This window comes from Trichosurus vulpecula, chromosome 2 (assembly GCF_011100635.1).
Source record: "Trichosurus vulpecula isolate mTriVul1 chromosome 2, mTriVul1.pri, whole genome shotgun sequence".
Taxonomy (NCBI): Eukaryota; Metazoa; Chordata; class Mammalia; order Diprotodontia; family Phalangeridae; genus Trichosurus; species Trichosurus vulpecula.
Genome location: NC_050574.1, coordinates 411,589,460 through 412,071,206, shown reverse-complemented (window position 1 = coordinate 412,071,206; position 481,747 = coordinate 411,589,460). Strand labels below are relative to the sequence as shown.

The following is a 481,747-nucleotide window of genomic DNA, read 5'->3' as shown; positions in this document are numbered from 1 at the left end:
GGTAAAGATAATGAAATAGGTGACTTCATATAATGCTTTGCACTTAAAAAACATTTGCTTTGTATGCATTAATTATATCATCTGATCTTTTATGAAGTTGGCATGAGAGGTATTATTATCTACAATTTGCAAGTAACAATGACAAACAATTATTGAGTACTATTGTGTGCTGAGCACTATATTTCCTGCCTGCTAGGAATCTCACCTAATTACCCTTTGTTAATTATAAAGTTTGTCTGCCTCCAATATAGAAATACTCCTTTTATTCACAGGTAAATTGGGAAATCGTTATAGTTGTGCTTGTAATTATCATTCATCTTTAACTATCTCTACTTTATTTTATAGTAGTGTCTAGTTTGTGGTGTTGTTCAGCCATTTCAGTCATGTCCAACTCTTCATGACTTCATTTGGGGTTTTCTTGGCAATGTTACTGGAGTGGTTTACTATTTCTTTCTCTAGTAATACAGTGCCTTCCAGTGAATGTACACGTGGTATGGACAGCAATTACGCTATCAAATTAAGTCTTGTTGGCCTTTTTCATTCATTCAGTTATTTACTCAATCAAAAAGCTTTTATTATGCTCATACCATACACCAGATATGGTGCTAGGCACTAGAAATACAAAGACAAAAAGAAAATGGTGCCTTCCTTTAAGAAGCTTACATTCTTTTGGAAGGAAACACATACAAATACAAAATCTATACAAGATCATTTCCAGGGGTGGGCCGTTAGCAACCAGTGACTAAAGAGTAGCCTTAATGGTAGGAAGTAACAATTTGAGCTGATCCTTCAAGGAAGGTGAGGATTCTAAAGGACCGAGGTGTGGAGGAAGGACATTCCAAGCATGAGGAACAACAGCCTATACAAAGGAAAAGATTGTTAATGTGTGTGACTGATAACAAATAGGACAATTTGAATGAAAGATGCAGTCATGAAGAAGTAATACAGAAATCTGGAAAAGAAGGGTGGAGCCAGGTTGTAAAGGGCTTTAAGTGACAAATAGAAGAGTTTGTATTTCATCTTGGAGATGAGGGGAAGCCATTTCTTGATAGGATAGTGACATGGTCAGACTTACACTTTTGGAATATTAATTTGCCAGTAGCATAGAGGGTGGGTTAGAGAGGGAAGAGATTTGAGGCATGGATAACAATTAGGAGACTATTATAATAGTCCAAGAGAGAGAAGATGAGGGCTGGAATTAAGATGGTGGGTATATGATAGAGAAAATAGGATAGAAGCAAGGAACATTGCAGAAGTAGAATTTACAAGACTTGTGCCCTGGACAAGACAAGACAGCTTAGGGTAGTCCAGTGATTCAGGTTCAGGATCGCAATGAGATGCTTGTGGACAACAAAATTCAATAAAATTAACTTACTAAAAAAAATTGAAAAGGATGTGTTCACATTTGCCATAGCTCAGGTCAGAGTTCTGCTACAGCCTCAGGACCCCAACTTTCCATAGACTGTGCTTTTTAGGGATCAGGTGACAAAGAAGCCAAAGCAGTGTTGTTCAAACGTTTCCCCACTGAAGGGAAACTGTCCTAACCTACACAAAACCAATGTTATTCCTATTATAATTTAGAAACTGCTTGCATGTGAAGGCTGGGAAAAAGAGAAGAATCTAGGATGACCTTGAGGTTTCCACCTGGGTGACTAGAAAAATAGTGGTACTTTCAACAGAAAAAAAAAAAAAGCTGGACAAGAAGAAGTCTTTAGGATGGATTGGGGGAGGCATCAAGCTAATGAGTTCTGTTTGAGACACATTAAGTTTGAGATACTTAAGAGATATCCCTTTGAATATTTAATAAGCAGTTCATAATGTGGGATTGGAGCTCAGAAAAGTAACTAGGGCTGGACAAATGTATATACTTTTCCTACCTATGAGGATAATTCATTCCTACATGGGGAAAAAACACTACTTGGGCAAATAGTCATAAGTAAAAAAAGAATTTTAAATTACTAGTAATTAAAATGGGATGGATTTTACTGAGACCCCAAATTAACATCTAATTGATGCTTAAAATTTATGAAATTGAACCTTTAATGCCTCCCAAAAAACTAACAGTAAAGACAAAATAAATCACTGAAAGTAATGCAAATATTATCATGCCCCACTTCCTGCTAAATAAGCTAATATGTAAAAAAGGCAAGAAGACTGCAGACAATAACTTGAATTTTTTTTCATTTTAGAGAGCCCTAAACAGCATATTATCTCTACTATAATCAATTAACCAAGCAACAAGTCTTTATTAAACACTTATTCACTGGTTTCAGTCACGTTTGACTCTTCTTGACCCAAAATGGTTTTCCATTTCCTTCTCCAGTTCATTTTACAGAGCAGGAAACTGAGGCAAACTGGATTAAATGACTTGCCCAGGGTCATACAGCTACTCAGTTTCTGAGACCAGATTTGAACTCAGGAAGATGAATCTTGGTGACTCCAGGCTCAATACTCTGTGCACTATGGCGCCACCTAGCCACCCCTAAAAATAAAGGTAACAGTCATGTAGTCAGACAGCTGCCCTTATTAAGCGCTTACTGTATGCCAAATACTGTGATAAATTTTAGTCTTACAAAGAAAGGCAAAGACACTGTCCTACCCTCAAAAAACTTATGTTCTAGCGAAGATTACATGTAAGTAGGTAGGTTTGAAAAAAGGTAATCTTAGGAGAGAAGGAATTTGCAATTGGGAAGAGAAGGAAAGCCTACTGGAATGGAGGGAAGAGGAAAAGAATAAATATATAATGCCTATTATGGGCCAGGAACTGTCCTATTTGATCCTTATAATAACTCTGAGAATTAGATGCTGTTATCATCCCTGGTTAGTGAATGCTAAAGAACAGCAAGTAGGCCAGTGAGGTTTGATGATTAGTAATAATAATAGTTAACATTTACAGATGGTTACTATGTGCCAAGCACTGTGCTAAGCACTTAAATATCATCTCATTTGAGCCCTAAACACAACCCTTGTAGATAAGTGCTATTTATCCCCAATTTATGGATGAGGAAACTGAGGCACCAGGGTCAAAGGTCACATAGCTAGTAAGTGTCAGAGGCTAGATCTGAAATATCTGCACTCTATCCTTTGTGCCACCTAGTGTTATGGTAATTTTTTACAGTTTTCTCTTTTGGAATGCTGAGGTAATCAAGTACCTTTGATGAGTTTTGCCTTTAAAATGTGGTAGAAGGCAAAGCAGACTTCTTGTTGTCTTCATTTTGGAATGCTTCTCAGCACTAAGGAATCTTTGATTGAATTGGGAGTCTTTGATGACCTGCTTACGTCAAGGGAAGGCCTGGTTCACATGGGTTTGAGTCACATGGTTGTGACTCCCTTTAACCCTGAAGCATGGTATATAAACTCAGAGATTAGCATTTTGCCTTTGGAGGCCACTCATTGAAACAGTGCTAGTGATGAGACTCTGGGTAGCTGTTGAAGCTATGTATGTATTTGTGATTTGATCAGACGGATAAGAGCCTGTCTGTTGATCTGTTTGTAATTTCTGTTTATATTTGCTCACAAATTCAGGATGCTGACTTTTTCCCCTGAACTAAATGAATGGTAATATGTATGTTTCATTAAAGTAAGGTTGTTAAAGTTGCTTTCCTTAGAAAAGCAGATCGAAGAACCTATGCTAGCAGCCCTCCTGTGTGCTCTTGTTGTTGATCTTTCACCTCCACAGCAGCTGCTAGCAACATCGTTGTTACACCTAGAATGCATGAAGGAAAATAAAATGTGAGAAGACTGGAAAATTAGGAAGAGGCCATGTTCTGAAGAGCTTTAAATGTCCAATAGCAGGGTTTATATTTATCCTAGAGGTAACAGAGAACCCTTCGAGTTTATTGAAAAGGAAATGACTGGGTCAGACTTGTACGTTAGGGAAATCATTTTGTGAAATGAACAGAACAAGGCGAACGTCATACAGAGTAAAAGCAATGTTCTAAGGATGGTCAACTGTAAAAGACAAAGATCCAAGACAATGTCAAAGGACCCATGATGAAAAACACTATCTACCTCCAGAGAAAGAATTGATAAACTGTGAATGAAGATTGAAGTATACTTTATTATTTTTATTGTTTTGTTTTTGCTTTGTTTTTGCAATATGGCTAATATGGACATACATTTGGCATGACATACACATACATCAAAGTGCTTGCCTTCTCAAGCAGTGGGGAAGGGCAGGAGAGAAGGAGAGAATTCATAACTCAAAAATTTTTTTAAATGACCGTTAAAATTTTTTTTTACATGTAATTGGAATATATTTAACAAAATAAAAGTAACAAAAAAGAAAATCATGAAAAACTGCAAGCAAGAACAGCCGGCGGGGGGAGGGTGACTGTGTGAATGGAAGAAGAGAATGTATGCAAAAGATATTATAAAGGTAGAAACATCAAGATTTGGCCACAGATTAGATATATGGAGTGAATGAAAATGAGAAGTCTGAGTAACTTGGAGCCCTCAGTAGGAATAGGGACATGGGAAGTTTTGAGGAAAAAGATAATGAGTTTTGTTTTGGACATATTGAATTTGAGATTCAAAATGTCCACTAGATAGTTGATAACAAAGGGATATAGTTAAGGAAAATGATGAATGGGATGGATAATTGTGAAGACTTCACAGGGTATGTCTAATGGAGTAGGAGAGGTTTCGTGATTTGGCTTTGTGATTTTGGAAGGTCAGGGCCTGGAACTGTGGGCGTGCCCTTCCCCCCCTCTCTAGGATGTTAGAAGATAATGAACTTCCTGTGAGCTATTTGTTCTTTGCTCCAGGAAGGTCTCTCCTCCCCCCCACCCCATTTCTTCTCCTAGACTTTCAGACGCCACCCTGGCAGTTGAGTTCTGATAGGGAAAAACCTGAATGGACCGGATCAACCTTGGTCCTCTGTGTAGTTTTCCCACCTAGACTGTAAGCCCACCTCCCAGCCAATGGTGAGAAGGGATAGAGGTGGGTGGGGATCTTTTTCATTAAGAGTATAAATTAAGGCAGGTTCCCTTTTACCTCGCCTCCTCCATTATGTAGGTGTGCCCAAATCTTGCAAGGTTTGTAGAATAAATTTGCTTTGTTTCTCCTAAGGATGTCTCTCCTATTATTTAAAAATACTGTCCCATACAATGATTAGGGGTGAATATATAGATTTAGGAATCATCTGCATATAGAGGATGATTGAACCAATGGAGCTAATGAATTAATCAAGGAAGAGTACTCTGAGAGGACAACTTAATGCAGCATTGATAAGTATAAAATTGTGAAGATGACCACCCATGCAATAGCTCTTCCTTGTTTGGGATAATTGAGAGGCAGTCAAAATGCAAATCCATCCTCATAAAATCATGCAGGAATATCAAATGACACTTTTAGTAAAGTTAAATTATTTTAAATTTACATATATTGAAGATATAACTGTGTGTGTGTGTGTGTGTGTGTGTGTGTGTAGAGTTAAACCACTGCTAGTTGATGAAATCAATAGGAGAGTTTTGAAAGAGAAAATAAAAGAGGCAAAGTCAAGAGCCTTGGAGCATGACCATACATGAGAAGAAGAGTATGGATTTATTTGTTCTGTCATTGTTTGTTTACAAAAAAACCGGGACAATTAACTCTTTTGTCTCATATTAGTTTTCATTTATGATTTCTTGAAGTATAGCTCTGAAAAACCAGACTTTGAGAAAGCCCATTATGATTCAAATGGAGCTACAAGTCTTTAAACTGCAAGTCACTCTGGCTTTTACTGATTGGCCAATAATGAATCCCAGCCCATACCTTACTTCTTCATTGTTTGGGTTTTGATGACTCTGAGTGAGTGTAAATAGCAATTTTTTCTGTTCTGGCCAGAAACTTTGAGGGTCTTCCTCTTCCAGACTGATTCTTTTGTGAAGGCAAACCAGGCCATCTTTTGCCTCAGTTCTTACCTAGCCTTTAACTACTGAATGGGTTTTGCCTCAGATAAACTATACCTGGGGAAGACCTTAGTTTAAAAGGTTTAGACTATGGGAACCCCCTTGAACCCCAAAAGAATTGGAGTCCTATTTGTTTGAGGGGGGAATGATGAGGGTACAGTCTCTGGGAACCCCCTTGAACCTGGAGTACAGTCTCTGGGAACCCCCTTGAACTCTCCTTGAATCTTCCCACTTGATCTGGCTAATTTCCACCCTTGACCTTGTCAAAGTGTCTATGCCCAAATCTATTACCCTTAAACTAGCTTAGCCCTGCATTGTCTTGTTTTCTCCTGGTAGCCTTCAGCTACTTCCCACCCTTAATCCCGTTCTCTTGGTTCCTGGAGTCTGACCTCATCCCAGTCCCACCAAGCTCCTCCTTAGACTCCTCCTCAAGACCCTCCCTAAACCCCTCCTTCCATCACCCCAGGACCACCCTAGATCCCTCCTACAATTTTTGTGTATATAAGTCTCATCCTGTCTCCATGAAGGTGCCCAGATTCAATCTAGCTCAGATTGAATCTGGCCTGCTTGTGAAAACAGGTGTCACAAAGGGTGGGATTTCTGAAGACAACCCATTATGGCAAATCCTTAATAAACTTTGTCTTTTTTCTTAGCTGAGAAGGCTTGAGTCGAATTCTTTCAGCAGGACCCGATGTGTTGGTATTTTGGGGTCTCGAGCACCCCTCGACCCCAAACCTCATCACCTGGACTCAGATGACGCTGGAAGAGAGTAGTAAGGCTGATGACTCTACACAGCTGCCTCACTTAAATCCAATTCACTTGCAAGTCAAGACATCATCCTGCTAATGTCATAGGTCCTCTTTGAGAATGAAGGACAAACAACAACAGCCAGGGGATAATATAATCAGAGCTTTCATGGAATTTAGCTGAAAAGCAGAGAGCTACTGGTAGATTAGCTAGATAGGATAGTAAGATGAAGCAAGGGCTTTTTAAGGATGGGGAAGACATGTTTGTAGGCAGCAGAGAAAGAGCCATAGAGTTTGAAGATGAGAAAGTGGGAAAGGATGGGTGGGGTGGGATCAAGGGTGCAGGTACAACAGTTCTCTTCATCTGAGTGAGCTAGAAAATAATGGGGGAAGGTTATAATTGAGACTTGAAGAGAGATGAGAAGGTTTGGAACACTCACTGTGGAGAGTGAGACAGCAAATTAATTGGGGAATTTGTTGTTCAGTCGTTTTTCGGTCATGAAAAGTCATGACTCTTCATGACCCCGTTTTTTTTTTTTGGCGGGGGGGGGTGGTTCTTGGTAAAGATAATGGAGTAGTTTGCCATTTCCCTCTCCAGCTCAATTTACACGTGAGGCAACTGAAGGAAACAGGGTTAAGTGACGTGCCCAGAGCTGCACAGCTAGGAAGTCTCTGAGGCCAGATTTGAACTCAAGAAGATGAGTTTTCTGACTCCAGGCCTGGCGCTTTATCTACTTTGATACCTTGCTGCCCCATTATTAAGGAATAATTACTGCTAAAGTGAGGGAGCAGTTGAGATTAGGTAACATAAGTTTGTAGTGGAACAATTCATCAAAGTTTCATGATTTCATGATTTCCTACAGCTCCATTCAGCAACATGGGACTAAGAGTAAAGGAAGCAGATGGTAGGAACAATCCAGGGGTGGGGTTTTTCAAGGTGTGATCAGCATTAGGACAAGAGGGCAAGGGACTGAGGAAAGAAGTGAGAGAAATGATTATTAATAACCAATGATTTGGGGAGATTCAGATTTCCCCCTTTTTCTTTTATCTTCATTTCTGTTCTCAGCCTCTGAAGGTTGAGCTAATCTTCTCCTCCATACAGACCCCATTGCAGGTGTAACAGCCATTATGTTCTGCTCAGGTTTGTGAGGGGATAAATTCTTTGAAAAAATTGCCCAAGGCTGGAGTTAATTTAGAAGTTGATGATATAATCAAAGTTTAGGTCCTGCCCCTTATTGTCATATTCATTCTCTTATTAATTGTTAACCAATCAGAGTCGATTGCCACCCTTGGGAACATTCTTCCTCCAAAAAGGCATAAAAGCCTTGAGCCCACAGCCATGATTGTCTTTGGTCTAAAAGAGATGTGGCCAAATGAAAATCCTTTTATTAAAATTTTGGCATTAATAAAATGATTAACTTACTCAGAAATTATGTCTCTCAAACTTATTTCAATGCCATAGAGGATATTGTGGAGTTGAATAAGTTTATACTGCTAAATTATATGGTACTGTCAATACTTACAGGGCAGCTAGGTGGCACAATGGATGGAGTCACCTTCCTGAATTCAGATGTGGCCTAAGATACATGCTAGCTGTGTGACCCTGGGCAAGTCACTTAACCCTGTTTGCCTTAGCTCCTCATCTGTAAAATGAGAAGGAAATGACAGTATTTTTGCCAAGAAAAACCCAAATGGGATCACAGAGTCAGACATGACTGAAAAAGACTGAACAGCTGTCAATACTTACCATAAAAGTTCAGAGAAGAGATATCATTGTGTCTAGAAAGAAGACATCATGGGAAATGTGGAACTTTAATTTGAAGAGTAGGTAGAGTTTTGATAATCAGAAAAGAGAGGAAAGGGAATTCCAGTCGGGAGATGGCATGAGCAAAAACACAAAGACATGGATAAATTTCCCTTTACAACAAAACCTTTAAGTATATGTAACCTCTGAGCCTTGCAATAGGAGTCACGTATACATAAATCATTTAAAAGTAGATTCAGATTGGTTTGATTTCTTCTAGGGTCACCAGAAAGGACGACTTGTTGGTCTTAATGGTATCTTTTTATTCTGATATCAAAGGCAAAAGAAAATAATTGGCACCAAAGAACTCACCGCATTAAGTGTTGATGCTTCAAGCATCTAGGTTTTATTTCTCATACAAAATTGAAAAGATAAGTTCCTGTTACTCAACCCTATCATTGTGTCCCACTTTCCTAAAGACCAGCTATGTTAACGGTAGTTAGTAGATAGAGTAGCTGATTTGGACAAAAAGGTCAGAATGCAAATATTGCTTCAGACGTTTACAAGCAGCATAATCACAGTCACTTAAATTCCCTCAACCTCGGTAAAATGGGGTTGAAAAATGAGAATCTGTAAAATGAGAATAGTAATAGCATCTACTCTTACAAGGTTGTTGTAGCAATTAATTTTTTTTCTAAAGTTCTTTGCAAACCTTAAAGAACTATACAAGTGTCAGCGGAACACCACTGCCCTGGAAGAACTGAAGATGAGCATCCTATGGAGGGTGGTGTAGAGGCGCATGGTGGGTGTGAACAACCTGGAACCTGTCCTTTTGGAGGGAATTCCCAAATCGATGAGATTACAGATCCATTTATCATTATTATTATTTCATCATCATCATCACTACTACCACCACCACCACCATATTAGGCAATCACTACATTATGAATTCTCATGAACTATGCTGAAAACTGAGAGAAAGCAGGATGCCGCCATAACTTTGATTACTTTAAACTTCATGATTCAGGGATCTTTGAGTTTCAGAGCAGACACGGTATTCAGGGAAGTTCAGGGGTTGGGGTTATTATCATTTCTGTGGGCTTTTGTGGTCTGCTCTGGAAACCTGTCATTTTAATGTTTCTGTAGGAAAAGTGTATTCTGATTTCCAAACAACAAAAACTAATTCATTTATTCATTATTCATACAGTCTCGGGTATTCGCTGTGTATAAAGCACTACAATTTCATTAATGAAGGAATAAAAAAACATTTATTAAGTGCTTACTATGTCCTAAGCATTGTACTAAGTTCTCGGGATATAAATAGAAAAAAAATCAAGATAGTCTCTAATCTCAAGGAGAATATACATCAATTAGAGGAAACAATATATTAAAGAAAGTTCAGCTGGAGGACGGAAGTCTTATGGGTGTAGTCATGGGTTAGATTGCAAATCTCATCTCTATGTTGCCTTAGTGGGTCACATGACAGTTTGGAGGAGGAAGGGTCTGGAGGGTGTAGAGTCAAGGCAGATCAAGGCCTACCTGGTGGCCTGCCATCTCAATAAGGGGACTAGAGAGCCAGTAACTGAGTAGATAAAAGAATAATAAACAGCACAGTATTACCGGAATATCAGGAATGGCCTGATAGAAGATTGTATTCTTGTCCTGGCTTTACAATTAACTTGTCATAATACTATCAATGAGTCAGTTTATTTCTTTGTGACTCAGTTTCCTCATCTGTAAAATAGCAGAGGTTGACCAAAAGATCTCTACAATTCATTCCAACTCTGAAATTTTATAAATTTATGAATAAAGTATATGGTGTAATTGATATAGAACCAGCCTCATAGCAAAGAAGTGCCAGGTTCAAGTGTCAACTCTGACATATCTTGACTCTGTGCAAGTAACAGAGCCTAGGCAAGTAACTTAATCTTTTAGTTCCCAGGAGCAACTGTCTGAGATGATAAATAGCACAACAATTGCTGATCTCCAATGATAAAAAAAATTCTGTGTAGTAATGAAATAGCACATCTGCACCGGTACAGTCCCTACCCTCAAAGAGTTTATAGTAAAAGAGATTGTATGCATGTAGATAAATAGAACACAAAGGACAGTTTGATAAGCACAAGACAAAATGCTATTTGAGTTCAGTTGAGGTAGACACAATCAGAAGGAGGTAGGATCTGATAGAGGCCTTGAAAGATGTTTTAATATTTAGAAGTGGAGAGCTGACATTCCAGGTATTGTATGAAAAATATATGGAGTGGGAGAAGCCAAAGTTGTCCTTGGAAACAGGAAGTAGAGCATAGAGTGCAAAATTTAAGGGACATTTAGGCAGAGCTATCTAATAAGAATGTCTGAAGCACCGGACTCAGATTGAGGCAGGAGATGGCGATTTGGAGATGAATAGTTCTGTAATCTGGGGAATATTTGTACAACTGAACTTCAGTAAAACAACATCTAGCTCTGAGAACTCATGAGAAACACTTTTATGCAGCATTCGATACAATAAAATTCCAGTAGAGTAAAATACAACCGTGTACATTTAGGTAGGCTTCTTCTAACAAAACCTGGGCGTTTACTGTAATGAAACTTACGTAGCTTTTAAAACTGTTGTTTCATACGGGATTATCTTCTATTTAGTTCTATAATTGTTTATAAATATAAGTATCCAGGCCATGAGAACTCTTTAGAGAAGGAAGTCTTCATGCATAAATAATTCTTATAACACTTTATAGTTGTCAAAGTGTTTTCATAGACATTCTTCTATTTGCTCCCTTATGATTCACAAGATTAAACTGCTATGAAAACCCGTTCACCTATTTTATCTTCTTCCTAGTTCTTTTAATGCCTTTAAAAGTCTAATTTAATTTTCCCATATAAAATCTCTTAGATCTGTTTCAAAAATATGTTTAGATTTCTGAACTTTCACATATGTGCAACATGTAAAATTCATACATTATGACCCTGCAAGCAAGGCTTCCTCTTTTTCTCCTTCGGTCTCTATACAGATTATCTCTCCAGTTTCTCTAAGTTGGCCCTTCTTATATTCCATCATTTATCAATTGCAAGTATGAAATATTGTGTATGAATGCTTCATGTGATAAGTTATGATGCTATTGGCTAATTATTGGTAACATAGGAGAGAAATGGAAGGAAAAAGGGACCATCTCTCTCCTATGCTCCTCTTCTGCGAAAATGATGGTCCTTATGACTTGACACAGCTCCCATGCCTATAATGAACTCCCTTCCTCATCTCTGCCTCTTAGAATCCCGAGTTTTCTTCAAAACCCACCTCCGATGCCATCTCCTTCATGAGGCCTTTTCCAATCTTAGGAACTGCTAATTCTGCCCTTTTCAAAAAATCGGGCTGAGCTCACTTTGTATATATTGTATATTTATTTATGTAAATTCATGTTATTTCCTCCCCCCCACCAATAGAATTTAAGCTCTTTGAGGACAGGGACATCATTTTCATCTCTATATCCCCAGCATATAGCATAATATTTGGTATATTTTGTTGTTGTTGTTGTTCAGTCATTTCAATTGTATCTGACACTTTGTGATCCCATTTGGGGTTTCTCGGCAAAAATGCTTGAGTGGTTTGCCATTTCCTTCTCCAGCTCATTTTACAGATGAAGAAACTGAGGCAAACAGGGTTAAATGACTTGCTCAGATTTGTTCTGAGGCTGTATTTGAACCCATGAAGATGAGTCTTCCTGTCTCCGGATCTGGCACTCTATCCGCTGTGCTGCCTAGCTGACTATTAGGTATGTAGGAGGCACCTAAAAATGCTTGTTGAAAGAATGTTTTAAAGAGGATTCTATTTAAGTGTAGGTTAGACTAAATGATTCCTGAGGTCCCTTTCAATTAAAATTTTATGATTCTATGTACCATATAGCACCTGTATTCCCACCCCCTCCATCTCCCCCACCCCTATACACAATCCCCAGAACAGTTATCTCAGTTTCAACATCCTTTCCTTTTCTCAGGTCCACATCCCTTTGAAACTCTAATCCCCACCCTTCTCAATGTATGTATATTTTCTCTAGTTAACCCAGGGACCCAACTAGTTACAAGCAAAGACATTTAATGAAATGGCTGAGTAGGAAAATTTGAAATAGAGCATTCTTCCTATAAATGGAGTAAAACTCTACAACAAGTGTACTCATCCTCATTGGGGAAAGTGAGTATGCAGAGGGGGTTCATGCATGAAGAGCCCACAGTCACTATATACATGAGGCTTTATCACTACTTTTTGGCACTGAGACTAACTGAAGCAACTGGCCCTTCTGCATTGGTAGGAGTTGACTCACCAGGAATTTACCATGCCAGTGAAATCATGGGTCTGCTTAAAAAAAAATTGACAAAATGTTTGGACACAAAGATCCTTTTCCAAAACACCCAAATAACCCTCAAAGAGTAAAGCAACTGCACAAAATACGTTTTGTCCAAAGAGTTATGTAAAACTATGTAATAGAATGTTTGAGACTTATAATACATTTCACTGTCCACTTTTGTATTTTCCCAATGGTGTATACCCTTTCTAAGTTAATTAAAGCATATATGTTTATAGGGTCATTTAACCCAATTCAGTTAGCTGAATCTGTGACAGGCTTGAAGAATGGTCCTTCATGTATAGAGATAATACAGATAATAGCTGCTGCTTCTATCTAAATAGATGTAGCAACCTTGTTCAGTTATATCTGACTCTTTGTGACCCCGTGGACCATAGCACACCAATGTTGTCTGTGGGGTTTTCTTGACAAAGATAGTAGAGTGGTTTGCCATTTCTTTGTCCAATGGATTAAGGTCAACAGAGATTAAGTGATTTACCCAAGTTCAAGTAACTAGTGTCTGAGTTCAGATTTCAACTTAGGTCTTCCTGACTCCATGGCCAGCACTCTATCCACTGAGCCATCTAGCTTCCCCAAAGTGACCTCTAACAAACAAAGTAAGGCCAATTTTTAAAGCAAGTTTTTTTAGATACTTAGCATATGTTTATTTTTGCCTATTACTGCTCTCCCACACTCTAAGACTCACACCACCTTCCTGTTCCATGAGCTTGTTTCATGATTACATATTATTTTTCAGTCCATAAATTTCCTGTTATTTGAGGTAAAGGGTGAGTGCCTCAGAATCCGAGAATCACCTGTTTCGTAGAATAAAGGAAGCCCAGCACTGACCCTATCCTTTATTCAGCTTCCTTTGGGCTTTATATCCTGGTAAATTTTTGCACTGTATAGGGATATTTGCAGGACCCTGGTCTTTTCCAGAGAGCCCAGAAGGGCACATGAAACCAAGACATGAGCCAGTAGAACACCTTTAAAAAATCATAAATATGTAGCCAGCTCTACATTTTTTTTTAGCTCAGAGTGTCATACTGGACACTTTAGTATTAGATGAAGAACTCATTTCAGTGTATTCAAGTTAACTGTATTATTTTTAAAAAGAAGAAAAACATAAAACTTACTTTGCAGCAGAGTCAGATGTTTGGAGTGAAGACTTAAAGGAAACCACTTTCAGAAATGACTTCATCTCACCTCTCCTGTGTAATCAAACTAGTAGAACTGATTGCACTGTTGGATATTGACCTCCTTCCATTTTTATTTTTAAAATGGTACCAGTCCTCCTTCCAGCTTGTCCTCTGGAAAGAAATATAATGTCTGTCATGGTGTTCCATCACCCAGCCCTCAAGTGAAGACTGTAAGGGTGGTTACAGCAATCCTTCAAGGTTTACTCTGCCCATTAATTTAGCCATAGCATAAAATGCTCTTGATTTCCGTAGGGGACAGATTTTGATGCCATAATGATACATTGGAATGGATGTCTGGGCTCCTAATTAAATAACACTCTACACCCTTGTCTTCTTGGAATGTTGGAGATACTTAAAAAACAAAACAAATCAAACCTCCCACAACTTCTGTTTGGTTTTTAGTTGTATGTGCTTTTTTTTCTTCTAGTTTTCAGTGACAATTATTCCTTTTCTGTGTAATAGACAGACCGAAAGAGAAAACACTTTCTTTTTTATTTATTTTATTTATGTTTTATTGATGCTGCCTGTTTTTGTATTACAATCACTTCGGAATATAAACTACCACATACCTCTCCCATCCCCTACCCAAAAATCATCTCTTGAAACAAAGGACAAACAATGAAGCAAAACCTACCGATGTAATGACCTAGTAGTCTGACTTAATATGTGCACCATTCCACATTCATTGTCCCCACCACCACCACCACCACCAAAAGGAGGGAAGTGCATTTTCTCATCTGTTCTCCAGGGCAGTTATTGGGCATCACCAGTTCTTAGATTTTGGCTTTGTTTTAGTGAGGAATATTCATAGATGTACAAGAGATTGGAGCGGGTGTGGGGGGGGGGAGTTCATTTAGTTCAATCTCCTGGGTCCCAGTGACTTTCCCTAGTTTACACAGGTAAAGAACAGTAAAGAACTGAACTAGGCTTTTAATTCAGGTCCAGTGACACCAAGTTCAGCCTCTTTTTTGCTGTTCATACTGCTTCCCAGCTCTTTTCAGGCCTCTCTGAAAAGAGCAATTTTATCAAAAAGACAGAGTCTTTTTTTTATGACTTTTCTGGTGCTAAAATATACACAGCTAAGTACCAGTAGATTGGCAACAATGCATTCCTTTCTGGGTAATGGAATTTTTTTTCTTCTCCTTTTGGACTAAAGTGACCACATCTCAGTTTTAGAGAAAAGCAATACAGAGCTAAAGCACTGACATTCCTGATCAGAAAGGAGAATGAAGAAATTCCTTTGGACACATGAGTGTAATCATGATTGTTTCCTACCCTAAAGGAATGCAACATCACTGATGCTTTGAGGCACATCTGAAAAAACACAAAGTCCAGACTAACTTGTAAGAAGTCTGAATTTGACGCTACATTTTAAATACCTATTTAACTGTTTTTAATGTGTTACTTATTTTAATTTTTGCATGTTTCTCCTCTCATTTATTTTATTTTTAATTTTAAACTGATGGCTTTGGATATTATGGCACAAGCCACATTTAATTAACATGTGCGTCTCTTTTATCTTTTTCACCTGATTCTTCTTTCCTTTTCCTCTATTACCTCTTTTTACTTTTATTTAAATTTTCCATTGAATATTTATTTTATTTTTCTCAATAAGATGTAAACAAAAATTTTTAACATCCTTTTTTAAAATTTTGAGTTCCAAATTCTCCCCCTCCTTCCCTCCTTGAGGAAGTAAGCAATTTGATATAGATTATACATGTTCAGTCATGCAAAACATTTCCGTATTAGCCATGTTACAAAAGAAAACACAGACCAAAAAAAACCAAGAATAATAAAGAAAGTTTAAAAAAATGCTTCAATCTGCATTCAGACTTCATTAGTTCCTTCTCTGGAGGTGGATAGCATTTTTCATCACAAGTCCTTTGGAATTATCTTGGGTCATTGTATTGCTGAGTATCTAAGTTACTCTTTTTTTCCTTCCAACCTTTCTTCAAGCCTTTAACTGGTAATAATAACAGCAATAGCTGGCATTTTTATAATTATTTAACATTCACAAAGCGCTTTACACGCACTATCTCATTTGATTCTTGAGAAAATCCTATGAACTAGATGCTAAAAGTATTATTATCCCTACTTGATAGATGAGAAAACTGGGCTCAGAGAAACTAAATGACTTGCCCAGGGTCACACAGTTAGTCAGTGTAGGAAGTGGGATTCAAACCTGCCTCCTAACTCTGAGTCCATCACTGGCTCCACCATGGCCGTTAACATTGAAGCCTTGGTTAGTAAATTGAGCACCATCTTTGGGTCCAAATTCCCATTCTGACATTCACAAGCTGTGTGACCCTGGGCAAGTCACTTTATCTGTTTGAGCCTCAGGCTCCTCACCTGTAAAATAGGAACCAATAGAATCACACAGAGTCTTAGAGTTTGAAAGTAGTTCAGAAGTGAATTAGTCCAAACCACACCTGCATAAGAATCCTTTCCAGAAAGAACCCACTGCCTCTTGAAGCAGCCTATTTGGCTTTTGGATAGCTCCAATTGGTTTTATATAATAATCCTTTTACTAACTACATCAGAGGGATGACATGAGGGGAAAGCATCAGTTTTAAACCACAAAGCACTATATAAATGTGAGGTATTATTAATATGACAACCATCCCACCTAAAGTGTTTATCACCAGTACCTTCAATACTTTGAACTTCTGACAATGTTCTACTAGGGGTGGGGAACCTGTGGCCTCAAGGCCACATGGGACCCTGTAGGTCCTCAAGGGTGGCCCTTTGACTGAATCCAAACTTCACAAAACCAATACCATTAATAAAAGAATTTGGGTTTTTTTGTTTTGCTTTGTTTTTTTAGATTAATTAATTTATTTTTAGTTTTCAACATTCATTTCCACAAGATTTTGAGTCACAAATTTTCTCCCCATCTCTCCCCTTCCCCCTACCCCAGATGGCATGCATTCTGACATTTTCCCTAGTTTGCCCTCCCTTCTATCACACTCCCCACTTATGCCCTCCCCACTTGCTTTCTTGCAGGGCAAGATAGATTACTATGCCCCATTGCCTGTATGTCTTGTTTCCCAGTTCATGTAGAAACAATTTTCAACATTTATTTTTAAAGTTTTGAGTTCCAAATTCTCTCCCTTCTTCCCTTCCCACCCACCCTCATTGAAAAGACAAGCAGTTCAATATAGGTTATGCATGTGTCATTATGCAAAACACTTCCAGAATAGACATGTTGTGAAAGACTAACTATATTTCTTTCCATCCTACCCTGCCCCCCATTTATTCTATTTTCTCCTTTGACCTTGTCTTTTTACAAAAGTATTTGCTTCTGACTACCCCCTCCCCCAATCTGCCCTCTCTTGTATCATCCCCCCCCACCTTTGTCCTTTTCCTGCCTACTTTCCTGTAGGGTAAGATACCCAATTGCGTGTGTATGTTATTCCCTGCTTAAGCCAAATCCTATGAGAGTAAGGTTCACTCATTTCCTTTCACCTCCCCCCTTTTCCCTTCCATTATAACAGTTTTTTCTTGCCTATTGATAAAATAATTTGTTCTGTAAAACTTGGACTCAGTCAAAAGGCAGCACCCAAGCGCCTAGAGGTCACAGGTTCCCCACCCCTGTAAAACACTTTTAGGCCTTATGTAGGCTTCAATTCTGTCTGTTTAGAATAAAGGCACAAAAAAACTCAGATACGGTTACTGCTGTTTTTCTTTAAAAAAAAATTATAAATTTGACAAATATCCAGAAACATAAATTTTCCATATGCAAATATGTAGCAGGGCATTGGACAGAAACTCTTGCAGGCAGAGAAAAATTTCCAGTGCCTAATTTCTAATAGACACAGTATCAAACAGGTAGCACTTAGTGGTCTCATCAGAGGACACAGTGGTGAGAGGAAGATGCTGAGCAAGAAATTGGATTGGGAATGAGAATTCCAGCAGGTGAGTTTAGTAATGGTGGATAGAGACCCTTCCAGATGGAAGGTGGTGTCCAAGATTGAGCCACCACTGTGTCAGCCTCCCCCAGCCAAGTTCAGATTGAACATGGCTGGGGTCCAGTTGAAAAGCAGGTGTGTTGGTTATTGAACTTGTGAGTTGACTGCTTCAGATGGGAAAATTTACATTCTACTCATTTACCTTCTCTCTCCAGAGAGACAACAAATGTTAATCTGAAGCATTCCTGTTCTTTAAAGTTACATTTATAATTGCTATTTTAATTAGTACTAAAGCCAACTTCTCAAAGTGGAGAAAACCTGGATCTGAAGCTTCTCTTCTAGGAGCTAAAAATAGCTATTGGTGAGTTGCTGGAGTGTGTCGGCGGCCGGACGGGTGTGCCCCACAATAGCACCCCGTTCTCCCCGACTACCGCCTCACTGTGCCATCAACTGAGTTTGTTTTTCCAGGCATGAAGCCATCATGGTCATAGGGTCTCGGTGTGGCAAATCCATCATTTTTTCAATAATTTGATCAAGGGAGGGATTATGTGGCAGCGATGCAAGCGCTGCACGATATTGCGGTAACAGCCCTCCCTTCACCAACTGCACTATCAGAGGTGGTGCTGCGCCCGTCTTGCCAAAGGTGGCATGGACTACTGTTTTCACCCTGCTAATAAAGTCCAGAGGTGATTCATTATTCCTCTGCTTGAGGGAAGTTAAGGAGACCTTGCTCCCAGGAGTGCCTAATTTTTGGAGGGCCTTAATGTGGCAGGTATTCACTGCCCTCCTCACCAGGTCGTCATAATTTAACTGGTGTTGTAAAGACACATAAGGTCCTTGTCCCAAAATCATGTCTAAGGCATCCTGCTCGTCTGCAATATTATGCTCTGCAATAAACTTCTGCGCTTCCCTACGGACGTAAGCCTTGAAGGCTACTGCCGTGGCGGGCTCAAAAATCGCCTCTGCAACTTCCTGAAAATCGAATGGGGTCCAGGGGAGCGTAAGGCAGGATGATTCTAAAGCCTTTTGTACATAGGCTGAGCCTGGGCCATATTTCTGGACTGCCTCCTTCAAATCTTTAATAAACTTAAAGGGAACAGGTCGGTGATATCTGTCCTCGTCTATATCGCCTGGATTTTCTATCAGCACCGGTAGTGCCATCGGGGAGTCCCACTCTGCCCAATCTACATCCTCCCCGTCCTTCACAGCCTGGCGTAGGCTGAAGGACAGCAGGCTCTGTGGGGGCCGGGCTGCAGCTGCACCCTTTGTACTGAACGAAAAGCCTTTCCGCGGCCCCAGTGTCATCTCTGCCAGCAGGGCGGTGGCCCCTTCCTCCTTCTCCCTGAACTCATGAGTTCCCTCCCACTTACGCCAGCCTGTCTGTTCCTCTTTTCCCTCTTTGAAGAGGTGCCGAGGCGGTAAAGAAGCACCTCCTTTGCCTAGGGAGTTCTGCTCTTCCTTCCTTTTGGGGGCTGCTAACAACCCCTCCCTCGGAGGGGGACATGGGAAGTCCTCTTTGCCTTGCTGTAAAGCCTCCCAAGGGTAGATGGATTTTGGCTCGGGAGTTTTCTCTTCCTCATCGTCATCATCCGAGCCTGCCAGGGATGCCCCTACTTGGGCCCCCCTTTCGTCCCGTATAGGGGGTGGCTGGGGCGATAGGGCAGCCCCAATCGCCGAGTAAATCGTAAAGTCCTTGGGGTCTAAGAATGTGGGGTCCGTTTTATGGTAAGAGGCCATTTGCTGGCCCACCAAACCCCATCTCTGCGGATCCACCCCCGTGTGTTCTAACCACGGGCTAACTACCCAAACTTTCTCCACCCACTCTCTACATGCTCTTATATGAATTCTAACGCCTTGCTCCTTACAGACCTTGTAGATCTGGCAGGCGAGTACGCCTTTGTCCTCCGGCTCAACACGGGCTTTACAGACCTTCGGTCCCATCCCAAGGGCTCAACCTGTCTCCTTGGGTTCTGCCTGGTCTTCCGCTCCCCTTATCTATTGGGAGCAGGAGCGGCCTCACTGGTCAAGCCCCACGTTGGGCGCCAGCTGTCGGCGGCCGGACGGGTGTGCCCCACAATAGCACCCCGTTCTCCCCGACTACCGCCTCACACTCACCCTGCCCACGGGTCTTCGGACGTCTCCGGTTCCTCCCCCCGGGGGATGCGAGAGGAGAATCACCAGGCAGCTACCGGAAGCGACAAGCAGCTTTATTGCAATGGCGTACCAGAAATCTTACAAAAGTCCCACTGACCCTCTCTGGGGTGCTCCTTATATTGGGTGTTTCGGGTTAGCTCCTCCCCAGTGCCTCCCCGAAGGTGGAGCCCTTCCAGTTGGAGCCGCCCCGGTACTGACATACGTCAGCAGGTCCAGACTCCCTGGTGTCTCACTACCCTTTCAGGAGGCCCAGGTCCAAAGCGCCCCTAACAGGAGTGGATGGATGATATTGAGAGACAATGTGCCAATTGTTTTCTCTAACAATGTCTCTGTGGGGGTGGAGCCAAGAGCAGAGACTAAGTTGTGCCTAGTGAATGACAAGAAAAATCTGGTGATATCTACATTATAAGGATGTCAGGCCATTCACTAGGGAATAGTTGGCTTTCCTATTCATCTTGTATGGCTAACTCTCACAGACCCCTGGCTATATGAAGAAAAACAGAAAAAGAAAATTATTTGAGGCCCCTGCCCAATTCTTCCTTCTCTGTTACCCAAGATGCAGCCCAGTCCTTCATTGTCTATTACCTCCAGTCCACCCTAGGCTATTTCACACACTTAATCTAATCTAGACCCTTTCTGTCCAGGCTATTCACTACTCCTAGATCATATATAGAGCTTCCCACAGCCTTTCTGTATAAAAATGTCCATCTTGCCCCCATTAAATTGCTTAGATTCTTAAAATCTGGCCCACTTGTATTGGCATCACAAATAGTGCAGACTCACTAGGAATCTCACCCACCCAACCAGTGTTTTGATAAACCTTGTCTTGGACTGAAAGAAGGCTTGAGTGGTTGAATTCTTTCAAGGCAGACCCATACACTTTTCCCTTGTATTTTGGGGCTCCCAGCACCCTCAGACTGCAACAAGACCACTTCATATCAAAACAAAAGTATATTAGTGTACCTTTCTTCCCACAGACCCTGCAACAATTATCATTCTTTATTTTTTGCTCATCTTTGCCAATCTGATGTAAGATAAAGTGGAAGCTTAGAATTGTTTTAATTTGCATTCATCTGATTATTAAAGATTTGGAACAATTTTTCATATAATTGTTGGTAGTTTACATTTTTTTTCTTTCAAGAACAGCTTATTTTGTATCTGTTGGCCATTTATCTATTGGAGAATGGCTCTTATTCTGATATGGTTGTGTCAATTGCCTATATATCCTAGATATCAGATATTTATCAGAGAAACTTTGCTGCAAAATTTTTTTTTCTACAATTAATTTTTCCCTTCTAATTCTAAATGGATTGATTTTGTTTGTACAAAAACTTTTCAGTTTTATGTAATCAAAATTATTCATCTTCTGTGATCTTCTCAATTGCTTGTTGAGTCCAGAACTTTCCTCCTATTCAAAGTCATGAAAGTTATCACCTTTCTTTCTCTTTTACTTTGTTTATGATATAATCTTTTATATCTAGGTCAGTTGAAGCTTATTGTGTCATGTAGTATGAGATGGTTGCCTTAAACCTAATTTCCTCCAAATGGTTTTACAATTTTCTAAGCATTTTTTTTGTCCAATAGTGGGATCTTGCCTAAATGTTGGTATCCTTGGGTTTATTGACACTGTGCTGCTAATTTGATTACTTTTGGGTATTGTGTACCTACTCTGTATATATCTGATCCTCTTTTTCCTTTTTTTAACTGGTACCAAATAGTTTTGAAGATTACTGTTTTGAAGTATACTTTGAGATTTAGTATTGCTAGGTTTCCCCTTCCTTCTTATTTTTCTTTATTAGTTCCCTTGAGATTCTTGACCTTTCATTCCTCCAGATGAGTTCAGTAATTTTTTTCTAGTTCTATAAAAATATCTTTTGGTAGTTTATTATGACATTCGATTTGTACATAAATTTAGGTAATACTATTGTTTTTATCATATTAACATGACTCAACTACAGGCAATGAAAGAATGAACAAATGAATGTAAAACCCTTTATAAAGCCTTTATAATGTGCCAAGCACTGTGATAAGGGCTAGGGATACAAATACAAATCCAGTGACACTGGCCTCCACAAACAAGAATCCATCTCTCAGCTCTGGGCATTTTCTCTGGCTATACCCCTCTCTCCCTCCTGTGTTCTAACTATTGACTTCCCTAGCTTCCTTTAAGTCCCAACTAAAATTCTATCTTCTACAGGAAGTCTTCCCCAATCCCTCTTAAGTCTAATACCTCCCTTCTTTTAATTATTTGTTATTTATCCTGAATATAGCTTGTTGTGTATGTCTTTGTTTACATATCATCTCCCCCATTAAATTGTAAGCTCCTTGAAGGCACCTCAGGGATTGTCAAGGTCTTTTGTATCCCCACTGCTTAGCAGAGTACCTGGCATATACCAGGCACTTAATAAATGTTGATCGATTGGCATTTTTGTGCTCTGGCACATAGTCCAGTTTTTTTTAAGGTGCTGTGCACAGCTGATACACACACACACATACACACATATATACTATATATATAATACGCATATATATATATATATATATATATATATATATATATATATATATATACACACACACACACACACACACACACACATATATGGACATTAATCACCAGACAGCTATCATAGATAACTTTTGTAAAATTTTATTCAAACCCTTAACTTCTTTCTTTCAAAGGTCTCTAGGACTGAGAAGGGAACATTGAGATCTCCAACTATTATAATTTTGCTGTTTATTTCTCCCTGTAATTTGATTCACTTTTCCTTTAAATTTGTTGTTGAATCATTTTTCAGTCATGTCCAATTCTTTATGACCCCTTTTGGAGTTTCCTTGGCAAAGATATTAGAGTGGTTCACCATTTCCTTCTCCAACTTATTTTTCAGATGAGAAAACTAAGGCAAACAGAGTTAAGTGACTTGCCCAGGGTCACACAACTACTGTCTAAGGCTGGATTTGAACTCAGGTGTTCCTGACCCCGGTCTAGGCACTCTGTCCACTGCATCATCTAGAAGTCCCACTGGCACTATCACTCTCTGATTTGTTCTGTTTAGGACACTGATGGGAAGATGGGAAGTTCAGCATCCTATGAAGATGCTTTTCCAGGTAAAGGGGATAGGGGGAAACCTAGACAAGACTGAGATATTTTCTCCCCTCCCCCAACCTAGTTAGTTCCTTCTTCGGGGACTCAGTCAAAAATTCATACTCACTTCAATTTCTGGAATTCCTCCCATCTAGTCTTGTCAATGCTTTTATACAGGACCAGAGGGTGTAAAGAACCCCCCAGCCAAGTAGAAGAGGCCTCTTGTCTGGTATTATTTCTCTTTGTCAAATAGTTTTCAAAGACTTTTCTCACTTAGTCTTAAAACTGGTGATTGATTGAATGAAATTTGTTTTCACCTTGTTAAGATATCTAGGCTAAAATGGAGTGCAGTGGTTTTGACACTACCCTTACAATATTCAGAGTTTTCTTCTGTTTAATACAATAATAGTCTCAGTTCTTGAACACAGATATTTTGCCAGGGCCAGGCACTGTTCTCCTGATGCTTTTTTCTGGGGTATTTGTAGGAAAGCTGGGCTCCTCCAGGACCTCTTGTGACATATCACTACCTTAAGTAGAAGTGTCCTAGTAACATACTTTTTATTGAATTACTACTAGCTGATTTATTCCACACACCAATTTTTTAAAAAGCATTTTGCCCTTCTAAGCCATATTTACATTTTCACTATTTAAAAATAATTTTCTTCAATTTTCTAACATTGTAACATAATTTTCATATATTTGTCACTTCTAAAAAAAAGAAAAGAAAAATTTCTCCAGGTATGGTGTCACATTTCTATAATCTCTGCTACTGGGGAAACTGAGGCTGTTGGATAAATACAGCTCAGGAATTCTGACCTGCAATGGGCTAAGCTGATTGGGTGTCTACATTTGGTCTGGCATCAACATGGTGAGCTCTTAGAAGCAGGAGACCATCAGGTAGCCTAAAGAGGGTCAAACTGGCCCAAATCAAAAACAGAGCAGGTCAATCGTGAGTGGGATTGGTGAGATAAGGAGACCCAGTCTCTCTCTTTCTCTCTGTCTCTCTGTCTGTCTGTCCATCACTCTCTCTCTCTCATTTTTCAAATTAATATCACCTGCAATTTTTACTCAAAAGTTTTTTGTTTCTTTAACACTCACAACAGAGTTGATTGTGGCTGGGCATTTGTCTCTATTCTTAGGATGATTTTGGGGGTAGGAGGGAGGTGTTAGACCTCTGAGGCAAACTCCCAGCTTAGAACCTCCTACCATTTATGCAGATCAGTGTCTTCTCTGTAACTTACATAATGTCTTGGTTAGGAACTCTGAGAGGTTAACTAACTTGCCTAAGATCACACAGTATGTGTCAGAGGAAAATCTGAATTTGTGTCTTCATGACAACAAGGCCATTCCTCTAACCATGAGGCCAAAACTTCTTATTCTTTTTTATGCATGGGTCACAGACCCCTCTGGCAGCCTGGTAAATCATTAGACCTTTTCTAAGAATAATGTTTTTTTTTTTTAAAGAAAATTCATATTTGAAAAAAAATGCCAATTTTCATTAGAGGTTAGCAAAAATTGATGTAATTTCCCCCCATCTGAGTTGAGGAACCCTCTGAAATACTTCAAATTAATAAATAAATGTTTGAGTTAAGATATCAGAACTGATAAATAGAAGTATCTATAGAATAATTTTACATGTATGTGTATGCATACACACACACATATATGCCTATTTGTGCATAATGGTAGCCATCTCCAGGGTGGGGCAGAGGGCAGGGAGGTGGAAAGAAAAAAAGAAGTAAAAATTTATATACATATACAACTAAATATAAATTAAATACAAAGTTGTATATTTAGAAGGAATAGCAAGTTGCACATGGTGGATTTGCAGCTTCATATGCAATCATCTTTTTAAAATTGTACTGTTATGGTAATGCTTGTTTTATTCCATAAACTAGAAAAAGAAAAAAAATAAAGTGGCTAGCCTGAGGGGAAAAAAGAACCCAGGTTACACTCCTCCTCAGAATGTTAATAACCTTGGGATATGTGATGCATATCAATTTAAAAACACAATCTTTATGTTGTAGTCATCTTTCCACATACCCCAAACCAAATTATTTAACCATTGATATTTTGATGAATGATCTTAAGATTTTGATATGGAAACCAGAGAGTAAGGAAGGGTGGGATAAAGGCATGACCTGCTACTGACCCTTACTCCAATCGGGAACTGAGGATCCAGGGTCAGGGAAAATAAGGAAGTGGCTGTCAAAGGACAATGACTCAGTCTGCTGCTGCATCAGGGCTTCGTAAGAAGCATCTGAAATTCTCCATGGATGACCCATTACAACCCCCTTTATTAGAGCAGCCAAGTCCTCCTGCACATTTAAACCAAATCTAGTACGTTAACCTTTGAAGAAGTCAAAGCGAAAATCAATTCAATAAACTAAAAAAGAAAAAAAAAAACCTGGCAGGGAATGTTGAGAGCAATGAAATTGGATTTTATGTTTTCAGAAAAGGATGAGCACATCAAATTTTGGAAAGCAGTTTCATTTGGTCATGGTAATGATTTTCATGATTTTTGCAAGTGTGTAATTGCAGCCTAGTTTTAAACACTTGGGGATTTTGTTTCTAAGAGCTGCAACCTGAATAGAGTAGGTTTACAAACTTTTGCCAGGCCCTAATTCTTTTGAAGTTGTGACAGGGTTTGTAGTCCATTGTATCATTAAAGTATCCCACTTCCCCTCTGGAAATGGAGTCTCTTGTTGGTCTTCAGTGACTAACCCAACAGGAAATCCACTCCACTGTATTGGTGAAGGGAGAGGAGTGCAAACTCTGACCATCTGGCCCTTAATTAAAATTGCATAGCAGGTGAAATTGCTTAGGTGGAGATATAAAAAAAGTGAGCATGGAGTGGATTGAATTAAATTATTTAGGAAGTGGAGCTTGCTGTTCTACAAATAGTTTTTCTGGCCCTTAAAACTGGTTGGAAGTAGTATCCTGACAAACCTCCAAAATAGGTGGTGAGGAGAAAGCTAATATTTTTATTATGTTTCTACAGACTGATATATTGGGAAAGAAAAGTCTAAATGTTTAAAGTATCAACTTATACTGCATAATAGATTTGACTCTGGGCAAATCATTTAACCCTGCTTGCCTCAGGTTCCACATCTGTAAAATGAGCTGGAAAAGGAAATGGCAAGCCACTCTAGTAACTTTACCAAGAAAACCCCAAATGGAGTCATGAAGAGTCTGAAAAGACTGAAATGGCTTAACTACAACAACAAGCAAAGATGTGTAGAACTGGCTGGGGCTTTAGAGACAATTTTATCCAAATTCTTATTTTACAGATTGGAAAAGTGAGGCCCACAAAGATTAAGTGACTTAACTAAGGTCACACAGTAGCAGAGGGTTTATTAGTGTTAATAAACACAGTTGTAACTCTACTTCTTGAAGACTTGTTTCTAGTTTATCTTAAGAAATACATTTGAGAATATTTTTATTGATAGCTTTCATTTTCATATCATATTACTTTCCAATTCTATTTCTCCTCTACTCTATGGAATGAGCCATCCCTTGAAGTAAAGATTTTAAAAGAAAGAGAAAAAAGAGGGGGGAAAAGCAGGTCAACAAAAAACAACCAACACACCAACCCAATCTGACGGTATATACGGTATTCCATACCCATAGCCCCTCTACCTCTACAGAAAAGGAAGAAGGTGAATTTTGTAACCCCTTTCATGGGGTCAGTCTTTGCCATTATAATTACATAGCATTCAGGTTTGTTTCAGAGCATTTAGTATTTCACACTGAATTCTGCAATAGATCTATGATCTCATTGATTCAGGAATTCCCTCTAGGATGCAGATCTCAACCCATGCATGTCTGCCCATTCTGTACCATTCTCATCCATGTCATCCCATGGGGAAATCCATGGCAATTCAAATTTAAAATTTTATTTGTAAAGCCATTAAAAATTTAAAAAGTGAATCTGTTGTTCTCAAACAACTGAAATGTAGTAGGATTGTTCAGAAAAATATATTCATTGTTCCATGTTGAAGATAGCTGGTGTCCAATTTGGACAGTCTTTCTTGAAAATCACTTTTGAGTTTGACTTTACAGAGAGGTCTCAGCTGGAGACTGTGAAGGTTAAAAGCCCTCTCCTGAGAGGAAATCGATTTCTAGGCTGGAGGTTAAAGAAAAATGGCAGCCACTTTTTGCTTGATGGTCAATCATAGCTTATGAACCATGGCAAAGTGACTTAACTAAACCCAAAGCAGACGAGTAATTGGTATATGTCATTCATCTTTACTAGAACTTTATTTTTGTCCAGACCTGTGATTTCAAAACTCTAGGGACTTCCCAGTAAGGAAACTCCCTCAATCAATACAGATCAACAGATCAACAACTGTTCTATGACTTTTGCATTTAAAGGAGTACTGCAAGGGGTACTGAGAGGTTAATGCCTTGCCCTTGGTCACAGTTAGTATGTGGAAAAGGCAGGACTGGAAACACTCAGCTCTTCCTGACTCTGAGGTCACTTCTTAATCTACCACATCAAGTTGCCTCTCTTGTTAGATCCTTTAGAGGTGAAAAAGGAAGGCTAGAGGCTGTATTTTTTTTAAACTAAGCTTTAAGAAAAGATCTCAGTGAATGAATTCAAAGTTTGGCTTGCCTTAATAAGACTGAAAAGTCCTACCCACCCATTTACTACTTCTTCTACGATTATTTTCTATCAGGAATTTTGCTAGGCATGCCCTTAATAGTATCTTTTCAGAAATGTTCAGAAGGGAGAAGTTTCACGTGATTGGAGACCATCCCCTTTAGAGATAGTTTCTGAGAAAGAAGAAAGTCAGCTCCGGGGGGCTTTAGCCTGAGCTGCAGCCACCACATGATCTTTCCTTGCCCAGCACATGATCTAATCCCTGAGGCCAGGGATCTGCGGGGAATGAGGAGACCTCCCCGGTTCTGGATTAAGTAAACGGGGCTGCAGGTCTCTGCACATACCACAGGCTGGACTTCTCCATGGCATCTCCCAGGCTTGAGACCTTCTGTTGCCCCAACCGGGATGCAGCCACACAGCTGGTGCTGGCTTTCCAGCCCCAGATATTTAACGGGGTGTGCCTTGGGAGTGCTTCCTTTAACTTCCTGCTCAGCATCTTACAGCTCCTCCCCAAGAGAAACCAGGGACCCAAGAAGCTCCCCCAAACTTCCTCTGCCACCATCCTGCTCTTCGTCTCTGCTTGTGATCTCCTGGGCTGCCTAGGTAACGCGGGGTCTGTGGGGTTCACCACCTGCTCCAACCAGTTAGAGGGAAGTTACTCTTGGGGGGTGATCTCAAAGCACAATCTGAAGGCTGCTTTTCAGTCAGTCAAGATGAAATGGAGGAATGAAAGAGTTCTTCCCCACTTAACTTTGGGCCAGAAAGAGGAAAGTAATTTTTCCTTTTTATTTCTTTGGCCTGGATGATTAATACAAAGGTGCAAGATCAGCATAGTTTGAATTTATTTGCAAGTTATTGTTCTTGTAGGGGGAAATGTGATTTATAGTATGATTTATAAATGCCTGGTCCTAGCCCTTAGTAGACTGTTAATAACTGCTTGCTGATGTGAATTGACATAATTGCTGAATTATGAACCAGGTATTGCTGATCATGCCTAAAGTCAGGAGGCTGTAAGTAAATATTTTCTGTTGAAAGGAGAGGGCATTAGAATGTTTGGCTTGCTCCTTGCTGCTCAAGGGGCAGCACACACCAGCTGCCAACCTCTGGGCAGTAAGTGGAGCAGTGGCCATGCCCTACAGTTCTTCCCATTGATTCTGTAAGCCTAGGCTTCAGAAATGTCATTTTAAAATTCAAGAGGTTTGCTTAGGAGAAAAAAATTTGAAGTGCAAGAAGGAGAGAGAGTAGTCAGATATACTTGGGGTGAAAGGTTTGGTTTATTCAGCTTAATGGACAGAATTTATTAGACTCTTCATTGTGATTTTTCTTTATAACTTTAGTTGTACCTGAGTTTTTATATCCTTAAACTTCTAAATTAAAAAAAAATCTGTTTAGATTGGCTCAGAAGAGAAGATAAGAAAATCCACCTCCCTCCCTTATTTTGCAGTTTGGAACATTGCATGCACCATCAGATTGAATTGATGCAATGGATAGTTTTGCTGAACAGTTTTTTACTCGTTTTTTTTCTGTTTTAGTCTTTGTTACAAGGGATAACTTGGGTGGGGAAAGGAGGGATTCGTTTAGAATGAAGGTGATTTTTTTTAAAAAGCTATCAATAAAAATTTTAAAATAAAACAATATTAAAGAGTTAGTGTTTACATGTTCTTTTAGCTCTAAGAAATAAAGGGAATTGTGTTACCATGATCTGGTGGAAAACCCACTACAATATGAGTCAGGAAACTCCTGTGTAATTGTAGAGAAGTGACAGCCTCTCTGAACCTCAAACTCTTCATGTGTAAAATGAAGCCACCTGACCACTTCTCCAATTTATTACATCAAATGAGAAAATGTATCTCATTATCTACTTTTAAACTATTTTTAAAAGTACAAAGCACTGTAGAAGTGTAAAGTGGTTGCATCATATTGTAAAAAGTTTTTGTCTGTTGTTTTTGGATGATTTCCTTGGTATAGTGAAGTCTCTCCGCCGATGGTAGATCTGCACTTGTCTTCCTGGGCAATTTGTCTGGTTCCCCCTTGTCTCCTACCCCTGACACAGTGGTGCTAGAAGAGGAGTCAGAATACTCCTTATTCCCCATTTCCATTTGTACGTTCTTCTTTCCATTACTCAGCAGTTTCTCCTCTTCTCTCCACATAATCTAGATTCTGGTGACTTTGTCTACTGGTTCTAAATATATTCTCCTTTTTTTCCCCCAAGGAGTTCAGGACTTGCTTCACAGTATTCTTCTCTACACCAATTCCTGCCCTTTGTATTAGGGGATTTTAACAAGTAATAAATAAGACATTGAGCTTCCAACCTCCCAGTCCCTCAGCCTCCTCAATTCCCATGACCATGATCCTCATTCTGCCTCTGCATAATCAAGGGTGGTTACATTCTTCATCTTACCATTCCTGTAAAGGGATTTGAAAATAGGGAACTATATAAAGTTGAACTGGGTAACTATAGCTTCAGTATCCAAATGGGAGAAAGGGAAACCTTTAATGGTTTAAGGGTTAAGGGTTAAGGGCCTGGGAGAGCATAGAAGGCTGGAGGAACTCAAGGTCTGGGTAAGGACAAAAAACAGGCACAGGAAGAGGTGGAATGATAGGGTGTTATAGTCAGAATTCTTGATCACGGAAGTGGATCAATTGTGGGAGGTGACAAGGTCAAGGGTCAGACCATAACATCAGCCCACAAATCAAATCAGTTGCCATTTTCACAACTACCACAGCATCGCTTATATTTGATCCCTTCTCACTGCTCACAGGGCCATGTGACATAGAAAAAGTTCAAGAAACAGTTTCTGGGTAATTAATCATTTTATTAATTATGCTAACAAATGATTAATAAAAGGATGGTCATTTGGCCATCTCTCATGAGCCAAAGGACCCCTCATGGAACCCACACAACACTTATATGCCCTTGGTAGAGTGGGTGTTCCTGAGGATAGAAATCAGCTCTGATTGGTTAACAAGTAATTCGAGAATGAATGTTATAATGAGAGGTAGGTTTATTCTAAGGAGAGACTGGGGGATGTGACTTTGGTGACTCTTGCCCCCAGACCACCCCCAGCCTTGGGCAATCTAGACAAAGGATTCCCCTACCCCCCAGCCTGAGTAGAGCACGAAATGGGCCTCCCCCTTTGGGTGGGGTCTGAACAAGATTGAGGAGAAAATTAATCCAATCTCATTATCAGCAATGTCCTTCAGATGCTGTCTTGACCTAGTAGAGAATGAGTAAATAAAAAGGGGAAAAACCCTGGATCTCCCCCAAAATTTGTCATTTAATAGTCATTTCTCTCATTCACCATCTTAGTTCAAGCTCTTATCATCTCTGGCCTGAAGTACTGCAATATCCTCTTAATTGATCTTCCCATCTCCAGTTTCTCCCTTCTCTAATTTATAATCTTAAAGCACAAGTCTAGCCACATCACTCCCTTGCTCATTAAACTCCATTAGCTCCCTGTTTTACCTTTAGGATCAAATATAAAATCCTCTGTATATTATTTAATAGCTCCTTACAACCTAGCTCCAACCCACCTTTCCATCTTATTTCAAATTACTCCCCTTCATATACCTTACCAATCTAGTCTTCTTGCTGTTCCTCACATAGTCCTTTGCCCATCCTGATGCCTTTGTGATGGCTGTGCCCCATACCCAGAATGTATTTCCTCCTAACCTCTACCTCTAGGAGTCCCTGGTTTCCTTCAAAACTCAGTTCAGGCACCACCTTGTACATGGAATGTTTCCTGATTCCCCAGCTGGTAGTGCCTTCCATTCTCACCCCATTCTGCCTACAGTTATCTGATATTTATTGTGCATGTGTGTGTGTGTGTGTGTGTGTATGTATGTATGTGTATGTATGTACACTATCTCCCCAACAGACTCTAAACGCCTTTATTTTTATATACCAAGTACCAAGTACCTATGTGCTTGGCACATAGTAGGTGCCTTAAAATGCTAGTTGATTGATTAGAGTAAGGATGAAGGCAGTGAGATATTAAGAGACTTGCTCAGTGTCACTAAGCCAGGAGACTCAGATGGGAATTGAACTCGCATCTTCCTGATTCTGAGGGTAGTTTTCCATTTACTATGCCAGTACATAATATTCTAATAAAAACATCAAACTTTATTATTTTTCAGAAATGACTGTTTAACAGGAAGAAAATATTTAAGCATCCTCTCTTTAAAAAAAGCGACAACTAACTTTAGTTATTTTGTGACCCATCTTTTATTGTTTGTGTTACCTATGTAAGTGCTACATAAGAACACATTTGTAAACAAGTCATATCATCTAATGAAGTAGGCCAGCATGCTCCGTTTTTAGAAATATTTGAGGAGAGTAATGAAGCTAATATTTCAGAAAAATAAAAAAGGAACATTTAAAAGACAACATTGTCATTATCTTTTTATAGAGAAATATAGGTAATCGATTTAGGAGATTATATTTAAAAGATGAAGTAGTAGCTTTTATTACTTCAGATTTTTTTTCCATAATAGATATTTTTATGGGACATGTTTAATAAAGGAATAAAAAGTGTATCAATTTCTAGTAGTGAATCAACACAATAATGAGAGAAGCAAAAATGCCTTCTTTGCCTTTATTCTAAAATAGGTAAAGATACTTTGTAGCTAGGCACTGAGGTTCTTCTATCAGATGAACAAATGTTTATTAGCTTCTGCATTCTGTTTGTGTGTGTGTGCTTGTCCTTATTTTCTCTTTGGATATAACTTGAAACATAGCTATATGTAAGCATGCAAATTTAATTGGAATTACAGACTTAGAAGGTCAGTTTATTCTTCTCTTAGGTATCATATTCAGGTCTACAGTATGGTTAGGATTTCCAGATTTCATTGGAAATATCTCAGTGGTGAATGGAACAGATGTGTGGCCCACTGCTTTCTGTGTGGGAAGTGCGGTAAGTACCATCTTCGTATTTCTCTCATTGCTCCCAATTCCCTCTTCTTACCTTTTACTTTATTCTCTGCCTGCCATCCCACATGCACTCATGAACACTCATGCACACGTACACACACGTACACATATTTACACAGTATGGAATGTAATGGAAAACACAACAGGAGAGGAGTTTGTTCTGAAGATATCTTCATTTTAAATGCAATTCATTCATTATCATCAAAATATGTCTTGACCTAATATTTCAATATTTCAATGGATCCGTGATCCATGTAGGTTTTTCCTCCAGTGGTGCCTATAACATTCCATGCCTTCTCATTCTGTGCAGTTCTTGTCTATATCCTGTCATAAAATCCTCCACGGGTAGAGACAGCAAGGGACTGTTATCCAGAGTTTTTTGAATTATGGAAACTCTTGTGCTCAATAAAACAAAGTGAACCTCAAAGCTTTTGTGCTGTCAATTAATGAACATAGATGCAGAAGAGGGAGCATGGTTTAGTGGATAACCTTGGAGGCAGGAAAATCAAGTGATGCCTGGTCGTGTGACCATGAGTAAGTTACCTAACCTTTCCATGTTTCACCCAACTGACTAAGATCATCAAAGTTACAGAGGAGTTGTTGATATGCCTCAGTGGAGGGAACTTCTTTACTGGGAGTTCTCTGAACCAATGAAATTACATGTCCAGATGCCACCCTCAAAAAATTAACAGAAAGAGGGAAATTACTTTGGTTCTATTTTCACCTAACAAAAGACTCTCTTGCCTTCAAGAGAAGACAAACCCTTTCTCATTGCCTGCCCCCAAAACTTTTCTCAGTTATAACTGAATGAATATTTTTACCTCACACTAGGGAGATGTTACTGTTGGTGTTTTTTAAATAGTTCCTTTCCATCATAATTGATGTGTGTTTCCTAACCATTTCTCCACTGATCAGATGGAAGAAAAAAGCTCCAATTTGTAAACTCCTAGGAGATCCTACTATAGTTTAAACTTAGCACATTTCACCATGTACTTTATCCGCCCTGTGGAAAAGTGTTAAAGGAAACAAAGCTATTTAAACACATCCATTTGAGTAGAGGGAACAATGTATCACAAGACAAATATCCTTCTTTCATTGCAAAAACTACAGCCACATGTCTAACTGAATGCATTCATGTGTTGGATTAATAACGTCAAAGGAAGTGGACTTCTAATGTTTCATTTCACGGATGGTCTGGGAATCTGGTGAATGTTTTCAGGCGAGCTAATGTATGCTTTTTCCTCCCTAATGTAGATGTGGATCCAGCTGTTATATAGTGCCTGCTTCTGGTGGTTGTTTTGCTATGCTGTAGATGCCTATTTGGTGATAAGAAGATCTGCGGGATTAAGGTATCAACAGAGAAAATAAATCACAAACTGAATTTTGTCATAAGAATTCATTTAACTGTTATTGTTGGAGAAAAATTTTGAAGGGGATGAACTTATTTTGAGAGGTCTTTATTACAGGAAATAGCTACGTGTAAGAGGAAAGAAAGTACTGAATTTAGAGTCAGAGGACCTGAGTTCAAATCCTGACCCGGCTGCTTCTTAGTTGTGTGATCTTGAGGAAGTCACTTAATTTTTATGATCTCCAGTATCCTTGTCTGTAAAATGAGGACGTTTGACTAGATCTCTAAAGGTCCTTCAACTCTTAATCTTCCTACATGCCTACAAATGTCTGAGATTCCAAATGATTTTCAAGAGTGGTCAATAAATACTTTCTGATTGCTCAGCATCGATTGACAAGCTTAGTTACATTTTACACTCTCTTAGAGCTAAGAAGAAGACTACCCGATGAAAGGCCCTAACAATATATATTCAAGACACGTAACATATAAAATCAAAACTTTCTTAAAATAATTATAGATTGAAACAATTACCAAGTTTTAAATATTAGAAATGAATGATAAAGAATTTAATACTATGAAAGAACTGAATTGAAGGAATTGGTTCCATAGTTAAACTGAAAAAATATAATGGTTCTTTCAGTACATATTAAGGCTTCTCTGAGGCAAATCTTATTTTCAGATTTTTATTGGTAGTTATTGTTTACCCTTGCTTAATTACACTAGCTTTTTGAGGCTGCTCACTCTATTTACACTTGTTTCCTTTCTAGAACATGTAGCCTTTAACTCAGAGGGGTACACTGGAAAATAAAAACATTATTATCTCTCTTTATGTAAGATTGGTGTTGGAAAGAACACTAAATTTAGACCACCACTTAATAGTCATGTGACCATAAGCCAGTTATTTAACTTTCATGAAAGTCTCTCATCTGTTTAAGAAAAAAGGGAGATGATCACTCCCAAAGCAGTGACTCCTCATTATCTAGTGAATAAAGTAGAAACTTCTGAGCCCAGTATCCCAAACTTTCCACAATCTGAATCAGTATGGTACAGTGAAAAGAGTCCTAGCTCTAGAGTCAAAAGGGTTCAAATTTTGGTTCATATCATCTGTATGAACTTGGGCAAATAATTTAACCTCTATGGACCTCAGTTTCTCATCTGTAAAACGAGAAGATGGAACTAGATTCAAAGTCTCTACCAACTATAGATTTATGAGCCCATGATCCTTCACAAGCATTCTACTCAGCTGCTTCCCTAGAATATACTATCTGAAGACCAGCCTAGCTACAGCTAAAGACTTCTTATTTTAGAAGGCTGATCATGAGGTTAGGCAGTTTTTTGACCATGGTAACACATGGATGGGGCAGCTAGGTCATGAAGCGTATCAAGTACTGCACAGGAAATCAGGAAGCCTCATCTTCCTGAGTTCATATCTGTCCTCAGACACTTACTAGCTGTGTGACCCTGAGCAAGTCACTTAACCTTGTTTGCCTCAGTTTTCTCATCTGTAAAATGAGCTGGAGAAGGAAATGGCAAAGCACTCCAGTATCTTTGCCAAGGAAACCCCAAATGGGGTCAACAAAGAGTTGAACATGACTGAAACAATTGAACAACACATGAATATAAAATGGTCCTTAGTATGTGCAGTTCTTTTCTATGTCTTGTGACAGTGGTAGAGGGGCAGAGATGGACCCATCCCAAAGAACGGGAAAAATCAGGAGCAGCAATTAGTTTTTGCCACAAAGGCAACAACAACTATCAATTTCTACATATGCCTACTTTCTTATCTCTAAAACATCTTTATTTAAAATAATTTACACATACATTTCATTGCAATCAACAACCACTTATTAAGCATGAAAATACTATGTTAAGCCTAATGGGAACAAATATAAAAACTCAACATCCTCTGGCCTAAAGGAGATTACATTCTCCTGGATAGATACAACTGATACACATGTAAGTAAATACAAAATTAAAAAAAAAATCTCAGGAGGGAGAGAGCATTAACAACAGAGAACAGGAAATACTTCAAGTAGGAGGTGGCACCTTAACTGTGTTTTGATGGAAACCAGAGATTCCATGAAGCGGAGCTGAGGGAATATATACCAGATATGAGGGAATCACTTGTGGGAAGAAGGCACAGAGATAGAAATCTTATGTTTGGGGAACAGCTAGCCAGGCAATTCAACTGGATGGGATAGTGCATGAAGGAGGGAGTTAATATTCAGTCAGATTGAAATGGTAGAGGTGTGCCAGATATGGAGTATCTTGAATGCCAGGTTGAAGAAAATGATGAAAATGGGAATAGAACAGGAAGGCTTTCACAGACAATTTTTTGGAACAGACTATATCTTCATAGTCACACGGCTGACAATGTTTGTTAATTTCAAAACAGTAGGTTGCCACAAAATGAAGTGCAGCCTTTATGTCTCAGGGTAAGCAAAGTACCTCACATGTATTTAAATCATACAGGATTGAACAGGTTTGACAGAAATAATTTTATGATCGACTGATGCATGATTCTGTCTGGGTGCTTTTGGACTGGAATGAAATAAGATACCTGTAGATGATCAGCTAACCAAAAGAAGTTTACTTATCTATAGAATACAGAAGATACTCAATCAGAATGTAACACTTAGCACCAATAGTCGAGGCTCCACCCTCCTTCCATCCATTCAGAAATGTGTCTGGTCAGGAGGGGAAAGTGTGATTCACCAAGTCTGGAGGGCCCTGACTCCATGTGGGCAGGCATCTTTTATGCCCTTAGGTAACCAAGAATTGTGGCAATGGCCAAAACCTCTTGGTTCCCTAAGCCAATTAAGTCTCAAGGACTGTTTTGATAGATTTTAGGGTGCAGAAGTACCCCAGCTTATGCTAAGGGGCTGCTGGTAGATATTTATCCTACCATACACACATACCTGCCTAAGGTGTTTACTAATATTATGCAGAATGTCCAGAGCAGCATCCAAACAAAAGAAATTTTCCTTACTTTGATGAGATTTTTTAGCTGCGCCTATTGACAAGGGATATTATATTAATTTTGTTACACAAACACACAAACCCCTTTTCAATAAGATCTAGAATCATTCATACCAATACTTCTAATCATCCACACTAGATTTTTTAAAAAGTAAATGAAAAATGCATATTGTCCAGAATGTGGTATACAAGTGGATAAAGAACTCATTAAAGTTTTAAAAATAGATTTTCGCTGATATTTTTTGTTTGCACATCTTCTATATTTCTCCCTATATTCTCCTCCTCCTTCCTCCCAGAGAGCCATCTCTTAGGACAAAGAATTTTAAAGAAGAAGAAGAAGAAAATTATGAAAACTGATTAACACATTGAAAAAAAAAACTGACAATATATGCCATGTGTCATATCCATAGACCCACCTCTGCAAAAATAACCTTGGGAAAAAAAAGTCATAGGTAGTATTAGAAGTCACTTAATCTCTCTGAGCTCAGTTTTCTCATTTGCAAAATGAGAATTTGGGCTAGATGACCTCTGAGCACCTTCCCAGCTCTATGTCTATGGTCTTTAGGACAGATAGCATCTTTAATACTTTTTTGTTGTTATTGAGTGAGGGTATAAACAATATGCAAAAGGATTTTACATATCAATTCTTTTTTATTTTTTTTACATATCAATTCTAAAAACAGTACTTTAAGACAAAATTAAGTTTAAAAATTAAAATTCCAGTTAAGGCTGCTTAAGATATTTCAACAATACTTCAGTTGATCCATGGAGCATATTTATCAATACATTCTGATAAATGATTACATTGCTTGCTTCCTATTCCCTCTGTGGACACAGGTTGTAACTCCCTCTAAGTGGATTGCGATAGCCAAAAAATTGCTATTTAGTGGTAGGCACATCATCTGGTTGCCAGTATTCTGGTGATAAATCTGAGTTTTTAGTGTGATCCTTAAATGAATGAAATTCAGTATGTCAGGGAGCCTACATGAAAAGCTTTTAAAGTTTCAAGTATCAGAATAAGACTTTAGTGGAGATATTTCAAAATAATCAAAAGGACGCTTGGTCCCGAGAAAAAACTCTTCTCCAACTGTAGATTTAAAGCCTCAAAATGCCTAAAAAGAAAAAAATAATAAGGCTAACAAAGATCTGCAATTACATGATCCAAAGAACTGTTACAAAACTGGAATGTTCAAACTGTGAAATTGTGGAATAAATGAATTTTATTTTTAGCTACAACAATATTCTCCAAAGGGTTCAGTTCTGTTGTTGGAATTTAGGCCTTAATCCTTAGCTAAAGTTGGATTATGTAGATACAACTATTACACGTGGAATTTCTGGGCATTTTGGTTTTGTAGGATAGTCTAACACAGACATTGACCTTTTGGGTTACTATTCTTCTGACACAGGGTGTCTTCTTTAAAATAAAACTTTTTTTCCTTTTTATTATAAAATTTAATTAACATGAACAAATATGAACATTTCCATATACAAAGAACAGAAGACAATTATGACACCGTGATTCTCTATTTCCAACATAACTCTATCTATGTGTTACACTGAACCTCCTTCTGTTCTCTTCTCTTTTTTTAGTTTCATTGATGATCTTTTTTGTCATCTTTTTTTGATGTTATTTTTATTACTCACTAAATCCTCCTAATAAATCTTCCACTCCCCTTCTCCAAATAAGAATCCTCTATTGTAATAAATAAGTAGTGTCAGAAGAAAAAAAATCTACATGTTGATCATTTCTGAAAATGACTCATTCTGTATCTCTAGTCCAACACCTATCTGTCTAGATGTAGGAAATATGAATCATTGTCACTGTTCTAGAGTAGTAGTTGATAATTGCATTGTTCATAATTATTTTTCCCAGTTGTTTTCCTTTTCAGTGTTATAATCATATAAGTTGTTTTCCTGGTTTTTCCTACTTGACATCAATCCTATCAATCCTCTTATATATAAGTATCCTATAAGTCCTTTAAGTTTCCCTAATCTATCCATTTCACAGTAATATTCTGTTGCATTCCTATAATGTAATTTGTTCCAATCATTCCTCAATTTATGGGAAATGACTTTGTTTCTATTTCTGACTTTGTCTCTAGTTCTTTGCTATGATAAAAAGTGCTACTATAGCTCATTTTGTTCATATGGATCCTTTTTCTTTATCATCTTTGGGATTTAAGTCTAGTAGTGATGTTGTTATATTCGCAAGGTATACACAGTTTGTTGATTTGGGGGGTCTAGTTCCAAATTGTTTTCTATAATGGTTTAATAAAATTACAATTCTATCACTATGCTTTAGTGTACGTGCTCACCAAAATTTTTCATATTCCTTTTTTGCTATCTTTGCTAAACTGAGGGTATAGGGTAGAACCTTAGAATTGTTTTAAATTTGCTCTTTTTTAAAAATTGTTTAATACTAGTTTAGTTTTTCCCAATTATATGTAAAGACAATTTTTAGCATTTATTTTTATAAGATTTTGAGTTCCACATTTTTCTGCTTCTCTTCCTTCTCTTCCCTTTTCTGAAATGGCAAGCAATTTGATGTAGGTTATATATGTACAATCATGTGAAACATATTTCTATACTAGTCACAATTGTAAAAGAAGAAACAGACGAAAAGGGGAAAAAAACTATGAAAAAATAAAATAAGTGAAAAAAAATATGCTTCAATCTGCATTCAGATTCCATTAGTTCTTTATCTGGATGAGGATAGCATTTTCCATCATGAATCCTTTCTAGTTGTCTTGGATCATTGTATTGCTGAGAACAGCTAGGTCATTCATAGTTGATCATCACATAATGTTGCTGTTACTGTGTACAATGTTTTCCTGGTTCTGCTCATTTCACTTTGCATCAGTTTGTATAAGTCTTTCCAGGTTTTTCTGTAATCTGCCCGCTCATCATTTCTTATTGCACAGTATTCCATTACATTCATATACCACAACTTGTTCAGCCATCCCCCAATTGATGAGCATCCTCTCAATTTCCAATATTTTGCAATCAGTATTTTTTGCTCTTCTTTTATTTTTAGTGATTTGAAGCATTTTTTTTTCATGGATATTTCACAGATGTTGGTAGTTCTTGTTTCTTTTGAGAACTTCCTCTTGATAGCCATCGACCATTTTTCAATTGATGAATGGCTCATGTTGTTATATGTTTGCATCAATTTCCTAAATATGCTGTTCAGTCTTTTCAGTGATGTCCAACTCTTCAGGACAAAGGTACCAGAATAGTTTTCCATTTCCTTCTCCAGCTCATTTTACAGATGAAACTGAGGCAAATAGGGTTGAGTGACTTGTCCAGGGTCACACAGCTAGTAAGTTTCTGAGATAAGATTTGAACTCACGAAGAGGAGCCTTCCTGACTCCAAGCTCAGTGTTTTATCCGCTGTGCCCCCTAGATGCCCCTAAATAAATATATTGGATTCTAAACCTTTATCGGAGAAATTTGCCGCAAAAAAGTTTTTCCAAATTCAGTTTCCTTTCTAATTACTATTGCGTTGGTTTTGTTTCTGTAAATTTTCTTAATCTTACGTATTAAAAAGTATATATTTTCTCTTCTGCGAATCCATTTTATTCCTTGTTTGGTCAAGAACTCTTCCCCTCGTCTGTAATTGAGATAGGTGTTCCCTTCCCTGCTTTTCTGGTTTGTGATTTGACCTTTTATGTCTAAATCCTTTGCCATTTGAAACTTATTGTGGTATGTGGTATGAGACGTAGTTCTAAAACTAATTTCTATCTAATTGCATTTCAGTTTTCCTTTCATTTTTGGTCAATGAGTAGTTTGTGATTCCAGCATTTGGAGTGTTTGGGTTTATTAAAAATTATGTTAGTATATTTGGTTGCTACTGCTTCTTATGTAATTCACCTTTTGAATGGGTTAACTTTTCTCTTTTTATTTCATCAGTAGCAAGTAGCTTTATTGATTACTACTTTCTTATAAAACTTGAGATCTAAAACTTCTAGGCCTCCTTCCTTTCCACTTTTTTCCGCTATTTCCATTGAGAATTCTTGAACTTTTGTTCCTTTAGATGAATCTTACAATTTTTCCTAATTCTCTGAAGTAATTATTTAATAATTTGTTTGGCATGGCACTGGATCTATAAATTACAGTGAGATTGAGATTGATCCGAATCCAAATAATGTAAAATTCATTTTTAGTATGAATTATATAACAGTACCTGTTTGAATTCAATGAGATAATATTAAATCAATTGCTATGTATGTGAGCTAGTTGAGTATTTTGATATCATCAGTCTGCATTGTACTTTCTTAGCATCATATGTACATGTGATATATTCTAAATATTATATTATTAAAATGGTGTTAGATTTTTTTTTGAGTCCTTCACAAAATGGACAAAAGCAAGAATACTTCAGAAGGAAACACTACTAGCACCAAAAAAAAAAAGAGCAAAACAGATGTTCAATATTAAACAAAAATTTGATGTAAATGAATGACATAGATGTGATTATAGCAACTCTAAAGTAGGATGCAATGTTGGAATGACTGAATCTACAGTACAGAATATTATAAGAAAAAGGCTCTGCTGGGTCTTGGTTAGCACCTCTTCTCATCTTGGTAGGTGATCGGGAGACAGGAAGAAGGTAAGTGCTGGCAATACCCTGGGAAATCTCCTAAAGAAAGGGGGACAAGATTAGCATGAAAAGGTTTCCCAGCCAACACCTCACCAGCCTGATCCTTTGGGTGGTGGACATGAAAAGGAACAAAGTGAATCCTTTTAATACTGTAGAAGTTTCTAACTTCTAACTTGGTTAAGAACCAAGATGGAAAGACCACCAAAGGCTAACCTAGCTCACTCAGGATAAACACTTTATTTCCTTCTCCACTTTCTAACAAAGCCCATTTACTCTGGAGCATAAAGAGGCAGAACTAAAATACTAACCTATTTTCAAGTTAAAAGAGCAGTAAGGGAACTGCTTTTCCAGGAGAAGTTTATAGTATGGTAGGAGAAAATATCTTGAAATGATTCCTTGTTGCCTTCCCTCAAATTGACTACAAAATTTTCGATCATAAGAAAGCTTTAATTTTCTTAAGTCCATTTCTGCTATTTATAAGAATAAAGTATTAGAAGCAACCGGAGAGGCCCACAAAAGCTACAGCGCAGGCCCAGAAGCAGAGACAGTAGTATACCCTGGGCAAAACTTCCAAGAGAAAACTTGGTGAACAAGTGTGATGGAAATTCTATGGTGCTACAAGAAACAAGCACGAATGCTAAAAAGCGGTGTGTGAAATAAATGAGGGGAAAAAGCAAAGGCATGTATCCATGGATTGTGAAGATATAAAACATATTTATGCATTAAGACAAGTTTGAATAATGCTAGAATGTTTAATGTTCATAAGGGTGTGGTTTTTTATTTGCCTTTGTTTTTTTTCCCCTTGCTTTTGAATGCTCTAGTGTCCTTTCAATTTGAAAACCCTTGATTTTTCCATTAATCCACCCTGTTTAAGTTTTAGTTGGAGCTCAAAAGAATTTTAAAGCTCTGATTAGGTGGAGCATATAGTATTTGCCAAAAGAATCTGCTGGAATCTAGGACCTCTGCCAGGAGATATGATAGAAGCCTAGACAGAAATTCTATATTTTAATGTGAGAAAGGGGAAAAAAATCCTCAAAAAATCTCCACCAAATTTTAAGTGTGCTCAAATCTTCAGCATTCATTTATGTGCACAGAATTTATGGCACTGGGCCTTATGCTCAGTTAACTTTGAGAAACTGGGTGGGGGTAGAGGGGAGAAGGGGAGCCCGGGAATGAAATTATTGGGCAGTAAACTCAAAACTGCTTCTAATAATGACAAATTTCCTTCTTTAAGTAGTAACTAATCAGTTAACAGCCATTTATTAAACACCTATAATGTGCCTGTCACTGAGCTAAAATTCCAGAGATACAAAGATAAAAATAGAATATTGAATAACAAAACAGAAAACTAGCCCCTTGTTAGTGTTCCAAACATTGAGAAATCTCATTATCACCTGTGCAAATATTGTGTCCCAAGTGTTTCAATCATCTTTTGATCAACCACTTCATTCCTTAATTCCAACTTCAGAACCTTTTGGAGGTCCAGAATGGCTGATTTCTTAAGGATGAGCATCAAGGACCCATAGGGAGAATAAAACAGGCTAAATCAAAGAGCGCTCTTCTAAAAATTTTGTTCTCTAATATCACCAGTGAGATAGCATAATGGGTAGTGGGATAGACTGGGGATCAGGAATTCAAGTGAACTTAAAGCAAATTTATTAAGCTCCTACTATTTGTAAGGCACTGTTCTTGGTATTGAGTGTACAATGACAAAAAAAGAAAGCCTCTTCCCTCCAGAAGCTTACATTCTGGTAAGGGTAGGAGGAGAAGGTATAAACCATGTACACAATTAAATAAATACAAAGTACATGCAAAGTTATACAAATTAATTCCAAGAGTAATTTCAAAATATAATGGGAGGTGGATTTTGCTTTAAAATAATGCAGGAAGTCTGTAAGGTAGAGGTAAGAAGGATTACATTCTAGACCTGCAAAGGCATGGAGCAGGGAGCTATAATTTTGAGTTTGGCAAGAGCTAGAAAACTTGTCTGACTAGAAGGAAGAATATGTGAAGGGCAGTAAAATGAAATGAGACTGGCAAGGTGGGTTGATTGTGAAGGACTTTAAAAGCCAGGCTGTGGAATTTGTGTTTTTGAGTAAGAGGTTGACAAAGTCAGATCTGCAAATTAGTATTATCAATTACTATGGATTAGATTAGACAGGAGAGAGACTGGTGGCAGGAAGACAAATTAGAAGGCCATTGCAATAGCTTAGAGATGATAAGATGTGAACTAGGGCAGCTAATTGTGTGAATGAAGAGAAGGAGACGTTTGTGAAAGGTATTTGGAGGTAGAATTGACAAAAAGCTAAAAGAAGAGGGCCTAGAACAGAACCTAGAAAACCAGCCACCCTTAGTTGGTGGGAGAAGGAGGAGGAACAGGAAGATTCAGGAAAGGTGACAGAGAAAGAATAGTCTTACACGTAGGAGGACAAGCAAGAGGGAACAAAGGTCTTGGAAGCCTTGGGAGGAAGGAGTAAATAGGAGGATGAGGTGGTTGACAGTTTCAGTAGAATCTGAAAGGGTAAAAATGTGGGCTGAGCAAGGCCATTGGGTTTAGTAGTTTAGTAGTTAAAAGAATACTGGCACACTTTGTATATTATGGAGAAGCCAGCTGAATGAGGCCAAGAAGTCATTGGAAGAAATAGAGCCAACAGAAGTCAGCAACCCTTTCTAGGAGTTTGGCTGTAAAAGATTTCACCCTGCTCAGGCTTCAATTTCCTTCCTTTCCAATCTTGACCCTGTAGTCAATCTTACACTGTCTTGTTCTCTTTAATCCTATATCCCCTTGTCAGACCTCAACCCCACGCTCCTACTCACGTTTTGGAGTTGATTGAAACTGACAGGGTTTGCTACAAGTTTGTGTTATCTGATCTCAACTGGACTCTCATTACACTAAGGCAATCCCTTTTCTCCTCCTGAATTGACAGTTTCACTCCCTACAGTGGTAGTTCTAAACTTTCTTTTTTCCCCCTAGGTTCCCTGTACTACCCTGCCCCCACCCTCTCAACAAAAGATCTCACCCCATAAGCTGAGAAATAGAGACCAATTCGCCTTGAGCTCCCTCTGTATTTCTTCTCTACATCTCAAATCCTCTTTATATCCTCCTCTTCTCTTCCTCTTCCCCCTCTTCTTCCCCCTCCTCTTCTTCCTCACTACTGCTTTACCTAAAAGACTATTTTACAGAGAACTCACACAAGGCAAGTGCTCACAGGGTAGTCAGCAGAAGTTATACAAGGACACTCTCAAGATCTCTCTGAAGATCTTTGAAATTGATTGTGTGACATGGGAGAGTTTGGCAAAGGACCACCCAGCAAGGTATGCCTCATTTAAAGAAGACAGTGTGTTCTACGAGCAAGCACAATTGAAGTACAGATTTGCGAATTTAGAGAATCCACCCCAAATGTTCACATGGACTATTTGTGCCTGACCTGTGGTAGAGTATTTCAAGCTCATATTGGTCCGATCAGCCATAGTCGCTCACACTGTAACTTTGTCTGTAACATAGTGATGTCATTTTGGAGAACAAAGGACAACAACCAACCAACCAACTGCTTTATTCCAGTTTCTAATAAAGAGGTAGCAATTCTTCTGGTAATGAAGTAATGCCGTTAAGTAAAACTAAAAAGTGACCCATCTGTAGCAACCCCTATAGCTCTTTAAAAAAGAAAAGTAACAGAAATCTATTTTTTTCTCCCCTCTACCTTCTACCCCATTGGAAAAGACAAAAAATTCCATGTAACAAATATGTATAATCAATCAATAAAGATTTATTAATCTTTAAGGGGGCAGCTAGGTGGCGCAGTGAGTAGAGCACCAGCCACAGAGTCAGGAGGACCTGAGTTCAAATCTGGCCTCAGACATTTGACACACTAGCTGTGTGACCTTGGGCAAGTCACTTAACCCCAACTGCCCTGCCTTCCCCCCTCAAAAAAAAAAGATTTATTAAACGAATACTGGGTGCTGTGTTAAGTCTGGGGATCAAAAAAGAAGCAAAAAACAGTACCTGCAATCAAGACACATACAATCTAATGGGGAAGGGGGAACAACTTACAAATAAATATATAGAAAGCAAGCTACAAACAGGATAAATAGGAGATAATTAACTAAGGGGACGCACTGGAATTAAGAGAGGTAGATTTCCTGTAGAAGATGAGATTTTAGCTAGGACTTAAAGGAAGCTGGGGAGATTAGTATTCAGAGCAGAGAATGAAATCAAGCATAAATTGTGCTGATGCTCTTCAAAATGCTTAATTTTTATAACATTGGTATCATAGTATAAATTTCTTCTTCTGGCAAAACATTTCCAGTGTTTTACAGAAGCATGAATGATTGAGTCAGGTCTCATTTGTGGTTTGAGGGAAGCAGACCTATGGGTTTTGTTTTGCTTTTAAACAAGAGCTAATCTTTATTTTATTTTTATTTTGGGGGGAAGGAGAGAAGGCAGGGCAATTGGGGTTAAGTGACTTGCCCAAGGTCACACAGCTAGTAAGAGTGTCAAGTGTATGAGACTGGATATGAACTCAGTTCCTCCTGACTCCAGGGCCCACGCTGTGCTCACTGTACCGCCTAGCTGCCCTAGGGTTTGTTTTTTTTTTTTAAATTGGAATAGAGATCTCTCATTGGGGAAATTTCCTCTACTATGATGGTAGTTACTGTTCTGTAATTTTTAGTCATAGAGAGTTGCCCAAGACATTGAGGAATTAAATGATTTGCCCAGGGTCAAAGAGTCTGTGTGTATCAGAAGTGAGACTTGAACTCTAGTTTTCTTGACTGTCGACAACCAGCTCTTTTTCTTCTAATACCACGTGGCTTCTCAAGGCTGAGTCAAAGTTTGTTTTAAATTACTTCTTTCTGTAAGAATAGATGAAATATCTGTAGAAGGTCTATTTATTCACTGTATGTTTTTCTGACCATTTCAGCATGGCTTTGTTCAAAGTGTCATGGTATCATTTCCATGTGTATCTAAGTTTCTCTTTCTCATTTTCCTCCTAGTACTATTCTGCTCTACCATGTAATGGCATGGGGCCTGGCAATCCTTCTTTGCATAGAGGGCATTACTATGCTTTACTACCCTTCTGTCTTCAGGTAAGATATTAATTTATTGCAGCTTGGTGGTGGGCCAGGTAGAGTATTTGCTTGTTCAGGAAATGAGTGAGTAAAAATAGTAATGTAAAATCAGTAAGATATGAAGCAGAACAAGAAAAGTAGAGATAAAAATTAGGAAATCAGTTGAAGCTCTATTTTTTCACAAAGGGGATCATTCTAGGACAGGGGCCAGGAACCTGAATCCTCAAGACCACATGTGGTCCTCTAGGTCCTCAAGTGAGGTCCTTTGACTGAATCCTAAGGTCACAGAACAAATCCCCTTCAGTCAAAAGGCCTTGCTTGAGGCCTTAGAGGGCCACATGTGGCTTCAAGGCAGCAGGCTCCCCACCCCTGTTCTATGACTATTAGTACTTAGAATAAATATAACAGCTACTGTTGGGAGCCCTTCCACAGCACAGGTGGTCATACTTATGATGCACCCATTCTGTCAGGAACCCCCAGTTAGTCAAAAAGCATTTATTAAACCCTTACTATGGGCCAGGCACTGTGCTAACCTTTGATAAGACAAAGAACGGCAAAAACAGTCCCTGACCTCAACGAGCCCATATTCTAATAAGAGAGAGAACATATAAATAAGCAGGCGCAGATAAGATGTATACAGAATATGTGAAAGGTACTCTGAAAAGTGAAGGCATTAGCAACCTGAATAACCAGAAACACCTCTTGTAGAAGTGGGCTTTTGGCTGAGTCTTGAAGAAAGTCAGGGAAATAAAAATGTAGTGGGGAGGAACAGAACATTCCGGACATTGAGGATAGACAGGGACATTCTGGACGTGGAGACAGGACATTGGGTGTCATGTTTGAGGAGCTGCAAGCTGGATCATAGAGTTCACGGAACATGTAAGAGGACATGAAAGGTAGGAAGTCACCAGGTAATGAGATTTAAATACCAAAAAGAGGACTTTAGAGACTCTAAGGTGGACCTAGGAGGAGCCTCAAGACCTCCTTGTAGCCCTATGTAGTTCTGTTTCCTTAGGGGCTTAAGATGAGGTTGACTCCCCAGACTCCAAGGACTACAACATGTCCTGGGGTCACTTTAGTCAAAATCCCTAAAATCTCACCAAGATGTGAACATATAAGGCAGAGATATATTCTACTCAGCCATCTGGGGTAGGTGACTTCCTTATTGTATGCTTCACTTTCCTGAACCTGCCTGGCATGTGATTATTGACCCATAGCTTCTTCTTGGGGTGGGGGAAAGGGGTAGCTAGAGGTTGTAGTTTTATTTTGTCACTGGTCACACATCGACAAACTAAAATAGAGTCAATTATAGATATATACACAAATGTATATATATACATATATCCCATATATTATATATCCATTTATATATATATATCTATAGATAGATATGATAGATAGATAGATAGATAGATAGATAGATAGATAGATGGATAGATATGCACATATATTTCCTTTCTGTGTATCTCTCTTGCCTTGATTTTGTAGTTCTGAGTTCTTGGGTAGCTCCTCCAAAGTTTTTGTGTTCCTGGAGGGGAGAAGGAAGAATCTCCATAGTGACATGGTGGCTAAGTCTGGAAAATTATGGATAGTCTGGGACTTGTCCCCCAAATGAAAGTGGTTCCAGAAAGAACTTACCAATGAGAGGAGGAAGTAGGAGTAGGAGTGCAGTCACAAGGCTGCTGAGACATGGTGACATGGTGACAAAGTCTATTGTTCTTTCCTTCCTTTCCTCATTTCTTCTCTCGTTTCATGTAATCCCTTTACCTTTTGCCTTATTGGGTTATCTTGCTGATATGTGTGTGTGCATATGTGTGCACATATATGCATGTATATGTGTATATGTATGTATGCATGCATATGTATGTGTGTGTGCATACATATACACACATACACATGTATACACATACACACACACACATATATACCTGTGGCTTTGCAGTGATCACCAAGTCCTATGTCTTTTATTTTCATGACATGTTTCCTTGGGAATAACTATTACTTACTAGTCATAATGATCAGAATGATTCTCCTTTGAAATATGAAAAACTTGCTTTGTGAATTAAGCCTTTTGTCTATTCTTGTGTTTTCTCTCCTTCCCTTTGAAGGGTCCGGTGGAAAAACCCATTACGCTCCAGTGTGTCCCTTCCTTCCTTATTGTTATGCTAACAGGATGATTCTTTTACTCCTTTCCAGGGTTATAATACATGGGATCCCTTGTTTAAGTGACAACTGAAAACATGCTACTCTTCTCCCTGATTTTTTTAATATTTGTAGCCAAAATAAATGAGACATATTTCCTTTGGAGTGAATCAGAAGTAGATTTGCTATTTTTCCTTCTTGCTTTCATCAGCTTTTCTGGGCAGCTAGCTCAGTAGTCTAAGCTAACAAAATCAAAACTTCAGGTATCAAAAAACAAATAACTTTTTCTTTTCCCCTCAGTTGTGAAAGTGGCCTGGAGCATGCAGTCCCCCATTATGTGACTACCTACGTGCCACTCCTGCTAGTTTTGTTGGCCAATCCCATCCTATTCCAAAAGACAGTTATGGCAGGTAAAGGTGGTAATACATCACTGGTAGGTGGGTAACAGAGGCCACAGATTTTATGCCTCTAATATAGACAATGTAGTAGGTGTATCTCTTAATCTAGTGTTTTGTAAAGGACTTATGATATATGCAGTATCTTTGGACTTTGCAGGTTACTTTATCTCCTTTTGTCCCCCAAACATGTAAGAATATTAAAACAGGAGAAAACTTACCTATAAAAAGAAAATCTAGGCTAGCAAATTAATATGAACTACAAAAGTCTTCAGTCACTTAGAATGTAGCATGTGGGACTCTTGGAGAAGATTCCCTATGTCCAAGATGTTCTAATGATTTATATCAATTCAAAACCATAGTTCACAAGCCCTCACCAATGTGTTTACATTTACTAGTCATTCAGAGGACACAATCAAAGGCATTGATTCAATGAACTAGTACAGTAGGAAAAGTAACAATGGATTATTTCTTTCTTCCTTTCCTTCCCCCACCTAGAACTGGGGCATACTATGACAGAGATACAAATCAATGGAAAAAGTAGAAATTCATAGGGGTACCTATGGGGCACATACCTAGGGACACATGTGGCCAGAGTACATGTGTATATGGCTCCAAAACTGCAGGATTGCTGATGTCTTTTGATGTCATTAGCCTATTTCCCAGTGTGTGTCACTCTGCTAATCTCTACTAGGTAATACTTCCCATCTCTTCATCTCTTCAGTGGCCTCTGGCAGATGTCTCAGCTCCAGTCAGTTGGGATGCAGCGATTAGAAAACATATATCTGATAAGACCACTCATTCTGTAATCATAACCAGACTAACAAAATTGATTTGGAGTGATCCCAGGCCAAGATTGTCTTTTTTTTCTCAATCCTATGCCTTGGACCCAGGTCACAGTCCTTTGTCCCAAAATGAGTTGAGATTAGAAATTCCCAGATTCTTTTCTGGTTTGATATGCAAATTAATTTGAGCCAGAACAAAAAGGTAAGTGAATTAGGCAAGGTCACTGTTCTGAACCTCATCTTCTTGCCTTTATTATGTATATCTATGTCTAGATTTGATGCTATATTTTGGTCATCAAAAAAACCTTTCTGCCTGTCTGCTTTTCAGACTGCTCAAATTGGATTTATACACTATAATGAAGTTAGAGAATTCTCATGTGGGCTTTTTTGAGATTGAGGGAATTGAATGTTTCAGGAACCAACTAGCAGCTTTTTATTTGATGGATCCAAAATCTTTCTTCTGTAGTAGCACCCAACCCTCAAACAGGGTACCAGAACTGTTCCTTACATTTCATCATAGAAAAGGAAGTATATTAAAGAAGCAAGTATTTTTAATTGTAAGAAGTTGATATTGTGCATACAGTGGGAACTGCCATGCATGGATTTAATTGTGATTCACTCAGGGTTTCCCTGTACGGTGTTGGATCATGGTATATTAAATATAATTCATTTGTCATATTCCAAATGCCCTACAGGGAAGGTAGCTTTAATATTCTGGTAGAGTTTCTCAGTCTTCTGCCTTGCCCCCAAGCTACTCTGCATCTGAATAATTTAAAAGCTCTTTGGGTTACATCTAGCTTTGTCTCTTTCACTATCTTTGTACCATCTCTGTTAATAATGAACAAGACCATTTAAATAGTTCTCTTCTATTCTTTTCAGTGGCATCTTTACTCAAAGGAAGACAAGGCATTTACACAGAGAATGAAAGGCGGTTGGGAGCAGTGATTCAAATTCGTTTTTTCAAAATTATGCTGGTGTTCATTATTTGGTAACCTCTCTTTTACACATTTTCATGGCTGGAGTGGGGAGGGAGGATTTGAAAGCCACTTGCCATTTTGCTTGATCTAGTTGTGACCTGGATGTTTCAAAGAGAAGTCTTTGGAAAGGAAATCTTTGAAATTTGTGTGAGGTGCCCTTTGAGGAAATGGAGTGAGAACAGGAAAGCAAGTTCACAATGCACAAACTTCTGGAAAACTATTCAGTTTTACTCAAGCATATGTAAAGCCCATGAAACAAGGAATCCCAAGTTTAGTTCCCAAACTTCCCAACCATCTGCATCCGGTATTTCACCCCTTGGCTGGAGTTAGCATCAGGTTATAGCACTTTTAAAAGGCTTGAAAGAATCACCAAATGATATTCTTTTCTCAGCTAGAATTTCTGTATCTAAGGACTGAGACAAGTCATCATTGGTAACTTGCCATGGTGGGATGACTCACAGCTTAGCTAAGGGCAGATGGTAATAGGTCTTAAGTAGGTGCCCTTTAAAACAGAATTGAAACCGATGTAGAGACAGATAAGTTTCAGAAAGCTCTTCGCTGTGGTTAAATGATACTTCCAGATACAGTACAGGCATCTGTAGTATTAATAATTTACCTGACAAAACCTTGGTTTGTTTAGACACTCTACCAGAAACATAAATTTTCTGACTCTTATGAAAATTGGCACATTCTTTCAAAGTCCACTAAAACCCCCTACTCGTTACATTTCTAATACCAAATTAATTGGTATTATTCTGGTCTTGGTTTTATAGCCCATAATTTACCAGTGATATGAAAGGAGAAAATACAAAAGATTTGAAAAATACTTCACAACCCTGTGGAATAAAGTTGCTATTCATTATCCTCATTTTGTAGGCGAGGATACTGAGACTATAAGAAGTTAAGTGACTTGCCTAGGGTTACTGGGCTAATAAGTGGCTGAAGGCAGGACCTAAGTCCAGCCCTCAATCTCCCCCCGAAAGCGCTACTGTGATGCCTCCTAGTGAAATGGAGGTAATTCAGGGTCCTTTTTGACAGAGAAACTAAAGTTCTGACAGGAACTACCAAGATAGAAAAAAAAAAATCCCAGTGCTGGGATGAGTAGTTTGGGAGAGGGCATGATAGAATGGGCTTAGAATCAGAGATCCTGGGTTCAGATCCCAACTCTGATACTTACTGCCTAAATAGCTTTGGCCAAGTGATTCCTTGGACGTTAGTTTCTTTATTTGTAAAGTTAGAGGGTTAAGCTAGATGGTGTCTGAGGTCCCTTGTAGCTCTGGCTCTGCTGTCCCATGTTGTGTACCTGTTTTTCTGAGGACCAGCCTAACCAAATTTGGGGAGGTTCCTTGTTCCAGGCTCATTAAACTAGCTAATGATTTTTTTTTTGACAACAGCAACTCAATGAAGAACACTGTCTTCAGATTTAGCAAAAAGATCTGGGTTCAAATTCTGCCTCTGTCACTTATAGTGCCTGGCACATAGGAGATGTTTAATAAATACTTATTCCTTTCTGCATTCCCCTTTTTGACAGGGATCAAGTCATTTAACCTTTCTGAGTCAGTTTCTCCATCTATAAAGTGGGTGTAATAACTATAATGCCTACCTTCTAGGGTTATCACGAGGATCAGGTAATGCAGTAGTTTAAAAAAATCTTTTTGAAAGCAGACCTTAAAATGCTCTGGAGTGTCGACTCTGCCCCTTTTCTCACTTTTTCCTTTCTTCCCATTCCTCCCTATCTCTATCCCCATCCTCCTCTCTCTGCCTCTCTCCCTTCTTCACCTCCACAGATGAAATCACAGATTCTTGAAAGTACGAAAAGCATATTCCAGACAAGTTCTAACTAATCTTACATAGAGGGTGGTAATTTTACACTGTGAGGAAGCGTAGAATACAAGGATGTTGGGAGGGGGGAAGTAACTAGATTTTGTTGTTCTCTTTGTTTTAGTCTGAGTCAAAGAACTGAACATTTCTTGATCTAATGCCATTTACACATATTATTTATTTTCACTGCTGGCTACAAGTAACCAGAGTAAACAGACATCTAGTTCCTTGACTCTAGTCACCATAAATTTTGCTTTAATAACAGGATCTCATCATTAAAAACTAATTTTGTTTCTTGTCCTTTTTACTATGCACCTTTATCCTCCTGACAGCTGGTTGCCTAATATCATCAATGAAAGTCTTTTGTTCTACCTTGAAACACAGCCAGATATCAATGGAAGCTCCTTGAAAAATGTTAGAAATGCAACCCTGATCACATGGTTTACTATGGTAGGTCAACCAGATTTTCATCTTTCTTACACTTCTAAAGGGCAGGGAGGGCACCGTAGCAACAGACCTGAGAATTTAGAGCTTCAAAGAGCCCTAGAGGTCATCTTGTTCAATCCCCTCATTTTATGGAGGAGGAAACAGATACTTAGAAATGACTTGTATATTTGTAAATTTGTAAATTTGTATCTGGGTGTTTTAAATATTTATGCCTTATTTGAATTTGGGAGACTCACATTTTTAAAAACAATTCTAAAACAATCCCAGCCTTATTGATGCAGGGAGGCTCACGTTTAGAACTCCAATTGTCCTTGTCCTCTGCTTCATTCAATTGACTCTGTGTAGAACTCTAGTACAAAAAGCTAAAAGAAGCCAACAGAGTAAGGACATAAATTTCTAGTTTCTTTACCAAAATCCATTAGATATTCACAACGGTTTACAATAACAAATAGTCTATTAGAATTTGTTTCTTTGCATTCAAATCAAGGCCACTTCCTACAGTAATTTGCAGGTCTCCCTGAACTGAAGGAATTTAAAAATGAGCAAGGAGAGGTTTGATTAGTTTCTTCTACCAATTGCCCGTTCTTCATTTGGTGGCAAATTCTTTTCCAAATGAATGATTATTCTGTAACCTTGTCCCTTATAGGGAAGGAGAAAAGCGAGCCCATAAATAAGACTTATGTGTCTAAAAGAGATTTAGTAAAAGCTATTCTGGGCAGCTCTGGGAGAAGAGAGTGGAATGCTACAGGCCTCCACATCTGCCAAATCTGCATTCAGATTTGGAGGAGAGGGATGAAAAAATTTCTATAACGCTGATTATGTGCCAGGCACGATGCTAAGCACCTTAAAAATATTATCTCATTTAATCATGGCAGTAATGTCGCAGTTTCACAAATTGGGGTGGTTTGGCAACTCCAAAGATGGTGTTCCAGCTTTCCTTTTTTTATATAGATAGTTCTTCCTCTAAGCTAGTTCTCTTCATTTTTTCTCACACTGGTAGGTTGAGTCCTCCAGAGGGTGGCTGCTATTCAAAGGTTTAGATAGGATATCCCATAGGGGCTTATTCTTAAAAGTCGGGAGACCTCATTGGGGGAATTTCCGTTAACAATTAACCAGCAGGCAAAATTAGCTCTTGGCAATGGCCAAGAACCATCTACCAAGACTGCATGGTAAATGGAATAGCTACAAAACATTCCCAGCACAAATCTCAGGTGCACTCTCCCACAAATATACAAACTTAGGATACACTGACAGTGGGTGGCATATAGGAAATACATGTGGTCAAGGCAAGTCTCAACTCTAGTGCTTCAGGGCCCTGAAGCCTTTCTCTCTTCCCTAAAGCTCAACTCTCCATTGCCATGGATAACTCTCTATTGAATCCATAGTCAGATATGCGCACCTCAAAACTACTTCTGGTATTGCAAGACTGACTGGCTCTCTGTATCTGTCTGCTCCTTTAGCTGTGCTTTAGACTCTCTTGAACAGACCCTCCGACTGCAGAATGAGGTGTCTCCCTCTGGGCAAGTAATTCCATTCCTAGACACTGTGGCTAATGGGGGAGGGGGAAGAAAATTCCCTTCCCTCCCCTTCCCCCCAAAAAGGTGAAAAGCTGTCTTCTTTTCTGTTGGCTCCTGCCTTCACTGACCCAAACTATAAAACTCCAGCTTGTTCCTAGGGCCCCCAGAGGCATAATTAATGTTTTTGTTCAGTCTTATGATCAGGCCCCCTCACTGGAGGCCTTCAAGCTAGGTGACCACTTCTCAGGGGTATACTAGGTATGATTTACATTTAGTTATAGGGCGAACCCAGTATCCTCTAATGCCAATTCCAACTCTGAGATGCTGTGAATCTACTTTCTGCTCCTTCTCTTCCTACTTTTCTTAGCACTCCTCAACCTTCTTCAAAGGTTTATCTTCTTCCCGCCACAAAAATGGGTCACTCAGGTTTTGTCCTGGCCCACTTTCTCATTCTCTATGTATTCTCTCCCTTGTTGCTCTCACCTATTCCCATGGTTTCAGTGATCATCTTCACGGAGATGTATATATCCCAATTATGTATATACCCAGCTCCAATCACACACCCAAATTTTAATGTCACCTTTCCAACTCTAGACTAGATTTGTGTCTTGTGTTTTCCTCCTATCTGTTAAATAAATTATTTCTCATCTCCTAGTTGGTACAGGGCAGGAACATGTAGGCAGATACCTGGAGATCAAAGGGAAGGAGTAACAAGGTAGATAGACATAATTAGATCCAATAATTGTATTTCTCTTTGTGAATCTGTTTCTGTTTGCTTTGTTCTGCTTTGGGATATGACAGGAATGTGCTGATGAAAGCAGATTACACAATCTTATTGTCAGAAAGGCAGGAAGCCTGGCCTAAATAAATTAAACTTCTCTCAGAAGCTCCAGCAACTGAATCGTCCATGTAATGAACAGTTACAGAAAACAGACAGTTTGATAAAGCATTTAGCCCCAAGAGTTAAACAAGAATGCTACTGAAAAGAAGACAAATTACTGAGGATCTTTCTTCAGGCAAATATGGAGGGCAAGGAAAATTTTCAAATGACCTACAGAGTGTGTTCTATGTTTGTGTTTGTGCTGGTATCAAGTGATGCCTCTCTGAACTCAAAATTATATTATGTGTTGGTGTAGAAGGTGGAAAGGTTGAAAGAATACATATCAGCTGTCCAGGTTAGCAGGATGAATGAAGTGTTTGTTGAAAGACTAGAAGAACTACTTTGAAGAAACAAAAAAAAGAAAATGTATGTAAAAGGGGAAAAAAGTAGTTTTAAGCTGCATTGTGAAGTTGAATGGTACAAGAATGAGATAGAAAGATAAAAGCAAAGAAAAAGCATATGAGATTATACTCACGTAAGAAACCCAAGAGAAAGCATAATGAAGAATATTTACATGACCAAGAAACCTCCACCACATTCAATAAACTCTTGTGGTTTCCTATTACTCCAGTATCAAATATAAAATCTTCTGACTTCTAAACTCCTTACAACCTGGCCTCTTCCTAACTTTACCAGTCTTCTTACTCCTCTCCACATGGTCTATGATTCAGTGATGATGGCTTTCTTGCTGTTTCTCACACAAAACATTTAACTTCCTGACTCCAGACATTTTTACTGGCTATCCCCCATGCCAGGAATATTCTCCCTCCTCACCTATATCTACTGGCTTCCTTCAAGTTTCAGCTAAAATCCCAACTTTTGCAGGAAAGCTTTCTCATTGTTCTTCAGTCATTTTCAGTTGTGTCTGACTTTTCGTGACCCCATTTGGGGTTTTCTTGACAAATATACTGGAATGGTTTGCCATTTCCTTCTCCAGTTTATTTTACAAATGAGGAAACTGAGGCAAACAGGGTTAAGTGACTTGCCCTGGGTCACAGGGCTAATAAGTGTCTGAGGCCAGATTTGAACTCAGGAAGGTAGGTGTCCACTGCACCATCTTGTGGTATTACCAGTGCCTTCCTTCTGAAATATTCTCTAATTTATCCTGGATATGTCTTGTTTGTACATTGTCTTTTGCATATTGACTTCCCCATTAAAATGTGACCTTCTTGAGAGCAGGAACTGTTTTCACCTTTGTCCTCATACCTAACACTTAGCACAATGTCTGGCACATAATAAGCATTTAACAAATGCTTATTGACATAATGACTTGAATAGGGATCTATAGAGGATGAAACAGAAGCTATATTGTTATGGGAGTATGAAAGACTAGTTGGACAAGAGCACCAATAATATAAGGAGTTTGGGGAATAGCGCTGGCATGATATAGTCACAAGGGGAGCACTTTAGTTATCTAGATATGTTCATGCACTCTGCCAAAAAGCAGAGCGGCTAAGCAATCTGTGACTTATCCTAATGGTAGTTTCATCCTTCAAAAATTGAAGGAAGCAACAAAGAAACTGCTGTTTTGAATCTAATTCTGACCAACAAGGAAGACCTGGTTGCTGATATAGAAATAATGGAAACTTTGGGAGCCAATCACCACTCCACTGGAACAGTCAGCCCAAGGGTAAGATAAGATTTCAAGAATATAATTCTGAAGCTACAAGGAAAAATGGTTGTGATAAGGAAGAAAAAGAAGAATTTCATAGAGACAAATTAGGCAGCACAGAGAGCTTATTGACTAACATTAAAACACACACAAAATGGAAGGAAGAACATTTAAATAAGGATGAATGATTTAAAAAATCGGCATGCTCTGATTGTATCAGGAACATTAAATTCTAGCATGAGATGAGGATGGCAATGAATACTGAGAACAACAAAAAAAGAAGTCTTGGGACTTTTTAAAGATTTATCAGGAAGCTCTGATACATATTGGCTATGTGACCCTGGGCAAGTCACTTCTTGGTGCTTTAGGCAACTCTATGAGACTCTAAGTTACAAAGAAGGTGTTGAAATGAAGTATTAGAGGGAGTTTCCTCACCTGGGCATTCCTTTATCAGTGAAATCAAAGGTCTAGTCCCCATATCCCAATTCTTACTCTTACCTCTAAATCAAGAGTATAAGAAAGATCAAAGAATGGCTTTGGCTACTACTTAGAGGATAGGATATCAGAAGAGGATGAGAAAGTTGAACTTTTCCACTTCTTTTCTTTTTTTTTTCCAATGAGAAATGGTCTTTAGATTGGGAAAGGTAGAACAAAAATTATTAACTGGGAGTAGATAACCCTAAATAAGTGAGGAGATGATAAGAAAGCATCTTGAGATCCCCAATGAGTTCTAGTAACTGGATCCAGATGAACTATATCCCAATGTACTGAATAACATAAATAAATTAATAATTGGTCGCCCATGTGATCTTAAGCAAGTCATTTAACCTTTTGCAATTCAATGTTTTACCTGTAAAACAAGAGGATTAGATTTGATTATCTCTGAGGTGATGTTGAAGTCCATGATGTTGTGGTCTTATTCCTGGCAAATTTGTAGAGTATATATTATCAGATATCTAGATAGAACACTTATTGTGTGCTTACAATGTGTTAGGCATTGTCCCTAGGGATACCAAGAGAAGCAAGGCAGTCCCTGCGCTCAGGGAACTCTAATTGGGGAAGATAACACTTAGAAGTTGTTTAAAATAGGGAGTAAAGGAAGAAGGGTCTGTGTTCTACAGGCAAGGAGGGGCAGTGCTGTAAGTGAGAGGAAGGAGTTGTGTGGCATGGATTTTACGAATCCAAGAATTAAAAACAGAGGCATCTCAAGGTGAAAGTAGAAAGGAAAATTTATTACGATCCTGCAGGAAAGGGCAGCTCGGACACCAAAAGGACTGGGGGTCCTCTCAGTGTCAGAGCGCACTGGACACAGAAAATTGGGGTGTTTATATAGGTTCCCTAACTGCAATTCCCCCTCCCAACCTCCTTCCTCTCAGCTTGCAGACGTAAGCTTTGAGGGTACAATCTGGACGTGATAAATCTATCCTAGGGATAATGGCAAGGAACAAACAGTATGGTTATTTTTGACAAGCAGGTGATGAACATAACCTTCCCACCATTCTTATCCCATTCTCCAATCAATCTGAAGTGATAAATCTATCTTAAGACAATGACAATGAATAAATGGTTTGGTTATCTGTGACAGGCAGAAGCCAGTTGTTGGTTACTTCATCTTCACATCTGTGGCAAACTAGCCTTTCCCATCACCCTTACATCTGTGATGGATATCCCCAGCACCCTTACACCTTGTCTCCCATCATTCAAACCTGACTGGTCTTGCACGTCTACGTTGCACCTGGCTTTCCGACTTTTCATCCATTTTTCTGCTGAGCTGAGGGTCCCTTATCCTGTGGTCAATACACAGGGGGTGAGCATCCTGTGTGCTATCCTTACTTTCAGAGGATTTTATGGTTTCTGACTTATTCACCTCAACCCTTCTTTCTTTCAGGCCTCTCGCCATTAGGTAAATACACAGGATGTGAGCATCCTGTGTCCTGCTCTTAACCTCGGGGGCCTTACGGTCACTAGCTTAGCTTATGGAGGGGAAGACATCTAAGTAGAGAAATGGCTTTACAGAAAGGAAAATATCTAAGTAGAGAAATGGACTCACTATCCTACTTATTTCTATTTATTTAATTTGTCCTCTTTTATGAGAGGTCTTCACTCATTCCACACAGAGTGGAGTCCAGAGAGAGTTGAGAATTAGGTGAAGCATGGCTAAGGAGCTTTCCAAACAGGTGTGCGTTGCGGGAGAATGAGGAGAACAGAGTCCTAGAGCGCAGTTCTCCCAGGGTGGCATTTTGGCCAATGAGAAGTGGTTGGAATCCTCAGAGAGTTGAAGTCAGTGAGCATTGAGAAAGAGACGCTGTCATCATTAAAATCATAGTGGTTTCATCACATAACAGCCCATGATAGACTCACCTGATTTCTTCCTTATTTGCTTTTTTAAAATATTTTATTGATGTTTTCGTTATATTCTGTTCACCTCCGCAATGACTCCATCTCCAATAGAACCTTCCCTTTTAACAAACAAATACAAAATTAATCAACACATTTTCAGTGTCTGAAAATGTTTGCTTCTTTGCCATCTATGTCTCACTCCCTTTCTTCTGATAAAAGAGAGGCATTCTTTATTATTAATCCTCTGAAGTCATCATCAGACACTGTGTTGATCAGTTCTGAAGTCTTTCAATATTCTTTGATAATACTCTCTTCTTACCTTCACCTCTTAAAATCTCATGCCTGCTTCTGCATCTCAAGCATCACTTTCTAAGTAAAGCCTTCCTTCTCTTTCTGGCTGCCAGTACCCACCCTTCTCACTCAAATTACCTTATATTTATTTTATATGAGTACACCTAGGAGATATTGCAGGTTCGGTTCCAGACCACTGCAATAAAGCAAGTCACAATTTTTTTGGTTTCCGAATGCACTTAAAAGTTATGTTTATACTATATTTTAATCTATTAAGTGCAATTATGTCTAAAAAAACCCCAACATACATACCTTAATTAAAAATACTTTATTGCTAAAAAATGCTAACCATCATTTGAGCCTTCCATTAGTCATAACCTTTATGCTAGTGGAGGGTCTTATCTTGATGTTGATGGCTGCTGACTGGTCTGGGTGGTGGTTACTCAAGGTTGGGCTGGTTGTAGCAATTTCTTAAAACAATATAGCAGTGAAATTTACCATATCAATTGACTCTCCCTTTCATTTGAACACTTAGAGGCCATTGTAGGGTTATTAACCGGACTGGTTTTAATATTGTTGTGTCTTAGGGAATAGAGAGGCCTGAAAAGAGGAAGAGAAATGGAAAGGCTGGTTAGTGGAGCCGTCAGAACACACACAATATTTATCGATTAAGTTTGCCATCTTATACAGTTTTGTACAATTACAATATACAATAATATTATAATTACAATTACAATAGTAACTATGAATTACAATGCTAATTATGAAAAAGTTTCAAATATTGCAAGAATTACCAAAATGTGACACAGAGACATGATGTGAGCACATGCTGTTGAAAAAATGGTGCTGACAGACTTTCTCGATGCAGGGTTGCCTTGATCCTTCAATTTATAAAAAATGCAGTACCTGCAAAGCACAATAAAATGAAGCACAATAAAATGAGGCATGCCTCTCTCTTCCCCTCTCTCTTCCCCTCTCTCTCTCTCTCTCTCTCTCTCTCTCTCTGTATATATGCATATATATGTGTACATATATTGTACTGTAAATTATTGGACTTTTTCTGGCTCTGCTTACTTAATTCTTCATCAGTACATTAAAATTTCCCCATGTTTCCCTGAATTCTTAATATCATCATTTCTTGTGGTACACCAATATTCCATCACATTGCCAAACCACAAATTGTTCATCCATTTTCTACTCAGTAGAAACCTACTCCCTACCCCCCACTCCAGTCCATTGATAGTATAAAAAGAGCTATTCATAATATTTTGGTATATATGGGAGCTTTCTTTGTGTCTTGGACCTCCTTGGGAATTATATGTATAGCAGTGGTATTATAGGGTCATAGGGTATGTGTAAATTACTGACTTTGGGGGTATAATTCCAAATTGTCTTTTAGAACAGTGCCAGCAGTAGTATACTTGGGAGCTTCTGTATTTAGAAATGACTTTGTTGTTAATTTGATTCATTGTCATTTTGAAGGCTTGAGCCTTCTTTGCCATATAGAGCTGGTAATTTAGCACAATGCTTTATAAGAAGACTGGTTTGACTTCCCAAGCCAACCAGCAGAAAATCAGACAAGTGCTCACTAGCATTAAGGACATTCTGAGAAGACAGCAGTGACAGCCACCCTCCTCAGCCTGTCCTCAAACTCTTGCTTTCCCTCAGAGCCCTTCCTTGATAGCTTTTTCCACTGTCCTGACAACGCAGGAATGCTGAGGAGAATTTGGGTTAATTGACTGCTCCTCACACTTGATAATACACCTTTCATCTCTATTCCTTTGCTCTGGTTGTGCCCCATTTCTGGAATGCACTCCTTTCTCATCTTCGCCTCTTAGAATCCCTTGTTTTCTTCAGGACCCAGCTCAAGTGCAACTTTGTAAATAATGCTTTACTTTTTCCAGCTGCTAGTATCCACCACTCTCCCCAAAATTATCTAGTATTTATTTCCTATATATTCTCTCTGTCTCTGTCTCTCTCTTTCTCTGTCTCTGTCTCTCTGTCATACTCTCTATCTCTGTCTCTCTCCCTGTCTCTCTCTACCTCTCCCTCCCCCCTTCTCTCCCTCTCTTTATCTCTCCCTCTCTCACTGTCTCCCTTTCTTTCTCTCCCCCCTCTCTGTCTGTCTCCCTCTCTTTCTCTCTCCCTTCTCTTTCTTTCTCTCTCTGTCTCTCCATCTCTGTCTCTCTTTCTGTCCCCCCCCCCCCATATATAGATAGATGTAGCCATAGATATAGATAGATGCACTGAGAGGTAGAATGGCATCATGGAGATCAGGATACTGTCACACATACTGGTTGTGTGACACCAGGCAAGTCTTTTTACTTCCCAAATCAGAGGTATGCTGGAACCAGTTTGAACAGGCACATTGTGAGAGCTGATTTTAAAATGGTCTATGTGAACATTTACTTCTCAAAAATCTGCAAACTACATCCAGACTTAAGAAAGTGATGGAGAAAACATTAATGATGCAGATTCAACTTAAACTCATGTCCTGGGTACATTTTCTCCCCAAGAGAATTGGTTAGCAAACATACTGGCATGCTCCTACTCTCTGTGCTCTAGGAAGCTCTTTGAAATGGTAAATTGCAGAGACTGTGCTGACCTGTATTATAGAAGGGGTTTACTCATCTGGGACTTCCCTGTACCAATGATTCTCAGATCTAGGCCCTATCCACTACATTCTGTATAGTCTTAGTAATGTAACCCTGACAGAACATAAGCTTCTTGACTATGGGGATCATTTCATTTTTGTCTTTTGTAGTCCGAGAGATTTAGCACAGTACCTGGCACATAGTAAGTACTTAATAAATGTTTGTTGATTGCTTGGTTCAAACAAACTGAAGGCTTACACCATGATATTGCACTGACTGCCTTCTATTCCTCCCCCTGTGTCTCATAGGGAATACTGAACCCAGCACAAGGCTTTCTTTTCTCCTTAGCTTTCTATGGCTGGACTGGATGCAACTTGGATTTCAAGTGTCAAAAGAAAGAGATACAGTGGGAATCTTTGTCGACCTCAGCTGTGGAACATGCCTACGCCTCACAAGCTGGCTCCTCCCTCAAGTATGAAAGCTACTCTCCCAAGAAGACAGTGGTGGTGAATGGGCATAATTCTGATGAAGCACTAGGCATGCTGTCAGAAGGTAACATAACCAATAACAGTGACAGATTTCTCTCAAACTCTCCCATTTATCAAGGCTGGTAATCTCCACAGAACACACAGTGCTCACTTCTGTTACTGTAAGCCTTTAAGGGTGTCAATATTGTGGTAACTGAACTCCAAAGCATGATTTTTCTCTATGGGAGATAGGGTTGATGTCTGTAGTCATTTTCCTTTTTGGAGCTGAAAGAAGCGGGCTTGGTTTATGGAATTTAAGAATAAATATGTATATGTGTATGTATCTATCTATATACACACATATATGCACATACACACATCACATGTATGTATACACATTTATATCTATAAGAATAGTTTCATTGTAGGTAATATAACTTTTTATAATGCAGTTTTGCTTATTTATCAAATAGAATAAAATTGTTAGGTTTTTTTCTCTCTTCTGTCTAGCTCTTGTGTTGCCTGACACTGGAAATCTAAGATAAATGGTAACTCTAGACCCTTTACTAATAAAGTGTGCTGTCAGGAATTAGCACTGCAGAGGCTTAGGTTACTGTATTTGTTTGCCTCTGTGACTGCCCTCAGATGTTTCAAACCAACTACTCTTAAAAGATTCAGAATTGTTCTGTGAGGTTTTAAATGTGTTTTTCTCATTCAAGCACTGGAGGAGTTTTCTCATTATGTGTGGATGGGCAAGAGTCACAAAGGGGGAAAACGAGTCCCAGAGAAAATATAATATTTGACCAATTTAAACCCGTGAATCTTTTGACTTTGTCTCAAGTAGAGTCCTTACCATGTTGTCCTTGACAACTTTAAGTGTAGTGTATTCCCTTGGGAAAATTAGGATTGTACAAAGGGAAAATCAAAATGATATCTAAGAGCACTGATATTCTGTTTCATGATTGCGAGGCCTTTTTTCCTGTGGGGTCAACTGATGTCTGAGTACTTTACTAGGACACCTTGTCTCACTTTGTATCTTTCCCCACTCAGTCTGTTCAGGCTTGGCAGAGGCTTGAGTACAAAAAAAAAATGTGCATGTTTTGCACCAGTGTGTTATTTGAAGAGGAAAACAAAAGCAAAATACCATTCTTACTGGAATGGAAGGGCCTTGTGAAAATTACAGGTTGTTTTCAAATATATCTCTGGGATTTCCATCAGAACTTGGCTGATTTCTCAAGCACCATTTGGAGCTCTTTTCCCTTGCTTAGTCACATATAAGAGGGTGTTGTTTTTTTTAGGGTGCTTCACTCTATGGATAAAAGAAAATGATGAAGCCCCATGGTGAAAGCCCTGAAGATTCACTGTCTTTTCTTGACTGTGAGGCTTGAGCAGAGCCATGGAAGCAGTGTTGGCTAAAACTTAAAGAAAGTCTTGTTTGTTTCTGAAATCAAGGATCTAGTACAAATATTTCACCAAGAGTGAAGGAAATACTAAGGAGACAGAATTGTTGTTAGTTTATAAAAGTTGCTGACCCCTCCTGGGGAAGGGACAAAATAATAAGTGTTTGGAACAGTTTAGATTTGCTTCTTCTCTCTACTTCTTTCGTAAGTAAGGGTCAGCTTCTCTTTCCAACCACATATACCCTAGAGCCATTTCCTGGTTCCTTTTCTCTGTAGGAAGATTTGGGGAAATTTTGATTTAAAATAAAATTAAGTGCTACCCAGTGAGAGCAGATATGGGATGCCACCTGGCTTAAACTCTGGCTTAGGTGGCAGCTCCTGCTCCTCATTAAGCCTTCCAGGTTTGAGTGAGCTCTTTTCTAAGGATGTCATGAATGTTACATTTTGTTTTCAAAGTCTCAGCAAAATCTGTGCTGCTGCTTGGATTAAGGGAAGCAAGGGAGGAAATTCCTTAAGATGTTTTTTTGAGTTCAGATAATTTTTTTTTTAAAAGAAACTACTGAAGCTTGACATGTTGCTTTAGTTCTCCACGAGAAATGGAAAACTACAGAGTTGGAAACAATTTCAGCTGCAATGAAGAATGACTGATAAGTGCGATAGTCCAAGACTCCTCTGTTTCTCTTTGCTGGGGCTGGGGCTGTGGCTGAATCTGGTGATTACAGGCAGCACGCTGGGGATGTTGGCTTAGTATGGAAAAGCAGAGTACACACATAAGTCTGAGAAACCCCAAACCCCTCTCAAGATCACATTTATTAAAATATGGGGTCAAGTTAGTAGAAACATATTTGCTACCCACTGAGTTCTTGACCTTAAGTGACCTTCAGAGAGGTCAAACAGGTGCTGGGAATAATTGCAGCCAAATATAGTGGATACAGAGCTAGCTTCACAGTTAGGAAGACCTGGATTCAAATTCTGCCCATGATATATGCTAACTTTAATCCAAGACAAGTGGATCATACTGAGGAGTAAGTGCTAATTTGCATTGGTAATTTACATTCCTCTTTGGAAGATTTCTATGCCAGTGGAATCACCCAGCTGATTGAAAAACAAAAGCAAAAACCCTTTTGCCAAGTTGGAAGAGGAGGCTGGTTTCCTACTGGCTCATAATCCTATCAAGACTTGTTTTCTAATGCCTTAGTGGACCTCCAAGTATCTGCCTGAAACTTCCTACTTAATTTTTCAAAGACACAATTCAGTTCTATTTAATAAACATATCATGCCTAAAGTAATTTTAATCACTGTTTACAGAAATATTCTAAAAAATTAAGTATAAATTTGCATAGAGTTTAATTTTTAAAGGGCCCTCTCACCTGAATAATGAAGTAAACTAGACATTTCCTTCTACAGTAAACTAAATATAATTAAAATATAGAAAAATGTTATAAAGAGTAAAATTAAGTATATTCACAAATGCTTTCCTTGCCATTTCAAAATAATCCTTCCACTTAAAATACACCATATTGTTATTAAAAATAAAAAGACTTTTTAAAATGTTGCATTTTATAAGTTGGACTTTTAGGATTTTAATTTTAATTATTTGTTATTCAACATCAACGAATATGATCATTTCTATCTATAAAGAAGAACAGAAAACAGCGTATAAAACTATAAATTTCCATTGGGACTAACAATCACATTTGAAATGGTTCATTGACACTTCACTATCCTTTCTTTTTTTTCCTTTTTGCTATCACTATCACTAGCTCTTCAATCACCAACAAACTCACCTCCTCCTAAATGAAAAGTCCTCCTTTGTAACAACAACAACAAAAAAAAATCAGGCAAAACAACCTATACTTCGGCCATTTACGAAAATGCATGTTTCAGTATATGCTTCTATTCCATCATTTTTCTTTCAAGAGGTAGAAAGCATTCTTTGTCCATAATCTTCTAGCTGGTCATTGTATTGATTAGAGTTCTTAAGTAATTTGAAGTTGTTTTTATTTATAGTGTTCTAGTCATATAAATTACTTTTCTGGTTCTGCTTACCACACTAGGCATCACTTCATATATGTCCTCCTCGTTTCTCCGACTCTGTCTCTTTCATCATTTCTTATGGTACAATAAAATTCCATTATATTCTTATATCAAAATTTGTTTAGCCATTCCCCAGTTGATACATACTTTTCCTAGTTTCTTGTTTTTTTTTACTACAATGAGAATATTTTTGTTCATAGATGTCCTTTTCCTCTTTCTTTGGTCATTTTGGGATGTGGGCCTGGTAGTGGCATAATTGAATCAACATGTAGGCACAGCTTAGTGCTTTGGGACTATTGTTCTAAATTGCTTTCCAGAATGACCAGGCCAATTCATAGCTCTACCAAGAGTGCACTGGTTAACGTATCTCTATTCCTTGAGCCTCTTTAATCGTTGTCTTTTTTATTTTTTGGTCATCATTGCAAATCTGATGGGTGTGAGGTAAAACCTTGTTTTAATTTGAATTTATCTTATAAATGATTTTGAATATTTTTTCCTATGCATACATTTCTTCTTTTGAGAACTCCTATCCTACACTTTGGCTGTTTAGCCATTGGGGAAATGGCTCTTCACATATCAAATCAGTTACTTAGACATCTTGGATACAAGACCTATATCAGGGAAATTTATGGCAAAAATTTTTTCCTTGTTAATGATTTCTTTTCTCATTTTAACTGCATTGATTCTAGTCGAGCAAAAATGTTTCAATTTTACATAATGAAAATTGTTCATTTTATTTTCTGTGATCCTTCCCATACCTTGTTTGGTTAAAATCCTTCCTTTATCCAATGTCTAGCAAACAGTTAACAAATACTTTTTGACTGACTAGCCCTATCCATGGCTATATAAGTTATCTTCTTGCCTATTCTTCTAATTTGTTTGTGACATGACCTCTTATGTCTATTTATATGTTCTTGTGACATGTGGCATGTTATTTCTATCAGCCAACTTTATTTTAGGTCAGCTAGGTGGAAAGGGCATAGGGATAGGGGTAGGGCAGCACAGTGGATAAAGTGCTGGGCCTAGAGTCAAGAAGACCTGAGTTCAAATCTGGGCTGGGACACTTACTAGCTGTGTGACCCTGAGTAAGTCATTTAACCCTGTTTACCTCAGTTCCTTCATCTGTAAAGTGAGCTGGAGAAGGAAATGGCAAACCACTCCAGTATCTTTGCCAAGAAAACTCCAAATAGGTTCACTAAGAGTTGGACATGGCTGAAAAATGCCTGAACAGCAAGTGTTATTTTCCCCAACAGTTTTTTGTCATGTTTTTAATCTATTAGTTAATCCTTGGGTTTGTTGAACTGTTTGCTATTATGTTCATTTGCTTCTGGATTTAGTGTCCATAGTTGGCTTCACTTTTCTATTTCTTAACTAGTGCTATATATTTTTGGTGATTACTTTTGGTCATGTAGTTTGAGATCTAGTACTACTAGGTCTCCTTTTAATTTTTTCTCACTATTTCCTTTGAGATTCTTAACATTATGTTTCTTCAAAGGAATTCTGTTATTTTTTTCTAGTCCTATTAAGTAATTCTCCATTAATTTAATTGGTATGGCTGTGAATAAATAAATTAATTCAAAGTATTGTTATTCTCATTATATTAGCACAGCCCAACTATGAACAATTACTTTATTTTCAATATTTGCCTTTATTTCTGTAAAGCATTTTTAAAAAAGATACATTCATATGATTCCTATGTGTATCTTGGCAGGTAGGCTCTCAAAAACTTTATGTATTGTGTAGTTATTTTGAATGGAGTTTCTGTCTCTTCCTGATGAGTTTTGCTGGTAATATAAAGGAAAGGCTAATGATTTGTGCAGGTTTATTCTAGATCCTTCTTTTTTGGTGTTATTATTTCAAATATTATTTAGTTGATTGAATCTTTAGGGATATACTTATAGACAATCATGTTACTTACAAAGGGATAAGTCGGTCTCCTTTTTTATGCTTATTCTCTCAATTTCTTTATTTTGACTAATTGATATAACTACTACTTCTAGAATTCTATCAAAAAAATAGTAGTGATAATGAACATCTTTGTTTTACCTCTGATCTTATTGGAAAAGCCTCTATCATTTCTTCACTATGTAGAGGAAGCTGGCTTTTTGTTTTAGATAGAAATCATTTGCCACATTAAGGAAAAGTCCCGTTATTTCTGTGTTTTTCCTTTTTTTTTCCTTTTTTAAAAACTTTATTTAACATATTTAGTTTTCAGCATTGATTTTCACAAGAGTTTGAATTACAAATTTTCTCCCTATTTCTACCCTCCCCCCCACTCCAAGATGACATATATTCTGGTTGCCCTGTTCCCCATTCAGCCCTCCCTTCTGTCACCCCACTCCCCTCCCCTCCCCCTTTCCCTTCCTTTCTTGTAGGGCAAGATAAATTTCTATGCCCCGTTGCCTCTGTATCTTATTTTCTAGCTGCATGCAAAAACATTTTTTTTTTGTTTTTGAACATCTGTTTTTAAAACTTTGAGTTCCAAATTCCCTCCCCTCTTCCCTTCTCACCCACCCTCCCTAAGAAGTCAAGCAATTCAACCTAGGCCACATGTGTATCATTATGTATAACCCTTCCACAATACTCATGTTGTGAAAGACTCACTATATTTTGCTCCTTCCCAACCCATCCCCCTTTATGAATTTTCTCCCTTGACCCTGTCCCCTTTCAAAAGTGTTTGTTTTTGATTACCTCCACCCCCATCTGCCCTCACCTCCATCATCCCCCCTTTTTTATCTTCTTCCCTCTTCTTTCCTGTGGGGTAAGATACCCAACTGAGTATGTATGGTATTCCCTCCTCAGGCCAAATCTGATGAAAGCAAGGTTCACTCATTCCCCCCTCACCTGCCCTCTCCCCTCCTCCCACAGAACAGCTTCCTCTTGCCACCTTTATGTGAGATAATCCACCCCATTCTATCTCTCCCTGTCTCCCTCTCTCACTATATTCCTCTCTCATCCCTTAATTTGATTTTATTTCTTTTAGATATCTTCCCTTCATCTTCAACTCACCCTGTGACTGCTCTCTCTCTCTCTCTCTCTCTCTCTCTCTCTCTCTCTCTATATATATATATATATATATACGTACACATACATATGTACATACATGCACATTCACTTATATATATATATATATATATACATAAACATATATATATATGCATATTCCTTTCAGCTACCATGATATTGAGGTCTCATGAATCATACACATCATCTTTCTATGTAGGAATGTAAACAAAACAGTTCAACTTTAGTAAGTCCCTTATGATTTGTCTTTCTTGTTTACCTTTTCATGCTTCTCTTGATTCTTGTGTTTGAAAGTCAAATTTTCTATTCAGCTCTGGTCTTTTCACTGAGAAAGCTTGAAAGTCCTCTATTTCATTGAAAATCCATATTTTGCCTTGGAGCATGATACTCAGTTTTGCTGGGTAGGTGATTCTTGGTTTTAATCCTAGCTCCATTGACCTCCGGAATATCGTATTCCAAGCCCTTCAATCTCTTAATGTAAAAGCTGCCAGATCTTGGGTTATTCTGATTGGGTTTTCACAATACTCAAATTGTTTCTTTCTGGCTGCTTGCAGGATTTTCTCCTTGATCTGGGAGCTCTGGAATTTGGCAACAATATTCCTTGGAGATTTCTTTTTGGGATCTATTTGAGGAGGCAATCGATGGATTCTTTCAATTTCTATTTTGCCGTGTGGCTCTAGAATATCAGGGCAGTTCTCCTTGATAATTTCTTGAAAGATGATATCTAGGCTCTTTTTTTGATCATGGCTTTCAGGTAGTCCAATAATTTTTAAATTATCTCTCCTTGATCTATTTTCCAGGTCAGTGGTTTTTCCAATGAGATATTTCACATTGTCTTCCATTTTTTCATTCCTTTGGTTCTGTTTTATAATATCTTAATATCTTGATTTCTCATCAAGTCACTAGCTTCCACTTGCTCCAATCTAATTTTTAAGGTAGTATTTTCTTCAGTGGTCCATTGGACCTCCTTTTCCATTTGGCTAATTCTGCCTTTCAAGGCATTCTTCTCCTCATTGGCTTTTTGGAGCTCTTTTACCATTTGAGTTAGTCTATTTTTTAAGGTGTTGTTTTCTTCAGTGTATTTTTCAGTATTTTTTTGGGTCTCCTTTAGCAAGTCATTGACTTGTTTTTCATGGTTTTCTCGCATCCTTCTCATTTCTCTTCCCAATTTTTCCTCTACTTCTCTAACTTGCTTTTCCAAATCCTTTTTGAGCTCTTCCATGGCCTGGGACCAGTTCCTGTTTTTCTTGGAGGCTTTTGTTGTAGGCTTTTGCACTTTGTTGACTTCTTTAGGCTGTATGTTTTGGTCTTCTTTGTCGCCAAAGAAAGAATCCAAAGTCTGAGACTGAATCTGGGTGTGCTTTCGCTGCCTGGCCATATTCCCAACCAACTAACTTGACCCTTGAGTTTTTCAGTGGGGTATGACTGCTTGTAGACTAACGAGTTCTATGTTCCACGTTTGGGGGGGAGGTGCCAGCTCTGTCACACCAGCACTCCTCCTTCCCTAAGAACCCCCAACCCGGACTGGGCTTAGATCTTCAGCAGGCTGTTGCACTCCTGCTCTGTTCCACCACTTAATTCCTCCCACCATGTGGGCCTGGGGCCAGAAGCAGCAGCAACTGTAGCTGCCCCACCTCCCCTGCCCCCGGGGCTGGAAGCCGAACTGTGAACTCCTTCCACTCCCGCAGCTTTTCCCACTAACCTTCTCCGCAGTCTTTGGTGTTTGTGGGTTGAGAAGACCGGCAACTGCCGCAGCTCACCGACACAGGGCACCAGGGCTCGCTCCGCCCGGCTCCTGGTCTGGTTGATCCACGCTGCTCAGGCTGGGCTCTGCTCCACTCCGTTCCCAGCTCCCAGCTCCCAGCTCCGTGTGGGATAGACCTCACCCAGAGACCATCCAGGCTGTCCTGGGCTGGAGCCCTGCTTCCCTCAGCTGTTCTGTGGGTTCCACCGCTTTAGAATTAGTTCAGAGCCATTTTCTATAGGTTTTTGGAGGGACTCGGCAGGGAGCTCAAGCTGGTCCCTGCTTTCCTGCCACCATCTTGGCCAGTCCAATAATTTTAAAGTTATCTCTCCTTGATCTATTTTCCAGATCAGTTGTTTTTCTAATGAGGTATTTCACATTGTCTTCTATTTTTTGATTCTTTTGATTTTGTTTTATAATTTCTTGATTTCTTATAAAATCATTGCCTCTATTCTAATTTTTAAGGGATTATTTTCTTTAGTGAGCTTTTGGATCTCCTTTTCCATTTGGCCAATTCTGCTTTTAAGGCATTCCTCTCCTTATTGGCTTTTTGGACCTCTTTTGCCATTTGGATTAGTCTATTTTTAAAGGTGTTATTTTCTTCAGCATTTTTTGGGTTTCCTTTAGCAAGCCATTGACTTGTTTTTCGTGATTTTTTTTTTTTTTTGCTTTTTGGCAGGGCAATTGGGGTTAAGTGACTTGCCCAAGGTCACACAGCTAGTACATGCATCAAGTGTCTGAGGCCGGATTTGAACTCAGGTCCTCCTGACTCCAGGGCCAGTGCTCTACTTACTGCGCCACCTAGCTGCCCCTCATGATTTTCTTACATCACTCTCATTTCTCTTCCCAATTTTTCCTCTACTTCTCTTACTTGATTTTCAAACTCCTTTTTGAGCTCTTCCATGTCCTGAGACCAATTCATATTTTTCTTGGAGGCTTTGGATGCAGGATCTTTGACTTTGTTGTCTTCTTCTGGTTGTATGTTTTGATCTTCCTTGTCGCCAAGGAAGTAAGTAAACAACTTTTCACAAAGAAAGTAAGATTCTATGGAGTGACTTTCCCCCTGTTTACTCATTTTCCCAGCCAATTACTTGACTTTTGAGCTCTTTGGTAAATAGAGGATGTACTGTCCCAAGCTTCAGGGGTTTTGTGCAGCTGTTTTCAGAGATATTTCTAGGGATCTATAAATTTTCACTTGGAAAAAGGTGGTAAGATCAAAGGAGAGGTGTTTAATCCTCTCCTGGCCTGTACTCTGGTCTGTAAGCAATCACAAGCACTCTTTTCTGCCTTGGAATTGTAAAGAGGATTCCCTCTCCACTGTTGCCACAAGCTCCACCATGCCAGTGCTCCTCCTTGCCACAGGACCACCACCCAGGACTGTGACCTGGATCCAAGCATGGCAAAGCAGGAGAATCCTGTCTCATATCCAGCAAAGAGATCCCTGCAGTCCTGCTCTAATCAGCTGCTCTATTCCCCCACCATCTGTAAGCCTAGAGCTCTAGAAGCAGCGGCCTCTGTGGCAGTGGCTGCCGCCACCCTGGTGCTGGGGCTGGGGCTGGATTCCGGATCACCCTCTTCTCTCACCAGGTCTGACAGAGTTTTCCTACTGACTTTCTCTGTTGTCCTTGGTGTTTGTGGGTTGAGAAGTCTGGAAACTGCTGCAGCTCCAGTGATTTAGTCCCTTAGGACCTGTTCTAGCCTCATCTGTACTGGCGCAGCATTCCACTCCCAGCCTGGTGCAGTAGATCCTTCCTGTCGACCTTCCAGATTGTCTTGGGTTGTAAATTTGTTTCACTCTGTCATTTTGTGGCTTCTTCTGCTCTAGAATTTGTTTAGGGTCATTTTTTACGTTGTTTTGAGGGGTTTGGGAGAGAGCTCAGGAAGGTCCCTGCTTTTACTCTGCCATCTCGGCTCTGCCCCCCATCTATTTTGTCTCTAAGAATAATATGTTTTCTCTGGTTATCTCTTTTAACCATGACATTTTTCTGTTATTTTGCCTGGGACAGAATGATACTCCTCCCTTTTCAAGTTTACCTAAAGCACAATACTTTTTGCTTCAGCACCTAATGTTGATCCTTGTGAAACTTTATATTTCGAGTATGTTTCTTCTAAGCATTATGTTGTTGGATTCTGCTTTGTAACCCATCTGCTATCTTCCACTTTTATGAGGGAGTTCATGGTTATGAACATTAATTGCATAGTTCCCTCTATTACACGCTTGCCTTATACATTTTCCTCTCTTTGCTCTTTGCCCTTTTCTTTACAAAGAAGAAGGTGGTGAAAGAGGAAGACTGTGATCAGTTTTATTAATCTTTAACTAAGTGTTCCGCTGCTTTCCTCTTCTCTCCTCACCTAGACCCATAATACTGGTTCTTCCGCTTTTCTTCCTTTTAATACCTCCTCCTTATATACACCTCCTGATGATGAAGTTTGTTTTGCTTTTGATTATTACCTCCCTCTTAAATCTTTCTTCCTTCTTTCTCTGTCTATTTTCTTGTTGAATTTATTGTATTTCTACACCAAACGTGTGTGTGTGTGTGTGTGTGTGTGTGTGTGTGTGTGTGTGTATGTTCAACACTCTTTTATTTGGTTCACAGTTAGGTTCATGTGATTCCTGCTTCCCCTTTCCCTTCCTTCATGTTTATATACTCTTCTTATCACCTTAATTTTGAGAAATATTAGTAATATTTAATATTTAATAATAGTAATGATATTGCTATATAATACTATGCAATATACAATATTAAATAATTGTAATATGTAATGCTTTCTGATATAACCTAAGAAAGAAATATTTCTTGGATTCAGGAATAAATATTTCCTGGGCTTGGAGTCAGGAAGACTTGAATTCAGATTTGGCCTCAGACATATACTAGCATGTCACCCTGGACAATTCATTTAACCTTCATTTGCCTCAATTTCCTCAAATGTAAAATGGAGATAACGATTATACTTATCTCCCAGGGTAATTGTGAGAATCAAATGAGGTAATATAAGTAAAGTGCTTAGCATGGTGTCTGGCACATAGTTTAGGCATTTAATAAATGCTTGTTTCTTTCCTTTCTTTCTTCTTCCTAATTTCTTTCACAACGTATTCCTTTCTCACTCCCTCTTCATTATTCTCCTAAGACCATTGGAATAGAACAAAACCACTGACAACTTCTGTTTGTAATATTCAACTTTTTATGTGAGTCTTTGACATTTCAAGATATTAGAGACCCTTATTTTCTCCCTCTATTAAAATGTCGTCCAGTCAACCAAAATTTATTAAGCGCTTATTACGTACCAAACTCTATGGTAAGTGCTTAGGGTACAAAGGAAAAAGCAGCCCCTGCCTTCATGAATCTTACAATCTCCTGGGGAAGATATAAAAATGGGTAGGCATGTACACAGGATAGTTGGAAAATAATTTCACAAGGAAAGACAATAGCAGCTGGGGGAGACAAAAGTGGGGAGGGCCCAAGAAAGGCTTCCTATGGTTTCAGCTGAATCTTAAAAGGTAGCCAGGGAAACAAAAAAGGTGGATACGAGGGAAAAGAGCATTTTAGGTGTGGGAGACAACCTAAGCAAAAGCATGGAGTTAAGGGATGAAGTTTCCTATTATTCATGTAGCTAAATTATAGAATGTATAGAAAGGAGGAAAGTTATGACAGGAGACTCTGTATTTAATCTTGGAAGTAATAGGGAGCCAATGGAGTTTGAGTTGGATTCATATCCAGTATGTTAGGAAAATCATTTTTGCAGCTACCTGGAGAATGGGGTGGATTTAGAAGAAACATCATACAAGGATAACAATTGGAGAATTAACTATTGGAATAGTCCAGGCCTCAACCAGGGTGGTGACTGTGTGAGTAAAGAGACTGGGACATATATAGGAGATATTGTGAAGATAGAAACAGCAAGATTTGTCACCTGATTAGATATATGGGGTGAGTGAGAGTGAAGACTTGGGTATAGCACCAACATTGAGAGGTTTGGTGACTTGAGAAAATGGTGGCACCCTTGAAAGAAATAGGGAAGTTGGGAAGAGGGGAGGGTTTAGAAGGAAAGGTAATGAATTTGTCTTGGAAATTTTGAGTTTAGGGTACCTTTGAGACATCTATTTTAAGATGTCCAAAAGGCAGCTGGTGATGTGAGACTGGGGCTAGATATATTGATCTGGAATCATCTGCATATAGATGATCATTGAACCTGTGGAAGTTAATGCTATCATCAAGTGAGACAGAATAAAGAGAAAAGACAAAAGGAGCAAGGACAAAGACTTGGGGGGCAGAAAGAGTTATGGACATGATATAGCTGAAGATCCAGCAAAGGAGACTGATAAGGAGCAGTGAAATTGGTAGAACAGAGTCACAAAAACCCAGAGAACAGAGAGTATCCAGGAGGAGAGGGTAATCAGCTGTTTCAAATGAGGCAATCAGTAGCATCAAATGACGCAGCGAAGTCAAGAATCCAAATATTTCATCATAGTTTAGCCCCTTCCAGCTACTTAAAATATATTAACCCTTTTAGGTTTGCCTTAATACCTATGTTTGCATTTCAAAGTTTATATTACACCCCTCTGGTCTTTTCATCACAAATGCTTAAAAGTCTGCTATTCTATTAAACATCTATTTCTCCCCCTACTGCCCCCCGCCCCAGAATTATCTTCAGTCTTGTGGGATAAATCTTTCTTGGTTGCAGGTTTTTATCTCTTGCTTTTTGGAATATCACATTCCAAGTTTTTATGTCTTTTGTAATAGTTGCTGTCAAATCTTGTGTGATCCTGACAGTAGCTCCTTGGTGCTTGAATTTTTAATTTTTGGCTGCTTGCCATATTTTATTTGACCTATAAGCTCTGATTGTTTATGGCATTCCTATGAGTTTTCATTTTGGGGTTCCTTTCAGGAGGATATTGGTGGGTTCTTTTTATTTTTACTTTGCGGTTTGTCTTTGTGGTTTGTACTTATTTTTTTTTTTTTGTAGTATAGTCTCTAGGCTTTTTTTGATTGGCCCTTTTTTTCAGGGAGTCTCCAGATCATGTCCTCTTTTATGTTGTGGTTAACCCCTGTTTGGTCCTGAATTTGATTCCTTGGGCTCCTATCCTTTGCTTCCCTCCCCCAGTGTTCTTGGCTTCAGAGCACTGGCAGGTTTCAGATCCTTGTTAGAGCTTATTTCTGGCCCCCCGTGGAGTGTCATCATTAGTCAAAGTGCTGCTGACTATCAGTCTCTTTAGTGCATACCAGTCAGAGTACTGCCAAGCACAGGTTTCCCTGGAGCTTCTCAGTCCCATCAATGGCAGGCTTCCGGTCTATTTAGCTGAGTTTATACTGACATCCCTGGAAGGATCCCTCTCCCAATACCCATATACCTCTGATTCTATTTTTGCGCAGTTCCAGACTATCTAAAGATGCTTATTATTGTTTTACTTTGGATTTCTTGATCAGTTTTAATCTGGTGCCTTTTTTAGATCTTTGCTCAAAATATTGGAGAATTGAATTTTTCCTAAGCCTTCCATATTACCATCTTAATTAGAAGTCCTAATTTTTATATGAATAAAATGTTTATGTTTCAGGGTTGCTGTGGTCAAAGATTTCAGCTCCAAGTGACTTATTCTACTGCTGATGTACTTTTCTATACTTAGACAGCTAGTTGTTGGAAAGCAAACAGCCTGTTCCTGAGACCATAGTCAGTCAGTAAGCATTTATTAAGCACCTACTGTGTTAAGGCACTGTGTTAAGTGTTGGCGATATAGAAAGAGATTCCTTGAGGAGCTCAAAATCTAATACGGGAGATAGCAAGCAAAGAAATATGTACAAACAAGTTATATACAGGATAAAGAGGAAATGACTAACAGAGGGAAGGCACTAGAAATAAGAGGAGTCAGGAAAAGACTTCTGTAGAAGATGGGATTTTAGTTGGGATTTAAAGGAAGCCAGGAAAAGCCAGAAGGTAGAGATGAAGAGGGAGAACCTTCCAGGCCTGGGGTAAAGACAGAGAAAATGCCCTGAGTCAGGAGAATGGAGATTCTTGTTCAAGGAACAGCATAGAGGCCATTGCCAATAGATTGAAGAGTATGTGGAGGAGAATAAGGTTTAAGAAGACTGGAAAGGTAGGAGGGGCTGGGATCAGGGTGGGGAACCTGTGACCTTGAGGCCAAATTCAGATTCAGTCAAAAGGCTGCACTTAAGGATCTAGAAGGCCACATGTGGCTTTGAAGGCTAAACTGAGGATTTTGTGTTTGATTCTGAAGCCAACAGGGAGCCAATGAAGTTTATTGAGTAGGGGAGTGACATGGTCAGAGCTGTATTTTATGAAAATCACTTTAGTGGCTGAATGGAGGTTGAATCGGAGAGAGGAGGGACCCGAGGCAGGCAGACCCACCAGCAGGCTATTACAGTAGTCAAAGAATGAGATGATGAGGGTCTGTACCAGGGTGGTGGCAGTGTCAGAGGAGAGAAGAGAGTTTATTAAGAGTTGTTGCAGAAGCAAATTCCAGAGGCCTTGGCAAATGATTGGATATGAGGGGTAAGAGATGGTGAGCAGCCAAGGATGACATTTATGTCGTGAGCCTGCGGCAATGGGAGGATGATTTTGCCTTCCAAAGTAATAGGAGGTTAGAAAGGAAGAGGGTTTAAAGGAAAATATAATGAGCTTAGTTTTGGACACATTGAGTTTAAGATGTCTATTGGACATCCACTTCCAGATGTCTGAAAGGCAGTTAGAGGCGTGAGATTGGAGGTCAGCAGAAAGGTTATGGACGGGTTAGGTAGATTTGAGAATCATCAGCCTAGTGATTATTATTAAATTCGTAGGAGCTGACAAGATAACCAAATGAATTAGTATGGAGGAAAAGGAGAACAGGACCCTGGACTGTCTAACCTACCTTTAGAGGGTATGATCTGGAGAAGATCCAGCAAAGGAGACTGAGAAGCAGGGATCAGATAGGTAAGAGGAAAACCGGAAGAGTGTCATGTCCCAAAAATCTAGAGAGAAGAGAGTATCAAGGGGAAGAGGGTAATTAACAGTGTCAGAGGCTGCAGAGAGGTGAAAAAGAATGAGGATTGAGAAAAGGCCCATTGTATTTGGGAATTAGATCATTGGTGACTTTGGAGGGTGCAGTTTGGGTGGAATGATGAGGTTGGAAGGAGGTTTGTAAAGGATTAAGAAGAGAATGAGAGGAAAGTCGAGGCGTCTATTATAGACAGCCTTCTCCAGGGGTTTAGCCACAAAGGGCAGAAGAGACATAGGACAATAGTTAGCAGGAGTAAAAGGGTCAAGTTAGGGTCCTTTGAGGATGGAGGAGACACAGGTATATTTTTAGGAAATGGGAAAATAGCCAGTGGACCATATACATTGACTTCCGGCATGGTGAAACTTGCCAGAATTTGTTCTCAGCTGGCATAACCTTCAAATACCCAAGGATACTTGCATGCCATGAGAGTGCATTTCCTTCGATATTGGTACAGTATCAAGAAGACTAGAAGGCATTTCATGTGTTGGGTGCCACCCCTGTAGGGGATTTACCGTTAGACACAGATAAGAACGGCAGTCATCAAGAGGTTGAAATCTGCATGACTGCAGTGAATGTTCATATTGATGCCATCACAGATCAATTGAAGCAAAAATACTTCTGGAAAAATTAGTAATTCACTAATCTCATTAAAAAGCCAGCGTGGTGGAGTAGATACAAAACTTATAGAGAGTTCTATATTTCATATAGAACTTATAGAGTCAGAAATGTCCTACTTCTGGCGCGCGCGCGCGCACACACACACACACACACACATATACATACACACACACCCTTAAACAGGTTAACAAGTTTTAGAACTATTTTGTGCCTTGTTTTTTTGCTTCACTTCTCATTTTCTCATGCTAACTAGTTGACTTTGTGACTCCCTGGGCAAGTGACTAGACATCTCAGTGCTCCAGGAAAGGAGATTTTTTAATCTATAAATTGTAGAATGATTATGGATTCACACTAATATTGGGAGTTTCCTCACTGGGAATTCCCTATAGCAAGGAAATCAGAGGTTTGAGCCAAAAAAAAACCCAACCCATAATCACTTTGGACAAAATAATAAAAATAATTTTAGGAAAAACAATGTCAAGTTGTCACTTTCAGCTTTGCCAATCCTTATCCCACATTCATAGGCACATTCCTGAGTTTACAGAGTAGCTCTGTATTGAGAACATTTTTATAGTACTTCAAGGTTAACCAAGTGCTTTTATCACAACAACCATGTAAAGCATACAAAGGATTATTATCCCTGGTTTTTTTCTTATCATACATTTCCCTCACAACATTTTACTCCCTTTCTTCTTCAAAATTTCTTATATGTTGCAGTCGGCTCCCACTCACCGTGCATCTCTCCCTTGCCCATTGTGTGATATTCACTCTTAATTGGAAACTGTTGAGTTCCATGTCTCACTGCCATGCAACAACACAGATAGACATTGGCATGATACCAAGAAAATGCACAATAGGAAGAAAGATTAGGCTGTTCATGTGGCCAGGATAAGAAAGGACAAGCACAGTGTATTCCACTGGCATCCTCATGATTTTAGGAGAAATCAAGGAAGGCCTCTGACATGTTGGATGATCCCCGTGTGGCAAACTTATGGGAGGCCATGGAGAAGAGTCACATGGGATGGGTTGCAAGCTTTATCCTTGGAAGAAACAGCCAAATCAATGAGACCATGGGTTGTTTTAAGTATTGTGTATCCATCCTCCTTTGAACAAACTGAGGCTTAACTGAGTGAGTATTTGAATGATTAAAAGTGAAAGTCAGACATCCTGAGCCCAGCCAGCCCCACCCCTTTCTAGTTTCCCGCTATCAGATTAGACACATTAGCAGGGATTTCCAACTGATTGAAGATCCTTTGCTAGAGTGCAGAGGAGTGGAGTGGAGAGGATAGAAATAGAGACTCAATCCATCAGGTAGGCAACACAGACAAAATGAAATGTGACTCAGGAAAACTCCAGGTTACAATTAGAATTCTAAATCTTGTTAATCTACATAAATTGGTGTGTGTCTGTATGTGGTGGCAGTCTGGGAAGGATGCTTTTGGGAGGGGACTGCCGGTGTTAGTGAAAACACCATGTTCTTTTTTCAAAAGTAGTTGTGTCATTCTCCTGGAATTGCTCCTTCCGGACATAGCTGGTATTAACATTCTTCCTTCTCCTCCTCCCACAAGATCTGTTTGTTTGTACAGATCACATACATCTTTATCTGTACAGAGCTACTCTCAAGGGAGGGCCTGTGGGTCATTATTTTTAAAAAGACTTGTCTAGACAGAGATGAAGGATAGCTCTAGCCAGCATGAGGCATTCCATTGATAGTGCCTACATTACTGTTGATGGCTGACATTTCCAACAAATATAGTAGCTCCTAACTTCCATACATCTCTCCCTTGTTTTTTTCTCCCTAAATGGACACTACTAAATTCTCACTTTCATTAAGGATTGATAGGGTTCTGCCAAACTAATTTGTGAGCTAGAAGGAATTTATGAAAAGAGTTTGTTAATGTCCCAGGGTCTCCTATGGTGACTGCTCTAAGTCTTGGCATTCTGCTGATGGGTACATGCTAAGAAATTAACAGGGTGATAGGGTAAACATGTCATGAATTTTGTGTCTGTGCCAACTGAAACCATTGAAGATAGAGTACCTCTAATCAGGTGACTAGGGCAGCTTCAAGGATGGATAGACCTGGAACTCAGCAAGCCCAAGAGACTTGCTGTGACTCGAGTGTTAGGAAGGTTTGGGACTAAGCCAATTTCTTCCTTTTTTTGTAATTATTTTTGCTAGCATTTCAATTAAACTTGAAATCCTTAAGAGTTTTGCATATTCTATTATGAATATAAAAGTTTTTTGTTGATTTAACATGGCCCCGCAATGCCAGAAGATAACTTTCTTCATATAAGAAGAGATTTCACTAATTATAAATGTCACCAGTTGGATTGTTTCACACATACATCTTTCAGATGATAAATTTTTAAGTTTAATTTTTTCAATTAGCAAATATTTATTTTCTCCCCTTGCACAGAAGAAAAATAAAACCCTTGTAATAAATATTTATAGTCAAATAAAACAAATTCCATATTTACTATGCCCAAGTATGTGTCATTCTGCATGTTTAGTTATATCATTTCTCTGTCAAGAGATGGGCAGTATTCTTCATCATTACTGAGGCAACTAGATGACGCAATGGGTAAGAGTGCTAGACTTGGAATTTGAATCTTATTTCAGACACTTCCTAGGTTTGTGATTCTTAACCTCTCTCAGACTTTCTTTCTCTGTCTGTAAAATGTCTGTAATAGCACCTCCCTCAAAGAGTTGTAAGATAACATATGTAGAGCACTTTGAAAACCTCAAAGCACTATATAATTGCTAGTTATTTTTTGTCATTATAAGTTCTTTAGAATAATAATTGGCCATTGCATTGATTAAAGTCTTTCAATGTCATTCATTTTCACAATACTGTTATTGTATAAATTGTTCTCAGGGTCAGATGATATTTCATAGGCCAACTTTCCATTGAATTCAACAAGCATTTATTGAGCATCGACTGTGTGCCAAGTATGGTGCAGAATGATAAAAAAGGAGGTAATTCTTGTTTTCAAGTGTATTATATTCTATTGGAGAGAAACAGCATTACACAAATAAATCAATACAGAATATGTAATAGTAATAGAGGTGTGTTGAGAGACTTTCAGGACTGGCTGTTGTAGACTTAGGTAGTTTTCTGGTTTTTGCAATGGAGCAGGTCCTTGGAATGGATTTACTTGCTCTGTCATCTTCTAGAAGCTCTGGAGGTCTGGAGAGAATCCCCAGAAGTATTTCCAGTCCAGAGCAAATGCAAAGAAGCTGCTGTGGTCAGGATTTCCATCCCTAGGAACTGGACTACTCTGGAAAAGCCCTCAGGCCAGATTGGGAATGTGGTTGGTAAATCCCTCTTTTTGCAGTTTGGTAGAGCTTATCCAGTAGACTGATCTAGTAACCACCAAAAAATAAAAGCCTTTGGAGATGATAGGAAAGTATCCTATTCTGAAATGTCTTTGTTATTTCAGATTTGGAAATTATACTAAACTCTGGGTCACCAGACAGAGTTTTGTTAAGTATGTATTCTCCCAGCTTGCTGCTCCACCAAAAGCCCTGGTCATATTTCTGGGGACAACTGTGCTTTTTGAGATACCTAAATGCATGGGCAACAGGTAGGCCTGTGCTTAACAGTTAAAACCAGGTAGCTCTACCCTGTTAGATACTACAGAAGCATCGTTAACATTTATGGAGAGACCTACTTTTGAACTTTGGTTTGTGTTTAAAAAAAAAAGGCTAACAAGAATCCTTCATGATTGTCCATCTATTTTGTGTTGCATTTGTTTCTAGCAAGCACAAAACTGGTTCTGGGATTGTGTATGTGAGTGTTTTAAAAACAGCATTGTTTCAGAAGTGGAACTCTAGCAGCAAAAATGGTGGTGGTGGTGGGAGGGCAATGGAGTTCTCCCCTTGTTTCTGATGGTTAGTGCCAGCATTCCCAAATGAGAAGGTAGTAAAGATAAGTGAAGCCATGTGTGGGAAACCTGGAGAAACAGCAGCAACTCCAGCTTTCCATTTCTTTCTGAGTCCAGAAGAGCCTACAGCTAGTGAGAAAGCTGGATGATGTGATGTGGGAACCTGAAAAATCCAAAGCCAACTTCACCGGAGAATTTCTCTTTACTGTAGTAAGACAACTTATTGTCTGGAAGTCCTACAAGACGGAGCAGCCTGAACTGCTCCTTATGGGGCCATTTGCAAAGCTCTGCTCTTCATGGTCACTTAGGCTAAATATATGGACCCTTTCCCATACCTGTTATCTGTAATGATGCATGAGTAAATTTTTCTTTTTAGCTACTCATCCTCACAGTAACTTCAGCTAGTAAATGCCTTCAGGAAACAGACCTTATTCTGGGGCCCAGAAATAACCAATCCAGACAAGGTAGATTCCCAGGAGGATTGGACTCCAGAGATATAGGCTTTCTTGTCACAGTATCCTGCTGTCACCCCTTGAAACTAAAGCCTGGGTCCTGCCAGTGCAGGTGGCCTGATGGATCGGAGCTCTTATGGGGACACAAAGGAAGACATACAACAAGGCCATCGACTCTACAGGATGGCCGGATCAAATTCAATGCCTTGATTCGAGTCCAAGAGCAGAGAAGGAGCCAAGTGCAGCTATCATATGTTCGCTGGGTCTGACATCCTTCGAGGGCTGGCTCCTGAGTCAACTGTGGATCAAGAAGGCACAGCCAGCCTAGCCTCCATCAGAAATTGGACAGAAGGATAAAGAGGAATTTAATAGCTTCTGAATCTTAATGGAACAGTGTGTCCACGTTTGGCTACCACATCCAGTAGGGGACTTGGAAGAGCTTATTTATTAATCCCGTAACTTACTCTTCAAAAGGTGTTTATGCCAACTGGCACTAGGGGGCGAGAGTCATCTAATTCAATTCATCACCCAGAGCTTTCCCATGAAAAACAGAAATAGGGCTTTTCTGAAAATGACATTAGTATATAATAGTTAGGATGAGTCCTGAAGAGAGTTATAGGCTCCTCTCCCTATAAGTGTTTTTTATCTGTCTGCAATAGCTTAGCTGTGATCCTCCCTGCTTGTTTGGTCCACCAAACAGCCATCTAAGGAGATGTTTAGGATTAGAATAAAAACATCAGGGATGATTTCATTTAAGCGAGCTCAGTCCTCACAGTTTATTTCTCTGTATCTCCCTCAACCCTCAGCTATCATTACTCCTCCCTAAAACAAAACAAAACAAAAAACAAACAAACACAAAAATATTTTGTTCATTAAGGAAAACAAGGGAGAGTTGGGAAGGGAGAGAGGAGGTGATGGAAGTTAGAAAATTCCTTCAAAACTCTACTATTTAGTGATTTCTACAAGATGAGGGCATGGATGGGAATGTCCTGGGGTCAGACTTAGATCATTTGCCACCATGTGACATAACAATCTGGTCTTTAAAAAAAACCACAAACTCATGGAAGTTCCCATGAGCTCAGGACTTCAAAAAACACATGGGTTCAGTCAGGGTCATAAATAGCTTATATTGTGCCACAAGCCCTTCCTTTTTCAGGAATGCAATTGCAGAGCTCTCAGGGCTGTCCGGAGGTCATCCAGTCCATTCCCTGTCTTCAAAGAAAGCAGTCTTCACTCTTCTGGATGGATGGGCACCTCTTCATCCTTCTTTTTATCTAACTCATAGTCCTCCTGTAGAAAGTCAAATCCCTGGGTCTGTCCTTAGCTGTAATAAGAAACAGCTGGCTTTTGTACTTTCTGGAATAGCCCTTCCTCCACCTAGAACCTGCCTTGTCTCCTTCAAGTTGAATAATCTGAGTTGCTTTAACCTCTCCTCGTAGATCTGTAACCCTTCTATAACCCTTTAATCTCAAATTGTGCCCTCCTATGAACTCTGGGTAAATTCTCCACATCTTTCTTAATATATGAAGTGTAACACTGAACCCAATACTATGGGAAGGGCTCAACTGGTGCTAATCCATCCCACAGGAATTACCTTTTCTATATCCCTACATCAGATATTTGTCTCCATAGCAACAGCGCTAAAATCTGTTGTTATATTATGTTTCATTGTGGAATTCACTGCACCATAAAAACATTCTTGTCTTGTCAGTATGCCTAGTCTTTTCTCCTTTTGCAAATGTGCAATGGAACTCACAGTATCATAGAATTTGAAAGCTGTGAGGGACATCAGTGCTGTCTAGTCCACATCAAATTACAAGTATTCCTATTATCACATACTTAAGTGGTCATTCAGCCTCTGGTTGGAGACCTTTAAGGAGGGGGAACCTACCACTTTGAGGCAACCCAGTCCACTTTTGAATAGCTCTCATTTTGTTTCCACAAGAGTCTATATGCTTCACCCACTCAACTTTTGTTAGTACTTACCTTCTTACTTATGTCATTTTGAAGTCACTTCTTTAGGGCAGTTGTCTCTAGTCCAAAGTGAGGACTATGGCACCCAGGGGGAACCATGGTCTGATCCCAAGGGGTGTATAATTAACCAACTGCAGGGTCAGATAATGGGTTGCATCTCACACTTCCTATAATGGCAAACCTAGGCTTATTTACAACATAGCCAATCCATTCCTTTCACCCATTATAGCTCAACACCTACCCCATTCTACCTCCATTTCCCTCTCATAGATGATCTGGTGTTGGATCCTCAGGACAGTAATAACCTATATAGTACCCAGATGCCCACAGCAGCTACCTGGGCAAAATTCCTTTTTTGATTATAGCAGCTCTCAAAGCCCAAACACTAAGGTATAGAAGAGTTGCCTTCTGCATTTGTGGAAAGCATACCCACACCAGCAAAATTAGAGATCCTTGAAGTATTCAAGTATTGATGCCACTGACAAATATAGTCTGCAAACTCTATATTGGGAGAAATATTTAAGAGTTTCAGACCTAGGACAGATTCTTGAATACATCGTATCTTCCCAGTTGACTATATCTTTGCAATCACTCTTTGAGTATAAGATTTGAATGAGTTTTCCACCTGTTCACTAGTAGCAGTGTACATAAGAAGTAAAACTATGCAATAATTCAGTCCCACAAGTATCTCTTAAATGTTTGCTATAAGCAGGGAATTCTGCTGACGGAGACACAAAGTTCAGATAAGACTTGATTTCCTTATGAAAGTAGCTTACAGTCCAGTAGCTGATGAATTTCTTTAAGACAAACAAACAAAATGCCTCCAAAATGACTGGGTCCTTCAAAATAGTCAACTTGGAAGGGGATACACTTATTCCAACAATAACATTTCTGTAATGCCTCATCTGGGTCTGCCTTTAGAACAATTTATGAGCCACACATGACAATTAATTTTAGTGCTTTATATTTCTGTCTGGGAAAATACAAAAAATACTTTTGTTCATCTTGATTATCCACATTATTCACCAGACATGAAGCCAGATAACTTTTGGTTGTTTCCAAAGATCGAACCCACCCTGAAAAAACAGCTGGTAAATATCAGAGCTGAGACTCAAATTCAGGTCTTCCAACTGAGAGTGGTTTTTCCATTATACCAAACTTTCTTTTTCTGTAGAAGGGAAAGTGGATAACTGAGGTTGGAAGTATAACTCCCCCTGTACCCAGCACACTAAGTTACAGGTAGTAGGCACTTAAGTCTTTCTTGAATCAGTGAGTCTCAGCTCTGATACTTACCATCTGTTTTTCAGGGTGGGTTTGATCTTTGGAAAGAGTCAAAAGTCATCTGGCTTCAAATCTGGTAAATAATGTGGATAAACAAGATGAAAAACAGTTTTTGGTCATTTCCTAGACAAAAATATAAAATCGGAGGTATAACAACTCAGAGACTAACACACAAAATTGGATATAGTAGGCACTTAAATGTTCATTGAACAATGTTGTTGAATATTTCCTGAATCAGTCTACTAAGCCTTTGTAGATGATCCTGCCAGGATTTGTCCTTTCACTTGAGCAAGGAAAAATGGATGAAAGGAAAATGCAACATCTTTTCATTGGTTATGTCAGTCTTTGGGATTTTGACTGCCACTGACAAACCAAAAACATTTGGGTTTGAACACAATGAACATTTGAAGAGATTGGCTGCCATAGCATCAAGAGAATACAGAAAGGACTACTAATAACAGAGTCCTTTCTCCTTTTCCTCCAGGTTCTGATGCCAGCACAATTGAAATCCACCTACCCCCGAGTGGGTCCCAAAACCTAAATGATGCTGCTGCTCCAGAGGGGATCAGGGGGAAGTCATGAAGGGCAACTACCTGAGGGCTGAGAGGCTCCCATGCCAAATTCTTAAGGCCATTGTCGAGCTTTCCTGCTCTTTGGAGTAATGTCTCCTTCCCACCCACCCTGTTGCCTTTCTGTTACTATTATCTTTACTCTTCTCCCCATTCTCTTGCTTTTGAAAAGTTTCTAACTTTTCCCTTACCAAAAAAAAAATCACTTTTAGGGTGGATGCATGAGCTGTGACTGGAAATGGAAGAGCTCACTTGAGCATTCCCTTGTAAATGAGCTGTGCAACAGCTTATCTCAGCAATGTCACTCCCAGGCAGTTTTCTCAAGCTGGCTGGAAGCCAAAAGCTTGCTCCAAATCCTTTCCTGGAAAAATAAAGTGGTTTTAACTCATCCTGCAAGGTTTCCAGTTTTCTTCAAGGACAACCTTACAAGCATGCTTGTCTGCAGATTGAACCTGGTAATGAATGAGATTACAATGGTGACAAATGGCAGCATTGGTAGTAGCAACACAGTGTATTTTCAGCCAGATAAATAAGCCGTAGTGGAGTTGTAGATCATAGTCTCTGTGCTACCATATTTGGAGAGTGAGAAGATGACCTGTTTGCGTATCAGAACTTGTTTTTGTCCCCGACACTATGTTGAACAAAAATATTTTCAGAAGAACTCTTGGAATCTCTCTATGACTATGATTCATGTAATATTATTAACTGGCAGAACCAGGAAGAGGGAAGATTCCATCTTAGCAAGCTGCAAAGGCAAAATAAAGTCTCTGCAGAAATGCTAGAACGTGTACTGATATGTTGCGAAAACAATAATAATTCCAAAAATACTAAGCCAAAAAAGGTGAAGAAAGTCTTATAGTCTCAGAACATCAAACATTATTGATTACCTTCTATTTTTACATCTCCTTTGTCTAAATATATTCCCTTCCTTCTCCCAAAAGCCGTTCTTCATAACATAGAATGAAAAAAAAAGAGATTGAAAAAAGATTTTCAGCAAAAGTGACCACCACATCTATTGAGTTCACAGTGCCTGGCACATAGTGAACATTTAATAGATGCTTGTTTGTTAATTAATTAAATTGTATAGACAATGTTCCACACCAATATCATAGACTCATAGGATCATAGATTTAAAGTTGGGAGGGACCAGTCTTTCTAGGAAACTGAATGGGAGGAAGCTTTTTTCTTTCTTCCTCAGGGCCAAGCTGGAACATCATGATTGTATACTCTTCAATGTGGGGTTTTATGATTTTTTTCTATTACGTTTTTACAGTCATTGTAGATGTTTTTTGTTCAACAACAAATAACAAAGATTTGAATCCTCAGAGTAATTTAATATTCTTTTATAGTTATTCATTAAGGGTTTATGATATCTCCAATGACTTTTGCCTCCAAAAGCTCCACATTAAAATTATGCAATTATAATTTAAAATATAAAATTGTATTTTACTTATAGTTATGAAAACTCTTAACTTTTGAAACTCTAAATAAATTGTGCACATTATTGTGATGGTTTCCAGTCATTGCAGAAACAATTCTGTAATGTTTCAGACATGTTTTCATAGAGGAATATATATATTTAATATAATTGGGCAATTATTTGCTGATGAAGGAGCCTCAAAGAATTTCTAGCACAAAGCCCATGGACTATGTTTCGCAAACCGCTAAATGGGCCCCACTGATCTTGTCACTCTGTCTCATATTCCAGATAAGGAATATAAAGCTGTAGAGGTAAGGCGTTTAGTGACGTGGCGCAGTGGATAAAGTGCTGGCCTGGACTCAGGAAAACTCATCTTCCTGAGTTCAAATCTGGCCTAAGACACGTGCTAGCTGTGTGACCTTGGGCAAGTCACCGAACCCTGTTTGCCTCAGTTTCCCCATGTGTAAAATGAGCTGGAGAAGGAAATGGCAAACCACTCCAGTATCCTTGCCAGGAAAACCAGGGGTCTTGAAGAGTCAGACATGGACTGAAAAACAAAATGACAGCACAACAAGGAAGACCAGTCAGACATGACTGAAATGACTGAATAACAACAACCACCACAACAACCACAGAGGTGCAGTAATTTTCCCAAGACAATATTGGTAGTGAATGCCTGAGACAGGAAAGACACCTGAGATTCTGATTCCAAGGACATTGTATCCTATTGCAGATGTGTGTGTGTGTGTGTAGAATCCCACTTGGACAATGAAGGAGAATGGCAAAAATAGTCCTTAGCTCCTAGGCAATAAACACAGCAGGAGTCTAAAGAAACAAGAAAGTGGGATGCACCAAGTCATTTAAAGCTTATCCCACTAGCAGATGACACAAAGTATAAGGGTTAGTTAACACAACTGATGAAGAAAATAATAGCTCTAGCATTTATACATACACACACACACACACACACACACACACGCATCATTCAGTGTGCCAAGCACTTTACTATTCTTATCTTATTTGATCCTCACAACAATCCTGGGAGGTAGGTGCTATTATTATCCCCTTTTTATAGTTGAAGAAATTGAGGTTAAGTGACTTGACCAGGGTCACACAGCTTGTAAGTGTCTGAGGCTGGATTTGAACTCAAGTCTTCCTGACTTTAGTCCAGGTGCTCTAACCACTCCTCCACCTATTTGCCTCAAGATCCAAAAAAAAAAATCTTGATTGGCTCAAGAGCATTGGGATGAATCTAATATAATTAAATTTGGGAGGTATAATGCAAGATCTTACACTTGGGTTCAAAGAATCAACTCCAGATTAAGGAGGCTTAGTTAATCTGAAAAAGATGGATGTAGGGTTTTAGAGGACTGAAACCTCAGTGGGGGAGAGGGGAGGAGGGGACAGGGAGACTAGGTGGTGCAGTGGATAGAGCATTGGCCATGGAGTTAGGAGGACCTGAGTTCAAATCCGGCCTCAGACACTTACTGGCTGAATGATCCTGGGCAAGTCATTTAACCCTGTTTGTTAGTATCTTTCCCGAGAAAATCCCAAATGGGGTCATGAAGAGTCAGATATGACTGAAAGGACTGAAAAACAAAAATACCTTGATATAGGTCAACAGCCTAAAACCATGATAACCAAAGCAGCTAATGTGATCCAATATTTCGTTAAGAGAAGATTAGTGTTCAGAAAGCTCATAGTCCTGCTGAACTGCCTTGGTCAGAGCACATACAGAATATGGTGTTGATTTCTGCCACCACTTTTTAGGAAGACACAGATAAATTGTAGATGAGTTTCCCAAGGAAGGTTACCAGGATGGTATGCAAGAGTGGGGAACCTGAGGCTTCGAGGACACATGTGGCCCTCTAGGTCCTCAAGTGTGGCCCTTTGAATCCGAACTTCTCTAGGTCCTCAAGTGTGGCCCTTTGAATCCAAACTTCTCTAGGTCTTCAAGTGTGGCCCTTTGACTGAATCCAAACTTCATAGAACAAATCCTAGTGAAGTTTGGATTCAGTCAAAGGGCTGCACTTGAGGACCTAGAGGGCTACATGTGACCTCGAGGCTTCAGGTTCCCCACCCCTGGTATAGAGCTTTGAAATAGTGTCATATGAGTATCAATTGAAGGTATTAGGGATGCTTAGCCAAGAGAAGAGAGGACATAACTGTCTTCAAGGAAAACCATCCTTAAAGATTTGAAAGTACACCATGTTGCTGTTTTAGTTCAGTAATTTTTCAGTCATGTCCAACTCTTTATGACCCCATTTGGGGTTTTCTTGGCAGAGATACTGGAGCGGTTTGGTATTTTCCTTCTCTAGCTCATTTTACAGATGAGGAAACTGAGGCAAACAGAGCTAAGTGAGTTACCCAGGGTCACACAGCTAGCATGTGTCTAGGCTGGATTTGAACTCAGGAAGATGAGTTATTCTCAATCCAGGCCCAGTATTCTATCTATTGCACCACCTAGCTGCCCTGAGCTAACTAGCTGCTCCAAAGTATACAATATGGAAGAAGAAATAGACTTTTAACAAGGATACGTATCATTCTATACCCACCTGTGACCCCCAATATTTGGGAAATTCCTCCCTATGACACTACCCCTAGCATTAACTGCTTCCCTATTATCCCCAGATTGTAGTTACCCCCATTCCACTGGAAACTCTTCCTTTTAGGTCCAGCCATTAAAATTACTTAGACCTCACATTTTAACAAAAGCAATACACTTTCATTATATTAGGAAAAGCATGCTAAGATTGGTAGAGAACCTGAAATAAATATGACCTTAGCACTGATCCCTAGATAATTTCACTAACCTACTATTAACATTTCTCTATTCAGAAAAATATCTCTTGATATTTATGTGTTGTTTTCTGTCTTTGAACCATTTCTATATAAGTGAAAGAATGTTCCCTCAAATCTTAGTTTTGCTTTTTACTTATTATTCAAAAAAAATAGTCTTTGCAATGAACGTTTAAAAAGAACTTGGGTTCCTCATTTTCAATGTTTGCTGATCTCACGTAGGAACTCTGGCATATCAGTGAGCCAGTCTACTCTTAAAGAAGTCAAGTTGCCTCTCCTGAGCACATTATTTTTACGTGTTACATCCTTCTATCTTACCAGGGATAGAAAAGAACTCTTTGGTGAATTATAATTTGAATTTTAAAGCTACAAAGTATTTCTAGAATTCTGATTTCAGACACAACTGTTTCTGGGAGTATGATGCTTGTATTTTTGTTTGCTCAAATATACTAGATTGTAGGTTAAGAGGTAGAAAGGGCCCTTGGTAGACACCTTGGACAATGGTTAAGGCACTGAACTTAAGAATCAGGCAGATCTTGCTTAAAATCTCAGACACTTACTATATATATATCTCAGACTCTTGCTAGCTGTGTGACCTGGAGAAATCATTTCATCTCTGTGTGCTTCAGTTCCCTCATCTATAAAATAAAGATTGGAATTGGTGGCTTCTAAGATTCCTCCAGATATGAAATCTATGTTCCTATGATCTATTTGATAAAAAAAAATTAGTCCGTACCCTTTATTTTGTGGGTGAGGAAACTGAGACCCAGAGACAAAAAGTCATTTGCCAGAGGTCATACACGTAATAAGTTCTTCCATTGTAGCTGGTAGTTTTTTCTTTTTCTAAAATTATGAACTAAAAAAAAATCAACAAACATATTTTAATATACAAAGGACTGGAAAATGGGATTGTGTATGAAACTGGCAACTATTATGCACAATTTAAAAAAATTATCAAGTTAAACATGATAGTCAAAAAACAGCTCAGCTTGTCCATGTCCTATCTCCTCCAGAATTTCTTCCTTTTCTTTTCTGTGTGGTGTTAATGTTTAACTGACTTTTCTTTCTTCTTCTTCTTTTTTGTACCACTATTACTACCCACCTACAACTCTTCTCTGTCCCTAAGATAAAAGCCCTCCTTTGTAACAAATAAATGTAGTTGAGCAAAACAAGTTCACATATCATATCTGAAAATGCATATATCAGAAAATGTATGCCTCATCATGTACCTCAAGTCCATTACCTCTCTGGAGAGAAGTGGTTGACATGTTTCATTATCAGTCTTCTGGAGTCATGACTGGTCATTGCATTGATCAGGGTTCTTAATTCTTTGAAAGTTGTTTTCCTTTACATTATTAGAGTCATTAGATACCTTGTTCTTCTCCTGCTGCTAACTCCCTTCTATATCTGTTCATATAGGTCTTCCAAAATTTCTATAAACTTGTCTCTTTCAACATTTCTGAAAGAATAGTAATATGCTATTACATCCATATACTGTAATGTATTTAGTCATTCTTTAATTGAAGGACACCCATTTGTTTCCAGTTCTTTGTTACAAGAAAATGTACTCCTCTGAATATTCTTGTACATTTGAGCCCTTTGTATCTGTCTTTGACCTTTTTTTGTTATATACCTAATAAATAGTAAAAGTCAAAGTCAAAAAAAAAAAAAAGATTGGTAGAGAACGATTCTAGTGTGCGTCTATATTCTTAAGAAGCTCTTGGGAGATTCCTGGAGCCTCTCTGGAGTATTTAGAAGCCATGAGTGGGGAAAGGATAGTTGTATGACACCCTTATTTTCAGGGATAACCAGATTCTCCTAAATATGTAACCTTGGGAAAAATCAAGTAACCTCTCCAGGCTTCTGTTTCCTCATCTATTAAATGGAGGGGAGGAAGGGAAAGTTGGACTAGAATGATGACTGATAAGATATCCTTACTCTAACATCTGTGACTCTATGGTCCTAGCATTGTGGGGTTTTTGTGTTTGTTTGTTTGTTTGTTTTTTTGGTAGGGAGAAAGCCATGACTGGACCTCTCCGTTGCGAAGTGTAATAGCTACTCACAGGCCTTAACCAAATATTTGTCTGTGTGGGAGACTTTAACCTGGGCCACTTCTTCCCCCCATAGGGATACTGGTGACCCATCACTCCCTGGGGTTTGCCATAGTGCTCCCAGGCTTACTGGCAACTTAGCCCTACTGTAACTCAGGACTTCTGAACCCAAGCGATCTATCAACCTGAAGCACCTTCAATAGCAGGGATCACAGGTGTGTGCTATCATGCCCAACCTGATCTTGTCTAAATCAGCCTCATGAAATGCAATCCTGCCAGCTCATGCCCACCCAGAATATGATGGGGGCCCACTTGCGGAGATCTGTACACTTCTGTTTTTGTTCCTTTTACCCTTTATCATTATAATCAATTCTTTCCCTCTGTTTCTGTCAGGCATTTTGGGCCTGTGTAGCTTTATGAGTTTATTTTAGCTGATATACATAGATTTTCTATCACCACTTGGTGCCCCGACCTGCATAGAAACCACAAACACCTTTTCTCATTTGCTAGGTAGATGTAATAATATATGTTATTCTCTTATTTTGTCTGTCTAGATATTTGTGTATTTGAAATAATCTCCAAATTAATGCTGCCTCAGTTTTTGAGTTGCCGTTTTTCTCTGCTAGAACTTTGATGGAGCATTACTTTTTCTATTCTTTGTCCTTGTTTGTAAATCAAGGTTTTAAAATGATCATTTCCAAGATTTTCCTGTTACCTTACCTAAACTCTAACCCACTAACTTTTGTTGATTTTGTGTGGGTATATTTATTGAAATTTTCTAGAATTATTTTTAATGAACTACATAAATTGGTAGTGAATTCCTTTTTTGCTTTGGAGTGTTAGCTTTTCCTGGTAAATATATTTAGTGATATGTTTTACTTTGCACCAATACTTTCCTCTACAGATGTTTCAGTGTCGAATACTTCTTAATTCTTAACATGAAAGATAAACCTGTAAAAAGACATTCCTTCTTTATTTATATCCACTTATTAGTTTATTTTTCTTTGTACCAAAAAGAGTCTTTCATATTCTATCTACTTCCCTTCTCTGGGGAGATTTATTTCTAGTAATGTCATTGTCATTTCCATAGAGTTATCATTAGATAAAGCATACCTCAGATTAGCTCTTTTCTCGCTTTTCTCTTTCCTGGATAATTTCCTTAAACATATTGCTTTGTTATATTTCTTGCTCCAGTCCCATTACCATTTTTCAGTACAGATAAAATAAACTTGAAAATTTAGCATATGAAAAAGAGAATAAGTGATAGTTTTTCTACCACTTCCTCAATATCCTCTTACTATCTTTGGTTTATTACGTATTCTGAACTTTCTTTCTCTTCTTCACTCATCCTTTTGTAGACAAACTAAAATTAATTGAAAAGAGATGGCAATGGTGGTGGTATGATGATGATGGTGGTGATGATGGTGATGATGATGATGGTGGGTGTGGTGATGATGATGGGAGTGGTGATGATATTGATGATGGTGGTAGTGGTGGTGGTAATGGTGGTAATGATGATGATGGTGATGGGAGTGGTGATGATGGTAGGGGTGGTAATGATGGTGCTGGTAGTGATGGTGATGATGATGGTAGAGATGGGAATGATGATGATGGTGGGGGTGGTGATGATGGTGGTGCTGGTGATGATGGTGGTGCTGGTGATGGTGGTGATGATGATGGTGATGGGTGTGGTGATGATGGTGGGAGTGGTGATGATAGTGATGATGGTGGTGGTGGTGGTGGTAATGATGATGATGATGATGGGAGTGGTGATGATGGTAGGGGTGGTGATGATGGTGGTGATGGGAGAGGTGATGATGGTGGGGGTGGTGATGGTGGTGATGATGATGATGGATGTGGTGATGATGGTGGGAGTGGTGATGATAGTGATGATGGTGGTGGTGGTGGTAATGGTGGTGATAATAATGGTGATGGGAGTGATGATGATGGTAGGGGTGGTAATGATGGTTCTGGTGGTGATGGTGACGGTGATGATGATGGTGGTGGTGGTGATGATGATCATGGTGATGGGTGTGGTGATGATGGTGGGGGTGGTAGTGATGGTGATGAGGAAGATGGTGATGATGATGATAGGCATCATGGAATAGTGGATGGAGAGGACTAGCCTTGGCACCAGGAAGACCTAAATTCAGGTCCTACCTTTTCCATGTACTGGCTGAGGGACCATGGGCAAGTAAGTCACTTAAACTTTCAGTGTCCCAGACAATTCTCTATGACTAATTGTGGAGAGAGTGCTGACCTTGGAGCCAGGAAGACCTGAGTTCATAGTCATTCTCAGATACTAGCTACCCCAGGGCAGTCACTTAACCTTTGTGAGTTCCTGTTTCCTCATCTGTAAAACAGGGATACTAGTAGTAAGTAACTCAGGGTTGTAGTCAGGGTCAAATGAGATAATTTAAGTAAAGTAACTAAGTAAAATGAAAACGCCAGTTGTTGTTGTGGTGGTTGCTATTATTATTTTGTTGTTTTCATCCTTTTTAATGGGGCTCATGCAGAAATGATTGGTTTGGGATTGATTGCTATCCTGTTATTTGTCTTTTCTTTTTAATGTTCTATAGACTGTTGCACAGGTGGATAAAATAGCAGATCTTTGAACTTTACAAGTTTTAGGATAGAAGATTATCTTCTGTAGGCTCACTGAAAGTATCTTCAATTAAAATTCAGTAGCAGACTTGAGGCAGCAACAGGCTTGGAGTCAAGAAGACCTAAATTCAAATTCTGCCTCAGACACTTACTAGCTGTGTGACCCTGGGCAAGTCACTTAACCCCGTTTGCTCCAGGTTCTTCATCTGTAGAAAGAACTGGAGAAGGAAATGGCAAACTGCTCTAATATCTTTGCCAAGAAAACCCCAAATGGGGGCATGAAGAGTCAGACACAACAGAAAAGAAGACTGAACAACTGGATGACAATTTGGTTTGTGATAACTATCTGGTTTCTATACCTTTGATCGTATGAGTTCTCCAGATGCTTTTGAGGACTGTATTTGTAGTACGTAGATTTGTCCTCCATTGGGCTGTGAAAGATCAAAGAATAGTGGATGTGTAATTATGGCCAACAGGTCATATCTTGCTAGGCATTTGATACCCGATAAATTTTTATAGCCTGCAGAGTGGTTTAGCACCATTTCTATTATTTCCTTGCATGATATATATTGATTACTAAGTCTGGTGATCCTTAAGGATAATCCTTTCACAATTTCTGCTCCCTTCTCCATTTCTACAAACAAATCCGCATGATTCTGCCATTTGTTCGGTGGCTCTGTTGGTATGTTGTTAGCTGAGTTCATGCTGGTACTGTCATCCGGGCAGGACCTTTTGATTCCATCCCTGCATGTTAGCTTCTCATAAGCTCTCTCTAAAGGTAAACTTCAACCTTTCAATTACATTTGACAAGGCCAATGGTGCATTCTTGTCAGCCTTTACTATTCGGTGAAGTGACATCAGCTTGTACCAAAGTACAGGGTGTCCCAAAATTCTTAGTGCAGTTTTAAACTTTGGTAGTTCTATAGATTTTGCTAACAACATTGTAATAGAGAATAAAACATTATTACATTTATTAATTAAAATTATATATTAATAATGCTAATTTATAATAACCTATAGGTTTTAGATGAATTAATTAGGTGAAGATTTTGACTGTCTGGACCTGTCATTTTATCAATGTACTAAATGCCTAGTGAGGGACTCCCTCTATCTATGCAAATTAGCACCTGCTTTGCAGTTTATAGCGTGAGAGAGTTGCCTGGGTGCTTTGAAAATAAGTGACTTATCCAGGGGTCCTATAGCTGGTGTGCATCAGACTTGAACTCAGGTCTGCCTGATTCCAAGAAAAGCCCTCTGCTCTTTCGTGTTTCCTCTCATTATTATATATGTCTAGAACAGTGACAACAAAAAGATGATTGATGGTATCAGCTAATATTAATAGCAGTAATAATAGTACTGTTATTTGTTGTGGAGTCATTTTATTTGTGTCTGGCTCTCTTTGACCCCATTTGGGGTTTCTCTTGGCAAAGATACTGGACTGATTTGCCATTTCCTTCTCCAGGTCATTTTACGGATGAGGAAACTGAGGCAAACAGGGTTAATTGCCTTGCCTAGGTTTGCCCTCCTTGTGAATGTCTGAGGTCAGATTTCCTGACCCCCCTGCACCACCTAGCTGTCCTGTATTACTATTAGCTGATATTATATAAACAGGTGAACATCCACGAGCCTCTCAAAAGGAAATCCTGGTGGTCCTTTCCGTAGGATGCCATGACTCACATCCATCCTTCTACCAATTTTTCTGCTTGGGCAGGTAGGGCCTTCACGATCTCTCTGGAAGCAAGAACTCTTCTCTTTCCCATAAGTGTAGAAAGTAAATTTCCCCTCTCACCTCCATCTCTTCATATAGCTAGATAATTTTACACAATTCTTCACACTTTCAACTATAACTACAACCTATAGAACATACACTCCAAGGAAAGGAGACCGTTTCATTTTTTCTTCTATCTCCAGCACCTCGTATGGTTTATAGCATATAAGAGGTGCTTACTCCATGCTTGATGAATGAATGAACAGTTATGACAGTTAGGTGACTTGATGTCCACCCATAAGCAAATGTCAGCACACAAAAAAACTCTAGGCCAAGAAGTTGGTTGGTAGAAAACTTGGTCTAAGTTTTTTCTTCTGCGTAGGGAGTCCCAAATGACAATGGAAAGGCTTTTTGAGAATTATACACTAAGGGGCTTCAACTTTGTAACAGTTCAGTCACATAAAGTTTGTAAAAGCCTTTGGCTCTAAATGAACAATTCCATGTATTAAAAAAAAAACCCTAAAAAAACCAGCAACAACTAAAAAACTATTAAATCCTCCTAAAAAGGGGAAGGCCCAGCACCGTTAGAACTGGTCACTGTCATCTCTGGTAATTAGGAGTTACTTGATGATGCACCTGTGTGTATCTTTTAGCCACCCCCCTCAGGGATTTACTGTGTGTTGTGAAGCATTTATTTCGGATATTTTAGAATTCCCCTTAAAACTACAAACTGGTCATTGTTCCAAAATGTTTGACTCTGATCTGGTTATATGACCATACCAGGTCAAAGATGTGTTTTCCAGGGTGGTTGTTATTTCTTCATTGTTACAGCCTTTGAGTGGGTGTCAGTTCCGATACATGAATCGCATGACCTAAGTTTCTGCAGAAGCTGGGTTTTTGTCCCCACGTGGTACATACCCCGGTCTACCACCATTTATTTTCGGGCCTAATCTTAGCCCTTGGCCCCATGACCAACCTAGTCCCTAGAGATCTGGTGGCTCAAGATTGTTACTTTTGTGGGCCATTGTGTTTTGAACCGTATCTTGCACATGGGTGTGTGTGTGTGTGTGTGTGTGTGTGTGTGTGTTGGGTAACAGAGGAGTCTTGCCTTCTTTCTTACTGCCCACCCTACACCTCCTGATGATTGCTTTTCTGCCTAGCCCCCTTCATACCAGGCTGCTTACACTGACCACGGGTCCTGTTGACTTGCTGGGACACTCCACTTAGGGCCATGACTGGTTCTCCTTGACTGCTTGCCTGTCTTGCTGGTCCACTGCGATTTTCTCAATGAAAACATTTTTCTCCAGTTACTTCCTTACATGTGTTACCTCTTCCCAATGGAATGAAAGCGACTACAGGAAAGGACTGTCATTCTTTTGTAATTGTATCCCAAGTGCATGGTGCATAGAAAGAACTTAATAAATCCTAGTCTTCATTCATTCAACTCTCTCTTTCATGGGTCACCTAAAGCAGCATAGCAAGAACATTGGGTATGGGGTTGGAAGACCGATTCAGATCCTGGCCCTGCCTGCTTCTTCATCTATGAAATGATATTTACCTTATCTGACAGCATACTCTCCTGACACCCCAACTACCTGCCCAGGATACCTCAAGGCATCCATTGCTGGGATCTGTCTGGGTTACTGCCACCGCCTACAGGGGACTTTCATCTTTTGATCTCAGCTGTATCTATTTTGGTTCCTCTACTACCCACAAAGATTTAATACTGAAAAAGGTAAGACATAGGAATGAAAACAAGCAATTATTAAGTACCTCCTACGTGCCAAGCACTGTGCTACCTTCCTCATTTTACAGGTGTGGAAACTGAGGCAGAGGTTGAATGATTTGCCCAAGATCACATAGTAGGTGTCTGAGGCTAGATTTGAACTCAAGATTTCTTGACTCCAGGCTTAGGGCTCTATCCACCACAAAAGCATATAGGAAACTGGAGTATCTGTGGCATTCAAAGAGGTGTTTAAATCACTTAATGAAAAATTGTTCATGCTTTTTCTGTGCCTAGTTTAAAAGCACAGTGGGGTTAGGATGTGAAAATCTAATTTTTTTCTGTGAAAGATTAATGATTAAATTAGATTTACAGTATAGTAATAGTATTGGATACTTTTTTTTTTTGCTCTTAAAATAACATCCTCTTACTATTTTGATAAATGAAAACATACTCAAGGACCTGTCTGAAACTAAAGTTAATTCTTCTCATCTGGATCTTTAGGTTGTATCTCTCTTGAGGCAGGTAGGTTTGGTAGTGAATAGAGCGCTGGACCTGAGAGTCAAGATCTGAATTCACATTTTGCCTCAGATGCTTAACTATGGGATTCCTGGGCTAATCAATTAACCTCTCAGCCTCAGTTTCCTTATCTGTAAAATGAAGCTAATAGTACCTGCCTCCCAGGGTTGTTGTTGCAGGGATCAAAGGAGATGACGAGTGGAAAATACTTTGCCAACTTTAAAGTGCTATCATTTTTGTTATCAATGTAATTAATTACATCCTATACTCTCCTACTCCTCCCATTCACAATGATTCTTGCAGGATCTTTATTTCACATTCACTGAATCTAGGAGGAGCTAAGTATAGTTTTGGAGGCTTTATAGATTTCTTACAAAAAAAACTGTCTAAACTAATTTTCTTATTTATCTTACTCTTGATCTAAGAGCTCAAACTTCCAAAGATCTAGGCGTCCGACTAGTTAGAGAACGTCTGCCTGAGATAAAACCATCTTGAAGTAAAAATGAAAAGGAACTTCCTTCTAAGAATAAAAAAAGCTATACTTGTCTCGCTAATGATATGTAGCTATGGTTGTTTTGAACTATGTAGCTTTGGTGACACATAAACAAGTCTTAGTAGAATAAGACCTTAGAAGCCAATTTGTATTTTTTTTTTTTTTGCTATGGTCATTTCAAAACAAGACTTCATTCACCTTCAATGGCCCAGAAATTTGGAAAAGAATCTAGGTTATTAGTCCCCTGGCAGGAACGTGAACATACACGAGTGACCCAGGAAGAATAAGAAACAACACCCACAAAATTTTCTAATATCAAAATATAGCAATTTATTCAAGACACTGAATATGATCTGTTGATTCTCTCCTTGAAACAAATGAGTTACGACACACGAGGTGATTTTTAAGTGTGTGGGTGAGTAGGGGGTGGCGGGGGAACAAAACGGGTCGATGTTGACTTAACTGAACCTGGGAAATGCTGACGGAGAACCGAGTCTGGCTGCAAGTCTGACACAGACGATAAAAACTGCACAAGCCAGAATTCAAAAACTTCAGTGAGTGGCTGAAAACATTTCTGCATTTGACAAGAAACACAATTTTTTTTTTAAAAGGCAAAACAAAGATTTTTTTTTAAAGGAAAATATAACAAGAAACAAAAGCAGACCCTTACGTTGGACAAAGTGCACGTCACTTGGCTCTGAAATCATCTATATTTTTTTTTAAAAGACAAATCAAAAGTAAAGTCCTACAATGTAGCACGGGGTTAGTACGTGTTCAACCCTGTCACGTTAGGCCCTTTTTGTCCCCCCATGGGACCAACCCAATGCTTCCTAGGTGAAAGATGCAGTACTTTCTCACACTGAGCTCAGGCACAGGCCCTCCAACATGGCTCTTCACCTTTCCAAACCCAGCTGAAGACAGTCAGTGAAGGATAGATTTATTTAGTATGCTCACAGAATTAGGGCATTTGGTCACTAAGTCATTAAGTACTTCTTTCTCACGATTTTTAAGAATTGTAAACAAAGTTAATTGATAAAAATAAAACAAACTGTCCTTTGAATAGTATAAAGATGACTCCACTGTCTCATTGGCAGTAGGGCAGACATCTTGAGTAAGGAGTTACTCGATAAAATATTTGCTGAACTCATGAACAAGATGAATTTTTTTTTTTTTCTGATGGGGTTGATGGATTTGTGTGGGATCATCCACGCTCTTTTAACTGGTTCTTTGCAAACCAGTGGCATGCTTTTGAAAGACAGATGGCTAGGACGAAGGGTTTCATCTGTGGCCTGGAGCAATTTTCCTTCTGTGAGGCTAACGTAGCCTCCTTAGCGCGGTGCTCTAATCGAATCTGATCATGCAAACGGGGTTCAAATTTACCGAGAGGTAAAATGAAAATACTTTAGCAAGACCCTGGCTGCCCACATTAACGTTTAGATTGTCTGACAGGTTCTTCTTACCAGATTCCTTGCCTCCATTTTTTAGGGGGGTGGGGGTGGTCACTGGTGGTAAGCATTAAAAATGGGGCCATTACCTTCTGACAACATTCACTTGGATATTTTGAGGCTGTTACATCTGTACAGTGATTTACTTTGGGGGAAGGGTGAGTGTGGGGAAAGTCGAGAGAGGCCTAAAAATGGCACAAACTACGCTGTTCCACAAATATATCTAGACAGCACGGTAGGTGTCATGTTATTTAAAATCAATGAGTTGGGCCCACTGTCTTCTAAGAAGGGAATGGTGAAACCTCTAGCTTGGCTTTGTTTTAAGTGCCTGGGGAACAAGTAGCTGAAAAAAAAATACTCTCGTAAGCAGAGCACTTCATTGGTCCTCTAGAGGACAGATCTTGGATAATTCAAATACCCAAGTGGTATCTTGTTAATCATCCTGGAACAATTAATAAAAACAAAACAAAACAAAAAAAACCATGCAAGAGTTTTGGTAACTGCTTCAATTCTGTTCCAAAATACTGTTGGAAGCGCTTCTCATTTCATGGAGACTGGCTTCCCTCTCCACAGAAGACAATTCATTTGCTCAAGAATACCCCTGATCATCCATTCCTGGAACATGCACCCAGCTGGAATCTGTCTGTTATCAGCAGCCCACAGGGGCCCCAATTGCCAGACCAACCCACTGATCCCTTCCTAGGCTTGCAGTAAAATGCATGATTTAAAAAAAGAGAGCCTCTTCTCTCCTCTCACAAGTATTTTCCCCTATTGCTAATCTTAAAAATAGGCCAGTGTAGGGTTTTTGAAAAAATAGTGCAAAAGATCACCTGATCACAATAATATGGAGCTCTGCTAGGAACACAAAGAAATTACTATCTTAAAAACAATCGTAAAAAGATTTATTATTCAAACAAACATTCTCCCCGTTTTCTCTTCAGGGAAAGTAATTATAAAGAGCGGCAGAAATTATTAATAATATCCTACCTACATATTTCATCCTCAGGAAGGAAAAATCTTCCTCACATTTATTTTGGTTATTCTCTAAATTCTGATCTTGGAGCCTTTTAAAATCTACTCTGTGATGACTAGCCAATGGTAATCTCTAGAATGGTGATGATACCAAAGAGCTGTGTCTGTTACTGCAAAAGAAAAAAAAAGGAAGAATGAAAAAAAAAAGAAAAAAAAAAGGAATGAATAATAGTTGAAATCATGCCTTGGGGGCAGGTTTTAATGGCACCTTCCACACCTTACGAGTTTGCAAATTTCTGTGGAGTGCCAGTGCCTATAGTCTGTTGTTAGCTACTAAGGTGAATCTAAAGCTTGAAAAATGAAATACTGTACTTAGAACCAAGAGCTTGAATTTTTTTTTTTATGCACGCTGCAAACAAGCTGATGTGTTAATAACTCACACAGTAAGTGAGGGAGAGAAGGTTGATATCTGTTCAACCACATTTTTCCTATAGCATTTCATGAGGCAAAGAGGAATAGGGATACTGCATCTTTAAGTACTTCAAACTCTGTCTGTGTCTTTTACATGAATCACACAAATCTACCTATTTCTGGTGGCAATTTTAGGTTTTTAAAATTGCTTAACATAAAAAATATTTTTTCCAAAAATACTCCGGGTTCTTTCTCTTATAAGTCATCTTTCTCCTGTAAAAAGCTCCCCTAGCCCTCTACTCTCTCATAAAGCACTTAATACACAATTTATTGAAAGTGCCCCTTAGATGCTAAGGTCTAAATCATGGAGGACTAAAAGAAAGTGAGAAGGAGTGAATGAAGAGATGAAGGTGGGCATGATAAGAGAGGAGGAGGAAGAGGAGGAGGAGGTGGAGAAGGAGGAAAGCTGTCTTTCAAAAATTTTATCACATCCATCAGGCTGCATCTACTGTGGGCTTACTGAACAGATAAAAAGAAAACAAAACCAAAAAAAAGGAAAAAAAAGCAGCAGAACAAAACAGAACAGGGGTGGAAGGGAAATCCCAGTTCCAATCTAAGCCTGTAGGTGCCCAGGCTATAATATTCCAGCTGATAGAAAAACCATTGAACAAAAAGAATTCTAGAAAACAGAAAGTATTGAGATTACAAAGTCGCGCATTTCATCAGTACAAACATCTCTGAACGTCCTTTGGGAAAGCAACTGTAGTGTCCAAATTGGAAGGAAAAAAAAACACCACAAGGAGGAGGAATTTTTTTCCCTTTTGGTTTATCACAGCGTTTTGCTTTTTTTTTGTTTTGTTTTTGTTTTTTTGTTTGGTTTTTTTTTTGGCACAGCTTTCATGGTTTTGTTTTGTTTTTTTTTCCCAGCCATCAGAATGAGTTCTCAGATGCAAACCCAACAGTTGCAGTGTCTAGCTGGTGGCTTCATGCTTCCAAGGCTGAATGTTCCAGGTGGAAACCATCCTTTCCCCTGTGATATGACTGTGTTTGTGTGTATGTGTGTGTCTGTGTGTGTGTGTGTCTGTGTTTGTGTGTGTGTTTGTTTTACTCCTTGATGAAGATTACAGAAAAATACTAGACTCCTTGTGGCCCGGGAGAGCTGTTCTCATGGTACACTCTAACTTAAGTCAAGTTTGTACAGTTTTGAGCTGTTAGAATTGGTTTTGAAGAGTGCTGCTACCCCACACATTCACTGCTGGTCCATTTAAAAATTTCTCTATAGGCTTTTGCCTTTACTTCCGCAGATCTAGAACACAAACCTGGAAGGAAAGAGAAAGATGCCATTATTAGGACAGACTACGAATACACAATTATTCTGTGATCTACACCTTCAGTCTAATATCTTGCAGATGATTACTGCCTGAAATGATGGCTCAGCCCAACAACCACCCAGAATATAGGCCGGACCACTTCAAAAAGCATTTATTAAGTGCCTAGCATGTGCCTGGTCTTGGCATGAAACCATTCTTGCCCTCAAGAAGCTTGTATTCTACTAAGGGGCAGGGAAGAGGGAAGAACACATACATATATCAATAATACGAGGTAACCTGAGGAAGGATGGAATATTTACAAGTGGGGGAAGGCTTAACGCAGAGGGTGACACCTGAGTTGAACCCAGAATGAGGATAAGGGTTTTGAGAGGTACAGATGAGGAAGGAGTAGGTTCCAGACACGGGGGTGGAGGCAGTTTGTGGAAATGCACAGAAGAGCAGCTAATAACATAATCTGGTTCAAACGCAGAGTGTGTGAAGGAGAGTGACTGAAATCAGCCAGCTGCAGAGGGCCTTAAATGCCAGGCTAAGAATTTTTTACTTTATATCCTGAAAGTAATGGGGGAACTCTTAAAAGTCTGTGAAAAGGTGGGTGGCAAGCTTAGATCTGTGCCTCAGCAAGGTCATTTTGGCAGGTGTGCAGAGAATGGACTGGATAGGAGGGAATGGAAGCAAGGGGACCAAACAGATTTTGTTCTTCAGTTGTTTTCAATCGTGTCCAATTCTTCGTGACCCCTTCTGGGGTTTTCTCGGCAAAGATACTGGAATGGTTTGCCATTTCCTTCCTCCAGCTCATTTTAGAGATGAGGAAACTGAGGCAAACAGGGTTAAGGGACTTGCCCAGGGTCACCCAGCTAGTAAGTGTCTGAGGCCACATTTGAACTCAGGTCTTCCTGACTCCAGGGCCGGTGCTCTATCCACTGTGCTACCTAGCTCTTACTACTCTTAAGGTATATTTGTATAACCATTCATTATGACTCAAAGAGTCAATCCACAAGCATTTATTATGTACCTACTGTGTGCCAGGAACTGTGTTCAGTGCTGGGGATATAGAGAAAGGAAAAAAGACAGTTTTAGCTCTCCAGGAGCTCATAGTCTAATGGAAGAGACAACATGAAAATGTGATTTATACAGGATAATTTGGAAACAATCATCAGAAGGAAGACACGAGCATTAAGGGAGATTGGAAAAGCTTATTGCAGAAGGGACGATTTTATCTGGGACTTCAAGGAAGCCTGGGAAGCCACGAAGTAGAGATGAGGAGGGAGGGAACTAAAGGGAATGAAAGACAGGCAGTAAATAAATATGCCTGGAGTGAGGAGATGGAGGGGAAAGGCAAGGAAAGGGAATAAGCATGTAGAGGAGGCCTACTATGTGTTAGGCACTGCGCTAAGGACTTTTTGCAATTATTATCCCATTTGATTCTCACAAGAACCCTGTGAAGTAGGTATTATTAGTCCCACTTCATAGTTGAGGAAGCTGAGGCAAACAAGTTAAGTGACTTGCCCAGGGCCACACAGCTAGGCTTTACGCAGGTGAAGTGCTGAAGATACAAAGAAGGGCAAAAAATTAGTCCCTGCCCCCAGGAAGCTTCCATTCTAATGAGGAAGGTAATATGTAAATTACTATATATAGTGTGCATGTGCGTGTGTGTGCGCGCGCATTGTGTAAAACATGTGCATACACACACACACACACACACACACACACACACACACTGGGGGCTCTGGGGTCAGAGGACCTTGAGTTCATATCCCACTTCTGATACGACCCGTGTGACCTTAGGCAAATCTCTCATCCTTCTCGGACTTCGATTTCCTCATCTGTACAACGAGGGAGGTTAGGCTACACAGCTTCAGCTTAAGATCTACACTATTATGAAATCTGAATTGTTTGGAACCTAGAGAGTTATACAAGGGGAAAAAACATTACTCAGCCACTGATAACCTTTTTAAAAAAGAGTCGTCATAGAGTGGATATGATGATCTCAAAGAAAGGTATAATGGAAAGTGGCAGACTTGAAGTCAAGTGATATGGTCTCTTTATGGAAAGGGCAGGGGACAGAGATAGCTTCATTTGTGGCCTTGTTGTGTCTAGTACATGGTAGGTACTTAATAAATGTTTGCTGAATGGTGCCTAGCACATAACAGGTGCCCAGTTACATAGCAGGTACTTAATAAATGTTTGTTGAATGGTGCCTAGCACACAGTAAGTGCCTAGTTACAGAGTAGGTACTTAAGAAATGTTTGTTGAAATGGTGCCTGGTATACAGTAAGTGCTTAATAAATGTTTGTTAAATGACTTGACTTCCAGGTCTGACATCCATGAGCAGTGTGTGACTAAGAAAATCACTTAACGGGGCCTCAGTTTTCTTATCTGAAAAATGAGAGATTTGGACTAGATTACTCTCTTCTCATGAGAGGAAGGATGGAGAAGTGAGAGAGTCCTGGTGGGCTGGCATAGGATTTGAATTGTAGGACCTAAGTTTGAATCCCAGCTCTCCTATTTACTATTTGAGGGGCCTTAGGCAAGTTCCAGACTCCCTCTTCTTTTACTCTCTCTCTCTCTCTGCCCCTTCTCTGTCTCTCAGTAATCTCATCAGCTTCCAAACGTTTAATCTCTGTGCAAATGATCCCTGGATCATCACACAGCGTCTGGCACATGTTGCTGTTCAGTCGCGTGTCAGAACGTTAGAAATCCTGCCTCAGACACTTACTGAGTTGTGTGACCTCGGGCAAAACACTGAGCCTTCATTTTCTCATCTGGAAATGGGAATAAAAACGTCACCTACTCTCAGGGCTGTTGTGAGGATCGAATGAGAGTATTTGTTAAGCAGTTTGAAAACCCTAAAGGACTACGTGGATGCTGAGTATTACTGTCATGCTACAAGTACAATCTGTTTCCCTTGTAAGCATGCAAATCTTTTTTTTTTTTAAGATGACAATTTTATTTTGCAAAACGATCACTATTTAGCAACAAATACAATTGCAAATCTGATTGAAAAATATGAACTAACTACCACCAGCCACTGAAGAAATGCCTCTCTATGGTAACAGGCTCTAGAATTCTCAAGAAAAAAAACCAAACAAACATAGGTTTGTGAGGTGTGTTTTAACACTTGGAATCCAGGCACACAGGGTGTGCATTTTTTTGCCTTTTTTTTTTTTGCTAAGAATATAAGTCTTCTAAGACTAGGGCCTGTTTCATCTTTGTCTTTGACTCTTCACAAGTGCACACAGTGCCTGGCATACTGCAGGCACTTAGTAGATACTTGATAGATTTTATTCCTTTGGATTCCAACTAGAGCAGATTACCTCTAGGACATCTTTCCATTCTAAATCCTACATGTCTTTCATGATAATCGGTTTCCTCAGGTATTAAATGGTATTAATAATACCTGTTATACGTACATCACAGGATTTTTTTTTTGGGAGGGTGGGGGGAGAGGAAGAATTCTTTTGTAAAACTGAAAGGCTAGAGAAATGTGACTTTCTGCAACAACAGTAACCACTCCTGGGACTAGACTTCAAATAGCTAACCTTTAAACAGGCAGTGAATAATTATGTTACTTCCATATATCAAGGAAAGAGAAAAATGACACCATTAGCAGCGTTCTACACACCGTGGAAACTCGGTAAAAGGTGCTGAACATTTTCTATTTATGTCATGTCATTTATGAAAACACCTGACTCTGCCCGCCCTTACCATATTTCAACATTTCAAAAGATCCATGACTTCCTCACTTTTATGCCCTCCATGAAAACAGATCACAACTCTCCCACCCCTGAGTAAATGGTCTGAGTTGCCATGGTCATCACCAGGTAGCAATGCAGAATCGTACCTGGGATTGAACCCTTACCACTTGTGGAATTCTGGTTAGTTGTGTAACTTCTCTGGACCTCAGTTTCCTCACTTGTAAAATGAGCGAGTTGGACTTAATGGTCTCTTAAGTCTGGTCTGGTTTGAGATCAATGATCCTTTTAAGTGATAAGTCTCTGAAAACTCAGGGGGAGACTTCTAAGGAAAGATACACAGCCCATCCCCAGGATCAGGCTCAGTGACATCTGCCAAATTTTACTTTCCTCCAGTACAAGCATTGAGAACTTAGGATCCCCCTGGATGCCTTGATGAGGCCATCAGAAGAGGACGTTGTTGGAAGAACCTTCACTGCATTAACCTCCAATCACTGTGTGATTCTATTGCTAAGTTCTGCTCCTAAGAAATGCCCCACCCCCAAATAAAGAAGATGCTTACAGAGCCGTCAGATGCACTTGCTCCTACTTTATCTCCCCTAGCGTTCCAGCATACCTCGAAGATTCCTCCAGTGCCTCTGTAGCTATGTACTAGAGTGCCACTCTGCAAAAGGAAATCAATTTCTACTTAAAAATGCAATTTAACACTTAAAATATCATTTTGATGTTTACTATCAAATAATCATGCTGGAGGTTTTACAAAAAGCTAAAACCCAAATTCTTTTCTGGATACAGACAAGCCCGTACCAGCTAACCAACACTGCAGCCACAATGAAGTCATGCGTATGACATCCTATTAAATTTATAGATATAAACCTGCAAAGAGCAGGAAATACCCTTTGTCTGAGTCAAGAAAATTCTCATTGGATAAATATTTTGGGGTTAATTAATAGGCAGCTGAAGTATGAGATTCCAGCATAGGAAAAATGTCAGAAAACCTTGGGTCAATTTTTGGCTTTTACTATATAGAAAACAAATTACTGTAACCTTCATGAAAAGTAAACACGTGCCTGCTTTACTAAGCTGGAGTAAGATTTCATTTCCCATTTTCAATATTGTGAGTTATTAACTACTTTCCTCACTTTTATACTTGAAATAAATGCATTTGTTTTGGGGGGAGATTGAATATGGATTAAAATAGTTTAGCATTTCTTTTTTTTTCATTTTTTTTGCTATCAAGCAAATTATTCCTTACAGGAAGAGGATTTGAAGTTTTTTTTAAAAATGGAACTTTAATCAACACAAATTCAAGATGGTAGTTTGTAAACGGAAGGGTCAATTTTTCCATTGAATGTTTTCAAAAATGAAGTCTTCCAATTATTTTTTTTTTGTACAATATACTTTAAGACACAAATCCTCGTCCTGTACCTTATTTGCTGTAGACCGAGATAAGCAATTATCTTTCCACTACACAAAGGAGAATTATTCATTTATGAATTTCTTATGGCAAATATAAAACCCTGGGTTGTCATTCCTCTGCTGCTTAGAATGCTTCTAAATCTCTTACTGGACAGTGTTCTTCCATTCTTTCACCAAACACTTTGAGTACCTAGGTGCTGAAAGACATGGGCAGACCCTTCAAGGACTTATGGTCCAATGGGGAGAATAAACAGAATACAGCATAGTATGTGATATCTAAATGGATAAAGTATGTACAAACATAAGAAAGAGTGGGATATGAGAGTTCACTAGGAGAATGCACAGAATTCACAGAATTTTAACATCTGTAAACCTTGCTAGAGAATTCTGGCACATCTTTGAAGAACGACCAAACAGGAAAACATTTAGCACGCTTCATTATGCGACATTTTCATTCGGGAAATACAATTTGCATAAAATCATTGAATAAAGTTTCTTTTATTCTCCATCGTGATGTTTCACATTTTAAATTATTTGTTTGGGTTAAAACAGTTGCCAGAGCGCTCAACTATCCACAAACTACATACCAAATGCCATCTTGGAGATACAAAGAAAAGTTAATAATTATTTCCATCCCAAGAAAAAGCCGTTTGGTTGCGTGTTTTGTGGATCTAACAATTAAGGTTTGCGTTTCATTTCTGGATAGATATCCATAATAAAAGTCATGCAATTACCTGAGTGTTCCAGATGTGGACACATTTGTCAAAAGAACCACTAGCCAAGTACTTTCCATCAGGGCTAAATGCTACACTGTAGACAGGTTCTTGATGCTTGGTCAGCGTATGAATGCAAACTCCCCGTTCGACATCCCACAGTCTGACAGTAGAATCGAATGACGCACTAGGGAAATGTCAAAGAAAAATGAAATTGAATGTCCTCGCTTCAGCCATTTTTTTCCTGTCTTTTTAAACAAGGTAACAAATTTTATTTGGGGTTTATCATTTTTTCCTATGCTTTCAAGTTGGAAGCCTGCAAATTAGAGAATTCTTTCCTCAAAGCCTGACCCCCAAAACTGAGTCACTTAGGTGTGTTTTAAAAAATAATAGATGGAACACATAGACGTTTTTATGCAAGTTACCCGAAAGTGTTCGGTATTCACAATCACTTGCCTCTGTTTCAATGGGGGGCGGGGCATAAGGAATATTTCTATACTAAATCAGATTTTTAAATACTCTCACATTATTTAAAATGTAAAACGATATTATTCTAATCAGATTATGGTTTTGAGAAAATGGCTAGCTGAGCTAACAATCTTTTAAAACAGTTGGAAAGTTCTATTTTTGAAAGCCTGTGAATCAAAGTTACCATCAACATCGACAGAATAACATTTTTTAAAAAAATAAGACTATATTTATTGATGTCTTCAGTTTTTTCCATCATCGTAGTTATCCCCAGCATCCCTACTACTCTACCTCTCAGAGAGCCATCCCATATAACAAATAAACAAAAACAAAAGAGGAAAAAAACCCAGCACAACTCATCAGTACACTGAAGAAGGTGACAACACAGTACGTTGTGTTAACACCTCCCACCTCCAGGAAGGTGTGAGCTGGGGGTGTACTCTCATTTCTCTTCAAAGAATAATATTTCACATGAGATAAGCTGCTACCCAAAATTCAATCTACGTGGGCACTATTAAATGAGATTTCTACAGTGTGCCAGTGGCTCGAGAGGCACCATGGCATAGTGGATAAGGATGCCACCCTTGGCACTGAGGAGTGCCTACCACCTACTGGCTACATGACCATGGGCATATCACTTACTTTTTCTAGTCTCAGTATTCATATCTATAAAATAGGGATAAACAGACACAGCTAGGAAATTCTGACAAATGGGGAAAATTTAATCAAAAGAGGGGCAGGGGAACAGGGGAGCTGTTTGAGGTGACAATTCAGAGAGTAGCTGACACACAGGAGTAGGGGAGGCTGAAGAAACAGGAATCCAGGATACTGGGAAGGGACAGATTATGGGGTGGGGAGACCGGGAGGTTTGGAAATGACAATTAAGAAGTTGAACAGGATGGAGTGAACCTTGAGGGGAGAGTGAAAAGGACAGTCCAAAAGGGGCAGTGGGGAATAAGGAGCACCCCTATTTCTCCTCCTCGGCCCTGTGTGCGTCAGGGGTTGCAAGAGAAGAAGCGGCCAGCTTTGGAAAGAGTGCCAAGATGTGGCTTCTAAGTTTTAGTGAAAACAAGAGGTGGAGAGAATGTGAGAAGAAGCGACGGAGGAAGAAGAGGAGTGTGCGAACAGTAGAGGAGGGTTCCGGAGAACACAGGGGGAGGAGAATGATAATTAATAATAATGATGATGATGATAAATAATATTTATATGGTTAACTCATTTGATCCTCCTAATAATCATGGATGCAAGTGCTATTACCATCTCTATTTTACAGATAAAGAAACTGAGGCAGAGAAAGGTTAAGTGACTTGCCTAGGTCACCCAGCTGGTAAGTGTCTGAGGCTGGGTTTGAACTCAGGTCTTCCTAAATCCAGGCCCAATACTCTAGCCACTACACCACCTGGCTGCCAAGGTGGAGGAAAAGGGAAGAAACCCAGGAGAGAAAGTCTTATCGGGGGTGTAATTGCAGGGGTAGTCGGAGGGTCTGGCCCATCTTTTTCCCAATCTCCACTGCCAATGACTCAGCTTCCTTGAGCTCTCCTGGTTCCCCTGTCCCTTGCAGAGGTAGGGACCAGTGAAGGTCCACAAGCTTCAGGGACTGAACAGTGGAGAGGAAGCGGTACCTGGACAGGTGAAGACCCGCTTTCAAGTCCCAGCTGCCCCAAACTTGTTACGCTTTTGCCTGTAGTCCCTACTTCAAAGATTTGTTGTGAGAATGAAAGACAATAAGGTATGCAAACTACTTCTTAAACTTTCAAACAATCTATAACGAACGTTCATAATTAATTCAGCTCAAGACTTACTTTGCTGAATCCCTACCATAGGAGACTCACTAAGCATAGGACACAGTTCCAGGACTCAAAATTTTTATGAACTACAAAGGAGGTTAATACAAACACACAAACACCTACAGTATAATACAGAAGGTAGTAAATGCTCTAAGAGACACAGAATACTAAAGACAACCGGGGAGGGAGAGGGAGGTCTTTTGAAAGGTGTGATAGGGAAGATTTCACGGAGGAAGTTGTATTTGAGCTGGGCTTTCAAAGAGGAATAGGATCTTAATGTAATATACCCTAGAAAGAAGGTATAGTATGAGAAAAGGAGAGGAGGTGGAAAAGTGTGGAATATATTCAGGGAACGGCAAATGATTGAGGTTGGCTGGGGTATAGGAATGGGTACAAGAGAATAAAGGGAAATTTGAAACATTATATTAAAGTTATTCTGTGTAGGACCTTCAGGGTTACGGGGAGAAGTATGGTTTTAATTTGGGAGACAAAATAGTTAAAGTTTTGAACAGCAGAAAGATATGATTTGGGCTGTACTAGAGGAAGGGTGGAGAGACATAAAACATGGGCACCAGGCAGAGGGCTACTGGAAAACTTCAGGAAAGAAGTTATGGGGATGGGTGGGTGGGGTCTTGCCAAGGGTGGTACCGATGGGCAGGCAAAGGAGGGGACAAATGAGTGACTCATGGGGCAGGCATCCTTGACAGGGCTTAAGAACTGATTGCTTATGGGGGGAGGGGTGGTGAGGAAGAAGAATGCCCCGAAGATGCTGTCTCAATGCATGGGTCACAGGGAAAATGATGGAGCCATCAAAAGAAATAGAAAAGTCATGAGTGAATTCTCCTTTAGATATGTTAATTTTGAGTAAGTTAATAATTCTTTTTTTGATACCAGTGGGACAGCGAGATGGAGCTGTTCAGTAAAGCACTGAAAATGTAGGTTGGCGTTGACCGGAAATGGTTAAACTGTGATATATGAACAGAAGAAGGACTATCACTACAAGAAATAATGATACAAGGAAGCACAAGAAAACATGAAATTATTGATGCAAAACGAAGTAAACAGAATAAGGAAAACAACACACAAACTAACAGTTACAATGTAAAAGGAAAAAACTACCAAAAAATATCAAGACATAATACTGTGAAATTATAATGACCCATTTTGGCAGCAAAGAAGAGCTGTGACCAAGTACCTCTCCCAGCTTTTTTGTAGAGGTGGGACACTATGGGTGCGGAAGACTGAATATACTGTCATACTTTTATGATATTTTGGTTAGTTTTGCTGAACTTCCCCCCCCCTCTCTTTTGAAGTCCTTTTTTATTTTAAAATTAAATAGTTCTTGATAGCTCCCTGGGAAGCAGAAGAGGGAGGCTTCCTTTGGAAAATGCAGGTGTTGTAAAAACAAAAGCTATAATTAAAATTTATTTTTAAAATGAAAAAAAAATGCAGGTTTGGGGCTCAGGAGAGAAGCCAGAGCTGGAGATAAGAGATATTGGAATCACCTAAACTGACATGATACTGGTGAGTCATTGGAATTAATGAGATTACCAAGGGGCAGGGTGCACCGGGAAAAGAGATGAAAGCCAAGGACAGAATTTCAGGTAATGCTTACCTTCCAGCAGCGAGAAAAGGAAGAATCACTGATTTTTTTCCTTGTCTCCCCCTCCCTTGGCCCCCCATCCCTGCTAGCACCGTAATAAGTTATAAACCTGTTAAAGCCAGTTAACACTGTATTTTCTGTCTATTTTTGTCTCCAGCACAGCTCAAATATGGTGTATAGCACACAGTTAATGACTACTGCATAAATGGATGAAAACAGCAAGAGGCAGGAGGAAAACCAAGATATTGTAAAGTCACAGAAGCTCAGGGAAGAGAAATGAATTTCAAAAGGACTAGGTAGTCAATCATTGAGACATTGTAAGATCTTGAAGGACAGGTCCCCCTGAATCACCAAAAAATAACTAAATTAACTGGAATATAGTGCTAATAACACTGAATGTATTTTTATTATTTTCTGATTTCCTGAAAATCATAGAGAGGCAGCATGGCATTTGAACAAAAAGCTGGCACTGAGGCCAAGAAAGCATGAGTTCAAGTTTCTGACACCTCCTGGGATGGGTGACCCCAAGCAATTTACTCAGCGTTTTGAGACAATTCTTAAAGAGAATTAATTTCCTCACCTGGGGGTTCTTTATATTAATGAAACACAGGTTCAGTCCCTATCCTTCATCCCTGTCCTTGAGGTGGAATGGTCCTTTGAAACACACAATCTGATCTCCCAAATAAGGCAGGAATTCATCCAGTCTATGTCCCAAATATTTCAGCGACAGGCAGCCCACTAATTCAAAAGGCAGGCCATACTAATTGTGGACAATTCCTGTTGTTCTTTGTACTGACCCCAAAGTTACCCCCGTTAATTTCCCATTTTCTCTAGGTCTGTCCCCTGTAGAAACAACAAAAAAAGGGAAGATAGTCCTTCTCTGCAAATATCTGTAGTCATCAGGTCCCTTTTGAAGTCTTCCTTTCTCTAAGCTAACCATCCCCAGTTTGTTAGATTGCTTATCCTATGACGTTTTCCAGACCATTACCTAACTTCTTTATTTTTTATTTTTTGGGGGGAGAGGTTATTTTTTTCTGGTCCCATGAAATTTAATTTTCTAAAAGTATTTTATTTTCTCTAATTACATGTAAAGACAATTTTTAATATTTTAAAAAAATTTTTGAGTTCCACAAATTTTGCCCATTCTCCCCTCCCCTTCCCTAAAAAAGTAAGAATTTTAAATACATTATATATTTGCAATCATGTGAAACAAGCTGACTTCTTTGGCTTCCTCTGCAGACTTGCTAATTTTTCTTTTTTTCAGTAATGAACTGTAGAGAACCGCCAGCAGAAACTCCTACCACCAGTGAAGACTGGCGACTTGTCTTTACTTTTTTAGAGGACTGCAAGGGGCAACGAGATGTTATGTAACTGGCTCACGGCCACCCAGCTGGTATGTCAGATGCAACCCTTGAACCCTATGTCTTCTTGACTCTAAGGCTGGCCCTCTATCACCAAGTTTTATCTCTCAGCTTCTCAACATCCCTTCTGAAATGTCAGAACTGGGCACAATCTGGTTGGCAAAACGATTACTCATTCCTTCGTCTGTCAGTCATTCAATAGATATTTCCACTGTGCTAAGCACTGAGGATACAAAAAGAGGCAAAAGACAGTCTTGGCCTCAAGGAGCTTATAATCTAATGGGATAGGATCCTGGAAGGGATCTCCATCAAGAAACATTTACGAAGCACCTACTATGTGCCAGGCACACAGTGTTCTAAGTGCCGAGGATACAAAAAGAGGGAAAAGACAGTCCCTGCCTCGAGGAGCTCACGATTTAATGGAAAGTATACTTCCATTAATGAAATCTAAGACTGTACCTGCTTTTCGGTAATCTATGTAATAATATATATATATATATATGTATATGTATATATATGTGTATATATATGTGTGTATATATATATATGTATATATATATATGTATATATATATATATATATATATAGAGTACCGCCCATGTGCCAGGCATTGTGCTAAGCTCTTTACAAATATCTTATTTGATTCTCGCAACAGCCCTGTGAAGTAGGTGCTATTATTATCCCTATTTTACAGTTGAGGAAACTGAGGCACACGGAGGTTAAGTGACTTGTCTGAGGTTCCGCAGCTAAGAAGTACCTGAAGCTGAATTTGAACTCTTGCTCTTCCTGACTCAAGGCCTAGTGCTGTATCCACTGCGCCACCTAGCTGCCTGTCTATGTTATAGAAGAGGGCTGTCCGACCTTAGGTTTCTATTGAAACAATAGACAATATATTTTGATTTGCCATTGTAGTGAGAGCTCTACGGTAGCTCGGCTTTGTTTACTAAAGCATTCATGTACATTTCTATGCTTGTAGGAGGGCCGCATAAATCACACTGTGGGGTTACATTTTGGACAGCCCTGGTATAGAATATAGATGGTGACTTTCAAAACAAGAAAATCTGATTAATGAGAACAGTTCATTCCTTGACCACGTCAGAGAGTAGAAACTGGTTGTTGTTTTTTTTTCAGTTGTTTTCATTTGTGCCTGACTCTTTGTGACCCCATTTGGGGTTTTCTTGGCAAAGATACTGGAGTGGTTTGTCATTTCCTTCTCCACCTCATTTTATAGATGAGGAAACTGAGGCAAACAGAGTTAAGTGACTTGCCCAGGGTCACACAGCTAGGAAGTGTCTGAGACCAGATAAGAACTCAGGAAGATGAGTCTTGCTAACTCCAGGCTTGGCACTTTTATCCACTGTGCCACCTAGAAAATATATTGACTGTTAATACAAACACACAGGTGAAAATTTGTAGAAAAACCTTGCTCAAATTTGAGAAGCCACTTAAAACCATTCAAATCTACTATGATTGTGAATTTTGGTTTGAGATGTACAAAGAATCAACCTCTCACCCAAGCAGAACTCTATCTGTTGCTGCCGTATTTCAAAGTCATCAATCATTAAAGCTGAGATTTTGTCACATTTTCTAATGATTTAATCTTGTTTTTTCTTCCTATGCCTTTAGTAGATTCTCTTGGAGGGTCAGAGAAGAATCACACAGGACAAGGAAGGATTTAAATTTTTGGGAAAAAGATCCACACTGATCGAATCAGGCACTCATTAAGGCATAGTTCTAAATATTAGCCCTTCAAAGGGTTCCCATACTTACTGTTTTCTGAATAGTTCTAAAAGGGTTGGCCGGGCCAGACAGAGCTAAAATTAGACTGTAAACTTGAGGGCAGGGATTATCTTTTTTTGTATTTGAATCTCTAGCCCTTGGTATAGTGCCTGGCACACAGTAGGCGCCTAATAAATGCTTATTGACTGTCTCTCGGCAAATGGACAGATTTCATAACAAATTGGAACAAAAGGCACCAACCCACAAAACTGAGCTCACAAAATGTACAACACAGAACACTCCAGATGTGAATCAATTTGTCTAGATGCCACAATCAGTGGAAACTTAGTTCATTCCTCCTTAGACCTCTGATAAACAGAGGTTCATAAAAAAAATTTAGCCACTTCCCCATTTCTGCCACTTTGTATACTGAAAGCTTTTAGTGATTTTTTCTAACAGAGACAGTTGGCTACATTCCCGGCTGTCACTTTCTTGGCAATGAAAAATGCTAACTGGAGAAATCGCTACCCCACTAGCAAACAGCATTAGACTGAGCTCAGAGTCTGTTTTTAGTTTTACCTTGCTAACATGATGTTGGAGGTTGGATTGCTGGTGCCTGGTCCTGTTGGACTCCATTTGATGGTATATATCTCTTTGCTGTGGGCCTGAAGATCATGGACACATGTATCTTGCTTCATGCTCCAAATCTGGGTAATGCAAGTAAAAAAAAAAAGAAAATTAATCAAAATCTCTGGAACCTCTTCTCTCTTTCTCCCCCTCCCCTTCTTCTCTCTTTTTCTGCCCTCTTTTTTTTGGGGGGGGAGTGGGAGGGAGACCGTGAAGGGGCATGCTGTGGACTGCTAATCTCTTTAACTGGCAATTTCATAATTAGATTCTCATTCCATCCTATACCCTGTAAAATTTGTCCAACTGTGAAGCAATCTAGGGTTCTGAGCTGCAGCGAATTACAAGGATAACACAATCTAACTCTTTAATTTTACAGATAAGGTTTGCAATGAAGTTACCTGCTCATCTAATAGGAATTCTTCGCCCTCATCAGACTCATCTGGGTTTATTGCTATACAGAATACACATAGGATGTGGCACCATATTTCTAGCCCTTGGATATCTGAATAATGATTAAAAACTAAACAGTATTCCAAAAGCAACAAAAGGCATCTGAAGTGCTTAGCTGTTCCTTTCTGAACAGGGTCCATTATGCAGAGATTAGCAATGATACCGCGGAGAGACAAGATGAGTAAAACCTAATATTTGAGAACCTAGGGATTATAAGCCTAGGGAAAAATGGTCCTCATTAAATGAAAATTGGGAGCTGGTGGATGAATAGTTAGTCAAATTTTAGATTGAAGCGGGAAATCCCTTTTTAAATGAAGGCCACAGGTGGAGGCCCAGAACTCTCTGCTATACTTGGATTTTTTTTTTTCTCAAAGTGATGACTGTACTTCAGTTTACTTCCCCACCTCCACCCAAAAAAAATTAATAGTAAAATTTCAAAAACCCAAACCAATCTTATTAGTGAGGTATATAAATTATAGGGGAAAAAAGTATTACTAAAGACACCTTTTAAATGCTACAAAAGCACTTGTTTCGCACTGGTATGCATGTGTGTATTTTTTTTTAAGTGTACAGTTCATTCTCTGGATTAATCTCTTTTACCTTTAACGTCATATCATCAGAGCAGGATGCTAACAGCATTCCAGAAGGATCCCATTTGATTGCATTGACCTCATTCTGAAATACAGAAAGTTTTTTTTTTCTTTTTTTAAAGGTAAGTAAAATCAAAATACCTGTCATCCAGCAGAGGGCAACAGTGTTTTGCTTTTATCATTTAAAAATAAGATCTTCTTTAGTTCACAATAAATTAGGCCTTAGATTTCCAAAGAAAAAAACTAAAGCATACACCCAACTCCCCCCACCCCCAATCCCAGTTTCCTTTTCTCTCCTGAAACACCCCCTCTCATTCTCTCTCTGTCTCTCTCTCATACACTCATTCACAGACTATAACCTTCACTCATATTTCCTCTTGAAAATATTTAAAATTATAACTGGGAAGGAAGGGGCAAGGAGAATGTATACTAACAAAGTGAAATGAATTAAACTAGCTATTATAAAGTTGAATTCTGATTAAAAAAAAACAATCACATTGCTTTGGGGGAGGGATGGACAGAAGTTTGGGAAAATAGGATTCTATGGCCTTAGAACCAATGTCACTTACACCAGAGGCTGTGCATGGCCTCCTAAAAGACATTATTTTTAAAAGGGACAGAGGTGGAAGAGGAGTAAGTAGATGGGGAGCACCAGAGAGCCAGGAGATTTAGGCCCTGGTCTGTAGGAGTTAAAACTGGTCACAGGCCTAGCACAAACCCTAACCACAAGGCTATGGAACACCAACGTAAACAGCGTACAGAGCTTTATACATATGTGCCAAGTATTCAGCTGAGAGAAAGAGGAAAGCAGATCACTGCAGTGATTGACCATTATGAGAAAAAAAGAGCCCTTTAAGAAAAATTAATTTAAAATTTGTTTCAATTAACAAAAAATTACTCTCTCTTCCTCCCATCTTTTCCTCTGTTCCTCTCATTGGAGGAAAAAAAAGAAAAACAAAACCCTTGTAACAAATATGCATAGCTTAGCAAAACAAATTCCTGAATTGGCCAGAACAAGAGCCCTTTTGATGGTTCTGATTGCAAATGTGCCAGATGGAAGCTGAGGCAGGTCTTTGCAGGGTATTACCATTTATTCGTCTGTACCCCAACCCCCACCCAACAATATCTCAGTTAGGAACATTGCTGGATAGGGCAGAGAAACAGTGGAAGACATATTTCCCTAGGCCTTTATCCTTGGAATCACCCGGAGGAAGTTGGAGAAATAGGCTGAACTTTGTTTAACACACACTTTATTTGGTTTGATGGTTTCAAAATGCTCAGAAGGATTAAGGATTTGGGCCTCATCGAGAATTAAAAAAAGGGAAGAGAGATCCAGAGAGAGGTCCGGACCAATGAGTAAGCGATAATTAGAGGTAATTCGGAGTGATAACGGCAAAGAGAAAGAAGGGAGATCTCAGGTGTAGAAGCCTTGGGATGGCAGGAGAGACTAGCTCAAGTGGTTAGGGTATCTAGTAACTGACCACAGTGTGTGACTGTGTTCTAATCTAAAAAGCTGCTAAGTCTAAGTCAGAAGCTTGGTAAAGGACCTAGCACAGCTTGGGGGCACAAGAAAGAGAAGCAGAAACTAAAAGAAATGGATACATAACGGTTAAGCTGGGAACCAAAGTACTTTATTTGTATTTTGTTATCCGTCTACTATTGGGTATTTGGAGCTTTGTATGTAAAAAGCAGAAATTAACTTATTAAAAAACTTTTTAGAGTAGCGGTCAGTGTATGGAGCTGTGCTCTGCCATCTGTAACTTCTGAATTTAATCTAACTACTGTGCTTGTACCACCCTCCCCAGGTAGATAGAGATGGGTTTTCTTGGCAAAGATCCTGGAGTGGTTTGCCATTTCCTTCTCCAGCTCATTTTTACAGATGAGGAAACTGAGGCACGCAGGGTTAAGTGAATTGCCCACGGTCACACAGCTGGTGAGTTTTGAACTCATGAAGATGAGTCTTTGACTTCAAGCTCAGTGCCCTCTGTCCACTGGGCCACCTAGCTGCCCAGTGCTAGCAAATGTAAGCAAGCTGAAGTCTCTGCCTTCAAGGACCTTAAATCCTAAAAAGGGGAAGACCACATATAACAGGAACTGGAAAGAAGAGGGGTAAGTGGAGGGTGACTGGGAATTCTGGGCCAGGGAAGGCGAAAGCTAACCTAGTGGAGCCCCGGGTGGGTTCTAGGAGCACAGTCCAAGGTTCGGGTGGGGGGTGGGGAGGAAGGACAGGGATGAGGATGATGACCTGAGAGCACAGGTGTGCAGTGGCAGCTTGGCTCTTGCAAAATCAGGCAACATCTCATCAAAGCTCCAGTGGGAGCGGGGTGGTGTGAGGAGGAAGGGATATGAGGATAATGGTTCACTGAATGGTCTATTTCTGCTTCTCTCTGATACCTGATGTCTGAACTCAATCTAACCACAGTGGCTGTACAGCTCTCTTCAGGCACAGGCTCTTTTTGAAGACTTGAAAAGCGTCTCTAGGGCTTGCCCTGTACCCTTAACCCCCCGCTTTTAAGTGACGGAAACATCACTGGTTTAAAATAAAAGCTCCCGAATCCCACGACATTCCCATCAAAAGTGAATCCCACATTCAGATGGTCCACTCACTGTGTGTCCTTGGAAGGTTTTGACTGGGCGATCACAGCCAAGTCGGCATACGTGAATACACATGTCTGTGCTGCAGGATGCAAAGGTAGTGTTGTTTTGCCAATCTACATCCAGGGCAGGAGCTGCAAAGCACGAACAGGGAGGAGCAGAGAGAAGTCATGTTAGCCATTGTGGATGGGCACTGTCCCCACCAGCCTTCCTCTATGAAGCGCAGTTTCTGTTCCCAATACATTAAATTCGAAGCTATTTATTACACAGGGAAATTCAAAAGAAAGAAGTGAGAACCAGAGTTGCTAAACATATGGGAGATCACAGAAATAAATGGAGTGTGCAGAAGAGCTCTCTTTCAAAGAACTACAAGTCCAGGCAACCCAGGCAAACCCAGTTTCAAACATTCACTGGGCTAACCCCACATGCTCCCCTAGCAAGTCTATTTTGTTTTTATCTGACCCACAATTTTCCAAGGTGAAGGAGGGTGGGTAATTGCCATGTGGGTACACACCATTACTGACTGTACATATTTTATTCCTGGGGTATGCTAAACTATAGCCTTCTTTCCTGTTTTCCTTCTTTCGGAAGCAGGGGGAAGGATTGGCAAGGTAGATGACAGCTTAGCATGTGGGGGAGCTTTAATTGTGGAATAAGTGAGGGAAGAAGACAGAAAGATAAGACAAAGAAGGAAGAGAAAGGAGGAGATTCCCAACTGTACATGTCAAATGACTATTCAAATATGACCCTCTTTCTCCTGAAATTTTTGTTGTTGCTTGGTTGTTTCCAGCCGTTCCTGACTCTTCATTACCCTGTTTGGGGTTTTCTTGGCAAAGCTACTGGAGAGGTTTGCTATTTCCCTCTCCAGCTCATTTCACAGATGAAGAAACTGAGGCAAACAGGGTTAAACGACTTGCCCAGATTCACACAGCTATAAGTGTCTGAGGCCAGATTTGAACTCAGGAAGAGGAGTTTTCCTGACTCTGGCACTCTACAGACCGTGCCACCTAGCTGCGCTTGAATTTTTACTGTCCTCCTATCCCTGTCTTCATAATGGGTACTCTAGAATTCTCCTACTTTAAGGGGTCCACTAGAATGTGCCCACTGAAGGTTGAGGGCCTTCTCTGTTCACTTGGCGGTCTTAATGAAACTTAACTATTTAATTTAGAGGACATGAAGGAGATACAGCATGGCAGCTTGGCCTTTGTTGTGAACTAAAGAAAAGAACAGGTGTGAGAATTACTTATTTTTCTTGGACCTCATTAAAAGAGGTTTAGTTATCAAGTCACCAAAAATTCTTCAATATGAGGAAAAGTCCCAATATATCACACACTCTGGCCCATCATCAGAGGACTCCTTCAGTGTGCCGGTACACTCCCAAATGGGAGGAACAGTGCTTTCAGAAGACAACCGTATAAGGTGGGGCAGTGGATAGAATGCTGGCCTTGGAGTCAGGAGGACCTGAGTTCAAATACGACCTCAGATCCATACTAGTCATACTAGATGTGTGACCTTGGCCAAGTCACTTAACCCCCACTGCCTCAAAAAAAAAAAAGATAACTATAAAGGTGTGACCTGGGGGGTGGAGGGGAAGAACCTGGAGGACCCTTCAACCAGTCTTCTAGAAGGTGGACCAGTTCATCAGTTCAATTGATTGTTACATTGGAAGCAACAAAAGTCTGGCCCTTACAATGGCATGCTTAAAGACAGAGAAATTTTAACTAAGGGAAGAGGTAGGAGGGCATGCCCCCAGTGACTGGCTGGTTGCATGAAATTCAGGTCCTGGATTACAGGGTACTCTGACTGAACCCCTGAGACAGGACATATAAAAGACACCCCCCCCAAAGGATGGGGACAACTTACAATTTCAAATTCTGTTGAAGGTGGGTCCTAATTATTTTGGTTTTCTTGGTTTTTTTTTCTAGCAGTCCTTTAAATGCCATAAGGAATACACTATTTGCAGGGTTTTTCTCTGTGACTCACATTGTGTGACCAAGAAAGGACTGACTATAAATGAGTTAGAAGGGTCCAGGGAAGCCTTCCAATCCAAACCCTTCATTTTATAGACAAAGAAACTGAGGCCTGAGAGGGTAAGACTTCCCTAAGGTCCCAAAGGTGGCAAAGGCAGGGTATGAGCCAGGTCTTCTGACTATGGAGAAAGTACCTTTTCCACTGCCCTTCTGAGAACAAAAATTAACCTTCACAGCCTGAGGAGACATCCAGAATAGAAATTCAGCGGAAGATAACATAACACTACTAATGTAACTTAGGAGTTAAGAAAACTCTGGCTTCCTCACTCAGCACCATCAAGCATCACTTCTTATTTACCAGGGACCAGGGGCAGAACAGGCTTTGGAGTTAGAAAGAGTAATTCAGGTTCCATACCTAGAACTATAAAGCTTCAGTAAAAATCAATTATTCCTGGCCTCAGGTAAAATTCCTAGCAGGCTAGGCTAGGCTTTCTAATAGGTGGGGTCAGGTATGGGTTGAGGGAGTTGGAAGGCGGGGGTGGAATGGCATGTGTGAAGGGCAGCGAGTGGGTGAGTTTGGATGGGCCACAGAGTGTGTAGGGGAGGAATAAATAACGTGTAACAACTCTGGAAAGGTAAGTTGTGTAAGGTGCAGGGGACAGTTTCATTTTTGTTTTTGCATACCCAGTGCCCACCATGGCACCTGGCACAGAGCTAACACTTAATAAATGCCTGTTGAATTAAATTATTCCATCCTTAATACTCTGTCTTCTTCGGTAAGATTTTGGCTTCTGATGTCTAAATGACGCATCGTGCGCTTTTTTTTTCCCAAGCAGGTCCGAATGATTATTTCTATCTCATAAGTTAAGATATTTGAAACACGAGGTCATCATTACCACTTTGCCCAGGGGATGCACGGCACCATATGAAGCCCTGTGGAAGTCACTTGGGTCTAACATTCGTGACCTGATTATCAGTCTAGTGCTTTGGATAATGACTGTTAAGCATCCAGAAATCAGACAGTGATATATCGCTATGCTAAGGAATAATGAAGTGCTTTGCTTTTGGGGGGAGGGGAGGGAAGACATCACAAGGTTGCTTAGAAACGTACACAACCAGAGGCTAACTAATTTACCCAAGGTTAAACAGTGAGTCAGCACCAGAGACAGAAAGATAATTCAGGTTTTCCTGTGTTCTAACAAGAAGATTTCTCTTCCTCATTTCCCCCGCTATTCTTTAAATAATGGGCTGAACCCTTCTGCTATCTATCTCTCATACAATGGCGGGGATGCTATTAACTTCAATGTACGACTTCATGCCCAAGGGAAAGATACTGTGTGGGCAGAACTGGCTGAATGTCAGGAAAGGCTTTTTAAAAAATGATATAAATCACAAGAGCAAAAGTTCTTTCTTTTTTTAATACTCCCAGCAGTGTGTTTAACCACGGCACAACTATTCCTGGAGTATTTCCCACGTGTACCCAGAGGAATGAAAGGAATAATCGGTTCTGTCAGAATGCTGATCAGTTAGCCATAGGACAATGACTACAGATGATTCTCATTTATAACAAAAAAAAATTAGTTAAATAATGAATTCCAGGGGGCAGGTTCTGTATTTGAGTCTCCACATTAAAACAACGGAAAATGTGAAGACCTGACAGGATGGTTTAAAGGATGACTGCCAGAAACTGAGCGTCGAAATCAGTGTTGTTGTCATCCCCCAGAATTCCAGGAATAAAAATTCTGTAATTAGGAACTGCTTCCTTTTTTCTGGGTCCCCATCCCACTCGCCTCAGATGGCACCCCAAAGCCCTCACCTAGGAATCCTGCAGCCACAGCAGCCCAAAGAGCCATTTTTCCCCCTGAAGATGTGTGGCAGAGCTTCAAGGTGGGGAGGTGGGGGAAGATCTAGGTTCAGCATATACACTTGTGCTTATGCCAGTAGGAAGCTACTCCTTGGACTGGAAAATCTCCCTACTCTGCAGGGAGCTGGTCCTATGTAATCTTTAGGGTATAGCTCTTAACACAGCCTCAACTAATAATGACGAGGCATTTAATGCATACTGTCACAGTTGCTAATAATGATGGAGGGAGTCCCATGATTCTCCATACCATCTGGATAAGTGCTTGATGAATGGAAATACAATTTCTCACCCCATCCAATTAAGTGACTAGCCCCCAAAAGGAATTTTTGCTCTTATATTTTCATTGGTCCCTAGCCTACTGAATAAAACAAATAAGTCATCCTGTTAGGACCTGAGGAAATTTCTGATCAACCGTAGGGCCAAGGGGCATAGTAGACAGAGTGCCAGCTTTAGGGTCATTCACTGGCTGCTATATGCAGCATCTATCAATCAACCAACAAGCATTTCTTAAGCATCTACTCTCTGGCAGACACTGTGCTAGGCACCAGGAATAAAAGATAAAACTGGAATAATTTCACCTCCCTCCCCCACTCCAGGGCTCAAGGAGATTATAGTCTACAGAAGAAAATAACATATACACATATAGATACAAATATGTATGCATATATATATAATATAAATATGTATACTGTGTGTATGCACACTCCAATATATAATATGTATACATACTGTATGTATGTGTGTGTATGAATGTAGGTATGTATATATGTATGTATAGTAAATGTAAGGTAGTTTGGACAAAGGCAGAGATACCAGCAGCTGGGTAGGATCAGGAAAGATCCTTCGTAGGAGGCAGCCCCTGAGCCGTCCTCTGAAGGAGGCTGGGAATTCTAAGAGGCAAGAGGGAGTGCACGCCTTAGCAGGAAGGGAGACCTCAGAAGCCACCTAGTCTAAATCCCTTATTTTAAAGATGAGGAAACCGAAGATCCAAGAGGGGAAATTAATTGCCCAAGATCACACCGGTAGTAGTCCTCAGAGGTGGAATTTGAACCCAGGTCCTCTGGTTCCAGAATCAATGCTATTTTCCCAGTAACAGGTTGAATCAGGAAAACCTGGGTTCAAAATGCACCTCTCCATGCTAGCAGTATGAAGATGTCCAAGTCACTTCATCTTTCTAAACCTCATTTTCCCCATCTTTAAAATGGGAATAGTACCAACGGTACTTACCGCCTACAGTTACTGTGAGAAGCAAGTGACACAATAACCACAAAGTGCCTTGTAAACTTGAAAAGAGCTATGTAATTATTATAAATATATATGGATGTCTATTAGCAATAATCATCATAAATCTATCCCACCGGCAAAATAATTCTAGGCCAAAAGCTCCAACAGAGAGAAACCAGAGGATTATTAATCTTCTATACAAGTTGGACGACACTCTCCTCCCTGAAGCCTAGAGAATACATTTGGGGCTCACTGTATTTTGCTGAAAGATTTCAAACAAATTATTAATGAGCACACTCAAGGGAACACGATGGTCTGGATTCTGCGACAGAACCTAGAAGTGAGCAGGAATAATGTTTGTGGAGTTTCAAATGGATTTCTAACCAGACACATAAGAACTTCTAGCACCCTGGGATTGTAAATCTGTCAACAGGCCTATCACGATAACAGAGAACATGATTGTTTTTGGAATTATTCCAAACAAACAAACAAAAAAAGAAATCCAGGATGAATGGTAGGAATGGTGTTTTGACTTCATCTTTACTTTGGTTTTGTCAGTCAGATCAGAAGTGCCTGAGTGCAGGTATAAATAGTAAAATGCATAAATGAAAATCTCTAATTAGGAAATAGTAATTTTTTTTGGGGGGGGGGAGCCTGCTTGTTATCGCCATCAGATGCTCCTTCATGACCTACTTTCTCTCTATTCTCCTATGTCAGATTGTTCCTTCTTGGTCTCCCCTTTTCTGGATCATCATCTATGTTGAACCCCCTAACTGTGGGCATCTCAAGGCTCTGCTCTTTTTTCTTTCTATACTTTGCACCTTGGTGGCCCCATCAGCTCCAACAGGTTTAATTACATATTTAATTACATATAATTATAAGGTATATATAATTATAATCAGATGATGACCTCACCTATAGACTGAACATAGGACAAACACCGTCTCACCTTCCCCCTCCACATGTTGATTCTGAATGTCCTCCATATTTAGAAAGCTCACCTTTGCCTCTTAGAATTTCTGGCCTTCCTTCAAGATGCAGCTCAAATGTCACCTACAGGAATCCATCCCTACAACCCGCCCTCCGCCCCAAGTTTTCTCTTCTAAATTTACTTTATATGAAACTTCCATATAGCTATTTATCTTCATACTGTCCCCCTTTATTACAACATAAGATCTCAGAGGGAGTTTTTCTTTAAATCTCTGATCCTTAGCAAAATGCCAGGTGCATGGTGAGTACTAAATAAAGGCTTTCTCAATATTGACGGACTGATCACAGACCCTCAGGCCTGACTGGGTAGGAGAAATACTAATGAATGAGGACTCCAATGCATTTGAAGCATTGCACGGAGTCTCCCACAACCTCTCTTTCCAGAACAACAAATGCATTTTCCTGCTTTTCCCCGAGGCAAATACCCTCTTGCCTTTGAAGTGACTTTATTAGGTATCAAGGGTACTTCTTAGAAGTTGGTGTGAAATCATATACTTCAACTCGTATTCATTCAGTTCCCTCTGATAAGAGACCAGAGCAAACACCCCACTGCTAGGGCAAAAACTACTGGGAATGATTCAACTAAGGACCCCAGGGGCTTGGAGAGACTTGGCAAGCCCCTTCTGTTCAGCTGTTCCTGAACTTAAATTCTCTGCCCTGCTGGCTCTAACTGTGACTTAGAGATCAAAGGGAGGCTGCTTCACTGCATTCTTGGCTTTGGTTCTTTGTACATTAGGTGGTAGCACAGAGGATAGAATGATGAGTCTGGAGTCAGAAAGATCTGAGTTCAAATCTGGCCTTGGGCACTTACCAGCTGCGTGACCCTAGGCAAGCCACTTAACCTGTGCCTCAGTTTCCTCAATGGTGACCTACCCTGGAGGATTGCTGAGAGGATCAACTGAGATAATATTTGTAAAAAGTGCTTAGCACAGTGCCTGGTACACAGTAGGCACTATATACTTATTTCCTTCTCATCCTAGACTTGCCCACCAGAGTAGCACTGGCCTGTGGAGATAATTTTCTCCAACCCTCTCCTTTTGCTAATGAGAAACCCCATTCTCCGCTCAGATTCCTCATTCTTGACTCCCGAGAGCCAGGCCAAGTGAGGGTCTCTGTTCTGAATTTGTTGCTGTTCAGTCATTTGTGTATGATTCTTCATGACCCCACTGGGGGGTTTTCTTGGCAAAGATACTAGAGTGGTTTGCCATTTCTTTCTCTAGATAATTTTTACAAATGAAGAAACGGAGAGTCAAGCAATGTTAAGTGACTTGTCCAGGGTCACACGGCTAGTAAGTGTCTATGTCTGGATTCAAACTCAGATCTTAATGACTCCAGGCCTAGTGCTCTACCAACCGTGCCATCCAGCTGCCCTCTGCTCTGAATAAACACCTCAATAACTATTTAACCTGGATCATCTACTTAGATCCCATATCTGAATATTCATTTCCAACTCTTGCCTGATTAAGACAGGTTCTGGTCCCATTTTGAAACCTGCTCCTAGACTAAAACGAACTCTTGTTACACCACGGCCTCCCTTCATCAAACAAATTTGGGCAAACAAGTTCATAAAAATTCAGCTCCCGTAGACTGAAGCTCCTCTGAGACCCCACCCCACCCAACGGAATCTGGTTTCCAGGCAGAAACCCAGTACCTCCAGGAAGCCCCTCATGTGAGCGAGGAGCTGTTTTGTGGAAGATGTGAAAGAGAGACTGGAAATCTATTCTTCCGTGAGTTCAATTACAGCCTCAAAAGTACAGAAGGCTCTAGTTAAAAGTGCCTCCAGATTGTGGTAATGGTGTGTGGTCTTGTTCTCAGGAATGACTCTTCAGCGTTCTGTACTGATTCTCTCAAAATTCAAACGATCAGGGTTACTCTCTCACATGCGGTTAACCTAATAACATTACAACACAGTGATGGTTGAAAATGTTCTTATTTAGGCATTTCATCACCTTAATTTATTAAAGTCATTTAGGAATCCCTTTAAAATTCAGCAGCAAGTCCTTTGGGAAAAAAAAACCAGATTCTTTCCAAGGATGCTCACTGCCTGAGGGAAAGGAAAGTGTACTGTCCTCTGTCATCTTTAAAACACTTTGGCCTAGCACAATTCTAAGGGAAGCTGTATCGATTCACCCCTTAGCTAAAGGGTCACCCACGGAAACATGATAGCCTTAAAAAAAGGCTGAGGCTGGGAACAAAATGAAAGCTAGAGATCTGGACAACTTAAATCCCTAAGACACCTCGATGCCCCCACGGTGCTTCATGAAACTCAGACACATTAAAGAAAGCCTCATGATGAGTGGGGCTGAGTGCAGATCAATGGAAACTAATCCCCAGGAAGAACAACACATGCTTTTTATGTGGACGGCTGCCCCTCTGCCCACCTGGAGCAGGTGGTGAGCCGAGGGCGTACACGCTCAGGAAACCTTTGGAGCAAAACCTAACATGACACGAATTTTAGCCCTTGTCCCCTTTTCACCTTGGCGTTGATGGCTATTTTAAAGGTCATTTCTTAAAACTATTCTTGGGCACCAGAAAATGATAATTACCTGAGTGAAAAGGAAATTGCTGCTTAGCTTCTCCTGTATGGGCATCCCAAATTATTGTTGTCTATGCTCCGGAAACAAAAGAAGAAGTTAGTTATTTCGTTCCTTTGAAAGTTTCTTCTAGAAAAAAAAAGTCGGCTAAAAGGAAAGAAACTCAGCACATTTTTAATGATCTTCTCAGGTGAAAGCTACAGATTTCTCTCTTGTTGCCTGGGATTAAAAAAAAAAGCTAACACCAAAACCCAACAATTTGTAGTTGTCTTTCTGACCAGGTAAGAAAGTGATTAATAAAAAATTATCTGGCATCTGACCAAACTGAAGAACTCTAGAAATGGACAATTCTGACATTTCTCCTGACTGTAAATTTTCACTGTGCCAACAGCGCCAAATCACAGTAAAGCAGGTTCATTATTCTATGGTTAGTGAAAGTTGTCTTCAGTAACTGCCCTGCTTCTGCCAAAATAATTTTTTTTTTAAAAGAGGCAGAACTCTTACTTCAAGGTGTTTTTGGAAAATACTGTCAATTGCAGTCCTTTCATTCACTTAAGAGGGACGGACAGGAAAGATTAATTGCAATTAACCCTCAATTAACAGAAATTTTGATTTCCTAGCATTTCCAATTCAACCTCCTAGTCATATAACAAAACTGCTATTCAGCAAGACTGTAGGAAAATTTCTATTGATTGGTACCTGGAGAAGACATTCAGAAAATTGTTTTAAAAACTATAGTTTACAAATATAGGGTCAGAATTGGACCAATTAACAGAACTTTTTTTCCATAATGTTCTTGTAACTGGATGTTCTAGTCAGATAAATAAAAGTAAGGGAATATAGGAAGAATATTAAATCTTTCAGACCTTGACTTTTAATACAGTTGAAGTTTACTAGTTAATGAATTCTTAAAGTTGGGGATGGACAAAGTAAACTTTTTTTTTTTTGGGCTGCAATTTTCAAATATTCTGAAAAATACTGTTAGGACTTTGAGTCCTGGCTTAGTTGTCAAACATTACGAAATAAATACACTGGGAAGGCCAGCACGGTACTCCCATAAATTGCATTTCCCCCTAAATAGTGTTCTTTTCTGAATTATTACTATTATACCATTTATTTAATTACTGCTATTCTCCACTAAATTGCAGCATTATATTGCAATAAGTCTATCAAAGTGCATATTTATTTCCCCAAAGTAACACAAAATGGATACTTTAATTATAATTTTACTAATGGGTAATAATTTAATCATCAAATAGAAAAATTTATCTGTCTTCATTTATTCCTCAGTAGGAAGGAGATGAAGACAAATCAGAAAGCTTATTATTATGAATTATATTGCTCAGGAAAAAAATTATGTAAAATATTTGTGGTTAAGAAAAAAGTGAATTCTAATTTGGACATATAAATCCATAAAAATCAAGCTCAGAGGTATGTTGTTGTGTTAAGAATTGAGAGGGAAATATCTAATTACTCAAATACTCAGGACTTAGGGTACACAATATTAATGTCACAATCATACAAATTGCTTTTCTTTTTTGTGTTTTCACCTGTTTTACTATTCATTAGCCTCCAAGGTAGGATGTGTCACTATTTTATATAATCTATACAACATTTACCAGTACGGTGATCCATATATGGAAGCCTACTAAATATTATTTGATGATAACAGTAGCATTCCTAACGGGGTCAATTTTGTTATATATTTTATTTTTCAAAACTTGAATGCTAAAATAATGACAAAGAAATCAGAACTCAAAATGCTTTCCCAATGGTTTGAAATTATTATAAGAATATAATTATCAATTATAATAAAATTATCACAAATAATTATAATATAATAAATTAATAATATTAGATTGCCTATAATGTAAGACTATAATAATACAATAAATCACATAACAAATGATAATATTTATAATGATCAATCATGATAATTTATAATTATTGTAAGTGCTGGATACATAATTAGATAAAAACATTAAATATTTCTGATTATAGGGGCAAATTTGTATGAATACTTAGTTGGGCTCCTTTTAATATTTATTTTCCAGAAGAGCCATGACTTGGGAAAACATATGCCAAAACAATGCATTGAAAAAGTGTCTTTTCTATGAATTATATCCGGTAGTAACCTAATGATACTGCACAAATATGGCAATTATATTCAGTGACCAGAACAATTTAATCCCAAATCTGACCAGTGAACAAGAGTAGCAACACCTATGCAAGTCTATAAATACTGAGACACTGGAGAGAAGGGTATAATTTATGGCCTTTGCCACAAACCTTCAAACCCTAAAAACTGCCTATAGCCACTGCAAGTCCTAGTTTTTGGCTATCTTTTTAACAAACAAATATGCAATTAAATTAACAAATTGGAAATAGAGGGAATTTTAGGGAATATTAGGGAATAATAGCATAAATGTATGAGTGATTTAAATATAAATTTAAAACAACTATAACATTTGAGTTTGAGATCATGGATATAAAAGGATACATAATTTTATTAAACTAGAAAAAAAAGATTAGATGGTTAGTGAAAAGCATTTTTTGTTGTTGAAATAATCTATTGGGTAAAAGTTATGAGGGGTCTAATTCAGCTATTTTTTACTCTCCTTCAAGGCACTGTGTACCTCAAACTGGGAACTTGTTCAAAATTCATCATATGGAATGCATTTATTCAACCACTTAGGAGTAATCTAATCTCTTCTACTTGATGAGATCAAGACCCACAAGAATAAATGAACCCCAAATTCTTTTGATGTCTTTGGGCAGGTAAAATGGGAAATTTTAGAATTCAAAGAAATCATTATATTGTCAAGAGTTCACAAATCAGGACACTCACTGATCAAAGGGTTACATTTTTCTAATACTCACTTTATCAACACCAGCACTCAAAATGTAATTCCCCTTTTTGTTCCATTTTAAAGCAAAGATGGGACCTTTATGTTGACCTAAGGTGCTTGCCAGGTTACCTGTCATGTAAAAACAAAAAAATGCTGACTATACAACATGAGTATGATCACCCAATCAAAATAAAGGATGTCCCACTATCTTTTACCTTAAAATATGACCGCTATCCAACTTACCGTCTTCTGTCCATATTCTTGCAAAACCATCATATGAACCTGTAGCCAACAGTGTTCCATCACTCTGGAGAACAAAAAGAAAAGCAAAAACGATTTTAGCCACATCAACCCTAGTCCACATTTTATTTATTTATTTTTAAGTTAATTTATTCCTAGTCCACATTTTAAAGTAAGAATTTAAGTTAAGTGTCAGTTCATCAAATTTGATTACTTTGGACACTGGTGCCTAATGAAAATATAAGCCACACAGAAACACCGCTGAGCTATAAAAACCCATTTCTAGCAATCTAAATTTTATGCTGTCTAAGATATATACTGTTTCTAATTAATGACTTCATTTAAAATAGGCAGTACAGAATGTTATAAAAACAGCTCCTGACAACTCACAGATGTGCCTTTTCTTAGCCTCCCTCAAGTAAAGGCACTAATGTTAATATTGGATATAATTCATAGATTTGATGAATATGGAATTTATAATGAAATTGTGGAACCTGTGAAAAACTTAAAAACACCTGAGGGAGGAGAGCAGGGAAAAAATATCAATACTCAAACAAGAAAAAAATCATAGAAGAACAGCATACGTCACATGCGTTAACTCATAAACAAATACATATGTAGATCTGCTGCTAATGAAACATTAAGTTTCCTCATCTGAATATAAAAACTTGATATCAATTTCAAAACCATTTGTCGTGGCTTGACCTGGGCCAAGTTGTCCCACAGGGAGGCTTACTTTCAGAACCATCAGATCAACTTTTAAAGTATAGAGTCATAATGGAATCATATTAGGAAAGATGCGGATGATAAACTTTCCGCAGTAATTGTTCCACTCTCTACAAAGGGTGCTCTTTCAGGGCATTTAAACGATCTTTACAGTACTTACATTCCAGTCCAATGAAGTTACATCTTTATTACTAGGGACATCGTGTCCTCCTTCTCGTATACAATGCCTCAAAACTAGCTGTGTAGAACCACCATTACTGTTTTCATTAAGATTCCATATCCTTGCAGTTGAGTCTCCAGACCTACAAAATGAAAATGCATTCACAATTAATTAGCTTCTGGCCTTGAGGAAAGGAATATCGGTGGACAGTGCCAAACAATGAAACAATATATTTATAATGGGTGTTTTTTGAGCTGTCACTTCGCTATACCTCACTCTTCTGATTTATAGGTTCTTTTCCTTGTCTTCCATACAAGCCTCCCTTTTTGACAAATAAAAACCTAACTTTTTATGCACTGATTTTAAATGTTAGTACTATATTTTCTGGAAGGAAATCTTGCCTCAGGTGAACTGCTGTGAGGCCAATCTGAGACTAAAGTGTTCTGATTTTAGCGATGGCGCTCTTCTACAGTGGCACACAAAAGAGATAAGAACATGGAAGTCCCATTGGCAAAAGGTTTGGCTGAACCTTATGAGGTCTGACCACCAGTCTCCTTGGACTTTAGCTCGATAGGTTCATATATGGTAGAGGTGTGAGTAAGTACATTTCTGATTTATCCTACAGAGATACTTTGCCTACATTAAGGCAGTTGTATAATCCACACTTATATACCAGTAGAGGTATCACTGTTTAAAGAGTGTAGAAATTTCTGAAGAAAGCATTAAAAAAAGAGTGACATTCTAAAGTCTGGGTTCTAGAGGTGAATAATTACTTTCTGTTCCTTTCTGGATACAAGATCTATTTTTTATTTCTTCTGTATCTTTTTCTAATGTAAAGAGATATAGAACTTTCCACTCTACGTAGCATAGAGAAATTTCTGATGTCCATCATGTTGATACATATTTGAAAGACATCTGGAACTAGGCAGATGAGATTATGCTCCAGAAGTAAACACTTCCTAAAAGGCAATGATTTGGATTTTAGTTGGTAAACCAAATAGCTTTGTAATAAGAGACCTACTCCAGGGCTTTGAAATCAAAATGTAGTTATACAATCTGGGTATACCCTAAGTCTGCAGGGGATGCTGAAGTATGAGAGATACATAAGGCTTGAGCCATGGCCTTACCCAGATGCTAGGAGATCACTGACAGGGTTCCAGGCACAAATGAACACCTCGGATTCATGGCCCCTAAGGACTGTTGCTTTGTTGGGTGGAATTTCAACATCGCCATCAATTTCCATTGGTTTTGAATGATTATCTGTAGTAAAAGATATTTAAAAACCCCATGATTTAAAATAGGAACTTTAAAAATATAGCCAAGTTTAGCCACTATTAGGTTATGGTAAGGGATGGGCCTAACACCAGCATCTTGTTAGTTCGGGTTCCATCGTGGGATGAAATGAGGCACTTACATCACTGAACAGTACAAAAAGTTGTCCTAATACAGCAAGGATATTCACTAAGAATATAATGGCATTTCCTCCCAGCCTCCCACTTTCAATTCCATATGAAATAAATCTGGTCAGCAGGGCAGATTGTGATGACTAGTGTGGTCTTCAGACATCCACCATGGTGGAAGGGTTCTGACACTACATGGATAGGACTTTTTAATACCCTCTGGAGAACAGAAAATTAGCATCAAATGAAGCAGAGGTCAATTAAATCCCAAAGAAAGTTGGGGTTTTTTCCTTCTAGAAAAAAATTAATCTCTGTTGTAGGGAAATGGGAGAATCCTGGTTCTGTCACATAAAATACTACCCTCCCCATAATATGATAAGGATCTTCTAGAGGACCTTCAATGATTTAAATGCTTTCAGAGGTTTTATCGGACAATCCTCCTGGCATAGGCAATACTAAGGGGAAAAGAAAAAGGGGGAAAATAATCTCTTCTACTTTTCAGAAAGTGACTATAAAGAAAAAGAAAAAAATGGGAAGGAGGACAAACATCAGACAGCTTAGCCTTTTCCTCACCCTTTCAGAAGTATCAAATCTTAGATCTCAACAATCTGCTCCATAAAGTAGGCAATGCCGTATCTGGGCAGTTTGCGATGCCTCTCCTAATGCAAAGTGTAGAAGATGAGCTAGCTAACGAGCTGGAGCAATACCAAGAATATCAGGGATATTTCTGATAATGAAGGCAAGCACCTGCTAGGCATGTAGAATCATGAATATAATGTCAGACTTTTCTACTATATTGGTTAGTTTTAATGAACTATTAAAACTTTTATTTTTTTTTAAATAAGGGATGGATCTCTATAAAGGCAGATACCCGTATGTAGGTGATAAAAAAACCAAGATACAGAAATTTTTTGTTTTTTAAAAAAATGCATCCATCTCCTTTTCTTGGAGAAGTGGGGAGCTAGGGGTACCGAATGCCACATATACTTTCAGACATGGTCATCTATATAGGTTGGTTTTGTTTACATTGCTGTTGTTATGACGATCAAAGGCTCACTGGGTTGGGGAGAGGATACAGGAAGGAGAGAATGTATCCAAAGATTATTCTGATGTAACAACAAAAGGCATCAAAAAACCTTGAGGGGAAATCAACATGACAAAGTTTACCCAATTCTTGCCCTGACTTGAACTTCCCTGATTTATTTGGATTGTTTGGACTGTGGATAGAATGTTTCATTTAACTTGGTACAAAACATCTACTCTGCCTGGTAGAAGGTGTTAAGGAGATTAATGAAGGGTTGTTTCCAGCTCTGATGGATTTTGTTGCTGGTTATGATGACCACAGAGCCAAATTTGACTCTAGCAGAGTTAGCACGTAGAGTACAAGTTCACAAAGATTCAGAAAGTTGCCTTAAAGTCTCTCTGGATCTCTTAATCCGTTGCACCTAACCACTGCTTCTTAAATTAATCTGTACGTTAGGACATTTGTGTCTGTAAGCATCCCTTGTGTTAAGGGTCACCAGGAGATGAAAAGGTATTGATAATGCATGCCTTGCTTTAGAGAGTGTGGCATAGTACAACAAACACTGGACTTGGGGCAGCAGAGACATATTTATTCCAACACATACTTATCCTCTCTGAGTATCAATTTCTTCAGCTATAAGATGGGAATAATATCTGGAATATTTATTTGACAGTTGTGTTGTTCGTTTGTTTTAGTCTTTACTTGCTGGGCACTGTGCTAGGTGCTGGTAATACAAAACAAAAACGAAACAGTCCCTGTCCTCAAGGAATTCAAAACCTATAGTAGGGACAACATGTCCATGTATGACTCTTCAATGACCCCATGGACAAACATACTAGAGTGGTTTGCCATTTCTTTTTCCATCTCATTTCACAGATGACAAAGCTGAGGCAAACTGGGTTAAGCAACTTGGCCAGGGTCACACAACTAGCAAGGGTCTGAGGCTGGAATTGAACTCAGGAAGATGAGTCTTTCTGACTCCAGGCCAGGTACTCTATCCACTACTCTGCCTTCAAGTTAATACACTATGGTAAAGCAAACCTAACTGCCCAATGTTATTTGAGTTAATTGCTTCTCTGTGAGTAAGTAGTAGGACTGAATCATTCTTAACAAGTAAATCCTAAGTACTTCCTACCTAGTAAAATGAAATTGAAAAGTCATGTATTTCATTCTCACGATAGTATCTGAAGATGACGGAACTTGCTCCAATCGAGCTGATGTGATAATTAATGTTCCTTCTTATTTACCAGAAACTTACTGGTGAACTATCTAGATAAGGGGCTCTTCTGTCCTGGGCTCTTTTGGACAGTCTTGTGAAACTTACAGACCCTTCCTTTTCAAAATAATGTTTTTTAAGGACATGAAACAAAATACACAGAATTACAAAAAACCCTAGCTATGCTGAAATTCAGTTATCAAAACATTTTAAAAACATGTTCATGGAACCTAGGCTATGAGTCCTTGGTCTAGATCGGTGGTGTTAAACTCCCTAAGAAATGGGGGTCACTAAACCATATGTAAAGATTCTTGCAAGCCACGTATTGACTTAGCTATAATTTATTTTTTTAAAAAAATATTATTTTGTTAAATATTTCCCAATTACATTTTAAACTGGTTCAGACCACACTTGGGAGTATCACGGACTGCATGTGGCATGTGGACCATGTGTCTGACACCCTTGGTCTAGCTGATCTGCATGATTTAATAAACAATCAATGAGCCTATTACTTGCTGGGCAATGTGCTAGGTGCTGGTGATGCAAAATAAAAATGAAACAGTCCCTGTCCTCAAGGAATTCAAAATCTATAGTAGGGACAGTATGTACGTGTATAAATATATACAAAAAATACAAGTTAATTTTTTAGGGAAGATACTGGCATCTATGAAGGAGGCGCCACGAAAGTCACATCTAAGAGAAAATATTTAAGCTCAGCTAAAAGGAAGCCTAGAGATTCTAGAGGGGGAGGAAAGGAAGAAGGGGATTTGAGGCACAGAGGGCAGCTTATACAAAGATACAGAAATAAGAGACAGAAGTTCATCATGCGAGGAAAAGCAAGGAGTTGCCACTGCTGTTTTCTGAGCAGGAGAATACTATGGTTGGAGCTTTAGAAATAGCACTTTGGCAGCTATGTGGATGATGGCTTGGAGAGGGGGAGAGAACAGAAGCAGGGAAACCAATTAGGAGGCAAGTTTAGGTGAGAGGGGGTGAAAGTGAGAGGTGATAAACTAGGGAGGTGGCTTTGTGATTGGAGAGAAGGGGTCAGATGAATGAGATTTTTCGGTTATGAGTAGCCACGGGGAGGACAGGAAAACATAGTGCTGAAAGCCAAGTCAGGGTAGGACTGTGAGTCCTGATGCTAAGGCCAAGATAAAAATCTAGGGTGTCAGGCCAAACTGGAAGCCACGGACAAACTTCCAGGTCAAAGGAGATGGCTAAGGGTTGGAATTCATCAGTCAAATCCAAGGAAAAATGTGGTTAAGGTCGATGAAGCAAAGATTGATATCTGGGGGAGCAACTTAGACATGGGGACGCAGAAAAAGCAGGGTATTTGGGCAGGAAGCAAAGTGGGCTGACTCCTAGAGGTCCAAGCTGCTTGGGAGAAGAGTCCAAGTACGTGAGTACCGGTCAGGGTCAGAGGTTCAGGCTAGGTATGATGAAACAGAAAATGGAATTCAGACTAGGACTCTCACCAGCTCTCAGCATCTGGAGAACAGGGATTTATTTCATTGCTGATCTTAGGACACGGGCAGTTTTCCTTCAGATACAGTTTTAAGCAGCCTTTCCGTTGTGAGCAGCATGTAGCGACTACTTTCTGAGTAAGTCTGGGCTTTGTGGATTGCCTATTTCGGCAGAAGGTTAGGTCTCCCTGGCAGCCAGCAGAATTTTATCTGCATTCTACTTTATCATTCATCATTTGTATAATGACTGACAAGAATATTGTGATAATAACAATGAAATCTAGCCCAGTGATTCTCCAAGTGCGGTCCAGGGACCACTAAGGGTTTCTAAGATCTTTCTAGGGGGTTGCTGAGTTGAAATTTATTTTTGTAACAACACCAGGGCAGCTAGGTAGATAAAGCACTAGGCTTAGAATCAGAAGACTCATCTTCTTGAATTCAAATCCGATCTCAAACACTAGCTGTGTGACCCTGGGCAAGTCACTTACCCCATGTTTGCCTCAGTTTCCTCATCTGTAAAGGATGCTGGAGAAGGAAATGGCAAACCACTCCAGTAACCTTGCTGAGAAAACTCCAAAAAGGGTCACAAAGAATCAGACATGACAAACGCCTTAACAACAACAACAAAATAATACTAAGATGCATTAATTTCCAACACTGTAAGTAATAATAAATATATGACTCATGCAAACAAAAGCTCTGTGGGGAATCTTCAATTTTTAAGAGTTTTTACAAAGGGTTCCTGAGACCAAAAAGTTTGAGAACTACTGATACTGCAGTTCCTGTAGGCCACAATCTCATTTCATAGATGATTCAATGGAGAGACCCAGAGAGGTTAAGTAAGTTGCCTGAAGTTTCACAGATATTAATTTGTAGACCTGGAATTATGCAAACCAAGGGCCACTGATCTCTAATCCACTGTTTTCTGCACACTGATCTAACACATACTGCCATACATAGCTACAAACATCTCCCGGGTCCTGCTATGAAACAATTGATACCATCAGTATTAGTTTAGTTAAGCAGCATCCATGACATATTTCCTTTACTTGATAAAAAAGTAATGGTGATATCACAAGAAAGCAAAGTTCATGTCGTACACATTAAATAAGCAATACTGGGTCCTCTGTCATTTAAGGGTTGATGATTTTTTTCCTTTAATTTTTAAAAAAAAGTATAAACAACTATTAAGAAAAACAAGCCATCACATGATCATACAGAGCAAGGGTGTAAAAATCTTACCCCCAATTTATCCTCAAACAAGGCAGAACAAACCAAGCCATCTAGCAGACATCTAACAAGCCAAAGAAAATGCTTTTGTTCTGGGTGCCCCACAGGCCAGGCTAAAGACCAGCCACCTTTGGCTTAGTTTTCCTTCCTTCCTTCTTGATTTTTGTTTATATAGTTATAGTTAGTATGTATGCAGTTGTGTTTCTGCTGATTTCATTCTGCTTGATTTTTCTGTGTTTTGTTATCCCCACAACATATACGCTACACCTTCCTCTAGAAACCAGTTGAATCAGTTGCTTATGCTATCTAAATTCTTGTTAAATTTTTTCCCCATCAATCTCCTTAAAAATTTTAAAAAATTTGTTTTATTTTTAATTTATGGGATAAAATAAGCATTTCCATTATATAATTAAAAAAGATTGCACATGAAACTGTAAATCTATTACGTACAACTCGCTATTTCATTTAAGTATATAATAAAGTCATCATCCCATTAGTCCTAAAATGATAGGATTTCATAGCAAGAAGAGAACTTAGGCATGATATAGAACAAACTAATTTTTTTTAAGGTAAACAAATATACAGAGTAATAATATGTAGATATGTCATAATAAAGTAACTCGCTAAAAGTCACATAGTTTGATGGAGGCCAGAATCAGTAATTAAACCTAAGTCCTCTGCCTCCCAGTCTTCATTACAGTGGGCACCGACATGTTGCCGTTGGTGACACAATACCACCATCAGTGAGGGGGATCAGACTAATGTCTTGTCTGAGCAGCCTAATTCATACAGGCCCACTGGGAAGCTGTGAGGCAAGTGGCTGCTTGAATGTCGTTTCTCTGAAAAGATAAGATCCTTTCAGGGGTGCTCTTCTCTGTGAGCCATCCATCAGGAATCACAATGTTTCTGATGTCAACATTCTCTATCTGGAAAGCTTCTGTTCAAACAGCGCTGTTCTTTCTGAATGGCTGCTGTCCTCATTGTTTTGTGACGTCTTGATGGATGTTCTAGGATATAACAATTACTGTCTATTTTAAGAACTTCTATATCATTTTCCTAAATAAAAGTAGAACCCATTAGGCATTTTAGGGAGGCAATACTTAGGGCACTTAAAAAAACAAAAGAAAGCAAAACCAACAAAAAAACAGAAAAACACTATTTGCCAGGGACCAAGAACAATATTTCTTGGGAAGATGACATTTAAGAGAGAAAGGACTGCGAAGAGTTCTAGCATCTGCAAAATGAGGCAGAAAACTAAACCCAAGGATAGTTTGTGGAACGAACTGAGAGGTACTCATTGCCCTTTTCAGGGGCACCCGAATTTGAAGAGTCTGAATATCGGTGGTATGTGTAAATAAATACATTAAGGACCTGTACTTTTGTTGGTGTGAAACTTTCCTGCCAACCCCTAGATACAGATAGCACTTTGCTCATAGTAACAGCTAGGTGGATCCATGGATAGAGTGTGGGACGTGGAGTTAGGAAAACCCGAGTTCAAATCCCACCTCAGATACTTTGACGTATGACACTGGGAAAGCCACTTAAACTTCTCTGTCTCAGTTTCCTCGTCTGTTAGGTAAGTCTAGTAACAGCACCTACTTTGCGGCGTTGTTGTAACATATGTAAAGTGTTTTGAAAACCTTAAATTGCTATATAAGTGCAATCTATAGAATTTATAGTCTTAAAAGATTTATCTGAGGTTTATAGAGCTTAAGTGATTTGCCCAGAGTCATATATTTAATAAGAGTCAAGGGCAGGAGGTGAACCGAGGTCTGCCTGGCTTCAAGTCAGACATTTTATCCACCATGAAACACTGCCTCCCTGACATATACAGTGAACCAGAAATCAACCAGTTTAATAGTTGCCAGTTAATAAATAATTTTAAATCAGTTCCAGTATCATCTGCAATCAATAACATTATTGTCATCAAAGGAGATTTCTCAAAGGCTTTCAAAGCAATGTTTTGCCCCTTCCCTCTGTGCAATTTAAGATTGTGCAGACTTTATCTGACTAAATGCCACTTATCTGCACTTAGACACAAAAATCTTCAGGTGTACACCAACGTGAATTACTTTTCCTGAAGATTAAGAGAACAGTTGGGGTCATTCTCTTTCTCTTCTGGTGCTGTGGAATACCTCTGGAGGAAGGCACAGACCTTTACTGTCTGGGTCCTCTACCAATTTATCTTATTTTATCTCAACTGTGCCCTGATTGCTACACAGAAGTCTTTTTGTTATTTCATGGTGAACTCTCCACTGCATTCCCTACCAGCAGCTGCTCCAAACCATCTCCTCTCTTCTTAAGCCCTCAGGATACCTTGCCTACTTTGTTTTCTCTGCAGAGGCCCTTTTCCTAATTTTTTGCTGTCTCCCATGAACCCTCCCCCCTTCTCTTCTACCTCACACGTTCCCACCTCATTTGGTCCACCTCTGTCTCTGAGGAGAGGATGCCTCTTTTCCTTGTCAAGATCACCCACTCTCCTTTTGCTCAGAGCCCTATCTTTCTGGTCTCCTCTTCAATGATCATTTCTCCTGACATCTTTGATCTTTCCCTATTCATTGTCACCTTGTACTTTTGCTTACGTACTCAGATCTATCCCATCATTATAAAAAAAAACCCTTCATTTGATTCTGTCATCTCCTTATGTTATCATCTGATAGCTGAATACCTAGAAAAACCTCATCTACATTTATCGCCTCCATTTCCTTACTTTTCCCAACTCTTTGTGCCCAGTCACTTCTTAATCCCTCATAATTTGACTTTCAACTCTTAACACGACCAAAATCTCTCTCTCCCTTGGTGGTTATCAAACGGTCTTTACTTCAACAGTCATTCTCACTTCACCTCCCCACTGTTTTTTATAATGTTGACCACCATCAGTTTTCTCATCTACTAAGGTCCCTTCCAACCCTAATCCATGGTGTGACAATGACTGAAGTTCTATAAATTCAGCATATTATCTCCCATTTCCATGCCTTTTCACAGGTCATCCCTCCAGGTCTGAAATGATATCTTTTCTTATCTCTGCTACTCGGAACCTCTAGAGTCAAGGTTCCACTCCAGTGTTTCCTATGTAAAAGCCTTTTTCAGAACATTGCAGTTATGCTTCTTAAATTATATTGGATTTAATTATGTTTCTAACTGCAGAATCTCTCCAGTAGACTATAAGAGAGTCCTTAAGGCTGGAAGTTGGCTTTGGTGCCTTGTATATACTAGGCACTTGAGAAAACTGCTTTCTTTAAAAACACACACACACATACACACAGACACTTAAGAAGAAAAAATTCATTTAATACAGTTTGGTAACTAAAGGAGTATACTACCATATGCAGAGTTAGACACAATAAATTAAACCCTTCCTCTTTTATTTTTACCTCTTTCTGATCACCAACTAAATTTTATCATTATTTCTCTAGACGGTGATTGCAGAGATGATGATAAAGTCTCCTTATTTTTACCCCAAAAACAGGATTTTCTAAGCCAGGCTATAATGAGTTATGTTTATTATTAGCAATAAATTCCTGATCTAATTTGTGAGCTAAGAGAAATGTCTTCTCTGAATTTATATGTGTGCACTTCTACATTTTGGTCAGGCTGTTACAGGGTGTGGCGGCAGGCGTCCTTGTGATCCCAGACAGCTGTCAAGTGTTACATATCATGGGGCCATAGGGATAAGAACTATGGTGTCTGAATGGTGTAAGCCATCAACGCAGTAATCAATTCAATTATACAGTTCTTGACAGCTGTACAGCTGGACTGAAGAACACAATCTTCAAGTAAGCAACACAGTTGTCATATAAGTAAGATAAGCAGACGCACAGACACATTCAGACGCACAAAATCCACGCCCTCTGAACCTGATCCCCAAAGAGGGAATCCGCTGAGATGACAGGTTTCACTAAGCTATTGATTGAGACCATACAGGATAAAGAACTGAAATGGGATTTGTGGGTTTCCACAAACGGAATTTTTAGATTTAAGGCAAAAGCAATTGATTTCATTAATCAGTCAGATAAAATTCTTAGGTTGATTACTTGAGTTTTTTTAAACTGGGTAGTATGTGAGGAAAGGCGTATCTAAGTTTCAAGATCACACTAAGCTAGAAGCTATGAAGGTCTAAAACAAGAAAATAAGAAAAAATAAGGTATATTCACAGGCTCTGACAGTTGCAATGAATCCTGTTACTAGAAGGAAAAGATGAGCAGTGGCGGCTGGTGAATCCTTACTGAGGGGGAAACTACAGGATGCAGACCTAACAAAGAATAATAAATTTAGAGCTTAGAGACAAATCCAAAGCCCTCAATTTATAAATAAGGAAACTTTGAGGGACTTACCCACGGTTAAATATGCCTTCCTGAAGGCGGTGTGGCAGAGATGCAATGGAGATTCTACCCAAACCTTATCTTTTTTCAAAAATTATATTAAACCTTTTTTAATTAATAAAAATCTATTTTCTTTCTTTCACCTTACCCCATAATTGGAAAAAAGAAAAATAAAACTCTTGTAACATCTATGCATAAATAAAGAAAAAATTTCCTCATGGATGATGTTCAAAAAATATATGCCTCATTTTGAATCATGAGTCCATTATTTCTCTGTCAGGAAATAGGCAGTATGGTTCATCAATGGTCCTTCAGATTGTGGTTGGCCATTATTTTGATCAAAGCTGTCAAGTCTTTCAAAATTATCTTTGTAGTGTCATTATGTAAATTATTCTCCTGGTTCTGCTCACGTCACTTTGAATTGGTTTATACGAGTTTTTCCAGGTTTCTCTAAAACCATCCCTTTCATCATTTCTTAGATTTATATATCTTAATATGTATAGTCATCCCTCACAGCTGATGAGCAACCCCTTAGTTCTCTGTCACTAAAAAAAGCGATTACGAAATATTCTCTTCCCTACTGGTCCTTTTCCTATTTCTTTGATCTGTCCTCCACAGAGCTGCCAAAGTGATATTCTTAGTCAGTTTTGACAAGGTTCATTCCCTTACTCAATAAATTACAGGGATTGAATAGCATCCCTAGGATCAAACAGAAACTTTTTTGTGTTCAGAAGTTCTTCACAACCTGGCCCTAAATTACCTTTCTAGCTCGATTACACTGTACTCCCCTTCATATACGCCATGGTTCAGCCAAACAGGCCTTCTTACAGCTTTTGATATATGATACTCCCATCTTACGTCTCTGTAGCCAATGCTGGAAACGTACTGTCTCTCAAAACTCCTAATTTCCTTTGAAAGATAGCTCCATGCCACCTTCTGCAGTGAGGCCTTGCCTGATAACTCCCAGCTTCTTGTGATGCCCTCACCCTCTCACCTCCATTACCATGTGCCTACAGAGGATTCCAAAAGTGTTTTATTACCTTAAAACTACACGAAGGCTTTTGGTAAAGTTATCCCTTCCACCTCATGACTTTCCCCATCACAGCTGTGATATATTGTGGGTCGGCATAAGAAATTAAATGGGAATTTTGGGGGAATTTTGCAGAAGCTACAGGCAACACTTTTCAGCCAGAAGGTGACACAGAAGAAGCTCAGAAATGCATAAAACATTTGTATAGTATTTTGTAATATTGACATATTTTATCTTTTAATCCCACAATAATTCAGATTTTTTCTCTGGTACAGAGGGAGTTTTATGTGGATTTTCTGAACCATGGTGGCACCTCACCCTAACCCCTATGATGTGGAAGGGCTAACTGTATTCTGTATGTTTGTCTTTCTCAGGAGAATGCAAGCTCTCCGGCAGGGAGTGTTTTGCTTTTGTTGGGCAGCTAGGTGGTGCCACCGTGGAGAGAGAACCATGCCTGGAGTCAGGAAGACCCTTGTTCAAATCAAGCCTCAGACACTTACAAGCCGTGTGACAGTTAGGCAAGTCCCTTCACTTCTGTCTGCCTCAGTTTCTTCCTCTGTAGAATGAAGACCATAATAGCACCCACCTCGAAGAGTTGTTGTGAGGAGATGATAACTGTAAAGTGCTGAACACATTACCTCGTACATGGTTCTATATGAGTGTAATTATTAATATTATTAATTTTATTATTAATATTATTATTACTACTACCTTACAGGGTTGTTGCGAGGATTAAATGAGAAAACGATTATAAAGTACTCCATACAGTGCCTGGCACAGTTATCATTATTATTGTTGTCGGGGTTATTTTTACTTCTAGCACCTAGAGGTGCCTGGCATATAACTGGTACTTAAATGCTCACTGAGTGATTAACTGTATTAATCATAATTAATTGTATTAATTAAGAGAATAAACCTGCAAGGAAATTCACAAATCTTAGGATTAAAGAGTAAATGAGAGTCTTTGGGTAAGGAAAAAAGGAATGAAAAACAGGCTTGATATTAATAGCACTGCATACACCTGCTGTTAGGTGGGGGAACTAGAAGATACTTTTCTAATACAGATAAAAAAGGTTCCAGAGAGGAAAGACACAGTGCTGATAAGGACTTGAAATCTCTGTGTGTGTAGATGTGTAAAGATGTGCACGTATGTCTCTGCTCATGTACACAAACGTAAGTACGCACATGCACATGCATGCAGACATATATGTGCTGCTAAGATCATCGATCACAAAATGATCTAGATTAATAAAGGAGGGAGAAACCTTAAAAAAAAACCCACCAATGTAACAGTGGAATTACTAGCTTTCTAATGAGCTCAGATGTTAAAAGGATTCAGACAGAAGGAAAAAAGAAGGGCATGTTAAGAAGAACCAGCAAAAAGGGGTGGTACAGACTTGTCTGGAAGTTAGGCAGTATAGTGGATACAGTGCTGGGCCTGGAATCGGAAAGATTCATCTTCCTGAGTTCAAATCTGGCCTCAGATGCTTTCTAGCTGTGTGACCCTGGGCAAGTCATTTAACCCTGTTTGCCTCAGTTTCCCCACCTGTGAAAAGAACTGGAGAAGGAAATAGCAAACCACTCCAGTATCTCTGCCAAGAAAACTCCAAATGGGGTCACAAAGAATGGCACACACAAATGATACGACTCCATAACAACAACATACTTGTCAAAACAGTGCAAGAAAGACTTAAAGAGTAAATGCTAAGCGTGACAAAAGCCGATTTAAAAATTCTATTTGGATTAAGAAGAAGAATATGAAAGTGTTAGGCCTGTACCATAAGGCCAGACAGGATAATATTAGCAAGTGGCAGAGAAGACGCTGAATCACCAAACTCTAATTCTGTTTCCTTCTCTATCAATGAGAATGGTCTTCAAATGACACAGGGCATAACGAACACAGTTAAGAAGGAATTGAAGAGTCCGGACAGATGGTAAGGGAACATTTTACGGCTTCCCACAGCTGATTCAAGTCTCTGGGCCCAGGTGAATCAAGACTGAAAGAACGTGCCCATGCAATGAAGGAACCCCTGTGGTTAATTTCTGAGCTATACAAGAGATAGAGAAGGTGACAATAGGAGAAAAGATGGATAGTGGACAATTTTTTTCTTTTTTTTGGTGACAGATTTTAAAGATTACTAAGCAGATAATAGTAATGATGCTCACAAGCCATAGTGACACAGCATTTCATGCACCACAAGGTGTTTTCTTCACAACAAGCTTTCAGACTGGTTGTGCCTTCATTTATCATTCCCATCTTAGATGAGAAAACTTATGAATGGGTTTGTTTTTTTTTAAGGCAATCAGTGTTAAGTGAATTGCTAGTGTCTAAGATCAGACTTCTTTTATCTACTGCGCCAGTCAGCTGCCCCAACTAAGTGTTGTTGGAGACACTTGAACCCAAAACTCTTAACCTTGAGTGGTGATCATTTGCACAAAGTAAATGCACAAATAGGCACACAAAGAATGAGCTATGCCAAACTAACCTTATTTCATTTTCTCAGAGGCTGTTAAAAGGCTGATGAGAAGAATGCTATAAACATAGTATATTTTAGCAAATTTTAGCAAAGCATTAAAAAAATCTCTTAATGATATTTTCATGCAGAAGATGGAAAAATGTAGATTAGATAATAGTAGAGTTAGATTTGGTCATACGAACACACACAAAATGCTGGTCCATAGATCTCTAGCATCCTGCCACAAGATCATGTCCTTGGTCCTTTCCTGTTCTCAATCTTTATCAAGCCAACAAGCATTTATTAAGCACCTATATATACTAAGTCCTGGAGATACAAAGAAAGTAAAAAACTGTCCCTGTGGTCCTTGAGGAATTCACGATCTAAAGGGAGAGATGACAAGCAAACTACCATGTACAAACAAAATACATTCTAGATAAATTGGAGATAACCTCAGTGGGAAAGCATTAACATTAATAACTTGGACAAAAATACAGAAGTCATCCTTTCCAAATGTGTAGATGTCACCCCGGTGATGGATAGCAAATACGGACTGAAGATTCAAAGAGTATCATAGGAACACACTAACAGGATGAAGCATAATACCTATGATATGAATCCTTGCACTCAGGCTGATAATATCGACTGTAAGTACAAGATGGGGAAAACTGTTTTTAAAAATAGTTCTTCTGGAAAAGACCGAGGGGCTTTTGTTGCCTGCAATACAAACCAACAGTACAATACCACTGTCAAAACAAGAGAGAAAGTAATTCCACACTATCTTGAGCTGGTCAGAACACATCTTGAGCAACGAATGTGCTCCCCACGATTTAAGGGGGACAATGAAAACGCCGACAAGGTTGGAGAAGGATCTGGATACCACATAAAATGAAGACCTGCAAGAAGAAGCCTTAGGCAGGGTTACAATAACATTTTTAAATACCTAAAAGGTGGTTACTGGGAAGAGCAAATAAACTTCCTTTGTGTCATTCCCTCGGGATAAAACGAAGACCAAAATGGGTGCAAGTTGTAGGGATGCAGATTTGGCCCCAATAAAAGATTTTTGGGGGTATAAAACTGGAATTCTTAGATACTCAGCTCCCCTTTAGCTACTTATGTCTGAACAAAAGCTGGATATCATAGACGGGATTAAAGTACTAGCTGTAAATTTGGACCAAATGACCCTAAGACACTATTACTCTGTTAACTGTCTAGTGTCTCTACTAAAATCCTACTGAAATGCTTCGCGGTGGTTGTGAAATCCTGGCTAAGCTAGCAGAGTACAATTTCTGATGGTTACTCTTTAACACTAGAAATGCTTTGAATGCGGATCTGGAAAACAACAGTGTATCTGCTGTCAGAGAACCAGGCTGGCCAAACCTGGAGAGATGAATAATAATGTTTGTAAAGCACTTTACATATGTCATTTGATCCTTATACAGCCGCCTTTTGAAGTAGGTGCTATTATCATCCTTATTTTACAGAGAGAAAAACAGAGGCCCACTATCAAGTGACTTGCACATAGCTCATATGATTCCGAGGGAAGATTTAAACTCAAGACCTCTTGACCTGCCCTTCAATATTTTATCCAGTAGTGCAAAGTGTGTGGACTCTGGAGCTAGGGGAACTGAATCCAGATTTAGACTCAGGCACTTAACTAGCTGAGGGAGTCATTTAAACTCTCTGGGGTTCAATTTCCCCATCTGTCAAATGAGAGGTTGAACTTCTAGGTGGCATTGAAGGTTTACTTTCAGATGTATGATCTCAGATCCTATAATTTTGTGAGGATTGAATGAAGTAATCTTTTTAAAGAGCTTAGCACAGTAGGCTGGCACGCATTAAGTAGATACTTAATAAGTGGTTTCCTTCCTTCTTTTCTTTCCTGTCTTCCTTCCCTCTCTTTCTTTCTTCCTCTCTCTTTCCCTCCCTCCCCTTTTTCTCTCCTTCCCTTCCTTCCTCCCTCCCTCCCTTCCTTCCTTCCTTCTTCCACCCCTCCCTCCCTTCCTTGCTTTTTCCATCTATCAGCTAGCTACTAAGACCTATGCTGGTAAATAAAATACTCACGCTAAAGGAAATCTCAGATCTTTTCAGTACATGACATGGAAGGGTTGAACTCGATTACATATTTTTAAAAAACAGATGAATTCTAAGGATCGGTTCTTTCCAACTTTCCCACTTTCTTTACCACTTGAGAGAGAAAACCCACTGCTAGGATCAAAGAGCCACACAGGCGCTGCACTCACTTATTGCATGTGCCCCATTCTCTTCCCCATTCACAGTGGCTTCTCCATTCTTTGGTGGGTTCTGCTGAGAGACGGCTGCTGGGGTGGCTGCGGCGGCTGCGGCCGTGGCGGCGGCGGCTGCGGCTGCGGCTGCTGCTGCTGCATTGGCTTGCTGCTGAGCTAATTTTTCTCTGAACGCTTGCTGTCGGGTCTGTACAACATCAGGCATCACGGCGTCTATTAGCGATAGGGACTCTATGGGGCGGCCATCAAAGACTGTACCATCCTGGAAAAGAAAACAACGGTGATGGTTACAGGCGCTTTCCTAGAGACAGAAGTGATTCTCTGAGAAGGGTCCGTAGGGACAATCTCCTGTGAATACGCTGAGTCCATCCCAGGGTCGCAGGATCACAGACTTTGAGAGAGAAAGGCTTCCAAAGGCCATCTCGTCTCACCCCTTTGTTCTATAGACGAGGAAGCCAAGGCGTCAGAAGTGACTGCCCCTGCCACACAGGAGCGAAGCGTCCCAGACAGGATCTTAAGTCAGGTCTTTTAACTCCAGAGCTAGAATTCTTTCTTTAATCAATAAGCATTTATTAGGCACCTACTCTGTGTTAGGCACTGGACACATCATTACAGAAATGAAATTGCTGGTTCCCTCAAGGAGTGGACAACACACACACACACACACACACACACACATATGTACATGTATATATATATATATAAATAAAAGCAAAACCACCACATACACTATTATTGTTGTTATGTATGCATACTACCATATGCACTGAAATTAGGCCATGTCATATGTAGAAGGATTGTTCATATGTGCACGCTACATACCACATATAACACTGTATATAGCAGTACTGTTTACATATGTATAGAACATATGTGATAATGCATATACTAGTGCTGTTTACATGTGTGCGTATAACATACAGATTATAATGTGTATAGAACCATGTCGTAGACCTGGAGTATTATTGCTTATACATACCACACACATTACTCTGGATGGAGGAGCACTGTGTATGTCTGTCTATATAGAGCAGGTATATACTGTATGTATATAATAATGCATGTAGTAACTTACATAGAAGTATTGCTTATATACGTATGCCTACGATGTACACGTTATAACACATATATGATAACACATGTAGGGTGTATGTAGTAGTATTGTTCATATGTGTATGCTGTATGACATCATTTATGTCTAGATATAATACATATATAATAATGCATGTAGTATTATTGCTTACATATGTATGCATACAATATGCACATTTTTGTATAGAATAGAATAATAACGCACGCAGTATGCATGTACTGGTAAGCGCTTATACATGTATGTTGTACCACATGCAACATATACCGTATACTGCACTATATATGCTTTAATACTACATACATAAGCAATATAATATACAAATATAAGCACACATATTATAAATACATGTAAAAATAAACATAAATATAGGGTTGGTTTTTGGGAGAGAAGGCATAATGGAATCAATGGAATTAATGGAATCAATATTTGGTCAAGGTCTAAACCCAAGAATGGGTTTCACATTCACCTCAAATACAATCTTAATCCAAGAATGCCTAAATGCAGTGCTTGATATCACGATCCTCATTCTGGCATTCTAGGCCCTTTACAATTTGGTTCCAACCTACCTTTTTAGTTTTGTCCTAAGACTCTTTTAAATACTCCTATTTCAGCCCAAACGATATACCTATTGTTCCCATTCTTCCCTTGCCTTTGCTACGGCTGTTTCTCCATGTCCGGTGGGCAGCTAGGTCACACAGTGGACAGCACAATGGGCACAGAGTCAGGAGGACCTGAGTTCAAATCCTGTCCTAGATACTTCCTTGCTGTGTGTCATTTGATCTGTTTGCCTCCGTTTCTTTATCTGTACAATGGGGTTAACAATAGATCTTACCTCCCAGGGCTGTTGTAAGGACCAAATGAAATAGTCGTTGTAAGGTGACAAGTACAGGGCTTGGTATGCAGTAAGCACTATATAAATGTTAACTGGTAGTATGTATGTACTGGTGGTTGTTGTTAACACTGTTAACGCTGTTAACAATAACATGCAGTGTGCATGTACTGGGAATTGCTTATACGTATGTATGTCGTACCAACATATATTACATACTGCACTATATCCATACTTTACTGAGTAACAATATAAACATTGTTAATATTATCGTTAATTATTCCCCCAAGTCCCAACTCCTCCTCCCCAGAACCGTCCCTCCTCCCCCACGTGGAAGTCATCTCCTCCTCCTCCTCCAATTTCTCACAGCATTTTGTTCGTACCCATCACATTCCATGCTGTGGCATGGTTATCACTGTACAAGTCTTATCCCGTCTATTGATTTGAGGACTATATCTTATTTTATCTTTGGACCTGTCATTTCACCGGTATGGAAACTGTTCACCAACGGCAACAGGTGGTTTATCTGTAACTTAATCAATTTAGCACATACTTATAAAGCACCTACTATGTGCCAAGAACTGTGATAATGATATAATGGCAAAAAATGGCTACAGCTCCGGGATAATGAAAGGCTCCACAGGTGGCGGCCCTCAAGCTGAGCTCTGATGAGGGCTCGAGATTCTAAGAAGCAGCGACCAGGAGGACGAGCATTCCCAGCATGAGGGATCTGGAGGCTGGAGAAGAAACGTCACTGACAAGGAATGGCACATGGGTCAGTTTGGCTGTAGGGGGCAGAGAGTGAGAGGAAGCAAGGACAAACAAGTCTGGAAAGACAGGCGGGAGTCAAACTGTGAAGGTCGTTAAACGCCAAAGAGGAGTTATCCTAGGGGCTGTAGGGGGCTACAGAAGCTTCCTGAGCAGGGGAGTTTCAGGGTTAGACCCGTACTTTAAGAATATCGATTTAGCGGCTGTGTGGAGGACAGGCTGGAGAAAGGGAGATTTAAGGCAGGGAAGTCAGTTAGGAGGTTCTTGAAGCAGTCCAGATGACAGGTACTGAGAGTCTAAACTGTGGCAGTGCAGCGAAGAGGACGGCTTGGAGAGATGCTAGTGAAAAGCACTGTCATAAAATGATAAGATTTTCTAGCTAACTGGCTATAGGGCGTGAAGAAAGGAGTCAAAGATGAACATTCATCTCATTTTATCTTGATCGTACCCTCAGTAGAAATAAGGAGGCTCAGAAGAGGGGTGAGTTTGAGAAGGGGCTGGGGAAAGAAAGAATGACGTGATGACTTTGAGAGATCTGCCAAAAGTCCAGTTTGAAACATTTAGCAGGCAGTTGGTGACGGAGGATTGGAGTTGAGTAGCATAATTAGGGATGGATATAAAGATCAGGGAGTCTGCGCAGATACAACAATTATAAAACCCATAGGAGTCGATGTAGTCATCAAGTAAGAGACTATGGGGGGAGCTCATGACCCAGACTAGGATTTTCAGCCATACCCAGACTAGGATTTTCAGCCATTACAGGCATAATCTGGCAAAAAAAGATTAAGAAATAGTGGTCAGTTAAGGAGGAGGAAGACCAACAAAAAGCAATGCCATGAAAACCCAGAAAAGGCTGTAAGAGGGGATGCCTTATGAGAAATACGAAGACTGAAAAAAAGGCACTGGATGGAGCAGTTAAGAGATTTTCGGCTTATGATACCAAGAGCATCTGGAGATTTTATTACTTGCTCATGGTCCCACAGCTAGGTGTTTCAGAGGCAGGCCTGGGACCTATGTCTGACTTGACGACTTGCCCTCTATGTCCTACGCCATTTTATTTCTCACACAATAGGCTTTACAGGTAGAAGGTATTTAACAAATGTATGATAAACTGGCTCATAAGCACTGTCACTTAAACACTAAGGAAATTTAGAAACTAGTGCACATTTTTGTACTAAAATTGGTATTATTTTTGGAGCTTAGGAAATCTCTATGAATAACCCGCCTTTACATGTTCTAATATTAGTTCTTTCAAGGTTTCAAGTCAAAGTCAGGGGTGTCTTCAAGAGTTAACCTATCCTGCATGAATCCAGACCTAACTTCTATGGAATCTGTTCATTTCATATATTAAAATAAGTTATTTACCAATCTTGGATTAAGATTGTATTTGAGGTGAATGTGAAACCCATTCTTGGGTTTAGACCTTGACCAAATATTGATTCCATTAACTGAACAATTACAGAAATATTTAAATTTCCTATCTGGATGAGCTCTTCCTCTCAGCTGGACTCCTTGCTCGCATCTACATCAATTTAAGTTTCTGATTCTGAGAGCTCTGCACAGTTCTCCACACACAGCAGAAAATTCCTTTTAGTCTAAGCAAATTCACACACTGTAACCATATGAAATCTGAACCTGCAGAGATGGCCCTGACTTGATGTATAAATGCATTAAAAGTACATTTTGCACATGTTTTCATTGTGACATTTTCGGCAATGAACTGACTAGGTTCAGTCAGCAGTATCAGAAAAACGTAAGTTTCTTTTGAATACAAGCACTAACTAAAGAAAGAAAAAAAGAATATGTACTTATTTGACCCTAGCAACGATGATATTAAAAGCAATAACTGCCTAAATTAATTATTAAAACCTCTCTCACTTAAACATTTTAAAATTCTGTTTTTTTCTTTAACTCCTAAAGACATCAGTGATAAATGAGGTGTTATTTCATTTTGCCTCTCATTATATTATCACTGTCTTAGATGACCTTGGGTGAGTTAAACCTGTGAAGGGGGTTCCAAGAAGAGATGATGTGGCAGAGTCAGAGGACAAGAGATCAAACCCCACCTTTAATGCTTACTACCTGCGTGACCAGGTAAGTCACAACGTTGCAAAGTTTCAATTTCTGAGTCTATAAAAGGAGGTGGGAGGGAGGATGTTGGGACTAAATAAATAGCCTATGAGGACTTTATTCCTTTATTTATTTACTTATTTATTTATAAAGTCTGGTACTATAATCTTGTGAATGGATGATCTCTTGGCTTCCATTCTAAATCCCATGACCTATTGTGGGAGAGCTGAAAGAGTGAGACAAGGCAGAGGAGGAAGGGTTTGCTGAGAATGGGATAGAATAGAAACACACCGATCAAGCACTTAAAGGAACAGCGGGAAGAGAGAGAAATGGAGGCAGTTGAGAGAGCACACAGAAGACCTAAAAAGTACTGTTGGATAAAGAAAGAGAAAAGGAGGAGAATGTCATTAGTGAAGGGGAGACACAGCCTAATTTAGAAGGGATATTATGGGGAAAGAAGAGAAATGGACAAAAGACTTTCTACAATGAAAAAAAAAAGGATGTGGGAAAGATTAAATCTGAGAAAAAGAAATAGAAGTGGAAAGGATGGGGAAATATGTGGTTGAAAACAAAGAGCCAGAGAACTTGAAAGACTTTAGGATCAGAATGCCAAGAATGCCTGGTCTGTCAATGCACCTAAAGGCAACACTCCTCAAACAAACAACAAAAAAAAGCTGCCATAATGGGTGCTGTATTAAAATTGGTGTTGTACTAAAAGAAGCACACGATGAAGAAACAGAAAAGATGGGGTGATTATTTTGAGGCAAACTGTCCTGCTCCCAAGTCTGGAGGGAAATGGAAGACAAGAAGATCTGTAAGAAGATTGATTACTTAGCAGCCTTGGAAGGGAGGTTTGTTAAAATATTTTGGAGAACACGACAACCCTTGTGAACACTATCATACTTAGGAAAGAGCAGATGAGTGACTGGTTCTACCAGCTGTGAAAACTGGATTAGGGTGAAGGTTATGAAGAAGTTCTTAGTGTTCAAGGCAGTGATTCTGTCTCTGTGGGATGAGGATCCCTGAGGGTGGGGAAGGGATGCAGAATTATTGCAAGGGCTCCTTCAATCTATATGCATACCAAGGACGGTCATTTCATTCTTTACTGGCTTCTAACAAAATAAGTACATTAAGTAAGTAAACATAACCTTGCTATATTGAATGAATACCTGATATTGGTATTTTTATCCTGAAATTATACAAAGATGTTGCTGTGATTAATAAAATACAAATTCATCTAAAGATATTACTAAGTACATGGTAGCTGCCTGTCAAGATGCTTTCTGTTGCATAGGGTAGATAGAGTCAATAAGAGCTGGGTTCCAATCCTGCCTCTGATACTAGTGTATGACCTAGGGTAAGTCACTTAACTTCTCTCTATGTGACTCAGAAACTCTCTAGGACTTATCTATTAAGTCAAAGTCTTTGCAATCTGGATTTGAGTAGGAAGTTCTCCTTGCTGAAATTACAGAATCTTGGTGTACTTAACATTATTTTTTTCTCTTAACTTTCAGTTTTAAAATTTTGAGTTCTCAATTTTCTCCAGCCCCTCCCCTACCTATTGAGAAGTCAAGCAATAATTTGTATTATTTTCTTAACCAAACAGATACCAATGATTCCACGATTACCATCAGGTTGATGTCTATGAAATGATTTAATATAAAAAGGGATTCTTATACTCAAAAAGTCTGGGAACCAACGGTATATGAATGGTATTTGAGAGGAAGACAGGGCAATGGTGAGTGTAACAGGTGAAGGTATTTAAGGATATAGCTGAGGACTGCAATTCTGTTGAAACTCTGGAAGGCCATGAAGAAGCTATTCAAAAAAAAAACACATCTCAGAAACCCAAAATGAAGGCAGGATAAGAGGAAAAAAATGGGGAAAAAATGAATAAAAGTGAAGCAACCACCACAAAGGAAATTATGTCAGAGGAGTCTGTTGAAACTAAAGCAGCTTATGAGAGAACTGTTCTTTCATTTAAAATTTTTAAATCATGGAGGAAAGAACCAGGGGGTTGAGTGGGAGGAAAAATTAAGTTATTTCAGGCTTTTGCTTTAAACCATGCTTTAGTTTTCCGCTGCCAATTCTACACTCTTAAGGAAGAGAAAAGGATAAAATAATGCTGGGAAGTTATTGTTAACCTTCAGATCACAGCCTCTCCTTTATTTAATTCAGGTAAAGCAATACCATCTGTCTTTCCTGCGTGGTCATTCTTTTACCCACCTGCCTGCAGAGTAAAAAGGGAAGAGACAAGACACCCCGTGAAGTGTGCTCACCAAATGAGCACACACCACCAAAATATTAAGTCGATGAAAAGCTGCTGTGTACTTTTTCATAATTTGAAAATGTGTTGTTTACACACTAAACATGATCGCTATTCTGTATAGACAGAAAACACAGATGTGTAAAAAGCAGGGAAAGCTTGTTGCTATTTTTACTTCTAGGTAACTCGAAGTCCCAAATTTATGAAGGAAATTAAAAGCAAAGGTGAAACACTTAAAATTTCTGTCAAGTACCTTTCTGGAAATAAGTATTTAATTAATACTTGTTTTTCTGAGACATTAGGAGTTTTCAAACATTCCTCCCCAAATGTGTGATTGCTCTGGCTGGCTTCTAACTAGAACACACCTGTAACAGCCCAAATGTACATTCTGCTTGCGGTAATAAAGGGAGACTTACTTCATTGATGCTGATCTCAGCTTCCACATACTGCAGGCCTTTCTGAAGAATGGAGATGAGGGCAGCAGGTGGCACTAGTGTTCCATTGATATTAGATTGACTGATGTGACTTTCAATACCAAATGTGAAGGCCGAATGGGAAAAACCTAAAAGCAGGAAAACAAGCCATGACATGAAACCCAAGTTTATTGACAGTTGCATATCCGTTTATTTCTAAAACTGATTATTCTTTAAAACTTCAATGTGTAGAAATTAACTCAGAATCCCACATCATTATTGGCTTTGGGTCAGGTAGGTGGGGAAGGGGGAAGAGGAGAGTAGGGAAGATGAGAGATTTTTTTGGCAAATGAAAAACTGGGTTGTGAGAGGGAAAAATACATTTAGAAATGAAACGATTAGTTTCAGTAAAAAAAAAAACCAACCAGTAATTAAAAAACCCAAAAAGAATAGGGAATATGTTCTGGCTGAATCATACTCTGATAAACACTTGACTCAAATCTCTTTTCCCCTTAGGTTAGTATCAATCTTTCCAGAAGCTTAACACTGGGATCTCTTTCTTTGCACAGGTTGTATATGGCCCCAGCATTGCTGTAGCTCACACAAGGGAGCCATTCTTTAACAGAAGATAAGGATAGAAAAATCCTCCGCTCAGAGCTACGACTGGACACGTAGAACAAATTAATTTCATGACGAAGCAAGAGGAAAAGATGATACTCTCGTCTGGATCTCTTTTCTGGAGTTAAACAGTTTTGTCAATAGAAATAAATAAGGAATTCTCCCTGTTGCTGATGTTAGCTGCTGGTTAACTGTGAGCTTTTCTTGATTATCTCTTCCTTATTTCTTGAATTGTCACCTTCTTAGCAAGCCAGGGGTGATAAAACTCTTGCTACTTAAACGTATGTCCTAGAATGAAGCTTTCTTTGAAAGAGCTCGGATTTAAACACCAGGGAAACAGTAGAAATCTGATGGTATTTAAAAGAAAGAAGCTCCGGTTGAGTAGTTAAGCTGGAGTGTCTCTGTGTGTGTTTTTAAGTGGATGGGAAAAAACCCAAAATAATAATAACAATAATAACTAACATTTACACAGTGCTTACTGTGTGCCAGGCACTATGCTAAGCACATTACAATTAACTGTTGTCTCATTTATGCTCACGAAAACGCTGCGGGGGAGGTTCTATCATTACTCGATTTTACAGATGAGGAACCTGAGACAAACAGAGGTTTGGTGACTTGACCAGTATCACACACCTAGTGTTTGTGGTTGGATTTGAACTCAGATCTTCCTGACTCCAAGCTCGGCGCTCTGGTCACTGTGCCGCCCGGTTACATAAATGGTCAGCTGGTACACTAGGTAGTGGCTGTTATGACCTCTAGAGATATCCTCTGTCCTTCTCCCCTTTCACTCCCAAATCTTCCCCTGCGACACTCAAGTGTCTTAAATTCCATCATTAGAGAGATTCTTTGGCTTCATGAGAGATCCTCTTTTTAAAATGTTAATTAGCCCTTCAAGAGGTAACACACTGTTTTTGGTTTAAAGGTAAACTAGTTTCTTAGGTCATTTCCCTCTGGGATAGGAGGACCAGCATAAAAGTCAGAGATGCCGAGGGGTGCTGAATAAAGGATCCCAAAGCCTAGAAGACAGTTCTCACAACTTCCCTTAGAACAGGCTATATACAGAATCTTCATCAACTTTTATTCAACATCTAAATCCTTGGCTGAGGTGGAGATCTGGTTAGATGCTTTTGATGCGGAATCATTTTTTTCCAACGAGTTAATGTTGAAAATGAATGGCAATCCATTCCATCTACAGTAAGTGACCAAGAAGGCAGTGCTCTGAAATATATTCTAACTAGATGCACCTCATTGCCACAAAGCAAATTTAGAATCTATTAATTACGTTGGGGCAAATTTGTAGAATTCTGTATAGGTCATCCGGGTGTAAAATCTCTTTTTCCCCACTGTCTTCCTAACAGCTCTCCCTCCCGATTAGACATCAAATCTGGTTAAATACTCCTTGGTTGTGCGCAGTACCCTCTTCCACCCCATCAACTTCCAAGCCTTCAATAAGGTAACTTACATACTATCCTAGTTCAGGGACTTTATCACCTAATGGCTGAATTACTGAATTAGACTCCTAAGACTCCCCTGACTCCAGTCTCTTCCACCTCCAATGCACTGCTACCAGGCTAAGCCTTGAGAACAAGGGCTCTTCCCACCCCCTAGTCCCCTACCCCGGGCATTTTGTTATCTTTTTGTTGTTATTCAGTCATGTCTAACTCTTGGTGGCCCCATTTGTCATTTCCTTGGCAAAGATACTGGGGCGGTTTGCCATTTCCTTCTCCAGCTCATTTGGCAGATGAGGAAATTCAGGCAGGCAAACAAAACTGCGTTTTAAGTGACTTGTCCAGGGTCACACAGCTAGTAAGTGTCTGAGGTCATATTTGAACTCAGGAAGATGAGTCTTCTTAACTCCAGGCCAGGTGCTCTGTGCACTATGGTGCTACCTAGCTGCTCTTTTATTATCCCTATCACTTAGTATAGTGCCTGGCATAGTAAATGATGGTTGGCCATCTTGTGACATGAATAGAGTTTGGAAGATTAGAATTTAAATTTCAGAGTCCCAGTTTCTTCATTTGTAAAATGGGCATTTCAGGTTGAATTCAGATCATTGCTCAATTTTATTTGGTTATGGAGAAATTACCAAGAGCTGATTTTTTTAAAAAAAAAAGACACAAAATTTTAAAAGTCTTTAGCTGCACTAAACTAAAAGATTATAAGACAGAAATATTACTACATGAAAATCCATTTTTCATTTCTGTCTTTTGCTAAGCCTTCTTATGTCTTTGCTTTTCTCTTACAGTCATTCTAGATTGTTTTTCTACCTCCTTCATTGTCTCACCTTTTTTTTTACCATAATACAAATTAAAGCTTTATCAATATTTGCTGCTATATTTAAGTTAAATTCTTCCTATTTTAGTTTGAAAAATAAATGACTTGAAAATTTTGTTTCTTAAAAACCCTCAAAAACAATTGTTCTTTAAAAACTAAACTTGTGAGAGCCTCAAAAATTGATTTCTTTTTCCAGGAGATAGGTGGCTCTTGGTTTTAAAAAAGGGAGTGGGGGGGGAGCTACCATCACATACACGATGAATTCAAAGCCTTTCAGGCCTTAAAATTTCTCAGCTCCATCACTAACTCTCTCCTTCCTTCCTCCTATCTCAGAGGAAAAAAAAAGTATACCCAATTCCTGGTTTTGTCTAATCCCTGGTACTTACAATTTTGATCACATCCCCTATGCCTCTTTTTGGGACATTATTTTGTTTTTCTTTCATGAATTTCCAATCTCTTCCTCTGTACAACCTGCTTTTCTTCCTACTTTAAGTCTTTACCTACTCACCACATACTCCTAAATTCCTGGCAGTCTGGCTTCCATCACTACTATTCTTCTTCAAGTACTCTCTTAATGGTGAGCCGATAGCCTAGTAATTGACAAATACGATTGCTGTTTTAAATTCCTTGGCCATCTATCCTCTCCCTCCTTAACATCTGATGGTGGTGAAGCCCTTCCTTCTGAATGTCCTCTATTCATCTGAGATCACTGACTCTAATTTCTTCTCTGTCCTTAGCCTTTCCCCAAACTCAAGGTAAGGATTATCCAAGTTTTTCAATTTGGCCCTTTGTCTGTTCTCTTTCTAAATTTTTTCCTTGAGTCACTTCATTCATTCCTCCTACATGTAGATGCCTTTTTATTTAATTTATGGACTAAAACAAGCAATTCCGTAACACAGTATAATAAAATGCATTCTCAGTCTATCTCCAGCCCTGACCTTCTTTTGATCTGAAGACCTGCATCTTTAGCTGTCCATAGCTTCATCTCACCTAAAAAAATGAGTTTCAACAGACATAACTTTTTGACATTATCATCATTAAGCCTTATCCATATTATGTTATTAGTCTGCCTGTCCTCTTCTTTTAACAAGACCTAATTGAGTACCAATAGATATGACATTTTACTAGAAAATGTTCCTATGCTCATTATCACTTAGGAAAGATAAGACAGATTCATGATACAATTCACAGACTCAGCATTACTCTGGGTGGATAGATGCCATGATTAAGAACATGTTACAAGAATGTAATGGATTAGAGATTGGCTTTCCACTAATTGCATGACCTACATCAGTAACTGCTGTTAAATGAAGTTTGTGTTTCTTGAGTCAACCATTCAAATAGATTGGAATGAGATTAAAATTCATATTAGGAATTTGTTGACTTGAGTACCTCTTGGTGTTTTTAACTATTTTTTAAAAGTCAGAGGCAACCAAATGGCCCAGCAGCTAGCATTCTAGATTTGGAATCGGGAACTCCTGAGTTCAAATCTTCAGATGTTTATTATCTATGTGACCTTGGGCAAGTCATTTAACTTCTAGAAATTCCGTTTTCTCTTATGTAGATTGGTGAGAATAATAACATCTACTGATGTTGTAAAGACCAAATGAAATAATCCATATAAAGTGCTTTGCAAGCCTTAAAGTGTCATCTAAATGTTCATTATGATTATTAATTTTTCTCATTTCCATGTTCTTATCTTAAGACAAGGATAAATTAAACCATTAAACTGAATGAATTAAACCATTCCTACAAGGATTTTGGCAGAAGGAGGCAGTAAAGTTAAAACCTAGGCTACCTTGAATAGCACAACCCATGACCAAAATCAATGGGAGTTATAAAAAGTATCTCTGAATATATCATTCCCCTTGGGAGTGGAAAAATCCCAACTGGCAGCTTTCCCTAATTGTCCTATCTCTGAATCACCAAGCAAGATTTTTTTTTTTTTTTTGCCAAGAAATCTAAGGAGCTCGTTTTCTGATTCATTTATTCACAAATATTAACTGAGCTCCTACTATGTTCAGAGAACTATTCAGGAAGCTATAGGATGCATAAGAAGTGGACCATATAATAAGCCTTACCCCTAAAGAACTTAAAATATCAAGGCAAGACTTGGGCATGGAAAAGGTAAGAAATATTTCAAGACTATATGCATTAAGCACAACTGAGTATTACCCACCATGACAACCACAGAAACTGTTAAATGGTATAGATCATTAGACTGAGAGGTCAGGAAAATGCTTCATGGATGTGACCCTTGGAACCACTGGCAACATTTGAATATTCAGAAGTGGAAAGATATTTGTAACAGAAGAAAAACATAAGCCAAAATGTGATACGTTTTAGGAGAAAGTAAACAGAGCAGTTTGGCTGAAATAGAGGGTTTGTTTTGGAAAATAGAAGGAAATAGGTTGGAAAGACAGGTCATGATGAAATTGTGGAGGTCCTTTAATATAAGCTGTGAGTCAGTTTAATTCATTAGCACAACCTGCATGCATAGCACTGCTCCAGACCTTAGGGGAGATACCAAATTTAGAAAAGACATGTATCCCTGCTCTTTTGAAGCGTACAGTCTGAATATATTCGAAGTACCACATAGGATGTGGGGGAGGGGGGTAGTCTATTATTGGTCAAGGTGACCAAGGAAGACTGAATGGAGATGGCTGAATTTGAGTTGTTTTCAAAGATGGGTAGGAATTTCAGCAAGTAAAGAGGAGGGAAATGATTTTTAAAGGGATCATGAGCAAAAGCAATGAGGTAAAAAAATTGGGGGAGGGATGGTGAATTCGTAGAAGACAACAAAAGTCAGAAGGAAACACAGACAAGAAGAACAGCTCTGAAAGTTACATGCTGAATTTAATACATAATTTAAAAGAAAAGCTAGCTGTACATAATAGTCACAGTTCATATGTGACTATGAAAAGGTTCATTTTATTTCATGTTTTAGATCCAAATAAATTTTTTTAAAAGCACATCAGCTTTATAGTTTTCTACACACTTTCTTTAATTTTGTAGGATTTAAGAGTTTGAAGGGACATCAGAGAACTGATTAAAATTCAAATCTCTTGATTCCCGCTTTTGTATTCTTTTCATTTTACAACACTATCTCTTCCACTGCAGTATAATTGTTTCTTATATCAAGCTTAATTTTTTTTATTTAGCATTTTATTTTTCCCCAGTTACATGTAAAAACAATTTTTAACATTCTTAAGCTTAATTTTTATTAATCAATGGATATTTATTAAGTGCCTCCTACATGTAAAAAGTACCATGATAGCACCGGTTGGATGAAGGGCAATCCAAAAAAGGCATAAACACATGATCCTACAAATGAGGTACAGGTCATATGGCTACCAGTTTGGCATTAGGAGATGTTGACTATTGTTGCTGAATAACAATTCTCTTTTCGCATTTGACCTTGAGAGAGAATCCAAAGCCAATGATCACACTAATTTTACATCTCATGTGAGGATACTACCACTCACACGTCTCCCTGAGTGACCACACTTTTCTGGCTGCTTATCAAAGCTGGCAACATAAGGCTTTTCCACCCAAAGAGAAATCCCTGGGAGTGAAGAGCTAGATGTCACTGAAAGAGATGGAAATACTTACATCTGTCACAGGGAATAGGCAAGGAAGTTGTTAAAGGGAGAGGAGTAAAAGAGCTTCCAGATACTTTGATGAAAGATCTATGAGTACAATTGGCCAGAATGTCGCAGGTGTGTGTTTCTCGGCAAGCCTGAAGCATTTGCTGAATTCAGCAGGATTTTTGTGAACTTAGGAAGACACATGATGAAGAGCAACATTACCTATAGAAAGCTGACGTTAAAGCAGGCTGATCACCGGCTCTAATCGATTAACATGTTATTTTTTTCAAAATCTGATATCTATATCTAATGCAGGGATGTTCGGCACTGGAAAAGCAAGCCATTCATTGGCTACAAAATTTAGATGCCAACATTAACCTAAAACTAGTTCCTACAAGTTGTGATGGAGAACCAAATGAGGTCAAAACACTTGCAAGCAGCAAGTGTGGGGTGAACACAGAGGACAGTGGGAAGGAGCCTATAGAGAATGGTTATGATTATGGAATGGGTAGCTTATGGGTTTGATTTTTAAAAGGCCTTTACAATCTTCAGCAGAAAAGACCTTTGCTTCTACAACTTAAAATATTACGCTATGTTTAAATATATTACAAATTAATTAGATTAGCAGCTCTAAATTCTAAGAACCTCGGCAGTGTGCATTGATTGAAAATGGACCATATGCATGCTTTGTTTCTCTTACAATTCTAAAACTGCTCATTAATTTCATGTTCACTGCCTAGGATCCTCTCCCTCTCACCTTGGACTACCGATCTCCCTTGGACTCTTTTAAATCCCAACTAAAATCCCACCTTGTAAAGGAAGCCTTCCCTAACCCCTCTTAATTCCAGTGCCTTCCTTCTCTTAATTACTTCCTATTTATCATGTATATAGCTTGCTTTGTACATATCTGTTTCATGTTTTCTCCCCCATTAGACTGTAAGCTCCTTGGGGCTTTTGTCACTTTTCTTATCCCCAGTGCTTAGCATAGTACCTGGAACATACTAGATACCAGCTGTATTAAACATTCATAAGTGTTTACTGATTGATTGATTTATCATTTAATTTGTGCAATATTTGATTTACATAGCTCTCTACTTTGACTGGTTCATGCTGCCTTTGTATTAGAAGGATTGTTTAAATTGTTGTTTTCCTGCTAACAACTGTATTTCACAACAAAAACAAACCTAGGTGAGACATCTGAAGCCTTAAGAGCAAAGTATGATGCAAATAAGTCATTTAACCTCTTTGGCCTCATTTTTCTCATACGCAAAATGAAAAGATTTGGAATGGATGGCCTCTAAAACCTCTTTTAGCTCTAAATCCAAGATCCTATGACTGCATTATACAATAACAGTATCTTATGCTTGAATATTACTTTAATGTATGAGTTAGGAGCATGGTTTTTTAAATGAAAATATGTAACATAAATTTGTATTGGTAAATTAAATGCCATATAGTAATATTTGCTGCATATATTCACATAAGAATAATACAAACCAAGGCCAAACTACCAAAAAAAAGCAACTGCAGCTAAGAAAAAATTAACCTTGATTCTTTTAGAATGGTTTGCAAAGTCATTCTTTTATTCTCATTTCTAAGGAGCCTGAATATACTAATCCTGCAGTTCATCTGAGTGCAAGATAATGAAATAGTTCTTTTTCCATAAACTAACAAAAACTGGCATAGCACCAAACTTTGGGAAAAGAAACAAACAAAAAGTAATACAAAGTTGAATATTTTCAAAAGTTTCTTTTAATCCCCCCCTCCCATTATGACAAATTGTCCCTGAATGACATGGATTGCAATTGTCACCAAGTAGGTTAGATGACATGACTTCTCAGGTTTCTTTCAGGTTTTTTTTTCTCCTTGAAAAATGTTTTTATTTGGAAATAAAACTCCATATGCATATACGTGTATATGCATATGTATATATTTTCATGTACAAAGAAGAACAGAAAAAGATTGCACATGAAACTGTAGATCTCTGCTATGTACAACTTACTTTTCTTTATAGGTCTATAAGTTCAACTTGTAATTTTCTTTTTAAAAATTTTTTTAAATAATTTATTTTTACTTCACAACATTCAATTCCACAAGCTTTTGATTTCCAAATTTTTTCCCTCTCACTCCCCTCTGTCCCCCCAAAATGGCATGCAATCTGATATAGGCTCTACATATACCTTCACATTAAACATATTTTCACATGCGTCATGTTGTAAAGAAGAATTATAATCAAGAGAATGAACCATGAAAAAGAAGAAACGAAACAAAAAAAAGAGAATAAATAGTTTGCTTCAATCTGCATTCAGACTCTGTAATTCTTTCTCTGAATGTGGATAGCTTTTTCCAACATGAGTTTTTTGGAGCTGTTCTGGAACCTTGCATGGCTGAGAGGAGCCAAGTCTATCAAAGTTAGTCACCACAGATACAATGTGTCTGTAACTGTGTACAATGTTCTCCTGGTTCTGCTCCCCTCACTCAGCATCAGTTCATATAAGTCTTTTCAGGTTATTCTGAAGTCTATCTGCTCATCATTTCTTATAACACAATATCAACTTGCAATTTTCAAAGCTGTCCTGCTTGTCTGTGTTTCTTTCTGGCCCTCCTTTTTTGTGTTCCTTGCACTTGATATGGCAGATGGCAAACTTATAGAACGTTCTTACAATAGCTAGTGCTTAGCCTATAATTTTAAAATACAAATACCTTAAAGAATAATTTTAGATAAAAGAATCGTCTTTATTAGATGAAGGTAGAGCTTCTGAGAAAACATCTCTCTCTAACACTGGGAAGCTAAGATTATGAAGAAGAGCCACGTTCTCCCGGAAACTGTCAGAGACAGAGATGGAGTGAATATGGGGGTTTCTGATTGAGCATGATATTTCTTGTATTATCAGAAGTGAACTACTCAGAAAATACAAATTAGAAGTTTAGCACAATCATAAGATACCAGTTTTAGAGCTGAGAGTGACCTTAGAGGATATCTAGTTCAACGCCTTTATTCTACAGATGAAGAAACTGAAGCAAGCTCAGAATGGCTAAATGACTTGTCTAGGGTTATGCAGATAAGTATCTGAGTGGGGATTCAAATCCAGGGCTCCCTAACTCCAAGTCAGGAACTGTAACCAATGCTAATCCAGCTCCCTCTCCTACTACACCTGGATGCCTCCTAGTTATTCTAGCTCTATTGATCAAAGGGAAATTTGACTGAAATGTGAAAGATCAATGGGGGAAACCTGTGAACAAACTACTTAAGTTGTAGGAAATTCAATAAAGTACTTTAAGATATCTTTAGGAAAGAAACAAAAGAAAAACAGATTAAGATTAGTAGGAATTAAGAAGTGAACTAGTCTTGCATAGTGGATTAAGGACCATCTTTGGTGTCTGGAAGACTTGGGTTCAAGTACTGCCTCTGATACTTATTAGTTGTGGGTGAGCCATTTAACCCCTTAAAGCCACAGGAAACTCTCTAACACTACAAATTACGGATGAGTTACTGATCTGTATTGGCTGAGACAGTTTCACTGTCTAGCCTACTCGGATAGGAACCCTCCTAGCAGCAAAAACAAAACAAAAAACCGAAACAAACAAACACACACCCAACAAAACCCCAAAACATTCCCACCCACCCGCTTCCAACTTTCAAACAAACAAAAAACTCTGGCAAAATGGAGGGCATGTGGTATGGAAGAAAAGAGAATGGATTTATAGTGCTTGATCTGAATCCTGGGTTAGGCAAATTACTTAACCTTTTTCCAGGTATCAGTCTGCTCAACTCTAAAATGAGGAAGTCGAACTAGATGAGCTATGTCTTTTCTAGATCTAAATTGATGATACAGTAGAAGGAAAACAGATTTACCAAAAATAGCGAGAGATAGTTGGAATATGCTAAGAGATACTGATTCCCCGTGCATCCTCAGGAGATGCAGGCATTCCAAACACTTCTCACTTAATATCTTTCTCCACTGAAGTCCCAGTCCTCCTTGTTGTACAGAGATGACTTTGTGTTCTCCAAGATTATGCTGGCAGAGTTCTAGCACTTCTTACCAAGCTCAAAAGGCTTTGAGTATAGGCATAAAAATGGTCTGTCCAAGTCTTCAGAGACTCATCACCAGAGTTTTTTGTTATTATAATTATTATTGTTATTATAATTATTCAGGGTGTGTGTGTGTGCCTGCATGTGTGTGTGTGTGTGTGTGTGTGTGTGTGAGAGAGAGAGAGAGAGAGAGAGAGAGAGAGAGAGAGAGAGAGAGAGAGAGAGAGAGAGAGAGAGAGAAAGAGAAACTAAGGGTAAGGAGGGTTTCAGTCTGTAGCTATGAATGGAAATCAGTGTCTTTAATTACTGGGTAAGCTAGGTGATGCAGTGGTGGCTAGAGTACTGGGACTGAAGCAAGGAAGACGCCTCATTATGTGTTCAAATCTGGCCTCAGACACTCACTAGCTGGGCACGCATGGCATTTAACCCTATTTGCCTCAGTTTCCTCATCTATAAAATAAGCTAGAGAAGGAAATGGGAAACCAATCCAGTATCTTTCCCAAGAAAACCTCAATATGGGGTCATGGAGAGTTGGACACAACTGAAATCACTCAACAAAAATGTGTATTAGTACAGTAAGAGATATTTCCAAAAAAAAAACGAATTTTAAATTTCCCCTATGAAACCTTTAGAATCCTTGAGTGAGATCACTGGTCTTACTTATATAGCAGGAAAATACTTGTTCAGAAGGGAATAAACAAGAAGACTCCTTTCTGGATTTGGGGAACTGGATTTGAATCTCAGCTTTTCTACACTCTCTAAGTCAAACTTTCCTCATCTATAAAATGAGAGGGGTTAGACTGGCTCCCCTCCTGAGATTTCTTTTCACCTCTAAATCTTTGATCCTACAAACTAATGAATGACCTAACTCACAAATATTCATTAAGCACCTACTATGCGCCCAGTAACTCCTTCTCAGGTTTTAGAGACACAAATACAAAAGTGAGAATTTCTGTGGGATACCACGTGCTCAGAGGAAAAATGTGTGATAGGTACAAAATGAAGACATAGTGATTTTTTTAAAGGGAGGGAGAAGGCTCACTTAAATGGGGAAAACAGGAAGGTCCCCTTGGAGGAATGGATACTGGAGATAAGGAGCTTGGGGTTCCAAAGGTGGACATGATGAGGGTGAGCATTCCAGGCACAGGAGATAGCTTGCGCAAAGACACGGACATAGGAAATGGAAAACATCTCCTATATATAGGGGGATATATGAGAAGATAAACTATATAGGGAGATAAATGGGATGTTACTGCAGTAGCCCAGGCAAGAGGTGATTAGGGTTTGGACTAGGAAAGTTGGGTGTGAACAGAGAGAAGGGAATAGATGTGAGAGATTGTGGAGATGGAATTGACAGCAGCTGGCAACTGGGTATTGGGGAAGGAAGTGAAGTGAAGGATCCAGAATGACTCAGGCTTGAAACCTGGGAGACTGGAAGAATGATGGCACTCTCAAAAGAAAAAGTTTGGTTAAGAGGAGTAGTGATTTTAGAGGAAAAGATGCTGACTTCTGTTTGAGGTATGTTGAGTTTGAGATGCCTAAGGGATATATGGGTGGAGTTACCAAAAGGAAGCTGTGGATTCAGGACTGCAGCAAGCGATAAATGAAGACAACCAGTCTATATCGTTTCCTTATGGAATTAAAAAGAAGCAGAGTTCAAGCTAGTCTTTAAAAGAAAGGACAGAAGGAAAAAAGAAAAAAAAGGAAAAAAATTAGGAAGAGAAGACAAAATACTCTAAGATATTCAGTCCCATTCATTCTCAGAAGAGAAATGTATTTCTTATGCAGGTAAAGTGACAAAGGAAGAAAAAAAATTAAAAGGGAGAATTACTTTATCCATCCTTAAAGAACAAGGAGAAGAAGATATTTTAAAATGGAATCATTTTGAAACGAGGCAGACAGAAAAATCTAATTGATATGCTTCTATCCTTTCCCCCATCTCTTCCTCTATAAGTATTGATAATTTTTATAACATCCCTGTTCACAGTAGAATTAGCATAGCTTCTCTCCTGTCATTATTTCCTGGATCATAAAGGTGTCTCCTACAGAGCTCAGGCACTCATTGGAAGGCTGCCCACCTTCCACTCAGCACAGTTACTGGTAAAGGACAGGGTGAAATTAGAGAGAATAAATTTTCCAATGGGGAATGAATAGGGAGGCAGACAAAGAAAAGAAGGCAAAGGTGATAACATGAGAGCTAAGGGAAAGTCAATGACACTGGCAAGGAAATGCAGCAAGATGAAAACAAAAGAAAAGAGAAGAAAAACAGAAAATTATCATGAAAATTTTAGGGTTTTATTTTTCACTTAGATAATCTGATTATCTTATCTCATTAGAAGGTTATGGTTCAGTATGGTGGTTCCAAAATTTAAGCTGAAGTTAGACCAACATTAAATGTAAAAAGATATGTTACAATTCTCTCACGTATGGCAGCAGTTCAACCTACCTATCTGACCTCCATTTTGGTTTGACATTAACACATATAGACCTAGAAATCAAACTTAAGGTCCTGCTTCTTACCCCATTTCTCTTATAGAATTCTGCTGGAGAAAATTACATGAAGAGAGAAATCATATATATATATATACACACATATACATATATATGTATATATTGGAACTATGCAATATCATGACTTGCTATAATGTGAAATTCAGTATAAAATATGATTGTCTTGGACCCTGTCCAAGGGAAATACCAGAAAAACCTTGTTAAAACATGGTTTCACTTATAACACTTGGCCTGGATCCCAAGAGCAGTATTACAGAGATGCTTGACTATATGACTATTACTGTAACATGCATCCCCTGCCAAGATGAAGGACGAGCTAGCTAGGAGCAAAGGGTAGAGAGACAAAGTGGCAGATTATATGAGGGAAAAGAAGCAATATATTTTCAAAAAAGGTTGGGGAGAAACTTTCTAAGAATTAGAGCTACAGAAAAACATGCAAGGTGCCCTGAAAATAGCAGGTACTTAAAAGATATTTGCTGAACTGAATTGTATGGGTGGGTTAATGAGTTCCTCATGAATGGAGGTCTTTGAGATGGGTAGTCTGTGGAAGACTACTATGATCATGGACACTGTATAGGTAGGGACATAAGGTTCTTTAGAGGATTCTTTGATTCTACAGTATTTCCTAAATATTCTAAATACCTCAAAAGGAAACCTGAACATATGCTATACAACTTCCTTTTTGTTGTATATTGGCATTTTTGAGGGATGTATGAATGGTGGGAGGGGCACATGAAAGACATGGTTTCCTGCGTTGCTGTTTCCTCCTTCTTACTCTAGTATGACAAAGGGAAACAAAGGGGCAAAAAAACATGAAAGCAGAAAGGATGGTGGGGAGAATGGGGTGGAGAGTCAGCCATCCCAACAGCACCTAGCAATATCATGTATTTCTATGAAGATTATGGACAACCACGCAGTTAAAGAAGAAAAGTGTGGGTGTCCTGGTATTGGGGGACTATGGGGGCTTTCTGGATCAACAGCAAACAGGCCATGGGTGTTGAATATTACACACAAAGAATCACAGACTCTCTAAGTGGGAAAGGACTTCAGTTCAGTCTAAAGCCCGAATAAGAAAGAAACTTAGGAGAATACCTTGCTCTAGGTCTAGCCTTTGCTTGATGACCTCTACTGAGGGTAAACCCACTTCCTCTCGATGCAAACCCTTAGCAATTTTTTCTTTATTCTACCTCTCTGCAGCTTCCACCATGGGTCTTATCTCTCTCTTCTGGGGCCGAGCAGAAAAGGCCTGATCTCTCTTCGACATAATAGCCCTTCAGATTATTAAAGATGGTTCACATATCCTCCACCCCCATGACATCGCTTTTTTATCTACAGGATCTTCTCTGGGCTCTGTTCCTTTAATCAATCTTCCAATGGGACAAATGCTGTTCTTAAAAAATGTTGCTCAGAAGTGAGCCAATACTCCGGATGTGGTCTAGCCAAGGCAGAGTACAGAGCACATTGTGAATTATTTGATATCTTCAGACTCAACTATATTTTTATGTGTGCCATCTGGGCTTAGTTTCAGATTCAGATTCAACAAATGTTTATTGCCAAATGTATATAAGACAGTGTGCTAGGCACTGAGGCTATAAAGATACAAGGAATAGTTCTTGCCTTCAAGAAGCTTGTGTTCTCCTGAGAACCTCGTGTAAACAAAGAAAAAGTAAACACAAAGTAATAAAAAAGCCATTTGAGGAGTGAGAGAATACAAGCCACTGGTGTAGTATGGGCCCTGAAGGACACGGGGCCACATGCATCAAGGGGGCAGTGAGAAGCAGAGTCTGGGGAAAGGTGGTGGTTGGAGCCAATGATAAACAACGTACATTTATATAGTACATCCTCGACTTACTCTGGGTCCATTTCCTCCTTGATGGAGGCCGTGCTTCTCTGGAGAACTTCTGCCTGGGGGCACCCTGCTGTCTTGATTGACGATTGCCTCTCCAGGACCCCAAATTACAGAGAAGTCCCAACCATGCTTCTTAACTTAACTTAATCCCTATTCTCCTCACCATTTCCTCTTTGCCCCCCTCACCCCACTTCCTGCCAGATGAGTGATACCCTCCGTGGCTATCATTCCAGCATCGTCTCCTTCATTATAATGTTAGCTCCTTGAGAGAGCAATGAAATGTCTTAACTTTTACATCCCCGGTACCTAGTACAGTGCTTGGCACATAGTAGATGCTTTCTAAAAGCTTTTTCATTCATTTAAGTTTACAAGGCACTTTTTCTCAAAGTTACCTATTAGGTAGATAGAACAAGCATTATTAAATCGATTTTTACATATGAGGAAACAGAGGGACTTGGCCATAGTCATACAATTGTTAGATATCAGAGCCAGAATTAGAGCATGTCTGATTTCAAGTCCAATGCTCTTCCCACTGGACTGCACTGCCTCATCATTACACCTCAACTTTTTCGCAAATCAGAACACGGGGGAGGGTGGGGGGGCAGAGTAGGGTTAAGCCCAAGGTTGAGAGTGGAACTGGTAGTGACGAAGGCACACTAAGACTAGGTAGAAAGTACAGGAACATAAGTGATGTGATTTCATCTCATGTGATGACTGATACGTCCAGCACGGGACCTGAGCACGTGTCCGATCCAAATGGTCATGTAATCACAGGGCCTAAGGCAGAGACCACACGGAATGGGGGAAGGGGAGGGGAGGGAAAGCTGGGGTAATAGGGTGGGCTGGCAGATTTAGACCATGTGAAAGCCCCCAGGATCTTTCATTCTGGACTTTCCCTGAAATAGACCAGATAACTAGAGGTCTCAATGAGCACTGGCTAGATCGCTGCTGTTCAGTCATTTAGATGTGTCCAACTCTGCATGACCCCATGGACCGCAGCATACCAGGCCCTCCCAAAGTCTGTCCAAGCTGATGCTCATTGCTTCCTTGACACTGTCTATCCATCTAATCCTCTGCCTTTTGCCTTCAATCTTTCCCAACATCAGGGTCTTTTCAAATAAGAATGATTATATTAGGACTGTACACAGAAGGGGTCTATTCTGAAGGCCAAAATAAAGTTATTCTTTTAAAAAATAATCTTTTTATATCTTCATTTTCTAGCTTTGTATATAAATGGAAATTATGAAAATATTATATAAATTCGACTCATCAGAGTTTAATCTCTAATCCTGTCAACTCTGGAGTTACTTAAATTTAAATTCAATGTTAATATAATTTAATAAGACATCGGAGGTTCTATTTAATTTAGGGAATAAAAGAAAAATAACAGCTTTAACTGAAAAAGCCCATTATAGAACTTAAGCCTTCCGCCTTGTATGACCTTACTTGAAATAGAAAACGTTAGACTGAACATTACCAGCCTTAAACCGTTTTAACTTAACAAATACTTACTGAATTTTTCATCCAATTTCCTTTCACTTCTCTAACAAACTGAAGGCCATAATAAGTTTAAGTTTGCAGTTTTATCTAGTTTTATATTATAAACACAAGAAAGTCAGTCTTAAAAGAGCACAGAATGGAAAAGTGATTTTTCTCTCTTCTGACATAACTGGAAAAGAACTGAGGGGAGTTTGCTTAGCCTTTAAACACACACACACACACACACACACACACACACACATGTAGAATAGCAGTCTTAGAAAAAATTAGCACATCTAAAATTGGTCTGGAGATGGGGAAAGGTCAGGTCAGTTATGAACATCTGGAAAGTATTTTACTACTGTAAATGGTTATAATTAAAATACTTTTTTGGGTAGACAAGAGACAGTTTGTTAGGGAAGCAATCTCCATAGAAGTTCCTTTAAAAAAAAAACAGCATTACAAGAGGTCTTGCCATTTAAATTGTCGCAATTACATAACATTTATTTTTGAATCTCTTATAAACTGCAGAAATTTATGAATGGCCATTATAAAAAAGAAGTTTGCAATGCTACTTGCTGAATTCTTCAACAACAAAAAAAAGAATGAAGGAAAGATCATAGTCTGTGGGAAGAATATGAGTTAGTAATGCCACTAATGTAATCTTTCATGTTGTTCTAACTGGATGACAGGCACTGCATTCCTTAGCTACTATACCTACTGTTCATGGCTGTCTTTCCATGGGAGAACTGGACCTGTACTTTGTAGGGAACAGGGTACATGCACACAGTAGCTAGTAAATGCATATAGACTATAGTAGCTGTGCATTGATTACTATTGGTTGATTTGATGGATGGAGCAAAGGACAAAATACAAGCAAGAAAAATGATTTTTTAAAAAGTTTTCCAGCCTTCTTTATGTCAATCTAATCCTAAAATGTTTGTCACTAAAATTGGAGTTGATAATCAAGAGACGTAGCTCACTTAGAAGCAGCGAGGTAGCACAGGGTATAAAACACTGGGCCCAGAGACCTAAAGACATGAGTTTAGGGGGCAGCTAGCGAGTAGAGCACCGGCCCTGGAGTCAGGAGGACCCAAGTTCAAATCTGGCCTCAGACGCTTGACACACTTACTAGCTGTGTGACCTTGGGCAAGTCACTTAACCCCAATTGCCCTGCCTTCCCCCCCTCCAAAAAAAAAAGACATGAGTTCAAAGTTGGCATCATAAACTTATTCTGGTTTCCTCAGTTTCCCCAACTGTAAAATGGAAATAATAAAGGAACCCAGAGTTATGAGGATCAAAGGAGTTAATATTTGTAAAGCACAGTGCCTGGTACACAGTAGGTACCTAATAAATGCTTGTTTCCTTCCTTCTTTCATTTCCTGTGTCTTTTTTCTTCTTAATTAACTCTGTGAGAGTTGAGATTTTGAGTATCACCACCTGGAACTACTGAACTAGGGGCTTTATTCACTAATAAATGACGCAAATGACCCCTTTTGTTACTTCCCTGATGAGCCCTTCGACAAGTAAATATCTGTTGATTGACTGAATGAAGATTATGGACCCAAGAACACGAGTCCTACTTCCTCCATATAGAAAGACCTGCTGATACATGGGTTATTGTGCGGATTCAGGAAGTATGAGTCAAACGTCATTATATACAGTAAAAGTCTATGTAAGACATTTAGCCCATAATCCATCCAAATAAATAGTGCTATAAAGGGATTCTTTTTACAAAAAAGCAAGGTTACCAAATATACTCTCTTCTCTTTTATAGTTATAATTCTCTTTTATAGTTGTTAAATGAGTAACAGACTTAACTGAAGTTTCTTGGGTCATTTCTGAATTCTCTGCCTCAGGTACTCTCACTCTTTGTTGTAATTAGGCCTAAGAAATGGTTTTAAGGCAACCTGTCAACAGCATACCAGCGAACAATTGCTTTTAAAAATGACATTGTCACATGGAAGGTTATCTATCTTGGCATACGATCAACACTGTTCTGTTCTTTTAGGGGTTTCTCAGTGTCTTTAAATGAGATTATAGGATCAAAGATTGAGAGATGGGAGGGACCTTGAAGCTCATCTAATCCGATTCTCTTCATTTTACAAATAAGGAAACTGAGACCCAGACAAGATGAGTGACTTGCCCAAGGTAATCCCAGCTCCAGAATTTGAATCCAAATCCTCTGACTATAACTTTAGTACTCCTTCCACTGTACCATGCTGCTTCATTTTAATTAAAATATTATAGTATCATATAACCTCATTTCTTTATTTGAAATGAGGGATAGGTCATGCCTTAGGAAGGGCATGCAAGGAATAGGAACACACAGGGTGGGCCCACTGGTGTCACCAGACTGCTGGAGGTGTCCCTGACACACAAAATACTGAGGCGATGATTTGCTGGAAAGGGCCTTCACCCACTGGATAAAGAACTGGAAAAGGTCTTTTTCCCCCTCTATGCTCAATGATTCTATTCATGTTTCTGTTCTGCTTGGACTTACAAACAAAATTTTAAAATATATATTTTGTAGAATGAATATTTCTTTAAATAGTCACACCAACATTTTGTTTTATGGGATGCTGTAAAAAAAAAGTTCAAGCTGCTTCATTTAAATTTTATTCTCTACATTATGACTTTTAATGGAATCATTTGCAGCCCCACTCCCTTCTGTTTATAGGACCATAGATCTTACATTTCGATCATAAGAAGACTTAGATCTGGAAGGAAGCTCTTTGAGGTCATGCCTGAGCTCTCATTTTACAGGTGAGGACACGGAAATCCACAGGGGTTAAATGATCTGCCCGAGGTCACACTGGTAGTAAATGGCAGAGCTGGCACTTAAACAAGATTTTCTTCCCAACCCTTCCCTCTTTTTTCATTCTGTAAGTATACATGTGCCTCTAAGAATAAGTGCCACCCCAAACCCCTAAATGCTCAAGTCTTCTTCATCCTTAAAAAACCTGCACAAGACCTTGCCACCGCTGCAAGCTATCAATCCTATATTTCCTCTACCTTTCTCAGCTAGACTCCCAGAAAAAAAAGCTGTCCACACCTGTTGGTTTCTGACTTTATCACTCAATTGACATTGATCTGTTTTAACCTTTCCCTTGATTGCTAAATGTGATGAGGGCTGTTCTTTTCCTCATCTCCGATCTGCTACTTGACACTTGCTGTCCACCCATTGCACCAGCAGAAAGCACATTTTCATGATACCACTTTCTCCTGGTTCTCCGGTCTGATGACTTCTCTGTCTCCTTTGCTAGGTCAACATCACTCACATGGCCCCTAACTTGGGGGTCTCTGTCCTCAGCCCTCCTTTACTCTCTCCTGGCAATCTCATTGGCACTTGGGAGCTTAATTATCATCTCTATATAGATGACTTACTTGACTATAAGTCTAGCCCCAGTCTCCTTCCTGAATTTCAGACTTCGGTTCTGCATCACCAAATGATTATTGGATATTTCAAACAGGATGACTCAGACACATCTCAAACTCAGTGTATCCAAAAACAGAACTCATTATCTTTTCCCTTGAACTCCCCCCTCTTCTAAATTTCTGTTTCTGTCAAGAATACCACCATTCTTTCAATCTTCCAGGTTTATAGCCTCCATGTTATCTTCACTTCTTCCCTCACTTTCTTGCCCCATACAATTACTAAATCTTGCCATTTCTACCTCCATCAATCAAATTCTACCCCTTCTGTCTATTCATACATCCACCACCTTAATCAAGGCCCTCAATCTCTTGTCTAGATTCTTCTAATAGTCTCCTAATTAGTTTTCCTGACTCAATTCTCTCCCCACTCCATTCCTTCTTCCACTCAGAGCCTAAGTGATTTTTTTTTAAAGTAAGACCATGCCACTCCTCCATTCATTAAACTTCAGTGGCTTCTTTTAGCATTTAAAACCTTTCACAACTGGGCCCAAGCCATCTTTCCAGCATTATCCCACTCCCACCCCCATATTCTGCTTGTTGAACAATATTCTGTATAAACTTCTCTATGTACTTGTGGTCTCTCCCATTATAATGTGAGACCCTTCAACTCTGGGCCTGTCTTACTGTTGTTTTTGTATCATCGGTGCTTATCTGAGTACCTGGAACACAGTAAGCATTTAACAAGGAATGGCTTACTAACCAATAAAGGTAACTTCTGGCTCCGTTAGAGACATCAGCATTTGTGATGAACTCCATGCCTTCTACAGAACTTAGCATATGGCTAGCATTCAATAATTATTAAATGGCAACAAATTAATAATTGGCTAGTACAAGCATACATTCTCAATCTCCCTCATTCTCTCTCTCTCTTCTTCCTTTAAAAGAGCACATTTGCTGCCATGGAGACTATGGGTTATAGTCTTATAAAACAAAAATTTTTAAGAGTACAAGGTATACTAAGAAGTTGACTGTTCCTACATTTTGTGGAACCATCTACGGGCATGACAGAAGGTTAAAAAGTCATTTCTATTTCCAAAATTGGACTTACATAAGGATCTAAATGGAAGGGAGCAATTTAGCAAGGTAATATATTTTATAAAATTTTATAATTCAGTTAAAAGGAAGTGGCATTCACGAGGGCAAGCCAGCCCACACAGACACTTCTGCAGTCTAAGCATGTTACCAATTCTGAGTAACACCAACCCTGACAAATGCTCAAAGCTTCACCCCTCAAAAAAACCCTAAAAACAGTTGCCACAGCTATTACTAGGAAAATACCTTCACTATCTGATTTTTGAACTTTGAAGATATCATCTATGAAAAGAGGAAAGCTGGCATTAGAGACAGCTAGTAGAAAATGAAACAAGAGCAAGCCCTTTCTACCATCTTCTGGATAGTCACCGGAGAAAAGGGCTAAATGCCACAGCTTAAAACGTATTTTAGCAAAGGACTTAAAAAAATAACTGAAAGGACTAGATTTATTGTAGTAAGAGGGTATACATGTACAAGCAGATATGTATGCATAGAAAATATTTAAGAAAAGGTGTTAAATGAAAAACACCTGGTCTAAGCATACACTTTTTGGGATCTTTGTGACTTCTTCCAATTCTAATTTTGTATTATACTCAATAATTATTACATTATTTTTTAAAGCACTCCCATCACTTTTGTTAAAGTTACATTATCAAGATTTTTCCCCAGTCTGTCTCACTCTTATTTATAGATGTTATTTGGAGATATAGAAATTCTCTATATTCCTCAGTGCTCAGAAAAGTATTTAACACATAGGAGGCTTAGAAAATTATTAGAAAAGTATTTAACACACATGAGGCACTTCAGCATAATTAATAATCAAGCATAAGTTAAGGACCTACTACGTGCCACTCACTGCACTAGACAGTGGGGAAACAGACAAAAATCAAACAGTTCTTGCTTTTGAGGAGCTAACATTCTAACAGGGCTGACAACAAGCATATACGTGGGTATGTACCATCCCATACTGAACAGAGACAGGGAAACCTTTGTTGGAGGAGGCATTAGCCATTGCAGGGATCAAAAAAGGTTGCATGTGGAAGGTGTCAATCAAATTGGGTCTTGAAGGAAACCAGAGATTTAAAGAGGTAGATTCCAGCAGGAGGGGCATTCCAAGCTTGGAGGAAAGTCAATGTAAAGGAATGGAGATCAGAGATTGAAGGCTGTGTATGAGGAACAGCAAGTGAATTAGTATGGTTAGACCAGAGAGACCTTAAAAGATCAGAAAGATAGGAAGGTTGTATATATTTTTAATTTACACATCCCTGTGTATGTTACCTCAGTACAAAATAAGCAATTGGAGGTCAAGGGTAGGCCTCACTTTTGTTTTTGTATCCCTGCACAGCCTAGTACAATGCCTGCCACACAGTAGGTACTCAACAAATGCTTGCTGATTTATGGATTGACCTCATTTTCTTTTTTGACATAGACCAGCAGATCAGTAGAGTGCTGGTGATATCTGATTTCAATAAAGCACCGATGAAATATCTCACAATATTCTGGTGGACAAAATAGAGAGATGTGATTAGATAATGGCATAATTACGCAGACTTGAGGAATTGACAGACTAAACCCTAGAACGTTGATTAGTGGACTGATGTAGAATTCTCTACTTTGGAAAGCTGCAGGGCACCGTCCTAGTCTCTATTCTGTTAAACGTTTTTTTTTTTTAAGTCGATGATTTGAATCAATAATTCTAAAATTTGCAGATAACAAATAGCTCAGAGGTAAAGCTGGATGAAAAATAAAAAAATCCAAAAAGATGGACAGTTTAGAATTATAGATTAATGCTAACAAGTTGAAATTTAAAGTCCTGAATGTGATTTTAAAAAAAAAACAAACACTTAAGCTCCAAATACAATATGTGGGATATATGCTACAAAGCCATTCATATATTGAAAAAAAAAAGTCCTCAGGATTCTAGTGGACTGCAAATCCCAGTATAAGTAAAGCGTGTGCTATAGTAGCGCAAAAAGCTACCACAAAGTTAGGTCCTACAATGAGAGAAAAGATAGTTATCACTGGTCCTATCACATACGAAACATTGCTCTCAGTTCAGGATACTACATGCTTGAATGGACTTTGACGGGAACCAGCTGTTGACTAAAATGGTAAGGTGGCTTTAAATTATACCATAAAACATATATGCAGGTATATGGATCAATAAGTAAGTATGTGTGTAAACAGGGTTGTAGGAACTGGAGATATCTAGTCTGGAAAAGAGAAAACTTAGGGGGAATATGATAGATAGCAAGCTTTAAAAAATATGAGAAGGGTTGTTATGTGGAAAAGGGATTATTAGACTTGTTCTTCTTGTCCCCAGAGGGAAGAACAATGAATGATGTGTGGAAATTGCAGACTGGAAGATTTTAGCTCAATATAAGGAAAAACTTTCTAACAAGTAAAGTTATCCAAAAATGGAATGATTGTCTTGGGGAATCATGACATATCTATCATTGGAAGCCTTCAAACAGATGTTTTTTTGACTATTTGCTTGAGACAGTGGAGACTATATTCGTGAACAGGCTATGGATCATACTAGAAGACTTCTGAGGTCCCTTCCAACTCCCAAATTCTATGACTGCAATTTAAGGAAAGGGGATTTATCCTTGTGGGACAAGATAGGCAGGTAGTTGCCATTTTTCAAAGGTTACATAAAGGTTGCATGACGATTCCCAAGACTACACACAATTAATGTGACAAAACTGTCTTTGTGAAGCCAGGCTGCCTCATAATTTCATGCTGTATCTGCTATGATCACAGGCCTGGCTAGTATTTTTCAAATAAGAGAAAACAGTCACGTCACTGGAAACTGTAAATGTTTACTTTGAGCCATCGCTCTAGTGTGGGTGACGTAGAATATAGATTCTGGGAATTTCAATTGCCCCACTTAAAACTAGCATTGCACAGGCCAAGTGAAGTTAGAAAGGGGAGAGATGACGTCTGGATTTTGTAATTCTTAGAATATTGGACTTCTGACCCTGGCTGTGGCAATCCTCCATGCTAGAAAATGGGCCTAAGGAAGTACAAAAAAATAGCACATTCCTTGTGCTTGATGATGATCTCTGAGGTCTTTCTGAAATCTAAAATTCTGTGACACTATGAAGAGTAGCAAATGGCACTGTCGTTGAGTCAGTAAGTATCAATAAGGGCCCTGGGGAAAAGCATGTTGACCCCTGATTGATATGATCTGCGCATACTTCAAAAATAAATTTTAATTTAATATAATATTCTCCTAATGGTTTCTGTTCTGCAAATGTTAGCCAGCATGCAATATTTTTCTTTAAAACACCTCAAAAATTAGTTAAAACTAGTGTTCCCAATACTTCTTAGTGGGGGGGGTCTCTGCTTCCTAAATACGAATCCCAGAAAAAATGTTGGGACAGGAGGTCCCGCAATGAAAGTGGAATGGTAGCGGGCCACCAGCCTAACTATCTGTTTGGATGGACTGATATCTATCCGGAGATTCCCATTTACATAGGTAGCCAGGATACATTTGAACTAGCAATCAAGTATCTAGCTAGAGTGTTAATTCAAATTAATTTCTCAAAACAGGGTTGGTTCAAGAGGCAATTTACATGTTTTACCAGGATGTTGTTACAGCTTTTGAATGAGACCTCCATGTTGGTAGGAATACTTTACTGCATGACCTCCACATGCTGAATAGGCTACATTTCCCCCCTCAGAGGACCTGAATTTAGAGTAAACAACCTATTTTACTGGCTGCAAATTGCCTTGTTTACATGACTCTTCCAAGTCTCTGTCACGCAGTTTTTCCCCTACTCTCATTTGATATAATTACTGATGCTGGCTGAATTTAAGGCCTACCATTTATTCTTGCAATTCTGTGGGAACTTTTTTTTCAAAGAGCCCTCTAATCTACAGCAACCCTGGAAACACAAATAGCATAAAAGTTGCTTAAAATGGAGAAAGAATAGACTGCTACAATCACAAATGAAGTCCTGGCACCCTTGGGTGTACAGTCAAGGTATGGAGGTCATTATTACGCTTACTTGTATTTTAAAAGGCCTCTCAATATACAGCAGGAAGCACCAACTGTTCCTGTTTTCTTATTTATTATTGGGAGAGAGAATTTATATTTTCCTTTAAGAGAAACTTTATCATTTCCACAGGCAATCCTACAACCATCTAAAAGAAATGCTTTACCTTAACTGTTACATAAAGGCTTTTAATGGGGACACACATTAGCAATGTAAAATACGCACTGCAGTCAAAATATATTTTTAGAGAATCAGCTGAACAATAAGCCCTGTACTTTTGTTTAAATTAAGATAGCTGAACCATTAAAATGATTTCCAGAATCCTTGGAAACGTGTCTTGCATAAGAAGGCATTCCACAGTCCCTAGGAAACACAAAGCATTCGACACTGTAATTTGTCAGCTGCCAGAATTAGGGAGTGCATCATTGCCTAATACGTTTTGTAGAAGCAATTATTCACAAATATTAAAAGTCACACCCCTTTTCTGGGATGTCCAATCCACTCACCGGGAGCCAAAAATTTAGATTGAATGTCTGCTACCCAAAATTGTTTTTTTTTTAATCTGCCAAAGAATGCTTCTTTTTTTTTTTTTTGGCAAACTTTCCTTTTATACAAGTGGGAAAATACACTGGAAAAGATTAATAAAACTTGGAAAAGATCCTTTGGTAAGCTGCATTTCACTCACTGTCTATTTGAGCACTATAACCAGGGGAATAAATATAGAACACAAAAGGGAGGAAAGATAAAAACCATTTTAAAGAAAAAGATTTGCAGCTAAACAAATAGGGTTCAGAAATACTGATTTCTCTATCACTTTATTTATTCATATCAGCACACCTGAAGTGGGGATAGATCTTGAACAAATAGTTCAGATGCTTAGGAACAGAGGCTTTATGTATTAAATCAAGGATTGTCATTCAGAATCTTTCATGTAACCAGTGTTGTCCAAAAAGGCCACTTTACTTGGCTAACTTAATTGTCATCTACAAGACTCCTCTGAATTCTAGGCAACTGGGAGATTTAAAAAAGATAACATTTTAAGACATACAGACAGACTGAGAGAAAAGGAGAAACTATCTAGGTGCAGCAGTTTTTCTTCATGAACTGTGGTTTTTTTTTAATAAAGTTTTTACTGATATCTTGTTTCTTACATCATCATAGTTATCCGAAGTATCCCTCCCTCTTCCTTTCCCAGAGAACCAGCTCATATAACAAATAGTATCTTTTAGGGAGGAAAAAAGTCAGCACAACTGATTAATACATGTGTATAATATATATATATATATATATATATATATATATATATATATATATGTATATATATGACTTGTAAATCTCCCACCTGTCATGAGGGGTGGGTTGGGGGTGTCCTCTCATATCACTTCATTCAAATCCTGCTTGATCTTTACAATTTTGATACATTTAACCTTTGATGTTTTTTTGGGGGGGGGTGTGCTGTTCTTTCCATCTACATTGGTGTAGATACTATGTATAGTTTTCTTGGTTCTTCTTACTTTCTTCTGCATCATTTCATACAGCTCTTTCTATGTTTCTCTGTATTTATTGCACACACCCTTTCTTACAGTACAGTAATATTCTCTTATATTCATGTGCCACAAATTTGTTCAATATTCCCCAATTTATAAAGTATCCACTTGGTTTCCAATTCTTTGCTATCACAAAAAAGTACTACTATAAATATTTTACAGTATATGGGGTCTTTCTTCCTATTGATGGCTTCCTTGGGATATAAGTCCAGCAATGAACATTCACCTTCAAAGAGTATTACAAACATTTTAATTTAAAAAATATTTTTTGGAGGGGGGAAGGCAGGGCAATTGCTGTTAAGTGACTTGCCCAAGGTCACACAGCTACTAAGTGTGTCAAGTGCCTGAGGCTGCATTTGAACTCAGGTCCTCCTGACTCCAGGACCGGTGCTCTATTCACTGCGCCACCTAGCTGCCCCTATTATAAACATTTTAGGCACTTTATTTGAGTAATTCCAAATTACCTTCCAAAGTGGTCATACCATTTCACAGATCCACCAACGAAGTATGTCTGTCATTCCACAACCCTCCCAACATTGACTGCTGTCATTTTTGCCAATTTGCAGTGTGTAAGGTGAAACCTTAGGGTTATTTAGATTTGCATTTCTCTTATTATCAGTAATCTGGAGCTTTCTTTTATAGGATTGTGAATACTTTGCAATTCTTTTGAGAACTAATTGCTCATCTTCCTTGACCACTTATCTACTGAAGAATGGCATTAATAGCCATGTGTGTGTGTGTGTGTGACAGAGACACCAAATATATATCTTAGATAACATTTCCTTCTCAGAGAAATTTAATATAAAGATTTCTTCCCCATCCTACACGCATTAATTTTGTCTGTGCAGAAGCTTTTCAGTTTTAAGTAATCAAAATTATCTATTTTTATCTTTTGTAATTGTTTCTATCTCTTCTTTCATTAAAAATACATCTCTTAGAAGAACCAGGAGATCACTGTGCACAGTAACGACAATGTTGTAATGACGATCAATTGTGAAAGACTTGGCTACTCTGATCAATAAAATGATCTAAGGCAATTCCAAAGGACTCATGATGAAAAAAATGCTACCTCCAGAGAGAGAACTGATGAACTCTGAGTGAAAACTAAAGTATGATTTTTTTTACTCTATTTTTCTTGCTCTTTAAAAAAAATATGGCTAAAATAGGAATATGATTCTCAATGAGTATGGGAAGGAACGAGAGGGATAGAGAGAATTTAGAAATCAAAATTTCAAAAGAACACTAAAAATAAATAATAAATTGAAATGTTTAAAAAATAATACATCTACTGATAGCTGGGAGAGGTGTATGATCTGTTTCTGTTCTAATTCCTCTTCTTATCTTATGATCTCTAATATTAAGATCACATATCCATTCAGGAGGCAGTTCAGTGGCTCCGTGGATAAAACACTGGGCCTGAAGTTGGGAAGACTTGAGTTGAAGTTTGACCTCAAACATTTGCTAACTGGGTGACCCTGGGCAAGTCACTTAACCTCTGCCTTAATCCAGTGGATAAGGAAATGGCAAACCTCTCCAGTATCTTTTCCAAGAAAAGCACATGAACAGTGAGGTCCATGGGGTCTCCCAGAGTCAGACATGACTGAACAACAACATATCCATTTAGAATGTGTATTGTGATATAGAATGTTGGTTTCAGCCTAATTTTTACCATATTGCTTTCCAGTTTTCATAACAATATTAATCAAAGATGAAGTTTTTTTCCTAGGTAATTGTTTTCCACTTTGTCAAACACTGGGTTATTGAGTTTTATTGTTTCTAAATCTCCCTTGCCTAGTCTGAACCATCTTTATTCTTTAACCAATATCATACAGTTTTGATGTGCTACTTTATAATATAGCTTGAGGTCTGGAAGTGCTACTCCCCATTTGTCTCTTCTTCTTTTTATCGTTTCTGCTGATATTCTAGACCTTTTGGTTTTCCATATTAATTTTGTTATCATTTTCTCAAGTTCTATAAAGTTTCCCTAGGTAATATGATTGGTATAGCATTAAAAGTGTAAATTAATTTTGGTGGCATTGTCTAGGCACAGCACAGCCATGGACATTGACTATTTCTTGAACTATTTAAATCATTTTTTCTTTAAGGAGCACTTTGTAAACGAATTTATGCAAGTCTTTTACGTGCAACACCCAGATATTTTATGCATTTTGTTTTCATTTGGGATGAGATCTCCCCTACTATTATTGCTTCTTGTGTTTTGTTCTTATCATATAGAAATGCTGCAGACTTCTGAAGACTTATTTTATAGCCTGTGGCTTTGCTGAATTTATTGCCTCAATTAGTATCTTTGCTGATTCTCTAGGTTTTTCCCAATTAACCATCAGCAAATAGGGATAGTTTTAACCTCCTCTTTACCTATTTTTATGCCTTTGATTTTTTTTCTCCTCTTACTGCTAGTGCTAGCATTCTAGAACTATGTCAAGTAATAATGGGGAGAGTGAGCATCCTTGTTTCATTCAGGTATTTACTGTAAAAGGTTCTAGTAAAATACTCACTGCATATAATACTTGCTTTTGGTTTTAGGTAGATGGTTTTTACGACATTAAAAAGAAGTCTCTCAGCCAATACTTTTTACCATAAAAGAATGCTGTACTTTGTTATAGTCTTTTTCTGCATCTATTGAGATGATTATATGGTTTTGAATGGTTTGGTTTTTAATACGATTAATTTATACTCATTGCTTTCCTAATGTTGAATCATCCTCACACCCCTGGTATAAATCCCACTGGGTCATAATGAACGATTTCTTGGATAAATCGTGGTAGTCTGTTTGATAGGCTTTTGCTGAAAATTTCTGAGTCAATGTTCATCATTCATTAATGATACGGGCCTACAGTTTTCTTCCTTTGTTTTAGGTATTAGGACTATATTTCATAAAAGGATTCTGGTAAAGTGCTTTCTTTCTCAGTTTTTGAGAAAAATTTGTGAAGTATGGAAACTAATTGTTCTTTAAAGTTTGGTATAATTCTCCTGTGAATCCATCAGAATCAGCAGTTTTTTCTTTGGTAGTTCCTTTTCAGCAAGATCTATTTTTTCTTCTTCTAAGATTCAGTTATTTAAGATCTCTATCTGTTCTCCTGATGGTTTGGGTATTTTATATTTTATATTATATATTCCTTTTGTTTTCTCACTTTTGTTAGCATCTAACTATAATATGTTTAGATTACTCTCATTTCTTCTGGCTTTCCTATGATTTTACCTTGCTCATTTGCTATTTTATTGATTTCATTTTCTGTTTTTCTTTTGAAAGCAGATTAGCTAAGGGTTTATTTTATTAGTCTTTTGAAACAATCAGCTTTTTGTTTTATTTATCATTCTATGAGATTAGTTTTTGCTTCCAATTTATCTATTTCCCCTCTAATTTTAACATATCCTCTTTTGCGCTTATTTTAGGTTTAATTGTTGACTTTCTAACTTTTTAAAAGGCATATTCAGTTTGTTAATTCTCTTGTTTTCTATTTTGTTAAAGTATGCTTTATAAAGATATGTTTTCTCCAAGGACTGCTTTAGCTGTATCCCAGAGATTTTATGTTATTTCATCATTATCACTTCATTTTACATAGTTTTGTCCCTTGACCTATTCATTATTTAAGATTTCACTAATAAGTCTCTGTTTGGATTTGCAGCTTCTGTTTGTGGTCCCTGAGCCAAACGCTATTTTTATATTATGGTCTGTAAAGGATATTTCTGAATTTTTATGTTTGTTTACAATTTCTCTGTGGAATGTACACAGTCAATTTTTTGTAAAAGTTTCATGTAGTGCAGAGAAATACACATATTTTTTGCTGTCCCATTTAGATGATACTCTAAATCTTTTACTCTGCTTTCTCCAGGCAGTTTGTTCAGTTCCATATTTTTAATTGTTTATCTTTCTGTTTGGCTTAATCAAAAACTGAGAAATAGAAATGGGGGTTTGAAAAAAGGATACTCAAGTCTCCTGTCGCTATTATGACATTATTTCTTATTGTAGCTCAGATGTTTCTTTTGTGAATTTGGAAGCTAAGGCATCTGGTGTATATACATTTATTGCTAATACTACTTTGTTGTCTATAGTTCCTTTCAGTATTATATAGCACAATTTCAACGTCTGCTTTTTTGGGTTTTCTTGATACTTAGTAAAACATTTTTTCCCATCCCTTCAGTTTTACTTTATGTATTTCTTTGTTTATTAAATGTGTTCCTTGTAAGCAACAGATTGTAGGGCTTTGTTTTCTTATTCAATCTGTCATTCTTTTTTGTTTTATAGGATTGTTTAATCCATTTACATTTAAAGTTATGCATTAAGTTTATAGTTTCCTCTTCTATAAACCTGTTCCCCCCTCCCCCAAGTTATGATCCTCTGCTTTCTGATGTAAACAAAGCATTGAGTTCCTTCAATTACTTTAGTCTTTTAAGGTGGCCCACTGGCTTTCTTCCCCTCATACCTAATCCCTTCCTTTCATTTCTTACCCTTTTACCTTTAAGGTTTTGCTTATTACTTTCTATTTCTCTTCTATTTTTATCTGGTTATAGAGCTTTTCATCCCCCTTTCCCCCTCTCACTCAAGTATGTTCCCCCTTCCACTCATCATCCCCTTCAACTAGTCCTATTCATTAGTTTTAATTAATTAAAATTTTTTGGGGGGGGTACCTATTTCCAAAAATGATTTCTCTCGTTCTCTTCATTATCTATCCTCCCTTTCTGTCTACTCTGGACCCTCATTCTGATTTATGATCTCTATTATCATCTAGTCTTTCTCTGTATTCTTCATGCAATCAAAGCTTCCAAGGTATCTATTCTAGGTTCTGTCCTCCAGGTGGTTTCTGACACTGCCTTGTAGAGTTTGCTCCATGGAGTCTCTCTTTCCATTGTGGCTCACTTACAAAACAATGCCAAATATTGCATGAGTCAGAGAGGACACTGTCCCATGGTAGGGTCCTTCTCCAACCATACCTCGGATTATGAAGTCCACCACTGATTTATACCTACTCCCAGTAACGATTTCCCCCCATTTGCCTCAAAATTTCCTCTCTACGTCTGTGCTGTCCATTCCCTGAGGTGACAGCTGCCCCCTGGAGTTCCAGCTCCCCTTCTCTCCAAGTAGGACAAGAAGATTTTTTTAAGCACTAAATCCTCTAGGCTATTCCCAGTGCAAGGTCCTCGAGCCTTTAACAGTGGAACCTCCTGGACAACCAAAGCAAGGCCTCTTTCCTTCAATCTCCCTTTCCGTCCTTCCCTCCTCCTCCTCCCCCACTCCCCTTTCTGAGACCACAGGTATCATCTTCTCCTCCTAACCTTCAATTTGACCTGGGCACATTACACATACCTCTCTATCCTGCTGCTTTCCTCCCTCTCTTTCATGTACCCTTCCATGTGGTAATGTGGTCCAACAACACCCCTCTCCCCAGCTGATTCTCACATAGGGAGGGTGGTGTTGCCAGGTTCTATCCATAATGCCCCAGGCCTGCCTCTTCACCGTTACCCCCACCAGACTTCATTCTTCACTCCTGTCACCTTGAGTCCATTTAGAAAGACATTTCTTAATGGTCTCTCTGTTGTCAGTCTGCTCCAATTGCTGCCCTCTGCTGTTGCAATTATTCAATTCTGCATTTCTGTTGTTTGGGGTGTTCGAGAAACAAATAATCCCTAGTTTTCTTTCAAAAAATGTTTCAAAAGCCTCTTTATTATTGAAGGTTCCTCTTTTTTGCATGTATGGTTAAGCCCAGATTTACAGGCTAAATCACTCTGGGCTGCATCCTGAGCACCATTGCTCTTTGGAACACATTCTCCCTTACCTTTTCTTGTGGGTACAGAATGACTCATATTATTCGAATTTTATTTCCCTTATTTTTGAAGTTCTTTCTCTCCATGGGTTGCAGAACTTGCTTCTGAAGTGAACTGTTAAATTTAACTACGATATATGCATCTGCAAACTTTTTTTTCCTTCCCCTGGAGGTGATCTGTGAATTCTTTCAATTGATATTTCATTTTCTACATTCAGAAGTCTGGACAGTTCTTTTCTATTATTTCCTTCATTTTAGTGTTAAGTTGTTTTTTTTTTTTGTCCTGTCATGTAGTTCTCGAGAGACCTATGATCCTTAGGTTGTTTCTATGCATCCTGGCTTCGAGATGAGTATGTTTGGCTCGCATAGTGAGCATTATTTTTTGTTACCGTTTTTTGTTCTCTTCCTCTAGATTGTCCTTCATTTCTGTGTATTTGCATTCCCAATATATTATTCTGTATTTTGTTTCTTCAGCGAAGCTTGCCATTGCAGATTTGAGTTTTTCTATTCTGCTCGTTATTTTCATTGTGCAGACCATAAATTCTGCTCTTATAATTCTCATTTCTCTTTTGAACTACTCAGGAACAATGTGTTGTGGTTCCACATTTTCCTCACATTCCCTCGGGTCTTCTGTCTCATAAAATTTTGGATCATTTTCCTTTGTTTTGGAGTATTTATTCATAGATGCTTGAATTCACTTACTAGACCTAGAGGTCATATTTCCTTCTGTTGTTAACATTTCCCCTGTTGGTTTATCTGTTTATGTTCAAAGTCTTTTGAGTTTTATTCTTCCTGAGATCTTTGATAATTTTAGTTGTATTTTTTTTCTCTTGAGTTTCTCCTATTTATTTTCTGATTCTGTCCCCCTCTGATGGTGGTATTCTTCCAGGAGATGGATCTTAAAGCATCTCAGCTACCTCCCACGCCAGGCAATTTACCACTCTCTAGCCCCAAGTGACTTCTGTGGCCCCCAGTATGCTTTTGCTCCCGATGGGCTATAGCCAGACTGGCTCTTCTGTCATGGCCTGGCACAGCCTGGAGCCAGGATCTCCACAACACTAGAAAGGGGCACGGGGTATAGAAGTGGGATTAGCTGTAAGCCTGTGCCTGGTGCTTGGGTCTGCTAGTGCAGCCCTGATGCTGGTAGCATGGGAGGCTGAGGGAGGGATGCTGAGTGATCTCAGGGTCAGTGAGTGGACATTCAGGGGTTTTGGGTTTGTTTGCTTGTTTGTTTGCAACCTTCTTTTGGCTTCTAGGTGTCCTAGACCGTGGAGACAGGTAAAACTGCTTTATCTTTGGTCCATTATTTCTCTATTAGAAAGGTTTGAGATTCAGAGAAAATCTCTAGTCTTCCATCTTTTTGCTCCTGTCTCAACTGTGTTCTTCCGGTCACTCTGACCACCTTTCATCACACGGCAATGGCATGGCATGATAATTCTCAATGATGAACAAGCCAGGTGCTCAATGTATGACCCTACCAGCACATGCTCAATTCCCAAGGTTATGCCACAAATCTATGTTATAACTTTTTTCATCCACTTATTTTACAAGATTCTATAGATTCTATATATAAAACCTTAAAATATATATTCACTGATTCACTTCTCATTTAATATGGCTGCTATTTGACTCCATTAAACAAAAGAACGATAATAACAAAACTCAAGGCCACAATGTGTCTAATGACCTGAAAAATACAATTAAAATGTCTATTACGCTTTTGTGTTACTGATCACACTTCCCTTCTTCACCCCCATACAATGTATCCAGACATGATAGCTGTTATGTAAATGTTTTGCATGATTTCACATGTATAATTGATATCACGTTGCTTGCCTTCTCAATGGGTGGGGGAGGGGCAAAAGAGAATTTGGAACTCAAACTTTTTTGGTTGTTAAAAATAAATAAAAAATTTTAAAGAAAGAATAAATTAAAAAAATAGCTGTCTAAAATTATGGTTTCTATTTAACTCTTTAAAAAGACTAGAGGCATCATGTCATGGACAACATTCAGGCCAAAGATTCAACAATATATTTTTTTCAGCCTTACCAAAAGCCCCTAAATATCACGAAGTATTGATAACCAGATGATTTTTTTCTATTCTTTTCATAAAAAAGTCTACTTTTCAAAACTGTGGAATAAAATTCTTCAAAATATGAAGTAAAATATAGGTGGCTATCTCCTTACAACATTGCCATTTAACAAACAACAACATTTTCTTCACTTCATTAATAGCAAAATTGATTATGTGACCACTCAAAGGGACAGGTTCTATTTTTTTTCCACATCACTTTATAGCTCGAATGGATATGATGCTTTACATTTTTCAAAACGCTTTCTTTCTAACAACAATAGCCACAACCATGAGAAGAAAAGTATCTCCAGTATTATCCTGCTCATTTTACAGATGAGGAAACAGATTCAGAGGGATTAAGGTCACAGTGAACATCCAAGCTAGGAGTTAAACTCATGGCTCTTATGATCCAAGTCGTCTTCTATTTTTGCTAAGTGGTACCTGCCCTACTGAGGATGTTCCACAAATACAATCATATAAAACTTAGCTAGGACCAGAAAAAAATTAGGACCAGCACAGATAATTTGAGCTGCTGGCAAGCAGGAATTTTTATAGAAATGAAAAAAAAAAGATGTCAATCTTCGCAGTTCACTATAACTATTTAAACTAATGATAGCAGCTGCCATCTGATCCGGCACTACTCAGAAACTTTTGGCAGACATTAGAAATCTGGGAGAAATGAAAGGTACTCGTAGAATTTATTTTTTAGGTGCAATGATAGATTCAAACTCTACAAGGCAGTTTGGACTATTTTTTTAAAAAAAGTTTTACATGGCATGTTACATAGCACAGAGTTTGGTCCTGACTAATTAAATGGCTTGGCAACATCTGATGATGCACTGATATATGCCTCATAGATATTGGGGCTGCTTGGAAAATGGATCTCTAAAAGTAGATGATTATACTACTGGGTTAATACCCTGACATCTCCTAGTTCGGATCATGGTTATTAAAAATGGCCAACAACTCTGCTCCAATCTACCCTCCATTCAACCACTCAAGTGATTTTCCTAAAGTGCAGGTCCAACCATGTCACTCCCCCTACTCAATAAACTTCGGTGGCTCCCTACTTCCTCCATGATCAAATACAAATGCTCCCTTGGGCATTCGAAGCCCTTCATAACCTAGCCCCTTCCTACCTCGTCAGTCTTCTTAGACCTTACTCTCCAACATGTACTCTTCAATTTGGTAATGCTGGACTCTTGGCTATTCCATGAAAAAGACACCCCATCTCTTGATTTTCTCAGGCAGTCTCCCATGCCTGGAATTCTCTCCCTCTTTCCACTCCACCTACTTACTTCCTTGACTTTGTTAAAGTACCAACTAAAATCCTTCCTTTACTGGAAGCCTTCCCCAATCCCTCTCAATTCTAGTATATTCCCTTTGTAATTACTTCCTATTTATCCTATATATAGCTTGCTCTGTATGTTTTTGTTTGCATGTTGCCCCCTTCATAAGACTTAAGCTCCTTGAGGGCAGAGACTGTCTTTTGCCTTTTTTTGTATCACCTTTGACAGTGCCTGACACGCAGCATTTCCTTAATAAATGATTGATTGCTACAAATGAGTTGTTCAAATTTTCAAGGTAGTTTTCAGAAAAAGAAAAAACAAACAAACAAAAAAAACAACACAGAACTCTGATCTTACCAGAATTCTTTCCTGTTTGTATTCAAACTGCAGCATGCCTCTCCTTGGCCACCTGTCTAGGAAGTTGGCTGGTCAGAATAGAGTTTAACTCCTAGCTTGGATGGTCACTGTGACCTTAATCCCTCTGAATCTGTTTTCTCAGTTAGCTAGCAAAAAAGTATATCCTTTACTATAATGATAGGAATAACAGAGTAAAAGTGGCTCCTGCATTGGAAATTTTTTCTCTCTCCTGTCATGTTAAAAAAGCCCTTGCTGTTCAGGGTTCCTCTTGAAAGAGATACAACCTCAAAGAAGTTCACAAGAAAAGGCTTCTAAACGTCACATAGAATTTTCAAAGTATGGGGATATGATACTGTTGTATCCTCGTTAACTAGGGTGACAAATAGCATATAATATATGACTTTTTTTTTTTTTGGAGAGGGGTCCCTATCTGTGATTTCATCAATGAAGGAAGCTCAATGGTGAGCCTAGAAGCTTTCCAATGATGAAATTCAGAAACTTATAGTTAATTTAGAGTTTTAGAACCTTGTCTCAGGCGTGGACAGGTTAAGTGATTTGCCCACTAGCTGGCCACTCAGCTAGTTTGTGTCAAGGGCAGGACTGGAACCCAGGTCTTCCTGATCACAAGGCCAACCTTCTAACTGGTAAGTCAAAATGACTCTCATATAAACCGTATTTAGCATTTAAATGCATGCTGTAATTATACCTGAGTAGACAGTTATTTAGTACACATATAAGCCCATACACTAACAATAACAGCTGTCAACAAGACAGAATTATTCCAGGGTGAAAGTAGTCACATCTGAAAATCGCTGTTGTTATTGGCTGTGAATGACCCAGGGATAATGATGTTAACAGTGGCCCCGCTGACAGGATAAATCATCACTCTGCTACCTAAAGAAGAGGGCAAACCATCTAGATTCTGAGATCTAGTATTTCATGAACTACATATCGATGTCTTCAAGTCATATTCATCTTTAAATCTGTATAGTTAAGTTTGAGATTACTCTTTCAGGTAAATTATAATTACTACTGAGGTAATAACTTTAAAAAGATTGTTGCTTTTGTAATTAAAAAAAAAACAAACCCAGAAGCAGAATAGCCCCCTTGAAAAATGAAAACAATCACAGTTGTCTGAGTTGTAAAATACTGGCACATGGTAATAATAGGTGACCTAAAATGCATCAATTTCTCATTTAGCTTATTGTTGGGCATGACTGTAAAATAATATTTATGAAATACCTGCTTACTATGCTCAGAGTTGTTGTAGTCAGGAAACAAGAGGAAATAATTCACTAGACTTCAGATTTTTATTTAATACTCTGAACACAGGGCTCTAATATACTCAAGTTGCATTAGTTACTAATCCATGTGCCAAAAACTTAGGGTTCTCTTTATCTGAAGTAATGCATGGAAGGTCATACATCTTGGCTCAATACCCTGCTGACTTACTCAATGAAAATTTGGCAGGGCTACAGCAGCTTTCTATTTTTTTTCTGCGAAGGTTGGACCCAAAGCAGTGCTCCAGGCAGGGAATTTATGTAAATGGGTAAGCTCTCTTGCTAAGTATATCTCTGCCAGATTCACCCTAGCTATAGTACATGACCATAGACTGCAGACCTCCTGAAGGCTAATTTTAAGTTACAAGAGGATGCCTTAAAATCAATCAACATCTAACAAATACAAACTGGAACTAATTTCTTTTTGCCTACTTTAAAAAAATGCCTTCACTCGGAAGAAAAAACAACTCTGTAGCCCTAAACAAATGTGTAAAGCCATATTGAGTTTCTTAAGTTTATTGGCTATTGGCCTGGAGACAGAAGAAAGGATGTAACATAGTCAAGATATCTATGTCTGCAGTAGATTATTCATTCCTACGTTTATATATAGTCCAATGAAACGCAGTCATGTTATAATCACTACCACCATCTTTAACAAATATTTACTGGGTTCCTACTGAATCAGGCATGGTATTGGACAATGTGTTGGCCTTCAAATTATTAAGAAAACCTGAGTTTAAGTCCTGCCTCTAAAAATATTATCTGTATCGCCTTGGGCAAGTTGTTTATTAACCTCTGGCAAGTCACTTAACCCTGTTTGCCTCAGTTTCCTCATCTGTAAAACGGGCTAGAGAAGGAAATGGCAAACTACTTCAGTACCTTTGCCAAGAAAACCCCAAATAGGATCATGAAGAGTCAGACATGACTGAAAAACATGGAACAAATAAGCTATAGAGCACATATCAACCTGCACAGGTAGTGGGAGTTTCCTCACTGGAAGATTCCTATAAGAGGTATTATCATGAAACAAAACTATGTGTAAAATGCCATGGAAGGCACTTGGGAATGCAAAAACCCAGCAATCCTTTCTATCATCAATGTCAAGCCAAATGATTTCTCTTCTAGTACATCTGGGATTCTTTTTAGAATGAACCATGACCACCAGGTAAAAGAATGATCTCCCCCCACCCTTTTTTTTTTTTTAGCAGAAGGCTGCCACACAGTTTGCAACTTATAAATCTTGACTGGTTAGTGCGAAGATTCACCAAAACCATTCAGCTGGCTCACCAATGCCCTGGAGAGGATCTGCCTGTAATTGCTGTTTTCCCCCCTACTGTTTTAAAAATCATCTTCTATTGCTGCTGTTATCACTTTTATCCATGCCCTTCATTTACTTCCCTTGCCTCTGGTTCATATTTCTTTTTTTCTTTTCTTTGCTTCTTAAATTCTGCACAATCTTTTTTTCTGTTGAGGCATCTGTTCCCATTTCTTCTGACTTTCCACAGGAATAAACAGCACAGCCCCAGCCTGGTGCCAATCTTCTCTTTTAAAATTCATTTGATGACTGTCTTCAGCTACTGGCAGCACCCCCACTTTTTCTTTGTGCATCTGATTGACCCTTTCAAGCTTCTCTTCAGCTATATTTAATTACAATTTGTGATTTGTGATCACACTAGATTATCCATGCAGCTTTTCTAGTCTGTGTGAAATTATCACTTGATTTGTGCTTTAAAAAAAAAAGGGAAGTGATTTCTCTATAATGTGGATTCTGGAGGAGGTGTGGAATTATAGCTGTAAAGGAAACACAGTCACTATGCTTACAGTTAATTACTTGATAAATCACACCATGACTTGTTGAGTTTTTCTTCTTTCTATAAAGAGAGAGACAGAGAGAGAATGAGAGCAGAAACAGAGAAACCAGGAGAGGAAGAGGCAGAGAGAGACAAGACAGAAAAAGACAGACTTCACTGACGCTTCGCTGGCTACAATTAGGAACAAGGAAATAGGCCACAAAAAATCCATTATACTTTTGGAGGAGCTCTCTCATCATAACAACCCGTGTGAAAGATGGGTACTATGACCCTCTTGTGAAAAGGAGAAACACAAAGCATTATATATTTATAAAGGGCTCCCCTGTCTGTCTCTTCCTGGTATTGTGAAATGATCTTGGGAGGAGTGTGGGAAATGCAAAATTACTATGAACCAAGCTTCCTAGGAATCACAAAAGAGATAGCAAAAGACCACTCTATTAACCTCAAGAAGACAAGAGTCAGCAGAGCTTTATATATTAAAGCCAGACTGCCATAACTAATTAAAAAATAAATTCAAATTCTGTTGGTGCTACACCTGGTAATTATGTTAACTAGATTTTACAGCTCCCTCTCTCCCAGTAAGACATGGTTTCCAAACTATTTTTATTCTTTACACAGGCATAAAGAGGATATAAAAATATGCAATCAAATCAATAAATATGTACTGAATACCTAACCTGTGCAAGACAGAGTAATGAATAACCAACACTAACAACCAACAATAACAAAAACCATCCTCCTTCTCCCGGGGGTGAAAGATAAGATTTTTTATTAAATCATGGAGAATCATTAAGTATTTAAGAATCATTGGAGTTGTGTCCTGCCTTGGAGGCATAGGGATGGGATAAATAACTTCCTGAGATCTTTTCTAGTCCTTTGATAAAAACAAAACAAACAATTAAAAAAAACTAAACAAACAAAAAAAGAACCCACCAAAACCCAAAACAAAATAGAAGTCATGGTTTTGAGTCTTGCCAATATGTCTCTGGGGAAGATACTTCACCATGCAAGTGTCATGTTGTTATTAGCGCTCTCTCTTTCGTGTGTGTGTGTGTGTGTGTGTGTGTGTGTGTGTGTGTGATTTTTTTTTTCCTTCCTTCTCTGATCCTCACCAAACTCCAGCTTTTAATCTTTCTCTGGGGACTTCTTTCCTTGGATCTTCCTGACACTAATAAAAACATTTACATAGAGAACTCACTATGTGCCAAGCGCCGTGTCAAAGAATTTACAATTATTATCTCTTTCGGTCCTCCCAATATGCCAAGGATGTAGGTGTTTTTATCATCTCCATTTACAGATGAGGAAACTGGAATCAAAAGTTAAGAGACTTGCCCAGGGTCACACAGCTACTTGAATTCAGCTGGTTCTGATTCCAGGCTCAGTGTTTCTTTTTCTTTACTCTTCCTGACTTATCTTCTCCATTAAGCCTCCCTAACCACTCTTCCTTTAACCTGTGATTTCTCTTTTCCTTCTTTCTTTCTATAAGCAATACTCAAAACAGAAATACTATCAGAGGTAGGTGAAGTGGGAAAGAAAAACCAAAATTTTAGAGGCAGAGAGGCCATCAAGGGAGCACCTTAGCCGAGGTATTGCTCATCCTGATTTAGAGTTAATAGCTAACTTTTGTATGGCACTTTAAGGTTTGCAAACTGTTTTACAAATATTACCTTGCTTGATCCTTACAACAGCCTTGAAGTTAACTGAATTGGCCAGAGTCACACAGCTAGTGAAGTATCTGAGGGCAGATTTGAACCAAGGTCTTCTGTACTCTAGGTCCAGGGCTCAATCCATTGTCCTACCTAAGCTGCCTTTTAAGATACTGAGCTTCAGAAAATCACAGGCTTACTAAGGGGATGCGGAGCTCTTGCTTCCTAATTTAGTGTTGTTTTTTTGCTATATACAACCATGTTTTGACTATCAGTTTTAAAGACTATAATGAAATGCCAAACTACACCTTCTTCCTATCTGCACCAAACAAGATTATGTATTTTGATTTTTTTTGTACAGATACTCAATTTTATTGATTATTCATTTCCCCCAATAAACAAAATGATGTTGTTAATCTTATCATTCATATTTTCAAAATGACAGGTTGTAAAAGGATGAATGAAAAAGAATTTACTGAGAGCCAAGTACTGTGTTAAGTGCTGGTAAGTGAAATTAGCCCTTCCCTCGAGTTTCTTATCTAAGGAGAAACGGAGTATTTGGAGTCTGAGGAGACCTGGGTTCAGATTCTGGCTCTCCCATTTATCACTTCTGTGTAAACTTGGGAAGGTCACAATATCTCCACACTTCACTTTTCTCATCAAAATGAAGGGGTTGGGGTAAATGACCTTCAAGGTAACATTTAGCTCTAAACCAATAATCCTCTGATGTAATCTGTGTTATGTAAACTTACTTTCATCCTTTCAGAAATACCTTTTGAATGAATGAATCTGTGATCTCATCAAAGTAACTAAAAATCTGAAAAACTGATTATTTTATAGTGTTGGTGATGCTTCAAAATTTTCTCTCTTTGTTTCTTGTGTATTGTAAGAATACGTGTGGATCTTCTTTTCCCATGAGTTAGAAAGATGTTCTCAAGTTTTTCTTGGATTTATGATTTTTTCTTACAATGAGATACTAAAAATGGAAATGGTCTATTAGAAATTACCTCATTACTTAAAAAATGTTAAAAATTGTTTTAACATATAATTGGGGGGAAATAAAATATTATTAATTTTTTAAAAAGATCTATTAAAATCACCTAAAAAATAACATATTATAGTAAAATGTAAGAAGTAGTGTGCCCTAGTTGACAGAAATCTGGCCTCTGAATTAGGAAAGTCCATGTTCAAATTCCACCTCTTGCACTTACTGGGGTGACCCAGGGCAAGTCACTTATTCTCTTAGAGCCCTAGGAAATTCTGTAAGACTGTAAATGGCAGGGCCACTTGCATTTCCTCATTGTTTGCTCCCTGTACCAAGAAAATTACAGGTTTAGTGGGGGAAAAAATAAAACTACATAAAAATTAAAGAGAAAGATGATAAAAATGGAAAAAAAAAGAAAGTCAACATCTTCTTACTTTTTAAAATTAGTTTCGCAAATTAATGATTGGGTCAAATGTTCACCAACTTTAGATTTCACCTTTGAAGACAATCTAAAGGACATCTAAATGTATATACACATATACAAACACACATGTGTGTATATATCATGTATACATATATGCCATATACTTATCTATCATATGCACATATATAATATATGCATTTATGTGTATGTGCATATATGATATTCATACATGCCCCATCACAAATATGTAACTTTAATTATAAAGTGCTTTCTTCAATTCAATTAATCAGACATTCATTAAGCACCTATTGTATACAAGATACTGTGCCAGTTGCTAGATTTACAAAGACCAAACATGGAACAGTTCCTCAATAAGCTTATATTCCAGTGGGAGCACACATTATACACAAAGTACAAAAATACTGAGTATATACAAGTCGCTGTTCAGTCATTTTCAATTGTGTCCAACTCTTCATGACCCCACTTGGGGTTTTCTTGGCAAAGAGATTGGAGTGGTTTGTCATTTCTTTCTTCAGCTCATTTTACAGATGAAGAAACGGAGGCAAATGGGGTAAAGTGACTTGCCCAGGGTCACACAGGTAGAAAGTATCTGAGGGTGGATTTGATCTTAGGTACTCCTGATTCCATGCCTGGCACTCTAGCCACTGCACCACCTAGCTGCTCCTAATAAACAGCTATTCCAAGAGGGAGAAAATACCAACTGCATAGTTCATTAGAGACATTTTCCTCAGACTTAAATATTACATGCTAGGCTAAACGTCAGAAAGAAAGTCGGACTATATATAAATGCTTCCTCTAAATAGGAGAGAACAGAATGGGAAACACCAAATCTACTTAATTCAATCAATTAACATGTAATAATTAATTGCCTATTAATATGCCACGTACTGCCCATATAAAAATAAAAGTGAAGCTTTAGCCCCTGCCCTCAAGTGGTTTATATTCAATTAGGAGAGAAAACATACAAATATACAAGTGTGTGCATGCATGTACACCCACAAAAAAAAAGCAGGAAGTATAATCAAAAAACATTTCTTACTTTTCTTTTCTTTCTAATTTTACCTCTCTACAAGTGCATGGTTCAAAGAAGACAATGTATAGGACTGGTTAAAAACTGTAAACGACCATAACTACAATAACAAGCTGTACTTATCCCAACAGAATGGCTATTTGAAAACAAACAAAAACCCCAAGTTTTGCTGACATACAAAGGTCATAGCTTACAATAGCTTGATTTAAACATATTTCAAAATAAAGTTTTGATCAGCTTGCATAAGCTCAGTTTTTCTAACTTTTTTAATCAATGCAAATGTGAAATATGGTTTCTTTCTTATGTTTTATTTTTTTTGGAGTGGCTTTATTTATTCCAAACCCTAAAATAAGCACAGTCCTCAAACTTTCATGCCCATTAGTAACTAGGCTGGCAACTTCTGCTTTCAGGTACATAGTACAACTGGGGTGGGGAGGTTTTCCCTATTATGGAGATAAAAACAAACACAACTGAGGAAATTTAAACGAATTTCTCTAAGTCACACATGATGAAAGTTGTCATTTGAACCTAGGTTTCTTGAACCCAAGTCCAATACAATTAACAGTCTGGAATAATTGGCCAAATGGTTTAGCGGAAAAAGTGATTAACTTGTCAGAAAGCCTCAGTTTCCTCATCTGTAAAATGAGGAAATTAGATTGGAAAAAACCCCAGGTTTTCCCCCAGCTTTATAAATACTATAACACACCTCTTAAAAAGTTTTAATATACTGAAAACAGACGTTAAATATTATCTTTTAAAATTTTTCTAATACACTAAAGTGCTGTAATAATCTATTAAAATTATCTAAAAATCCATTTACTTTCATTAATTTTCTGAAATTAACTACATGAATTCTCACTATATGTATAAAGCCAGGAATGGACAGACTAAACCCTTCAAATTTGGAAATTAAAGCACTGATTTAAAACATTCAGATTTTCTTGTTCTAAACAGGTTTCATTTTTATGGAGCTTCAGGAGTGAGGGCAGTTCCTTGGTAAAAACACAAACTTTAAAAAGAAAAACAGCTGACAACCCTCTTAGGGCAGCTCAGAAAAGCAACGGCTTCCTTAAAACAGATGTGCTGGCACCACACACATGTCACACCCAATTACTGCATAAATTTCTAAAACTTGATTGCAAGCAATTTTGTCTAATAATTATTGAGGGTTCTACAGCAAATTTTAATTAAAATATTAAGGACTCAAAATTTCCTCAAATACATTTTGAAAAGTATAGCATGAGGACAATAGTTTCTCAAAGGAAATTGGCAATCTATTGGTTAAATAAATCTATTGCTTAAATAAAATTTTCCAGTGCAAATTAGACCTTTAATTGGAAGGAGAAAAATTATGTGCTTATTACTTTTTAATTTTATTTTTAATTTATGGAATAAAACAACCATTTCCATAATACAGTACAATAAAAAACTATGATTGTACATGAAACTTGCAAGTCTACCATGTGCAACTTGCTATTTCTTTCAAATAAAACAAAATTATCATGTAAAGTTTTTCTTCTCTCCCCTCCACCCTCCCAGAGATGCCTGTTACTTTAAATAAATGCTTGTTGAATGAACTGAATATTATGTCTGTATTTAAGACCAACATATCACACGACCTACCCACATACATGAGTACCTACACAAGAGAAAGTTCCTCTTTTTAATAAGAAACCAGCCCCAAAATTCTATGTGGCCTTCAATGTCAGTATGGGAATGCATATAGTGTTTAGATTAGAAGGCCTCTCTTGATAAATACGACTTCAATACACGGCTTCTTTTTTAAATTACTTATAAATCAAAAATAAAATCAATATGTTATTTCTAAACACTAAATTCACATTTATGAGCTATACTCAATAACCATCTTCAAAAGCACTGCAAACAGATGATAAAACAAATGTAAACAAATGCAAAAAGAAAAAAAGAGAGGGAGTCAACTCTTGCAAATATCACAGGAAAAAGAACTTGTTTACTCACAGCAGTGTGCTGCTGTACCTTATGCTGAGGTACAATATGGCAGCCAAGCTCCCTCTTCATTCTCTAGATTCAGAGAATTTACTGTTCTTTGTCCAATCAAAATGAAAAAAAAAAACAACTAAATCTCTTTCACTCTCTGTCCCCCATCAGACGGATGGATGTGCCACAAGTGCCAAGGGCAAGAACAGTTTCGGTCTTTCACCTATGACATTTTGTATTGTGTTAAGTTGATTTTCTATCTAGGGACTGAATACTTTCAAGAAGGGAACATATGCCTCAGACACTTGACACTTACTAGCTGTGTGACCCTGGGCAAGTCACTTAACCCCAACTGCCTCACCAAAAAAAAGAAAATTAAATTTTAAAAAAAGGGAATATATCTCGAACTACTGGAAAATAATTAAGTCTAAAAGGAAGTAATATTTTGTCTATAAAGAGATGTATATCTATGTGTATATAAATACAAACACACACACAAACCTTCAGTGAATGTGTCTTTGGCCACAAAAATTTCATTATAAGACAACGTATTTATTATTTCCTTATGAAATACAATTTTCTTAGCACAAAATGAATGGACAAATGTTTGTTGAATCTTTTAAAAAAACTGGACTGAATTCTAATTTGATAATACACATAGCAATAAAGAAAATACTGTGACATGAGATTAGAATTTTGGAACTGGGAGGGAGTTCAGAATCTCTTGGTCCAATCTCTTAACTTTATGGGTGAGGACCACATGTGTACGAGGTCACACAGGTAATGCCGTGGCCAGGATTAAAATCTGAGGGTTTTGACTTTCTAGACCAATAACTTTTCTACCACATGGCGCCCATTTGCTCAGTGATCAGTTCAGTGGCAGAAAGAGGTTTGTCTTTGCCTATATAAGCAAATTATAGAGTCTATTTACTTCCCATTACACATAAAATCTTGTTGAGGAAAACCTAAAATATAGTTAAGGGGGCAAAAATAATGAGACCACGTTGCCGAAAGCCCTGACTTCTGGGAGTAGAGGAGTACATAATACTAGATAATAATAATAATAATAATAACTGGTGTCCATTTATTTATTTATTCATTTGTTTGATTTGCAGGGGGGAAGGCAGGGCAATTGGGGTCAAGTGACTTGCCCAAGCTCACACAGCTAGTAAGTGTGTCAAGTGTCTGAGGCCGCATTTGAACTCAGGTCCTCCAGACTTCAGGGCCGGTGTTCTACTCACCGCACCACCTAGCTGTCCCATAACTGACGTTTATAATAGTACTTTAGATTTTGCAAAGTGCTTTGCAGACTGACCCTCAATGGATCTCCAGAAAAACACCGTGAGGTAGGTACTGCAGGGCAGTCACTGTTATCCCCATTTTACATTAGAAAACCAAGAGTCAGAGAGATGAAGTGATTTGCCCAGAGTCACACAACTAGTGTCAGAAATGGGGTTCAAATCTAAGGATTCCTGATTCCAATTCCACTATCTGCTATGGTATAAAAGTCTCCCTACTAGTGCAATGTGGAAATCAGTGGAAAACGAGATAGCCTCTTCCTTCCCTTCTCCAGACTGGTGCTAAAAATTACTTGAAGAGCTTAATAAATATCAAATCAATTCATAAATTTCTTCACCATCACCCCATTCTTTAACAACACACACACTTTATTCAGGATGCTTTCGATGCCCATCAAAGACAGCCCCAAATGTGTTAGAACTGGGGGACCCATTCCCCTTGTCGTGATCTGGGTCCTATACCCAGGGACAGACACGGAAAAGGGACACCTTTTATTTTATACTCTGCTTTAACCTACTATCATTTATAAGAAAACACTCTGTATACAGTCGACTTCATAAATGCTGCTTACTGACTGAAAGATGAATCATTTACCTGACTCCTGGAGATAACGATATACCAAAAAATTCACTTCGTCGCTGGTTATGCTCATCTTAGCCCCACCTCAAAATGATGAGGTTTATATGAAGTGTGATCCACCCTCTGTTAAAAAAAAGGAGAAAAAAGAACAGCGATTGGTACACTACCTCCTCTGATTGTTTGTACTTTAGGAATTATGGAGGAAAACGAGAGGCATGAGTATGTACACACATTAAAATGATTAGTGTCTGACATGAAAGTATCTACTCAGTTCATAATTCCCATTCTGGGATGTTCCTTGTATATGCCCAGATAGGCTCCACATTGAGGTTCTGTATCGTTAATAAGAAAAGTCTGTATTTCCAAAGTATAGAACTCGGTAAGAAATAAACCCCACCACAAAAAAAAGAAATTTATAAGCAATGAAGATTGAAAACAAACTAATAAAAATTATGTTTTCACTGGGCTTTGTAGATTAATACACTCCAGAATGACCATTAAAATAGTACTTTCAAACGTCTGCATGCAGATGGCGTTGTGTTCGGCATGAAATAGTTTTCTGGCCAGTATTTTTATTACACAAGATAAATGATAACATAGAGATATATTACTGCCCCCTCCCCCCTTCTAGAACACACGCTAAAACTGAGATAACATTTTCCTAAGGGCACACAAAATGATAACATCTCAATGCTAAATGACACCAAAGGCCATCTAGTCCAATTTGTTCACATGGGAAAAATTAATCTCCTCTAAGCATAACAGGCAAATGATCCTCCAAGTGTTCCATCTGAAGTTCTCCAGTGGAAGGAAACCTTCTCAAGCAGTTTATTCAGGCAGCTCCAATTATCAGAAAATTTTCCTCACATAAAATCTAAGTCCATCTCTCAGCATCTTCCACCCATTAATCCTAGGTCTGCCCTCTGGGCCTCAGACAAACAAGTGTAATCCTTCTTCCAAGCTTCAAATGCTTAAAGAAACCTGTCCTTATTCCCCCTAAGTCTTCCCTTCTCCGGAATAAATATTCTCCATTCCTTTAACATGAGCTTCACGTGTGACAAGAGCATGAGGCCCTTCAGCATTCTGTTTACCCTCCTCTCGACACACTTCAGCCTATCGAACCTGTCTTAAACTGGAGAGCCCCAAACTGAACAAAACACTTCGAACGTGTATGGCCTTGGCAAAGCAGAGCAGGAATATCACCTTCCTAGTCTTGGATGATGCCTCTTAATGCACGTCAAGTTTACATTTTGGGCTGCCACATTATGGTGCTGCATTCTACTGAGCTTATTATAGCATGCTCATGAATCTTGCCTGGCCCCCTCAATCTTATACTTACAAAGGAGACATTTTTTAACTCAAGTACAAAACTCAACATTTATCTTTACGTCATTTCATCTGATTAAATTCAGTCCAATGTTCAGATCTTTGGGCATCTGTCACCCTACATGTTGGCTATCCATCCTACCTTTGTGTCATCTGAATATTTGATAAACGTGTGATCTGTGCCTTTATCCAAGTCACTGATCAAAGTATCAAACAGCATGGGGGACCAAGCACAGATACCTGAGCCATATTCTACAGACTTTCTTCCCAGGAAAGCTCTTCTGGTTTCATCCTCCAACTAGCTCTGAAGCCACCCAACTTCACCTTTTGTCTAACCCTACATCCTTTGGTCCTATCCATAAGAATATCATGAGAAAGTCAAATGCTTAACTAAAATCTAGGAAAACTATAAGCATGACATTCCCTAATATCAGTCTAGTAACTAGTTTAGGAAGGGAAATAAAATTAGTCCACTAATCCTTATAAGTCCAGTCATCAATCTAGGAAAGGAAGATTAGCCTCCCATGACCTACTCTTAAAGGTATGCTGTGCTCTGTGATCACTTCTACCTTTTCTAAAGGTTCACTAACCATCACTTTAATAACACATTCTAAAATATTATCAGGAATAAAACCCATACTCTCTGGCCTATAGTTTCTATATGTTATTCACTTCTTTTTATTATGTATGTCAATTCCGTATCATTTACATTAATGAAATGTGTCAGGAAAGTGGGGACTGGCCATAGGTCAAAGGCATGGATAATCTAAATGTACTTAATATTACTGCATATTTAATATTGTTTAAATTTCATTTGATATTGCATACTTTACAATTACATTTGTAAATATTATACAAAATCCTCTTTGTTTCTGATAAATGGGAAAATAATAGCATAGACATTGGAGACCGAGTTTGAACAGAAAAGCACAGAGCACTCCACACAGAAGTGAAAGATGACTGAGATTGTACACCAGGTCAAGGAAAGGTCCTATACCCATACAGGGCCCTGTAACCTCATGCAGGCTGTAGAACTGGTAGTTCTGTTGCACGTTCCACAGCTTCCTGTCACAGACCCAGGATGGACTGAGCAGGGGACTTATACCTAGGGGTGTCTCTAGTGTGAACTAAGTTTATAGGTCCTAGACTGTCACTCTGAACCAACAGAACCTTCCAGCTAGCTGATAATGGCCGAGTCTATCTTGAGTCTACTAGAACTTCCCACCAGAGGCAAGCCCACAGGAATGTTTTTAGTTAAGGAATTTGCTGAGCTCAGACGAGGAAAGAAGCCATCAGATGCTGTCCTGTATCAGACCACTTTGGGAGCCCTGAAAGCTGGCAGGCCTCTGTCCTGAGCTGTCACTGGGATCATCGTAGAATAACACAAAACTCAGTACCCTAAGAAAACAAAAGAATGACCTTAGAGGACAAAAACTGAGCTCAGACACCTCCCTCAGAGGTGTCCAGAGTCTGGTCCTAAGATCAAGCCTCCAGCCAGGAAGTAGACAAACAAAAATAGAATTCCACCATTAAAAACAATTACAGTGACAGGGACCCTTAAGACACAAACCCAGGAGAAAATGACTCCTAAACATCTACAATCAAAATATGAAAGAAAATATGGCTTAAGCATAAGCAACTAGATATCCTGGAAGATATAAAACAAGAGTTTTTAAATAGTTAAAAATGATTTAAAAAACCAAATATGAGTACTAGGAGAGAAATGAAAAAAGAAAGAGCTATGGAAGAAAGATGTGGAAAGAGAATTAGTAGCTTGGGACAAGAGACAAAAAACCCTGCCCAAGAAACAAGCATCTTGAAAATTAAGAATTGACCAAATAGAAGCTAATGACGACATGAGAAAATAAGAAATATTAAAACAAATTCAAAATATTGAAAAAATAGAAGAAAGTGTAAGATACATCATAGCAAAAAAAGACTTGAAAAGCAGAATAAGAGATAATTTAAGAATTATTAGACTTCCAGCCATGACAAAAAAGGGAGCCCAGACATAATATTTGAAGAAATAATAAAAGACAGTCCAAATCTCATTGAACCAGAAGACAAAATGGAAATATAAAGAATCTACTGATTATCCCATGACAGAAACCACAAAATGAAAACCTGCCCCTGAGGTTTCTCTTAGATTTTGTTGACCTTAAAATAAGAATGGAAAGGAAGAGGGGCAGCTAGGTGGCACAGTGAGTAGAGCACCAGCCCTGGAGTCAGAAGGACCTGAGTTCAAATCCGGCATCAGACACTTGACACATGTACTAGCTGCGCGACCTTGGACAAGTCACTTAACCCCAATTGCCCTGCCAAAAAACAACCAAAAATATAAAAAAAAAGAATGGAAAGGAAGGGGAAGAAGAATATAATAGGGAAGAGAAGGAAGGAAGGAAGGTTAAGGGAAAATTACCTCACATAATTGGGGTGTGCTTATACAAACAAGAAGGAAGGGAAGAACAGAAAACACTTGAATATTACCCTCACTGAAAAAGGAAGGGAAGGAGGGAAGCACTCGTGCACACGTGCATGCACAGATACACGACTACAGAAATACATTTCACTCAACAAAGAATCAAGAGAGAAAGGGGAGAAGGGAAAAAGAGGAACAAGAAGGAGGATATATGAAGGGAGGGATTAATCTGAAGCAAAACAAATGGTAGGTAAATTTTGGAGAGAGATTTAAAAGAAAAGAAATAAAGGGGGGGAACCCTATTATTGGACTCTGGGTGAAGGAGAGATAAAGAGCAAGCATATTACAACAAACCTAGAACACTAAAACTAAACTCACTCCTCTCTTCTTTATAAAAAGAAGGAAAAATATAAGAGAATAGGATAGAGGGAAATATACAATCAGACCTGCGATTATAAATAGTATGAATTCAACTATAAAATTTAATAGGATTGAATGGATTAGAAAACAGAAACAAAAAATATGATACAAGAAAAACAAAAAGAAGCTGTAGCAAAATTTATTATACTCAGGAATGTGTTGGAGTCAACTTTTCCCAGCTCACGAGAGCTGATTGTTAAATTTTCAGTGTAAGCATTTATACCTTGGAAAAAGGTAAATGCAACAAATCAGGGCTTGTCTTACTGTTTTGTTGGTTGTATAGAAAATGACGGTTGTTAGAAAAGTGACAGGGAAAATGTAAATAATGCAAAGTCTATTTTAAAGTGTGTCACGTGCGTGTGTATATGTGTGTGTGTGTGTGTGTGTGTATGTTTTGTTGTTATTGTTATTTTTGGAGTACTGGGTTAAATGAAAGACGTTGAACTGCACCATATCATACAATTTAACTTTACAAAATTACATGGTCAACAGTTGACACATTTCTTGTTCATTCTAAGAGTTATTGCAGTTGAAATCACACTTTAAAATTTGTTAAACAACATAAGTTAAACTTAATTTCATAATTTACCTTATTTTCCAAAATAAAGGCCTTGTTCATTATTTTCTTTCTTGGAGTTGTCGGTCCCTGTTTTAAGTGGATTCAATGGCACTTAAAGAGGAGGACCTCTTGTATTATATGTGTTAATAAAACTGGTTTTAAACAAATATAAACACAAATGAAGGCTATCCCCTTCGATAAATTAATTGTAGAGGTTAAACATTTATTCCAATGATGTTTCTTGAGCCTACAAATTTTTCTGGAATTGCTCATTTGCATTTCCTTCAGAATCTATATCTCATTTTTTTAATTAAAAAAATTTAAACGGTACATACAATTAAAAAAACCTTATAAAACAAGGGGCTTGATCTTACAGAAACCTTCAATCTTTAACAAAGCCTGACCAAACAAATGGGTCAATGAAGAAGGGGAGAAGCTTCTGTTTTTCTTTTTTTCTTTCTGAGTCAGTCAGTCAACAAGCATTTATTAAGTGCTAACTTTGTGTTAAGTGTAGGGAATACAAATAAAGGCATCTACACAGTTCCTGCCCTTCAAGGAGTTCACATTCAAAGAGGGCAAAGAAAATGCACACAGCTATGGATACACATGATTTATACAGGGTGAATTGTAATCTCAGAGAAAGGAAGTGGAGTTGAGGGTATTGGGAAAAGGTCTTTGGCAGAAGGTAGATTTGAGCTAAGTCTTGAAGGAAGTGAGGAAGCAGAGATGAGGAAGGAAGACCTTATAGCCATGAAAGACAGCTGGTGAAAAGGCAGGGTGAAAAGACATCCAAAAAAGGGGGAAAGGACCTATCTGTACAAAAATATTTATACTAGCTCTTTTTGTGGTGGCTGGGAATTGGAAATCAAGAGGGTGCCCATCAATTGGGGAATGGCTGAACAAGCTGTGGTATGTGATTGTGCTCTAAGAAATGACAAGCAGGATGATTTCAGAAAACCCTGGAAAGACTGACATGAACTGACACAAAGTGAAGTGAGCAGAACCAGGAGAGTGTTGTAGACAGTAACAGCAATACTATAATAAGAAGACCTGTGAATGACTTAGCTATTCTCAGCAATGTGATGATCCAAGACAATCCCAAAGGACTCATGATGCAGTGTGCTATCCAACTCCAAAGAAAGAACCGATACTGTCTGAATACAGACTGAAGCATGCTACTTTTCTCTTCCTTCCTTCCTTCCTTCCTTCCTTCCTTCCTTCCTTCCTGTCTTCTTGTACAAAATGACTAATATGGGAATGTTTTACATGACTGCATATGTATAAACTATATTGGACTGCCTACCGTCTCAAGGAGGAGGGAAGGAGGCAGGGATAGAATTTGGAACTTAAACCTTTAGAAAATGTTTTAAAATTGTTCTAACATTTAATTGGGGAAAAACAAAATATATTTAAAAAAAAGAAAGAATAGGCAGGGAGTCAGGAGTTAAAGGGTCAGCAAGATGGTTGGTATCACTGGATCATAGAGTACATGGAGTAAAGTGTAAGACTATAAAGGTAAGAAGGGGCCAGGTTGTGAAGGGCTTTAAAAATCAAAAAGAGAATTTTATACCTGACACAGGCAGAAACAGGGAGCCCCTGAAGTTTATTGAGAAGGGAGAGGAGGAATTCCTTTCCTTTTAATATCAACAATAATAATGGCTGAAATTTATAAAGTGCTTCAAGCTTTGCAAAACACTTTCCATATCATCTCATTTGATTCTTGATTATTATCTCTATTTTGCAGAGGAAAATGAGTCAGAGGTTAAATGATTTGTCTAAGACACTTGGTAACTGTCTTAGTCAGAATTCAATCTCAGGTCTTTCTGATTTCAAGTCTAGTGCTCTATCTACTGAGTCACCTTTAGGGATTCAGCCAGGGATCATGATTATAGGATTTAGAACTGGAAGGGATCTTGGAGATCACGGAGGGAGCAAGGAAGGAAAGAAGGGAGTGAGGGAGGGAGGAAGGAAGGAAGGAAAGAAGGGAGTAAAGGAGTGAAGCAAGGACAAAGGAAGAGAGGGAGGAAGAGAGGAAGGAAGGAAGGATGGAAAGAAGAAAGGAATGAACGAAGGAACAAAGGAAGGAAGGAAAAAAGGAAAAAAGGAAGGAAAGAAGAGAGTGAGGAAAGGAGGGAGGAAGGACTGCTATGAGAAAAGTACTCTGTAAACCTTTTCAAAACACGATGTACATGTGAGTTACTATAATTATAACCTAGCAGGGAAGATTAAAGAGGCACACAAATAAATTACATTAAGTGGGTCTTCATTTTCCATAACTATAGTAATCTCTCAGACCTGCAAAAATATTGTTCTTTGTTCTTGTAATAAGTATGTAACAAGAAGTGTGTGCATAAACAGAAATAAATCAACAGGTCTACTATGCCACATTTCCTTGCCCCCGCCCCTTCTCTCCTTATGTCAATCTCTGAATCTGAGCAAAAGTTATCATTGAAGAAAAAGATATATTTTAAAACTTTGGATTTACTCCTATGTAATATAGTCCCAAGACCTGTAGGTATGTCTTATTCATATGACAATTATATTCTTGAAAAGTCACTTATAAAAGGGATTTAGATGCACCAAGGATACTCAATTATTTTTACTAATTATTAATGGCTTTATATAATTAATACTTTTCAAAATCCTATGTCTAATCCTATCATAAAGGAAGCATTATGTCCTCATTTGGGTGTTGTCATCTCTCTGTATAAAGTTCCTAAGTGGCAATGACTTTCTACTATTATGTTGCACCTACTGTTGTCTCACAGTGTAATAAATGTCTGTTGAATGAATGCAGAACTAAAGAGTGTGTGTATGCGTGTGCGTGTGTGTATGTGTGTGTGTGCTCTGCACATGCAAATAATAAAGTATGTGCATGTCTATTCCTCTTGGAAGAAGGCTCTTTAAGCCAATAACCAGATATCATTAGTATATTTTCCTTGTGCATCTTTAAAAAAAACAACAGGGCAGCTAGGTGGCGCAGTGAGTAGAGCACCGGTCCTGGAGTCAGGAGGACCTGAGTTCAAATCCGGCCTCAGACACTTGACACATGTACTAGCTGTGTGACCTTGGGCAAGTCACTTAACCCCAACTGCCCTGCCAAAAAGCAAAAAAAACCAAAAAACAAAACACCAAACCAAAAAAAAAGAAACAAGAAAAAACAAAGTGCCCTTATCCACAGCAGATTACGCTTGCTTTCACTGGGCAGATTAGTTTTCTTTCCCGATTTATGTAAGGGCTAAGTTGTTTGTTCAGATATAGTATTAACTCTATAGTGCTTTTAATTTACAAATAACTTAGGCTACGCCTATGTGAGGTACTTAAAAGTCATTATCACTAATAAACTGGGAGTGAACCCTATTAATAGGCTGCGCATGGAGGTAAATTCCAAATACTAATCTTTTTGATGATTAGAACCAAAAATTTTCCATAAAATATACCAGGGACATTCAAAACTGTTGGGCTGGAACTTCGAAACATTATCATAATTGACTACGCATATAAACCAATATTTAACTCAGATCAAGTCCCAGAGCTACATACAACATCAAAACATGCCGTTAAACATTCAGTAAATCTTCTAGAGGTTTTGTATCCTGAACTCCAAACCGCCTGTTTGCTGCTTTCTTTGGATTTTTATGAAAATGGATTCTTGATGAAATCTGGTTGTGAACAGCTATTGCTTCTGAATTAAATTCATATGATTTTTATCTCACCAACATTCAATTCTAAGGTTGGAAAACAAAGTTTCTCCTCCTTTCAAAAATTTCATCTGCCAGAATTAAATTCCACAGACAGTGCCATAGTAAAATTATATTTAACCATCTATTACAAAGAAGACAATTCCAGGATTCTGCTGGTGGCTTTAATTCCATTTGAATGTGTTTTTGGCTGGCAACGTGGTCTCTCATTCACTGAAACCTCCTTTGGTAATTAGGAACTCCTGTTGCCTAGAGTAACACCTGCTCCTGCAGGCAGAGCTCATCAGCTAGAGTTCTTCCCACTTATCACATCACTCAGCAGGCCCTTCATAGCTTTAACAGATGTCCCTGGCGATCTATGGATGAGGTATTTCTTTTAAAGGGCCTTTTCTTTAAAGGGCTTTCACCATTTCTGCCACTACCCTTCAGACACCATAGTTTGGTACCAATTTTGAGGCAAATAAATAATTTGACTGTCGTGGTTAGATCATCCACTCCCCTTTAACAGCGCTGCCCCCCCCCAACATCCCCCCACCTAGTTTAGGTATCCTACATAAAAATTCAATTTTTTGGAACAAGAGGAAAAAAAGGTTGTGGTTGAGTTGTTTTAGTCATGCCTGACTCTCTGTGACCCCATTTGGTTTTTTCTTGGCAAAGATACTGGAGTGGTTTGCCATTTCCTTCTCCAGCCCATTTTTCAAACGAGGAAACTGAGGCAAACAGAGTTAAATGACTTGCCCAGGGTCATACAGCTAGTGAGCATCTGAGGACAGATTTGAACTCATGAAGACAAGTACGTCCAGATTCCAAGCCCAGTGCTCTATCCACCTAGTTTCAGTCCGTTAAAGGGAGACAGTGTGCTGAGCTAACAAACAGGCCTGTGGTGCCTGATGAGCTCCTTAATGCAATAAACTTTTTATCTATTTTTGGACTGGAGCTGTGGTTTCATCGGCAAAGGACATTCCCAGAGAGGAAATTCCCTCTGGCAAAGCAGATCATACCTGCTCTGCAACCTATAGTTTGAAAGAGTTGGCTGAGGCATTGGCAGGTTAAGAGATGTGCCAGGGTCACACAGGTATTATGTGTCAAGAGGCAAGAATGGAACAAAGGTCTTCCTCATTGAAGTTACCTCACTATGCACTACTAAATAAACTTATTGAGACCTCAATAGGTGGGTCAGTGGACAGAGTGCTGGGCCTGGAGTCAGGAAGACCTGAGTTCCAATCTTGCCCGGATACTTACTGGCTATGTGACCCTGGGCAAGTCACTTAACATCTGTGTGCCTCAGTTGCCTCATCTGTAAAACAGGGGATAATAAAAATAGCGCCTACCTCCCAGGGTTTTTGTAAGGCTCAAATGAGATCATAATTGTAAAGCACTTAACCCAACGCCTGGAACATGGTAAGCACTATGTAAATGTCAGCTATAATGATCATGATAATTACCATTATTCTAATTTATCTTTAAATCATTTAATTTATGGAATATTGTAGAGCCATTCATTTGAACTCCACTAATTTTAGGATAATAATAGTTATTATTGTGGGGATAGATACAAAGATAAATACGACAATGTTGCAGCCCTTGGGGAGGTTATAGTTTTGTGAATTTTATTAAATTATTTTTTTACAATATCTTAATAATTAAACTACCTTTTAAAGAAAAAAAGCTGGGTAAAATTAATTATAAACTATGCTACAATCCTATAAAATAAAGGCTAAGTGCCTTTACCCACAATAAAGCCCTGTCAACATCCACCTTCTTTTTTACCCATTATTTGCATGTTCTAAATGTGTATACACACATGCACATATACATATATACAGACGGATATACAGATACACATACTGTCTATACACACACATAAATAGAACCCAAATATATAATGTAGTTAAATTATGAGTAATTATTTCAACATGTGTCAGATGAGGTATTTACACGTGTTGCTAATGAGAAAGATAAAACAAATGCAAACATTAAAGCTCTTCCTTTGCCCCAGTTTTCCCATTTTTGAGGGAACTAGAGGATGTACAGAGGAAAAAAAGTGATGAGAATAGAGTTGCAAGTAATTATCAAAAGGTTCCTAGATGAGTTGAGTTTTTAACCAGGACTTGAATGAAAAGATACAGACAGGTAAAAAGGCCTGGTACCAAGACTTTTGGAGAAAGAGATATTCTGAAGAAGTAACGAATGGGAAAAAAAAAGAGAATCACAAGAGGCTTTATATTAAATTCTTTTCTTTAGCATTTAAAAATATTTTGGGTAGAACACTGGAACCGGAGTTGAGGAAGACAGGCGTTAAAAGTCTGGCTCTGATACCAACCAGCAGTGTGAGCCTGGGTATGTCATTTAACCTTTGTCTGCCTCAGTTTCCTTATGTGTAAAACGGGCGTAATAATAGGACCCACCTCTCAGAGCTGTTGTGAGGATCTAATGAGATCATGGTTGGAAAGTGCTCTGCAGACCGTAAGGTGCTGTATAAATGCCAGCCGCCATTACTAGTATTACTGAAATGATTCTGCCACTTCCTAACAAAGCAGTTGTAGCTTATCATGAGTAACCCGGAATCTCATATTTAATTTATGGAATGTAATGGAACAATTAATTTGAACTCCACTCGTTTAGAATCCAGGATACTGGTGCCGAGATGGGATAAGGTTTGCCTTTGTTTCGCCTATGAAAGAAAGCTAAGACCCCATTTCTCAAAAATACCAACTGTTTACCCAAGAAAGTGTGTGAATGAATCCGTGTAATCCAACATTGCTACTTCTTAAAAAAAAAAACAGTCTTCCTGGTGACTGATTAATTAGTACCAGTACCATGGCAATATGGGGAACAACACTGTATTCGTCAATAAAAATATCCAATTTCAATAGCTGAGAAGCGCTAATGCGATCGAGGTTATATTCGGCATCAAGAAAATCTGAGTTCAAATCCTGTCACGGACACTAGCTATGTGACTGTGGCCAAGTTGGTTAAGCTCTAAGAGCCTCAGTTTACTCCTCTTGAAAAAGGGGATAATAATACCTGTGGTGAGGCTCAAAGATGATAATTTATGTATGATGCTTTGTAAACTTTAAGGCATAATATAAGTGTAAATTCTTGTTGTTAGGTCAAACTAGTAAGCTTTATTAAATACCTACTGTATGCCAGGTACTCCTAGATGTAGAAAGGCCAAAACAGTCCCTTAGCTCGAGGAGCTCACAATCGTAGCAGGGATACAACATTCAAGCAATTATGCACAAACAAGATGCATACAAAATAAACTGGGAATTATCTCGGGGGAATGCATTGGCAATAAGGGATGCTGGGAAAGGCAGAAAGTGAGATTTGAGGTGAAAGAATCAAGGGAAGCCAGGAGGTGGAGACTAGGAGGGAAAGATTCTAGGCGTGGGGGCAGCCATTGAAAATGCACAGATTTAGGGGCAGCTAGGTGGTGCAGCACTGGCCCTGGAGTCAGGAGGACCTGAGTTCAAACGAGGCCTCAGACACTTGACACATTTACTAGCTGTGTGACTTTGGGCAAGTCACTTAATCCCAATTGCCCTGCCTTCCCCCCTCCAAAAAGTGCATAGATTTGAGAGATGGACTGTATTGGGGATCACTGGGTCACACAGTATTTGGAGGGGAATGAGATATGAGAAGACTGGAAAGGTAAGAAGGGGCCAGGTTATGAAGGGCTTTGAGAGCAAAACAGAGGATTTTATATTTGATCTTAGAGATAACAGGGAAGCCCCGGAGTTTATTTAATAAGAAGGTGACAAAGCTAGACATGTGCTTTGGGGAAGGCACAGTATACAGAAAGAGGGGAGGAAGTAATATAATAGTTTCACTGTTCTCTGACCTGGTTAGAAGATTTCTGCAGTATTGTGTTCAGTTTGGGTTGACACATTTCAGGATAAATTTGGGGAGCATAGAAGAGAAGGGCAGTCAGGGCAGTGATGGGAATGAAGGCCATCCAATAAAAGAATCTGTTGACGGAACCAGGGATATTTAGCCTGGAAAAAGAAAATTTAGTTGGGGAAAGGGAAAATTTAGGAGAACATAACTGTCCTATTAAGTACCCTTCAGGTAAAGGGCTATAAAACAGAAGCAGTATTAGTCTTACTTCTGTTTGGCCCCAGAGAGCAAAATTAGGTTCAAAGGGTGGAAGCTACAGTAGCAGATTCTGAGAAAGTTTGAGGAAAAAATTTCTCACAATGACAACTATCTACAAGTTGAATGGACTGCCTTGGGAGATTGCTCTTCGTTGGAAGTCTTTGAGCAGAGGCTGGTACGTACCCTTTGGGGGTTGTGAAGAGAGTCCTCTTCAGATATGGTTTGGGATATATGAGGAATATATGAGATACTGTGAACCTTCCAACCACAGCTGACTTTCCTGAGTCCTGAGCATTCCTGAATCCATTAAAGATTAAAAAAAAATTCTCATTAACTATTTCTCCTCTTCTGCCTTCCACTTGGAATCCATTAGTTTGGTTAATTTATTTCTTTTTCACTCTTCAACCGGTTTCCTTTATACCATCAGCTTTTAGCATTTGAGTTCTGAGAGCTCAAAAGATGTTTTCCAGGTCTGCCAGTTCAAAAGTGACGGAGATCTTTGCTGTATTGATCAATCGTATATGCCACTGAGACAGGGGAGGAGCTTTCACAATCAGTGGTAGGAGGTTTATTTTTCTTCTTGATCCATGTTATTGAAGATGCCTTCGATTAAGGTTAATATGGAAAAGGATGATAGGAAAATTACAACCTGACTGATATCTCTTCCATCATTCAAAGTCGCAAACACAAAAGTACCTTAAAGAGATGGGTAAGTCAGGTCGACTGCCAGTCTAAAGTTTCTCTCTAGAAATAAGTATTGTCAAAGGAGCATTAAATAAGAAATAAAGAAGAAAATTAATTACCCATTAATAATAATAATAGCTACCATTTATATATCCCTCGCTATGCGCCAGATATTGCGCTAAGTGCTTTATGATGATTATCTCTTCTGACCCTCACAGCAACTCTGGGAAGTAACAGCAATTATAATTCCCATTTTACAGATTAGAAAACAGAGGTGAAGTGACTTGCCTGGAGGTCACACAGCTATTATGTGTTTGAGGTTAGGTCTGAACTCAGGTCTTCCTAACTCCAGGCCCAGTGCTCTATCCACTGTGCCACCTAGCTGTCCCATATATTATAATATTTGTTGCTTCTTACAGTTGTAGATAAAATACTACAGTTTAAAATTAGCCAGTAAAGTTTAACACTATTAACTTTTAAAAATCATCTATGTCTACACACACAAAAATATATATATATCCCACTTTGAGACTACGTCTCAAAGAAATTTTACTTTAGTTAAAACTAGTTTTGGAAGCACTAGCGAGTTTCTATAATAAGGAAAGGGATTCTCTGTAATTTGAACGTTTTAGGAGTCTCTTCATTTTAAAAAACTTATTAGCCAATTCATCACTCATTCCAAAAGACAAAGTGCTAAAAATCCAATATGAATCGCTATGCCTAATAATCCAAGAATGAGGAAGAAATATTACTTATAATGATTGTTGCTTTAACCAGATACTTAAAATATAATTAAGCAGGTGAAGTTTATTAAAATTTCATGTATTTTTAGCAAAAATAATTTTCCAAAAGCAAACAACATTGGAAACAGTTGCTTTAAAAAGGGGTGATAAACAACACGAAGGATGAAACACTGTAGCAGGAGGTAAGACTCGTGCTGCTTGACAAATCCTACGTATGAATCTTAAAAATGGCGCTTACCAGATTTCTTGAATATGAGTTTTCTTTTGTTTTATATGAAAGTTTGCAAAGCATTTTACAGATGCTGACGCATTAGAATCTCACAACGATCTAGTGACATAGGTATTATGATCTCCATTTTGGTTTTGTTCGGTCGCGTCCAGTTTTTTGTGACCCCTGTCCTCCCCTATCTCAAGTCTGTCCAAGTTCATGCTTGTTGTCTCCAAGACAGTAACAATCTATCTCATCCTCTGCCGTCCCCTTTTTCTTTTGCTTTCAATCTTCCTCAATATTAGGTGTTTTCCAGTGAGTCCCATCTTCTCATTATGTGGCCAAGGTATTTAAGCTTCAGGTTCAGTATTGACCTTCCAGTGAAAAGCCTGAATTCATTTCTTTAAGTATTGACTGGTATGATCTCCTTGCTGTCTGAAAGACCCTCAAGTCTTCTCCAACGCTACAATTCATAAATGTCAATTCTGCGGCACCCAGCTTTCCTTAGTTGTCATTTTACAGATTTTCAAATCTTAACACAATCAATAGTTTCTGTTTTCACTCTGGGCAAATCACTTAATGTCCTTACGCCTCCATTTCCTGAATGAGTGGATTGAACTAGATGGCCTCTGAGGTTTCTTCTAGCTCTAGACTTATGATCCTAAGTATAAGCAGTGGCATTTGAACTCTGGCCACACTTGATTCCAAAGCCAATATTCTTTCCATCACTCTGTTCTCCTGTTTCCTGACTGCCTCTTCAGAAAAGATGCCAGTCATGTTTCACTTGACTCTGGACTCTCTTGCCTTTGCCTTTTCCTTACTCCCTCTTCTCCCCTTCCAATTTTAGAACCACCAAGGAAGATGACTGAATCAACTCTGCCAATGTTACCAGATGGGATATTTCAATCAATTCTCTCAAGATCCCCACTCATCATCCTTGACACTTGTAGGACTGCTCCCTAACACCATTCCCTTTGAACTGTAGTCTTCCCGATTATAATGCTAGATTCTAGAGGGCTTTCTTGTATTTGTATTCTCAGCACTTAACACAGACCTTGGTGCACAGTAAGAACTTAACAGACTTTTTTTTTATTCATTCAACTCATTCATTTACCATGATCATTTCCACCTTCCCAGTACTCTCTTATAAGCTTTACCTCTGACATAACTCAAGAAGAATTTCATTTCTGGCTGACCTACTTGACAGTCCAAGTATCTGATTATTTCAGAATGTTATAGATGCAACTAAGTCAATTAAGTGATTTGCCAAAATCCACAAGATAAGACCTCTCATTCAGTTTTACTTGTTATTCCTTCTGTAAGACCAAAGAGGAATCTAAGTAGGAGGGGCTTATTCCAGGATAAAGTTTTAGTAAAAAAGCTAAGAGCCAAGAGATCTGGGTTCTGTTCTGCATGACTATGAGCTTGGCACCAGGTATTCAACAAGTTACCTTACATGTTTTTCCATTCCCTTACTTAGAGAGAGATATCTGCCCCTCTACCCTCCTAGTATAAATCTTCCATCAATTTCACAAAATCTGCAAAGATCAAATGAACATAAGGAATACATAGGGAAATGTGGAATGACTAAGAGACCACTCCTAAGATGGTCACCTTTTTGAGGGAGGCAATCAGGGTTAAGTGACTTGCCCAGGGTCACACAGCTAATATGTATCAGAGGTTGGATTTGAACCAAGAAGATAAGCCTGACTCCAGGCCCATTACTCTATCCACTGAACCACCTTGCTGCCCGCCAGAGGACCTAGATTCAAATCTCCAGGCCTCAGTTTTCCCAAATGCCAAATGAAGGGGTTGGATTACACAGAAGATCTCTGAAGTCTCTTTGAGTTCTATATCTGTGATCCAGTGGTACCTTATTCCTCATTCCTGGTATTAAATCTGTTTATTTTAAGACTGTCAGTATGGGACCTAGGCATTTTGGAGGATGTGTTCTTCAGAATTACCGTTGAAATCCAGGGTTGTAGGAAAAGAGCTCTTCAAATTACATCAGAATTGAAGAGAGTTTGGGTGATTCTTCTAAGAAATTAACCAAAATTAGATTTTTTTATTACCTTTTTTTTTAAAAAAACTATTCAAACTTTATTATATTCATGCATTCTCTATCACGACAAAGATCTTCCTTTTTTCTATATATAATGAAATACTATGAGGTATTTATTTTCAAACTCCTACAATCTATTGAAAAAAATAGAACATCTTTTTTTTTAAGTATCTGTCCAATCAATAGACTAAAACGGTTCCAATAGTAAAAAATGTTCTCTTTGTAAGTTTGTTCAACTTAATTGTTCTAATCTAGGTTATCTGAAAGGCTGTGAAACACTTTACTGATTTTTAGGGCGTTATTTGAACAGAAAAAAATCATCCAAATACAATTACCTCCCATGAGCATATATATCACTGTCCAAAAACAGATAGGACCTATGGACTTAATTGGTACCAGATATCCTCACATAACCAACAAATAGGAATTGAAGGCATGGATTTTAGAAGACCAGAAAGTAAGGGTTTTGTTAGAAAAATAATACTGCTCTTCCATCCTGTCCTTCCCTTCCCTAACTATACTAAGGAGTTGGAAAACATTACTTTGTGCTAGATATGACTACTCGCCTCTCAATGCACTACTTAGTAGCTGGGGACCATAAACCAAACTCAGTTCACAGATCAATGGATGATATAGACATAAGAAAAACTTACAAGTTTGGAGCCAGTACAAAGACAGTAAGCTTCTCTATCAGGAGAAGTAACAAATTTTTTTGGAATTTCCATTGTCCCAGGTGTTTGAAGAGCATGTTGCTGATCACACAAAGGGCACAAACTGTATTCAAAAATGCTGTTGTTAAGAATCTAATTTTGATAACATTGAAATCACGTTAAGGAAAATCTACAGCACATGAAACGTAGATAATTTAAGTAAGAAGAAGGAAGCAATTTTCCTTTGCTAAAATAAAAGAGTCCCCAGAAATCAAATGGGGATGGAATGGGTGTAAAACTAAATAAAATTGTTTACTGATTTTTAAATAAACTTATGATTCCTATAGATAGCACTATAAATCTGACTCTATCTGGAAAAGTAATATACAACTTGGCATTGTCCTTTCTAACTCTAAAATAGTGCTCTGATACTTTTAGGTCAATCCTGAGGGCAAAAAAAGATAAATCTTTTGAAAATAAAGTGTGTACACAAAGGACAAAGCATTAAAGACATTAAGGTCCTCTACTGCCATGACCTGTGGGATTATTTGAAATGAGCAAATTAGAATTCGTATTCTGTTACATATAGAAAAAAAATTAGTTTGGAGGAGTACCATTACCTACTCATCTATTTTCTTGCCTTTTCTTAACCATTAATCATTTCAGCCTATTATAACAGTAAGAGTGAAAATCTATCACGGCACCTTTTCACTTAAGCCATTAATGACTAAAGCTATATTTGAAGGCAGAGGAATTGAGTTCAAATCCTGACTCTTCCAATTAATACATGTATAAACTTGTGACAGCAGCTCTCTCTGGGCCTCAAGTTTCATCTATAAAATAAATGGATTGCACTTGACCCAGTATCTCTTTACTCTAAACCAATGGTTTTATGATGCAATAAAAGGTGGATTTCAGGTCAGGAAGATCTGAGTTCAAATCCAGCCTCGGATGCTTACTAGCTGTGGGACCCTGCATATGTCACTTCATCTATGTTTGCCTCAGTTTCTTCATACATATAATACTACCTACTTCCCACAGTTGTTGTGAAGATCAAATAAGATAATATTTATAAAGTGCTACAGAAATGTTAGCTACTATTATAATCACTGTTTTCTTTGACCCACTGATGGATAACAAAAAAAAGGAAATTTCGGAGGATTGGGTTTTGGATAAGTGAGGATGAATACTGTTTTAACCAGGGTAAATCTGATGATCTAGGACACCCAGTGTGAAATGTACAATCATTAGCTGGTGATACGGGATGGGAGCTCGGCAGAGAGATGGGCCAGATATAAAAACCTGTGAGTCATCTGCACAGAAGTGATAATTAAACTCATGGGAGTCAATGAAGTCACCAATAGATAAAGTAAAGAGAGAAGAGGGCACAGAACAAAGCCCACAACTAGGTCATGATATGGATGACAATCCAGCAAAGAAGACTGAAGAGTGGTCAGACAAGCAGGAGAGATTAGTGTCACAAAAACTCAGAAGAGAGGTTGTCTCTCTGGGGTCAGCACCGTTGAATGAAGATGGGATTAAGGCAGATGAGCTTTGAAACTATTAGATTTGCCCATTAAGTGATTGTTGAGAAGTTAAGCGAGAGCATTTTCAGTCTGAAGACGGCGGGTAGAAGACTGACGAATGAGAGGAGAGGGAGGAGGAGCAACAAAGGTAAATAAGCTTCTCCTCGGAGTATGGCTGAGCAAGGGAAGAGATGTTTAGGGCGACAGCTCTGGATTAGAACCTAAGTCACATATGGCTCATCCCTTAAACAAGCAGTTCTGAGAGTAAAGAGAAACAGGGAAATTAAGACAGATAGATTCTCTCTACTCTGTTCCTCGTCCCAGATGGGCTCTAAGGGAAAAGACAAAGGCTGAAGAAAGAGATGCTACTTGACTATGCAAAAAGGAGAAGAGCTGTCAATTATGGTGGAAAGGGACTGATTTAAGAACAGTCTTTATGAATGGTAAAGGAAGGGGCAGCTAGGTGGCACAGTGAGCACAGCACTGCCCCTGGAGTCAGGAGGACCTGTGTTCAAATCCGACCTCAGACGCTTAACATGTACTAGCTGTGTGACCTTGGGCAAGTTATTTATCCCCAACTGCCCTGCCCCCCCCCCCCCCCAAAATGGTATTGGAATAAGAGTTCAAATCCACACTCAGATACTTACTAGCTGTAGCACCTTGGACATGTCACTTAATCTATCTCTGTCTCAGTTTCTTTATATGTAAAATGAGAATAATACCAGCACTTACCTCTCAGAGTTATTGTGAAGATCAAGTAAGATAGTATTTGGGAGGGATTTGGTCTCCATGCCTCATGTGTCTCCTACTATGTGCTTGCCACATAGTAGGTACTTAATAAATATTTGTTGACTAATTGCGTATGTCAACCTCACACTTGCTGGATTCCTTTTTCTTATGTAATTTCATTTTTTCTTTATATTTGCCTGACTTCAGTTGAGTAAAACGTTTTATTGACTCTATCTCATGTTGAGCGATTAATCTGGTCAAGCTGAGGTGCTTCTCCTATATCTAAGAAGGATCAAGTAGAAGTTGGTGGCAGCCTTTCATTTGAGAAACCCCTGATAACTGAAGGATAAGTTAACTGGCCAGCCTCAGTGAAAGGATTATATCGCAAAGTGTGTAAGTTAAAGAAAACAGACCTACAGCCTGTGGCATGATTCTTTTGTAAAGGTACAAGACTATTTTCATTTTTATTATCACTGGTGAGGAAATGATCAGTAGTCCAACTAAAGTATGCACTCTCTCCAATAGCCAGTTAAAAGAAAAAAAAGATAAAATCTCTTTCTCTCCTAGGTCTTGTAGACTGGGATTACTTCCCCCTTCTCTCTCTGCCCCCAATTTAATATGCAATCCTTGTAGGGGGAAGAGAGCAATAGCAAGAGCTAGAGAACGAGAGCGAGAGAGACAGACAGACAGACAGACAGAGTGCACCAGAGAGAGCGAGAGCGAGAGTGAGAGAGAGAGACAGAGAGGTAGGGAGGTTTTCTGGACTGGAAGTAAGAAAACATTGATTTGTAATCCCAATTCTACACTTACTGGTTTGGTGACCTTTGTTGTGGTTAATAATGAGTAAAATTAATAAAATTTCTTTGTTGTTGTTCAGTTTTCTTTTTTTTTAAATATATTTTTATTATTTAATATTTTAGTTTTCAACATTGATTTTCACAAGATTTTGAGTTATAAATTTTCCCCATTTCAACGCCTCCCCCATTCCAAGATGGCATATATTCTGATTGCCCCTTTCCCCAGTCTGCCCTCCCTTCTGTCACCCCCACCCCATTCCCTTTCCCCTTACTTTCTTGTAGGGCAAGATAGATTTCTATACCTCATTGCCTGTACATCTTATTTCCCAGTTGCATGTAAAAACAACTTTTTTTTGAGTATTTGTTTTTAGAACTTTGAGTTCCAAACTCTCTCCCCTCTTCCCTCTCCACCCACCCTCCTTGAGAAAGCAAGCAATTCAACATAGGCCACACATGTATCATTATGCAAAACACTTCCATAATAGGCATGTTGTGAAAGACTAACTATATTTCCCTCCATCCTATCCTGTCCCCCTTTATTCAATTTTCTCCCTTGATCCTGTCCCCCCCAATCTGTCCTCCCATCAATCATCCCCCCTCTCTTATTCCCTTCTCCCCTACTTTCCTGCAGGGTAAGATACCCAATTGAGTGTGTATGTTATTCCCTCCTTAAATCAAATCTGATGAGAGCAAAATTCACTCATTCCCTTTCACCTGTCCCCTTCTTCCCTTCCAAGAGAACTGCTTTTCTTGCCACTTTTATGTGAGATAATTTACCCCATTCTATCACTTCTTTTCTCCCTCTCCCAATATATTCCCCTTTCACCCCTTAATTTTCTTATTATTATTTTTTTAGATATCATCCCTTCATATTCAACTCACCCTGTGCCCTCTGTCTATATATATGTATATTCCCTTCAACTACCCTAATACTGAGAAAGGTCTCATGAAATACACACATCATCTTTCCATGTAGGAATGTAAACAAACAGTTCAACTTTAGTAAGTCCCTTGTGATTTCTCTTTCTTGTTTACCTTTTCATGCTTCTCTTGATTCTTGTATTTGAAAGTCACATTTTCTATTCAGCTCTGGTCTTTTCATTGAGAAAGTTTTAAAGTCTTCTATTTTATTGAAAATCCATATTTTGCCCTTTAGTATTACACTCAGTTTTGCTGGGTAGGTGATTCTTGGTTTTGATGTTAGCTCCTTTGACTTCCAGAACATCATATTCCAAGCCCTTCGATCCCTTAATGTAGAAGCTGCTAGATCTTGTATTATTCTGATTATTCCACAATACTCAAATTGTTTCTTTCTGGCTGCTTGCAGTATTTTCTCCTTGATCTGGGAACTCTGGAATTTGGGGACAATATTCCTAGGAGTTTTCTGTTTGGGATTTTTCTCAAGAGGCGATTGGTGGATTCTTTCAATTTCTATTTTACCCTCTGGTTCTAGAATATCAGGGCAATTTTCCTTGATAATTTCTTGAAAGATGATGTCTAGGCCCTGTTTTTGATCATGGCTTTCAGGTAGTCCAATAATTTTTAAATTATTTCTTCTGGAGCTATTCTCCAGGTCAGTGGTTTTTCCAACGAGATATTTCACATTGTCTTCCATTTTTTTCATTCTTTTGATTCTGTTTTATAATTTCTTGATTTCTCATGAAGTCACTAGCTTCTACTTGCTCCATTTTGAGTTTTAACGTAGTACTTTCTTCAGTGGTCTTTTGGACCTCCTTTTCCATTTGGCTAATTCTGCCTTTTAAGGCATTCTTCTATTCATTGGCTTTTTGGACCTCTTTTACCATTTGGGTTAGTCTATTTTTTAAGGTGTTATTTTCTTCAGTATTTTTTTGGGTCTCCTTTAGAAAGTCATTGACTTGTTTTTCATGGTTTTATTGCATCACTCTGATTTCCCTTCCCAATTTTTCCCCTGCTTCTCTTACTTGCTTTTCCAAATCCTTTTTGAGCTCTTCCATGGCCTGAGACCAATTCATATTTTTCTTGGAGGCTTTTGATGTAGGCTCTTTGACTCTGTTGGCTTCTTCTGGCTGCATGTTTTGATCTTCTTTGTCACCAAAAAAAGATTCTATAGTCTGAGTCGGAGTCCTTTTATGCTGCCTGCTGATGTTTCCAGCCAACTACTTGACCCTTGAGCTTTTTGTCAGGGAATGACTGCCTTTAGAGTAGAGAGTACTTTGTCCCAAGCTTTAGGGGCCTTGTACTGCTGTTTTTAGACCTGCTTCTACTTCACAATCATCACAAGCTTGGCCACAGCAGCACCCCTCCTCCCCCAAGAACCGCCAACCAGGACCACGACCCAGATCCTAGCAGGGCAAAGCAAGAGAACCCTGCCTCTGTGCCAGCAAAGCAATCCCTGCACTCCCGCTCTGATCTGCTGCTTGATTCCTCCCACCGTGTGGGCCTGGTGCCAGAAGCAGTCGCCACTGGAGCTCTGCAAGCCGCCGCAGGAGCTTCCTGCTGCTGCTGGGCCACTTCCGCTGCCCCTGGGGCTGGGACTGGACTGTGCACTTTTCTCACCCAGATCCAGCAGTTTTCCCACTGACCTGCTCCGTGGTCTTTGGCGTTTGAGAAGTCTGGCAATTGATACAGCTCAACATGGTCCTAAGGCCTGCTCCGCAGGACTCCTGATCTGGTAGATCCTGGCATGGCCCATGTTGGGCTGAGCTCCGCTTTCCGCATGGTGCGATAGACCCTTCCCAGCGACCATCCAGGCGTCATGGGCTGGAGACTTCTTTCCCTCTGTTATTTCATGGGTTCTATAGCTCTAGAATTTGTTCAGAGCCATTTTTTACAGGTGTTTGGAGGGATTTGGGGGAGCACTTAAGCGTGCCCCTGTTTTACAGCTGTCAGCTTAGGTCTGCCCACCCCCCCCCCGATTTTTCAATTAAGTCCAATTCTTTGTAACCCTATTCAGGGTTTTCTTGGTAAAGACACTAGAGTGGTTTGTCATTTCCTTCTCCAGCTCATTTTACAGATGAGGAAACTGAGGCAAACAGAGTTCAGTGTTTTGTCCAGGGTCACATAGCTACACATATCTGAGGCTAGATTTGAACTTGAGTCCTCTTGACTTCAGGCCCTATCCTCCATCCAATGCTCCACTTAGCTGCCCCCAGTATATTTCTTTTTTAAATAGAATTTTTTACAATCTGGCTTAAGACAGTTCCATAACTGCCTTCTCCTAATACTTCTTCTGTTCCTTCCCTCTCCGCCCAAATTTTCTACTAGTTCCACCCCTCCCCCCCAATCTCCAGGCTCCTCCTAACTTCCCATGTCCCTATATCCCTCCCCCCTGGTAACTTCCAGCTGTATTCTAGCTTCTCACTGCCTTTTCCCTGACTCCTCCCCAGAGGCTGTTGTGCAATGAACAGTTTGCTGCCTGGTATTCTGTTTCATGAAGTTTTTCCAACATGAGACTTGGAGACTGTAAAGCTTAATAATAAATGATCCGCCCTGATCTTCATTTGGCTGTTGGCAGCAAGTGTAGCAAATAGCTAATAAGAAAGGTTTGTAGTAAGTATTTTGTAGCAAGTCTCTGGCTTGTAACCCTGAAAGCCCTATGTAACTGTAAGTTACTATTTATACAGCTTTAGGAGAGAGCCTGTCGCTAATTTTTCAGATACCAGCTACATGTTGGGAAATCTTGTTTTAAAACCAACTGTTAAAAGGAAAACATCACTAAGAGACCACAAAATATGCTGCCTAAAAATAGTCTCCAAGAAGAGGCAGATCTATTTAAATTTTTCCTTTGGTTATTTCATCATTCAATATTTCAAAGACATTTTTTCACATAAATTAATCACAATGATTAAAAGGTTATAATAAATTGGATGGCTTCATTTAGTTACTTGGCCTCTCTGAAATATTTATTCAAAGTACTCAGAAATCCTTGCACTATCATCTCTATAATAATAATGACAACGGCCTGCATTTATATAGTACTTTAAGGTTTCCAAAGTATTTTATGTATATGAGCTCATTTGACACCCTCAACAACTCCGGGAGATAGGGGCTATTATTATCCCCATTTTACATTAGATTGTAAGCTCTTGTAGGACAGGGACTCTCTTTTGCCTCTTTTTTGTATCCCCAGTGCTTAGCAAAGTGCACGGCACATAGCAGGTGCTTCGCAAATTTTCACTGAATTGAACTGAGGAAACTGAAGCAGATGGGTTAAGTGACTTGTAGCTATTAAGTGTCTGAAGTGAAATCTGAACTCGGGTCTTCCTGACTCCAGGTCCAACACTCTACAATCCACCACCTGGCTAATTTTTTACTTCCTGATATATTTCAAAAAAGACAAATTAAGGTACCACCGATTTTGAAACATGTTGTGAGGCGTATTGTGAAGAGCTCATCGGTTTAGACAACAGCTGACTTGCTCTAGCTTGGACAACTAATGATTAACTATTGCTATTAATTACAAACCTAAGTTCAAGTCTTATTACCTTGAACACACACTGGTTTTGTGACTCTGGGAAATTCACTGATCATCTCAATTCTTGGGGTAACTCAGACTTAAGTTTCATAGAAGGTGCTGACCTGCACTCAACTCTATGAATAAATTACAGTTCTAGACCATATCCCTTGCTAAGTATCTCTAACACAGAAAGGCTCCCAGAAATGTTTGCCAGCCTTTATCAATATGACTGAATTCAGAGGATCAGAAGCTGGTTGGGAAGGAAATAAGCAAGTTTATAGCACCTATTACGTGCGAGGCACTTTATAAATATTATTATTTGATCCTCACCACAACCTTGGGAAGTGGGTGCTATTATCTTCATTTTACAAAGGTTAAGTGACTTTCCTAGGGTCTCACAGTTAGTGTCAGAGCCCATATTTGAACACAGGTCTTCCTGACTCCTAACACCACATTCCATCTACTGTACCATTTAACAGCCTCATAAGGAAGATGGTATAAACCCTTTTGTCTTAAAGAGGAGAAAACTGAGGCTTAGAGAAAGAAAAAAAAAGGCCTGTCCAAAGTCACACGAGTATTAAGTAGAAGACCTGGGACTGGAATCCACTTTTAAAATTTGAAATCTAATGCTCCCTCCATTTTACCAAAATGCCTGCTCAAAGAGATGATAAGTTGTTATACTGGTGGGAATCTATTAAGTAGCATAAAGGGAGATTTCACCCCTACCAAAAAACCCCATTAATGAAATCTCTAATTTTAGATCAATGGAAAAATGCTAGGCCTACACTCAAGAAGACCCGAGTCCAAATCCGGCCTCTGACACTGTGTGCCCCTGGGCAAGTTACTTAACCTGGCTGCCTCAGCTTCCATAACTGTAAGATGAAGATAATAATACCATCTATTTGCCAGGGTTGTTATGAGGATCCAATGAGACCAAGGACTATAAGGTGCTTAGCACAGTGACTAGCATATAGTAGGCACTGCAGCTAATTAGTATTGTTTTTATAATTATCATTCCCACTTCTTAAATTCAAGACATGGCTTTTTTTTGTTGTGAGCTAATTCCTTTCTGTCATGCATTACTTCTTTTCTTTCCTGGGTCTTATGGACCAGGTTTTATGGCTGCTTTCCCAGTGCCTGGCACACAGTAAGTACTTAATAAATAAATACTACTGATTGACTGATTATCCATATAATGCTGAATCCAGGATTGTGGAAAATGACCTCCAGGATCTCTAACAGAATAAGAATGTGGGAAGTTTTTTTTGCTTATGTGCAGAATGAATCTAAGAGACTGTATACAGTTGTTGACAAAACAGATTGGCTTTGGTGTTGGAGTACCCAGGTTCCGGTCCAGATAGATGCCTACTTACGTGTGCAACCTTAGGCAAGTCACATAACTTCCACGACCCTCTGTTTTCCCATCTGTAAAGTGAGGTGGAGGTTGGACAAGCTGGCCTCCCACCTCTTTTCTAGCTCTAAATATATGGCATGATTTATACTATAACTTCTGTTGATTTGACCCATTTTGATTCTTTAGCATAACCAAAAGCCAAGCATACAGAAATTAAAAGGTCCCTCCCCGCCAAATACTAAATAAACACAGCCAGGAGTAAGCTACCATTTATGTCAGTGGTGTTGCTGTACTCGTATACATATGTGTGTTTTAAGATTCATAATTAAAGTAAATCACTCTGCAACTTAACTTTTCCATAGTTCATAGAATCTGGAAATATTTAAAATGTATAATGAAATACTAACTGTAGAAGCTACAACTACTCTATGGTTCCAGCTTCACTGTAAGTTATAAGGCGCATAGGACTCCCACGTTCTTTTTTCTAAATCCTGCGGCTCCAGTAACATCTGCCAGGCCTACAGTGAATAACCACAACTCGGTGCTGTGTCTTGACCACATCCCCTACCTCAGCCCCAGGTGGCCGCTAACTGAAAAGTTGTTTGGGAAATTCAAAGAGGCAGGAATAAGGCAACGATGTCCTACCTCTTCTCCAGTTTTTCCTATTGACACAAATGATGTGGATGGATCCATGCCCACCCCTACAAGTACCTGATGCATGCACATGGCTGCGAAGCATCCCCTTAGTAGGTAGGCGAGTTAGAGAGAAGAGTGCATGAATAATTCTCTTCCAGACCTGCTGGACTAGTTTAGAGCATAGACCTTTGTACCTTCTTAGAATGGACTTTGAAGAAAAGGGGAGAATGAGTTTGTGTTGTTCTTTGAATAAATCCACTTGATTTCCCTGAAAATTTCCCCCTCCCCCATTTTTTGGATGTTTAACAGCTTCCCTACTGGAGAATTAGCTCTGTAAGGACTCACTCTGTAGAGAAGAAAATCTAGCTCTCTTGGCTGGTAAGAAAATGATAACTTTTTTTCTCCTGATACATACCAATAAAATAAAATAAAATACAAATACAAATCAGCCAAGAATGCATATTACAGGAAGGATAAAGTACGAAAAATGAAAAAATGTTTATGAAAAAGAGTGGGTACAGTTTGTCCCAGTAAATGGATTAAAAAGTTCTAACAGGTATAAACCATAATAACATAGGTTTGATTTTTATCCCTGAAGACTTAAGTCATTTTTCATCTAAGACTATCAGCTTCTTAAGCCCCTAAATGATAATACAGATCAAATCTCCTTGCAATGCACTCCATAGGGCCTTCAAATTATATTATTATTATGGAACTTATCCAAAATGGATACACTGCTAGGTATATTTCCATTTCCAGTATGGAGTTTTTCAGCAGTGAATTATATCGCGGTAAAGGCAATAAACATAAACATCTCACTGTTCTTTCCAGTTTTAACACTCAGAAAAAGAAACTCTTTTGGAGGGGTGAAATAGTCGCAGAGAAGTTTACGTGGGTCTTCTTTAGAGGTGGCTAGGTTACTTAAGTTGGGGATAACTTAAAAGAAACTGGGGGGGGCAACTGGCAGGACAGGAGAATTACAAAGACATAGGTTTTTATTTCCATGTACAATACAAAAACTTGCCATTAATTACATAAAGTGACTATTCACGGGCAAGAGAAAGCAATAATGTACTATTGAGAATGTCCTAACTACATCAAACAAAGTATTCTTTCTATGGATCATGGAAGTACTTTTTTTTTTCATTCAGAGCCATTCTTTTGTCATGTGATTTGCTAGCACCTGCATATTTTTTTCTATCTTTATGTATAGATTTTAACTCTTGGCACAAGACAATTTACCCAAATGTGAATGTAGATGCAGATAATAATATCAGCTACTGACATCTGAGATTGTAGAAGGAAATTCTGTGTCACCACTCTGTTGTGGTTTACTTTGAAATGAGAGCCTAATTTTAGGTAGTGTAATTTTAATGGGCACTGTCATTAGATTTCACCTACAATTTGTGGCATTTAATTCAGCCTGAAAGAGTATTTAAGTTACCGGTTATTCCCCTGTGAGATTGGATTATATTGTATACGATATTAACATACTCCCCAATCATTAGTATATGGAAACTTAGTTTCAAGGGTCTGAGAGTAAGAAATTAAGTGCCAATTCTGATGATAATCTCAAATACTCACTTACTTGGATAACTTTCATGAGATAGGCAATCATACACGATAGTTCTCTTAATGACCATTTAAAACATTGTACAAGACACTATAAATTCTTTAGGTATTCTGCATCTTCTATTTTTTTTTTTTTTACAAAAATAAACCCCTTCAATATTTCAAGTACAACTAGATCTCAATAACCACAGAATGAAGTGACAGAAGAAATCACAGAAATCCCTATTATCTGAAAACATATTTAAACCAATCGTTTTAACTTATTCCTCTCACTGCCTTTCTGATTAGGATGGCTAACAAGTAGCAAAATTGACTGCCTGCCATACCGACAAAAACTGAAGGATAAAAAAAATGTTGCTTGTTTCAAGGAAATGGTTCTAGGAAGTAAGATGAGATAATTAACCAGTTTATGGAATTTATATATCTCAGCCAAGAACCTATATACTAACATACTCTCCTGACACGGACACAACAAATTTTGTTGAATGAAAAATCCTGCACACATTTCTTTCTATTTAGTAATCAATCTGTCTTTAAAAGATGTTATCCGTCTGGAAGATACTTATATATTCTTATACATACTTTTATTTACCTGCGTAAATATTAAATATTCTTAATAAATTATGACATATTTTTCAAAATAAGTTGGTAACTTCTTTTGGATTTTATAAATGTTGTGTTAATCTTAGCAAAGAATGGTGGCTGCTGGTTGATTCCCTGGCAGTAGCTAGGCTACAGTTCTGATCCTAAATGCCATCCTAAAAGCAAGGGGGTTACTTCTTGGGCAAGAGGCAAAAAGATTGCTATCGGTTTAATGAAACGTTAGTTGGTAGGGACAGAGTGGAGGAGGAGCTGTAAAATGATAGGGCAGCAGCCTGTTCAGAGTGGTTATCTTAGCTCCTGCAGGTAGCAGGATGTTGGGGTTATAGATATGTCCATATCAGAAGGTATTGGATGTCCCAGGATCGGGTGTCTGAAGCATTTGGAGAGGTCGGGTTGGGAAGAGCAAAGGGGGAAAAGGTCAGGTATGAGCAGGAAGCATGGGGGGAATCTCATATCCTTAGATGGAAAGGAGCAATGGGACAAGGATATTTAAGTCGCATGAATCTACAAAAGAAAGTAATTAGACATACTACTTTAAGAAAGAAGTTAAAGGATTTTTTGGGGGGGGGAGTGTTGTGTGCTTTTGGGGGAACAACTTGTACTAGATAACCAAGTCTCATCATTGCAGACAAACGTTGGAATGTAATAAATTGTTCCATGAATTACTATAACGACTATTATGCTAATTATAAGGCAAAATATGTTACTGTGCTCACCACGCCCACAGGCAATTTGTCTATGACTTTGAACATGAAATTTAAAGGAACTGGCCTGGGGAAAAGTATCAGTTATTCCTTAGGGGAAAATTAGACATCAGAGTATAGCATAGGTGGAATTTACCCACTATCTTTCTCACTGGTCTAGAAATAGCTTAAGAAGAAGTAAAAATATTGAGTAAACAAAATAAAAATAATTAAAATGATATTTACAGAAATACCATATAAATAATATAAAAATATAATATAAATACTTTATATAAATGTAATAAATTATATGAATGCAATATTAAAATATAATATAGATAATATAAATTAATAAACATAATATAAATATATATAAATATAAATGTTGAGTAAAAATTTTTAAAGTGATGAATGTTGGTTGTCATTTTAAGCATTTTAGAGGGAAAACAACTAGGTTTTTATAAATTCAGGTTGGAAATTTAAAAGTCAAAAGGCAGTAAGAATTAAGTATGAATTTATAATAATTTAATAAAGTATTCCTGAAGTACCAGATCATGCTCTAATTTTGTAAGTCAGAAAAAATTTTACTAAAATTTTTTTTTATCAGTCTGTGTGATTTTGTTCTTAAGAAAATCAGTGATGGGCAGCATGTATTGGTAGATACAAGACAGGCATTGGGGTAGACTGAGCCAGGTTCAAGTCTTATCTTTGACATACATTGGCTCTGAGAGTCAGTATCCTAAGCAATTGTCTAAGACTCTAAAGGTCACAGAATAGTTGCCTATCTCCATTCATAAAAAGCTTCTTCATCAGAATGCCTTACGCCAGTGAAATCACAAGTCCAACTAAAAAGAAAAATCAGTACCATTCACCTAATTAAAAAATACATAGATTTCCAGTATAGAATTATGTTTGTTAGTAAGGAAAAATGCCCACAACACACATTTTTTTGGTTAAATTTAAATGCTGGTTGTTTTAAGTAACGATGATTATTATTTTAAAATAGTATAATGAAAATATTTCCTAAATACCTCTCATAATTGTAACAGCCAAGCTCAGTTCAAGAGACAAGACGCTAAAGGTACTCTGGAGTCACTGGGTTTAGGTTCAAATCCCACTTCTGATTCTAAATGTCTGTGGTGTCAGGCAAATCGCTCAACCTCCCTGGGCCTCAATGGTCCCTTCCAGGCCTAGATCACTCAGTCAAGAGGCAGAGAATTACGGGGTGAAATGTTGTACACACCATCTTGGTATCCTTTGGCTTTACTTATCTTTAAAAAAAATTTCTTAAAAGACAGTTCGAGGAAGAGAGAATATATACTGGAAGCAACTGGTATAAAAAGAAAAAAATTATCAATTAACCCTCTTCTTCCCCCCCCCCCCCCCAGCCAATCTATGTTTACATGCAAGAAATGGAGAATTTTCCCTTCCTACTCCTATCCAAAGAATCTGCTACAATTAATTTTGGAATATCAAATAACAAAATTAACATCAGTTTCTGATTTAACTACAACAGCAACGTGAAGGCGCTTTCAAAGTGAATTGTACTTTTAGACTCAAGAATTCCTACCTTTTGAAAACCTAAATGACCTTCTTCCCTGACTTTGTGAAGAATATGTATTAAGAGCACAGTACATAAGAAAAGTGTACACACTGCAGACAAAATTAAACTACTGTGGTTCAGCAAATCTACCCAGTATTTTTCAGGATTGGTTCACAATCATAAATTCTGCTAAAACCAAGGTGAGAGGAACAGAGAACAAGAGCCCATGTAATATTAAATTCTACCCCAGCTTTCTGCCTCATTTCTTTTCAGCTTTCCCAGACTTCATTTAGGCTCTACATATCTTGACACAAATTTATTTTTGTGTTTACAACTAGAATGGGACCTGTTATTTCTTTCAGTACATTGGAAATATTTAATTTTCCACTGGGGAATAATACTTAGATACCTCAATAAATTCTGCCAAACGTAATCTAAAACTTTTACAGAAATGTTTTAAGTTTGTTTATAAATCATTGTGGACCTAGTTTAAAATGTATAGCAATTCAGAATGTGGATGATTAGCCAAAATTAAAGTCATGCATGCAACATTAATTTATCTGGAACTTTTAACATTAATGACAATTCACGACATTAATGTGATGTATCTATACTGGGGGCAGCTCGGTAGCACGGTGGACAGAGCACAGAGCCTGGAGTCTGAAAGACTTATCTTCCTGAATTCAAATCTGGCCTCAGACGCTTACCAGCTGTGTGACCCTGGGCAAGTCACTTCACCCCGATTGTCTCGGTTTCCTCATCAGTAAAATGAACTGGAGAAGGAAATGGCAAACCACTCTAGTATCTTTGCCAGAAAAACCCTAAATGGGGTCATGAAGAGTCAGACATGACTGAAAAACAAGTGAACAACAGCAACAAATCCACAGTGAAGTGAGATCTTATTATGGGGCCACTAAAAATATCACTGACTTTTTCAGCATCAGAAACCCAAACAAACCACCTCAAGAACGAGTCTGCGAAGACCCAATAGAGAGTAATCATCATAATAACTAGCATTGATATAATCGCAGTTTGAAAAACATTCTACAATATTATCTCATTTTATTTTCACAACAGCCTTATTAAGGGGTAGGTGCTACTATTATTCTCAGGAGGAAATGGAGGCAGAGTTAGTTAAGCGCCTTGCCCAAAGTCATATAGACATTGAGGATGGATTTGAACTCAGGTCTTCCTAACATCAAGTACAGCATCCTCCATAGCAAAATGCTGTATGTACGCATTGTTTTGGTGACATTTGGTTGTTTCATCTTTTTGGCTTCCACTGAGAGGCTTAGCTACCGCCTCTCAACTTACAACTGAGAATTGATTCTATGACTCATAATGAGTTAATATAACTCTACCAGATTCAGCAACCCTCATGGGAGAAAATTATTTGGGGATCTTAAGAGTTAAGACAACAGTTCTGTTATAATAAATTATCTTTCAAATTAATGTCAAATAAAAAAGGATCAAGATGGTAGAGACTGTGTTGATTACCTTTATGGTGACTTCATGTGTGGACCGTTTTATAAGTGAGCCTTCAAGGATCCAACAGTATGAACAGCACACTGTCTGCTTGGAGGAGAGGTGCCTGGCGATACATGAAAAATTGGGGGGAAAACGTCAAAAACAATTTCTGAGTTAACATGTCCTTGATATTTTAAGGCACTCTCCTCTTGCGCACCCCCACCCCCACCAGTCACCATTTTCTCTTTATTCTTCATATTAGCTAGACTTGAGTTTCAATCCTATATTGGATTGGTTCATTCCTTCTTTCTGGTTTTTTGTTTGTTTTTTAAATTTCAACCCAATCATTTTTTAAAGAATGGACTGTTTGGTTGCAATTGCTTTTTTGAAGACAGAAGACATGAACTTTTTTTAAGTAATGGAAGGGGAAAAATGCAGAGTCTACATATGGGAGAAGATATCCCTCATAACTGGATGACCGATTTTATATATCCGATGTCAACGATTGTTAATGTTGATAAAGACAGTCTTAAAAAAAGTATGGTTTGACACTTCTGCCCCATGTTTTTTATCACTGAAGAATGAAAAAGGGGTGAAATCCGAACAAAGCCCATTTGGTAACCTCTTTGTTCCATACGTGGGAGATGAATAAGCATTTATTAGGCAACACACACTTTGTGAAGCACTTTGCAAATATGATCTCATTTGATCTTTAAGCCCAGTAACCATTCATTACATCATTTGAAATATCATGTAATGTGTAATACTCAATATTTAAAAAATAAACTAAGGTTAAACATAAGCTGGTGAGAGTTCACGATTAAACTAAATTGCCTGGGACAACCGACTTAAAAGTATAACTGCATGTTTCGTATTGTTTATAATTAAACTGTTCAGACCTCAGAGAGAAAAAGATCTCTTGTCCGCTATGTTACGGAATATTTGTCGTACCTGAAGGCCAATATTGGACAAGAATGATAGTACATGAGTATATAAGTATATATTCATATACGTGCGTGTGTGTGTGTGTGTGTGTGTGTGTGTGTGTGTGTGTGTGTGTGTGTGTGTAGGTATTTCCTTAATCACCTGCCCTTTTGGCCCCCAATGGATGATAGGATGGAGTGAATGAACTCCAAGAAAATCTAGTATAACTTCTTCATTTTAGAGAGGATGAAAGAATTTCTATGCAGTCTCACTGTTGCTCACTATAAACTTAATTTAATAACGTTTTTAGATCTTTAAACTTTTCAAAGGCATGATTATTCAGGTTCACACCGGTTATAAAGAAAGACACGGCTGTTAATCACATGTAATCATATTTTACTTCTATGTTCAGAAAACACTACATTGGTTTTTATCATTTGTTTGCTGTCCCCTTTAAAGTACCAATCAGCACTTTCTGACTTCATTTTATAGTTTTCCCAGTAAAATTCCCATTGGCTATTTCAATGGGTTTAAAATCACTCCTCTCACCTGCAAATTTACAGGAATTTATATAGCCTACTCTTTCCTAAAGTATCTCCAAAGTATCGATCCCAGCACAAAGACACCTTTCCTAAATCTTGAGTCCTGCCTCACTGCAATTACTAATACAATTGCATTTATAGACTTAATTATACAACCGAAGCTTTATATTGACATTTTTTCTTAATTGTGTCTTTTTTTAGGACCTTAAGAACCCTTTCCTACAATATACATAGTAAGTTAGTTATCCAGCCTTTTGTTTGAGAACCTCAAATGAGAAGACATCCTTCATTTCCTGAGGCAGTCAACTGTGTTTTTTTAATAACCCTACCTTTTGTTTATCCCAACTTTTAATGCTCCAATAGATCTGTGAACTTAGATAGTGGAATACTCATCCAATAATATAGTTTACAGACGGTCCTTGCCTGCCCATAATCTTATGTGACTTGTGTTGTATGCTCCTTAAATCCCTCGAGGAGGGTCAGCTAAGCAGAGATCCTATCTTGCATTCTCTTGACACCACTGAAGTTACATATACAGTCCAACAGCTACCCCCCCACTCTATTTATTGACAGATCATTTTTCTCTTTAGCATATATTTCCATATATAAATGGCATGATAATGCATACTCTTCATATTTTTCCACTGGTTTTATTTACATTAAGAATTCATGATTATTGTTATCCACCTTTCATTCATAAGCGAACGAGGATTTTAAACTTCCAGTGTCAACAGTTGTTAATGTTAATAGACAATCAAAAAATGTATGATTTGACACTTCTGCCCCATTCTTTTCCTCCTGTTGCTATGGAATAAAAGGGAGTGAAAAAAGAATGAGGCCCATTTGGTACCTTCTTCATTTCATAGGTGACTCAGTCACCGAGTGGCCAAGCTACATCGGTGCTGAGCGTCTCTTAGGCTCGCCGTCAGAAAGCTGACAGGGTCTCTTGCTGGGACCATACTTTCTAGACTGGAAGAGAACCTGTCGGACCTTATTCTCCAAATTTTCAGAGTAAAGATTTTCTATGAACCCTTAATTTGCCTCTTAGTTCTGTCCTCTCCAACCAAGCAAAATGTGGCTAATCCCATTCCTACAGGTCATCCTTTCAAACAACTGAAGACTGCTATTTTGCGCCTCCCAAATTTTCTCTTGTCTGTGGTAAACATTCCAATTCCTTCCAAGAATCCTCACAGAACATGAACTTGAGGGCCTTAGCTATGTATTACGGTCATGCTCCTTTGGATACTTTCCAGCTTACAAATGTCCTTCTTAAGACACAACATCCAGAAGTAAACATACTACTTCAGAGCACAAGGCTCTCACCGAGCGAGAGTACGACAGGGCTCTCACCTCACTTGTCCAGAACACTGTGTCCCTCCGTAATGCTGCTGCCTATGGTCATTGTGGCTTTTGTGGCTGCTGTGTCGTACTACTGATTCATATTGAACTGGCAGTCTGTTCATCCCTGACCTTTTAAAATTTTTTAATTTTTAAAACTTTTCTTTTTTATTATGAATTTAATAAACACCAGAAAACATGAGTATTTCAATATACAAAGAAAACCAAAAAAGAGGATTATGTATAAAATAATGAGCTTTTGTCATGGCCAATTTATTTTTGTCTACTGTGTAAATCTTGCTTTTGTTTTTTTTTTTAATTCAAATTTGAAATGGTGTATTGTGGTGCGTGAGAGATGAAATGACTTAGGAAATAAAGGTCTGAGCTTCTGAACATCGTGATTTATTAAGCTATGCATGCCAACTACCTAACAAATCGGGACCAGGCCTTCCTCAGCTTTGGCACTGGACCCTGAATATAAGAGGAGACTGATTTTTATGCATTAAAAAATTAATCAAATAAGACCAATTAATTAAAAATAATTAACCAGGATATAAAATTAGGTAATTTGATTTCTAATTAGAAGATTAGGGACTTTCAAAATTGGGAGGAGAAGAGCAAACAAATGCAATTCGCTGAAATCAGAAAAAGAGGGGTCCCACTCCCTAACAAGTGTCTGCAAACAATCAAAGGAACATGGAAACACACGTGACTGACCAGTTTGGAGACAGTTTTCAGATAAGACATACAGATTGCTTGAGAGATGTATAATTGTGAGAAAACTCCTTGCATCAATCTTCAGATCTGACAGAGTTTATGGTCAGCACAACCTAGGTCCTTAGTGAAGGGTCTCTAGAGGTGGTCCAATTTCCCAGCCATGCAGCACTAGGTTCAAACAATGCCAGGAGAGTTTTCTGACAATTTCCATAATTAAATAAAGTTTTCTCATTAGATAGGAATTGGACTAGACCCATAACTGAATAAAAAGGGAAGTAAGCTAGCTGCAGAATTGAGTCACAAGATGGAAGTCAGCGTGGTTCACTCAATGCCCACTACCATGGCTGTACCGATCCCCTTAGGATCCTCTTTTGAGCTTCCTTCTGCTCTCTTCCTTTTACTTATTTAATGATTCATTGATACTCCTTCCCTTCTTCCTTTATTTCAGTATTGCCTTCATCATCCCTTAGTCCTGCCCTAAAAAGGACTCAACCAGAGTGGAGAAGGGGTATCTTCTCCCCTAGTGAGCTACAGAGAGGCACTGAATTCCCAACCCTGCCCCAGATCTGGTCAGACTCTAATTCTATTATTTATTTGCTCTCCTCTAGCTCAGGAAGGAAGCTCATGGCTAGAGGGCAGATACCAGCTCATAAATGTCCTTCTTAAGACATGGCATCTCAGATCCAGGACTCAGCCTGGCCCACTGGTACCAATACCACATCCCAGTGTCCACCTGCCAACATGGTGTGAACACAGCTAATGGCTTTGCTTAAGAGTCAGGGGACTTCAGAAGGCAAGGACTCTGTCCTCTGTATGTTCTAGATCAGGGCTGTTCAAAATGCGGCCCACGGTGTGATCTTTGCGGCCTGCCTACAAGCATAGAAATTTACATAAATGCTTTAGGAAAGGAAGCCAAGCTACTGCAGAGCTCTCACTAAAATGGCAAATCAAAATATATTGTCTATTGTTTCAACAAAAACATAAGGTTGGACAGCTCTGTTCTAGATGGTGCCTGGCACAATGTGGGCAGGTACTCAATAAATATTAGTTTATGAAAAACAAAACATAATAAACTTTCCTCTTTTTTTAACCAGTAAGTATATTCAAGCAAAATAAATCTACATAGTGGCTGTGTACGATAGCATAGTCTCATTTTGCACCTCTAGTCCATCATTTTGTCTCCAAATTAACCATGACTATTTTGGGGGTTCAGCCCTATAACCAATTCTGAATGGACAAACTGTACTATCATCTACCCCATTTCTTATCACCTTGGTTGCAAGATTATGTAGGACTACCAAATGTTTTGCTAAAATTTCGTATTTGTTGCTTAGTGTATGGTAGTTCTTTTCTTTCTCTGTATCATGTTCTTTTGCCCTCAACGTCTTGACAGATCCAGATTTCCTGCTTCATCCTCAAGGGCCTTTTTTTCTTCTTCATTTTTAACCTTGAAACACACACACACACACACACACACACACACACACACACACACACACACACAGACACACACACCCCTCTATATGAAAGTGGCACTTTCCCTGATAATCTAGAGATTAAAGAGATGTTCCTCAATTTTCTTTAACATGAAGGAGAAAACACAGATGACAGTCACTTGTCTTCGGTAGAAAGACAAAAATTACGCATTCTATGCAGGTCTAAGAAATCCCACCTGCTCTCCCTAATTGCTGGAAGTGAGATCTTCGGTCCTTTATCTTTCTTGCCAGCAGCAACCCTAGAGAACTATTATTACAAACTGCACACGGGTGTCTTCAATTTTAGAGTTTTTATTAGTGCCCAGGAGAGAAGTACTTAGGACAAGTCAGAGTGGTTAATGAGATCTGATGAGATAAGGATAATTTCTATCTAGAAAGGGGGCAGGGTGGAGATTGTGGAGGAGAGTTGAGAGAAGGCTTCATGGAGAAAACTGTACCTGAGATGGGCACTGAAGGATTCTAAGAGATGAAAACATGAAGGGACGAGGAGCCAGGCCTAGTAACATGAACCCCTTAACGCACCGAGGCAGGATCTGGCAAGATAAGGTTGGGAAATTGCTTAATATCCAGACCACGTAATTAGGCTTAGTATGAACTAAGGCTGGAAATGTGTATGACATCCAGACTGTGGACAGCCTTGAATACCAGGCCAAAGTGTCTCTATTTTATTTGTTAGGCAATGGGGAATAACCTACGTTTTTAAAGCAGGGGATCGACGTGATGAGATGGACACAATGCAAACATTATTTAAGCAGGGTTGTTAAGAATGGGATGAGGAGTGGAGAACGTGGAAGCTGAAGATCATCAGCTGGGACATTATAATAATAATCCAGGGGAGGAGCGATGAGGGCCTGATCTAAGGTGATGGTAGTGGGAACGGAATACTCACTTCTGCTACTGAAGATAATAGCTGGCATTTACATAATTCTTTAAGGTTTATGAAAACTTTACCATATATTATCTCATTTGACTATTTATTAATATTCTATTATCTCATTTGATTTTCACAACAATCTAGTGAGGAAGGAGCTGTTATGATCCCCCTTCTACAGAAGAGGAATCCAAGGTTCCAAATTCAAACATTATGTCTTTTTTTTTTCGGAGTGTGGAAGGCAGGGCAATTGGGGTTAAGTGACTTGCCCAAGGTCACACAGCTAGTAAGTGTGTCAAGTTTCTGAGTCTAGATTTGAACTCAAGTCCTCCTGACTCCAGTCCTCCACTTAACTGCCCCTCAGATATATGTCTTGTTTATGTCGTTTAGTCTTTCAGTTGTGACCTACTCTTTACAACTTTCTCAGAAAAGATTAGAGTGCTTTGTTTCTTCAGCTCATTTTTACAGATGAGGAAACTGAGGCAAACAGGGTTAAGTGATTTGCCCAGGGTCACAAAGCCAGTAAGTGTCTGAGGACGGATTTGAACCCAAGCCTCCAGGCTTGGATGCTCTATCCACTGATATCCACCTAGCTGCCTAGATCTTCTTGAGAGAGGCATTAAAATCCCCTAAGTTGTATGTGTCCCCATTCTCTTAAGGCACTCCCAGAAATCTTTTGGGGTATCAAAATACAGCGGGGATAACAATGGCTCCCACGGCTACAGGAAAGACATGGATTTTTCTGGCTTCTCCTTCCTAAGGGTCATCAGGACTAGGGTTGTTTCCCTATTTTGTTTCCCAATTTGACGGGGATACCAGCTACCTGGGCCCAATCACTTCCACCTTGTGCTAATAATGTGCAAAAGGAAGGGAATGATAAACAAGCTGTGAAGTCTCTTCGAACTCTTAAATAAATTACCTAGTGGTCAATGAAATGTGAGCGAACCTGGGTCCAATGGAGCCACCTGGAAATCGAGCTGAAGTATTACTGGATAAGAATAAAATGAACTGAACTCTAGACGTTTCGAGGATCAATAATTTTCAAATGCCTTGTTACTAAACAGATAAAGGAACGCAGTGATTTATTTAAATACCGTAAGGCTATACTGCTGATGCTATAATCCTATCGCACGCTCATAAATGTGTCAGAATTGCATAGGATTGTTTCCAGTTTTATCAACTTGTTTGTAGAATATCACTGTTCGCAACTAGCCCTGAATGAAGACCATTCATCACTTTACTTTTCTGTTTTATTATATTTCCCTGAAGATCCAGAGGCTAAACCAAACATGCTAATAGACAGGGGATGTCAATGCCCTCCTTAAGCAGTTCCAGAAATAGATTCTATTCGTTGGCGCATGCCTTCAACATTATAGAGCCCACTTTACACATATAAAGGTGGTGGTTGTTGCGGCTGCCGTTTTGTTGTTTTCGTAGCATAGAAGAAAAGAAAGGGGGGGGGCGTCAGAGACTTTTGTTATGACAGAGGGAGAGAGCCTCCAGCGCCGATGCTCTTCATTTTTATGACGCATTTAGCCTTTAATAGTATTTCCCTTTATCTGGTTTACAGACATGGGATTAAAAGAGAGATTTACTTACGTCACAGGGTCTTAGATTGCTTTTGATTATTGGGATCATGAGAATAGTCGTGCTTAGAAGAATATCAGCACCCAGTAAATTCCATGTTCCAAAGATATTAGGGATGATTTACTTAGTCAGGAGCCTTAACAACATATGTTTTGACTTTGGATTGTGTTCTTTCTGTCCTTCGTTCTCAAAGAGGACCGTGACATCAGGTAATGATGACATGACTTGCAGTTGACTTTGACTCGAGTGAGGGAGGGCTGTGCAAGGTCACCAGCCTCACTTTCTCCTCCAGAGCCATCTGGGTCTAGTGGCCTGATATTCACCAGGATGACTGGAGATGGCCCGGGATGCATTGGGAGACTTCGGTCATATTCAGTGAATAGGCTTCTTTAAGAAGTTAATCAAGGGATGGCCCCTTTAATCAAAACTCAAAAAAAAAAATCAAACTGGGAAGGGAAGACCCTCAGGGTTCCCGGGGGGGGGGGGCAAAAGAAAGAAACTTTGGATAGCCAGAATAGGAAAATCTTGATGAGAATTGATGTTCATAAATGGGGGGCCGAAAAGAGAATTTCTTAGAGAAAGTATATTGTTGGTATGGGTTGTGCTAACTGGCTGAGGGGGGGATGGGAAGGAATGTGAGACCAACTTGATGAAGGCAGGGAACTAGTGATGATTTATAAAAAGAATTCTTTTGGATTTTGTCTAATAGTTTTCTAATTCGGACAGCAGGTTAACTTATTCAGTAACAGACAGGTTTGAGTAGTGGCCAGTGCAGAGAGGTGGGGAGGGGTGAGACTGAGAATATCCTCAGAGTCCTACCATTAAGAAAGAATTGGCAAGAAGTCACCAAAACAAATGCATTATAGATGGTTTCAAAAATTCATTCTGAAATGAAATATGAACGTTTTAAGAGAAAGACATTATTCTGTCAGCAAGTAACCAACTGAAATGTTTTCTGGTTTTAGCTCAGATAACGCCAGCTGGAGATGCAGTAATAAGTAATTAAAGGAGCCAGTGATAGGATGCCCAAAACAAAAAAAAATTAAAAACAAGTAGCTTTTTTTAAAAACATGTGTGTGTGTGTGTGTGTGTGTGTGTTTATTTGACATGACCAATGCAGAATTTGATTTCCTTGACTATGTATATTGTTTTTGCAAAGGCTTTCTTTTTAATTTTCCCCCTTTTTTCAATGAGGGGAGTGTGGGAAGGAGAGAAAAGTTTTAAAAAAATTAAATGAAATTTAAAATATTTTTTTAATTGCAAGTCAAATCATAGGCTATATAGAACCCTGAGACAACATGGAATGGTGACAGAATGCTAGCTTTGGGGTGAAAGTTGGAAATGCAGCATTTCTACTTACAACCTGTATGACCCCTGGGTCAATCATTTAACCTCTCTAGGGTTAAATCTCCAAATGAAGAGGCTGAACAACATTACTTCTAAGACCTTTCCTATATCTATATGATTTAATGACCAGTTTGGCTTTGTCACAGTTACTAAAGATCCTGGGTAGATATTCAGGACACAGTTATAGGCTTACAGTCCAAAAAAACAGAAAAGAGAGAGACAAGCAAGGGTAGTTTCTGTAGGAAAAAAAACTGCATTAGAGAACCCTAGTTTCTTCTTCTACAACATGGAGTAATCACCATTATTTTATAGGTAAGAGAGTAAAATGCAGTCTGTTTTACTGCAGTATCACTAAGGAAGTTTTAAAATCCATCCCCAATGGCATGAATAGTATCCCCATTTCATGCGGGTAATTCCCAAAATCTGTTGGGGTATCAAAATTTAAGAATGGCAGCATCCCTCAGAGGCTGCAGAAACCACGGAGGAAGGTCCCTTGGCTTTTCTCCCCCAAAGGACCAAGGTTTAAAGGGATTAGGGTTGAAATAGACTTACCTGAGTCTCTTACTTGGGATTCCTTCCCCATTCGATGGGGATGCCTTCTAAAAATCCCTGGAAATAGCAGAATCCAAAAACAGTGCACTGTACCTGGAGAGAAAAAGCCTCAATTAGAAACAACATACAGGAGAGGTCAGGGTCTTTCGTGTAGGCAAGAGGATGACAGATGGACCTATCTCTAAATAATCAACATATCTTTTATATCAGGTGAGGGAGAGAGATTGTTGCATGGGTTAGCAACACCACGAACATCAGAGAGTGTGACTTGCAAAACTGTGAACCAGAAAGTTTCTCTACATACTGGGAGTGGGGAGAGGGAGGAAGATGAATGTACATCTGTCTTAGACTTTAAATTTTGGTTTCTTTAAAATAAGAACTTAAACACCAAGCATGAACATTTTAATACACAAAGAACAAAAAAGTGGTGGGAGATTGTAAATAAAACTGTAAATACCTGGGAAGAGAAGTCACGCAAAATAAAATCCAGACACTGTCTTCCTGAAAACTCAGTTTCATTCCACATCATTAGACCAAGACCTTTTGTTGTTCATGGACACCATGATTTAGGGCTTCTGGAGTTGTAACTGGTCATTGTATTATAGTTCTTAAGTTTTTCAAAGTTTTTTTTTCTTTACAATACTGTAATCACTGAATAAATTGTTTTCCTGGTTCTGCTCACTTTACTCTGCATCAGTTCATACAAGCACTCCCAGGTTTCTCTGACTCTGCCCCTTCCGGCATTTCTTAAGTTACAATAATATTCCATTCCATTCAAAAATCGTAGTTTATTTGGCAATTCCCTAATTGCATGTTGTTCCTTGTTCTTTCCTACAACAAAAAGTGACGCTATAACTATATCTGTACGAATTCCCACACTGCCCAGCCTGCCAGGTGGAGAGAACATAGCAGATGTAAGACATGCTATGGAGGAAAAAGAAACAAGACATAGCAACTTAGGTGGGGTAAAAGTGAAGAGTCAAAAGAGCGAGGAGTGAAAGATGAAGGCTTTGAGTTACTGGAAGGATGGTATCAGATGTTGGCAGACAAAGTCAAGGTTAGGAGAGGGGTGGGTTTGTAGAGAAAGGCAGTAAATTTCCTTTCTGACTTGTAAGGATGAGATGCCACTTTGAAATGTCCAAATGGTAGTTGGTAACAAATGAATCTATGAGAAGAGACGGTAACTGAGTTCATAAGAGCGGATAATGTCAAGAGAGAAAACAGATTTGAAAACCTAGGGAAACCTTTGGATATACCCACAGTTAAGGGATGGGATATGGTTGATGACCAGCAAAGGAAAATGAGGAGGAGTGGAGAAACCAGGAGAAAGAAGCGTCTTGTAAACCTAGGAAAGGACTCTTCAGGGGTCCCTCCTCTATTAAGGCTTATCTTCCACTACCTTATCTCAGTGCCCCTGTATGCCAGTCAAATTAGACTACTTTCTAAATACAGTCTGTACTTTCCTACCTGTCTAATCTCCAATAATCTCCAATGCCAAAAAGAGGAAAATTTAAAGATGGAATATTTAGAACTGAGGACATCATTAATCTGTTACCTTTTCCCCAAACTGATCTTGGATTTCCTTTAAATGAAAAAGAAATCAGCACTGCTGCCTGCATGATGGATAGAAGGCCAGGACAGGAAGATTCTGCCTTTGACACCCACTTGCTTTGTGGTGATGGACAAGTATAACTTCTGCCATGAATCCTTTACTAACCCACACTCCTTTCTTTCTCCCCAAAGTTTCCTTTGTTTGAATTCCAGTAACACACTGTACCTCTCTTACCAAACCTTCTATTTTGGTATTTTGGTAATATCTAACTATCCTTCTAAATATATAGATCTATATATATACCACCTCCTGTCAAAAGCCCAGGATTAGGGACCAAGGTTTCTTCTGGCTCTAATTCTGTCTCACTTGCTTCTTTAACAAGATCACAGATTCAGAGCTGGAAAGGATCTCAATGACCATCTCGTCCAACCCCTTCATTTCAGAGATGAGGATGCTGAGGCCTACGGGTGTTAATTGACCTGCCCAAGGTCATGCTGTAAGTGTCAGAGGCAGAGAATTTCACCTTGGAACCTCTGATCCCAGAGCCAATGCTCTTTCCACGCTCTCCAGTTACCTCTTTTCTCCTGCATAGCACCTAATGTGTTGTCTTATAAGTCCTAAGTGATAAATACGTGTTTCCTAAACTCAGTACCTAGTCAGCGATATGCCCCAACTGGTGTATTAGAAAAGAACTCTGGATACCGAGTTAAAGGATCACGGGCCAAAACCTGGGTCTGTGATTTATTATATGTGCAACATTTATCAAGGTATATAACCTTTCTGAGCCTCCATGTCTTCATCTGCAAATTGATGAGGTTGGTGTAGATCAGGAGGTTCTTAACCTTTTTTTCTTAACCTTGTGTTCTGGATCCCTTCAGCAGTCTAGTGAAGCCTCTGGACCCCTTCTAAGAAAATATTTTTCAATGCACAACAGAAAACACATAGCATTACAAAGAAAACCAAACATAATAATTATTAATAATGCTATTAATAACTAGCACTTAGATAGCATCTACTATAGACACTGTATTAAGCACTTTGGCATAAATGTAATCTCATCTGACCCTCACTATAACCCTGAAAGATTGCCATCATGATCCTCATTTACTGAGGCAAACAGAAGATAAGTGACTTGTCCAGGGCCACACAGCTAGTTAAGGGTCTGAGGCCAGATTGGAACTCGACATTCTATTCAATGCACCAGTTATCAAAATATTAAGCAAACAAGCTCATGAACCCCCAGTTCAGAAACCCTGGTCTAGAAGATCTCTCTGGTCCCTTCCAGTGCTAAGGCAGTCATAGTCTATTTGGATCCCTCATCTGAAGTAGGGTTATCAACCCCCCCCCAACTTAAGACATCTGGTTTTGAGAGTCTGCCAGGAATTTACTGTATTAGAGGGCCCCAAGGGACAATACTCAGAGGGGTTTATGCAACCAAACCACTGATCCCAAACATGGCATAATGCAGTCCTGATGTGGGATGTGAGTAAAGAGAAGAGAAAAAAAAAGAAAGAGAGAGAGAGGGAGAGAGAGAGAGAGAGAGAGAGAGAGAGAGAGAGAGAGAGAGAGAGAGAGAGAGAGAGAGAGAGAGAGAGAGAGAGAGAGAATTTCTTCTACTCTATAACTCAGGGCCTTTATCCAAACCTACTAACCAACCCTGAGGAGAGTTTGCGTCAGGGATGGTTTTCAACATTCATTGTGAAGAAAAGTTTTTTTTTCCTTCTCAGTAGTTCAAACCAAAATGGAATCATTCTTTCCAGAGGGAAATTATTTTAAATATGTTTTCGAAGAAAACCACATGATGCTTCTGTAATGGATAAGATGTTAGATCTGGAGTCAGGAAGACTTGAGTTTACGCATCACGCTAGCTGTGTGACTCTTGTCAAATCTCTGAAGACCCTCTAAGCCTCAATTTCTTTGTAAAGTGAAGGGGCTGGATTCAGTGGACTCTAAGGTCTCTTCTGTCTTCAGGGTAAGAAACTGTCAAGCATATGTCTACGTATTTCTAGTGCACCCTCAAGCTTGTTATAAGTTTGTTTTCTTAATGTTCAATTTGTTTAGATATGTCCAATTCTTCGTGACCCCATTTGGGGTTTTCTTGGCAAAGATACTGTACTGGCTTGCCATTTTCTTCTCCAGCTCATTTTACAGATGAGGAAACTGAGGCAAACACGGTTAAATGACTTGCCCAGGATCATGCAGCTGATAAGTGTATGTGGCCAAATTTGAACTCAGGTCATCCTGACTGATGGCTAGAACTCCAGCTGCCCTAATGTTCAATTATAAAGATTCTATTATTATCTCTATTTATTCAGATCACTGTATGGGTCCACTTAGGAGCTCAATTTGATAAAGCAAAGTTGTGACCAGGCACCACCTCCACTAATGCCCTACCTGATCATATATAAGATATTACTTGAAAGGCAAACCAAAAATACTTATTTTAAGAACCAAGAATTTCATATTTATAGCTGATAACTTGAAGGCTTAAATTATCCCCTCTCAAAGTAAGAATAGATTCAGTATTCTTTCTTCATTTATGTTTAAATTAAGCTAGGGAAAAATATATTCTAGGCCTTCTACTCAAATGTGTCTGTCATGTTCTAACAAAGCACCTAGAAATCTTCAAAGAGTGAGCCAAGCGGTACTCGGTGACCATTTCTAGGGCTTACCCAGAGAACAAATGTTTTGGTGGAGAATAAAGGTATAGTCAGAAGGAAATGAGCTGCAAAATTCTTTATAAGGAAGAAATGAATAAAACATTAGTTTGCTTTATTTCTCCTCCAAGAATTTACACTCAATTAAATTCCAACTGGAAGGCCAGTTCTAGGTAAAAAGGTTACCACCAAGCCCTAACACTCACCCTCCAAAAACAGTCTTCCTCTTTTGGAACTGGGTTCTCATGCTACTTCTGGCCTGGTTGTCTAGGGTCCCAGAGGGGCCTCCTTCACCCAGACTAAAGTTTTTCAAATGTGACAGAATACAATATCAGAATAAGCAAGAAACTCCTTCTTCAGTGAGTAAATTCCCTCTACCAAAGCCGGTATTGACACCTTTTACAGTTAGAGAGTCGCCTTACCCAGGGTCACAATGCCAGCATGTGTCAGGGAAAGGGCTTGAACTCAAACTTTTCTGGCTCCAAGGAGCCGGGGTGGGGGGTGGTCTTTGACAAGTACATGATGTTACCTTTCTCATTCGATAACAAAACTTTTGTTTGAGTATCAAACTATCTGCATGGGGGAGGGAGGGGGGAAGTGATTACAAGATGGCTCTTGTCCTCACAAAGTATAACTACACAAAAATTCATCCTCTCCATGATGTCCCTGTAGCAAAATGAACTGAAGAAATATTAAAACAATATTCACTATACTATACTTGCTAAAGGCAGAAGTTTACTAATGTATTCCAGGGGCGGGGAGGGGAATGCAGTGAGGGCTAAAATAAAAAAGATTTCCCTAATTAATCAAAATAATACAGTAACCAGACTATCCTATTTCCCCCTAAGTTCCAATTAAATAAATCTTTTGCTGTAAGGGATTTTAAAAAACACGACATAATTATAAGCTCAATATAAGACTACGTCCAACTCCAAAGTTTGAGAAATGAATGTTAATGACCTGAAAAAAAACTGAATGGAATTGTGCCAAGATGCAGTCATTGATCTAATAGAGCTGCGTGTAGACATACATTTACTGAAGGAGAGCAGGAGCTAGGATCTGTGATTTCATAAGAGTTGGGAAAACCCCAGTGTGGAAACTTTTCATAATTTTAGAGAGTTGCCTAAGGGCAATGACATGACCCATCACCACATAGCAAGTAGATGTCAGAGGCAGAGTCATTCTGACTTTAAGGCTGGATAGTTATCTATTATGCAGAGAGCAATGCTGATTTATCATCATCAACATCATTATTATATATTACTGTTGTTCAGTCATTTCAGTCATGTCAGATTTTTTGTGACCCCCATTTGGGGTTTTCTTGGCAAAGATGCTGGAGTGGTTTTCCATTTCCTTCTCCACCTCATTTTACAGATAAGGAAACTGAGGCAAACAGGATTAAGTGACTTGCCCAAGGTCACAAAGCTAATAAGTTGTCTGAGGCCAGATTTGAACTCAGAAAGTACTCTATCCACTGTGCACCTAGGTGCCCTTTCATTTATTGTACCAAGCAGAAAAAGATTACAAATTAATTGTGTCCTCAGTTCTTCTAATCTCATATTTAAATTTTTCTCTTTTACTATTAGAGAAATTTCTTTAAAAAATTTTGGCCAACATAATAAATGCATTATCTTTGAGTCATGAAAAACTGTAAAAGTGATTTTAAAAGTATTTACTACCTTGCAGGTGGTATGTGGTTTTTTGTGGTGGTTTTTTTTTTAAAGAAACCCTTCCATGTTTTGTATGCTCTGAAAATGATAAACAGCTTTAAAATTTTCACAAGTTTTTTTTTGTAAAATAACCTTTAAGAGTCTCACAAAACGAGAATATGTGACAAATTCTACCACACCGTTACTATGCCAGAATTGTATATAATTAAAATTAGGAGACATTTTTTAAAAGGGTAAAATCATACCCTTGTTTAAATGATTAAATATGTTGTCAACCACAACAATTCAGACTGCATTTTAATTTTATAATAAGATTGGCATTTTGATAACACAGTATTTCAAGTTAAAAATTGTAGAAAGTCCTGGCTCTGGCCTCATCTGTAAAATCAGAGGATCAGTCTCAATGACCTTCAAAGGTTTCTTTTAGTTTATATTATATTATTTCTTTTTTTCTAATTAATTAATTAACTTTAGTTTACAACACTCAGTTCCACAAGTTTTTGAGTCCCAAATATTCTCCCCTCCCTTTCTTCCCCCCCGCGCTTTCCTCCTCCCCCCAAGACAGCATGTAATCTGATATAGATTCCACATATACCTTCACATTAAACTTATTTTCCCAATAATCAAGTTGTAAAGAAGAATTATAACCCATGAAATGAACCATGAGAAAGATTTAACAAAACAAAAAATAAAATAAAATAACAAAGCAAAAAAAGAGCAAATAGCTTGCTTCAATCTGCAATCAGATTCCATAATTCTTTCTCTGAATGCGGATGTCTTAGAACCCTGCATTGTCAAGAAATGCCAAGTCTATTGAAGTTTGTCATCACTGACCTTTGGTCAATTTGATTAAAAAAAGAAAGGAGAAAACCAAATTGCCAGTATATTATTTCTTTTAGCTATGACAAGTAGCAAGTCATTTCAGTGACTCCTAAGAGACCTAATAGCTTCTCCACCATACTTCCCCCCGCTTCTAATTTGCCACATAACAAGATTTTAAGTGATATGTTGGTAGTACCTATGATATACCTAAGCAAAGCCAGTCTTCTACTTAAACATGCTTGGCTTAAATATGGTCGTCTGGTTACTCAGGCACCCTAATTGGGAGGGAGTGACCTTTGGGAAGCCCTATTACCCACGTCTGGAATCTCTTTTTCTACTTGCGCTATGGCCTTTGGCGGATGCTACTGGAGATCACCATATCTCTCCATCTCCATACACCCTCACTTCTCAACTCTGCCAGAGTCATGGCACACTTGGGTCAGTAGGGAGAAGAAGGGAAAAAAGAAAGGTGATTTTTAAAGGCTGTTCCCCCCTTCTGTTCATCTCCTCCCCTCCCAATGCAGAAGTATAACTGGAGGTGTCCCCAGCTCCTCCCACCTGCATTTCCTCCTCCACTTACCCTACACATCCTACCATTCCTATTGTAATTGCTGTCCAGAATACTTGGTATAATAGGAGACTAAGTTTTCTTTTCTTTTTTTTTTTTTTTTGCCCGAAGTCTGATAGCTAGGGACCATGGAATTGCTTTCACACTGTTGGTCACCATCTCTTGCTGAGATACTCTTTTCACAATAGGTTTCCCAATAATTGTCTCTGCTGGTTCTCCTACTCAGTCTGATTGTTCCTGGGTATCACTCTTACTAACCCTGGGTGTTCTCTCACCCCACCTCCACTCTATCTCTATCCCCACCCCCGCCCCCACCCCCAGGCTCTTACATGAGCCCTTTTCTCTTCTCAACTTTTTTTTAAATTTTATGACATAGACCCCCTTATTAGTCTAATAAAGTCTAATAATTGGCCCCTACGTTACACGAGAATCTGCTTACTGGAAGACCACAATAATGTGTAATTGAAAGGTGCATCTAATAACTACAGTCATTGCAAAGTAGCAATAAATGTAAATGATATTTCGAGGTATTGACAACAATTACAATGTGATGTGAAAATATCTACCTTTTCTAGTGGTGAAAAAAAAATCACAGGTATTGCTAGTACAGCTGTGATTTGTTGCTTACATTCTTAATAGAAGAAAATCCTAAATTTCAGTTAGAGGTTAGAGAAAAAAATGTAATTTCTTTTTAACCATCCAAGTTCAAAGACCTCCTAAAATCATCTCAGATTAAGATCCCCTGCTTTATACTATCTCATTTAGTGATAACATCAGCTCTCATGGGTTTAATTATCCTTTCTATGTGGATAATTATATCTATAATATTTATATAATATATTATTATATCTATTTATATATAAATACGTGTGTATCCAGATCTATATATCTAGCCCTAACCTGTCCTGATGTCCAATCCCACATCAACAAATGCCTTTAAAAAAAACAAGTGCCTTTTACACATTTCAAATTGGATGTCCCATAGGATCTCAAATGCAATGTGTCTAAAATAGAACTAATACTGTTTTCCCAAATCTTCCTTCTTCACAAATTTACTGTTACCATTGAGGGTACCTATATTTTCCAAGTCACCTGGGATCACTGCTGTTCTCCTTCCCCTGACTTCTCACACATTTTCACCCCACATATCCAATCTGCTGTCAAATCTTGTCATTTCTACATCCATAAGATGTCTCATAATATGTGTCCCTTTTTTCTTCAGTCACACGGAATACCACAATACTATTGGCTCACATCATCTCCCGTTCGAATTATCACAACAGCCTTCTAACCGATCTCTCTTCCCCAATTATATTCTCCATTCCAATTCACATGGTTGCCAGAGAGTTTCCTCAGGGACAGATAGGACCATGGCATTTCCACACGCCAGTGATTCCCTATTACCTCCAGGATCCAATATAAAGTCCTTTGGGGAGGGGGAGGGCACATGTGAAGCCTTTCACATCCTGGTTCTCTTCCTACTTTTTCAGTGTCCTTACACACTCTACTATCCAGCTGTATTTGCTGTTTCTCACGCACGGACTACCACCTCTTGGGATTCCGTGCCTTTTTACTTGTTGTTCCTCATGACTGGAATGTTCTCCCTTCTTCCTTCTCTGCCTCTTAGAGAACGTTCCCTGGCTTCTCTCCAGACTCAGCTCAAACCCCACCTTCTGCAAGGAAGCCTTTCTTCCTAGGTCATAGGTCCCCCCTCTCCCACCCCTGAAATTTACTCAATGTATTTCTTAAGATACACCTATTTACATGCTATCCCTCTCATTAGAAAGTGAACTCCCTGAGGACAGGAACACTCTTTCTTGTCTTTATGCGTATCCTCCTACAGACAGTGCCTGGAACATCTCATTTTATTGAGTTTTGCTTTACTGAGCGTGGCAGAGATTGAGTTTTGTTATGCTGTTGTTGGTGTTTTTAAAACAAATTAAATCTTTGTGGCAAGTAAGTCTACCAGCACCATTTTTCTAATAGCATGCACTCACATCCTGTCTCTCTGTCACATTTTGGTAATTCTCACAATATTTAAAAATTTTAAAAAATTATTCATTATTATTATATCTCTTACAGTGATCTGTGATCTTTGATTTTATTATTGTAATTATTTTGGGGCACCAACTTAACTGATAAATGTTGTGTCTCCTCAAAGCTTTCCCTCTCCTTGGTCCTCCTTATTTCCTGAGACACAACAATATTGCAATCAGGCCAATTAATAACCTTACAATGGCCTCTAAGTGGTGAAGTGAAACCAATTCATGCGGCAAACTTCATTATTGTCTTATTTTAAGAAATTTCCACAGCCACCCCAACCTTCACCATCCTCCACACTGATCAGTCAGAAGCCATCAACATTGAGGCAAGACCCTCCACCAGCAAAGAGATTACAACTTGTAGAAGGCTCAGATGATGATCAGCATTTTTGAGCAATAAAGTATTTTTTAATTAAGGTATGTACACTGGTTTTTTTTAGACCTAGTACTATTGCACACTTAATGGACTATATTATGATATAAAGATAATTTTTATATGCACCGGGAAACTAAAAAAATTAACGTGTCTTACTTTATTGCAATATTCACTTTACTGTGATGGTCTGGAACCGAACCTGCAATATCTCCAAAGTATGCCTGTAATAAGTGCTTAATAAATACTTTAGTGACGGACCCTAGAAACCATCACATTTTGGAGTTGGAAACTGCTTGTGGAAGATACTATAGAGGATATATACGCATTAGAGACTTCTTGGTGATTGAAATTTCGTCCCTGTTGTCACAGAAGCAAAACAAAGTTCCCAGTGGTTGTAAGCACGAGAAAGGCAGTGCCTACCTCTAAATACAAGCAGCCACTTGTGGCTTGGACAGCCCTGGTGACTTCCCATCTCCCTGTGAATGTTTTCAGTGTTCTCCGATCACATTCACAGGGGATACGTCTGTGGCTGCGTTCCCTACAGAGAGTGGTTGATCTGTCTGTCGGGAGAGGCAGGAGCAGTCACTGCCAGTCATCGGGTGCAGCACACTACACACATCCTTAGCTGTTTGTCACCTGTCTGAACCTTTGAAATGAGCCTTTAGGGGTCAGGTATAACAGAAACCACAGAGCCCTGAAAACTCCTCCTGAAATGCAGATGCCATCTTAATCCAACTCCCTCATATTACAGATGAAGAAACTGAGGCCCATGGGAGCTAAATGACTGGCCCAAGGTCATACAGGAAATCCATGTCAGAGGCAGCATTTGAACTCATGACAATGATGATGATGGTGATATGAGCAGGAAGAGCCATCCCTTACATAGTACTTTTAAGATTTGCAAAGCACTCTGCATGTGTTATATCACCAATAAACCTCTACTAAAACACCTTCAAAACAACCCAGCTTCACCTCGTTAGGTGGTGCAGAGGATAGAGTGACAGGAGTCAGGACGCCTCAGACGCTTACTATCTGTATGATCTTGGGGGGGTCCCTTAACCTCTGCCTCAGTTTCCTTGCCTATAAAATTGAGCAATGATCATTGCACCTACCTCCCAGGGTTGGTGTGAAGATTAAACTGTAAAGTTCTTGAAGCTGTGCCTGACACACAGTAAGCGTTATATACATGTTAGCTGTTATTACTGGATGCTATCATTAACCTCACTGTACAGGTGAGGGTACGTAACTTCCCCCAGGGTCACACAGCTATTAAGGGTCTGAGGCAGGATTCGAAATCTAATCTTTTCTGACTCCAAGACCAGCTCTCTACCCACTGGGCCAGGTCCCTTTCAGAACAATGTGATCTTCATGATGTTCTCCTTTCCTGTCAAAGGAAAGTAGAGGAAAAACCTTCTCCTTTTCAAATGGAAGGACTGTGCTGTAAGATTTCACTGATACAGGGATCAAGGGAGGATACTCCTTCGTGAAACATGAAAATACGAAAGCATTTTTCCTAGGGCGCTTGGAATTTAAGTGATTGCCAGAATCATCCCGCCTATTCATATGAGTGGTAGGACTTGAACCCTGGTCTTCTTGACTCCAATTCTACCTCTCTGTCCACTACGCCTTTCTGAATCTATTTCCCCCCAAATGGAAGTCAACAGAAAAAGAACATACCACCACCACTACCACACACAAAAACCACTTTATCGTAGACTATGCTGGAAATCAATTCCGTTATACAAAGGAAAAATGTAGGCTTATTGCTTGGTCCGGTAATGTACTCTTTACTGAACTGAAATAATAATTTACTAAATGGTACCCTAGCAACCCAAACGATTCCAGCTAATTCCTCAGGTAACAAGTATTTATGCAGCTCCGACTAGTACAGAACAGTAGACTCCCCGTGGGAGTGGAAGTCTGGGGGAGGGGAGAAGGAAGGGAGGAAAGGAATCAGTCAGGCAGAGGATGTATTAGTTCTTAAAAATTTAAATCTAGCCTACTCTCTTAGTAAGTAGCTAATAAGCTGGCTGAAAAAAAATGTTCTTGGATGATGGGGACTGAATGATTGAAAATGGTGAAGGAATGTCAAATAAATGCCATCTTTCCAACTTCTATCACTGACAGTTCGGAAAATTGTTTTGTGACCCTCATGTCTGTCACCCACTGACATCTTAGTGTTCTCATGCTTCAGACCCCTCTGAATCTTAATGCAAAAGTGTGATCCCTTATCTTTAATGTACCATACTAGCCATGTACCCTTCCTGTTTAACTGCATAGTTAAGCTATTATCACAGCATTTTTTAAACAACTGATCACCGATCACATCATTTCCACAGAGTTTGGTGAAGATGGCACTGTAAATAAAACGAGATAGAGTCAAACAATAAGGAAGATTTCTGTGGTCCTTGGGAACTGGGTAGTACAAGGATTCCTATTAAACAGGTGAAAAGGCAGGTTTAGAAAAGTCAAATTATTTGGACAAGATCAGAGAGCTAGTAATCGTGGAGCCAGGGGCTCAAACCCAGGTCTCTTAAATCATTCCACTCTACCACATTACTTCTTATAAACTTATTTTAAATGCATTTTTATCGTTATCTTTTGTTTTTATATAACTACATTTCCCCTACTCCTCCCAGAAAGCTAAACTCTTATGAAATTTTTTTTTAATTTTAAAAAGGGGAAAGCAATTTGGCAAAAACTAATCAATAATTTTTTTTAAAAGTTTGGCATTTATATGTAATATGTCACACCTCTACTACTTGACCTCAGCAAAAAGGAGAGGGGTGGAATCAAACTTGGATATTATAACTTGAAATATTCAATCTTTATAGATTTGTTTTTTATTCTTTCTATTTATGTTATTGGGGTCATTGTGTCTATTGTTTTTCTTGGTTCTGCTTACTTCAGTTTGTATCAGTTCTTATAAATTCTGCCATGCTTATCTGTATCAATCACATTCACAGTTTCTTAAAAGACCATAACATGATATTGCATTTTTATACCACAATTTGTTTAGTCCTTCTGCAATGGATGGGCATCTACTTTCCTTCTAGGTATTTGGTATTAAATCACTTTATTATAAATATTTTGGTGTATATGGGATCTTTGTTTTTGTCATTTCCTCACAATTTTTTTTGAGAAAAATTATTATTGGGCTCAATATTTTTCTTAAAAACTTACTAAAGGAAAACTTTTTAAAATTCCCATTTTCTAAATATTCAGAAAAGACTGGAAGTTAATCAGATTTCCAAGATGGAAAAAAGTATGCTTAAGTTTACTATTTCAATCAAACCCTAATTCTTTGGATTTTGACTACATACAAATTGTGGCAGAGCCCACAAAAAGGTATAAAACAGGTCCCTACATTCAAGGGACTTACAATCAAGTTGGAAATATTTATACACATCTAGCTATACAAGGTAATATATGATGTGCTAAAGAAATAAAAAACAACATACATTAGGGAAGTTTAGAGAATGGGAGAGATAGAAACTTGGGGAAAATGCATTTTAGGGAATCTAGGAGAAGATAAGTTGACAAGGATGAACATTTAGTCAGTTAGAAGAGGAAACCGTATTCAAGAAAGAGGCAGTGGTCAATGATGCCATGTGCTACACAGAGGTTAAGAAGGACTATTTCCAAAAAAGCTGTTGGTAGAGATCTTGACAAAATAATTTATCTCATTTAAAAAACATGTAGAATATCAAAGGAAATGATGAAAAGAGGTAGGAAGAAGGGGGAATAGCACTTGTAGATTTCAAATTTGGAAAGCAGTAATCATCAAAACTATCTGATATTTATTAAAAAAATAAAGAGGAGGATCAATGGAAAAACCTGGACAAAACGGAGGATGAAATAAATGGTACACAACAACCTGGAGAGTGATGAAGCAGAAAATCTAGTTATTTAGGACAAAAACTGCTGGGAAAGTTAGAAAGCAGTCTGGCCAAAATTAGGCTTACACCAACATCTTATATCATGTTCCACAATACGTTCTAAATGGACATGTGAGGTGAATATTAAAGATTATACTATTAAAAAATAAGAAAAGTTAAAGATATATCTTACAGCTATGTGTAGGAGATGTATTCTTAACCATTCCCAGTATCTTCACCAAGAAAACCCCAACATTAGTCAATAAGGGTTGGAGATGACTGAAAATGATTACACAACAAAAAAATTGATAACTTTGATTACATAAATCTGAAAAAATTTTTGCACAGACAAAACACATGCACCTAGAATAAGAAGGATAATAGCTGAATGGGAAAAACCTTTATGTCAAATTTCTCCAATAAGGGTTTATTACCCAAAATTAACATATGCATGTGTATATACATATATGTGCATGTATATACATATTTCATTCTTCACAGATAAATGGCCAAAGGATATGATCACAGTTCATTAAAGAAGAACTGCAAACTATTAACAACCTCATGAAAGAATGCTCCAAATCATGAATCAAATAAATGCAAATTAAAACAAGTCCAAGGTTTTACCTAATAATCTGAAAATTGGCAAAAATGGCAAAAAATGGCAAGAGTCAATGTTGTTGGGGTTGTGGGAAGACAAGTACACTAATGCATTGTTGGTGGAGCTGTGAATTGGTATAACCTCTTGGAAAAGCGATCTGAGATTATACAAATAAAGTGACTAATATGCCCCTACCCTTTGACCCAAAAATCCCATTACTGGGCTTATGTCCCAAGGAGGTCATTGATAAGAAGAAAGGCCCCACGTAAACCAAAATATTTACAGCAGCACTTTTTGTGACAGGAAAGAAAGATAATCATTGATTGGAGAATAGCTTAACAAATTATGATATGTGAATGTAATGGTAAATTATTATGTTCTAAAAAATGATGTGTGTGATGAATAGACAGAAGCATGGAAAAATTCACATGAACTGATGAAGAGGGAAGTAAGCATGGCCAAGAAAACAGTGACCACAGCAATGTAAACAAAAAGAATAGCCACATAGAAAAAAAGAGAAAAAAAGTGAACAATGAAAAATAATAAGGAACAATGACCTGAAAAAAGAGCTATAAGAAGATACTTCCACCTTTGCAAAGGTAGGGAGTCTAGAAGTACTGCACACATTTCCTGGCTTTTCTGATGTACTGATCAGGTATGCTGATTTTTTTCTTCTTCAAAAAATACGATTTCATACATGGGATGGCTCTATCGGATGGAGAAGGATAATGAACAAAACTAGAATCTTTTTTTTAATTAAAGAAAAGAAAATAGGTGCTGGATTTGAGATCAGGAAGTAATTGGTTACCTGGAGAGAAAAGTTTCAGTCTAACGGTAGGAGGTAGAAGCACTGGTGCTTAAGTGAGAATGTAGCATGTTGTTGGCCAACAGTGAGAAAACCAGTCTCACTGGAATAAAGACTAATGAAGGAGAAGGGAGAAAAATAAGTCTCAAAAGTTAGACAACATTTTAGGAAGATTAAACTATATAGTTCAAGATAAATTAGAAAGGTAAGAGACCGATGGGTGAAGTATGGAAAACGAACAGAAGTCCAAAGACTGAACCTTGAATAAGTCCATATTTAGGAGTCCGTGAGGAATATTAAAAGGGACTAGAGAGGGAGGAAGAGGGATAAATAGAACGACAGAGCATTACTATGGTGTGCCCAGATCAAAGAAAGCACTATAAGCAAAGCAGAATTCCAGTAGCTCAAAAGAAACATGAGGTGTGCAAATTTAGAGGTATCTCATTCCAACTGTTCATATGGAATATCTGTGCCTGACCTACGGTAGATAGAGCATCCCAAGATCGTATTGGTCTGATCAGCCAGTTATGATATACTACACCTTGACCCCAACATAGTGGTGTCATTTTGGTCCTCTTCAAGAATGAAGGACAACAACCAACATATACGTTCTACGTGCTGTGCTGAGCTCAGAATGACCATAACAAAATCTTCATAGAAGCCAAGAAAGGAGAAAATTTCAAGGAAAAGATTGTCGACAATGGCAAGATGCCACAGAGAAATCAGGTAGAATGAGAACTGAGAAAAGGATCTGATGATTAAGAAATCTTGGTTACTTTGTAAAAGTTCCATTTCATTTGCAAGGAGGAGACCAACCAAAATGCAGAACTCTCCCAAGTTACTTTTTGGTTCCACAGTATCTAGTTAACAGTATTAAAATTGTGTATTAAAATTGGTGTATTAAAATACAATTCATTTGAAATCCACTTTGACAAAAGAAGTGTATTTCAAATTATGACCAAATTGTTTCTCTTTTATCACCATCTTTTGAGTCATTTCAAGATTATTCTGGCCTTTATTCCTATTGTAATTCAATCTTAACAAGGATAAAATATTGTTACTCTTCAAAATTTCTTGACTAGTTTTGATGTATAAAAATGATATATCTACAATGCAATCAATAAGCACCTTTATTCACATCAGGGGAGTGAAATTCTGCAAATATGTGATTCTAAAACAGTGAGCCAGGTAAAAGACTTGGTTGCCTAACTAATACTTAATTCAGCCAACTACCTGTACAGTCTGTAGGAAGAATCAAAAGACTTAGCCTTTTGTTTCTCATGTTTCTGATCTTAGTGTGGGTAAATATCACTGCTCTTAGAACACATTAGTTCAGGGGGAAAAGAGAAATAAATCCTGTAAAGTTATGAGGGAAAAACAAACATCGGCAAAATAAAAAAATGGATGAAAGCTTTACTCTCCATAAATAACTTTCTTGTCTGAAGAAAAAAAATACACACCCATAAGAAGCAAATCAAAACTTAAAAACCCTTAAACTGAAGTATAATATTAATATTGCTTATAGCACAAAGTGTATAATAATAGTGATCTATGCATTTAGTTTCTCTTACAGGAAGAGAAGAATTTTTTAAAAAGGAAATAAAACTAATAAAATAAGGTTGGGATATAAAATGTATATGTAGGAAAGAAATCTCTGACCTGAAACTTCCATTGGCTCATTATAGAATCATTCAATTTAAGAGCTAAAAGAGACCTTGTAAATGAATGGAAAAACCTCATACATTCATCTGAAGGATGAAAGTAAAAAAAAAACCCAATGACAATTCATATTGTGATACAACTGAAGTGACATAATAAACTACTGACTCAGTAGGTGGCTCTCATCTCTAGAACTTAACAATGTTATGCCTCATTCAATTCTCCACGAATAATGCTGGGGGACACTGTGCTATTGAAATTGTACATAAAACACAAAATTGAGGTACAGACCAATTATGTTTATTTCCCATGGAAATTTTTTCAGGATAAGAATAGTGGGGATATCAATTCCAGTTATATTTTTCTCTACCTAAATCTACATCCTAATGGATAAAATGCACTTAGTTGCTTTCCTCAAACATTTTTTCAATGCCACATGCAACATTACGCGGCTGCTCGTCTTGATTCCACAGTTTTATATAGTTTAGAGATAAATGGCAGAACTCCTGTGAATAGTTTTTACTCTTGTTTAAAGTTAACGACTTTAGGGTAAAAATTAGTACATAAATGTAGACAAATGTATTCTAATTAGCGGGAAAAATAAAAATGAATTGGTCCCCTAATACAATAGTTCCAGTCACTTTAAATGGTATGTTTTATTTAACCCAGAGGCGAATATGAATATGGATATTATTTGTTCATGTAGAAAATTATGGAAGAATAGCAACATTTCCTGGTTTTCTCATTTTGATTAGCTCATGGCTATCCACCACGACTGATCTCAGTCGGAAGTTATCTTGCTATGTCTGATTGCACATCTTCATCATGTCCAGCTTTGGACTGATGATACTCGAGGCAGTTAAACATTTCTTTTTCCACACAAGTTATGTAAGAGATCACAGGCCATTCCTGATTCAGGAAATGGATCAGAGGCTAACTAAAATGTCTTTTTAGCTATTGATTCCTGTTCTCTATTTCATGTTAGCTTCCTAGAATCCATCTAAGGCAAGCATGAAAGGGTAATGAGTTTCTCAACACATAGTCTAATGGTGCACACTGAATCAAAGCTTTTAGCAATTGCCTAGATGCTGCTTCCCAGCAGTACTAAACAACTTAAATATAATTAGCTTGAAGCCCTATGGGCTGCATTTCCCCAATGGAGAACCTCTTACACTAATCCATTTATCAAACTGACAGATGACTGAATCATTGGTACCGTGGGCCCTGTTCCATTAATATTTTTCCAGTCAAAATGTCAGTACGTTCCTACTACTATACCACATATTAAAAAAATCTACATTTATGGTATTAGGGTAAAAAAGAAATGGACAATACCTTATTTTTCTTGGTGATAATAATAAAGTCTATTTTCAACTGACTCAAAAAAACTAAGCAGATGTTAGAGGCTGTGATTTAACAGCAAAGTAGTAACACTGCTGAATGTTCTCTGGTGATCTAATAAGAAAGAACAGAGGATAGGATTATAAGTGTGAATGTGACAGGCTGGGGGTGGGGAGAGGAAGGAGGTTAAATAGATTTCTCCCCGGGCTCTTTCATCTTCGGTCAACATGGAGATATTCACACACCGTTAACATTTGACTGATTTTTCTCCTGTTCTCTACTTTCCCTCCTCCCCTCCCCTCCCCTCTTTTCCCTTAAAAAAATATTACTTGCCAGGTGCCTGAAGGGAAAAACTCTACATAGAAATCCTGTACAGAAAATATTAAATATTCTCTTTCATATTCTTTCTACCTCAGATTTAATATATTATTTTTTGAAAAGCACTTGACTAGGCATATTTAATTATACCAGCCACATTTATACCTCCAATTGCATTGTTCTAGAGTTGGAAGGAGCCTGACACAGATCAATTATTACTCCATTATATACACCTTAGCAGGAATCTCTTCTATAACTTCTATACCAAATGGTCATGAGCCACCGCTTAAAGAGCTCTAGTACAGATGAGCCTACCAGCTCCTCGGAAAGCCCAATCCAGCTCTAACCATTAGGGAGTTTTCCTTGACTTTATTAGACCCAAAGCAGAGAGCTGGTACAGTGGATAAAAGGCTGGCCTAGAATCAGGAAAACTCTAGCCTTGGGCACGTAATTAGTTGTGTGACCCTGGCCAAGTCACTTAATCAGAATGCCTCAGTTTCCTCAACTGTAAAATGGGGGGGGGGGTAATAATAATGCCTTAAAGCACTTTGTAAACCTTAATGCCTCTATAAATGCTAGCTATTATCATTAAATCTATTCCTGTGCAAATCCACCCATTGCTCCTACTTTTATCCTCTGGAGTCTCGAGGAACAAATCTACAAATTCCCTTTTCTATCTGATGGTCCTTCAAATACTTGAAAACACTTATCGTGTCCTCATTCTTTAAGTCTTCTTTTTTCAGTTCTTTTAACATATCATCCTATGACATGTGTTGATCATTTCTGTCATACTCAGACCCACCTAAGTCAGGAATATCATCCTCACCGGCATCTTCCCATACAAAGGGGGTTTTGGGAAAATGTATTAAAAAAATTCTGAACTTCATGTTTCTAAAAATATACTGCAGATATTTTAGAAAAACAAAAGATGGATAAGTACAGCCCTCTAGATCAAAAGGGAATTCATTTTTGGCAAGAGTGGTGGGGGAAAGCCTTACAAAGGAGCACCGCCACATTAGTTTTACTATCTTTTGCTTTACTGACATTAATGCATTCCAACTCAGAAAAAGAGTATTACTAGTATTTGTGCAAATATAATTAACATGAAGTTGTTCTTCTAGGGGCAGCTTCCCCCTAGAAACAAAGTCTGGCAAGGCAATCTTAGTCATTCTCTCTTATGCAGTCACACTTGAGGACACAACAAGATCCAAAAGCTTGTGTTCAAATGTTTCTAATCCTCTCAGATACTTTTCAGCTCAAAAAGCTCTAAGTGAAAAAACCCTTGAGACAACTATTTAAGAACCACCATATATAGATGAGGCCCTCTTGAAAAGACAAATACAGAAAGTCTTTTACAAAAAACAGCTGGCAAACCATAGTATGGAATACTTAGGGCCCTACAACATAGACACCTAAAGAAAAGTTAGCCTAAAGACCAAGGCTGCATACCAGCCTAAACCCAAGAAATATTAAAAAACCAGCAAAATATTCATTCTGCAGGAAAGGCATCCCTGAATTCTGCTCTGCAGATAGCAAACACACTACTCACTCTCTAGCTATGGCTTATGTACCAGGGGGAAAATGAATCAGATGATAAAGATCACGTACACGTTGCAAGAAACTCACAGAGCAAATGTGATGTTGAGATGGCATAACACTCTAGAAGCCCAGTGAGCAAGCTTTCACATGGTGGCTGTGATACCTAACCCAATATAGGTAACACAAAAGTTTCCCGGATAATCTCATCATTGACACCTTTTAATGATACTACAATTTCAAGATGACCAACAATAACGGCCCACAACACTCTGTTTATCTAAAGGGACATTTGTCTTTATATAATTTCTAACCTAAACATATTTGGAGAATGGCTTACTGCAGGAAATGCACATCCCTGTATCACAGGGATAAAATGAAGATAACTACAAACAGAATTATCAGAGAAAGGCCTCCAGAGCCAAGTACAACTAAACGTCACATCACATATCATAGCTAAATAATTTTGACTGCTAACTTTAGTGACAAGCAAATCCTCGGGTTTTAAATCTTCTCTCTTAATTTTGTTTGGCTGATCACACAGTTGAAGGCTCAAGCCATGTAGTTGGGAGGATGCAATATTTCGAGGAAATAGAATACTTCAGAAAACCAGGTCAGCTTTCTCAGGCTTGTTTGTATATAATTTCTTCCTTGCATTAATTATGGATAACGAAAGCGAATATGCCAGAGTGAGGTATAGCAAGCTACTGTACAACTCTTGGTAGAGTTGTTCTTTCTATATAAGACCCAGAAGGATGAGCTAGCTCAAAGATACAAGTAGAGAGTGAGAAATAAAAAGGACAAAGCAGAACGACTTCAATGGCAATGAACTGACTATCCATTTTATTTGCCTCTCTTTTATTTTGTAGATTGTTATAAAGAGCAAATGAGATAATGCCTACAAAGGTGCTATTTAATGTGAGCTGTTACATTCACAGATATGGATGAGCACTTCCTTAAACTGTATAGAATCTCAAATCTTTTTATTCTAAATGTTATGAATACAGGAGAGCCTTTTGATCACGTTTTGAAGGTCCAAAGAAAAGCTAGTGATGAAAACAATCATCGTTTTACCACACTGAAAATCATCTGGGCAAGTCATGTTTTTCTATTTTATTTACAAATTTCTATAGCGTCTAGTACAATACTCATAAATCTATAAATGCTGAGTACCTCTTTCACATTACTAGAATTTTACTTTTAAAGTTCCAATTATACTTTCCAGAAATTTCATTAATATTCTGGAATGGTATTGTCATATTTTATAGAATAAGGGGAAGGGGAAGCCTATTCATATAGTCAATGAGTTCCCATGGTTTCTATAATTCTTCCCCCCCCCACCATAATTCAATTCAATATATATTTATTAAATGCCCATGTAATCAGGCTAATAATGGTTGCTGTGTCATGATATTCTTTGGCATTAAACAGCATCTTTGGTCAATCACTGACTCTTCCAGTGAAATCACCAACATTAAAATTTACTTTGAAAGTAGCTCAGCACTGAAAAACACTCCATTTGTATGCAGTCTTGCCACATACTGGGAAAAAAAGCCCCAAACAAAGTGCTATAATCACACAATGATCTATGAAATGGAAAGCTCTTAATGCTAGCTTTGCCAAGAACTATGCCTTCAGCCACGTTATGAATTCACAGAATATCTAAGTATTAGCTAGTTTACATTAAATAATTGAGTATACAATGAAGAAAAAGTTGGTATGACATCAAGACAATAGACCATTTCAGTTTGAGATGAGAATTTGTTGCTTTTCTGAATCCTATAATTTAGGCTGATTTATGGTCATTTCACTAATAGTTCCATTATTAGTACTTCAAGGCTACAGAAAACTGAAAGGGCTTTGGATTCCTGAGAATTATCCTTGAATACAAATGGTCTGTTCTATTCAGCATGCCCCCAAATCTGTCACAAAGTGGTGTACAGGAATATGATAATGGAACATATGCAATTATATTAGCAGATTTCATTTTGTTTTGTGCCCCTAGTGCCTAGCATAGTTTCTGGCATACATAGTAGGCACCTAACAAATGCCTGTTCTATTGGACTGGGTTGGATTTGAGATGAAAGAATTTAATGTCAGAAAGGATCTTAGAGGTCGTCTCTTCCAACCTTTTTGTATTACAGCAAGCTGATGTCCAGACAGGTAAATAACAAAACTGGAATTTTAATGCAGATCCTAGGACTAAATCCTCTTCTCTGCCCACATGTTTAAGGATAAAAGGAAAAGGGTATACTTGCAAATATTTTCACACTAACCAATTTGAGTTTCCTAAGTGGACTTAGCCATGCAAATAAAAATGTAAGCACAAGTGAATGAAGAGACTTAATTCCAAATAGAACATAAACGGTGGTTGTCTGCTTCTTTTAAACCAAAAATGCAAGCGTGTGATTTTGGTACTGTTTCAACTTAATCTTTTCTGCTAAGAAGAGTGTCTGCTAGAAAGAGGAAAAGAACATATGGTCAGATTAGGATGACTGAAGACCAAGCTGAAAGTAGGGCTTTCTAACCTTTTTTTTTTTTAAAAAAAAAAGAGTACATAAAATTGTTTTGGAAAGAGTTTTCAAGACTTCTATTATCTACAAAATAACTTTTGGTCTGACCACCTGTGCCAAAATGTAAAACGCCACGCTGACACGCATACCCAAGCCATTTTCATCTCTTTACCTGTTCCCCATGTTATTCGCCTAAGATGTTACAAATGTCAATTTATCGCAGGTAAAGATTTTTATAAAAACTGAATATATGGGAAAAGGAAACAATGTCAAGTGTGCTAATTCAAGCTTAGCACGATTTATTCTGGGGTTGGCCAAATCTCAGTCAGGTCCCATACTTAACAACTGCCTACGATGATACTTTTATAGGAAATGAAGCCATGCTAGGTACATATTTCAGTGAGGTAGCTGGGTGGCCCAGTGGACAGAGCAACAGATCTGAGGTAAGGAAGAACTGAATTCAGATATGGTTTCAGATACAACCCATCCCTCAAGGAAGTTATGAGGATAAAATGAGATATTTGTAAAGCACTCCACAAACTTCAAAGTGATATATAAATGCTAGCTGTTGTAATTGTTTATTATTATTATTGTAAGTTACAGTAGGACATTTGAGTATGTTTAACATAAGTTCTGGTGGATGTTGATGGATCAATGTTGATGTTTGAATGATACGTGCATTTTGAGAGAATCTGTAACACTACTTCATACTGAATATTTTTAACACAGTTATAATGAAAGAAGTTAAAAGAAGAAAAACACAATACTTTTAATTTCTGCTAGTTGAGTACAACTTTTCACAGATCACATATGTATCATTGTACTTTACAGAAATGCTTTTGGTTTAAAAAAAATCTAACAACACACACACAAAAAAAAAAACAAACAAAACCCCCAAGCTGAGAATTCTAAGTATGACATTTTCATAGATTTACAGAAATAACATGGCTTAAAAACAGAAGACCATGCTTCTTAGTTTTCCATAAACTCTGTCCAAAAAGGGAGGAATTTTGTAAAATCTTCCTCAAAATGGGTCCAATTTAAAAAAAAAGATTCATTTCATATCTAGTGGGGATGAAAATAAAAGACCTGAAAAAGGGGCTCAACTATTATGTGAATGATTGCAGCCTTGCCTGGTATATCACACACTTGACTAACCTGCTTTTCTCAATCTACTGTGGTATTTTTACTCTCAAGCTACTCTTCTTTGGAAAAGATCTGAGAAAGATCAAAGAATGTCAGTCATGTGATATGTATACTGGAAATTAGATAACCAATTTGTCTTTAAGTTGGTCAATGATTAATATCTGCTTTCTTTTCATAAGCTATATTTAAACCTGTGATTTTTGAGTTAAAATAGTATTCAGTCATCAATAAATCCAGAAAATTCATTCTGAGACTGAGTATAGACTAGGTTGGAGACTCTTAACCTGGGATCCATGAACTTCTGTGAAAATATTTCCATAGCTATTTCAACATAAATGTTTTTCTTTGTAATCCTACATATTTTATTTTATGTGCCAAAAACTTTCTGATAAAGGGTCTATAGGCTTTCACCAGACTCCCATGGAAGTCAATAATACACAAAAAGGTCTTAATCTTTTGTGGAACACGTGGTTCAAGGTAAAGATATTTCCCAGAAGTACAGACACTTTAGGCATCACGATGTTCAGTTATGTAATACTTACTTGAGTGCAAATGGATGTAAGGAGTGACAAACTAGGGAAGATTCTTTGTAGATACAATAACTCGTTTTAACTTTATTTAGGTCTTTTGATTAATGAACTACAGTAAAGCCACAATTAGCTAAGCACGGTTTAGAAACTCACTTTTCTGGCAAACAGAGAGTTAACACATTTGTGAAGGGGAGCAACTTGTGCAAAGATGCCTAATTTTAATGACTAAATCCTGGAACTCTTTCAAATATGTATGACTGAAATTGTAGATCTTTTATTTACAGAATATTACTGCACTAGAAATACAGCATTGTATTTTCAGTCTAGTTACTAGACTTGATCACTAGCAAAATGCCAACTGTTGTATCAGCACAATTGAAAGGACTCAGAAAAAAACACCGACTTAGTGTTTTCTCTAATGATTTTAGATTAAGCAGAATGAGGGTGACTCTAAAGCAATGACATTTTGGAGAGGATGGTGTATGTGTGTGAGCAACCTCATTACTTTATAATCACAATTTTTAAAAATGTAAAAACCTCTACCCTCAGACTTCACACAAAGGAAGAAGCTTTTAGAAGCCCAAGTCAAAATAACAGGCATTTAAAAAAAATAAAGTTTGATTAGAAATGCAAACTAAGGAGGGAAATAATAGGCCCACTGAGCTCTTGCCTAATCAGATCATATCTGGAACACTGGCCTCCTTGCCATTTCTTGAATAATACACTCCATCTCCAAACCGCTTCTTTTTACTGGCTGTCCTTCACGCAGCATGCTCTCTCTCCTTGGCTCCACCTCCCGGCTCGCTATCTTTTGCAATAGGACTTCCCTGATTCCCCCCAATACTAGTTCTCTCCTTCTGAGGTGACCTACGATTTATCCTGTAGATATCTTACGTGGATACAATTGTCTGAATGTTGCTTCCTCCGTAAGAATGTGAGCTCCTTGAGGGCAGGGGCCATTTCTGCCTCTGTTTTTTTTTGGGGGGGGGGATCCCCAGCATTTATCACAAGGCCTGACACATAGTAAGGGCTTAACAAATGCTTACTGATTTGACTTGAACACTGTATTCATTTCTGAGAGCCACATTTTAGGAAAGAGACTAAGAGGCAGGAGAGTCTCTAGAGCAGGGCTACTAGGATGCTGAAAGGCTTTAAGAAAAGGCCATATGATATTTGGTCGAAGGAGGTGGCACCATGTTTGGCTTGGAGAAGAATGAAGGCTAGGTATTGATAATTCTGTTTGAAGGGTTGTCATGTTCTAGTACTCAGGGGGCAGAAGCACAAGTATACTGAGAAACAGGGCAGTGTGGTAATAGAAACCATAACAGACTTATGAGTGTGGAAAGGCCTGGGGTTGATTACTTTTCACCTTGCGAGTGTGCATGCGCACACACTCACACACACACACACCACTTACTAGCTATGTAAATATGGTCATATCACATGCCTCTCAGCATGTTTATTTCCTAGAAAGTGGAGATAATTATGTCTTAGGGACCCGCTTTAACAAACTAATGTGGGGATAAAATGAAATCACATATTAAAGAAACCTCTGTGAACCCTACCTAACATGTTCTAATAATGATAATATTAAAATTAAAGTGTTATATAAAGGCCGGTTATTAGCACAACAGGATTATGTCTAGGTAATTAATACATAATAAAGCTGGGCAACAGGAAAAATGTGTACATGTAGCCACTGTGGAAAAGTTAACACAGGTGAGGCTTTCTATTATTCATGGCTCACTCTAACATCTTCCGATGAAGAGAGAACAAACAAAATCAAACAATGTATAGATAAAGAAGGCACCTCCCCCGAGCTACTAAACATAGAGAGCATTGTTCCTTTTGCGTTGCACACTTCGTATCTGCTTTAGGAATATTTCTTTCCAACACACATACATGCACAGATACATGCTCTATTCTAGTGGCTGTGAAACATTTTCATGGCACCAGTGGGAAGGCTTTACTGCTTTTGTTCCCGAGCAGTCAATGGCTCGCCACACTGCTCTGTTTGTCTCTAACTTGTCCTAATATGGATATTATTAAAGTGCACAATTACAACAAGTGTGACATCACTGGCAGGCAATCCAGAGAGTTCTAATTTTATCCATCATTCTAAAGTACTTTCCTAATACAATTAAATTTCTTGGTAGTCCTACTCTTGAGGTCTCCCTGGATCAATTCCCATTTGCAGAACCAATTCACACTTTTATAATTTAATAGGATGAAGCAGCCTAGACATAGTTCTTCTGTTATATTAATTATCATATAAGATATTATCAATGTTATCAATATGCATCTCTATCCTCTGGAAAACACAGGGTTCCCCCCAAAAGCTTAAATAGCTTAAAACTTCACTAAAACTTTTGGAATACCCTATATTTAAATGTGAAACATATTTTTCCTTCATTTACCTGAAAGACTTACCCTAGTCTTAGAAAACTTAAGGAATCAGATTCTTCCCCTCCAAAGGACTGTGGAGGAGAAGAGGGAATCATACAGGCCCACATAAAAATGCACTAGAATTCTCCAAGAATGCCTTTATGGGGACTGAGGATGGGGTAAGAGAAAGGATATAAAACAATGGTCATAGAGAAAGATGTTATGATTTGAATTCTGCTAATCTGTACATTGTGTTTGGGAATTACAGAATCCCTATATCGAATACAGTAGATTGACCAGCATTGATATTTTACCAGATGTGTTATTCACACAATGGCAAGGAAAGCAATTAATCCAGACAAAAATAAATTAGTCACATTGGTTTCACTGCTCTTAAAAATACCCAGTGGATCGATTTGAGGATCTACATTGCTATCACACAAATATGGCCTTTGTCATACATGTTCAAAATTGTCTTTCCTTGGTTTTGCTCCATAATTTTATATAAATATTTCATTCACACATACTGAAACTTCAAAGATAAATACAAACACGAACTGCTTATATTTATTGCCAAATTTATCACAGACCAATGAACCTACCTTTATTAATAAATACATTTCTAATCAATGGAAAATTAATTTTGAAAGCTCTATATTTGCATTCAGTACTAATAAATTGGGCAAAAACAACAGTTAAAATAAACAGTAATAGATTCTTTGAAAAGTAAAATTCTATAAAAGCCCAAGTGGTGATCAAAGTTTTTTTCCATTTAAGTAAATAATCCTCATTATCACTTCTGCCAACAAAAGAATTTTTCTTCCTAATTTTTCTGTTTCAGAACACACCAAAAAATTTCCAAAGCATCTCAACTCTCTTCTGCATCGCTTTACATAACTCTCAATCTACATCATTATGTATTTATCATTGACATAAACGAGATCTCTATGAGGGGGGAAATAAATTATTATTTAATTATTCCTAAACAAATCCCATTTAAGAATATAGTCTTCTTCCCCTTTTGTAGTTAATATATAATTAAGGAGGATTTCTCAGTGCTTTGCATATAATAGGTGGTTAATCACTGGTTGTTGAATGACTAACTGAATAAATAATATAACAACTTTTCATACTGCCTAGGAAACAATAATTTAAATAAACTTCAGTTTCTCACTAAAACAAAGGCTTCAAAAATAAGGCAAATTCGTATAATAAGAATTTTGCCCTCAATTTAATTTTTTAAATAGCTGTTTTGGAGACAAATCATTCAAGGTCTATCGCTTGAGAAAGTTTGCCCAGCCATGATGATGATGGTGATGCTGGTAATTACCCTTAAAGAGTTTATAATCTAGATGGGAAGAGGTTCAGTGGCCTTGGAATCTGAAGACTGGTTTCAAGTCCAGGTTGTAGTGCTTATTAGCAGCCTGACTGGAGCCAAGTTGCTTAAGCCTTAGTTCTAAGAAGGTTTCCTTATTTATAAAATGAAGATAACCCAACGCTAACTACCTCCCACAGCTGTTGTCAAGAAGAAATTTGTCGTCTATAAAGCGCAGCACAAGGGGAGTTATCATCATCATTAGCAGTACAATAGGGGATATTAACACCTAAAAAGAGAGTATTACTTATATAGCACTTTAATGTTTGCAAAAACACATATATTATCTCATGCAATCCTCACAATAACCTGTCAAGTAGGTATTATCATATCCATTTTACAGATAAGGAAATTGAGAGTTCCAAAACCTTTTCCTAAGTCAAGCAGTTAACGTCTGAAAAAGAATTAGAACTCAGACCCTCCTTGCTTTTCGTATTCCAGTTCAAAGTCACAGAGTTTACTAGATGGAGTGTCCTCTACAAAGGACAGCAGGATCTATCAATGTGTTGGCATGATCAGGGAAGAAATCACAGAGAAAGGAAGGCTTGACCCGGCTCTTGAAGGAGTACTTTTCAATGAGATGGGGAAATGAATGGGGAGAAGGGCACTCCAGACGGATGGTACAGCGCGACCAAGAAATCAGTAAGTCTGTCTCAACTCAGTTGTCTGGCTGATGTAAGAAGATGCATAAGGAAGAGTAGATGTAAAGACGAAATAGGTTTAAAAAGGAGGTGGGGGAGAGAAGTTTAGAGGGTGGCTGGGTTACGAAGGCTTGAAAATGTCACTCCGAAGGAAGAGTTTGGACATCTTCCTTTTAATCCAAACAAGGTCATTAAAGGTCTCTGACCATGGGAATGAAATTCTAGTCCAGTTTAAATTTTCATGGAAAAAAGATGAATCACGATAGTTTAAAAAAAAGCAAGCATATGATACTTAGAGACAAATCATTTCTTCTCAGGACTCCCACTTCCTTCATTTATGAAATGAGGAGCTGGGATTAGATCAGTGATCTCCAAAGTTGTCTCAACATGCGCCCCTAATTATAAAAAAGTTTGAGTATCCATGCACAACATATGTATGCTTATTTACAACGATATGCATGTACTAGTATGATAAGGCATAAACTGAAAAACTTTATAAAATATAAAGTTTTAAAGGATGGGAGAAATGAAATAAGCAATTCTAAAAATTCTGTATTCATTAACAGTGCAAAAGTGCTTTTACTTATACCAAGATATCATTAATAATCATTTTTTTTTTTTTTAGGAAAAGCAATGAATATGCTTCAGCATTTTGTGTATGCCTTGTGGGACAGGGCAGGCTTGCAAATAATAATTGTTAGTAATTAATTATCCAGTTAATTTGGTCAATATAACTAGCCCTATTTACCTGTTTGGTGAATTTCTTTCTTTGGATAATTGTAAATTGGAAGATACACAAAATACAATCAAAGTTCAGAACAGCCACTGAATAACAGATTTTCCAAGTAATATTTATAAATATATTTATAATACACAATGCCAAAAAAGAACTCTGAGCAGAAAGTTTTCAATATAAATTCATTCCTCTAATTTACTATTCATGTTTGAGTATTTCAAATTGAGTCTTTGCAGGATATCAGTTAGCAAGCATTTATCAAGGGCGAACCTAGATTACCGGGAGAAGGGTATTGCCTTCGACAGAAACTGGCAGGTTTATTAGAGAGGTGGGTTTTTTGGGAAAATAATACAATAAAATCTGTAGTGAAAATAAATAACTGCTCATTCTCTAACCCAGCCGGCAGGGGCAGCAGGGGGTGGAGATGGGTCAGGAATAAGGTAAGTATTTCTTACTCATTGATCACTGCCCAACGTGTGCCTACCACAACCAGTGAGCGATCTAGGGGGCAGGGGATGGGTATTCTGGGGGTGGGGAGAAGGTAGATTTTCCTAATGGCACTTGTGTATCTGTCACTATGCTTTTCCAAGCTCTGGTTAGGCTATAACTGCCTTAAGGAGGAGGTTGGGTCAGGGGCTTGCACAGTGGTGGCGCCAGAGAGAGTAAGGTAAAGTCGGGTCATAAGAGATGAAGGGTACTTGTGGTTGAATTGGAGAAAAGTCCCAAGATTGGTTCTCTTAAGAACAGTGGTATAACACTAATCTTCTTACCCTTGAATTTGCTGATTACACACTTAGTTAAGAGTCCCCCCACAGGTGGGCTGGGGACTCAACTGTGGAGACCGCTGAACTAGCTGATCTAAAGTTCCTTAGAGTTCTAAATCTAGGTCCCTAAACAATACATAACAAGAATTACAGTGACACGGACCCTTGTCTTCTACATAAAACGCATACTACTCGTCAGATCCTAGACTTAGAAGGCAGCTCGAAGGTCACCTCACATACAAGGAAACATGGGTGTGGTGGGGTGGCCTTAGAGACAGAAAGATAGGGGTTCACGTACCTAGTTCTGACATATAACTGCTTGACCAAGGACAAGTTCCTTATCCCCAACTGGGTCAGGAAAGACTATAAATCATAGAAGAATTCCTAATCAGCACTGGTGGAAGGGAGGAGAGAATGTTTCCACATTGGGAGTTCTGCACACCGATTAAATCACAAGTCTGGTCACCCTCACTTCTTATCCCCCTCCATTCCCCGCCCCCCAAAATGGAAGATAAAATCCCAAGTCTAGACCAGCCCCTGGGTAGAAGAATGTGTTGGGGAAAGCAAACGGGGTGTGTGTGTGTGTGTGTGTGTGTGTGTGTGTGTGTGTTTTCCACACAAAGTATTGGCAGGGAAGGTCAGGAATTAGAAAGAAAAGTTAGAGGCTATGTCCTCCTAATCAGATTGGATGAATCTGTGATTTTAAAGTAGTTCCCAGAGGTGGCAGATTACTGTCCTCTGAACCTGAAAAGCCTAAGATTACGCCATGAACCACAACCTAAATTTCCTATATTCCACTGGGGTACGGCTACACAGCTCTCAGACCACTCTTTGTTCCCTCTAAGAGACAAGTGTTTCTGAGTACAGCACTTGAAGCTGCAACAAATGGAAAAAAGAATTACCTAAATACAGAAACCTAAGGGCAAAGGACAGAGAACCAAAAATGCCGCTGTTCATTTAATGGGATAAATACTGAAGGCTTCATTTCAGTTTAGGTCCTCATTGCCTCTCATCTGGCCTACTGTAATAGCATCCTAACTGATCTCCACGCTTCCCTTTATAATCCCCCACACAACTGCCAACATGGTCTTCCTAAGACACAAGTCTAATCACAGAACTGCCTCCCCTCAATAACCTTCAATGGCTCTCTCTTACCTGTAGCATAAACACAAACTCCTCAGCCTTTAAAGTCCTTTACAATATGACTCCAGTTTACCTTTCCATATTTATTTCAGTTTTCTTCCTTTCACATACTCTTTATATGACCTTGGCATTCTAATTCATAATTTTCTTCCCTAGGCTGTTCGTTCCCCCATGCCTGGAATGCACTCCCTCCTCTTCTCTTCCTCTTAGAATCATTACCTTCCTTCAAAGTTCCACTCATGTCACCTTCCAGAGGAAGTCTACTGGGATCTCTCTAGTTGTTGGTGCCCTCTCCCTCCTAAAATTATCATACGCCTATTTTTATATATACATATATATATACACACACATACATACATACATATGCGTGTATACATACACACACACATATATACGCCCATATGTTGTATCCTTGTATAGAACAGAAACTCCTTCAGGGCAGGAAATACCCTCTTTTTATCTCATTTCATTTTTATCTTTGTATCTTTAGTATCTAGCACAGTGCTCTATGTATTATAAATTCATTCAAATGACAAAGGGAGATGATCTGAAGAAAGATAAATTTTTTATGGTTTCCTATGGGGTAACCTGGTGGCCCAGCAGATAAGAATATTAGGCCTGGATTCAGGAAGACTCATCTTCCTGAGTTAAAATCCGGCCTTGGACACTTACTAGCTGTGTGACCGTGGGCAAGTCACTTAACTCTGTTTGCCTCAGTTTCCTCATTTGGAAAATGAGCTGGAGAAGGAAATGACAAACCACATCAGTACCTTTACCAAGAAAACCCCAAATGGGGTCACGAAGAGTCAGATATGACTGGAAAACAAGTGAACAGCAACAAATAGTGTTACCACGTTATTACTGAATGATAAAGGGTGGCAAGTTTGAATTGAGTACAAATTTATCATTTTCATGAAGCAATGTCAGCACATTTTGTGTGTTTATTTACTTAAAGAGTGTACAGAGCAATGGGCTGGGAGTCTAGATACCCAGTTTCCAGGCCTGGCTCTGTTGGTAACCATGTAACTTTGGAGAAGTCTTAATCTCTTCATGTTTTAGCTATTAGATTAGATGATCTCTAAGGTTCCAGTTTTAAAATTCAAATATAGCCAGAGGGCTCTTGAGAATATGGTCTATGTTCATGAGACAACTGAGACATATAGACATATGTAAAATTTGTCCCACTTTAAAGCATTCTAGCAAACTCAGGTATATAACATTTTTTAAACAGCAATTTGAAACTGCTCACTATGACCCAGTTTTCCCAATTTAATAAGACTGTGCTTTCACATAATAAATATATTTTACAGATTCTTGAGCATTTTAAAGATAATTTTCTTTACATTTAATTTAGACATTTGATGGGTCATACATACGACTCCTGAAATGTTAAGGATTTTATCACATAGGGTTCACATGAGCAACAAGGAAGACTCCTCACTCACCAGGTACTTCAAAAATACCCAATGAACATATCTAGACTTTCAAGCAACAAATACTTTGTTATTGTAGGAACACTAAATTTGCCTTCATGTGGACAAATTGATTCCTAGTGCACTAAATTTTAAGGATGAATTCTTTTTTTTAACACTTTAAGAATGAACGAATATTGAACTTATGGCTATTACTGAATAAGTACTGGCAGATCATTCATCTTTAATTAATGGATAAGGGAATTGATTTTACTGATGAAAGCTGGATCAAATATTAGCTTGTATTTAGGTACCAGTTTTAACAAGAGGCTTATTCCACTGTGTTAAGTAAGGACAGTTATATTTTGCAACTAATTTAAAACCACATATAAGTTGAGGTCAGGGTGAAGAAGAAGTAATCCATTTTGCAGACTGCAGATTATTCAATACTGGGGGGCGGGGAAGCTGTTTTTCTGTGGTGAGGAAATGGATTGCAGTATTGTGCAGTTGAAGAGGCAGTATGTGGATGTGTGTGAGCACACATAATATGTGAATTCAAGTTCAGTCTGAAAATCATTAACCTTTCATCACATTCTGACAGTAACTGAAGATGAGAGAGAGAGATGCCTCATTTCCAAGCTCTCTGAACATATAAGTCAAAATCCTAATTCTGCAGAGGTACCTAGCTAAGCAAACTTTCAGGAAATCATTCAAATATTAGAGGGGAAAAAGGAATGACTGAGATATATACTGATCAGTACAGTAAAACCTTTGATTCTAATGTGCATCACACGTACTTTGTTTATGCTTTTGCATAAATGTTCACCTTTCTCCTAGTAGATGATAAGCTTCCCAAAAGAAAAAGCTGTTTTTGATTTGATCTTTGTAGCTCCCATACCTAGTACCGTGTTCTGCACATATGGTGGGGCATCGGTATGGAAGAATCCTGGAGTTGGGAGGTATCTAGGAGAGCACCTACCCCAAAACTCAGAGCTGCACAGATAGTCCTCTGCATCAGCGCTTCTTAAACTGTGGGTCAAGATCCCATACCGGCAATTTAAGAAGCACTGAAGGGTGTTGGGTAGCAAGTGGAAAAAGTTCAAAAAGCTTTGCACATAACTGAAATCACCATCCAACCTCCAGTTAAAACCTCCATAGACGGGAGACCAACTGTTACCCCTTGAGGCAGCCCATTTCATTTCCATATACAAAGTTTTCCCTTAAATTGAGCTAAAATCTGCCTTTCTGCAACTTGAGTTGCAAGCAAAACACACATAGTTCTCTTTCTGAGATGAAACCTTCATATATTGAAAACAGCTATCATGTCTTGCCTAAGTCTTTTGTTTTCCAGAATAAAAACCTGCAGGGCTTTTAAAAAATTCTGGCAAGGCATAGTTTCTTCCCCCTTCTTGGTTACCATCCTAGTTGTATTCCAGATTGTGAATGTCTTTCCTAAACTGTAACCAGCAATGAACACAACACCCCAGATGTGGTATAACCAAGAATGCACTGCAGGTGTGGGGGTTACAGACAAATGCACAGTCTGGAGTTGAAATACTAAGTATAAGGAATAGCTTATAGCCCAGTTTGAGTATAATGTATATTTCACAAAGGGGATACAAATATAAGGGAGTAATGACTGTATTTTTAGATATATTTTTATAATGTAAAAAAATGTTAAGCTGCAAAGTTAAGTTGGAACTAAGGTAGCAAGGGAGCTGGATTTGAGCTTAGAACACCTGGTTTCAAAACGTGGCTGTCACTTATCGCCTACCTGTATGACCTTTGATAAATTACTTAACTTAAGGTGGTGTTTGTTCCTCCATAAAATGAGAGAACTGGAGTAGATGCTTCTAAGCTTCCTCTCACATCTAAATCCATGACCCTATTTCATTCATCCCTTCATTTAAACCACTGGCAAAAATGTCAAACAGAATAGAAACAGGGACAAATTCTAGGGTGCTCCACTACAGAACACAAGTTATTTCAGGTTCTTCACTGACTAATCTTTGAGTCCAGCTCATCTACCTAACACCTCTCTCTATTTTGTCCAGAGACATAGTATGAGGTACTACTTTGAGGAATGCTTTGCTGAAATTCGGGTCTGATTTAGCTTTCCCATTAACTAGCAAACCTGCCAAAAATGGGAATGAGATTAATATGGCATGACTAGTCTCAGATAAAGTTATACTAACTATTAACGATTAGTCACATTTTCTAAAAGCTTATGAATCATCCTTCTCATAAACAAATAAGAATCTTGCCAAGAAATTAAAGTCAAGCTTACAGGGCTATATTTTGAAGACCGATATCCAAAACCTATAGGGAATGGGCACACATATGCAAGGTTAAAAATCACTCTCCAAGAGATAAATGAGCAAAGACCAAAATAAACAGCTTTCTAAAGAAGAAATGTAAAATGTCAACAGCCATATGAAAAATGCAGAAAACACTAATAGGAAAAACAAATTAAAAAACATTCAGGTGTCCTTTCACATTCATTGAATTAGCAAAGGTGGAAAAAGATGGAAGTTCTCTATCCTGGAGGAGCTGTGGGAAGACTATTCTAGAAGACAATTTGTAATTGTACAGGAAAAGTTTCCCAATTACTTGTACCCTTTGAACCATCAATCCCACTTCTGGGTTTACATCCAGTAAGATCAATGATGGAAAGGCTCAATATATACTAAAATGTGTATTCATAATACCACTTTTCCTAGAGATAAAATATTACAGAGAAATTATATGCCTATTGGTTGGGGAATGGCTGAACAAATGAATGTTATTGTATTCTGGCTGAGAGTTCAACCAGACCAACCTAATGATTTAGAGTTGAGATTAGAATACAGCAAAGCACCTGTGGGTCATGAAATGCTATAAAAAACAATTTTACTTACATTAAGAAGAATGTAATTCCTAAAGTTTAAAAGGACATTAACTCCGATAAAACCCTATCTATCCCCCCTCTGCCTTCACATTCACCATGGCAATATGAAGACGCTCAGTCAGAAAGGAGTCCTCCCTACAGGGTTATGGGAATTCTGCCAAAACCTCAGATAGCAACTCCCCAAAGACGAGGCCCACTATGACTCAGGCAGCAAGGAAGCCAAAAGATCTCCCCCACCCCATTAAAGGACCAGCTCCACCCATATAAAATAAGTACCACCCTGACCACAGCACCATAAGGGGAGATGATCATGGGAATTCAGAGAAGCATGAGAAGACATGAGTTAAGAAAGGGAGAAGGCAGCTCCTGGAGAACAAAATACAAAAATGGTTGTGAAATGAAAATGAAGATAACACCGTAAGAGAACAATTCGAATGAAATAAAACGATTAATTTGTTTCCAGACGACTCACATAAAAATATACTACCTTCTTTCTTCTCTATTAAGAAAGGGCAAGCTAAAAGTACTGAATGTTACACGGTCTATCAGTCACAACCCCATACCTAATGATTCCATTAAACTGTGTTACTTGGTTTTTTTTTTAAAGGAGAGGAGGATTTATAATTATATGGGATGAACTGACATAAAGACATTGTACTAAACCTGAGAGTCGGGAAGGGCTGAGTTGGATCCTATGTCAGACGCTTGCTAGCTGTGTGACCCTGGCCAGGTCCCTTTACCTTTCCTCTGCCTCAGTTTCCTTCTCTATAAAATGATGACAAAATGAAATAATATATAAAATGTTAACGTACTAGCCAGATGCTAGCTATTATTGCTTGTTTTCTATTCTTCCCATTAAAAGATCATTCTCTTTTTAGTATCTGAAACAAAAGAGCCCATGTTTTTCTCCCTGCATTGTCTGCTCCACCCACCTTCAATTCACAGTCCTAAAGTTTCTCTGCTCTTCCTCTTGACCTCAATACCTTTAAAACAAAATAAGTAAACAAAAAACCTGCTCTCTTTAGCAGATATCTCCACCCTCAGATCATTTCGTATATTATTAGCATTCCAGACAACATTCTTATAAAATAATGCCACTCTTCTGAATTCACCTGAGTTCTCTGCTCACTTCCATATTCTATATGTGTCTTTTTAATAAATTTTTGTAGAGCCAGGTGTTGCGGTATATGCCTGTAATCCCTGGTGGATTACTTGAGCTTGGGAGTTCTGACCCGCAAGAAGGCCAAAGCTGATAAGAAGTCCAAACTAAGTCCAGCATCAATGCGGGGGTGGGGCCCTTTAGAATGGGAGGGGTCACAAGGATAGCTAAGGAGGTACAAACCAGCTCAGCTCAAGAATGAAACAAGTCAAAACTTCCACGTTAGTCAATAGTGAGGTTGGTCCCAGGATACACTTCCAGCCTGGGTGAGATAAAGAGACCCAGTCTCAAAAATGAAAAAAAAAAAAAAAAAAAAACAACCTACAAACCAATATAATTAATCCTACACTGTTCTCAGTGCTTCTCATACAAGCTCTTTTGAGCAAAACATAATTTTCCTAAGAAAACCGCAGGTTACCGATTGGACCTGTGATTTCATTGGTACAGACACTACCTGAACATAAGCTGACTTCGTGCAGTGGCTGGAATGACCATTTACTGAGAGTATCATAAAGAGGATTCCTGTTCAGGTATGGTTTAAAATCAACGTCCTTCAAAACTAAACACCAGGAAAGAATTAGTAGGTCAGATTTTAGGAAAGAGCTTCCAATGATAAAGACGAAATATTACATCTATTAAAGGTTGGAATATTAAGGAAAGTTGTCATTGTATAGGGAGTAAGTATAGTTAGAGACTACTGAAAGAACATATATTCCTCCTCCTTAGGTGGTAGCACTCTAAGGCAATATGATTGATATGGCAAATAAGACACAACTACATACACATTAGGCCCAAAGATCAAACTTGGGTGAATGTCCATAAGGAACGAAGATAATGATTCCTAGCCAACATTTACATAACATTTTAATGTTTTCAAAGCACTTTTTGTGATAAATAGCTATTGGCAAATTCATTTACATAGTCATAAAATAATTATTTGCATATATACATTTATAGTATAAGTAATGACCCCACAAAGTCCTACTCTGGTGATTCATCATGGTATGGAGGTTACCTTGGTTTTTTACAAGCTATGCCAGCAGAACCTGAGTTCTGGAAGATTCTACGATGTTGTAAAGACTTCCAATGTGATCCCACCAACAGAGTTGGCTTTCAGAACAACCCAGCAAAGTACAGAGAGGTTCCTCAACGGTGGTCACTTGGTGATGAACTTTTTTTGTTTTTTAAGGCAATAGCAAGCCTAGAAACAAAGCAAAATACAAAACAGGGTTGCTTCCTTCCCCTTATGCAATGATTATTGCCAAATGTCAGGAAAGAAGGCAAAGAGGTTAAGATTCTACACAGTTTCTAAATCATTACAACAAATTTTAATTGGACTATTTATTGGTACTCTTAAATGTGAAATTCTTGTCTGATGACTGGAGAAGAATCACAGAAATACTGATATTCTTGGTATAAACGAAAACAGAAGGAAAAAAGGAGGCTGGAGCGAAATGGGAGGCCAAATTGGAGGAATGGATTTTATTATTTGTCCCAAGTCAACAAGAAACATTTTCCCCCCATGGGATATTTGGTCATCTGGTATTAGAGTAGTGATGATAAATATCTGCAAAAAAAAGCTCACTATGAAAATAACTGCGGCTTACGTACCAACACCAGCTGCTGAGGATGAAGAGGTAAAGGAATCCTACCCAGAAATAGTCAACATTCTCCAAATTAAATCAACGAAGTGCCTCTACACTGTGATACTATATACCTTCAAGTAAAGTGGACAAGGATACGAATAGTGAGAAACATAGAGGAGGGCATGGTTTAGGAAAAAGGAATATGAGAGGTCAAACAGAAGTCGTCGTGTCATGAACACTTTCTTTTTTGGGGGAGGGAGGGAGGACAGGGCAATTGGGGTTAAGTGACTTGCCCAAGGTCACGCAGCCAGTAAGTGTGTCAAGTGTCTGAGACGGGATTATGAACTCAGGTCCTCCTGACTCCAGGGCTGATGCTCTACTTACTGTGCCACCTAGCTGACCCCAACACTCTCATTAAGAAAAGAATTGGTAGGTGTAGACAGAGAGAATGCCAAATGATATCACCAAATTGAAACAGCTTTCATTTTAACGAAGAGGAAAAAGTGGTAAAATTGTGGTAAAAGTTATTAAACTATTGACTCGTCACGTAAAGATCAGAATGACCAAACAGTAAGGATGAAGAATAATGATGAAGAAGAGACATGACGTACCACTGAAACAGCTTGACATTGTACTATTTAAGCAAATAATCATCAGTGAGAAATGGTAAACAGACACAAGAAACTAAATACAGAGAATATGATCATTTTATATAGATGTTTTACTGCTGCGGTTTGAAGAGGTGTCACAATAAGATTAAAAGTGACTATAAAGTACCTAAGTCAGCACACATTTTATTTACTTCCCAAGTAGGGAATTTTAAGATGAAACAGGACGACAACAAGTAGAAGTGAAATGTGAAAGATCTGCAAATAGGACTATCACAGACTGATTTCACCATCAGGTATAGCTGAAATGCCACATCTGGACCCTAAAATGAAAGTTCTGGGTGTACTTATGGGAAGCAAAGAGCACTAAAAATGGCAAAAGAAAGCAGACTGGCCCAAGTACATATTGAGGGAATCTGTTCTGGACAAGACAGAAAGGTGAAAGCATAAAGAAACTGATTTGTAAGACATATGAAGGAAAGAAAAAGGTCTGGAAAAAATTCTGGCTCTTATTAATATTAAACAAGGTGACTAAGAAAACATCAATTACCAACCTATATGACTAAGCTAAAATCTTTATATAAGTTATCAATTTCTCTCATCCTTGATGAGGCTATTGCTACAGAACAGAATCTGGTTTTCGCAAGCAATATTTAACAACACGCCACATCTTTATCATTTCACAATTGATTGAAGAATGTAGAGAATGTAAAATTCAGCTGTGTTCATTGTTTCCTGACTATGAAAAAGTATTTGACTCAGTAGCATAAAACATTGCTTAAAACCTTTTCCAACAGGGTATCTCCTGAAAGTTCCCATATACACCAAATATATTTGTGTGTATGTATGTGTGTGTGTGTGTGTATATATATATATACACACACACATATATATATACACACACACATATATATACATATATATACACATATATGTATATATGTGTATGCGTGTATATGTGTGTATGTATGTATGTGTGTGTATGTATGTGTGTGTGTGTGTATGTGTGTGTGTACACATAAATACTGCTTTTTATAGTAATAAGGAATTGGAAGCAAAGGAGATGCCCAGTGATTGGCAAATGGCTTAAAAAATTGTGGTATGTGAATGCAACAGAATATTATTGTAAACTCGTTGAGGGCAGGGACTGTGGTTTGCCTCTTTTTGTATCCTCAGTGTGCCTGACACACAGAGGGCACTTTATAAACATTTCCTGAATTGAATCTTACTGTTCTGTAGTAATGTGTAATGACTAAAAATGTTCAAGACACATGGTTTCTAGGTAATTTAATAATTTTATTTATTAAGACCAGCACATTATTAATAAAAGGACGGCCATTTGGCCATCTCTCTTAGACCAAAAACAATTATGGAGGCAGGCTCATAGTTTATGTACCTTTCTAAGAGGAGGTGTTCACTGAGAGGCTGAGAGTGACATCATGTCACCCAGTGGACTCTCAGAGAGACTTATCTTTATACCCAGGCCACCCCCAGCCTAGAGCAATGGCTACTCCACCAGGGTACATTATCAGCAATGTCCTTCAAGAGACTGAACTTTTTAATATCAGGCCTTCAGAAGAAGGGGAGAACTCTGGAGCTCCCCAAATTATTGGTCAATAATAATAATCATTTCTCAATCTTGCTCTCATCGGATTTGACTTGGAGGAATAACATACACACTCAATTGGGTATCTTACCCCACAGGAAAAGTAGGGGAGAAGGGGATAAGAGAGGGGGGATGATAGAAGGGAGGGAAGATAGGGAGAGGAGGTAATCAAAAGCAAACACTTTTGAAAAGGGACAGGGACAAGTGAAAAACTGAATAAAGGGGGACGGAATAGGATGGAGGGAAATATAGTTAGTCTTTCACAACATGACTGTTGTGGAAGAGTTTTGCATAATGATACATGTGTGGCCTATGTTGAATAGCTGGCCTTCTTAGGGAGGGTGGGTGGGAAGGGAAGAGGGGAGAGAATTTGGAACTCAAAGCTTTAAAAGCAGATGCTCAAAAAAAGTTATTTTTGCATGCTACTGGGAAATAAAATATATAGGGAATGGAGCATAGAACTCTATCTTGCCCTACAAGGAAGTAAGGGGAAAGGGGATGGGGGGGTGGGAGTGGGGTGACAGAAAAGAGGGCTGACTGGGGAACAGGGCAATCAGAATATATGCCATCTTGGGGTGGGGGGGAGGGTAGAAATGGGGAGAAAATTTGTAACTCAAAATCTTGTGGAAATCAATGTTGAAAATTAAAATATTAAATAATAAAATATGAAAAAAATTTAAAAATAATAATCATTTCTCTCAAATGAATAATGAATAAAGAGAAGTATGCAAAAATTTATACAATCTGATACAGAGTGACATAACCAGACCTAAGAAAAAACAATATTCAAAACGATAACAATGGAGACTGAAAGATAAAATCACAAAACAATTAAAAGCAGGCATGACACACTGCATATTTTTTCAGTGTATTGATTGGTTTTACTCAGTTTTTATCTCTTTTTGTGTCTTTAAAAATATTATTTAATTTTCTGAATGACTTCACCTGTATAACTGATATATTATTCCTTGCCTTTTCAATGGGTGGTAGAGGGCAAGAAGGGAGAGAATTTGGAATTCAAAAATTTTTTTTTTAAAAAATGAATGTTAGAAATAAATAAAAATTTTTAAAAATAAATAAAATATTATTTGTTATATGAGATAGGTCTCTGGTAAAGAAGTGGAGGGATACTAGGAGAAATTCTGGTGATATACAAAAAAAAATCTAATCAATGAAATTTTATCTTTAAAATGCCTTAAGAGACCTTATAGAAATAACCATATCTAATGATCATCTGTTCATAAACATTAGGCGAGGCATAAAGCTGGGAGGACTGCAAAAGGTGTTCACTACAGTGACAGAAGAGATTTCAGCAATGAAGACAGGTTGAAAATGGTTTCTCTGTGGATACTGAGCTCCTCCTGTTTGTGGGTGACATCATGCTGCTTACAGCAAGGCCTGGATCATTACAGAGCCTCCTGGAAGAGATCTATAGAACCACTCAAAAGAGTTTGGCCTGACTAGGCACACATTTAAAACCAAGTGGACAAAGGATATCTATTACTCAAATTATTACATGCATTTGGATGGATGAGGTAAGCCCTGCAAAGGAAGAGAGCAGAATGAATGGATTGCCACTGGAAATTGCAAAGCTTCTTTAATAACCCCACCTCCCCATGGAAACAAAGGTCCTTCCTTTTTAAATGAACATTACACCAGTGCTGCTGTCTGGCAGGGATACATGTAATACAACACTCTCCAAAGAATTAAAAATGAACATAACACAGAAGCAGGGTACACAGGTATACAAAACCTCAAACACACTTAGTAAGTCAGCATTTAAAAATGCTTGTTGATTTCACTGGTGGGTGTGAGCAGACTGCAACAAAAAAACCTATAAGGAATTTCACAGAAGAAAAGGAATAAGGGATATCCTAATGGAAATGCATAATAATAAGAAAAAAATAGGCTAGTCTCATGGTAAAGATGAGGGTTTATGAATAAAGGGCCAGAGTGTTATACTGGTATTTCCACAATAGCAGGGGAAAAAGAAGAAAACCTCCAGCATGTTGGGTGAAGTTATATCCAGCCTATATGAGGACATAGACAGGATCTGAACAGGATAAGCACGGATGATTTACAATTTGCATCACTGGAGAGAAGTGCCAAATTGATGAGATCACAGACCCATGAGTATCTGAGCATATTTATAATTAAATATATATTTATATGTCTTAAGAATACTCCACTGAAGTCCTACTCTGATGCATCATTTTGAAATGGAAGTAATCGAAGCCAGACTAGTGAATTAGAGTTCTGGCACTCCATAGCACAGTCTGATAGGTCCCTTTAAACCATCATGGCCTAGACTACGTAGACAGTGGCAGAATGTAAATCTGTTTTCTGAGGATCAGCCTAAGTAAGTTCAGAATGATTCATCTCTAGAAGGTTAGCCATCAGGAGATGAAATATTCTGGTTATTGCGATTCATTTACCAAGATGTGGTGGTAAGGTTGTACTGTGTGTTGGTGGAGAAAATAGGTCCACTGATAAAGTCACAGGATAATCATTTATTATCTCTAGGTAGCCTAAAGTTGTCCCAATGGATAGAGTGCTGGGCCTGGAGTCTGGAAGGCTCATCTTTCTGAGTTCAAATCTGACCTCAGAAGCTTACTAGGTATGTGACCTTGGGCAAGTCAGTTAACCTTCTTTGCCTCAGTTTCCTCATCTGTAAAATGAGCCTGAGAAGGAAAAGGCAAACTACTCCAGAATCTTTGCCAAGAAAACCCCAAATGGGGTCATGAAGAGTGAGGCCTGACTAAATAACCAAAGAAAACCCCCAACAAAGCCTAACGTTGCTGAGATCCAGTTTAAAAAAGGCATTTGATAATGATGTTATCTGTTGAACAGGATCATGGAGGATTTGGGTGTTCATGCTACACATTTAAGGGGAATCCCAAAATCTTAGAGGGCTTGCTAGGAGAGACAGACTCTTCGGGCTAGATTGTTAAGAGACTTTCTAAAGAGAACTTATTCACTTTCTTTGTTATTGCTATTTTGGTTCAAGTTCTCTTCCCCAAAATGACTAATATGGAAATATGTTTTACATGATTGCACATGTATAACCTATATCAGATTGCTTACCGTCTCAGGGAGAGAGGGGAGGGGGAAGAAGGAGGAAAAAAAATTGGAACTTAAAATTTTGAAAAACAAATGCTGAAAATTGCTTTTACATGTAATTGGGGGGAAAATAAAATACTGTGGGGTTTGTTTGGTTTTTTTTTTTTTAAGACAGCTCTGCTTGTATTTGAGCTCCAAGTGGCCTTACAGAAAAGACTCTCTCTCATGTTTTGGGACCTCACAAGTGGATGTGGAGAGATGGAGCAAGTCACAAACAAATGTGTGTATCAACCAAAGAGCAAAAAGAGAGAAGGTGGACATGGGGCAGTGGAGTGGACCGAAGCCGAGACTATATACCAACTTTTTACCAACCAGCAGTTGGTAAAAAGAATTCCAGTCAGTGGCTTCTTTTTTTCCTAGAACATAGAAGTGACTCACCCATTTCAACTAGACTTTGTTTAAATATTTGTGTGTATTTCTTTATTATTTTATACTGCCAATAAATTACACAGCTAAGAGTATATCTAACCCTATAAATCCATTGTTTGAGATTGAGGGGTAGAAACTAGTTCATGGGACTACAGTCTTCCCCAATTTACTCTAGAATGCAGGTTGTATTTTTGTAAATATGGTCATTTCAAAGATTATTCCAGAACCTACTCAACCAGACTGTCATTAAATCCAAGAGACAATTTATAAGGAAACAAGCCAGAAACAGACTGAGTGGGGGAAGGTTAGTGTATTTGTGACCGAGTGCCTTGTTTATAGCCTGGCAACATACATCCACACTATAGGTCTTTACACTCTACATAAGATTCTGTGCTACTTCTTAGAATAATGTGTGATGTGTGCGAAATATGAATCTCAAATATTTACTGATAGGTAGAAATAAATCAAATAAAACTCAATTTGATGGAAGAAATATTTTTGAATTGACATGGAAACACAAGCAAGAGAAATGAGTACATTTGTTAATAGCTCTTTCCTTTTTCTGGATCTCAGCCCAAATTAAGTCTTGAATGCTAGCATATAACTAATATTTTGACAAAAATGAACCAGAATATGTATCTAATTAACGATCAGCCACTAGAAGTAACAGACCAGTTAAATGGCACACAGGCATGTAGAATCTTCAAACAACTGGCACTGAGTCAAAACCAAATATTACAACTAGAAATGTGAAACAATGCCCCTCAAAATTCGGATATTTTTTCTATACAAGGTACCCATCTCAAACCTTTAGAGCAAAGGCAAACAACAGATCAGATGTATCAATCGATAAATAATAAAGTATTTTCTAAGCACTTATTATGTTCCAAGCACTGGGGATACAAATATTAATTAGCAAGACAAATCCTATTCTCAAATAGCTTAGGTTGGAATGAGTAAAGATAACAAATAAAGAGAACTAGAAAGTGGGCGAGGGGTGGTAGTGGGGCTGAATGTTACATGACATGGAGCGGGCCAGGAAGTGGTATGAGTAGGAGATCAGGCAAGATAAAGTAAAAGCTCACCTATCGGAACTGGAGGGACCCAAGAGCAAGCTTCCAGGTTACCAGTGGCAAAGACGTAGAAGTGTGATGGTCAGAACAGACATCAAAGTCCAGGAAATCTTTATATAGAGACTTTTTTATTTATTAATTATAGCAAATTAAACCTAGCTAGAAAGCTACAGCCCAGAACAATGATAAAACAATCTTTCTTTCGGTTAGATACTTGAGCATCAATCAGATTTGTCTGTCATTTCTCTCAAACTTTCCACTTTCAGTTTTTGTAATTCTAGGGAGATATTCTCTTTCTCAATATAGGTTTACACAAATTAACTAAAGTTATCAGGAGCAGCTTTAACAGTTCTGGGTATGTAGTAGGTCAACAAAGACTTGTTTAATTGATTGCTGTGTGACCCAATTAACTAAGCATTTACAGGCCTGTCTCCGGTGTGCCCAGATGAGCTCAACAGTCATTTTCCAGCTCATATGCTGCTCCTCAGGCATGTTCGGATTTGTGATAGAAAAAACACAGGATAAAGAGTTACAGGACCTGGGGTTAAAGCCTAGTTCTAATGACTCACTGCCTATGTGGCTGAGAAAATCATTTAAACTCTCAGAACCTCAATATCACCATTTGCAAAATAAAGATTTGGAATAGGTCCTTTAACATACCATAAGTTTTTGACTTGTTCTGTTTTTTAATAATACATCTGGCTGTACATAATCTTTTCTGGGGAGACGGAGGGGGCTAAAGATTAAGTGGTTCTTAGAGATTATGATGTATCTAGAAGCCAAGCATTGAGAAAGTCCTAGCTTGTGCTACTAGCCCCTCTCCCTTGAGAAGGGAGAAGGAGGACTGCGCTCACACAATCTAAATTCTAAATTTTGTTTTCTACTCAAAATAGTAATCGATCTCTAGGCTTGTAAGTTTCTTGATTTTACTTGGTTTTGTCTAAGTAATGAGGAAAGATAGCAGAAGAGAATTATGGAACAGTTACTTTTCAAGTTGAGAAACACAAAATGAAATGCATGTACTTCCCTGAAATTTATAATGCTTTCAGCATAAATCAGAAAGTCTGTATTCACAGAGGTAGACTGAAATCTCAGACTATTAGATTACTTGTTTATAAGTTGCCAAAGAAACCAGATTAATTTTTTATCCACAATGAATCACTTGCTCATCTAAGCGAAACATTTACTTGACCCAAGGAGCATACATGGTATTTCTCTTCAAACTAAAAGTCCAAGTTTTAAGTTTCTTGCTTCAGATTTATCATTTACTAGTTGAAAAATCTATTTTATTTTGTTTTTCACATGAATAGAGATGTAATTTACTGACAGAACCAATATGTATTAATACATATTATAAATAGCAATTATAGCTAATATTTACATGGCATTTCATAGTTTTTAAAGTGCTTTCTTTCCTCATAATCTAGAGAAGCCATGTTTTTAATAATACCTTGTAGAATTTTGAGGTAGGCAGTACAAATGTTACTCCCATTTTATAGGTAAGAAAACTGAGGCCAACAGGGTGTTAAACGATTTTGCCATAGTTCCACAGTAAGCGTCAGAGCTGGCACCAGAATACAGGTCTTCTGACTGAATACAGTGCTTTGCATGTTGCCACACTATCAGTCTCACAGGAGTCACTGTTAACATATTTTATAATATCACTATGCTGAAAGGGAAGGGAGGTGGCACAGTGAACTCATCCTCCAGAGTTCAAATCTGACCTCAGATACGTATACATCACTTAACCTTGCCTCAGTTTCCTCTTCTGTAAAATGAGCTAGAGAAGGAAATGGCAACTAACTCCAGTATCTTTGCCAAGAAAACCCCAAACGGGGTCACAAACTGTCAGATGCACCTGAACAAGAAAGAAATTTTACTATGAATAAAATTTAAGTATTTTTGGTCTTTTAAACTATTTCCCATATATACATACAAAACCGTTTTGAATTTTCCATTTTCTGTTAAACTCTCTCTTCAAAAATTTAATTTGGCAATTTTTTAATCACCCTATATTTCCCAATTTTAAAAATACTCAAACTAGAGGTATTTAAAAATTTTTTTAATCTGATTTCATACTATCTTCAAAACAAAAAGAATACACGAACATGATTTTATTAGTTGATTTTTTTTTAAAAGCAGTGACACAGGGCATAATTATTGGGTTATGTAAAGTCATCCTTACCATCATAAAATACCAAATTTTGTTCATATTACGCACTGGTTATTTCACACTTACTATGCAACTACTATCACCAACAGAGGAAATACTAAGTTTAAACTACCATTCTTGCATGGAGATACAACCTCCCCCGCATTTGGCGCCCCCGCCCCAAGCAGATGTTTTATGTTTGTTTCCTTGCAAAATGAATTACACTAGTCTTGAAAGATGTCTTAACATCATCAAAGACCGAGACTGTCAGTATAATTTCTGTCAGGGTAAACTCTGCAAGGCTTCATGAAAAGGCTTTTTGATGGCAAGCACCAACCACCCGAGGGCAAAAACAATGCTTTGCTAAGTGCTTCTCTTCCTGCTATGCCCACATACAACACAGACTAGATCTAGGATTGAACATTTTAAAGGTCACAATCAGTTTACCCACTTTGTCATCCCTTCCCTCCACCCACCACCCACCCTTAATGGTACTGAGCTTCGCAGAGTTAAAGTTTTACAGTTTATCTACAATTTATTCCAGGAGACCAAGTCACAGTGGGTATATAAATCCAAGTGCACTTACCGTAACACCATCATCACTTAATAGAGATTCCTCTAGTTCAGTCATGTGTAAAAGTCTGTTTAGGGTAATATGTAACTAATAGCAGGTTTCTAAGACTAACATCTAACGTGGATGTATACAAGCTATAAAATCTGTATTTTGAAAGAAATTATACAATTTCTCAGACCTGTGGTACATGGAAAATTGCCTCCCAAGGGAATGACAATATAGAAAAGCATGTGGAGAGAGGTTGTAAGCTGTGTTCGTGAAGGGAGTATCCACTCTGAGTAAATAACACATTGTTCTCAGTGTCTGAATGGAAAGATTTACTGACATTTTAGTAATGATCAGAAAATCTGCTCTTCTGCTCAAAGGGACAATTTTTAGACTGCTGGCAAAAAAAAAACAAAACTATAATTCCCACTAAGTTAATTCAAATCTTTTGTTCGATGACCCTACATCCTTCTCCACTCCCACCTTAATTTTTTAAAATTCTAAACACCAAATAAAATAAGCATTTTCCTATGCATAGCTGAACAGAAAAAGTACTGTACATGAAACTATGCATCTCTATTATGTGCTACTTGGTTTTCTTTCAAAATATACAAAAAATTCAACATGGATCTTTCAAAGCTTTCCTCCTTCTCTGTGATTCCTTCTGGCCTTCCTTCTGTCATTTTCTGTGAATTTTAAAAAATGTTTCAATGACCTTGTGTTTTCTTTTTCTTGTTTGACTACACCATCCCTAGTTCCTCTCTCCTTCTCAACACAGTACCATTTAAAAGAAAAAAGAAAAGCAAAACCCTTGCAGCATATATGCACAGTCCAGCAAAACAAATTTCCACGCTGGTTGTGTCTAAGAGCGTCATGTCTTATTCTGCATCTTGAGTCTGTGATCACTTCTCTGTCAGGAAGTGTCAGCATGTTTCATTTCTGACCTTACATCTTAAATGCTCAGCTGCTTAATTACATCCTTATATCTTTGATCTTTATATCCTGCTTAAGTTGTACTTTAACTGTTACTTTTCCACTGAAAATGTTCCATTCTTTGGTGTAGCTGAGTTGACATTATAACAGCTGAATGCTCCAGAAACCAAATAGAGAACCTCTTGCAAATTACAGAGAAGACTCATACTAGCATGCCTTCAAGTATGTTACCAGTTACAGATACTGATAGCGACTATGTTGGAGGAACAGGCTGGCTAAGTAAAAAGCTATTCATCGTGAGTAGGCAGGCAACTGGGTGATGAATTCTTTGGTCATGGAGACTCATGAAATACTGAAATAAATGGCCTTTAGTCCTTTAGAGACATTCTCTACTTCTGCTTTGACAGTGACAAAGTGGTGGAAAAGGGGGCAGAGCATGCTAAGAATTAAAGGTTTTAAACCATCCATAAATATTAACTGGTATTCTAGACGTAAGATTTTCGTTCACTAGCCAATGAGTCAACATCCTATTACTAGAAAAACTAAATAATATCAATATTGACATTACTGCTAAAATTTTTTTTAAACCCAGAGGATACAATTAAATTGAAGGAGAGTTAGAGGAATGGATTTTAGCATACATCACAAGGAAACAAGAATCATACTTTCATGGGGCACTTGGTCATTTCTCCTTGCAGAGTTCATGACAAATATAAGGAAAGAAACCAGTATAAAGATAATAGAAATGTATGAACTAACATATTACCAATAAAAGGTATCAAGTAACATAACAAAAATGAAATTAGTTGCATCTGAATATATAAAGAATGGCTGATCAAGAAAGAATATGGTGGTCATTTCTAAATCTGCTCTCTTCACACAGTTAAGACCATCAATTTGTAATAGCAAAGGACAAAAGGCATAAAGGACAGATAAAGAATTAAAATTCAAAGATAATTATATAATCAAAATGGCTTCAACTTAGCCTATTTAAATAATCTACTGAAGCCTGAAAATGGAACACATATAAATGAACAGATATATATGTGTGTGTGTGTTTATAGTATATAGACCATTGACATTTCTTATAAAAGTTTAATCAATTTAAAGCAAATGATTTCATAGGGCAAAAGAGCCTAGATTCTAGCTGGTTCTTTGCCCAGTAGAGCTATAGAAATGAAGAGCAAGACCAGTTTAGAATAACGACTGAGTTGCAAAATCTTAGGTAGGAGAATATAACAAGATTACAAATAGTGTTGGCTCATAAAACAGTTAAAACAGTGAAGGAAAAAATACACATGTAGACATTTGGACTTGAGATCCATTAATCTGGTTCTTCACAAGCATTTAGAGCTGAAACTAGGAGACGAGATGAAAATGGAAAAGATCTGCTAACATTTCTACAATGAATTTTTCTCACCAAGAACATTGTATCTAGATTCTAACTTAGTAGTTTCCAATAAGCTTCAGGGGAAAAGAAAAATTACACTAAAGGGGAAAAAAAGGGAGAAGAGCCCAATTCAATCAAGTATGAACATAGAGGCGGTCCCTGTTGGAAGTGACAGTTTGGGGAGCATTCAACATCAAGATAATCTTAAAGAACAAAAGATATTAATGACTGGGGGGGAGGGGAGGACCTAAAGGTGTTATTACTACTTTTCTCCTCCAAAAAAATTTATTGATATCAATAAATGTGAAATTATATACCTTTCTCATTTACACAAAACAGGAAAACAATCTAAACACGTATGAAGAGCATTTTTGCAGAAAATGACAAAGAAACAGTGAGGGTTTTACACACAACACAAACAAGAGACAACATCTTTACAATCTCACAATAGACTGGTAAGAGAATGTAAGATTTCATTGGGCTTATTGGTTGTTAACTATAAATAAGCTTTTGATCTGGTAGCACAAATTGCCTCTCCTTTAAGGTCTCTCCTCTAGTATAATGTCTTCCATGTATATGTCAAAATCACACAAGATTCCTTGAGGACACGTTTGTTCAATGACCCTTTGATTATTAAAGTCAAGTATGAACCATGAGATGCATGTTTGCCAAAGGTATTTGATACTGTCAATGATAAAAGAATGACCAAGGCTGCATCTAAATCAAAGAAGTTCTCATGGATGGTTAAGCTCTCTTGTTTGCCATCGCCCTGAACTGACTGCAACAACATGGAATATTACAATTCCTCTTAAAGGAGACTCACAATTACTAAGAAGAGTTTGGCTCAAATCTTTATACAGGAAAAAAATCGGTGATGGTAGAACTCTGAACTGACCAACCATTTTGGAAAGCAATCTAGAATTTTCTTAAATTAATTAATTAATTTTTAGTTTACAACATTTAGTTCCACAAGCTTTCGAGTTTCAGATTTTCTCCCCCTTTGTCTCCCCACCCCAAGATGGCATGCAATCTGATATAAGCTCTACATATATGTTCACATTAAACATATTTTCACATTAGTCATGTTGCAAAGAAGAATTATAACCAACAGAATGAACCACGAGAAAGAAGAAACAAAAGAAAAAAGGAGAGTAAACAGTTTGCGCGAATCTGCATCCAGACTTCGTAATTCTTTCTCTGGATGTGGATAGCATTTGTCATCATGAGTCTTTTGGAGTTGTCTTAGAAACTTGCATTGCTGAGAAGAGCCAAGTCTATCAGAGTTAATCATCACACAATGTGTCTGTAATTGTGTACAATGTTCTCCTGGTTCTGCTCTCCTCACACGGCATCAGTTCATATAAGTCTTTCCAGCTTTTTCTGAAGTCCGTCTGCTCATCATTTCTCATTGCACAACAGCATTCCATTACATTCATATACCACAATTTGTTTAGCCACTCCCCAATTGATGGGCATCCCCTCAATTTCCAATTCTTTGCCACCACAAAAAGCGCTGCTATAAATATTTTTGTACATGTGAGTCTTTTTCCCATTTGTATGATCTCTTTGGGATACAGCCCCAGAAGAGGTATTGCTGAGTCAAAGGTTATGCACATTTTTACAGCCCTTTGGGCATAGTTCCAAATTGCTTTCTAGAATGGTTGGATCAGCTCACAGCTCCACCAACAATGGATTAGTGTTTCAACTTTCCCACATCCTCTCCAGCATTTATCACTTTCCTGTTTTGTCATGTTAGCCAATCTGACAGGTGTGATGTGCTACCTAAGAGTTGTTTTGATTTACATTTCTCTAATCAATAGTGATTTAGAGCATTTTTTCATATGACTACAGATATCTTTAATTTCTTCCTCTGAAAACTGTCTGTTCACATCCTTTGACCATTTATCAATTGGAGAATGAGTTGTATTTATAAATTTGACTCAGTTCCCTATACATTTCAGCAATAAGGCCCTTATTAGAGACACTGGTTATAAAAATTCATTCCCAATTTTCTGCATCCTTCCTAATCTTGGTCGCAGTAGCTTTGTTTGTACAAAACTTTTCAATTTAATGTATCAAAATTATCTATTTTGCATTTCATAATGTTCTCTTATCTCTTGTTTGGTCATAAAATTATTCCATTCTCCATAAATCTGATAGGTAAACTATTCCTTGCTCTCCCACATTGCTTATAGTATCAGCCTTTATATCTAAATCATAATCCCATTTTGACTTTATTTTGGTATACAATATTGGTATAAGATATTGGGTCTATGCCCAGTTTCTGCCATACTATTTTCCAATTTTTCCCAGCAGTTTCTATCAAATAGCGAGTTCTTATCCCAGAAGCTGGAGTTAGAATTTTTATTTTAAAAGGTGAACAAAATGTCCAAAACTTTTAACCCAAAGACCTTCATGCTAAGATAAAAAGTTCTATCTATACCCACATCATCAAACTAGCAATTTGTGAAATATCAAAAGACTGGAAACAAAATATGTGCCTTTCATTTTGTAAATGGTTATACCAACTGTGATATCTGAATGGAATGGAATATTATTACGCTCTAAGGAATGATGCATTTGAAGAATTCAGAAAAGCATGGAAGACCTAAAGGAATTCATGCAATGTGAAGTTAACAGAAACCAGAAAAATAACTGACATGGTGATTACAACAATATAAATGGGCCAAAAAAGATACTGAAACTGGATGCTGTGTAATTTTAATGATTAAGTGTGGCCCTAGAAAAGAGATGAGTAAATGCACGTCCCTCATTTCTTTGCAAATGGGTGTGGAACATTACATATGCACTGTCAAACCCGGCTGATAAGTTGTTTTGGTTGGTTGTGGTTTTTTTTTTTTTTGCTGAACTTTTTTCTTTTATTGTTTCTGTCACAAGCGATAGCTTGCTGGGCAGAGGAGGGAGAATCTATTAGGGAACAAAAGTGATATAAAACCAAAACACAACAATGAAAATCTTTTTTAAAGTGGATGAAAAATACCTACTTCCAGACTAAGAAATGCATTAAGCAATGCAGTTTGGAGGGACGGATGATAGAGCTGGTCTACTAACACACATATCTCTTATGCAGTAACTTTAGATGAACAATGAGCTATGCTCAGAAATGAATAGGAGGAAAAGTGTAGGCTGGACTGCATCTGGGAAATAGTGCAGCACCAACTCTTCTATAAAATAAAGCACCATATTTTAAACACTAACATCTTTCCAGTGATACTGTATAGCAGGGTATTAAAACACTGTCATTTTTAGAATCGAAACTCAGAAGAAAGGAAACAAGTATTTATTATGTGTCCACTGTGTGCCAGAAACTGTGTTAAGAACCTGTGAAAATATTATCTCCTTTGATCCCCATAAACTCTGGCAGGTAGCTGGAAGACTGAGGCATACGACAGTTGAATGACTTAATATAGCTAATAAGTGTCTGGGGCCAGATTTGAACTTGGATCTTTCAGATTCTGGGCTCAGCAATCCATCCATTATGCCACCCAAAAGGCAATGGAGAGAAATATGGTGGAAATAAACTGTAACCCATTATTCACAAAGAAGTGTGCATATTAAGTTGTGTAAAAGGTATCCCATCCAAAAAATGTATTATTAGACAAAGAAGATAGCCTTGTTATATAGTAAAAGTAAGCAATTTTTGTTGGTTGTTGTTTGGTTGCTTTTCAATCATGTCTGACTCTTTGTGACCTCATTTGGGGTTTTCTTGGCAAAGATCCTGGAGTAGTTTGCCATTTCCTTCTCCAGCTCATTTTACAGAGGAGGAAACTGAGGCAAATAGGGTTCAGTGACTTGCCCAGGGTCACTCAGCTACTAAGTATCTGAAGCCAGATGTGAACTGGGGAAGATAAGACTTCCCGACTCCAGGATCGGTGCTCTCTCTACTATACCACCTAGCTGCCCCTAGAGTAACCAATTAGAGATTACAGGAGAGTACAGAGAGTCTGTATACTCTCTTTTTGTATTAGGGGACCTACTAGAAGCCTTTCCTGACTCTTAGACACCTGAAGCATCGGTAGGAGTCCCTGCATAGGACTTAAGGGAGTACATGGATAAGAGTCACAAAAGAGTACGGATAGATTCCAATCTGTACCGTTGGCAGATCAGTCAACAGGCTAATATTTATCAATTGCTTACTATGTGCCAGGATGTGTGGATCACATATCCACTGATTTTAATACTACTCTGAAAACTCCTAACCAATTAAGATACACTTGTACTTAAGTATCAAGCTCTTCTCAGAAATGGTGACCCAACTCAATTATTTTAAAAAACAGCATTATTACCATGAGGCTTTTTTCATACGATTCGCAGAATAAAAAATACCATCTTTTGGGGTGGTGGATTCAAAATTCTATAGTGTTGCTATTAAGCAAAGAAAAATAAAAACAAAAACAAAACAGAACCCCAATTTGTTAATCCAGAAAAGGAACAACTAACTAGAAGTGCATTAACTTAATAAATTGCTTTTTCCTCCTCCTAACTCCTGGATGCTATGCTTTATACAACTCCTCGTGCCTAAGTCATTATTGGTAATATTTTATAATCAACTTATATTCACCAAGTATGTCTCCTTTTCCATTTGGTCACTCACATAATCATGATTCTTTAGAGATTACTATGTTCCCTGATTCACAGTTTATGTATAGCATCATGAAAAGAAAATGGGTTTCTTAAAAAAAAAAACAAACAAGACTCACGAGGTAGGGCTAACAAAGACGCATATTCAGAAATAAATGTGATGCAAAAATAAAAGGTATTGATAAAACTTTTTAATGGGTTTTAGGTCATGGATAAGTGTGGGACTGTTCAAAATACTGCACTATCCACCAACGGCAATCTAATCTGCTCACTTTCTGCTATTCAATTCATATATTATCCAGAAAACTTATAACTGGAAAAGGAGTCAGACCAATTATGTAGTAGGATTAATGGAGAAGGTAAGTGGGGCACTGGTATCCACATACCATCAAATTCCTAAAGGAATGCTTCCAGTATACTGGGTGTATCCTCGGAATATTTATAGGAGAGCATGGAGAAGACTACAACAGAACAAATTGAGGAGTTGTAATCTAAACTGCTGGGGGACCTACCCACATTGATGAAATTACCATTATGTATTAAAATACCCTATGAGATCATAGGGTACACAGAACACCTAATAAATATACAAGCTACCATCACCCTTGATTTCTGATTTATTCCAATAATTATTTCATTTGGTTTCTATTAAGTCATTTCTAAAGATGCTATTTAGACTAGAATCCTTGATTTCATATGAGTTAAGTAAGACCACTTTGATAACTAATAAACTGAGCTTTTTAAAATTTCTCTGTCCCATTCCCAATCTCCCGAGTCATCAAACACCAAACATTTTTCAACATTAACATTAAACATTAACACATCTACTTAAAAGCACTGGGAATGTAAATGAGTAACCTCATCTACAGTAGTTTAATGAAGAAACAAATCAAAAATCCCTCCAAAGTATGACTCTCAAATGCCTTATTGAAACATGGAAGTGACTCTAGGTTCTTGAAGGTTACAGTCATGCCAGATGAGAGTAAACTTTGAAAGGTCCTACACCAAGCTGGATAGCTTGCAGTATGGTTCATTTCTCTGTTATCCGAGGACCGCATGATAAAGATATCATGAAGCTGGTGAAGGACAATAACTTTTTTGTCCACTTGTCCACGTCAATTTAGAAAGACCTACTAAGTTTTAGAAGAGCAGAGTTCTGTGTAGGGAGGGAGGGGACATACCGGCACTGACAAAATTCCTGATTTTTTAAAAGTGAGTCATATTTATCATGATGCAAGTATCTAAATCAAATGATTTTTTTAGTCAAGGGCGACTGAAAGGTTGAGAAAATTTGGAGTTTCACATGCTAATAGTCATCCTTTCAGCAAGATGGAAACAACTTGGGTTGTGCCCAAATTTACCTAATTAATATAACATTATTATAGGATCAGACTTAGAGATTGAGTTCAACCTTTATGTTTTTAAATTGAGGCTCAGAAAGGTTAAGTGACTTGCTCAAATGTCACCCATGCATGTATTAAGAGGCCGAACTAGGATTCAAGTTCAAGTCCTCAGCCCCCAGATCCAGTGAGTGTCCTTTCTACAATGCCACGCTGCTGACACTGGCATACTGTTAAAATAATATGCAAAGAAGAAAGGAAGAATTTATTAAGAGCCTACTATGCGCCAGGCACTGTGCTAAGCACTTGCATATTATCTGGTTTAGTCCTCATAGGCACCTTGGGAGGCAGTTGCTATTACTACCCCATTTTACAGTTAAGGAAACTGAGGCAGACAAGGTTAGGTGACTTGCATAAGGTCACACAGCTAGTAATTGTCTGAGGCTAGATTAGAATTCAGGGCTTCCTGACTCCAGGCCCGGCACTCTATTCATTGCGCCACCTAGCTGCTTTCATTAAGTTTTATGGTCATAACCATTGACCTAAGCATAATGATAGTAAATGTACATGGATTAAGTATGAAATAAATATTAATATGCTCTGCATTTGGTCTATAATAGTCCATAAATTCACTTATCAATAATAGCCATACTAGGTCACCTTTATAACCAAGTATATGTGGATGTGTATACATAATATGTGGGTGGATATGTATGTATGTATGTTGGTGTGAAGGCTGTATACATACACAAACATGCATGCACACACACATTGTTTTTCCTTCTTGCAATAACTAACTCAACCTGGAAAGCAGAGCCAGCAAAAAAAGTGTTTCCAGGACCCAATTCACATGCACTCTGACTAAAAAATTGAAACCATCTTGAACAGATAATTTTAAATAAAAGTACCGAGGTTTTGCACTTAATTTATATTTCACAGACATACAGTCTCATAACTGAGCTTTAACAATATAAAAATAAGCCACATTTAGATTATTAACATTTATGGCATTTCCATAAATCAGAATAAGTACCAAATATAATGCAGTATATACTTACATTGTTCTATTCATCTACGTCAAATGTGGAGTATTTGTACCAAAGGAATAATGATGAAAAGAGAAGCTATATTAAAACATTATGATTAAATAACAGGTCTGATACAGGAAAGATAGATGCAAATTCTCATTAGTTGTTGAAGGAGGTCCAACAAACTGAGGCCTGTGCTATGCTGATATTCCATCACCATCCAGGGATGGTTTGCTAACTACAAGTCTAGCTAGGTCAGTTTACTCTTAAGCATCTCTATCAAAGACCTCACCTGGAGATGCCCGAGTCCACCATGGGTATAAGCCACGGCCACTGATGAATAATGCCTATGATGACGGTAACATAAATAATGATAGATGATCCACAGATGGCACTTCAGAATTCACAAAACACTTTAGAAATACTATCTGCACCATAATCCTATGAGGTGGGAGGTGTTAACTTTTATTATCCTCATTTTGCTAAAAAAGGAAATCAGTTCAGTTCAAAGATTAAATGACTCAAACCAAGGTAGGTATTCTCATCTAGGGAACTTTCCAGTAACAACAGACTTGCTCTCAAGCTTCGGGGAATGGGTGTCACCACATCGATTGCCTCATGCCAAATAATCTCACCGTCCAAATGTAAATTCCCAGGAACAAGGCAGTGCGGACACCCAGACCTTGGCAATAACCTTCTGGATATCAACACCTACTGTAGAGCCAGATGCCACTGTTTCTGTAAATATAATGATGGCTCCCATCTCACAGGAATATCGTAAGGATCAAATAATAAGTCAATATATATAAAGCACTTTGCAAATCTTAAAGAGATACATAAATATTAGTTATTAGGGAAACGGCAAATATTCACCAGAAGCAGTTACTATAAATTAGAATGCTCTGTGATAATGGATCACAAAGGAGTCATCATCATCTATAGAGTAACCCTTTACATGAGTCAGAATTAAATTGTTCCCTAGACATTTGACTTTGTGTATAGGTCTTGTGTTTTATAATCTTTTAATGACCTGTGGCTCTCTAGGGAACACCTCAGGTTTTCTTATTTCCTATCTCACTGAAGAACTCCAAAATGAACATAACAGCCAATGCTCAGTCCAATATATTATGTCCATTTCTTAAAAGAAAAAAAAACAGCATTTCACTGGTATCTTTCATAATTAATCTGTGTTGCAACAAAGTCAGTAGGTGTTTTTCTACCATACACGTACAGAAGTAGTTCTTCATCTTTCGCTAAGGCAGTTTATTTTTCCTCCTTTAGTATATCCCTATTATAATTCACTGAATTTGTTCCTAATTTCCCATACACCCTGCTAATTTATCAAAGGTTATTTAAATCAGTTGTGTCAAACTCAAATAGAAACAGGGCTACTAAACTGTACATAAGGATCCCTGTGGGTCGCATATTGACTTAAATCACGTATTTGTGTTTTATTTGTATTTTATTTATTTTGCTAAATATTTTCCAATTACATTTTAATCTGGTTTGGGCTATACTCAGGAGTGCTGTGGGCTGCCTACGGTCATTAGGCCACATGTTTGAAACTTCTGATTTAAATTTTGATGACTCTCCATCAAGCTGTTAGTTCTATGCATTTCATACATCCTAAAAACTAAAGTATGTAGGTTCTCCATCCACTATTCTATTATGCTGCCAGCCCAATCTCCCAGAGCAGGGATATGGAGAACCTCTGGCACAAAGAGGAGCAACATTCCCTTTCACCTCAGGCCTTCCCTCTCTTATTGTCCTTTAAGGGACAAGGAAGGGAAAAGTTGGTGGGAAATCCTCCTTCTGTGCAGGTTCAACTTCCATCTCCAGCTGCATCCTGTTCCTGCCCAATCCCCAGGCTTTGGAGGGACGAGGACATCTGACCGCATACCGCCCATCTCATACTGCACTTGCCCCCAGCCTGATCTCCGAATCCCGTTAGGGTAGAGGAGTTGTACCCTCCACTCCATGATGAACACTCTCACATCTGGTTATACCCTTCACATCCCAATGACTCTGAACTCCTATAATCATTGTGTAAACTCCTCCCCCCATTCCTCACTTCCCACCACCTGTTTCTTCATTCTCATCCCCCTCAACCCTCTTGCCCCCAAATTTAAACTAAACACCACCCAACCCTTGTCTTCTCCACAGGCAACAAACTTCCCTTCATCTTGACTTTACTCCTCTCCTCTCTCTCCCTCTTTCCATCTACTAGCTCTGATGCCATCCTTTCTTCCAGTACTGGCTGCACCTTCATTCATTTTCCTTGGCTCATTGGTCAAGGCAGAGGAGTTGGAATACTCCTTGCTCCCCACTGCCACTTCCAGGTTCACCCTCTACCTCCATCATCCAGAAATTTCTCTTCTTTTGAGGTTCATGCTATTCATATCTACTAACCAATGAAAATCCTGGTAGCTATTGTCTATAGGACCCCCACCCCACGCCCAGGTCACTCCCCTGTCTCATTCAATGTGTTCAGTAGCTGGCTCACAATTTTTCTCTCCTTCCTTACTCCTGCATTCATACTTCTACAGACAGACAGACAGACAGACAGACAGACTCTCCCTCAAACACTCTAACCACTTAGTTCCTCAATGTACTCACTTTTCATAAGTCATTCCTTCACCCCACTTCACCACACACAAACTCAATAGCCTTATCTTGCCATCACTTACAAATGTATTACTTCTAAGTTCAAGAATTCCCAAACTCCCTTATCCTACCATAATCTATTGGCTTTTCACCTTTCCCTCTGCCTTCCTTATGGTACCATGACTTCTAATCCCTAGACCCCTTAATTCTCTCCCACAGCATCTTCCCTGTACTAACCACTCTCTTCCCTTTGTTGACCCCCTGGTGAATCAATCCAACTCCACACCGTCCTCCTCTCTCAAATCCCTACCCTCCTTATCATATCGCTGATTATACCCGGCCAACCTCAGCCTTGGATCACTCCCACCATTTGTCACTGAACGAAGGTGGAAAAAAATCACTCGATCGTTCTGACTGGGCAGACAACAAATTTATGTTACACAATCTCAACTGAGCCTCCACTGCTGCTAGGCAACCCTATCATAATTCCCTTATCGATTCACTTTCCCAATCTCTATAGTGGCCCTTCCAAACCTTTTCATCCCTCCTAAAACATCCCATGGATTCTGCACTCTCAGAACCTTGCCTGATATTTAATGGGGGAAGAAAGAGGTCATATATATATATGTGTGTGTCTGTGTGTATATATATGTATACATACATACACACACACACACACACACACACATATATATATATATCTTGCTTTGTATGTATTTGTTTGCATGTTGTCTCCCCCATCCGATTATAAGCTCCTTGAGGACAGGGACTGTCTTTTGCCTCTTTTTGTATCCCCAGTGTTTAGCATGGTGCCTGGTGTATAGCAGGTGCCTAGTAATGTTTATTTGATTTGATATTCAAGTCCCTGATAAAAATGTTAAACAAGGGATAAACTACTGTTATAAACTGAAAAAAAAAGATTCGCCACATCTAAAATGAAGATGGGAACTTAAATTCCTTTTCCTTTTATTTGTATAGAGAGAATGGGTTAGTACATGGTTAAGATGATTTTTAAATCACATAATCCTATTTTATAAGCAGGGCGGTAGTATAGCATATGTACTCATCAAGTAGTTTGCACATAATAAGCACTTAATAAATGCTTTATATATTCATCTATCCGTCCATTCATTCATTTTACATGTAAACAAGGTAGCAGCCAGATTTTATTCCATGAGTTAGAACAGCTGAAACCTCAAGGGCATGGAAGGGAATAAAGGCAACAAGGTTACAATGTTTAAAAACAATAATGCTGATATCAGAAATTTATCTTTCTATAAAAAGTCAAGGTAACAAAGATTTAAGGACCAGAAACCCTAAAAATTGAAATCAGCAATTTTTTTAAAAAAAATTCTCCTTTTGAAAACCTTTTAATCACGATGATCTAACCCTCTAAAGTCTGTAGAAGAGTATAAGTCCCTCTTCTTAGCTGACACTGTGGATTCTGCAGGCATTTGCTGGCAATACCACATGAGGGTCAAGGAGATAATATTTCCCCTGAGAAATAAATAGGATAGCCAGTAGAAAGTTGAATCTCTACCAAGTTTATCAAAACATACGTGCGGAGAATTATTTACTTGTACATTTGAAAGTAATTTTAGAAAAAAAGATTGGGGAAGGCTATTTCCTTTATCAATACATCTTTATTTCTCTAGTTATAAAAAAGAGACCATTTTATTATTATAGTCCGAAACAGAATTACCCACAATACAAAGAATTTTTGCAAAAAAAAATTTAATAAAACTCAAGTAACTAGAAATTATTTTTTGCACTCTGCTTTTAAAAGAAATGACAAAGAAGAAAAACAAGGTAATGCAGATTTTTTCAGAAATACCAAGGTATGTATGTACTGGGGTCAATACCATGTCGACTGAATGTTCTCCACATGCTATCTACATCTGCAGTTGCATACAACAAAAATTGATGTCCCAAATGATGACTCTGAGAAAGGGTGAGAGCCTCAATAATCAAAGATTCAATTATGTGTCTGATCCTGTACTTAACTAAGGCAAGAAAGTGGACTAAGACATTTTAGAAAGATATTATTTGAGGCTGAAGCAAAAAGGTTGTCACATTACCCAGAGAGTTAAATTAACCAGAACATCCTATGCCCTAAACATTCCCAAGAAATGAGGCTTCATTACACATTTCAAACTATGTAAACCAGTACAGAGAAGAGAAAGACTTGTATAATCATACTAATATTTTTAACAATAAAACAAGAAATAATAGCGAATGTAATTACCAAATAATTGTCCCACAGCCAAGCACCTTTTAGTATATTGGTACTAGGTGAATGTCCCAATACTTGCCTCAAATTCTTTATTGGATTTTTAGGATGACTGAATTTGACTCATGGCCCATTTGAATCCGAAAAATTACGAGCCATATTACAATAAGGTTCTACTGTATTAGGAATAATAAAGCGAACAGAACCACACAGCTAGGCAGTTGCTTATTCTCAACATTTTCCATGAACGCTGTACATTTCATGAATTTCTTTCCTTTTTTTTTTTTTGGTAGACCCGTGACCATTTGACATTTAGCATCTTTGCTTCCAAGTGGGTAGTTGAATATGTAAGTGGGTGGATGAAGTATCCAAAAGTTGTCATTCACTGTTGTTTCAACTTAATGTGCCCTGAAAAAAAATATCTCCTTAGATGAGGACCATTTAAAATCATATGATCTAGGATGACTTTTTAACACTAGGAAAGTTTCTACTGGCAAGTATAATTAGGATGCTTCCCAAGAATAAAACTATGAAAGTTGAACAAAAATAAAACAAACAAAAAAAGAAAGGCAAAGTACCTATACTTGGAGGGATGTAAAGAGTATTTAAACTCATTTTCTGTCCTTTTGGCATTTCCTGGTACCCTCTTTTCTCATCTTTTTCAACTCTACTACTGACTTGCCTGGCTTCTTCTAAGCTCCAACTAAAAGTCTAACTTTTATTGGAAGGCTTCCCCAACCTCTCTCAATTCTAGTGCCTTCCTTCTCTTTTTACTGTGTGTATGTCACACACACACACACACACACACACACACACACACACACACACACACACACACACACATCTTGCTTTGTATATATTTGTTTGCATGCTGTCTCAACAAAGAGGTCTTATGATTATGACTTAAAGCCTGAGTATCTCGATCGAGTACAACTCTGCTCCTTTCCCTCCAGTGTTAATGCCTTTATTCTTAGAATCTCAAAGTTAGCCATTAACCATTAGGTTTGAAACTTTTATCCTTCTGAATCTCTGGAAATCAATGTTTAAAAATTCACTGTTTCAGCCTATTTCCACACAATGCACCTCGAGTCAACCTGGGTTTACAGAAACCACAGATTAAACAGATAACAGTGTTGTTTACCTCTTCCTTAGCAGGATTTCAGAATTGCAGTGAAGCAGAATAAGGTGGTCCTTAGAAAGCTGACCTTGAAGTTAGGAAACCCGAGTTCAAGTCCATTTCTAAGATTAAACGTTGAAGAGAAAGTACTAATCTATATTTGTAAAGGGAATTTCTTTACCCAGGAGGTCTCAGTACCAATGAAATCATGGGTCCAGTACCCATCTTCTACCCAGAAGATTGGTATTTTAAAAAGTTTATTTTAAAAGAAAGGCTTTCTCTACTTCAATAACAGATATGTCTTTTTGTTTTTCTCTCCTTCCTCCTCTCTGTGTGTCTTTTCTTTCCTTCCTTTCCTCTCTTTTTTCTCCCTCTGTTTTGTTTGAAGGTAAAGGAAAGCCTACCTAAGGGGTTTCTCAGCAGCTGCAAGCACATAGACTGCCTTGGAAACAATCAATCCTGCATCTGTACCTGAGAAGAAGGTTTTAGGCCCTAAAGCCATTTGCATTTTCCAAGAAATACCAGAGGGCACAGAAAATTTCCCTTTTTCCTTACCCCCTCCCAGCACTTCACATAGTAGGTGCTTTAGAAATATAGGACCAATCTTATACCGCAGTGCTCGTGAAGTATGTGAAAACGACATTTTAAATAGCACAGTAAAATATCAAAGAAAAATTCTCTTTCTGTCTCTTGTATTTGCAAGAAATTTAAACACATAAACATAACCTGGTTTAGTGAAAAGAACACAGAATATCATAAACTGGGTCTAATTCTTCCAATGAAAGTCCTGACACATGGCAATCACTCAATAACTACTAGATGGTTAACTGATCAAATCAAGAAGCATTTATTAAGTCGCTACTATGTGGCAGATACTATTTTACAGACACAAGAAGATGAAACAACTCTTATCACTCCCCGGGTCTTCCTCACTCCCATGCTCACCTGCTCTCTACCCTCGGCGGCAGATCTGTTCATAGATATTCACAAAACTGGGAACATGTCATCAAAACCGAGCACAAACACTTTCTGGTCAGTTGCAATTGCCTTTAGTTCCAAGGTCATGCCTACCTACATGACAGGTGGGCAGGCTGTAACAGACTGACAGCAAAACCAGATTAATCTGGGGAAGCCCATTATGTCCCACAGCAAAGAGAGTTTTCCAGACAAAAGAAGAGGACTGAAAATGTATATTGGTTTAATTATGACTAGTGAGCAATAGAAAGGAGTCTTGGCTCACAGACACCTGTCAAAAGAAAGGGAATAAGCGTTTATATAGAGCTTACTATGTGCCAGACGCTGGCTTTTAAAAAAAAATTCTATCTCACCTGACCCTCACAACAACCCTGGGAGACTATAATTATCCCCATCGTATACATGAAGAAATGAACCAGGCAACGGTAAAGTGTCTTGCCCAGGGTCACACAGCTAATAAGTGTCTGAGGCTGGATTTTAACTCAGGTCTCCCTGGCTCCAGGCCCAGTGTTCTATCCACTACACCACGAGTCACTTCACATTACAGAATGATAAATAATGATTAGTGTCCAATCTTATTTTTTTAAATATACAAGGGATTTGCAAAGAAAAGGACCTACTGTCCTATCTTTTAACATTGTGCGAAGGAGTAAGTATTTATTTAGTCTTGCCTCAGTGGGATGGGGCCCAATATCTTAAGGAAGTAGCATGTAAAGCATTTTGGAAGAATTCAAGCTGAAAAATATAAAAATTCAAAGAAACTTAACTTATGTGGTTAAGCATCGGTTATATGCAAAATATACTTCTACGAAAACCTTATTTGGGATGATGTTGGATAAGTGAAGAGTCATCATGTAAAAATTACATTACACATATATGGTACCTTTACTCTTAGATTTAAAGAAATACACAATGTATTATTTCTTTTGACAGGCTGATTTATAATTATTTTTTAAAACCATTCAACATTAATTCTTCAAAGATGGGTCCAACTGTAATTAGTTACACTTACCAACGTTTTCCAAAACTATTTGTTATCTTAATTGGATTAAATAACCCCCTGTGGTCATAGACTACAAGTATTTCTTTAACAATTCCTTTGTTTTACGGATAGTACAAAGACAAATTTCAATCCAGTCTGGGTGAAATTGCCATGAAGTATAAATTAAAGATAGGGGCAGTGAGGTGGACCCTGGACAAGTCACTTAACTCCTATTTGACTCAGTTCCTCATTTGTAAAAATGGGGACACAATAGAGAAGGAAACGGGAAACCACTCCAATATCTTTGCCAAGAAAACTCCATGCATGGGGTCATGCAGAGTTGGACACAACTGAATGACTCAACAGCAACAGCACAAATTAAAGGTATCCAAATTAACTGGGTTTTCCTGCATTTAATTTACAATTGTACTTTGAACCATTAATTTGGAGAAAATTTTTAACAAATTAAGAGAGAAATCACCTTTAATTTTCAGGTTTAATTTCTCATAACCTTTCCCACATGCATGTTTTCAAGTTAGCTAGCTTTCAACACATTTTGAATTGAATCAATTTAACTCATATCATGTTAGACTTTAGACTGGTATGACCACATCAGTCTCTCACTGAAGAAGCTTAGTATAGGATAAAGTACAAAGAGTATGTGTATGTGTAAATATACACACACATGTGTACATGTGTTTTATCTGACTATGAATATGTTAGTAGAGTTTTGTTTTTCTTATTGTTTTTTTCCAACCTAGGCACAGAGTGCGAAGGGGAATGTGGAGGCAGGGATATAAGCAAACCAAAAAAGGAGAAGGAAAAAAAAAGGCCACTGAATCATGTTTTAAACGCCTAGAAGAGATGAAGGCAAAGCCATAAAGAACAATCAGGACAGTTTTGAAAATTTATCATCAAAGTAAGCTAGCTCTGCAAAACAGAGATTTTTAATTTTGTGTTTAATCTTTTTTTTCTTCCTGTTCTATGATGTATATGGAAATGCCCATTTTATTTGTTTAAAAAAAAGGACTAAAGCCTTTAATAATCTGGTTCCAATCTATCTTTCTAGAGACTGATCTCACATTCATCACATGACCTACCTTCCAGTCAAACTGGTCTAGGTGATCTCAGCTCACTATACATAGAGGGTACTCTACCTCCTCCCTACCTAGGTGCCTTTTTGTACAGGCTGTCTCCAGGTTTGGAATGTGCTGACTTTTTACCTCCACTTATTGGAATTCCTAGCTTCAGTCAAGGCTCAGCCCAGGGGTCACCCACTCCAAGAGACTTTCCAGACCCCCTCCACGACCAAAATCACTTTGTATAAATGTTGTATTGACTGGGGCATGTGCTATTTCCCCTTAACAGAAGATAAGCTCTTTGAAAGCAGACTGTTTTTTGAGGGGGGACTGTATACTTAGGGTCTAGCACAGTACCCTAGACATAGTAAACACTGTTGTTGAATGAATGAAAACTATATAATACAACTGGCAAAAACTCAGCCTTGAAAATCTGGTGACATCTTAATTTAGTGGTGGTGATAAAACAAGCCAACATGTGTGGAAAAGCTGTTCTGCTTAAAAATTATTTTAATGGACTAGTGTATTTTAAAAGAAAAATAACGATGTCTCTACATAATAACCTTTCATACACTCAATTTTCCAACCAAACTAAAGGCTGGGTCTCCATTTCTAACCTCTCGACCAAAACCGCTCTCTCGAAGGTCACCAAAGATCTCTTAATTGCCAAATGGGACAACATTTCTTCCATCTCATCCTTCTTAACCTCCTGGCAGTATGTGACACTATTTAACCATGCACCCAGCCCCCACCCATATTCTGGGTCTTCTCTCTAGGTTTTCGCAACATTGATCTCACTTGATTTCTACGTGTCTTAGAGCTCCCTTCGTCCGTAATCCTACCCCTAACTATTGTTGAGTTGTTCAGTCGTGTCTCGACTCTTCCTGACCCCATTTTGGGGTTCTCTTGGCAAAGATCCTGGAATGGTTTGCCGTTTCCTTCTCCAGCTCACTTTGCAGAGGAAGAAACTGAGGCAAACAGGGTAAAGTGACTTGTCCAGGGTCATACCGCTAGTAAATGTCTGGGGCTGGATTTGAACTCATGATGATGAGTCTTCCTAATTCTAAGGCCAGCCACCCCACCTAGTTGTCCACCCCTAGGCCATTATCTCTCTCTGTGGCCTCATCAGCTACATGGCTTTAATTATCATTTCTATATTGATGGAGGTAGTATGACAAGATGGAATGACTTCTGGATTTTGGAGTCAAAAGGACCTGAGTTACAAGTCCTGGTTCTGTCACTTATTCTCTATGTGGACCTTGGACAAGTTGCTTCACCCCTCTTTGCCTCAGTTTCCTCATCTGTAAAATGAGGAATTTGGACTCCATGGACTGTAGGACGACCCTGTGGCTTTCAGATCTGTATAGCCAGCTCTAGTCTCTCTCCTAAACTCCAGTCATTTATCATAATCTACCTACTTTAGACTTGATGCCCAGAGATACTTAAAATTTGAAATTTCCAAGACAAAATTTATATATTTCTGTGGAGGGCACCATCACCCTTCCTGTTACCAAAGTTGTCTCAAATATCCGGTGGATTGCCAGTAATTACCATTACTACTGGCTGGCCTATATCTCCATTTGAGGCCCTCATCTTCTCTCATCTTAATAACTATAATATATAATTAATAACTATAATATATAATTGTAATATAATATATTACATGTAATATTATATGCAATAATATAATAATGTATTAGTGTAATAATAATGTCATATTTTATGTAATATAATAATACAATAAATAATAACTACAATTTCACTTTTGTCTTTGTATCAGCACACTCCACAAGGCCCTGTCCTGGCCCTCTCCTCTTCTCTCTCTATACTACTTCACCTGGTGATCTCATTAGGTTCTATGGACCTAATTACCATCTGTATGCTGATAATTCTCAAATCTACCTATCCTAATGCTAATGACCTCCAAATGCCTTTCAGACACCTTGAACAGGAGGGCTGGGACTCTCTTTTTGTATCCCCAGTGCTTAATACAGTACTTGGTATGTAGTAGGCACTTAATGTTTATTGACTGAATGCTTGGCACACACTTGGCACTTAATAAATGCTTGTTGATTGACTTTTTTTCTCCAAAAAGGTTTGTTTATCTAATTATGTAACTGTCTAAACAAAGATATAAGAATACGCAACAACTTCAAGGGGACTATAAGCAGCCTAATAGGTAATCTTTGGGTTGAATCATGGGATAGTTGAAGGTACACTGGTTCATGAATTAGTAGACAATTCTACCAGCATATGGCTAGGTGGCCTTGGCACTCTAGTTTATTTACAAAATGAGGCTGGAATCAAAGGCAAATGGATAATCATTGAGGCCCTTTCTTATGCTATGATCTGTAATTCTATTCTTATCATAGAACTGAATTCTCAGTCTAGTGTCTAGAAAGCTGAAGGGAGAACACAGAATATATTTAATACAGGACTCCAAGAGTCTTAATGCTGTCTGTCTTAACCACATAAATGAGCCTCACTATCCTACATAAATTTTAACTTAAATCATAATTTATATTGGCCTTATTAGTGGAAAAGTACAGCTGTGAAAATATTGTGGTTAGAACGAAAAATAAAAAAATAAAAAAATCAGCCATAGAGGTGTGAGACATAGCAAAACATATTTAACACTTTTTAAAGAAAAGAAAATATATCTATATATTAAAATCACAAACTTAAAAAATCTTTAAAATATAGCAAGAGCTCTTACTTTACTTCACTATATCTTTCTTTGCTTAAAGTCCTTGAAACTCTATTAATCAAATATGATTTCATAGCTTACACTGAGGTTAGAATGAACAGAAACCTCAAAAGATCTCACCCAAGAGTTATGTTATCAGATGGCTTAAATACAAATGAAGTGGGGGTGGTGAAACTGAAGAAGGGGAGGGGGAAGAAAGAGGGAGAATATTTACATACCAATAATTCAAAGCATACAGCTAAAATAAAAGTTCACCACAGCTAATATTTAATGATTCATAAAGTGTTTTTAAAAAAACAACATAGATCCAAGTGATACCAGGAAGTTAAAATTGCAAAGAAACAAGACAAAATGAGAGAAAAATGAGAATGTTGAAGACAGCTCAATTTATCAGGCCAGTATCTTTCTACCAAAGTTTGGCTCCAGAAAAAAAACATGTTTTGCCAGGAGTTCTTGTTATCTTACATAGAAAACAATGAAAAATCTCATGTGGGCTGAAACCTATTTCCCCTGTATTCTTAAGAATGTAGAATTTTAAAAGTGCCTCTCTCATCACCATCTGTATACAAAGGATATGAAGGAGAGATAATCAGTGACAAGTTCCTGTGAAATCCCAGAAAAAGCAATAAAGAGCAGGAGGGGAGGCCACAAAACAAACCCTGATGGTTCTCTCAGAGAACCTTCTGAGGGTTTTCTAAAGCATCTGATGGCAAGGAACCACAAAAGGTAAAATATCATTGGTGTTTTGGCCCTATAAAATTTCTGGGGGATTAAGACGGAGAAATTATATTTATGAGTAACGTTCACAGGCTAAAAACTACCAAGACAGGAGTGTCTGGGGTAGGGGGCAAAGAGAGAGAAAGAGAAAGGGAGAGGGAGAAAAAAAGGGGGGGGAGAGAGAGAGTGTGTGTGGGGAGGAGGGGGTGTGTGTGTGTGTGAGGGTGTGTGTGTGTGTGTGTGGTGTGTGTGTGTGTGTGTGTGTGTGTGTGTGTGTGTGTGTGTTGGAGTCGTTAAAGTGATCACAGCACACCCTGGGGAAGGTTGGGGCTTTTTTTTAGGTGCTTTCTTGGGAACCACAAATATGTTAATAGTGGAAATGTGTTCTCTGGCTCTACACTCAAGGAGTGTAATTTCACTTAAATGTTATATCATGGTTTGCTATAACATGCTATTCTGTCTAATATGATGCAGAATAATGGAAGCCTTTGGGAAGCTATGTGTTTACAGTAATACATTTCTTCGAGAATAATTTTACCCAAATTTATAGCCACTTGGCAACCTAGCTTTTAATATTCTATTCAGCACTCCCTCCCCAATCCATTAAAAATTATTTCATGACATTGGTAAAATCATTTCCCTTTCACCCGAACCTGGAACAAGCTATCATTCAAACAGCCCTGTTGAAACATCCCCGTGCTGGTTGTGTGGAAAATGTTAGTCATACAACTACCTGGAGAGAAGAAGTGTATTTATAAATGCTAAATGGCCCGGGAAACCACTTTTGAGTTTTCTCAGGCTCAGATCCTCATTTTCTCTTGCATGGTCATCCCTAGGATAGCCCTCGAAAACAAGGCAGCCATTTTCTCTGAAGCTGCTCACTCTGCGAACCAGATAGAAAAGCCTGGTGAGCCACAGCTCCCTTCCGTGCCTGCAGCAATCCGAGGGGGGAAAACAACCAATCAACCACAAACAGGTAGCAACCACAGCCATTTTTGTACTTGCCTGATATGACTCATAGCTCAACAACAGATGGGGACTGGGGGAGGGTGGACCTCCAGGGGGGGGAGGGGGAGCGGAGAGAGACAAGAAGAGGAGAGGGGGGGAAGGGCCAGGGAGACCTGGATCCATAATCATGTACACTCAGCAATTACATGGTTTGCTTCTTTTTATGGCTTCCTTTATGATACTTAATGATAAAAATTTTCTGGAAATAGCTGAGTAACTTCTCCAATTGAAGGTTCTGAATCAAGGTAGCCTTTGGAATTATTACGGATACTTGTTTATACTGTCTGGAAATTGCGTCCTAAAGAGTTAAAACTAGTGCTCTTCAATGTGGCCAGTGTATTTTCTTTTTTTTAAAAAGCTGCATTGAAGTCATAGACTGGTCTCTTCCTTTAAAAAAATTTTTTTTTTTTTGGTAATTAGACTGTCTTCTGCAACATTCTAATTATGTCTTCATTGCACTTCCTTTATTTACAAAGAGACAGAACATTTTATGACCGGAAACTGAACTGAATTAAAGGTTATCCTTTGCTGCCCCCACCCCCAAATGTACGGACTGATAAACATGACTGAAGCACGGTGTGGGGTTGCTTGTAAAAGTGGAGGGTGATTTTACTGTTATAATCATTATGTAATAAAGATATCTACACTTACAAGTCAAGAACTTTTTGTTGTCCTTATACTAAGGGCCTCAGTTTTCTCCTCTCTAAAATAATACAAACAGCTAACATTTACATAGTCCTTACTTTGTGCCAGGCACATCCCTTTACAATTATTACCTCAACTGATCCTCACAACAACCCTGGGACGTAAGAATTACTATTATCCTTTTTTTTTTTTACAGATGAGAAAATTGAGTCAAACAAAGGTTATGTGACTTGCCCAGGGTCACACAGCTGTCTGAGAGGCTGGATTTGAACTCTGGCCTTCTTCACTCCAGGCCCCACCCTCTATCCACTGTGTCACCTAGATAATAATACCTGTAGTGCTTATGTCACAGGGTTATGGTCAGGCCCAAATGTCTATAAAGTCATCAGCAAACCTTCAAGTGCTGTACAGGGTGTCCCAAAGGTCTTAGTGCAGTTTTAAGCTATTAAAACTCTTTAAAAAGGCCATTAAACCTTAAGCTATTAAAGCTTTGGGGGACTTTTGGGATACCCTGCATAATGTCAGTTAATGCGGCCTTTAGATTGCACAGATGTCTCAAGAGTGAAAAATAATGCACCATTTTCATAAAATGCTTAAAAAATAAAACTACAATTTCATTAATCATGCTGGAGAATTCCTACCCTGCCACTTCTACCATGACATCATATATGGAGGATGATACCTACAACACTGGTTATCACGGAGATGGGGAAAGATTCATTTTCCCAGTGCCCTTACATTCTATCACAAACACACTTTCCTTCCCCCCACCCCCACGAGTTAATGCAAATAAAATCAATACAGATCCTATCACCAACCTCAACAAATGAACCATGAAATCATTCCTCTAAGTCATACTTACAGAGGATGGTAATGAATCACTTATTGTTAAATCTATCATTTTCCCTGGTGTTGGCACATGTGTCTTCCAATAAAAGAATAAAATGGTAGACACTAGAGAAAAAGGCACTGTGGTCGGTGACTTAAAGAAAGAGAAATTGAGAAATCAAGGCACTGTATTTCAAGAGGCATATCAGGGAGGGAATGTTGATAGGAAGCTTGTTGTGAATGAATAAATAGATGAATAAAAAGGAATTTATGAAGTGCTTACAATGTGTGGATGCTCTTCAGCTAGCTGAATTAAGTAATTAGTTACCTTTATTGGGTAAGAGCATGATGAGTTAAATCTCAGACTGGGTAAGTTATTGTCTTCTCTTTACTCTCTGAGTTTCTTTAATTCTGGCAAATATTTAATAATGGTCACACACTGGTAGACCAGACAATAGTCAACTGTGGGTTGGACTTCCTGAAGTTCATTTCTACTGCATAAAAAAATTCAAAGGGCACATCCTTTTTAAGAGTATGTCAAAACTGAAATCTTCACATGTGTAGGCATCACATTGCTAAGACCCAGTCTCCATAGATTTAGAGTCAGGAAGGGATCTCAGAGGTCACTTAATTCAATGTTTCAATTATAGAGATGAGGAAACTGAGGCTGAAATTATTTGCCCAATGCAACACAAGCAGTGAGTGGAGAATTTTAGAGGAAGATTCACGTATATATAAGTGTATGTATAAATACAGAATCTGTGTGTATGTACATGTATGTGTCTGTATGGATATTATACATACATATGTATGCATATACTTAATTTCACTGTTACTATCATCAACAGGGAAAACAGGTGCCCATGACTACATAGAACTAAGTATGAATACAGCTTCTAATCCTTAGCAAGTACTTACTGAGTTGAAGTACATCTGTCCCTCCTCTTCCTTCCTATTTTCTACTCTCACTAATTTCTAGGAAAAGTCCATGAGGGAAGATTGCTGTTGACAGATTCAGAATGATCCTAATGCATGGACACATAAACAGAACAGGTAGGATGTAACTGGGGGAACACCAGATGAAGCAATCAGTATTAAAGTAGGAGAGGGTGGCCAAAATTATCATATGATAACCAGATGGAAAAGAAAGAATTAAATGTCTACAGAAAGACAGAAATAATATGTTAGTAGCTAGGAGGAATGGAATTGAGGCAATCCCTCCCCACATGATAAAAATGTAAAATAAAATGATGTAAAATAAAAATTTTTAAATGCATACACATCCCATATGTGTGCATATAAATTTAAAAAACCCCAGCTTTCACATAAGTCAGTGTGTTTGTATTCTAATATTCAAAATAAATTGTAATAGAAGCAAATAGAAGCTTTTCCCCAGGTGACTTGGTGACTATTCTATTCACCAAGAAACAGGTTAATTTCCAGTCTGCCCTCCCCAATCACCCCCAATTACATTTCAAAATAACAAGGTTTTAGTGGATAGAGTAATATAATAAATATAATAGTAATAGCTTGAAATTAGCTGGGGGAAAATGAGAAACAGCAGCAGCCGTGAGATAATAGCTCCATTATAAATTTTCATTCATTCCTTCTAACAGCTGACATTTATATAGGGCTTGAAGGTTTACAAAGTACTTTACATACATTACACCATTTGATCCTTACAACAGCTCTGTGAGGTAGGTATTACAGATGAGAAGACTGAGGTTCAGGGATGGAGTTAGCGTATGTCAGAGGGGAGATTCAAAGCCCAGTCTCTCCTGAGTCCAAGCTGAGCACTGCAACAGACTGCCTCTTCTAAAGAAAAATTTGTGTTGATTCAGTTCAGTTTAACAATCACTCCTATGTGCTAGGCACTATGCGAGGAGGCGCTGGGAATACAAAGGCTAAAATGAAAAACATTGATTTATTTGCCAGGTCAATTTATTTTGCACAATGCACCTTAGAAGATTAAAAGGGACTCTACAGTTTAAAAATTCTAAAGAGCTGCCAGATTAGCAAACATCTCAAATTCAAAAGCATACTGCAATGCAAAGCTGGGACAAGGCCTTTATGTGCCCTAGACAAGGTCTGAAATCTGCCCACTAGAGACTTTGATTTTTCATCTAATATATCATACCCAATTTATTAAAAACAAAGCAACAACAACACAAAACCTACAAGCCTTGGAGTAGAATTATCTGGCATCAGATAAGGTGATTTATACAGTCTTATTAAAAACTGCCCCCACTTCTTTGCACTCTCTCCAAAAGATGTTCTGTTCTAAATGGTTGCCTACTCTAGTCCTGGCACTGCAGCTATTTTTGCTACTGTTGTAATCATTTCTGAGTTCCCTTTAGTGTTGTGTTCCTTCTACAATCCTGTAGCAGTGTGCTGAAGTGTTTTAAGGGTGGGGAGGAATTCTAAGGGATTCATATTTAAAAGCTACCAGCATGAAGAAAAACAAAACCAAAGTACAGTTATCATCAGAGGTTTAACTGCAACAGCACAGTGGGACCACAAAATCTAATGGAAGGGACTAAATGTGGAGAAAAGAACAGGGTACTTAGCAGAAATTTCTAAGTATTATAAAGTTGAGAACATGCTGGCAGCTTCCCAATGATCCAACCGATATTCCCAATCAAGATCTAATTTTGGGTGATTTGTATTCCAGTCACAAACAGAAGTTTATCCAGGGCATCTCTTCTATTTCAGAATCCTATTGTCAAAACGCGAACACATGCACACGCATGCATTGATGGCTAAGTTTCTCAGCAATGAACATTTATATCCCAACCCCTCCCCCTTCAAAAAACAAAATTAAAATGGACAAATACAGAAAATACTATAATATGGCTTGATATTATAAAAATGTCAAACCACTCCCCCCCAATACTTAAGACTACTTGAATAGTCTCCCAGCTGTTCTCACTACCTGCAGTCTTTACACTTCAATACATTCTGCATATTGCTATTTGATTTATACTCTTAAAAATACTTGTTTGATTATAGTACTCGACTGCCCCAAAATATATAATAGTTTTCCACTGACTTCAGTGTAAAATTTGAACTCCTCAGCCTGGTATTTACAGTCCCATATAACTTACCCTTTTGGTATTTACATTCTAGTGTTCAACACATGAATCTCTGCTCTGGCCAAATTATTCATTTTCTGTCCTCTGAGTAAATCTCATGCTCTTCTTCCTCCATGTATTTATCCATAATAATCCTCCCCCACATGTAATTCAACATCCACTGATTCATTAAACATGAAGCACTTACTACATACAGGGGATTGTGCCTATCTGTCTAAATTCTACTTACCCTTCCAAGTATAGCTCAAATCCATTTCTCCACAAAGCCTTTCCTGATTGGTCTGACTTGAATTGATTTATCAGGCCTCAAAATTCCTAGGACACTAATTCTCATCATCATTTTATCATGGTATGCTATTGAGTTTTGTTAATATGAATGTTTGTGGTTTCGTGTTTGAGATTCTGAGCAGGGGTGAGATGGAAGGGATGCTCTGCTTCCTAAGTATCTGGGATGGTCCGTAGATCAAGGGTTCTTAACTTTTTTGTGTGTGTGCCACGGACCCCCCTTTTGGCAGTCTCGTGAACCTTATGGACTCCTTCTCGAGATGTTTTTAAATGTATAAAATAAAATGGATAGGATTACAAAGGAAACCAAATTAATTGAAATAATTATCAAACTAGCTTTTAAAAAGCAAATTCATGGACACTAGGTAAAGAACTGGTGCTGAAGAAAAGGAGAAGACTAAGTCATGCGACATATAATTCTACTCAAATGACATACAACAAGTGATTCTCTGCCTCAGTTTCTTCTTTTGAAAAGTAATAAAAATTCAGCTTAAAAGGAAGCTGGATTTCAATAGTTGATTGGTCAATGTTAGCACGATACTTTGAAAGTTGAAGGGAAGATCTGGCCTTTCTTCTAACACCCCGCAGAATAACTTTTTCACCCAACTTCTTCTGGTAGATAAATTTATTTGCATGTTCAGTGGAAGAGTCTTGCGTCAAAACAAAATATCATAAAATGAAATTTTAAAATAAATTCGGTTACACTATAACATGCTGATTGAACTGGTTGAACTCTCATTTTAATGATAATTTCAAGAATATAAGGCGCTTTCAAGCAGCCAACTCAAAATATACTGGAATGTAAAGGGGTTTGGGAGTTGAACAGCTAGGAAGGAACAGGAAGCATATACTAGCATCATCTATTTCTTAAAATGAAGAGAACACCAAACAATAGGGAATAGAGAAGGTTCAGGACAAATCCTCCTTTATAAAACTGAAAGGCATCTGTACTGAAGAAAGAAAGATTAGAGCCAGTTAAACTTGAGGTCACTTAAGGTATTGAGAAGCATGAGATATTTAACTTGCTCATAACATTTTTCTGCATGAAGCTTTTTGTTCTTGGCCCTTTAGAAAATACTGTAAAAATGTTTCCATGTATGTAAGTATGAAGTACCACTCTTCACCTTACCAGAAACAAGAATTATACAGTCATACAGTGTACAAATGGTAGCATTAGATAGTGAGAATGAAAGAGTAGGAGGCAGCAACCCTTCCAACTTGTGTTCACAGTCAGGGGTTGGGTCCCTAGAGGGTGGCTATACCTTGGATTCAAGGTATAACCCTGTAGTGTCTATCTCTAAAATTAAGAGTTCACGAGCCCCCACTTGCGTGTTTCCCTTTAACATTCAGCCGGTACTCACAATGAGCTCTTAATAAAAGCATTTACTAAAAGGTCATAGTAAAAATGGTACAGTAGGAACAAAACATCCTTCCCCAGCTAAACCTAGAATACATTCTCAAATACATACAGCATCCAGGTAAAGAACAGGCACAAACTTAAAAGTGTTGTAACTAATGAGGCACACATATCCCTTTCCCATGTGCCAAACCAACTCAAAACTCCCAAAATGCAGAGCTTGGAAATCTTTTTTTTTCTCCCTGTGCAGTCATCTCTGTAGCTCAACTCTTGATGAGAAAGTCTAGCTCTCCTAAGGTCATCCATAGGTCCCAGTCCACAGACACCTCTGTTCTCTCATGCTAGAAGTCTCGCTCCTAGAAGCCGTTTCCTCCCCTGGGTGATTGCCTTTCTGCAGCCATTTCATTCTGGAGTGCACATCACTTCTTCCTGTTGGATGCAGTGTCTCCTCTGGAATAAGCAGCTTTGCTTCCAAGTGACATAGTTGGTGAAGGAGGAGGAGGAGGAGGCAAAGAGAGAAATTTCCCCCACCCTGCTCCAGGAAATGGCCCTTTCAGGAACTAGCTTCCTCTTCTTCCACTACTGACTAAAAATGACTCTCCAACTGCCGAATGACTTGCTTTTTTATACAGGTCCAAGAATCGTGACTGATTCTCTCAGCCAACCACTAGATGTGCTGCCAGTTGGCTTTATCCAATGGCCAAGTCCCTTGAATCCTCTCAAGTTGTTTAAGGAATTTCTTCACACCTTGTTATAGGAAACTCCTTAACACCTCCTTTACCCAAGAAAGAAATGGCATATCATGAATAACTTCAAGAGTAGAAGAAATCAATGAAAATGAATTATCATAGGAAAATAGTTGAATGCCCCCTTACCAAAAGATGCCACCAAAATCTTATGGCTATCACCTGTTCTTGAAGGATCAAAAGAACTAGGCCACCAAAGGAGAAATTCACAGAAGTGCCAATAGTCTAAGTTTTTCTTTTCCAATGGGTGTAAACGCTCCAAGTGTTTCATATAAAATACTTAAACAAATATTAAATGGAAATGGATTCTTACATGAAAAGTCTGATGTAAAGAAAAACTTCTCACAGTTTTTAAGCAAAAAAAGGCTGCTTCAGGAGGCAGAAAATTTTCTCTTACTAGGTCTTCAAGCAAAGGCTAGATGACCACTCATTAAGGAAACTCTGGAGGGGAATCTTTATTGAGGATGAGGTGGCCTTTGAGGACCCTTCCAAATCAGATTCTGCAATTTTGTAAAGTTCTGTGCCAGTCCTTTCTGAATGCAGTATTCTTTCAATAAATGGTGATTTTGGCGGGGAGCAGGGCAGATACTCAGGAGTATAATGGAGGATCTGAATGATGGGTATAATTAGGATCTGAAATTGAAAACTCCACTAAAACTGAGCTGTCCCTAATAACTTTTTCCCCAAAATTCTGCAACTTCAGTTACATTCTTCCCCCTCCCCCATCTTTATATTCCAGGGGAGGGGCGGCAAACTGCGAGGAGGGTAGAAGATCCAGACTTGAAATCCACTTGGTGCAGGTAACAGTGAGGAAACTCCCTGCATTACAGACCTACGGAGGTTAAATGACTTGCCCAAAATAAGTCAGCTTTAGTCAGAGGTGGGACAGAAGAGCTAGGAGTTGTCAGATGTCTTCCTAACCCTGCTACGGTCAGCTTTCTATCCATATCCAGTAAGTCCTGCTTCCTTTCAATATGTAAGTTTATATTTTATACATATAATTATATATACACACACATACAAATGAGAACACACAGACTATTTATGGTATCTTTCTGATGATAGGACTGCTGGGATTCTCCTGGCTTCTGTGCTACAATTCAAAGGATGTAATAGACCTAGACAGACTTCCTGGCATCCTTCCATCCTAAGATTTCCTACAATTATTATACTGATGAATCAAATCTAATTTTAACAAGCAAGGCTTCTGTTGTCAGCAACCATTGTTCAAGGACTCAAAGAAAAAAACTTAACAATACATTTTTATGACTTTTGATATCCCTGTTTCTGCAATGCATAGTTCATGCAAATATGTGAAGTTAGAAGGAAAAGACAAGGGAAAAACAGTTTCCATCATGGAGCAAAGATAATGTTTACTGCTAAGGTACATGATACATAACATGACTTGAATAAAGGATTTTCAAATATTCATCGCCCTCTAAAAAGAAGTGAAATGAAAGCATAATTTGACATTTCATGTGTTGTTTTAGAGACAAAAATCCCTCAAAGCCGCCAATGACAAACAGGTAGTGTTAACAACTATAATGTTAATTCAGTATATTTTAAATGGTTTTCCTCCTGCCTTGAGATTTTCATGAGTATTTAAATTGCAAATCCTTTATTGTGGCTTCTCATAAGCAAACTGCATGTGTCTTTTACTTTCTATCAAGGTTTCTACCTATTAAGGAAAAAACACAGGTCATCCATTCAGCAAACTATTTATTTGGAAGCTAATATGTGGAAAGCATTGAACCATTAAATACATTTTGCAAGAATATTTTTTAAAAGGAGCAGACCTCATTGCAATTGAGGAGCTTATAATGTAACTAGAGAGATAATATGCATACTTAAACAACTAAGTAATAATTCTGTAAACATACGAATCAAAGTAAAACAATATACAATGAAACACTGATTAGTTGTAATCCTCAATTAATGAAATTTTTTTCATTTTTCTTAACTGCTGTTTCCTGGCATTGCATTTTTCAGGGTCTCAAGTAAAAATTGTGCTGCAAAGACCTCAGGAACTCAGCTCAGGGGAACAAATTGGTCATCGATAGACCAAAGGAAGAGATCTTGTAGATCTCACACCCAGCCAGGCTCAGAGTTCCTTTCCACAGGATCACAGAACCTCAAAGTTGTAAAGGACTTCTGAGACCATTAATCCAAACAATATTGTATGCCTATGTACTCAATTAGTGACCATCAGGCTTTTGCTTGAAGACCTCCAGTGAGGGAAGAACCCATTCCTTCCTGAGATAGCTCCTACCTTTGAAGAGCTCCAATTGTCATGATAGTTTCTTACAGCAAGTCTAAATTTGACTTTTTTGCAACTTACAATGACTGTTCCTAGGTCTGCACTCCAGGGCCAAGCAGATCATGACTATTCTCTCTCCCACAGGAAAGCCATTCAAATATTTGTAGAAAATTACCATGTCCCACCCTGAGTCTGAAGGCTAAACATGGCCAGTTCCTTTAAACCTTCTATGCCATGATCTCAAGGTTCTCACCCATTCTGGTTGCCCTGTTCTGAACATACTCTGGCAGCCATGAATCTTGCTTATCAACATCGATCCCAAAATGTGGCACCCAGAAATGAAAACAATATACTACTGTAGAATGAACATTTTCCTAGACCCGGACACTGCCTTCTATTAATGCTGACTAACATGACATTAGGGTTTTTAGATGCCAGACATCATTGATTCATACCAAGTCTGAAATTCACTAAAGGACTTTCACTAAAGAAATTCACTTACGACTAAAATCCTAAGAACTTTTAAAAACAAACAGCTTTCTAGTCACCCATCTTTCAAAAAACTCTGTTTCTGAAAATTCAATCTTAATAACTACTTGGGCTACCCAAGAGGAATCTTTGATCCCATCCTGGACCACTGCCCCTCAATTAATCCGTATGGTCATTCTAAATTGTACCTTTGAAATAAAGAGACAGATCACAAGAAAACAAGCTGATATCACTGACGGACCAAAAAGGGATAATTATCAGGACACCTGAGGTCAATACAGTGGGAGGCCAATCTCCTAGATACCTTCTACAAACACTTCAAGCATCAAACAAAAATTCAGTTATGCTTCACTCTGGCCATTACACAGCGCTGACTATGACTGTGCAAAGCACAGGGTTACTCTACCGCCAGTCAAGAGTCATTTATTGAGAACTTATGTGCCAGGCACTGGGAGACAATATATAAACATATAAAGAAAATACAACACATGCACAAGATAAATGCAATAAATGCTCATTTGTCAGAAAAGTCCATATGCGAGAGGTGGTCTCAGAGCTGAGCTTTGAAGGAAACAAGGAATCCCAAGAAAAGAAAGTAAGGAAGGGGTGCATGCCAAATTCTGGACAAAAGCACAGAGAGGACACAGAAAGTTCAGGACAAGGAACTGCCAGGCCAATTTGGTATAGTATGAAAGAGAATAATGGACTGCAAGTCAAACACAGACACTGGTGGAAGCTAAAGATTATTTGAAGTAGACAAGGAGATCATATTCAAATTCTTTTGTCAGCTGCCTAATTTGCAACAGGCTCACCTTAAGTTCTTAGGTGTTATAATATACAGAATTCAGGATTCTTGGGTGATAAATATAGGAGAGGAAATAGAGGAAAAATCCCTAACATGGATAAATACAATTTAAGGCACACTATAGCAGCAATTTTTAAAATGTTCACCTAAATTTACTTAAGTTTTCTTAAAGGAGTTCATTCATCAAAGGTAGCATTACTTATTTTGTCAAATTTAGCATTATTTGATATTAATATAAGGTGTCCCATTAAGTACACTTTTAACCTAAATCATTTTAAAATTACATTGCTAAAAGCCGTCTCATACACGTATTTAATTAGATGAATGAGAGCTGTCAATATAACTGAGATCAAAATCTTTGTCATCTTTAGAGCTCTCATTTTCCACAGTAACTCTTACAAATTTTTTCCACAGTCTTGAAACTCCCAATTAGACCTCAAAGTTCCACAAGAATTAAAGATGGACTCAGCTTTCTACTTTTCTGAGCTCTCTCAACTTCCCACTCCTCCACGCCTCAAAACTTCTTTCTCATAAACCATGGTGCTTCCCTCTGGGTCACAAATGTATGGCTCTCTGTACCCTAAATTCCGTTTCCTGCTTTACCTTTCTGGATCTTTCTCCAGTAGTCACCCCCTCTCTCACCTTATCTTTAAAATCTCCCTTTGCTGCATCTGTCTTCTCATTTTCCTATAAACATGGCAAGGTCTCTCCAATAAAAAAAAAAAGCCTTCCCTTAACCTTTCTACTCTCATCTGGTCATTACTTCTCATTTTACCTTTACTGTCCAACTTTTTGAAAACACAGGCCTATATTTAATTCTTCCACTTTCTTCCCATGAATTTTCCTCAGCAACTTGAAATATGGTTCTAGTCCCACACACAAATCTGGTTCCACCTTTTCTTACTTTAAATTGCTATTACCTATATATAGGCTCATATTTAATGTTTTTCAAAAGCTAAAAATCTTACCTTTTTTCCTTACACGAACAAGATATTTGGTTACAAGAAGAAATTGTTGGAGGAATGAGCAAACTGCCACCTACCAAACCACCCTGACTGTAGACCTCAATTTTAATTTTGGGTTTGAATCCAACAATATAATCCTAATACCATGTATCATGCTTCAGATGATCAAAACACTATTTTGTACTTCTGAAGATATAATTACATATTTAATACATTAATTAAAATAATTATTTATTGAAAAGGTTGACTTGCTTCATTATTTTAATAACGGAACATACACACCACGGTAGAGCAGCATATGGATCTTATTCCTAGAAAGGATGAGGAAATCTCTTAAAACACTTTATTTAGCATAGCCCTGGCCTAATTCTCACTACATCTCTTGTGGGTAATGTTCTGCTCCAACTACACCTAACTGGGAAACAAATGAAAAAAGGCATGTGTCCTCGAGTCAGCATCCTTCACTAGACTCCTAGGCCAAATAGAGTTGAAAACCAGAGCTGGGATTTGACTGACTATAAACTGTTATCGATTATCCTTAATTTGCTAGACGTGTGGCAGGCTTCTTTTCTATTTTTACCAGGCACCTAAATCTTTCTTTGCATGTCCTCAAATTCCTCACAGTTCCTGGACCTATGGAATAAGCAGTAGGCAGGTAGGCCTACCGACCCGGGACAAATGAAAAGTTATTCCAGAATATTCCTTAGTGTAACAGCAAGATGGAAAACATTTTGCAGTTTGTAAGGTTTTGACAGATCTGGAGCAAGGTCTGATGTTCTGCAACCTTTTAATTCAACGTGGCTGATGTGAAATAATAAAATAGAATACCCATGAAAAAGACAACACGAGAATGTGACTGGAATATATTGAGTAACTTTGCAGCATGCAAGGTTAATTGGACTCTCTCTGCAACTGGTCTTCTGGGACTGTAAAAATAGTTTACTGGTGATCGTGATGTTATGCAGAGTGTGAGAAGGGTTTTTTTTTTCCACTAAACTGAACTGACTTAAATTTCCAAAGGACCTAAAGTGACTCTCTCAGAGTTTTACTTATACCCTCTGGTTTTCAACAGAGAAATAAAGAATCAGATAGATCATTAATATCTAAAAGTTGAAATCGGAAACTGTTTTATCAGCAGTCATCATTAAAGAAAGAAATGGACTGGCACAAACTTCAGTGAGATGCAAAAGTAATGTAATGAAGTCCTGACCAAAGGCTAGCCTAGGGATCTATTCTGGAAAAGCACCTCCAACAACGAAATCCTTAAATATTGTTTCCCTCACTGGGTCCTGCTCCTAATTTCCTTCTCCATTTACACAAGATACGGAAGACTTAAGGAGGGAGGAGAGAGAGAGAGAGAGAGAGAGAGAGAGAGAGAGAGAGAGAGAGAGAGAGAGAGAGAGAGAGAGAGAGAGAGAGACAGAGAGACAGAGAGTGAGAGAGACAGACAGACAGACAGAGAGAGGCAGGCACATATTATTCCTTCTTCCTACTTCCCCCTTTTCTGGCCCAGGAGATTTAGATGGAAATAGCTTTGTCTTCCCTTTTTCTCTCCTCTCCTCCCAAAGGAAAAGAAGCAGAGATTGGGAGGGACACACTAGGTTATACTGAAAAGCCTCATCTTGACAAGGAAGACTAGGCTGCATTGAAGAAACCTACAGTTTGCAGCCTTTCCAAACTAGTCCCAATAACTTAACTATCTTGCTAAGGGGGCACAACAACAGGCAGTCAGTCACACATAGCATGTTCCCTCTTCTTCACTCCTGCAAATCACTATATAATCCGTGGAGCCCAATAAAAAACAAAACAAAACAAAACAAAAAAATCACCAATAGGAATTTAGCACACTGAGCTGAGAATGTCTAAAACAGTAAACCCGGAATCCACAAATGTGAAGGGTATCATGCACTGCTTAAATGAAAATGATATCCATATCTTAGCAATTTACTACACTATAATTTCCTTCCTCACTCTTTCAAAAGAGAAACAAGGCATGCTTTCACATCCTTACTTGGCTAGCTTGCTGGGATCTGGATATCCAATCTAATTATTTTGGTTCCAATTTCCAACCCTATCAGGGGTGCAATGGTGCAAAAAATAAAAATGCCAGTCTCCTAAATGTGGTCATATCTAAAAGCTAAAAGCTCTTCATTTGCTGAGCCATCACTGTGTGGCCTGAAGCTCCTGTCATAACACAATTTATGTTCAGTGCTCTGAATGGGACTTGAGAGGGTTTCCCAATGTACCATTGCTGAACATTTATATAACATATTTCAGATATGTTACAGCTAGTTGCATCATCTTGTCCTATCGGCATCAGTGATAACAAGATGCATCAAACAGTCTGCTACAAAGGGACTTTTGCTACCCCTCCCCCATCCCCATGCTTTTATATTTAATTGGTTAAGAAGTATAATCCGCACATTCTAAAATATTTAGGGAATACAGTAAGCAGCCTGGAACCATAAGTAATAAAATGCCCATTATTCTTTACATCAGTGATTCCTACATTAAATACTAAGTAAATTCCTCTGGGGCTTTGGGTTTTGCTGCGAGGGGGATATTTTTGTGAATGATTTCAATTTAACACCCTTTTGAATAACCATCTCACTTAGGTTTTTGACACATCTGGCCTCGCAAAACCATTCCCATTTATTTCTAGAGCTTTCACAAACATGATATAATGATTTGCATTGAAATATGAGAATCATGGTTTTATTTCTGTATTATCAATACAGTATGTTTGGCAAGCTCCCTTATCTTCCTTATGATGAAAAATGCGACAACAATTTTCTGTATCTTTAAAAGAAATAGACAATTCAATTATATTGCGCCAGAAGCTCTCAGATCCCTCTCTGCCAAACGTCTTCACTGCATCCTGCCACAGACAATCCATTTGTATTCTGGCACAGTAGGGTACTTGTTTTGTGGAAGCATGGTACAGTTCGACTTGGGTACTATCAATAGAACACTATATCAGCTCTCTGTCTCTTGATGATCCTTTTTTCCTGCTCCAACCCTGGTTATTAGGATTTCCAATTTAAGTGACCAAACGGTATGTATTACTAATTGCCAGCCTGAAATCTAGTAGATATCGACTCCTCCTGGAAAAAAAAATGCATTAGTGGCTAATTACAGTCCCCCCCCCTCCTTTTTTTGACTGTTCTGGTTACCATTTAAAAGGATTTAATCATTGCATTTCAAGAGAAGCTTAAGCTTCCCTTTGAGACTATCCAACTAATTGCTTCTGTTTTTCCACTTATTGCATGAGGTGGTTTGCAAAAAGGATCACTGAAAATGCTTTCTAAATATCACAGTGATAAGTAAACAAGCTGGACAAATCAAGAGCTATTCCTGCCACCCATTCTCTCTTTCCTTATCCAGCCCTTCCTCACCTTTAGTGAAAAAGTGATGTTGATGTGTTTTTTTCAAACTTTATATATTAAGAAAATAATATAAGTTCAGGCAAAGTCCTTCCCTTTTTTTTAAACAACAAACAACAAAGTTTTTAAAGGAAAACAGTGATGGGGCATGTTGAAAGAAATAGAACACTTGGGAATGAGGAGGGGAAGGATAATTACCTTGGCAAGACGGAGGACATGACTCTGGGTATTTGGAACCTAGTAAATCCTATCACTGACGAGCTCTGTGACCAAGGACAAACTCCTTAACCATTTAGGGCCTCAGTTTCCTCACCTGTAAAATGTTATGATTCGATTAGATGCTCTTCAAGGTCCTTTCCAATTCTTACTTTTTAGGATGCTCTATGATTATTAATTAGTCTGACAGTCTCCAGGAATGGATGGAAAAAATGATTTCCAAGGTCAAAAAGAGAAATAATTCTTCTCACACAGCAGGTTTGAATGTGTCTTTTATATGAATGCACACTTGTATGCATTATATTGTTCCAAATATTGGTTAAACCCCTAAAATGAGCCAGCTGGGGAAAATAAAAATATTTACAGATATACACTGAAAAAATAACTGATTATATGCTATACTAAGATGTTTTATGAATTAGATTTGGGGAAAAGTACAGCTTATATTCAGACCAATACAGGGTGTGCATATAATATACCTACCATCCTTTCTCTAACCATTTCTGCTATACACTTAAACTGAGTAAATATTAATACATAATTGAAATAACACATATGTATGTATGTAAGAGTATGTTTACCCACAAAAAATCCCATTAAAAACAGATCTGCCTCAAAATGAAGTTAAAAACAGGCATATCAATTACTATATTAAGTGATTTTGCTTAAATGTGGGGTGGTGGTGGAAGGTATTATGGTCCAAGGGATTTTTTTTTTTGGAAATTTGTTAGAAAATTGCTGATGTGTCTAAACTAAACATTAACAATAAAAAAGTATATTTGAAACCAACTACATAAATCTAGGCAAACCTAGCAGACAGAAAATGGCAGTACTTTCCCCATTAAAAACTAGAGTTTTAACACCTTGGCACACAGAGCAATTATTTATTGTAAGCGCTGCAAACAACACAAAGTGATTCAGCAGCAACAGTAAAAAAAAAAAAAAGAGAGATAGTCAACTAGTAGAAAAAGTATGAATTTGCAATTGTGAAAACATTTTACAAAAATTAAGACTTCATGGGAAAGTAGGAGTATCCATTGTTTTCAATTACTAGTCACAGCAAGATATAAAGACCAATCTATAGAACTGGGTTAATATGCTATGCTAAGAGAATTGTGTCTTCCTTCCCATTTCCTTGAAACCAGCCTAGCACCACTGGATTTCTCCAAGCAAATCGATATAAATCTGCCTCAGCTGACTATAGTCATAGGACAAAGCCATAATCTATCCATAAGAACAGGACACATAAATACATACATGTTTGAGCATACACGTATACGCCGCTAATAACAGTCAAGAATGTACTACCATCTAAACAGAAACCACAGAAAGGTTTTTAATATTTTCATTACTTTAATATAATTTAACATTTAAACACATATTATACAACCTTCCTATTTTCTCAACAGCTAATAAACTCATTAAAGCTTGTTCACCGTTTTGAAGAAAGGCCAATTCCATTAAGTTTCATGACTTATTTTTTTAAAACTGTACTTTCAAAATTTTTCAGAAACATCTATCCGTAATATGCTCATGTATGCGTGATGACATTTTGTCAGATTACAGCCACCCCAGAAAGATATTTCAAACTAATCAATATATATTTATCAAGCACAGACTAGGGAAGCTTGATGCAGCCTCTTGGAGCTTATGTTCTACTACATTATATTGGTCCCATAAAGGTGACAGCCTCGTAAGCACAGCGTAGTATGATAGAAATGTTTGCCATAGTAATAGCAGCTAGCATTTGGATACCACTTTGAAGTCTGCAAAGTGCTTTATTCTGCTTATTTGATCCTGGGAAGTAGATGCCATTTTACACAAAAGGAAACTGAGATAGCTATTAAGTAATTTGCCTAGAGTCACATGGCTAATAAAGTGTCTAAGGCAAGATTTGAACTCAGATCTCCCTGATGCTTATGTCCAATAGTATCTCTTTCCACCTAGCTGTCAGTAATAGAATAATAAATGGATTATAAATAATGAATTATCTTCATTATTTAAATGGTAAATTTATGTTTTTATTATAGCATGTAAAAATAAATATGCATGATTTATACTGTCCTGGGGCTTAAGTGGCAGAAGAGAGGATAGTCAACATTTCATTCCTTGGGGAATTGTAACACTCACTCAATTGAGTGTATGGTCAAAAAGTTTGTGTTCTGTTTTGTTGAGAGAGTATTTGTAATATAGTTGTATAGATGACAGTATATTCCTTTAGAAGTCATCAGTTCTAAGAACTAAGGTCAAATATTCTACACCATGCCTGAACATGTAGTTGGTCACACCATTGTGACCAACTTGATCAATACCTCACCTCAGACCCCAGTGGAGAAGACCCTGTACCCTGAAACCAATGAGCACTGAAAAAAAGACAAGCAGCCTTGCCTCCAGACCCCAGTCATCATTGAGGGGAATAATCCCTATGGCAAAGGCCCCCACCTTCCTCCCCACCACCACCAATCACTGACCAACTGTGACTGAAGGGGAGTAAACCCAAGGGCCCTGGGAATGACAGTACTCACCCCCAACCCCCAGGGCACAAGTCTTGCTTTCAGACCAGCCCCTGAAGCCCTCATCTGGGGAAATCATCCCTATGGACGTAGAACATAGCAACTGATGCTGCAGGTTCTATCTCCTCAGCAGCCACAACTACCAAAGACAGAGAAAAAAAAGTTCTTGACATAAAAGCCCCTGGCACTGTCAAATGATCCAAAATTAGATTCAGCTATGATTTTACCAGCACAAAAAAATTAAAGAAGGGGTATTACCATCTACTTTGCCACTACACTCCCCCTTTCCACCTGAATTGTAGCTGAAACCGCCTAAAGAAATTGTCTCCTCTCACTACAATATTGTTCATCCTTCATTTTTGAAGAGGACCAAAGATCTCATGGGTGATGGCTTGACTTGCTCATGAACTGGATTTAAGAAAGGCAGAACTGTGCAAAGTAGCCACCCTCACTAGATGTGACTTCCTTGAAAGCAGAGGCTATCATTGCTTTTCTGTTTGTATCCTTCACACTGTAGCCACGTAGTAAATATTATTTTCATTCATTCAAAATAATTTTTATTGATTGATGGTTGATCTTTGGTAATAAAATTAGCTAATAAGTTAATTCTCCATAGAGATCAATACTCTTAGAATGCACCTATACTGCTCCAGTAAAGATGCAGGCTTTTAAGTGTTTTGGTACTACCAAACATCACTAAATCCAACATAGGAAAGTACAAGTGATTTACCAGCACAGCATTCTAATTCCATCTCCACATCATAGCTCCTCCTCAAAATTACCACTGCTACTTCTTGCATCAGACATGCATATTTCATATTACAAATATTAGACACAATGGGGTGCTGAAACTATAACAATGTTGCTAGCAGCTACTGTGGAGGTGAAAGACCAACAACACCAGCACACTAGAAGGCTACCTGCACAGGTTCTTTGATTTGTTTTTCTAAGTAAAGGAACTTTAAGGGGTTAATAATCTTGCTTTAATTAAACATATACCATTCACTTAGTTCAGGGGGGAAAGCCAGCACCCTGAACTTCAGGGCAAATACAAACAGAAATTACAAACAGAGAAAATAGAAACAGAGCAAATAACACAAAGCAACAGACAGGCTTCTAGCTGTCTGTCCAAAGTTATACATACACAGTTACCAGAGAGAGAAGCACCAACATCTGGGTTTTCAAAGCCAGGGGGCTCCTTAACAGCTACGCAGAGTCTCCACACCAACACTCTTCCAATGAGTGAGCCCCAAACAAAATGCTAACCTCAGAGTATATATACACTTCTTCAGGGTCAGAGCACTGCACACCTCTCGAGTGAGGGTGGGGGGCTTCACACCTCTCAGTGACCTAATTAGCAACAGGGTGTGGGCCTTCCTACAAACAAAGGCAAGACTCAATCAAAGGTGTCTGACTGCCTTAGTGCTGAGAAGCACCCCAAAACAAAAGTCAACAAAAAGTCCCACTTTAAGTGCCCTTACAAAACATTTGCTATAGACGTCACCTGATGTACAGTCTCTCGTCAGTATGGCCAGAATGCACACTTAGAAGATGCCACTTTTCTATACATATTTCCCCTATTTCTCCCTATTCCTATCCCCTTCTTTAGTGGCACTTTTAGAATCTTGAAGAATTAATGAGAGGAGTTGAGTATTTTCCAACAATTCCAAAAGGATCAATTTTGTATCCATTTTCAAAATTCCTCTACGATCTTTAATAAAGGCACGGGATTCCCCGGCAGTTTTGCAAAAGTTGGTTGGGTCATGTTGTTGTAAAATTATAATGACCTAATTTATTCGTGGCATTAAATAAATTTTGCACATAGGTTGGCATTCCTATAATACCTAGCAAGAGCCCCACTGGGAATGTCAGTCCATGCGATGATGGACTTAGAGGGTAAAAGAATTCTAGAGGTTACCTAGTTTAACTGCCACATTATACAGAGGAGGAAACTGAGTGCCAAAAACACCAAGTAACTTAACCAAGGTTACATAGGTGGTAAATGTCAGAGCCAGGATTCAAACTGATGGCCTCGGACTTCAATTCCACTATCTTATTTCACTTTTGGGAAAGAGCTGGTCTTTAGCATGGACTTTCTACTGAAATCTGTCTGTTCATATTCTTTGACCGTTCATCTATAGGGTAATGGAACTTATTCTTATGTGTTTTACCTGCCTATATATCTTGGATTATTATACTTTTTCAGAGAAATTTCCTGCAGGGAAATTCTCAGTTACTCCTTTTTCTTTTAATTCTCACTGCATTGATTTTGTTTGTGTGAAAACTTCTAGAATGCATGCACTCAGAATTGTCCGTAGTATCTTTAATGAACATCTCCATTCCTTCTCTGAGCAAAAGTTGCCCCTCTCAGCTATAGTTGAGAGGCACATCTGCATCCCTTCCCGTCTAGTTTCTTCATGGTATAACCATTTATATGTAGGTCACATATCTAATTGGAAATTATTTTAGTGTGTGGTATGAGATGTTAGTCTAAATCTAATTCATGTTACCATTTTGTGTGTGTTATAAAATAACTAACACCGAGTAATGTTTGAATAAAATATGTGGACAAATTTAAAAAAAGAACTGGTTTTGAAAGTCAAGAACACCTAAGTCCACGTGACACATCTGATACTTGTGTAACCCTAGTCAAGGCACTTAACCTCTTATTTCTTGAGACGACTACTGAGGTTGTTAATTTTCAGAGAAGGCGTTACCCTGAACTGGTAGAAGAGTGGCCTCACCTGGGAGCTCCCTTTAACCAACAAAATCATAAGTCCAGTACCTGTTCCTACCCCGCCTCCCTTATAGGGTTGTTGGAAGGATCAAATGAGACAATACACATAATACACTTGGCAAACTGTTAAGAACTAGGTAAATGTCAACATTATTTACTGTTCACCAATTTCACTGAATAACGACAAGGTGAAGAATACCTTCTAGAGTAAAGATGTTTTTAGAAAAGACAGTGCAACAGTATCACAGTATCATATAAGAGGGCACATTAGGAAGAATACCATAGGGTCAGGATGATAAATTTCACGGCCAATCAGGACACCGCAGTCTTTCTGATCCATAGTTCCAGAAGTCTATAATGTTCACAATTATTATTTTTGCTGTTATTAACTAGGACGAGATTCTACAGTTTCTAAAACTCACAAACCCGCTTGTTCCCTATTTGTGTATTTCGGTAGAATTCTCTGACAACAGTAAAGAGCTGTAGTTATTCAGTAGTAATACTGTATGCAAGTGAAAATCTGAAGGGGCGGTGGAAACACCACATCCATGCCTAAAATTCTGGTGCTTTAATGCAAAATGTAAGAGAAAATAAAATTAAACACTGCATGGTCAAACAGAACTCACACAATATGACAATTTTCATAGCACCTACTCTGTGCCAGGAACTATCTATGCACAAATATTATCTCATTTTATATTCACAACCCTGCACAGTAAGTGCTAGTATTATCTCTATTTTATGGCAGAGGAAACTGAGGCAGAGGTTAAGTGACTTGCCCAGAATAAAAAAGCTAGCGACTGAGGGAGGTCTAATTTGAACTCAGGACTTTCTGACTCCAGTCTCAACACTCTATTGTACCACCAACAGCCTCTGCATACATACATGCACACACAAATACACCAAATACATACTATACTATCTACTGTACCACCAGCTGCCTTAGCATATACACATATGTATATACGTAGGCAGACATACATACATATAATAAATACATCTATACATACATATGTATATATACACATACATTCTAGTTGCCAACCTTCTTATACTGCAACTTTTGACATCAAGACCAGTCCCTAGGTAGAAGACACAATCATTTCCAAGGTCTATATTGAAAAGTGTTTCCTGATTGGTAGAACTGATGTAGCCTTTAAGAATCCACAGTCACAACCCAGCAATGATGGGACATCAAAATAGAACTCTTCAAAAATATTAAAGGTCAGTTTTAAAAAAAAAAACCCAAAACTTTGCCTTTTATCACCATCAAAACCCCTGGAGAATGGAGAAGATATAGAAAAAGGAAAAAAACCTTTATTTTAGTTAAGTAAAAATGAAACAAATTTAAAGAAACTATCATAGTTCTTTAAATTAATCAGTGACACTAGGGAAAAATTAAATGCACTCTACTTTATTCATCATTAAAAAATGCTAGATTTTTTTACATGAAGAGCAACACATGACTTTAGGCAAGTGTTTTGAAAGAATACATTAGAATGCATATGTACATTTTTAAAAATAACCTCACAGTCTTTACAGATCACTTCAAAGGGAAAGTAAATTGCTATGTAGATGTGGAAATCATAATTACCTTCAAATTGTTTTGATTAACTTATTTCTCCTTGATGTATTTAATACCTAAAGTAGCTAACTTATTAAGACTTATTTGGCTTGAAAGATTTAATGTTTAAGTATCTTTTGTATCCTAACAAAGAAAATGTTAAGCTAATGCTTGCATTATAAAGAGATAATCAAAGAAATATCACTTTATGCCTAAGTGTCAAATAAATCTATTTTTTCATTCATTTGCTTTTGTTCTATGTAAGAATATCAATAAACACAGTATTACTTTAGAATCAAACACTGAAATATCATACCAGCTTAGCTTGGGTCTGAATGGAGAGCAGCAATTTTATGGAAGGTGGCTAAGCTACATATATTAAATTTGAGAAAATTTTAAGAACTCTTTCACAATAAAAATACCTCATCACAGTAAGTAAGATTTGGCAATGGAATGTCAGATACAGAGGTGACCTAAGGAGCCCAGAGACTCAGGTTCAAGTACCATCTTTGACACATACTGTCTCAGTTATGCTAGACAAAATCATTTAACCTCTAGGTGCTTTGGTCAACAAACACCATTAGGTTGCAGAAAAGGTATCAACTTGCTACTTGGTAGATGGAGTTTACTCACTTAGGCATTGCCTATACTAATGAAATCACATGTCTAGTCCCTATCACTAATACTGAATTGTTTTGTTATGTGTTTGGTTTTTTTTTTTTAAGTCTATGTAGCATAGTGAAATCCCCCTAGAATATTCACACTTTTACCTGGGTTCTAATTCTCATTCTACCAGTAACTCAGTTCTATGACTTAACTTTTACCTGTAAAATGCAGATTACAATACACACCTAACCTACTTCAAGATTGTTGTGATTCAAACTATATAAATAGCACAAAATGATCTGAAAAATATCATTCTGTAAATATAAAGTAGTAATATAATTTTGGACAATTATTCCTCAAAATCTAAGTGAATTAAAAAAAAACAACCAGGAGAAAATGGCCACTCAGAGACTATTCTGTTTTATTTATTTCTTAAACAACATAGTAAGGATAGAGATTTTTCTTGTTACCACTGGTTTTATATTTTTCACTGGGTAGAAAAATAGAACGTGGGGGAGGGTGAAGGAGGAAGGTTATTATATAACTTTATAGGGAATCCTAAAGGCTGCTCTAAACTATTCATTTACAGGGATGTCGAGGAGATGCTTTACAAGTTTTTAGCACAGGTCAGGTATGGAAGTAGTTCTCTGTGTAACATGTATTTCTTCTTACCTCGTGTAGTTTTTAAAGGAGTCTGATCATTTTACAAAGAAGCCTTTCACCAAAACTCTACAAGATAGTTGATAGGATTCAACCCTTTTATCGTCCAGTCTTCAAGGAAAAAGAAGCCAGGAGTCCTTGGGATTCCTCCAAGAACCAAAACTCACAATGCTGTCACCACCAGGCAGGAACAAAAAGGCTTCCACAGACAAAAATGTTAAGACAAATTCAGGTAGAGGAGAGGAAGAGAGAAAGAGGAGGCTTCAGATCTTAGTACATAAGCCTCTTGAGGTGAGACCCATGACAACAAGGAACTATTTACTGGAGAAGCTGTCATTAGGAAAGGGACTAAAATGAGGCCATCACGCTGTCAACTTTTACCAATGCACCTAGATGATTTTCATGTGAGTTCACAACTTGCAAGCATAGGGACTCCACATATTTCCACAACCAGTGAAGCCAGGCACCCACGTGAAGGCATCACACATGTCTCCAGTAAGGTACCCATAAATTCTCTCTCCTTTTCTCTCTCCTCCAAGATGCAGCAACTAGGTGTGTCTGGACTCCAAGAGAGTGGAATGATGACAACAAGACCATCAGGAATGGTATCCATGGCCAGGTGAGTAAGCGCAGTTGACTGTACCATAAATGTAGGCATTCACACTGTCTAGTTGCTAGAGTTCCATAAAGTGGTCAGAGGGCTTGGAAGTGATTGGAGGGAAAGCATTACCACCCCTTCAGTGTGGCAGACGTATACAATTACCTATTAGTAATATATTTATAAATTTGTTTTTTATAAATATATTTTAAATTATATATTTGTATATATATATTTAAAATATATATATTTAAGTATGTAATATATTTTATAAATTTATAAAATATGTACCCTAATATATTTCCACCTAGATGCTCTCTGGACTGGGCCATTCCCAGATACCTCAAATGAATACAAGCTTTTACTTCTTTCTACAAACTGCCTTAGAACCCTAATCTCAACTACACAGGTCTGCTTCTTATTTACCTTTTCACCCAGAGGCATAACTTAAGATACGATAATGATAATTCATTTATAGCGTCAGCTTGGTGTGTAATGGATATCTAGTCTGCTCAATCAGGAAGCCCAGGTTCAAGAACCATTTCTGACACAAGGTGTGACCCTGGGCAAATAAATCAATTAACTTCTCAGTGCCCCACACAAATCTCTATGACTACCAGTTGCATTTTTTTTAAAAGCACTTGTGAGATGTACACAATACTTTACTTACAACAATTCTCAGTATTATTAACCCAATTTTACAGATAAAGAAAGTGAGGGGCCAAAGAGATCACCACCGGCCAGGGATTACAGTATAAGTGTTATCACCTGTATTTAACCCCTGGATCTCCTGAAGCTAAGTCCAGTACTCTCAGCACCCAAATCTTGGGCAAAATGAGATCAAACCCAAAGAGCAAACACCAAACATCTAAGCATCCCCCCATTTTCCTTACATTTGGACTCAAACTGAGTGATGGTAGCAGGCACCAAGTAAAGAAGGGAAACGTTGAAGAGAAAGAAGATGGTCTACTGTTAAATCATGGCAGTGAATGGGTTGGACTGGCAAAATTCTTTTACCAATCACTCAAGTATGTATTTATCTATTAAGTGGGCTAGGCTTAGAAGCAGAATAAATGAAATAATCCCTACTTGAAAGCTTATATTCTAAGAGGGGAGACAAATCTTTATTAAAAATATGTACAATGCAAAAATAAAATCAATAAATACGAATGTACAAAGTACTTAAAATGACGTTTATATAAAATTTATTCTGCACAGCATCTTCAAAACAAGCCCTTGAAACCGTACCTCTTTAAAATCTTATCATTCCTCTTCTCAGACCAAACCCAAAATATCATGTTTATACTCAATTTCTAAAAAGGTCCAGCCTAAAAGGGATTGATTTCAGTCTAATTCTCACTGGTCTTAAGAATAGGTTTATGTTGTGGGATTCTAATCCTAACCAGATGAGAATCTTAGAATTCTTTCTAAAGAAGACCATCTGCTAGATTAAGAGTAAACCAAAAATACACTGTTTACGTTTCAGCTATCACTGTCTGGTGTTCATTTGGCAACGTTTATATTTCACTTTTTAGTCCGGAAATTATGTACCAATTCATCTTACTAAATATTTCTTTCTTAGTATGTATTTATTTTCTAGGAAACCTGCTAATTATTGGTAAATAACGAATTAATTGTAAATATATTTAAGCTATGAAATTTTGTGAAGTCACAGAGTGGGCTGGCCAACAGTCAAAAGCACTTCTACCTATGGCAAAGATGTTATAGCAAAGTTGGCATGACAGATCCAAGTAGTCATTATTTCTCATATATAAACAGCTTTATAAATGCACGACAGGGACTTTAAAACCCTTTAATCCTATTCTTTTTTTAAAAATTCCTGTTAATAATAACATAGCAAGCAGACTAAGCCTGCCACGAAAGCCACACATTAGTAAGTAACTGAATTATCAGATCCCTGGACCTTCCAATATGTCTTTAGCTCCCTCTCTCACTGCCCTCCATACCACTGCCAAATTAATCTTTTTTATGCCCAGATTCAGTAGCATCACACCTTTGTTTCAATGGCCCACTACACTGAACTTCTTTGTAAGTACTCAAAATCCATTTATGTTATATATAACCCTGACTTTCCAAACTCATCTCCCGCCCAAATACTCCAAGCTCTAACACAATGAACTATATTTTCTTGACTCCTTGATATACCTGGTACTTTCTTACCTCTGTATACCTTTATATGCCCTTCCCTATTCCTGAAATAGTCCTTCTTTTCCCAATCCCAACCTTGTCTGCTGAAAAACCCTATTTAACCTTTCAGAACTAAATCAACTCCACCCAGTCCATGAAACCATCCTGATCCCCTTCATTCATAAATGATCTTTCTCTCCTTGGTTCTTCTGTAACACTCTGTTTATAGCTACTCTACATACATAGGAGACCCTAAACTGAATAAAGGAAACATATATGTACACACACATATATATATTTCTATATTTATTTTATCTCCCTATTAGACAGTACCAGTTCCCACCATAATAACTATGCCTTGGTTATCTGTTTCCTCCAAAACCTAAGTGTTTCTACTTCAATGCTTACTGAACTGACTTACTATTCTAAATTACCAGGAAATACAGTTTTTATAGAAATATTAAAGCAAGGGAGATTAAAAGACTTAAATAAAACTTTATTGAACATTCTGATCACACAAAACACATATATATCATGATGAATGGTACAGTCATATAGCCTTGGCTGGTTTGCCCAGTGGATGGGTGGTCTTTTGGGAGAACTTTTAGGGCCAAGAGATTTCATCAAATCTAACCCTTTACTTTACAAATTAGGTCAATAGTGTAGTCCAAAGGCACACAGGTAATAAATGACATGGGTACTAGAATACAGACCTTTTGCTTTTGGACGTTAAGACTACTTTCTGAGTAATACAAGTATTCAAAAGTGGGAGGGATTAAAGAATTGGGAAGAATGAATCTAAAAACCAGTCCGGGAAGAAGGGAAGTTCCTAAAGAAGCAGATGTTTGTGGCAACCAACTGCATGATATAAAAGGAAAACCCTGAAGGCCCAAGTGTGGGTACAAAGTGATTAAATTAAGCATATAGTGAAATAGCTTTCTATGCCTGAAATAATTTCTCTCTCTCCTCTCTCTCTCTCTGTGTCTGTGTCTGTCTCTCACACATACACATTCTCTGTCTCTGTCTGTCTTTCTCTCTCTCTCCCTCTCTCTCGAACTGGGATCTATCTCATTTATCTTGCCTAGAGAAAGATCTTGAAGTTTAAGTTACATTGCTATTGCGAAATACACAGAGACATCTTATGTGGGATATTTTAGGGCATCTTACGAGGGAATCTTATGTAGGATATTTTAGGTATCATGTCTCAAGATTCAGCATGAATGCCACCTGCATCCATAAGACTTTTCCTGAATCCTCCTCATTCAGTTGAAAATAAGCCTTCCTTCTTTCTGAAGACCTTGAGGAATTTTGTTACTACCCTTCCTCTGCTTGCTTGTTCTGTTTTCTGTTTGTCTCCTAGCACATGGTAAGCTCTGTGAAGGCAAAAACTTTTGTATTAATCTTTGTATTTTCCCAACATTCAGCATAATGCTTTTTCCTGTTGTCAGTAAGAATATCTTGAAATTGACTAAACTGTTCCAAACTGTAACTGAATATGAGAAAACATTAATTGCCTGAAACATGAAAATCAGAGAGGTAGATCAACATGATCTTTCTTCCAACTTGGGCCTATACACAAAGGCAGCCAGAAGGTATTAAGAGTGGAAGAAGCATCCTCCTCAGTAAGCCAGCATGAGCTCAAGTGAATGGGCAGGAAGTCTATAGTAGTATTGAGACTGAGGAAGCCAAGGGGACAATAGAAGCCAGCAGCAGAACCTGCCTTGGGGGAAGTTTCAGAGAAGAATGAAATCACCAAGCAACACCCAGACCAGGGAAACATCTAGGGATATGGGGATTCACTGGGGAGCCAAGGGCAGGAACCCAGGATTTCAAACCTGCCAGGGCTCTGGGCACAGAACATCAAAGGAGGTATTCAGCTACGGAAACCCAAGGGTGGCAAGGAGGCCTGCAACAAAAACTCAACCCAACTGAGGTCGAAAATATGAGTAAAGGAAAGAAGGCACCAAACACTAGGAAGAAATATCATGGGTCAAAAGAAACCCAAGAAACAAACTCATAAGAAAAGAGAAATGCCACAATTGCAACAAGCAATTAGATAGATAGATAGATAGATAGATAGATAGATAGATAGATAGATAGATATCAATCACAAGGAATTCAAGAGTGCCTGGAAGAAATGAAATGACAGATAAAAATAAAATTATAAATTAAATAAAACCTCTGAAAGAAAGAACTGGAAAGGGGGGAAAAACAGCTCACATTAGGAGGAAGAAAACCTTACTCAAGAAATAGACCCTCAGGAAACTGGAATAGACCAAACAAAGCTCAAAATGTCTTTGAAACAAAAAAAAATACTAGAACAAAACCAAAATATACAAAAACAGAAATTGAAGAAAATATAACATATCTACTATCAAAAACAATTAAGCTGGAAAACAGGTGATGAAGATCATAACTCCCTGAAAAATATTGTCCCCTCCCCACAAAAAGCCTGGATATCGTATTTCAAGAAAGGATAAATGAAAACTGATTTACTCTAGTATATTTCAGAATTAATGGAAATAAGGAACAAGAAGAAAACAAAAAGAATCCGCTAGTCACTTCCTGAAAGAAACCCCCAAATTAAAATTCCAAGGATGTCACAGCCAAAATCCAGAGCTGCCATGTCAAAGAAAAATACTACAAGAAGCCAGAAATAATTCAAGTCACAAGGGACTACAGTCAGAACCACATAAGACTTGGCAACAACTATTGAAAAAAAGAGAAAATCTAGGAATACAGTGTTCCCAAGGCAAGAAATACAGATTTAGAACCAAGAATAACTCATCCTGAAAGACTGGGTTTACTCTTTCCTGGAAAAAAATGGAGTTTTAATGGAAGACAGGCCTTCCAAGCATTCCAGATGGAAAGATCAAAGCTCAGGTGAAACTGTGAATTGCAAAGACGGGAATCAAAAAAAACTAAGAGAAGTAAATATATTTTAGCAAAGATAAGGGGTTAAAAATGATGAAGTAATACAATTCTAATGGGAAGAAAAGAGAAAAGTATCTATTTAAAATCCCAGTTTCTTCAAGAGTTACAGAGGGAATTAAATAATTGGTAAAGATAACAAAAACAGAAAATGCCAATAATTGGGGGGGCTTTGGGAAGACCAGCATGTTAATACACACTTGGTAGAGTTGTGGACTCATCTACTTCAATCTGGAAAGCAATCTGGAAGTATACCCAAAGAGTAACTAAACTGCATACCCTTTGACTACATTAAAATTCTAGATCTATTCGTCAGAGAGATTAAAGAAATGTAAAAAGGACTCATGTTCCAAAAAACCTATTTATAGTAGAACTTGTTGTAGCAAAGAAATGGAAACTCAGTAGGTGTCCATTAATTGGGGAATGGCTGAACAAATTACGGTATATGAATGTAATGAAATATTACATGTCATAAGAAATGACAAAGGGACAGATTCTGAGAAACCTGGAAGATTTATATGAACTGACAGAAAGCAGAACTAAGAGAATAATTTATATAATGATTACAGTGTGGTAAAGAAAAATAACTTTGAAAGAATTAAGAACTCTGCTGAACGTAGTGACCAACCATGACTCTAGAGGACCAATGATGCAGCACATTTCCTACTTCTTGGGAGAATTAGTGTTGCATTAGACACCCTCTTGGACATAGTCATTATATGAATTTATTTTCTCTGAGTATGTCACAGGAGAAGATTTTCTTTTTTCGAGCCCATGGGGAGGGGCCATAGTAATGGTGACACTTTCCCTCTTCCATAAAGAGGGGAAAAAAACCCATCAAAGAAGCATCTAAAGAAAACATACATAGATATCAGAAGAGCGTCTGAGAGCAACACAGGCGATCATGATAGTTTAGGGACTAATGTGAATTTGTTTTCAAAAAATCAAGCTGCATGTAATGAAATTCTCAATTTCATACGATATGAGGTGCTTTCCTTGTTCCTCTTAGTATACGGAAATGATCATTTTTTCTTAATGTTTATCACTTCTACAAAGATAATTAAAAATTTAAAAGTATTCAAATAGGTTCATTAACTGGCATAGATAGCACTCAACAAAATATAAAAACAAATTATGATAACTAAATTCCTTGATTACCAATTCCATATAGTTATAGAGTGATTCTTCACTGAGTTCAGCCATACCCTGCCCAACATTAAATGGTTTTTACTAAAAGCATTTCCCAGGAATGATATTTTAATTCAAAGCTATGTCCCAATGGGCCAAAATCTGGGCAATGAAAACTTTAAATAAGTACAAAAAACAGAGATAATAGCAATAATATCAGCTTCTTCCTGTGCTCATATAAGTCCCCGAAACTTTCTCCTTTTCCAAGCCTGGGACTGACCAGTTCACATAATGTATGGATCCAGATAGGGACCACTCCCACACATATTCCTCCAAAGCTTTGGCTGGGAAGATATGGGCAACTAGGTAGTCACTGCACTGGATTAAAGGAAACTAGGAAGCACAATGGAAGCACACTGGGCCTGGTGTTTGGAAGTCCGGGGTTCTAATCTGCCCTTAGGCACTTTCTAGCTATGTAACCCAGGGCAAGTCACTTCACTGGTTTGCCTCAGTTTCCTCGCCTGTAAAACAAAAAATAAGAATACTACCTACCTTTGCAAGGCTGTTCTTGAGCATCAAACGAAATAATACGTTAACACATAGTAGCCTCTTTATAAATGCTTATTCCCTTCCTCAGCCTCATCACACCCCCATAGCTTCTATTTTCTTTATCCCTCACCTGACTCTCTTTGTCTTTGCTGTTTACAAGTACTAAAGAGCCCTGTTATCACCACAGCTTAGTCTCAAGGAAGAAGAGGCAGCAACTACCTGGTACTTTCTCTGCACAATCTGGCCCCTAGGGGCTAGTGCCATCTAACAGGCTGTAAACTACAGAAAATGAGCAAAACACATTGGGGGGATTACTTTCCTCTGGGGTGAAACATTTTTCATTCATTTTAGTTGCCCCAATCAGGTATGACTACCATTTTCTAGTTAGTTGGACTTAAACCTTCCCACCAATCAAGAGAATAAAGGGTTTCTCCAAAGGGACAGGCTGTTGTGCTTGCCACCATCTAGATGTTGCCAATGTTTCAAACAACGTAATTTGAGTTGTTGTTTTTTTTAATAATCTATTAAAGCAGTGGCTCTCAAAGTATGGTCCCCAAGACCCTTTCAGGGAGTCTTAAAAGGTCAAGATTTTTTTATAGTAATACTAATTTTGTTATTTGCCTATTTAAATACTCTTCTCTTTTTCAACCACATTATCTGTGTGAGGCTGGATTTTCTTTATATACTCTAATCAAAAAAACACATCACAACAGAATGACTGCGAACCAGATATAAAAATCTAGCTATCTTCTACTAAGTCAGACATTAAAGATATTTTCAAAGCTATACAAAACAATGCTAATCTATTTTTATTTGTTTTGGAAAATGTAGTTATTTTTCATAAAAATATGTTATTGTTTTTAGAATGTAATAGATTTATTATTTTAAATGTCCTAATATTTTTAAATTTTACCAGTTTTAATTTTATCAACAGATATGACCCACATAAACAAGAGTTCTTTGGAGTCTTTAAAAATGTAAAAGAATCCTGCAACCAAAAACTTTGAGAACTGCCATATTATTACCAAGTGAGATGAAACTTGTAAAGCGCTTAGCCTAAAGCCTGGCACACAGTAGGTGCTTAACAAATGCTTGTCTCCTTCCCCTCCCTTATTAAAGACTACAGCAAAAACAATGTTGGCTGAACAACACGATGTGAAATATGCCTATCGAGTTCTTAATCTTTTTTACATCTTATACCCCCTACCCTTTGGTAGTCTGGTAAAATCTATCAACTCTCAGAGTAAAGTCTTTATGTAATCGATGAAAAATGCTAAATCTTGCTTTCTTTCATGAAAAGATATAATTTTTTTCTCATCCAAGAGAAGATCCTCCAAAACCTATCCTTGGACCCAAGACTCAGAACTCCTGTCACAGAGTATTGGCGTACCAAAGATTTGGTGCATACTACGTATTATGTTTTGACTTAACGAAAAGACGAAAAGGTCAGTTCTATCATTAAAGAAAGCAAACGAGCACATTTTTAACTCGAAGCCACCGCTTTACCATAAACCCACAAAGAGATTATTGAGAACTGTCTCAATTTGTAATGAAAAAAAAGATAAGAAAACAAAGATTAAAATAAATAAATTGTGGCTATGCCACATGCCGGCTGTAGTGGGATGCTAAAGTGAAAAGACCTTGGTGTTTTACTGTAAAGTTCACTATGAGTCAGCCTGGGTGATGAGATAGCCAAAAAAGCTGTTTTGATCTTAGGCGAGAGGCCAGAGCAAGCCGGATGACATATCTGTTGTAGTCTTTTTTGGGGAACTGTCTAGTTTGGGGTTTTGGGGTTTTGCACTTTAGAAAGGATAGCAATATGGTTAAGAACTTCCAGAGGGTCATCAAACTGTAAGACCATAGATTCATAACTGAAAAAGATCTTAGAAGTTATTGACCCAACAGATGAGCTAGCTGAGAACCAGAGTCACATAACAATACACTGAGTGTCTGGAGGAGTTTGTGTATGTGTTTGTTACTGCATGGAGGGGAAAAGTCTGAACTTAGGTCTTTCCGATTACAAGACAAGGTTTTTACTTGTTGCTCTTGCCTCCACTTAGTAAAAGGTTACTACACTGTGGGTTCCCAATGAGGAATATATTGACAGAAATGGTCATCATATCACCTGGTTTTTAATGTTTTTTTTTAAGTAGGGAATAGTGGAAGGGGGAATACTCACTGAGAATTGAGAGTAATTTTGTTAAAGAGTAAAAGTCATCAGGAGAGTTAGGGAACCCAGAATCTTGCAATATAATGACAGTTAAAAGAACTGAGAATATTTACCAAGAAGAATAAAAGACTTTGTGGGGGAGAAGAAGCCTTCAAATGTTTGAAAGGTTGTCATGTAAAAGAGGGATCAGATTTGTTTTTCTTGGTCTAAGATCTCAGACCAATGGACTGAAATTACAGGAAGATTGATTTTGGCTCAACATAAGGAGAAACTCCCTTACAAGCGAAGCTATCCAAAAATGGAACAGCCTGCTTCAGGGAATAGTGATTTCCCAATCAGTGGAGGCTTTCATGCAGAGGCCGGACAACCAGGAATTACAGAATCTCAAAGCTATAAAAGACTTCAGAGGTCAACCTAATGGAAACAAAACAGGAATTCCCTCTACGAGATTACTGACAAGTGGACATCAAGCCCATGTCTGAAGATCTTCAATGAATGGTAAACCACTACCCATTCCTCATTCCACTTTTGGGAAGCTCTTATTTTAGGAAGTCTTTCTTTATATCAAGTCAAACCCTAGTTCTGTCCCTCTGGGGTTAAGCTCAAACAAACTGAATGGAAGCCCTTCAAAAAGTGTCAAACACAACTGTTTGAAGGTCCTCACTAAGCCTTCTCTCTTTTCCAAGCTAAAGAGCTCCAATTCCTTCAACCAATCCTTTTGGTGTGATCTCTAGCCAAATCACCTTAACCATCCTGGTCACCCACCTCTGTGGACTCTAATTTCTCAATGTCCCTCCCAAACTGTGGTCTGTTTGGAGATGAATACAGAATGACTATCTCTCCCCTCACTTTGGACAATGAACTTTAAAAATGTTTTACTGTTGCCTTTTGACATATGTATGTCGCTTTATAATAATGTCCCCATAGAACCCTCTCCTGCTACAAAGGAGAACAGTTAAACAAAACCTGCTAACATGCTGGCTGTATCTGACAATGTATACCTCACTTTTCACCCAAGTCCGTCGCCTCTCTACTGAGAAAAGAGAGAAAAGTATGTTTTATTATCACTTTTCTGGCATCTGAATTGGGTCTGAATTGCATCACTGAATTGGCCTGAATTCTAATGTCTTTAAGTTTTGTAAAAGTGAATGTGATGGTCTACAACATTCCTGCATCACAATTTGTATTGTTACTATCTAAATGATAGGCACGCACTCTGATTCCAATTTTTTGTTTCTGATACCCCCAAATGTGAGGCTTTGACTATTCTGACACATACGACAACCTTTACCTCTGTCTCCAACCTCCTTCAGGTAAGTGCCTCGTAATGGTCTAAGGCTGGGTCTAAGTGTAGGAAATTAATTCACACTCTTCGCTGTAAGGACAAATACTGAAGCTGAAGCTTAAAAACATGTGGCCATAGAGCGAGAAGACAGCCCTCACTGGAAAAGATCCTGATGTTGGGAAAGACTGAAAGCAAAAGGAAAAGGGGACAGCAGAGGATGAGATGGATAAATAGTGTCACAGAAGCAACGAACATGAACTTGGATAATCTTCTGGAGACGGTGGAGGAACGAAGGGCCTGGCATCCATGGGGGTCACAAAGAGTCGTACGTGACTGAATGATGGAACAACAAACTCTAGGAACAGAGAGATGCCTTTTCTAGCTTAGGTCCAAATTCTTTTGCAGAATAGTTTAACCAATCCACAACTAGGACAATAGTTTTATCAGTGACACTATACACTTCAAAGGAGCCAACTCCCTAATGGTGTCGATCACAACCTAGACACACCTCTGCATTTTATACAATCCCTGTTCGTGCCCTTCCAAAAATTCTCCGGAGAAGATCTCTCCAATGCAATGACACTTTTCTCCTTGGTCTTTTAACATTCTGGAGATATTACTGTAGTTCTCTATCCATTTATAGCATTATGTCACTTTCTTTATATGACCCACCTACTTCCTTTTCTGACAAAAAGTATTTCCTGAACTCTATTTTTTGGCTCTTCCTTGAGCACAAGTCAACACCGGCAATAAGCTGCAATCAACTTATACCATATCAGGTATCATTCTATACAAAATTTCCATTCTTTGGAGAATATAGTGTTCCATGACTCAGAGCCGCCTTTCATCACAGGTAGTACTGGATACCATGCCTTTAACAATGCAGCCTAAGAATACATTCCCATTTTTGGCTGCCACATCACACCATTGATTCATACTGAGCCAGCAGGCATTTAAAACTCTTAGATCTTTTTTTTTTCCCCACATGAATTGTTGTCTAATCACACCTCCCCCACCCTTTCTTTGAATAACTGAGTTTTTTTTTAACCCAAATGCACTTGTCAAGAATATTATAAATGGAGTTTGTATATTGGCTCCAGGTTTGACAGGGCAGCCCTTTTCCAATGCTTACAATTCTTTGAATCTAGTCTCAAGGCCTTCCTTTTCACGTCAAGAAAATAAAGCCATTGGTCAAAAGGAGAACACTTCATCTTTCATTAGCAGCTGAATAAAGAAAGTGTTAAAATGGCTGTGCCTCTTTTAATAAGTCACTGGAGTTATAACCAGAGCACGGTGATTCTTTACTGAGATACACAGGGCAGTAAAATCATCTGAGTACCTGATAGATTCCTAGGTATTACTTTAATCACCCTGAAAGCTGAAAAGACCTCAAGAGATTTCTTATTATCCTATTGAAGAGCGTCTCGTTAACTTGAATCTACTGCTATTCTGTCATAAAACTGGAATCCTTGGAAGCACAAGCATTCCTCTTGAGACAAACATTCTAAGTTTGTCTTCGGTCCTTTGATTTTTTTGATCAATACCATTATTCAGAAGTTGTTAGTTCTCAAATAGAATTTGGTTGTTTTATCTGTTTGGCCAGAGGGGATTGCCTCCTCCAAACAGGTTAGCTCAAGCAACACAGGGCAACCGAAGTAGAAACAGAACCGCATCTAAACCATCTTCTCAAGATTTCATAGGGCCATCATTCAGTCCGCTGTGGGCAGCTCCTCCAATCACCTTTGGAAAGGATGATATGGGTAAGGGATATTACCTGCCTCTACTTTTTGGTGCTGCATAAGAATGCTGAAATAAATTGAAAATTTTGCTTTTTCTTCAATTCATTTTAAAACAACTGACTGGTCTTTTGCAGTGGGAGTAACTGGTCCTTGCAGAGTTTGAGTAAAAACTCCTTTCCTAAACACCAAAGCCAACATGGATACCAAACCACAGCCATCAGTACTTACATCTAATCGTCTAGATTAAACTTGGCAATCATACTTCATATTTATCAATAATCCCGTTCAACTGAATGACAAATGTTTGTAACAGCAATTCCTAAATGAACATATGTGTGTTTATATACATATGCACATACCGATATATAAAGTATATAAAATTATCTTGATGGAATAAAATATGCTTACTCTGGCAACCTCCACATAGGGCTGATCCAGGCTATCCTTTAAATTCTACCCCATTTTGGGCTAAGGACTTAAAATTTCTACACTTATAAATGAATTTTCATTCCATCTTAATAAGTCCTCTCCAAAATAGTAAGATCTCAGAACAATGATTCAGCCTTGCTTTATTTGGATTTTTTATTTCTTCTAAAGCAAATATTGCATATGTCTCAGTTCATTCCTTTCTTTGAGAGATACCCTCTACTACCAGAGACAGCAGCTGGGGGGTGTAGTCCTTACAAGCCGGGCTTGAAGTCAAGGAAGACTCACCTTGGTCAGTTCAAATCTGACCTCGGGCACATACTAATTGTGTGACCCTGGGCAAATCACTTAATCCCGTTTGCCTCAGTTTCCTCATCTGTAAAAGTGGAAAAGGAAATGGCAAACCACTCCGGTATCTTTGTCAAGAAAACCCCAAACAGGGTCACAAAGAGTCAAAAACTATTGGACAACTACTACCAGATTCCTCTTTTGGCTAGTGCATAGGCCACTCCTCAAACCTATCCTACCTAGCTCTATTTAAAGCATGCATAAATCACAGGCTAGAATCCCCTGAAAGGAAAAAAAGGGCCCCTGAGAATGCTCCCTTAGGATGTGCCTGCTCATAGTCCATGCACACCTCTGGCTACGTTATCATAGGAAGATCAAACACTCTTCCGTTGAAGGAGGTTTAGAATTCACATCTCATCCTCTTCTAAGATCAGCTATATCCCTGCCCCAATCCCCCAACTCCTCTACTTTACTGTCAAAGGCACCACTATTTTCACAGCCATCCAGGCTTATGAGACACTGCTCCCTTTCCCCAATTCCTCCAGAGCCTTCATTCACTAAGTCCTGCAAATTCTTTTCCTAGGTTTCCTCACATCTGCCCTATCATTTCCATTCTCCCTGTCATGATCCTAGTCCCTAGTGCCTGAATTATTTTAAATCTAACTGTTCTCTCCTCCTAGAGTCTGCCTTCCAAACATCCTACAAACCACTGCCAAATTAACTTTCCTAAAATACTATTTTTGTATCACTCTTAAATTCCTTAACTTAAAAATGTTCATTGACAATAAAATAAACTATAAACTTCCATGACATTCAATGTCTCTATTATCTGTCCTCAATCTACTTATTGAGCCTTATTTCTCACACTTTTCCAACATTTATTCATTAACCTTCCACTCTAGCTAGAGTTCTCCTTCCTGGACTAAAAAGACACTTACTCATTACTGGCTCCCTATGAGTACTGTCAATTCACTGTACCCAGAATACTTATCCCTCTTTTCTTCCATTCCAAAAAATACTAAACATCCTTTATAATTGACTCAAGTCCTATTTCTTCAGTATCATCGGTACAGATAGCTTTTATTGTCTTAAGTCTATACTGAAGTCTTCCTTTTCTGAAACACTTTATGTCTGTGTCATTAATCTGATACTGAATCAAACTATCTGGTAATTTATTTACTTGGCTTTATGTTTTTGTTTCTTATAGAGCTAACTTGACTATAAGCTCTTGATTGTAAGGGCTAAGTCATATATTTCTTTGTGTCACCCACGGTTTCCTAGGTTATGCTCACAAAGGGTGATCAATGAATTGTGCCTATCCATTGATACCATTTCTGGAAAGCCTGAGTGTTTTGGAGATGACGTCCTTGGATTCAGGAAAAGACCAGGACATATTTCAACCTATACGAAAAATGAGAGGCAAGATTCTATTGCTAGTCCTTAGGAGAAACCATTTCTGCAATTTTTGTCTCTTACTTTCCTAAGGTTAATTTAAGTAGGGTTACAGACTCTAAAAATATTTAACATAATATTTCTGAACTGAAAAATTCCACCCCACCCACCAAACCCTGAGAAAAAGTTCAAGTGTGATTTAAAGACAAGTAAAAATCAAAATAAAGTTATTATGAGCCATCTGAACACAGAGAAGTATCTATCATTGAGATGGGGAAAGCTCATTTTAAAAAAGTAGTTCAAATGAAATACGCATGTTATTTTTTTAACTACTGCCTCTCTTCTTTTTTTATACTGGTATTTAAGAGCCTATAAAAGGAGTTTATTGTGAAGAACTAATGGAGATATATGATATGATACTTTTGTTTGTTTTCAATCAGCTGAACTCATCCAAGAAATTTTGAGTAGTCTTCATAGTTTCCACCACATAAAGTCAATACAGTTAACATTTATTTTTAAAGGACTGAAAATCTGCAGGCACTGATAGGATATTAATTAGGTAAAAAGAATTCCATTTTATATATACTTTCACTTACTCAGAAGCAAATGAAGGCAAGTTCCCAATTTTCTCTGGATTTTGCTTTTAGGCCAGTTTTCTATCTTCAATTACCTGCCAATAGGAAAAACAAAAACAAAGTTTTAGTAAAACAGACTTAAAATAAATTCATAACTACCCTGTAATCAGAAAAATTCTGAATTTCATTTTTATAAAGAATCTAGATTCACTGCAAAATTCTTAAGCTATAAAAGTAGAATCACCACCATCCCTCATTCTTAAAAATTCAGGCCCCCTTTTAAAAGATATAATGACAAGATAGCAGAACTTTTTGTGGTAGCAAAGAACTGAAAATACAGAACATATCCATCAATTGGGGAAATGCTAAACAAGTCGCAGTCAGAACACATAATAAAATATTGTGCTTTAAGAAACAATGGACATGATCAATAGAAAGAAGCAAGGAAACACATATCAACTGATACAAAGTAAAGTATGTAGAACCAGGAAAACAACAGACACAACTGTAGCAGGTAAATGAACAACAAAACAATTAAAATTGAATAATGAACAAACTTGGCCCCACCTGAGAGATCAGAGAAGATATTGTCTCCCTCTCATCCCCTACACACACTTCTTTGCAGAGGTCTCTTTGCAGAGACCATGAGCATGAAACACTGAAGATAACACGAGATTTTTTCTGATATATAGTTCAGTCTTAGATAACTTTTTTTGTCTGTTCTTTATGACAAGAGATAATTCACAGGGAAGGGTGTGAGATACAGTGGAAAGACACTGCAAAGGTCTGGAAGTGAAGAATGAATATAGTCAAAAGGAGCTGACCCAAGAACCAGAATCTCCAGTAAAACCAAGCAAAAGAAGAGACGGTAGGACTATGATGTGGTAGAGAAAGAAGTTATTGTGGAGGGCATCTCTACAGGCATCTCAGAGCACATGCTCTGGGTTGACACTAACATTCAAAGGGGTAGGCCTCTGCAAGAACTCAAGGTAATCCCTTTTACCTGTCTATCCATAGAGATGATAATATAATCTGATTTTCTGTTACCCAAATGTTTCCAGTAATCTGGGTTTTACCTCAGCCACAAAAGGGCCAGAGGTTGATTAGAGAGACACAAATGTAAATTTAGGAAGACAGCTCGACTTTGGCCTAAATATTAGGAATTGTCTTAACTGGGGGGTTTGCAGCAATTATAATTAAACTCATAACTTTTTGGAGCCCAGGGGAAGAGCAGTGTTGGTACTTACTATAATTTCATTCTCCTCCATCCCTAACATATACATAAATAAAATGCAATGTCTATATATGTATACATGTATACAAGAATGAATGTCCTATCTCTAGAAAACAACTGTCCTTCAATGAACAGCATATGCATATGGTTAAATATTGTATATATGAGATTGTGAGGTATAAAGTAAGCTCATAAGATTTAGTCCCAATTATAGAAAAATATCTCCAAGGTGACCAGACTGAGGACTTTAAGTGAGCAAAAGAGTATTTACCCAGTATTTTATGAAGAGTTCTATTTAGTAAAGCAGCGCTATACATACTGAGAATCATAATCTGCCATCACTGAGAATTCCATACAGCACTATCACAAAAAACAATTTTGAAAACATATTTACAAAATTCTCTACAACGTGGCAGGAAAGTCTCATTTGCTTCTGGGGCTCTGCCCAAGACATTAAAAGAAAATTAACTTTTGCCATCTCAGCCCTATATCTGACCAGACCAGAAACTAAGAGTGGTTACTGATGCTTGAAGGAAGCACATGCCAATGTGTTGTTCATTTCCCATCAGATGCTCTTCCAGGTTTCAACTCCGTCGCTATCATCTCTACACCCTCCTCCTCACAAGCTCATCCCCATACAGACTCTTTCATCATTGGTACTCACATTTCATCAGTAACAGCAGTTGCTTCTAACTCTGACTACAGGGCTACAGCGTGGAACGAAAAACTCCTCCCAAAGCCTTCCTTTATAGAGCCCAGCCAGCTCTTCCTTTCCCACCAGCTGCTCTACCTGGCTTTAATATCATCATTCCCCTGAGTTACCCCTTCCTTTTCGGGGGGAGTGTCTTCCCCCATTTAGTTTGTAAACTCCTAGAAAGCAGGGACTTCTCATTTGATTCTCAGCACTTATCACTGTGCCTGGCACAGAGTAGGGCTTAATAAATGTGGTATTGTATTGTATTGTGTTGTGCTGTGTAGTCGGTACTGTTTTACTAATATGGACCTTTGGTGGTAGGTAAACTATAGCATCCCGAACACCTGAAATATATAGAACTTCTGAGTAGAGGCAAAAGAGAACACAGTACAACATATCAGAGCATCTATTTTAAAACAAAAAAGACAAATCTCTATGTGTACATTACATGGTATCTGTTAACTGTACTTACTATATGGCCTTGCACTAATTGTTTTCATTGCTGTAAGGGCTGATTTACTGCATTTTTAAAGAAGGAAGTCAACTAGCTCCCTTTAAGGTAATGAATATCGAAGGACACAACTCTCAGTCAGAAAAGGATCGATAGGCAGAATTCTTTATAAACCACTACTTCTACTGCTGCTGCTGCTGCTTAGCTCACTCAGTCATTTACTATCATTTCATCTCCTCCACTCTCTCCCCCATTCTCACTCATCCCTTTTCGAGCTAGGTAACGAACAAGCATGAATTTGTATTATGTTTGTAAGTTTTACAATGTAAAACCAGAACCATAAAATTAAACCAATCCAAAATGATAGGAATGACAAGCTACTAATGCCAACTACTTTTACATTTCGATGATGTATTAGTTATAAATAATATTTATTCTTGGCAGAACCTCAGGCTTGCAAATTCATACGTTTCTTGCCGATAACACTTGCAAAATACATGTATACACACTGTTGTTGACATGCATACTGTCTTACTGGTCATTTCTTCTATGCAATTAATGAGTCCATCATGTTCTTTGTATCAGATCCTCAGTGACATAAAATTATGAATAATCTCTTTATCCAAACTGCAAGAGGCTATACAAATTCCATGTGGAAATAAAGTGAATTTTACACATCAGAGTTCCTATTTAAAGATCATCTGCTACGTGCAAATCTAGTATGTCAGTCTCATAAAATGATAAAGTAATAAAATGAGTCAGTCCATTCCATAAGATATAAGTGACTTATTTAGCTAGACTTAAGTCTCACTGAGGGAATCCTAGGTATCACAGATAGAATTTTAACAAGTTATCATATCTTGTAAGAATTCAGATGAATACAATGCCCAATGTTAACTCCAGAGAGCTGGTGATGGTCCATATCTCCGTCTTCTCTAGAATGAAATGTTGAAAGACAGGGGCAGAATAAAGCATATGCTGTCAAACCTGATCAAACTGCCTTTGCTTACTAGTGCTTTTTTTTTTATTAAAATGTAGGAGTTGCCTATAGTTGAGGAAGAAGGTGATATCATAAAAAGTGACTGTGATGCTAAAAAAAATCACTAATAAAACTTTTCTTCCTTTCCTTCTTTTTCAAACAATCAATTGAGGATGAAAGAAGAAGTTATATCATCACAGAACTATACAGAAGGAGGAAAAAAGATCAGTGTAGACCATGTAGCAAAAATGATGGATAGTTGGCATACTGCAAGGTCCCTTTAGTGCAAATAATTAATCCCCCTAAGTGGTCGCATTATTCATATTCACACTTATTCAAAATTATAATTATGTAAAATATGGTAAGTGGTTCCAGCCCAATGGAAATCTGTAGTGCAAATTTTCAGGGGATTCCTTGCTGGAACTAATCAGGACCTGGCCCTACTCTATTGGTATCCATAAAATGTCAAGACAAACAGAAAAAAGCTTCCCAGCATATGGGACAGATCCCATTGCTCTTCTCCCTTGAGGATTTACCGGAAGACACGGACAAGAGTTGTACAAAATGGTAAGATGTAGACAAATTGCAATCTGCATCACTGGACGAAGGGCCACACACAAAGAGATCACAAATCCATTAACATACGATTTCCAAATGAATGTTTCTCTTTCCAAACTGTTTTGTAATTAAACTTCCATATTACTTCATAGTTCTGAATAAGGTTTAATGTAATCTTTATTAAGTAAAATATCTTAATGATTAAAGACAATGAACGCATCAGATAGAGCTGGATCAGTAATTTTTTTCTCACATATACAGCTAATTTTTAAGTGAAAAGTTATTAAAATAAATTTGCACGGCTCTAAAGCCTAATGTTTCATAAGAGCCTAAATAAACTTTATGCTATGGTACTAATTAGTTTCCCAGTTTATAGATGACTAAATGCATCACAAGGTACTATGGCACTTTGAAAAGAACTCTAAACAATCTGTTTTGAATCTTGAAAAGGACGGCCTCTCCACAATTTGCACTGAGCATTAAACAAAATTTTAAATATAATTACAAAATACATTATTTATCTCTGAATTCATATTCAAAATTTCCAAATACCATATGTCTATACACTGTTCATATTTCAGTTTCTTTTGCAAGGACATATGCAAAAATAGTCCTACTCACCCCACATCTAGAAAGGTCAACAGTACGGTTTTCAATTTCATTTAATATTTGGTGAACAAATTTTTTAAAACAAATGTAAATAAATTCAAGACATCTCTTCAATTCAGATTAAATAAGATAAAACTCATGAAGTATTAGCATAGAATCTAGCACACAATAGGAATTTAATAAATGTATAGTTCCTTTCCCCCTTCATTAAATTAACAAATCCATATATTTGCATATTTTAACATTATGATAAATCAGAACAGGAACTAATGATGCTAACAAATAAAAAACAATTAGCAAGTACCAATACCAAAGAAATTAGGATCCTGGAAATATTCCTAAAGCTAACTTCAGGAATTAGTCAACAAACAGATGCTATTTGCATTTCATGTTTTCATTTCACAGGTATTATATTTCACCCCAGGGAACTCAGTGCTTATAAGTCAATCAAGACAGAAAGCATTAACAAAGTTGATTAAACAATCAACTTTGGGAAAATAAATAAAAAGGGAAGGAAACTTTACTAATGTGTTTACTGTTTTTTTCACAGCCTTAGACCCAGGGTTCTTAACTTTTTTGTGGGTCATGGGGATCTTAGTCTTAGGAGGCCTATGGAGTTCTTCTCAAAATAACGTTTTGTTTTCACTTTTTAAAATTTCATAATCGAAAGAAATTATAAATTTGAGTTTGAGATCAGTGAAAATCGGAATTTTTTCCATGAAAAAACTAAGCCCAAAGGACTATTAAACTGTGCATACCCTTTGACCCAGCAATACTACTGTATTGTAGCCCAAAGAGATCAAAGGGAAAGGAAAAGGACATATAAGTACAAAAATATTTATAGCAGCTCTTTTTGTGATGGCAAAAGATTGGAAACTGAGGGGATGCCCATCCATTGGAGAATGGCTGAACAAGTTGTGGTATATGATTGTGATGGAATATTATTGTACTAATAACGATGAGCAGAATGGTTTTAGAAAAACCTGTGAAGACTTCCATGAACTGATACAAAGTGAAATAAGCAGAACCAGGAGAACACCGCACACAGTAACAGCAATATCGTATGATGATCAACTGTGAATGCCTTAGCTATTCTCAGCACAACGATTCAAGACAATTCTGAAGTTATGATGAATATATGTGTGTGTGTGTGTGTGTGTGTGTGTTTGTGTATATAAAAACTCCATATAGTTGGGCTCACGGATTAACTACCTAAACTACCTTTTACAATTATGGAGAAGGGAAGAGTTCTTCCCCAAACAAGGGAGAGAAAAGATCATGACAGATTAATTGGAACTTTTTATTATTACTATTACATGAAACATGAAAAGGGTTTTGGAGTTTTTTGGTAGAAACAGGATAAATGCAGTGATAATTAGGAGAGAATAAATTAACTGGGGAAAAAATCATGTAAATTTCTTTAATTAAGATCTGAAAGCCAAAATGAGAGAGAGAGAGAGAAAGAAAGAAACAAGAGTCATCCCCCAATTGATAAATGGTCAAAAGACATGAGGAAGCAGTGTAAGAAGAAAAGCTGTAAGATATATGAAAAAAAACTTGTTCAAAATCACTACCAACAAGAGAATTACAAATGAAAACAACTCTGAGGTTACATCTCATATCCATCAGGTTGACAAAGATAATTAAAAAGAAAAATGACAGTTGTTGGAAGGGATATAGGAGGAATGGAGGACTAAATGGACTCTTGGTGTTGTTACAGAATGGTCCACTCATTTTAGAAAGCCATTTAGAACTATCACTAACAGAGTTATTAAAATTACACACATTTCAAAAAAAGATCAAAACTGAGAAAGATGCACATTTATAACAATGCTTATAGCAGGTCTTTCAGTGTTATCAAAATACTGGAAACAGAGTCGGGGTTGGGGGAGGGAGGTTAATACATAGCAAATCATGATAGCGCTCCTCATCCTCCATCCTCTAGCATAGAGGTTCATCACTGCATTCAGAGCTCTAAAATATTTCAAAGTTGTTTTTCTTTACCATGCTATCATTACATAAATTGTTCACTTCTGTTTTCTTAATTCTGCATCAGTTCATACAGGTCTTCCCAGTTTCCTCTGAAACTAAAGGCTAAAACTTTTCAAAAGGTCTAAGCAGAATCTGTGTTTTGAGTTAGGGTTGTGACCTCTAAATCAGCTTCCAATTCTGGGATTTTATGTAATAATGTCACTTCAAATTTTACAAAAGAATACCTAGAAATGTTCAAAATATTGAACAGTAACAGAATAACTGATCTCTAACAAATCCAAAGTATTCGAGCAAAGTAAATTTCTCACATAAGCACTTGGCTCCATTTCTAAATTAATTCAACTAATTTAATTAATTAATTAAATTACTCCAAAGGACTTTTTTTTTTCATTTACATAGATGGCTTTGACTTTTATCTGCTGCATATAACTAAGAGTTAAAGGTTCCATCATACGGGACCCAGTAATTAAATACACACTCAGACTCATTTATTTCAGCTCTGAATCAAGTGCATTACTTTTTTTTTTACACAAGTTAAGGGAGTTAAACCAGGAGCTCTCTGTACTCAAGTTCCAGGGCACAGTCCTTGGCACCAATCCCATGCTCAATCCCACCAAAAGCCAATGCTTTACAACACAAGCTAGTGGACCACATGACTTATACTCCCACCTCCCTAAGAACCTTCTGTCAAGATGTTCAAAATCCAGTTTCCTGGGGCCCACTTGGGCATAAACGCAGACTCACTATCTGTTTCATCAAGAACACAGCAGTGTAAAAAACATTCCTACCTTCTTCTTTACTTTCAAATGTATTGCTGTTTCTTTTAGTTAATAGCCTAGGAAAGGGTTTATTTTAAGCCTACTTTTTCCTATTCTGTCTTCAACATACCTGTGCACAGAGGACAAGTAAAAGACATGAGTAATCACAAAATCCAACATGGGAAAGCTCTTTCCATAAAAAAGAGAGAACATATTCACATGAAAAATTTGGCAAAAATTCTCAACGTGTTTGTGTGTTCTCTCCCATTCCCAATGGAGAGCTTGTATATAGTCCAATATATGCATATATATGCACACGTTTATATGAGCGTATATATGCATGTATGTTACAGCTAGCACTTCATCATTCTGGGGACAGCAGACAGGGTTAACATGAATAACTGAAAGACAAAAGTAATTCCAACAATTGATTTCCGTTTTAACCATTTTTCTGGGTTAGCAAAGAATAACCATATTCTATGTAAAAGGGACTTGAGTTTTACCTTCCAGTTTCACGTAACTTGAAAGCAGTGCTATGGAAGTAGTTAAATCTTGCAGAGAGGTAAGGTGACTGAATAATCCCTAAAACTGAATTAGATTCTAAAAAACTGGAAGTCAGCTCTATTGAGTTTCTCCCCTTGTATAACATGTCAGAAAACATGCTATACAATGACACGACTGTTCTATATAACGACACACTACTTGTATAGCATGTCAGAAAAAGTACTGTTTCATGGGGACAACTTGCTTACAAATAATTTATTTCAAGGTGGCGTGAAGAAAGTCACCCTCTATACAAAGAAATTGGCTGCTGAATTGACATTTTAAGAAGCTACAATTAGGTTTTGCAGCTATTTGTAAAACAAAGCATCATGAAATGATAAAGAAAATTGGATGAACAGGAGGTGTACATATAAAGCAGTGCATACATAATTCTTTGAACTGTTAAAGTTTATTTTCCCTAATCAGAAGATTCACAGACAAAATACTATATTCACTGTACATTTCTGCAAATCTTTTAGCTCCGTTCTCCTTTTGCTGTATAAATAAATCAATTTCCCAACAGATTAGACATGGTCTTTCTTCTCATCCTTCTACCCCACCTCCTTTTTATTGCAAAAATCAACCTCAAAAACAACCACATACTTGAACAAACAAAGATTCGGGGACTTTCATCTAGGCAATGAATGAGTTCGAATTATTTGGATTATAAAGGTGTCAGATGAGAAAAGTCTGAAAGCTTTGAAAGCAAAAATTAGTAGTTTCAGTACTTTGAGCAATTCCATCCCTTGATTAGTTTTCTCACTGAGGGGCCTGAAACTTAACTAGGAGTACAAATGGGGCTATCCGTTAACTTCAGTTTCCTCATTTATAAAATGCGTATGACACCAGTAAGTGTCCACCTCAGAGTACCGTTGTGACAATCAATTAAAACAACGAATCTGAAGTGCTTTGCAAACCTGACAGGTAAAAGTTGGTAGTTGTTTGTTTTCACTGTTACTATGGTGTTTACCTAGATTTTCACCTGTGAAGAACACAGCTGAATAGGTAGTAAGGACTCAGGAGATCACAAATACAGGAAGGTTAAGTCTAAGGAGTTTAAAAATTGGGATGAGTATAGATAGATAGTCTATATTGTAGGGCAATCCAATTTATGAAATCTGATTCTTAAGGAAAGCTGAATTATCCTCACGACAAAACTGTGAAAGTAGGTGATACAAGAGGAATTATTCTCATTTAAGAAGTGAAGGTATTTAAATCGAGAGAAGTTAATTAAGGAATTTGCCCATGGTCACATAGGTAACCTAGAAGTTAAGTCTCCAAACCCAAGACAGGCTCTCATAGTAGGTACTTGGTAGTGTCTACTAAATGACAATTAAAAACATGAGAGAATTTTGAAGACAGAGAGGCACACACAGGTATACTGGGTTAAAGAGGAAGGGAAGATGGGGGGATGGGGGGGAGAGGGGGAGAGAGAGAGAGAGAGAGAGAGAGAGAGAGAGAGAGAGAGAGAGAGAGAGAGAGAGAGAGAGAGAGAAGTGTAACTGCAGTTGTGGCTTTACCTCTATCCCTCTCTACAATTCCATCTTTTCTACATCCCATTCTCTTGACTCTGTTCCCCTAAGAAGTCTTTTTCCTTAAAGAACACACATCTGATTTCATCATGAAAATCAATGAAAAAAGAGACTCAATACACAGAATTTAATTTCAAGGACCATTTTGTATAGAATATACTTATTCTACTGAGGATTTACACCACAGTCCTTGAAAAGTACAGACAGAGCTTTTACTACCTAGAAAAGAGAGGAAACACACACCTTTTTTTCATAAAGGCAAAGTTTCCCTTATGTTGCAGCACATTTCACAATATTTTAATAACAATCACCTACGTTTGTATGGTCTTTTCTGCTTTTCAAAGCCCTTTTACATCTATTATCTCATTTTGATTCAAAGCTTTTTGGCAATAAGTGTAGAGAACACATTCAAGACTATCAGAACCTGGCATTAAAAGGGATGGACTATACAATTCTTATTCTTGTGCAAAATGAAGTTTGGGTGTTTTCTGAGAGCCATTAAGCCTCAGATCAAGAGTTCATATCCTGGGATCCACCATTAATTTTTTAAAGTATTCTGATAACTATTTCAATATTGACTTCCTTAATGTTTTATTTTCTATGTATTTTATTTTATGCCTTTAAAAACATTCTTCTGAGAAGGGGTACATAGGTTTCACCAGACAGTCAAAGTGATCTGGTACAGAAAAGGTTAAGAACACCCCTACTACAGATTTTACAGCAGGACAAATGTCAATGGTTTTAAGAACTCAGTCATCACTAGGATTTTTTTTCTCTTTTTTTTTTTCTTTTGCTAGAAATACTCCCTGAAAAAGGAATTAGCAGCCAAGGGGCTGTACAATCCTGCTGATTAAAGATAACTAACAGGGCCCAAAGGAGATAAAATCCCCAAAGAGCTTGTGATCCCACTACAAAGATTTCAGCAAATAGGCCAGGTCAAAGGACACAGAATAACCAAATCCAAGTGCTAGCATGGAGATTAAGGCAGTAAGAAAATCAAGGTGGGAGGGTAGAGACTCGTTAACACCAGGTAGCCTGAAGAGAACACACTACTGGTTCTTATCTATGGCCTCAGTTTCCTCTCCTGTATGGAAAACACACACAGGAATCATAACCAGCTGCTTTTTTATGCCATTTAACTTGCAAAATTTAGAACCGTATTTATTCCTGATGCGATTCTACACTAAGCAGATACATCTTTAAAAGGTACTATAAACACACCATGGAATTCTGAAGATCCTATTCTAATAAGCAGTAGGTGGCATCATAGCAAATATCCTGAATTTGGAATCTGACCTCATACCTCTGTAACTTTGGGAAAGTCACTTAATTTCCCCGGGCCTTGGCTTCCTCGACCACAAAATGAGGGATCACTAGACGATGCCTCGGATTTGTTTCAGCTCAAATGCTATGATCCAACCACTCACCAACCAAAGTGTCAGTGCTCTTCTTTACCATGTTCTCCTGACAAATCAGGAAAACTGATTAATCAGGAGAACATGGCACAAATTACTTCCCAAACTTGTTTAGATTAATGACGTCCTGTCAGATTTTTAAAACTGCCGTGTGACTTTTTTTCCAACTATTTGAGTCATTTAAGAATCATACCATTTCACACTTAAGATAGTAAAGAAATAACATTTTAATAATAAAATTGACCATACTGGCACTCTTATCTCACAGTGATACTCTAAGTCTGTATAGTATATACTTTGTCCACTAAAGTCAGCCAAGCAGTAGACCTGAAGCCAAGTGAACTTTGGTTAACGCTAAGATACAAAAACAAACAAAAAAACTACCATCTTTATATATAATCTGGCGGTCAAATACTATGGAAATTCTGCTTATGATACTTACGCAGCCACTAAGATTCTCCTGTATTTTCAACAAATCCAGAAAAAAAAACCATTAAATTGGGAAGTAAAGAGACTTGGATATCAACCGTGTCTAACTCTCAACCCACCCTCCTCAAAAGACTTCAGTAGGCTCACTATTGCCTCTAGGATAAAACACAAATTCCTTTGTTTGGTACTGAAAGCCATTCATCATCGATCCTCCAACCTGTCTTTCCAGACTTGTTCCCAACTGACCTACCGTACAGAGTTCCATACCCCACCTCTATGTCTTTGCACAGACTGCCTCTCGTGACTGGGATTATCTCCCTATTTTTCTCTACTTAAAATCCCTACCTCCTTTCAAATTTCAGTTCAGGTGCCACCAGGTGCTTAGTTTCCCCTTCCCCAGAATTTAGTGTTCTTCCCACCCTCAAAATAAATTTGTATTTACTTTACACATATTTTTATACTCACATATGTACATGTTCTACAACTCCACTAGAATGTAAACTCCTTGGATACAGGGGTTATTTTATTTTTATAAACAATTTGGAAGGGGGCAGCTTGGTGGCACGATGGGTAGAGAACTGGGCTTGGAATCAGGGAGACTCAACTTCATGAGTCCAAACACTAAACAGCTGGATGACCCAGGGCAAGTCACTTAAGCTTGTTCCTTCAGTTTCCTCATGCGTAAAATGAATAGTTGAAGTGGGAGAAATCACTCCAGTATCTTTGCCAAGAAAACCCCAAACGGGGCCCCAAAAAGTCAGACATGACTCAAAAACGACTAACAACAAAACAATTTGGAAGATCCTTCCAGGGAAGCAATTCGCCACCCATCCACGTGTCCCTATCCTGTGTAAAACTCTTGTCCACGTTTCTCCCAAAAGTTTGAAACAGGAGAGCCATCCAATGAGCTGGAGGCCTTCTTTGATTTGCCCTGAGATCTGGAGGATGCCAGTGAAGCAATATGGCCGTCCACCCACTGTCTCCATAGATTGCCCCATGACTATCCCACCTTTTCTTTATTTCATACAGTTCCTGGATTACAGCCTTTAGTCCTGTTTTTCAAAATTCCTTATGACTTCTATGTTGCAGCCAGCTCACTCCCCACCTCCTTCACCCCCCACGCACCTGTCTGCTGCTCCACTGTCTGACACTCGCACCTGAATATTAGTATGAGACCTAGCTTCAGACATGGCATAGAAGGCCAGGTCGCGTTGGGCGTGGTTAATCCTAGAACAGCAAAGACAAGGCAGGGATTGGGGAGAGCAAGGCTACAGTCCAGGAGCTGAGGGTTCAAAATTGTCAAGATAAAGCAAGAGAGCAAATATCTAGGTCACCACAGATGAAGGTAATTAGCGGACTATGAAGGGCACAACATCCAAGATTTAGGGAGTCACAACCAGGGCCGTGGAGTAACCAACTACTAAGAGGTCAGGAATCTTGGGGGTCAGTTGAAAACGTTGATAAGAGCCGGAATTAGCTGAGTCGGGCGGCTAATTCCTGCAGGGGTCCTGAAATAAAGCCCCAGGCAACGAGCCTGACACTGAGGCAAAAGTCGTTTGCCCTAAAAGCTACTTTCAGGGCTTCCCCCAAGGGCAGGAATATGGTCAGGCTGTTGGCAGGCAGGAATCAGAAACCTAGGTACCAATCAATTTACATGTGGGCTCTTCCCCACCATATTAGAGTGTAACCTCCTTGAGGGCAAGAACTGCTCGTGCCTTTCTTTGTACACCCAGCCCATAGTAAGCCCCTAATAAATACTTCCTGATTGGAAGAACCCTCGGTGGCCACCTAACCCAACCCCTTCGTGTTACAGAAGAAGCAGCTGAATCCCAGGAAAGTGAAGCGATTCAGATCATACGCACGTGATTTTGACCCGAATGGAACATTGGAGGTTATCTTGTACAAATGCCTCATGTCACAGAGGAAGAAACTGAAGCCGGGAGAGGTTAAGGTTTTTCTTTTGTGCTTTCTCTTTTTGTATTCGCTCATGCCCTAGCACAGTGCTTGGCACAGAGAAGGCACTAAGATGCTGGAATGTTAAGTGATCAGTAGGCACCTAGGTACGAGCAGCTAGCTAGGTGACCAGAGTGGACAGAGCACCAGACCTAGAGTCACGAAAGACCTGAGTTCAAAGCTAGCCTCAGACTCTTAGAAGCTGTGTGATCCTGGGCAAGTCGCTTAACCCTCTTTGCCTCAGTTTCCTCATCTGCAAAACAAGCTGGAGAAGCAAACCATTCCATCATCTTTGCCAAGAAAACCGCAAATGGGGTCGTGAAGAGTTGAACAAAACCGAAAACAACAAGGCATCTTAGGTGGTCATCCTAGACTGGGAGCCGGTAAGACCCAAGTTCAAATCCTGCCTCAGACACTTAGCTAGGTAACTTCACTTCTCCCAGACTCAATTTCCCCATGTGTAAAATGAGATAATAATAATACCCGCCTAACCTATAACAACATCCTTGCCAAATAAACCCCAAATGGGGACACAAGGAGTCGGATATGACTGAAAGAACTCAACACCACCCCCTAACGTGTTTATTGTGAGGCTCAAATGAGAGAGCACAAGTAAAGTGTTTCACAAACTTTAAAGCACCATATAAGCGCAGTCATTACTTTCCAAGGTCACAAAGCTAGTTAACGGTACATACCACACTGTGCCTAGTTTTAAAGTCTTACCTTAGAACATGAGCTTCTACAGGGCAAGAGGGTCAAGGAAGTAGGGGGTGGGAGGTGTCAGATCACAGGATTTGAACCCAAATCTTTTACCCTCAAAATTAGTATTGGTTAGTCCTTCAAATCAGGTTATGAAGAGCCCTTGAAACTGCAGGTGGATTTTGAAAAGGAAAGGAATAAATCGTAAGGGGAAAACAACAAAATTCTTCCAACATGAATGGAAGTAGTCAATTACTCCCTCCTCTATTCTACCCAATCTGGAAAAAAATGAACATAATTGGTGGTACTATTACAGTTTATACTTGCTAATGTCCTTCGGCTGTAAAGTCAAAGAAATGACTTCAGAGATAAAAGACTCAGACAGAAAGATTTTTTTAAAAACCCAACAACAACAAACGAGGAACATCCATCTACTACATAGTGTACAATCTACACAAAGATGCTTGTGAGTTACCCTTGTCATTACTAAGAGACAGTGATACAGCGTAATTAATAAAATCCTCCAAATCAAAGGAAAGGACAATACCCCTGAAGTCTTCTCAAAGTATCAGCCCTATCATTTTAAAGGAATGTGGGTTCCTCCCCAAGCTGATTCTGTCCTAAATACACACCAAATGTAATAATATTCAGGAACGAGAGAGAAGAGTATATATCTAACATATTTCTAACTATTTTTTTTTCTGTTCCAAGGGTTGTACTAGTTTCCTTAATCTTGTCCAACACCCTTAAAAATATACACATTATTGGATTTTTGGTTCAACATCCAGGTCTTTGGACTTTCTGTTTACAGTCAAACATCAACTCAGGCCTCAGGGCACCAAATCTTGATAATCACTGCCAGTTAGCTTCACCCAGTAAGCTCTCTCCAGCTCTCCCAAGGGAGAGATGGAAAAGCCAGAACGGCGAAGTTGATGGCCAGGGTTTTTTACTCGGCCTTTCACTCTGTTTTGATCTGTTCTCATCCCCGTAGCTGGTATAGCACCCGTCATACCACAAGCCTTCACTCCCACTCTAAGCTGATACTCCCCTGTGGTGTGTTTTTTCCCCCACTGCTCCTAAAAGATGCACTTTGACAGAGAACAGCTGTGAAAATGCAGCCAAAAACAAATCACAATTGGGATGTGTTAAGTCAGTTTGGGGATAATAGCTTTCTGCGTTTGGAGAACGTCTGAGAGGGTATTTTCCCTGTTGGATGTCACATTGTGTTTTCTAATGCATTACCGTGGGGGGGGGGGGCATGATATACAGCAATTATTTGTGTATTTGTCCTATCTTGAGTAAATGGTAATCTCCATCTTCGAGGATTATATTTTATCCTGCGTTGCACTTAGCAAGCATTTTAAAATCTCCAGGTGCCACGCTGCCTCCTCCCCAGCCATCAACCCCATCATCCTCCCAGTGGAACCTAGGACTCATCCTCTGGAGCTACCCTGGACTCTGATTCCTTTTTCTTAAAGCTGTACTCTTTGTATCAGCAAAGAAACAGAAACAAAACAGGTGCCAATCAATCAGGGAACTGTCTCAACATTGGGATGAATAGGGATAGAGGCTGGTCTAAAGATTGCATCCACAGAGAACTCCCAGGTGAGGAAGGTCCCTCTACCAAAGCACTTCAAAAGCTTCCTTCCAACTTAGAAGATACCTAGGAATAATATATATATATATATATATATATATATATATATATATATATATATATATATATATATATATATATATATATATAGTGTGTGTGTGTGTGTGCGTGTGCGTGTGTGTGTGTGTGTACCTATTTATGTCTAATGGTAGCCATCTGGGGGAGGAGGGTAGGAAAAAAAGGAAATTTACATGATAACTCTGTTGTATATTTAAAAGGAATAGCAAACTGTACATAGTAGATTTGCAGTTTTATGTGCAATCATCTTTTTTGTTGTACTATCTTATGGAAATACTTGTTTTATTCCATAAATTTAAAAATTTAATAAAAAACCTTTTTTTTTTTAAAGAAAGTTGCTTAAGACACTGACAAATTAAGTAACTTGTGTAGGATCACACAGGCCGGACATGAACCCACGTCTTCCCAGCTCCAAAGCCAGCTCTCTACTTCAGTCCCACTTCCCAACTCAGAGGGTGGCAAAGTACAACTGCACAGAAGTACATGTCAGGGGCAGACCGGAGCCCCAACAAAAACTTCAAAGAAGACCAAGTTCATTCTCTGCTCATCCAATCTCTCTCCTCTCCCCAGCTCCCAAACTGCCCAACATTTTTGGTCCCAAGATGCTACCCTGAAGTTCTCGATGCACCAAAATTTTCCTTTCTTTCTTCTAGCTAATCGTGAGGCCAAACTTAGAATTCTTCAACGTATTTGCGCCCAGAGAAGAACTAGTTAATAAAAAAAAAAATCTCTCGTTCAATTCCACACTTATTAAACCATATGCAGAGTACTGAAAAGAGGAGCCAGCTCCTTGGGTCTTTTGCCTGCTCCTGCAGGGAATCGATAATACAAGGAAGATGCAGAAGCAACATTGTTTACAGCAGCACAAAGTCCCGCATCATCCACTCCCTTTCTGCAACTTGCAAATGGCTCAGAACCATCACAGGCTCAAGTAAAAACCGGAGTCATGATGGCAAAGAGCATTCATTTGCTGGGACGATGAAATATTCAAAACCAAGGGGGATGGCCTTCTGCCCTTCCGCAAGCACTCTGGATCAAGACCTATTCAAGTTTCTAACGTGCTCTATGATACTACTATGCAATCAGGCATTCTTATTCTCCCCCAGGGCAGCTGGTATAGTTAACAGGGCAAATGTGGAGCTCAAGGTCATGAATTCCAGTCCTGACTCACTGAGGGAGGACAGACTATGGAGGTCGATTGATTACTCCTTTGCTCCTCAAATTTCCTTATCTGAAAAAGGAGGAGGATAGAATTCTTTTCAACTGTAATTTCTAGGATCCCATAAATCAATACATGGAAAATACGGATATCCTACAGTTATAGGAGCTATGACCTCACATGGTTTCCTATGCAATTGTCCGATACACATCGGTAGGTCTGTTACTAGAAGCGCTTGTTTGTGTCTTTTTATTAGACTGTGTTTCACCAAGGCAAGAGCCAACAGCGTCTCACCTAAAATTCCTACCATCCCCAGAAGATACTTAATAGATGTTAACCGAATGAACGAATCATATATACTACTATTTCTCATGCAACAGTCCCTTAAAACAATTATGAAGCAAAGTTGTTTTAAAAAATCAGAAGGATGTATGCAAAGAAAATTATCAGAATATAAATTTTCTTAAACCCACAAAATTATTCGCAAAGCCAGTACAAGTACTAATATGATAGCAATCAACACCTTAAGACCAGAATGTAGGATTGGCACACTGAAGAAATAGAACACATCACGCAATGTAAGTCATCATGATAAGTTTTACTCGCTCAAAACCTGATTTTGCATTTAATTTTTCCCCTATCTCCATACTTTTATGTTTTGAATTTCTTCTCTCTCCCTGCTTCCCTTTCCACAGAATGTTTATCATCCTCCAGGGAAAAGTATAATTCCTACTTTCTCCACCAGCAGGCAATGACTTCTCCCTTTTTACAAGCCTTTGTTAAATCATTTAATCATACTCTATTTTCTACTTTGGTTATCTGTTCATCTACCTGAGGGATAAGAATTAGACCTGTGATTTTATTGGAATAACAAACTAAGGAGGTAAGGAAATTCCCCTTAACAACGTCGGTCCGTACCTCCTCTACAACTAACAGGCTAAGAGAATTCCCTAGAATATTAAGAAGATAAAGGACCCGTCCCAGCATCACACAGCCAGAGAAATAAAGGATAAATGACCTGTTTCATAGTCACACAGCAAAGTGCTTGTCAGAGGCCCGGCTTCAAGACCACATCTCTGACCACTAAGCCACACTGCTTTACCTGCCTAATCTCTCTTATTAGAGATTCAAATAAAAACTCACCAGGTAAGTCCCTAGCATCCTGACATGTTTTCTATAAAATATATTATGTTGAGGAAGTGGTACAAATATTATCATCCTCACTCTAGAGATGAGGAAGCTGAGGGTCAGAAAGGTGAAATTACTCACTTAATATCACATGGCTGGGTAAAAGACAGAGTCAGGATTCAAACTCAGGACCAGCATGAATCTTTCCACTATCCTGGCGAGAATACTAAAGGTAAGGGCTGGTACTTACAGAATACCTACTTCGGTGCCTAGCATAATATTTTTCACAAAAGACATACTAAATAAATACTTTGCAGAATTATAACTCAACAAGCATTTATTAAACACGCACTGTATTCAGAAAACTTTTAAAATAGGGGAAAGGGAAGGAAATAAGCATTTACACAGTGCCTACTATGCACCAAGCACTGTGCTAAGAAGTTTACAAATATTTTCTCATTTGATTTTCACAATAACCCTGCAACGTAAGTGTGGTTATCATCTACATTTTACAGTTGAGGAAACTGAGGCAAACAGAGTAGTTAAGTGACTTGCCAAGGGTCGCACATCTAATAAGTGTCTGGATTTGACAAGGGTTCTAATTCTGACCTGGCTCTATTAAAACAGAGGAGATAGAAAGATTATATAGTCAATCAACAAGCATTTATTAAGCACCTACTATGTGCCTGACGCTGTTCTAGGTGTAAATAGTCCCTGTCCTCAAGGAGCTAAGAAAAGCATGGATACATGTATTTTTAAATTATCATAGCATTGCTAATTTCAAAACCTTCAGAAATTTTCCACACCAAAAGGAATACTCTGCCAAATAGGTAATTTATGGACATAAAAAATGAAAACCACCCTTTTCACATGAATCCTAACAAAGCCTTCATCAGGAACTCTTAAGACCTTCAATGGGACTGAATTAACCTCAGAGTCCACATTTTGCTAGGCTGACCTAGATTTTTGTAGGTTATGTAAACATTACATTTAAATTGCTGTTTATCTTTATTCAACTTGTAGACAAAGAATAAAAAGGGTGCCTGGAAATGGGAGTAGGCACTCAAGCTCCTCCCCCACTTCCACGGTGACTCAGAAAAAAAGGTTCCTGCTTTCCTCTAGATCTGACCCTTTGTTCCTACAAATGCTGGTAAAAAGCCCAACTCAAAATAACAGTTTTGTTCCATGACTGTACACGTGGAATATTTCTGGGATCTCAGCTATTTTGACAGGCAACTTTAAAGTGAGAAGTTAAGGGGCACTTAGAAACAGCATCCATACAACAGGGTGGGCATCCTCTATGTCACTGTGCTAGATGGCACAGTGGATAGAGCTCCATGCCTGGAGTGAGAAAAACCTGAATTTAAATCCAGCCTCAGACACTTATGCCGTATGACCTCAAGCAAGTCACTTATCCGTGTTTGCTTCCATTTCCTCCCTTGTAAAATGAACTAGAGAAGACAATGGCAAACTGTTCCAGGACCTTTGCCAAGAAAATCCCAAATGGGGTCAGAAAGAGTTGGACATGATGGGACTGAAATGAATGAATAACTATGCACTTTCAGAACATGGCTTGATCTGTTATCATGTTTGTCTTGACCATTTTCTTTCCTACAGAAGAGGGTCATGATGTAATCCTTGATAGCAGCTTTTTAGGTTCCCCACATGTGCAGGGTCAAGAAGCTCTTCCATCACAATGGCTCCACATGAATTACTACAGACTCCTAAAGTCTGGCAGTGCCCTAGGGATGCCTGTGTAATCTACAATCCATTTAAGGAATCTTAAAATAATCGCAAACTCAGAAATGTCATCAGTTAATACGCTCTGTTCTCTGCCCATTCTCTATACTCCAATTTGGGTCTCAATCTGAGCTGACGACCAACCTCCTATGGCAACCATTCTACTAATTCCTCTCACTACTCCCTGCGTCTTTTCCTTTGTGCTTGATAATTATAACTAGCGATATCACTGTCTATGCATTTGTCATTCCCCTTCTCCAATGTCACATCCTTGAGGATCAACTAACTAAATTACAATAAACTACACACAGTAGGTACTTAATAAATGCTGGCTATTTTTGTTTTCTTCCCCCCACGAAAGATGAAAAAATTCATATGACTACTAAATTGAGGGGCTGCTTTCAAACGCAAAGCAAATTCTTTGGGCTTTCCTCTAATCTATCAATCTGCTCAATATTCATTTTTCCTTAAAGGATTTTTTGATGTCAGCCTCAATTTTGATAAAAGATGATGCGCCTTTAGTGAATCATTCTCATTTTTCTATTTTTAATGCCTTAAATTTTGATCCTGCATATTCATTTGACATAGTAGTAGTAGTAGTGGTGGTGGTAGTAGTAGTAGCCGTAGTAGTAGTAGTACTACTACTACTGATAATAACTAACATTTATGGAGCACTTTAAGGTTTGCAAAGTTGTTTTTTTTTTAATCATCTCAACTGATCATTCATTACCATGATGAAAGGCGCCCCCCCGTCTCATTTTTCTGGAACCTTCACCACTTTGACGTGTAGATAAAAACAGGTTTTCCCAGATACTGAAGGTGACCCTTCCTGTTAACAGACAGACTTATGATTACCATCCTGACCTCAAACTGAATGCACTAGACCCTATCAGGTGAGCAAGCTATTCCTCTGGTATAATTTAAGGCTGTGTGCGGTAGATGGATGAATTCATTTAGGCTGTTTATACCATGTAGTGTTCAGACCCCCACAGACATGGAGGAATTCTTCTTATTTAACTGTGGCTTCTCTCTCAATTATAATATTGTTTCTATCGCAAATTTAGACCATTAACTTTTTCAGTGCACATGCAATAAAGTGTGGACATGCAATAAATTGTTATAACATCACAGTCTTCATCTTCGGTGAAATATTTTACAGTGAAACTAAATTAATGTCTTTAATCTATATAGAAATCATATACTAAACACCAAGGGAAAAAATTTCTCAGCCTACACAATCCTACTTCCTGTCTCATTTTACTCCCCAGGGATATCCTACCACCAACCATCCCTTCTACCATTATAGCAGGAATCAACAGTTCTAGTAAGTAAAGTGGGATTTTCCTGAGGCAGACCTGGTAAAAAAACAAATAAGCAGGTAAGAAGTCAATATATATTTATTAAGGCCCACTATGGGTCAGGCACTGTGTAAAGTGCTGGGGATACAAAGAAAGGCAAAAGACAGTCCCTGTTCCCAAGGAACTAAGAGTCAATATGAACAACTATGTACAAACAAGCTATGTTCTAGATAAAATGGAAATAATCGACAGAGGGAAGGCACTAGAATGAAGAGGGGCTGGGCATGGGTCCTGTAGAAGGTGGGATTTTAGCTGGGACTTGAGGCAGAGATGAGGAGGGAGAGCATTCCCACTGCAGGAGATAGGCAGTGAAAATGCCCAGATTCAGGAGATGGGGAGTCTTGCTGAAAGATCAACAAGGAGGCCAGTGTCATTAGGGGGAGAGAGAAGAGTACAAAGGATGGGGGAGACAGGTTATGAAGGCCTTTGAAAGCTGGAGGATTTTAATCTTTGACAGTGGAGGTGATAGGAAGCCAGTGGAGTTGACTGAATGAGGGGGGAGGTAAGGAGTAGGGTAACAGGGTCAGACCTTACTTCAGGAAGACTGCTCTGACCAAAGAGTGGAGGACAGACTGGAATGGCATGAGACTCATGGCAGAGAAACCAACAAGCAGGCTATTAAAAGTAGTCCAGGAAAGATGCCATGAGGGATTGAGTCACAGTGGTGGCAGTGTCAGAGGAGAGAAATGGGTATATATTAAATACGTCATAAAGGTAAAAACTGACAGGATGTAAGAGATAGTGAGAAGTCGAGACTGGGAGGATGGGGGTACCCACAACAGTAACAAATTTGGAAGGGGAGAGGTTTTTGGGGAACGGTAATGAATTAAATTTTGAATGCGGTGAGTTAGAATGTCTATGGATCATCCATAAGGCAGCTGGATGGTACAGTGGATAGAGCACTGGGCCTGAAGTCAGGAAGACTCATCTTGGTTAAAATCCAGTCTCAAATGCTTCCTATAGCTGTGTGACCCTGGGCAAGTCACTTACCCCAGCTTGCCTCAGTTTCCCCATCTGTAAAATGAGCTGGAGAAGGAAATGGTGAACCACTCCAGCATCTTTGCCAAGAAAACCCCATATGGGGTCATGAAGAAAATGAATGAACAGCAAACGGCACATCCATCGCAAGTCGTCTAATCTAATCAATATTTAGAGATGTGAGAACTGAGTTCATTAGGGGGATCAGAGCTAGATAAGCAGATCTGAGAAACATCAACACAGAGATGATGACTGAATCCACAGAAGCTAATGAGATCAGAGTTGTACTGAGGGAGAAGAGCTCTGGTTAAACACCCACAGGTGATGGACCCGACCAATAAGTCAGGTAGGAAGAGAACCAAGAGTCGGTTGCATCCTAAAAACCTAGAGAGAAGAGAGAGTAAGAGCCTTGGGAATCTCTCCGGCTCTGGCCTCTCTCCAGAGATCTGGCCCACATCTCAAACTAAGCATATCCAAAACTTGGATATCTGTTCCACAATCTATCTTGTTAGCACATTCTTTCTGTAACACCACCACCATTCATATAGTTCTCCCACGGAAAAACAAAAAACCTAGATAATATGAAGCTTTTCCTTCTTCCTCGAATTTCACGGGGAACCAACGACCACATCCAATTATTTCTACCTTTGCGGTATTGTTAGTAATATTGTTAATAGTTAATATTGTTAATAATTATCCCCCCTTCTCTATTATCACAATCACCTTCCTACTACAGGCCCTTCTTGCCAGTTGGCTGAAAAACTTGAACAACCTCCTAATGAGACTCACAACAGCCAACCCTTCGCACAGCTATCAGATCTTTCCTGCGCATCGACCAGATGTCACCCCTCTGCTCAAAACCCTTCAATGGCTCCTGACGACCAATCAAGTGAAATTCAAACTCCTTTTCATTAGTATTCAGTGTTTCCACAAGATGCAGCTATTCTTATGAGCTCTCTGGGCTTGGTTCATACTGCCGCCTTCCACGAGCATAGGAGCCATAGGAGTCATACCCACCATCTGAAAATGTCCTACATTTTCCTGCCTCCTATTCTTGACATGCCCTCTCACCCCTCCCCTGCCAGGTGAATTCCTATTCATCCTTTAAACCCCCAACTAAAATACAATCTCTTCCAGGAAGCCTTCCCTGATTGCCCCCATCGGATCATGACCTTCTCCTCCTCAGATATCTAACGGCATTCCGTCTGCATTTTTCCACTTAGACGTTATTCTGCACTTTGTTTCGTTAAGTACATATTCTATCCCCTTACAAAATGGAAACACCATGAGAGCAGGCATGTGTGATTTTCTGTACTTAGTAGGTACTTAATAATGCTTCTCAAATCGAACCTGTTATTGAAGGATCTGATCTTTAATACCAGGGAACAAAACCGTCATTTCGGCCCTGTGGTCTGCTGTTTTGAGATTGGGTTATTTTTCTTTATTATGACTGTGTCATGACTTCCTTTTCAAAGTAAAATGAATATAAAGGAAGATTTACATAGCTAATAATAATCATGAGAGATTGCAGCTGCCAATGGAACTATGATGTATAATTTATATTAGTCACTAGAAAAAAGGAAATTGAATTTCTGGATGATTAAAGGGTAGAAGAACGGGACCTGTGAAGAGGCAGCATGGGAGTGGAAAACACGCTGGGTTTGCAGTCAAAGGGCCTGGGGTTGAATCCACTTACCACACCTGTGATCTTAGACAGATCACTTAACCTTTCTCAGCCCCACTTCACTCATCTGTCAGATGACGGGGCTGGACGAGGTTGCCTATAAGGTCCTTTCCAGTTTTAAACCTATGATCCTCAGATGAGTAAATCTTAAGGAAAACAAAAAGATTACTAGAAATATTCTACTAAATATATTATTCCTTATCACTAATAAAAAAAGAAGTGAGTTTATATTGCAGGACTGAGATAATTCTTACGGGAATAGTCAGTGTACTTTGGAACAAAGAAGAAAGGTCACTGAACATCTATCTGGTCTCTGAAGACTGACAAAACAAAACAGTGACAGAACTGAGGGAGGTGGTATGACGTAATGAGAGAGCTGTGAAGAAAATGGAACTTGAGAGCCAAAAGCCCTGGGTTCAAGTCTCATTTCAGCTATTAATTAGATCGGGCAATTTCCTCATTTGTAAACTGATGTCTGAGGTTCCTTTCAGCCCTAAGCTGACAATCTACGATTACACTGAAGGACCTCTAAGGGTCCCTTCCAACTTCCACAATCTAGCCGGCCTTGTAAGATAATCTGGCATATGGGCAGCCGTCAAATAAATGCCTGTCCAAACACTGAATGGAAGTAACTTCTGTAAAGGATCCAGTGAGGTCTTTCTTTCTTATTGTTTTCTCTTGGCCTCATAGGATAATTCATCTCATGCCTTAGTTGCAAACAGGCATATGCCTCTTGCCCATAACCGAGAATTAAGAGGTGTTAGAGAATAAGCAAAGGCGACAGGTAGTATTTTTCCTCCCCTCAAATTTTTCTCTTTCTGTTGGGAGAGGAAGCCTAAACTTCAACCAACAATCGCCACCCTCACCATCTTGGGTCATCTGGAGACACAAAATCCCATTATGCAAATCCTCGTCGTCCTATTAACTTATATTTTTATGTGTTTCATAACTTTTCTGGGCCCTACTTAATTAAGTTAACAATGATCTGTTACTACCAGATCTAATGACTGTTCTCAATCCTCACTGACCTATCTTCAGCGTCGGACCCTGTTAATCATCCTCTTCAGGATACAGTCTCGTGTCTCATGACACTGCTCTCTTCTTGGGCTTTCCTCCTCCCTGCCTAACCTCTTCTCTTCAGTATCTTCAACCATGCCAACTCCACTAACCTTAAGTATGACCCAAGGCTCTCCGTCTTGGCCCTCTTCTCTCCTTCCTGTACAAATCTCATCAGATCCTGTGGGTTCAATGATCATGTCTCTGTGGATAATGCCCAGCTCTATCAATATATCCAACCCTAGTCTTCCTCCTGAGCTATACTCCTGAATTATTGATTATCTTTGGAGCACCAAAAACTGGATATGCTGCGGGGATCTCAAATTCAACATTTTCAAACAGAATTCATTATCTTCTCTCCAAAACCACACCCCTCTTTCCACCTTCCCCATTAATGTCGGCGCACAATTTTCCCAGTCACCCAGGTCTACAATCTCAGAGTCAATTCCTGTCCAACTCACTCCACAATAATACTTTTATAACATCTGTCATACGGGTTCCACTTCTGTCGTATCACTGCTACTCCAAGAGAGACCTTCTTACCTAGACTACGGCAAGAGCTTTCTAACCGACCTCCTAGCTTCAAGATTCTCCTTAGTCTGATACATCTTTCACTCTATCCCAAAGTAGAACAGATTGATTGGACAGGTAAGTTTATTAGGATTATCAATTTAGGGCTGGAGGGGACCTTAGAGGTCACCAAATAGTGCTTTACAGATGAGGAAACAGAGGCAAAGAGAGGCCAAGCAACTTGCCGAGGGTCACACGCCTGGTAAGTGTCCAGGAGGGGATTCACTTGCCTAAGTGATTTCCCTAAAGCCTGGGTCTGGCCATTTCAACTCCATCCCCACCCCCTCATTCTCAATAAACGCTCCTGGCTCCCCATTACCTCCAAGATCACATATAAACTGCTGCTTGGTATTTAAAAATCTTCCCAACCAGGTTCCTTCTTACTTTCCCAGTCATCTTAAAATTCGCTCCCCTCCAATGCCCATCAATCGGGGAATGGCTGAACAAGTTGTGGTATATGAATGTAAGATGAAATGATGAGCAGGCCGACTTCAGAAAAACCTGGAAAGACTTGTATAAACTGATGCTGGGTGAGGGGAGCAGAACCAGGAGAACACTGTACACAGTAACAGCCACAGTGTATGATGACTGACTTTGACAGGCTTGGCTCTTCTCAGCAACGCAAGGTTCTAAGACAGCTCCAAAAGGCTCATGATGGAAAATGCCATCCACATCCAGAGAAAGAATTATGGAGTCTGAATGCAGATGGAGGCAAACCATTTGCTCTGTCTCTTTTTTGTTTTGTATTGTTTCTTCTTTCTCATGGTTCATTCCATCAGTTATAATTCTTCTTCGCAACATGACTAACGTGAAAATATGTTTAATATGAATGTATATGTGGAGCCGGAGCGGGGAGGAGAGGAAGGGGGAGAAAATTTAAAACTCAAAAGCTTGTGGAACTGAATGTTATAAATTAAAAATAAATAAATTTTTAAAAATTTGAAAAACATTTGTTCCCCTCCACGTAGTCTATGGGTAACTAGGTGGTACAGTGGACAGAGAGAGCCAGGCCTGGTGTCAGGAAGACCTGAGTTCAAATCTGACCTTAGACACTTACTACCTGTGCGACCCTGGTCAAGTCACTTAATCTTGTTTGCCTCAGTTGCCTCACCGGTAGAATGAGTTGGAGAAGGAGATGGCAAACCACTCCAGTATCTTTGCCAAGAAAAACCCCAAATGGGGTCACAGAGGGTCATCTCTTCTGCATCTACCCTTTCACTGGCTATCCCCCATTGCCCCCTCAATCTTTTCCTCTTAGTTTCTCCAACTTTCTTCAATACCCAACTAAAATCTCACTTTCTGCAGGTAGTTTCCAAATATCCCAACTGCTTTCACCTGTCCCTCCAGATCACCTCACATCCACTTTCTACATAACTTGTATGTACCTAGTCATTCACGTGTTGCCTTGTCCAGTACAATGTGATCTCCCTGAGGGCACTGGCTCTCCGTCTCACTGGCTTGAACTGGTACCCTCAGCATCAGCACAGTGCTTGGTATGCAGTAAGCGCTTAATAAATGCTACTGATTGATATTCCAAAGTGGAATGGGCTGGTTTGCCAGGTAAGTTCACAGGATCATTGATTTAGGGCTGGAAGGGCCCTTAGAAATCAGCAAATATCCTCTGAAACTGAGGCAAAGACAGGGTTGCACAGCTCATAAGTGTCCAGGGAGGGATTTTAATTCAGATCTTCTACCTAGCTTTTCTCCCTCACTAGGAGTCCTCAGAGAAAGGCAGAAAAAACTACATTTCAAGTATATTTTAGACACAACTCATTCATGTACGGGTTGCAGTAAATAAGATGAGGACTTATTTTGTTGACCTCAGTGTTTGTTGAGAGACTCCGGGGGCAGCTAGCTGGCACAGTCAATACAGTACTGGCCCTGGAATCAGGAGGCCCGGAGTTCCAAGGGGGGGGGAGGAGAGACAGAGAGAGAGACAGAGAAAGACAGAGAGAGATAGAGACAGAGAAAGACAGACAGAGAGAGAGAGAGAGAGAGAGAGAGAGAGATTGAGATTCCTGCCCTGAACTTCCCTCCATTAGACTGTAAGGTCCTTGAGGGCAGGGACAGTCTTTTGCCCCTTTTTGTAACCCCAACACTTAGCACAGTGCCTGGTACATAGTAGGCACTTAATAAATTGATTGATTGCCTGAAAAATAATACATTTTAAGTCAAGATCTGGTTTCTAATCTTAGTCCTACCACCTACCACCTACCACCCACCACCACTGTGAAGCTGGGCAAGTCACCGGCCCACCCTTCTGGATTTATTTCTTCATTGGTAAAATAAGGGGAGTTGGACCAAATGACCACTGAGCCCCTCCCAAATAAGTACTCAGACCCTTCTTTTTGCCTACAGGGACCAAATTGGCTAGCTCCATCAGCCAGAGTAGAAGAGAGTGCACAAAGCATCTTCTATATAGTAAATGCTAAATATGATTTGAGTGTAAATGAGCAACCATGAACATAAAAGAAAATTCTATCAACCATTTTCTGTTCTTATGTGATTGGCTGAGAAAAATTAAAATTCTCATGCTGCATTAATTATATTTTAAATCCCATAAAACTTTCTCTCAAATATCCTCAAAAGAATATAAGCTTAGAGACTGGTTTCAGTTTTATCTCCTCTCCCTCCCCCACCAGATACCTAGCTCAGAGCCTCGTAACCTGCAGCAGTTTAATAAAAACTGTTCCACTGAATTATGTGGTTATCTATCATTTTACATTCCAACCCTCTTTTTGACCCTCTCCCCCTAAAGGAGAACATAAACTCCTTGAAAGTAGGGCCCAACTTTGCATTGATTTCTCCAGCCTAGCGGTACCTCACACACAGTAATAACTCAATAAATGTTCATTCAACTGAATTTTATTATATGAGAATTTCCATTCTCCAGCTTTCCTCTCCTTCATTGAGTAAAACACTCCTCTCTGCTGCTTGTTACTGAAGACATCATACAAAAAAACATACCCTAGAGCTTTACTTCTAATAACGAAGTATAAAAAAGGTGAAAAATTGAAAGGGGAAAACAGACGAGGAAGTCAAAATTAAATGCTCTGCTGTCAATGTGATTAAAATAAGAATGCACATGTTTTATGCTTGTTAAAAGATAATAAAGAACCTTTGAGAAGTTATCAGTAATATTCCCAGTGCTCATTTTCCAGTGATGGGTTTTTCTAATAACATCTAGTTATGGGTTTTTCCAAGACACTGTTGAACCATGTCAATCTTCCCTTCCACTGTAATCTTTAGTCTGTGAAAAATTAAGCAGAGGAAAAAACACACATAAGCTTCTAAATTTAAGGGGCACTGTTTTAATAATTCATGGTCTTTGTTCAAATCGTAAAATCAAAATGTTTTACTACCTTACAGTTCTACTTCGGTGTAGGATAAACAGAATTGTGCTAGTCAGTCCACAATTTTATACTTCAATCCCTATGCATCGGGGTTAGTTTGCCAAAGAAACACACATACCCCATACACACACACACACACACACACAAATGTGATATGGCCACAAATTATACCCTTGATCCTAGACAAGAAACTCACAAATGTGTTCCATTGCTAGAGAACTGGAGAAAGAACATGGATGGTTCTGTAAAAATCAGATTCAAAACGCCACTAAAACCATGATGACACCTATGTAGACAGTCCTTCTAATGCTATGGATCATTGATCCACCCATGCCTGCAGTCAGTCAACTAGTATTAATATATTAAGCACCTACTATGTGCAAACCACTGTGCTAAGCACGGGGGATTCAAAGAAAGACCAAAAAACCCAGTCACTCCTCTCAAGGACGCCAGTCTACTGGACCTGCCCATTCTACTTGGCTCATGGCCACATAGATCTAGCTCTTGTACACGCCTCACTTTACACAGATGCCGACTGAACTTGTGTGTTGTGCCCCTCCTCCTCCTCCCTGCGTGATGAGCTCAGCTTTTTCTGAAGACATACATCTCTCTTTGACGTGCTGAGACCTGCTCGTGCCCGCCTCTGTCGCCCTTTGGGTAAGCCTCAACTTCCATTCTTTGTAAACTTCAAAATTTCAGTACGTCACTGGAGGAATCCTGGCATTTAAAAGGCGAGTCTTTCCTTTGGGGGAAAGGTCTGTCTAAAGAACATCTTTGCAATTTTTGACAGTTTAGGATCCATTTGAAGTGTCTGTCCTAGACACTGACTGACAGGCAAATTCTACGGGCTGTTTATCCAACTGCCTATCATAACTGGGACAAGAAGTTCATCCCGTTGCATTTTATTCCTAAGTCTTGGTGTTTAGTCGTTTTTCAGTTGTGTCTGACTCTTCACGACCCCATTTGGGGTTTTCTTGGCAGAGATAACTGGAGTGGTTTGCCATTTCCTTCTCCAGCTCATTCTACAGGTGAGGAAATTAAGGCAAACAAGGTTAACTTGCTTAGGGTCACACAGCTAGTAAGTGTCTGAGGACAGATTTAAATTCAGGTCTTCTTGTCTCTAGGCCAAGTGCTCTATCCGATGACCCGCCAGTCGCCTCTCATGTTGATTCTAGATCTTACTTCAGAAGCTCTTCAATGCTCCAATAACGTAATCAGAATAAGGTCATCCATAAACAGACATCTCTGGAAGAACTCACAATGTATAGAAAAATCCATATTGGGAGGGGACTCTTCATTGGATCTCTTCTACGACAGTGGTGAGTTTGGTTGAATCTAAGTCTCCTTGAATTTGATGAATTTGGTTGAATTTAAGTCTCTTTGTACTTTGCTCCCTCTACATATTCAATGATCACTGACACCCATCTTTTTGCTGTTCCTTCAAGAGGCACAACTTTCTGATTCTGCGCATTTTCAACGGCTGGGCCTCAATACCTGGAAAGCTCCCTCTCCTTAGCTCTACTTCTCTGCATTCCAGCTTCTTTAAGTCCCAGCTAAAATCCTACCTTCTACAAGAAACTTTTTTCTGCATCCCTCTTAATGTTAATGCCCTCCCTCTCCGAGATAACCTTTCAATGACTCTGTACATATCTAGTATGAACGAAGCTGCCTACATGTTCTCCCTTATTAAAATGCAATCTCCTTGAGGGCAGGGATTATTTTTTGTCCTTTTTTTGTATCCCCCAGTACCCTCAGTACCTCGAATATAATAAACAATTAATAAGTGTTTACTTAATGACTCTTGTACCTTAATATTAATAAAGCAAGGAGACAAAGCTTTCTGTTGTTACATTTTTTTAAAGTCATCTTGAATGATTTTGAGATGTTCATGGAGGCACCCTGTTGAAAACATCTTAAAGGCAGCATTTTACACTGCCAAATCAAACACTTTTCTTTTTTTTTTAAGAGTCAACAAACAATAAGCTACGTGGAATTTCATATAATCTGTGCTTTCAGACAATTACGCTATTGTAAAGAAGTACTCCGCTGTGGAATCCTGTTTGGAAAAGCCGTGAGAATCTCTCCCAATACCCTCAACTCAAGGATGGCCTTAACTCATGTGTAGATTATTTCATAAACATTTGGCATATGCAAGAAGGTTGTCATTTATTTGTAATTCTCTCAGCTGTCTTTTGAAGTTGGGGGGTAATGAAAATCAAGCTTATTTCCCCCCCCCATACCTTTAGTTTTCTCCCATTTTCAAATACCTTGAGAATCAATGTCTTAAAGCTCTTAAAATTGTCACTTCCAACACAAACCTACTCTGTGCATATTTGTTCTATTCCAGTCCCTACTGCTATCTTTAAAAAAAAAATCAGTTCCATTTATACTTCCTCTAGACACACATGGAAGATTGTATAATGTCAGAGTCCGGATGTTGTGGCTCTACTTTGCTCGACAGGAAAATGGTATTTTTTGCAAAAAAAAAAAAATCTTTACAATCATTTTTCCATTCCATTTCCATTACGAGCCATAATTTTCCATTATTGTACTTACTGAAGTCCTTCCAACTGTATACTTAAAAATCTCCCATTGCTCCTTCTTGTGGTTTTATTAAGGAATACTGCTCATTGTCTTCCATTTTCCTTCTTGGTAACATCTCACTAATGGGTTTTTTATTCTAACCTAGAGCAGCCCTTGGTGATCATCTCTCTGCTAGGCAAGGAGATGACATATTTCCTGGCTGAGGTGCTTCCTGGAATCTTCTGGTCTCCATGGTTTGGCAATTAATTTAATCTGCTAAACCTTGTTTTGGGGTTTGTTTGGGTGTTTTTTTGGTTCAGCTGTTTCAGTTGTTTCTTAATCTTTGCCCATTTGGGCAAACACCATTTGGGGTTTTCTTGTCACAGATCCTGGAGTGGTTTGCCATTTCCTTCTCCAGCTCATTTTACAGATGAAGATACTGAGGCAAACAGGGTTAAGTGACTTGCCCAGGGTCACTCAGCTATTAAGTGTCTGAGGCTGGATTTGAACTCAGGTCTTTCTGACCCCAGGCCTGGTGGCCTATCTTTTACCACCTAGCTGCCCAAACTTCAGTATGAAATTTGTAATTAATGATGCCATCCATTGCTTGATCGCCTTTCCACTTCACTAGATAGGTCACAATGGAGTTGTTTTCAATTATGCACAGCATCCTTTTCTCATTTTTTATTCTTTCTATGTATTAATTTTTAGTTTTGCTTTAACAAATCAGTATTCTGAACAAAACAGTCAAATAATTCAGGATGACTCATACACCAGAACAAGTTAAGTCATTTTCTTCCTCTTAAAATATAATCAACTTTAAAAAAAATATTATTTGGTGCTTGACATGTTCAGCACCCTCTGATTCTGGTCTCAAAGGAAGTATCTATGATGTAATGAGAACGAAGCCCCATCTTCCCTTCCAATAGTTGACAAGCCTACTTGCGTTTGTAAGTCTTTTTTCTTCCAAAATCAAATTTTCCAAGACTTTTCACCATTCTCTCCTATGCACACATTGTCACTGAAGTCACCGAGTATCAAAATATATGTTAATTTAATGTTCCTAAGTTGCCATAGAATTTTTCTCCTTCAGCATCCTCTGCAATAAATTATGGGCCAAAAATCACAGTAATTTTAAAGGTTATATTTTGCAAATACTTTTCATATGCACTACAATAATAGATGATCAAATATTCCTTTTAAGGATGTTTTACATTGCCTTTGAATACACAATAAAAGCAATTCCAACAACTCCTTTATTTGCATCTCCAAGGAGAAACCAAGAAGCATCCTATCTTTTAGCTACAACTTCCTTTTTCCTTCTGCTTTCATGCATAACAGTAATATTGAAGTGGACTTGATGAACCATTCCTCTCTTAACAAGTCATTGTTAAAGACAAGGGTCTCACACTTAACTACCCAAAGCAAAGTTAAACTTTGGAGAGACTTAAAAACCTATGCCCCACCTTCCACAACTCTGTCATTATTCCCGTAGAATTAGAGGGAGGCAGTACAAGACTGAGGGGCATTTTTAATTTTTTGTTTTGTTCCCTTTATAAGCTGTCATGACCAAAGAATTCATTACCAAGTGGCCATACTTGCTAAGATGGCCCTGTTAAGCAGAGTATACTTCACAAGAAAAATTACACCCACATGCAAACCAATTTAAAGCACATGCCTTCATGAGTCTAGAGCTACAAGGGCCCCCAGATAGATACCTTTTAATCTAATCCATTAGCTTTACAGATGAAGAAACTGAGGGCTGGGGAGATTACTTATTGCTCAAGATTATACAGGTAAAAATTTGTCTTTGAAAATGGAAAACAAATGCCACACTTTGCTATAAACAAATAAATACTAACGATTGGCTTATTCTGGTCTTCTGAGCCTACTATCTAAAATAGAGATTATGACAGAATATGGGCATTTTGACCAAGGAATTTCACCATCCCTAGTTCTAGTGCAACCAATCACATTAAAAATCTTTACATAAATCAAAAGCAGTCCTGACTTTGCTTAAAGAACGAGGCAACAAAATCTACAGAAAAAGCCCCACTCAAACATGGCTTCACAAGAAGAGGGAGCTTGGATCTCTCTCTTTTTTTTTTTTGTTGTTGTTGCACTGGCTTTTTATTATTTAATATTTTAGTTTTCAACATTGATTTCCACAAGATTTTGAGTTACAAATTTTCTCCCCATTTCTACCCTCCCCCCACACCGATGGAATATGTTCTGATTGCCCCTTTCCCCAGTCAGCTCCCCCTTCTGTCACCCCCGATCCCCTTTCCCCTTACCTTCTTTTAGGGCTAGATAGATTTCTATACCCCTTTGCCTGTATATCTTATTTCCCAGTTGCATGTAAAAACAACTTTTTTTAAACATTTGTTTTTAGAACTTAGAGTTCCAAGTTCTCTCCCTTCTTCCCTCCCCACCCAGCCTCCTTGAGAAGGCACGCAATTCAACATAGGTTATGCATGTATCATTATGCAAGAAACTTCCATAACAGTCATGTTATGAAAGACTAACTATACTTCCCTCTATCCTCTCCTGTCCTCCTTCAATGCAATTTTCTCCCTTGACCCTGTCCCTTTTCAAAAGTGTTTGGGTTTGATTATCTCCTCCCTCTATCTGCCCTCCCTTCTATCATCCCCCCTTTTTTATCCCCTTCCCCCTACTTTCCTGTGGGGTAAGATACCTAATTGAGTATGTATGTTATTCCCTCCTTAAGTCAAATCCAATGAGAACAAGATTCACTTATTCCCCCTCACCTGCTCCATCTTCCCTTCCAATAGAATTGCTTTTTCTTGCCACTTTTATATGAGATAATTTACCCCATTCTATCTCCCTCTTTCTCCTTCTTCCAATATATTCCTCTCTCACCCCTTGATTTTATTTTTTTTAGATGTCATCCCTTCATATTCAACTCACCCTGTGCCCTCTGTCTATATATTCCCTTCAACTACCCTAATACTGAGAAAGGTCTCACGAGTTACAAATATCTTTCCATGTAAGAATGTAAACAAAACAGTTCAACTTTAGTAAGTCCCTTATGATTTCTCTTTCCTGTTTACCTTTTTATGTTTCTCTTTATTCTTGTATTTGAAAGTCAAATTTTCCATTCAGCTCTGGTCTTTTCATTGAAAAAGCTTGAGAGTCCTCTATTTTATTGAAAACCCATATTTTGCCCTGGAGTATTATGCTCAGTTTTGCTGGGTAGGTGATTCTTGGTTTTAATCCTAGCTCCATTGACCTCTGGAATATCATATTCCAAGACCTTCAATCCCTTAATGTAGAAGCTGCTAGATCTTGTGTTATCCTGATTATGTTTCCACAATACTTGAATTGTTTCTTTCTGGAAGCTTGCAGTATTTTCTTCTTGACCTGGGAACTCTGGAATTTGGTGACAATACTCCTAGGAGTTTTCTTTTGGGGATCTTTTTGAGGCGGCGAACTGTGGATTCTTTTAATTTCTATTTTACCTTCTGGTTCTAGAATATCCGGGCAATTTTCCTCAATAATTTCTTAAAAGATGATGTCTTGACTCTTTTTTTAGATCATGGCTTTCATGTAGTCCAATAATTTTTAAGTTATCTCTCCTGGATCTATTCTACAGCTCAGTGGTTTTTCCAATGAGATATTTCACATTATCTTCTATTTTTTTCATTCTTTTAGTTCTGTTTTATAATTTCTTGATTTCTCATAAAGTCACTAGCTTCTACTTGTTCCATTCTAATCTTTAAGGTGGTATTTTTTTCAGTGGTCTTTTGGACCTCCTTTTCCATTTGGCTAATTCTGCCTTTTAAGGCATTCTTCTATACATTGGCTTTTTGGAGCTCTTTTGCCATTTGGGTTAGTCTATTTTTTAAGGTGTTATTTTCTTCAGTACTTTTTTGGGTCTCTTTTAGCAAGTCATTGACTTGTTTTTCATGTTTTTCTCACATCATTCTCATTTCTCTTCCCAATTTTTCCTCTGCTTCTCTTACTTACTTTTCCAAATCCTTTTTAAGCTCTTCCATGGCCTGAGACCAATTCATATTTTTCTTGGAGGCTTCTGATGTAGGCTCTTTGACTTTGTTGGCTTCTTCTGGCTGCATGTTTTGACCTTCTTTGACACCAAAAAAAGATTTTATAGTCTGAGTCTGAGTCCTTTTATGCTGCCTGCTCATGTTCCCAGCCAACTACTTGACCCTTGAGCTTTTGGTCAAGTTATGACTGCCTTCACAGTGGTAAGTGCTTTGTCCCAAGCTTCAGGGGTCTTGCGCTGCTGTCTTTAGAAGTACTTCTACACAGCAAGCCATGCCACAGCAGCATTCCTCCTCCCCCAACAACTGCCAACCAGGACTGCAACCCAGATCCAAGCAGGGCAAAGCAAGAGAACCCTGCCTCTGTGCCAGCAAAGCAATCCCTGCACTCCCGCTCTGATAAGCAGCTTGACTCCTCCCACTGGGTGGGCCTGGTGGCTGGAGGCACTTGCAGTGCTACACCACCTCCATCACCCCCAGGGGCTGGGGTCTGACCACATACTCCTCTCACCCCGATCCAGGAGTTTTCCCACTGACCTGTTCTGTTGTCTTTGGCATTTGTGGGTTGAGACGTCTGGTAACTGCCACAGCTCAGTGATTCAGGGCCCTAAGGCCTGCCCTGGCTGACTCCCATTCTGGTTGGTCCTGATGCGGCCCATACTGGGCATTGCTCCACTCCCAGCATGGTGCACTAGACCCTTCCCAGCAACCATCCAGGGTGTCTTGGGCTGGAAGCCTTCTTCCCTCCGTTATTTCATGGGTTCGTTAGCTCTAGAATTTGTTCAGAGCCAGTTTTTTACCAGTGTTTGGAGGGATCTGGAGGACAGCTTAAGCGAGCCCTTGTCTTCTAGCTGCACCCCATCCCCCAGCCCCCTAGCTGGGATCTCTCAGCATGATTACATACAACCGTGCAAAGAAGTCTTTCTTTTCACAGCATGTGAGCTCAACCGCTTTCTCAGAACAGTATTAAAAATCCCACATCACTAAGGAAGCTACGGTGCATGAGTGGCCTTTCTTCTCTATCTCTCCTACCACTTTCATCCTAACCTACCATTTCTTATGTCTCCTCATTACTTATTACATTCCTCTACAACCAACTTTTCCTGGCACATACGGCTAGTCTGGAGCAGCTAGGCAGTGCAGCGGATAGAGCAGTGTGGCTGGAATCAGGAAGACTCCACTTCCTGATTTCAAATCCAGCCTCAGACACTTATTAGTTGTACGACCCTGAGCAAGTCACGGAACCTCGTTTGCCTCTGTTTCCTCACCTATAAAATGAGCTGGAGAAGGAAATGGCAAACCACTACAGTATCTCTGCCAAGAAAACCCCAAAAGAGGTGACAGAGACTCAGACATGACTGAAAAACAGCTAAACAACAAATAGTATGTCTAATCATCTACCATTTGTTCTGTTAATTTGGACATTTCTCCTGTAACCAGACGAGGTACCTAAGCTTCTCCATTTGATAAACAGGTACCTGCATCACTTGGGACTGATTCACCCGGACTTTTCCCTGCCTTCTTTAACTACCAAAGGTCAATAAAACAAACCTCTGGTTCGACAACAACAACAAACAACAAAACAAACAAAAGGAAATTCTGGGGCATCAAACATGTGACACTCTCCAAACAATGAATAATACAAGAATGAATATCGCCTGTTAAACTAGGAAATGAAAAGAAATGGAAAAACATTAATCTCGAACTTCCCCCTCCAAACCTGTGAAACCTCATCAATTCACTCCGAAAAAGCAGAACAAAGAGACAGTGAAGGAAACAGCATCGGACCCTACAGAATAATCATAATGAGACAAATCAGTCCTCTAGATAGGAAAACACCTCTGTAAAAATATCCAAAGTACAGTCTACAACAAAACGTTCTGGCAGAGTACAGAACCAACTGTCCAACTTGATAATGGAGACGGGATTAATAGAGATATGAGGGGAGGGGCCTGAATAAAAATTTTCTAATGATAACTACCAACATTTAGTTCAAAAAGCATGTAATTGTATTCTTTTTAGACAGGGCGGATGAGACTAAATTTTTTTCTAAAATTCAATACTCATTCAAGAGAACAAAAAAATTCACGGTTTTGGAAGAATTTCAGTTCGATACAACAAATATTAATTATGTCCCACTAGGCAGAATGCCTATGGTGGTTAATCACTATAGTACCAAGTCAAAAATAAAATAGTCCCAACCTTGAAAAAGCATTCTATTGGGGGAATACAACATAAATACTGATAAATTAAAAAAAGAGAGAGAGTATGAGGAGCCAGAGGATATTAACAACTGGAGGTATTAGGATGGGTTTCTCATAGGAGGTAGCATCTGAGCTGGGCCATGAAGGAAGCTAGAGATTGTAAAAAGTCAATAACTGTGTGTAGGGAGTGTGTCACAGGCACTGGGTGGGGGGGTGGGGAACATCTCTGTCCACAAATAGGAGAAATGTCACATCAAGTTTGGGAAACAGCTAGGAGGCTAATTTGACTAGAACATAGAGGACGCAAAAGGAAGTAACATAAAATAAGTGTGAAAAGGAAGGATAGAGCCCGGCTTTGTAGGAACATTTAAATGCCAGGCTGCAGAATTTGTATTTTATGCTAGAGGCAATAAGGAAGATTTTGAGCAGAGGGGTGATGCGGTCAAACTCCTGTCTTATGGATATGAATTTAGACTTTGTATAGAAGATAAACTGACAAGGGAACCGCCTGGAGAATTTGTCTTGTCTTTATTCACCGACAGCAAGAGACTAAACCTTTATCTAAGATTTAGAATTAGAAACAGAAGGGCTTTAGAGATCATACAGTCTAAATCTTTCTACAGATGAATAAGCTCAGGCCTCAAAGAGTTAAAGACAACGAGTTCTGTCCAAAATATGGTTCACTCTCTTCCCCCGAAAGTCCTACCCTCTTCCTAACTTTCCAATTTCAAGTGGCAAGGACACCACCATTCTTCTAATTCTTCCATTCTTCTAATCACCCAGGTTCACAAATTCAGCATCATCACTCATTCACCCCTCAATCTAATTACTTTCCAAATAGGGTTGATCCTATCTCTCTGACATATCCCAAATCTGTCCCCTTCCCTCCACTCACATACCTACCACCCTAGTTAGGCTCTCCGGATTCTTGGCTTGAACTATTATAATAACCCCCAATTGGCTGCCCTGTTCCCAGTTTCTCCCCTCTCTAATCCATTCTCCAAATTGCTGGCAAATTGGCATGTCTAAATGAGCACAAACCTGACCATGTAGCTCCCTCCCTGCTCCAGGAGCCCCAGTGATTCTCACTTGTATGTAGGCTAAAACATAAACTCCCTCGTTTGACTCTTGAAGCCTTCTCAATCTGGCTCTAGCCTGGGCTTAACTGCCCATTATGTTCTAGTCAAACTGACCTACTTAGCGCTCCTCATTTCATCTCTCATCTCACCTCCATCTCGTCAATCCCCAAGTTTGTCCAAATCCCAGTTCAGATATCAATTCTTGTAGGAACACTACGAGTGCCCTTTCCCCCATAAATGACTTCAGATGCATTTAATACCTACTTGTCTAGGCAAGCATGTAAATTCCTTAAAAGCAGAGATAATTTCCTTTCTGTCCTTGCATCCCTAACACACTATTAAGCAAAGTGAAGGTGTTTAATAAATGCTCATTAAATACATGATAAATGATTTGCTGGGTCACACCAACAGTATATAACAGAAAAAGGATGTGATCCCAGTTCCCCTTCCCTCGACTATAGCAGCAGAGCTTTTTGCCCAATTATAAAATTTGCTGCTTCATATAACAGGGAAGGAATGGGCAATTCTATAGCATTTACTATGCCAGGCACTGTACTAAATGCTTTCAATTATTATCCCATTTGATGCTTATAATAACCCTGGGAGGGAAGGAGGTGATGTTATTATCACAATTTTACAGAGGAGGAAACTGAGGCAATTTTAAATTAATTAATTAATTGCTGTGTCTGTCCTTCGTATTTGAAGAAGACCATGGCATCAGGGAAATGATGACATGACTTGCAGTTGACTTTGATCTGAGTAAGAGAGGGCTGTGCAAGGTCACCAGCCTCACTTTGTCCTCCAAAGCCATCTGAATTAAAAGCTGCAGAAAGGTCAAGGAGGATGTGGACTGAGAAAAGGCTATTAGACTTGGCAATTAAGAGATCCCAAGTAACTGTGGGTAAAACAGTTTCAGTTAAGCGATGAAATTAGAAGCCAGACTCCAAAGCATATAGAAGAGAGTGAAAGGAAAGGGAGACCTGAAAATGACTTTTTTCAAGGTATTTGGCTGAGAAATGGAGGAGAGATGACAGCTATCAGGGGTACTGGGTTCTAGTCAGGGACATCAGATCATCTCACCTTCCCATGATCAGAGTATTAAAAAAATCTCCCACAATGAAAATCATTATAACCCAAGTAACATCCTTAGAGAAGATGAACAGAAGTTCTATAAAGGATCTGAGAAGCTTCTCCAAATGCAGTCCCGGCAATATATACTTGAATACTTGGCGACTACAATATGTAAATAGGCACAGGAAAAGAGTGTGAAAGCTAAAACTGGAAAAATTGGAGTTGAGGCATCAAAAATACGCAGAAGCCTCACATCTACCCTCCACAAGTACTTTCTTCAAGAAGAGTCGGAAGACTGCGGACAAGGTGAGCACCAAAGATGTCATTAAAAAATGACAGCTCAAATGCCACCTCCATTTGAAGCTTCTTCTATTGCTTGTCTCTCTCTTCCACCCCCCCAAAATTACCTTTTTATTTTGCATATACCAATAGAAATAAATGATAGCTAGATAGATTGATTGATAGATAGGTAGAATATCTCCCCAACAGAATATAAGCTTAAGAGTAAGGCTTAATACACTTAATATAGAAATATTTTGTAAGTGAATGTTTTTATTTTTAGTTCTGAAAGGCCTACTCCACCTTATGAATATCATTCATTGAATTTGGAACTCAACATCTGTAAAAAGAATGTTAAAATTGTTTTTACGTGTAATGGGAAAAAATAAAATATTAAAATATTGAAAAAATATCATTTATTGTAGATGAACTTTCTGCCCTCATTCTCTGCGGACCAACTGTAATCTTTTATCTTTATCTAGTGTTTTCCTTCTGACTTCATATCCCTAGCTCATGGCATTGTGCCTGGCACATGATAGGTGATTAATAAATGCTTTTCTGCTTGACTGATGATCAAGTTAAATAATTTATCAGCTATAGCAACACTGTAAACTAAGATGATGTGATTAAAAAGCATCTGGTTATAGGCACAGCAATACATGCTTTGTGTGTGTGGTAAAATCACTGCTTGATTAGAATAAACTTCAGGGTAAATACCAAGCCAGAAGAAAGGACTAAAATGAGAAAGTAATGCACGTGATTATAGCCATTTCAACCTTTTTAAATAAACTGTCAGTCCCCCTTCCACTCTTCTGTCTCACACCCCCCCCCCCAATAAAATAAAATAAAAACCCAACTGGGAAATGAACAGTACTATGAAAAGATTGCTTCTTTGGGATCAGAAGAGATCTGGGCTCCAATCCCAGATGTACCACTTAATTGACCTTAAGCAAATCACTCAATCCTCCTTCGGACAGAGTTTTCTCATTCGCAAAATGAGGGGGTTTTACTAGATGACTTATATGGTCCCTTCCAGCCCTAAATCTACAATTCTGTGATCCTAAGTGATCCACGCTGACTCTGACCTTTCCACAGATAATTTTACCAGATGCAAAATGTAGCCACGGAGAGAAGGCCGATGGAGCCCAGAAATCTCCTTGCCCTTTTTAAACATTCAGTCTTCTTGGTAAGAAGAAAGACATGGAAGCCAAAAGCAACATGGGTCTAGCATATAAACTTGTTTGCAAAGGACTATGGACAAAGATGAAAGATTACAGTTGGTCCCCAGAGAATGAGGGCAGAAGAGACCTCTACAACTGAACGACTCTCAAGGCAGAGTAGGCCTTCCAAGGCTGAGCAGAAAAACATTCATTTATTCACAAAATATTTGAGTGCAGCAAACAAAAAATGTTTTTCAAGTTCAGAACCGTGTGACTTCCCTTAATGCTAAATTCTGCAGGCCAACCACTGAACCTCACCTCTTGGTTGTGATTCCTGGCCTTGCCCTACTTCCTCTTTGGGTACTGCTTTACCAAGTCTGCTCCTTCCCACCCAAATTTACTGCCTGTATTCTTGCCTTGGTAGCACAAAGATTCTGCTTTTTGCTTTAGTTGGTGTTCAGTCATGTCCGATTCTCTGTGACCCCATTTTGGGGAGTCTTAGCAAAGATACTGGAGCAATTTGCCATTTCCTTCTCCAGCTCACTTTACAAATGAGGAAACTTTAAGTGACTTGGCCAGGGACATGTAGCTACTAATGGTCTGAGGTTGAATTTGAACTCATAAAGATGAGTCTTCCTGATTCCCGATTCTCAGTCCAGTCAGTGCTCCATCCACTGCACCAGCTTTTCACTAATTTTTACTTTTTTTTACTAATTACTTTTTTTCAAAATTCACTGCTTCCTACTCCACCCACACAAAGTCCCCCAAACAGGATCTTAATATTACAATCAGAAACAGAAACCAAGATGAGTCCGACCTTGCCCTGAGAGAGGATGGCACTGATAGTAAGTACCATAGTGTTGGTTTGAAACATCAAAGGGCACAAGGGAAATTAGAAAGTACCTTGGTATTACACAAATTTTACAAAAACATTTTTAATAGGAACTGTGACTATACTAGGACAGGAAACTAGTAATGAACCTCTACCAATGCCAGTTGGTAACTGCTAAACAACTGATTGTCTTAAAAGAGTCACCTGGGACACAGAGGTTAAGTGACTTGCCCAACAAGGTCACAGAGCCGATACATGTCGAGTCTGCACTTGAACCTGACTGTTCCTGAATCCCTGGCCAGCTCTTTATCCCTATTCTCTGGGTTCATCAAATTAAACCATTTATCAGCTAAGGCAACAATATAAACTAGGATGAAGTGATTAAACTGAGGATTAACACTAAAGCCTGGTTCTTTGATATTTTTTAACTGAACAACTTACATCTCATCTATGTAATCACTACTTTTTAGTTATTAGATAAGCCATTAGCCACAAAATGTAATGTACAAATTCCAAAAAAACATTCAAGAAGCAAGAGGAATTATTTCTGGTATGAATAAAAAGTCTTGAGACAAATTTCACATATGGATTATGGAAATTAACATTATGATGGACAGCCATAGCTTACTTCCTTAACATGTATGTAGCAATTTTAGAACTGTAAGGGACCTTAAAAATTTGAAATGAGTTTTGCACAGTAACTCCATCAGCCAGCAACTTTGGTTTGTTATGTTAAAGAGGCTAGTCTTCATGTAGCTCCACCTCAGAATTCTAGCAGTACGGACCGCCTGTCGTTGCCTTATAGTCATCATGGTCCCTGTATCTGTCCGTGTCAAGGAAAATCACCATATCACAAATACAAACAACACTCAGGCCAACACTCAGGTAGATTCCCAATTAGGAACAGACCATATCCCAGATGATCATTTGCAAATTAACTGCTTAGAACTCATAACATTTTCCCTCCTACAGAACAGGACAAATGAGGGTGAGATTCCCAAGCTGGTTTCCACAAAAGCCCATTTTGCTCATTATAAAGCTGAAATGATAATCATCTTAATAAGCATCAATTAAAAGGGGTTAAAAAAGTGGGGTTAGAAGCCGGGTGGAGATTCTAACTGAGAAATTCTGGTAGCAGGGGAGGGGAGAGAATCCATCAGGAAGGGTGAGCTGAAGTCCCAACAGCTTCCACTCCAGTGGTGATTGCCAGCCACAGTGGGTCAGGTCAGTATCAGAATACCCAGGGAAACTGTTTCCAAGATGCTAGATTTAGACTCAGAAGAGTCTAAACCCTCCATCTCAGAGAAGAAATGAAGGACTGAAAAAACAAAATGACTTTGCCAAAGGTAACCCAGGTGGTGACTTGCAGAGATGGTATTTAACAAGGTCTTCTGACTACAGATCATTGCTACGCAGAAGAAATCAGTACATGAAAGATCTGATATTGACCCAGTTAAAGGATTTTAGTAACTCAAGCACCAAAAAGGACCATCTTTTAACCAAGTTTCCCCTATGGACAGTTCTATGTCATAGGCCTCAAAATCACCTTTTATGGAGGCTTCAGTACATGGATTGCTTCTCTGTTATCCTCAGTGCTTCACAGAGTGTATATGGCACACAGTAAGAGCTTAATAATGCTTATGGATTGATCGATAGCATTTAATAGAGAAACGAAGAGGCAGACTTCAATTATCCCTATAATGCTTCTTAATTCAACATTCAAATGTACCGCTATGGTACTGAATTATCCTACCTCAGCCTAATTCTATCTCCTTCTGAAACTAAAGCAAAATGTTCAGGTAAGTAACCAAAAAACAAATGGAAGAACCGTTGTTCTCCAAAAATACTACAAAGCTGCGTTTTTACTATGTTGTGGAGCTCTGAGAAGGAGCAGGCAAGGCCCTAATTCTTTATCATGCTGAAGTAAAAAACTGTATCCAAGGCATGCCAAGAAACTTACCGCTAGGCTATATGCAGAGAGACGTTCATATGATTAAGAGCCAAAATGAGAATTTGGAGAATTCATAAGCAGGGAGAACATTCAAAACCAGTCAACGAGCATGTGTTAACCAGTGCCTGCTAAGGGCCAGGCACTTTTGTTGCTGTTCAGTCCTGTGCGACTCTTCATGACCTCTTTTTGGGGTTTTCTTGGCAAAGATAATGTAATGATTCGCTATTTCCTTCTCCAGCTCATTTTATAGATGTGGAAGTGAGGCAAACAGAGTTAAGTGACTTGCCCTGGGTCACACGGCTAATAAGTGTCTAGGCTGCATTTGAACTCAGACCTTCCCGACTCCATGCCTAGCACTCTATCCACTGTAGCACCTAGGTGCCCCACCCTCACACCTCCATAAAACTACTTTCCAAAGCCAATGTTCCCCAGGCCTATAAACCAGAATAGAAATTGTGATATTGTGGGATCACATTTAAGCTTTAGTTAAACCATACTCTAATCTAAGAAATTACCATCACTTTTAATTTGCATCTCATTTTCAGAGGGTAGTACTCAAATGCTCCTCAAACAGACCTGTTCTATCATTGATTTGGCTTTTCTCTCCAATGATGCAGATGACAACCTATCCATACTGCCCCATCCCATGCAAATCTTGTCCTTGCACACAACCTCCCATAAATTAGGGGGGAGGAGGATGTCTACCCAAAAGGAGAGAAAAAATTGCCAAGTTTTCTCTGTACATACATAGGATACAGTGGAGCACGTGGACTTTCTCTTACCCTTGACCTCACCATATGACCGGCCCATCTCTTTCAATCATACATATTTCACTGATACAATTCAGTTATTCTTTGAAGAAAGCCCTTTTTTGTGATATGTTGTAGTTTACTCACACCCACCAGGGTCTCTCCACTGCCTTCTGTCATTGTCATCATTATCATAGTCATCATCACCATCACTGGAATTTATACCATGATTTAAGGTTTGTAGAGCCCCTTGCAGACTCATTTAATACTCCTAACAGCCCAATGAAGTGGTTACCATTTTCCCCATTTCACAGAAGAGGGAGCTGAGAGGCAGAGAGCTTAAGAGTCTATCCAAAAGAGAAATAATCAACAAATTCATTCATTCATTATTTGAACAACCCTTTATTAAGCACCCACTACATCTGAAACAGGATGCTAGGTGCGGAGAAAGATACCACATCTCTAAGGAACCTACTTTTAGCAAGGCATTTTATTATGCAAATCCTTCCTTGCCCTGTAATTAACTGAGAAAGTAATGAGTTAATAACTGTAAAACTAGCCTTAGATTTTAGTGTGTATTTCTCAGAGATGTGTAAGTATAGCAACCTGCCAGTGGAGAATTGTTCTATTCCCAAGATGGTGAAGAGGGAATATAAGGTGAATTTTTCCCATTACCACTCCCAACGGCCAAGAACCCAAGAGTTAAGCCCTACTTCTGACATCTAAATCACAGAAACATGGTCATTTTCCAGGTATTCCAAGTTTTCTTTTCAAGAAACTCTGCCAGTAATATTTTTAATTAAATAAAAATTTCTTTAATAATTTCCAACAAATGTCTTTATGTGTGTATATACCTCACTACTCTAAATAGAGTCTGAACTTCCCTCCCCTCTAAAACCTAAGCATGTCCTATAATTTGCATTATGAATACATTAAAGGGGGATGGAGGAAATCTGAATAACACAAGAGATTCCCGCCATTATTCAGTATTCTACCCACCATTCAATTCACCGTTGACTAGAATATTATATAAAACTATATTTTCCACAACATACTCTATAGCACAAAGTAGTATCTTTTTGAAAATTGTTTTATTGATATCTTTTGTTTTTACATCACCTACATTTCCCCTTGTACCTCCTCCCAGAGATATCCCTTATTAACAAAGATTTTTTTTAATTTAGAAAAACTGAACATATTGGGGAAAAAAATCTGGTATCATAAGAACTGTTGTATACCTGTAGAACCCCATCTCTACAAAGGAGCAGGAAGAGATATCTTCTCATATCTCTGTTTTAAAGTCAAGCCTGTTCTTTATAATTTTGAAACATTCACTTTTGAATGTTTTGCAGTTGTTCGTTCCATTTTCCTGGATCTGCTTACTTCACTTTGTATAGGTTCACATACGTCTTTCTATGCTTCTCTTCGTTAATCTTATTCTTGGTTTCTTACAGCACAGACATAATAGTCTCTTAATAAATATTTGTTGAATGAATTAATGGTCCTGAAATGTCTCAATGACCTTAGCAGTTGTTCTCCAAATGGACTATTTATCTGTAACATGGTCTAGTGGCATGGACCCAAAGGGCTGCTTTGTAAAGAGATTCCAGTGTGTATCCAGGGGAGTTTTATTTTGTGTGTGTATCCAAACACCATTTGGGATCTCTCCTCCTGATCTACATGGACTCTTTTTTAAAAAACAAAAAAAAAATACCAGTTCTTCAAAATCAGGTATTTTCTCTCTAAAAAACAAAAAATTCTTCATATTTCTCATATCTGTGAGCACACAGTAGGCTCTCAATCAATGTCTTTCAGTTAAATTCCAAATTGTGAGATTAAAAGCCCAATTCAAGAAAGGGAATTGCATTGCTTCTGGCCTGAACCAGGAAAAAAAATCAATGCAACCTACAACTTCAAAACCTTTCTGAGGGTAATTAAAATAAGAGAAAGCCTTCATTGGAACTGACATGGAGCTTCAGTATCAGTTAAAGGGACAGTGCCCTTGTCTTAATATATTTTCTCCTTATTGAAAAGGAAATTTAAAAGCACAAAGAAAAATTACCGCCTCAATTCAATGGTTAGAAAAGAGTATTTTCTTTATCATGGAAATTCAGTTAGCAGTCTTTGACCTCTGAGTAATTTTACAATACAATTTCTCTCATTTTGGGTGAAGTTAAATGCTCTAAAGTACTCCAGAAGTTTCCCAATTTGAAAAGAAGAGTGTGAATTGGCTTCCTTGCAATAATCTAGCTAAACTCAAAGTACTTCTGGTGAATACATCATTCCAGTGAGTGAAAATGAAGATGTAATTATTATCTCTGTATGATGAACAGAGTTCCTTTAACTGAATATTTTCAATAACGAATTAACATTAGCTAAGAAATGGCTAGGAGGCAGAGTAGTCAGTGAAGAAAGAAATGGACTTGGAGTTAAAGCCAGTTCAAATTAGGAAGACCTGGGTTCAAGTCCTGCCTGTGATAGATGAGGGCTAGTCACTTAATCTTCAGTGACTCTTTTGCTGGTGAGTCCCCATGTCTGTGACCCCCTTTAGGGTTTTCTTGTCAAAGATACTAGTTTGCCATTTCCTTCTCCAGCTCATTTTACAGACGAAGAAACTAAGGCAAACAGGGTTAAATGACTTGCCCAGGGTCACACAGTTAGTGTCAGAGCACAGATTTGAACTCAGGATGCTGAGTCTTCCTGATTCCCAGCCCGGGGCTCAATCTGCTGCTCCACCTAACTGCCCCAAGTGTGCTAGAAAAGCCACAGCACATATGACTCAGTTTACCACTGCTGACTTCAATAATCTACAATTCAAATACTTTCTGTCTACTTCCTTTTATATGATACATTCTCAAACTGCTACGGAAAACATAAAAATACAGTCATATCATTTAAACTGGCCCTTTTAAGGCAATCCCAAATTAAAAGTCAAAAGTCAATAATTCGATGTTTTGAAACTATATTATGATATGTTGCTTTCTTTATCTAGGCACCTTTTTTTAAGCATTAAGTATTTAGTAGCTGGCTTAATTTGACCTCTCTCTAACCAAGACCGTTGCCGTGGCCTCCATCATTTCAACTATTCCCATTAATTCCACTGAAAGCCCAGTTTTAGGAGTTTAAAGAGAAAACAGGCTGTTCACGTTAATGACCTGGAGATGTACTTTTCAGTTACTAAGCTTTAAGTATTAGTAGATTTACACTCAACCAATAAAAATGCAAAGTAAATAAGAGATTGATAGAGATGCCACACTGATACGTGGGTCATAAAACATCGGTCCTACCTAGAAGCCTTATTAAATATGCCGTGGCTGCTTTTATAATTACCTGAAATACGGGGCTACTCTCCACAAAGCAGAATTCAGTCCACTCCTGGACAGATTTGTCTTGGCCCCCATCCAATCCAAAGGAGATTAGTTAGCGAAGTACCAAAAAGACCTTATGTAAAGCAGACCGCTCTGGGGATCTCAAAGAGGTTTTGAATTAAATACCATCCCCCAAAAGAGGGTTCAATTGGGGAGTATCAGGGAGCTGTCAAACGGTTGGATGTCGAATTATGAGGTATCAATAAAATATTTTGGGTTGTTTGTTTTTTCCATTACACAACACTGCAATTCCTGACTATGGACCTTTTGCAACAGGTTGTACCTCCCCGGCTAGAAGGCTTTCCTTCCTTCATTCCAATGAATCAATCAATATTTACTAAGCGCCTATGCTATGCCAGGCATTGTGCTAAACACCTGAGATACAAAATGAGACAAAAGACAATCCAGGCCCTCAAGAAGCTTACAATCTAATGGGAGAAACAACACACAACAAATTAACAGGGGGAAGGCATTAATCCCTGGCTCCCTTTAAGATTAGCTGTCACTTCCTAGAAGGTCCCTTTCAAAGCCTGCTAATTGTTAGTCCCCACCCCTCCTCACTCCACCCTTATATACAGGCAAATTACTTTGTACTTAATCTATATATACAATAAGGCTGGAAAGGCAGGCTGGAGACAAACTGTGAAGAGCACTAACTGTCCAACGGAGGAGTTAATAATTTATCCTAAAAGTAATAGGGAGCCATGGAAAATTCTTGAGGAGGGGAATGGCACGGTCGGAATTGTGCTTTATGAAATTTATTTTGGCTTCTGTGTGGAAGATCGATTGGAGACAGAAGGGCCCAATCAGGATGCTGTTGAATTTCACCTCTCTAAACTTCCTTGGACTGTTTACTCATCAGTTTACATCATCCAGGATATTATGCCTACAGTACCTACTACACAGGGTTGTTGACAGAATTAAATAAGATGATGTCTGTGAAGGTGCTTGGAAAACCTTAAATAAATATCAATTATTATTTATTACTGCTAACAAGCAATCTCACTTTCTGTGTACTACTAAAAGAAATACAAGGAATATCTTTCAATTAGATTGAAAAACAATCTTTTAAAAACCCACAAACTTGAAATACTTGTTTCCACAGTCCAGTTTGGGCTTCACTGTATGCCTGCTCCCCAGTGTTATACGGAGAATGAATTAATAGAAACGTGTAAGAAAATATCCCTGTCTTACTAGGATTTTATTTGGTCTAGACTATTGGCTTGAATAAACCATGAAGATGATTTCAATTATGCCTCTTTCTATTATCCATTCAGTTCATTTTCAATCTTGAGTCACATGAAATGATATTCAGAGGCTAGGGACCCATAATGAGTAAAAATAGCAGGGAAATGCCAAGGGCTAAAGCAAAAGACCCCTCATACTCAAAAGGTTGCATGACTACCAGAAGCAAAATAAAGGTAATTCACACTTTTGGTCACCATCCACATCTCAAAAGACAATATAAAGCTGACGAGCAGAAAACAACTTTGGTTAACCATCCACCTGTAGTTACCTTTACCAGCATTAGGTTGCAAATGCGAATGTGCTATTGCTGATACTTGGGGTGACTGGAGGACCAATGCAGGAAGGAAGGTGTAAGTGTTTATTAGGAGTTATGAGACAAGTATACTACAAAATTCTTAGAAGCAAAAAATAGGAAATACATTGGTTCCCCTCAAAGAATAAGTCAAATTCCCTTCGGTTCTAGTGGCAAAGAGGAAAACCAAATTCCAACACTTCTTGTAGTAACATTCCAGAAATGACACAGCGATTATTGTGAGATTTAACAAATCAAACTTTTTATTAAAATCCTTGATTTCTTCCAGGTAAAACGCATTAAAAAAAGGAGCTGTCTTAAGACATGATGGAGACAAATAAATGCTTTTCTTCTCGGCCTCTTTACCCATAAGTTTCTTAGACTCCATGATTTGTTAGCATCTCTTGTGGGTACCATACCAAATCTGAGCAAGTCACTGGCACAGATACTCTCCTTGCCTCAGTTCCCCTGACTGCAAAATGGGGGTAATAAGAGAACCTACCTCCTGAGGTTCTCGAGATAAAATTATATCATATTTAAGGTACTTTGTAAACCTTAAAGTACTACATAAATATTATTAGTCTATACCTTTATGTATTTCCTTGAAATAAAAAACATAGGTTAAATTGCCTATTTGAGATACTGTTTGTTTACTTTAGCTCTTCGGGGTCCTGTAATGAGGAAGTGACTCTATTTTGTCCTCGATTATAGAACATAATCACATGTTCTGTAAATTCCTATGACAATCTATTATCCATTTTTATAGGTGATGAAGTGTTATACAATACAAAAAAATTATTTCCTCTCTAGTTATTTGAAACCTAAGGATGGTGTCAGGTTCTTCAGACCTACAATCTTAAGAAATAGGAATTAAAGAAGTAGGAATTAAAAGATCTACATCTAATCTTGGATTCTAGTTGCTACTTCACTTAGAAGCGACATGACCTTGGGCTAGTCGATTTACCTCAATGAGTCTCAATTTATCTATAAAATGCCTACTTCACAGAATTGCCATCAGGATCAAATGAGATAATACAGGAAAAAGCACTCTGTAAACTGGATCAACTGGGATAACATCTATAAAGCTCTATATAAATGTCAATTATTGTTATTATAAGCACCGTGCTATGTGTTTGCGGAGAGGTTTGTACTCAGAAGGTAGCAAACAGAACTCTCACAAAGGGCAAGTCATTTCTTGCTTGATCTGAACATTTCTCTGATCATCAAGTTTAGTTCTTAAGGGATTCTATTTATATCAGGGCAAGACTGAGGAGCAAAGAAGAGAGCAAGGAGAGAAGGGCTTTCTTTATAAAATAAAAGCAACTGATAATAGAGGGATAAGAAGAGAAGGCTAAGATCAGAGTTATGAAGTGAACGGGGGGGGGGGGGGGGGGAGAAGTACTCCTCTTCCCTAACTAAACAAACCAGTAACTAGGTAATTCTCTAAGGTTTAATTATTCACCCAGCAGAACAGAGGTTTAGAATTCCACACCACTCAGCCCCAAATCAACAAAAGTCCTTATCCCCTGGGCTTAAAAGGAATCAGGAAGTGAGAAGGAAAGAAATCTAATCAACATAACACCTCCCTCCTCTTTCAGTTATCTTTTAGTATAAGCTTTTGAGAGGCAGTGTCCCTCAGTGGGAACTGGGTTCAAGTACAGTGACTGAAACATACTAGTAAAGCTATGACCCTGAATCATACAAGTTCTCAGTGACCCATGCAACTCTAAGAGGATTGGGGGAGGGAGTTTCCTTTACCAATGAAGTCAAGCTTCCTTTGAAAAAAATATTACAATTAAGCATTTAACCTATCTCAGGGGTTCTTAACCTGGAGTGTGTAAATGTATTTTTTAAAATATTCTGATAAATGCATTTCAATATAATTAGCTATATTTATTCACCTAAAAAACATCATTCTGAGAGGGAATTCATGGGCTTCACCAGACCATGACAGGGATCCAGGATTTAAAAAAAAGTTTTAAAAAATCTTCCTTAATTGATCGTTAGTTTATATTTGATAATCATTTCATAACAGCTGACATTTATCTGATGATTTGAGGTTTACATAAGTCCTTATACACATTTATCCCATTTGATAATTGCAAATAACCATTTCACAAAGAAAGACGCTGAAACTTAGGAAAGGGATGTGGGCCACACCCAAGACTACAACATTCCACGCTGACAGGACTTGAACTTGCTCCCGATTCCAGGTCCAGGCACATAGTCCACAGAACAATGGCCACCTGTCATCCTTCATGTAATATCTGAGTGAGCCACGGAATGAAGACAAATATTGTTATCAGACAGAAGTACAGTAGATGCCCTTTGCGATCACTCAGGCAGTTATTAGAATAAAAAAAAAACTTAATAGTTGACTTATCTCACTTAAAAACAAAAATAGTTAAAAGCTTTGTTATAAAGTAGGAACCAAGGATGTTTATATCTAACCAGTCAATCCATCAACAAATATTGGGCAATGGTGGTGGGGCTGGAGGATGATGGAAACCATAGAACTATTCCAGTTACGGGGTCCTGCTAAGTATCATAGCATAACCGGCATGACCACTTAAAATAGTCAAGTTCTCTTATATTACTGAGAGCCCTCAACAAAACGGTTACCAATTCTGTGTGTATTGTGACGTGTGTTCTACAGTATTACATGAAGTGATCATTCATTTGAGTAACATTGCTAGGGGTTGATGCACGGATCTGTCTAAATCGAGGTGGGGAACCTGTGGCCTAAGGCCACACGTGGCCCTCTAGGTCCTCAAGTGCAGGCCTTTGACTGAACTAGAGGACCACATGTGGCCTCAAGGTCAGGTTCCCCACCCCTCCTCTAAACAAACTCTTTAGATCAATCAGACTGATCTGACTGGCACACATAGCACGTGCTCATCAAATAACAGTTAAGTACAACTCTTCATCTTTTTTGCGCTTTTGTTTGCAGTTATTTCCTCCACCCATTTATACTACACCTGTCCAAATAGCACCCCATCCTTGGAAGATTCAAATCTCACTTCCTCCATTCAAACCTTTGCTGACCATCGGGGATTGAGTTATCTCACAGTATCTTCAAAAATCCTACGGCACTTAAATCTGGTAGCATCCAATTGCTAATGACAGGCTTGTATCTCTTAAGTCTTTAGATCCTACTTCTCAAACCAGAATAAAAATCAAGTCGGTATTCCATTTTCTGGCATCCTCCAATCCCCAGCATGGAACCATAGAGTGTGAAAGCTGGAAGGGACCTGGGGATCCAACCTTTTGCCAAAAGAATCCCCACTGTAATAAAGGGGACAAGTGGCTATCTAGCCTGTGCTTCAAGACCTCCAAAGAGGAGGCAGCTTTATGTCAGCTCTGTTGGCAAATTTTTCCTGATAGCAAATCAAAACTTGCCTCTCTGTAATTTCAAACCACTACTCCTGGTCCTGTCCTCACTAAGCAGATGCCACCAGGGAAACCCTTCCTGGCTTGACTCCAACTGAGCCCCAGCCCTCATCCCTAGACTTGCAGTGGGGATCCCAGAGCCCTGGCACCATCTTATCCCTAAATCTACTCCCTATTTCCCAGTAGTGGTGTGGGTCAGATACCTCCTGTACTCCTCTCCCTGCTCAAGACATAGCTGCTCATGCCACTTTGGAGAAGTAAAGAGAAACTGGAGAATACACAGGCCTTACCATCTACACTGCTCCTGAAACCGTTACCATCTGCCTCTCAAGGTCATTGTCCTTGAGAGCAGGGACTGGTTTTTTTTTTCTATTTGAAACCCCAGAACTTACCACAATGCTTAGCAAATAGAAATAAATGGGTTTTTATTCATCCATTCATGTAATAGGCATTCAATTAAAAATGTTTATTGGTTGGCATAGATTTATACATTGACAAAGACAGAAAGCTTTTTAAATTGTAAAGAATTTTTCAATGTGAACTTTGGCACTGAGGTCAAAATATTCTCTGAGGGATCACATTTTGGATAATACAATGAAATTCATTAGCATAATATATTCACTAGGCATAAAATATTTAAGAATATATCTAATACATTATTTGGGGTCGATTTTCGTTCATTAAAAATTGGTGGTTGGGATAGAAAGGAAAGGATTGTATTTTTCTCTTGCTGTAGAGAAAAACTTTGAGAAACTATGCACAACACTTTTAAAACCCCTTTACAAATGTGAAGTCATCTTGTTAGTTTAATCATACCAACAAGCATTACATTTATAACTCCATTCATAAAATAATCATGTTTGACACTTGACAAAGGGCCCATGATTTCATTTTGAAGCCCATTCAGGTCTTCTGTGGATCCTATAAGACTTCAGTCCATGCTTTCCCGTGAATCCTCCAGAGAGGATCTGTCCAGAGAGGACAAATGCAAAGTATAGCATATTCATTTTCAGAAAAGAAAATGGGGGCAGGGAAGAAAGGGAAAATTTAATTGAATAACATTTTCTGAGCTAACAGCAAGCTTCTGAGGCTTCTTTTCTTTTTAAAATCATTTTCATAGAATTGTGAAAAATTAATGCTTGACCAGACTGACACAAATTTCTCTACTATCCCCTCAAGCTAACACCCTATATCTCATCTCCTTTCATACAGCCAAATGCCTTGAAAAAAAACATCTCTCTTTCATTGCCTCTGTTTCTCAGACCTCTGCAACAAACTGGCTTCCAAACTCACCACTCAACTGAAATCTCTCTCTCCGATATCTTTTACCAATGATTTATCTCTTAATTGCCAAACCTGACGGGCGTTTCTCAAATCCTTGTCCTTTCTGACCTCTCTTCAGCATCTGACATTACTGACCACATTCTGTTCTGGGATACTCTCAACTCTCTGGGTGTTTTTGATACTCCTCCTTCATGGTCTTCTTATCTCATCTCTCCTCTGCTAGATCACCACCCGTATCTCATGTTCCCTAACAATAGGTATTCCTAAAGCTCCTGGACTTCTTTTTCTCTCTCTTCACTCTCTCTGGCTGACCTTACTAGCTCCCATGGGTTTAATTATCATCTCCACAAAGATCAATATATCTAGCCCTAGTCTCCTGAGCTCCAGAACACATCACAAACTGCTTATTGTACATTCTGAACTGCTGTCCCATAGGCATTACAAAAGCTACGTGTTCAAAACAATCAATCAATCAATAAACATTATCTTTCCTCCCAACACCCCCCCAACTTCCTTACTTTTATCCAGAGTACCACCATCGTTCCAATTGCTAGGTTCACAACCTTGGAGTTAACCTTGCCTCCTCATTCTCCCTCACTACATATATCTAATCAATTGCCAAGGCTTGTCAATTTTACCTCCACATCTCTCAAGTGTCTTCTTATCTCCATTCACAAAGCTGACACATTATTTTATTTTATTGTTTGGGTTTGGGGGGGGAAACACTTTTTATTATTCTAAAATATAATTGTGGACATTCAAAAGTGCAACAGTTAACGTGCCCTTGGGGTATATAACAGTCAAAAAATATAAACAAAGGCAGTGATACAGCACCACATTATTTTAGACTCTCATCACCTCTCACCCAGATCACCGCAAGAGCCTCCTAATTAGCCTATTTCCAGTTTTCCCCTCTCCAATCCATCCTATACACAGCTACAAAACTGAAATTCCCAAAGCTAAGGTCACTTTGCTCCTCAATAATTACCTATAGGATCAATTATAACGTCCTCTGTTTGACATTTAAAGCCCTTCACAACCAAACCCCAACCTGATTTTCCAGGATTAACACACATTATTTCTATTTACACACTCTACAATCCAGCCCAGAGGTGTCAAACAATACAACACTCCAGAATGCAACTCAAACCAGATTAAAATGTAACCGAAAAATATTTAACAAAATAAGAGCACAATAAAACATAAGTAATATTCTATAATTCTATTTACTGTATTTTAAAATAAATAAAAATACAATAGAACATAGATAATATTAATAGTGGTCTTCTAAGTCAATACGCAGCCTGCAGGTTTCCTTGTAGATAGTTCAATGGACTTCACTTTTATTTGAATTTGACAACACTGGTCCAGCTAATCTGGCTTTCTTACTTCACAAAGTTTCTGGCTTTTGTCCTCCATGAAGGACACTGTCTAACCCTCCTCCACAGTTTTGCACAGGCAGTCATCCCTTACCCCTGTAATACATTCCCTCCTTACTTTTTCTACCTCTTAGAATCTCCTGCTCCCGGCAAGATAGAACCATTTCCTACATGAAGCCTTTTCTGATTCCCCTCCAGTGACTAGTGTCTCCCCCAACAAAAATCACCTTGTTTTTTATTTTGTATATATTTTTACATTGAAAAGATGGGCCACTGCTGGAAAACTTGGGGTCAGTGAACAGTATTTTGCAATTTCCCAAAAGAAAACCAGCCTGCTCTCTCCTTTTTCAACTCCAGGACCAGCTCGTTGTCTATCTGTATTATCCGTCTCAGACATACATACTGTTGAACAAACCCTATAGGTTGTCCTTTCAGATTCACATTAAAATCTGGGACATAGATATTCTTCATTCGTTTGGTCTTTAGTTCCTTTGAGTGATTATAAATCTCTTCCAGACAGCTCTGAAATGTCTCGGGGCCTGATGCAAGCAGCACAATGCTGTCCATAAACAAGGGCATCTGGAAAATCTAACCCCCTGAGAATGCCTCACAGACCTGGAGTCTCCTAGAGATCTCCTCTAGCACAGTGACAAATCCTTTTGGTGAGACGGGCATACATCCCCCTGTTTTTCACCTGATGTGTATTATTAGAGGGTCACTGAACAGGGTAATTTTATTATTACTCAATCTTGAATAATCTTCATATATGGCAGGGGAATACCTTGTTGTTAAAAGCCATATGATAGTGTTCTGCTGCACTGAGTCAAAATACTATTTAATAATCGACAAGAAACCCCTACTGGACCTTATGTTCTCTACAGCTTTCAGTCAATTGTGATTTGGTAAACATATTGTTGAATACCACTTGTGAAAATCTGCTTGTTCCCAATGAACAGCCTCTTCCAAAAGGCCATCGTCGAATATCTTATCAAGGTTTTACCAACATTTCTGCATGGCATTGAGAGTTGGGACACCACTGTTTCTGAAGAAACATCACAGAGGGGACCACGGAAAGATGTATGATGGTTGTAAGTCGGCTGGCTGCTAGATATAACCAGTAAGGAACTCTGAAGAACAGAAATAAAGGATGTAATCAAATAATTGTAAGACAAGAAGTAGGCATGTGGCTAGAAGGCTATAAGAGGTGGGTGGTCAGAGTAGTATCCTCCACTGGTGGTCTCAAGATGTCAGAAAATCAAGGAAGTGGCAAAACACTGAGCAGCAAACTCTAGGAAGACACAGATGAGGGTCCTACGAAATGGAAAGACACGGATGGGTTGCAGTCTGCATCATCTCAGGGAACTCGGACAATGAATTCATAAATCCGTTTGAGTATTAAGTAGATTTTTACATGCTTATATACTGACATTAGCTCTCCCAATAGGATATTAGCTCCTTGAAGTGAGGGACCACATCATAGTAAATCTTTATAGCTATGCTAGGACGGGTATCTGTATCTAGTGCTATGAGCCACTCTTAGCCTGAGAGCTCAGAGAAATAATTAATGAAAACATACTTAATAAGCCTCAGGAAAAGGGGACAAGGAGATAAAAATACTCTGTAACAGGGTTCCATGAGGAAGTTCCAAGCTCCATGATCAAGCCATAGAATAACAGATAACTTGCACAGATTTTAATTAGTGTATATTTATTGATCTGATATATTTTCAAATATAAGTCTTTTTCATCCAGGTGACTCAGAGGCTATCAAGCAAACTGTATAATCTTGTTGTTAGAGGAATATAACAACAAAAACCCTAGTGCTTTCCTGGACCGAACATACATTTTCCGTAATACTTGAAAAGCTAAGGGTGGACCTTGTTTTGTCTAATGGAAGACAAGTAAACCAGCTATTGTCAAAGGTCCCCTCCACCTATATGAGCAATGATCGAAGCTCACTCAGTTTCCTCCTCTGCAAAATGAAGAGATGAGACTAAATGATCTCCAACATCCTTTCCAGATCTAAGTTCTGCAGTACAATGGCCCTGCATGTTTATAATCACTGGTATTTCCACTCCCCAACTGATATAGGGTCAAAGGAGATGACAGGTAGTTTTCAGATGAAGAAATCAAAGTTACCTATAGTTAAGAAAAAATTCTCTAAATCTACGGATTAGAGAAATGCAAATTAAAACAATTCTAAAGCAACACCTCACATCTACCAGATTGGCTAATATGACAGAAAAGGAAAATGACAAATATTTGAAGGGATGCAGGAAAACTGGAACACTAATGCAGTGTTGGTGGAGTTGTGAACTGATTCCAACCATTCTGGAGAGCAATTTAAAACTATGACCCAGCAATGCCACTACTAGGTCTGTATCTCAAAGATACAATCTCTTTTTTAAAAAAAAGAAAGAACCTATATGTACAAAAACATCTGCAGCAACTCTTTTTATGGTGGCCAAGAAGTGGACATTGAGAGGATACTCATCAATTGGGGAATGGCTTAACAAGTTATGGTGTATGATTGTGATGGAATACTATCGTGCTGTAAGAAACGATGAGCAGGATGGTTTTAGAAAGTCTTACATGAATAGATACAGAGAGCAGTGAGCAGAACCAGGAGAACACTGTACACAGTAACACAATACCGTACAATGATCAACTGTGAATGACTTTGCTATACTCAGTCACACAAAGATCCAAGACAATTCTGAAGAACCTGTGTTGAAAAATGCTATCTATTACAGACACACAGAATTTGTGATGACTAACTTTGATAGACTTGGCTCTTTTCAGCAATGCAAGGTTCTAAGATAGCACCAAAAGGCTCATCATGGAAAAAGCTATCCATATCCAGAGAAAGAACTACGGAGTCTGAGTGCAAACTATTTGCCCTCTCTTTTTTTTTTTTTCGTTTTTGGTTTTGTTTCTTCTTTCTCATGACTCATTCCATTGGTTATAATTCATATTTACAACTTGACTACTGTGAAAATAAGTTTAATGTGATGGTATATGTAGAACCTATATCAGATTACATGCCATCTTGGGGGGGAGGAGGGGGAGAGAAGGGGGGAGAAAATTTGGAACTCAAAAACTTGTGGAACTGAGTGTTGTGAACTAAAAATAAAAAATAAATTTTCTTAAAAAGAAAAAAAATTATAGGGTCAAAAAAAGAAAAATGCTATCTACCTCCAGAAAAAGAACTGATGGAACTGAATAAAGATTGAAGCATACTTTTTTTTAACTTGCTTTATTTTTCTTGGGTTTTTTTTTTGGTCTGTGTTTTCTTTTACAACATGACTAATATGGAAATATGCTTTGCATGACTGCACATGTATAATAACTTTTATCAAATTGCTTGCCTTCTCAATGATGAGGGGGAGGATGGGAGAAAATTTGGAACTCAGAATTTTCTTTAAAAAGGCTAAAATTGTTTTTTACATGTAATTGGGGAAAAAATAAAATATTTTTTAAAATGATCTGACATTTCTGCCAAAAAAATTATAGCAGCATGAATTGGCAAAATAAATTACTCTCATTTCCAAAATAAAGTCTTCCATGTATATTTTTTTCTGTATTTTCAAAGTGAAATACTCATGGATTCTTCATATTTATTCATTTTTGACATTTTTGATACATATTTGATACATTCAAATGATGTACAGAGGAGTAGTCAGGTGTAAGGAAAAAAAGAATTGGATTTGGAGTCAGGCCATAGATTCAAATCCCAGTTCTCCTACTTGCTACCTCTGTTACCTTAAGCCTTTCTACATCTCATTTTCTGTTTCTGTAAAATAAGGGGCTTGTTTTGCACAAAAGTTTTATGATAATCTCTCGATGATCAACAATCTTCTGGTTAAAATTTCCCTACTATTTAATTCTTAGAAACTAGGGAGTAAGTTAAGGAAACAATTTATAAATTCATTTAATAACCATTTTAATTTTTTAAAAACCCTAAATTTCCAATTTTCCAGGGGGGATGGGAAACTTCTTTTAAAAATCTCTCAAACTACTCTAAATCTCTAAAATTAAAATTTGAATTCTCAGGGGGAAAAAAATCCCTAAAACTCCCATCCAACTGATTTTTTTTTCTTACGTATACTATGTATTTAGGAGGAGGAATCTCACAGTGCCATAGGCAAAAGTTGGGTGTTTCTTTAGCTATGCAATATCATTCACAATACGAAAGGCGCATCTATCATACAAATGGGACTAAAAATCAGCAAGGAAAAATGATTACTTGATTTTATGTGTTGTCCTTTTAAAATCTGTCTGATAATTATGTACTCTTTATTTTTGTTTTTTTTCCCATCTATATGCTATTCTGCTATTTCAAAGTTACCATTTCTTAATTAAATTTTAGGATCTTGCCAAACAATGGTATGGGCTTCCAGTTTTTGTTTAGTACTTAAATGTATGCTGTAGACGTTATAAAAAAATCTATTGCCTCCAACCAAGCACAGAAATGGGAAATCAAGTGATATATGCTCTTAAAATTTACTTCAATTACTATAATTTTCAAGAACTATAACAAGATAAAGAGTAACTTCAAATTACAAAGAAAGTCTTCCTTCATATACTGATCAATTTCTACTTAAGTGTAATTTACATACAGAAAGGAAGTCTAATCGTTCCACCTATATAGGCTTTTTTAAAAAGATGAAAAATGTTTTGAACCTTAGCATGTGACACCTTTCCACTTAGCTAAAATCTCTCTCTTTTTCCCTCCTTTGTGTGTGTATTATTTAAAGTTCTCAAATAAAGACAGATAATTTAAAAAACCATTTCCCCAACATCTCTGACAATGAAGCATGCTTTGTATAGAGTGTTGACGTAAAGAATAAAACACATATTTTCAAATGTGATCAATCTATTGAGATGTTTTTCACAGTCAACCACTTTCCCCACCCCCACCCCAAAAAAAGGAAGTGTTCCTGTGGCTGGCAGTAGAAAGAGTATGAGTTGGTAGGGAATAATAGAATCACCAAAACCATAAAAAATAAAGAAAGAAGCATTAATGAAACAGTTAAAAATACACAGAAGAAAAGTGAAAGAAGGCAAAAAAAGGGGAAACCAGACAATTTTATTAGCCTTATTAAATTTAATATACTTTTTTAGAGTAAGCTTACATAACAGAAGTTCAGTTTAACACACAATACTTTTGTTGTTTGTTCTCTATGAGAAATAATCAACAACAGAAAAAGAAAAGGTGTCATTAGAAGAACTTGGCAATCCTAAAACAGCCCCCTCTCCTCTTGTTCAATTATGAGCCCAACGCCTTATTCCCTCTGTAGTAGTTTTGCTAATTATCACTCAAGACTTTGCCCTGACTATCCAAAGGAGAAAAACTAAGAGGATGAAGAACGATAACATGTTCATACTGTAATAAGCAAATGAACTAACAACCTATAGAGCTTATCTGACTGTAAATACAAACTTGCACATCCATGATGCTGTACAGTAACTTTTGTTTACAAAGTGATTCCCAAAGACTTAATTACATTCAAATGTTTGCTTAAACATTGAATGTATTTTCACTGTATTCTAATTCTCAAAAATTGTTCGCTTATGCATAATACATATATGAAAGTTCTCTATTAACCAGAATGTTGGGTTAACCACAACATTCCACTTACCAGCTAAGCTTAAATAGGTGAAGTTTGCTGTCAATGAGCTAAGTGAAGGCAAAGACAACCCTGGCTCAGTCCCTTCTTGGCTGTATCCTTTAAGTGTTCTAAGGAGGTTTCCTCATTTGGTAAATGGTGAGAACACTTGCACAAAGCAAGGGTTGTGTGAAAAGTACTTCGTAATCACAAAAATATTATATTGTGTTGTTCAGGCATTTTGGTCATGTCCGACACTTTATGACCCCATTTGGCTTTTTTTGACAAAGATACTGGAGTGGTCTGCCATTTCCTTCTCCAGGTCATTTTACAGACGAGGAAACTGAGGAAAACCAGGTTAAGTGACTTGCCCAGGGTCACACAACTAGTAATTGTCTGAGACTAGATTTGAACTCAGGAAGATGAGTCTTTCTGACTTCAGGCCCAGCACTGCTATTCATCTTAGTATGTCCCCTAGCGCTGGCAAAAAAATGTTCTGTGCTTAATAAACACTTGGTGAACTGTGTACAAGGTGAAATAGCTGTAGGTCTATTCACTATTCAAATACACAATCAATTCTTAATTGTTAATAGATCCAAAACATTCAATGACCATAAAAACAAAATTGTTAACAGCCTGAAAGGATTGAGCCTAATTCTAGTAAAATCACATTACAGAAAATGTTATTAAAATTTTTTTCGAATCAACTCTCTATAAAGAATCTTACAGAGCAAACTTTTTTTGTTAATCTTTGTCATTTTTATATTTAAAAGTATGATTATGAACTGAGAAGAGAGCTGAGCTCTTTATTTTCTGTTTAGCTTTTAAGTTATAATTATCCTTAAATTCCTCTCAACCTTTCTGTCAGATATCCCAAACTTTTCTCTGATCTGCTTCTTCCCCATCTCCAAGACTAACACAGGAAAACAAAGAGAGGAAGTGGGGTGGGGGGAACGAGGGGGGAAATGTCTCCAGTTCAGCTCTCTTCTCCCTAGTTCATAATCATACTTTTTAATTTATGCTTAAGAATTATAATTCACGCTCATGTCAGAAAATACCAGATAAAAAGAAATCTTTGGCTTAAAAAAGGAAGAGAGATGATTTGTTAGAATAGTTAGGCACGTTTACCACAGGCAAACAAAATTATAAGTAGAAGTACTATCTGTGATATCTGGCTTTATCCATATCTCAGAAGTGAACCAAAAAAAACCCCGTATTTTAAATACCTAAAAGTAGAGTTTAATTTTGTTTAAAGGTAATCAACTGAGTTGATGGCAAGACTTTTCAATCTGACATCTTAGTTGTTTCCTCTGTTCTCCCACCCACCCCCACCCCCCACTCCAATCCATGAGCTTTAATTACTTAAAGGTAGCATGGTGCGATAGACAGAATGCTTTGAGGTGAAATCTGAAAGCCCTGCGTTCAAATCCTGCCTCAGACACTTCATTGTATGACCCTGGACAAGTATTTAAATTCCCTCAGCTTCAGCGTTCTCATTCACAACAGGGGAATAAGAGCCTACTTCACTGGATTATTGATCAAATGAGATGAAATATGTAAGGTATTTTGCAAAACTTTGAAGTGCTATATAAATGTGAGCTATTATTATTATTCAATATGATGTTACTCTATGCTTGGGTAGGTCAAAATTTCTCTTTATTGGTGTTTCTTTGTCTCTAAATTAAATATTTTGACTAGGATGATCTACAAGGCCTCTATAGTTCTAAATTTCTATATTTCCGACTCAAAGTTCACTTCTCCCTGTAACTTGAGATGGAATAAAAAAAGTTGGTTCACAACATGTCTAATACAGAAGTATGTTTTGTGTGACTGCACATGTATAATCTATAAATTGCTGGCCATCTCAGGGAGGGGGATGGAATAAAAGGAAGGAGAGAATTTGGAATTCAACATTTAACATTTAAAATGTTAAAAATTCACACATAATTGGGGGAAAATATTTTTTAAAAAATAAAATGTCTTCCTAAAAAAAAGTTGGAAACCAATATTGATTAAGCAGCCCAAATTTATACTATTTCCTTTATTCTGATGCAGTGCAGTTTGTATGTATTTCCTTTATACCTATCTGGAGTTGCATTCTACATATATGAATGAGTTAATAGAAAATACTTTAAATAAACTCCATTTTTAGTAAGTATGACTAAGTTAGATATGAATAAAGAAGCTACACAAACAAAAGTAATTTCATTTTGAACTCTGGATACAGCTCTATTCATTATTCCTGTCCAGAACACAAGAAGGAGACTGAGACCCAATAAAAGCCAGGAATGGTCTCCTGTCAGCTAACCTTACAGGATGCTTATGGATTGAATCATCTTGATCCAAGCTGGGGGAAGGGAAAAAAGCAAGAGAAATCAATAGGATTTTATACTTCAAACAGTATCGTGGATTTTTTCAAATGACCATTTCTCTAAGGAGAAAATCACTATGCAAATTTATATATCAAAAAAGATTTTCATTTATGTAACTCTGTTAAACTAATATCCCTCCAGCATTATTTTATGTGCATACAGACATTTTAAATATCCGTCCACATATTTATACTACAGTCAAAGTTGGCTTATTTTCTGCCCACAACTCACCCTACTATAAATACATTTTATCTTAAACAGTAGAGAACAAAAACACACCACTACTCGAGACCATAAAAATTTTCCATTAAAAATCTGGAAGATTTCTTTTTTAAAAGCTAAACACTTCAGTGTAAATCTTAACAAAAGCTTCCTCTTATTAAGAAATTATATAATAATTGTATACTCTAGGGAAACTTTAATAACATCTTGCCATAGGAGCATGGAGTCAAGTACTCCGCCCGTAGTATTCTCAGCTACAAGTTATAGCTCTGTTTTCACTTGCCTTATTAGGAAATTGGTCCAAATTCCTAGGAATGCTTTTTATTTGGTTATTTTAGGAACAAAAGCTAAAGACTTTGTTACAGGCAGCCAAGTTCTCTCTTTGTCTTAAAGAATCCTTTCAAGCTTTTGGTAAGGCCCAAACCACATGAATGATATTCCGAGCACAACCAGTAAGTCAACTCATGTTTTCAGCACATACAAGATACTTTGTTTCACTAAGGCAATGTTTTCCTTTCTCAGCGCTAAATGTCAATGCACAGGTAATCCCCGAGTTGTATATGCCCAAATTGCGCACCGATTGCCACGGACAAACTCAATCAGTGTGTCTGTAAGAACTCCTTCCCTACTTAATGCTGCTCTTTTAAGATTTACTCCTCTTCCCCCTCCCCTGGTTCCTACCAAGGACTCCCAGCTCATCTGCTTTCATCATACTTCCTCAGGGGCAGTCCAGGAAAGGCAGTGTCAAGGGAACGGGGAAAGGAGGAGAGGGAAATGTGAAGGGAATACTCTCATAATCTCCTTTAGCACAGTTTTCTTCTATTTCATCTCCTCGCCTTCCATCCGTAGACCTCCTTTCCCCTCTTACATCCCTCAGCTCTTTTTTCAGCAACAGCCTCTTCCCCAACTCCATCTCATCTTCTATCCATAGGTTCCTTCCTACTCTTCATTCTAAAATCCCCAGTTCCTCTGAAAGACATACGTGAGGCAGATTCTCTCATTAAATGTAGAGAAATCCTAATCCACTCCTTTTTTGTCTCCAAAGATCCATAAATGGCGCCTACACATGACTTTTTCTTTCCCTAGGGATTGTTAAGAAAAAGGAAAGGGTGTTGAGGGTCTGAACAAGAGGAATCCTTTTACTCCTTAGTTTCTTTTCGCATTTGATCCACAACAACAAAAATCTAGGAAACATCAAAGAGCAATATTCTTGTTTCAAGAAGTGGTGTGATCGTACTCTTCCAAAATGAACCATAGAATAAAGAAAACTACAATTGAAGTCCACAGAGAGTGCTAGGTACAGAATGCAAGCCATTAAGTCGATCCCCACCATCTGAAGGGATGAAAGGAAGGAAGGGGGTAAGCATAAAGCCAGTAAGGACAAAGAGGCATCCACAGGGTTTACACCAGCAAGAGGATCTGCCCCTCACCCCCAGTTCCTCACCTCACACCACTCCACTACCTGTCAGAGATGAATGAGAAGCCAGGGAAATCCTCCATCCCACTATGAGCAGATGAAATAAAGATGCAATGTATGTGAATTTTTTTTTCTTATCCTATGATATTTTGGCAAAGAAAAAAAAAGTATGGAAGTAGAGTTGTTCGGGGCAATCTTTACTGACCTATTTTGACATCTCCAAAGGCAAAAGTTCATCCTCTACCGAAGCATTGTCACGCATGATGTTTTATGTCCAGAATATTATTAATATAAAACTCTACTCCAGGCTTTCCTCCAGAATTTGTGAAGCATGCTATCTATATTTTTGCCACCAAATATTCACCCAATCACCCATACTCAAAAGCCTTCATATCATTTTTCATTTTTTGGAAAACTTGGTGTCATCTTTTACTTTTTGCCTTTTCTTTGACTCCCTTCCCTTCCAATATGTAAGTTGTCAGATCCCCTCGAACCCAACCCAATTCCCTATCATTCCCACTGTCACTTCCTAGTAGAGCCTTCATCACCACCCGCCTGGCTTGAGTATGACAGGTTCTTCACTGGTCATCCTCCATTACCCCACAGCCTCCTAAATTGGTCTCCCAAACTCAAATCTCTAATCCATCTAGTTCACCCTATTCATTCAGCCAAATTTGACCACGCCACACCACAACCAGATCAATCAACTCCGCTCCCTACTGCCTCTAAGATCAAATAGAAACACCTCTATTAAGCTTTTCAAACCCTTTGAAACCTGACTCCAACCCACCTTTCCAGGCTCACTGGACATTACTCCCCTTCCTATATTCCACTATTCAGTCAAACTAGCCTTTCCTACCTTCCTCACAAAGGACATTTCCTCCTATTTCCAGGGTCCCAGGTATTCAATTCTATGTAATTTTTTTTAAAAAGTCTATATGTTTATAACTTCACAGATTCATATACAATTTTCTTTTTCTGTTCTTTGTAAAGCAAAATGTTTACATTTATTGATGTTTGTAAAATTCACAGGAAAACTTTTTTTTTAAAAAAGACACAGATCAGTAGGGGGAACAGTCAAGGGCAAAAGATGAGAAGAAACACGTCTCAAGGAGAGATGTAACCCACACCACACTGATTAACTGAATGAACACTCTCCTCCAAACATTAGTTTCTGTTATTCCACTTTCAGTCATCTCAGGCCAAGGAGATCAAAGGAATAGGCCCCCATCAACTCATTTAATTATTTAAAATTTGCATTAAGTATAGGCCATGAAAAGCAGATGATTTTTCATTCTGCTGGGGTTTTAACAGTTATTTTTTAAGTAGGTTAACCTAAAAATTTACCAGTGCTTTTAAATTCTAGTTTAACTCCCCTTGAGTTCAAAGGCATATGCCTCCAGCTGCTGTTAATAATTCTTTAAGGGAAAGGTACTAGGGATGGAAGGACTGCACAAGAAAAGGAAAGACTATCCAGACAGAATTCATATACCAGCTTCTGCAGTAACAGCATCATAGGTAATATTTTAAAAAAAAAGTTTGCCTCACTACTATGCACTTCAAAAGGAAGATACTGTGTTCACTGAGGACTTTTTTTCTTTTTAAAGAAAAATCTAAAATAGAAACAAATACAGAAATATAAAAATTTAAGAGCTCAAGTAGAGGATAGAAAATCACTTGAAAATGCTATAGAAACCACTTGGGTATTTTACAAAGGATATTAATACAACAGGTGGCAGGTGATTGGACTTTCACATTTGAAAAAGTATGTGATGCTATCAATTTCCTATCCTACAATGTGGTTTTTTTTTAACGGAGTTTGCAAACTGTAACATGTTTTGCTGTCATAGTACCAGCTATTATTTATATAGTGCTTTACTACATTTATCTCATTTTATCCTTAGGACAACCCTGGGAGGTTAGGAATTTTTATGTCCATTTTACAGGTGAGGAAACTGAGGCTGACAGAAGTTAAGTGACTTGCCCAGGGTCACACAGCTAGCAAATGCCTGAGGAGGGAAATTAACTCAGGCCTTCCTGATCCTAGGGCTCTGTATCTGTTGTACCACTTAGGTGCCTATATAGAAATATTATAAACTAGGCAAATTCCCACTGTAGCCCACAACCAACCAATTAGCCCCTGTGTAGCTAAAATACTAAAATAGGTGGCACAGTGGACAGAGTGGTAGGCCTGGAGTCAGGAAGACCTGAGTTCAAATCTGACCACAGGGGCACTTATTAGCTGTGTGACCCCGGGCAAATCACTGAAACCCTCTCTGCCTCAGTTTCCTCATCTGCAAAATAAACCGGAGAAGGAAATAGCAAACTATTCCAGCATCTTTGCCAAGAAAACCCCAGATGAGGTCACGAAGAGTTGGGCAAGACTGAAATGACTAAACTAGTTAAGATACTATATATTTTCCACTTTTAAAATACAGTAGTAGGGAAGAAACGCTATTATTCCATACTTATATTATTTCAGCAACTTCTCATGAATGCATCAGTGATATCATCGATGTGGTCATTCACTCCGTCAGTTCGGACTGCAACCCGTCCACACCCCATAGTGTGGGCAACTTCAGCCGCATCACAGGCCAAACAGCCTGGGATCCCATACCGGATTTTTAAAAAAAAAAAAATTTTAATGTTTTCTCTTTAAAACCAACTGTAGATAATAGCAGTTCAGTTTGACACATAATCCTCTTTTTCTGTTCTTTGTAGATGCATGTTTGTGTTTGTTGGTATCCGTCAACTGAAACATTTTTTCCTAAAGTTCCAACTTGGAACTCAGGACATAGTGAATATTTACTTCCTCCTTGACAAAACTGGTGGGAGGGGGCCAGGAGGGTAGATCTTTCCTCCCCAACCCTGCTTCAGCACTGTTCTACAAGATGACCAGTCATTGCAAAGGTCAGCCAAAAGCCATGTGCTCACATCTCTCTGTTTGCCTATTCCTGTTCAGCGGTGCTATGAAACACTGGTCTTCTATCTAACACATCATTACGTGAGAATCAGGCAGTCAGAGCCTTGATAAGATACCAAGGACTCTCCCCAGGCCCCCTGCCACCCACCAAAGAGAACGTCACCTCTTAACTCATTTCTTCCTTTTTCTTTCACAGTCACCAATCTATTTAATAAGTGAACCTTACGTTACATCATTCAGAACTGAATATTTAAGAGAGGTTGGAATATTTATGGTGTTTACTAATTTAAATAGATTTTTAGTCACCAGAACAATGTCAAAATACACCACAGGGAGGGTTGTCTTTTTTACTTTAAAACATAGTTCAGTATATGCAACTACGACACTTAGAATATTTTTTAAATTTATTATAAATGGATAAGATATTAGTTGATATCATTTAAGCAGAAAGTTTGTGTCCTGAGGAGCCAGGATGCCAGCGTTTTTTTCCCTATCTCAGTTTTTGCTTCTAAGTCACCATCCTAAGACATAGTTAGCTGCTCATAAGATTTGTAGGGTCCCAGACTGGTGAGTCACAAATTTAGTGATTGAAGAAAACTCAAGAGGTCATTAAATGCAACCCCTTCATTTTACAGATAAGGTAAACGAAGTTCACATTTGTAAAGTGATTTAAGTTCACAAAGGATACTATGTGTCAAAGCTGAGATTTGAACACAAGAACATAAATCTTACATTTGCTCCGCTACAATAGTTGGTGGCAAGATTCAAGGTTTTAAGTTCGCTTTCAACCACTTTATAGCTTTAATTATTTTCATTAATTTTTTCATTATGTTTTCCCCTAAACTTTTCCCTCCTCCAGCCTCCCCTATTACAGTAGAAGGCAACACCATCCCCCAGTTCCTCAGGTTCACAACTATCCTTGACACCTGACCATCTCTCACCCTCCAAAGCACAGGCCTGTGTGTGTGTGTGTGTGTGTGTGTGTGTGTGTCTGTGTGTGTCTGTGTGTGCGCGCGCGCGCGTCTGTGTGTCATGTGTGCACTCGTGTGTAAATTCCAGTGGTTCCCTATCACCTCCAGGATCAACGCCTTACCCAAAGCCATGTACTCTTTGATCCAGTGACAGTGGTCCCCTAGCTATTCAAGGAACAAGACACTCCATCTCTCAGCTCCAGGCAATTTTCTCTAGCTGTTCCCCATGCCTGGTATAATCTCCCCTCTTCATCTCCATGCTGGCTTCCTTTAGAGCCCAACTAAAATCCCGTCTTCTACAGAAAGCCTATCCAAACTCTCTGAATTCTACTGCCTTCCCTCTCTTAAATATGCCCTACTTAGCCTACGTGTAGCTGATCTGTACATATTTGCTTTCTTGTTGTCTTTCCCATTAGATTGTGAACCCCTTATGGGCAGGGATCGTCTTTTACTTTTTTTTAGTATCCCCAGGGCTTAACACAGTGCCTGCACTGAGAAGGCACTTAATAAGTATTTATTAACTGACTTTGAAGTCGAGTGTAAATATAGTGTATCAATACCTACATTTAAACTTACGTCTATCTAAAAACCTTTTTAAGTTTTCAATGAAATATTATATCCATAAATGATTGTTAGAAAAAATGTACCTTTCATCTTTTTATTTTCCAACGATCCATATACAAAAATTCAGTTTGGTCTTCTAATGACCAATAAAATAGCCAAGTGAGCGTATGATGGCTTACATCCAAAAAAAATAAGGAATGTAAAATCAATTTTCAGATTCAAAAAGAATATATCAAAAGGTCAAAGAAGCACACTACTGGTCTGCATCCTTAAGTATTAACCCAGTTTTTAAAGTAATTCATAAGTAACTTTAGATTCTATTAGATAATGGAGCAAAGTGAAGCAGGTATCAGCCCAAAAAGCAGACAATACGGACTTTAAAAAAAAATCACTTTAGACAAGGCCATACATTGAGGACTTGACTTTGTCAGAGACATAAAGCTATTCACCTTCACTATTCTAGTTCCAAAGCACTGAAAATTGATGAAAACTGTGTGAAATAAATATTTTAAGGATTATCACATCCATTTTATAGATGAAGAAGCTATTTTTAAGTATCAAGAAAAGTCAGAATTGGAAACCAGTCCTCTCCTGATTAATTCCAACATCCTTCCCACTCCACACTCCTCCTTGTTCCTCCTTTCTTTCTTCTACTCTTCTGAAGGTGTTCCCAAAAAGGCCTAGACGATGTTCTACAAAGACTTGGGGTTAGAAAACCTGGATTGGAATTCTGTCTCTGCTACTTAGCACCTGTGAGACTAAAGTCACTTAACTTCTTGCACCTCGGTCTCCTCCTATGAAAAATTAGTCGTCCCCAAGGATCTTTCCAGTTCTAAGCAGATGATCATTTCCTAAAGAGCTAAATTTCCTGGTCTTTTTCTAGAGGCCATTCTTCCATACCTTCTGTAGCATGCATGACAGCACTGACTACTCCTCATTCTCCAAACTCTCCTGCATGCTGTGACACTATGCAATCCAAGTTCTCTTCTAATTCTATCTCCTTCACTCGATTCCTATCTATCTTCCCCTGTTCCCAGATGCGAGAGTTGCCCAAAGTTGCTCTCTGCTCTTCTCTTCCCTTACAAGGCTTAAACATTCCCGTGGCTCCCACTCACAGCTCCAAGCTATCTCTAGTAGCAGACAAGTCTAAATCCTCTTTTATAGTCTTTCATATATTCAAAGACAGGTCATGTTCCAACATCTCCCCCTTCATTCCAAGTCTCCTTTTCTAAGCTAAATTTATCTAGTAAAGTCATCAACCAATCCTTGAATGACATCTTGTTAGTCACCTAGCAAGCTCAGGGCAAGAAAAAGCAGAACGATCTAGATGTGCTCTAATTAGGACTGAATACAAGAGTACAGGGGGACTATTTGGACTCCAACCTTCTATTAACGCAACCTACAATTACATTAGTTCTTCCATCTACCCCATTATGCTGCCAACTCAAACTGAGTTGACAATTCACTGGGACTCCCAGATTTAGTTTGACTAAAGAGACCTTAGCATAGTAGTAATTTTCAATTAAACACATTTAATCCGTACATTAAGGTTTATGTCTATCTGTCTAGTCCAAGTACATCTGTATATGCCCCCAAGCCCCTATGATTGAACCATTTACCTCTTATATGGTACCACATTCAGCTTGATACTGTAATTAAATGTGAACATGTTTCCAATACTAAATACGTTTCTGGATAGCAGTGCAAATTTTCTTCATTTTGTAACCCCTATCACGACTAGGCCAACATCTCCTACTACTATAGTAGATACTCAATGGATGGACCCCTTCCTTGTCATTGGCGGAGGGGCTTGCACAACATAGCACAAGCTATGTTGTACAGAGGTATTCAAGACAAAAAGAGGTCATAGTAGAAAGTTCTAACGAAAGGTGATCATCCGGAGAAGTAAATGGCAAACCACTCCAGCATCTTTGCCAAGAAAAGCCCATGGACCAGAAGGGCATGACATGCTCTGGTCCACACGGTCAAGAAGAGTCAAACACAACTAAACGACAACAAAACAAATAACTCACTTCTGTTCCCTTGACATCAAGCCTACTAGGGTCCAGTTCTCGTTGAAGCTGTTTTCCACCACCTATCCCGAGTGACCTCCATTCACTATGACCTACCCAAATCTCATTCCTTATGCCAATAACAACAGAGCTGTCACCTCCTCTATAATTACCTCCATCTCTTCCTAACGGAAACAAAACCAAGCCTTGCTAACAGCAATAACTTCATATGAGTCACGACAAATTAGCTAAATTAAATAGCCAATGGGGAACACTGGGTTAGGCAGAAAAACCTTGGGTAAGAAAATATGGGAGAATAGTTTGAGTAAATTAAGTAGGAATTGAATGAGAGGAAGGTGAAAGCGACAGTAAACGAGGCAGAAACAACAAACAGATGAGGCAAATCTGGGGAACACAGTACATATAAAAGTAAGTGAAGTTCATTTAAATGTTGTTAACACAATCTAATAATGACTGAAAATTTTTAAATGATTTAAAAGTTTGAAAAATATCATTTATGCATTATCTCATTTGATCCCAATTAACAACCCTGTAAAGACAGATGCTACATTTTACAAATGAGAAAACTGAAGTCAAAAGAGATGAAGTGATTTATCATTATAGAAGTAAAGTCAGAGGCGTCATTTGAATCCTGGGCTTCTGAACTCTATGGACAGTACTATGTCCACCACTATCCACATTGCCTTTTTTAAATTAATATTTGTTGACTGAAAGGGCATTCTTGTAAGGGATGCTCTTTCTGGGTATCAAACTAAGGCTTCCTTGGCCCGGGTTGTGGGGGTGCGGTGGTGTTCCCTGTTGTTTTACTGCTAACAACAGTTTGAGACTAGCATTCTAGGATCTGTTGTTCAGAGGGACGAGTGCTTCCCCTTCACCCTGAGACAGATGTAAAATACCACAGTCTCTGAGCCAAGAGGAAGCCTTGAATTAAGTTCTCCCAATATGAAAAAGGGACGCAGGATACCAGAATGGAAGAAAGGATCTGGACTCTCCCACAGACTCACCGCTAAGACGGAACACTTGTCCCCCCAAGCTACAGATCCCAGAATGCCAGTCAGTTCTCAAACTGCTTTGAATTCTGAAATGTCTTCTTTTTAGTAATTTTCTTTGAATATGCACAGTTTGGCTCATTTGTTAAATGGGAATAAATAACAGTATGTACCTTTTCAGGATGGCTAAAGGATTTAGATGAATTAATACTGCACTTTACAGCACTTTGCAAACCTTAAAATACCATTTAAATGCTAGCCCTTCTCCCCTCCTCCCTCCCACCAAAGAAGTCAGTACCATTTATAAAAGATTAACAGGTTAAAAAAAAACTTTTAAGTTATAACCTCAAAACTAAAGTTTATCAACTGACAAATAATTAAGCACCCAGTTGCTGAAGATTCTTTTACCACAAAGAACAAGACTTTAAAATTCTACGATTACCCAAACGAACCTTTAAAAAGCTTCAGTTTCATAGGTTCGTAGAACTAGAGCTGTTCATTTAGGCTAACCCCCTTATTTTGAAATGGAACACTCATGTAAAATAAATAACTTGCACAAACACAGGCAGTGTCCGAGGGACAATTTGAACTCACATCCTCTGCCTCCAAAACCGGGACTTTTTCTACACCATGCATCCTCCCAATAGTTTTTTTTTTTTTTTTTGCAGGGGGGTAGGGCAGGACAGACCTGAGACAGGAAACTTTCTCTTACGCCGCTTCTCATTGGCTTCCCCCATAATTAGACACCCCCCCACCTCCTTCTTGTTGTTGAGTAGTTTCAGTCATGTCTGAATCTCTGTGACCCCATTCTTGGCAAAGATACTACGGTGGTTGGCCATTTCGTTCCTTAGTTCATTTTACAGATGAGGAAACCAAGGCAGGCATAGTTAAACGGCTTGCCCCAGGACACAGAGTCAGTAAGTGTCTGATGCTGGATTTGAAGTCAGATTTTCCTGACTCCAGGCCCGGCGCTCTAACCACTGCACCACCTGCAGCTGTCCCACTTTTCCTTGCACTATTTCGTTTATTCTTAGAGCCTGAAATATCTCCCCCTAAGGCACCTCAGGAAAGTTTGTCCTTCAAAGAGAAAGGGGTAAAAAAGACTCCTGTTTCAAACTCTTAATCTAAAAAGGGTCTCAGGAAAAACCATGAGCAGGCAAAGTGTATTCTCCGGAACCCGGAACGTTTCCTGTTCTTCATTCTCTTTCCCCTTCACTGTTCTCTCCAATGCTCGGTGTTTTGTTTGCGCTCCATGTGAGCTTCTCAGGTAAGTATCCTGGTGCTGAATAGTGTTGGAAGAAATCACCAATCCACTGTAAATTCATGTTATCTTATCTCTACTAAGCCTTCACAGCAGCAGGGCAATCCTTTTACTCCCCCATAATTGATTCTCCATCCCCTTCCCCAGAGAGAGTATTCCCAATCTTCTCTTCTTTCCTCAAGCTTCCCATACCACTCCCTCCCCCATAATAAAGGCCATTTGCCTGGAGCTCCCTCCTCTCCCTGACTTTACATCTCAAAATCCCTTGACAGCAACCCCCCATTCTCTCCTCCTTTAATCAAGTTGGATGAAGAAGGTGGTTCTGCCCTAGAGGCATACCTCTGATTCCATCCCCTCCCATGTGGGTGAAGTCAGACAGCTATCATCCCAATTTAGACCCTCATTTCCTCTCACCTGGACCATAGCATCCTAATGTCTTCCTGCCTCAAGATTCCCTACTCTCTCTCTCTCTGATCCATCGAGTTGTCCAAGAAACAGGTCTAACCACGTCACTGATCTCTAGTTCAATAAATTCTAGTGTCCGGCATTTAAAACTCTTCATGACATTATTCCCCTGCGTGTACCCTACAGACAAGCCATCCCATCCTTCTGTTACTCACACAGGATTCTTCACCCCTTTGCACAAGCTACTCTTCATGCCAGAGGAACCACCACTCGTGATCGCCTTTCCTAAAAAATGACCTTGTATACATTTTTATATCCTTATGGTAGCTCCCCAATAGAATATTAAAAAGTTCCTTGAAAGCAGGGATGGTTTCATTTTTATCTTTGCACCTCCAGCACCTACCACAATCTCTGTCATTTATTAGGAGCTTAATAAACTCTTGTTGATTAATTGATTGACAGTTATGAATTACTAATATGATGTGTTACCTCCTTCCAGGAGGATATGCATTTTTAACCTGGTCAAAGATATATGCCAAAGGAATGAATGAGTCTTTAAATGTGAAACCTCAGGCATCAATCAGCGTGTCTCAGTGGAGAAAGATATTTGGGAAGTTGGGGGAAGAGGATCAGAGGGGCCTTCCTGGGACGTCTCAAGTCAAACACAATTGCTCCCAGAAGCAGCTAGGTGAGGCAGTCCATAGAGGACTGGACCTGGAATCAAGAAGACCCAAATTCAAATCCGACCTCAGATCTTACCCTTACGGTGACACTGAGGCAAGGCACTTAAGCCGTTTGCCTCACTTTCCTCAACTGTAGGATGGAGTTAATAACAGCACCTACCCCCGAAGGTTGTTGTGGGGATCAAATGAGATATTTGTAAAACAGCGCTTAGCCACCTAGCCTAGCGTCCTCTATAACTATATACGTCTATAGAATCTGCTATTATTAATGTCCAAAACATCTATTCAGAAAGCTTATTTGCAAAAGCATTTAGTAATACGCAGTGTTAAATGACTCTTTGAGAGCCATTTTTAAAGAAGAACTATACCCAGAAGAAATGTACTTTTTACTTATTTATATTTTTTGAGTGCAGAAATATTTCATATTACTTAAGGAAAAACAAATTTCCCATTGTTTTCAATATTCTCATTTGAAAACATTAGAGATTTATTGACTATCCATTTGTAACTAGCATAAATTGTTAATTTATGGGAGTGATGAAGTTACATTGGTCATAAATGGCACAAGCCATCAAATTCTTTTAAATTTTCCTTTAGCTTTTAAGTATAGTTAGCATGTAATAAATGCTAGTTGACTCAACCCACATACACTCTTTCCTCTTGATGTTTGTCAAAAGGTGGGGGAGGGAAGATAAAGTAATAAGTGAATCCCTATGTTAAATTTAATACCCAAGTAAGACAGGACTTAAGTAATTGCTGTTTTGTCCTTTGATTTTGAAGAGGACCATGACATCAGGGAGGTGGTGCCATGACATGCATGTGAACTGGATGTGAGGGACGACTGTGCAAAGTCACCAGCCTCGCTTTCTCCTCCACAGCCATCTGGGTCTAGTGGCAAGGGGGACTGGAGATAGCCCAGGATGCAGGGGGAAACCTAGGCCTTTTCAAGCTAAGGTCTTTAAGAGGTGGAAACTGATACTGATTTGCCTAGGGCCAACCCAGATAGTCACAAAGGTAAAATGTGAATTCAGATCCAGTCCTCTTTTGAATCCACCAGTCTTATTGGAACATTCCTGGAGTTGTCAAAAACCGGTATCAAACAGTAACACTGAGGCCAAGTTGGTTCATATGTAAGTCAAAAAGGGTCAATTTGAAAGGCTGGAAGAATAAGTGGCTAATGCCAATGGACAGAGAGGAATGATGAGTAAACTATCAAGCCCAAAACATTTTAGGGGAAGTATTAGGTGGCATGAGAGGCGATTCTTTCCTTTGGTGCTTAAGGGTTTCTCTTTTGGTCAGGAACCCTGAGGGTCTTCCCCTCTCAGTTTGATTTTTTTTTTGTTTAGTTTTGATTAAAGGGGCCATCCCTTGATTAACTTCTTAAAGAGGCCTATTCACTGAACGGGCCTCTCTCAATGTTACCTCCCTCAAAGTGAGAATCTGAAAAGACCTTAGCCTAAAAGGGCCAGGGTCTCCCATTGCATCCTGGGTCATCTCCAGTCCTCCTGGTGAATATCAGGCCACTGGACCCAGATGGCTCTGGAGGAGAAACTGAGGCTGGTTACCTTGCACAGTCCTCCCTCACTCAAGCCAAAGTCAAGTGCAAGTCATGTCATCATGTCCCTGATGTCCTGGTCCTCTTCAAAAATGGACAAACACAAGAGGTCCCTATTAAAAAGCAGATACTGTTGACGAAATATAACTCTTTTAATCAGATAATATCTCATCAGAAATTAGTTAACAGACAATTGAGAGAAATGTTACTGATTAAAAGGGGTTCAAGTAGTTATTTTACTAGTTATAAAAGTTATTTTACTAGTGGTTTTATTTCCTAGGAAAGTCTAAGAAAAGAAAAACCTACTTGGTGGTACTCCCACTTTATCAAAGGCAAAAACTTCAGACTGTCTTCCCTTCACAAATTCTACTCAGGCTGTGTCCTGGTTTCAAAGAAACCTCTTATACCATGTACCCGAGAGATTCCGTGTCTCTGTGTCCTCCCTTATTCTGCCTACCACGAGTTCCTCCCTCACTTTCACCTTCAGCACTGAGTGGCTTGTGGTTCCCCTTCTCCTCTACATATGATTAATTCCAGTACTGGGTCTATGGAGGAGGGATATGAGTATTCAGACATGTCAAGAAATGACCCTTTAACCATTTCCTCATTGAGCAAATTTTCTAGGCTTTATCTTGGACTCCTAGCCCTACCTTAGACTGTGTGTAGATGGCAGATAACACTGAGTTTTCTGGAACTCACCAATCTAAAACTGTCATCTCTGGACTGAAAGCCACACCACGTTCACTCTCTGGACTGGGCTTTAATTGCATTAGATCACGCATGGCTTTTTTAAGAGCCAATTTTAAAATACCAGAGCACTGGTTCCCAACCTTTTTTAGCTAGCAATACCTCTACAAATGTTCAACTATGTCCGTGGTATCCCTAACTCTCAAAAGTTCCCTCCCAGTCAAGTCTGCAAGGCAGTAAAAAACAGCTTGGCTTTTCCTCATGATACCTATGACAAAATTATGCACGAGCATTTATAAAATAAACCTCAGCTATGACAGTATTTCAGCCAGTAGAGTAGAAATTCCTGTCATATATGAATTTAAACTCATGTCCATATTTGCAACTATTAACATCTCATCACCACCATCATTATCTCCATCAATATAATAATAATTATTATTATAGCAAACCTGTATATAGAGCTTTAAGGTTTGCAAAGAACTTTTATCCTTTTATCCCCACAACCACCCTGAGAGGTAAAATGCTATTATTCTGTCCAATTTACAGATAACTTAGGCACAGAGAGGAGAAGTGACTTATTTGCCCAGGGTCACATAACGAGGAATCATCTGAGGCAGGTCTTCCTGACTCCAAGTCGAATGCTGTGCCACCTTCATGCCACCAATTTAAAAGAAAAAAAAAGGTATACTTCTTCATCTAAGAAGTCATCCAACTCATACCTGAACAGCAGTATCCTTTACAACATCCTTAACAAGCAGTTTTTCAAACCTCCACTACCTTCAGTGATAAGAAACTCACTATACCTTCTGAGTCAGTCCTGCCTACTTTAGGACAGCTTTAATTATTGGGAAGTTTCTATCTCTTCCCAACTTTTTTTGGGGGTGGGGAGGGAATGATCAAGCAGAATTTATCTCAACTGATATAAAAGAATCTATCTCAGCTGGTATTGATATTATTTAAAACAAGAAATGTGAACAACCATTAAAGAACATTTCTATCCATGGATAGAAAAATAGATTTCTATCTTTCCCCAAATTTTGCCCACTGTTCTTAGTTCTATCCTCTGAAGCCAAACAAAACAAGCCTCTCAAAATTATCTGATGAGATATTTTGTCTCTCCTCCCCCCCCCAATACATAAAACCCTTCTCCCCACTAACCGTTCCTCTATCCGAATCCGGCATGGTTTTGAGACACCTCATCATTCTGGACCCACTTCAGCATATAGGTTATAGCTTGCCAATGGGCTTCCTAAAATATACAACACGGAATTACACACAAAAGTCCACATGTGATCTGCCTGAAGGACCATCCAATCTCTCATCGTGGGCACTATGCCTCTACAAATGTGGTCTAAGTCTGCAATACTTTCTTTGGCTTCCACATCACCCAAATCGATGCATTTGGAGCATTTGGTCAACTAAAATCCCCAGTCTTTTTAGAAAATTTGCAGCTCCTAAGATTATAATATAAATTTCGACCTCAGAATTAAAGCTAATACTCGGTTCTTTTCTGATCTCTCTATTTTCTCCAAATGGGAAGGTATCAGGAAAGCACACTCTCACAGCATTTCCATAACAAAGGAGATTTGTTTATTACATACTGTATAACAGTGTGGGTGGCAAATGAATTATTATTTTTTTAATTCCTTAAGCTCTTACTAGGTTCCAGTAACTGTACTAAACTTTGGGAATATAAATAGAAGTCAGGAATACAGTCCCTGCCCTCAAGGAGCTTAAATTCTAACAGAGAAAGACAACACATATAGAGAAGCTAGTTGGACAGGACAGGAAGGTGTGGTGAAGGGAATACTAGAGACGAAGAGGAGAATGGAGAGGAGAAGAGGAGGTCTGAATACAACGGGCAAGACTCTGAAATGGTAAGGCAAGATGAAATCTCACCAGTCAGAGAGCAAGTGCCCAGGGCCCCAGGGCTGCCAGTCCATATTCTGACAGGAGAAGGCAAAGAAGGAGGTCAGAGTACAAGCAAGCCCCAAGGTTTTGAGAGGGTCTGCTAGCTAGTTTGACAAACAGCACAGTTAATAATAATAATAATAATAACATTTACATAATGCTTACTATGTGCCAAGCGCTGCGCTAAGCACTTCACAATTATTTCTCTTGATCTTCACCACACCCCCGGGAGGTAGGTGCTATCATTAGCTCCACTTTACAGGTAAGGAAACTGAGGCAGAAGTGGGTTAAGTGACTTATCAGTTTAAAGTAGTTTTAAGGTTCTAGTGGAGTGAGACTGAAGCCACCACCTTGTTTTATCCATTCTACAAAAATAATAAACTAAATAAATAAATGAGAATAATAAATGAATCCAGAGCCAGTGATTTCAGAATGTGATAGAAGACGGGTCATTGCTCCCTACCATCCTTTACCAGTTACTTTGCCGGGGGCTAAGAGGTAACTAACTGGTCTGTCTTCTTTCAGATCAAAAACAAAACAAACCCAAGGGACACGGGGTACATGCATCCGGTTTTTAACCACTGATGACATCTCTCACCTTTCTGGTAATAATATCGTCCTGAACAACGTCCTCACAACTCCCATTCTCACTTCCCAGAAAGGGAAAGATAATACTGTAGTTTAAATTCTCTCTTATCTGGCTATGTATATACTTTTACACTCAATGTGAACTGTGCTATATTTAAGTTTCAGAAAGAAGTACATAATTATAAAATGTATCTTTCACAGCTAATTAGTGTGATCTCTGTTATAGTAGCAGCCTCCCAGAGATTTAAAGGGCTAAATGGTAATAAACCCTATTAAGGTCATCTTAGTCAATAAAAACTAATCGCAACAAACAATGGCAGTGCACCAGGAATAAACTCTTCCCCTCCCGGAGGAACTGAGAAGGAGGCGACAGTAGCATCAAATTTTCTGCAAACTGGAAAAATGTACAGAATTTGTATTATATTATTTTACTTTGGTTTTTCCAATGCCTCATCTATCTTTTTGCAATAAGCCCTGTTCTAGGCCAGTAGCGGGTACCTTCAGGAAATTCTAGACCAACTGAATTTAATTGACAAAACCAAGGTCAGAGGTACAGCAAGGTCTGGAGAAGTCCCCGGTATTCGGCAAAGGAAAATTTAAACTATAGAAATAACCTGCGTTGATTTTCTATCCTTTGCTTTTTTTTCCTACTTACCACAAGTCCTGGTCACCTTGAAACATTGAATCTTTCCCACCCCAAGCTTTTCCCAGAACTGGAACCCTAATCAAATCCAAACCACCAAGCTACTGCCAAAGGAAAGAATACATTGATCTATTACCCCTACCCATGTGACTTTCCAAACCAAAATACCCCGTCTCCCCACCCCCACCCCCCATACGCCAGGTCTCCTAGCATTGGAATGTGATGTACTGGAGGGTAGGGCTGTCTCACTTTTTCTATTTCTATCTCCAGAATTTAACATAATGCAAAGAGCTACAGAGATGATTTTTCATTCATTCATTGATCCAAATTCCAACAGGCAGGAATGTTAATGAGTAACTCTCTCCACAATGAAAATCAAGTACTATCGCATTGCTGTTTGTGGTTCCCTCGACTAGAGGTAAGGTTCTCTGGGACAGAGGCTACAAGTATTATACTCCCCCACGGGGTCAAGCATAAAGACACAAAAGAGGAGGTTACTCAGTAAAGAGCTGTTTGTTGAATTAATCAATGATATCATGGACAGCCCCTTTAAAGAAAACAATGAAGCTACAGAATGAAAACCTAGCTCAGGAGGAGGGGGGGGGGGATAATATCGAGTTTACCACCCCTGCCAATCTTCACCATTATTACCAGAAAGCTGAGTCTCCCGCTCAACGAAGGCTTATGAAGAGCAGACCTCTCTCAAACATGCCAGACACCTGGGATGGTAGTAAAGAGATTGAGTTTCAAAAGACTTTTATAAGACGCTGGCAAAAAGAGAAAGCCTAGATAGACATCAACCAAAGTAATTAAGTTGAAGTGGCTGCTAACATTCAGTAGAGTCCCTGAGAAGTCAACAACTAACCAGTTAAGCTGAGTAGGTGCTAACCATCAATAAACTTGAAAGCTAGCTTTGCCAAGGGTAAAACAAATGCCAACGTTATCTGGGGATAACTGGCAAATCACTATATATTCCAGACTTTCTGCAGGCCAACAGCTCCACTTCCCAAATACCTTTGCTCGCCTCTATGCATCTATTAAAGGAACAACTCCAAACAGTTCATGCCCTTCTTCCCCTTTCTTAATGGTATGTTTGCAGACATCTCAAAAAGCAAACAAACAAACACACACCTTTTCTGGAACTTTACAAATACTCTCTCTATTACTATAATCAGAAAAAAACTCATCACAAATGTTATTTCCAAAGTACCACTTTACAGGCTGTTTTCTCCACATTATTTATAGCCACATCAGGATTTGAGAGGATTTAAAAGTACAAACCATAATCCAGAGTTGGAAATTGATGAAAATGAATAAAAATGTATTTTTTCATCAGTAAAAATGTAATTTTGCTCAAAGTTTTCTCTGTTTAAAAGTCGACAAATGTTTCACTTCCCTCAGAATGCAATTTTCTCATGCTCTTCTTTGAGACACCAAAAAAAAAATTAGTATTCTCATCTTCAACCACAACACACACTCACAAAGGTCAAGTTTGTATTTCCTATAAGTTCCAACCAATTTCTGTCTCAGTTGGTAATACGAATTTCATTTTCAGTCATCTAAAGTGATGGCCTGTTCTACAGTACTGAATGGTAAGCATTCAGGACTACTGTACACAGAAGCATGGGGAAGGTTGAAAATATTTGCTTTTCCCCTAAGAAAATATGTAAATGTTTAGTTTGACTCCTCCTGTATTAGCTTTTGTACTTTGGCCACCAAGAAGTCATGTCAAAGGCCTGAGCTTTAGTTCCCTAGACTAATTAAGTCTCAAAAGACAATTTCATTACCTTTTTAGGAATTTAAACATAAAAAAAAACCCACAAAAACTAGCCTGTCCTATGTGGCAAGAACCATTGTATAGTTTATTCTTACCCCTCCTAGGACACTGGCAACAAGGTTGCCAAGGAGGTTCCCCAAAGTCTAAGGAACCCCTCTCCAAACTCTCAAAAACAATTTTTATGCTCTTCTTGCTCAAAGGGTCCACAGCTGAGTCCCAATCCACAAAGGTTCAAAGTTCACTGTCCCAGGTCAGCACCACCAACTTCCTGGCTTGCAACAGTCCCCAGCTGGACATATGAAAAAGGAGGTAGGGGTAGGGGGGCATAATTCACACTCCCCGGTACCACCATTAATCCGGTCGACAACGCCATCTTACAGACAAAATAAAAAGAGGCTTAGAGGACTGACCTGACTTCCCCTAGCATACTCCGGAAGTATTGCCACCTTTTGTCACCACCAGTCTTTTCATAGCTATGTTTTCTTATCAGAAATCACATGCATTCTCAGTGTTAAGGGTATATAAACAGGAAAACAATATACACAATATCTACAGCTGCAAATGAAAACAACTGAATTTGAATGCTGTCTATAACGACCAAATTTGGGCCCAAAGAAATGATTTATCCCTCCCCTCTTCCACCTCATTCTTTGCAGAAATGGAACATTGGTATAACATCCAACTTTTTGATTATGTTGGAAAACTTTTTTTCTCCCTTTTTATAAATTCTTTTTTATTATAGTGGACGATTCTGTGGGAGAGACTGGTATATGGGTGATGAAAACAGAGAAGAAATAGATAAAAATCTATTTTGAAAAAAGAAACTGTAGGCTAGGGTATGAGACATAGGTACATGAGTACTCAGTATTGAAAGCCTATTTTCTAGACATAGAGAAATTGATTTGCATTTTTAAAACACTGAATTTACCCAACATTTACATTTGTACTTCTAATTGGTTGTTATGCTCACCAGACAAGACAACCTATCGCAGAGACTATACCACGCCAGTGTTCAGCTGATTTCAGTGTTGGAATCAGCTCAGAAACTAGTTTCTGTGAACTCCAGTTTGTCTTGGGACCTTACCATTTTCTGTCTTTATCCCAGAGTAGATCACTGGTGTCAGTTTGATGTGTGTAGGAAGCACAATAAGGTGATGTTAGCATACAAAACATAACATCCTGTGTTGAAAAATGAAAGCCAAGAAATTTGAAATTGACAGCTGCTTAGGTTCAGGTGTTAAAAAGGAAGGAGGATAAAGAAAAAGTGATGCTTGTTTGTAAGGCAAGTTACCTCTTCTTAAATGAGTAAAACAAACCTGTTTAACTTCATCAGTATCATACAAGATAGGGTTTTTCCCCCTATTAACTATGAGTCAGCTAAGATAAGTCTACAATCACATCATACATCATTTTAGAAATATGTGTAGCAGAACTGCCAAATTAATATTAAAAAAAAAAAACCAGGTCTGATCACGCCAATGCTTGGCTCAAGAATTTTTACATTTTCCCTACAGCCCCAACGACAAAACAGAAACCTCTTAAGCCTTAGCATTTCAAGCCTTCCACAATCTGACCCCCAACTGCCTTTTCAAAATCTCTTTCATAGTTGATACATTCAAAATAACGTAATCTCTTTGACCAAAATCAATAGTCCATCTCCTAACTTCTTTAAAAAGTCTTGTCTGCCCTATCTAAAATGTACTCTCTCCTCATCTCCACTTCATTGAATCCTTCAAGATTCCTCTTACGGAGGCTACCAGGCTACCTCTTATCAAATGCTTTTTCTGATTTCCCTCCTCCCCCAGGTTGTTAGTATTTTCTTCCTCCTCAAATCATATCACATTTACTTATTTGCCTAACTGTTTCATCCCATCAATAAAATGTAGGCTCACTGAAGGCAAAGGGCAGTGCTTTGTACATAGTAAATGTTTGTTAAATTGCAGAAAGAACGTCCTAAGTATAAAAAGCTCTTAGAACATGAGGCTTAATTTCCAATTAAAAAGTCAACATATAGTAAATGATCTTTCCACTCCATTAAATAGATGTCTGTACATTATATACATGTGTATATATACATGTATGTTAGAGTATATAGAGTACATATATATGTACATACACACATATACGTTCCATCTTTTAAATGACCTCATTTGGAAAAAAAATTAACAAAAAGTACTTTGAAAATTTTTTTGTCCACTGATAACATTGCTAACTAAGACATAAGAAAAAGCTCTTATAAAATTTCACAGTAGGCCTGTATGCCCGGGTCAAACTAAATCCTGACCTGAACAACCAAACATTATAATTTTACTTCTGCATTTAATACATTCCTGAAAAAGTGATTAAGCAAAGCAAAAATATGTCTGTCAAATATTATTTTACCACTAACTTCCAGGATTCATTATGATTTCAGAACTATGGTCCCCTGGGGTATGGAGTGGGGGAGGGGGAAGAATGATAACAGTAAAAATCCTAATTACTAATCTTAATATTCATTTCAAAAAAACATTTTATCCCGTTCACTGCACAATCTCTATGTATTTAATTCTCCCACACAACCGGAGGAACAAAAGTAAAATATGAAATCAACCCAGATGATTTTTACAAACTCATTAAAAACACACATATATTCAGTACAGCACATAGCTGATTACCATCTTATGAAATGTTCTTACAGACTCTATGGGAATTCAATTAAGCAGCCACACTGACTATGCCAATATTCCATGTAGTCGGTAGAACTCACTAATAATTTTACGTTTATATAAGATTTTACACTTTTAAAGCATTTTCACATTTGGAGCCGACAGGGACACCTTAGGGATGGTCCCACTCAAGCGTTTCAAAGAGTGTTGTTTGCAAAGTAAACCCGGAAGTTAGAAGAGAACAAAAAAGCTGTAATGGTAGATGAGCTCCCACAGAACATCCATCTACTTTGATGTCAGTTATATCATAAAAAAATGAATTTGTTCAGCCGAGGTACATCACCATGATGACTGAAACTCACCACGTGACTGAAAAGTTGGCTTCTTTTATTGCATTAAAATTAACCACTGAATATACCCAAAGTCATATGATGCCCCATCAGTTTGTTGTTGGTCAGTCTTGGCAGAGAATCTGTGTCTATCTATATGATTTGGAGGGTTTGGAAGTGGGCTTTTTTTTGTTTTTTTCTCCTCTCAAAAGTCTGCTTTGTCCCAATTCTCAATGTGGATAATTGGTTAAAATTTCTAGGTTTGAAGAAAGAAGACAGCAAGGGTTTCAGTAATCAAGATTTGGTGAAGAAAAAAAAAATACACTTGATCCAAGTCCAAGGACAAAATACCATAAAACATAAATAAAACTCAACTCCAGTATCAGTTTATTTCTGGTGATGCAGACACACTGCATGTATTGCTACCAATATTTTTTTAAATATATGTAGTTTCATGGCTCTGGGCAAATTCAGAAAGGCATTTAGAAACCAAATTCTTGAATTTTTCAAGCAAAATGCAACAAATAAAAATAGTCTCCTTTCAAATACTAGTTCATGAAAGTAAAAGGCAAAATGAAAATGGTTGTGAACCATCTTATGAAGCTATTGAATGATATTTTCCTGATTATTTTAAAAATGATTATTGATTACAATCACATCTTGTTCATTATGTTGTTTGTAATAATATTAATAGATTTGGAAGCTAATCCATTTCATTCATTATGTGGCCAAGGAAAGTAAACTTGCCTGGGGTCACACTGCTAGTTAAAAGCTGAGCCTAGAGTAGAATCTGGGTTTCTTGACTGTCAGGCAGGCCTCTTTCCCCTGTATAACAACCTATCTAAAGCTATAAGAGAAAGGTATTATCAGCCCTATTTGATGGTGAAAGGAAGTGGAGACCCCCAGAGATTAAGTGATTGACCCAGGTTGTAGACAGATCTGACTTCCACTACAATGTTGTAATTAATTACTACAAGGAATTCTCTCTTATTTCTACATGGATATTCCTGCTTACTATCTACAGCAAACTGATATTTTCTGTATGCAATGAGCAACTTTATGCAAGTTCACTATTATTCTATTCATTTATCAAAAATTCATCTAAGATATAAGATTTTTTTTCTAAGAAGATCATCAGTTTTCCTTTAATCAACTCCTAAGTACATATCTGTGATCTATTAGTTGTAAAAAAATATTTATAGGTACTAACATCTTTGAAGTGAGACTCTGATCTGTGACTTCTTTGAAGTCTTATTTTGAGTCTAAGAAAAATGCCTGAGAATCATTTCTACATGCAAATTAAATCTCTATTTTAAATGTATAAGATAAGTGAATCAAGTTAATACATGCAAACTGAGGCTAACCTGTATTTTCATATTTTCCTTAGCTAGTGGGGATTTTTGGTTCTTTAAAGACTAATATTCAAGGTTCACTTCACATGAAGTGTTCCCAAAATCAGAAGCTGAAAAGATCAAATGGCTTCAGGAATTTTTAATAAGCTTTAACGAGATAATTAAAACTTTCTCCTACATTTTTTAATGAATCCATATCAGATCAATGATGGCGCATCATTTACATCTGATGGATTTTCAGTAGCTTTCGTGAAACCCAAATAGTAGCTTCAGTCTTGATCCTACTGGACAGACCACCAGGTATTAAGAAGTCACTTCTATAGTTATGATCATGAGTCATTTCATGTACCTATCATGTTTATATACTGACTATTCAATAGTGCATAAAAGTTGCTTTTGCCTCTACCCTTAATAGAGGGTCGTGGGACCAGCACAACTCTCAGGATTGCAAAAAAATCCATGAAGATTTTATTCACTTGACACTCACCTGCGGTGAGAGCTGCCTCACTATATCCCATGTTCTACACCAATGTTCAGCAAACGGTGGCACGTGGGCCAAATCCCACTGCTTGCTTTTATTCCGCCTGCTTCTCACCCCTGCTCTACACTAATGTCCTCTGCTTGTACGTATGTATACATATACAAATATGCACACACATATATATGTGTGGGTGGGTGTGGGTGTATATATATTTTTTACATATGTATGTATTTTGGTTTTACATTGCCTGCATTTCCTTCTGTATTTCTCTGCATCCCCTTCACAAAGACCATTTTTTAGAGAAAAAGGGGAAGCGGAAAAAAATTCAGTAAAACTAATTACTATATTGAAAATAATGATATTTGTATGAAATGTTCAACACCCATGAACACCCCCACATTTGCAAAGGAGTGAGGGAAGATAATATTCTCATATCTATAAGGCCAACCTTGTTCTTTGTCATTTTGAAAAGTTAATTTTCCACTCTTTTGTTGTGGTGGTTGTATTTTTCATTTACATTGTTTTTGTCATTATGTCTAGTTTTCCTTGTTCTGCTGACTTCAGTTTGCATCAATTCATTTAAGTCTTTTCCATGCTTCTCTCAATTCGTCACATCTGTCATGTCTTACAGGACAGTAACATTCCAACACATACAACTTGTTTAACCATTCCCACAGCCATTAACATCTATACTTTGTTGCCATAAAAAGTGATGCTATAATCATTTTGCTAATTACGGAGCCTTTTTTTTTTCCATCAATGACTTCCATGGAGTATGTACCAATTAGTACGATCTCTAAGTCAAAGGGTATGGGCATTACTAAAGTCTTCGGACGCATCATTGTAACACAGAAGTGTGCGGGTGGAGAAAATGCTCAAAACATTTGCAGCACCATCATCAATTTTAACACCAGATGGTGATCTCTCTAGATCTCAGTTTGCTCATCAATAGAAGAAAAGAATTGGACTGAGTGGTCTTTTCAAGATCTAAATTCTTTTGATCCACCTCCGACAGTGAAGCCTTCCAAATATGATTCTTCACCTAATCCCCATCCGCCCTCCCCTACCCCAATCCCCTAACACAAGGTGTCTTCCCTCACCAAAAAAAAAATTATCTATTATTTATTACTTTTTATATTTAATTTCGAATTTAACAAACACAAAAAAGAGAGACTATTTCTATATATAAAGTAAAAGACAAAAGAAGGCTCTCATGTAAAACTTTGAATCTCTATACATACAGCTTGCTTTTAAAAAACTATATAAAAGTCAACATGTTGAATGAACGTGTATAACCTATATCAAATTACATATTGTCTCAGGGAGGGGCAAGGTATGAGGGAGGGAGGGAGAAAATTTGGAACCCAAAAAAATTTTTAAATGAATGTGAAAAATTGTCTTTACATGTAATTGGGGGAAAATATTATTTTCTAAAAATATCGACATGCTACTTTAGAGATTGTCCTGTTTGTTTCGCCCTGAACTTGCTTCTGTTTTCTTTTGCGCATTTTATTCATTCATTCATTTTGTTTGGTTTGTTGGGGTTTTTTTTTTTTGTTTTTTGTTTTTTTTTTGGTTTTTGGCAGGGCAATTGGGGTTAAGTGACTTGCCCAAAGTCACACAGCTAGTAAGTGTGTCAAGTATCTGAGGCCATATTTGAACTCAGGTCCTCCTGAGCAGGGCCAGTGCTCTACTCACTGTACCACCTAGCTGCCCCCATTCATTCATTCTTTAAAAGCATTCATTTCTCCTCTTCCCTCCCCCCAAAGTTGAACAATAAAAGAAAAAGAAACCCCAAAGTCCACAACAGAACAAACGTCCACATTGGTCACACCCAAACATATCATCACGCATTTTAAGGCCATCTTCCCTCTAGCAGGAAGTGGGAGGCTTCTCTGGACTGAGATTTATCATTACATTCATTCACTGGAATTTCTAAAGCCTTTCACAGTTGTTTTTTTTTCAATAATGTTATCCTTACAGCTCTCCTAGCTCTTTGGTTCATATACATTTTGAATATATAGTATCGTCTCCTTTCTAGAACAGAATGTAATCTCCTTGAGGGCAGGCTTAGTATCCCCAGTGCTTAATAGGTGCTAAATAAATGCATGACGACAGACCGATAAATTAATTTATGAATTTGTACTATGCAAAAAATTTGAGTCTCCACTCCTTTTAGGCCAGCAACTTTTTTCATATCTCTAAATTTTCTTTCCCAATCTTAAAAAAAATACAATAAATTACCACCACAAACTATTTGACTCCCCTTAAAAAATTTAGATCTGAAGAAAACATCTTGCTCTCATTACTGTAATGAGTCAATCTGAAGACTTCCCTAAAAAGTAGGAAAAGTCATAGATTTACAACTACAAGGTACCTCAGGGGTCATCTAGACCAGCGGTGTCAAACTCAAACAGAAAAAGGGGGCTGGGCACTAATCCGCACCTAAGTGCATACTTAGTTTTGTTTTTTTTTTTAAACGTGCTATTATCTATGCTGTATTGTATTTTTATTTATTTGGTTAAATATTTCCCAATTACATTTTAATCTGGTTTGGGCCCTAGAGAATGTTGCGGACCAAATGCATTTGACACCTCTGATCTAGAACAACACCCTCAATTTACACGTGTGGAAGCCGAAGTCCAGAGAGGTTAATTGTCTCGCTGAAAGTCACCGAGAAAGAAACACGATTGGGATTTTAATTAAGGTTCTCTGACTCCTACTCCACCATCCTTTCCACTTTACCACAATGCCTGCAAACAATATGGGATAATGCCCTCTTTTCTTAACGGCATAAACTCTTAGCACATCAACCTGGAATCCCCAGAGCATTCCAGTCTGATAGCTTTTAACTTCCCTTCCTCTTTCTTTCCCTAAAATTTCCTTTCTTCCCTTCTTTTCCTTAGTCAGGGCTGAGCTAAGGTGCTGGTGCAAAGCCCCAGCAGAACCTAGCCCATCTCCAGGTGAAATCTGAATAGAAAGGGATCAAGGCCAATATTAACGAGGGAAAACAACAAAAGGGCAAAGAATGTGTAACCTGAGCAGTTTTTGTGGAAGGAGGTAGAGGGAGGGTGGGGAGGGGCGATATATAACCTGTCTCTAGTTCAGCCTCCTCCCAAACGCCCATCAAAACAGCACAAGGCCAATGTCCTAGGTAATCAATCCTAGATTGGCTGTAGTCTACCAACGGCATCTGCTAATCAGACTTGTTACCCTAAGTTAGTCGGTGATCAAGGTAAATGGGTTATCCTGCCATGCTGGGAGAAAGTTATTTACCCTATGCATATGTAGCTAACACCACCACCCTTTCAGTAAATCCTCAGGGAAAAAAAATAAAGATCTTTCAATTTGAATCTAAAATATTTCAAAAAGGGGAAAATAACAAAAAAAATGTCTTCAAAGGGTTAAAATCAACAACTTCTTACACAGGAGAGCATGCCAATTTTGTTTCCCTGTGTTACAACGGCTACAAGATAAGCAAAGAACATTTTAAAAAAATAGTTTTTTTTAAAAGGGAAGTTAGTAATAAACTACTTTTGTTGTATTAACAAATAATATGTTGTATTAACTAATATTGTATTAATATTACAAGTGGAGTTCAACATTCTTCTCCTTGCTCTGAAAATTCACCTTAGAAATGGGTCAAATCATAACCAATTTAAGAGGTAGTATCAAAATCACACTCATAAAAATCATATCTCTATCATTACCGAAAAAAAAATAGTTGGTCTAACATTTAAGAACAATTTCTCTTTTTAATTTTATGAAAGACAGTTACTGGATGTGTGAACATGTCACCATGGTTCAATCTTGTATCTGTGCCACAAGAGAACTAAGATAATGAGATACTGGTAACCTAATTCCTTACTTCCATTTAGACTAAGTGTCTGAATTTGATTTTGTTTGTCTGATAGCATCCAATCAACCTCGGACTACACCTCCTGGTAGAGACTCCTAGTTACATAATAAAGAAAAGAAATGCACAAGGGCCTCCCTAAATCACAATGGAATTTGATAGAATAGGAATCCAACTTGGATTCTACCCAGGAGGGATGATTACTCTAAGGGCAGAATGGAGCTCAGGGTAACAAAATCTCGTCTATAATTCCGTCCCATAACAGAGGTTTTAGTAATGACAGCGGGGCAAGTCTTCGGGGTGCACTATAATAAAGGATTCTCTTAAAAAAACACACATTGATGTTTTGGGTTTTGTGATGCTGAATGGCAGCATCAATTCTTAAAAATGGAGTGGGCATCTGAAGTCATATCATTGAATTTTACGGCTCACGTGTCACAGGAGTTCTATAAAACCTTAGTGACTATCCCTTAGTCCACACCTCCTTGTTTTAAAGATGAGGTGCCTGAGCCCTGGAAAGAGGAAAGCCTTGTCAAAGGTTACAGAGCTTCATGATGGCAATGCCAACACCTGAACCCAGATCTTGACTCCCCTCCTCCCTACTCTTACCATTCTGCTTCCTCAGTGCACAGATGGGGTGTTCTAATATTCCTGCTCTGCTCACAAACATTTGGGTTGAGGAGAAAACAGAGGCTTAGCTGGGTAAATTACTGTGGTATAAACTGTCTCCATTTGCAAAATGTGGGGGTGGGACCTAGATTCCAGTTCAAGTAGGCAAAACCAGAGGGCAAAGTTAACATAATTCTATAATATACCACGTATACTATTCTGGGGGGGGGGGGGGGAGATGGGCATATTTCACTAGCACAAGGCTCCTTCTTTAAGGGCAGAGACCTTGTTTTCCATGTTCTGACTTTCTATCCTTGGTGCCTGGCACCAAAACTTATACAGGCACTTACATGCTTAGTGAGTTGATTTGAATTACCCAGCAAGTCTTGAAATTCTGGGGTGGTGAAAAAATAAGAAGTGCTGGGAATGGGTTTGCCTAGTATTCTTAGATTTTCAAGAGGAATGTGAACTCATTTAAGGGCATTTGGAATTCATGTGTCTATGAAGATATATGCAAAATTCTAGCAGGCAGAAGCATATCATTTTGGTGCAACAGAAGAAGTTATTGGACAGCATTCTCAGTGAAGTAGTACCGGAAAAAGCTTAATTCTAATTGTTGCCTAAAAGCTGATTTAAAAAACGAGGGTCAAGTTCAAAGGTCACTAAGGTTACTCCCAACAATTCCTCTGTGCCAAGATCATAAACCTGGGGAAAACAGGATGAATGTATGTTATTCTAATTCAGTACACTCATTTAGAAACATAGGAGCAATACGTACATTACCCCCTTCCATATTTATATTTCATCCTTCGCCCTTTCCTGCCACTATCTCCCCATGTGGATGTAGAATTCTGTTTCCAACCTAACCAATATTCCTCTCTGGAAAGTATATTATAAGCTAATTTCATATTGTGGGATATGTGATTGGGAACAAACCTATTCTTAAATTTTCTCATAGCTGAGAAAAGAGGTGCTGAAATTCCACTTGTTGTTAGGCTGCCTCCAGTGAAAATCATTTTACATAAACTTCATTCCAGACTACTTTGAAGCAAAAAAAAATTATGGATTTGAATTGAGAATATCTAGACTTATGTGCTGGTACCAGGTCTGCCCCTGACTAGACAGCTAACCTTGCAGAAATCATTTGACCTCTCGGACCTGTTCCCACATCTAATAAAGTAACTATAGTAATTATAATCGATGTTGGCATTCATTTGTTATTTATTGGTGAGCTTCTTTATCAAAAGTTGATAATTTTTGTTCACAACTACATGTTTTACTTTCAAGAGTTCAATTCATTTTATTAGCAAGGTTTTCTTTTTGTTTTCATTCAGCAAAAAATGTTCAGTTTGCTGAATTTTTATCATAATTATCATCTGAGATCACTAACTCAAGTTAATCGACCAATAAGAATTTATTAAGCCATGTGCCTGAAACTGCATTAGACGCTAGGGATACGAAGACAAAAATGAGGCAGTCCCTGTCCTCAAAGAGTTTATATTCTATCCAAGGAGAAATATGCATGCATATAAATACATACAAAATAAGTAAGAGGCAATTTGGGGGAGCACCAGCAAAGGAATCATAAGGACATGCTTCTTGTAGAAGGTGGAAGTTCAATTTTGAAGGAAAAGGAATTCTAAGAAGTGAAGGCCAGAAAAGTGTATTCCAGGTATGTGGGTCAGCCTGTACAAAAGCTGATGATAGCAACAAGGAGGCCAGTTTGAATGGACTTTCATGTTGTCTTGTTCCAATATAAAATGTAAATATCTTGAGCCTGGGAACTGGGTTTTTTGTTTTGCTTTTCTTTGTATCCCCAGCACTTAACACAGTATCTGGCACACAGTAAGCACTTAAGAGATGCTTGTTGACTGACTTACTGATTCATTGGACCCTAGAGTCCACAGAAGTTGCATTTAACTAAATATAAGGCAAAGCAGCTTTTCATGAATGCAAATTTTCCCTCTATTTTCTAATTTTTTCCTTAACCCTTTTTTATAATTTTATGCCACTGAGGGCATTTAGATAATTTGTTTATAAAACCTACTAACTTCAACCAAAAAAGGAACCCGGCTGATAAAGGCCAGATTGAAGAATGGACATTCCTTCCCCAAGGACCATTATAATCCAGATTCCCCCAAATTGAAGAGAACTTGGGCTACCAAAAGCCTTTTCTCACACCAGGATCCAGGATTGAGAGAACCAAAGAGCTTCTGCTGATAATATACAAAGAGTACCATTACCCAAAAATTCTTTGTGACAAAATTCTAATTTCTATATCCTGGTTGGCTGGCTGACCCATATAAACAGTACTATGAACATTTGGTTACAGTAAATTCTAAATTATAAATAATTCTCTATAACAAGTCCTCATCAATGTTAAGATTCACTTGTTAGGACAAAAAGACCTTGTATGGAGATTGCTCCTGTGCAAGTGAAAAGTTATACTTGAGTCCTTCATGATTCTTTTATCAGCATGATCAAATAATAGATCTCTTAACTTCTTTTCATCTCAAATATCTGAAGTACCAAAACAAAAGAGCCAACAAGGAGACTGGGAATAGAGGTGGAGTTTATGAACTTCACCTCCTGAGTGCCAAAGTTTTCATTAGAATACAAATTACTTCATTAAAAGAATTTATAGACTGGAAATGTTATTTCTAGCAACAAATTTATTTTGATAAAACTCACAAAACACTCTGGATATCCCATGTATGTTCTCATGAAGAAACTTTACCTATATGTGTCAAATACTAATACAACAAAATGTCATTGTGAATCAATTAACAATTATTTTTATATTAACTAAATATTTCAATATTGTTTTGAGCCGATGAGGAGACCAAAAAGAAATATAAAACATGGTGCCTATCCTCAAGGAGCACATACTAGTTGAGACTGTACATAATCCATTTAATGAAATAAAACAATCTAATTAGAAAACAAGAAAACATTGCATTAAAAAATATCTTCACTACCAAGTCCATTTCAAGTAATACTGAATACCAAATTCTAGTACAATAAAAGAGTCTTCATCCAAGACAACTCCAAAGGACTTATGATGAAAAATGCTATCCATCCCCAGAGAGAGAACTGATGGTATCTGAATACAGACTGAAGCATACTTTTTTTAACTTTATTTTTCTTGAGTTTTTTTTCTTGTCTATGTTTTCTTTCACAACATGACTAATATGGAAATGTTTTGCATGACTACACATGTATAATCTATATTGAATTGTTTGTCTTTTCAATGCGGGGGGGTGGGGAGGGAGAGAATTTGGACAGCAAAGTTTTAAAAACAAATGTTAAAAATTGTTTTTACATGTAACTGGGGGAAAATAAAGTACTAAATAAAAAAGTTAAAAAATAAAAGAGTCTTGAGAGTTTACTGGAGATTATTAAAAATGTGATCGCACTAAATTGTGCTACTGAATAACCTAACTACATTTTTTTCTGTGAAAAGTTCTTTATCATGAAATATATGCTGTAAGACAGGGCTGCGCAACCTGCGGCCCTTGGGCCACCCAAAATCCTTTGGCAGGTTGCAGGCTGTGCGGACCTGCTGTACCATATAACTAGCTACCTATTTGAGTTTTCTTTAACTAAAAATTGGCATTAACACATATGCTATTCAGAGTAGGTGGGGCAGTGATAGCATTTGACGGAGAGAAGGCAAAACTACTCAACTTTTATATTGCTTCTGTTTTTTTTTCCACAAAGGAAAAACAATCTTGGTACTGAGAAAAAGGAGGAAGGTTATATTAGGAATGTTACTTTATGTAACAATGTCGAATGAGTAAAGGAACTGGAATGCTTGAAGAGCAGCCTTACTAGAGAGAAATGATAGCTATTTTTAAATATCCAAAGGAATGACTTATGGAAGCAGGTTACCTTATAGCTCCAAAGGGCAAGAACCAAGACCAAGAGATAAAGGTTACAGGAAGACAGATTTTAGCTCAACGTGAAGTTCTGCCAGTGCTGTTAAAAAAAAGACTGGAAATGGCGATATGGCAGAGTTCAAATCCTAGTTCCATCACCTGTGTGAACTTCTAACTCTTGATGGGAGGATTGGACTATATGATCCTAAAGTTCCTTCCAGCTCTATATCTGCAGTCCACACGACATCGCTCCAAGTGTTACAGCAAAAGCATAATTCCTGCACTGGATGAAAAATCAGCTCAAATGACTGCCAAGGTCATTTCCAACTCAATGACTATATTTAGATTCTTTGTGGATAAATCTATTAAATCTGCGTATCACCCCCTAAATTATGCTAAACTATAGAATTTTCACAAGCCCCTCTCATACTTTACCAAAATAACCCAAAAGATCCAGTTTTAAACTGGATTAAATATAGAATAAATATAGAAGGGACCTCTGAGATCTTATGTCTAATCCATAAAAATGCCACACACATAACCCAGGACACCTTTGTTTTTTGATAATCTGTTATAATCCCCACTGTAGCTATTCCAGATTTTCACTCCTTTCCTGAAAACTCTCCAAACTTTCCAAACTCTCTTCCCATTCACTTTTGAGAGAAAACCCATCTCTGAAATTTTCTGATACTACCAAGAAAAACAGAGGTTTAAATTTTACAATTTAAGGAAAAATTTAAACATTTCTCTTTAAAAATTTGCCTTGAGCGCTTCATCTTTCTTTTGCTACTGTCATATACAACCACGTACCTTATTTTGAATTGAAAGGTACCTTAGAGGTGTAGTCTACCCCCACCCCCATTTCACAAAGGAGAAAGCTAAAGCCCAGACACATGGCGTAATTTTAACAAGCTGACAGGGATAAAAGACTGTAAAAGCTTGAATATGAACTCATCATGCCCAATGAATCCAAACCATACTGCTTCACATTAGTCTTATCCTCACTATGAGAAAACATTCTGAGGGCAAAAAGTGTGCTATTTTCTACCTTCCTATCCCCTGTGCCTTCCATATAGTAGGTACTTGCGGTAGGAACAATATTTATTTTATATAGCCTGGCACAGTTTCCCTTTTAAGGAAGCGGTATCTGTCCTTCAGACTGGGTTAATCCAAAGGGCTAGCCAGAGGTATCCTATCCTGCAGGGGTTTAAAAATTCTATCCCACGTAGTTAGGGCTCCAGAGCTTTAAGCAGAATTCTCATTGCCCTGTGGGGGGGCACCTTTTGAACTAAGGTAAATATAATAATAAACAACAGTATTCCTTTTGGACTCACTATTAGTAAAGTTGGTTTCAATTGTATTTTAAGATCCATGAAAGTTTTGTTGCATCTTAATTCCAGGCCTGAATCCTATGCTAGGCCTGACTCCAAATATCAAGTAATGTAGTTAGCAAGGGCTGATTATAAGGACCTCTGGTTAACTTCATTATTCAAGTGAGGGAAGAAAGGGAACCTCCAGTGATTATATGGCCAGGCACAGAGGCCTTGGGATCTTACGGCGGCAGTGATTTTAGGCATATTCAAGGGATTCTCTCAATGGGATAAGGAGCCAGCTCACACAGACTGTAGGATTAGCAAGATGAGTATTTAAGATGCTCAATAGAGGGGGGAAAAAACCAAGATTATCTATCTTCTGGCAACTATTGGCAGTTTTAGAAAAGCTACCATAAAGAAAATTAAAGTAAGTTATCTTAGAAATAGGGATGAATGTTTTTTCTTTTTAAGTCCTGTGTCTTGAAGGTAGGGGACCATGCCTAGTAACAACTCAGGTGAAAACAGCCAATGATAATGGGGGAACAGAGAAGGACAGGCTGTAAATGGGAAACGGAACGGGATCTCTGACCCAGAAGTGTTACAGAATAAATGTGTTAAGCCCTGCTGAGACAAGAGCAATAAGAGAAGAGAGTAGAAGAGATGAAGAGGAGGACTGGAAACAAAACTCCAGCAGGAAGAGAGAGCCTCAGGGCTATCCCATGAGGACTCCAGGACACCACCTTCCACGAAATAAGCAAATCACTTCCTCCACAAAAGAGGCGGAAGATCGATGGGCTTTTACCACCAAAGAACTTGGGAAGTTGCAAGAAAACTTCAAAGAGAAGTTAAAAATCATGGCTAATGAGGAATGAGGGTGTGGTCTAATAAAGGGAATGCTGAGATTCTGTCAGTTGTCATAAACTTCCTTCGGGAGCTTTTACAAAAATCAGCCCTGCTCGTATTAAGGACTCCAGATGGGGATGGCGGAGGCCCTTTGATTACTCTCGAGAGGCTAAAATGGGGAGTTCATATACTCGGTCCCACAAAAATCAATTCTCCCTAGAGATGTTTGGGAGATGGGATTTATGTCCCCACCCAGAAATTTCGTACTTTCTATCACTACTCAGTTTCAGATCTCATTAGATCCCACCTTGTAGGCACAGTCTCACCTGAATGGCATCAGACTTTAGCTGTGGACCTTCCCCACCAAACACCCCCTCCACTCCACTACAGGCTTGGCTAGAACAACTAGTGAAGTTTGAGGAGTGGGCAGCTGGACCCTAATGGGCAGCCAGGTGGTACAGTGCATAGTGCACCAAGCCTAGAGATGAGAGGCCGACTAGCTATGTAGCCCTGGGCAAGTCACTTAACCTCTCACTCTCAGATTCTTCAACTGAAAAAATGGACATCATTAACAATAGCACCTACCTCCTAGACTGTTGTAAAGCTCCAATGAGATAATAATTTTAAAGTGTTTGGCACAGGGCCTGGCACAGAGCAAGCGCTATGTAAGTGATACTTGCTTTTTTGGGGGGTGCAGAGCTGTCAGGCAAAGAGGGCTGTCCACACAAACGGACACACTGGACACGGTGAGACGCTGTTCATGTTGCCACATTAATTGAGAAGAGGATGGCCACGCTCTGGAAGTTTTCAGGACAGCTTTTGAAACAAGAGATTCCCCCCCAAGAAGATGACTGATGATGGTCCTATGGGTACGTTAATAAAATTGTTACTGGGATGTCTAAGGAAGGAGAGATCATTCTACTTCATCCAAATTTAGGGCGTATTAGGCTATTAAGCTTCGCAAGATGGCCACTGAATATGCCACTTCTGAACAACAGCCACGTGCCCATTATCGGACCCTAGCTGCTCCTAAACAGATGATGCTGGGCAATACCACCACCCTTCATTCAGTTGCCCATTACAAGCTGTGTGATGCAAGATGGTTTCTCTAACAAGAGGGGCAGGGTGAAGGAAGCTTCTACTCTTACTGAAGTTTAAAAATCAGTAGAAACCTGAGTTTAAATTCCACCTCCAGTATTTAATATATGTGTGACCATGGATAAGTAACTCAAACTCTCTGAGCCTGTTTCCTAATGGGAATGATAATACCTGCATAACTGACCCATATAGTTACCATGAGATGTCATCATAATTTTACCACAGGATAAAATATATAAATTTTGAAATATTACATAAATGTCAGCTATTATTACATATAGCATCGTATCACAGTATGTACCCTGTTATAATTAATTGTTAAATGACACCATATTATACTACATAATAAATGTTATACTACGGGAGGCAGCTAGGTAGTTCGGTGGATAGAACACTGAGCTTGGAATCAGGAACATTTACATTCAAATCTAGCCTCAGACAACTTACTAGCTGTGTGACCCTGGGCAAGTCACTTAACCTGTTTGCCTTAATCTACTGGAGAAGCAAATGGCAAACCATACCCAGTATCTTTTGCCAAGAAAACCCTGTAGACCGCTTGGTACACTAACAGTAGGGCACAAATGAACAACATGTTATGTCATATTATATGTTAAATTATTATTGAGGACCATTGGTGTAGTAAATAGTAAACAGAGAGCCAACCAAGCTCAAGAAGATGATGGGTCTAAGTCCTGTCTTTAACACATACAGGCTGCGTGAACTTGGGCAAATAAATCATGTGGGTTAGCTCTCAAACTAAATTGCTGAGCCGTTACAGGTTTGCATTGATAAAGGGCATCTGCAGCTAGGTGAGCACTGGACTTGGAATCAGGAAGATTCATCTTCCATGAGTTCAAATCGGCCTCTGACACTAACTAGCTGGGTGACCCTGGGCAAGTCACTCAAACCTGTTTGCCTCGGTTCCTCATTTGTAAAGTGAGCTGGAGAAAGAAATAGCAAGTTTCTTTGCCAAGTAAACCCCCCAAAAAGGGGTCATGAAGAGTGAGGTGGGACTGAAACGACTGAACCACAAAGAGGGTATTTTCTCAAGGGAAGTATTCTATATCTATGAAATCATAAGTCCTTTCTACTGGGGAAAAAATACTATTATTAAGTGTATTGAATGATTGGAGAAGAGGTTATCAGGTTTGGAGACTAAAACAGGAGAGAAATTTAAAAGCTAAACAGAATAGGATAAATGGAGTTTCATTTCCTCTACGCATAAATATAAAATGAAAATTAGTTCACATAACCTTTACATTTCAGTTTCATGTCTAGCTTCAAATGTTGCCTTCCTTTTTCCCATCCCCCAACCCTCCTTCAGTTTTTCCCCTGAAAGCTTCCACTTCTGGGTTCATTCAAATGCAAAGAACAAAGAAAACACATTGAATCAATTAGAAGGTGACTACCTGCCAACCTGCACACTACAATTTTTCATAGGATTCTTAAAAGGTCACTCCTTGGGACCCAATGCATAAATTCCAAGCAGCAACATTTTCCCTTCTCACTGGGACCTCCATGAAGAAACAACCCCAAGTTACAGGGTACTACAATTACATAGTCGTTTAATTATCTTAATTTATAAAACATGTGGCCTAAGTAAACCCAAAATTGGCACTGAAAGGGATAACAGGCTGAGCTTCAAGCCACATGAATGGGATGTAACTCCTATGGAAATCAGTCGTAACTGCCCACACATAAGAGTTGTTTGATTGGGATTCAAGGTCAAGTGTGCTAGCTGTTCTCTCTTCTTCAAAAATAACCTCCTAGAAAGAGGAAAGAGTGAGTCAATTTGTTTCTTCCCTTCTTAATTTCTTCCTCAGAAGTCCACATGATTGATTTACTTAATATTAAACAAATAGCTGTGTTTTTCATTTTTACTTAAATGCATTCAGTCATCTTTCTATTTGTGCACCCTTCTGACCATAGCACAGACTGTTTATTTAGTGTTCTAGCTACTAAGAAGTGAACTGACTCTTCCATCAATGAATGTCCTTCCCTAACCCTGAACAAAGGCTTGCTTCTAAGTCAATCCAGGACTCAATTTTCATCTGTAGAAGACCTGAAAGGTCTGGCCTACTCCTGGATTTTCCCTTTGTCCAGAAAACCCAAGGAAGACTAGTGTGACTCCACAGCCAAAACTCAAGTCCTGTATTTTCCACCAGGCTTTGAATCCTCTTAGGTCATCTCCAAACTGTTTCAGGGGGGCTCTATCCCCAAAGTGCCAGGTATACTTCAGTATTACTTCCCAAGAATGTTATCACCCCCAACCACCTGTGCATCTGAAAGGAGTGAGTTTATTGTCATTTTTATCAATTCTGGCACCAAGAAAAGGCCATCAGGCAGAAAGTTACCTCTTCCTTAAACTATTATAAGAGTCTTCTAATTGGGCTCCCAGAATCCTTTCTCACCCTTCCCTAACCCACCCTCCACACAACTGAGAAATCAACATTCCAAAAGCAAGCTTCGGCACTCAACTCAAATCTCATGCCCTTTCACATGAACTGTTAAGGAAACCAAGTCTCCCTTAACCTATCCCTGTACAATTGATTTTTGGAACCTAAATGCCAAACTTTACATTTATTTTGTAAACTTAATCTTTGTTAAGGTTTATCATTCTAACCTGTTCATACCTTCCATTCCGTCTTCCCTAACTTTATGACCATCTACCTTCCTTCTACAGCTCCATCAAATTTACAGATCCAAGTGTTGAACAGGGCAAGGCCTGGTAAAAGACAACTAAACGAGCGGAACCAAAGAAAAGCTAACAGAGCTTCAGAGCAAGGTGAGCTTTCTTTTACTTTGCATACCTATCTGTGTTTATGAACCTATTTGAACCAAAACACCAAGTGCTTACCTTTATTATGTTCTCTCTAGCCTCCCAAGATAGACTGCAAGTGAAGACCGGAATCCTATCTTCCTCACTAATTTGCCCTAATTGAGGGAAGAAGGCATATCTAAACTTCCAATCCCAGTTTTACCAATACATATATTGTCTTTGTAACCCTCTAGGCAGGTCGCTTAATTTTTCTGGGCCTCAGTTTTTGCATCTGGACTGGTTGATCCCTAAGATTCCTTACAGCTATAAAATTCTATGATCTTGCGGATATAAGTAACCACAGATTTCTGCAGAAACCAAGAGTAGGAAGAAACCTTTCCCTTCAACAAATTTAAAAGGTTATATTTAAAGTTTGCAAACAAGAAAAAAAAAGGCACCACACAAACAAGCAACCCTCTAGAATACACCTATACACTACTAGAGTTTGACTCAGTTATCCCAAAATTTCAAGGACATCTAAGTTCAAATCTGCGGAACTGCTTAAAGCAAAGATGATAAGGTGACACAAGAATTGATTATGACTGATTTATGGCACCTATATAGTCCCATATATCTAAAATTTATCTGACCTCTAAAATATGTAACATCTCACAGAAGGAAAGTATAGTAGAGGCAATAATTCATCTACAAGCTCCATGTTTCTTTTGAGATCATGGTGTTCCATGCAACATAGCTGATAGTAATTTTTTTTTTAAATACTGAGTAAATGTTTTAATGTTAGGTAAATGAGGGAGAGAGCCTGTGAAGGGAACTCCCAAAAAATCAACTCCCACTAGCAAATGCAAATTAATAATTATTCTACAACTTAAAAGTTTTAGAGAGGTGCCTGGAGTATTGTGACTAAGTGACTCCCCCAGTACCACATACCCAGTATTTGTCGATAGAGTGGGAGCTGGGATGTCAGTGATGCAGATTGAATACTAAAAGGTCAAGGAGGATGAGGACTGAAAAAAGAAGCATTAATAATTAAAATATCATTGGGAACCTTTGAAAGAGTAGCTTGAGGAGAGTAGTGAAGCCAGATTACAAAAGACTGAGGAGTTAGTGGATAGTAAAGGAGAAAGGAAGATAGATAGATACATAGACAGATAAGACAGATAGACAGACAGATAAATAGATGGATGGATGGATAGATAGATGATAGATACATAGATAGATGGACGGACGGACAGATGGATAGACAGGTGGACGGATGGATGGACAGATAGATGATAGATAAATGGATGGATGGATGGATGGATGGATGGATGGATGGATAGATAGCTCAATCAACAGCATGAGAGTTTAACCCCTGCAGAACTGAATAGATCTGGAATTATACTACTTGAAATTAAAGTAAAACAGCATAATGAAGAATGTGCCCCAAGAGCTAGTTTTTATTTTACATTTTATTTGCAATTAAGTTCTATTATAACTGCCAAGTTAGGAATATGATGCACAAATTTATTGTAAAAATCCATAAAAATGTTTTTCTTAAAAGATGATGTGCTTTTCTGGCTATTTATTTATAATGGTTCTGCGATGATAACTAATTTTGATTATATAATCTTCCCAATAAGATGCCACTGACTTCTCTAGACATTTTTTTATATACGAAGGTCCACATAATACTTTAAGTATTATGCTTTCTTTATGGTTTTGACAATAGTTTGCTGTTCTGTATCCTTCCTTCCACTGTTTTTTCTTTAAGAACAATACAATTGATTTCGTATTAACTTTACCCAAGTGTTGAATACTTGAAGTAACCAAGAATCCTGCTATGCACATTTTTGCTCTGAATTTTTCTTCAAGCATTTGTAGAATATCAGAGCTGTAAAGGGAACTTATAATTTGCAGATATAACTGAGGCCAAGAGAGGTCAGCTAGTTAGTAGCAGAGCCAAGAAAGAGCCCCCAGTTTTCCTGTCTCCAATACGTATGTAAGTACATCCATGTCGTCATACAGAGAAAATTAATAATAGCAGCAACAACAACAAATTTCTTTAGTTATTTTAAGGTTTAAAAGGCCCTTTGCCCACAGGCATACCGATATACTACTGGGGAAATAGAAGCCATTCTAGAAAGCTGTCTGGAATTATGCTTAAAAAAATGACCAAAAAGTTCAGATTCTTTGCCTCAGAGATCCCCCTTCTAAGGCATATAGCTCAAGGAGATCAAAGACAAAACGAAAGGTTCTACATAAACCAAATATTTATAGCACCATTTCCTGTAGCAGAAAGAATTAGAAGTTAAGACACTCGATAATGAGGGAACGGTGAAACAAATTTTGGAATAAAGGTGTAAGTGAATATTGTTGCCCCATAAAAATGATTATGAAAAATAAATGGAAAACATTAGAAGGTTTATATAAATCGACAACGAGCAAAGTATGCAGAATCACAAGATAAGAGGAAAGAATAAAAGAAAATGGAATTCTTGGCCCTGGAGAAGAAATTTTGTGGAGGTGGGGGGAATATGGATATAGAGCATCTCCTACACTGTTAAACTTTGTTGATGTGTTGGTTAATTTTGCTAGACTCCTTTTTTTTCTACCACCTAAGGAAGGAAGGGGGAAGGATAAACTTGGGAAGGAAAGGAATATAAAAACCAAAGATGTCAATAAAAATGAAAAATAAAATAAAAAAGCGTTTTCACTTTCTCTATCTATCCTCACAGATAACGATGATGATGATAATTACAACTAACAGGCACTGCGCTAAGTGCTTTACAATTATCATTTCATCTGATCCTCTCAACAACCCTGGAAGATAGGTGCCGTTATATCCCCCTTTTACAGATGAGAAAACTGAATCAAACAGAGGTTAAGTGATCTGCTCAGGATCACACGACTAGGAAGTGTCTGAAGGCAGATTTGGAATTCTGGTCTTCTTGATTCCAGGCCAGCTACCTGGCTGCTCCACACAGATAAATAAAATAAAAAGATATTTTCTTTTGTTGCATGTGGGAACCAACTATTTTATGCATATGTGTACATGCATGTACGGGGTGTTCCTAAAGTCTGGACATGTAGGCAATTGACGGCAATGCGGAGTTATCGCATTGATTTCGTGTGAATCTTGCAAAGAGCATCAACCTGTGCTTCACAAGTGATGCAAATCATATTGAAGATGTTATTTGTTAATATTCCAATTAAATAAAAATTTCACTCATTTCATTTCTTTAAAATATGCATTTATTTCTGTTAATATTCCAATTAAATAAAAATTTCATTCATTTCATTTCTTTAAAATATGCATTTTTGCCTATGTATCCAGACTTTGCGTGTATATGTACGTATGTATGCAATGTTACAGCTTACCTGACTTTTCAATCAGTAAGCGTTTAAATGATTCCTATGTATCAGTCATTTTGCTGAGGTCTATGGGATAGAGAGAAAGGCAAAAACAGTCCCTGCCCTCAAGGAGTTTAGATTCAAATGGGAAAGACAAGACGTATTTAAACAGGTACATACCAAGACACACACAAAATAGAAAGAAGGTAGGCTTATAAGAGGAAGACTGTACTAGTAGCTGGCATTGGGCCGAATCTCATAGAAGCCAAGGATTATAATAGGTAAAGAAGTGGGGGACGGGGGGATGACTTAGTGGGCAGGGGGGAGAACCGCTCAAAGGCATGGAGACAGGAGATACGGTGTAGACTCAGAAGAAGAACAAAAATAATACATATAATAATAAAAATCTGAATCATAGAGTGAATAGAAGGGAGTCAAATGTGTAAAGACTGGAAAGGTCAGAAGGGGTCAGGTAAGCCAAGACCTTTACATGCCAAGAACAAGAACTATATTTGATCTGGAAGTAATAGGGCATGACTGTAGACTTCAGAGTGGGGAGGAGGGAAGGGTGACTTGGTCAGACCCGCACTTTAGGAAAATCATTTTGGTAGCTGCATGGAGGATAGACTGGAGGGGGGAGAGATCTGAGGCAAGGAGACTAATTAGAAGGCTACTACAAGAGTCCACGTGAGAGGTGATGAGGATCAGAACTACGGCAGTAGCTGTATGGGTGGTAAGGCCAATGGAATAAACAGGACACTGAAACTGATCGTACTTCAGAATTCTCTGAGTCTCTCTTAAAAAAAATTCCATAGGAATAATCCAGCAAGAACTAAACCACTTGATTCATTCCACATTTTTGAAGCATCTTTAAAATTGGGAGAGTCTAACGTAGAGTCCTTCGTATACAATCTGCTTATGCCTAAATAGCGTAGCAAAGTGGAATAAAATATATTTACAAATATATTCCATGTGCATATTCACCAATTTTAATAATGTATGTGTGGGATTTTAAAAAGTATTGAGCTCTGTGGAGACAAAAAGACAAAAGGTGTAAAAGTTTGAGTTGAAGAAAGCCCCTTATATCCATTGCTTTCTTTCTTTTAAAGAGATGCCTTCTGGATATTACTATAAAAGAAGCATGAGGAAAAGAATAAAGTTCAAGATAAATATCTCAGTTTACTAAAGTCTAAATGGATATATAAATCCTGACAAGTGTTAATGATATTTTGGCATAATGTGTCATGTCAATATATAGAAATGTACAAGTATTATTCCCTTTAGACTCTTTAATGTGATACACAAGTATCTCTGCATAATTTTAGATACATGCAGCTGCAGCGCAACTTTACTAGTCACAAAGGAAGAAACAGATCCTAATACCAAATAATTCCACTCCCCAAAATAGAGGCAGACATTTCTAACCCTTTAAATAAAAAAACAAACATCGTCTGAAAATTCCCCCTGAGAGGCTTGTGGTTGACAACTTTACCTTGAGCAAATTTAAAGCCAAGAATCTAAGTTTGGAAGGTAATTCCTTCCTGTTCTTCTTCCTCCAGCATGCATGTGGGCTGAATCATGAATGGTACTTTTACAATTATTCTCTACGTGGTAACCCCAGGAAATAACAGAATTAATTACAAATGTGGTTCTCTCCATAAGATTATATGAAGTGACACCAATAATCTATCAAATATAACCTGGATTCAACTCAACAAGTATTTTGGGTGGCTACTCAATAAATTGTGTCACCACTGAGAGGAGCAGAAACTGCTGGGATATAAAAAAGGGGGGATGGGAAATAATCCCTGTCCTCAAGAAGCTTATATTCTATTAGGAAAAACAATATAACACAAATTAAATGCAAAAAAAAAAATCAAAGTAAGCAAATTAATTTTGTCAAAAGGAAAGAGAGCATTAACAATCGCGAGGATCATGAAAAGGCTTCTATAAAGAGGTCAAAAAAGTACTGGGAGAAAACCAGAAAGGCTGGATTTTAGCTTTAACAAGATTTATCAATAGTAGATTTCATCACTTTCTCAAATGAAATGATGTATGTGAAAGTTACTTTGTAAACTAATTCAATTGAGTAAGTATTTAGTAAACCTATTATTTTTGAGGCTAAGTGACCGGAATACAACAACAAATATAAAACATGTGCCCCCTGCTTAGAGAAGTTTACATTCTATTGAATTATAAGACACTAGGTAGATATACCACGTCATTATCCTAGCTCATCTCTTTGGATCCTCAGAACAACCCTGCATAGTAGGTGCTATTATTACACAAATGAAGGAACTGAGGCTGGAAGGTTAAGCAACTTGACCACTGGTTCACACAACTATAAGCTATATCTGAAGTAGTATTCAAACTCAGTGTTGTTTTTAGAATCAAATGAAATAATATACGTAAAGTGCTCTGAAAGTCTTAGTGTGCTAAATAGATGCTATTAACTAGTTATCATAACTCAGCCTATACCCCCCAAAATTTTTAAATGATTTAATCTCATACCAAACTAAAATTCTCAAACAAAAAACACTATAAACAACCAAAAATATTAGTTGAGTGGTACACAAGAAATCCCAAACAAAGGTGGTAAAGGATAAATAGCATTAAATTATAGGAGACAGATGCTTTCAAGGCACACCCATCTCTCTTCCAAAAAAATACTACTAACTGTCTAATTTGTAAAAGTTACATAGGACAGCAGTTTCTGCAAAGCAGAGGAGGAAAGTAGGTGGAACCTCCCACCAAACTGGTGTAGAATTGCACTTTTTTTCCATCTCCTTAATGAAATGAGTAGAAGTCAAGTGTAAAGATCCCCTAAGGATACCACAACCCTTTTAGCTTTGTCCATTGAAGGTCACTCCTTTCACTCTAACCACCTCCACCCCAAGGAAAGGGCCAGGAGAAATGGGCTTATTCCTTCTTTTCTCACTGCCAATTTCAAAATAGTATTTGCCAGCTGTGGCTGAAGTTTCCTCTTTTGAAGTCCAAGAAATTTGTATACAATCCTCTCTCCCCATCCTTGCCCTGTCGTCATCTAGTGACCCCTGAGGGCTTCTCTCAACATCCTCCAAGACTTCAGTTCCTAGCTCACAAGTGTTCTCTCCACATCCTCTGCCATCATTCTCAAGCCTTTAATATTCATGTTGATGACCACTCTAACAACCTGACCACAAAATTCTCAAAACTGTCCAACTCTAATGACCTCCTTTCCCAACCTTTAGCCAGCCACTAGCCAACATGAATTATAATATAAAACTTTAGACCGTCTGACAATCTCTCTGAACTGTACCACCAGTCAACCTCTTCCATGTCTCACAACCACATAAAATCTACTTTCACCCTTACAGTGACCTCCATCCAGTCCGTCCTTCCACCCACTCCTATTCTTCCAGTTCGTCTCTACCACTTTGGCTTTACTTTCTTCTAGAATTAGCAACTCTTAATACTTCACCAGATAAGGCATATACCCTAAGAAGGTCAAAGTCCTAAATGCATTTAAATATTTACAGCAGCAACTTTTATAATAGCAAAGGATTGGAAACAAAGTAGATGCCCATCAATTGATGAATGGCTAAGCAAACTGCGATACACAAATGAAATGGAATATTACTGTGCAGTAACAAACAATGAACATAACGAAAGCAAGAGAAACATGGAAAGACATAGGCATTTGTGCAAAATGAGATAAGTAGAATTAGGAAAAATACCAACAATGAGTATGATACAAATGGAAGTAACAGCAACAAAACAATTAAAACTGAATACTTCTAGATCATCAAAACGAGGTGTTGTCTCTAGGAAGAGATACAACCAGCTTCTACCCTGATCCTTCCAATGCATTCCCTGACCCCCCATCTCCTTTGCAGAGCTGGAGCACCATGGGCATGGAACACCTGCATGTAACAGCAGCCTTGTTCACTGTCCATTAGTTTTGTTTATTTCTTTTCTACTTTTTATTCTGTTACAAAGCATGGTTTTCTAGGAGGGAGAGAGAGAGAAGAATATATCGGGAAATGTACATGATATAAAAACAAAAGCTATCAATCAAAATGGTTTTTTTGTTCATTTCACTAGCTACTATCTTAGAATCCTTTTGCCCCCAATCTTCCACTATTCTCAACATATTTATGAATCTTCATCCTTCAGTAATCCCTACTATCTAATTTCTAGCACAATTAAGTGGTGTAATAAATAGATCACTGGATTGAGAGTCTGGAAGACTGGAATTCAAACCCTGCCTCTGAGGCACTTAACTAGTTCTAAGATCCTAGATCCTTTCCCCTTCCGTAAAATGCAGCTATTAATAACAGCTCTTATTCATAGGGAGATCAAATAAGACAACATATAAAATGTGGTACAACCCTTAATGCATTATATTATTGCTAACAAGATTAAGCTGATTAATTTACTCTAAATTAGTGGCACAGAATCTCGGCTGGGCCTTCACCTTGAAAATCCTACTCTGGTTTTGTCTTCCACCTTAATTCCTTATTTTAATTGTTTGAAATGCATTTTCTCTCCTCTCAGTCCAACTGCACACCCCTCCCCCTCACACTCAAAGCAGATAACCTATGTGCCTACTTCTCCTACAAGGCTGACCTAGCATACACTCCCTCTTTTCTTGGCTTTGATGGTCTTTCTCTGACTCTTCCAACCACCCATTCTCCTTACTGTTGTTCCTTTCCCCTTAACAAGGGTGTTCCTCGAATGTCCATCCTTGGCCTTCTTCCCTTATAGCTCTATGTTCTCTTCCTTGACAATCATACCAGGTTGCCCCTATATACTGATGACACCCAAATCTTTATTTACATTTATTTACATTCCTGAATGAACTCTTTTCAGACCTCCTTTATCATACCTCCCAACTGCCTGCACGTTTTCTGCCTACTGGTACTTATAACTCAACAAGTCCAAAACAAAAATTATTATTCATAGGATCATAGATTTAGGGCTGCACAAGAGGCTTAAGAGATCATCTACTTCGCCCTCTATCTCTGCTCCACTCGGAGTTTTAAAGAGGACAAAACACATCAAGAGACAGTAATTTGCTCCAAGTTATACAGGCATGGTAAGCAGCAGGCCAGGATTTAAACCAACGCCCTCTGACCTATCCAGGACTCTTTCTACCATAACATGCATTCAGCAAACACATATTATCTTTCCCCATTCTTCCCTTTACCATGAATGTTTCTACCAGCGGCTGCACCATTCACCTAACTTCCCATGTTTGAAACCTTATCTTTGGTGCTTCCTTCTCCTTTGCTTCTCAAATCCAAGCTGTCATCAAATGCTGACGTTCCACATTCCCAACATCATTTCTACCCATGCCCTCATCTTTGCTCCCATTCCCACCATCCCAGTACAGGCCTTCATGACCACCCACTTGGAATACTGCAAAAGCCTCAGTATTACTCACTGCCTCTGCTCCTACTATTACTCCCTGGTCTATGAAGGCCCTCCTCCCCCACTCGATCGGCTGAATTCCTGCTCATCTTTTAAAGCCCAGCTCAAAAGCTACTTCCTCTTTGATGAAACCTTAGCTGATTCCTACAGACCTAACTCTGTTTTATAACAAGCTAATGTATTTGTCTAATACACAATGCTTAATAAGCATTTGTTGAATGTTGATTTCTAAAAGAAACGTTCCCCACACCTTAACTCCTAAGTTGTATTAGTGACCAAACGTTCACCAGAGTACAAGGTATGTAAACCTCAGGAGTTCTTCATAATGTTTATGTCTTAGATCACTTTGAAAGTCTGGCAAGGTCTATGAACCCCTTCTCTAAATCATGTTTTTAAATGCATAAAATAAAATACAAAAGGAACTAAAATGCACAGAGCACTGGCCCTACAGCCAGGAAGACCCAAGTTCAAATACAGATTCAAACACCTACTAGCTACGTGATCCTGGGCAAGGCACTTTACCTTTGTTTGCTTCAGTATTCTCACCTGTAAAATGTAGATAATTACAACACCTATCTCTCAGAGTTGGTATGCATATAAAATAAAGAATATTTGTAAAAATGTTTTGCAAACCTTAAAGCATTGTACGAATGCTGGTTATCATTATCATTATTAATCCAGATAATTTTTTTAAATTTTTAATTTTTTAATTAATTAAATTAAATTAATTTAATTTTTTAAAAAATTTTAAACTCTTTTTTAAAAAGGTTAAGAACTTTAGCTCTAGCTGCTGACAGGTAAAATGCTGCATATGCTATCAGACAAAAGTTACTCTACGGACTGGTTTTCTAAACTGTCATATGGAAAAGACATTGTAGGGAATGGATTATAGTGGGAAATGACAGTGATATTAAAAAAAGAAGAGTTTTAATACCTTAAAAAACCTAAAACTACTTAGAAATTTATATATGTTATCTTTAAAAATATACCAATGACATGAAAATAATAGCTAACATTTACATAGTACTCATGTACCATCTCATTTGACCCTCACAACATCTCTCACAGTCATATTGATAGTATCATCCCCATTTTGCAAGGGTAACAAAGGCAGGAAGATCACATGGCTAGTACATACCTAAGGCAAGATTCAAACTTAGGTTTTCCTAACTCTAAGTCCAGAACTCTATCAATAGCATGAAATATCTAACTTTACTCCAGAATTTTCCCATTCACCAAATAATAGCTACGAGCCTACCTTACAAATTCAATCTGAATTGTGCTGTGACTCAAAGCCCTAGGCTTTGAGTCAAAAGGCCAGTCTTACGGTCCTGGCACTGCCAATTAGTAGCTATGTGACCACAGACAAATTAGTTAACCTGAGACTCAGTTTCCTCCTCTGTAAAATGAGAGTTTGACTCTAAAGTCCCTTCCAGCTCCAATATTTTATGATTCTAGTACAAGAAACTGAAATTTTTTGAAAAAGTTTTCATAAACCAACAGGCCTACCAAAATTCCATCTGGTCTACAAAATATGCATTGGGTACTGCTGCGATTTGGAATCAGACCTACACACAGATCCTGGCTTTGAATCTTTATTCAGTTTGACCTTGGTGGAAATCACTTCACCCATAAGGTTCAGCTTCCTCAGTAAAATGAAAAGGTTGGAATTATGACCTCTATGGTTCCTTACATCTCTAAATACCCACTGAGCCACAAGGCTAAAAGACACAAACATCTCTTTAGAGAAAGAATACTCCACCTGTAGACTGGAATCTATGAGTAGTCTTTGAAAGCCTATGTAGTTTATCTCCAAGCAAGAAGCAAATACCAGGTCACTCTCAGCGGGAGGCTTTTTCTGGAATTTTCCCCTCTCCCACACCACCGGGGAAACTTTACTTTCTGCCCTTCTGTGGTGATCTCCAGAGATTTCTCAAAATAAAAGCAACGTCTCTTCAAAAAAAAAAAAAAAAACAACAGAGAACTCTTAGTCTATGGAAAACATAGCTCCAATGGGTAAGTGGTCACTAAAATGGATGGACATGAACATGAGTTTTCAAAAGAAGAATAGGAAGCTATCAAAGACCATATGAAAAAAAAAACTCTCCAAATCACTAATGATAAGGGAAGAGCAAATTAAAACAATTCTGAAATGAGTAACAAAAATAAAAAATGTTGGAGAGGATGTGGGAAGGTAGGCACACTACTCTGCTGATAGGAGAACTCTGAATTGGTCCAACCTAACCAGTAAAGAATACAATTGGGAATTATACTTTTTAAAAATCACTCTGTAACTATGAGTGACCCAGAAATCCAGCTACTAAACACATATCCCAAGGGGATTAATAACAGAAAGGTGCACTAGTTCTCCTCTCTCCCTCTGTGTGTGTGTCTGTGCGTGTGTATGTACACACGCACAGACACACACACACATTATATATATATATACACATACATACATACACTATATATGTACATATATTCCTATATACACACACATACACCTATATATCAAAATAATTATAGCAGTTTTTTTTGTAATAGCCAACAGAAGTAAAGTAGGTATAGATTAAGAGGGAAATAGCTTGCAGCATATGAACATAATGAAATATTACTGAGCCATAAGAAATGACCAATAGAAGACGCTAAGATAAATTTGAGAAGACCTGAATGAACTCGTGCCAAGAAAGCAGAATAGAGAGAACAAGTCACATAATGACCACAACAACAAATACAAACACAACCCTGAAAAACGTCAGGATTCTGAACGACAAGGGGCTGAAGGTGTATGCCTCCTGCCTGTGCGGAAAGAAGGTGGTGGATGACAGGGCAGGATGAGGCATATTTTCAGACTTGACCAGCATGTTGATTTGTCTTGCTTATTTGTTACAAAGGAGGATTCTAAGGTAGGATGGGGTGGTCACTGGGAAGTGAGAGTGACGTCTCAAAAAAGAGCACCACCAAAATGTTTTTATGAAAAGAAAAGAAAAAGAAAAATACAATCAAGGGTTTCTCTTCGGAATCTGATGAAAATCAAACCAAAAGAGGAAAAACCCAAAAAGGTCCAAAACTACTTTACCATCCGAGCCTCAGTTTCTTCCACCTGTAAAATGGGAGTGACAGTGACCGTACAGACCCTACCTCAAGAGGCTGTTACAAACAAGTGATATATCCTTTTCACTTATGTTGTTTCTCCTAGGAAGGCTTTTTAGAATACGTGCCACATACAAATCCCTGGAAATGTTCTAAACTGGCATAAAATCAGCGGTGTGTTTTACAAATACAGGTGTAAGAATTTTTAAAAGCCAAATTACGATTTAGACAAAATAGTATCCTTTTATTGATTTCCACTGTCATAAAATGACAATCATGGTCTCAAAGAACAAAATTGAGACTGTTTGAGTTTTATTATATGACAGAACCTGCAATACTGCTGTATTACAGTTTGGGATTAAATTGTAACTGATAACAGGTCACCGCAAGCATAATGAACCTAACTATATAGAAATGCATTTTCTCCTTCCCCAATTTTCCTGAATAAAAAATAAATCTTTAAAGCAATGGATTTTTGTCAGATGAAAAGAGAAACTGCAAATTACATTTATATTTGTAAAACACACCACTGTGTGACCTGAACAACAGACTTAGACTTATAGTGTCTCAGTTTCTCAACAGTAAAGTAAAAACCATAATAATAATGATAAGTGAGAGGACTGTAATGGACATGGCTGAAACCTAAAATTGCTTCCAAATTACCCTGAAATACAAATGTAAAATAATAGCTAATATTTCTTAACTTTTTTCAAGCTCTTAGAAATACTTCTTACAAGGTTTCTTTGTGCTGGCAGTACTTGCTTACAGGGAATTAATAAAATGTTATACTGCTGTCATATGCAATAAAGCCCTATTTATCCACAATCCAATTGGAAAGCTCAAAAGAACTAGAATGTTTTCAATATTATACAGTATCTTATGTTCATTTTAATAATTAAAGATCATAGGATCCTACATTTCTGAATCATCAAAAGTTTAAGCTATATTTAGTATAATTTTACTGCAAAACAATTTTCATTTGTTGAGAACATTAAATATAGCACCTAAAATGCTCTGTTCCAAACATAATAAATAAACAGCCACTTACTGTTTTTCTAGAAAATATGATTTCACTTCCTAAGTAAAAATGTATGATCACTAAATTGAAATTACAATGCAAAGCAAGATGTAGGCTGGAATATTCAACATAAGCAAGAATTCATTTGGCATCACTATTTAAACAACCTGTTATAATAAAAATCAATGTGAAATTTGAAGTTGATTTTATCCCTGACTATAAGTTGAGGGGTAGAGGGTAGAGTATGGAGAATAATTCAGGCAGCTCTTGGAAAAGACAAACACCTTATGACTGCAATGGATTCTTAATCTGGGATCCATAAACATTTTTAAATTTTTTGGATAATTGTATTTCTACATAATTGGTTTCCTTTGTAATCCTACCTATTTTTTATGCATTTAAAAATTTTCGGGCAACTAGGTGGCACAGTGAGCATAGTACCAGGTCTGAAATCAGGAAGACTAATAATCTCCCTGAGTTCAAATCTGGCCTCAGCTACTTACTAGCTGTGTGACCCTGGGCACTTAATCCTATTTGCCTCAGTTTCATCCTCATCTGTAAAATGAGCTGGAGAAGGAAATGGCAAACTACTTCAGTGTTTTTGCTAAGAAAACCACAAAGAGTTGGACACAACTGAAAACAACTGAGCGACAACAAAAACGTTGTGAGAAGGTATCCACAGGCCCGCTATACCAAACCTCCAAAGGGGTCTGTGACAAGGTTCCAAACCCCTGGCAGTAATAGTTCCCAGGTGCTTAATACAACTGGTATTAAGCTAGATCACTCACCTCCTTTTTGGTTTCACGGAGTAAATTCAGCCTGCCTTGGGAAACTATATTTCTGAGTAGATGAGTTAAGTCTTACTCCAATGTCTTATGGAAAAAAAGTGGAACTGGATTTCCTAGAGCTACAAGCAGGAGGGTACCCACTCTAGCAAGTTCTATCAACCTAAAAGGGCTTCAAGTATGAGCCTAGAGATTTACCATACATCTTCTGTAGGCCAAAGACCCGCTTACCTAAGTAGAGAGAAAGACGGACAGACTCATCACCAGGTTGGCTACAGGGTGACATTAAATTCATCTACAAAGTTAGGGACTGTCAATGGTATAGGAAGTACCCACAAAAATGCCATTGGAGCTCTTTAAAGAATTTAAGCATATGATTAGCTCCAGGGTCAGATGGAGTCAATACGCATCAGAATTCTATCAAAATAAGTTGTCCTTAAGACAACTGAAATATATCCCAAAAGTCTCATAAGGAAAAGGGGGATTTAAGAATTTGGTGTGTCTAATCACCACTGGAGAAAAACATTTCCCTCATTTTTCTATTTGTAATAAAGTATACAAATAAAACCAAGGGCCAGCTCTGGTCTATATTTAAGCCTAAATTTCGGGATTCCAGTTCCACAGAAAGTAAAGGGATGAGACCTGAAACAGCATTCGAAGATGGTTCCAGCCTGAAAAATCGTAACATTAATGGCTTTCCCTATTTCCTTGGCCTTAACGAACATCCAATTTAGCCAGGCAGTCTGGAAATATAGTGAGTACAAACATGGATGCCATCACATTCCAAACTTAACCAAGAAGTCCACTGGGTACATGCCAGGGAATTTGAATTTTGGATCGTCTGAATAAACAGAAAGGTAACAACCCAATGTTTCTGGCCGTTTCTCAAAATTAAGAAATACCAAAGTAACCCAATATTGACCCAATGTAATGGTCTATGATTATTCCACTGAAGCCCAGAGGACAATGTGCCAAAAAAACAAATTAAATGCCTAATTAGGATCACAGATTTAGAAGAGATTTCAGAGGCCATCAAGTCCAACCCCTTGACTTTTACAGCAACTGAGGCTAAGCGATGTTAAGTGATTTTCCCACAGCCCCACAGATAAAGCGTCTGACACAGGATCTGAATTCAGGTCTTCCTCACCCCATACCTTGGGCTCAATTCACTGTACCAACCAGCTACCTACGTGTAGGTGTTCTAGAAAGTTTGCTTTGAATTTCTGGATTGTTACACCAAAGCAAAGTAGCTCCTTTCCTTTCTACCCAATTCTTAACCATTCTTTACAGACCAACTAAAAACCCTTGACAAGCCCATAGTGGTCTCTTCCTCTTCCATATTCCATTAGCATTTATTGTCTGTGCCAGCCAACTGGCACTTATCATATAATACCTTACATTACTAATTATCACTTTATGGGCTTATGCCTTGTAGGGCCCTTGTCTAATACATTCTGTACCCCCGCAGTGCCAATTATGGCTGTTGATAGCTTGCTGGTTGTATATACCTCTCAATTCCAAAGCAAAATGTTAAAAGTACCATCATGATAATTCCTGCTCTTCAATCAGGAATCTCTATACTCCATTTTTTAAGTATTACCCCATACTACAGATTTCTATTTTTAAGTTCTTCATACTTTTTAACTCACTTTCCATAAGAAATATGATTTTAAAAAACATGCAAAACTTCTTAAAAAATAAAAATATTTTCCTCCATTTTAATATTTTAAATGTCTTCCAACTAATTTCTGAATATTCTTCCCACATTTGGAGTAGATTCCCAATGAGTATTTTGATGATGACAAGGCATTAGCATAACCATTTTTAAATCAAGTTCAATGACACACTGCTAAAGGAGTAATGTTGGAAGTGAATTCCTTATTAAGGTTACATCTTTCCCCTGAGATTTTGAAACTCTTTCTCTCAGACCATGTGTTCCCTTTCCAAACATGTTGACTTTTAAATTCCCTTCCCACATTCAGTTTTGATTTTTGTTTTAGCCAGTGTGGTCAACTGGGCCATTGGGTAGAGACTTATAAACAGTGCCAGGGGGAAGGGGAAGAAGAGAAGCTAAGGGAAAAAAATATAATGTCCATATTCTGGCTGTAAAGAGGTCAGCTATTTCCTTCACACTAAAAATAGTCATGTTAAAAAATGTTTATCTTTCCAACTTTAAAAAAAAGCATAGTTTACAAAATTATTTTCATCTTGCTTCCTGATTAAAACTTTTTTTTTAAAATGTACTTGGTGGTGAAAGATAAACAGCCTACTGTCCACATTGTACATTTAGTTTTCAAAAGAGGGGAAAAGGGCAAATCCAAGATAATCAAAAACCACAACAGAGATGTTCCTTCCTGACATTGCACAGAATCATTTATTATCACTCAACACCAGGCTTCAACACCACACACATGTGTGTAGAAACCCATCTACAGCATGAATCTTACCACCAGTTAACAACACAGAAAGTAGGGCAGCCTAGAATCTGAAGTTTAATTGTTTTCCTTCCAAGTAGGAAATAGGGGTAGCATCTTCATTTATGACCTGAAGATCTCTGTGTTGGTTAAGGCCTGAGAATACTTCTCAAAGCAACAGTGATCCATCCTCTTTCTCCCTAGAGAAGGGAATTCCTGGCCTTTAACAGTTTTCTGGCTACTTTCTGCCAAAGGTTAACAGAGAGAATACTGGACCCTTGGAGTGGGCACATACATATGTGAGCTAAAGTATGGATTTATCTTCTCCCATCATCATTTAAAGAATAAATTTATACCATATAATTATTTTTAAAAGTCATAAAGCTATTCAAAAGACCCAGCAATGAAGTGTTTATAGTAGTAAAATTTCAAAAAAAATTTTTATCCTGAGAGCTCTTTTATTTTTGTGATGATCCCAGTTTGTTGGCTGTACTATGAATCAATTGCCTTTTTTTTTTTAACAAGGAAAGGTTCTGACATTAACAACAACAAAAATTATAGTAAATCTTAGCCCTTTGGAAGAATTCCACTGGACCAAAGATGGGGAGAGAACCGTGCATTAAAATCTATGCCAAATATGTCTGTACCCAAGTCAAAAAAAGTTTTATCTAAGTCATATATATATATACATATGTGTATATATATGACTTTATGTATATGTATACACACACATACCAGCTCAATCCAGAAAAAAAATGGGAGGAAAACATATGTATATGTATACACACACATACACTTACATATACACACCAGCTCTCAGTAATCCAGGAAAAAAAATGGGAGAAAAACTTTTGACATCCCTCATCCAGAATAATGAAAATTGAACCAAAACAGTTGACTTTAGATAGTAGTTAATATTTTTCCAGTCATTTTCACATATTTTGAAAAGGCTGAACAAGGATTATTAGCCCCATTTTGCAGATTAGCAAACTGAGATATACACTATTCAAATTACCTGTTTAAAGTTACACGGTTAGTAGTATGAACATGACCAAACCTTTGGTCTCCAAGTTCAATTCTAGCTCCAACGCTCTCTGTACTACTCTCCCAAGGCCTTCAAAACACCAAAAATGATTTACAAATGGCCAAGTGGATACCCGTTAACATACAGAACTAAAATCAATGTTTATATTTCTGGTTGAACTGCTTACATAGAGAAATGGAGAAATACCCATGTAACTTATTTCAAAATCTGTACAGGATAGGGAACACCACACGCAAAATGGAATGACTGCATTATAATAACTCTGCAACTAGATAGATAGCCAGCTGTATGACCTTGAGTAAACTGTATAACCCTTCCCCCAGTCTTAGTTTCCACAGATGTAAAATGGACATACTATCACTCTGTGAGGAAAACACAGTAAACCATAAAGCACAATGAATGGCAGCCAAATGAGACCAACCGTAACTCACCTATACAGCATTTTACAGTTTATGAGCCACTTTCTTCACCAATGATGAGGAAAACACTCATGAGGAAGAGGTCCACCAACACGCAAAGGGGACTCTAGGTTCTCAAAGATTACGCGGGCAGAGAACAAGCTGTGGTAGTGTGCGTGTATCCATATTTTCTACTATGGATGGAAAGTCTAAGATGGATGACCTTGACTTAGCAGCAAAATGTAAGTGCCTACCATATTCTAAGTGTGGAAGACACAATGTGACAAAGATGAAATGGTCATGTACAAGACGATACATACAGACCAAGTAGAGACATAATGACATATCCAAAATAAATAAAAGGAAATTTACAAGAGAACATTACAAAAATACTATGATTTCAGAAATGCTTTTAAATAAATTCTATTTTATTAATCAGAATGTTACCTATACATATATATGAAAAATAGCAATGCCTGTCTGTGTAAGATATAGCTAGAAAAGATATGTTTGATTATTTTATGTACTAAGTCAAGGAGTATATTTCGTTGGTTTATAATAAACGACAACAAGCACGTAGATTTCTTTACTCCTCATAATAACTCCAAGCCTAGGCAGCCCTTTGCCTACAAGCTGGGAACTTCTGGCTTCCAGGAAACCCTAGCAATGGGCAAAAGTTCTGTTGGCTAGGGATGCGGTTAGCTAAGTCTGAAGAGGCTGGTCCCCAGAGCCAGTAATTTATAAAACTACCTACACCAAGGTGAGGAGGGTTTGCAGTAAGTGTATCCACACTGCAATCACCACAAATCAAACAGTAATCTCATGAAACAGTTAGGACAATTATAGCTTATTCCCACTTTGAGGATGGTTCGGAGATATGACTGACTTGTCACACAGCTAAGAAGTGGCCAATTTTGTATTGGAGCCCCAGTGTTCTGACTCTAGGTCCAATATCCTTTCCCACTCTGTGTGTGGAAAAATAAGTGTTTTGGGGGTTCTCATAGAGTTCTGATGGAAGGGACTGTGATGAGGTGGGAGCCACCACTGATAGACTCCAAGCTAAGGAGTTAAAACTAACCAGGCAGCTTTCTTGGTGACTTAATAAACTGTAAACTAGAAGAGTTCAAAAGAAGTTCTAAGTAGTGGAAGTTACTTTGAGAGACAGAGGACCAACAAATGAAATTACCCACTGTAGACTTGCTCTGGCCTTTACAGGGAGGTGCTAAGAATTAAGGACGGGCCAAGAGGTGTGTAAAACTGCAAGAAGAACAAAAGTATTAAGGCTTGTCTCTTACAGAAGATCCCTGAGGGCAAGAACAGCCCTTCAGGAAGCTTAGTAAAGTGCTCAGAATAAGCTTACTGAATGGTCTTCACTTGTTGACTAGTTTAATTCACAAATGTTCATGAAGTTTAGGATGACAACCCCCCCTCCCCCGACCCAATTTGCTGCCCCCTGGACTGAAAGAATCAAGTTTCCTCCTACCTAGATCATAATTACTTTCATCAACTGACAAAAATATTTAAACAATGTTATGGAAATATTTCAAATCCTTTTCCTTCCCCAGATGATCTTTCAAAATGAGTTCATACTCTACTCGATTTGGGGAAATTTCTTCCTATTTGAACCTTTCGGGCAACACAGGGCAATTCTAGCAACACCCCTGAGGCCTAAATACACATGGGACCACCGAACAGCGTGATAAACGTACCACTTTTTTCCCCACAGGTGTGTGAAGTTTAAAAGTGTGTGCAAGTTAAGTTATCAGATGCAAAGAAAGGATCATTAATAGAGTCAGACTATAAAGAAGCGCCTTTCTTTCCATGATTATCCTACATTTGTTACCCAGTTGCAAGTTTCCCCTGAAACACGCATTCTATGTATAAAATCAGGTATCTCCAAATAATGAACATATTAAAGTCTTAATTGTCTCACGCTATATTTACTGTATGTACTACCTCACAATCTGTTCTAAGATCGTTGCACAGTCTTTTTGGTAAAAAATGTTCAAGGGCCATTGCCTTTTTTTGAACATAAGTACACATGGCCTGAGCAGAAAGGTTTCTCTTTCCCTCCCCCTCCCGGTCTGTCGCTGTGCCCCTCCCCCTTTCAGGTTAAAAGTGAGTTCTAGTGCCTGCCAGGAAAAGAAAAATATCACGTAATAAAGAAGGGGGGAAAACTTTGTAGAAATGAGAAATACTTTACAGATGCATCAGAGTTTGTCTTTTTCCCCCCTTAAACTGCGTTACTGACTTGAAATTAAATACCTAGAAATCTAACTTTGAATATTTTAACAGCCATAATGCCTTTGAGAGTACAAGAACACAAAATTAATAAACAGGTCCAGGGGTTGGCAGCCTCCTCTAACAGTGCCCCCAATTACATGTGAAATCAAACCCTATCAAGCCAAATATCAACACAAATGCTCAGATGAAAACAGTACAAAAGTAGCAAAGTGGAAAAAAATAGCCCAAAGTTGCTGGGACTAAGGTGCTCTCACGGGCTTTCCTAACAGAAGCCTCTCTCTAGCAAGTACACCGTTTCGGAAGGGGGTGGCAATTTCTTTGGCGGGGCACAGAATCCGGATGATCAAGCGAGGCATCTTTTCACATTAACAACGTAAGCAACAGGTCTGCAATTTTGTTTTCTTGCAAAGTGGGCAACCTCCTGCACACGCTTTAATAAAAGCCACCCTCAATCTATTTCATAACATTGAACACTGTTCGCACTAGTTTGCTGAAGGGGGAGGGGAGGAGAGTGGCTTTCAAGTTACTTGACAAGTATGGCAAATTGTGCTTCAAAAAAACACACAGACATGCACACCCACTAACTTATTTAACTATTTGGAGTTCAACTTTGATCAATTTTCTCGAGTGTAATTCCAATCCTTGCTGTATCTAATACTGTAGATGAATGGGATTCCCCTCCCCCACCCCTGAGCTGGTGGAAATTCCACACCATCTGCAATGTGAATACCTTACATTTAGCAGTTTTCCCAATTAAAAAATACAGCCTCTAAAAGCCAAGTGATTATTCCAAAAACTCTCCTCCAAACTTATTGATCTTTCTTCTCCAGCCCAAAACAAAAGAAGGGGGGGGGGACACAAAAAAAAACCCAAACAAACCCACAAGCCTAAGGAGCACTTCAGGAGACACCACATTTTGTTATTGTTCAAGCCTTAAAATATTCACCACGGTCTCCAAACCTAACCCAACAATCACAAAATAATCACAATTATAAGCCTTTCCTTTAAGAAAGCCAGCCACTTTGTCCAGATGATTTAAGACAACAAAACCACATAACACACACTATAGACACTCAATAGCAAAATGTGGGGAATCCTAAGAGAAACATAGCCATAAATCCAAAGTGGGGGGGGGGGGAAGGTGTTTGCAAAATAAATAAATAATAACAGCCACCACCAAAAAAAAGGAACCCAGGGAAGTTTGTTTGCAAGGGGGGAGGGGGGGTGTTATGGCAAGCAGGGGCCAGTTGATCAGAAAATTGCAATACACACACATATACACACACTCCACCTCCCTTCCCCCCCTTCTCTCTCTCTCTCTCTCTCTCTCAATCTCTTCCCCCCCACCCCCAAAAGGTCTAAATGATGAATAATCAGCCCTCCAAACTCACCTCACTCCAAGTGTATTAAAGGCAATGCTTTTCACTCCTGGAAGCAGCGGGGGAAAAGCCTCAACTTCTGTTGGAAACACACAAGACTTTTCTTTCACTTGCTGTACATGGTGTAACTCTTCTTTTTTTCCAAGGTCCCAGCAAGCGTTAAAGGAGACTGTAAATCCCAACTCTCCCCCCTCCTCCTCCTCCTCCCCCCTCTGCACACACCGAAATGCAAAGGAAGTCCCAGAGAGTGGGAAGAGGAAAATGGAAAGTTTTTTTTTTTTTTGGTTTGGGTTTTTTTTTTTTTTGGGTGCGGAATGGCGGTCAGGAGGTGCTGCTGCTTGGCTGCTTGCGGCTCACTAATTCATTAGCAGAGTTAGTGTTTGATGTGTGTGTGTGTGTGTGTGTGTGTGTGTGTACACACGAGGTGAGGGGTGGGGGTGGGGTAAGAGGGAGAGAGACCGAGAGGAGTGAGAGGGTGAGGGTGGAGAGGGAGACAGAAACAGAAGCAGCTACCCCTCGGAAAGAGAAAAGAGACGAGAGATCCACACTGAGACTGAGACAGAGACAGTCAGCGAGTGACCTCCTAGGGGGAAAAAAAATCCAGCACGCTGACCTGAACTAGGCAAAGAAGGGGTGGGGTGGGGAACCACCTTTTTTTCCCCCTATTGCACGCACACATACACACACACACACACACACACACACACACACACACACACACACACTTACACACCCTCTCCAAAATACAACCCCTCCCCCTCTCCTGCAAAAAAAGAAAAAGAAACTTAAGCCACAACTAGACCAGAGCCCAGCCAACCACCACAACCCCACGGGGGGGTGGGGGGGAAGCCAAAAAATAATAATTTTTAATTCCCCAACTGTCCTAACGTAACCAGCATTTAGGTTGTTCCCTTCTAAAATTCGGCTGCTCAAAAACACCTACCCCTCCCCCCTCTTTTAAAAAAAAATATATATATATGAGCTTTGTTGTATGCAGTTTTGCAAAATAAGCCCGAGTGGATGAGCAACGGTGTGTACATATGTGGATGAAATCTACATACATGCATGTGGCAGTAAGCTTAGGGACCCCAAGATTTTGTTGTTTGTTCCTAGGGTGTAAAGGCGTTCCAGACAGGAAGATTTGTTTGCATTATCTTACCGGGTTTCAACATTTGCAAAGTATTTTTATTTCTCATGGTTTACTTTACACAGATCTAACTCTACAATCCTATAGAGATCTCTCCCTCCTCCATGCATGGGGCAATCGCCTAGCCCTTGTGAGTTTAATCCAATTAAACAAATACTCCAAAACACATTTGGTTTTGTTTTTGGGGTTTTTTTTGCCTGGTTCCTATATTTTAAATAAGGTGGTGGTGGTCTAATTGTGTTTAGAGTTTTTTTGGGGGGTGGGGTGGGGGGAAGGGAGATGGTATTATGGTAAACCTTGTAATAAGTGGCTAGTACTGTACTTAGGAATCCACAATATAACCTCATTTGATCTATTTGTAAGAAAAGAAAAAAATCGTTACTTTTAAGGGGCAGGTCACTTATCAAAAATGTAAACATGAACAATTCAGATGCTATATTATTATTATTATTATTATAAATCACGAAGGATGTAAAACCATTGTTTCTACACCATCATGAGCGCGCATCAAAAAGATAGACTTACACAGTCTCCATAATTGTGAATCAGCAGAATGGATTTTTATTATGTATCAGTTGCAATTCAAGACCCCCAAAAGGTTTTGTTGACGTTCTTTTGCCTTGAACCTGCCCTTCTGTCCTTATTTGTCCCCTGGATTTGTACAGATTGATACTGAGGTATTACGTTCAATCGAAAAAAGAAGGGTGCGATACAAAACCGATGCAAGTAAATGATGCAACATTGCCCTGGTTACATGTGCTTCCCTTCCCCCAATCTCTTACTGGTGGGAGTGCTGTGTTTTTTCCGCCTGTAGGGTCACATTGTGGTTGATTGATTCTCCTTTCGCCTTGCTCAGTCATTCAGATTTGGAAAGTAAATAACAAGTTGACATCATTACAGCTCTCTGCATTACTGTGACACATTCCTCTGGTACCACACACTCTCTATTAGCTGCGCAGCCAAACAAACCCTCCCTCCTCAAGCCCGGGAGCCCAGGATTTTGTTAGTTGCTTTGTCAGAGAGCTGAACTTGGTAAATAACTTACCTTTCTGTTTCAACTACTTAGCTGGTGCCAATACTTAAATTATGAAAAATCTGTAGAAATGCTAATATGAACCAAGCTTTCTGGCTGCCTGTGTAGGATTTGCAGCCAGTTTACATCAACAATACCAAGTTAATTAATAGAATTCAGCATTCATCCTGGATTTTTACTAATGCCTTATGATAATTACTTGCATTTTGGGGGGAAATGAATTTCTTTCATTTGGAGTTAACCATTTATCTCATAGACATAGATTCATAGGACGGAGTCTAAGAGAATACTGAAAGGTCATCTGTCTTTCTCATGGTAGAATTACACTTGAAACAGACCTGTAAGTAAGAATCTAGCACCTAGGGCAAATTCAGTGGAAGAGAGGGTGGGAAATAAACTTCTGGACAAAAGACCCTTGAGGTGGAGTGAATCACAGGACACTCACCCATGCAGGAGCAGACCAAGAGTCCAGGCTTCCTCTTTCCCCAGGTGAGAAGATGTCATAATCATCCCACGTGAAAGACAGTAGATATCCCCCAGGCAGTTGGTTCAATTGACTCATTCAAGAATCCATCCAAGTATATGATTGCTGACCTACTCCTACTCCCCTAGTACAAAGAAGGGAGGGGAAGATAAGGCAGGTGTACTTAAAGAGTACCAACAGTTGACCATGGCCCCTTTGCTCATGTGAGTGCTATTAACCCTCCCAAAATATATCCAGTTATCCATTTATAAATTTTCCACAGGAAGACATTTCTAGAATGTTCCTTCATAATGAAGTTAGGCATAGTCTAACCTGAATCCATCCTGCTGGAATGTTAGCCTATTTCCTTTCATCCAATTCCAGGTAGGAAACTAGATTACTGTTGCATTAATCTACTTTGCTGATTCTTCATTAATAGTCTATTAATAGAGGAAAGGTCAGGTCTCAGGCAAAGGGAAAGGAAAAGACAAAAGAAGACAACGAAATAAAAAAGCATACCCGATCGAATTCGGGTCAGGAGGCATGGGTTCTAGTCCTGATTCTGCCACTAAATAAGAATTACTCATAACTTATATGGTGCTTTACAATTCACAAGTTGTTCCCCATATATTATTTCTTCTCCATCCCTGTGAAGTAGGCAAGGAAAGGATGGTTATTCCCATTTTACAGAGAAGTAAACTGAAACTAAAATTAGTTGGTCATGTTTACACAACTGCCAAGAAGACTTATGTTCAGATAGGAGAGACAGTTAGAAAAAAAAGGGGGGGGGCATAAAACAGAGTAGGATAAGTCACTGTCGTCAATAACCACTCAAAAGCACACATTCTCTCTGGGCTGCTTTCCCCTTTTCTCCGTTAAAAGAACACAAGAATCCACCAGCAGCAAATACATTCAATATTCCCCCACAAACATTCCCATAAAAAATCAAACAAAAAGGGAATAGGAAGGAACATATATTAAATTTCTCATTAGACTTACTTACAGTCTGGTTTTCATTAGCTCTAGGGCCCAATTCTCACTAGGCCCATCCTGAACTCTTTAAAACTCTTGACATATTGGTCAGTATTTTCTTTTTTCTTTTTCTTTTTTTTTTCCAAGGCTGGCCTGATAGAAAAAGCATTGTAATGAGCTGTTCTTTGCAGCTTTGCCATTGACCACTGAGATCCTTGGTTTCCTTTACTGTTAAGTTGAAGAAATAATGCGTGCTTTCAGGTCCCTCTTTCCCATTCCATTTTACTGATTAGATGGATTTTAAGGGACCTTGTAACTTTGTGGAGAAGTAGGGAAAGGACTGTGCCTAATCAAGTTGTAATTTAAAGGTTGGAATATATAATCTCCAAGGTCTTTTCCCACTCAAAAATTCTTCTGGTTATATGATTCTAATATGATTGCTTTTCCTGCATAAAATGAAAAGTGCCAGACAGTATACAGAGATCAGTCTTGCTGGTAAATAAAAAAAAAAGTCATCTCAGACATACTCTGTAACGCTATTGCTCTAAAAAACCAACTATAAGTAAACAAGTTAAAGAAAATGTTTTTACTCCTTGACCAGCATAAAATCCTTATCACCACTGGTCAGTTGTTCTTACCTGATTTCAGGGCTAAGCTAGCAGCAAAGAGATGGGAATGAGTGAACACTTTATGCAGCAGCCCCTGGGCTATGTAAGGGTTAAGTCAGAATATGTTCTTGCTTTCCTAAGGTAATAATAACCCAATTAGTGGAGGGATGGTGGTTGCATTGATTTTTACTTGATGTTGTTTATAAACAATTTTTTGCCCATAATAAGTACCCAAGACTCACCCATGTAATCAATACAAGAAACCCATGATCTCCAAACCATATTTATAATCCTGGTTCTCTATTCTAGCATTTTATTTCCTCTTACAATTTACTTACAA

General features: G+C 38.4%; 2 protein-coding genes across 4 annotated transcripts; one reads left to right on the top strand and one right to left on the bottom strand.

Moving 5' to 3' along the window:
* The first annotated feature begins 28,026 nt into the window (after positions 1–28,026).
* GPR143 (G protein-coupled receptor 143) lies at positions 28,027–86,847 on the top strand. Its single transcript, XM_036747480.1, has 9 exons — positions 28,027–28,267; positions 32,468–32,577; positions 33,849–33,943; positions 46,514–46,606; positions 49,031–49,140; positions 50,790–50,898; positions 53,041–53,158; positions 62,698–62,941; positions 86,750–86,847. The coding sequence occupies exons 1-9, from the start codon at positions 28,027–28,029 to the stop codon at positions 86,845–86,847; spliced, it is 1,218 nt and encodes a 405-aa protein (XP_036603375.1).
* A 13,609-nt stretch (positions 86,848–100,456) lies between these two features.
* On the bottom strand, positions 100,457–477,808 carry TBL1X (transducin beta like 1 X-linked). 3 transcript variants are annotated; one of them, XM_036744222.1, is made up of 18 exons: positions 477,197–477,808; positions 354,915–354,988; positions 246,216–246,308; positions 236,872–236,965; positions 204,639–204,746; positions 157,721–157,866; positions 150,276–150,540; positions 135,019–135,151; positions 133,892–134,033; positions 133,009–133,072; positions 132,797–132,894; positions 129,929–129,989; positions 121,347–121,468; positions 118,750–118,824; positions 117,652–117,779; positions 110,156–110,321; positions 108,565–108,666; positions 100,457–104,298 (listed from the first exon to the last, which is right to left on the bottom strand). In XM_036744222.1, exons 5-18 carry the CDS (start codon positions 204,694–204,696, stop codon positions 104,272–104,274), a joined length of 1,587 nt encoding a protein of 528 aa, XP_036600117.1. In that variant the 5' UTR covers positions 204,697–204,746; positions 236,872–236,965; positions 246,216–246,308; positions 354,915–354,988; positions 477,197–477,808; the 3' UTR covers positions 100,457–104,271. The 3 variants fall into 3 exon arrangements, with proteins under 3 accessions (XP_036600117.1, XP_036600119.1, XP_036600118.1); XM_036744224.1 differs by lacking the exon at positions 477,197–477,808 and adding an exon at positions 402,641–402,661 and having other exon boundaries at positions 103,921–104,298; XM_036744223.1 differs by lacking the exon at positions 477,197–477,808 and adding an exon at positions 383,206–383,286 and having other exon boundaries at positions 103,921–104,298.
* Positions 477,809–481,747: the final 3,939 nt, after the last annotated feature.

What these genes read in the sequence shown, in the direction of transcription:
- GPR143 (XM_036747480.1), top strand. Translation starts at nt 28,027, where the DNA reads ATGGCATCTCCCAGGCTTGAGACCTTCTGTTGCCCCAACCGGGATGCA. An exon ending in TACTACCCTTCTGTCTTCAG is followed by an intron (nt 46,607 to 49,030) that starts GTAAGATATTAA and finishes TTTTCCCCTCAG; the next exon opens with TTGTGAAAGTGGCCTGGAGC. An exon ending in CCAAAAGACAGTTATGGCAG is followed by an intron (nt 49,141 to 50,789) that starts GTAAAGGTGGTA and finishes TATTCTTTTCAG; the next exon opens with TGGCATCTTTACTCAAAGGA.
- TBL1X (XM_036744222.1), bottom strand. Translation starts at nt 204,696, where the DNA reads ATGAGCATAACCAGCGACGAAGTGAATTTTTTGGTATATCGTTATCTC. An exon ending in CTGATGATATGACGTTAAAG is followed by an intron (nt 117,780 to 118,749) that starts GTAAAAGAGATT and finishes TGCATTACCCAG; the next exon opens with ATTTGGAGCATGAAGCAAGA. An exon ending in TCCACATCTGGAACACTCAG is followed by an intron (nt 108,667 to 110,155) that starts GTAATTGCATGA and finishes TTCCTTTTGCAG; the next exon opens with AGTGGCACTCTAGTACATAG.